At 43.9% G+C, this 572,383-nt stretch overlaps 3 protein-coding genes across 5 annotated transcripts; 1 reads left to right on the top strand and 2 right to left on the bottom strand.

Annotated features, from left to right (window-relative positions):
• Positions 1 to 1,237: 1,237 nt before the first annotated feature.
• Positions 1,238 to 51,432, bottom strand: CLIC3 (chloride intracellular channel 3). The gene is made up of 6 exons (XM_029613481.1): positions 51,281 to 51,432; positions 26,540 to 26,649; positions 18,819 to 18,944; positions 14,662 to 14,768; positions 5,157 to 5,332; positions 1,238 to 3,907 (listed from the first exon to the last, which is right to left on the bottom strand). Exons 1-6 carry the CDS (start codon positions 51,314 to 51,316, stop codon positions 3,746 to 3,748), a joined length of 717 nt encoding a protein of 238 aa, XP_029469341.1. The 5' UTR covers positions 51,317 to 51,432; the 3' UTR covers positions 1,238 to 3,745.
• A 57,867-nt stretch (positions 51,433 to 109,299) lies between these two features.
• On the bottom strand, positions 109,300 to 491,965 carry ABCA2 (ATP binding cassette subfamily A member 2). Of its 3 annotated transcripts, none has more exons than XM_029612786.1 (50): positions 491,674 to 491,965; positions 340,406 to 340,499; positions 330,435 to 330,546; positions 316,935 to 317,098; positions 286,133 to 286,254; positions 283,115 to 283,216; positions 276,359 to 276,541; positions 268,529 to 268,744; positions 266,319 to 266,348; positions 263,825 to 264,144; positions 262,406 to 262,565; positions 261,714 to 261,842; positions 260,943 to 261,110; positions 259,754 to 259,850; positions 258,797 to 258,970; positions 256,860 to 256,962; positions 249,987 to 250,101; positions 233,837 to 234,027; positions 232,208 to 232,358; positions 228,062 to 228,266; positions 225,885 to 226,049; positions 225,567 to 225,747; positions 221,593 to 221,805; positions 219,141 to 219,337; positions 217,521 to 217,703; positions 215,008 to 215,192; positions 213,869 to 213,989; positions 210,989 to 211,276; positions 209,149 to 209,364; positions 208,089 to 208,191; positions 206,827 to 207,155; positions 205,533 to 205,746; positions 199,350 to 199,455; positions 197,862 to 197,973; positions 194,087 to 194,147; positions 193,636 to 193,810; positions 181,599 to 181,714; positions 180,402 to 180,549; positions 167,544 to 167,667; positions 158,830 to 158,962; positions 150,414 to 150,534; positions 140,204 to 140,382; positions 139,760 to 139,901; positions 129,308 to 129,442; positions 128,613 to 128,716; positions 127,668 to 127,760; positions 121,290 to 121,392; positions 113,916 to 114,053; positions 111,673 to 111,879; positions 109,300 to 110,026 (listed from the first exon to the last, which is right to left on the bottom strand). In XM_029612786.1, the coding sequence occupies exons 1-50, from the start codon at positions 491,737 to 491,739 to the stop codon at positions 109,991 to 109,993; spliced, it is 7,530 nt and encodes a 2,509-aa protein (XP_029468646.1). In that variant the 5' UTR covers positions 491,740 to 491,965; the 3' UTR covers positions 109,300 to 109,990. The 3 variants fall into 3 exon arrangements, with proteins under 3 accessions (XP_029468646.1, XP_029468643.1, XP_029468647.1); XM_029612783.1 differs by lacking the exon at positions 491,674 to 491,965 and adding an exon at positions 476,642 to 476,915; XM_029612787.1 differs by lacking the exons at positions 266,319 to 266,348; positions 491,674 to 491,965 and adding an exon at positions 476,642 to 476,915.
• A 41,558-nt stretch (positions 491,966 to 533,523) lies between these two features.
• On the top strand, positions 533,524 to 555,272 carry FUT7 (fucosyltransferase 7). The gene is made up of 3 exons (XM_029614673.1): positions 533,524 to 533,763; positions 552,620 to 553,655; positions 554,891 to 555,272. The coding sequence occupies exons 2-3, from the start codon at positions 552,738 to 552,740 to the stop codon at positions 555,098 to 555,100; spliced, it is 1,128 nt and encodes a 375-aa protein (XP_029470533.1). The 5' UTR covers positions 533,524 to 533,763; positions 552,620 to 552,737; the 3' UTR covers positions 555,101 to 555,272.
• Positions 555,273 to 572,383: the final 17,111 nt, after the last annotated feature.

Below are 572,383 nucleotides of genomic sequence, written 5' to 3'. Positions count from 1 at the left end.
CTTGGTCTGTGCCCTATTGGGTGTGACTGTAGTTCTTGCTGAGGGAAGGGTTAATCTGCTGTTTTTGATTGCTGGTTTTTCTAAGGATGGCTGATAATTTGCATTACTTTGGAGGCAGTCTGTGAAGATTTTGAGGTTGGGCATTGGATGCTGATATTTGCTTTGATCTATTGATGTATAGAACCATCTGGATGTGTTCTGACAGTCAAGGTATTAATCTCTTTAATGTCTATGTCTGTTATGGCATAATCAACAACACTGTGTCCCTGCAAGGAGTTGAAAGTCAATGTACCCAGGGAGTCTCCCCTTACTTTGCCATTCAAAATATTCAGCCCTAGATAACACAAAGGGTCACGACTCCCTAGGATGATAATGGAGCTCTGGAGTGACATGAGTAGAGCAGCAGTTACAACTGTAAGCAGAAGGCATGGGGGTAACCTGCACAGAGCAGCAGTTATAACCTTAAAATACTTTGCTGAGCAGACTGGATGGGCCATTTGTGTCTTTTTCTGCTATCATTTACTATGTTGCATACATTAAGCAGTCTCTTCCTATTAATTGCATTGCAATAGATGTTCCTTTTGTTTTTAATATACTGAAATAAGGAATCTTGTTATCAGATGTCTGCCTGCTGCCCTGGTTGGAAATAAAGTCTATTTCTAACAAGTTCCTGTCCTCAGACATAGTTTACTTTTTTTGTTTGGACAGTGACAGTTTCAGATTGGATCATTGTAAAACATTCAGGGTCAAAAGGGGAGAAGTGTGTATCTTGTACCATTTAGAGGAGATCTTTTGATATTTTAACCCACAAATGTTGCACTTTTTTTAATAGAAACATAGAAGTGACGGCAGAAGAAGACCAAACGGCCCATCCAGTCTACCCAGCAAGCTTTCACACCTAATTATTTTCATACTTATCTGTTACTCTTGGCCCTTATAAGTAACTTTTTGGTTCCAATTCCCTTCCACCCCCACCATCGATGCAGACAGCAGTGCTGGAGCTGCATCTAAGTGAAGTATCTAGCTAATTGGTTTGGGGTACTAACCGCCATAATAAGCAAGCTACTCCCACGCTTGTTTACCCTGCCTGTGCAATTCAGTCCTTGTTGGTTGTCTGAATATAAATCCTCTTTACTTCATTCCCCCCTACCGTTGAAGAAGTGAGCTGTACTGGATATGTATTCCAAGTGAAGTATCAGGCTTAATTGATTCGGGGTAGTAACCGCCGTAACAAGCAAGCTACACCCATGCTTATTTGTTTACCCAGACTATGTAATTCATTCCTTGTTGGTTGTTGTCTGAAATAGGCATTATAAAGTCTGTTAATGCCTCTCTGTACCAGATGATAAAACACCTTCCTCCTCTACATTTCTGCCCTTTTTTTTCTTTCTTGTAGCAGGAATTAACAGCACTATGAAGCCTGTGGAGCAATGTGTAGCTGAATCTTTGCCTAACCACTTTTCCTGCAATATGACCATGTCATGGTTTATCATAGTCTCTGCTTTTATTTTCAAAGAATGAGGGTGTCAGACCCTGGATGTTCCAGCTTCTCATATTTTGAGCTGTTATAATATACAATTTAGTTATGTAGTGACAAATTCAATTACAATACACTTTCTAATAGCATCTCCTGTTCATGTGTTGGCAATGCAGGATGATTAGCATTGCCTTTATGTCCTTGGTATCTGTGTCCAGTCCGTGTCCAGTTCTCAAGATCCTTTCCACTGGGCACTGTTGACCCCTAGTGTGTTCTGTACTGACACTATATTGGGTGAAAGTTTTATTAATTATGATCTCCTGGAAACCTATATATAGTATGTACTTGTTTTCTGATGTGTCCGCTGCTGACACTTTATCACTGGAGGTTCTGTTATTGTTGTGCCAAAAAGTATCTAATTTTTTTTTTATTCTGTAAAAACTCTTTTTATCTAGCATGCAGCTGCATGAGCTGTTTTGTGTATGTACTGGAGGATCCAAGAATTTATTTCTAAGTGGATGTGTGTATATGAGGTAAGGAAGGGGTGTGAGTGCAATATGTGCGGTGTGTTTTGTATGCTAAACAGATGACTGCATCTTGTAGTGCTACCTGATGTTGTTTTCCAATGCAGCTGCTATCCTGGCCGTCCTACGATTACATCGTTATGCAGATGTGTGATGATGTTGAGATTTTCAAAGCATACAACATCATTCCTTCTTGCCATTCTCAATTACCTTCTATTGGTGTCTGAACCCTCATTTGTACTATTCCCCCTCCACGTGACCTTTTTCCAGTTCTGCATCTTAAAACATTTAATCAATTCTGGGCAAAGCCTTTCCCATGGTAGAATTGGGATTTCCATGGGAATCTGTACAGTTTACTCAGGCTGCATTTTCCTTGCATGCTTGTATTCAGGTACAAATGATATTCAAAACCTGTTCTTTACCTCCTTACCTGTAGTTTTTCTTTCATGCATTCACAGTGGGCAAAGAAGCACTTTATTCAGTTGGGTATCTCTAAAACTCCCTAACATGTCCAGCCGCTGCCTACTCAAATTTCATATCCCATGCTCATTGATGGTGTCTGACAGCAACCACAGAAATTGAATCCCTCACCGGATATGATGGCAGGAAAACCATCTGGGTACCAAGATTTAACTCCAGTGGATTTCTACTGATCTGACACAGCTGCACATACCCTCAGCTCTTAGTACAACACCAGCTTTGATTTTCCACAGAATGACTTTATTTACAACACATAACTTAAGGTAGATTGTACTTTAAGGACAGCAAAAGCCAACACAAAAATCTGAAATGAGTTGTAGCAGCATTACTGTCTGTCTCCTCCCAGATTAAAATACATGACCATGGGAGAAAAGACATTTACAAAGCAAACCGGGCACTTGGGATTCTACTTGCCTAACCATTTAACACCTTATAATATATTTTTATACAGATTTATCTCCCAATAAAAATATTATATATATATTAGATTTATATATGAAGAAGTGGCACTCTACAGTGGTAGTTGTTGAATGAAAGTTGTACTGGCTTATGGCCTGCTTCACTGCCCCTTTGAGTGCCTGGGAAAGATACTTTATTACACTGTGCTTTATATTGGATACCTAAATTTGGGTAATAAAAATATCATTATACCTTTTTCTTATCCCTTTGGGAGTTTTCATGTCAGCAGGGAACCGTAAATGCACTGCTGGACATCCCACAAGTGCCTCTATTCAGCGGCGGATTGCCCTATTGGGGGAATCGGGCATCCCCCGGTGGGCCGGTGGCTCCAGTCACATGGTCTGCCGAGAGCGGTCGTGACAAGAGCCGTGCTCAGCAGACTACGTGGTATCTCCTGGGCCGGCCTGGGCGGTGGATCCCCAGGCCGGTCATCATCAGGAATCCGCCCCTGCCTCTATATGTACATTTCTGAGATAAAGTTTATATTAGACACTGGAACATGATTGTTGGGGTCTTGAAGGAATGTCCGTTCTTTCTTTCGACCAGTGCCAATGGAGAATGGATCTGCTGCAGCCTCACTAACAAGGCATCGTATCTGACCTTGACTGGGACCAGCGGATGGAGGCACTGCAAGTCGTAAATGGGTTCTGAAGGACCTTCCTTAGTATCTTCTCTGTTTTGGCCATCTTCTTTATAGTCCCTTTATAACATGGTGGTGGTGATAGTGGTAAGGGGAAGTGGATGATGCTAATAGGAGAGGCAGAGGTGACGTGACCCAATCCAGCAGGAGATGAGGGCTGTGTGCTTATTTCTGAGGCCTAACCATGGTGCGGTAGAAGAGCAGGATCTCTTCAGTGGAGGGACAGGTGTATTTAAACTCCTTTAGTTCCGCTGTGTTACTCAAGTATCTGGAGACGCCCTTCAGATCCTTGGGGATGTCAAACTGCCGGTAATACTTGCACACAGTCTGTTTGGGGGGAGGAGGGATGGGAGAAAGAAGTGGAGGGGATAAGTTTTAGAATTTTTCTTTTGGTAGAAACTTTAGGCAGTATCAATGTAGGGCTACTACTTAAAAAGGGCTGCAATCGCAAATAAGAGTGAGATTGGCAAAGTTAGAAAACAGATCACTTTACGCTGTTATGGGTGTTTATACCACAAATTCATTGTTAGTTCACGTTAACCTTGGCCTGTCAGTGAAGTCATATTCTATTCTTTGTGACATCAGTTACCTCTGTAACAGTGAACTGTGCTGTCACAGCTAGTGGGTGGACAAGGGAATGTCGAAGGCATGTCTAGAATAGGAATCAGACAACAGCAGCCAACTAGACCCAGTCATCTATGCTAGGGAAGAGCCACAAGTAGATATAAATATTCCAGCAGGGCTCATGGAATGGCTTAGCACTAGCCCTACCAAGGACAAGGTCCAATTTTGGTTCACAAATCACTCCTTAGGGCCACCAGTGTTGCCACTTGCCATTTCTTCATCTTAGAGGCAGGAGATAAATGAGTCTCTGCCTAACCAAATTCAAATCACTTTACTCCAGTTCAGTGAGAAATTAAAGTGGCATTTGCTTTTCTCATGAATTTTCATACATCCTATTAAATGGTGGTGTGTATAGTGTGAAAAACCCATTCAGTGCTTACAAGTCCACATGTTGGGCTGGAGGTGGAGAGACTACAAAAGGTTGTAGGCATTGTTCTTCATTGACCTCTAGGTAGTTGAGCCAGGGTTCTCCAGATGGCTCTCTAGGTTTGGTGCTAAGGGGCAGGAGGTTGGCTTGCAAAGTACTTACAGTAGCCTAACCTTTTCTGTAGACTCCTGTTGGAGGATAAGATATAATGGAATAGTGGGAAATAGCATTCCTCCCCACTCCCAAGATCTCTGAATGATGATTATAAGTGATCATAGTATGATATCACCACCCTAGTGTTGTGATGTGTCTTAGTCCCTGTGTTCCTACATTAAACCTATAGTGAACAAAAAGAGGAGATTAGAGAGAAAAGCCGTGGCAGAATCAATTAATAAAAGGGTCAAGAATGGTGCTATCACACTCCCAACTGGAAGAGAAAGGTCAGCCGTTTTCTAGTTGTATCAGCATTATCTTTTCAGGATACTCCATTTATAAATTCCCATGGAATGCATTTATCAGACCAAGATAGTGTAAGCATGGCTTAAGCATGATGAGCACAGCAAAATCAAGCAGATTGGAGCTTACCCTGATGATGTGGAGCTTGGGCAGCAGGCTGCAATCAGCCAGCGTTATCGTGTCTCCATCCAGGAATTTTCTCCGGCTCTCCTGGAGCTGTGGCTCACTCTTCAGTTCGTATTCCAGAGGGGTGCACAGATACTTGTCCAATTTCAACAGGGACCTCAGGAGGTTCTTCTGGAGAGCTGCAGACAAAAGCAGACATTCACCAACTTGTTAAGTTGGGCCCCAGGATTCAGGATAGAGCCTTGGCTACCCAGCCCAAAAGTCCAGTAAATGTGTCAATAATTAAAGTGGTCCCCACTCTCACTTCACCTTCAAGTCTTTCCTGAAAACACACACCGGGGTAGTATTCTAGTCTTCTTAAAACCATCATTTACTCTGCGACTTTCTAACCTTCCTCCAGTGATTCCTCAACCTGGTCCCAGAGGACACCTCCCACCACCCAAAGGTTTAGTTTTAATGGTAACTAAAATATAAAAATTAATCTACGCAAAGATATCCTTTATGCAGAAACATTGCAGATATTTTGAAAGCCTGATCTGTTTAGGGGTTAGGTAGTTTTGGAGGACAGAGGTGAGAACCACAAGCCTACCTGGAAACTGTCCCTATTCTCATTTCTCTTGTGGCTTTACCCTTCTTCTCTCTCAGATTGTAAGCTCTTCAGGCCAGGAAACGCCCTTCATGCTCCAGTAATGTTAGGATCTGTGTGTCCATCTCTGTAAGGGCTGGGTAAACTGTCTAACTGAATTAACAGTGTGTATACTTTCACCTAGGCAAATGTAGGCAGGCTCGGGAGTGGGGTTACATTAGTTAGGCAACAATAAAGCATAATCTTGCAATTCCAAATCTACGCACAGCGTTCTCCTCAGAAAAAAGCAGGTGTAAATCTCCCCTTTGCCTTGAGCCAGTTTTTGTGGCTAAAAGTCTGTGACCAGTCCTGAAATTTGCTGCACCAATGTATCATAGGGTCTGTAGGCCCTTTGAAAATATATGTATTAAATTTCACTTTTACAACTGCCCTTCTCCAATAAATCAAGCCTAGAAGTAAGGCAATATTGTTTAACAGATAATGTTTTACTTTGCTAAAGAGGATTTCCTTTCCAAATGCTGCTCCCAGACAGATCACAAGGAATGCTGCCAGGGGTGCTAACATCTGATCAACTGACTTGTTTACAAGTAGGGTGTACTAAAGCTTTGCAAACAGTAGATTTAGGCCACTGCCAGCTTTGAATTGTCACATTGCATGCTGGCTTTTTATATTTCTTTGGTGCCATGCGTAATACGTTTTCAGAGGGAACAGTCAGGTTTCTACAAGTGGGGTGTTTTTCCATTGCCTAGTCAGGGCACAGACCTTGGTTTTGCACCTGGTGATACACAGTACATGCCTGTCGAAAGGAACAGGAGAGGACGATGCCCCTTTCTTCCTGCTGCACTCTCTCATATCGGTGCTAGCATTTTGTTTCCCCCAGCAATGCTGTTCCCAGACACAGGTGGCTTGAGCCCTGAGGATGCTGCCTGGAATAACCCTGCCATGGCTTCCTCTTTCATCATTATGGGATAAAGTTGCAACTTATCAGGCACTGACTCGGCAGAATGGACTAATTCTGTTGCTAGGGAAGGAAAGGCTAATACTACTGTCTTTTTTTTTTAGAACTGCTAAGGTAAGCAGAGTTGCTTTTGTTACATTTTTTTCTGTGATTAATAAAAAGCCTATCAGAAAAAAAGCCTATGAGAAAAAAGTGGTTGGTAGCTGGCCAGAGCCTGAGTCTGTTCTCTGGCCAGCTACCGACCACTTATAGTACCACACTGTGGTCTAGCCAGCCTTCTTTAATCCTCCTAATTGCCTCTAAGACATGGGCCAAAGTATAGCTTGAAACTATCACCTGGGTGTGTAATGCAATGCACCTGTACCATCCTGGTGTGCCCCCACTAGAGCTATTGCCTGCCCCTTCCTCATCTACCTACCTCCAGTGTGCTGTCATGGAGTGATAGTGTTCTGACTTGTCCAGATGTTGCTAGTGAAATGGATGCTACCTCTCTTCATCATGGTTAGCTGTGCTTGCAACCATGCACAGTCCCAAGTGTACAGGGGTGGAGATCATGCACCTTCTAAACGTTGTCCTGGAGGGCATTTTTAATTGGGGATCAAGAAGTGGAGCAGTCACTTAAATCCCAGGTTCTCACCCACTAATAGGGATCAGTCATGCATGGAAATCTTTTCCCTGATTCATTGTGTCCCCTCTTTTAATGCTGCATAGCTTTTGCCCCAGGACAGTGATGTGGACCATCTTATCTGCTGATAAGGGGGTGGAGGTTGCTGGCCGGCATCCTCACTGGGGAAAGGATCTGGGGATCAGTTTAAGAGATGCATTTCCCCATTCCTGTGGTTGCTTTGAATGGAGGCCAGGATCCCCAGACTTGTATCAACCTCCCCTGAAATCAACACTTTTGCAAATGGTATTGTATAGCTCTGTTTGAAAGATGGCCAAGTATCTGAGGGCCTTCCAACAGTGGGTTCAGCAAAATGCTGATCCTCCATAGAACTAAAGTGCCTCTACATATGTGATTCTTTGCAGGTTATACTTATTACTTTATTTAACATAGTTCACGAAATGAGAAGCTTAGGCGTGAGTGCCAAGGTAGTGGCCTGGATTGCAAACTGGTTGACGGACAGAAGATAATGTGTGATGGTAAATGGAACTTACTCTGAAGAGAGAGCGGTGTTAAGTGGAGTACCGCAAGGATTGGTGTTTGGACCGGTCCTGTTCAATATCTTTATGAGCGACATTGCAGATGGGATAGAAGGTAAGGTTTATCTTTTTGCAGATGATATTAAGATTTGCAACAGAGTAGACACGTCGGAAGAAGTGGAGAGAATGAGACAGGATTTAAGGAAGCTGGAAGAGTGGTTGAAGATACGGCAGCTGAGATTCAATGCCAAGAAGTGCAGAGTCATGCATATGGGTTGTGGAAATCCGAAAGAACTGTATTTGATGGGGAGTGAAGGGCTGATGAGCACGGAGCAGGAGAGAGACCTTGGGGGTGATAGAGTCTAATGATCTAAAGTTGGCAAAACAATGTGAAAAGGCGATAGCTAAAACCAGAAGCATGCTAGGCTGCATAGAGAGAGGAATATCTAGTAAGAGAAAGGAAGTGATGATCCCCTTGTATAGGGCCTTGGTGAGGCCTCACCTGGAGTACTATGTTCAGTTCTGGAGACAGTATCTCCAAAGAGACAGGATGGAGGCGGTCCAGAGAAGGGCGACCAAAAAGGTGGATGGTCTTCACAAAATGACTTATGAGGAGAGATTGAAGAACCTAAATATGTATACCCTGGATGAGAGGAGGAGCAGGGGTGATATGATACAGACTTTCAGATACTTGAAAGGTTTTAATGATCCATGGTCAACAACAAACCTTTTCCGTTGGAAAAAACTCAGTAGAACTAAGGGTCACAATTTGAAACTCCAGGGAGGAAGACTCAGAACCAATGTCAAGAAGTATTTCTTCATGGAGAGGGTGGTGGATGCCTGGAATGCCCTTCCGGAGGAAGAGGTGAAGACTAAAATTGTGAAGGATTTCAAAGGGGCATGGGATAAACACTGTGGATCCATAAAGGGTAGAGGATGGGCATGAAGAGAAGAGCCATGGGGGTGGCTTGCTGGAATGGAGGCTACTACCTGGTGATTACTACCCTTACTCAATAAGCCTTCACACGGTTAATGTAACTCCAACATTTCTCTCTGCTTCAATGGCAAGGGGAAATATTGAAAAGAGGATTTGCATTCAGACAACAACCAACAAGGAGTGAACTTCACAGTCTGGGTAAACAAATAAGCGTGGGGGTAGCTTGTTTGTTATGGCGGTTACTACCCTAAACCAATTAAGCCTGATACATCACTTTGAATGCATATACAGCGTTGTTCTCTGCTTCAACGGCAGGGGGAAATGTGGAAAAAAGGATTTACATTCAGACAACAACCAACAAGGCATTGATCTGTGCAGTCTGGGTAAACAAGCATCGGGGTAACCTGCTTGATGCGGCGGTTACTATCCTTAACCATTAAGCCTTATACTCTTCTTTGATGCAACTCCAACATTACTCTCTGCATCAATGGCAGGGGATGGCAGGAAATTTGAATCAAACAGTTACCGACAAGGGCCCTGAACCTGGTGGTTGGTGAAACAGATAATTGTGGGAGCTTGCTGAGCAGACTGGATGGGCTGATTGGCCTTTTTCTGCCGTCATTTCTATGTTCTATGTATGAAATCAAATAGTTAAAGATTATTTATATCTCTTTCTTGCTTACTGTATTAATTGTAGTTATCCTGAAAACCTGACTGGTTAGGTATTTATTTATTTATTTATTTATTTATTTATTTATTTATTTAGGGGTTTTATATACCGGCATTCATGATACAATCACATCATGCTGGTTTACAGATAAACAGGGGGGTGAAAACAAAGAACTTAAAACTGGAACCTGTGTGAGGAAAGAATGCAGTTACAAGGATGATCAAAACTGGGAGGCGAGAGAAAGACAGTAGAAATTTAACATATGACAGAAGGATTATTTACAATGAACTGCAATGGCTGTACTATAGATGTTGATGGGGTGAGATTTAGTTGGAGTCCGGAAATGCTTGTTTAAACAGCCAAGTCTTAAGTCTTTTTCTGAAGGTTGGAAGGCAAGGCTCCTGTCAGAGGTCAGGCGGAATGGAATTCCATATTGAAGGTCCAGCTGTTGAGAAGGCCCAGTTTCTCAAAGTTAGATGCTGAGTGGTTTTGGTATGAGGTACCTGGAGTGCTCCTCTATATGCTTCTCTAGTGGGTCTTGAGGAAGTATGTTGTCTGAGCAGGAATTGTAGGACTAGTGGAGCATGGTCATGGATGGCTTTATATATAATGGTGATGGACTTGTAGATGATTCTGAAGTGAATTGGGAGCCAGTGTAGGTTTTTTAGGAGAGGTGATATGTGGTCTCTTCTCCTAGTGTTTGTCAGAATTCTTGCTGCCACGTTTTGGACCATCTGAAGCGGTTTGGTGTAAGAAGAAGGGAGGCCTAGTAAGATAGAATTACAGTAATCTATTTTTGAGAAAATAATTGCTTGTAGTATCGTTCTGAAACCTTGAGAGTAGAAGAGAGGTTTTATCCTTTTCAGCACCTGGAGTTTTTGGAAGCAGTCCTTGGTTGTTCGGTTGATAAATGATTTCAAATTCAGCCGGTTGTTGATTATAACTCCTGTCTCTCACTTGGGTGGTATGTGGGTTGGCTGGTGGAGTTGAGGTGGTGTTACTATTTTCTGGTGAGATGAGCAGAAGTTCGGCCTTAGGAGGGAGTTGATTTTTTGGAGGCAGTTTTCCCAATGTTCGAGTGTTTTTGTGAAGGATTCTTTAAGGGGGATCAAGATCAGGATGTCGTCAGTGTAGAGGAAGTGTTTTAGATTCAGTTCGGTTAGCAGCTGGCATAGCGGAAGAAGGTAAATATTGAAAAGCATGGGGGATAAGGAGGAACCCTGTGGAACTCCTACGGATGAGTCGTGATGGGGTGATTCTTTGTTGTGTATTCTAACCTTGTAGCCTCTGTTGCTGAGGAACGTTTTGAACCATGCGAGTGTGGTACCTGTTATTCCGATGGTCGACAGCTGGTTTAGGAGGATGGAGTGGTTAACGGTATCGAAAGCTGCTGAGAGGTCTAGTAGAATCAATAAGAAAGATTGTCCTTTATCCAGGCCCATGATGAGGTAGTCTGTCAGGGATATGAGGAGGGATTCTGTGCTTAATGCTTTACGGAACCCGTATTGGGAAGGGAATAGGAGTTTTTTTATCTTCGATGTAGTCCGATAGTTGCATATTAACCAATTTTTCCATGATCTTTGTTATGAAGGGAAGGTTGGTGATCGGGCGGAAGTTATTTGGATCTTTGGGATCCAAATTTGGTTTCTTTAGGAGTGGTTTGAGGGAGGCCAATTTGAGGTCGTCTAGGTAGAGTCCCTGAGATAGTGAACAGTTTATGATGTCAGTCATTGTTTTGGAAATGGTGTCAGGAATTATCAGGAGTAGTTTAGTGGGGATATGGTAGAAGGGATGAGAGGAAGGTTTCATTTTCTTTAAAACTGCTTGAATCTCTGTAGCGGTAATGGGTTCGAATGGTTCAAGAGATATGTTTTTGTTGGGGAGCTAATATGAGCTCGAGTGGGAGGGGGGTGTTAGTGGGCAGCTGTGATAGGAGGCTCATGATTTTGTTTCAGAAGAACAGAGCCAACTCTTCGGCTTTAGATTGTGCTTGGTTGCTAGGGATGTCAGGTGAATTGATTTGTGTTAGATTAGATACATAGGCAAAGAGGGCTTTAGCGTCGAAGACAAGGTCATGAATCTTATGCGCGTAGAAGTCCCTTTTTGATCTTAAGGTAGAGGTCTTGTAGTGGTGCAGGGCAAGTTTATAGGTGGAGAGTGTGCTGGAGCAAGGGGCTTTTTGCCATTTGCTCTCTTTCTGTCTTAAACTCTATTTTAGCTTTCGAAGTTCGTTTGTGAACCATGGTTGTCTTTTGGAAGAGTTGGTGTTGAATTTTTTTGTTGCTAGAGGGCATAGTTTATTTGCTACAGCCTCTGCAATGTTACTCCAGGAAAGGAGGGCAGAGTTAGGATTGGTGAGATCTATGAGAGGAAGTTGTGAGGCCAGTTGTTTACTGAGGTTTTCAGAGAAGCAGGATCTTCTGTAGAGAAAAGAGGGTTGAGGTGAGTGAGCGATGTTGGTTTCTTTCAGCGTGAAGCTGGTGGAAATTAGTGCGTGATCTTACCAGGGAACCTTCTTGCAAGTGAGGTGTGATGAATGCTTGATGCCTGAGTTTACAAAGATAAGGTCCAACGTGTGATCGGTTTTGTGGGTAGGTTTGTTGACTATCTGTTTGAATCCCATGGCTGAGAGGGCAGTGAGAAAAGCCTCACAGCTGGCTGAGAATGTGGGGTTGTCTACATGCAAGTTGAAATCTCCTAGGATTATCGCTGGAGCGTCCAGATTAATGTGAGTTGTAGTTATTTCAACAATGGGGGAAACGTCTGTTTCCAGGAGGCCCGGAGGGGCGTAGACGAGTAGAATTTGTAGTTGGTCTGATGTAAAAAGGCCGATTTCTAGTTTAGGGATCTGATTTAACTGGGTGTTGCGAGAATCTGAGGTCTTTTTCGGTTGCTAGTAGAATGCCCCCCCCCCCTTTTTCTGTCGGGGGAGAGAAAAGAAGTCGAAGGTCAGTGTTGGTAGTTGGTTAATTATTGCTGTATCCATGGGTTTAAGCCATGTTTCTGTTATAGCGCAGATGTCCAGCTTAGCATCTAGGAGGTAGTCATTGAGGATCAATGATTTCATGGTAAGGGATTGAGCATTAAATAGAGTTAGGGAAAATAGAGTGAGGCCTAGGAGATGGGTGATCGGTGCAATCAGGATGGGGGTGAGGGTTTTTAAGGTGCGGTATCGGGCATGCTTGGTTAATTTTCCTGATGAGGATAGACTGTGTTGAAGAATAGGGATTGGTAAAACTGGATGCATTCTGGGTTGTCGAGCCGGTAAGTTGGGGTTGACTAGTAGGGTGGTTCGGATGAAAGCTGGATAGAGGTTCCTTGGTTGGATGTTAGAGGTTGGATGTGGATGAATTCTGGAATGAGTTGGATGAAGGTTGGAATGGTATACGCCGGAATGGGTTTAATGGATGTTGTTGTGGGTGATTGTTGGAGCTGGCTTGTTGTAGCTGTTGAGAGTGAAAGTGGGAATAGGTTTGGTTAAAGCTGTTGTGGCAGAAGGCTGATGCCAGATTGGTGTAGTTGTTGTGGATGAGTATTGCAATTAGTATCTAAGAGCTGGAATGGGAGGATGTTGGGGAGAACTGGTTGATTGCTGGCATGAAAGGATGTGGTAGGAAGGCTGGATGGTTGTTGGGGGCTGATCTGGAGAAAGAGATGAGAGAGATTGTAGTCTGCAGCAGTAAGAAGTTAAGGCAAGCCTTCCGGTACTGCACGAAGGGGTGCACAAAGGGGCAGGCCCCTTTGTCGCGCACCTTTGTCGCGTGGCGCCTAGCTGGGCCCCGATTTAAATCCCGGCAAGGGCTGGCCCTGATTGGATGCTCAGTGGTGCCTGTCGGGGTTGGCTGGACCCCGGAGGGCGGAATCGGGGGCGGGCCGAGCTCCCTGACTCGGACGGGCGAACTGCGTGGTCTGCCTCACGGTCGGCGCAGGAGCAGCTCGGGGTGAGTGAATTTTTTTGATTGCCTTACCCCGGCGAGTCTTCGGTGCCGACTGCGCAGGCCTTCCCCCGGCTGTTCGTTCGGAGAGAGAGATGGTGCCTCCAGGAGAAGCTTGGGAAAAGCTACTGTATCAGACAGTGTATCTTTCCCAAAGGCATGCATTACAATAGTCTGACCAGACTGTGTCTGCTCTCAGCCCTGCTGATATACTGTATCGCTCTAAAAATAACAGCTTATAGTTTTTGTAGTACTACACATTACTAAGCAACAGCAGCACAGCAGTGATAGTTTGATAGTACACTTTCAACTCCTTTTTTAATAAAGTTTTTCTGCAACTCTCAATTCCGAGAAGCAAGGAGCTTGACTTTCTGAAATCAGTCCCACCAGTGATCCAAAATGGATTCTATTACAACCTAGCTTTCTGTTTCAATTGCAGGTGATAACAAAAAACACAATCAGGGCAGCTGGGATAGCTTTGTTGCAGAACTGCTTGAAAGCGACTGGTGCAGCTCCTTGCCTCATGCCCCACTGGCTGCTCCAGGCTGTCTGAAAAAAAAATGCACTGCTAATGCTTCCCCTATAGACGTCAAGGGATTCATTTTCAAAATCCAGTTTTATGCATATAAATGGCTGTTCTAAAACTGACCTGAGTTCAGTGCACATAAAAATACATGGACTTTTACACACACGGAGAAGAAGCATTTTGGGAGGGCTCAGCCCTTAACCCATATCCTTTTAAAATCAAAATGTTTGTGCAAAGGTTTACATATGTAAGTTACACCCTCCAAAGTGGAGGTGTAATTTTACATGAGTTTTTGCATGTACTCAGCCGATTGCCCAAGTATTTCCAAAGCAAATCTGTGCATGTAAGTTTGTTTTCAAAATATTCTATAAAGTCTGCATGTACACTGTGCATGCAGTCTTTACCGCTGTGTGGGCTGTTTGAAAGTTATCTTCTGACAATGAAATAAATAAAAACGAAACTTTTTTTTTCTTTGCAGTGCTCCTTAATTTCATTGCCAATGAAAAAAAAAAAAAAAAAGGTCATGTCTTTCATTTTGTTTGGAAAGTAATGCATATCTCCAGTTTATAACCTCAAGGAATCACATGCTCTTCATATAGTTTTGCTCCCCAGTATTATACACACAGACTGATTGATTCTGTGTTCATCAAGAACATTTTCAGCAGACTGCTGCTTTAAAACCAGAAAAGGACAAAATATGAAATGAGGCACGTCTCCCCTGTTCCCCACAGCACTGCCCAAGTCTGTACTTACCATCATCCTGGTTACTGACAGGATTCTTGATGTAGGCTGAGAATTTGTGGAAGATGTCATTACCGGCTGTGTACGATTCCTTGTACCTGGGAGCCAGGTATGGGAAACTGAAAGACAAGCGGGCGGAGCTTCAGTGCTGTGGTTTCTCAGGCTTATGGAGTCCCTGTGCTCTTCTCTGCATATGCAGCATTCATTACTTGGCCACAAAGGGATCAATATTGAGCTTCTGGGTGGCCAGCAAAGTTAGCTGGATAAACTTAGTAGGCTGACTTGGTTGGGATATTCATCTGTATCAAAGTTAAACTAGATACGTTCATACAATGGCTTTCGGACTGCTCTCAGCAACAGCCACCTTGCATCACAGAAGAGCTCCATTGAGGGAAGACCTGCCAGCACCACTGAGGGAGGCAGGGGTGGCTCAAGGCAATCTGCCTGAGGCGAGGGAAGCTCAAATCATCGTGAGGGCCAAGCAGGGGGTTCCACTTGTAGTCTGGCACTTTCAGTGATTTGAAATGCTGCGGAAGCGGGAAAGCAGGAGTCGGAGTTCCCAAAGTGGCAGATGGAGTGCCAGTGATTTATTTTATTTATTTATTTAAAAGTTTTTATATACCGTCATTAAGTTATTCACCATCATAACGGTTTACAATAGGGCACCTATATCAAAGGAAAATATATCTCATAATTTACATGGGTGGTGCCATTAGAATTTGGTAACAAACAAGAGTTTATATCAAAAGACATTACTTGTGGATGAGTGTTAAGTAGAGATTCATCCTGAAGGTTGACTATAGTTAAAAATAGGTTGAACTAATTCCATTAAGAGCTGGAATATAGTCATTGGGTGCTTTATGCCGCTTATCTTTAATTCATTTATTTAATTTATTTAATTGCCTGCTTCGTTCTCCTTCTTGAAGGCTTGTTTGAAAAGCCAGGTTTTGAGTTGCGTTTTGAAAAATTTATGATTGCTCTGTTTCTAGGAAGCTGGCAACCCTGCCACACACCCAGGAACCCCAAGACCTGCCTCCCACCTTTCCTCAGCATTTTCCCCTGGAGAAGTGGAAGACTGGTGGATGATAGGGGGGTTTGTGTGTTGCGAACCTTATAGTCTTGCACCCTGCCCCCCCCATCCAGCCCTTACCACACCCAGTTAAAAATAGTGCATTTATAATAACAGATTTTACATGGGAAAGGACATTCAAAAGTATAATCTTCTGAAGTAAAAATATCACATCATCTATATTTTTACATGCACTGCTGTGATGCCAACCAGAAAACCCTGCAAAAAGATATTTGGAACTCATATGATATTAGGTCTATTGTAAAGTGTGTTGAGTGTGGACCTAGCTCTCAGAAAGCCTTGAGTAAACTGAATTACAATTAAGTAAACATCCCATACCAAAACAGCACTAACTGCCAACACGGAAACAGTAACAAACCTACCTATGAACAGGAAACACTGAATATGTTATACCAGGTCCTAAAACACCAACATGCCTGCTATTAGGAAAACAGAATAAACTAAGCTACTACAGATCACTGCACAGAAACTACAAGCACCTACAGACACTACACAGACACCTCATCTCAGTCACACATGCAGACTACAGACCAAATACAGAATTAAGTGATCATAAAGTCTAAATAGAAACGTGCAGACAAAAACTGAACTGGAAACTGCAAGAAGCCAGACTCTGTATGCAGTACCAAAGTGGCCAAAAATCATTACCATTCCTCATAAAACAATAAAATTAAATTAAAAAATTCATCAGTCATAATAGTACAACCATACTATTAAAAAGAATAAATATTTCAAAACGTTGACAAATATAACATCATTCAATCATTAAACATACAAAATTTGTAAATGTTCTCAAAAACTAATAAAATGTTTCAAAACAGCAGACCCTCGCTCATTCTTTTCTTTTGGAAAGCACAAGTGGCAGCCCACACAGCCGACGGAAAGCCTCCTTTTTCAGATGCTGCTCCTACTCTGTCTGGCCATGATGATTGTGCCTCCTTCTCCCCACCTGGGCAGGCCCACATGACACAACTGCCTATTCCAGACCGCATAGGCAGGAAGAACAAGAACTGCAGTCGTTGCAGTCCTGCCACTACTGCGCCACCCCCCAAAACTGTAATGTCCCCCATTCATACCCCCCACATATTCTGGCTCCCTTGCTACTGCCCACCCTTTTCCCTCCCCTTCCACCTCCCTTCCCTTACCTCCCCTCATACCCTTGCTTATCTTCTCTCCTTTCTTACTCACCCCTTCCTTTCATTCTCCTCTCATTCACTCCCTTTTCCTCCCCTCCCAGTCACCCCCCTTCCCTCTCCTCTTGCTCACATCCTCTCCTCTCACTCGCCCCTTCCCTTGCCTCCTTTCTCAATCATGCCCTTTCCTTTCACTCACACATCCCTTTCTCCCCTTTGCACTCACTTCCTCCTTCCCTTCCCCTCACCTCACACCCTCTTGCCTTCCCTTTGCCTTGTCTTGCCTCCTTTCTCATGTAACCCTTCCTTTCACCCCCACTAGCTCTTCTTATTCTTTCTGCCAGTGGGGTATGGAAACCTGAGTGCACTATATCATTGGCAGTGCTGCCATGGCACCCTTCTTTCTCCCACAAGGTATGGGGAACTCTGTAGGTGCATCATCTGTTGGCGCATTGCGGGGCTCTTCTGGCCTGTGGGGTGTGGGAGCCCTGCAGGCACATCATCCAGCACTGCCATGGGGCTCTTCTTCTGGTCCAAGGGGTGTGGGAATCCTGCAGACACATTATTAACTATCTGTCTCATGGCAAGGTGAGGCAGCCACCGCAGAAGCATTTTTTTTGGGGGGGGGGGGAGGGCATATTTTGCCATCTGCCATCCTACCTAGTGGTAGAACCTCCCCTGGAGGGAGGAGTATTGGGGTGAGGGTGTATGTATTAATGGTTATTAATCACTCTACTTTCTTCACCATTGAACTTCTTAGCTCATCTCCACAAAGCACATGGCTCAAGTTATGGACAGCATGACTGCAAGCAACAGCAGCAACTAATGAGATGAGTTGGCAAGTAGTGGGGACTCTTCCACCAAGGCCAGAAGAATCATGGGCAATCTGGCAATGCCTAAAACGCTTTGAAAAGAGTTGCTTGCTGCTGCTGCACATCAAGCCTTTCGATCAGACCCAGAACAAGAACTGCACTTGCTGCGCACAGCTGATGATTTATGTACTGTTACCGACTGTTAGGGCCTCTAACAGCCCTAGTGTTAGGATCCTGGCTGACCTGGGGCTACAACAAACAGAGAAGAGATAGAAGATTTGGAGGAGGAAAGGAAACGAGTATGGGAGGGACTAAAGGAGACTTATTAGCCGGTGCTTATTCACAAGCCCAGTAGCTGCCTCAGAACACACCAACCCTAACTGCATGGACTTCCTCAATAACAGAAAGTCGATGCCAGAGGAGAGAGCCAGGTAATTACCACACACTGGCTTACAAGCGACATGTTGATTTTATGTTTGACGGATTCCTCTCCCCCACCCATTATTCACCCAAAGACTTTTGCTGGGCCCAAGACCAGCTTGATGAAGTGAGGGGGAGGGAATTAAAAATGGAAACTCTTGGTGAGCGTGAGGTGGCAGGTGAAGGAAAAAAAAATTGGAGGATTGCCATGCAGGGAGACTTTTTTAATAAGCCCCAGGATGCAAAAAAAATGTGAATCCGGGCCTAGGGACTATATCCCTCCCTTTGCCCCCCAAACTATGATGTGGACTGCTGGAGGAGGGAGTAGAGGACTCAGATTTGTTGGTGAGGACTTGTGATGGGGGAGAGGAAGGTGGAAAATGGTGAGAATCTAGGATTGCAGGAGTAGTGGGAGTGAATCCAGGATGAGGGAGTGAGGGAAAGGGGACCTGGGAAGGTGGTGTGGAAAGGGAGGGATTGGTGTAGGGAGAAGTGGATCATGGGCAGAGTAGGGATGGGAGCTGGGCCTACTCCTTAGCTTTCAGCCTGAGCCCTAGCTCCAGTCCTGACCACTGCAGGTAACACATAGCCTTGATGTAACATAAGTCTGGAGTTTCTAGGCATAAGGGATTCTACTTCTACTTCTCTAGTGGCACTATCCTCTCACGCTGGTGATACAAGACTTTGGGACCCTTGTAATCTGAGAACACTTACTTGGGTGGTGCAAGCATCTCCTCCAAGAATTCCTCAATTTTGTTGGTGTCTGTTTTCACCTCGCCATTATAGAGCAAAAATGGTGGCTGGGACCCTGGTGCTAGGTTTTTCAGTACCTCTGGTGCTCTGAAGTAAAAGAAAGATAAATTCAGGGTTCAAAGAAACCAGTTAAATCAACAATACTGGCACAGTGGTCAAAACTTTCTTCCTCCAGCTTTGTAACAGCCAAACTAACAGACATTACCTCATAAGAGAGATCTAGCAACACTGACACCTGCACTGGCCACCAAAAGGCTCAACTACTGCAACTCACTAAATGCAGGCCTACCACAAATACAAATCTGTCATCTTCAGACTATGGCAACAAGCACGGGACTGGATTTAAGATTTTGGTACCCATAGGCAGAACCAGAAGATAAGGGCAGCGTTCCTATTTAAAGCTCAAAGAGCAGGGGTTCACCCCCAGAGACTGGAAAGTCAGAAAGGGGATATTGGGCCAGAGTGCCATGGTGGTGCCTTTTTGAAGTGGCACTGGTGCATGGCACTAAAGTAAGGAAGAAGGATCCTCTATGAATCAGATATTTGGTGCCTTTAAAATTGGGCACCCTAGGTAGTTGCCTCTGTTGCTTATGCCTAAGTGCAGCCCCGAGCATATATAGTGCTGGTTTGAAACTATCTGACCACATCACCCCCCGTGGTTTACACAACCTGCATTGGTTGGCTGTTCCCAACAGGATTAAATGTAAGCTCTTCTCCCTGGTCTTCTAGGCACTAAATGACAAGGGTCCAGCATACCTTAAAGATACTCTGACCTCAGACAAAATACACTGCTCTTCAACAGAGATCTGTCTGTGCCCTCCACCCACAGCCCAGGCCAAACTGACTGAAACAAACCAGGGCTCTTCATGCCTGGGAGGACTCAGCTATGGAATGCTGTCCCACTGGAAACAAGGGATTGCCTAGGAGTCAAGAAACATTGCAAGGCATGGTTATTTCAGTCTGCCTTGCTGGAAATTATCTCAAAACTAGCAACCCCATACCACCACTCTAACCAGTCTGAAGACTCTGATGCAGAACTGTCCCTGGGCAAACCCTAATCTAACACCATAACACACACTGAAATAACCTCATGACAACCAACCCACCCGCCACCGTGAATTCCACCCAACCTGGTAACTACATCATCTCCCACTGCTCCACACCACTAATTCACCTTAACCTTTTGTACTTGTTACATGTTCCTGCTTTTATTTATTTACAGATTTTTTTATACCGACGTTCGTTTGCACATCACATCGGTTTACAAGGCAACAAACAGAATAAAACGTTGTGAAAGGAAAAAGAATTAGAAATTTCATCCCCACATTATAAGAGAAAGTCACAAATTGGGGTGGTTACATTGAAGACAGAGGAGGTTGAGGGTGCGCAGAGAGTGATTAAACATTTAAATTGCATTTTTGTGTCAAAAACATAGGTGAATGGATTTTAATACTACTATTGTAGTATCTGTGTTTTGTACTCATTTATATGAATTTGTCTTAACCTTTTGTACTCTATATATTTACCTGAGTTAACCTCACTGTACCTTTATTTACTCACTTTGGGCCAGATTTTAGTAGCTGCGCGTGGGCGTAGATTTGTGCGCGCAACTCAGCGCGCACAAATCTACACCTGATTTTATAACATGCGTGCGCAAGGGGGTGCACACTTGTGCACCTTGCACACGCCAAGCCCTAGGGGAGCCCTGATGGCTTTCATCGTTCCCTCCACCCCCACACCTTCCCCTCCCTTCCCTTATCTAACCTGCCCCCCAGCCCTACCTAAATCACCCCCTACCTTTATTTTATAAGTTGCGCCTGCCTCTGGGCAGGCGTAGGTTGCGTGCGCCGGCCGAGTGCCGGTGCGCGACCCCCCAGCACAGCCGCTGTGCCGGAGGCCTTGGTCCCACCCCCGCCCTGCCCCGGACCTCCCCGCCCACTTGCCGCCCCTTTTTCTCAAGCCTCAGGACATACGCGAGTCCTGGGGCTTGCACGCATCGCCGGGCCTATGCAAAATAGGCTCGGCGCGCGCAGGAGCGGGTTTAAAAGGGTTACGCGTGTATCCCTTTTAAAATCCGCCCCTTTATGCGCTATTGTTACTGCAGAAGCCCTTGCTGTTCATCATCCAGAGAACGTTTGATAAGGCAGTATATAAAAATAAATACTTTTCTGTTTCAATAACATTACTTTGAATAAAGAATGATATCCTACAAGCAGCCGTTCTTCTATGATTGGCAGCTGGGACATAGCCTTGGCAGTGTGGGCAGGAATATCTGGACAGACTAGATAGGCCAATTGGTCTTTTTCTGCTGCCATCAGCTATGTTTGCTATATTACATTAAGATCTCCTTTCTCCTTCTTACTTTTGTTTCTGTCCTCAGGAAATGTTAGTGTTTGGTGTTTCTGAAACTCCTTTGACATACTTTCACCATTATAAATCTAATTACATCAGGGGCATTGCTGATCCTCCTCAGAAATCCATGTGGGCGCCATCCTGACAAACGTGAAGCAGGAATACAGGACGGGCAGCTGACGTGTGAAGATTTTTAAAACCAGGGGACAAAAGGTGCTAAATTTTTATTTATTTATTTAAAAAAAAAAAAAAAGATTTTAAAAGTATAAAAAAGTAGACGAAAGCAGAAAAGAAAGAAAATCGAGGAATAAAATGAAGAGATGACGCAGAATGAAAAAGAATAAATGAAGGAATATAGCTGGTACTATATAAGTATATAAGGTATATAAGTATCAGTGGCGTAGCCAGAATTGATTTTTTGGGTGGGCACAAGGTTAACATGGGTGGGCTGTAGGCATGCAGGTCTACTAGTTGTTTTTTTACTGATAAATAATGCCAAATTATGCAGCATAGCATTCACATCTACGCCTAAATATGAGGTTTACTTAATGATACAAACATAATTCACGGTGATTTGTGGTACTTTAGCCTTCTTATTATTACGATTTTATACACGGCTCCTACCTGTCCATAAATTTTGAGAGAGCGGTTGTGTTGCTTATATTTAAATTGCTAACATCTCAAAATATAGATATATATTTTTACCTTTGTTGTCTGATCTTTGTATTTTTCTAATCAGTTGGTCCTGGTCTCTTTTTCCCTTACAGCTCATTTCCTAATTCCTTTTCAGTGTCTTTCTTCTATTACTGTCTTCTTCCCTTCCACACACACACACACACACACACCCGCTTTCTCTCACAGACTCCCTCTCACACACTCAAGCTGTCACTCTCATATGCTCTCCCCCCCCCCCCAAGCTCACATTCAAGTTCTCACTTTCTCACCCCTCCCCAGGCTTATATTCTTATGCACACACAGACGCACATCCAGGCACCCATTCTCACCCACACACATAAACCCAGACTCCCATTCTCATCCACAAACCCATGCTCCCAGTCTCACCCACACATATTCAAGCTCCCATTCTCATCCATACATATACACATTTAAGGTACTATTCTCACCCACACATACACACATTCAAGCACCCATTCTTATCCACATATTCAAGCTTCCATTCTCACCCACCCACACAAACCCAGGCTCTCATTCTCACCCATATATACACACATTCAAGCTCCCATTCTCACCCACCCACAAACCCAGGCTCCCATTCTCAACCACACATACACACATTCGAGCTCCCATTCACCCACATATTCAAGCTTCCATTCTCACCCACATACACACCCAGGCTCCAGTTTTCACCCACACACACTCCCATTCTCATCCACACATACACATTCAAGCACGTGCACAGCTTCCGCTTTCTCCCCCAGAGCAGGAAGATCAGCTGCCTCTCCTGCTACCACCGGACTCCTGCTATCTTCGGGCGTCGGGCCGTACTGCCCGCCGAACTTCCTGTCGGGGGGGGGGGGAGCGGAAGCGCAGCGCACAACGTCTGCTTCCTCCCCCCCCCCCCCCAAGCAGGAAGATCGGCGGGCAGTACGGCTCGACGCCCGAAGATAGCAGGAGTCCGGTGGTAGCAGGAGAGGCAGCTGATCTTCCTGCTCTGGGGGAGAAAGCGGAAGCTGTGCGCGGCGCTTCCGCTCCCCTAAACAGGAAGTTCGGCGGGCCGTTTGGTCTGAAGATAGCAGGAGAACGGGTGGCAGCAGGAGAGGCAGCTGATCTTCCTGCATTGGGGGGAGGAAGCGGAAGCTGCGCGCGGCGCTTCCACTCCCCCCCGAACAGGAAGACCGGTTGGCCATACGGCCGCAGCTGCGCTTCCCCACGTGTGCCGTGATGGCGCGCGAGGCGTGGGTTCTCTTGTTCGCTGTCGCGGGGATGGGATCCCGCGACAGCCTTGCAGTTCCGGTGCCAGTTGGGTGGGCCTGGGTCTAAGTTGGGTGGGCACCTGCCCACCCAGGCCCACCCGTGGCTACGCCACTGATAAGTATATAAGTATATAAGGACATGTCCGCCTACCCAGGCAGCCCAGTTATTCTTGCAGGGCCAGTGCTACTTGTTTGGCTGCCCTGTGCAAATGATTCCTGGGCTGCCATTCACCCCCACCCACTACCAATGGATTCAAATGGGCTTCTCTTTTTTTTTTTTTTTCCAACAATATCTTTGAGTGTCTGGTATTTCCCAATTAAAAGAAAATTGATTATGCCCCAGAAAAGGTCAAATCAATTAACAAAATCCTGTTATTCCTAAAATGTAAATTCTATGTCCAGGTCAGAGACTTTGAACTGTATCCCATGATAGTCATTTTCTTTATCGTACAATTAAAGTTTCCAACCTTTGGCGCTTGTGGCTTGATTTTGTGGCTCAATGTCTGTTTCCTATTTCTCTGGTCGTGTCTGTCTCTTTTTTATTTCTCTCTCTCTCTCTCTGATGGCCTATTTTCATTTGTTTTATTTCTCTCTCCCTTCTTGATTGTTTTTCTTCAGAGTGGCTTTTTTTTTTAACTCTTTATTTATAACTTTTCAAAACTTAAACACTGGAAATTCCAGAAGACATATGGAGCAGCATATAACATCTCCATAAATATTATTAATAACCAAAAAATACAGAACTAAAACAGTCTATTGCCTTTCCCTCCAAGCCCATTATGGTCCACATATACCTTGATATCTCAGAGTGGCTATTTTAATAGTTTTTCTTCTCTTCTTCCTTGTCGCTTCTTCCTAATCTTCCTCATTTTGCCTGATTTCACTGTTCCTCTTTCTTCCCTCTGTCTCTTATGTTCTCCTCAGTTCTTCATCCCCTTCTTCCTATATTATCTTCCTAGATTATTTCCCACCTCCTATCCAAGATCCTCTTTCTCCCTATCTCCCAGCAACCCTGGTGCTCTCTTCCTCCCCATCTCTTCCCACTCTTCTCTGTCACCACCACTCTTCCATCACAGGTCTCTTCTTTCTCTCCTTCTACCCAATAGCTGATCCTCTCCCTCCATCCTCAGCCTTCTAATCCTCCCCTCCCCTTATCCAGCGTACTCTCTCCCCTCAGTCTATCTCTTAATCCGTTTCTCACCCTTCCATCCCTAGTTCTCTCTGCCCCACATGTTCCTGCACCCCTCCCACACAACATGGGTCCTCTCCATCTCCTATCCTCTCTCTTGGCCTCCTCCCCTGGTTTAGTCTTCCCTCTCTTCCCAAAAATCTCTCCTTACATGGCCAAATCTCCACTCCCTCAGCCCCAGAAGGTTCTCCTCACATCCTCTTTCCCTAGCGGGTCCTCCCCCCCCCCCCCCCCCCAAATCTCCAGTGCAGTATGGTGGTCTGGTCAACCCTCTTTTGACCCACAGTCATTTATCCCTACCCCCTTCTCTGGAGCCCTATTTACCGGTGAACACATTCTTCCCTCCCAAGGCCTTGATCCAGTCCCTTTTTCTATACGCTTCCTTATACTGCTGCTCCCTCCCTCTCCAAAAGACTTGATCTAGGCCCCCAACAGAATCTTACCACCACCTTCTCGTCTTCCTGGCCAACTCTTCTTCCTCTGTGCTGCCACTACCTGCACCAAATAAATCATTTTGTGACTTCTCAGGGAGGGAACCCTTTCCATGTCTCTTCAGGGGGGGGGAGAACTGGCTGAGAAGAATGGCCTTTCCATGGTTTTAGAGGCCTTCTTGGCGGGAATAGGGGGAAGAGGCGTCAGGAGGCATTCTATGGCTCCTCAAACTCATTCTGGCCTGCCTTCCCTGCCACTCCCCTCATTTCTGTAAGACTGACTCTGTGCAGTTCAGGAAAGTGACAAAATGTTAGCCATTTATTCTGCGGGTTGAAGCAGTGGGGAGGGAGGCAGTGGCAGAATACTCATTGGAGCAGCAACTTTACTGTGCTGCTCCTCTCATTGGCAGCTTGGAGGGAGGGGGAAGATGGGAATTTTCTTCACAGTCATGTGCTGCTCCTTCAGCAGCTATTGCCACTGCATCAATGCTACCCGCTGGGTGTTGCTATCCTACGCAAATTAACTTTTTGCACATCCAATTACGTTGCCCTATTCTCTTGCTTACTCTGTCACTGCAGACCCTACTTCATCTCCAATCATCTCACTTCATCTTTCCCAAGTATGCTTGAATTTAGTCACTCTTTTTGTTGCTACTATTTCTGCTAGTGGTGACTTCAGGTAGTCACATCTCTTCCAATAAAGAATGTTTTCCTTTCTCTGATCCTCCCTCTAGTTTCATTTCATGGCCTCTGGTCTTTGAGTTTCTTGTTTGTGGGAAATGCTTCTTTCTTGCAATTTATTGAACCTTGCAAAATACTTGACTGTTTCGTCAGATTCCCCTCTCCCTTATTTTATTTATGTATTTGTTGTTTTTTTTATACCGATATTCTGGGGTAATCATACCAATTCACAACAACATGTAAATACATTAGTTTAAAACATTTTAGATAACATAAAATTATAAATTCAATTATAATCAAATAAAATTTAAAAGAGAACTGTATCATAAACCCAAGTAAAATAATTAGGAAAAGTTAAGTAAAATAAAATAAAAAAAGACATAAATAAAATAAATATCAATCATCAAACACCTATGATTTTTAAAATTACCCATAAATATCTGCTATACATTATTCTCAATCTAGCTGAGTACATTCTTAGTTCCTTAACCTCTGTCTGTTGGGTTTGTGCTTTGGTAGCCCTCTTCTGAATTGCTTCCATCTTGTCAACATCCTTCCATCTAGTTAACATCCTTATAAAGCAATTGTCTCCATAACTGAATGAAGTACTCTAGGTGGAATCTCACTGATGGCCTATACATATTGAGGGTAATTTAATAACAGCCTGTTTAGGGCTGAAGCAAACATCCGGCAATTATTTATTTAATTTTTTACCTCTCTTTCTCCCAGTGTTGTATTATCTGAAAATAGGCCTAGGTTTCCTTCAAGCATTTTTTAAATGTCACTTATTTTAGTTGACACTGGGACCAAAACTTTATGAAGAAATGATCATATGACATCAGTGAAGCAACAGTATTTTATTTTCCAGTTTTGCCCTTGTTGTTTTCTTTGATATGTAAACATGTCACATACGTCGCTGATTACATCACTGTTGGTCAAAATGATTCTTACCTTTTAGAGTGTTATGTAAATTTCTGAAAAATAGGAAAATATTTAAGTCTACATAATTCTGTCCCATTCTATGATTGCTTTCCACAAAGCCTATGATTACAACCAAAATTTGTGGCAGTGGCCAGAGACGCGACTGCTTCTTACCTCTTCAGGTCTATTGTGGTTAGAGTGAAGGGTGCCCCTTTGAGCATCAAAGTCATAAAGATGCGATGGCAGAAGGGACAGTTGCCAATGCTTTCCCCATCATCACTAGCCTGTGGAAAAGGAGGACAAGTGAGTAGTGAAATGCAAACCTAGAAAGAGATTGAGAGCAGATGAAGACTGCCTGGTCTTTCCATGTTTCCTCATCTGCTGCAGAACTGCATGCGCTGGTTTTTTACTTGTGAAATCACTTATTAAAATGTTAAGTTGTAACATTTGCCCCTATATAAAGCTGACAATTTTACTCAGGGCATTTTTTTCTCTCTCTCCTGTATTTAAATCACTGTGCATAATACTTTGGCAACACATATAAATTGTCATGCCAATAAAGTTTCCTGAATCTGAATCATACAATTTAAACCAGTGGTTCTCAATCTTTTTTTCTGTTGGGACATACCTGACAGATGGTTCTCACATGCGTGACACACTGAACATGTGATTGTCACGGGGCTAAATGTAGACATATACTCTGCATCTACAGGAACTCCCCAATCCCCCAACTAGGACATTCCCCGTGCAATTCACCATAGAAAAAAAGATTTTTCTAGTGTCATCTCAGTAACAGCAACCAGGGGCAATAGCCCTCCTTTTGAAAAGATAGTAATTTACCACCAATGCATGTCCTACTGAGAAAACACAACAAATACAAAATACCTCACCTCAGTCACACACATAGAATAGACATTCACCAAGTAGAGACAGACCGCAAATTACAAATATGGAGACAGAAACTGGAATGGAAACCCAAAAAAAGCCACTCTGAATGCAGTGCAAAACTAGAGAAATGGAAACAAAAATTTAGCACCTAACAATAACATAGTCCCAGGATCTGCAATAATGTACACAAACTAATGCGTTAAAAAGTTACACCTGCATTATGGTATGCACTCAAACAGTAACATCCCTACCTATGAAAAGGCAACACTACAAATATTTAACCAGGCCCTAAACACCAATACTCCTCCTATTAGGAAAACAGAACAAGCCAAGCTGCTATAGATCCCTACACAGAAACTACAAGCTTGCAGAATATCCTTACCTGGATCACACACACAGAACATGAACAGACCCTTACCAAATACAGGATAAAGTGACCATCAAGCTAATGTTTTTGTTTTTCCATTGTTGCACTGCATATACTCAGTTCAGTTTTTGTCTACACATTTCTATTTATACATTCCTCAAGAAATATAAAATAATAATTTTAAAACTAGAATAATAAATATAATAAAAGTTTCAAAACAACTGATAAATAGAATAACATCAAATCATTAAAAACTTATAAAAATGATTAAAAATTCTCTAAACACCAATAAAATATTTCAAACAGCAGACACATCATATAATACCCGGTTATTAACATTTATTTATTTATTTATTTATTTGAGAGTTTTTCTATACTGAGATTTGGTACAAGCCTTCACTCCAGTTTACAGTTGTAACAACTTTTATATTAGATAACATTAATAACAGTGATAACAAACAATCATAACAGTTTAAACAATAGATAATTAAGGCTATTCCACCAAGCCTTTGATGATCCTCCAGACAACCCTTAGTCTTCTTTTTCCTCACTTGGATTTAGAAGATTAAAGTCCTACAACCTTCAAACGAAGAACTCTGGCACTTACTGATTAAAGCATCTTTTTGCTCTAATCCAAATTCCTTTTGGATTATGCTTCTTCAATTATTTTTGACCTTTATCTTCCTTCCAGCTCTTAAGCTTCCCAAGTTTTTACTCCTTGTTAAAAGTAACTTTATCTTATTCTCTTCTCTTGTTAATTATTTTTATTTATTGCTTCTGTTATACCCTTGTTTTATGTAAACCGATCCGATATGGTTTAATTTACTATGAAGGTCGGTATAAAAAACTGTTAAATAAATAAATAAATAAATAAATAAATAAATAATATTTTGTGAATCATGGATAGTAGGTTGTAATTGGACTTCAATATAACAGCAACATGGCAGTCAATCAAGAAAGATAATCTTAAAAAGCCACCTATACTTACCCTCTCCAGCAACTCTCCTACTCCTTTCCCTTGCAGGCCAATAGCACACACCAGAAGCAGCAATAGTTGAAGCTCTGTCCTCACAGTCCTCTTCCTTAGGGCCCATGATTAGTCTGTCTCACACACACATAGAGTTTCTGTCTCTCACTCTAGTCATCACCCCGACAGTCTTTTTTGTTCTTTCTTTCTCTCTATCTCACACACACACACACACACACACACACACACACACACACACACACACACACCAGTCATAAGAACATAAGAACATGCCATACTGGGTCAGACCAAGGGACCATCAAGCCCAGCATCCTGTTTCCAACAGTGGCCAATCCAGGCCATAAGAACCTGGCAAGTACCCAAAAACTAAGCCTATTTCATGTTACCATTACTAGTAATAGCAGTGGCTATTTTCTAAGTCAACTTAATTAATAGCAAGTAATGGACTTCTCCTCCAAGAACTTATCCAATCCTTTTTTAAACACAGCTATACTAACTGAACTAACCACATCCTCTGGCAACAAATTCCAGAGTTTAATTGTGCGTTGAGTGAAGAAGAACTTTCTCCAATTAGTTTTAAATGTGCCACATGCTAACTTCATGGAGTGCCCCCTAGTCTTTTTATTATCTGAAAGACTAAATAACCGATTCACACCTACCCGTTCTAGATCTCTCATGATTTTAAACACCTCTATCATATCCCCCCTCAGCCATCTCTTCTCCAAGCTGAAAAGTCCTAACCTCTTTAGTCTTTCCTCATAGGGGAGCTGTTCCATTCCCCTTATCATTTTGGTCGCCCTTCTCTGTACCTTCTCCATCTCAATTATATCTTTTTTGAGATGCGGCGACCAGAATTGTACATAGTATTCAAGGTGGGGTCTCACCATGGAGCAATACAGAGGCATTATGACATTTTCCATTTTATTAACCATTCCCTTCCTAATAATTCCTAACATTCTGTTTGCTTTTTTGACTGCCGCAGCACACTGAAATGACAATTTCAATGTGTTATCCACTATGACGCCTAGATCTCTTTCTTGAGTGGTAGCACCTAATATGGAATCTAACATTGTGTAACTATAGCATGGGTTATTTTTCCCTCTCACACACACACCAGTCACCTCCCTGATTAGTCTTTCTCTCACACAGTCACTTCCCACACCAATCTCTCTCTCACTCACACACCAGTTTCTTTCTCTCACACATATCAGTCACCTTCCTGACCAGTCTCTCTTTCTCTCACACATACCAGTTACATACCTGCCAATCTTTTTCTCTCACACACACACCAATCACCTACCTGACTAGTCTCTCTCTCTTACACATACACCAGTCACCTCCTCCCTGACCAGTCTCCCTTTCTCTCACACACACCAGTCACCTCCTCCCTGACCAGTCTCTCTTTCTCTCACACATACATCAGTCACCTCCTTGACCAGTCTCTGGCTCTGTCACACACAATAGTTACCTCCTTAATCAGTCTTTCTCTCACACTCATGTCTTCTCTCTCTTACTTACATACACAGTCTCAATCACACACATTCTCTCTCACACACATTCTCTCTCACACACACATTCTCTCTCTCTCACACACACACATGCTGGCTCAGTCTCTCTGTCTCACTCACCCCCCCCCCCCCCAGCACACATGGCAGCTACAGCACGAGGCATCCTGGATCTGTACTGGGAGCCTGAGAAGGGCAGCTGGTGTGCTGCTATTAAAGCAGAGTCATGATAGGCTGAGATCTGTAGCAGGAGTGACTCCCTTGGCCCCGCAGCAGTATGAAGGCAGCACTCAGCTGTTTTCCTGTGCTACAATCATCATGGTGCAATGCAGAGAGGCAGTCAGCTGAGAATGTGGCTGCGGGGATTTCCTGCCTCGAGGCTGTCAGGAAAATCTGGCAATTAGCTGCCCCGGATCTGTGGCAGTGAAAGACTGCCTCAGAATTTCTCTTATGCCTCAAATTGTCCTGGGATTCATCTAACCCTCTTGCCATTTTATTCTCAAACAAATGGGCACCAACTGTTGACTTATAGGAACCACCAAAAGCCAGCTACCTGTCTGACCATTGCCAGTGAATTTTTGTCTTCTCATGCATTTCTGGCTATTAACACTCATAGGAAATATGTATAATTTAGATCAGGGTGGCCAACTCCGGTCCTTGAGACCCACAAATAAGCCTCACTTTTGGGATATTCACAATAGATATACATGAGATCGATTTGCAAATGATGGAGGCAGTGCAATCAAATCTAGACTATCTCATGCATATTTATTGTGAATATCCTGAAAACCAGGCCTGTTTGTGGCTCACAAGGACCAGAGTTGGCTACCTCTGATTTAGATGAACAAAAAATGAAAACATTCTTCACAACCAATTTAAACCCAGCCAATGCTTGTGAACAAATAAATTTCTACTTTTATCTTCAGTCTTACTCCTATAAATAATTTATTCCTATAATAGAGAAAAAGACCACAGAGGTACAATTTCTACACGTAACCAGAAAGGACATTTGGTCATTTTCAATCATGGGTCAGAAACCTCCATCCACCAAATATTATTTCAAAAATCTTTTAACTCCCACTGTCCTTTTTCTTTTTCTCTTATACTTATTTGCAGTAAAATAAGCCTTTAGTCAGTATTTCTGTTATATTATTACTAGGGTCCTTTATTTTGAGTTTTAGTTTTATTTTGCCTGGGAATTTTAATGTTAGAATAAACAAGGAATCAGTGGGAAAATAACTTTTCCACCAATTTTTCTCAATTTTTCAGTTACTTTTTTTTTGTTATAACATTGAAATTCCCATACAAAATGAGAATGCCTTGAGGGAGAGAAGCCCTAGGATCAATGAACATAATTTATAGTCATTTCAAAGTAATAGTGAGATGCCACTAAACACCCACCAAGCTAAACTGAACAGGAATAATGTAATACAGAAACAAAAAATATGATGATAGATTAATTTCATAAGATCTATTTAAATCTGGCCATATTATTTCACTCCAGAGTTCTAAAAGAACTTAAACACAAAACTGAAGACTTTTTAAAATCTAGTTCTCAACCTTTTTCCCATCATGACACACCTGACGGACAATGCTCAAATGTGTGACACTCTGCTCATTACAATCCATGACAGAAATTTTAAAAAGTGTAAGTATTATTTTTATTATTAAGAATGACACAAGCAAAAGAAGAGTACGCTCTCTGAACAGAAATTGGGCAGAATATAAGTCTAATAAATAATACTAAATAGTAAATCTCCCAGACCAGAACAGCACTAACTGCCAGCACTCAAACAGTAAAATCTATACCTATGAAAAGACAACATTGGAAATATTACACCAGGCCCTAAACACCATTTCACTTCCTATTAGGAAAACAGAACAAGCCAGGCTACTAGAGATCCCTACACAGAACTTACATGCTAGCTGAATAACTCAACTCGATCACATATGCAGAACACAAACAGACCCTCAACTAACACAGAACAAAGAGACCATAAAGTATAAATAGAAACATGCAGACCACAAAAACTGAACTGGAAACTGCAACAAGCCAGACTCTGCATGCAGTACAGCAATAGAAACCCAGAATCACCAAGTTTCATAAAAAAATCAAGAAATATAAAATCAATAGTACAAAACCATACTAATAAAGAGACCAAGTTATTTCAAAACATCTGATGAATAGCACATACAATAATTAAAAACTCAGATAAAATATTTTCAGACACCAATAAAATATTTCAAAACAACAGAGAACGACCCAATAATTAAAATGAAAAGGATAAAAAAAAATCCTCTTCTCTCTATACCTGGGAACTTTGAATTTCCAGATGCCCTGAGATTGTCGTGAATTAGCAGGAGAAGGGAGGTTTTTGCTTGCAAATGTTCTCCTCTCTCTCTCACATACACACACGTGCACACACACACACATGCTCTCAATCACGCACACATGCGCTCTCTCATTTGCAAACATGCTCTCAGTCATATAAGTGCTCTCTTTCACTTGCACAGTCTTAATCACACATGCTCTCTCACATACACACTTTCAATCACATAAATGCTTTCTTGCTTTCTCTTCGTCACATACATGCTCTCTTTCATACACACATTCTCAATCACACACATGCCATCTTTCACTTACATGGGAGCGTGAATGCTCGCACATGCTCTCAATCACATACATACATGCTCTTTTACACACATGCTGTCAATCACACGGTCTCTTACTCCTCCCCCCCCCAACCCCAAAGCACAAGTGACAGTAGCAGCAATCTCCTCCTCCAGCCCCTGTGGCTCCAAGAAAGAAGAGGAGTGCCACCTGCTGCAGGGGCTTACACTGCTCTGTCTCCTATTGCTGTTCACTGGCTGCTCCTCTTTTTGCTCCTCCTGCTGCTGGGAGGCGTTGCTGCAGGTACTTCTGACTTTGGCTTAGTCTCTTGTGGGCCCATTGCACACCACTTCTTCTTCTGGGCCATGGGAGGGGGCGGGAAGAAAAAGAGACCATGCTGCTAATGAAGCTGCTTTCACTAACACTGCTGCCGTTCCACTTGGGCTATCAGCATTTTCAATCCCAGGTGGAGGAAGAATTCTATGCAGCTCACTGGGGCAGAGGAGGAGGAGAGAAGAGCTTCTGGGCCCAGCAGAGGATGGCGACACATCTGCCGGTGCATGGCGACACAATGGTATGTCGTGCCACACTGGTTGAGAATTGCAGATTTAAAACATCCACAATACCTGAAGACTTGAGCGTGGTGAATGTAATACCAATTTTTTTTAATTTTTTTTTTAAATGTTCCGTGGTGATCCAGGAAATTATAGACTGGTGAGACCGACATTGGTGCTGGGCAAAATGGTAGAAGCTATTCTTAAAAATAAAATTATTGACTGCATAGATAGACATAGCTTATTAGGGAATAGTCAACATGGTTATAGTAAAGAGAAGTCTTACAAATCTATTAGATTGTTTGGATGATGTAAATAAACGTAGTTAAAAGGTGAGACATCTGATACACTGTATTCAGATTTTCAGGAAATTAGAAAGTCATGGAATAGGAGGCAGTGTCCTATTGAGGACTGGTAACTAGTTAAAAGACAAGAAACAGAATAGGACTAAATAACCTTTCTTCCTTTGGAAAACTGACCATTAGAGAGTACCATAGGGATCTGTACTTTTTAACATATCCATAAAATGTTCTGCAAAAGGGAACAAGTGAGGTGATCAAATTTGGAGATGACACAAAATTAGTCAAAGTTGTTAAACAGGAGCAGATTATAAGGATATTATAAGACTAAGAGAGTGGCCATCTGAATAGTAGAAGAAATTGAACATGAATAAGGGGAAGAGATACTCATAAGGAAAAATATTCCCAAGAATATAGGTATACAATGCTGGGTTCTGTATTAGGAGTCACCACCTAGGAAAAGGATCTTGGAGTTCCTTGTGGGCAATACATTGAAATCCTCAGCTCAGTGTGTGGTGGCAATTTAAAAAGCAAATGGAATGTTAGGAATGATCTGAAAAGGTTGAAGAATAGAAGAGAATATTGTATTGCCTCTGTATCGATCCATATTGTGGACTGCATATTGTGTCCAGTTCTGGTCACCTTATCTCAAAAAAGACAAAAAAGGAACTAAAAAAGGTGCAGAGAAAGGCAACAAACATGATAAGGGGATGGAATGGATCCCCTGTAAAATGATGTATATAAATTTTATGGCTCTTCAGCTTGGAAGGTTATAAAATCATGAGTGGGTGGAATGGATAAATAAAAGCCTTCAAATAATATTAGAACATGGGGAACACTCCATGCAACTAACAACCAGCAGATTTAAAACAAATTGTAGAAAGTGCTTTTTCACTCAGTGAGCAATCAGGATGTGGAATTTGTTGCCAGAGGATGTGGTCAAGGCATCTAACATAGCAGGGCTTAAAAGAGGTTTGGATAAATTCCTGAAGGAAGAGTTCATAACACATTGGGGCAGATGTAATAAAACCCATACTAAAATTGGAGTTAAATTTTAATGTGGGTTTTACTTAACACATGTGTTAAAAATGGAGGTCCCTGCAAGATGCAGTAAGCTAATAAGATGCAAATTAAACAGGAGTGTGAGGGAGTCTACAGGAAACTCCCTCAAACCACCTTAAGGGACCGGGCTACTGCTTTCTGGTCTGGTCCACCTTAAGTCCCAACCCAGCAAGGCATTCTGGTCCCAGGGAGGATCCCTTCAGCCTAGCATAAGACAGGGCCCCAGAAGGGTTAGAGAGGCCCCCCGGAGCAGGCAGGAAGCCAGCCAGTTTACATTAAAACCTCCTATGTGTGATGTCTGTGCTACCTGAACTTTAAGGTGAGCTGCATCATTTGTTGGTTTTGTTTTGCAATTTGTTTTCTCACTGTAAATAAATTGCACAAAAGAAAACAGCCAGAGTCTGCCTTCCTATTCCTTCTGGCTGTTTCAAAGCCACTATCACCCATACTACCACATATGTGGCAGAGTGGGATCTCCTACCTAAGCGGGCAGCACAGGCAAGAGCCCACAACCACAGCAGCAGGAAAAAAACCCTTCAGAGTTTCTTTTTCTCTCCTAGGGCCTCCCAGTTCTACTCACCCAGCTGAAGCTACAACAGGCGAGGGGGTAACCCGCCTGTACAGTCAGGGTTCAAGCAATGAGTCAGAGCCAGACAGGCTAGTAGATTTCTTTTTGTTTGTTTTTTTTTCCTTTTCTTCCTCCCCAGAGGTAAACAGTTTGGAGGCAGCTCAGAACATAGGGAAGATGGAACAAGTGATCCAGGTCTTTGTACAGGGCAGCAGCAACTACAGAATGCCCTACAAACCCAAACTGACCAGCAGCAGGCACTGTGAGAACAACGTATACAGCAAAGCACAGTGCTGACTCAGGTAGCACAGGTCATGCAGACCGCTGTGTCTAGGCCACCTTCCTTGTCACCAGTTATACTTAAGAGGGTCCTAGGAAAAGACCCTGATTTTTTCCAGAAGAATTTTGAACGGACTGCTTAATTGGTAGGCTGGCCAGAAGATAGTTGGACAACCTATCTAGGTAATCTACTCATCAGGGAGTAGTCAAGAGGCCTTTCAAACTACCAGTCCAGAAGGGACAGGCCTCATATCAGAAAGTCAAAGTAGCCATCTTAGAAAGAGTGAGACTCACCCTAGAGGCCTATCATCAGCGATTTCATCAGAGTCCCTCAACCAGAGAAGAACCTATGAAACCTTCTAAAACAGAGACGTTTTCTGACCGCATCAATCAGAAATACACACATTTGTGTCAAATTTACATCAAGCGTGTTTGAATCATTTATCAAAAACCAATTTTAACTTCATTCTGCCAAAAAATGACGATAAAGCTGTTATCTTATAATGCCATACCTCAGCATCAAGGCGCTGATTCACATGCTCAAAGAAACATTTCTGTATCACCGGAAATGACATGGTATTCCGTCATTCACCAAATGACGTGGTATTCTGTCATTCGCCAAATGACGTGGTATTCCGTCATTTGCCAAATGAATGTTTGGCGAATGACGGAATACCATGTCATTTCCAGTGAAACAGAAATATTTCTTTGAGCATGTGAACCGGCGCCTTGACGCTGAGTTGTGGCGTTGTAAGATAACAGCTTTATCGTCATTTTTTTGGCGGAATGAAGTTAAAATTGGTTTTTGATAAATGATTCAAACGCGCTTGATGTAAATTTGACACAAAGGTTTGTATTCCTGATTGATGCGTTCAGAAAACGTCTCTGTTTGATCAATTAAAGTAGTGGATTGAAATTTCAAGGGTAACTTTTAGTTACTTGGATTCTATATGAGTGGAGGAAAATGAATTAGACCTGATAATATCCAGTCCTTGAGGAAGCCCTGCTCATTGGGGGTGAAACGAAGATATCTTTTGTTGGACCAACGGTTAAAAGAAAGGAATATTTTTTCGCCATAATTAAAGCTCTATGACTCATAGAAATTGACATCTTTCAGCTTGAACTCATGATCAAAGGAAATTGAGATTGCTTTTTCTTATATATAAAAAGTTATATCCACAAATCATTGTTATTTCAAAAGAAGTGTTTGTAAAAAATGTAGTTTTACATCTTTATTTAAGAAGAAATTACTATATTTAAATGATTATATACATTATCTAGATTGAAATCTTGTAAAGGACAATTGGTTTGATTCTATAAATCAATGTGCAATAAATTTGCTGTTTTATTTGGAATGCATGAATGTGTGTGTGTGCTAGTTTAGTTTTTAAAGTGTCTATATAGGTGAACATGTGATTGTATTAACTACATATTACACATATTGTGAATGTGTTGTCTCTCTATTTGTGTGGTAGAGTTAATGATAGATTAATAGGGAGTTATATCTAAAAGGTTACCCTCTCTATTATTATACTGTGTTGGAGTATCATATGGGGCACAAAAATAGACATTTGCCACCTGAAATGTGAGTTTACTCCACCTCAGACCCAGGAATTAAATTTCCAATGTAAGCTCTATGAGACAGGCACCAGTCACAGGTATTCTTTGTTTTTACAAACATTCATATGTAGTGCTAAAGTGTGTACTGTTAGCTGTTGGTGCCCACCCAGACAGCCTATGCTTTTGTTCATCTAGCTGCAGGTGCATTCCTCAGAGCTCTTATTTTTTTTATTTTACTTGTCATGCCTTGTCAAAATGACCTTGAAGAAAAGACTGTGCCCACAAGTTGGGATGCATAAAACTAATCTCACATGCACTTGACAAGGCATGGCAAGTAAAATCAAAGCATAAGCTTTCTAGGGCAGGCACCTCCAGCTGAACAATATGTACTTTGGTGCTGTGCATCAGACTTTGGCATCCTCTTCAGCTTTAGGTGTCCCTCCCCCCACTAAGCTAGCTGTAGTGAAATAGTAACATAGTAATGATGGAAGAAGAGGACCAAATGGTCCACCCAGTCTGCCCAACAACCTTCTTATGGTAGTAACTGCTGCTCCGTGAGGTTACCCCCATATTATTGAGATGGGTAGCAACTGCCGTTCTGTGTAGGTTACCCCCATGTTTCTCATAAGGATGGTCACTGCCGCTCCATGCAGGTTACCCCTATGTTACTGTTAAGGGTGGTAACTGCCGCTCCGTGCAGGTTACCCCCATGTTACTGTTAAGGGTGGTAACTGCCGCACCGTGCAGGTTACCCCCATGTTACTGTTAAGGGTAGTAACTGCCGCTCCGTGCAGGTTACCCCCATGTTACTGTTAAGGGTGGTAACTGCCGCACCGTGCAGGTTACCCCCATGTAACTGTTAAGGGTAGTAATTGCCGCTCCATGCAGTTATCCACAAGCTTTATGATAACCCATAAAAATTACTGCTAGCAACATTTTTACTGGGTGATGAGTCTTCTTGAAAATTCAGACAGTGCTGCTTAACGTGCTTTGCTAATGGACTTGGCCACAGAAGCTGTCCTGTGCTTTTTTCCTTATGTCTGCGTATCAGTTCCCCAGTCAGGGCCCGTGTTGGTTGTCATCTGAATCCAATTCCCTTTCCCCCTCCACCCCGCACCGTTGAAGTGGAGAGCAATGTTGCAGTTGCATCAAAAGCATAAAGGCTTCTTTGTTAGGGGTAGTAATGCCCCTGCCTTCTGTTAAGAGTAGTAACTGCTGCTCCGTGCTTCACCATCTTCAGATCGCCAGACACTATTACTCCAAGATTCCTCTCTTGGCCCCTTGCACATCAGTCTTTCACCCCCCATCACATACGGTTTTTATGGATTGCTGCATCCCAGATGCAGGACTGCACTTCTTGGCATTGAATCGCAGCTGCCAAATCTTTGACTACTTTTCAAGCTTTCATAATTCACTTTTCATTCTCTCTACTCTGTCACAGATCTTAGTATCATCTGCAAATAGACAAACTTTACTTTCTAACCTTTATGCAATGTCGCTCACAAAAATATTGAACAGAACTGGTCCCAAAACCAATCCCTGTGGCACTCCACGTAGCACAGTTCTCCCTTCAGAGTAAGTTCCATTTACGCTGTCTCCTATCAGTCAACCAGTTTGTAATCCACACCATCACCTTGGTGCTCACTACCAAGCTTATCATTTTACTCACAAGTGTCCTATGTGGGATTGTATCAAAGCTTTGCTGAAATCGAGTGCTCTTCCTTGATCCAATTTTCTAGTCACCCAATCAAAAAAAAAAAAAATCAATCAGATTTGTCTGACAGGACTTTCCCTGGTGAATCCATGCTGCCTCAGGTCGAGCAAATTACTGGATTGTAGATAGTTCACTATCCTTTCCCTCGCAGAGTCTCCATTAATTTTCCCACCATTGAGGAGAGGCTAACAGGCCTCCTCTTTGCTACCACTCTTGTGAAGTGGGACCACGACTGCACTTCTCCAATCCCGTGGCACCACTCCCATTTCCAAAGATCTACTGAACAGGTCCTTCAGCAGACCCGCCAAAGAGGTGCCCACCCCAGAGAGCTTATGCTTTGATTTTACTTGTCATTCTCTGCCAATAGGGTCTTGGATGCAAGAATTTTCTCCTTGGAGCGGGCACTTACAGATAACTGAACAAAGGGTAAACTCCCTAGGATTGGTATCTACAGTTAAACAGTTTTGCCAAAGTTGGACGCACAGTGCTGGTGTACTGTTCAACTGTAGCCGTCCTTTCCGAGAGCACCAGAAATTAAACTCCTGGGTCCGAGATGGAGTCAATTCACATTTCTGGTGGCCAAAGTTATTTTGTTGCTTTGCCCAGTGTGGTAGAAGCAGACACCATTACACTGGGCTCAGCAACAGTACATTATGGCAACCTGAAATGTGAGTTAAGTTTTATTCCTGCTCTGACCCAGAAGTTACATTTACAGCATTAAGAAAATGTGCTTTAAACTGTCTGCCCTTTAACACAATTCCCTGAATTGCTGAGGAATAGATAATGCCTTCTTTCCCGCACTAATCTTAGCACTGATTTTTATTCCTGTTTTAACGTGCATTTTTTTTTTTATAGGAGTTAAAACCCATTGTAAGGATTGTGAGCCCTTGTGCTATGGCGAGGTCAATGCAGCCTAGTAGGCGAATCTACCAGGCCCCTGCTGACAGCTGTCAAACACATCTTGGACTGGGACAAGCTGGAGCTTGACCTAAACAAACCCTGTTCGCTGCATTTTGAGCTCTTGGGTTCCAGGGACCAGCAGGACTTAAGTGGGTTGTGAGGGCAGTCCAAGAGCGAGTCCAGACATGGACCAAAAGTCAGGGCAGACAGTGGACAGGGTGTAGTCAGAGTTCTGACAGGGAGCGCTCCCTGTCAGAATTCAGAAAACCAAGCTGTCAGCCTTCCTATTGAGAAACCCTGTTGGTGTTACCCTCCCGATGCAGCCCTAGGCGAAACACGGGACCGTGTCGGGGGACGCCGTAAAGCATTGCTTGGGATTTGAATCAGTGGAGTTGCCTCATAAATGAATAAAAATCTTTATCAACTTTGAAATCCATTTGGAGTCTTTTGTCAGGATTGACCCTCTCCCTGCACTTTTCGTTTGATGTGAGATTATCTTAAAGTGCAGTCTGCTCTGATATACTTTTGGTTTAAATTGAGCCCCATCTATACTATGGACAATGAACATCCCAGGCCATTTTTCACTGGAGTGTAGATACAAATTCTGGTCTGGTGGCTAAACTGTAACAGAGAGAATACAATCTGGCATCTGCTGCAATTCCTCTGTAGGAACAACCTAACAGGTCAGAAAATCAGTTCCTCCTTTGCTTGTTTGTTACAAATACCCCTTGTTAAGGCACAAGACAAATGTACCAATCAGTGTTAATGCATACAGCGGCACTTTTAGGACTCGTTTTATAACAGCAAACATAAGAAAGTTGAGGTAACTTGCATGTTATCCCAATTTTCAGAGCAAACACACACATACAGATGAATCTTCAAAGAAGTTATTCATGTAAATGTAATATACTATCATAGCAATTTTCAAAAGTCACTTAAGCGCATAAAATGCAGTTACGCAGGTAAATCTTATGGACAATTCAATGGCATATATTGTAGCAATTTTCAAAAGCCCACTTACACAGGTAAAGTGCATTTACATATGTAAAACCCATGTAAGTGGGCTTTTGAAAATTGCTACAATGTTTATCATTGAATTGTCCGTAGGTTCTACCCATGAAAAGTGCACTTCACTTTTGTATTATGCTTAGTGGTCTGCGGGCTATTCCTGCAGACCACTGTTCTTACCTCCAGCCTCAAACCATCGGCAGGGATCCCCGATGCCAGGGCAGGCCCCCCAGAGGAGTTTGCGGCAGAGTGCTGTGCTTGACAAGGCCTGACACAGCCTGCTGTGTGATGCTGTCGATCTCTGGCTGCACCTTCCCTAGGCATGTGGTGCCTAGCCAGGATTTAAAGGGCCTGCGGTGAGAAATTCCCCACGGCACTCAATTCTGATGTCACTGTCTTCAGCCCTTAAAAGGGCCTTGCTTCCAGTCCTCAATGCCTTGGCAATAGGTTGACTCCATTGGAGTAGTGCTTTGCCTCTGCATTCCTAGTTCCCGCTTCTTGTTTCCTTTTTCCTGAGTCTTGCTGTGTGTTCCTAAGTTCCTGTGTCCTGTTCCTGGTTCCGTGGCAGTCTGGTTTGAATTGAGTTCCTGTCTTCTTGGTCAGACTTCTCCTCATCTGTCTTCAGCATTCCGTCCTCTTCCAGTGGTCCCTTGTTCTTTGTGTTCTCCTCTCCATTCCTTGTTTTGTCAGCTTGGACTCCTGACTTGACCTTTGATCGGACTTCTGGCTTGACCCTGGTTTGGACCTTGACCTCTGCCTTCCTCTGACCACTGCCTGTTTACCATTTCTGACTGAACTTTACTTGCCTTTGACCACAGCCTTTACCTGACCCTGTCTGCTTGCCTGCCACCTGCCCTGACTCTTCTCGTCTCAGACTCCACTTCTTCTCATGTTGGCCTGCAGCATCTCCTATGTAATGGATTTCATCTCCACAGAGGTCTGCACATAAGTCCAACTGGCCCAAGCACCTAGGGCTCAACCTAAGAGGAACGTAGGCTGGTATTGGTGAAGCTCCAGTTGGGCCTCTGACACACCCAGCTCTGCCTGCTGACAGTAGGGTCCTGTAGGGTTCCTCCCTACAGGTTGCGCCAAGTCCACCTCCACCTAAGGGTCCATGTCTGCAACATTTTGAAAATTGCTACTATAGTGTGTTAAATTTACATGCATAACTCATTTGAAAATTCACCTTATATGTTTGCTTTGAGAGTTATCCCCCAAAACTACATGTACACAATTACACCTGCTAGTTTGTGCACAGGAAATGTTAGAGAAAATGTACATGCATGCTTTTGAAAATCCCAAATCCAAACCCTTCCTCAACCCTGCCCCTGGGCTAGCCTCTTCTCAGTATGGGTAAACCCATGCTCACATAGGACACTCGTGCGTAAGTTTACCTACATATCAAGCAGGCAAGTTTATAACGAGCCATCTCTGCTTTATGTCAGCTGTGGAAATGAAACATAGAAACATAGAAATGTCGGCAGAAGAAGACCAAATGGCCCATCCAGTCTGCCCAGCAAGCTTCCACACTTATTTTTTTCTCAAACTTATCTGTTAGTCTCGGCCCTTATTAGTAACTGTTTGGTTCTAGTTACCTTCCACCCCCACCATTGATGTAGAGAGCAGTGCTGGAGCTGCATCTAAGTGAAGTATCAAGCTTAATTGGTTAGGGGCAGTAACCGCTGCAATAAGCAAGCTACTCCCATGCTTATTTGTTTACCCAGCCTGTGCAATTCAGTCCTTGTTGGTTGTTGTCTGAATATAAATCCTTTATCTTCATTGGCAGGGGGTGCCATTGAAGCAGAGAGCTACGCTGGATATGCATTGAAAGTGAAGTATCAGGCTTAATTGATTCAGGGTAGTAACCAGCGTAACAAGCAAGCTACATCCATGCTTATTTGTTTACCCAGACTATGCAATTCAGTCCTTGTTGGTTGTTGTCTGAATATAAATCCTCTTTTCTTCACCCCCGTCATTGAAGCAGTGAGCTGCGCTGGATATGTATTCCAAGTGAAGTATCAGGCTTAATTGATTTGGGGTAGTAACCGCCGTAACAAGCAAGCTACACCCAAGCTTATTTGTTTATTGAGACTATGCAATTCAGTCCTTGTTGGTTGATGTCTGAATGTAAATCCTTTATCTTCATTCCCCCCTGCTGTTGAAGCAGAGAGCTATGCTGGATATGCATTGAAAGTCAAGTATCAGACTTATTTGGTTTGGGGTAGTAACCTCTGCAACAAGCAAGCTACTCCCCTGCTTTTTTGTGAATGCAAATCCTTTTTTCCACATTTCCTCTTGCCGTTGAAGCATAGAGCAATGTTGGAGTTGCATTAACCGTGTGTATGTTTATTGAATAAGGGTATTAATCACCAGGTAGTAGCTGTCGTTCCTGCAAGCCCCCCTCTGCCTCTTCTCTTCATTCACGTCCTCTAGTCTTTATGGATCCACAGTGTTTATCCCACGTCCCTTTGAAATCCTTCACAGTTTTGGTTTTCACCACTTCCTCTGGAAGGGATTTCCAGGCATCCACCACCCTCTCCATGAAGAAATACTTCCTGACATTGGTTCTGAGTCTTCCTCCCTGGAGTTTTAAATTGTAACCCCTGGTTCTGCTGATTTTTTTCCCAACGGAAAAGGTTTGTTGTTGTCTTTGGATCATTAAAACCTTTCAAGTATCTGAAAGTCTGTATCATATCACCCCTGCTCCTCCTTTCCTCCAGGGTGTACATATTTAGATTCTTCAATCTCTCCTAATAAGTCATTTGATGAAGACCATCCACCGTTTTGGTCGCCCTTCTCTGGACCGCCTCCATCCTGTCTCTGTCCCTTCAGAGAAACGGTCTCCAGAACTGAACACAGTACTCCAGGTGAGGCCTCACCAAGGACCTGTACAAGGGGATGATCACTTCCCTTTTCTTACTTGATATTCCTCTCTCTATGCAGCCCAGCATTCTTCTGGCTTTAGCTATCGCCTTGTCACATTGTTTCACCGACTTCAGATCATTAGACACTATCACCCCAAGGTCTCTCTCCTGTGCTCTCTGTGCACATCAACCCTTCCCCCCCCATTGAATACAGTTCCTTTGGATTTCCACACCCCATGTGCATGACTCTGCACTTCTTGGCATTGAATCTCAGCTGTCATATCTTCAACCACTGTTCCAGCTTCCTTAAATCCCGTCTCATTCTCTCCACTTCTTCCGGCATGTCCACTCTGTTGCAGATCTTAGTGTCATCTGCAAAAAGACAAACCTTACCTTCTATCCCATCCGCAATGTTGCTCACAAAGATATTGAACAGGACTGGTCCCAACACCGATCCTTGCAGCATTCCGCTTAACACCACTCTCTCTTCAGAGTAAGTTCCATTTACCATCACACATTATCTTCTGTCCATCAATCAGTTTGCAATCCAGGCCACCACCTCGACATTCACTCCTAAGCTTCTCATTTTATTCACAAGCCTCCTGTGCGGTACCATATCAAAAGCTTTGCTGAAATCCAAGTAGATGACATCGAGCGCTGTTCCTCGATCTAATTCCCTAGTCACCTAGTCAAAAAAGCCAATCATATTTGTCTGACAGGACCTTCCCCTGGTGAATCCATGCTGCCTCTGGTCCAGCAATTCTTCTGACTGTTGAAGTTCACTATTCTTTCTTTCAGCAGTGACTCCATTACTTTTCCCACCACTGAGGTGAGGCTAACCAGCCTGTAGTTTCCAGCCTCCTCTCTGCTCTCACTCTTGTGAAGCAGGACCACCACCGCTCTTCTCCAATCACTCGGCAACACTCCCGTTTCCAGGGATCTATTGAACAGGTCACACAGCAGACCCGCCAGCACATCTCTGAGCTCCCTTAGTATCCTTGGATGAACCTCATCAGGCCCCATGGCTTTGTCCACTTTCAGTTTCCCCAGCTCTTCCCATATATTCTCTACTGTAAATGGAGTTACATCTACTCCACTCCCCTCCAGTTTCTTGTTAAATAGCGACGGTCCTTCTCCAGGGTCCTCTTTAGTGAACACAGAACTGAAGTATTTGTTTAATATTTCTAGCATTTCTTCATCTCTTTCCACACATTGATCTTTTTCACCTTTCAATTTCACTATACCATCTTGAACTTTTCTCCTTTCTCTGATGTATCTGAAAAATGTTCTGTCACCTCGCTTTACCTCTTTGGCTATCCTTTCTTCCACTTGACTTTTTGCCATCTTGATTTCTTTCTTCGTCTCCCTCAGTTCCACCAGATATTCTTCTTTGTGCTTCTCCCTTTGGGATCCTTTATATTTCTTGAATGCTGTTCTTTTAACTTTTATTTTGTCAGCCACCTCCTTTGAGAACCAGATAGGTTTCATTTTTCTTTTGCTTTTCTTTACTTTTCTAACATATAGATTAGTTGCCTTGGTAATTGCTCCTTTTATTTTGGTTCATTGTTGTTCCACATCTCTCTTGTTCTCCCAGCCTTCTAGTTCTTCCTCCAGGTACTTCCCCAATTCATCAAAGTTCATGTTTTTGAACTGCAAAACTCGGGTCTTTGTGCTTCTTCTCCGTATCCTATATTTGATATGAAACCATACTGTTTGATGATCACTGGTGCTGAGGTGGGCACCACCTGGACATCAGAGACATTATCTCCAATAGTGAGCACTAAATCGAGTATAGCTCCCTCCCTCATGGGTTCCATTACCATTTGTTTGAACAGAGCCCCCTGCAGGGCATACACTATCTCTCTACTATTGTTAGATTCTGCAGAAGGGATTCTCCAATCTACATCTGGCAGATTAAAGTCTCCAACAATTACCACTTCTCCCTTCTTTCCCATCTTTTGGATGTCTTGAACCAGATCTCTGTCCAGCTCTTCCTTTTGATTTGGAGGCCTGTAAACCACTCCAATAAAAATGGATGCCCTATCATCTTTTTTTGGGTTGGCCCATAGTGCTTCTTCTTTGCCCCATCTTCCTTGCAGCTCAGATGCTTGGATATTGTTTCTGATATAAAGAGCCACTCCTCCCCCTTTCCTGTCCTCTCTGTCCTTCCTTAACAAGTTGTAGCCCGGTATTGCTATATCCCAATCATGAGATTCCGTGAACCACGTCTCTGTGACAGCAACAAGGTCCAAGTCCGCCTCCACCATTAGGGCTTGCAGATCTGGGATTTTATTGCCCAAACTACGAGCATTTGTGCTCACAGCTTTCCAGCTTTTCTTGTTCAGGTTACTGCTTTTCCTTATTTAGTTGAGTTTTCAAATGCCTTTGAAAATGACCCTCCCTATGCTGCATAGAGTTAGAAAGACTGGGACCATGTTCACAACAAAAGCTGCAAGGGAAAGAGTACAGACTGGTGAATTTCTCCCCAGATTTATAAAATATTAGCAATAGCCTACGTTATTTTTTTTTTTTATAACAGTTTGCCATCGGTTCCACATTATTTTCACAAGAATTCAATTACATACCTTTTTTGTTTTGTTTTACAAACTGGTTACCAGATTTTGACAGTTTGCATTAGGATTTGGCATTAAATCCTATGGTGAAACTTTCCCTATAACAATGAAGCATGCTAATTTCTTTAAAAAATTATTTGCAAACTAAAAAGTTTAATTTTCGTCTCTCCTCCTGTGAAATCTTGGCTGGTGAGCTGTTTGCACGGTGTGGGAGGTGTCCCTGCAGTACCTCACCAAACAGGTTTTCCATTCCTTGCATCAGCAAAAGATACAAAGGATACAAAGAAACTAAGAGAAAGCTACAAAAATATAACTAATCTGCCACTTGCCAGGCAATACGACCTCTTTGTTAGGTCTGCATGAGGGCCGCTGGTGATGATACTCTATCTGCAAGGTCCCAGCACAAAGAACAAAAGGAAGAACGGCAGCCCGCGGTGTACCAAGGATGAAAAAGAAAGGGGGAAAGCAAGACAAGGCATGAAAGAGTCAGAAAACAACAAGGAAAAGAGAAAAAGAAGGGAAGAAGATGAAAAACTAAACATTGTACACTGACAAGTAAGAAATAAGAGAAAGGCAAGGTGTGGCCTCACTACCTAGTCACCCAATAATTTTGTAGGTATCCTGCTCTAAATAAATTATAAAGGAAGAGCCTCTTTGATGTCGCAGTTGCCAGGATGAACCAAAGGGTAGCATCAAGCAAGCTGCTAATGGTCTCTGAAACCAGTGACTCACTCCCAGGGGTGCTGATGTAATAAGGCACGCTTGGCAGAGTGCAGCCTTACCTGCAGCTATGTACACATTTTATGTGCATAAGCTTTACAAGCACAAGTTAGCCCTCTCCCATGTAAATCTAATGATAATGAAGATATTAACGAATTATCCCACGCCTACCCTCACCCAATGAAGAGAGGTGTGTAGGTTTAACTCATGTCCTCTTCACGCTGGAAATTTTACTCCTGGTCAGTGGTGGCATAAAGTTTCCGGCACTAATGCTAGTGTATGGGACTGATAAATATTCCTTTTATCTCTCCTTTAAATATTTTTTAAATGCCCCCACAGGGATACTCTCTTCTTTTCTCCCTGCCTCCTTTAAATGGTTTCAAAATGCCACATGAGGCTGCATCTCCTTCCCTCTTCTACCTTGGGATCCCCTTTTCCCAGACTCTGCTCTTCCCTCTTCTGCCTCATGATTTATGCACTCAAAACGATTAAAAAAAAATCATGTTTTGTGCACATTGTGCACAGAAATCATGTTTGAGACTCCTTCCCCTTCTGAGTTAAAATGTGCACTCAGCCTATGCAAAAGATATTTGAGTGTTTTTCTTTTTTTTTTTTAACTTTTACAGGTCCATATTCAAAAGCATTTAGCCAACTAAATGAATAATTGGGCTAGTAAGTTAGGAAGCTAGAATTTTGCACATCCACGCAAAGCACGAACCATCTCGTCACAACTACAAGAAACTTAGGCGTCACCTTAGACTCCGAACTCAACCTGAAAACTTACATCAACACTATAATAAAATTACAAGTCCTCAAAAAAAATCAAACCCCTACTACTCAGTCAAGATTATCGATCTGTACTCCAAGCCCTCATTTTCTCCAAACTTGATTATTGTAACTCCATCCTCCTTGGGCTTCCAACCTCCACCCTCAAGCCCCTCCAACTACTCCAAAATGCAGCAGCCAGATCCCTCACAAACAGCAAGCGATCCACACACATCACCCCCATACTAAAAGACCTCCACTGGCTCCCCATAACCCACAGAATTCAATACAAGGCCCTTACCCTAATGCACAAATCCCTTAACAATGAAAAGACAGACTGGCTAAAGGACACCCTTCATCCATACACCTCCCAAAGAAACCTACGATCCAACAACTCCGGATTACTTTCCATTCCCTCCAACAAACAGGCCCTCTGCACCTCAACATGAGAATGAGCAATTTCAATAGCAGGACCCGCACTATGAGAACATAAGAACATAAGAAATTGCCATGCTGGGTCAGACCAAGGGTCCATCAAGCCCAGCATCCTGTTTCCAACAGAGGCCAAACCAGGCCACAAGAACCTGGCAATTACCCAAACTATGGAACAAACTTTCAGCAAATCTCAGAATGGGACCCTCATCAGAGATATTCAAGATATCACTAAAAACATGGCTATTCCAAAAAGCCTATCCAGCCAACAGCTAACTCCAAGTCATCCCCAACAACCACAACCAAACAGATCTCCAACCCCGCACATATCCTACCATGAGAACACTTAATAGTCAAATCAAACGTTAGCTGTTATATTGTCATGAAAATAAGCCGTTTTTGTTTTTACAATGTTATAATTCTATCCTTTTACAAAACTATACTTTGCTGTAGTTTTACAATGTCTCAATGTAAAGATAGTATGACCTGTAATCACACTATCTCACTAGATATTATGTAAACCGATGTGATACTCTTGGGTGAATATCGGTATATAAAAATAAATAAATACATAAATAAATAAAATAGAATTTAGCCAGATAAGTTAGAGGTGTTCCAGGGGCATAACTGGGAGGAGTTGAGTTAGCCAACTATGTTAACTGGCTAACTCAGATATTCATAGTTAGCTGGTTACCTTAGTTGAATATGTCTGGTCAGGCCAAAGAGCTGTCTTAAATTTAGCAGGTTATAGTTAGCTGGATAATTTTAAGATAGCCAGCTATATTCAATAGTACGGCTTCACTATTGAATATATCTCCAAAGTTATCTGGATAAGCTTATCTAACTTTGTTCTCTGGACAGTGACTGAATATGTACCTTCTAATGTTTTAGAATGCCATTTGCTTACTACATTGGGAGTCAAAATGTTTTTGTGCATGCATTAAATTATGCTGTGAATTTCAGCACTCAATCTTAATGCATGACTTATTATATAGACTATGCTCTTTCAATCCTGGCGCCAGTCTTGTCTCCTGGTCGGCTCCCAGCTTGGTTCCATGTTGTTCAGTGGCTCTATAGTAAACTAATTAAATATAGAAATATTTGCATTTCCAGTCAGAACTCTCTGTTTAGTTCTAAGGATGGACATCATGCCAAAGGTATTTCATGTATGGAGCCACCTTCTAGTTCAGATCCTTCTTCAGGTGCCAGTGAATAATATGGCACTCCCTCTTCCTTTAAAACTGGCTGAGGAGCCAATAAGTTATGATGCAACAGCATCTGACTGCTGTAGCACATTTCTTTGGGAGAAGAGGCTCATTTGTGTTTTACCCTGGGCTGCCTCCCTCTCTTTGCTGGGGACGACACTCTTATAGAGAATAAGTCACAAGTCTAATCAAGTTTTTTTGCTTCCATAGATTCGCAATTTCATCACTATCTTGCATCTCATTTTATCTATTGCTATACCACTGATATGGTACATGCACTGATGACCAATTTGATAGCAGTCAGGGCATTAACGAAAAATGCAAACACTTGTACTCGGGAAGCCTTTGTTGTGTTAATGTTTTCCTATGGTCAGTAGATTGAGCATGGGGCAGGTTGCCAAGTGGCTGGCATTTGTCTGCCCTGGCTGGTTTTCAGTCAGTAAGATTTCCTGCCAGCAAGGCCATTAAGCCGTCAGTGTCAGTGTGATGGCCAGCATAGCTGGGAACTTCAGTCTCCAGGCTCAGGCTCAGCCATAACTTATTGGCTCCCAGCTATAAGCTTCTCCAGAGGTTCCTGTCATAGGACTCCCTCTGCTCTGCATTAACAAAGTTGGCGCGACAGCAGAAGATGGCAGACATGGGTAGGCAGGACGTACTTCCTTTTTCCAACCTTCTGCTCAGTCCTTCCGGCATCCTTTGATTCTCAGTAGCCATGGGGGGGGGGGGGGGGGAGTGTTGGAGCAGCAGCAGTTGAGAAAAACACCTCTGGCTTGCCCCACCTGTTTGCACTGTAGTACCTGTGCAGGACCACACAAAGGGCTGCAAAAGAGAGAGAGAGAGAGCAGGAGCAAAGAGAGAAGGAAAAAGAGCACACAGGACCTGCCAGTGGCATAGCAAGAGGGGAGGCAGGGAGGGGCCAAAGTGCACAAAAAAAAAAAAAGCTCCACAAAAGTATTAAAATATGAAAAACAAAATATATTTGGACAAAAAAGAAAGGAGACCTAAGAAGGAGATCAAAAGAAGAAGAAGCTATGCTGTGTGTCCTGACTAAATTGTAAGCTACATGGAGGGAGCAGGGACTTTCTCTTACCTGTATCTATAATAATGCTGTCTGATACTGCTTTTGAAATGATAAACAATAGTAGCAGCTAGGAGACACAGGAAAGCTGATTTATTTTGGAAATCTAACCACTGCTTCTCTTGTAAGCTTGGGTTCTCAGAAGAAATATAGACTTATCGATTTTTTTTTTCCGCTGTGAAAACCTTAATCTCCAGGTTTCTCCTTGCCTTGCAGTGACCGAGAAACTGTGGAGTGGGGCAATGTAAGAACGCCTCTCTCCATGCTCCCCTCTCCCTAACCGTCTAAACACTTTAGGCTATTCTTGGTGGTTATTGAATGCAGAAGATTTACCCCTGAGGTCAGGGGGTGCAGAAATGCAGCAGAATTCGCACAACTGCGGGGGTGAGGGCAGCTTTCGGTGAGGGGGGCTGGAAAGTAGTCTCATATGTAGTGGGGGCAGGAACAGAAAGAGGTTTTCATTTGGATTCATTAGAAACTACCCTGCATTACCAGAGGGCTTGGGGACTTGTCAGCTATGCAATCATCCATTAAAAATATATATATATATATCAAAAGCTTCCACCCATACTAGATAAATAACCCATTACTTATGCAGTATGTTTATATAACATATGAAAAATAAATATATTATACACATGCACACATAGAAAATATATATACAGTGCAGTTTATGAATTGAGGACAGTCAAGGCACTGGACAGGTTATAATTAATACTGAAGACTCCAAATGGAGGTAACGATATGTGCAACAGAGAATGCAAAACCAAAAACTGTATCATTAATAAAAATCTATGCTTAATACAACCTAGTACTGTATATCACACACACATACACATAGTACAAAGACAGATAACAAGTGGTCGCTGTTGTATTATTTAATTTGTTCAACCTCTGGTACTGCAACACTCTCTTATGTAGATAAATACAGCATAGTCCATATTCCCTGCTTAATAAATATTTTCCGCTACCTACCTTAACAAAGAGCTCAATTTTCAAATTCTCAGCCATCCTGGATCTGCTGTAGTGGGTGTTGGTGCCAGTGCCCTGCTTGCTTCAGTGGCTTCCTAGGCAGGCAGGTGCGTCTCCAGTGACTGCAGGGCTTTCACAGGGAGTCCACCTGAAAAGCTTCCATCTGTCACTGCCACTCCCTTCTCTGAGGCGCACCAACCACATTCTGCTTGTCGAACCTGTTCCACTGCGTTCTGCCAGTGCCAGCACCTCGGATGAAAAGGAACAAGAGCAACAGACCATGTCTAGAAATGGGATCCTAGAGCCTGGAGCATCAACAACAAAAAAAAAAAAGCAATTTTCTCGTTTTGGTTTTTGTTTATTTTTTTTAAGCCCACTTTTCCAACTCAGTGTAACTCTCTCACAAAGGTGACTAGGGACCCCTAATGCAGTGATGCTCTGTGGCTTTAAGCCTTGATGATGTCAGTATATGGGATCCTATAAGTGTATGTGGTGAGAGCCCTATAGGAGGAGAAACACAGTACACCTGAGAGCTGAGAGAGGTCTGCAGGAGGAAGCAGAGGAGAAACAGTTTTCTCTGCCTGTGCCTTATAACATTATGGGAGTTGCTAGCTTAAGTATCTAGCTCCTAGGGCTTCAGGGCACACAAACAAACAGGCTGAAGCAGAAAGCTGAGCATTGAAATTGTGAACTGAAATTCAGCAGTTTCCTAAATCAAGGCTTTTTTTTTTTTTTAATTCCCAACGTAATAAGCTAATGTTATGCTAATGCATGTACACACACAAAGTTAAAATATACATTCAGCACAGGATGAACACACATTTAAACTCGGTGGTGGGGAGGGGTGGGGAAGAACATTGGCAGATAGGCCCGGCGTGACCGAGTGTGCATTTCATGCATTTGCACGGGACTGCACACCCGAGGTGGCGGCGGCAACAGAAGAGGCCTCAGGGCCACTAGTAGAGCCAAACCCACTGGTGGCTGAAGAGGAAGAGAGGCCACCGGCAAAGTTCAACCTGCTGCAGTAGTTCAATACCGAGCCACTGCAGTGTTCCCTCCTGCTTCAATTCCTCCCCCCCCCCTCGGGGCCAATGAGAAGAAGAGCCCACCAGGCCGTGGTGGAGCTCATCCCACCACGGTCCAAAGAGAAGAGGAGCCCACGGAGTCGTGGGAGAGCTCATCCCACCAGGCCCGAAGAGAACAGGAGGCCTTGTATATGTGTGCTGAGTCTATGTGAGAGTTTATGTATATGCCTATGTCTATGTGCGAGCCTGTCCATCTGTCTAAAAGCTTGTGTGTCTACGACTGTGTGACAGCCTGTATGCTTGTGTGTGTGTGAGACAGTCTGTATGCATGTGTGTGTCTATGTGAAAACTTGTATGTGTGGCTGTGTGACAGCCTCTATGTATGTGTTTGGCTGGGTGAGAGCTTGTGTGTGGACTTGTGAGAGCCTATGTGCTTGTGTGCGTGTCTGTGAGTGCCTGTATTTCTGTGCAGTCTGCGTAAGGTCTGTGTGTCTGTGAGTGTCTGTATGTCTGTGCGTCTGCGAGTGCCTGTATGTCTGTGTGAGAACCTGTGTATATGTGTGTGTGTGTGCCTGTGAGAGCCTATGTATCACATATGTATCACATAGGTTCTCACAGTCATGCACACACACTCATTGTGTGTCTGAGGGAGAGAAGGAGCATAGGCATGTATATGATACAGGGAGTGTGTGAGAGAATCAATGTGCTATTGTGTATGTGTGTGTGTGTGTGTGTTTGTGAGAGAGAGAAGATAAAGTTTGTGCAGCCGTATCTCCCCGAATCCATGAAAATCTCAGGGTGACTGGAAATCAAAATATCCCATGTATGAAGAGCAGGAGATTTTTAAATCCTTATTAGTTTTAATTACTGGGTGTAATTTGATGTTTTTGCTATTTTGAAATATTTTATTGATTTTTGGAAAATATTAGAACATTTTTTAATAATTAAATTTTTTAAAATATTGTATTGGTGTTTGGAAAATTTTGGATTTCTATTCATTAACTGGTTTGAAATATTTATTATTTTTATAAATATGATTTTACTATTGTGTTTTATATTTCTCAGTTTTATTATTTAATGTTTTTATGAAGAATGGTTATGTTTTTGTTTTCCATTATTGCTCTGCATATAGAGGCTGGCTTGTTCTGGGTTGTGGTTCAGTTCTTCTCAGCAAGTTTCTATTTATACTTTGTGGAGTCTTTATTCTGTATTTGGTCAGGGACTATCTGTATTCTGCATATGTGCCCGCTGTGAACTATTTTGCTGACATGTAGTTTCTGTGTAGCGATCTATAGCAGCCTGGCTTGTTCTATTTTCCCAATAGGAGGTGTTTTGGTGTCTAGGGCCTGGTGTAATGTTTGCAGTATTGCCTTTTCATAGATAAGGTTGTACTATTTGATTTCTTGTAGTTAGGATTGTTTTGGTATGGGAGGTTTATTATATTGTAATGGTAATTACATTTACTCATGGCTTTCTGAGGTGTCATTATAAATTCCATAGGAGTTCCAAGTGTCTTTTTTGCAGAGTTTTCTGGCTGGCACAACAGCACTGCATGTAAATATAATATATATGTTGTAAGTGATATTTTGCCAGAGAAGATTGTACTTGTGAATATTCTTTTTCATGTAAAATTTATTACAAGTGCATAATTGTATTTTGTGTGGCTATAGAGGTTGTGGGAGTATGGGGAGTGGTGTGTGTGTGCAAGGCTATAAGGTTTCCCCAGGGTTCCCTTGACCATGGGTTCTGTGGAGGAGTGGATGGGTGTCAGTTTTCAAAAATATAGATTTCTGGAGGTAGTGGCATAGCCATGGGTGGGCAGCTGCCCACCCAATTTGGACCCAGGCCCACCCAACTGGAATTGGAAGTGGAACACCGGACCTGCAAGGCCGTCGCCATCTCTGTGCGGCAAAGAGGAGGATCCAGGGCCAGCACGCCATTCCGTGCATTTGCACGGCACACATGGAGAAGCGATCCTGCGGCCATATGGCCCACCGATCTTTCTATTTTGGGGGGGAGGAGCAGAAGCGCCACACACAGCTTCCTCTTCCTCCCCCTCCCCCCCCCCCCAAGCAGGAAGATCGGTGGCAGATAGCAGGAGGCTGGTGGCAGCAGGAGAGGCCAACTGATCTTCCTGCTCGGGAGGGTGAGGAAGCGGAAGCTGTGCATGGGCTTGAATGTGTATATGTGGGTGAGAATGGGAGCCTGAGAGTGTGTGTGTGTGTGTGTGTGTGTGTGTGTGAGAATGGGAGCTTGAATGTATGTAATTGTGGGTGAGAATGGGAGTCTGGGTTTGTGAGTGGGTGAGAATGGGAGCTTGAATATGTGTGGGTGAGAATGGGAGTCTGGGTTTGTGTGTGTGGGTGAGCACCAGCCCTGTTAGTAGATGTGTTTGGTCTTTAGCTGAATGTGAAAGCAATGAGGGAAAGAGTCGCAGCTCATTGTCTGTATCAGCGCAATAAAAACAACTCATTGCAAAATTTAAAAAGCATCCCTGAGGGGGATGGGAGAGGGAGAAAGAGACAGACACTGAGGGAGATGGGGAGAGAATCCAGGAGAGAGAGGTAAACAGGAGCAAGAGTGAAAGAGACAGACAGAACCCCATTACTGCTAACACTATCTCTTTGTTAAATTTTGATTTTCATTCATTTCATCTAAAGTATTAGGCACACAGGATCAGTGCTGGAAACTTTTTTCCATCTCTGACCAGGAGTAAAGTTTCCAGTGCTAAGAAAATCTGGGTTAGGCCAGCACATCTCTCTGTATTGGGGCATCATGCTTAATGCCCTCACTTGCATGGGATTTCCATGCAAGAGCACTAAGCAGGATGCATTATTTTGCATGTACCTTCTGTGCACGTAAAACTCATTGCTGCATCCTACTGAACATGATATTAAGTAGGTGGAACAAAATCTTTAAAAAAAAGTTTTAAAAAAGTGCCGGCGGTCAATTTCAGGAAACAGACGCACAGTTAACAAGCACCCATTTCCTGAACCCCTGGCTGTGCGCCAATTAGGAAAACTGACACCGAGAAATTCAGGATCTGTTTTCCTAACCAGCGGACGGCCGACCGCTCGCGGGCTCCTGCTGTTGAGGCACTAGGGGCGCACAAGCGACCCTAGCGCCTCCTTGACAATGCGACCCCTAATTTGAATATTGCATGGCGCCCCAGGAGGGATGCCTGGGGGCGTGCTAGGAAAGTGGGCGCTGAACACTCAGCACCCTCTTTCTACACGATCGTTTTGCATCTGCCCCCCCAGTCTTTCACAGCCAGTGTGGCATGGCACACGCTTGTGCCTTCATACCTGATCCGCTGTGCCACGGAAAAGTCACCACTGCCTGATGCTCAGATCCAGGCCAGCACCTGGTCTCTGCTCTCAGCACCTCCCAGAGGTGGCTCTTAAACATGTAGGAGCTCCTTGCGGAGCACATGTGCAATCATGCATGCTTCCTCTTCCTAGCTAAAGTATGAGCCTTGGAGAGTTGTAATCAATGGACAGCACCCAGGCTGTGGCTTGCTGCGACTTGCTTTGTGCTACACATACTTTGCAAACAGCACCTCCTCAATCTTCCTTGTCTTTGAGTCCTTCCAGCCTGTCTGATCCCCATACTCAGTGAGAGGGGGAGGGCGTGCATTGAGTCCTGAATGTGACTCACTTTGAGTGTTGAGAACAGCAGCAGTGAAGGAACTAAATCTGCTGTCCACACCACACAGATATCGCCTTCTCCTGCACTTGAGGGTAGGGTCACACAATGTGACCCTGCTCGTTTGGGAGCACGTCAGTCTCTGGGGAGGGTTCATTGGGTCAAGCAGATGTAGCAGACCTGGACACAGAGGCAAGGGCAATCTCTCCTGATCTGGACAGGAAAACAAACCTGCTAGGTCTCCCCTATATGAACCCCTCTGACTATTCCCCTACTTTGCCTCCAGAAACTCTCAGAAGTTAGATTAGGGTCTCCAAGGGTCTCCAAGGTATATTTCAAAAGAGGTTTTAAAATGCACTGATTAAATCAGGAGTTCATAGGCTTCCCCAGCCAAGCTTCAATATAATTTACTTCCAAACCACTTATCATTTAAACTGTAATATTGTAACTATGTCTTCCAGAAAGGCATATAGTACTTTTCCCCCATCCGCATCTCCCATTGTTATGCCGTGACTTCCCTCATACGATGCCTATCTCGCATTGGCTCTAAACAGGTTCATAAATTCAGTCTACTGTAAGAGTATTGATTCTTCTTCCCACAGTTGAATCATCACATTATCCTTCCATACAACACAAAGATACTCCTTAAAAGCTTGGCAGGCTAGGCTGGTGGAAGCATTAGATGAACTAGACAGCTGCCTAGAACAATACAGTTCTCGGGTGGTGACATCTCCTCCTTCCTACCAGCACAGGCCCACATGACACCACTTCTTCCAGTGCTCACCGGCGGGAAGGAGATGCTGATGCTGCCAATGCCACAAGAAGGAACAAGAGCAGGTTGCATAGTCAATGCGTGGGACCAGAAGCAACAGGAGGAGTGTCAGCACCAAGGGCCCGGAAGCAACAATAGCAAAAAGAAGAAGAGCATCAGCGTGTGGGCCTGGAAGCACCAATAGTAGCAGGAAGAGGATGAGTGTCAATGTGTTGAGCCCAGAAGCTGCAATAGCACCAGGAGGAGGGCCCAGAAACAGAAGAAAACACCATTATGTTGGCCCACATGGAGGAAAAGAGGATGAGGAGGAGCATCTGCCCCATGGTGGCATTTGAAAAATGGCCAGCAGGCAGAGCAGCATGGTCAGGAGCAACAACAGCATAAGCCCCATGGCCCCAAGAAAAAGGAGCAGTCCAGTGAGCCATGGGAGCTAAAGAAGGCTGCTCTGCTTCCAGAGGGGCTGGGGAAAAGAGTGAGCAAGTGAATGTGTGTCTTAATGAGCATGTGTGAGGGTGAGTGAGCATGTATGTGTGAGAATGAGGGAGGGTGTGAGTAAGGGTATGTGAGATGAGAGGGAGAATGTGTGTGTATATATGGGAAAGAGAGCATGTGTTTGTGAGTGTGTGTATGTGTGTGACAATGTGTGAGATGTGAGTGAGCATGTATGAGTTAGAGAGAATGTACATATGTGTATGTGTGTGTGAGAGAGAGAGAGAGAAAGAGGGGAAAGTTTGTGCTCAACTCTAAAGACTTGGCTAATGACTAAAGGTGACAACTAAAGAAGAGTCTTAGGAGATAGGCTGAGCTATTCTGTATTTTATTTTTATCTTATGTGTATTACAGATATTGGATGTTTTGTTAAATTGTTTTATTAGACTGGTGTACATCAAGCATCGGTATTGGGACCCTTACTTTTCAATATATTTATAACTGATCTGGAAAGAAATACGATGAGTGAGGTAATCAAATTTGCAGATGATACAAAATTGTTCAGAGTAGTTAAATCACAAGCAGATTGTGATAAATTGCAGGAAGACCTTGTGAGACTGGAAAATTGGGCATCGAAATGGCAGCTGAAATTTAATGTGGATAAGTGCAAGGTGATGCATATAGGGAAAAATAACCCATGCTATGGTTACACAATGTTAAGAACAGTATTCAAGGTATTCAAGGTGCGGTCTCACCATGGAGCGATACAGAGGTGCTACCACCCAAGAAAGAGATCTAGGGGTCATAGTAATAACACATTGAAATCATCGGTTCAGTGTACTGTGGCAGTCAAAAAAGCAAACAGAATGTTGGGAATTATTAGAAAGGGAATGGTGAATAAAACGGAAAATGTCATAATGCCTTTGTATTGCTCCATGGTGAGACCGCACCTTGAATACTATGTACAATTCTAGACGCCGCATCTCAAAAAAGATATAATTGCGATGGAGAAGGTACAGAGAAGGGCTACCAAAATGATAAGGGGAATGGAACAGCTCCCCTATGAGGAAAGACTAAAGAGGTTAGGACTTTTCAGCTTGGAGAAGAGACGGCTGAGGGGGGATATGATAGAGGTGTTTAAAATCATGAGAGGTCTAGATCGGGTAGATGTGAATCGGTTATTTACTCTTTCAGATAATAGTAGGACTAGGGGGCACTCCATGAAGTTAACATGTGGCACATTTAAAACTAATCGGAGAAAGTTCTTTTTCACTCAATGCACAATTAAACTCTGGAATTTGTTGCCAGAGGATGTGGTTAGTGCAGTTGGTATAGCTGTGTTTAAAAAAGGATTTGATAAGTTCTTGGAGAAGTCCATTACTTGCTATTAATTAAGTTGACTTAGAAAATAGCCACCGCTATTAATAGCAACAGTAGCATGGAGTAGACTTAGTTTTTGGGTACTTGCCAGGTTCTTATGGCCTGGATTGGTCACTGTTGGAAACAGGATGCTGGGCTTGATGGACCCTTGGTCTGACCCAGCATGGCATGTTCTTATGTTCTTATTTATTTAAATCAGTAAGATGGTTTATAACTAACTTTGAAATAAATAAATAAACAAACACTTTCTCCTCCTCCTGCTAATCTAGAACAATCTCAAGGCATCTGAAAATCAGAAGTTCCCAGGTATGGAGAGCAGGGGAGTTTTTTTTTAAATCTGTACCAGTTTTAATTGTTGCATGTTATTTGTAGTGTCAGCTCTTTTGAAATATTTTATTGGTGTTTGGAAAATTTAGAGTCAATTAAGAGTTTTTTTTATTGAAGGTCAGGAAATACATAACACAGGTAGGCATTCCAAATATAGAAAACATCTTTTCCCAGTGTAATCCCTTCACAACCCCCCTCCCAAAACCTGCATCAAAGAATAAAAACCAACAATCATACATACATGCTACGCTTCATAATGATAACGGGATACATGGGCAGCACTATGATTAAACGAGCCTCACTTAGAACCAAAAATAAGGACACAAACAAGTGACAAATCACCTTCTGTCCCCTGTATAGTCCACATGAAGGACAGAAATTGAGACACCAGAGCAGATTTCCCCACTGTCAAAGGAGCAGACCAAACATGTTTAAGGATTGTGACTTTAAAAATCCTAAGAGACAGAGGAATTGGCTTCTCCCCACTTCATAAATGGCTCTCAAGTTTTCTTAAATGACATTTTTTGATTATGATGGGAAGCGGTGTAAGCCATGAGATAATTGAACCGTAACCTTTGTAGTACAGCATGCAGGGAAGGAACTTCAGGACGTTTCCAAAACAAATCAAGCTCGCAATAATATGGGCAGCTAGGACTGACGCTTCTGCCCAAGCCCGCCCCTTTACAACCAATAAATACACATACAACAATTTGGGAGTCAACAGGCCACAGCTTTATTAAACACCCCCAGAACCCGAGCCATGCAAATGAAACCATAAAGGCCCCCACGCCACAACGATGAACCATTGCAACCGCCACTTCAAAAGACATGTACCGCACCGTACAGAGATCTTTCAGGATGTAATCATTTACTGAATTACCTTTCGGGAAGGAAAGGTTGTAATCAGGCGGAACTTACCCGGTTCTTTCTTCGGTACCACCGCCAAAGGGGAGAAAACCATCTCATCCATCGGAGGGACCCGGAAAGGACCCACGATCCGTCCCAGAGCAATCTCACTTTGCAATTTGTCTGTGACCATGTCAGCTAATTTCCAAACCGACAGACAATTCCAGCCCCCACCCACCCCAACCAGTCCCTCAAAGGGGATATGAAAACCTTGTTCAAAACTGCTCTGCAAAAGATTAGCAACCTCCACTTTTGGGTACCTACCCAGCCATGAAAACATGGTGTCCAAACAGACCGGGGTAGGAGCTAACTTCAAAACTTCACTTAGGGGGGTTCTTAGGAACAACCCCGCTCCCGGTCCCACCACTTGCTCGCTTCGGACACTTGGAGGCGGAGTGGCCTAATCCGCAACTGGAACATGCATGTTTATACTTGCAATCGTGAAAATTGCACGCCGAACGATTGTACTTCCAACACACATCGGGGAAAGGGACCCCCGCTCGAATGCCACCCATAGAACCCACATCGGGCCTAAAGGACCGCACCCCAGATACATTAGAAGCCCTCCCTATGTACAGGGTCCGTGGGTCAACCACAAGCCAACATCCCTAGTTCCCCAAGTCATGTATCTATTCTTCTCCATTAAGTCACAGAAGCGCTCATCGTAATTGAACCATGACCATTCCTTGTAAACCCGACTGGCATCCAAAATGGCACCCGCATAAGCCATTAATGGCCCATACTGGGCAGGGTCGCGATGACCCACTACGCTGGTCAACCGAAGGAATGAACGTATCCAACTGAGGACATTACGCGCCACCCAGTGCTCTACACCCTGTGGTCTATCATCCCCTCGCCGTCTCTTCTTTTCTTTCCTCTTCCCCCGGCAGCCTTCAAGCAGCATGAAAATATCTATGTACTTCCGCTGTCTGATCTTCCAATGGAGGGATTTCAGAACATCCTCCCACAGTTCCGATAGGCTGACGAGCACAGGTGCCCCCCTTTCTAGGCTCTTACCGCTGCCCCCCCCCCCCCCCCCCGAGGACCTCCAGCCCCCACCAAAGCACCAGATGAGTCTGAAGAGGACAAAGAAGAAGAGGAAGACGGGGAGGAGCTGGAAAGGGAGTGTTTCTTCTTGCGCCGTGACTTTTCTCATTTCTTGGGGGCCACGGAACTAGAAGCCGTGGGCTCCAAAACTCCCACTGGAGAGGCTGTATGCAGATTGCTTGTGCTAGCGGCCGGTATAATGACACCCCACCAGACGCTGGTAACTCACCAATTGGAAAGCTGGCAATACCGGATTCAACAGGAGCTGGAACCCCGGAACTGGATACATCCTGCTTACCGACCAGACCACTCACGCTAGACAGCGGACCTGCAGGGCTGGGGGTGTTGGTAGCCACAGACATAAATTACACCACTCCTCTCAGCACGAAGGTCCAGGACAGTCAGCCAGCTCGTCCACCAGGGAGATCTGTGTATACAGAGAAGGAGCAGCAGCCACAGGCCCAGAAGTCCCAAAACCTCCCGGACCCACCCGTGACCCTTCAAAGAAGTAAGGCAAACACCGAGGTCCCCTTCCCGGAGGGGCCAGAGCCCGAGCCCCCCACCAAGGACCAGAATTGGTGCCCCAGGGAGGAACCAAAGGAGCAGGGAACCATCCAGATGGACCACCATACCACGACGGCGAAGGACACTCAGACCATGCAGGAAAAAACTGTCCCCAGTGGTCCCCAGACCCCAACCCTGTCCTGCGCCCCTGCCAGCATGCCACCACTCAGCAGCTGAACCAGGTGCCGAATTAGGCCCCCAAGACCCAGGAGGGACCATCCCAGGGGAACCCGGGGGAACCCACCCAGGTGGACCAAAACCAGGGGCACTACAACTGGGGGCACCCCAACCCCAGGCAGAAACTTCCCGAACCCCTCTTAACCCAGGATCAGTTCCAGAGCTGGACCCAGGTGCAGGGGAAGGCAAGGTAGCTTCAGAGGCTGCAGCTCTGCCTGCTACAGCACCAGAGCTGCTGGCTGCTGTGAACGATCGTGAGACAGGGGGAACGGCCAGGACTTGATCGTGCAACGTCGAGCAGGGAGGCTGTGGGGGAGCCCGCCCTCATCCTGACCGAAGCAGCCTTGCCTCCCCCCCTCTCCTGTGATCGGGAACGGGAAACTCGCCCCCATGCCACGCTCACCCCAGCACTCACTGCCGACCTAACTGCCTCCGCACCCATATCGCCGGACCCTCCACTTTGCCCGCCGGTATCGAGGCTTCCTTGGACACCATCGCTCTCTCTCCCAATCCGCAGCAGGCACAGCCTCCACAGGAAGCACCACAGCAGCACCAGCAACAAAAACCCGCCGAAAAAACCAGCAAAACCACCTCGCAGCTGGCAAAAACGCGATGCAGCGCCAGAAAACCAGCCGCGAATGGAAGCAGCAACAGAGGAAGCCAGGTAAGCCCCCTCCCCGACTCCTCCCACCCCCCACTAAACCGACCGCGGGAGCCAATCGGCTCCCTGCATGTGGTGATTTAAACAAACCACCCAGTCCCTGCTCTGCTGGGCACGGGGAGCACGGATGGTCGGCCGGCCACCCGGAGCCTCCCCTTCCCTCGGATCTAAGCATGCCAGGCTTGCGTCAGCGAGCCTGGTGCCATATTATCCTGGCCGGGCAGGCATGGAGCCTACCCGACCTCATATGAGCAGCAATACACACTTGCTGGCAAAAACACTGTGGGTGTTTGTCAAGACATGGAGAAGGTACATTAAGTAAAATAAGACCAGCATCATATAAATCCCCTACCCCCAATACTATGCTCACCCAATTTGTCATCTGCTTCCGGAACAGAGAAACTTCCCTACATTCCTACCAAATATGGAAAAAGGTGCCAACACCCACACAATTCCTCCAACAGGACTCACTATCAGAAGGATACAATTGGTGTAGTCTAGCTGGTATTAAATATCAGCGAAAAAGAAGCTTATAACAAATCTCTTGTCGCAGCGCAGAAATGGAGCATTTATTTGCCAACAAGAAGACAAGATCCTTTGTTTCTGGGACCAGAACAAACAAACACGAGCTCCACGACCAAGAGGTGAAAGCTTTGCGGAAAGGAAGACACTGAAGAGGGTCCCCGCATGGATGCATGGTTAGCAGCTTGCTGGGCATGCTCAGTATGCCAGTTTTCCGTGATGGGCTCCATCTGATGATGTCACCCATGTGTGAGGACTAACATCCTTCTGTCCTTGGAGAACACCTGTTACAGGTAAGCAACTCTGCTTTTCCAGCTCATCTTCCTAGGATTGCTGCTCTTCTTAGTCATCTTTTCTGCTATTTTGAGCTGCTTGACTTTCTTGTTTTCTTCTCCCAGTTCCTGTCTTGCGTGGGGGTGACATGGCAATTTCATTGGCCACCTCCTGCCACCCCCACCTTCTAGTTTAAATGCCTCATGGTATATGCTCTGAATGTCTCACTTAGCATCCTCTTTCTGGCCAAGGACAAATGTAGACCATCCCTACAGTATAACCTTTTACTGGACCATACATGTCCCCATCCACCAATGTAACCAAATCCACTTGATTTACACCATGCTTTGAGCCAAACATTGAAGTTATCTATATGACAGAGCCTTTCCTTCCTCCTTCCATGAACAGGTCTTACTTCTGAAAAGGCAATGGTCTCTGCCATGTGTCTAATCTTTGTCCCTAGGTTTTGGAAATCTTTCTGTACTGTAATTCAGTTTACTCATGGTTTTCTGAGGACCTAGCCCACACTCAATATATGTTTCAATAGGCTTAACAGTATATAGGGTCCTACTGGGTTTTGTTTAGGTTTTTTTGCAAGGTTTTCTGGTTGACATCGCAGCAGCACATGGAAATATAACGTACATGTTGTAAGTATAATTTTTACTCAGAAAACTGTACTTTGAACATGTTTTCATGTAAAATGTATTAAGTGAATACTTTTGAATTGTGTGTGAGGAGGCGGGGGGGGGGGGGGGGGAAGAGGGCATGCAGGGCTAGAAGGGTCACCTAAGGTGCCTAATACTCTTGCACTGGCCCTGTTGGCAGGGGTTCCCCAGATTCCCCAATGCCAGCCTCTACAGACATCCTCCTTCAGGTTCTCCACAGCCTGTGGAACCTCAGGCCACTCTTCCTCCTTCAGGACTCAGGACAAGTCCCCTGGTTATTTCTCCATGGGGAGAAACACCTCTCCAGCCTTGGGCTTTTCCCCTTGAGGGGGAATCCTCTGCAGATCCCTCACCTTGGCGAGAGGTACCACTGGCACCCATCCCTCAGGTTGGTCCCCATCTCTTGTCGACAAACTTCAAACTCAGAATAATATAGTCTGAGAAAACTCCCTCTAGCATAATCTCTTCCCCAACCCTTTTAAAGGAGACAATCACCTCGATTCAGCCACCACTTCTCCATAGGCCCTGAATGTCACATGCATTGTCTAATTTTACCATATATGATGCCATCTAGTGGCAGTTCAATGAGATCACCCCATAAATAATTCTTCACAACACCCAGAGTTTAAATGCATTCTCCCACTCAAACTCTCTTCTTAGCCTGTCTCCAGTGCCACAGGCCCAATTTAGGAGCCCATCCCATAGAGGGAACTGGTCCATTGTGACAGATTTTAGTGTCTCTCCACTTCTCTTCCTTTTTTTTTTTTTTTTTTTAAATTGGAAGCCCCAGCAAATTGTCTGTCAGGTCTTTCCTTGCTCTTCTTTTGGCCATGTAAGTCCTCTCCCTGTCTGCACTGCCTGCTCCATGGAGGTTGGTGCACTGCAGGACCCATTTGTTAATATAGGTGTGCCTTGGCTGTGGAAGGTTGGGAAACACCTCCTTCTCTTTCTAGAATGGCGAGGAAGAAAAAGGCCCAATGTTTCTACACTGGGCAGAATCTAAGTGAGCTGGACTATACATTGCAATTAGCCGTGCATTTGTTTTTGGATTTTTTTTTTTTTTTTTTACCCAGCCATTTCCTCATGTTCCCATGGGCTTTCAGCTTAATTGAAACCAGCCTTTGCTGGGCTATGCCATCATGAGCTTTCATTTGCAACTACCAAATCTTTTTCTTTTGATTTTATATCTTCCTTCCCCTCCAACTCAGTATATTATTTGTACATCGCTTAGGCCTTAGGTGTTAAGCAATAAATACATTTTAATAAATGAAAAAATGAAATGCGTAGTCGTTCCAGCAACAGTCCCCCGCTGTGGCTCCTTTTAGATGTTAGCTAATGTGGCCCCTAAGGTCAGCCACTAGGTGTTGCTGTTGCATAATGACAGATTCTCTTTCCCCCTCCTCTGGGGTCTGTGAACCTCCTCAGCATTCCCAGCTCCAGCTGGCCTGGGATTCCAACCCAAGTCCTCTGTGTGAGAACAATAGTTTATCCTGCCCATTTTAACTTCCTTAGTGATATTAGTACTGCACTAGCATGCAAAAAAGCATTTGGTTAGAAAATTTGTTTCTAGAAATAACACCAAAAAGGTAACTGCTCTACTAGCAGTTGATAACGTTGAAAAGCTGCTGATGTACCAAAGCAGCATTCATTGCATCAATAACATGGATAAGGCACCAGCTTACCAAAGGATACGATGAATTGTACTGCACTTTCCATGTACTCCTCCATTTAGTGTTTCCCATTGCATTCGATCGAGTCAAAAAATAAATCTATCATACAACTACAGTAGAGAACAGCATAACAAGAACAAGAGCTTGTTTAAAAAGCACATCTTTAGACGGTTGATCTTTTATATGAATTGGTTCTGGAAATATTTGGGAAAGAGGGAGGGCAAAAGAAAAGGACGTATTGGACCACTGAGATGCCCTGGAGCTTCCTCCTTTCTACTGGAATCTGCATTAGCAAGGAATGTTTACATGCGGATATCAGGAAAAGAAGTGCCTAGTTGGAATTACAGAACAAAATGTCCCAACTTTCTCTGACATGAGCGCATGTGGTAGCTTAATGGGGGGGAAGTCATGGTAAGGATGCACAGTGACCAAAAAAGTTGGGGCCTCTTGAAATCTTGGGAGTGATTATACCTACTGGTGCATTTGAGGCGAGTGACAAATTGGAAATGGCCACCCAATTGCTTCCTTAAGGCTACTTTCCTGAGCAAAGGAAGACTGCTTCTAATAATGACCCCAAAAGGCCCATATTTTGGCACTAAAGTGCCTGCACCGGAAGGAGAAGCAGGGGAGGCTTCAGAGAGGAATCGTTATATGAACAAAGTGGTCCTACTGACATCAATGGCACAGAGACGAATTGTTGCTGTAAACGTCTAATAGGCGATCCACGTCATGGGAAGACACACGCCCACGTGTGCTAATGAAGTGTTATGCTGTTGATATTTTTATAGTACGTTCGGACATTCTGGATGAGCCTGACGCGGTTCATCAGTGGCTGAATGGCTGTGACGAGAGCCTGATGTTTGCTTTTCATTCCGGTAGAGAACAGATATCCTTTCTGGCCATTTTAATTAGTAAAGACTCTTGCACAATTCCAAACTATGGACTTCCGAAAGCAGACTGACAGCAGCTCTTCTTTCATTTCCAACATTACTCTTATTTGCCATCTGTTACACTATTGCTTGGATGGCTTTAACTGTTGTGCATTTATTTGCAAAGAAAGTGCTGAGCCTGTCTCTCCTCAGGCTAATTTCTCCCACTTCGCAAGCTGAGCATATCTTTGGAAAGAGAAGTTTAGTGCTGAGTCTGTGTTTTCTATGAATTATCTAGCACTGAATCACATTAGTTTTGCACTCAAGCACTTTACAAACATTTTTTAAAACATTTTTGATTCATTATTTATATTTTGCTATTTCAGAAGTCTTTCATGGAGAATCAGCTTTCACACATTTAACATTTTTCTTTGAATGAACTGTTAATGATATTCATGGATTGACAAGTTTTGCATACTTAGCAGTCTTTTTCCATGGATGCACTGTATGAACTGTTTTTTCTGATTTGCATCTTAATATGCCTATGGCTGGCCTGGTGCACTGACATGCAGAAGGTCCCTGATTCGATCCCAGAGATGGGCCTTCTGCTCTCTGGGCTGGTTGGGGCTGTGGATGCTGCAGAGACAGTGCTCATAGCCCCTGGGTTGGAAGGACAGAGTGAGTTGTAGTCATTGTTCAAGGGCGACACCTAGTGGTTGAATTCAGGGCCTATGACTGCAGGGTAATAGAAAGGAGTGCTGTTGCTTGGGCCCCCAGTTAAGGAATTATCAGTGCAATGACCAGACTAGGTATGTTGGGGGAGGCAGTAGTAAGCTGTGAACCAGGGAAGCCAGGGTTCAAATCCTGCTGATACTCCTTGTGAGCTTAGGCAAGTCACAACACCCTCCATTGCCTCAGGTACAAACTTATATTGTGAGTCTTCTGGGAACAGGAAAATACCTCCAGTACCTGAATGTAATCTTATTTGAAGTGACTTGACCAGTCATGACAGGTAGAACATAAATAAATAAATAAAATTAAAACGGAAGAAAATCCCCAGATGCTTGTGAATGACAGCATATTGCACCAGGATAATTGGTATAACTATATTCCAGTTGTGGTTTATTGTGTACCATTTATCCATGACAGTTACTTCATCTAAGTCAGCCTCTACCATGATTGCTTCTACATCTAGGACTTTGTTTCCTATATACTATGGGCAGTGCTCCCAGGCTCCCACAATTCTGTGGCCATGGAAGAACCACATAATTAGCATGTTGTTGCATAATTTAAAACCTGCTGCACAATCAACATTCCTGAAGCTTTCCCACCTCTTAATTCAATCAATTGAAGAAAGCAACAAGCCTGATTTCAGTCTCAGCTTTCTCTCTCTACTGCTCCTGCCTTCCCCTTGCTAACAGCCTTCAAGGAACAGGAGCGTAGGGGTGTTGAGGCTGAGGCTAGAACACACAGACCATGAGAGAAGAGACATTCCACTCCTTTACCCAGCCCTCCTTCTCCTGCAAGGGATGGGTGAAGTTGGAGTGGTCAGAGAAAGCAGACAGAATGTTTTATCCCTCAAAGATCTCTTAAATCAAACCAAAGATGATTTTGATATAATTCCTGGATAAAGTGATCTCCCTGAAGAAGATTTTCATCTTTATACAAAGGTTCTTGCATCTCCATATGTGGTTAACTATATAAAAGGTTCAAAGACTTGGATGTGTTTTTGAAAGTCTGCAACTGCTGGTGTCCCACTGTGGCAGGGGGTATTAATTTCAATTCACAGAAGCCTTGATGACTGGCACTACTTGCTGACAAATTTCAGACTTTTGTGTGTTACCATGCGCTCAATGTAGAAAGAATTTTCAAAGGGGTTTCACATATAAAAATAGCATATATGCACATAAGTATATTCTATTTTATAAACTTCATGAGTATGCATACTTGCAATATGGCATGTATATTTTACTGGGGGGAATAAAGGGGCGGTCTAGGATTGTTTCAGGGTGGGGTTCAGAAATACATATGCAAGAGGCATGTGCGCACACATTACTGAACTTCTCCAAACATTTTTAGACCTGCTAATGAATTTGTACATTTGATATTGGACTTATCTATTGGCTGCAGGTTTTGGGTGGGAGGTCTGGGTAAACTGGTGGAAGTATTGGCAAATTGGTGAGCTCAAGTATGCATGCAAGTATTTTCAGAATGGCATACACACATGCTTTATAAAATACCTGCCTCCTCATTTAAAACAGGGTTACTGGGCAGAAATATTATATATTTTGACGTGCCTAAAATATACGCATGGACCTTTACCAAATAGATAGAGTAAGTGTTTTCACGCTTCAGAAACACACGTTTACTACAATAGATGTGCACGCTTTTGAGGTAGAAATATATAATATTTATTTTATAAACTGTGAGGCACCCACCACACAATTTACAAAATACCTGCATACATCTCTCTGCATCTATTTAGGCATGCAAATCGTGTACTGCAGACAGATTGAAAGTTGGTCTCTGGCTGTGCACATTTTTTCTATGTAATTAACAGCATGAGAAACTGCTGATGCTGAAGGTATTTTCAGCATCAGCTCATATACTCAGAATGAAAAGGACTTTCTCAAGAATATATAAAAAGGATGGCTGTATTATTTCAGTTTGATATCAAAGTGACATTTCACAGTTAAGTTGGTAATGTATGTCTAAATGTGATAAATTGTTGAATTTTCTGCTTGATACATTTTGATTTGTACATAGTTTAAATATTGTTTTAAAAATAATGTGAATGGTATTCAATAATAAATTGATTAGGGTGAGTCTTTATGCAAAATAATGCAAATATGCTACATAATTTTCTGGGAGAAATGCCTTGTATCCATAAACTCACTACTCACCTCCCTACAACTTGCCCTCAATTCCTCAAAAACTGAGCTTCTCCTCATCCACAACCACCAAACCCTTAAGCTCTCTCCTCCCAATGACCCTACAGCCATCTCCTCACTTCACAGCCTCCTGTACGAAACCTTGGCATTCTAATTGATCCACATCTAAAGCTTAAAAAACACATTAACTCCGTCCTAAAAGAAGGCTTTTACAAGCTCAATGTTATAAAAAAGCTCAAGCCACTCCTCCACACACACGATCTCAGAACCGTCATCCAATCCACCCTTTCATCCAAGCTGGATTACTGCAATTCCTTGTACCTTGGCCTTCCCTACTCCACCATCAAACCCCTCCAAATACTACAGAATGCCACTGCAAGGATAATCATGAACGCACGCAAATCAGACCACATAACCCCCATCCTCAAAGACCTCCACTGGCTCCCCATCCCATCATGCATCCTATTCAAAACTCTCACTATCATACACAAGTCCATCCACATAAATAATTCCTCTTGGCTCAGCGAACCGCTCCGATCCACACAATCCACCCGCCCCACTAGAGCAAATCTCAAAGGCACCCTACAAGTCCCACCCCTCAAGAAGGCCCAACTCACAGCAACAAGGGACCGTGCTCTCTCAATTGCTGGCCCAACTCACTGGAATGCCCTACCCACAAACCTCCGCCTGGAGCCTTGACATACTAAATTCAGGAAAATGCTAAAGACTTGGCTCTTCCACCCGGCATTTCCAAACTAACTCCACGTACCTCTCTCACCCTCTTCTCCTGCTTCTCGGTTATCTTTGACTCGCTCCAAGTAATTTGCATCATGTAAATATGAAATATGTTACCTCTCGAGTTATTGTTACTTCTCTAGTTCAATTTTCAGGCTCCCTCTAGAGCCTCCTGCCCTCGAGTTTCTACTGTTGTCCCTTCCCACCCCTGTTCATTGTATTTTCCACCTACTGTTGAGATGTAAACCCATATGATGTGCATTCTAATGTCGGTATAGAAAAGCTGTTAAATAAATAAATAATTGCAGCAGAATTTTAAAAAATCTGCTAAAGAATTTGATAAGTCTTGCACTTAAGAAGCCGCTTTCGCCGCCGGCTGCCCCCAGGAGGCAGGGGAGCCGCAGTGAGCACCTCGGGAGGAGGGGAGAGAGGACTGGGGCTGCTGGAAGCATGCAGTAAGTTTACTTTTGTTACAATTTCTATTTGCTTTAATAACTTGTCGAGTCGATTTTTGCCCTGCGCCTTGCTTTGGGAGGGGGGGAGAGAGGACTGGCAATCCCCGATGCCCCAGCGTAGGAGAACCAGGCCCGAGCGTAGGAGAACCAGGCCACACCATGTTACTCGCTTGATCCAACCCACCCACTTATTTGATTGGAGCCTGCCTATTGCTGTCACATCCCTCTAACGCCAGGGTCAGGGTAGGCGGTAAATTAGCGGGTTAAAGACGCAGCAAAACAGTTGGTTAAAAAGGCGATAATCGGGCCGCACGTTACTGTATGGGAGGGAATAGCTAATCCGATCGTTTACATCTCATATACATGCCGCGGACGGAAAGGGATACGCGACGATTTAAAGAAGCGGTAAAGATTGGTAAAAACGGATAGTGAATCGCGGGTTAGACTTACGCGGCCAAATTGTGGGTAGAAAGCAGGTTAGAAACAGGGTAACCGCGGCCACGCTTTACTGTATCGGCCTGTTTGTTAGGAATGTAAATAAAGGTAAGAGAAAAGAGGCTGCTGTGGCTTTCTAAAGAAGTAGCTGAAAAGGTAAGGAAAAAATGTTAGCATTCATAAACTTAAGAGATCACAGAAAGAGAAAAACAGACAACAGTATCTGGAAAAGCTAAGAGAAGCTGAGAAAGTAGTCAGAAAAACGATGCAAATGGAAGAAAAAATAGCTAATACGATAAAACAGGGATACAAGACCATTTTTTAAAGATAAGATAGTGATAGAAGAAATTACAAAAGTGGTATTTTGGGACTCAAAGGTGAAGGAGTGGAATATGTAGAAGCTGACAATGAAAAAGTGGAATTGTTTAAGAAATATTTTTGTTCAGTGTTCACTGAGAAAGGGCCAGGAGCAGGACCACAGAAGACAGACACAAATAGAATTGGAAATGAGGTAAACCTCAAATGACTTTCAGAAGATTACGAGTAGCTAGCTAAACTAAAAGTAGATAAAGTGATGGTGCTAGATGGGATACATCGGAGGGTTTTAAAGGAACTTAGATGAGTTCTGGCAGCTCCTTTCCTTCTTTAGAGGTAGGAGTAGATCCAGAGGAGTGGAGACAAACAGATGTGGTTCTAAATTCACAAAAGTGGAAGCAAGGAAAAGGCTGGGAACTAAAGGCCAGTTAGTCTGACCATTGTATTGAGTAAATTAATGGGATCACTACTAAAACAGTTTCTGGAATCCAGTGGATTACAAGATCCAAGGTAGCATAGTTTTACCAGAGATAGATCTTGTCAGATGAATCTGAAAAATGTCTTTGACTGGGTGACCGGAGGGTTAGATCAGGGGAGAATATTAGATGTCGTGTACTTGGATTTCAGTAAGCCCTTTGACAGTTCTGCATAGGCAACTTCTAAATACACCATGCACCTTTCATAGGGTTATAAATTGGTTGTGTGAGAGGCAACAAAGGGTACTGGTAAAGGTTCACACTTTGGAAAGGGGCGTAGCTAGGAGTGTGCTGCAGGGATCGGCCTTAGCTCTTTTCAACATTTTCATAAATGATATTGAGGAAAGATTATCAGAAAAGGTTTGTCTTTTTGAGGATGATAACAAATCTGCAATAGGGTTGACACCCATTAAGGTATGGAAAATTTGAGGAGACATCTGACGAAGCTTGAGGAACGGTCTAGAGTCTGGCAGCTAAGATTTAATGCTAAAAAATGCAGACATGCATTTGAGCTGCAAAAACCCAAAGGAGAGGAACATTTTAGGGCAGGGATGGTAACTCAAGTCCTCAAGAGCCAAAAACAGGCCAGGTTTTCAGGATATCCATAATGAATATGCATGAGATAGATATGCATGTGCTGCCTCCATTGTATACAAATATATCTCATGCATTTCATTGTGGATATCCTGAAAACCTGGCCTGTTTGTGGCTCTCGAGGATTGGAGTTGGCCACCCTTGGTATAGGAGGTGAAATTCTTCTGAGCACAAAACATGGATATGGAGTTGATTGTATCGGATAATCTTAAGGTGTCCAAACAGGTGGATAAGACAACAGCAAAAGCCAGAAAGATGCTTGGATGCATAAGGACAGGAATATTCAATAGAAAAAAGGAGGTCATATTGCCCCTGTATAAATCAAATGAGTCCTCATGTGAAGTGTGGTGTACCATTCTGGAGCCTGCACTTTCAAAAGAATATAAACTGGATGGAGTTTGTCCAGAAGGTCAGGGCCAGTGCAAGGGTATTAGGTGCCCTAGGCAAATCTTCTGCCTTGGGAAAGCCCCCCCCCCCCCCACCAGTCCAGGCCCTGGCTCTCTTACACACACTTAGGTTCCTTGTCTCATTCACACACGTACCCTTACACAGGCTCCCTCCCTCTCTCTCACTAACACCATTGCTCTCTCGTACACACACAATCTCTCTCTCACACACACACACACACACACACAGAGGTGCTGCTCGTGGCCCACCAAGACTCTGCTTCTCTCGGCCGCAAGCAGGATGGGTGCTGCTCACAGCCTGCCAAGTGTCTACTTTTCTTGGCCGTGAGTAGGATGGGCGCTGCTTGCGGCTCGCCGAGACTCTGAAGGCTTGATACTGAAAGCACGTTCAGTGCTCAACAGCCAGATAAATAGGTCATATCCAGCTATCTAGCGATCTTCTGAAAATCATTTAGCCGGCTATTTTTAGTTGGTCAATTTGTGGGCAGATCAGGGTGCCGCTACTTATCCGGTTAACCAGCCCTGGTTCCAGCTGAGCTGGAGACTCAAGTAAAAAAGCAAAAAAAAAATTAAATATAGTACTTTCATGAATGTTCCCTATACATTTTCCATAAACTTCATTGCCTATGTGTTTAGTAAGTAAATGCATATACCCCTCCTAAAGAGTATGGATTTCACCTTGGTTTCCATCTGTAGGTGGTGAGTAATATTTCCTCCTGGGGATTCACCTGGCCTAACATGATAAGTGGTTTCAGGTGAGTAACTCCCCATGGGAATGACGTGTTCGCAAAATTTCAGAAAGCTGGAGGTTGTTTTACAGCTTCTGGAAGCTTCTCTCAGAGCTAATGTGCTTCAATAGATGGGGTGGGCCCTCTGTGCACCACAAGGACTTAATAAAGCTGGGAGGGGAGGTCTAGTCACCACCTGCTTTTATGATTTGATTGGAGCCGCCTTACCCTTAGGGCTGCATAGAGCAGCAGTTACAACCCTGAACAACTTGCTGGGCAGACCGGATGGAATATTTTGGTCTTTATCTGCCTTCATTTGCTGTTTTATTATGTAATGATTAATCTAAAAATAGATACATACTGTGGCCCAGACAACTTCAAAAGCCTAGCTTTCAGTTGCTTGAAGTTGAAATAGTTGAGAAGTTTCAATATCAGCAAACCTGTCAATCCACCAGTCACATTTAACCCTTTGAACCCTAGGCTCCGATGGCGATAAACCCGTCAACCCTGATTTCCTTGTGGAAAAGCAATAATTTTTGTCAATGTGCTATTTTTAATATTATTTATTTATTTATTTAACAATTTTATATACCGACCTTCATAGTAGATTACCATATCGGATCGGTTTACAGTTTAACAGAGGGAAAAAACTAGAGTAACAAATTCACGTAAACAAAAGATAACCAAAGCAGGAATAAGTCAAAGTTACAATCAACAGGGGGCGGGAACTTGGAAGCTTGCAACAAGCTGGAAAGAAGAAAAGGCCAGTAAAGTAATTTTACCGTAGAGTACAAGTTACAAACTTAAGAACGGTGCTTTAATCTGAAGTCTAAGTCTAATATTAGTATTGGTTATTCATTCAGTATGTGATAGCACATGGCTTATGGAGCTGCCCATAGATACGGGAGTTCTGGGCTCAGATATGGGACTATATGGCTAAGGTTCTGGATGACTTGCCCTCTCTATCGGCAGGTATGGCAGTTCTGGGCATAGGTGACCATAATATTGAGGGGAGAGAGCGCTCGCTACTACTCAACAAAGCTCTAGGACCGGCGAGAAAATGCATACTAGTGAAATGGGTTTATCAGCAGGGCCAGAGGAACCACTAGGTGAGCTAGGCCTGTGCCTAGGGCGCCGCGATTTAGGGGGCACTGTGGCAGGCGGCAACATTTTGAAAGGGCAAAAAGTGCCCTTTCAAAATTCTGCCAGCCCCCACTTCACCGTGCCACCCTCCCGATGCACCCCCTTGTGGTCCAGCGGAGGGCCTGGGAGTGATCTGCCGCTCCTGGGGCCTCAGCTTCCACTAAGCAATATGGCGCCAGTGGCCTTTAGCCCGTACCATGTGACAGGGGTCAACCAATGGCACTGGTAGCCCCTGTCACATGGTAGGGGCTAAAGGCCACCGGCGCCATTTCGGTTAGTGGCAGTGGAGGCCCCGGGAGTGGCAGCTCACTCCCAGGCCCCCACCTGGACCACCAGGTATTTTGTAAGTTTTCTTTTGGGGGGGAGGAGGAGTCAGGGCTGCGGCTGGGGGCGGCGCAAGGCTGAAGGTGCCTAGGGTGCCCAATCCCCTCGCACCGGCCCTGTTTATCAGGACTCTCCAATGACAGAATTCTGGATATCTGAGATGTTCCTTCTCTTACAATTGGAGTACCGCACCTGGCTTGTATCCACAACCTGAAAGAAAGGAGCATTTGCCAAAGTATGGGACCTGCTTCTTCAACATCTTCCATCTATATGGCAAGACAAGTTTCGAGAAAGATCAGACTAAGTTGCAACCTGCGAGTTATTCATCTTATAGCAGTTACAGACTTCTTACTTATGGTGTACCCTCATATGTTGCGATTATCTTCAGTTATAGGGGAGACACTCTGTATGAAATTGGTTTATGTTATTATACTTATATGTACGGTTTGAATTATTTCAATAAATCAATTTGAAAACTAAAAAAAAAAAAAGCTGGTCAGAAACATTTTTCTAATGTATACCCAATGTTTACTTGCCAAACAGCCACTAGAAACAAAACCTGAGGGCATCTGGATGTCATGTGAAAAAGAATAAGGCAACATCTGTTAATATTTCAGCAATGCATTGTACAGTTAGCTCTGCGTACATAAAATAAAATATAAGAACACGTCTAGAGAAGAGATGCCAGGAGAACAGCAGGTATAAGCAGCATCAAACTAAGAATGACATCACAGTACCAAGTTACACACTCAGTTATTACACAAAGCATTATGCAATCGTTGAAACTATTATGGTTTGTGCTGGTGAATGTTTTCATATTTCTTTGGCTGAGATAAGAAACGGGGTGTGTGGCTCTGTAACTCATAGCAGGAATAGCACAGAGATGACTCAGCTACCAGGTACTGGATTATATTCTTCTCCCTGCGCATTCAGATCTTGGTGTCTATTCACCAAAGTGCATTAGTATTAACACTCATTAAATCAGTGTTCAATGTGGTTAACCCTAACATTTATCAGAAAATGAAAAACTATGCAAATCACCTCATTATCTATAACTGCCGGTGAAAAAGATGTGGGTTATATTACGCAAATGTTAATACAAATGCCTTAACACAAAAATTTTAATTACTCCTCCAGAGCTCCAATTTATCTTTTTGGATTAAATCGCACATAGGGAGAGCAATTTTCAAAAGCCATTTACCTGTCTAAATTGCTACTTACTCGAGTAAAAGGGCAATTTGAAAACTTGCCCACCCTGTAAAAGTATGCTCGTTCCACAAAATGAATGCTTTTACCCGCATTCCTGGGGTGGGGTTAACGCAACAATGCATGTACTTTTGAATTTTCAAAACTAGACATGTAGGTTTGGCTGGAAAAAATACCCACAGAAGAAGGGAGGTGCAGATCTCTGTGGGTACTTTTTGCTTGAACAGTTTCAAAAGGGAAAGTATATGTGCACTTTTCCTGTGAGAACTGTGCAAAATCTGCAGATAAAAGCACCCGTGGACACAGTGAAAACCTCCTCCAGTTAGCACAGGTCGACGACACACTTTGCTTACATTTTGAGAATGCCATGTTAATTGCGCAATTTTAGTTTACTTTTGCACAATTATAAATCACTCTTTAGAAATTAATAATCTTCCCAAAGCAGTGTACAGTCAGCAGATAAGTAAAAACAGTTGAAAAAAATCTCAAGAAAAATAAAAACATTCTAACCTGGCTTAGTATACAGACCTCACTGTCTCAGACATGAAATACTATTTGGGTTAATATCAAAACAAAATAGCAGAGAGAAAGAATACAGCCTGAGAGTGTGGGACTAGCAGAGGAAACACATATTTATGATAACCTGAGGCGAGTCCACAGCTGTGAGACAGGCAGGGAGGGATTGCGATTTGCAGGAATCTCTGGCAGGTTTACATTTAGGGTAAACCCAGTATGAATTGCTTCAGATTTATGGGTCATCTCCCACATAATGTTTAGGAGAATGCTAGACTACAAATCCCAGACTGCTTTGGGACAGGATTCACTTGTTCACCATGTACCAATCTGGTGTTCTGTGCTCATTTGAGAATTGATGAACATTGGAAATATCTCATGAATCAAGCAGTAGTGTGGGAAGAAGATACTAGAATAGAGACAGAGGGTGGGTGGGGCAGCAAATGGAGTGCAGTAAGTGAGACACTAATTTCTTGCCTCAGTTTTCTTAAAGTAGGAGTGCTAGGGAAAGATATTGTCCTGTGGACAGTTAATGCTAAGCCTAATGATTCTTTGTTTGCATTCAGTTATTTTATTCGTGAAGAGACATTGGCTTTTAATACACTTAAAAGCTTCTACTACTTTGTCACACCTCCTGCTATTACAATCTAAAGTAAATCAAGCCCCATCTCATGTATCTGTATGAATATAGCATAAACAGCTGAAAAACAGCCATAATAAAATAGTAAGATATGAAATGCATTTTAGAAAAACACACAGGAAGTCCTAGGGGTAGAAACAAAAAAAGAAGCCACAGAAGTGAAGCCTGAGATGCATTTTTTTTTGAGTAATTTGTCAAAGATTGTTGCTATAAACTTGTTCCATTCAGAATATATTGTGACATCAAAAGACTAGGCTGGCTTGCCATTAGTCAGAATCTTAACAGGAAAGCACATAACACACACAGATCTGGAATTGTAAACATATATGTACATATTCCAGAACTACAAGCCATTCCACAAGTCCTATCAATCCAACACATAACCATGGAGAAATTCTGGGCCCGATATTCAGCCACTGGCTGAACCGCAAAGTTAGCCGCATAAACCTACCTGGCTAACTTTGCTCAGATGTTCGACAATGTGGTTGTGCCGCTGAATATTCATGGCTATTTCAAAGTTAGCCAGATAAATATGTCCAACTAACTTTAGGACTGCCTTCATGCAATCCTAATGTTTTCTGGCTAACTAGCAGGACAATGCTGAATATTGGCATTTATCCAGCTGTTAGCCAGAGTGTTGACAGTGCCCCAGAACACCCACATCTTGCCCCTGATTTATTCGGCCAAGTTTTTAGCTGGATAAAACAGTTAGCCAAATAAGTGCTGGCTGCTGAGCACAGCCGGATATTCGAATGGTGACATTCACCTGGCTAAATGTGTGTGTGCCTTGATTTAAAATAAAAGGCTAGGAAAAGGTAGGCAATTTCTTTTGTTGTATGTGTACTTTCATAAAAAGGAGTTGGAAAAACATAGGTAATTTCTTTAGTGTGTTTTGCCTTGATAAAAAAAAGGTAGGCAATTTCTTTTAATGTCTTTCTTTCCCTCACACATACCCCAATTAAGCTCATTATTTGATTTATAGTCTCATCCCATATAAGAGGACTTTCATGTCAAAAATCAAATCAGTGATTTATCTAAAGCAGCGATTCTCAACATTTTTTTAGACGGGACACACCTGACAGATGGTTCTCACATGTGTGATGCACTGAACATGTGACCATCATGGAGCTAAATGTAAACATACACTCTGCATCCACAGAAACCCCCTCGACCCCAACAATGGGTGCAGAGCAGAACTAGGGCATTACCCATAGAACTCACCATACAAAAAAGATATTCTGGTTCTGATGACATCTCAGTAAAAGCAAAACAAACTCCCTTTACTACCAGGCACAATAGCCTTCCTTATGAAATGCATATCCTATTGAGAAAACACAGCAGGTAAGACTGATACAAATGCCTGAATGCTAGTAAAATACCTCACCTCGGTTACACACACACAAGCGACCTTCACCAAGTACAGAAAGACCACAAATTATAAATATGGAGACAGAAACTGGAATGGAAACCAAAAAAGCCACTCAGCATGCAGTGCAAACCTGGAGAAATGGAAAGACAAATATAGCACTTAAAGACTCCAAAGATCTGCAATAATGCATAGAAACTAATGTGCAAAAGTTCCAGCTGCATTATGGAACACACTCAAATAGTAACAACCCCATCTATGAAAAGGCAACACTACAAATATTAAACCAGGCCCTAAATACTAATACACTTCCGATTAGGAAAACAGAACAAGCCAAGCTGCTACAGAGCCCCACACAGAAATAGTTGTAAAACTAAGAACATAAGAAATTGCCATCTGGGTCAGACCAAGGGTCCATCAAGCCCAGCATCCTGTTTCCAACAGAGGCCAAACCAGGCCACTAGAACCTGGCACGTACCCAAAGACCAAGAAGATCCCATGCTACTGATGCAATTAATAGCACTGGCTATTACCTATGTAAACTTGATTAATAGCCATTAATGGACTTCTCCTCCAAGAACTTATCCAATCCTTTTTTGAACCCAGCTACACTCTCAGGCCGATACAGTACAGTGCGCTCCAGCTCACCTTCATATATTTATTTTATTTCAAAAACATTTTTTTGCTTTTTATATTTTTTTTATAAATTGTCTCCGATTCTTAGAGAACTTGGTAAATAGACTCTTAGATTTTTTATGAAAAAAACCCAACACGGCCAGCGTTTTGCAAAACTCTTCTTCAGGAGCATATGAACAACAGTATCAGGAGGGTCTTAACCAATTCAAACATGGTCGCGGCGATGTTTCTCACACACCAGTGACCTCCCTGACCATTCTCTGTCTCTCACACACACACCAGTCACCTCCCTGACCAGTCTCTGTCTCTCACACACACACCAGTCATCTCCCTGACCAGTCTCTCTCTCTCTCTCTCTCTCTCAGATTCCAGTCACCTCCTTGAGCCATCTCTCTCTCACACACACCAGTCTCCTCCCTGACTAGTCTCTTTCGTTTCCCATGCAAGTCACCTCCCTGACCAGTCTCTCTTAATCATACACATGCTCTCAATCACACACACATGCTCTCTCTCCCTGTGGCTCGCTCTCATTCACAACTACCCCTCCTTTCCAGCACAAATGGTAGCTGCAGTAGCCTCCTTCTCCAGCCCGTGGCCCAATAATGACAAATCCCATCAGCTGTGGGGGCTAACTCTGTTCTTTCTCTTATTGCTGACCGCTGGATATGTTTCATTTTGGTCCTGGCCCAAACTACTGCCAGTACTTTATGCACATACTTGGGAACTTTTGATTTACAGTCACCCTGAGATTTCATCCATTAGTTGGGGTGGGGACAGGCTCAGAGGTATGCGCACAAGCTTTTTACTCTCATGCACACACACTCTTAACACACTCACATGTTCACTTTCCTGCTCATTTTCACATTCCTAGCATTTGCCCACATTTACACTCCCTCTCCCTACTAGCGGCAGTAATCACCTCCTTTGGGCATCCTGGCAGCCATGAAACTCCTCCTCCATCTTCTTCAGGTCATGCCCTCCTCCTCTTCTACTTCTGCTGTGGGCTATGGGATGCCCCCCTCTTCCTGTCCCACTGGCCAGTCAGAAGCTTCCTTCCTTCTTCCTACTCCTACTGGCAGGAAAAAGGGAGGAGGCATCTCATTGGCCCATGGGACAGGAAGAAGGGAGGAGGCTTCCCATTGGCCAGCAGGGGCAGGAAGAAGGGAGGAGGTTTCCCATTGGCCCCTGGGGGCATAAAAAAGGAGGAGGGAAGCCCAATCAGGGCAATGGGACACTAGAAACCATGACTCATCGGTTGGGAATCGCTGATCTAAAACAAGGGAGTGACCCAGCTCTTATCAATAGATTAATTGTCCCCTTTCAGGTCATTGTCAAATTAACATCAAATACACCACATACATTTAAAGGACTTTGATTTACACATTCCTTCTCTTGTAGCAATTTAAATTAATCAAGAACTCCACAATATTAAGATGCAGATAGCAGTCCAACAACAAGATGGGGGGCCTTCTAGTCTTTTGCACCGAGTGCCAGATGGTGTGAGGTTGAATATGTGTACCTGGTGCAAAGAACTCCTGGCTCTCAGAGAACGAGTACACTCTCTGGAGGTTAGAGTGGGATAGAAGGCAATGACCTATTGTTGATTGCAAACTGGTTAAAAGATAGGAGAGAGTAGGACTAAATGGTCAGTTTTCTCAGTGGAGAAGGTAGAGTGCCTCAGGATCTGTTCTGGATCCAGCACTTTTTTAATATTTTTATAGATCATCTGGAAAGGGTGAGTAAAGTGATGATACAAAATTTTTCCCAAGTTGTTAAATCATAAGCAGAATGTGAACAATTGCAAGAAGACCTTGCGAGACTGGAAGTCTGGACTTTCAAATGGCAGATTCAATTTAATATGGACAAGTGCAAAGTGATCACATAGGGAAAAATAACCACATTGTAGTTACATGATGTTACATTCCATATTAGGAGTTATGAAAAGGATCTGGGTGTCATAGTGGACAATTCTTTGAAATCCTCTGCTCAGTGTGTGGCGGCAATCAAAAAAGCAAACAATGTTATAAATTATTAGGAAAGGAATGGAAAACAACACAGAGAATGTCATAATACCTTTGTATTGCTTCATGGTGAGACCACACCTAGAATATTGTATGTAATTCTGATCGCAGCAGCTAAAAAAAGATATAGTTGCACTGGAAAAGGTACAGAGAAGGGCGAACAAAATGATAAAGGGAATGGAATGGCTCCCCTATTAGGAAAGGCTAAAGAGGTTAGGGCTGTTCAGCTTGGAGAAGAGATGGCTGAGGGGGATATAATAGATGTCTATAAAAACATGAGTGGAATAGACTGAATACATGTAAATCGGTTATTTACACTTTCAAAAAATACAAAAAAGGGACACTCCATGAAGTTAGAAAGTAGCACATTTAAAACAAATTGGAGAAATATTTGTATTCACTCTATTCACAATTAAGCTCTGTAATTTATTGCTGAAGGATGTGGTTAAGGCAGTTTGTGTAGCTGGGTTTTAAAAACGTTTGGACAAGTCCATGACCTGTTATTAATTAAGCAGACTTGAGGAATAGCCATTACTTATCATTGCATGATAGCAGAATGGGATCTATTTACTGTATGGTATCTGAGGAGGATGCTGGGCTTGATGGACCCTTGATCTGACCCAGTATGGTAGTTCTTATATAAATGTTGCAGTATATCAGGTTCTAGGTGAGAATTTCTTTGCAGATTTCTAATTAACAATAATTGATGAAACTACAGTGTAGACCACCAACAAACAAAAATGGCACTGCAGTCAGGGGTCTTATTCAGTGCAGTACTAGTCATCTTTTGCCCATGTGCTATCTTTGGTATGCCTTGCTAATTATACAGTGCATGAAGAATGTGATATATGAAAGCTTATGGATACCTTCACAGCCATCCATAATGTATTAATGTATCTCACACCCTTGGTGACACCAAGATGATTCACCCGCTGTACCGAGCCTGAGATTGCTATTCAGAAATCAACCCTGTAATTCCTCTTTCCATGTGTCCCTTAGTTCTGGATGAGTTGTGGCACTATGACAGAAAGGGACAATCTAGGTTTTTGACTAAAGACCTCTAGAGACAGTGTCAAAGCTAGCCTGAGTGAGCTTCATAGAAACATGACAACAGAAAAAAAAACCATATGGCCCATCCATCCAATTAATTTAGCATCACTTCCTTAGAGATCCCCTGTATTCATTCCATGCTTTCTTGTATTCAGATACTGTTTTTTCTCTACCACGTCCACTGAGAGGCTATTCAATGCATCCACCCCAGGGATTCTCATTCTCCCAGTAAAGCCCCACCTATCAGCACAGGCAGTTTGAGCTGAGCTGTACATTGAAGCATGCAAGCTTGACAACTTTGCCATATGCATGCAACACACATGCATTTCTGTAAAGGGTGGCTACAGTATACAGCAATCACCAGATTCTGAGTCACAACTTCACAATGAACTGAAGGCTCAATCTTGTGTTTTCCATTTGTATTTCAAAGATTGTTCATACCTAGACACTCCCAGAAAGTTTCTTACAGCAAAAATAAAAAAGCCCAGGCCTGATTCCCTTCTTCCTTCTCATAACTGCTCGTTATGATCTATTTCATGCTCTTAAGAGTAACTGAGAGAAGGCAATCTCTCGTGCATGCCTTTAGGTTATTACAAACCTAGGCCTCACTCCCCATGGATACTTCCTCATTTAAATGTTTTCTAAACTATGAAAGGTCATCTCATCTATGTATTAGTGAAAACTTACAGATCTACATCAACCACCACTACAGAAATGGATGTGTACTGTATAGGTGTAGCATGCACTTTAAGGGCTGAATTTTCAAAGCCATTTACGCCCATAAAATAAGGTCTTAGGTGCATAATTGACTTTTATAAAATTTCCAGGGCTCAGTGCACTTAGAAATCCGTGCACATCCTGCTTTTGCATGTAATTTTACATGCACTGGTGATAGGCATTCCGAGGTGGGAGGAGCAAGGTGGAACTGGGACTTGTGCATTAAGGGGTCGATTTTAAAAACAGCACACGGCCATCCATGTGCGCGCAGTTCCTGGCACAAGCACATGGATGCACAGATTTTATTACATGTGCATGCTGGTATGTGCATGTTATAAAATCTGATGGCAGTGCACACGTGCGCACCTGATTTTAAAATCTGCACGCACATGTGTGGGCGGTCGTCCATGGGGGCAAATGTTTCCTAAATACACGTAACGACGCAATCAGGCCTCCCCCAGTTCCCGCCTAGTCCGCTCCAATTAAGGAGCAGACTGGGAGGGAACGTCCCTACCCCCCATCTAACCTTCTTCCCTCTTCCCCTCTCCTCCCCTTCTCCTAACCCCTTTCTATCGACTTACTTTTTTTTGTTTCATTACTGACTGCTCCTCTGGAGCAGAAGTAATCTGCGTGCGTCAGTCGGCTGCCGGCGCGTGCTTCCCCACGACAGCGTAGAATGGCGCTGTCCCAGCCTACCCCTTTGGAGAGCCCCAGTTTTTACTTGCATGGGCCTTTGAAAATCCGGGCTTGCATGATGCACACATGCATTTCTGTCGGAGTAGTTTCTGTTGTCATATATAATGATCACATGGCCTCTTTAGCTAAGTACACACATTCTGGGATTTTTTTGGTAATGCTATGAGGCCTGTTAAACTTGAAATAGTTTATGGCCTCAGTATGTCTTAATCCACTCCTGGTAAACAATAATGGTGCAGTGCCTCTGTTTATCATATAGTACAATCACAACCAGAGGACCTATATCAACCCAATTTCCATACAATATTATTTTATTAAATATATTCATACAATTTTTCAACCTCTCCTAATACATAGGAACACCTATCTAAGCGGTACATACATTAAAACTCCATAACCCATGCATTACCCTCCATTCACACACTACTCATGCATACCCAAATTATACACACAATTCATAAAATCCCCAACATGATCCTCAATTACACTTAATTGAACCCCCCATAAACATTTACAGCGTGTAGTGTTTTACCTCACAATATTTTACCAATCAACCAACATGATCATAAATTGCACTTATTTTAACCCCTATAAATATTTGCAACGTGTAGTATTCTACCTCGCAGTATTTTACCAACCATAATACTCAAAAAATAGCTGTTTTTACATGAAAACATGGTGGTATTTAATTTTCATGTAAAAACAGCTATTTTTTGAGTATTATGGTTGGTAAAATACTACGAGGTAGAATACTACACGTTGCAAATATTTATAGGGGTTAAAATAAGTGCAATTTATGATCATGTTGGTTGATTGGTAAAATATTGTGAGGTAGAACACTACACGCTGTAAATGTTTATGGGGGTTCAATTAAGTGTAATTGAGGATCATGTTGGGGATTTTATGAATTGTGTGTATAATTTGGGTATGCATGAGTAGGTGTGAATGGAGGGTAATGCATGGGTTATGGAGTTTTAATGTATGTACCGCTTAGATAGGTGTTCCTATGTATTAGGAGAGGTTGAAAAATTGTGGGGCGGATTTTCAGAGCCCTGCTTGCCTAAATCCGCCCAAAACCGGGCGGATTTAGGCGAGCAGGGCCCTGCGCGCCGGTGAGCCTATTTTACATAGGCCTACCGGCGCGCGCAGAGCCCCGGGACTCGCGTAAGTCCCGGGGTTCTCTGAGGGGGGCGTGTCGGTGGCGGGCCCGGTCGTCGCGGCGTTTCGGGGGCGTGTCGGCAGCGTTTTGGGGGCGGGTACGAGGGCGTGGCTACGGCCCGGGGCGGTCCGGGGGCGTGGCCGCGCCCTCCGTACCCGCCCCCAGGTCGCGGCCCGGCGCGCAGGAGGCCCGCTCGCGCGCGGGGATTTACTTCTCCCTCCGGGAGGCGTAAATCCCCGGAGAAAGGTAAGGGGGGGGGTGTAGACAGGGCCGGGCGGGTGGGTTAGGTACAGGAAGGGAGGGGAAGGTGAGGGGAGGGCGTTAGAGGATTCCCTCCAAGGCCGCTCCGATTTCCGAGCGGCCTTGGAGGGAACGGGGGTAGGCTGCGCGACTCGGCGCGCGCCGGCTATACAAAATCGATAGCCTTGCGCGCGCCGATCCAGGTTTTTAGCAGATACGCGCGGCTCCGCGCGTATCTGCTAAAATCCAGCGTACTTTTGTTTGCGCCTGGAGTGCAAACAAAAGTAGGCCTATTCGCGGAGTCTGAAAATCCGCCCCTGTATGAATATATTTAATAAAATAATATTGTATGGAGATTGGGTTGATATTAATCCACTCCTGTGCACATTGGTACCCATAATTCTGATTTTCAGTTGGAAGGAGCAGGCCCACAAATCCCACAATGCAATAGGGATGCAAGTTCAAAAACTAGGACCGACCTGGCAGCTTTATCATGTAAATGTATCCTTTCCCCCGCCTCCACTACCGCCAAGAATGAAGAAGCACACTAGACACAGGCTCATAAAAACACTGATTATTACACAAACAGCAGCTACACAGTGTAAACACAACATTCAGTTTAGTTAAATAGAGGAAAAAAAAACAAGGGAATTGGGTTATTTTCCTTTTGCCAGGTTAAAAGTAGCTCTTATGGGACTTGCGTATTATGTGTTGTTTAACAGTCTCAGTGCATGCACCTTGCACAAAATAGTAAAGAGGATGCTGGCTCTTCAAAGCCAGAGGCTGAAGGACGTAAAAATAAGCAGCATATATCTTCACACAATAAAAAAGCTGGGCAGTTTACCTTCAGATAAAACAGGAGAAAGCACTCTAACAGCGTTCTGGATAGATTATTTATTGGAGGCTTCAGGTTCTTCAGCAGTGTTCTGCCGTGGTTGGTAAGCGATGTCCAGTCAAGACTGTGAAGGACTCTCCATTCAGAGAGAGAAGAAAATGTTCCTCCTCATTCTAATACCCGTTTTCAAAATCTGTGCAGTTTGTTTGATTCAAGATGGCCATTTCAGTTTGGCGGAACAACTACAATCCATGGCCAAGGAGGCTGAAGAGCACAGAAGATCCCATCCATCGTCTCGAACAGAAGGCAAGTTTACATTCAACAATCCAGAATTATGTTACAGAAAACACTGCTATAAAGTCCCTTTTCAACAAAAAAATACCCCTTTTTCACATATTTGAGTTATAGCAGCAGTTAAAATGTTTGGCTTTGTACATCTTCATAAGACAGGTTTTTGTAAAGTTTTTTTTCTTTTAAAGTGCTCTGTACTTTTCAGAGGGGAGTGCTGAATATTAATCCCAAAAGGTTGCTTCTGGAATCTAATGCAAACAGATACTTCAGTGCTACCATCCAAGCTCCATGACACCATGAGACTTAGAAACAGGCCCAATTTTTGCCACCTAAATACATGCTAGTTCTTGTTGACCTGCTTCAAGAAAAGCTCAGAATATACTGGTATCCATTAGAACTCTGAACTGACCAGTGTATCATTGAGCTAGACTTAGCAATGCGGCTACAGCTCTCACTGCCTTCCTCAGCTCCTAAGGCCTTGTTCCAATGACAGGTAGCATTTGGTTAGAATGCGGAGTAGACAAACTTGGTTGGTGCTGCTACTAATCTGATGTTAAAATATAGCTGATGTTCATCTCCCAACCAAGGATTTGTTTGAGACTTGAGAGAAATCTTCCTGCTTATGGACCTGATTCATTGACAGTTTTGCCCATGAACCAATAGGGAAAAAAAAGCCTTAGGGAAGTAGCTCATTTCCTTTACCTACATTTTTCAATCAAGCAGCAAACAAATTTCAAATTTGGATTTTAGGATAAGCAAGCTTTTCTCAATTTAGTTGTTTTGAAAGTGTGCTGGTAACCTTAACAACGTGATTGCTTTGATCACCATCATAGTGCAGTTGTATTCACTCCCAGCCCTCAATGGCCACTATCAAGTCAGGTTTTCAGGATATCCCTAAGGAATATGCATGAGACAGATTTATAGACAATAGAGGCAGATGCATACAGTTCTCTCTCATCCATATTCATTAACGAGATCCTGAAAATCTGTTGGTGGCCCTCGAGTGATGGGAGTGATTACCACTGAACTGGCCCATAGAAAGGCTACACATATCGCTGTAACTATAATTGGCTAGCTGAGAGAATTCAATCCTATTCGCAATGTTTGAAATCTTCATGCTATCACATGTAAATTAATAGTCACTATCCTATTTATGGAGCCCCATTATTTCTTGGTACACCACTAGTTTTGTGGCATCCATTTTCCATCTCTTTGCTTAAACATGGTTGCCTAGCCATAGATACAATATCATGCATGCATCCATACTACCAAATGCCATTTCTTCACATGCAAAGATCTTATGACCTAATTTCTACCAAAGTTGCTTGAATAAAATTTTAGAAATAAATTTGATGCTGTCAATAATTTGGGGGCAGATCAGTATTGCTTTTTCTTCTGTGTCTTTGATTCATGACTGAGGCATGGAGAAACAAGAGGGCAGATAAAAGTTATGAAAATGATATCAAAACAGGCAACATGACTAATGCAGTATTAGGTAACAGTCTGCTCCTTAACAAATTGGTTTTGTTTTTAAGTGCACAGTATGATAGCACATCTAATATTTATTGTTGGTATCCTGCAAACCAGACTGACTTGTTGATCTTATTGCCTACCAATTCTTTGTGTTACTGTAAGACCATGTAGAAATTTTGCCAGTGGCTAAGATCTCCATAGGACAAGACTTATTTTGCAGAGTGGAGAACAGGATGAATTAACACTAATTTAATCAAATCCAGTTTTGGTCTTATTGTCAAAAGGCTGCCAAAAGTGTTTTGTATACGGTGCTAATAAGCTGTACTTATACAGGAAGTCCTCAGATTTAAGATACAATTGGTTCCTGACAACTGTGTCTATTTAGTAATATATATAGTTCTCCAAGGACAAGCAGGATGGCAGTCCTCACATGTGGGTTACATCATCAGATGGAGACCAACATGGAATTTTGATTTCAAAACTTCTAGAAGCTTTAAGCATGCCCTAACTAGGCATGTGCAGCCCTAACCACCTCCTTGCTTTCCAGGCAGGGCCCCAGTCTCATTTTTTTTCTGCAGGGCCTGCAAGTCTTGGTTTTTTGCTCTCTCACAGCTACTGCATTGAAGGTTTCTGGAGCTGCAGGAGATGTTTTCCTTGCTGGGCCCTGCTGGTTTGTTTTCTCTCTCAGGTAACTTTTGTGTATTTTGGTATTTTCTTGATTTTTACCCTTTATTGAATTTCTATCGAATTCATGGTGTGCCAGCCTGGTGCCCAGTGCAACTTGGTTGAGATTTTGTTTTAGTCTAATGCTTCAAGGGGCCTGCAGTTTTTAGGGCCCCTACTTGGGCAGGCGTGGCCTCTTACCCCAAGTTTGTGGTCTTACTTGGAACAGACCATAGTGTCTTGGGCGTCTCCCGCCATTTTTAGATAACATTCCAGACAGAAGCTACAGGAGCCTTAGTCCAATCAATGGGCATCAGTGGAGGTCTCGATATCAAGGGATACAGGATAGCTGCTGCCGGATAAAGGAGTGCTCCCATGGGGAGGAGAGCTCATCCTTTCCACAATCCTGAAAACTGCAATAGTTTCCATGGCTGAAAGTTATCTATCACCTTTGGTGCCCTGGATGATGTGGCCTCCCCTCCTGCCTGTCTGTCATCCTGTCTTGGGAGGGCAGTCTTTAAGGAGGAGCTGGACAGCATGGGAGCATCAGCATGGGAGCTGATGTACCAGTGGTGCCATACCTTGAAGACATTGGATGCCCATGCACATCCAAGTGCCAGTGCACCAATGGGAATTGATGACACAGGTTGCCAGCTGCTGGCAAAATCAACCAGTGCCAATGGAATTGGCACTATTGGCCAGAACCAATAGAATCGGGGCTGTCGACTTCCATGAAAACTGATAGAATACCATGGGTGCTCATGGAATTTGTGCCATGAGCACTGACGTAGTTGACGCCCAGCAGAGTGGTACCAGCAGAATCAGCGCTGACAATCACTGCTGTTGGGCACCACTAACTGAGTCAGGTACCACTGTGGTGACGGTAATAACATGCACTACAGTGCAGGAATTGATGTAGGTGGCTGCACCAAGGGGCCCCAGGGTGTCGGTGCAAAAGTGTCTGGCACCATGATGCCAATGGTTGGCACCTGGGGCATCCATGCAGGCTCATTAATGTCAGGTGCTGCTGACCGTTGGAAATCATTGTCAGATGCTGTACACTACTAAGCATCAAATTCATGTGTACCATTACAGAGTGGTGTAAACATGAGCTGTCGGTGCACCGAGACATCTCTTGGGCATCTCGGCAGATGTTCCCGAGCCCTCTAGATAGATGAGTGAGATCCTGCCCACTGTGGGTTATCAGAGGAGTCGAACTATGGATCAGAACCCTCTGAAGGGAGGGAAAGTCTCCAGCAGATCCCTTCTCTGGCAGCTTATAGATAGAAGCATAGAAACATGATGGCAAAAAAAGACCATATAGCTGATCTAGTCTGCCCATCCACCCAATTAATTTAGCATTATAATTCCCATCACTATCTTCACTCACGTGTGACCTTCCTGTTACTAGGAAGGATGTGCATTGATAAAACTTTTGTTTCATTTTTTTTCCCCTTTTTTGTTATTAGGTTTTTTATTTAAATTTTTCATTTAGTGCACACTATAATATTTGAGTTGAAATTGGGCTCACTAAATGAAAAATTAAAAATCACAAATTTTCATGAATTTTTTTTTTTATTGTTTCGATTTAGAAACAATAAGAAATGAAATGTCATTAAAAACAAAAGCACATCTCTAGTTACTGGGAAAATCCCAGGTGTTCTACTATCTTGTGTTCTCCGAAGTGAAATCTCTTGGCGGAGGCACCTTCTAGGCATCTGACCCCTAGCGCTTTTTATTTATTATTTATAGATTTTTTTATACCGCCTATAGCAGAAAAACTGTGCTAAGTGGTGAACAATAAAAGAAATGAATAATACAATATCATATTACAAACACATCAATACAGTAAAAAAAATAAAAATATAAGACGCATGTCTAACTGAAGAGGAAAGCATCAAGAAAAGGCCAAATGAAAGAAATGCCTTCTCAACTGTTTTCTGCAAATTTGTAATCAGAAAGATTTCTCAACTCCTTATTCCACCATGTAGGACTAGAGAACAGCAAAAGCCCTAGTGCGGATTTTTCTGAAGGTGACAAGTTATAACAGTGGTGATAAGAAATAAACCCTTCTCTGCAGAGCTTAGGGACCATGGAGGGACGGACATACCTTACCAGTTTATTAGACTGGGAGACTGGACCTGCAGAGTAAATGAGCTTTGTCTAGAAGGGTTATAAATTTAAATTGAATTCTGTACTTGACAGGAAGCCAGTGAAGCCGACAAAGTGGAGGAGAGATGCATTCCCTATGAGGGCAGTAGGTAATTAAATATGTAGCTACATTCTGTCATAACTGAAGATATCCTCTCATGTTCTTTGGCAATCCTACATATAACGAATTACAATAGGCTAATGTAGTGAGAATAAACGTTTGCACTACTATTCTGAAATCAGAAGCAGGTAGAATATATTTTAAAGGATGAAAGGCCAAAGCTTAAAGAATGCTGACTTAATTACAGCTTGAAGCTGAGGTTTTAAGCCAAAAATGGAGTCTAGTAGGAAGTTCAGATCTCAAATTACAGGAGAGAACGTGAGAGGTGTCCCTTCCACAATAATGAATGGCAAACCAACTTGTAATGAGTGTCTTCTCAGCCATAAAGCCTCAGTTTTGGCAAGATTAAGTATAAAGCCATGTGCATGAGCAGTAACTTTATAGCAGAAATGGAGTTCGCTATGGTTTCACTTTCACAAACCTTTGCTATGGGGACATTGACTGGAAAAATAAGCTGTATATCATCAGTGTAGATTTTAAATTCTTCCACAAACAGGGAGATAATGTGACACAAAGGCTACAGATACACATTGAAAAACATGGAAGGTATCGCAGATCCCTGTGGAACCCCCTTATCAAGGGGTTGCCATGATGAGAATGATTGATCAGCTTTAACTTGAAAACAACATCCCAACAAATATGATTGGAACCAGGAGAAAACAGTACCTCCAATATCCAGTGACTGCAGTCATCCCAAAAGAATGGAATGACCACACAATCAAATACCACTGAGATGTCCAAGGAAACCAAAAATAAAGGATTGCCTTGATCAAACTGCAGCAGGTCTGATAGGGCCAATAGAAGCATTTCAGTACTATGATTGGCCTGAAAGCCATATTGATTTTGGGGTAAAAGATGCTTGCATTCTACAATTTTTTTAGCAGGTTGGAGATGGGCCTATAACTACTAACTGACTCAACAGGCCATCATTAGACTTCTTCAAAACTGGGGTCATAATAGTTTGTTTACAGTAATCTGGAACACCACCCAGACTGAGAGAAAGGTTCAAGATGTTAGTTTAGCTCAGAAAAGTTGTTTGTAATTCAAGGAAGATGGTGATGGAACAATGATCGAGTTGTGAGAACTGTAACAATTTAAGAGACAACTCTACCTCTGTGGAACCAATATACTGAAAGTTGATCTAACAGCAGTTCTTGGTGTTCAATAGTCAAAAGCACATCTCTGGAATTAGAATACAAACAGCAGATGACAATGAGGTAGTTTTGCCAAACATTAGGTAGCAAAAGATTCACAATCTATGCCAGATTTAACCATATAACTGCCTGATGGCTGGGATAAGCTACTGACTATTGCAAAGAGTTCCCGAGGACAATTAAGAGAGGACTGTAGACAAGACATATAAAAGGACCTCTTACAAGAATTAAATGTGGTTCGATAGAATGCATGCACGACCTGCTTTGTAATCAGTAGTGGTGGATACAGACTTCTGATTATGCCAGAGTCGTTCAGCTTGTCTCATAACTGAGCTTAATAAGCTCAAACGTGAATCAGGGAACAAGATGTCTGGCATGAAGCAATCTGGTCTCTTTAAAAGGGGCTATATGTTTCAATACAGTTGTTAGGGCACAGTTAAAGAAAATACTGTCTGGCTGATATCATTTGCTTCTAAATAAAGATTGGGTAAGACCAAAGCCCATTCTAAGTCTTGATCAATATCAATCGGGCCACAAAACATCCATCCAGTTACCACTTCTGGTGGAGACTGGAATTTGTGGACAATGATCAGGGAAAAAGAAAGCTTTTTTGTTCCCAATACTGGTGAACTGCTTTTTTGAAGGAAGAGGTGATTTAGTGTTAAGGTCACTACCTGCCCTCTCTGCCATTATAGCCCCATAGCTGAGACTCGAGGAATGGGGGCACTATAGTGAGGGGAGGTCTTCCTATGGTCTCTCCACCTGTCAGCAGTTCGTTCCTTACTCTCATGACAGAGTGGGGGGGGGGCCTATGAACTACAGCGTAGCCCAGCAAGGACCTGGCTCGGGGATTTGACTGGATCAGGAGATTATTGCCCAGATCCCAGCATCACTGCTATCATACCTCTGGTTGGGGGGGGGGGGGGGAATGGAGAAATTACTTACCTGATAATTTTGTTTTCCTTAGTGTAGACAGATGGACTCAGAACCAATGGATATAGTGTACTCCTGATAGCAGTTGGGAGACGGAGTCAGATTTCAATCTGACGTCAGCCTACATATACCTGTGCAGGAAGCTCTGCTCTTCAATATTCTCCTCGAAAAACAATTGTGGATATATGTGTGTTCTTATGACTTGATTAATTTGGCTAACTTGATTAACTTGGACTGGTTGAATTTATTTCCAACTGGAGACCGCCAGTGCACTCAACCGAAAAACGCTGACACCCGGCAACTATGGGTGTCTTAACTGGAGGTAAAGCCTGGCTTACCTGTGCTTGTTTTGCTCTCGGGGACTGTCACTCGAGGTTTCCGGATTTTGGGGCAGCCATGGGCGGGATCCTGAGTCCATCTGTCTACACTAAGGAAAACAAAATTATCAGGTAAGTAATTTCTCCATTTCCTAGCGTGTAGCAGATGGACTCAGGACCAATAGGATGTACAAAAGCTACTCCCGAACCGGGTGGGAGGCTGCCCGTGGCCCACTTAGAACTGCCCTTGCAAATGCTGTGTCCTCCCGGGCCTGAACATCCAGGCGGTAGAACCTCGAGAAGGTGTGAATGGAGGACCACGTTGCCGCCCAACAGATCTCGGCAGGTGACAGCATCTTGGTTTCTGCCCAAGATACTGCCTGGGCCCTTGTGGAATGGGCCTTGACTTGTAGAGGTGGAGGTTTTCCTGCCTCTACGTAGGCCGCCTTGATTAATTCTTTGATCCAGCGGGCTATGGTTGCCCGTGATGCCGCTTTCCCTAGTTTCTTCCCGCTGTGAAGGACGAATAGGTGGTCCGTCTTTCGTACGGATTCCGATCTTTCCAGGTATTGGACTAGGAGTCTGCCGACGTTAAGATGGCATAGAAGGCATGAGTCTTCAGAGTCCTTATGCTTGTCTGGAGATGGCAGCGAGATGGTTTGGTCTAGATGGAAATGAGAAACCACCTTTGGAAGGAAGGAGGGGACAGTGCAGAGCTGTATGGATCCCGGTGTGAATCTAAGGAACAGTTCCCGACAGGATAGTGCTTGAAGTTCGGAGATGCGATGGGCTGAACATATTGCCACTAGGAAAGCAGTCTTCAAGGTCAGGAGCTGTAGTGACAGACTGTGTGTAGGTCTGAAGGAAGCTCCCGCCAGGAAGTCTAGTACTAGATTGAGATTCCATAGGGGCACCGGCCACTTTAGTGATAGTCAGATTTGCTTGACCCCTCTCAGGAAACGGGAAACGTCTGATTGGGATGATAGACTGATGCCGTCCACTTTGGCTCTGAAGCAGGCCAGCGCAGCCACCTGAACCTTGATGGAGTTGAGAGACAACCCCTTCTTCAAGCCGTCCTGCAGAAATTCCAGGATCATGGGGATTTTGACTGTCCGCGGAAGGATGTCGTGGTCCTCACACCAGGCTTCGAATATTCTCCATATTCGTATGTAAGCTAAAGATGTGGAAAACTTGCGTGCTCGTAGCAAGGTGTCAATCACTGCCCCCGATTATCCGCTCTTCTTCAGATGAGTCCTCTCAATGGCCAGACCGTAAGAGAGAATCGAGCTGGGTCTTCATGGAGGATCGGTCCTTGCTGGAGCAGGTCCCTGTGTGGGGGTAGACACAGAGGGTTCCCCGCCAGAAGTCTTCGCATGTCTGCGTACCATGGCCTTCTTGGCCAGTCCGGGGCCACTAGAAGTACTAGCCCCCTGTGGTGTTCTATCTTGTGGATGATCCTGCCCAGTAGTTGCCATAGGGGAAAGTGTACAGCAGGTCTTCCTGTGGCCAGGTCTGGAAGAGGGCATCGATTCCCTGGGATTGTGGTACTCGTCTGCGGCTGAAGAACTTGGGAACTTGGGCATTGGACCGGGTTGCTAGAAGATCCATGGCTGGTGTTCCCCAGCGGTTTACTATCAACTGGAAGGCTGTGGTCAACAGCATCCATTCCCCTGGTTCTAGACTCTCTCTGCTGAGGTAATCCGCAGCGACATTGTCTTTTTCTGCTATAAGGGCGGCTGAGATCCCTTGTAGGTTTGCTTTCACCCACACCATTAGGGGGTCTATTTCCAGGAACACCTGTTGGCTTCTGGTTCCTCCCTGGTGGTTGATGTAGGCAACTGTTGTGGCGTTGTCCAACATAACTCTGACAGATTCACCCCGGAGTCTGTGACTGAATCGAAGGCAGGCTAGTTCCATCCCAACTCTTCCTTGTCCCATTGACCCTGGGTCGTCAGTTCCTGGCCGTGAGCTTACCACCCTTGTAGGCTGGCATCCATGTTGAGCAATGTAGTGGTCACATGTGAGCCCTTGCCCATGGGACAACTTCTAGTGTTCATGTCATGAGGCTGAGGACTTGGAGGTAGTCCCATACCTTGGGGCGAAAACAGGTCAACAGGTTTCACAACTGGTCCATCAGTTTCCTTCTCCTTGTAGGGGGAAGAACGACCTTGTCTTGTTTGGTATCGAACTGGACTCCCAGGTATTCTAGTGATTGGGAGGGCTGCAGGCAGCTCTTGGTTGTGTTGATGACCCACCCGAGATTCTGCAGTAGATTCTTGACTCTGCTGGTCGCCTGGTGACTTTCATCTGGAGATTTTGCCCTGATCAGCCAATCGTCCAGATATGGATGTACGAGGATTCCTTCTTCCCTCAGTGTCGCTGCCACTACAACCATGATTTTGGTGAATGTCCGAGGGGCAGTAGCTAGTCCGAAGGGTAGCACCCAGAACTGGCAGTGATGGTCCAGTATAGCGAATTGTAGACAGCGCTGATGGTCATGATGGACCGGAATGTGGAGATAGGCTTCTGACAGATCCAGAGAGGTCAGAAATTCTCCCGGCTGTACTGCCCTTATGACCAAGCATAGGGTTTCCATGCAGAGGTGTGGTACCCTCAGGTAGCGACTGATGGACTTGAGGTCCAGGATGGGCCTGAACATTCTCTCTTTCTTGGGGACGATAAAATAGATGGAATAGTGCCTAGTATTTTGTTGGTGCGTGGTCACCGGTGTTATCGCCCTTAGGGTGAGTAGTTTTGTCAGTGTGGTTTCCACTGCTGTCCGCTTGGAGGGGGAGTGGCACGGTGATTTCACAAATTTGTCTGGAGAGATACTGTGGAAGTCCAGGTAGTATCCCTTTTGAATGATGGTTAGGACCCACTTGTCCGACGTTATCGCGACCCATCTTTGGTAGAATAGGGCAAGCCTGTCCCATATGGCTTCTTCCTGTGGATGGGTGTGGCTGGGGCCTGGACCTGAGCCAACTCCCCTCTTGTTGTGTCTGATCTGAAAGGGCTGGCCCCTGCCTGCGGGACGAGGTGCTTGGTATGTGTTTTTGTATGGTCTAAAACACTGGGATCCTCTGCCCTTGGATCTTCGGGGAGAGGGACGTTGGTTTCTTTTGTTCCCGTCCTCCGGTAACTGAGGTACTGGGGATTCGCCCCATTTGTTGGCTAACTTCTCCAGTTCGCTTCCGAACAGGAGGGCTCCTTTGAAGGGCATTCTCGTAAGTTTAGTCTTGGAAGTCACGTCGACTGACCAACTTCGGAGCCAGAGTTGCCTTCTGGCTGCCACTATGGATGAGACGCCCCTGGCTGAGGTGCGCACCAGGCCGGAGGTCACATCTGTGAGGAAAGATATCGCTGGTTCTAATGTTTCGATGGATGTGGTTGCATCCCTGGACAGTGAAAAGCAGACACGTGTCACCACAGTGCAGCAGGCAGTGATCTGCAGGGACATCGCTGCAACATCAAATGACTGTTTAAGGATGGATTCCTGACGTCTGTCCTGGACATCCTTGAGTGCAGCTCCTCTTTTGACTGGAATGGTAGTGCGCTTTGAGACAGCGCAGACCATGGCGTCCACTTTGGGGAACTCCAGGAGTTCTTTGGCTGAGGATTCCAGGGTGTATAGGGCTTCTAGGGCTCGTCTTCCTTTGAAGCTGGCCTCCGGGGCATTCCTTTCCAGGTCAATTAGTTGTTGGACGGCCTGCAGCATTGGGAAATGGCATGAGGCCTGATGGAGCCCGACCAAAACAGGGTTCGTCTTTGGCTCCGCTGCAGTGCTTGTGCCTGGGATGGCTGAGACATGAGATCTGATAACTCGTCTTTGGAGAAGAAACGCATCATGGTTCGGTATGATTCCATTCCTGGAGAAATTTCCCCTTCCTCCAGGGAGTCTGGCTCTTCCTCTGAGGTGTCTGTGTGCCCTAAGGGGAGGCTTTTGCCCAGAGGAGGCACGTCTCTGGGCGGAGGCATGTCTCGGGGAGGTCGAGAGGGGCCTGGAAGGTTTTGTTCTTCTGGTGGAGACTATGGCTGTGTCACAGGTGGTACCAATTGCGCCTGGACGAAGGTTTCCAGCCCTTTGAAGAATTCCACCCAGGAGAAGGTCCCTGGGTCTATATTGAATCCAGCGGTGTTCCCCGAGGAGCCCATCTGAGGAGGGCCTGAGCCGGGGATAGAGAGGTCCGGTGTACTGTCATTGGTGGAGCTGGATTCCTCTACTGGCTGAGGGGGGCCTTGCCTCGGTTCCCCCAGAGCCTCTTCGCACTGTAGGCACAGGGCAGAGGCCACTTCGTGATGCGCAGCTCTCAGGTGGCAGGCTGGGCAGAGGGCTTGTCCCTTGGCTTTCTTGGCCGACAGTGCCATGATTTGTGCGCATGGAGTGGTTCAAAACTCGTCTATGCATGTATGTGAATGCGCCAGGAGACTTATTTGTGGGTTCCAGATGCGCCAACGCTGTGCGTGCAAGATGCAGAAGATGTATGTACAGGCCTGCGCTTAGGGAGATGCGTGCACCGCTGTGTGCACAGGTTTATTTGTGCGCCCGGCACTGTTGACCGTGTCGCTGCACGCCTGGCACAGATGTGCGAGGCGCTGTGCGCAGAAGTAGTTTGTGCACCTGGCTCGCCACTGGCTCAGTTGTGCGGACAATACGGCGATCGGGGGGGGGGGGAATGGTGCCGACGACCACGCGGGCAAGATGGCGACCCCCCCCCCCCCCCGGAGGGTCTCCACGGTGGGAGGACCCTCGCACCGGATCGGGGCCTAGCCTGGAAGGGGCTGTTCAACCTGATGGCACAGACGCCGGATGGCGATCTGTGCGGCTCACTGAGCCTCGGAGACTGGAGACTTAAATAAAGTTTTCTACCTTATCTCGGCGTTTCCCGGTGTCATGCCAGGTGGTCTTCGGCTGCGGGAGGAGAGGGGAATACCTTCACCGCCACACTCTGTATAGCACCAGCTGCCTCTCAGCCACTCAGGGGGCTAAGTCCATGCCGGGAACCGGCTACCGGACCAAGGCTTACCTCTGAGGGATCCCGGAAATCACCTCAGGAATTCTTGACAGGGGGAGGGACCCTTAGCTATCACCGCAGGAGAGCAGGGCTCATCTTGAGGAGGTAAGATTTTCTTTCTTCTTTTGGTTTGGATTTTCTAATGCTGTACAAGCGTGTGTAATGTCCCAAACTGCTAAGGAGACAGAGAAATACTGAAGAGCAGAGCTTCCTGCACGGGTATATGTAGGCTGACGTCAGATTGAAATCTGACTCCATCTCCCAACTGCTATCAGGAGTACACTATGCCCATTGGTCCTGAGTCCATCTGCTAATCGCTAGGAAATAAGGACTTTTGCTAAAACCAGAGTATCTAAGATATTCTGGTTATAAAGAAGAGGGTACTCATATTCGATACCCCTCCAAATTGCTCTCTGAAAAATGCTTTTGCAGCTTTTCAGTGTTGGGGATGTCTGACCTAGAAAGTCAAATTTTTGTTACTGGTCACTCAGCAGGCGATGTTTGCCATAGAGCCTGTGCCTTTCCCATCTTCCTTGAAGTTTTTTCCTATGCACATCTAGTCCCTGGCTGTTGTCATGCATAAGTTTGTAAAAGCAATCTGATGTTACTCTTTGGATACAAGTAATCTATAGCCTTCCATCTGGAGGCTCTAAAGCCCCAAATAGTCTGCCTATGTTTTCTTTTTAACATTATAAAACCTTGAATGACCACAGCCAAGCGCTCTATTTCTCTTGGTCTAGTGGGGCATGTCAAAGCTCACTGTGCTGGGGCTCTGACTGTGTCTTATTCAAAGTGGTGAAGTGGGATTTTCTCCTCACAGTCACAACGCACCCCTCTCTTTTGACAGGGGTTCATGATGTGAAACAGAATTTTAAAGTCTGTCCTATAGAGTTTCTTTGAGGTGTAGAACCCAACTGCATTCCCTCCTAGGGCCCGTTAGTCTTCAGGCTGCCACAAAACAATAAATAAATAGGAAAAACTGTTAATGTGTGGTTGGCTTGATGCCACCTAAGAGTACTGCCTTTGGCACTGTATAGTTTTGTCTTTTGTTTGAGGCATCCTGTGGCTTGAGAGTCCCCACATGTGATGATTGCCATCCTGTTTATCCTTGGAGAAAGTGAAGTTACTTACCTGTAATGGTGCCTCTCCAATGGGCAGCAGGATGCCAGTCATCACAAAACCCTCCTGCCTCCCCTTAGAGTTGGTTTTTCCATGTCTTAGCTTTATCATGGACTGAAAGGCCCTGCCTGGGAGGTGGCTAGGGCCACACATGCCCAGTAGGGCATGCTCAAAGCTTCTAGACACTTTGAAATCAAAGTTCTGTGCCAGGCTCCATCTGATGATGTATTCTACATGAGAGGACTGACATCCTGCTGTCCATCGGAGAATGACTGTTACAGGTAAGTTCACTTACTGTAAAAAGCATAGACACATTTTACAATCTATAGAGGAATGTGCCTAAGCATGCCTGCAGGACATTGCTCTTGTTCTGAGAAGAGGAGGTTCCTAGCACTCTTCCTCCTTATGTCACCAAACCAGGCACACAGTCACCACACCAGTGAGCCAATGCATGCCTTGTAGGAAGACGTTTGAGCATCTTAAAGTTGAAATAAACTTTGTAAGTTGGATAATGAGTATCAATTTAGATATGTAACTTTGAATCATAACTCAAAACACCTTAAGTTGAGTACTGGGAAACTTTTTGTACAATTGGTAGTATGTCCTAAGTACCATGGAATATACCAAACCCAAACTATAGAGTACCAATTTATTAATTAAAAGACTATGTACATTTCATGTATTATTACCAACTAACGGAGAATTACTGTCCTTAATACACAGTGCAATGTAAAAATAAGGGGCAAGAATTATTTATAAGTAATTGCTAAACGAGTTTCTCTCTTCCCCATAATACAACACTTCTAGGGAATCTGGTCCATCGAGGCAGGCATTCTTCTGGGCCTCTACTTTATATAGGGCTGAGATGCTCGCCTCTACCCTCAGTTCTAGAGGCTTCCCCAGCAACAATGTGCTATATAGGGGAAAGGAAATAAATAAGGGGGTAAAATGCCATGGTGAAGAAATACCCCTTAACTAACACTTATTCCTGATGAATACCTTTTTTCCTTTTTGCTTGTCTTTCTGCAATGCCAGATATTACACTATGAGAACATGCTGAAACAAAGCCTAGATAATGGCTGGGCAAAGATTTTCTTTCTGAACTCTTCCCACCATCAGTGACAGAAACCTCTCCCTGCCCCTCGCCCTCCACTCCAACCCCTACAAATTTTCCACAGTAATATCTAGCAAATGCTAAGGAATCTTCTGGTGAGCTGTGTCCCAGCATGAAATAATATTTATTCCTAAAGAATGTGCCAAGGGCTATTAATTCCTTTATAAAGTTTCCTTGCTGGCTAGTTGCTTCTTATTCCAGTATTTCTTTATCAGTGCAACTACCTGTAACAATTTGCAGAGTATGAAGTGTATCAGTTCCCTTAGTATACATGCTTCATGTTGTAATGACTCCACGGTAGTTCACATTCTCACATTAGGCAATATGGCAGAACCAAGTGAGAAAGTAATAGAAAAATTTGGTAGAAGGATATTTTCTACTTGGCAACAAAACTTGCTACCAGGTGCATGCCTAACCCAAAGTTCAACCAGTACTATACATCTTTTAGGATGGTTTTGAGTGTGTGTAGGTCTCATTGGTTTCTTCACCTGAATTTTGGAACAAAGTGTATAATGATCTGAAAGGTATGATGATTACCAATTGGGACTTCTATAGGAACAGTAGGAAAAATGTTCAATTCCTGGTTGGATGAGATTGCTGTATTCATCCTAGAGAATACAGACATTTAGGTAGGGGTGCAATGCAATTTTTATTAGACCAACCAAAAAGATGATGTTGCATATGAGTTTTCTGGATCACACAGACCTCATCTTCTCTAAAACTCAGGTACAACATCCCTTTTGTTGGCCGTTTAAAAAGGTATCACAACTTACAAAGACACAGGGAGAATTTCTTGACAAGAAGGTACTGGCATACGTTGAGTTTGAAAAGCAGGCTGTTATATGGGTAAATGCACGCACAAGTATTTAGGTGAAATAAAATTGAGGCATCAAGTTAGACATGTTAGTGGCATGTACTTTTTGAAAATGTAATGTGCATGCATATATTTATTACACCCCCCCCCCCAGGTATGCCTCTTTTTTATGTGGCTAAGTTTGTGTGCATTACAGATGTATGTGCATACTTTCAGGTAGCTGAAAATCCACTTCCCTGCATATGGCCGACTTTACCCGCTTAACTCTTTTTAACTACATGAAAGACGAAAGTTTTTGAAAATTTACCCCAAACATCTTATTTTCATTTAACTGCAGTATGACAATCTGTGTTTAACCAAATTTCCATCAGATGAGTAAATCTTTGTATTTGGCATGTTATTTTTTAATGCTTTGAACATCAACCAACAGCATTGGTTCTGATTTGTTTTTTTATATTGAGTAAACATATAACATGGATCTCACTCTTAGCCGGTGGAAAACTATTTGATCTGGAGCTGGTGCAGTGGATCCAACCTGAGAATTTCCTTCAAGGACAGATTGGGGTGGGAGTCTAAAGTTTCATGTTAGAGAACAGAGTTGCACAGGGCATGAGTGGCTTTTCATGAATAGGTTCCTCCATGGATCTAGAGTTTTGAGACAGTTTCCTCTAAGATTGTTCAGAAGGAAGAGATTTTTCATCCCCCTGTAAGTCTTTCTCTGTGTCAGGTTTCTGTATCTCTCTCATATTAAGGTGGACATTAAGAGAAAAAACATTTGCTTCGACACGATTAGCAAATTACTTGTAATTAACCAGCACAAATAAATACAATTAGCAGAATTATCCACATACTGTATCTATCTATATCTATCTCTATATATCTATATATAGACATATATATAGAGAGAATGTTTCCTCTATAGCTGGTAGTAAGACATCAGGGGAAGGAAGTTGGTTATCACAATTGCATTTCTGACCCACCAAAAGTGGGAAAGTCAAGAAAAGCAAATGCTAGTAAATAAGATTGTAAACCATTTCTTTTGTTTCCAGTAACATTTTGTGCATAAAGTAATGCTGGTTCAGGAGGAGGAGATCTGTTCTAACTTATTAGCAATGTAGGGCACAGCATTCCTGCAGCACAGTCTAGTATAGACTAAAATGTCCTGGTGCCTTCATTTGTTTGCAGAGAACTGACCCCAAACCCAACCAGTTACCTTCAGACAAGAAAAGTGCATAAGTACATAAGAAGTTGCCATACTAGGTCAGACCGAGGATCCATCAAGCCCAGCATCCTGTTTCCAATTGTGGCCAATCCAGGCTGCAAGTACCTGGCAAGTACCCAAACATTAACTAGATCCCATACTACTCATGCCAGTAATAAGCAGCAGCTATTTCCTAAGTCAACACGATTAATAGCAGTTTATGGATTTCTCCTCCAGGAACTTATCCAAACCTTTTTTAAACCCAACTACATTAACTACCTTAACCACATCTTCTGGCAATGAATTCCAGAGCTTAACTGTGCATTGAGTGTAAAAGAATTTTCTCAGATTTGTTTTAAATGTGCTACTTGCTAACTTCATGAAGTACCATCTAGTCCTTGTTTAATATGAAAGAGTAAATAACCAATTCACATATACCTATTCAAGTCCTTTCATGTTTTTATAGACCTCTATCTTATCCCCTTCATAGGGGAACCATTCCATGCCCTTTATCATTTTGATCACCCTTCTCTGTACCTTCTCCAGTGCAACTATATCTTTTTTGAGATGCGGCGACCAGAATTGCACACAGTATTCAAGGTGTGGTCTCACCATGGAGTGATACATAGGCATTATGACATTCTCCGTTTTATTCACCATTCTCTTCCTAATATTCCCTAAAATTATGTTTGCTTTTTTGACCACTGAGCCCACAATTTTATTGTATTATCCACTATGACATCTAGATCTTTTTCCTGGGTGATAACTCCTAATATGGAACCTCACATTGTGTAACTACAACATGGGTTATTTTTCCCTATATGCATCATCTTGCACTTGTCCACATTAAATTTCATGCCATTCAGACACTCAGTCTTCCAGTCTCACAAGGTCTTCCTGCAATTTATCACAATCTGCTTGTGATTTAACTAATCTGAATAATTTGTGTTGTCTGCAAATTTGATCACCTCACTCATCATACCCTTTTCCAGATCATTTATAAATATATTAAAAAGCACCGGTCCTAAAGTCCCTGAGGCACACCACTGTTTACCGTTCTCCACTGAGAAAACTGACCATTTAATCCTACTCTTTGTTTCCTTTTAACCAGTTTGCAATCCACAGAAGGATATCACCTCCTATCCCATGACTTTTTAGTTTTCTTAGAAGCCTTTCATGAGGGATTTTGTCAAACGCCTTCTGAAAATCAAAATATACTACATTTACCGGTTCACATTTATCCACGTGTTTATTAACCCCTTTAAAAAATGTAGATTTGTGAGGCAAGACTTCCCTTGGGTAAATTCATGCTGGCTGTTTCCCATTAGATCATGTCTATCTATATGTTCTGTGATTTTATTTTTAGAATAAATTTCCATGATTTTTCCTGGCACTGAAGTCAGGCTCAACAGTCTATAGTTTCCCAGATCACCCCTGGAGCCCTTTTTAAATATAGGGGTTACATTGGCCCCCCTTCATTTCTCAGGTACAATGGATGATTTTAGTAAGCAAAGCAGAAGACTAGTAGGGATACAAATGTATCCCTCCTCATATTACTGGGATGCCAGAGAGCACTTGCAACACTCAAGAGTTGGGTACAACATAGCATCTAAATTGATCCAAATCTTGGAGACACAGAAGTGGTGGTGATATTATGGCCATATATGTTAAGGATTCCATAGAGACAAATGTACACATTTTACAGGAAACAAATTGCTTCCTGGAATCTCTATGGATAGAAATGTCACATGTGATGGGGAGGTGTATAGCAGTGGAGCTTTACTACTGTCCCTCCAGCTAGGATTGTGAAATACTAATGGTGATTAGACAGGCTAAGAAATGTGGATATACAATAATGGGAGATTTAAATTGCCCCAATATCAATTGGGTCAATATCTCAGTAAGGTATGTTAGGAAGGTTAAGTTCCTAGATGCCACTGATAACTGCTTCATGGAGCAATTCATCCTAGAACCAACAAAAGTGAGGGTGATTTTAGATCTAGTTCATAGGGGAAAACAGGATCTGGTGCAAGGGGTTATGGTGGTTTAGTTGCTTGGAAATAGTGACCATCTTGTAGTTGAATTTGAGATAATTACGGAAGTGAAAATAATAAATGAAATTACCGTAATAACATAGGACTTTAAAAAGGGAGACTATGATAAAATGAGGAGACTAGTTAGAAGAAATTAAAAGAAGCAGCTACAATTGTTAAGTCTGCATCATGGAAGCCCAGATAAAAGGTATTCCACTGTTGTGGGAACACTGGAGGTGGTCCCATCTCTGGGATTTCGTGTACCCTTGGGCCACAACACCGCTGCAGAGGAGCTCCAGCAAGTGCCGTGGCAGGCGAGGAGTGTCCAAGCCCGGGCTGAAGATCCAGGAATGCTGAACCCTGGCCACTGCCGAACCTGATCACATAGAACAGACCCAGCAATGCAATGCTGGGCTCTGGAATTGCCCTCCGGCCACTTGATAGCCCTTTCAGACCTTCTGCATGGGAGCAGCAAATGCAACAGGATGGACAGTGGCTGAAGGGTGAAGACATCAGACAAAGACATCAAATGAAGACGAAGACTCAGGATACATGAGGGCTTCACGGAGACTTGGTTCCATGAAGAGTCGAGATGAAGACGAAGATGTGAATGGCTGAGACGAGACTCAGGGTAATCAATGATGAGACGAAGAGTTGAAAGGATGAGACAAGACTCAAGGATAATCCAACAAAGAGATGAAGTCTTGTAGGCTAAGACGAGCCTTGGTTTTACGGAGGACTCAGACGGAGTCACAAGATGTGAAGTTCCACATGGAGTTCTGAAGTGGTAGTGCCACATCACGCGCCCTACACTACCAAGCAAGGCAGGTCACGGACCACGCATACACATGCCCTACACTACCAAGCAAGGCAGGTCATAGCCCATACTAGAGGTCTCCCAAGCCAGGTTGCTTGAAGAATCAGGATGAAGGTATGACAAGATTCCAGCGAGGCCTGAACCGAGGAGCGCCGTCCCGGCCAATGAAGGCAAGGTCAGAACGGAACAGGGTTTAGGCAGAGTTCATTATCAAGACAGAGGCTGGCGCAAGAGGCTCCAAAGATCTGGACGGATTCAAGATGAGGAGAAGACTTCAGGATCTGTACCTGAAGCTTGCTGGTTAAAACCGGGGTTCCAGCTAAGGAAGCCCATAGGATCCAGCTCGAGCGGCCTCGGAGTATGGACACTGATGCTGGGAGAATAAAAGTCGGGATCATCTGGAGTGTTGTGCTGCCAAGACAAAGAGCATCTGGAGATCTGAAGAACGAAACATCAGCAGATCTAGCAACAAAGGATGAAAATATCAGGACAACTGGAACTGACGAGACGAAGACGCAGGGTCAGACAAGAGACCGTAATGAAGATTAAGACATAAACATGGAATTTCAACGAAGAACATGGAACGGAGTGCCAACGAGAAGCTGGATTGAAGAGAAGTCCAAAGGAGGACTGGCTCCTTGTGAAGGCAAGGAAGAAGTGAAGCCAGGCCCTTTTTATAGGACTGAAGAGGAGGCATGGCCTCGCCCCTTAGGAAGAAGGGACAGGACCTTGGAGAGCGGCGACCCTGCCGCTGAGTGCAGGAGCAGCAGGGCTGGGCTGTGGAACAGGCCCTGATGTAGGAAGCGGCTTCCTGCCGCTGAGGAGGTAGGCCCGAAGCGGCTCCTGCCATGAGGGGAAGCTGGGGACGGCCCCAGCTGAAGAAGATCTTCAGGCGGCCTCCTGGCCGCAAGAAGAGGAGCGATGACAGTATCAGTGCCTCCTGCCGCGAAGATGGGCCCGTGGACGGAGGATGGCTCCGGGCAGCTTCCTGGCCGCCAGAAGAGAAGACGGTTGGCGGCTCCTGGCGCAGGAAAGCCCCCGGCTTCAGCGATCTCTGGCCACAGGAAGGAGCAGCGATGGTGGCTCCCAGCCACACAGCATTTCTGGGGCTGGGAGCCTTTCCTGTGGCAGCTCCTGCCACAGGAAAGGCCCCAGCGTGAGCGGCGTCCAGGCCGCGGTGAAAAAGACTGCTGGCGGCTCCATGCCGCAGCAGAACGGTGAGGATGTCGGTGGCCTCCTGGCCGCATGAAGAGAGCGTAGGCGGCCTCAGCCACAGTGAAAGCAGGAAGAAAAGGAGGTGAGAGGCCTCTCGTGGCTCCGGTCGCGGGAGGGATCGTAACACCCACAAGTTAAAAAAAAAGGTAAAAAAAAGAGCATGCATCTGACAATATGGCTAAATGGTGCTGTGAAAGAGGCTATTAAATCCAAAAAGATATCCTTTAATAAATGAAAAGGCTCTGAGGTGAACCAAATAACTACGGATCAGTGAGCTTGACATTAGTGCTAGATACAATGGTGGAAGCTATTGCTAAGAACTACTGAAACTGTTTGGCTAAGTTTGGGATTTAGCTGGAGAAACCTTGGGATTTAAATATTCTGCTATACCAAATGTCACTAATTTATCCAGGTAAGTTTTAGTCAGATAAAAACCTTACCTAGATAAATTAGAGATGCTCCAGGGTAGGGCTACTTTAGCTGGATAAATTAAGCCAGATAATGTTGATATGGTAAGTTATGCAGGTTATGTCTGGTTGTGCAACAGACTAATCCTAAAGTTATCTGGATACATTTATCTGGATAACTTGGTTTTCATCAGCCATACCAGTTTAAATGGAGAAATTTCCTTACCTGTTAATTTCCTTTCAATTAGTCCTGCTACACCAGTCCAGCCCTTGACAAGTAGGTTGTTTTCCCCTACCAACAGATGGAGGCTGACAACAGCATTTTCCTCTGTGACATTATAGCTAGCAGCAGGAATCCAGTATCCTTCTGACAAAGCTTTGATCAGACCCCATCAATTTAAGAGGAATCAAATTTCAATAAGTTTCCCTGCGACCTACAAATGAAGGAAGGGCAAAAAACTTAACAACAACGGAAAGGAAACTACCCTGAACCAGAAATCTAAACAGAACAGCCTGAAATGATACAGCCTTGCTTCCCGAGTGAATACTGGAAAATGGCAATTCTGTGCGGGGGAGGGGGGGGGGGGCGGGAAATTCTGAGCAAATTCTGCGCTTCGCAGTAGCGCAGAATTCCCCCAGGAGTAAACTAGGCATCTAAATAGCACATGAAATTCAATGTACAAAGTGATGAATACAGACAAAAATAACTAACTATAGCTATATAATGCTGGGTTTGTTATTAGGAGTCACCACTCAGGAAAAGGATCTTAATATCACTGTGGACAATACAATAAAATCATCATCTCATTGTGTGGCAGTAGTTTTAGAAGCAAATAGAATGTTCTGAATGATTTGGAAAGGAATGGAGAACAAAACTGAGAATACCATAATGCCTCTGTATTAATCTATAGAGTGACAGCACCTTGAGTATTATGTTCAGTTCCGGTTGACATCTCAAAAAAAGAAATATAGTGGAACTAGAAAAGGTACAAAAAAGGGCAACAAATCATAAAAGGGATGACATTGCTACCTTACGAAAAAAAACTAAACAGGTTATGACTCTTCAGCCTGGAGAAGAGACGACAAAAGGGATATGATACATTAAGCTAAGGAATTTGCTACAGGAACATATTGGTCAAGGCATAGCTAAGTTTAAAAAGGGTTTAAACAAGTTCCTGGAAGAGAAGTCCATAAACAGTTATTAGCCAGGGAGACTTGGGGATAGCTACCACTTATCCCTGGGAGTGGGCAAGAAGAAATGGATCTGCTCTTGGGGATCTGCCAGGTACTTTCTTGAGATCCTAAATGGCCACTGTTGGACACAAGATAATGGACCCTTGGTCTGACCAATCATGGCACTTCTGATGTTTTTATGTTGTCCCAAGTGAAACTCAAGGATAGCCTCAGAAGACCACAGGAGACATAAAAGTTACTACAGAAGAAGAGTAAAAAAGTAACATTTACTCCTTGGCAGTTGTGAGGAAGTAAATAATTCACAGAGCCAGAAACAGTCTAGTGATGAGGAGAAAGTAGTTAACCAGAGAGATAGAGGGTCCTGTAAAGAAAACGGGTACGGCCACATTAAGAAAGAGGGGCAAAGAACAGGAGGCTGCTGGGAATTGTAGTCCCAGGAATCATAACCTAAAACCAGTAATGAACTGATGGCACAGGAACATAACATTCATTGAGGAATCCAGATAAGATTAATTAAGAATTTACTTGAGGGGTGGGGGGAAAGATTGTTAAGGAGGCAGAGAGTAACCAAAGAAGCAAGGGTTGATCAAAGCAGAGCCATGGTAGAGCAAGAAATACCACTCCATGTGAGGATATCCTTATAAGGGGACTGGAGAGAGCCTGCAGCTTGGGACCAGAAGCATGACAGGAGATGACAGAGAAGGGTATTTTGGTTTCGACATAGATTTTATGTCAGCCTGTGTTTAAATGCTTGCTGTACTGTCTGGCTTGACCCAAATGCCTCAGAGTTGTGTTAATTGTGTTGTTCTCCATGAAGGAGCAGAGCCTGAATGAAAATAAAGACACTGTCTGTCAGGCTGTTTTTGGGTGATTCAGCAGGTGCTCGGAGCATATCACAAATGGCGACTTGTCAGTTATCCAGCCAATGCCAGAGTAAACAAGCATTCTCTAAGTTGCTGTCTGGTTGTGCTTCTGTGCTAAAGGCAGAATTGGAGATAAGAGAGGGGCTTGTACATGTGAAAGGAGTTTAAGTGTTGAACATTATGCCTGCCTCCAGTGGGGTTAGGTCTGCTCATGGTGAAACTGCTAGCTAGCATGGTGAAAATAAAAACAAAGTATAGATATTATATTTGATTTAAAGTTCATTTTATCTTAACTGTCACTAGTTGAACAAAGCACCCAAAAAGCTTAGTGCAGCAAACCCTATTAATGGATGTCACTTGGGCCGGATTTCCATCAATGAGACCGCAACACATAGGAAGCAGAAAATCAAAGCAAAGGCATTTGGTCATTTCTGTTGCAAAAGAAATAATGAAAAATGTCTTTTACTGGAATTGCACTTTCCCTCAAAAATGTCTGTTTGCCAGTTGGCATTTCATAATCATCTTGAGCTATATCACTGAGGTCACATTGATGTCATGCCTGGAGACAAGGAGACCATAATTACAAAAACACACAGAAAAAAATTCTTGTTTGCTCAAAACCTTATTTCTGTAGCTGCAGAGTCTGCAAAATACCTCTTTCCATATATATTAGGGTTGTTTTTTTTTCTTTTTCCTCCAAAAAAAGATGCATTTCTGCTGCCAGGTTTGGAATTCAGTGTTGCTACCTGAATCCTTTTCCCAGAAGCTCACGCAGTTACTAGAAGCACCGGATATTAATTGGTAAAGTAGTCTGCTGCATCCCAGCCTGACGAATCCTGTCTGTAGCCCCCTCCCCACAGACTACAATGGCCTCCATGGAACTCAGGCAAGCTTTTCTGGAGACAGCAGAAAACCATAAAATCTTTTACATTGTGTTTTCTCCTCTTTCCCTGGATAAATCTTTTTTTTTTTAATCCATTAAAGCATCCTCATTAAATAACGAGTTCTTAGGCTGAAGGAGTCATCAATGCAACTGTCAAGTGGGAAGGTCCAGAAGATGGGGGTTAACCATCCGAGCGCAATCAATCTCTCTCGGACACGGCCTGCAATCTTTCAGTTCTTCCTGGGGTGGAGCTACTGATGTATCTTCTCCTTGCTTCTGACTCGATCCAGGAGAGGGTGCAGCCCTTCAAGGATCTGTCTTCTGAACGTCGGATGGAGGCTTATCGTGAGGAGAATGGAGTGGGGCGGGGAAGAGAAAGACAGGTGGGCATCTCCAAAATGGACAATTCCAAACCTCCCAGCCCTCAGCAAAGTGTATCCGTGTTGAAGGACAGCTGAGCCTGAAATGGCAAAAGCAGAACATGACAGTCAAACTGAACCCTTCAAAGCGCTAAGGGCAGCTAAAATAGGAGAACTCTCCATGAACACTAGGACTCTTTCAAACAGCTCTGGTTACAACTATATGAAAAAGCCACCTCAAAGGATACATCATTAGCTCACATTCTGTAGACATTAAGAGGTCCATATTCAAAGTAGCTTTCAGAGTTACCCAAACCCCAAGGCTTACATTTTCCACCCCTCTAATTGGATACTTTTATCTGGTTAGTCACTGGGGGCGTTCTGGAGTCATTCAGGGGCGAGGTGAAGTTATGATGGTCACGGCTTGAAGCAGTTTTAATGTTATCCAGGTACATGGATCCGGATAACTTTAACCCTACCTGGCTATGTTCAGAATATAGCCAGGTAACTAAAAAAAAAAATAATTCCCTTCCAGGCCAATAGGCCTGATCCCCCAGCCTCATCCCATCTCAGCCAGAAAATACTTTAAAAATATGTCTGGGCATAGCACCTGATCCCAGCCCCCCCCCCCCCCCCCACACACACACACTTCTCACAACCTTCCAAAATAAAATTTTTAAAAAAGACATGGGCCATAGTGATACCCACTTGCAACCTTTGCCCTCCATCCTTGTGACCCGCCTGGACCCTTCCAAATCCAAGCCAGGAGGTGGTTTATAGTCTTAGCGCACTCCCAGTCACGTCCAGCATTGCTCTGTTAACAATGCCGGCAGTCTATGCTACTAATTTTGCTGTCAGGCATAGGGGATCAGGTGCCATTCACAGGCATATTTTAAAGTGTTTTGTGGTGTGGGAAGAGCCAGGGGGGAATCAGGCCTGCAAGGGTGGTTTTTTTGGTTACCTAGCATATTCATAATATATCCGGTTAGGTTTAACTTATCCAGGTAATATTACCCAGATGACATTAGCCGACTGTATTTAGCAGGAGACTTGTCCTCTGAATATCTGTGACAAGTTATTTGGACAGCTTAAGCTGGATAACTTGTCTGTTTCAGCTTCCGTACTAAAAGTTTGTTTAAGTTCCCCAGGAATTTTTTTTTTTTTTGTTATAGGGGGAAGGGGTAAGATTTCTTTCTATCTTGGTAGCATTCCAGAAGGACACTGAGGCAACCTTTTTCACTCATCCTGTTTCAGTGCTCAAAGCATGGGCCTTTTCAGTAGGAAGGATTCTGAGCTAACTTAATCTGACTGCCAAAAAGCATCTCCTGCCGACAAATCCATGACTCTTTGGAAACATGCAAAATAGTGAAAAAAGTGTAATTCCACAATTTATTGCACCATCTGGCTCCCCCCCCCCAACCCCTGTTTTTTGATAAAATCTTAGATTCCTCAGTAGTCCTTTACTTCAGCAGAAAGTAGGAAAGGCCATATGAGATTTTGCTCTTTTTTACAGACCAGAAAGATAAGAGGGGGCTCCAGTAGGAACCTGACCAGAACCCCGAATGTCAGACTTTACTCCCCAAGTTACACCGCATCAAGTCTAAAGATGCTGCACCACTGCAAATTCTAGTCTACGACTATACAACCTTTCTTGTTCAATGAAAGTGTTCTTGCACAGGGCGACTTTGTTTTATCTTGTTGAAATTTTTGTTCTTTTTTTTTTACTGTGGGCTCAGGAACATCTCACCCTCTCTTCCTCAAAGCTGATCAGCCCCTCGTCGTCAGTTTCCAGGTCTTCCGGCTCCTCCACCACCAGAGCTCGCAGCTCCGTGGGTGCGGAACGTGGCCTCAACAGGCTCAGGATGCGATCCAGTGGGGACTGACCCGCACAGCTGGGGACGGCTTCCTGCTGCTCCAAGTTATCACTCTGTTTCTTGGCAAAGTTTACAAACACCTGGAGGGGGCAGAAGGGGGAAAGAGGGGAGGAGAGGTAAAAGAGAAGGATTGAAGGGGAGGAAGAAGGGGAGAGAGGAGGAGAGATGAAATGGAGAAGAAAAGTATGGCATAAGGAAAAAATGAGTGAGAGGAGAAAAAGAAAAGAACAAGATATAAAACAAATACAGGGAAAGAATAAAAAAAGAAGAGATGGGAGAGGGAGAGAAAGAGAAGCAGATTTAAGAACATAAGTGCCTGAAATGCAATCAAACCCTCAGTTTCTAGTCTGGTGGTTCATCTCCATCCCAGACTATTATACTTTGGAATAATGAATAATTGTCGCTAAATCTAAATAGTAAAAAAAAAAGTGGCACGATCAACAAATCAATCGAAGAAAACAAAACAGCACGAATCACAGATGATACCTATGGGGAACACAGGCAAACACCAAGCTTTGGCCCCAAACTGCTGGATTGTGAAACTGGCTTTGGACAGACTCCAGAAATCTGTGCTTCTACTAAGAGCTCCCTAATCATCCTAGAAATTCAGATGATTTCTCTGGATTTAGTTTTAGTTTGATCACAGATTCGAGGCAATCATTAACCTGAGGCACAGCTGCAGCTTGGTCCTGACCTATGTACTTGAGTTCTATAGCATCTGTGTGCACGCAGTGTTCTAAACCATAGCTAGTGGTCACACCTGCCAGAGGAGCCACAAAGACATCAAACAAGAGGCAACAAAACAGATCCCTGAGGCACCCCACAAGACAGAGAAGTCATTATGGAATTTTCACCTCCCCAAAAAATACATTGTTGATGACTAGATAGTAATGGTATCTTCCCTCCTCCCATCAACTGCAGGTGGAATAACAGAAGTTGATGATCTTGATCTAAGGTATCAAATGCTGCTGATAAATCTAACTGAATCAGCCATGCATCTATTCCACCCTCTCCCCCCACTGCATGCAGGGACCTGTAGTTTCAATTTTCTTAAACCAGGTCTGGCTCAACCTGTCCTCCAAAAATGAAGCCAAATGGTAACCCAAGGTGGGCCCATGATCTTCCATGATCATAACACAGAAAAAACATAACCTCTGAATAATGAATAGTGCAGTGCATTCTAATATATTTCTACAAAATCTGTTTAAATCACATACTACTTTGCCTTTAGACTATTATCCTAACAATTAGGATAACCACTGAGATGCACAGTAATTAATATTATGATATAGATAATGTTATTATATATATTTTTTATTGGGATAGGAATGAGTAAGATATTGTACAAACAGGCCATTTGGACATGCGTTTTCACCGTGCTAGCTCTACCCCTTATTCAGTAAGGGGTAATAGCGCGTCAAAAACACGCATCCAACCCCCCCCCCCCCGAAACTAATAGCGCCCGCAACATGCAAATGCATGTTGATGGCCCTATTAGTTATTCCTGCGCGATTCAGTAAGTAAAATGTGCAGCCAAGCCGCACATTTTACTTTCAGAAATTAGAGCCTACCCAAAGGTAGGCGTTAATTTCTGCCAGCGCCGGGGAAGTGCACAGAAAAGCAGTAAAACTGCTTTTCTGTACACCCTCCGACTTAATATCATGGCGATATTAAGTCGGAGGTCCTAAAAGTTTAAAATAATTAAAAAAAAAAATGTTAAATCAGCCCGCAGCTTGAAAACTGGACGCTCAATTTTGCCGGCGTCCGGTTTCCTAATCTGTGGCTGTCAGCGGGTTTGAGAACCGACGCCGGCAAAATTGAGCGTCGGCTGTCAAACTTGCTGACAGCCGCCGCTTCCGTCAAAAAAGAGGCACTAGGGATGCTCTTGTGTCCCTAGCGCCTCTTTTTACGGTGGGCCCTAATTTGCATGTTTGTCCCCCCTGAATCGCGCACACAGAGAGCGGGCGCTCGCCCGCTCTCCCGCAACCTTTACTGTATTGGCCTGAAAGTAATTAGATGGAGTTGGTGACTTCACAGCTCCCTCCCATCCCCCCCCCCCCCCACACCCATTGCTCCTGCACTGCCCTGTCCTTCCAGCTGAGTGGACACTACTTACATTGTCCAGGGTGGTCTGGCTGACAGAATAGTCTTCAATCCCTAGGACATCCACCACCTGCTCCATTTTGCTGAATACCTGTGCCAGTGAGATCTGGTCTGACTTCAGTTGGTACTGCACCTTCGTGTGGTGTCTCTCCTATAGAAAAACAAAGCAGCCCCTAAAGCAACTACCACAGGAGCCAGGTTCTAAGCACAGAGACAACACATGCCCCTCCTCCCCTCCCCCACTTGGATTATTTTGATCTGAGCTGCTGAGCATGCTTGAGATGGAGGATCATGCATTGGCAATACAAAAGCAGACCTTTTGGCCATATATAACAGGCCAAGAAATCTAAATTACTCCTGTGGAACTTCTAAAGATCGATACATGCGTAGGAATCTTCATTTGCAGTTTTGACTCTGTTTTTTCCCAGAAATATATCAGTGTTTCTTATATCAAACAGTAATGGGAGAAAATCAGCGGGGAAAAAATACGAGTCATCTGTTTCCATTGATTTTCTCTCAGTTTTGTTATACTAAAATACAAACTGAAACTGAAGGTCCCACTCCCTATACATGTGCAAAAAAAGTGAAACTCTCACAGCCAGCCTATAAAGCAGCCAAGCAATGATAAATCACTCAAAAATGCCCTTGTCTTTCATGGTTGAAAAGCATTCCTGTTTTTTTTTATACATCCCAAATAGTATTGCTAAGTTAATGAAGCACCTTTGCTTATTTGTACATTCTGATTGATTATAAGCTACTCAATGCTACTCTGAAGGTGGCAGTCATTAGAAGCAAGGCAGACTATACACACTACAAAACAAAATGAATGACCCAAGGCAGGAATTTATTTATTTAAAATATTTATATGCCATCCAATCACAAAAGCTGAGAGCGGTTTACGACAAAACTGTTCTAAAATAAAATAACAGAAGAAATTAAACACATCAAAACTCAAACATCAGAAAATGCACTATCTCCATTTCAAAAGGCACATCAATTGAAATCAGTGACTACCTGTCTTCAGAGTTTCAAATAGCACAGAAATAAAGAACGTTTTCAGCTGTTTTTTTTTGAATGATTTTATAGAAGTTGTTAGCCACAATTCAGCTGGCGAAGTGTTCCACAATTCAAGAGGAGCAACAGAAAAAGGTCGCTCCCGGGTCTCCAGCAGACGCACTCTGTGCAACAAAAGGGACCTCCAGGCAGCCTCTCTGGGAGGAACTCCAGGATCTAGCGGGGTTATGAATGGGGAGCACAGAGACTGAACCATGGTGGGTTCTCTCAGCTGATCATTTTGAATATCAAAGAAGTCACATTATACTTTACTTTCATCTCGACGTGCAGCCAGTCTAAGGCACATAAAGTAGGCGAAATATGGACGGATACTGTGGCCTCATCAGCAATGCCCTGCAGCAATGGCCGTGCAAGACGGGGGCGCCGTAGAGGCAGGTTCTGATTGAGCTAGAAGCCCAACAGAGGAAACTGCTAAGGCAAAACTATACCCAAAACAAATTTTTACAAAAGTGGTCCTCAGCTGTGGTGCAAACCTAGAGTCCATATTCACACACACTACGGATAGCAAAATTAGCTGGATAACGTATCCAGCTAACTTTGGAGGTATATTCAATAGTGCAGCCACACTGTTGAATATACCATATTTTTCGCTCCATAAGACGCACCTGACCATAAGACGCACCTAGGATTCAGAGGGGGGAAATTAAAAAAAAAAATGGTGTGCTAAACCGGCTTTGTTCCCAGGCGTCTGTGCGTCTTATGGAGCAAAATAGAGGTGTGCATACAAATCTTTTTTTGTCCCCATTTTGTTTTCGGGTCTGGGGAGGGCCATTTCGATCCACTCCCCGGATCAGAAAACTTTTATTGTTCTCTTTGTGTGGAAAAAAAAACAAAAACAAAACCCCATCCCAACCCTTTAAATTTAATTAACTACAACCCCCCACCCTCCTGACCCCCCCCCCCAAGACTTGCCAAAAGTCCCTGGTGGTCCAGCAGGGGTCCGGGAGCGATCTCCTGCTCTTGGGAAGTATTCAATTTCATTCTGGTCTGCAATTCCACTTCCAGCTTGCAAGTAAATTCTCCTGCAAGTTACAGAGTGTATAAAGTTCTCCAAACACTGGCAGCAGAAGGAAGGCCCTAACCTTGTCTGACTGTATTAAAGGAAAGAAAAGTATCAGGTAAGCAGTAATTTCACCTTCCTCTTCATCCAGTCAGACCAGGCTGATCAGTGAGATCTACTCAAACTCATAGGGTGGAATGCTGCCCCAGTCCCTCAGCGACAGCGCTGAGGTGCAGTAAGCCTTCTCTCGAGCTCTGACATTCAGGCAGTAATGTTCAAGACAACGATGTCACCAAAGGAGAGATCAATCACATTTCCACCCAAGAAACTGCTTGCACTCTTGTGGAATGAGTTTGCACCAGCTTTGGCATGGGAGAGTACACAAACTACTGTAATTATCTCCTTAACCCAGCATGCCACCTCAGTCCTATAGGCTACCACATTCTTCTGCGGTATACCACCCACAAAGAGATGATCAGAGGGTCATAAGGTGCTAGAGAGAGAGCTACAAAGATGTCTCCTCATGTCCGAGGGACGAAGGAGCGTATAGTCTTCAGAATCCATCTATTTGATAAAAGAAGGCAAAGAGGCTGACTAAAGCAAATGAAAATCTGAAATGAACTTCTGAAGGAAGAGGGGAACTGTACAAATCTGAACATTTTCCTTTGGAACAAATGAGAAAGGCTTCCTAACAAGACCGTGCTTGCAACTCAGGAACCCTCCGAGCCCATGAAACAAACAGCAACTAAGACGACGTCTTCAAAATGAGCAACCTTAAAAATAGCCTTAAAAGATGGAAACTACGTCTCCACCAAGGATGATAAACTAATTTTGGGTCCCAAGGCAGAATCAGAATCTGGGGTGGCGGTCTAAAATGCTTAAAGCCTCTCAAGAACCAAGAGACATCTGGATGAGAAAATAGCTACCTACCGCAAATATGATCAATATATATATCAAATATATCAAATATATTTATATAAATAAAAATGTTAAATAGTTTGGACAAAATCGCTAATCTTAGAACCACTGAACCGATTGCTTTCAAATTTGGACACAACCTTCATTTCACATACAGGAAGGTTCTTCTGTACTTAGATATGTCACACCTGTGACAGGTAAAATAGGTTTAAAAATTGTTTCAAGAAAACAGCGACATCTGCTGGACGTAAGTGCCATCTGTTACACCTTACACTAACACACGCTACACTAATCATTTCGCCAGTCCAGGTCCACATTTCACTTCCATTTTAACACATTCGCGCACTTTTTTCACCGGAAGATAACTATTTCCTTTACAGATAAAATACACCCACCACCCTCCTCACACCCCCCACACACATGCCAAATTGATTTACTTCCCAGGCCCTCACAACACACACAAAACCTGACAGAAATCCGGGAGGCTCCAGCGGGGGGCCAGGACCGGTCCGGGACACATCTCCTGCACTACGGCTGTCGGCTGCCAGGAATCAACCTGGCACCAAAGGCCCTTTCCCTTACTATGCCACTCGGGGACACCAATGGCGGCAGTAGCCCATGTGACATAGTAAAGGCGAGGGCCCCTCGGCGCCATTTTCAGGACTGGCAGCCGGCGGACCTTTGCCCTTACTATGTCAGAGGACCTACCGCTACCATTGCTCAACCCCACTGACATAGTAAGGGCAAAGGGCTGTCTGAACCCGTTTCAGTGCTCGCAGCTGACGGACCAACGCCAATACATCGCTCCCAGACTGCTCCTGAACGCCTGCTCCATCGACTGACATTTTTATCAGGTCTCGGGGGGTCTGGAGGGTGGGGGGTGGTAATGAATTTATTGTGAACATCTTGGGGAGGGGTCATGAGGGGGGGGCAGGTTTCATTCATTCAGCAACTCTGGGGGGGGCGGGGGGGGGCTACTGTTTTTCACAGGGCTGGGGGGGAGGGGCAGGAGAGTGTGGGGTGGTTAGTTTAAGAGAACTTTTCTCATAGGGTTATTTTTTAGGGGAAGGGGGATGTTCACACACAAATACATACACTAAACTTGCACGATCTCGGGAACGCACCAAAATAGCCCTCCCCAGACCACAAAACAAATTTGGAAGTGCAAATTTGGTTAGGCACTCCCCTATTTGGCTACATAACGCACACAAATGCCCAGGGACAGACCACACGTAGCATCAACAATTTTAATTTCCCAGGTCTTGGGAGGGGGCAGGAGGGTGGGGGGGTTATTATTTGATTTAAAGGGTTGGGATTGGGGGTTTTTTTTGGGGGTGGGGGGGTTCCCACAGAAATAGAAAGACAAAGGTTTTCTGATCTGAAGGGTAGGCAGTAGGCGGGGGGAGGTGACAGTGAGGGGAGGGAGAATGAGGGGGAAGGTGAGTGTCAGGGGAGGGAGAATGAGGGGAGAGGTGAGTGTGAGGGGAGAGAGTTGGAGTGGGGACAGGGGAGGGAAGGGGGGGTGAGTGACCAAGGGGGAGGAGGATGAGTGACTGAGGTGAATGAGCAAGGGGAAGGGGGAGGGAGGGTAAAGAACCCGACTCTGCCACTGCAACGCGTGGCCGGGTACCGCAAGTATATATATATATACATATATATATATATATATGTATATATATATATCAAATATAGCAAGAGAGAGATGCTAATTGTATCTTCAATGTATTAAGAGCCAACCTCTTAGAGAGGCCTTCCTGCAAAAAATTCCAAAACCAGAGGAACAGGTACAGCCCCAGGAAGACATTGATGCCCAGAATGCCAATCCTCACAAACTCACCAAAACTGTATATAAGCTAAGGAAGTGAAGAATATTCCAGTTTCCTTAGTCTGAGAGGAAACCTTCACTAAACATGCCCTCTAAAGGGCTAAACCATAAAACAAAACCAATTCAGTTCCTTGGGAAACACTGGACCCTGGGAAAGTAACTCCCTGTGAAATGTTTTCATAGAGGGCTGTTGCACGGCAGACACTAGAGATCTGCATACCATGGTCAATGGTTCCAGGATAGAGCAAACAGCTGAATGAGCTCTGGATGCTTGGCAGTCTTTTGAAGAAGTCTGCCTATCATGGGCCAAGGGGGAAACACACATAACATTCCCTCAGGTCCACTCCTGGACCAGGGCATCAAACTCAGCTAAACGAGCGTCATTCTTCTGGCTGACAGATCTGCACACATTTGCATTCTGGCTGATCACCATCAGATCCCAGTCTGACTGGCCCCTACTTTGCGACAATCTAATCAAAGGTCCTTTGAGAACGGAACCATCCTCCTGGGTCTATGACACTGCAACTGAGGCAATCCACTTCAACATTGTCTTGCCTGCCCTGTGACAGGCTGACATGGCCTGAAAATTCATTTCTGCCTAAGAAGAAGAGACCCCATATCTAAAACCCTTGAAGACTTGTGTATGCTACTGCCGTAGCCTTGTTCGACATAACTCTGACCACCTGCTCCACTAACTGATGAATGAACTGAAGGAGAGCCAGCCGAATCACCCTGGGTTCCAAACAACTGATGGACGAACTTGCTTTTCCAAGTGTCCACTGTCCCTGATCATACAGTTCCTGACAATGGCCATTAAACTGGCATCTGATATCACTATGATGCAGGCCAGGGTCAACAAGTTCACTTCCCATTCCAAGTTCTTGCCATCCAGCCACCATTGCCAGCTCTGCCTTATCCACTCCAGCAGTGGCATTCTCACAGAATAGTCTTAGGATTCTACCTGGAAAACAAGGCCTTTGAAGAGGTTGCATATGTGCCCTCACCCATTGTACTATAACTAAAGCTGCCACCATATAATTGAGAGTCTGGGGATCACATCATCAGGTGAAAGGCTGTCCCCAACACCCGGATCTGGCCACACAACTTCCAAACTCTTTGTTCTGTTAGATATATCTGACCTGTCTTCATTTTGAACTGAGCTGCAAGTAATCTAGTGTCTGAGATGGCTGAAGATTGCTCTTGGAAAAAAATCGGCAATTCAGCCCAAGTCCTTTAACAATTGGATCACTCACTGAGAAGCTGAAATGCTCTCCTGAAAGAACTTCATTATTATCACCCAATCAATTAGATAAGAGTGTATCAAAATACCCTCCTTGTGCAGTGTCACTGCCACCACCACCAGCATCTTCAATAAGGTTCTCAGAGCTGTTGCCAGCCCCAAGAATAGAACCTGAAATTGAAAATGGTGACCTAGTACCGCAAACCTCAGGCGTCCTGATAATCTTTCCAGATTGAAATATGAGGATAAGCTTCCAGATCCAAAGAGGTCATACATTCTCCCTTCTAAACCATCATGATTACTAATCTTAAGGTTTTCATCCTGAAGTGGGCTACCATCAAGAAGTTGTTGATCCACTTCAGATCCAACATGGGGTGAAAAGAACCTTCCTTTCTTTTGGGACCACAAAGTAAATAGGATAGCATCCTAGACCTTCCTGGTCATCTTGAACCAGAACTACAGCCTTTGAATGGAGAAGTCTCTGTAGCGTAGCCTTTACAGCCTCCCTTTTCTTGACCGAGCTACAAGGACAAGCCATAAAAGCATCATAAATAAGATGTGCGAAGCCAAGGGCATAACCATTTTTTTCTGGATAATCCTGCATAATTTAGGCCTATCTCTAATATAACAGAGCAATGACCACCTATCGCTGGCAGACCCCTAAGCACTCACTGTACCATCCTTGAGGAACTGGAGGCTGCGGCTCTCTCCTTACCTTCTTTCTTGGTTAAAAGGACTGGACTGGAGTCTAGAATATGGCCTAGACCATTGTCCTAGAGAACTCTGGTTTGCTGTGAATATCCTTGAGTTTCAATACCCATTGTGAGATGAGGAACTCTGAGATGGGGCTTTTGTTCAATCATCTGGGAGCTCTGGGACCTTCAAGTTGTCCCATGCCTTTGCCAGCCTTCTCCAAATAAGAGCTGACCCCTAAAGGGTAGCTTATTCAAGATTGTTTTGGAGATCGAGTTTTCTGACCAGTTGCATATCCAGAGAAGCCGCCGAGCTGCTATTATGGATGCCACTCCCCTGGCCGAGATATGACCCAAATCATAGCTGGCATCTGCCAAATATGCTGCTCCTGGTCCTAATGGCAAAGATTCCTTCTCTAACTCTTCTTGGACACCTTGCACCAGGCACAGGCCAGATCACAACAACACAGCAAGCCACTGATATCTGAAATGCCATGCTCTGACGTGGAAAGCTGATGTTTAAAAAAAAAAGGATGCCCATAGCTACAACATATGCAAGACAGCTAAAACAAAATAGAACTAGTAAAAGAAAGACAAGAAGAGCTCCAGGCAAAAAGAGAAAAATTTGAAGAGCTGACCTTGAGAACAGCTTCTGGAAAATTCCTATTGAAAAACCGCACCACTTCCTTCACATTCAGGCTGGATTTCGTCCGCACCGTAATCATATAACCATCACCAAATCTGTGGAAGGACAAAAGCACACAGCAAAATTCTCCAGGTGCACACAGCCTCCCACAGGGTCACCTGATCTGGCACATACCTGTCAGGAAATCACACACAATATTCCCAGCAGGCATGGTAAACAACCTCCTAATGAATATGCATGTTATAAATGTGTATACAAGTGAAGTACTGTGCATGCAGATCTATTGCATGCATATTCATTATGGATATCCCAACAACCTGGGCAGACTGGTGTCCAAGGACTCAAAGTTGCCTGTGGAGTCTCATTGACATTAAACTATCTCTTGCTATCTGATGAATAAAGCACTGTATAACAGCCTGAATTTTTAAATTTGACACCTGCAAGTCCGTTTTGAAAATTAGCAGGACTGCACACACCTTTGCATGGTATAGGCTCGCACATTTACACCTGCCAGACAGCAGTATGTACGCAAATGATTCCCTGCCCCCAACCTCCGCCCCCAGGAATGAATCTTTGTAGTATGCATGAAATCACTTCCGTGCATACTTTTATGCATACAACCCCGGAGTAATTTTCAAAATGCTGTTTTGCAGGCATAAGTGCTTTTGAAAATTATCTCCTTATTGTTTTAGCTGTAGTCCTACATCTAATTATTACATGGCTAAAACATTAGCACTAGTAAGGCTGTTTCCACTGATCACAATGCAGGCTGCCTTCAAGTCATACAGATGGCTTTATTAATCAATATTAAGTACTTTAGAGCCCTTTATACCCATAACACTACACTCTAGGATGCAATTCATCACATTTTCAAGAAAGTTAAATATGCTTGGTAGGAAGAACAATACATAGCAATTTGGCCTGATGCACAGTTGTGTGTGTCACTGCCGTTTTATAGCAATGAGGTAATGCCTTTTTGGCTAAGATTATATATAAAATCTGAGTCATGAGCCAAGGATAGCCCCTGTACGATTTATGTTATTAAATATCCTGCCTCTTTACCCAAGCAGAGAAACACAATTGTTTGGACCCTGGGCAAACAGGGAAGATTAAACCTCCTGCAAACAACACAATAACATAGTAGATGAGGATAGATAACCAATTGGTCCATTCAGTTTGCCAAGTTTTTCCTGACTATATTTATCTATCTAAAACTATCTTCTAGTTTTCAGCCATACGTACTTAACCATCTGCAGGATATCACCCCTTATCCAAGTCAATCTTGTCAAGCCAAAGATCAATTGGGGTCTATAGGACTGCAGCCATCATATTCTCTGTTTCTGTGTTTTAACTACGACACCCGCCTTAGCCATGCTTTTACCTAACTTCTCAATTCTGATTGCAGTACTATCCTTATATTCTGTCCCATTATTCCTACTGATAGATTATTTCACATATCTACCACCTTCTCATTGAAAAGAAAATGATTCCTTACCTTCTAATTTTTGTTCCTGTGGTACCATGGATCAGTCCAGACCATGGGTTATGTCCCCCTTCCAGCAGATGGAGTCAGAGCAAAAACTGAGAGGGCGGTCCCTCATAACTGGTGCGCCCTCTGTAAACCTTCAGTATTAAGAATATCCAAGCAATAAGGAAAAAACACCTTGGGTGGATCAATACAAATTGAATATCATGGATCAATACAAAATTGAATATCAACTGTAAACAAGTCTAAGCAAAAAACTTGCAACCTGAACTCTTAATCAGTCCCAAACCGATCCTGAAATAATTACACAGTCGAGCTGAAAGATTATCCCAAAGAACCCCCAACAATCCGTAGGGTGGGCGTCTGGACTGATTCATGGTACTACAGGAACGAAAATTAGCAGGTAAGGAATAACTTTCTTTTCCCTCTACGTACCAGGATCAGTCCAGACCGTGGGATGTACCAAAGCTTCCCTAAATAAGGTGGGCCACTGATAGCCCAGCTCAAATGACCTGAGCCCCAAAGGAGCCCACGATCGGTGGTTGAAGATTCAAGCGATAGTGATGTGTGAATGTGTGAAATGACTTCCAGGTAGCCGCTCTGCAAATCTCCTGTAGAGAAGCCGCTCGGCTTTCTGCCTAGGAGGCTGCTTGAGCTCGGAGAGAATGAGCCTTTGTACCGTCTGGCGGTGGACCCCCAGCGCCAACGTACGCCGTAGAAATTGCTTCCTTTAGCCAGCGGGCAATGGTGGTTTTAGAAGCCTTGTTTCCCTTCTGGGGACCACTCCAGAGGACAAGAGGTGATTTATTATTATTTATTTATTTATTTATTTAAAACTTTTCTATACCGTCACTAAGTTAGGTACCATCATAACGGTTTACAATAAGGCACAAATATTAATATTGGAAAAGATTATGAATTCTATTATTATACATGTGCCAAGACTTTACGGTAACAAAGTAGTTATAAAAACTCATAATTGGAAGTGTTATGTTATGTCCATTTATTTTGAGCGGGAATAAAAGAGAAACTGTCATCTTATTCTAGATATTTGAGATTAAAGATTAAAATAGAATATGTACCCGTGTTGATTTGGGTAGTGTGTTTAGGGTGTGCTGCCAATCGCTTTTCTTTTTTCCAGTGTTCTACTCTCCTTTCTCTTTGTTGTATGCTTGTTTGAATAACCATGTTTTTAAATGTTTTCTGAAGGTTTTGATGTTTCTTTGTAAGCGGATCTCGATGGGCATGGAGTTCATACTAGCATAGGACCTGCTAAGGAGAGCACTCTTTCCCTTACTTGGGTTAGTTTGGCTGTTTTGATTGAGGGGGTGGACAGTAAAGCTTTATTAGCTGATCTCAGGTTTCTGTTAGGGACGTGTACGTGGAGGGCTGTATTCAGCCAATCAGCATTTTCATTATGTATTAGCTTATGTATTGTACAAAGGGTTTTATACTGTATTCTTTGCTCAATGGGTAGCCAGTGTAATTCCATCAGGGTTTCCGTGATGTGGTCTCTTTTACTTTTACCAGTCAGAATTCTGGCGGCCGTGTTCTGCATTATTTGGAGTGGTCTAATTGTTGTGTATGGTAAACCAAGTAGGAGGGCATTACAATGGATAATAAACGGAAGCATTGGTAGCCTCCAGACATCGAAGGAGGATGCACTTGACATTGAGGCGTCTAAGCTCTCTGGAATCCTCATCCTGGAAGGGCGGCAGCTCCACCAACTGATTCAAATGAAAGAATGAGACCACCTTTGGTAGAAAAGATGGTACGATACACAAGGATACCCCTGAATCCGTGAAGCATAGATAAGGCTCTCTACATGACAAGGATTGAAGCTCTGAAATTCTGCGAGCAGAACAGATAGACACCAGGAATACTGTCCTGAGAGTGAGGTCCTTGAGGGTAGCTCTCTTCAGAGGTTCAAACGGTGGACCGCCTAGAATTCGAAGGACCAAATTCAAGCTCCACGAAGGACCTAAATTGCGTATCGGTGGCTTCACATGCTTTACTCCCTTTAAAGACCGGACTATGTCAGGGTGCGATGAAAGAGTAGTTCCATCCTGATGATGGAGGGCACAAAGGGCTGCCACCTGTACTCTGAGGGAATTGTAGGCTAATCCCATCTCCAGACCTTGCTGCAAGAAAGATAAGATCTGGGGTATTGTCGCATGAAGTGGAGAAATTTGTGTGGACTAGCACCAAGACTCAAAAACTTTCCAGACCCGGACATAGGACATGGAGGTGGAAGACTTCCTAGCCTTGAGAAGAGGGGAGATAACAGCCTCTGGGTATGCTCTTCTTCTCAGCCGGTGCCTCTCAAAAGCCAGGCCGCTAGACAGAAGCGATCTCCGTGGTTGAAAAATACTGGGCCCTGTCGGAGAAAGTTCGGCAGATGTTTCAGTTGAAGTGGGCCGTCCACCACTAGGGTTGACCAAGTCTGTAAACCACGGCCATCGAGGCCATTCCGGAGCTACCAGGATCATGGGCCCCTGGTGACTCTATTCTTCGGAGCACCTTTCCCACTAGACGCCAAGGCGGAAAGACGTAGAGCAGGAGGTCCCGCGGCCACGGGAGGACTAAGGCATCAATGCCATTTGCGCCTTGTTCTTCTTCTGCGACTGAAGAAGCGTGGATCCTTCGTGTTCCTTTGAGTGGCCATCAGATTGAGATGGGGAGTCCTCCATCGCGTGAAGAGGAGTGACACTGCTTCCTGGGACAGCTCTCTCTCCCCGGGATCTAAGCGTTGGCGACGTAAGAAATCCGCTTGAACATTATCTACGCCTGCAATGTGAGACGCCGTCAGATAGGACAAATGGAGTTCCGCCCACGGCATTAACTTGTTCATCTCCTGAGCGACATGGAGACTCCTTGTCCCTCCCTGACGGCTGATGTACGCCACTGTCGTTGCGTTGTCGGAGAGGATTCAGACTTCTCGGCCTTGGATTACAGGCAGAAAGCGCTTCAGCACCAGATGAACCGCTCTTGTCTCCAGACAGTTGATGGGCCACACTGACTGAACTGGCGTCCACTGCCCCTGAGTCGATTGCCATCCGCACACAGCCCCCCAACTGACGAGGCTAGCATCTTGTCATAATGATCGCCCACTGCGGAACCTCTATGTCCACCACTCTTAGCAAGTGATCCAGGTTGAGCCACCAGGTCAGGCTGTCCTTGGCTAGAGATGATAGCGACAGAAGAGTCTGAAATTCCTGAAACACCGACTTCCAACGGGAGAGTAATGCTCTTTGCAAGGGACGCATGTGGGAAACGCCCAAGGCACGACATCTATAGTGGAGGCCATGGAGCCCAGCACCTGGAGATAGTCCCAAGCAGTGGGAAGTCGGAGGTTCCGAAAGCACTGAACCTGAGAGAGGAGAGATTGGGCCCGATCCAAACAAAGAGAGACTGTGCCCACTTTGGTGCCGAAATGAGCTCCCAAAAAGTCGAGTGACTGCGCTGGAGTGAGGCTGTTCTTGGCAAAATTGACGATGCAACTTAGCGACTGGAGGAGAAGTAATACTCTTTCCACTGAGTGCTGGCACAAATCCGTGGACTTCGCCTGGATGAGCCAGTTGTCCAAATAGGGATGGACCAGAATCCCTTCCCTTCGTAGGGCCACTGCCACCATCACCATAACTTTGGTGAAGGTGCGAGGAGCAGTCACCAGGCCAAATAGCAGGGCCTGGAACTGGAAATGCTGCCCTAAAATCTTGAAGTGGAGGAAGCGCTGATGCTTCTACAGGATGGGGATATGGGGATATGAAGATAAGCCTCCGTCAAGTCCAAGGACGTGAGGAATTCTCCCCGGTGTACCGCGGCAATCACTGAACGCAGGGTTTCCATCCTGAAGTGTGGTATCTTGAGAGTCCTGTTGACCATCTTGGGGACTACGAAGTAGACGGAATAATGGCCGAACCCTTGTTCCGGTACCGGCACTGGGAGAATGGCACCCGAATCCAGGAGCTGATCAGGTGTTTGTCGCACTGCGCACTGTCTGAAGAGACCGCACGGAGAGAAGACAAACCTGTCTCTGAGAGGTCGAGCAAATTCTAAAGCATAACTGTGCTGTAGAATATCAAAGACCCACCGGTCTGAGGTGATTTTGATCCACTCCTTGTAGAAGAGGGAAAGATATCCTTCTAGCCTGGGAACCGAAGAGTGGACCGGCAACGTTTCATTGGGCAGATGTAGCAGAAGCTCTGTGCGTACAGGAGTTCCGAGCCAGTCTCTGGCCTCGAAACGAATGAGACCTGGACTGCGACCTCGAAGAGGGAGTCCTATGAGGCACCGGTCTCGTCTGATGACAACGCCGTTGGCCTCCGAACCCCAAAAACAACAGAATAACATAAGACGGAATGTACAAAACAGATCTGTCACCGAAAACAAAGTTCTGCCTGCAAGTATCCAGAGAAGCTGAACACAGGCTTTTTATTTTTTTTTAAACTTTATAACTATGATCCATCCAAGGAAAGAATTAGAGGAAAACAAAGATTAAAGAAATTCTGTAAACTATCCTCTAAATGAACTGGGGAACCGATGATGCAACTGTCCATCTGCTGGAGTCAGAGAAATAATGAAGGTTTACAGAGGGCGCAGCAGTTATGAGGGACCACCCTCTCAGTTTTTGCTCTGACTCCATCTGCTGGAAGGGGGACATAACCCACGGTCTGGACTGATCCTGGTACATACAGGGAAGTACTATTTCCACTGAGTTTCTCTCCCTCCAAGTTCATATCATGAGCTCTTGGTCCTGGAATTTGCCTATGAATATCAAACCAAACCAAACCAAATCAACCAAAGCCCAAAACATCTTGGATGAGAGTATAACATCATTCCCCTGACAGTTCTTGTACTGGACTTGGACTTGTTTCTGCTTACCTGTTCTTCAAGTGCTGAATACTACCAAGGCATTTGAGGCGCCCATTTACCATGATAGCCAGTCTGGTGCAGAGCGCTTCACACTCTTCCATGCTGTGGAAAGAGAACATATGCACTAGCTTATTAAATCTGAAAACATTTAGGGGGTAATTTTCTAACTGCTTACACTAGTGTAAAGTCTCATGATGCAAGAGAGTACCATCAGCCTTTGAAGGGCAGGGGGAACTCCACTTTAATTCACTTGTGCATCTTCTTCCTATCAAACCATCAATCCTCTGCCCTTCTATCTTCCATTCAACCTCCATTACTCTGTCCTATCCTTCTTCCTTCCAATCACTTTATTACTACTTGCGTACAGTGCTTATGTTCCATTTATTTACTTCTGCAGTACCTCTCTATCCATCTTCTAGCCTTCATCCCTTTGGCATAAACGTTACATCTAATAGCTGAGGAATCTGAAATCCCAAGCAAGGATCCCCTTTCTACCTCATAGCCTTGAACAATTTTCTTAATTTCTTTCTTCTTAAATTTACATTGTAAATCCCTTACGGAAGGGACATAATCATCATCCTCTGAGCTGCCTTGTGTCCAACAATGAAGCTGCTTAAACTGAAGCAGGGTGCAGACAGCCAATGAACAAGATCTCCCCACCTTTGCTAATGAGCTGGTCATGTGGAATCAGTATGGTTCTATTCCTGAATCTGTGAAAATAAAACTCTGGCAGATGTGTAGTGGTTTAGTAATATAAATCTCTACTAGGGATTAAACCAAAGACCATCAAGCTGAAACAAGAGACCAAGCTGAGTTGCAACTTTTGTGCATGGTTATGGAGCCACCTGGAGTTTTAATTGTAATGTTATTTTTCTTGGGCCTCCTATTTCGTTCCATTTTGCCTTATTATCCTACACCAGCTGTCCAGGGCCAGCCAATAATAACCTTACTGACCTATGTGATGTAAGAACTACCGATCGCCCAGTTTTGATGATGTCAAGGATTAAATTCCAAAGGAAGCGGCGAGCCTTAGGGTCCATGCCTGTAGTTGGCTCATCCTGTAAACAAGGCAAAAATATCTATCGTTCCAGTTCTACAGAACTTAATTTCAATAATTTTAAGTCTTATTATTTTGTTATACTTGAGATACGATACAGCTTTGAAGGGGGATGCACATAGCACTCTATAACATGAAATACTAATACCCATTTACCAAGCATCAAAGCCTCCTATATATAACACTTTTCTGTCCTATTCCAGTACAGTTTTGCTTTCACTTTTTAGAATTCTGCTTTTTGAAACAAGTTTGCCTTAAGCATTTAAAAAAATTCCACAATTGCCTATTTCTATTACATTTAATTCATGGCAGAAATGGATGAAGAGTCCCAAATTTTCAATGTATCTATAAGGCCACACACATATATAAAGTATGTAAAGAAATGCTATTCACTGGTGATAGTAAAAATACCATAAAAAGTGTAGAAAACACAATGTATTGGGGCTTAGAGTTGAGCATGTGCTGAAGCACTAAAGTCTTGCAAAGTTTTGTGGCCCAGTAGGGAAATCGCACTTCTCAGCAGGAAAATAAAGGAAGGGTAGGGTTAGGGTTAAATGTGGCCTTGTGTACTCCAGGAGGAAAATCTCCTTACCAGAAAGATGAAGGCAGGGTAGCCAATCAGAGCAATGGCAGTAGACAGCTTCCTCTTGTTTCCACCACTGTATGTGCCGACTGGTTTGTCTGCATATTTGGTTAACTCCAGCTTGTCTAGTGCCCACTTCACTACCTAAAAAACAAAATAATCAAAGCTAAATGAAATATATTTTGTCTGCTACTTTCAGAGACTTTGGGGGTAACCATGAGCCCGATATTCAGTAGTGAAGTTGACAACAAAGTTAACCAGATAATTTTATCTGCTTAATTTTATCCAGATATTCAGCAGTACTTATCCTTACATGCTGCTGGATATACTATACCCAGATAAAGTTAACATGATGAAGTTATTCGATTAAGTTCGCCCTGACTAGACTTGTCTGGTTATCTTCAGTTGGTCAATGATGAATATCAGCATTCTTTGATTAAAGTTATTTGACCGGTAAGCAGAATAGAAATACTAATAAAGTTTCGCTGTGCCCGGAAACACCTCCAAATCCATCTCTTCTTATGTGGGTTAATCTAGTCCAGGCAAAATTTACCCAGAGCAAGAAGACATTTTTGAAAACAAAGACTTGTCAGGCAACTCTCAAAGTTATCCAGACAAATCTTTTGAATCTTACTTAGAATAACCATGCACTGCCCTGCTACTTGGACAGGTTCCAAAAACCCTGTGATTTTTAGCTGATAATGTCCTTTCTTTGAATCCAGCCAGACTAGCAGGAATTATCCTCCCAACCAGCAGATAGAATCTAACAGGTTTGCTGACATCACCCCTTATAGGCTCCCATGCTGACCTCAGCCTGCAACTATTCTATGTAGCAAGCTAAGATGAACATTTTTAATACACTAAACTTTTCTTCATCCCTCAAAGCAAAAACCAGAGGGCTTCAAAGGGAGAAACAAAAAACAGAAACAAGAAATGGGACATTACCTGCATTCCTTGATAAGATTTATTACCTGACCATCCAGTATGTTAACTAGCACACACAATCAGGCCAATACAGTAAGGCCCCGCTTGGCCGAGCGCACTGTTTAACCTGCAATTGGCCGCGCATTCTCGACACGCGTCTATTACCCCTTATACAGTAAGGGGTTTAGCGCATCAATAATGCGCAGCCAACCCCCCCTCCCCCCCACAAACTAATAGCGCTCAATACATGCAAATGCATGTTGCTGAGGCTATTAGTTAGTCCATGGGATACTGAAAGTAAAATGTGCGGCCAAACTCGGTAAAGTGTACAGAAAAGCAGAAAATACTGTTTTTCTGTACACCCTCCGACCTAATATCCTAGCAATTTTAAGTCAGAGGAACCAAAACTTAAAAAAAAAAGTAAAAGTAAAAAAAATCCTGCCCGGTTAGCAAAATGAAAGCTCAGTTTTACCAGCATCTGTTTTTCTAACCCGTGCTGTCAGCGGGTTCGAAAACAGATGTCAGTAAAATAGAGCGTTAGATGTTGACCCCGCTTACAGCCAACTTTACCGCTAATAAGGAGGTGCTAGGTATGCGCTCTTGTCCCTAGCGCCTCCTTATTAGTGCACCACCTCATTTAAATACAGAATTGCATGCCCAGGATAGGCGCCTGGGCACGTGTTGGGAGAGCTCAACACGGAGTGCCTGTTCTCCCGCATTTTTTACTGTATTGGCCTGAAGCATTTTTTCTGAAAATGAATCAGAGAAAACTACACTTGACATAACAGGAAGGGTCCTGAACTGGTCTGGCTAGACTCAAGGAAAGGACAGTATCAGGTAAAAAATAATTTTTCCTTCCTCTTCATCTAGCCAGACCAGTCCAGATGCAAGGCATGTCCTTGAGCAATTCCTCTACTGAGTGGGACATTGCCAAGACTGCTCTCAAGACTTCCGAATCAAAGGATGCTTCTTCCCTGGCTCTAAGGTCGAGATGATAGTGCTTTGAATAACTATGCAAAGAACACCAGGCTGCCATTCTGTAAATCTCCAATGGTGGCAGCAGGCAAAGATCTGTCCACAAAGCTGCCTGCACCCTGGTAAAATAAGAACATAAGAAATTGCCATGCTGGGTCAGACCAAGGGTCCATCAAGCCCAGCATCCTGTTTCCAACAGAGGCCAAAACCAGCCCACAAGAACCTGGCAATTACCCAAACACTAAGAAGAACCCATGCTACTGATGCAATTAATAGCAGTGGCTATTCCCTAAGTATAATTGATTAATAGCCATTAATGGACTTCTCCTCCAAGAACTTATCCAAACCTTTTTTGAACCCAGCTACACTAACTGCACTAACCACCTCCTATGGCAACAAATTCCAGAGCTTTATTGTGCGTTGAGTGAAAAAGAATTTTCTCCGATTAGTCTTAAATGTGTTACTTGCTAATTTCATGGAATGCCCCCTAGTCCTTCTATTATTCGAAAGTGTAAATAACCGAGTCACATCTACTCGATCAAGACCTCTCATGATCTTAAAGACCTCTATCATATCCCCCCTCAGCCGTCTCTTCTCCAAGCTGAACAGCCCTAACCTGTTCAGCCTTTCCTCATAGGGGAGCTGTTCCATCCCCATTATCATTTTGGTTGCCCTTCTCTGTACCTTCTCCATCGCATCTATATCTTTTTTGAGATGCGGCGACCAGAATTGTACACAGTATTCAAGGTGCGGTCTCACCATGGAGCGATACAGAGGCATTATGACATTTTCCGTTCTATTAACCATTCCCTTCCTAATAATTCCTAACATTCTATTTGCTTTTTTGACTGCTGCAGCACACTGAGCCGACGATTTTAAAGTATTATCCACTATGATGCCTAGATCTTTTTCTTGGGTGGTAGCTCCTAATATGGAACCTAACATCGTGTAACTACAGAAAGGGTTATTTTTTCCTATATGCAACACCTTGCACTTGTCCACGTTAAATTTCATCTGCCATTTGGATGCCCAATCTTCCAGTCTTGCAAGGTCCTCCTGTAATGTATCACAGTCTGCTTGTGATTTAACTACTCTAAATAATTTTGTATCATCCGCAAATTTGATAACCTCACTCGTCGTATTCCTTTCCAGATCATTTATATATATATTGAAAAGCACCGGTCCAAGTACAGATCCCTGTGGCACTCCACTGTTTACCCTTTTCCACTGAGAAAATTGACCATTTAATCCTACTCTCTGTTTCCTGTCTTTTAACCAGTTTGTAATCCACGAAAGGACATCGACTCCTATCCCATGACTTTTTAGTTTTCGTAGAAGCCTCTCATGAGGGACTTTGTCAAACGCCTTCTGAAAATCCAAATACACTACATCTACCAGTTCACCTTTATCCACATGTTTATTAACCCCTTCAAAAAAATGAAGCAGATTTGTTAGGCAAGACTTCCCTTGGGTAAATCCATGTTGACTGTGTCCCATTAAATCATGTCTTTCTATATGCTCTACGATTTTGATCTTGAGAATAGTTTCCACTATTTTTCCCGGCACTGAAGTCAGGCACAATTTCTTGGGAAGTGGCAAGCCCTTGGATATATAAGCATCCGCTATCACTTTCTTACTCCAATGAGCTATCGACAGCTTCAAAGCTGTTTTCTGATCCTTCTAGAACCACTAAACTGAACAAATGTTACTCCGAGATTATGAAACTATTAATGACCTTTAATTACAGCAAAAGAACTCTTCTTACATCTAAATGATGAAAATGAGAATACTCTTCTCCACCACAGTCCCTTTGAAAAGAAAAATACTATCTGATTAAGATGAAAAAAAAGGAAAACTATCTTAGAAAGGAACAAAGAAACCATGAGAATCTATACTGCCTCAGCCGAAGAATCCAAAAAAAGGATCTCTACTCAACAGAGCCTACAGTTATGAAATTCATCTGGTGGAACAATTGCAACAAGAACACACTGCTTTACAAGCAAGCAGCTTAACTGACGCCTCTCTCAGAGCTCAAAATGGATGGCCAAGCAAATTTAAAAACACCAAATTCTGATTCCAGGAGGTATTGATTCTCTTACTGAAGGCCAAATATGCTTTACTTCCTGAAGGAAACAAAACATGTTCAGAGGAGATGATAAAGGTCTGCCCATCTGAAACAGGAGATAGCTGCTACCTCACCCTATGGATTTAAGGGTCACCCTTTATCCAGTTCCCCCTGCAAGAATTCTAAGTTAAATGGCACTGAAGCTCTTCTAGCCTAGTGTTTCTTAGCCCTCTCTTAGAAGCACACCTAGCCAGCTGACCTTTCAGGATTGCACAAGATACATTTGCATATCCTGAGCTTCCAATGAATGCAAATCTATCTTATGGATATCTTGAAAACCTGGCTGGTTAGCTGTGTCTCCAGGAGAAGGTTGGGAAACACTGCTCTAGCTGAGATATTCCTAATCAACCACCAATTCTCAAACAACTTCCTGACTCTCGATTATGCTAAGGCTGTGCAAACTTTCTTGGACCACAAAAAGGTATTTACAATCTTCTGACAATATCCATTCTCTGATGAGCTCTCTCAAAAGCCAAGCTGAAAGATAAAAATGAGATGGATCCTTGTGAACCAATGGCCCTGAACAGGGAGCCCCTGTCCTGATCAGGGCCGGAGGAACCACTAGGCGAGCTAGGCCTGTGCCGAGGGCGCTGCGAGTTAGGGGGCACCACGGCAGGCGGCAGAATTTTAAAAGGGCAAAAAGTGCCCTTTCAAAATTCTGCCAGCCCCCGCCTCACCGTGCCACCCTCCCGATGCCCCCCTTGTGGTCCAGCGGAGGGCCCGGGAGCAATCTGCCACTCCCGGGGCCTCGGCTTCCACCAAGCAAAATGGCGCCCGTGGCCTTTAGCCCCTGTCACATGGTAGGGGCTAAAGGCCACCAGCGCCATTTTGGTTAGTGGCAGCCGAGGTCCCGGGAGCGGCAGATCGCTCCCGGGCCCCCATCTGGACCACCAGGTATTTTGTAAGTTTTCTTTTGGGGGGGGAGGAGTTGGGGCTGCGACTGGGGGCGGCGCAAGGCTGAAGGTGCCTAGGGCGCCCAATCCCCTTGCAACGGCCCTGGTCCTGATGCAACAATAGTAGATTCCGTCTAGCATACTCACTAGGTCCTCATACCAAGGAGGACTTGGCCAATTAGGAGCTATCAATATCACTATCCCCTGAAATGTTCTGAAAGACTCTGCCCACTAGAGACCTGAATTGGCCAGTCTTGAATCGGAGCATCCAAACCGGATGATCTCTTACCCTTCTTTGGCTGAAAAATCTTCACAACTGTGTGTTTCTGCTGACCACCACCAAGTCCATCACTGGTTCTCTCCATTTGAGTACAATCTGGGAGAACATCTCCTGGGACAGACTATCCTCCAAGGTCTAGCCTGTTGCGACTGAGGAAGAATGCTTGTAAGTTCTCTACTCCTGCTTTAAAGTGGCAGAGAACTCTTAATTGCTTCTCCAGCCTGACTAACTGCAGATCTACCTCTTCTCCCATATACTGACACCTGATCCTGCCTCAGGAATCACATATGCCACCACTGTGGCATTGGCTATATGACCGCCTGACTCTGAAGAATTGAAGTAAACAAAAAGAAGTGCCTTCCCTGTCACTCTGGTTTCCAACTGATTAATAAAATTTGAAAGAAGCCAAATTGTCCAAGTGCCTACAGTCACTATACAGTGAGCACCCCAGCTCCAGAGACTGACATCCATTATCCACATGGGAGATTCTAGATTCAAAATCTACTCCCACTGTCAGGTACTTACGAACTAGCTACCAAAGCAAAACGCTCTCTGGCTTATGTAAACAGAAATACACCTTTGACTGAGGAGACCACTTTGAGAGCAAGTCCCTCTGCAAGGGTTTCATGTGCTCCCTTACCCAAGGCACTAAATCCAAGGCAGCCATGATGGAACCCAATACCTGAAGATAAATCTACACTGTGGATCTCTGAAACCTCAATAAACCATGCACTTGATTCTGCAACTTCCAGATCTTTATGTCTGTCACCAGGTCTCTGCCTTCCTTGGTGTCGAACTGAACCCTCACATACTCCTGGATTAAGAAAGAAGCAATATGCTCTTGTGGAAATTGTAAATCCAGCCCAAAACATGCAATAACTGCATCACTCTGGCCATTGCCAAGTCACTTTCCTTGGAAAACTTTGGTCAGATCTACCAATCATCTAATCACGGATACTCCAAAATACCTTCTCTGTGCAGGGCCGTCACCACAACTGTTGCCTTGGAAAAAGATCTTGGAACTGTGGCCAACCCACAAGAGAAAGCCTGACACTGAAGATGTCTTCGCTAGCCCCTCCCCTCAATCTCTGCAAGGCGAAGATATTTCTGATGTCTCTTTTATCGGGATATGCAGATATGCCTCCATCAGATATATCCATCCTAAAATGGAACGCCTTCAGAGCCTTGTTGAACTGCTTCAGGTCCAGAATAGGGAAAAGGAACCCTCCCTTCTTTAGGACCGCAAAGTAAATTGAGAACCAATTGAGAGTACAGGACCAGAACAAATGCCCCTGTATGTAGCAGCCATGATTGACAAGGGGAAATCAAAGTACCTGAAATAGGACAAGAACATTCCAGAACATAGCCATCCTCCCACAACCCCTAAGATCCAAAATAATGTGAACCTAGTTCTGGTAAAATTCTGACAAACAACCGCCTGCCTAACCTTTGTACTGGAGAACAGCCTCCCACATCTTCATTGGAAGGTCCGAAAACTTCTGGACTGCCCCAAAACCTCCTTTCTAGGAATTCTGAATGGACTGGAACCTACTAAAGGGTCTAGACCGCTGGCCAAGCTTCAGTCTCCCTGGCTTCACAGGCTTGGAATCCCTAGTGCTAGCCCCAATGTCCACTTAAGAGATAATTTCAAAAGGAGTTACACGTGTAAATGTAACATACTATCTTAGCAATTTTAAAAAGCCATTTACACCTGAATATCCTATGGACAATTTAATGGCATAAATTGTAGCAATTTTCAAAAGCCCTCTTACACAGGTAAATTGCATTTACATGTGTAAAATCCAATTTTAAGTGTATAAATGCTTTTTAAAATCAGGCCCTTAGGCTTGTCTTCAGGCAATCTGGGGATTTTTAATTCCCCCCCCCCCCCCTCACCACCATGGTATCACCATCGTTTCTAAATCTTCTTCAAAAAGACCACCCTAGAGATAAGGGGCAAGATGGCGCCCTGAGAGCAAGACGCCATCTTGCCCCTTAAAAATTTCCTGTTAAAAATCTTCATGCTATAATGCCACTGAAAAGAAAAGGAAAAGTGAGGGTTTTTCCCTCAATAACGACTCAACTTACCGATCAGGCTTTAATAACTCGCTTCATTTCTGCGGGAGAAGCAGATTTTGGGAGGATTCCCCCGCTGTGCTCGTAGCTGGAGGAGAGCGCCGTCAGCTAGGGTGGAGCTGACTCCAGACGCGCTACAGCTGTCGAAGGCTGATGAGGTCACCGAACAGGCGAATCAGGAAGGAGGATCTGTCGGCATCTACACTGCCAGGGATGGGGAAAAATACAACGGGGGAGGATTCTGAAACCCCGGTAGGACTCCCAGGTACATCGACCTTGAAGGCGATACCTATACATCGGGTGAGCAGCTAACGTCCCCGACTAAACCTGTGGTAGTAAATTTGGAGAATCTCTGGGAGCTGGTAGCAGGACTTTCTGTTGCTATAAAAACATGCAATAGTAAAATGGATCATTTAACTGTTTCTGTGAATAACAAAATTCAAGACTATGAGAATTCCTTGGAAGCTGTTAAGGTGTCAGTAGCTAAAGCTGAAACAGATACAACAAATTAAGAACTTTAATATGGCCACTGTTAAATATAGAACTGCTCTATCCCGGAGATTAGAGATTCTTGAAAACTAGAATCGTCGGTTAAATGTGAGATTGATTAATTTTCCCAGGGTTATGGGTGAAATGGCGAAAACTACTTTTAAGAGGTACCTTAGTGAGGTACTTCAAAGATCTGAATCGCAGACACCAATGATTAATAAAGTGTATTTCATATCCAACTCTTTGGTTGAGAGACGTACTATGGTTGATCCGGGTGATATGCCTTTAGATATGCAAAACCTAACTTCTTTTTTGGAATCATCGGGTATTGAAATGATTGATCGCCCTACTTTATTGGTCTCTTATTGCTGAACAAGACAGCAGTAGCTGATGTCTTCCTATTTTTGTCATTTAAATATACCATTTCATGGCTCTATAGTAAGAATGTTTCCTGATATTTCAAAAGTAACTCAAGAGAGATGTAAAGGCTTCCTGTTAATGAGACAAGAAACAATATCATTGGGAGCCTCTTTTTTTATTGAGATACCCTTGTAAATGCATTGTAAAAAAAAGATAATGATCTGTATATATTTTTTGTGCCAGAACAACTGAGAGTTTTCCTTGATTCATATACTTCTTAAAAATGTATCCCATAGTCTCTAAAAAAAAAAAAAAAAAGATTTATGCTTCTTCAATCAGGTCTATACCTATTCCTGTAATATATTACTTTGTACTCCATTTTAACTGCCCCTGATAGTATTGCTGAATTGTGAATTTGTAATAAGCCATTAAGAAATGCTTTTGTCTTCATTGATGCTTAATTTTGAGAAAATATTATAATGGCTTATCCGTGTTTCCTTTGATAAAATACTTGTATGTATTAGTAAAAGTCATAAATTAATAATAAAAAAAAAAAAAAAAAAGACTACCCTAGAAAGGAACGTTTGTTCCACCTTGCCTTGGAAATTGAAATTGTTGACTAGTTACGTAGCCACAGCAAACTACAGGCAGCTACAATGGAAGCCATACTCCTACCCGAAGCCTGACAAATGCAATCCTGCCCTAGCAACAATACCACTGCACACAGCAGACTACAGCACCAAACCAGCAGTGTCAAAAGCTCACTTAAGTACAGCCTCTGTCTTCCTGTACGGAGCGTTGAGGACAGAGCCCTCTTTAAAATTTAACCCTGGGGCATGCCATTATACAGATATCAAATCCTTATCTATGCCAGAGAATTGCTTTGGTTTCCTTAACCGTGACATTATAGGGTCTTCTGAATTAACAGATTCCTATTATTTTATTTTATTTTAATTTTTTGCTATGTCCAACATTTTTAGGGACTGTGAAACTGTGGGAGAAAGTCCCACTTGCAGAACAACTGAACTGTAGCTGAATTATCTTTTCTCTAGGGGAACATTCCTCCTCCTCCAACTCGCCCTTACTGCCACTTTCCCTTAAAACCTGAAGGCTCACAAGTAACAGATCCAAAACTGCAGGACACAAGAAGAAGCAAGCACATCTCCACCTGAAGAAATGGGAGCTGCTCCTCTTGAAACTCCACCTGGAAAAGCCATGGACCAGATCATTGTAACGTCAGAGACCACCGGAACCAGTTTAGGAGGCCCCTGATCTGAGCTACGCCCTACTCATGGTTCCAATAAGGCCACTGTTCCTGCTGTGGTAGCAAGCATGCCGGCAGGAATGGTCTGCAGACAACCTTGCTGATGCGGCCCTCCCAGGGCAGATGATTCCACATGCTGCCTTTTCTCCCTCTCCTTGCCACAAGATTTACATAAGGTTCCCCCTCCCAGTGCCTGACAGCTGGATGCATATGCACTGCAAACTACCAAGCATTTCCCGCGCTCCTGAAGAAGCACCATTGCTTCCTACCTTACCTCTCTTGTCTCAGCCTGCAGTCCCTCAGATGGCAAACCATTCTTCTGCCTTCGGTTTTCTTTCTTTTTTTTTTTTTACAGCTTTAACAATCAGGAACTAAGCACAGCCACAGGGCTCAGGAGAAGGGAGTTAAAAATAGAGAGGAAGCCTTGTTTAGTCTATTTTTTTTTTAAGGGGACATTGTGGAAGAGGGGAGAAAAAGCATGGGGAGGGAAGGAGGAAGAAGGGTAATTCCAAAGACTGTAACTGGGAAAAATCCTGACCCAACAACTAGAAGTCCCCTGGTCCACTGGCTGTGCTCAACCAAAGGAGGGAATACAAGACTTTCACCTCAGAAGCTGCTATTCAATTTTCTACCTTCTTCACCAGGCCTCAGCTCAAATCACAGGATGCTTGCCTGCCATCTGCTGGAGACAGGAAATACTGGTAGGCTGAGGTCAGCACAAGACCCTATAAAGAGTGATGTCAGCATTTCTGTTAGTCTTTGTCTCCAACTGCTGGATGGGAGGCATAACCTGCATGTGGACTGGTTTGGCTGGATGAAAAGTAATGAAAATTTTCATAGTGAACACACCATAATTGTTAAAATTTATAGACAGGAGAAAATGTCAACATTTGTCATGCTCCTTTGTTATCTTCTTAATGCTGAAGGCCAAGGCAAACTTCATACATGATGAGATTCTTAATAGTGGTGAAAAACTATTTTATATGTCTTGAAAACAACAGTTATTAGATGAATATATAGTTTCTGTGCAGCCTGCAACATTGTTCTTGAAGTTCTTATCCCCTCCTCAACTTACCCTCTCCTCATCCTTCCACGGAATCCCACGCAGGCGGGTATAAAGCTCCAGATGCTCTTGTGCAGTGAGCTCATCAAAGAGTGCATCAAACTGGGGGCAATAGCCAATACTCTGCTGGACCTGCAGGAGTTCCTTCAGGATGCTGTGGCAAAATATGACTTAACTATTCATCAATTTCATAGCTTTAGTGCAAATTCTAGTCATATACTTAGCCAAATATTTACTCACTTATTCACTCCTTATCTACAGTATTAACTTAATTTCAGCCATACCTCCATCACAGCAATTTGTCTACTATAGTTCGGCCATCTCTCTGCAAATCCAAAGCATTTACCCATCAACCATCTACCAATCAATCTGTCAATCATCATTGCAGTTAATCTCCTGCCTTTCAACCTCCAGAATGTCCCTTATTCCAGGATAAATACCACTCTATGCATGTACCTGTGTCCATTGATGAATGCCTCTCCTCCTGTAGTGCTCTCATCACCTGTTAGCATTTTAAAGCTTGTGGTTTTCCCAGCTCCATTCACTCCAAGGAGACCAAAGCATTCACCTGGCCGCACACCTGCACAAAGGCGATCTACAGCTAGGATACGACCCATTTTCCGAGATTTGTACACCTCAAATAATAAAAATAAAACACTAAAAGATGAATTTTCAAAACATTTCACATGTAAAAATTAGCATATATGCACATAAGTAGCCTCTATTAGCGCATTCTGTATTTTATAAAAGTCCAAAATATGGGTGTATTTTCACTTTCACGCGCATGAATATGCATGTAAAAAAGAGGCGGTCTAAGGGGGTTAAAAAAACCCACTTATATGTGTACATTTTCCAATTTACTCGCGTATTTTTGCACCTGCTAATTATCCGAAGCAAGTGAGATTAGTTGTGTTTATTGTGTAGTATTTGACTGAGGAGGAAGTCTGGGTGAACTGGGGGGAGTTCAGGCTGAAGAACCAGGAAAGTCTCAATGACCCAGAGAAGGACTTGTTAAACTGGTTGATTAATTGCTATACGCTCAGGGGCGGATTTTAAATGCCCTGCGTGCGTAAATCCGGCCGGATTTATGCGCGCAGGGCCCTCGCCCGCCGGCACGCGCAGAGCCCCGGGACACGCGTAAGTCCCGGGGCTTCGTAAAAGGGGCGGGGAGGGGGCATGTCGGGGGCGTTCCCGAAATGATGCGGCGTTTCGGGGGTGGGCCCGGGGGCGTGGCGCCAGCCGGGGGCGTGGTCGAGGCCTCTGGACCAGCCCCTGGGTTGGGTGATGGCGCGCCAGCAGCCTGCTGGCGCGTGCAGATTTACATCTGCTTTTAGCAGGCGTAAATCTGCCAATAAAGGTAAGGGGGGGTTTAGATAGGGTCGGGGGTGGGGTGGGTGAAGGAAAGTTCCCTCCGAGGCCGCTCCGAAATCGGAGCGGCCTCGGAGGGAACAGGCAGCGCGCGCTGGGCTCGGCGCGCGCAGGTTGCACAAATGTGCACCCCCTTGCGCGTGCCGACCCCGGATTTTATAAGATACGCGTGGCTACGCGCGTATCTTATAAAATCCAGTGTACTTTTGTTCGCGCTTGGTGCGCGAACAAAAGTACGCGATCGCGCAAATTTTTAAAATCTACCCCTTAAAATTGGGTTTTACACATTTAAATGTTCTTTACCCATGTAAGTGGGGTTTTGAAAATTGCTACAATATATGTCATTGAATTTCTCCATAAGATATTCATGTATAAGTGTACTTTATGTGCGTAAATAGTTTTTTAATATTGCTACAACAGTATGTTACATCTACACATGTAACACTTTTAAAAATTACCTCCATAAATCATTACTTGTGCGGGTAAGTCCTATTTAAATTTTACATGTAAAATATACACAGGTATAATTTTAAAATAGGTGAGTGAAGTATGCATGTTTAATGCAATGATTTATGTGGTTTCAATGCATTGCATATATTTGCGCATCAACCTATATATATGCGCAAATGACGCAGGGTAGAGATAAGCATATTTTATTAAAACGAGCGCATATCGTACATGCGTGTTATAAAATACTCTAGTAAATCTGCACATGGCCACATACAAGCATATATTCTGCCATGCGCAGTATTTTGAAAGTTATCCTTTCATTATCTTTTATTTTAATTAAGGTAATTAGTAATAATTTACCAGTTGTCTTCTTTCATTCAATAATAAGCAAATCTATAGGTTCAGACATGAACAACCCTTCTTTCGAAAGAAACACAATTGACTTTAATAGGATATCCTTGTACTTTGGATTCTTGGAATCCAATGTATTTCCTGCAAAATACTGAATACTTAATGTTTCAGCATTTAGTTTCTTATAATCAACCTTTCTCTGATGCCTTTCTTCCGCTTTGTCAAATTGACATCACTTTTGTTTTGTTTACAGCAGTGTAATGTATGTCTGGTGGTAGTTAACCAATATGGAAGACTTTTTTTTTTTAATAGGAAAATTGTTCTTACCTGCTAATTTTCGTTCTTGTAGTACCACAGATCAGTCCAGACTCCTGGGTTTTGCCTCCACTCCAGCAGATGGAGACAGAAGGTTTTACTGACACTGTCACTTAACCTGGTGTTCCACCTGCAATCCGTCAGTATTGACCTGTACCCAAGCCAAGATGGAAAATTATACCAAAACTCAATGTAACCTATCAAACATCTCCTGTCGAACGAGCAGGAGAAGAAAGAACCAATAAATCTGACCGATCCTTATAACCATGTCAGCATGTGCAACTATCACCTGAGCCAGAAAAAGCCAATTGAAAATCCTTCAGCTTATATACAAAAAACTACAGATTGAGCGGACTCTCCAAACACGGGCGGGTCTCTGGACTGATCTATGGTACTACAGGAACGAAAATTAGCAGGTAAGAAACAAATTTCCTTTCCCTGTACATACCCAGATCAGTCCAGACTCCTGGGATGTACCACAGCTTGCCAAAACCAGATGGGACTGCGAGAGTCCTGCTCGAAGTACGCTTTCCCCAAAGCTCCTAGACTCTGGCACCTGGACATCCAGACGATAATGCCTGGCGAAAGTGTGCAATGACTTCCAAGTAGCTGCCCTACTAATCTCTTGTGGCGACACTGACTAACATTCATCCCAGGATGCCGTTTGCGATTGCATCGAGTGAGCTCTCCGACCCTGAGGCACTGACCGACCCCTGCAAATGTATGCCGAAACTATGGCCTCTTTCAGCCACTGTGCTATGGTCACCTTTGAAGCTTTCTGCCCTTTCTTTGCACCATTCAAAAGAATGAAAAGATGAACAGACACTCAAACTATTAGTGACCTCCAGATATCGTAATAGTACATGCTTGACATCCAGACACCTCAACTCCTTATCCAAGGCCACTGACCTATCCAATTGGAAAGATGAAACAACCTTTGGAAGGAAAGAAGACACTGTATGCAATGAGATTCCCGAATCCTGAAAACCTTAGGAAATGCTCTCTACAAGAAAGGGCTTGCAGTTCTGAAATCCGCCTAGCCGAACAAATTGCCACCAGAAAAATTACTTTGATAGTAACATCCTTCAAAGTCGCACTGCATGGTGGTTCAAAGCGCCATGGAGAACAAAGTTTTCGCATTGGGGGACACAAATGTTTGACTCCCCCGCAATAACTGTACAACATCCGGATGCGCAGCCAGAGACACCCTGTGCCTCTTGCCCCTAAGGCACCCCAAGGCGGCCACCTGGACCCTTAAAGAGTTGAAAAACGTTTAACTAAACCTTGCTGTAAAAAGGACAAAATGTGGGCCACCGAGGCTCGAAACGGATTCACACTAAGCTCCTTGCACCAAACCTCAAACACCTTCCACACCTGCACGTATGCCAAGGAGATTAACTTCTTCCTTGCTAGTAACAAAGTGGTAAAAACATTCTCCGGATACCCCTTTTCACTCAGACGCTTCCTCTCAAAAGCCAAGTCACGAGGGAGAAGCAACCTGCCTAATCCAAAAATATAGAACCTTGGCACAGTAGGTTGGGAAGATGAACCAGACGTAGTGAACCATCCACTGTGAGATTGACTAAATCCATGAACCACAGTCGATGAGGCCATTCTGGCACCACCAGAACTACTTGCCCTGGATGAAGCTCTATTCTTTGCAAGACTTTGCCCACCAGTGGCCATGGCGGGAACACATACAGGAGAATACTTTATGGCCACGGGAGGACCATAGCATCAACTCTCTCTGCCCTATGTTTTCTTCTTCGACTGAAGAACCTTGGAGCTTTGGCATTCTTACTTTCCCATGAGATCCAAACACGGTACTCCCCACCTGCGATGAATCAGGAGCATGGCTTCTTCTGACAACTCTCACTCCTCGGGATCCAACTGTTGGTGACTGAGGAAATCCGCCTGGACATTGTCCAACCCTATGTGGAAAGCTGCCAGCATCTCCAGGTGGCGCTCTGCCCATTGAACTAACTCTTGGGCCTCTTGCACCACTGCCTGACTCTTTGTACTGCCTTGCTGGTTGATGTAAGCCACCGCCATCTCATTGTCTGACAACACTCTCACTGGCCTGCCCTGAACAAGAGGCAAGAAGGCCTGCAAAGCTAGATGCACCGCTCTCATCTCTAGATGGTTGATGGACCATGATATCTCCTCGAGACCAGAGTCCCTGCGCCACTTGAGCCTGATACACAGCCCCCCCCCCCCAACCAGATAGGCTGGCATTGGTTGTGACCACAATCCAACTTGAAAACCTCCAAGGCCATCCCATGTCCCAAATTGTCCCTACATAGCCATCAATCCAGACTTGACCTAACATTTTCCGTAAGAGGCAGTGGCAGATGAAATTGCTCCATACTGGATTCCACCCGGACAGCAGACCGACTGAGAAGCCGCATATGAGCGAATGCCCAAGGAACCAATTCCAAAGTGGAAGCCATAGACCCAAGGATCTGCAGATAGTCCCAGACCCTGGGAACCGCACTACTTAGCAATCTGCCAATCTGTCCTTGGATTTTGAGAATCCACTCCTCGGTAAGAAAAACTCTCCCGAGTCTGCTGTCGAAGCGTGCTCCCAGGAATTCCAGAACTAGAGATGGCACCAGCTGGCTCTTGGGAAAATTCACAACCCATCCTAGGGACCATAAGCATTGCAGCACTACTGTCACCGACTGACAACAGAAGTCTCCTGACTTTGCCCGAATGAACCAGTCGTCCAAATACGGGAGAACCAGGATGCCCTCCTGCCGAAGAACTGCTGCTACTATGACCATTACCTTTGTAAAGGTCCTCAGTGCTGTTGCCAACCCAAAAGGCAGGGCACAAAACTGAAAATGATCTCCAAGGATCATGAACCTGAGAAAACTTTGATGGTCCAGACAAAATGGGATGTGGAGGATAGGCCTCGGTCAAATCTAGAGAAGCCAAAACCTCCCCTTTGCGCACTGCAGCAATCACCGATCTCAACGTTTCCATTTGAAAATGAGGTACTTTGAGCGTCAGATTCACCTTCTTTAAATTCAGAATCGGACAAAAAGCACAGTCCATCTTCAGTACCACAAAATAAATGGAATACTTCCTGTTTCCCATTCCTTGACGGGTACTGGTACAATGGCCCCCAACAGATGTAGACAACTGACAGTTTCTCAAACCACCCGCCTTTTCTGCTCGTAAGTGCAAGGGGACCTTATGAACAAATCTTTTAATGACCAAGCAAATTCTAAAGTGTAACTGTGTTCTATCACACTTAGGGCCTACTGATCCAAAGTGATCTTGGCCCACTCCTTGAGAAAAGATGTTAACTGACCTCCGATTCTTGGAAATGAGGGGCAGGCCGGCCTTGCTTCATTGGGAGGGCTTGGAACCCGAGGCTCCCTGACCGGAACCATTTCTGACTGGTCCACAGCCTCAAAAGAACTGATTCCAAGGCTGCTGCCTTCCGGCACTTTCTCTCTGAGCTCCATCCAAAAATGAGACTGCCGGAGACTCTGGTTCAACCAGAAATGAGCCTGTGTCGAAGAGAAGCTTCTGCCATGTCCTCTAGCAGCTTGTGCCCTTTAGTCCCTCCGAGAAGCTTCACAAGCTCCTCCAAGTCCTCACCAAAAAGCAGCTTCCCCTTAAAAGGAAGCAATCCCAGCTGAGACTTAGACCAAACATCTGCAGACAGACCAGTTCTTTAACCACAGAAGCCTTCTAGCGGAGACCACAGACATCATTGAATGAGAGGAAATGCTCATGAGATCATACAAGGCATTCGCCCCGTAGGCCACAACAGCTTCCAGCCTCTCGGCCTATTGAGCATCTTACAGAGATAACGACTTGTTGGACTGCAATTGCTGCACCCAGCGCAACCCGTCCCGGAGCATAAAACTGCTACATATAGCAGCGCGAATGCACAACGCAGACACCTAAAAAATCTTCTTGAGACGCACCTCCAACTGCATATCCTTAATTGCGGCCGAACCCACCACCGGAATCATTGTCTTCTTTGGCACGGCCAAAACTGAAGCATCCATCTTTGGCATCCGCAAAAGATCCAACGTGTCTTCAGGCAAAGGATACAGCTTCTCCATGGCCCTGCCAACCTTCAAGCCTGTATCTGGAGTCTCCCACTTCCGAAGCACTAACTTCTTCACTGACTTGTGGAAAGAAAATGTTTTAGTTGGCCCCCTCACGCCCCACATGACTAGATCCACTCCCTTGTGGTCCGAATCAGCCTGGGGAACTATAATTCCTACTGTATTTTCGCGTATATAACCCGCGGGTTGTATACAAATTTACATTCCGAACTGGTGGTGTGTGGGTTGTACATTGGTGCAGGTTATACATGTACGTACATGTACAGGCATTGAATTGTGAGATGTGAAATTGGTAATAATCTTGTAGTAGTTGTATTTTTCAGGATCTGGTCAACTAAAGGCATGACAACTACTGAAAAAGTCACACCTAATGAATTATGAAATGTTATAACAAAACAGTTTAATAAATTGTATATCGTTTTATTAAACATGTGCGGGGTGTACACGGGTGTGGGGTATACATAAACTTACATACATAGATCCCCATTTTTTGGGGGTTATACATGGGTATGAGTTATCCTTGGGTGCAGGGTATATACACGAAAATACGGTAGTTCATTTAGAAGACATGGTATTAAGGGCTACAATTTCTCCCGGTGAAAAAGATGAGTTACTTTTGGATCATCTCCCTCCACTGAGGGTGCTTGATCCCGTGCTTCATCAGGGTCCATGCCGTCCAAATGAGCATCTACCCCAGACGGATCTACCCCCAGGGGATCATCAACCTCCGAGCTCTCCAAGCTATCATCAGCCTTCCCCTGGGGCAACTGACACGCCAGCACCCTCTGAACTCTGGTCACTCCACCAGATTGAGACGAATATGGCCTCTTGGCCATAGCTGGCTCCTGGAGGTCTAGTGGTTTGGGATGGCGATGTCCAGCCACCCTTTTAGCCAAAAAAGCTTTGTGCAAAAGCAAAACAAAATCTGGGGAAAAATCCCCTGATTCTTCTGGATCCTACTCCAGGAGGTCTTCCTCCTCCCCCCCCAACAGAGGATCCCGGGGGCCCCGGGGATCTGAGGGCCTTTGATCAGCCGGCGACAGAGGCAGGGGCAGGGTAGCATCCCTGCAGACCCTGTCAGTCGCGACAGCAAAGGAAGACAAAATGGCCGCTGTTTCCACCGAAATCGAGAAGACACTATCAGGCTGCTCAGCTCCTCCCCACACTGCCTGTGGAGGATCATTGTCAGAGGCTCGCTGTGCACTCGCCGAGCTGCCTTCCCCTCCAAAGATGCAGCGGGAGCAAGTGCTGGCAAGGGAGCAGTGTGCGCGTATTCCCACAAGCTGCGCACTGTCCACTGCGTTGCATTGCAGCAAAAAACTCGCAAATGTTTGTTTTTGTTTTTTTTTTTACAAACATTCCCCGAGGCTGACTGCCCGATGTCCCCTCAGAGCACCGCGAAAACCTAAACACCTGACTGGCACAAACAGAGAAATAAACAAAAACAGAAAGGCCATTTTTGTTTTATACCTTATACTTGCGGCTGTAGGTTCCGGCTGTTCACCTGAGGGAGGGAGGAGAGGGACCTGGCCCCACCAGTTATTTCCCCTCTCAGCAGGTGAAGGATCTGGACAGACCCAGGAGTTTCCAACCCCTCCCACTCATTCAATCCTCTACCTGAAAGGATGGCCCCACCAGGACCTACTGACCTTCAGGGAGGGCTGAGTAGTAATCCTAAGCCTAACACTACTGCTAAAATCTTTTTTTTTTTTTTTTTTGTATTCTCCTCAGACTGCAGGATTTGCATTACCTTCCATCTGCTGGAGACACAGAAATACTGACAGACTGCAGGTGGCATTCTAGGTTAAGTGACAGTATCAGTAAAACTTTCTCTGTCTCCATCTGCTGGATGGGAGGCCAAACCCAGGAGTCTGGACTGATCTGGGCAGATACAGGGAATTAGCAAAATATCCTCAACATTAGACTAAACTCTACTTGTTTCAATAGTGCCACCAGATGTATGCAACACAGTACAAAGTCTCTGCTCATATTTTGGCTTGTAAGCCATTTGAGGAATTTAGACTAGACTACTATGAGTGTCTCAGTTTGTCACTATTCACAATGAACAGTTCAACTTGATGTTCAGAGTATTGAAAACTGTTGTGACAAAGCCAGACTGAAATAAATGTTTCAATACAAAAAAAAAGAAATGGATTCTTCTCGCTCTCTATACTTGATGGTACTAAAGCTGATTGGCCAGATTGTTCTTTTTAAATCAAAAGCCTATCCGCCACCCCCTAGGACACAAGACAATGATCAGGACTTGCAGTGACGGAGACCCTCAGCTGGAGGAGTGAAGCTCTGATGCACTTCCAGCAATGCAGAGTAGAAAGGTTGCCAACCAGATCAATTTTGACTTTTCCCTTGTGCCTGAACAGAAGGCCAGAATAAAGTTCAAAGCTCCATTTTGTTCTTCATTACATTACATGATAAATACTAATTCAAACCATTTCCCCCTTTCTTTAAAAACGTATGTGATGTACTTCTGGGGTTTTTTTTATTAGTCATTTTAGACATGTAATCACATTTTAAAACCACTGTCAAATGAATCAGAAGTAATTACAATCAATCAGATAACACCTGTGGGTTTTGAATCCTAATTAATAATGGTTCACACTTGTCTGGGTTCTCCTAATAGTCATAGGGAAATCCACAGCAGGCTACTTATGTACACACCTGGGCAGAATTTTGAGCTTAGCCTCCTATCTCATAAAGAAAAATGATGTGGGCTAATTGACATCCTGATACAGTAAGCTGCACAATACTCTTAAGATATGTGACATTAAACAGAATTAATTGAAAGTTCTTGTTCTCACAGGGAATTATGTCTTCTGCTTTGTTAATGTGATTTACTATACTAAAGCAATCATGTAAAAATAATATGCCATGAATCCAAGTTACTGTCATAGGATGTCCTATTCTTGCAAATCAAATAGAAAAGGAGTGTGTCCTTCAATCAGTAAGCAGTTGCACCATTGTTCTGGTATTTCATCTATACCAAAATTTCAAACAGAGAACATGCAAAGCCCCCAGACATGGACCGTGTTTCGCCGGGTAGCTGCGCTGGGAGGGACAAATCAGGTAATCTACAAATAAACTGAGAGGGAGAGGTAAATGACAGAAAAAAACATAGGCTACAAACAGCATAAACAATTAATCAAAGTGAAAAACAGAAGATTACACATAAACAAGCTCACAAAATGAAATTTGGTCAAGCAACATCAAAGACAAAGGGGTTTCTTACAGAATCGAAGCAATTTAAGAGGTTAAAGATTCCAAAACTCATGCCAAGGGAATAGAAAAGGAAGAGGGGAAACAGGGAGGGGAGGGAAGAAAGGGGAAGGGAAAGAAAAAAAGAGGAGGAGAGGGGAAGGGGAGGGGATAAAGAGCTTAGAAAAAAACCTAGGGAAAAAGCAGTTCTTTTTACTTTGATTTCTCTCTGTTTCTTTACCTATTGGCTAGTTGATGGTCATGTGACCCTCATTGATTTCTGATTGGTTGGGGATGCTATCTATCTTTTTGGGATTGGTTCAACTGTATCATATGCTAGTTTTGGAATCTTTCATCTCTTAGCTTGCTTTGATTTTCTAGGCATGGAAAGAAACCCTATGACTTTGATGTTGCTTGACTAAATTCCACTTTGTGAGCCTGATGGTATGTAATCTTTTGTTTTTCAATTTGATTATTTATTATATACGGTTTGTAGCCTCCACTTTTTCTGTCTTTTATCTTTCTCCATCTATTTGGTTGTAGATTACCTGATTTGATCCTCCCAACTCAGCTGCACAGCGAAACATGGTCCATGTCAGGGGACTTTGCGTTTTCTCTCTGTTTGAACTTTTGATATGGATTAAAAACCCAACAATGCTACAACTGCTTACTGCTTCTCACTGATGCTTTTAAGGACAGATAGACATTGTATCAGCGACACACTCCTTTTTTATTTGATTTATCTACCTGAGTAGCTGCCATTTCTCCCCTTTACTACTTGCTGTTCTTGCAAATGACATTGAAGGAATGGCAGGGTAGACAACAGGAAGAATGGACTAGCTCTATCAGAGGGAATTCTATATGTTAAGGAATTCGCATTATACCTTGGTCAGATTTTCAATTTTCAGCATGTCATTGTCAGCATCCCCACGCAGCACACGCTGTCTCTCATTCGCCACGTCCATGTCATCATCTTCAATGGGCTTGTTGGATACAGGGAGCCGCCTTGCAAAAGGGGAGAGAGAAAATGTGTGGTTGGGTAGTGAAACTACTAGTAAAATATAGGTCTTAACTCATAACTTTTACTAGGCTTGTAACCCAACAGGTGAATTTTCTAAGGAGTTACGCCTGTAAATGTAACATTCTATTGTATAAATCTGCAAAAGATGTTTTCCTGTATTAAATGCACATAACGTGGGTAAACCCTATGAACAATTTCAATAGCATATATTGCCACAACTTTAAAAGCCAGTTTTTAAGCATGTAAATGCTTTTGAAAATCAGGCCCATCTATTCCAAGTTCTAGAATCAAGTGGAATGATTTTTTTTAACCTAGACTCTAGTGTGCCTCCATGCATCTCACAAAACCATGCGATCTGGTATAGCAAGCTGTCTTGGAAGAAAGCCCTAGGAGAAGCCAAGGGGGGGGGGGGGGGTTACCCTTTCAGCTTCTAGATCTTTCTCTTGACATGGCAATGCTGATTCTTGCTAAATGTCAAAGTTGTATAAGGAACTAAAACTGTAATAAGTAGTGGTGCTGCATATTAGGCTTGACATTCATTAGTGGAGTTGCATGAGGGCTTAGTGCTTAGGCCTTAGTGTTTTGCTCATTTTGATTGTATTGTAAATTGGAGAAATTACTTACCTGATAATTTTGTTTTCCTTAGTGTAGACAGATGGACTCAGGACCAATGGGTTATGCTCCCCTGCCAGCAGATGGAGATGGAGCAAGCTGACGTCACAGTATTTATACTCCTGCAGTGACCCAGCCCTGCCAGTATTCTCTTCAAAAGGAACAGTGGACAGAATAGCAAAAAATTTAATTAAAAACAGTCAACCATAACTGTACTCAACCAACAAGAAACACTGAACTCACGTAAGAATCTAGGTACCCCAATCTAGGGTACTGGATGAACACTTACCAGTAATTCCTTGGGATCCAAGGAGGATCACTGACACACTCGAGTGGCAGCCGAGTGTGGGAAGCTGAGTCCATCTATCTGCACTAAGGAGAACGAAATTATCAAGTAAGTAGTTACTCCATTTCCTAGACAGATGGACTTAGCACCAGTTGGACGTACTAAAGGTACTCAACAGGGTGGGAGGCTGCCCGCGGTCCAATCAACACTGCCCATACAAAGGCTCCATCCTCCCGGGCCTGCACATCCAGATGATAAAACCTGGAAAACATATGTAAGGAGGACCACGTCACAACTCAGCAAATGTTGACGAGAGACAACAATCTAACTTCCACCCATGAGACTGCCTGAGCCCTAGTGGAATGAGCCTTAACCTGAATAGGCAATGGTTTTTCAGCATCCACATATGGGGCCATGACTACCTCCTTAATGCAGCAAGCTATGGTTGCCCACAAAGCTGGATCGCTCTGCCTACTCCCAGCATGGAGGACAAACAGGTGATCCATCTTCCGGAAGGCTCAGAAACCACCAGATGCCGCATGACAAGTCTCTTGACATCCAAGGCGCGCAGGAGGCGATACTCCTCCATATCCCTGATCTTATCCAGGGATGGCAAGGAGATGGACTGATTCAAATGAAAGTCAGACACCACTTTGGGCAAGAAAGAGGGAACACTACACAGCTTAATGCCCTGGAGTTATCCAAAGGAACGGCTCCCGGCAAGATGAGGCCTTCAAATCACTCCCTTCAAAAAACAGACCACATCAGGATAGGACAACAAGGAATCATCATTCACTGGACCCCTGAAACAGACAAGAGCTGCAACCTGCACCTTCAAGGAATTAAGGGCCAATCCTTTATTCAACCCATCCTGCAAAAAATCCAGAATGAGAGGGATTTTAACTGAATGAGGAAGAACACCATGCTCCTCACATCAGGTCTCAAATACTCTCCAAACCCGCACATAGGCTAAGAAAGTGGAGAACTTCCGAGCACAGAGTAAGGTGGAAATCAACAGGCAGCCCTCTCAAGGGCAAACCATAAGACAGAACTGAGTTGGATCCTCATGAAGAACTGGACCTTGCTGTAACAGATCCTGGCACAGCGGAAGCCAAAGAGGGGTCTCCACAATTCCACATACCACGGATACCAGGGCCAATCCAGTGCTACCAGGAATACTAGCCCCCTGTGGCCTTCGATTTTGTGAACTATCCAGCCCAGAAATGGCCACGGAGTAAAGGTGTAAAGCAATCTGTCTTCTGGCCAGACCTGTACGAGAGCATCTATGCCCAGAGACCATGAATCTCTCCTGTGACTGTAGAATCAAGGAACCTTCGCATTTCGAGAAGTTTCCAGCAGGTCTAGGAACAGAAGGCGCCGGTGATCCACAATCAGCTGAAACGCCTCAGTGGACAAAACCCATTCTCCTAGGTCTAGACTCTCTCGGCTGAGAAAGTCCGCTCTTAAGTTGTCTTTTCCTGCAAAATGAGAGGCTGAGATCTGTAGATGACTTTCTGCCCATTCCATAAGTTGGTCTATTTCCTGCGACACTTGCTAGCTCTTGGTTCCTCCTTGGTGATTGATGTAGGCCACCGTCATCGCCTAGTGGTTAGAGCTATGAACCTGGGAGACCAGGGTTCAAGTCCCACTGTTGCTCCATGTGACCATGGCAAGTCACTTTACCCTCCATTGCCTCACGAACAAACTTAGATTATAAGCCCTCTGGGAATAGGGAAATACCTACAGTACTTGAATGTAATCCACTTTGAAGTGACAAGAAAGAAAGAAAAGCAGAATATAAAAATCCAAATAAATAAATCATGTGGACCACTTGATCCTGCAGTCTGTGGCTGAATTGCAAGCATGCCAACCGGACCACCCAGGCTTCCAGGTAATTGAAGTTCCAGAGGGTCTCCTCGGCATTCCAATGCCCTTGGGCCATCAGCTCCTAACAGTGAACTCCCCAACCCTGGAGATTCGCATTTGTCGTAACAACCAGGTTGGGGAGGACAAGAAAACTCCTTTTCTCAGATGAGCCTCGTGCAACCACCACTGGAGGTGAGAGCAGACTTCCATTGGCAAGTGGAACCGAACCGAATAGCCTTGAGACTGCGGGTTCCAACAAAACAGTAGCGAGTGCAGAAGAGGACGTATATATGCTCTTATCCACAGAACCACTTCCAGGGTTGCCGCCATCAAGCCGAGCATCTGTAGATAGGACCACACCTACGGGCGTATAGTGTTCACCAACTGATGCACCTGAGGCAATTTCTGAATTCAAACTTCCAGCAGGAAAACCTTGTCTTGTCCCATGTCAAACAAACCCCCAGATACTCCAGTAACTGGGATGGCTGAAGACTGCTCTTGGCCAGGTTCAGCAGCCAACTGAGCTCTGCAACAAGGAGATCACATTGTGTATCACCAGGTGGCTCTCTTCCTGAGAGTTAGCTAGAATCAGCTAGTTGTCCGGTGCACCAGGATCCCATCTCTTCTCAAGGCTGCCACTACTGCCACCATAATCTTTGAAAACTTTCTGGGGCAGTGGCTATACCAAAGGCAGCACCCGAAATTGATAATGGCGCCCCAACACTGCAAAACGTAGAAAATGTTGGTGTTCCAAATGGATGGCAATATGAAGGTAGGCCTCGGTCAGAGCCAGGGAGGTCAGAAATTCTCCTGACTGCACTACCATTATCACAGAGCATAAGGTTTCCATAAGAAAATGAGTCAACTTCAAATGACGGTTGACCCTTTTGTGATCCAGGATGGGACGAAAAGAACCCTCCTTCTTGGGCACAACAAAATAAATGGAATATCACCCCATACTTTGAGACGTGGGCAACGAAACCACAGCCCTCAGCCTGAGGAGCCTTTGATGCATAGACTCCACTGCGTGCTTCTTCTGTGGGGAGTGGCAAGGAGACACCATGAACAAGTCTCGAGGAACACTGCAAAATTCCAGCGCATATCCTTGTATCACTTCCAAGACCCATTGATCTGATGTGATCTCGACCCACCTCTGATAAAAGAGAGAGAGGCATCCCCTATCTCTTGTTCCCAAATGTGGGTCAGCAAACCTTCATGAGGAAGCTTGGGAAGTTCCGCCACCCGAGCCTGCTCCTGTTCAGGATCTGATGCCAGGAGTTAGCAATCTGTTATTAATCTGATACCCGATAGGAGGAGCAATCAGATAGTAATTAGCAATCTGTTCGGGATCTGTAGTTATATATGAGAGTTGAGGGTGGATCCTTGGACCAGTGGCAGATGACCACGCCCCAGGGGATGATCCTGAGAGGGACCACCGGTCAGGCTCAAAGTTAGGAGACAAACACACACTAGTTCTTTTATTAGACAGTATACTGAACCACCAGAGATGGCAGTAGTGAGCTGGTAAGCCCGGCAGGGCTGTGGTCCCTCAGATACTGGAACAGTGATCCCTGGAGGATGAGCTGAAGAGAGACTGAGATATAATGAGTAGGCAGGGTATGCAGATGGTAACACTCACACAATGTCCCAATGAAGCCCAGGAGCTGGAAAGTATAGGCCCTCGAGGAGCGAGTACCTGGTTCCAGGGAAAGCTCAGAGAGAACGATGGTAACTCACTGATGTAGCTGATATAGTTGGTAGTGAAGACTTCCAGGCAAAAGAGTATACGAAGTAAGTCTGGGATCAGGGCCCTCGAGGAGTGAGTACTGGTTCCAGACTGTCATCTGAAAATAAACACAAAGAAGAGAGCGAGGGCCCCGAGGAGCGGGTACCTCTGGTAAGTCCGAGGAGGCAGAGTAGCTTAGGTAGCGAAACCCTTGCTAACTCGATGTGTTAGCAAATTCTGAGACCTTAAATATCCGTCGCGGGTGACGTCATCTTCGGGGGACGCCCCCAAGGTTCGCGCCAATGCCGGTACTTCAATCTGGGCCGTGCAGCGCGCGCGCCCCTAGGCCTCCAGGAAACATGGCGGTTCCAGCGTCGAGCCAGTCCGGGAACGCCCGAGGACAAGTGGCAGGAGAACGCTGTGGCAGCCAATCTTCCCGCGGACAGAGAGGGAGGCGCCAGAGAGGTAAGGAGGGCGGAGAGAGGGTGTCGGGCACCGATGGACACAACAGCTCCTCTCTTGGGCTGTCTGGGACGAAAGGACTGAGACTTACTGAAAGGCCAAGTCCTCTGAAAGGTCAACTCTCTGTAGGGCCGAAACTGCCTGGAACCCCAGAGGAGACCCCTCATACCAAAGGAGCACTGCAATTGCTTCTTATCCTCCAGCAACCGAGGAAGTGGCGATTCGCCCCACTTACTGGCCAGTTTCTTCAACTCACTCCCAAACAAAAGTGAGCCATTAATGGGCATCTCTGAAAGATTAGCTTTGGAGGCTGCGTCAGCTGACTAATTTCATGCCACTAGGGAGCAACAGGAAGCGATCTGTAAAGTCATTGCCACTGCCTCAAAGGCTTGCTTAAGGATAGCCTCAGTCCGCCTATCATGCACATCCTTCAAGGCCGCTCCTCCTTCCACGGGGATAGTTGCAGCTTAGAGATAGTACATACCAGTGCATCCACTTTGGGAAAACGCAAATGCTCTTGCACAGCTGGGTACAGGCCTTCCAATGTCCGACCCCCTTTAAAATTTGCCTCGGGGGTGTCTCATTCAAGATCAATCAATTCCTGAATGGTGTCCATCACAGGGAAAAAACAAGAGGCTTTACGCAAGGAAACCAAAATGGGATTCTTTTTTGGTTTTGACATGGCATCCGCCCTAGGAACACCCAGCATCTTCGAGGTCTGAGAAATCAGGCTTAGCAGTTCATCTCTATGAAAGAACTGTAACATGTTGCAATACTTTCCAGACTTGGAGGGATTTCCCCATCTTCCAGGGAATCAGGATATGCCTCATTTTCAGTGTTATCCAGGTTCCTGTCGGGACTACCCGCAGGGAGCCGAGGCGAGCCCTGTCACTTTAGATTAGGACTGGAAGAGGGGGAGCCACTGTCTGAGGGTCTGACCTGACAGGATTGGGTGAAGCAGAGGACTGTACCTGAAGAAAAGCCTGTAAGCCTTGAAAAGATTCCACCCAAGGAAAGGCAGCTGGGTCCAAACCATGTCCAGAAGGAAGTGGAGCAGGACCCACAGAACTACCCTCTCCAGTGGAGAAGCCAGTCAAGGGAGAACCAAGGTCTGGCATCTCTCCAGCCAAGGCCGTAACCAACCCATCACCAGAATGGGAGGAGCCAGGTTTAGCAAAATCCAGGAAGACAACTCACCCTGAGCATCCAAACAGCACTGACACAGGTTAGAAGACAGGTCAGGCTCAGAAGCCCTAATATGATAGGCAACACAAAGAGAAAGGTGCTTAGGCTTTTTGTTTACCGGCGCCATCACAGTGGTAAACATGTGTCTGAATGGTTCGTGCTCAAAGATTTATGCACACAAAAATTAAGTGCCGGAGAGGTAAGTACGGCAAGGCAAATGTACAACTTGTGCACCTAGCAAAGCATTTCAAACAGTGCAGAACTTGTGCATGCAAAAGGCATGCCCAAATCTGAGCACACTGCGCACATAGACGGCCTGGAGAGGGAAGCAAAACAAGTACAAGAGCACATGAAAACGCCGCCGCGGCCTACCACTCGGTGTGTAAGCACAAAGCCTAACTGCGGGGCCTAGCCCACCTGGGCTGCTCAACCCACTAGGCTGCCCAGTTCCCCAATGCCAATGGAGCAGGAACAAACGTTTGGACTGTGCGCTGAGTATGGAGACTGGAGAAAGTCCTAAAAGCCCCTCTATGTATCTGAAGGTAAAATGTTCACTTTTTTTTTTAATAAACCTTACCTGAGCTCAGTGCTTAATGGCTGAGTACAGAGATGGTCTCCGGCTGTCGGGGGAGAAGGCATCTGCTGTCACTGCCACACTTGGCCTCCTGCACCCACTGCCTTTTAGCTGAATAAGCAGCTATTTCCATGCCAGGAAATCCAGCTACCGAACCAAGGTACACTTCTGAGAGACCACAGAAATCACCTCAGGAATTCTGAACTGGGGGAAGGACCTTTTGGTATCACCATAGGAGAGCAGGGCTTTCTTGTCCTTAAGTTAAATTTCAAATTTCTCCTTCCAAAAAATTCAAAGCAATCCCATAGAGAGATGCATGTGCACAATCTGCTGGAGACGGAGAATATGGCAGGCTGGGGTCACTGCAGGAGTATATATACTGTGATGTCAGCTTGCTCCATCTCCATCTGCTGGCAGGGGAGCATAAACCCACTGGTCCTGAATCTATCCGTCTACATTTATTTTATTTATTTATTTATTTTAGTTTTTTCTATACCGGCATTCGTGAGAGTATCACATCATGCCGGTTTACAATAAACAGGGGAGTGATGTGAGGTATAGTGAACGAAGTAAATAACAGGTGCTGAACCAAAAAACAGTTACAGTTACAATAAAACAGGGATGCGTACAACTTGGAGCAGAGACTTGATAGGAAGATTAACATAATATATAAACCCAACTTTGACGAGGTATATTACATTTGCAAAGATTTGACGAGGTACATTTACAAAGATTTGACGAGGTGCATTAACAGGAGATTATGGTATTTGCTAGGTATTGTCCATTTGAACTTATTGAGGATTTTTTACATGAGGGTAGTGATAGGAAACGCTTGTTTTTTCTTCAGAAAAGCTATTGATCAAATGCAATACTGGGCAGAAAGGAAGTGCATCAGTTGAACTGTGTTAAGAAACTCACAGAACATCTATATTATATTGGACTTTAGACAATACTGATAAGTCTACATAAGCACTAAATTAGTGTCCCATAATTTAAAATAAAATAGTCCTAGTTATGCATCAAATTTTACTGGAAGTCATGGATTTTGCCTGCTTATAGGATACTTACTCTCCAGACTAATTATGTCCAGTGATACTTATTCCTGGTTTTCACATGCCCCTTACAGTATCTCTTGTAATAAGAATGTTATTTCTATACAATAACAAGTATCTCTCTTGCTACTGGGGAGAGCGAGAAGCAGAAAACTAGTGGAGGAGATTAACTGGTTGCACTAGGCAGGGAATGGCCTTATGCATTCATCAAATTCTTTCATCTACTCATCAGATCACTGTTCTCTCAATTGTCTTGATTGAGACTTTCAAATAGAAACAGTGAAACAAAACTACAAAGCTAAAATGGAAAGAAAAACATAAGCAGTTTACCATAATATAGCCATATGCAGAAATAAAATAATATCCACATGTAGTAAGCATAAACTGGCAATGATATAGCCATTTCCTCGTACAATTAAATTATTGTTTAATTTCTGCTTGTAGGTTTCTGCAGCTGAAAGTGAATTACTACCCAGTACCAGATCCTACAGTATCAATCCCTTGTCAGCCACTCACTGTGGTTTCCTCAAGAAGTTGTACTGGCACATGATGGTGATGAAGAAACCAACAAAGCCTTCAATCGTCATGGCAACCAGACCCCGTGTTACGATGTCCCACTCAAAGGGAGATTTTATTTTATCAAACTGACCTGGAAGGAGCAAACAGAAGAAGAACATTTAAGAACAATGTTTTCTTTAGACAGACTCCAAGATCTCCCTTCTCATTTTGGAGGTCGGGGTTGGGGAAAGGAGGGTGGTCAACTTTAAAAAGTAATTTTGAAGGTATTTTGTATGGTGAGAAAGAGCTGTGTTGAATTCAGATATGTTGTCCTGGGGCAAAAATCTGAATAATTGGGGATAAAAGAGGTGCAACCAAAGTTACTACTTACAGAATTCCAAAAATACTAGATTATGAAACAATTCATTTTGATTACTATTGTTAAGGTATTTTCTTTAAGAGGCACCTCTCTTTCTCTGAGTTGGGTGAGAAGGGGGAAATGTCTGAATTCAACCCTGAGAAAAAAAAGTGTGAAGCCCTATTGAAATGCATTTGAGTGGATATACACTTTTCAAAGACAGGATATGCAAAATACATTAGAGTCACTATTCAGATGGTTTGTCCAGCTAAGTTCAGGACTCAGCCAAACTGTGGGTTTTAAATTTCCTGTTGCTCTGATCGGCTCCAATTTATCCAGATAACATTTTAGCCAGATAAGTTGAAGGTGTTTTGGGGCACAGTTAAGTTGGCTGGATTACTTATCTAGCTGACTCCAATACTCAGAGTAAGCTAGATAAGTTAACTGGTTAAGTCTGGTTATGCCAGAGAGCAGTCATAAAGCTAGATGAATACACTTATCTGGCTGACTAGGATTTATCTGGCTATAATCAGCAGAGCCCCTCATTAGCAGCTCTCTGCAGAATATTCATGACAATTTATCCTGCTAACTTTAGCTGGATAAATCATCCATCTGTCATGCTGAGAATATTGACCTGTTTAAAAAAAAATTGAAAAATCTTGAAATAGTCTCTCCACCTGAAGGATTGAAAGCCACCCTATAATAGGTGTGACTGCATCTTCAAAAGGACAGAAACAGGATGAAGTCAGCCCAGAAGGTGTCTACTAAAATGGTCAGTGATCATTTCTGAAAAGCACATGGAGACAAATATCTAAACATGTATACCCCCTAGAGGAAAGGCTACAAAGAGGAGATATAATAGAGACATTTAAATATCTCAGAGGCTTCAAGGCACAGGAGATGGGCCTCTTTCAACAAAAAAGAGGCTCTGGAATGAGGAATCGTGGGATGAGGGTGAAAGGGGACAGACTGAAGAGTAATCCATTCTAAAGAAGTATTTCTTTACAGAAAATAGGTAATTTTCAAAGGAGTTAGACAAGTAAATGTAACATTTATTGAAGCAATTTTCAAAAGCCCAATACACGCTTAAAGTGCATTTACACACATAAAACCTATTGACAATTCAACAGTATATATCATAGAAATTTTCAAAAGCTCATTATCGCACATAAAACCCAGTTTTAAGTGCGTAAATCCTTTTGAAAATTACCTTCAAAGAGTAGTGGATGCATGGAACAGCCTATGGAGGTGGTGGAGACAAGGAAAGTATCTGAATTCAAGAAAGAATGGGATAATTAAGCACAGTGGATCTCTGCATGAATGGTAGGGATTGAGAAGCTGAACAGTTATGTGGATGGGCAGACTAGATAGGCCATATGGTAGTTCTTTGCCATCATATTTCTACATTTAACTCCCCAGAATCACCCAATGTTTTCTCCAAAAGCAGCTTGGAGAAGGACACAGGCTTACATCCTCCTAGCTTAGCCTCCAGTGTTGCTCTGGCAATGCTTGTAGCATCAGAGTAAATACTAAATGCTAAGCCAGGAGCAGGGTAAGCTTGTGTCCTCCTCCTGGTGGCCTGGGAGAAGTCCAGAGGAAGCTCCAGTAGGGGTACAGACCCACAGGTCAGTCAGGAGGTGGAATCAGGCAGACATCCATTTTTTTTAATGCAGGGCAGGAGGGGGAAATCAGGGGACTGGACAAGGTTTTTGTCATGTAAGGCAAGAGGGAAGGAGGATTGAGATGGCAGGACTCCCTTTTCATAAATATTTAGGCAGGAAGGATCAGGATCACTGACTGTGGGTATGTATGTTGTGTGTTTGGGGGGAGGGGCAGGGTTACCTGATTTTTAGCACTCAAGGGTAAATTTGCTAAATCTAGCCAATCAAACTTTAACAGGCTAGATTTAGCCACATTTTCAGGTAAACATCTAACCCAGGGACAGGCAATTCCCATCCTCGAAGGCCTCTGAGTAGTCAGGCTTTCTGGATGTCCATACTGAATATGCACGAGACATAATTGCTTACAACTGAGGCACTGTGCATGCGATTATCTCATGCAGGCTCATTAGGGATATTCTGAAAATTTGACCAGTAGTTGACCCACTAGGACTGGAATTGCCCACCCTGACCTAGCCTGTTAGGTTGAGCTGAAAATTCAACCCAAGATAACCAGTTAAAATTAACCGGTTATCTTTGGTACTCTGTTTCTTTTTGAAAATTCACCCCTTAGCCAGTCAGTTTTCAAAGAAGCTAATTTGGGTACCTATCTCCCTAAGGTGGGCACTTAAACCATTTGAAAATTGACTCCATAATAACATTGTAGATACAAAAAAAAAAAAAAATGAACTGGTTCATCTAGTCTGCCCAGTTATTCTTGTCCATACTGCAAGGATATATCTCAGTGGACAACTATAAAATGTGACTACTTGTAAAATGTGGCTTCTTATCCAAGACAGTTTTTGTCAACTTCCTCCATTGTACTCCATCCTCTTAGGTAGCTGAGAATGCAAGATTCCCTTTTTAGTTTACATCTAGCACATTCCAAGGTCATACAATAATCCAAATAGTCACCAACACCAGCAAGGCAGTTACTTGAACATTAAATCTTTTAGGTCCCCTAGGCCTTTCTGGCAAACTCCTCATCATTGCCAACCTGCCACCCTAATCCAGACAACACAAGGAGTGCTTGGTCTGCCAGAAATACCCAACTATTTGAGCACATGTCTTTCCACTAGGACTTCCAGTTTTTATCATACAGACTCAGCTGCTAATTAATTTTGCCATTGCATTTACAGCACAGAGTGCTGTTCAAAATGACAAATGTTTTGAGTGGGATTTTTTGAAAGAGCTACTTAATAGGTCCTCCTGAACTTTAAGATTGGTAACCACACTGCCCTAAATGGTGTCTTTGTGAAGGATGTGGGATAGAACAAGCTGACAAGATCGTGCCACACTTAAGGGGCAGGTCAAGCTAGCACTGGCTTTGCCCCATTGTATGCACAGAGTTGTAGTTTCTCCATCGACAAGTAGGGCTGAAGTAGCTATGACATGGGATGCCATCATCACAGAGTGCCAAATGGACCTGTCTCTCCTAGCTCATAGAGCTTTTGCAATACTGAGCACATGTGGGACTTCCTGTGTGGGCAATGCCTCATGAGCCTGTCAGTCTTTTATCATCCCAGTTACAGCATGGACATGTATCCTTCTCTCTGTTTTTCTTGATTCATTTTTTTTTAAACTCTTTTGGGAATTTTTAAAACATTTTCAACACTCTATTACCTCACTACCCTCAGCACTTTTCAGTGCTATATACAGTGTGTGTGTGTGTATATATATATATATATATATACACATAGATAGATAGATAGGTACAAAATAGAAAGAATATCGGACTCCAAGAAGGCCGCTCTCAGTGGCTTTAAGGATTTATGTGTGTGGTAAAAAGATGTCCATCACCAATGGCCACAAATTCTGACTCAAGCCTGACCATAATGTGCTTAACCACTGTGGCTGGATGTCATTGCGGAGCAAGAGATGCAGAGCATGGAGATATAGTACAAGCTATCCTCCTCCTGGAGTGAAGCCTCTTTTAACTCACTGGGTATTGAATTGAGCACAGCTCCTCCCATCTTGTCAAGGTCAAGTAAAACATAAAAAGTGCTGAATTCAGGAGTGCGCAAGCTCTTCACGGGCCCCGTTAGACTCAGTGCCAACAAAAAAAAAGCTATTCCATTCATTGGATCCAGTGGTGTAGTCAGTGCTGACAAAGCATTACAGAGCTCTGGTACCAGTGGCACCATCGTTGCACACAGCCTCAGTACAGTCAATGCACCAATTACTGTTGCCTTGGGCCCCAGCACCATCAATGGAAACACCCTTAGCCCCATCAGAGCATCAGGGCTGGGAGCCCTCAACGCCCCAAGCCTTGGATCTTGGATCAAAATAGTCAACATGCCAGACCATGGAACACTAATTGACAAAGTTGATGCACTGGACCTCGGTGTTACTAATGCAGCTCTTCTTTAAATTGGCGCAATGCTCACCAGTTCTATTGATGCACTCTGGAAGGGCAGGAGTCCAGAAGAATATATGCTCCATTTACCTAGCCCTATCTCGGGCAATCTCTCCCTCGAGGCACTTAGAATAAAGTCTTCATCTGGAGACACTATATCTATTTGTTCAATTGTGCCCTTGATCTCCATGCACCCTCCAAGGCAGTTACTACAGAGTTCATAGGGCCTTCAAAAGGAATCTCTACTGATTTCAGAAGATGTTCCTCCTCCAATTCCTGTGCAGAGGCCACAGCAGCTCTTAGAATAAGAGACAAAGATGGTGAAGACTTTCTTTGCCTCCTTCTCAATTAAGGACAAGGAAGGCACTCTTCAACCTCTCCTGTTCAAACTATCAGATTGCTCCCACAAGAGGGAGTCCCTTTTGCCTCTGTGCCCAGGGATGTCCCATCAGAACCCTCACGTGTGGATTATAGCCCTTGCCACTCTCTTGCAGTGAAGTCCAACCAGTTGGACCACATTCCCCAGGAATATTCCCCTTTGAGACTACCGAGGACGCCTCTCCAGTCACTTATATCATCATTGAGGTCCCGGGTTAGTGTCTCTCCACCCCCTGCATTAGCATGACCGAGACAAATATGATTCTCATACCTCATCCAGTTATCTATCAGCCCCTCCCCCCCCCCCCCCCCCCCGATTTCTCTAGGGGCCAATCCGATATTATTAACTCAAGATGAGGGACATTTGTATCATCCAAATTTTCTCTCTCTCAAATTGATGGCATGTACGATGAGCCCTCGTTAATTGCTTCCCTATCCCTACCCAAGAAAGTTGGGTATCCACCAGGAAGTCCTCAACCAAAAGGGCCTACCACTTTAAATAGAAACAGTTTTTGTCCTTTTGTCATAGCCCCCTGGATTCATGTACTTCTGAACCAAAGGATAGTACTTATTCTCTCTTTCCTCCTTTGGTCTCAGTACCTCTTCAGTCAAGGTAAATCTCAGTGCCATAGCGGTTTACCAAATTCAAATGGAAGGAGAACTAATATCTACTCATCTTTTAATGTTATTATTATTTGATTTCTATTCTGCTTTTGCAAGCACTTCAAAGCCGATTACACTCAGGTAGTGTAGGTATTTCCCTATCCCCATAAGGTATTTCCCTATCCTCATAAGGCGATTTCAGAAAGGTATTAAAAGCATGGTTTTTCCATCAGGCCTTTGGGGACCTGGATTTAGATCAACCAATTTTTAATGAAAATGTTAAAATTCATGAAAGGATTATGGCATATGAAACCTTCAGCAGCTGTAGGACCAGTGCCATGGGATCTTAATGTGGTACTGGCACAGCTTATGAAGTCACCCTTTGAACCAATGGAGTTGGCTTCTTTGAAGTTTCTCACAAGGAAAGTGTTATTCCTTGTTGTGATCATGTCGGCTAGGAGTGCTATTGATCTTCAGGCACTGGTGCATTACTTCTCATGTATGCAATTCTTCCACAATAAGTTGAGCACCACACCCACCCTAAGCTTTTACCAAAAATGGTGTCAGCCATTCATATAAATCAAGCCAACATATTACCTACATGCTTTCCAAGCTCACACGTGCATGAAGGAGAAAAGGCCCTTCATTCACTGGACTGCAAGAGAGTCTTAATTTGTTATCAGAAGAGAATTCAATCACATTGTCAGGCCGCACAACTATTCATCTTTTACTATGGAACTCCATGCCCTTGGATTTAAGATTACAAAAAGACAACAAAACCTTTAGAAAAAGTTTAAAAACCTGGCTATTTAAACAAGCTTTCCAAAAAGAGAAGGGAGAATAGAAGCCAGGGATGAGCAAAGCACGAACAATTAAACAACCATACACACTGCAGAAATGCACTAAGTGTGTAGTTTTTAATATATAGCGCACCATCACTAATGGATAAGTTACTTTTGTGAAATTAATTCTGTACTTAAAACTGAGAAGGAAAGACATGGACATGATTAATCACATTTAACAACAAACACTGATAACAAACTATGTTACCGAACCTTATGGCACCTATGTAAATGAACAAATCATAGGATCATTACTTTTTGTGCCTTATTGTAAACCGTTGTGACGGTCCCCACCAAATGATGGTATAGAAAAGACTAAAAATAAATAAAAATAAATAATAAAATAAATAAATAACTGCTTGGATGTAGCTGTTGCCAAGTAAACTTTATCCAACTGGTTAGCAGACTGGATCATGCATTGATATGCTCTGGCTGGCCTCCAAATCACAGATTCTGAAAAAGGCTCGACAAGTGAAAGCCATAACTACATCAGTGGCTCATCTACGAGTCATGCCTATTGAGGACATAGGCAAAGCCACAACTTGGTCATCAGTTCATACCTTCATGTCCCATTACTGTTTGGAAAATCTATGAAGAAGTGACAGTAAATTTGGACAAGCAGTTTTGCACAGCCTGTTTACCCAGCAGTCTACTCTCCACAGTGAAAATCAGGATGCTTTTTCAGTAAATGCTCCACTGCATCTCTTAGACTGGGATCCCTAGGTGTCATGGCTAATTTTATTTATTTAAAAGTACTTCTTACCTGCACCCTCTAATGTTCAGCACTGGTTACATAAAATGATAAAACAAAAGAACCAAAAAAGTTCATAACAAAATAAACTAGACAATTGACAATCTAAGCACTGCCAATAAGAGCTACAGTTAGACCTGTGACTGGAAAACCTATTTAAATCGGTTTTTAAAGCCTGGTTTTTAAAGCCTTCTTAAAGTCTTTAACATTGGTCATTGATCTCATAGCTAAGGGAAGTGAGTTCCAGGTGGCAGGTCCTGCAATTGAGTATGCTCTTTCACATGTTATCGATAATCTGGTGTGTCTAGCAGAGTGGATGTGAGAAATGGATTTGCTGATCTGAGATTTCGTGAAGGAGCACAGAAGTGTAAAGTAGATTGTATCCAGGAGCTGGTGATATTGTGGCTAAGGTTATGTACAATGTTAACAACTTGTATGTAATATGCCATTGGATAGGCAATCAGTGTAAAGACTGCAAAACTTGGGAAATGTGATCATGAATTTTTGCACCTGTAAGTAGTCAGGCAGCAGAATTTCGGACAAGTTGGAGAGATCCAAGAGTGTTTTGTGGGAGACCAATATATAGGGAGTTGCAATAGTCTAAACCAATAAGAAAACTACAAGCCCACCTCCATGTTGCCCGGTTAAGAGAGGTAATAAGTGTAATCCTGGGGACAACATTGATTCAATAGAATGTTTGTATTCCATGCTTTGGTGATACAAAAGGAGTGGAGTAGCAGCTCCTTGTGACCTTGGGCAAAACCCTCCATTGTCTCAGATACAAAATTAGATTGTAAGCCCTGGGAAATACCTGAATGTAATCCGCTTTGATGTACACTTTGAAGTGCCGAAAAGCAGAATATAAAAATATAAATAAAATAAACAAAAAGCAGCCTGGTTTGTTTGTAGAGAGGAGATCATGAAATATAGATGCTTTTTTAGAAAGAGGCGCAGTAACGTAATAGTAGTGGAAACAGTTAACGGTTTTAATGGTTGCAGTGGAATGGATGTTAGAGCTGACCTTTTTAGCTGTTCAGAGCATCTTGGCTTAGGTGGAAGTGGTCCGAATCGTCCAAAGCAGAGGATGGTCGGGATATTCATGATTGCAGAGAAAATGAAGCACAAAATATGAAAGTCACAAAGGCACGCACGAAGGGGCACACAAAGGGGCAGGCTCCTTTGTTCATGCTCCTTTGTGCACGCAGCAAAGGTATGTGCCCTACTGGCGCAAACGCCTCTGGTGTCCTTGCCTCGGTTTAAAGGGTCAGTGCCCCTAGCTGACATCATGATGAGCAATAGCAGGTAGGCAGATGGTGTAATGGCTGTCCAGTGTCCAAGCCCTGCTTGTTGATGGAGAAGCAAGTTTGCTTACCATAAACAGTGTTCTCTGTAGACAGCAGGATGAATTAAGCATGCTTAATACCCACTTACCTCCCTAGAGAACTGACAACCTAGCTAGCTAATATCTAAAAACTAACTGAGGGGCTATGAGGCACCGCCTGTGTGGGAACTCCTGCACATGCTCAGTACAGCAAAAGCTCTATGAGCTAGGACAGAAGATCTGTTCAGCGCCATCAGATGACATCATCCCACATGTAATGGCTAATTTATCCTGCTTTCTACAGACAGCACTATTTATGGTAAACAAACTTGCTTTTGATTTTCCTAAGAAAAGCAGCTATTACATCCCCTTGCATGCAATGGGGCAAAATCAAGACTGGCTTAGTCTGTCTTTTCTGAGATTGCACTATGAGGTCACTTTGGATGAGAAAGAAATCTACTTTACCAATCTTGGCGTAGTACTCATTGATATATTCATTGTATGCCATCTCCATCAAGCCATGGCCAAGGTTGTAGTTGGGGAATATGAGGAAACAGCTCTTCAGATATCCATTCACAGCCTTCAAGTCCTAAGGAGACAAACAAATGATAATTACCAGAACTACAGAAAACTGTGCATGCACTCCACCTTTTTTAATCAGCACACTTCTCCCATGTCCTGTCTTTGGCAGGCTCAGAACAAATCCAGTAGCCTGCAAACTCTGGTTCATTCATCACCACAGCATTAAACTGGCAGATTTTTACACCGATGGTGAAGGTTATACAGACTATATCATCTATAAATCAATGGAGACTAGGATATACTTTCTGTGGGAAATTCAGCAAAACCTATTTAATGGGGTTCTTTGTAGAATCCAAATACCCAGCAGTAACCCCTGCATGCATTGATATTGCAATATGAAAATACCTCCTTAAATTACAGGCAATATGTTTGGTTCTGCCACTGTCTTTAATGCTCAAGTTTTGCTGTGATAGAAACCAAATACTATATCTGTAACTCTTTGGCTATTATGGTTACACAATTTGGAGAAAAATGCCCCTTCCCCCACCCCCCTGTACTGAAAATAACAGAGCAAATAGTTGAAGGCACCCACTCTGGCAATTCCTACAAAGGCCCCATCTCCTTTCCCGGATGCACTGGAGTTTAAAATGACCCCTAAATGGGAAGCAGTAAGAATTCAGGGACCAGTTTTCAGCCAGTTGTTCAGCCAGCCTGGAAGTGCTTCCAATCATTGGCTAAAACTGAGCTCAGTTTGTGAACAAACATTTGCCTTAATCTAGTCAGCCAAATTCTTGTTGGCTAGATCTAGTTCTAAGAATGATCCACGCCACTTACACAGTGTTATACAATCAACAGTTATCAAAAGGAGGAACCACACGGTTCACTCACTGTGGAACTATATATTTCTATACACTCTCTCCACTGTTTTACCGACCGGTTTATGCTAAATCAATTCTGAAGTATTGTGTTTATTTATAACCTACACGCCAAATGGAAATCACCTTTCCCAGTGCTAAAGAAAAAGATTTTTTTGTGTTGAAAAATTTTTTTTATGAGGGGTTGGTAAGATTTCATATAACCGTGTAGGCAACCCTGCCTTTTTCAAGCATATTATAATCATGAACCAACCAACCACCTCCTTTTTTTTATATATATGTGCTATTAAAAACTTTGTTTAACAGGTTTCTTCAATGTTCAAAAATCTATATGACATCCGGAGGAAATCTCTGAGGAGGTTTTATGGTAATGCTCCTAGGTGTTTTTTCAAATGACACGACACCACCACTTATGCACTGTTAGGTGTGATATGCATAGTTGCAATGACGCTCTTTCTACATAGAGATTACTCTTTGTTACTTCTATGTCACACCTGACAGTCTGTCAGAGTTCCAACACAAATAGATCTAGTTCTAGCCAGCTACGTTTCGAGTCCATCCTGGGAACACCACAGGACCCACTCATTTCTTGAACTTCCAAAGTTAACCAGCTAACAAAAGAACATGGGATATTGTATACTAGATCAGACCCAGGGTCCATCAAGCCCAGTATCCTGTTTCCAACAGTGGCCAATCCAAGTCACAAGTACCTGGCAAGTATCCAAACATTATATAGATCAAGTTACTATTGTTTATTAATTAACAGCAGTTTATGGATTTTTCCTCTAGGAACTTATCCAAACCTTTTTTAAACCCAGTTACACTAACTGCTGTAACCACATCCTCTGGCAACGAATTCTAGAGCTTAACTATGTGTTAAGTGAAAAAGAATTTTCTTCGATTTGTTTTAAATGAGCTACTTGCCAACTTCATGGAGTGCCCCCTAGTCTTTTATTATCTGAGAGAGTAAATAACCGATTTACATTAACCTATTCAAGTCCTTTCATGATTTTGTAGACCTTTATCATATCCCCCCCTCAGTTGTCTCTTCTCCAAAATGAACAGACTAACTTTTTTAACCTTTCCTCATAGGGGAGCCGTTCCATGCCCCTTATCATTTTGGTTGCCCTTCTCTGCACTTTTATCCAGTGCAAATATATATTTTTTGAGATGTGGCAACAGAATTGCACACAGTGTTCAAGATGCAGTCTCACCATGGAGCGATACAGAAGCATTATGACATCCACTGTTTTATTTGCCATTCCCTTCCTAATAATTCCTAACATTCTGTTTGCTTTTTTGACCACCACTATGATGCCTAGATCTCTTTCCTGGGTGGTAACTCTTAAGATAGAACCTAACATTGTGTAACTACAGCAAAGGTTATTTTTCCCTATATGCATCACTTTGCACTTGTCCACATTAAATTTCATCTGCCATTTAGAAGCCCAATCTTCCACTTTCACAAGGTCACAGATTCTTCACAATCTGCATAATTTTGTGTCATCCACAAATTGATCACCTCACTTATTGTTCCCCTTTCCAGATCATTTATAAATATATTAAAAAGCACTGGGCCAAGTACAGATTCCTGAGGCATGCCACTGTTTATCTATTTCCACTGTGAAAACAGACCATTTAATCCTACTCTTTGTTTCCTGTCTTTTAACCAGTTTGCAATCCACAAAAGGACATCGTATCCTATCCCGTGACATTTTAGTTTTCTTAGAAGCCTTTCATGAGGGACTTTGTCGAATACCTTCAGAAAATCCAAATACCACATTTCCTGGTTCACTTTTATCCACATGTTTATTAACCCCTTATGTAGGAGATTTGTGAGGCAAGACTTCACTTGGGTAAATCCATGCTGGATGTGTCCCATTAAACCATGTCTATCTAAATGTTTTGTGATTTTCTGGCACTGAAGTCAGGCGCACCAGTCTATAGTTTCCCGGGTCACTCCTGGAGCCCTTTTTAAATATTGGGGTTTCATTGGCCACCTTCTAGTCTTCCAGCTAAACCCTTTGAAAATTGCACCCCCCCCCCCCCTTAGACTCTAGCACTGTGTAATAGGGGATTCCATCACCAGGACTCCTACTTACTGATAAATGTTCATATCAGTAAATATGTGCTTACCCATGTAGCCACATTGTTTGAAAATTTCCTCTGTAAAGTGGGTATAAGTACATTCTCTGTATAACAGCCTGCTTACCTTTACATGCACTACAAAGAGGTACAGAGAGAGGCTGGAAGTCCATGTGGGGATTTCATTTTGAAATTCCTGTGAGTAATTTACCCTGCATGCTCTGCACCTGAAAAATACGTGGGTACACAAGTACCTGTGCTCCCCCAAATATTTTAAGGGACATGTTGTGAAGCATTTGAAAATTACTCTCAGGTACCTCTGAACCTTCAAGCCCTTTATGTGCCGGTTTTAGAAAAGCTCACAGAGACCACTACTGCAAGGATGGCCAAGAACCACAAAGGGAAAATTGTTTCTTACCCACTAATTTTCTTTCCTTGAGTTCCAAAGACCAGTCCAGACGAATGGGTTTTTCTCCCCTACCAGCAGATGGAGACAGAAGAAAAGCTTTGCTGTAGTGATAGTACAAAAGACAGTGGATCACCTGCAGTTGCTCAGTATGAACTGCAACCAAGCTAAGAATCAAAATTAAACAATCCTTTCATATCCAAGCAGGGGAAAGTTAACCTATTAGACAGCTGAATACGAACTGATTAACACTTTACAATAAGAGGAGACTGAACGCCAAGAAGGCAACATCCAATATATATATAAACACACACACAGAGACTAAAGTGGTCTTCAGAAAACACATTGCAAGTTTCTGGTCTCATCTGTGAGATTCAAGGAAAGAAAATTAGCAGACAAGAACCAATTTTCCCTTCCTTACGGTCCCCCAGATTTGTCCAGGCAATTGGAATGTACCCAAGCTTCCTGAAATACCCGCTTTTGGCACACTCTCACCAAATCCTGGAGCCCGAACAGTCAGCTTGTAATGCTTGGTAAAAATGTATAAAAAAGACCAAGTCACCATTCTACGGATCACCTGAGGTGATACCAACTGACATTCTGCCCAGGATACAGCCTGCGCCTGAGTAGAATAGCCCAAAGGCCCACTGGAACCTATAGTCCCTTGCAATTGTAGAAGGAGGCAATTGCTTTCCTAATCCAATTGGAAATAGATGCTTTCGATACTTTCTTCCCCTTATTGCGACCATTTATTAACATAAACAGGTGGTCCGTCTTGCAAAAACTGTTCGTGACCTTCAAATATCACAGGAGAATCCTGTGCAAACTCAAAAGGTGATTTACGTAAGGCTATCAAGACCAAATTAAGATTCCATGGTGGAATCACCTTCCTTATTGGGGAACAAAATACTTTACTCTGGAGGAGAAGCCAATGATGACTTGTGCAATTTTCTTCTGAAACAGACCAAAGCTGCCATTTGCCACCTAAGAGAGTTTAAAGTAGCTCCTCCTGTAAGCCTCTCTGCAAAATGAAAAGAATCTGAGAAACCAAGGCTCGATGCAGGGCAGCCCCCGCACATGACACCAGGTCTCAAACACCTTCCAAACACGTACACATGCACAAGCATCCTAGCTTGAAGCAAAGTTGTAATAGCTTCCTCAGAATAACTCTTCACTCGACCATCTCCTCTCAAAGGCCAGACAAAAGTGATCCACCTGCGTCAAGAAAATTGGCCCTTGATGAGGCAGTCTGGGAATATGACCAAGCCTTAAGGGGCCCTCTAAGGTTCACTAGATCTGCAAATCACAGTCACCTAGACCTCTCTGAACTATTACCATCACCTTTCCACAATGTTTCTCTACATGCCTGACCACTCTACCTATCAATGGCCAAGGAGGACAAGACATTGCAGACTCCTGTGCAGCCACAGTTGGGAAAAAGCATTGAGACCTTCTGATCCTGTGTTCCTTCTGTGACTGAAAAACCATGGGGTCTTGGCATTTAACACTGTCACCATTACATTCAGCTGAAGAATACCCCATGTTGCTTAGATTAGAGACATTGCTTCATTCACCAACTCCCATTCTTCGGGGTCCAAAATATGCCTGCTGAGAAATCTGCTTGCACGTTCTCTATCCTGGCCACATGAGATGCTGACAGGACATATAGATGTTATTGCACCCAATGGAACAATCCCTGGACATCCAAGAAAACTGCCAGGCTCCTGGTGCCCCCTTATCAGTCGATGTATGCTACTGCCATTGCATTGTTGGACAAAACGTTCACCGCCTAGCTGTAGAGTAGCGAAAGAAAAAATATGAATGCCTTTCTGATCGCTCTTGTTTCCAGATGATTGATGGACCAGGAGGCTTCAGTCAATGTCCAAAATCCCTGCACTATCTGATCGTGACAAATGGCTCCTCATTCTTTCAGACTGGTATCCGAGGTCATCACAAAGCAATTTGGAATGTCCATCTCCTCTTCCCTGGCCAAATTGTCCCACGAGAGCCACTTGGACAGACTCAGCCTAGCTTCTCCAGAGAGAGATAAGAGGAACTTGAAAATCTCCAACTGAGGGTTCCAACATGAAAACCAGAGAATGCTGAAGCAGACATGTATGTACAAACACCCAAGGAATCAAGTTTAGCATATATGCCATGAAGTCAAGGACTTGAAGATATTCCAAACCCTGGGGGTTCTCTAGGTACAATTGTCAAACTTGACCCTGCAATTTCAAAATCCTGTCCAAAGTGAGAAACACCTTGCTTACATGAAGCTCGAAACATGCCTCCCGGTATTCCAACTTCTGTGACAGTATCAGGTTGATCTTCATCAACTATACAATCTAACCCAGGGTCTGTAACCTCAGCATCAACTTCTGCGGCGATCATTGGCAAACATCCCAATACTTTATTCAAATAAGCCAGTCTTCAAAATAAGGATGCCTTCTCTGAAGAAGGTAGCCGCTACCAATACTATCACTTTGGAAAATGTAAGAGACGTCGTTGCTAGACCCAAAATAAAGCACACTGCATGCAACCCTGAGGTATTTCTGACAATCTTCCCAAATGGGGATATGAAGATAGGCTTCTATCATATCCAGAGAAAAACTAAGAATGCCCCTTTCCTGACCACAGTGATGACAGAGCACAGAATTTCTATACTAAAGTGAGGCATCTGCAAGGATACAGTCATCTTTTTGAGATCCAATATAGGCCCTACTTTTTTGATACCATGAAATAAATGGGATATATGCCTTGATCCTTGTCCTCCTGGGGGACCAGAAACATTGCTTCTCACTGAAGAAATCGAGCCAGCGTGGAATGAACTGTGTTTGTCTTCACAGCTGACATTCATGAATCAGGAAAGCTTTATGCGCTGGCTGTGCAAATTCTAAGGTGTAACCTTCCCTTACAATGGACAGGCCTCACTGGTCTGTCATTATCTTGCTCCACTCCCTGTAAAACAGGCCAAATATCCCCCTATGGATACATCCAGAAAGTGGGCCATTGGCACTTAACTGAAGGCTCTCAGAGGCAGACCCCCGAGCACTCTAACAGCCATACTGAGAGGACTGTGATTTGAGAAGGAATCCTTTCCAGGACAATAATGCCTAGCCTCCCTTAATTTATGCCCACTAGGCAATTTATGGGATTATGATTCTCTAGAGTACTTGACACCTAAACTTTCTTATGTTCTTAACTAATCTTCTGCAGCCCTGTTAAGCCACCATAGCAGTCTCCTTACCAAAACCGCTGATACCAGATTTGATGTACGAAGCAAATCATACAAGGCATCCGCTATAAAAGCTAAACTGGCCTCCAGGTGCTCTGCCTCCATACCAAAAGTGTGTTGGCAGGGACTGTCACTAGGAATCTGCTGTATCCAGAGCAAGTGGGCCCAAGCCAAGAAAACTACCTCACCCCACAGCACGCAGTGCCAGCGCTGAAACCTGGCAGACCTTGGAAGATGGATCTCTCTTCCTATGCCGAGTGACTCTTAGTGCCACACAGCCTTCCACCAGAATTGTGGGCTTCTTGGTAATCGCTGACACTTCCTTAAAGACCAGGGATTACAGTGCTCTATGAAATGGAAAAAGTCCTAAGGGGCCCTGAGCCCCTGCAAAATATGCCCTCCCTCCTTTTTTTCAAGGCCTAAATCTGCCAGGAGCTGCAAATTCATAGAAGGCAATAGGGATGTGCAGACAAAAAGTTTGCGTTCATAAGTTGATAAGTTGAAGGTGAGGGTCGATTTCGTTCAGTATGGACATATGGAGAATCCCATAAGTTGAGGGTCTGTCCATACGTTCACCGGTTCCCTAAATAAAAATTTAAACCCCTCACCCTCCTTAATCTCCCCCCAAGACTTACCAAAACTCCCTGGTGGTCTGACCCCCCCAAGCTGGCCAAAAGTTCCGGTTGGGTCCAACGGGGGTCCCGGAGCGGAGGCGCGGAGAAACACGTGACGTCCGCGTCACTCCGACGTGACGCCGACGTCACGTGCTCCTCGCAAAGGAAAACAGCGATGGCTTCCTGACTCCCCGCTGGACCACCAGGGAGTTTTGGTAAGTCTTGGGGGGGTCAGGAGGGTGGGGGTTTAAGTGTTTATTTAGGTTCAACGTATTCAACGTAGCTATGTTGAATAAGTTGAAAATGCGATGCGTTGCGCATCATCACTTTTTTTAAATTAAAAAAAAAAAAAGTTGCGTTTTACATATGCGTTCAAAACGAATGCACACCCCTAGAAGGCAATTCTTTTTTCTTTAATAAAGAACCCCTTTAGGAAATGTCCCCCTTCAGCTACTAGGACCTCACTTTCCTTCAAAGGCTCTCTTTCCAAAACCTCATCCTCAGGAGTGTCCTATGAGATTTATTTTATTTGTTCGTTTTTATATACCGACGTTCAAAAATATATCACATCGGCTTGAGATCATACGGTGGGTCCTCCCCTCATGACCACCCCCAAGGCATCTTATCCAAAGTGCTACCCTGGAGTGACCTCATTGCTCCTTTCTTTTTTTTTAAATTTTTTATTTATGCATTTTACACAATTTATACAAGAAACACTTGCATTGAAATTTTTAAGTACATAGATGACCAACAAAAATTCTAAGACCAGAATACTAAAACATTATTCTATAAGCAATTTTTACGTTTATGTACCTAAATAAAAAAGGAAATAACGGGAGAGCATGTAATCTAGGAGCTTACAAAAGGAAATAAAATATTTCAAATAGACTGACATTCTGAATTCAGACCACCGTTATATTCCCAAACGCCATTTAGGCTATCAAGGGGCGCTATGTGAGTTTAGGAAGGACCTTAACTGTACAGGTTCCATAAATACATACATCTGTTGTTGATATTGTATGCAACATATACAAGGAAAACAAAGTTTAAACTTAGCTCCAATTTTTATCACCTGCTGTCTCATACTTAGAAATTGCTTTCTTCTAAACTGAGTTTGTTTAACAAGATCTGGGTAACACCAAATTCTTTGTCCAAAGAATAATACATGGCTACTTCTAAAATAATTTTTCAAGATATTATTTCTGTCCATCAACAAGGCAAATGTGACTAAGAGAGGTCTTCTCACAGTAATCTCCAATTCTTGTGATGAATCCAATATTGAAGACAAATCTGGTAAAGCTTGTTCTTCTTGCACGTCAACGCTTCCTTGCTTAGCATATAAGTAATAGGCTTTAGTAACCACTGGTTTTATTTCGTCAGGTATTTTAAGGACCTGAGCGACATACAGCCTAAACAAGTCAAGTGGTGTAATATTTTTTATCACAGGAAAATTTAGGAAGCGTAGATTATGGACCCTTATATTATTCTCAAGTTTTTCCAATCTTCTATTCATGTCATTATGAGTTAATATCACAGTTGTATGTACTTTTTCCAATTCAGTCATACGGTTCTCCATTTTAAGCAGATTTTGTTTCTGTTGTTCTATTTCTGTAGCATTTAAATTTACTTGATTTTTTACCTCAATAACTTCTTTTGTTAGCCCCAAAATAGCTTTTTCAAGGGATTGAAGTGCTCCCCATATCGTTGTTAAAGATATTTCCCCAGGAGGTTTTTCCAGCTTCAACAGTTTCGATTCCTCCTGTGCTCGGGCAACCCCTCCTCCACCCATTGCGAGGCCAGCATTCTCCTCCATTTCCACGGAGCCAAGCCCTTCAGAAAGGTTCTGTCCCTCGGCACTTCCTGCCTCCTGGGACCTTACCTTCTCCTGGTGCTCCTGAATAGTAAGTCCTTCAATCACTTCGGGTTTCCCCGTTCTCATCGCTGTCCCTTCTCCGAGCTGCTCGGTCGTTCCAGCGGCCATCTTTTCTCTCTCTTCCACTTCTCCTGGAGGTGCTGGTCTCGCTGGCGAGCCGGGACTCAGCAATGTCTCGGTCAAGGAGAGCCGACCTCGCTCCAAAGATTGCCCTCCAGTGACCTGGTCTCCCGGTAAAAACGGCGGTATGGCTGGAAAGAAGCTGCCAATATGGGGCTGTGATGTCTGTAGAGGTGCAGAAGTCCTTTCTGCACCTCTAACCAGCGCCTTCCGCTTGGTGTGGGGCATTGTAGCTATTTAGAAACAAAAATCAACGAAGAAATATTGCGGAAGGTTGAGAGCTTCTTCCAGCACGTCTGCCCAGGACGCCATCTTGAAAGCTCTGTTCTTAGCTCACCTCATTGCTCCTTTCTGTGGACAGGGTGGCATCATGGTGCCCCTCCTCCCCAAAAGATCCCCTTCGGGGTAGGTTCTCTAGACCCAATATTATTTCTTTTTTAAAGATTTGTGCAACAGTAGCACCAAATCTGGAAAAACAAAAGGCTCAACCAAGTCAGAATCCTTTTCAGGTAACTCTGAAGCACCTTCTGAGTTGCTCCATACCACCCCGGGTTCCCCTGGTCTAGGCGATATCAACAGAGGATTCCCATCCCCATCCTCTGAAATGATCTGCACTGTGGGAGACGAAGATAAAAAAAATGTCCGCCTTTCCTGCGCTGCAAATTGCACCATCACAAAGGCAATCAGAGCTGTGGGACTGCTGTCTCTTTACTCCAGACTTTCCCTTTTCAGCGGCCGCCTGTGAGACCCGTGAGGATACCTCACTACTGCCAATGCAGCTACTGCACAGACCGAAGATTATAACTTGGCCCTATGATCCCTGGAAGCCATACCCTGCTTCCCACGTTCAGCGGGAGCAGACATCTTCACGGCACGCTGTACCACAGCTGCCTTACCTGGCTTCCTCCCTCCTCTGCACGGTCCTTTCACAACCCCAAAAACCACCCACGCTTTAGACCTAAGCATCGGAGACCATCCTCACTCCTGCCACAGCTCTCGCCAAGTCAGTCAGCTGTTCTGCCGATCACTGCATTACAGCTATTTTTTTTTGTTTTATATTCAAAGTTCTTAAATGGACCAGACCCCTGCAAAACAAGAAAACCTCATTTAAAAAAAGGAATTAAGTACTTCCCTTTAGGTAATCCTCAGGGAGAAAAAAACTCATGTGAAAGACAGCCAGCACTAGTGGCTTTCACCACATCTGTCTAAGACATCAAGGGCCACCAACTCCCTGCTCAACTCACTCAACCAGGGAGATGGTTCTAAAACAGAACCTAACACTTCTGGGAATAAATCAGGTCTCCAAAGTCTGTCTGCAGGTTTTACACCTCTACCATCTGTAGAGACAGAGAATAATGAGCGATTGCAGGTAGCACACTGTCTTATGTACAATCAGTACAGAAAAGCTTTTCTTCTCGGTCTCCATCTGCTGGTAGGAGAGAAAAACCCATTTGTCTGGACTGATCTGGGGGACAATAACGAATGTTTGTTTTTCAGGATATCCACAATGAATATGCATCTATTTTATTTAATTTATTTGTTAATCACTTATAACATCCAAGCGATTTACAAGTGGACATAATAAAATATAACATTCATAGCTGAATAAACAAGAAACGAGCAAAGGGTAGATCTACATACACTGGAGGCACGGCATGCAAATTTATCTCATGCATATTTATTGTGGTTCTTGAGGAACTAAGTTGGCCATCCCTGATCACTGCTTATCAATGCATGAAGATAGTAGTGTTATGTAGCTGCAGCCCATATCACATGGGGGGGACACACGACATTTTCAGACTGCCTACACTGTGGGCTTTGCATCAATTCTCAAAGTGAAAATATGTGCACTTTCTCTTTGAAAATTATCATGAGCACAAAGTATTCACGATTACGTGCCTCTGCTTTTTCTGCAGGGGGAGTTTTGCTTGAAAAATATGTGCAAAGATTTGAAGATTCAATCTAAGAATTTACATTTCCTCCCTGGAAACACTTTCTTTAAACGAGACTAAAAGTATGAGAGTTGTTGAACACTAGATGCAAACCTTTAGCCACACCGAGGGACATTTTCAGACAGCCAATTTATACAGATAAAACACCTTGGGGTAGATTTTCAGAGCCCTGCTCGCCTAAATCCGCCCAAAACCGGGCGGATTTAGGCGAGCAGGGCCCTGCGCGCCGGGAAGCCTATTTTACATAGGCCTCCCGGCGCGCGCAGAGCCCCGGGACTCGCGTAAGTCCCGGGGTTCTCGGAGGGGGGCGTGTCGGGGGGCGGGCCCGGTCGTCGCGGCGTTCCGGGGGCGTGTCGGCAGCGTTTTGGGGGCGGGTACGGGGCGTGGCCACGGCCCGGGGGCGTGGCCGCGCCCTCCGTACCCGCCCCAGGTCGCGGCCCGGCGCGCAGCAGGCCCGCTGGCGCGCGGGGATTTACGTCTCCCTCCGGGAGGCGTAAATCCCCCGACAAAGGTAAGGTGGGGGTGTAGACAGGGCCGGGCGGGTGGGTTAGGTAGGGGAAGGGAGGGGAAGGTGAGGGGAGGGCAAAGGAAAGTTCCCTCCAAGGCCGCTCCGATTTCGGAGCGGCCTTGGAGGGAATGGGGGGAAGCAGCGCGGCTCGGCGCACGCAGGCTATACAAAATCGATAGCCTTGCGCGCGCCGATCCAGGATTTTAGTGGATACGCGCGGCTCCGCGCGTATCTACTAAAATCCAGCGTACTTTTGCTTGAGTCTGATGCGCAAGCAAAAGTAGGCTGTTCGCGCGCCTCTTAAAATCTACCCCCTTTTCTTCAACTGGGTGACTTTGAAAACTGGCATCAGGGAGGATAAGTCTGAAATTTCGTGAGTAACTTGTGTGCCAAACATATGCAAAAGTTTCATAAATTTTTAAAGGGAACTTGCATGTGCAAGTTCCTTTTGAAAATTAGCCCATCTAATATACCCGCACAACTTACACCTGCTCAAACATTTGCACAAACTTTCCCTTAAATATCTATGCATGCACTTTTGAAAATCAGAAACTATGCAAGTAAATCCCAACCCATCCACAGTTCCACCCCTGCAGTCTGGGCAAACTTAAATGCATAAGTGACATATGTGTGAGTTTTCCCACACAAACCCTGGCAATTTTATATCAAGCCATTTCCTACTACTAGTTAGCATTTCTAAAGAGCTATTAGACACATGCAATGTTTTATCTACATTAATGCTTTTGAAAAATTATCCCCTTTAAGTATTTGAGCCATGACATCTCTGCATGTCCAAGTTGGCTATAAAAATGTAGCTTTTGGTTCAAACTAGGTTACAAAACAAAACCAAAAAGCCCTAAAATAACTGAACCGAGCATGAACTGCTCTGATCTGCAACACAACCAACTTACCCCCTTCCTGGTTTCTATTCTCTTCTCTTGATCCCATTTTACATCCTGAAGGAGTGAATGATCAGGTTTGTTGCTCACTTTTCCCTTTCTGCTAACCCTCCAATCTCCAGATCACATCTTTCCGTGATTATGTAATAACTCATAACACTTGTTACGAGATTGCTAATCCCTTCACTACCCCATGCAACATTTCCGAGCATACAGAAACACACTTGTGCTTACCTTATCATGCTCAAAGAGCTGCAGCAGAAAGGTGGCCACGGTGGCTGTGATGCCAATGAAGAGGTTGATGACGATCAGAAACACATAAGCTGTGCTGGGGACCTCAAACCAGAAGGAGGCCGGGTACATGATGGGAGTGATAGACCAGCTAACAAGAAAAGGGTTAAAACCACAGTCAGTGGCAGACCCTCTAAAGAAATTCCACTAAGATACTTGGCTGCCAGAGGATACATTACACTGAGCTATTCTGCTACCAGAGAAAACGGAAGAGACTATACTACTACAGTCTCACAAGAGCATATACACTTAGCTAGTTTACTGCCTGGGCATGGATTAACATTGACCTCAGGGTGTTAACAGGTTAGGAAACATTTTCAGGCGCTATGTGGCTCGGTTGGTTAGCCGGATAAACATATCCAGCTAACTAGCAGGGTACAGTCAGTGGTGCGGTCGCGCCGCTGAATATACCCGGCTTTCATAAAATTAGCTGGTTATATCTAACCAGCTAACTTTAGGACTGCCCTATGGCCCGACCAGAGTTAGCCACATAAATTAAGTGGCTAATTCTGCTCCTCTTTGGATTGCCTCTTGCCTGCCCACAGAATGCCTCCTTCTTATCAGGCTAAATTCTAGCCAGGAAACTAGTCACCCAGCTAAAGTTTAGCCAGATAAGGGCTAAATATATTCAGGTATATCATTTAAAAGGTTAACTATTATGTTATCCATCTAAATGACTTTTGAACATTGATCTCAATGTTTATATGTGCCTGGTGATCCTCATCCCATGCTGCTCATACCCACCTTCTCCAGCTTTAATCTTTGTTGATAACTAACAGAGCAAGAGGTACGCTTCTACGCTGCTGGAAGGCTTTTAAATGCCAGTGCAAATTTATCAGAACTTTTCAGGCATATGATCCAAATGTATCCCAGTGATGGCAAGCTTGTGGCTTTCATGTCATTCCAAGAAGGGAATACTTCTCACCCTTCCAATTTGTTGAGCCCACCACTGGGCCGAGTTGTAACAGGGACAAGGGGCACGTGGCGATTTGAAGCCAGCTCATATCCAAATTGGCTGCTCTACAATCACTGGATATTATATCCAACCCCCTACATTCTCCCAAACTCCTTCTTTTATATCACCGCAAACTAGCTTTAGAGCACCCGTGCCTTCCCTTGAGAGTCAAACGCATGACTTACCCATAGAGTAGAAACAGAGAGAGGACGGCTGGAAAATTGGTGGGTGAAGTGTATGCCGGCAGGTCAAAGACAAAGAGAATGATGATACAACAGGTTGCTGGCACCAGGTAATTCAGCTGAAAAACACCACCAGGCACATCAAGAAAGAAGTGAGAAATAAAATCTTCACAAAAATAAATGTTACTTCTGAAGAAATGGCTGAGCAACTTGTTAAATTCTTGGAGACATGTAGCCTAGTGGTTAGAGCAGTGGGCTGAGAACCACTGAAGCCAGGGTTCAAATACCACTGATGCTCCTTCTAACTTGGGTAAATCAATTCACCCTCCATTGCCCGGGTACAAACTTAGGGCTCTATTTACTAAGTACTTTTGTCATAGACACAAAATGGGAGAAAACCTTTATTAAATAGGCTCCTTAGCGTGAAAGCCCTTTGGAGATGGAGAAATATCTACTGTACTTAAATGTAACTCTCCTTGATCTACCAATGAAAAGGCATGAACTAAATATTAGGGGTGTGCATTCGTTTGCAACGTATTGGCAATCCACAACGTATATGCCATATTCGTTGTATGCGTGGGGGTCATGAAACGTATGGCGAACCCCCACGAATACAACGTATCACTAATGAATAAACCCCCACCCTCCTGACCCCGCCAAGACTTGCCAAAAGTCCCTGGTGGTCCAGCAGGGGTCTTCGAGCAATCTCCTGCACTCGGGCCGTCGGCTGCCGGTATTCAAAATGGCGCCGATAGCCCCTGTGACATAGTAAGGGCAAAGGCTATTGGCACCTTGGAGGGACTCCTGACCTCTCCAAGTCTTGCCAAAAGTCCCTGGTGGTCCTGCGGGGGTCCTGGAGCAATCTCCTTCAGTCGGGCTGTCGACTGCCAGTATTCAAAATGGCGCCGATAGCCTTTGCCCTGCCATGTGACAGGGGCCGACCAATGGCACCGGTAGCCCCTGTGGCATAGGTACACCTGGTCATGACCTACTTCACTAAACAATTGATTGTCGTTAATGATATATTGTAACTGAACCTTTGGTGGCACCTGTTAGAATGTACTATAGTACGCATTCACCTATATTAATTTATGTGCCTACATGTAAACCGTTGCGATGGTATATAACTTAGCGACGGTATAGAAAAGATTTTAAATAAATACAAATAAATAAATTAAATTTAAAGGGTTGGGATGGGGGGTTTTTTGGGAAACGAATACATATGTAATTAATGAACAGATCGGGGTCTCCCGAGAACGGATGCAACTAATTTGGGTCCCGACGAATACGAATACTGAATGGGACGAATCTGTCCCTGCTGCACATCCCTACTAAATATAAAATCATAATATATTAAAGATATCATTTGAAAATACCTACAGTACCTGAATGTAATCTGCTTTGGCTGAAAGGTGGAATATAAATACATGGAAAGAAACAACAACAAAATTTGCTGTTTCATTTTGGTGCTGTTTCTAATCCAAAACACAAAAAGCATTGAAATGTGGTTTTCTTTCGTTTTATAGCATGTGTTAAATGGGTTGTATAAAAGCATTTAGTGGGCTCTATAGACCAATTAGCGTGGGTTAAAATAAAAAAATGAAACCCAAAAGAAGAAAAGAAATACAAAAACATAACATTTTTTCCATGCATCTAAACCAGGAAGAAGGTAGCAGCTGCATAAGCAGAAGGTCCTGTCTTATGGGACAGGAGCAATAGGAGTTAAACAAAACCAAAAACCCTTCTTGCTTACAAACTAGAACAGACACATTAACCAATTCTGGATCTTTTTTGGCTGGCTTTGGATGCGACAGTCACTAATTCACACTGGCTGAACACATCAAATATTTATTTATTATTTTGACTTATTTCGACTTGATTTCTGCTAATTCAGAAAATAAAATGCTCTAATGGTGACAAATAAAAATCAACACAGAATATTTGCAGAATTTAGACCAAACCAAGTAGACCTGGACTTCATAAACAGAACTAGAGTCAGATTCTGACAGAGTCACAAAGGATCCCAATTATCCAAGTAAATTTGTAATATTCACAGGTTCTGGGAAGAGGCGCACCCATCCCAAGCTATGATATCAAAAGAATTGCCCACAGCTTTTGATGTCTTAAGAGCAAACCCAGCTGGGGATTTCCTGATACAGACTCAGTGGGCAGGAATAACTGCCAGAAAAATTAAGCAATTATGTCTTTATTTATGAAATACTTTCAGTACAAAATAACCTAACACATGAGCTTGACAGAGTAAGATGAAAAACTTACTTTTACGGTTATAAACAAAATGAGAGTTTACCAAATAGGAAGTGTGCAGGGAAAAAAAACTTGCAGTCTTTTCTGTTTTTTTGGAAGACCTGTGAGGTACCAAAATGGGAATCAGCAGATAAAAACCAAAAGTAAGATGGTGCAGGGTCAGAACCTCAGCAGAATGAAGCAGATAGATTAGGTAATACAGAGAAAGTAATGACAGAAGGTGGCCAGCCAGGAGGCAGAGGCCTGGGTATCACAGAAGACATCTTGCAGGTTATGAGCTAGATATACTGCACCGGATTTTCAAAGCTCTATGCGTGCCAGGCCTATTTTCAAAGGGCCCGGCAATGCGCATAAAGCTCCGGGACACATCTAAGTCCTGGGGCCTTACTAAAGGGGCGGTCCGGGGGCGGGGCAGGGCATGGGTGGGGGGGGTCCGGGGGCGGGGCGGTGTCAGAGGCTCCCGGCACAGCGGCCATTTGCTGCTGTGCTGGGGATCGGGCGCCAGGGCTGAAGTAAGTTTTAAAACAAGAAAAAAAACAAGAAAAAGATAGGGGGGAAAGGGCGGGGGAGGTAGGTGAAGGGAAGGGAAGTTGGGGTGAGGGGGTAGGGAATGAGGGAAGGCAGCGGGGCTCGGCGTGGGCTCTGCGCGCGCAAGGTGCACAATTGTACAGCCCGTTGCGCGCGCATGTTATAAAATCACGTCTATGTGTGCGCACTGGGTAGCACGTGCACATGGACGTGCGTGCGTATCTCTTAAAATCTACCCCACTATGTTTTTTTTCCCATTTTGGGGCAATTTTCCAATTCTTTGCATTGAACAAAGTTTGCAGGTACTTTTTACCCACAGACTTTGCACCAAGTCTCAAAGCTAAAGCATGCACGTACTTTTGCTTTGAAATTTGCCGTGGGAGAGAGTAACCACAGCTTTGCACCTGTTTTTTCTGCAGGTACTTTTTTAAATGGAAAATATTTTGCACAGATTTGGAAATGCAATCTGTACATGTTATTTTCTTCCCCACCCCTAATCTAAATTTATCCCCATGAGCGACATCTGTCTGTGCAAGCACACATGGTTTATCTGCATTGAGAAAGGGCAATTTCCAGGCAGCTGATTCATACGGTTAAACACATTTTACCTCTTTGTATAACAGCCTGCATAAATTTGCAGGATCTTAGGTGCCCAAGTTACCAATTTTCAAAGCTATATTTACCCGCATCATCCAGCTTTGAAAATTATCCCAACAAAACTACGGGCACACAATTACACCTGTTATTTGGTGCGTGCAGTTTTGTTCAGAAAATGTATGCACATGGAGGTCAATATTCAAATGAACGCCTTTGCTAACAGAAACTGCTATGCAATTCAACAGCGTGTGACTTGCACAGCAGTTTCAATTTACAATTTCAGGCATTTATATGATGGCTTCTCAATGTGTGGAATCCTTTATTGGTTTTCTTATTTGTTTTTTTCACATTTGAGGGATTTCTTTTGTCTTTAGTATGGTCAGTATTCAAGGCTATTTAGCTAGATAATTCACAAGTAATCCATCTAAAAGGCATGCTTTTGAATACCGAGCCACTTATTCGGCTAAAATATAGCCAGATATACAAGCGGAGTTTCAGTGGCATTTCAGGGAGTAAGTTATCCAGATAAATCTGCCAAATTTTAACCATAACTGGCTAAGTTTGCCAGATAATTTTAGACTGGCCTCAGAGGAGATCCAAAGTTATCCAGCCTTGCGAGGCCGGATAACTTGCCATGTAACCGGTACAATGGGGTAGCCCCATCACCTTCTAGAAAGATGGGAAATTAAAGAGTGATTGTTTGTCAACCCCTAGGAGAAAACTGGGATTTCGTCCAGGTAAGGAGGGGAGGGTAGAGTAGAGTTCCTTAAGAGGAAGGAATTTGGTGAATAGGTGCTGCCCCAGGGTCTTAATGGAATGTCCAATCGGGATTTAGGGAAGGAACCTCAAGACACAGGTGGGAGCAGTGCATAAGGAGTCTACACAAATAAGAGGGACAGAGAAGGATGAGGAGATGGAGTATCTCCCAAAAGAGCCTGAACCTGAGGGTTCCTGAAAGTCCTGGAATCTGAAACCTCAGCCTTAACATAAGAAGATGATGATACTGGGACAGAAGATCCATTTTGTGAAAGGAAGACATGAATGGCTACAGTGGTCTACAACAAACACTGGAGCCGATACAATATGAAGTGCGACAAAACGTGCACCCAAACTGGGTGCCCGTTTTTTTCAACGCGCACATATCCCCCTCTCCTGGGCACCCGATGCAATAGGTAAATGAGCCGCTGCACTAAAAAGGATGCGCCAGGGATAAATTGTGCGTCCCTAGTACGTCCATGGCATGGGGTGCCCCGGAGATGTGGCTGTGCGCCGGTTAGGAAAACAGACGCTCAATTAACGAGAATCCGTTTTCCTAACACACGCACAGCCATGGGTTAGGAAAATGGACCCTTGCAAATTGAGCTTCCGTTTTCCTAACCTGACCAGTGTCAAGAATTATTTTTTTCATGCTGCTTCCTGTGGTTTCTTCTACTTAATATTGGGAGGAATCACAGAAAAGCAGTAATTTCTGCCTTTTTTTGAGCCCTTGATGCGCATCAAGGCTTAATGCCAGCTCCGGGGCTGGTGTTAATTCTTGCGTGTAAAAACGTGCACGTTAGGTGCATGGTTATTTTTTGCATAAGGGGCAATAGCTAGTAGCCTCATCTATATGGCATATACATGTGATGAGCATCATTAGCTATGAGCTTGTTTGGACGCACTAATCCCCTTTTTGCATTGGGTGTTAGCCTTGTATGTTCAAAATTCACGCCCTGTCATGAGCTAACCTGTATGCTAGCCTGAGCACATGATATGACATCGGCCCTAAGGTCAGCTCTAAATTTCAAACTATAACAAACTTTGCAGTACTGACTTGGGGTGGTTGTGGTTGAGTTTATTTATTTATTTAACATTTTTTATAGACCGTCGCTCAGAAATCTATCGAAACGGTTTACAACAGATAAAATCAGTAAAACATCGTAAATTGTAAAATTAACGTAAAGTTTAACTTAAAACTTAAAACTATCATTCTCTACATAGAATTTCTAAAATATTCCTAAAAACATAGCTCCTATCATGCCCTACATCACTCCAGGTCTCCTTCAGTGTGTAGAACCCATAAATTCTTAAAAAGAAAAACTCCTGCTATGTGATAATTACTCATACCAGCATCCAAGGAAGATTAGGAAAACTCAGGAGAGAAAACTCAGCCATAGATGGGAGCTGAGCTAGGGTAGATCTAGCTGGGTACTGCCCTAGATCAAACAAGTCAGCTAAAAGAACTGTAATTTGACTTGTGGTGAAAATACTGTGTGGTTGACCTGTATTTAGCTAGAATAATATGGTGCCGTTTCTCAATTAGTTAAAGGCACTGTGAGTTGGCTTGTGCAAACTATGACCATCTAAGTATCCTGCAGTGGAGAACTGCCCAAGGAAGTACATACAGTGTTTTGTTTAATTATTTTACAGTGGAGAACTGAGGAAATGCAGATGGTGTTTTGGAACTAATGTCACCTTTATAACAGCCTGAAGAGAGACTGGACTCACAATCGGTGGCAATGCTAGGATAACTGGACCTCACTTGAGGGAGTCTTGGCAAGGACCACACAGTTCTTTCAGCAAGGTTTTACTATAAGAATGACTGAGGCAAAGTATTTAGAACCTGTGGTAACAGATACTGGAGGGTACCTTGACAGTGCAAACTGACTCTAGACTAAATTACAAAACAGGATATGTAAATTTAGTCTGGAGTCAGTTTGTACTGTCAAGTGGGTTTGTTTGTTTTCTTTTTGTTTATACAGGAAGAGTGACCATGGTTACAGAAGGCATCCTTAAGTGGACAGTGGACCAGTGCCAAAAGCAACAGGAAGCAACCCAGCAATTAACAGAGGACAGGCTGAAACAGCAGTCATAACAACAGATGTCTTTAATTAAGTTATTGGAGGAATTATTGGTCTCCATACAACAGCTCTTTCACCATCATTGCCGGACAATGGTACCGGGGACTCAGAAACGGAAGGCCAGGAGGGTGGCAGCTGCTTAGAGAAAGGACTGACTTTAACAAAGATGGGCCCAGGAGATGACCTGGATGCCTGTCTTGTAAACGTTTGCGTGTGTGACAGTAGCAGCAGGCTGGCCATGGTCAGAGTGGGCAATAAGATTAGAACCTTAACTAATGGGGGAGGCCCAGGTGGCCTATATAGCTTTGGATGCTGATAGTGCTATTGATTACCAGGCCTTAAAGGAAACTATTCAGGACAACTTAGGTTTAACACCCGAGAAATATCTAAGTTCAGAGAATTACCTTAGGACTGCCCCCTGGCAGTGGCGCAACAAATGAAAGATCTTGCATACTATCAGTTATGCTCTGAAGAAAAAACTCTTGCAGATGTCATAGACATGATTGTCTTGGAACAATGTATATACTGTATATATGGGCTACCCGAGGACATCCGAAATGGGTTATAAAACAAGGAGCTAAAACTAAGTAAGGCAGCGAATTTGATAGAGCACAATCAGGAGGTCAGTCTCCTTTACATGGGTATAAGAGACCGGATATCACAAATGTCAAGAAAAGGATCCTGAGAAAAGCCAGAGATGGGGGCAAGCCACGGAGGTAAAAGAAGAGAACCAGAGAAAGACCCTTTTGGACCCTGGGAAGTGTGCCCCCCCCCCCAAGATGATTAGTTATTGAGGCAAATCTACGAGTGGACCGAGGGGAAGCTCTTGTTAGAGACCAGTCTCAAAAGAAGTGCTATTCCAGCAGGCAAGTAGGATATTTGCAGAGAGATTGCTCCCAAATGGAGTGTGCTTTTGGGCATAGAGGAAGAAGTCAGAGAGTATTTCCTCCTAATTCTTATGAGAGATGGGTGTGGGAGATGTTAAAACATCAGCTCTCCTTGACACGAGGGCCAATCACAGTCTCATTTCTGAGAGGATTGCCCAAAGAATAAGAAGGGACCCATCCTAGAGGGAAAATATGGGGAAAAAACTGAGAGTACCTGTACAATGTATTCATGGGGACCTTAAGGAGTAGGTGACCCAAGAGGTGAACATTCAAGCTGGAGCATGGGAGGGTCAGCTACAGATGGTGACAGTTAGAGGCCTCCTGTTTTCTGTGATTCTTGGGTGAGCCTGGCAGGTAATGCCCTTCTTATTACCAAGTCAGGAGGTATTAGTGAGCATCAGATCTCAGCAGAAAGGATGAGCTGACTTTCCCCACTCTGGGGAAAATTTTCCCCTTTGAGGGGCCAGAAGCAGTACAACCTCCAGGGGAAGCTAGGAAGCCTAGGGCACAGAGAAAGACAGACAAAAGAGAATGTCCCTGGCTTGGATTAAATGACCTATTTCCCAGTGGAAGTAAGAATACACTAGCAAAAGTACTTCAAAGGTTTCCAGATTTCCGGGTTAAACAAGAAAGGCATGAAGGGTTAAGGTATGATGTCCCCACTAATACCGGTATATAAAAGTTTCTAAATAAAATAAATAAAGTTGAATTAGTAAATAAAGGAGAAAGGAAATGTTGCCCTTACTTTGAGATACGTGAATTATTATACAGGGTGGAGAGGGGAGTAGAGGAAATGGACCCTTAACAAGGGAAGTTCTGATGGGATATTTTAACCCTTGCTCACACTCACTCCTTATCAGGCCATTTGAGGTCCATAGTACCCTAGCCAGTGTGAAACTACAGCTCCAGTGGCCACAGATATATCATGATATAAAGGAATATTGTCTCTCGTGTCCTGAATGCCAAGGAGTGTCACCAAGGATGCTTGCTAAGGATCTTTTAATACTGCTCTCTGTGATTGAAAAACCTCTTACACAAGTGATGGTAGATATAATGGGTTCCCCAAATAATAATTCAAAGGGACATCAATATATTTTGGTCATTTATTTATATTTATATGCAGCCAATGCAAAAAGCTCTAGGTAGCTCACAGTTCTACATATATAATTGTAAAACCTAACAAACAAATAAACACAACAAATCAGTACCAGTAAGGATTCCCTGTTCAGACAAAAATAGACCAGCCTGAATAAATGAATCTAGAGCAATATCTTGAAACCTTTAGTACAAGTTGACAGACGTAGTTCCTGTGGTAACAGATTCCACAAAGTGGGAGTAGCCATTGAGAAGGCTCTCTTGTGTCTCTGCCAGTTATACATGACGAAATTGGTACATCAAGCAATCCCCTTTGCGAGGATTGTAGAGTTCATGGCAGATTGTATATGTGCAGCATGGTGTTAGCCATGGAAAAGAGTCAAGTGCAAGAAGCTCATGCACCAGGATTGCAATCTATGCCATTAGATTTCCTTGGGTAGTGCCTTTGAGAAATCCTGCCAGGTTAATCGCAAAGGAATTAACATTTTCTGTCCTCAGGAAGTTGTGACAGACAGAGGCAGCAATTTTATGTCTCATTTGTTACAGCAACTTTGCCAATTGTTTGTGGTAAAACATAAGTACCTCTGCTTACCATCCACAAATCGATGGCTTAGTTGAGAGATTCAACCAAACCCTAAAAGCCATGTTACAAAAATGCTTAGGGACAGATGCTAAAGAATGGGATTATCGCCCTTATTGTTCGCTGTGAAGGAGGTGCCCCAAGCACAGGATTTTCCCTGACTGTGCTCCTTTTTGGTAGACAGCCAAGGGGGTTTCTATTAGACATGATAAAAGAATGCTGGAAGAACGGGACATCTGAGGTTATGGACATTTTGTCTTATTTGAAAAGGTTAAATGATGGAAGGGATATGATTTTCAAACTGACAAGGGATAATGTTCAAAAAGCACAGAAAAAACAATAGATTTACTACGATCATCAGACCCGATCACGATCGTATCAGTGTTAATTCCTTCATCACCTAACAGAATGCTAGCCATTTGGAAGGGACCAGTAGACGTATAGGAACATCTGGAACCATTTGCTCATCGAATAAATATAGGTAGAGGCAAACTGCAAACTTTTCATATCAATATGTTAAAGCCATGGCTAGAGAGAGAAGGCTTAATATGTTGGAATATAGAGAGGACACTGGGGATTTGGGCACACAGGTTTCAGACTTGTATAGGAAACAAGAAAGACAAGAAGAAGAGATGCTAGCCAAGGCTCAAGATGTATTCTCCACATAGTCCAGAAGAACTAAAATTCTTACCCATAGAATAATAACTAGACCAGGAGAAATGGTGCAGCAAAGACTCTACAGGCTTCTGGAGGCATAGAGGACTGAAGTAGTAATGCAGGTGGATGAAATGCTGAAACTGAGGGTGAATGAGCACATGGTCCAGCCCTATAGTAGGGACTACTTATCACCACTTACCTGGCTAGTTAGCAGGATATCTATCTATTGGGCAGACAGTGGGTGAATCAGGGCGGCACTACTTATTCTGGCTAACTGCTGATATTTGGACTTATCTGGTTAAGTTAACTGGATAAGATAGACCTGCCAGAGAGTGGGCCCATGGATATAACTTATCCAGCTAAGTGGTGATAAACATGAGGATATTCAGCAGCATAGCTGGAGCAGTGAATAAGGAGTCAGTGCCGATAAGAGGGAAGAGAAGGATGAGGAGATGGAGTATCTCCCTATAGAGCCTGAACCAGAGGGGCTGGAAGTCCTGCAACCTAAAACTTCAGCCTTAACAGACAGAAGATGAAGTCTGTGTTAGACCAGGGAGTCTAACATGTGCGCTAGTTGGAGGGCCCGCCGAAACTCTGAGGCGCAATGAAGGTGAATGGCTGTGCTCCGATCTACAACAAAGTCCGTGCAAACTACAACAAACACTGCACTACAGAGTTTCTTTCCCTGCTATGTGATAATTACCGATACCTGCATTCAAGGAAGTTTGGATAAAACTCAGGAGAGAGGAAAGAAATTAAAACTCAGCCACAGGTAAGTGGTGAACCAGGGCAGACTCAGCTGGATACTGCCCTTGATCAAACAAGTCAACTAAAAAAAACTGTGATTTGACTTGTGCTGAGAATACTATGCTGCTAACCTACATTCAGCCAAAGAAAAGTGGAGTTAAACTGTGCCTAGAATGATATGCAGCTGTTTCTCAATCAGTTAAAGGAACTATTAGTTGTCTTATGCAAACTATGTCCATCTAAGAATCCTGCAGTGACTAACTACTCAAGGACATACATACTGTTTTTAAGTATCCTGCAGTGGAGAACTGCCCAAGGAAATACAGAGTGTGTTTTGTTTATGTATCTTATAATAGAGAACTACCTGAGGAAATGCAGATGGTGTTTTGGAACTAACGTCACCTGTATAACAACCCGAAGAGAGACTGGACTCTTCACACCAGATATCTTCAAAAGATATCTAGTTAAATGGTGCTCTAACAGTTAACAAAAATCCTATAACAGTGGGTCTCTTGGACCAATTCCCACCTCATCCCACCATAAATCTTTTACAACCCTTCTCGCCGAGCCCACCCAAACCCCTCTAAAGAGAAATTAGCTGTAAATTTTGGTGCTAGGCTCCCCATCCCCTGTTTCCCTCCCTCCCCGGGAAAAAATAAAATAAATAAGAGCTCCTTCAGCCCCCAATCCCCCCCCCACTACCTACCCTCCTCTTCCCCACAGGCCCCCCCACCCACTCAATTCCTCAATCGTGCCATCATTTGCAGGACCAGGATTGCAATCTGATGTGATCTCAGGTGCTTCTGCCGTAGCTCTTTGCAGCTGCACTGGAAGCGTAAGTTATCAGTGGAACTGTCCAGCCAGATAACTTTAGATCTAACTGGACATATTCAAAATCTGGCTGGTTAGGTTTAAAGTTATTCAGCTACAATTAGCCAGATAACTTTAATCAGGGATATTCAGCAGGACATTTATCCCACTGAATATCTGGGACAGCTGAATAACTTGTCTGCTCGCTGGCTCACTTAATATTGGGCCCAAAATTTTAAAATAAAAAAGAATGTGCGTATGTCCCAACCCTGCCTAGACTGCACCCCCATGCATGTAAAAGTACTCATGGACAATGTATGTACTTGTAATTTTACAGGAATATCAGTCATACAATTTTCTAAAGAGCCATTTCTGCAAGTTACACACTAGTTTACCCATAGAAGTCTCTTTGAAAAAGGTACCCACTTTGTCTATGGGGAAAATGCTTCATACATCCAGCCCTGTGTGACCTATACATTGGAAATCAGAGGATGCACATATGTGGTTCGCAACTCATTGCACACAAAGACTTGTCCTTTTTTAGACATTAAGGGCTTCATTGAAAGAATGGATAAAAGTCCGACTGCCCTATTTATGTACCTTTCAGCGGTACCTTTGGGGGTTTTTTTTGCACAAGTTCTTATCTAATGCTCACCATACGCCTGGCAAGACCTGGACCATTTCACAAACATTGCAAGAAAATCACTTTGCAAGCTTTTAGGAGATTTGTTTGTACACTGATCTCTTTGTAGTTAATATGGCACAAAATTCTGCATAAATCCTAAATATGGCACAATATTTAAATTCATTAAGCACAATAAAATGTTTTCAAGTTTGCAAATCTATTGTCTAGGTCTTAAATATGTTCTGAAGAATTGTATAAAATCCCAGTCCTCAAATACACACACACACACACACACACACACACACACATACGTGCAAAGACACCTACATACATTCACAGGTTCTGATCAATCTGGCCTATCTACCCTCATAAATTAACAACTTAAACAAATTTTAACAATAGATTTTACCATATCCCAAATGTAATTGGCCAGCCAATAGATCACCGGGTTACAGCTGCTAACGAATTGCAGGTGCTTGGCTTTGGTGGACTTCTCAGCTACCAGGAAAACTACAAAGCTTGCTGGGACAAAGGACATTGCCACGATGATGAAAATGGCTATCACTACATCAGTGCCCTGCAACCTGGTGGAAAGACAAAGAAAGGGGAAGAGATCTGGGTGAGAAGATCTCATCGGTACCGGAGACAAATCGGCTGCTTTGTAATTTCTGCTTATTGTTTTGTGCAAAGACTTTTCCCTTACTCCCCCAACCCATGCAACAGAGTCCATCCATGCACAGTTTCTAGAAATATGCATCTTTTCTTCTACATGTAGGGTATAGCTCTCCCAGAAGCTGCTTCCAATACTGCTTCGGACTGGATACTAAGTGTTAGCATCAGGACTTAGAACTGGCACGTACAGGTAATCGAGTGACAGGCTGGCACTGGTCTTGTTCATCGGATGATTGGTGACTGTGATCCCTAAAACAGATTACAAGACAGGAGCCTCAGACCTAATACAGAATATGCCGCAAGATCACTCTATGAGTAATGAGTGCAAAAGGAAAACTCAAGATCATTACAAATCTGCCAATTACAACAAAAAAAACGTTCTCCTGTGGTACACATATCTGTTCTGTCAAATCCCATCTTACCATTATTTGCAAATGTAGAGGGAAAAGGGGAGAGCAGACAGGAAAGGGGCAAACATAGCAACATTGGGATGCTATTGACAGGATCATACCCAAAGACAGGATTTAGAAGGAAAATGTATTTATTTATCTAGCAATCACACTTATAAACTGCCTTTTCCAAGAATGTATTTCTTCATTGCTGTTCGCAATTGCACATACACAAATTCATAAGACTAACTGCATGACTACATAATAAACAATAAAAGAGAAATCATAAACACTATAGAACTCTCCCCACTGGGGAGTTTATTTTACCCCTTGGCTTTACAATGATTCTCAAAGTGAAAGTGTTCATGTGCTTTCGCTTTGAGATTTGCTGCAGGTACAACCTCCCCACAGGCAGCTGGGCCTGCGTTTTGTGCGGATACTTTTTTCATGGAAAATAATGTGTGTATAGTTGAAAATGAAGATTGCAGGGTACAATCCGTCTAAATGGCTTCTGAATATCTATTCAGAAGCCATTTAGACGGATAACTGAAAAGTTATCCATGTAAATGGCGAATTTGGCACTTTCATCTGGCTAAATTATAGCTGGATAAGTACCGTAGTTATCTAGCTATAATTTAGCTGGATATAAACAGGCTGTTCTGGGGAGGGGTTCAGTTATGCAATTAACTTAGCCAAATATTGGGTATATCCGGCTAACAGGGTCATTTTTTAAATTGCGTTAGGGCAACGCCCACGATAATGCCATAATGCATGCATTATTTTTCGCATTGCAAGATGCGTATGCAAATTTTCAAAATTTAGTAAAAGGGGAGGAGTTTATGAAAATGAGGGGTATAACGCATGTTATGTTGCTAGAAATAAGATAGAGAGAAAGCGAGAGCCTCTGTAGTGGTAGACATATTAGGCAACTATTTATACCACTGTAGGAGGGTCAACTAGTAACTCGAGGTGAGGTTTTAGTGGTGGCCTAGGTTTTGGGGGGCAGTTTTACCTGCACAGTCCGAGGTACAAACAGCACACTACACATCAGTAAAGATTGATGTGATTTGGAGTGAGGTAAGGTACACAAAGATGAGATTTGTACATTGTACTCTCGCCCTAGCTTGATGCACTCTCTACCTAGCTGCTTTCAAGCTAGGGTTAGGGTGGAAATGCTAACCACACCCCCAGGGAAGTCATTTCCTGGTTAAAGATGTATCCTCTTAAAAGATGGCACTGAGGTGTTTCAGGGGTGCAGCTTAATTTTATCCAGCTAACTCTGGTCAGAAATATAGCGATCCAAAAGTTAGCTGGATAACAAAAAAAGAATAAGCTAACGGCCCAGCAGCAGTCCTTCCACCTTCCCCCCACTCCCAATGTGTTAAAATAATTCTAGCCCAAGTCAGCCCCACCCTCCCAACCCTGGAAAATGCTAAAAATGTAGCTGTGGTCCAGTGGCCCCCCCCCCCTTCCACTCTCCAAAATGCTTAAAAGTGCAGTTGGGGACCAATGGTTCCCTCTCACACCCCCAAAATACTTAAAAATGTACTCATGGCTCCTGACCCCCCAATATGCAAAATAATTGTAACTAATTTAGATTTAGCTCATGCCTTTTCATTGGTAGCTGAAGGCGACTTACATTCAGGTACAGGATGTATTTTGGGGACGATGCGATATAGGAATGCTGAAAATGGGCGCTACATTTTCTTAACCTGCGCCCATCCACCTCTCCCAGGCGCATGATGTAATAGAGAATTGAGTTGCCATGTTAAAAAGGAGGTACTAGGGGAAACTGTGCATCCCTAATGTCTCCTCAGCAATGGGTGCCTGGGAGAGGTGGCTGTAAGTGCGGGTTAGGAAAACAGACGCTCAATACGAGCTTCCGTTTTCTCCCACTACTGGTACAATATACATGGCCTGGACCATGCCTGTTGTGCATGTACATTGGGTGCCCTGAAAATTTTTTTTCCTGGTCAAGCCTTTTTTTGGTCTTCATACAGCTTTTTGTGGTTCCCCCTACTTAGAATTGCAATGATACTTTGTAGAAGGAACCACGGAAAGCATGGTTTGTTTTTTTTTTTTGTTGACCCCTTTAAGCAGGGATGATTTAATGCCAGCCCCGTGGTTCGTGTTAAATTTTCCACGTTAAACAGCACAAGTTGGGTGCGCAGTCATTTTTTGTATCCCAGGGTAATGGCTAATAGGCTCATCTACATGAATTTACATGTGATGGCAAAGTGGTGCTTATTGCTTCTCTATTCCCTACCCTTTCAAAACAAGTGTGCCAAAGTCATCTCCCACGGGTTTTGGCCAGAAAAGTTATCCGTAGAAAACAGAAGAACAAATGTATGTGGGTTCTTCTTCCTGGGACAGTTTTCCAACGGAACATATGTCTGATTTGAGAACTGGTACACAATCCATGGGTAAAAAAGTATCCATGGTCTTTGCATCAACAAGAGTAATTATGAGAAATACCCTAATAAAAACTAGAATTTAAAAGTGAATTTTAAACAACTTGCCTCATGCTGTACACAGAGATAAAGTTACATAAAGCTTTGTGAATATCTTTTTCCATCTTCTGCTGCTTTGTGCTTCAGGCACATCAACCCCATTGCATTAATTGACAAATTAATCTGCCATGGCACCATTTTGGCACTGTGCTGGCTGATTAAGACATCATTTTCATACCTAATTTCAATGGCTGCACAAAAGTGCATCAGGAAAGGTGATTGGATCCAGTGGGGTGCATTTCTATTGGTCTGTGCCAAGTCTATCCGTTCTTGGCATCAACTGCTTAAATCCTGAGCTTGGAAAAATTGTAACTTTTCTTGGCTTCCAGCAAGAGAGCCTGCTTAATGTAGTTGCATTAGGGCTGTATGTCATGCAGTGGAGGACCTTGCACTCTGTTTCCCTCCTCCTTTTTTCTATGGGTTAAAATGGTTTGGTTGATCAGCTTATAGATCATAAAAAAAAATCTGGAAAAGTGGAGCATACATAAATTACTATAAATAAAGATTGCTTATATTAATTTATGGAACAGAGGGAGGAAAATATCTCAAGAGTTGAGCATATAAGATATATCACTTGCAAATTTGCTCAATGTTTTTATCATCAAAGAAAAAACCTCTCTGACGTTCAGTAATGCAATAACTCTCTGTGATTTGTGCTATAACTCAAACATGAACAAATGATCTTATCTTGATTTAATATTAAAGAGTCCCAGAAGATCAGACCGACCAAAAAACGGCCATTACCAATGTTTCACTGTCACCCTGCTTCAGGGATGTTTTTAATTGCTTTAAACTCGAAACACCAAAAGTTTCCATAGTGATTAGTCACAACCTTACTAATTTTTAACAATTATATTGGTAGCAAGAGTTGGGTGCAGCTGCCAGCCATCGCTCACAGAATGCCCCCAGATTCAGAGAGACACCTGCAACTTTCTAGAGGTCTGACCTGTAGCTACAGGACATTGTATTTTAGATCTAGCATGTCAAAAACCTCTTTTTTAATCAAGTATCACTCCCCTTCCCCAATCTCATATGTTTCCTTTCCCACAACCCAAAGATCTCACCGTATGCAGCACGGTTCCCTCTACTTGTGGGCAGGTTGGCTCTTAGGATAGCATTATTCAAGGCATTGAGATAGGTGGGCATGCTGTGGTAACCTTTGTTATTGTAGAAGACCTGAGAGTGTACAAAGTATAATGGACATCAGCTTTGCTGTTATTTATCTATTTAAATGTGATTAATCGCCTAACAGTACATCATAAAAAAAAAATTATACAACTAATCAAAATGTACAAAATAAAACCAAAAGCATAAGTTACAGTAAAATCAATCATAACAATAACTTTATGATACAATAAATACAAACTGAGAACTACATAGCAACAAGCCAAAATATAACACAAAGCCTTCAGAATACACCATGGAAAGGGTATTTGCCTCAAAGGGCCTTACTTAATGAAGGGATAATTTTGTAACATTGCACATAATTTAGTAGGCAAATATGAGCATAACTTACAATTTTCAAAGTAGAATTATGAACCTAAGTCTGCTTTGAAAATTATCCCTGCAAAGGTATACGTTCACAATTATTCATGATATTGGGTGCATGTAATTTTGCTGGGAGAATTTACGTGCTTTTTTTTTTTTTTAAATCCACCCCCTGGAATACCTGTGCACATAAATTTACATGCATACAGTGTACATGCATGCAATTTTACATGCACATTGGTTGTGCAGTTTTCTAAAGGATCATTTTTGTGGGTAAAACACTACTTTCCCCACAGAATTCCCTTTGAAAATTACCCTTCAAATAGATTTTCCAGAGGCACAGAATGGTAAAAGTCCCTTCTGGATAATACAGTAGGACAGCTACAAGTTTTTTTCTTGGGATATAACTCAATTTTAATCCCCAAAAATAAATACAAAAAAATTTCCTTCAAACATGTGGATATATGAAGAGTTTGGGTAGCCAAACTAAACATTTAACCAAGCATCTCAATGTTATTTCTGACCCTTTTGCAACACTGTGCCTTACACATCTCTAGCTGGCTGTAAACAACCCATGTACAGAGCATTAAATCTTAAAACTGCTATTTTAAAACTGAAATCCATGACAAATAAAACCACTGAGATCAAAGATTGACAAAACTGGGTTTCTGTCAGAAAGGAGCATCATTTGAGCAGGGATAATTCATTTCTAGTCTCCAAGAACCACAAACTAGTCTGGTTTTCGGGAGATCTATAATGAGAATTAACTGTATGTATTTAGATACATTTGGCCTAACTGGATTAATTTTTGCATTTTTAATTACCGTGAAAAATCAGACCTGGGTGAGAGATGTGAAAGACTAGAGTGAATACTCCTTCACTAAAATAACACACTCTAGGGACACATACTGGAGAGGCTGACAGTGATTTTTACTTTTCTTTTCCTTAATCACTTAGCTGTGTAACTCTATTAATATTAGGGATGCAAAATGAAGCACAACATAGACCATCAATTGTATCTGCTCTCGGCTACCACTAACAGAAATGAGGTCCATCTTCTTTACCTGGGCTGTCCTCCTGACAGCAATTTTCCGCACCACAGGAGGAGCCTTAACACCAAAGGATTCTGGGATGGATTTCTGGACATTCCCAAATGTCAGAGCCCCATACCTAGTAAGGATATAAAAAGAGGGTCTCCATGGGGCATTCAACATTTAACAGAACTTGAAAAATAGCTTATATTGCCACATCTTAATTTACGTGTTGTGCCATCCCATACCCCAGAAATAATAATATGAAGCTCACCCAGACTCATGACCTTATATTTTGAAATGGTGCTTGGAAAGAGAGAGTCTATATGGGTCAGCTAAAATTGCATGACCATGCTGTAAAACTTAATTTACAACAAGATCACTTTCACATTCCATGGGCCAGAAGGACAATGCCTACAAGCCAGATGTGGCCCACCTCTGATCTGGGATCTCTCTGGTCATTATGTGACAAAACTGGGTAATGGTAATCTCTATTTAATATACCAGATTTTCTATAAAATCAAAATGATGTACATTAAATCAATAAATAATACATTAACAAATCACTATGATAATACAATAGAAATACAAATAAAACCAAAATAATATAATATAAAAACCCAAAGTCCATATGAAGAAATTAAGACTTACCTGATAATTTCCTATCCTTTACTTCTACACCAGTCAAAAACATGAGGGTTTAGTCCCTTCATCCAGTAGTTGGAGGCAGAGGTTTTTTTTGTATGTATGTCATGCATGGAACGAGATATAGTCAGCATACTACTGTCAAACCTAAATTCAAACTATAGCAACTAGCAATCACAAAAATGTAACAACTGAAATCTAAAATGTTGACCTAATCAACAACAAAAAAAAGAATGTAATAACTACGTATACTTTCTTTGAGATAAATTATCAACTTACACAATTAAAAGCATTTTAACTAAGAAATCTAGTCTTAAAAATCCTTGGAGAAATGAAAAAAATCTCAAACCATTTCCCTCTTTTATAACATTTAGTCAATCAGATCTCACTCTCATAGAGGTAGCCAAATTTGCACAACCTAGTGTGGGCTTCTTGACTCGTGTAGCAAAGTAAAGGAAAGGAAATTATCAGCTAAGTCTTAATTTCTCCTTTCTTGTCTTTCTGCTCCACCAGTCAAGAACATGTGGAATGCATAAAAGCCCCATTACAATGGATGGGTGGATTGCAAACTCAGGGCCTTATTTTCCAAACGTATCGCACGCGGTAAGGGATGTTTCGCACGCGAAATGTCCCTTTTCGTATGCGATACCAAAATGGGGGCGGAGTCGGCCCCCCTGAAGAGGAGTTGGGGCGTCGCCGGGGCCGACTCCGCGATGACGGCGTGCACAGCGAAAAGGTAAGTGCCTTTTCGCTGGCTATTTCGCTCCCAATAGCTACACCTCCTATGGTGGCGCTATTGGGTGCGAAACCAGCAGCGATCGCACCGCGACAGTGCGATCGCTGCCGGCTAGCGCAGTCCCGCCCCTCATCTTCTAAAGTATCACAGGCCTGCGAAACTTTAGAAAATGAGGCCCTCAGTCTTAAGAAAGCTGTGTCAAAATTAGTATCCTGTCTCATGAGAACATCCAACCTATAATATTTGGCAAATGAACCTAGAGTTGTTCAAATTTCATTTAATAATATTGACGGGATTTGCTGCGGTTATCTCTGCTCATGATGAAGATTGTGCTCTACAAAATTCAACTTCCATAACAGTATCATAGACCTCAATGTAGGTTTAAGGCGTTTAACTCCTTGTCGAAAAACATGATACCTTCTTGTGAGACAATATAGATGTCCCCTTAATCTTTTCCCTTCATACAAGAAATTGCTGCAACCTGTACTTTAAAGAATTGAAGGCCAAACCCCTTGTCAAGACCCTTCTGAAAGAATGTCAGAATATCTCCTATTTGGAATGCCATGGTAAACAGTTAATCTATCTACAGTATGTTGCAAATATTTACCAAACCCTCACTTAAGCTCTCTGTGGAATTATTTTTAGAACTTAATCTTGTTCTAATAACTGACAGTTTGCATCCCATTTTAGCTAATCATGCCCTCTCAAGAGTCATGCCGTGAGAATGGAGATGGATTTCCCATTACTATCAGTCCCTAGTGAAGGAGAGCCCTATACCTTGAAAATGCAATGGTCGATCTATTATTACTTTGCTTAGATCAGCATTAGGGATGTGCAGAAGGGACGGATTTGTCCGATTCGGTATTCGTCGGGACCCAAATACGTTGCATTCGTTTTCATAGGGGGAAACCAGATTCGTCCATTAGTTGAATTCGGTATTCGTTTTCCATTAAAGTTGGAAAAACAAAAAAACCCCCCTTCCCAACCCTTTAAATTTAATTAACTATAACCCCCCACCCTCCTGACCCCCCCAAGACTTGCCAAAAGTCCCTGGTGGTCCAGCAGGGGCCTGGAGCGATCTCCTGCACTCGAGCTGTCGGCTGCCAGTATTCAAAATGGTGCCGATAGCCTTTGCCCTTACTATGTCACAGGGGCTACCGGTGCCATTGGTCAGCCCCTGTCACATGGTAGGAGCACAAGCTGGCGCTGGCCGTCCATTGCTATCGGCACCATTTTGAATACCGGCAGCCGACGGCCCGAGTACAGGAGATCACTCAGGACCCCCTCTGGACCACCAGGGACTTTTGGCAAGTCTTGGGGGGGTCAGGAGGGTGGGGGTTTTATTCGTTAATGATACATTGCATTCGTGGGGGTTTGCCATACGTTTCGGGAACCCACGAATGCAACAAATAGGGACCTATACGTTGTGGATTGCGCATTCATTCAAAACGAATGCCCATCCCTAATCAGCATACCATGGTCTTTGTGGCCAGTCTGGTGCCACTAGGATCTCATATATCTACACCTTCTCGTGCTTCTTTATTACACAGCCTATTAATAGCCAAGGTAGGAAAAAACATAAAGCAACATATCCTTTCACGCGTCTATTGCCTCATTGCCATAAACCTTTCATTGGCTGAAGAACTGTCTTGACTATGCATTCTGGTTGGTTGCCAATAGAACCATCTATGGTTCACCCCATTTTTTAATTATCTGCTTGAGTGCCTAATGGTTTAGCTCCTGGATCTATCTTATTTCGGCCCAGAAAATCTGCTTGCACATTCTCCTGACTTACAGTGTGTAATTCTGAAAGCTGTAGCAGATATTCCACCGACAATGTGAATAGAAGCTCTGCTTCCTCCAAAGTTCTTTGGCTCCAGGTATCCCCTTGTTTGTCTATGAATGCTACTGCTGTTGCATAGATGCTTAGTACTCTTACTGCTCCTCACCTAATCATTGACTAGAAATGGAGAAGTGATAGCTATATGTATCTTGAGTCTAAGTGATTTATGGACCCCACATTCTCTCTTTTTGCTCACCCCAAGCATAATGATCCTGGCAAAGGGTACCCCCAATCTCTTATAATAGGCATCTATTGCCTTTTAGTTTCCAATCTGGGTACTCCAGTGATATTACCCTATGCACATTCAGGGAGTTTGTCCACCAACATAAACTTTATCATTATTTTCATGTGATTTTTTTAAAGTAATAATGCATGCTAATGTAACATACTACCATAGTCATTTTTGCACCTAATGTGGGCAAAAACCTACTAAATAAATCAAAGGCATATATTATAGCAATTTTCCAAAAGCCAACTTCCATGGGAAGAATGTTTTTACATTAAACAAGTAAATGCTTTTGAAAATCAGGCCCCTAGTATTAATCAGTTTTCTTTTTGATTCTAACCAAAGACAAAAACCATGCAAACTCAATTCAGCATTCAGTATTATAGTCTATCATAATTTATTTTTCTGATAGGTCTAGCAAAGTCAGATACCTGCCTTTTCTTACTGAGAAAATGACATGACTGAAGAGATTCCAATCGAAAATAAGGGCAACGTAAGCATTTGTTCACCTAAATGAAGTCCAGAATTGGTCTGTAAGGGTAAACCCTTTTTTTATTTTTTTATTAATAACTTTTGGAATTTCAAAGTATAATGATTAACATCCTCACTCTTGCTTTTGAAATGGGGTAGGATATAACATTTTTTATTTTATTTATTTGTTTAGTGTCAGTACAGCAATTGTCTTCACTGGTGATATATATGAAACAAACCATGAATGTTTTGGGTGTTTGAAAAATCAACTCTAAGGCATAATCATTTTGAAAAATATCCAACACCTACTAGCCCCTGGTAATGTGAATCCACTCTTTGGAAAACATTTGTTCTAGCTTTTTTGGCACCCTCTGTAAAATCTAAAGTGTGACCTGTCCTCAAAAGTCTCTATGGTTTTGATTCATCTAGACTCATGACTAGTCTTTCAAGTATCTCACCAAATAAACTCTCTTTGCAAGACATTTTGCAGAGAAGCAATTTGGAGCAAGAACCAGCATCCTAATGTCTGAGTCATAGAAGTCTTCTAGCTCCTAACGTGCTAGTGATCTTGAATAACTAAAAAATTCATCAATCTCATCAGCACAATAAACAGCTGTGGATTCAAGCTGTGCCATCTGTTCTGATTCAGAAAGCTGCTGATTTCTGCTTAAGAGGGTTCTTGCCACACTACTAGTGCAGATGCAACCCACACAGATAGTACCCACAGAAAAAGCAGGTGCAAATCTGTGCAGATACTTTTAAGGGAGTAATAATTGAGGCAAAACTACTAGTAGAGTTTTGATTTGATTATTGTTGCAAACTCTACAGGTAAAAGTATCTATGGAGTTTGCACCCAGTGCCTAGATTTGCAAATTCATTTTCAAAAGGAAACTCTCCATGGATTTCACTTTGAAAATTTATAGCCTGGCAGGGGCTGCAGTTACAGAAGTGCCCACAGAATGTGCAGGTCCAGACTCCCCAGCAGAAAGTTGAAAATAAACTAGGGCTGTGAATCGGTACCGGACTCGTTTCCGGTATCAGGTTCGGGTAAAAACCACGGGAAATCTTCGTTCCCACGGTTTTTACCCATTTTAATCGGCTGTGTCGTGCCGAAAAAAAAAACCCCACACCCCGACCCTTTAAATTTAATTCTTTCTAATCCCCCACCCTCCTGACCCCCCCAAACCTTTTTTTAAAGTACCTGGTGGTCCAGCGGGGGTCCAGGAAGCGATCTCCCGCTCTCGGGCCGTCGGCTGCCAGTAAACAAAATGGCACCGACGGCCCTTTGCCCTTAGCATGTGACAGAGTATCCGTGCCATTGGCCGGCCCCTGTCACATGGTAGGAGTAATGGACGGCTGGCACCATCTTTAAAAATGGTGCGGGCCGTGTCGGGAAGGTGGGGGATTAGAAAGAATTAAATTTAAAGGGTCGGGGTGGGTTTGGGGTTATTTTTAAGTGCCCTTTCTTCCCACCCCCCCCCAAAATGATAAGAGAACCCCACGAAAAATTTCATGGGGTTTTCCTATTGGGTTTGGGGGCCCCCCGAATTCTGACGAATTTGAAAACATCTTCCGATATCTGCCCTTTTTTCCTGTGGGAGAAGTACACATTCATTCAGCAGATGACACGTGTGTTTTCCATCAAACTGGTGAGGGCGGGCGGGGGGGGGGGGAAGCAGGGAGCAATATTTTAAAAGGCATTTTGTCAGGGCAAATACCCACAGAAACACCTTTTACAAATCACCCCTGTAACACAATGTCTCCATGTAAATGCTAAATGTTAGACACTTAAGATTAATCTTGTATGAGCACTATGAATATTAAAACAAAGAGAAATCTCAATGATTTTAGTGATCAGATCTACGTTTAAAAAAAAAAAAAAAAAAGCATTGCAGGGTTTCAGAAAACAAAGCTCTATTCCTCGTCTAACTGGTGCCCCATGTTTTCAAAACCAGGATGGCTAAGGAGGGAAGTAACTGCTCTTCTCTGGTTCCTGCATGCCAGATCCCACATCTTCTGCACCAGGAATACTGCTATTTACTTTTGGGCTACAAAAAATACCTAAAGGTCAACATGGGGAGAATCTTAAACTTTGATTCTGAACACTGCTAAAGGTAAGAAGCCGATCCAGTGGCTATGTCAGTTTCTCCCCTCACATTTTCACCTGGTGGTGTAACTGGAAGAGATACGACATTTCAAGAGCACCATGTGAGCTGGAGCCTTCAAAGCAAAGCAGGAGATAGACCTGACCTATGACCCTCTCCTCCACTCCCTAGCATGCACCCTTCTTCTTACCTGTGCAATCTGTAGCGGTCTGACGTGTAAAGAAGATATTCTGAGACATTACGGCCACTGATGTCCACCAAAATGTCCCCCGTCACAACTTTTATCTGGGGTGGGTGACCTCCGACCCCACTGGGACAGGAGAAGCCGGTCCCCTGCATTGAGCAAGTGCATCGGATTGGCTCATGAATGATATAAGGGAGCGATGGTGTTGAGGTGACTGTCTCTGAAGGAGGAAAAATAGAAAAGAATTGCACATGCTTTTCCTATTGCCTACCACACCCACTCCATCTCCCACCCCTGAAAATGTCATCTCCAGTCCAGCCCTCGTGTTGTAGGCCTCCCTGGCATTGCAAATGCATCCGCTAGGCTCTTGAACTGAGACCTGGCAGAGGGCTGCATTGCTGTCCAGAATTTACCTCGATGCAAATCCTAAATTAGTAGGATGAGAGAAGCTTCTGCAGGAATAAGATATCTATCTGTTTTTAGTGCCTTCCAGGAGCTTCTGACATTTTTATAGAAGCTAAGTGGGAAGCCTAGCATACAGAAGTAGTAACTTTTTAAGTCTAAAGGTATTGTACTTGTTAAACACATGATAACTTTTAGTTTTAGCTACTGTATTATACTGATATACAAGCCAAGGGGGAGCACAAGAATTCTTGTTTCTGTGTGGCTTTAAGGCAAGAAGAGGGGCAGCGAGGCATACTTGCATAGGTGTTCTACTAACTCACCAACCAATGGACTCTTTCCCCTAGAAAACCTTTTATTTGTGTGGTAAGTAATAATTAGAGTTGTTTACCATGACAAGACATTTGGTAAAGACACACAGAGCTGATGCTAGGCCAAAAGGCAGCAGGCAATACTGGAGGTGACTGTCTCCTACAATACATATCTGAGATATTTCTTGTGACATGGGAATATCTCTATATGAGTGTAAGCATCCTTGAGATCAAGAAAGCAGAGCCAGTCCCTTTTTTGTAAAAAGGGAATTAAGGTGCCCAGGGAAACCATCTTGAACTTTTCTTTTCAGAAACATGTTCAAGACCCTTAGGTCTAGAATGGGATGGAGGCCCCAATTTCTTTGGAATCAGGGAGTCCTTGGAGTAAAATGCCCACCTTCTTAACCCTGGTGGAATGGGTTTGAGCACATTGGTCTCTAAGAGGGAGGAGAGCTCTTTCTGAAGTAATTCCTGATGTGGAGAGTGATCCCAACTGGGATCCGGAAGGCAATATGGAGAAAAATCCATTAGATGCAATCTGAACCCTCTTCCCCGGCATGTTGATCCATGAAGTGCTATTGTCTTACCTTTGACAGAGATGGGAAAAGCTGTGACGTTCCACATTCTCACGACGTCCTCATCCATGGAGACTGGGAAATCGGATGGGGCAGGAGAGGGGGGAGGTGGGACAAAGTTGGAGAGCGGCAAGCCTTGAGTGAACGAATCAACACACATGGCATCAAAGTACTTGGCTGCCAGCATCTTTGACTCATTGCTGTTGAGGTTGAGACTCTGCACCAATTGATCAAGAGTGCTGTTAAAGGCTGTCTTGAGAACACAGGTGGCCCCAATACCAGAAGGAAGGTAGAAGGTATTGACAATCTGCTGGGGGCTGGCATCAGGAGGCAGCTTTGCTCTGTTGAGATTAACAAAACATTTTTGTTCAATTTTAAATGATGAGATCACCCTTTATCTCCATACTCCCTATGGCATTGGTGGTAGCAATTCTGGCGATCAATATAGTAACAAAGAGGGCACTTGCACCAGCTAGAAACCACAACTGTAAAATCTAGAGGCCCTGGTTCCAACTCTAGCTCACTCTTCTTCTCTTTCATTAATCTTTCTTTCCATTTCCCTTTCCTTACTCGGTTTCCAATGGCCTGTGAAGCGCTTTGGGGTACAGTTTGTGGATAGACACTAAAACAATAAATGTCTTCCCTTCTGCTATATCATTAGGGTATGGTGAGCTTGTCCATGGACAAAAGGTACTAAAGGTAGAAGAAGAGAAACAGCCCTGCGTTGCAGCTCCAGAACCCCCCAGAAAAACGATGAATTAAACTATCAAATTCCAGAAAAAGCGTCTTCCTCCCATGAGTGCTTCCCCAATTTTAGCTCCACTAACAGCAAAAAATAACACCAGGAGCAGAACTGCAGACTCCACTCCACCAGTAGAAGAGGGAGACAAGTTAACAATTAACTTGTCTCCCTCTTCTACTGGTTGGCTGGGACAATGTAGCCATTCTACTTTATAATACATGGACTGGGAGATAACATGTTTTTTTAAAAAGATTTTTTGTACCTTATACAACTTATATGAAAAACGTTTTGGAAGCAGACAAGGTCTAAGTTGATTATAATCAAGTTTTGTTATAATTAGAAAGCACCATATTTATTAATGTTAGGTTGCAACCATTAATAGCTGCAGGAGATACAGAGGATCACAGTTACAAGCAGGAAAACAAAGTTGCCTTCTCGAACTATGTGAATGATTTCTTCAAGAGGGAGCAACCCAGGCACCACACATCAAAACTCCTTCAGACAGCAGAAAAGCATTCACAACATGTCCTACCGATGCTCCGGCTGCTGCTCATTGGCAAATGGTATAAAGTTCCCTCTTGGTTGCGTGTAGTTGTGGTACTGAGACGGGGAAAGGATCAGCGGAGGAAGATCACCTACAGCGAGAAGAAGAAAGGCGATTCAAATCAGAAATCCCATCGGAGCAAGATCTGCCCAGCGGCCATGCTACTGTACAGTGAATTTACAGCCATCAAGCCTGCAGTCGTGGAGGTTCTTTATTGTTGTGATGGACCTCAGCTATAAAAGTACTTTGGCCAGGTGCTATATATCTTGGTGGTAGTGCTGTCCATGGTTAAACAAGAAACCCTGGTTTGGGTTTTCTACCCAATAATCATGGGAAAGAATGGGCGCAGCCTGGGCAGGGAATGCTTGCTGGCACAGTAAGGTACCAAAGGGCTCAGACTGAGAGCAAGCTTTTCTTCCAGCACTAGATCTGCAGGACAAAGTGAGATCTGTGAGGGTGGATGATACAAGGAGAAGACAGAAGGGGAGCTCTTCCTTTACAGTCCCATCCCATCCCTCTCTCAGAGCACAACCCTGATCCATGGACAGTACTCCCACACTCCTTCCTGCAGATTTTTCCTGTGTGTTGTAAAACATGGAGGTCAGAACCATAGGGAGGGGCAACTATCAAAGCAACTTACACAGAAAAAAAAAATGTTACCTTCATGAACTGGCTGTCTGAAAACTTCCCTCCCTCAAAGCTGCAAAGGTTTCCACATGGTAGAAGCAAATAACAGTGAGGCAGTGCATGCCTTCCACTTCCTGACTGCTGATAAGGTCACAGGTTAATTACTAGGGTGAGAATGAGTGGAAAGGGCGTGATGCTTAGAAAGGGGCCTGTGTGTCCCTGCTCTCCCCTACTGCCGGCTCCAGCTTTCCTAAGGAGGACAGTTAGTTGCCAGAAGGGTGGAAGGGTGACACATCTGTTTGTTACTTATATACCCTCATTCACTGCTAAATAAGTTAGGATAGATCTGGGCCCCTTTGTCTACTACGTTCCAGTTTTGTCTCAACTCCTGGTCATGCTGCTGCCTGCTGGGCAAATTCACCTATTTCAGGCACCGAAAGAGCCACCGTCATGGCAACACAGACAAAAAACGCCGGCAGCAGGATCTGGGAAGAAAGTGCCTTGGTGTTGCGTTTGGCACAGTGGAAGCGCTTGATGATCAGCCCTTGGAACTGCCTCAGTTTCAACCAAGATCCCTCGAGCTTGTAACTCCCCTGCCCAGCCAGGGCCTGGTCTTCAGGGTCTGGGTCTATGGAACCTGCAAGCAGAACAGTAGAAAAGATAAATATATTTATACACTAATGTGTAGACTGAGTTTTGATGTATTTTTTATTTCATTTCTGACGTGAGAAACAACTTCATTTTACTTGTTGGGGAGGAAGTAAGGGGGGTGGACAGAAGCTGAAGAATTAGATACCTGATCTAAAGAAAAAAATACATAAATAGAGAGTCGTTTTGTTAGACGTGGGACAGAATACCGATTACTGTTAGGAAATGCAGCTCATGAGATACTAAACTATAACTCAATATGCTCTTGATAGGATGAATTTTCAAAGCGTTACCCAGGGTTATGTGCGTAAAACAGGCAGGGTGGTAGGTCTGGGTTAAGACGTAGGGAGGGGGGGGGAGGGGAGTAAGGCTGAAGCGTTGAAGGCTGTAGGCTCAACTAATCGAGGCGTGGGCAAACTAGTGGAGATATTGGCAAACCAGTGATCAAAACTATGCGCACAAGTATTTTCAACAGCAGTACGGGGTAGATTTTAAAAGAAGCGCGTGCGGCCTACATGTATGCCCAATTTTATAACATGCGCATGCAGGCCCGCGGATGCTATAAAATCCAGGGTCGGCACACGCAAGGGGGTGCACAATTTTGCACCTTGCGCGCGCTGAGCCGCGCTGCCTTCCCCCGTTCCCTTCCCCCGTTCCCTTCCCCCTAACCTGACCTTCCCACCCCTTCCCCTAACCTTTCCCCCCAGCCCTACTCTAACCCCCCCCCCCCACTGTCGCAAGTTGTATGTGCCGGCAGGCTGCCGGCATGTGATCCTCCGTTACAGCAGCAATGGCCGCTCTGTCGGAGGCCTCTGGCCCTGCCCCCGGACCGCCCCTTTTGTAAAGCCCCGGGACTTATACACGTGCCGGGGCTTTACGCTCGTCGCTGGGCCTTTTTAAAATAGGCCCGGCGCGCGTAACCTTTTGAAAATCCGGCCCTATATGTGCATAGTTTATAAAATACCCACCTGTGTTTATAAACTGCAGAAACTGCATTGTACAAATATTATATATAATATACGCATGCAAATTAGTAAAATAACTCTATAAACCATGGATTTCTCCTGCATTACAAATGTTTGCGTGTACTTTCTGGGCAGAGATATGTGGTACTTTAAAACCCATGCGGCTCCCACCACACAGTTTATAAAATACTAGCATAAATCTTCATTGCCAGTGAATTTTATGACTTGCTCGCACTATTGAAAACTGACTTTGTAAAGAGCAAAACAATAAAAAAAAATAAAAAGAGTGAAGCACTGTGTCTGAGCAGCATGGAGTTAGTCATCTTCAAAAGCAGTTAAATTAAGTATTTGGGATACTTTCTGTAATGTAGATTTTATCCTCCCAACTGCATGAAATGCTCCTAAACCATTCTGGATAAGGGACTTCCTAAAGGGACGCATTGTTTACCACCATTTTCTCTCTCTGTAGCTACAGATGTGGGGACATTCTACACATTCTAGAAGAAGAACCAGTAGCTTTGCTTTCTCATCCCCTGGGGAGCTGGGAACCCATTAAACGAGACACAGTTACACAGACAGAAGACGTAACCGAGAAAGTGGTAGTGCTGTCCGAATATGCCACAGACGCGTCCCAACCCCTTTACCAACCTTGCAGACTGAAGTTATCTGGGTCCTGCAGATTATCGAAGAGTGGCGAGTAATCCCCATAGAACTCGGAATATGTGCCCCCTTCATCCCCACGCACAGACCCCACGGAGGAGGTGGAACGCAAGGAGCCTTGGGACTGGGCTAATTTGGAACAGGTGACCAGATTGCTCATTTCCACTTCAGGTTTCTCTAGGCCCTCCTCGCCTTGTAGGGGCTCTGTGTTGGCTTCGGGCTTGTCAGGCACCTGAAGACTTGGCCGCAGCACATCCTTCTTGGATTCCCTCATGTCTGGAAAGAGTAAGCAAGTTATTGCTATCCCACTGTAATTTCAAGACAAGGAGATATATTTTTGCTTTGCTGGTGAAAAAAGCCCCCAAAACTTAATAAATAGCCAATAATGTATAATAGGAACCACCTTGACATTCACAAAAAACACAAGACAGGTGTACAATAGTGGGCAGCAGCACACAGTGTAGTGTGTATTATGGGGACAGTACCAGACCCTCTAATCAGCTAAGGTTGCCCAATCACATTCACAGGTTGCACAAATTTAGCTGATTACAATCGGAGCCAAACGGAGCTTTTCCTGGAGTAGGGTTTTCAAGTTTAGCTGGTTAGCACAATATTCAGTGCTAAGCAGCTAAAATTTGGCCAGACAAATCTAGGCGCTGCAAGAGCAGGCTTAAATCTGTCCGGCAGGTACTCAGGTACCCTCTCCTAAGTGATAAAAAAAAAAGCCCATATGATTTCATTCTTGCCCTTAGGGAGGTTAAGTTTCAAAGCTGTTTCTGCAGGCAAGTGCTTTATGAACTGAAATGTGTTTTTATAAAATTACCTATCCACTATGCAGGTAAAAGTTTGTGTTTAGGTTTGTTGCTCATGCACTTTTACCTCCAGTAGGGGAAGGTGCTCTTGGGGCAGGGTTTGGAATGACACTTTTTTTTTTTTTTTAATATTTCAAAAGTATGGGCATAATTTTAGTGCAGAAAATTACCAGCACAAAACAGCAGCTGTAAATGTGAGAGGGTAATTTTCCATAAGAAATTTTTAAATTCAAAGCACACGTGTACTTTCACTTTGAAAATTAGTGCAAAGCCTGTGGCCAGTCTGAAAATGACAGCCTACACCTCCCCCCGCACATTGATCAGATAATAGGATAAGTGCCCAATTTTCCATCAAAACCTTCCCATAACAAATTGGTGGCAGATGTGGGATTTAAATTTAATAGGCATTGGGAAGTTGTAAATTGTGGTTTGAAGCTGCATTGGTAGTGGGAATTAGGGTCAGAAAGATCAGATTAGTAAAGAGAATGAAACTAAAATTTTCTTACAAATTCCTAATCTGGCTTGCTAATCAAATTGCAAAAGCAAAATCTGGCATGGATATAAACATATTTTACTAAATGTCTTGTAGACAAGAGATACTTACTACTTCTATACAGTGTGATAGGTATTATATAGTTATTTTTATTTATTTATTGAATTTCTATACCGATATTAGTGGTGACATCATATCGGTTTACAGCAGAACAGCAAGGTGGAAATTACAATAAACAGGTATCAGGGGAAGGATTACATAGGAACAGAGAAATAGCAAAGAGATGTAAGGGTTACTTGGAACGCAAAAAGATAACCAGTAAAACATCAACTAATTGTATAACAATTATAGTGTGGGAGTAATAGTTAAATAGGCCACTTTCATTAATCTAGGGGAAATGAAGTTCTTTAAATGGGGACGAAAGAAGCAGGAAAATACAGATCTTACAGAAATAAAACAAAACAGTTTGTTGCAACAAACAGTAAACTCACAAGGACAGAATCCCTCTGATACAGAAGTTTGGGAAAATTCGTGATAATCTGATAGCCCTGGAACTTAAGTTTGAGCAGTATGTTAAAGTAAATACAGTGACCAGGAAAAGCAAACACTGTAATGCAGCCATGTTACTTTTGTTCTTGGCACTTAGATCTTTGGCAAGCAGCCATAGCGAGCTCCTTACTGAGAATCAGCAGTTTATAGGGAATTTAGAAGTGGCCACTAGAGAAGTCAAGTCATCGACATTAACAGCGGCACATCTTAAGAATCAAAAAGATAATTTGACAAAAGAATTACAGAATTTAAGACAGGAACTGACTACTGATACCAGTAAAATGCCTCAGACACGGACCTGTAAGGATGAACTGAGAGAAGTCACAGCAAAGAATTCTTACCTAGCAAAGCAGAGACCCAGTGCTTGCAGCACAAGTGCTGACAGCCCACTGCCCAGCACTATCATTTCCTATGATTCAGCCTTGTACCCCTGACACTTGGGATGCCCTACAATTGATAGCAGTCTTAGCACATGATATATCAAGTTCAGATAGATCACATCAAGAATGTGGTTCATTACCTACTCTGGAAAACATCTTTAATGCTCAATCAGGTTCCCACAACAGTCGGCTAAACTTGTCTTTTTTCAATTAACAATTAAGTTCTGGAATTCACTGCAGGAGGATATGGTTAAGGCGTTAGAATAGCTGGGTTTAAAAAAAGGTTTGGACAAGTTCCTGGAGGAGAAGTCCATAAAATGTTATTAGCCAGGTAGACTTGGGCAAAGCCACTACTTATCCTTTGGCTTAAGCAGCGTGGGATCTATCTACTGTTTGGGATCTTGCCTGGTACCCGTGACCTGGCTTGGCCACTGGATACTGGGTTTGAAAGGCTGATGCAAAATACATGGGTACAAATGTACCTGTGGTGTTCATGTCAGTCACATTTCCAAATGAAAATTCACAGCGTGTCCCTTGCAAAAGGAACTTGCAATCCTATGGGCAGCATCAACATTTCTCTCTACAAGTCCAACTGCCCTATTCCTTGTTCCTCCAGGAAGGGTCCTGTCCTTACCTGCATCGCTGTTTTCCAAGGACTGGTCTTCCTCCGAGACCTTGAGGAAGACCTCCTCCAGGGTAGTGTCCATCAGCCCAAAGCTGGTCAGTTCCAGCTCCTGGAGGCTCTCATCTAAATGCTGTATTTGGAGAAAACGGAGAGGATGTCAAACAAAGACATCGCACTGTACTGAACTACACTTTCCCCCCTTTCCACCTCAATCCTACAGGAGGTTGCTCAAAATTCCTCTGAATTCTCTAAATGCGACAGTCACGTCTGAGAAGGTGAAACAATCTGAAGTAAAAAAAAAAAAAAGATTTATGATTAAGCTCTAAACCTACGGTAAACAGCATGGGAGAAGGAGACAGTGTATGTGTGTGAGGAGTGGCATGGAGGGAGGGGGAGGAATGAGTGTGAGGGGAAGGCAGAAAGAGGGTGGGTTCAGCATGAAGGGTATCATGAGGGGCTCCATGTGAGAAGATAATAGTACGGGGGTGTTTCAAGTGCGAGTGGCACCAGGCTACATCAGGCCTAGTAAAACGTAGACAGCATAAGAGTTGCAGGGCGATGAGAGAGTTTCAGTGGGATGGGGAAGGTGCTAGGATATGAGGGACCCGCCCCAGTGCGTGGATGCCAGTATGCGGAGGGGGAGGCCATGATAGCGCTGAAAGCATGGAGTGTGACCTTTTAAGAGCCAGTGAGAATAAATTCCCTTCGTACAGTATCTGTCAGCAAGATTTGCTTTCTAACAAGATTTCACAGTAAGGACACATTTCAAACTCATTTAAACAGGCAAAGCGCGATTTACATGCGGAAACTGGCTGTCTGAAAACTGCTCTTCTGAAGGCAGGGAAGGAAAATAATGCACGTAGCTTGCTTTTTCAACTCTGTGCTTGTTTTTTACCATGGAAAAAGTTCCCACATGAAATGGAAGTGCACATGTCAGTGGGTACTTTGTATATACTACAGGTTGCAAAGTGAAAGAACATGCATACTCTTTCTTTGACAATTGCTGCAAGGCCCATGGGTAACAAATATTGACGCACTTTGTTCCAAGGCCTCCAGTTTGAAAGTTTCCCCCCTTCATGGAGTCCTTTTCTCTAACACATCCCCCTTCCTCTCCCCACATGCAAATGGGATGCTAATCCTTTGCATACCTGGAAGAGCCTCTCAAAGCAGCCCTTCTTCACAGCCTCGCTGGGCAGGATGTAGGAGAGCTCCGTGTTGGTATCCGAGATCAGCAGGCAGGAGGCCACATACTTCTTAATGAACTGGGAGACCCGGGGCTCGGAGCAGGGGCTGACGGAGGAGTGAGACGGAGGGCTGTGTGTCTGACCCAGGTCTGAAAGACAGAAAAAGAGAATAAGAAAAGAGAGACACCGAAAACAGGACTGTCAGCCTGATTCACTGGAGGCCTTTTTTCTATTGGCACACAGTAGGAGGAAAGCCTTGGTGAGTAAGGAGGCCCCTGTGCCAGTCACAGCCCCTCTGCACGCACATTAGCTAGCGCAGGCAGCAAGTCTTCCAGCTGCACTGCACAACTCCCACGCACAAGATGGCGGAAGAATCAATACACAAACCTGTGCAAACCCAAGATCTGGGTTTTAAAACTACATTAGCTGGTGGCGGGGGTGGGGAGGCTGGTTTGTAGTAAATATTAATGTTGGGGAAAGGTATTATATACTGACAGCACTAGAACCAAAAGACCTTTAATTATCCTATATAGCTGGTAGGACCTGAGCAGAGGCACTAGTCCTGATGCTGACTCAACGCTGTCCCGGGACTATCTGTCATAATAAGAGGGCATCTGAACCCAGAAGCTACAGGTGAAAGGTTCACCGATCCATTCAGTCTCCCCTTCATTTTTCTTATGAAGAAATGTCCAGGGTAATTTTGGTTTTATTATTTTTTGATCTGGGTCCAGCAAACTAAGAAGATACTTTTTTACATGGTTTAAAATTACAAAAAAAAAAAAAAAAAAATCAAACCGCAAACACCAACAGTCTCCATGGATTTTTCAGGAAATCCTTATCGTTACCAAAGAGGAAAATTTTCTAAGCCATTTTTGTAAATAAGCAGCGATTTACCCGAGTAAAATGGCCTGGACTGAAAATTGCTTTCCTCTGTCGAGTTTGTGTAGGCAGCCTGAGAGGAGGCGTTCCCATCCCTGGGAACGGAGTGGGGTACATGCACTATTTTCCAGCATATTTTTGCCTGCATCAACTGTGAGTGTAAAGTCCACGTGTGCTTTTAGTCTGTGGACTATATAGGCAGTTTTCAAAAGGGAAACTCCCCACGCAAGCTATTTGAAAATTGCCTCTAAATGCGTGAGCCACATTTATAGCCCTGACTAACAGATTCTCGTGTGCGCCAGCCTGATGGCTCAGCAGCAATGCTGCCATGCAGAGGCCTCGGGTTCAATTCCCGGGCCTGGCCTTTGCAACTTGGGCTGGGGATTCTGCAGCTCATTGGACTGAGAGTCTCTTACATTGCTAAACAGTGACACTTAGTGGCCCGGTTTAGTGTCCACTTTAGCCAGGTAAGAAGGGAGCTGTGGTATGTGGCACCTGGACTAAGGACTGTGGCTGCGGTGGCTGGACCAAGTTGGGAGGGGATATAAAAATAGAGGGAAAACCCCCCAGATAGTTGGCTGCTTCTCCTTGAGCTGGAAGCCCAGAGTAAGAGAATGAAACAGGACAAAAAAAAAAAAAAGTTAATCTCTTCGATATGCTAATAACAGAAACAGGGCTCCAGGACTGATCCAGGAAACTATAGACCGGTGAGCCTGATTTCAGTGCTGAGAAAAATAGTGGAAACTGTTCTAAAGAACAAAATCACAGAACATATAGAAAGACATAGTGTAATGGAACAGAGCCAGCATGGATATTTACCCAAAGGAAGTCTTGCCTCACAAATCTGCTTCATGTTTTGAAGGAGTTAATAAACAAGTGGCTAAAGGTCAGCCAGTAGATGATATGTATTTGGATTTTCAGAAAGCGTATATTTGAAAATCACATGTATGTGTGTAGTTTTGCCTCCAACCTAAATATGTCCTCCCTACTCCTGTTCTAGGGCATGTACTTTCACCTGCTACATGGGAATACCTTTTTAGTTAGACGGCTTTACCCATTGTTTTAACATTATTGCTTTTACTCTCTGAAGTTACAGATGAGGATGCATTTGGGAAGAAGAACCAATAGCTTTGCTTTCTCATCGTCATGGGGCTTGGGGATGGCTGCACAGAGCAGCAATTGCTACCCTTAAAAGAAACAAGGGTTAACCTACACGGTGTGGCAGATATTGCCATGGGAGACTTGCTGGACAGACTGGATGGACAGTTTTGGCCCTTCTCTGTCATCATTTCTATGTTTCAATGTTTCTATGTGTGTGAACCTGCTAAACGTAATGCCAAAGTTACACGGTAAAAGCAGACTAGGCCTTTTTGAAAATTGCCCTCCCAATGGAGTCCTAAGCCTAACAGAGAGATATAGCACATGCGGATGCAATACAAGCTACTTCCCACTGCTTCAAAGCAATTTGAGCTTCAATTGACAACTTCCCATGCTCTCTTAAAATTATCGGCTAGTGTCATTGGAGGCTAGTAGTTTCGGCCAGGCTCACACTGCCACCAATGTGTACCCGCTGCTGCCCCCAGCACGCCAGTACCAACCTGGGCCATTTCTGGTATCGGACTGTTTCTTGACGACAGTCAGTTTATAGCCATCCCCATAGGTGCTCTTTAGGAAAAGGGGGGAGCCACAACACTTCAGCTTCCCGTGTGAGATGATAGCAATGCGGTCTCCCAGGAGGTCTGCCTCGTCCATGTGATGTGTGGAGAGTAGGATAGTCCTTCCTAGAATGCCACAAGGAAAGTAGGACACGGTCACAAGGTTCTAGAATACATAAGAACATAACTGCCATACTGGGTCATACCAAGCCCAGCATCCTGCTTCAAACAGTGGCCAATCCAGGTCACAAGCACCTGGCAGGATCCAATTAGTAGACAGATTCCATGTTGCTTACGCCCAAGGATAAGCAATGGCTTTGCTCAAGTCTACCTGGTTAATGTTCATGAACTTTTCTTCCAGGAACTTATCCAAACTTTTTTTAAACCCAGCCAAGTTAATTGCCCTCCTTTCACATCAAGAATACGCTGCGTGTGAGATGCCGGGTAATAGCTAGGGAACTATCCACACAATGGCTTACAACTTGACCTTCGCAATCTTTAAAACCATGAATGTAATGTAACTGCCTCCACATCTTGGCCCAAAATATCAAACTTACAGCTGCTGAACTGATGGACAAGCCATTTGCTTTCCTTATCCTGGACATATTATCCACAGATGGATTAAGAGGGAAGTAAAAAGGGCAGGTCAGACCTATCAAATGCCCCTTACAGAGCAATTCTCAGGAGACAGTTTTTCAAACCGATTTACGTGGGTAAAAAGCATTTTACGCAGATCTGGGTGGAAAAGGCCCTTTCCTTTAAAGTAGGCTACTGACACCATTAAATATCTTTGAATATTATCCTCTGTTGGAGCAATTCTTAAACTTTTTGCCTAGGTGCACTTAATTTTCAAAGGGAAAGTACATGTATCCCTTTGTGAGGGTAAAATTTCTTAGGAACATAACATGATACAACCTAAAAAAATATGTTATTTTCCAATCCCGCCCACAACACAACCCTGTAAACACCTCTTCTAGATGTGGATACATGCTGCGACACAGCGCATAGACCTTTAGCTGCATTTGGGGGCATTCTGCCTGGATAAATAGGTTTTTAGCCATGTAAATGCCTTTGAAAATTGCCCTCTCTATGATTAGAAACAGAAATATGAGAGAAAATGACCATACAGCCCATCCACCTCAACTGCTCAGCTCTACAATCCCTACCACTTCTTCAGGAATCCCCCATGCTCGTCTCCCATATAGCATAATAACAGACAACAGATAAACACCAGAATGGTCCGTCATATCCAGAGTTCATTCCAAAATCAAAATCAAATCTGGTTTTTCTCTTTATAAACAATACGATGAAACCCACGTCCCGGATACCAGCCCAGGGCTGGAGGCAGACCCCCTTCCTTTTCCGGAGCTAGCACAGGCTGAAGCAGAGTCCCCTCTCTGGCTGCAGAAAGAAAAGTCAATGAACAGATTTCAGGTGCAGTCTGTACAGTAGACTTTGCCTTTCTGATCATCCCATGGGCATTGCTCTCCTTATTTCAAATGCGCTAAATTCAGCCTCCAAGTTCAAGTTCTGCCCAGCCAGAGATCAGTTTCTTTTTCTCACCTGGTTTGTATTTCAGGATCAGATCCCAGATGGCCCTCCGTGCATAGGGATCCACGCCAGCGGTAGGCTCATCCAGTATCACAGCCCGTGACCCTCCCACAAACGCAATGGCCACAGAGAGCTTCCTTTTCATACCCCCAGACAAGGTCTGCACCAGCGAGTGACGCTTGTTGGACAACTCCAGGTCTTCAATCATTCTGAAGAGAGATTCAAAATCATTCCCAACTCAAATGTGACATTTGAGAATCCAGGATTGTGAAAGACTGCATCTGCTCACTAAATGTCATAGGTAATTTTGGCAGTATTAAACATATAGACCTGGTGACACCCATGCATTAACAAGTCAATAACATGCACTATATGGTACAACATTACACACACATAAACACACACACACACACAGAATTGAATTGTATTAGGTAGATGTTAGTGGCTCCTCAAGGAACACAATTGTAAAGATGTCTTGAACTCTCAGGACATTCATGCATGTCAGAACTCATAAGTATAAAAACAAGAAGCAATACCCAGCCCGCATGCTACAGAAAGGGAAGAGACGCTTTAGCTATGGCACATTTATTAAAAACCTCTTAGACTGTATAATCTGAGTAATTTTAATGTTGATTTAATCATTGTTTTGTTTAAAGCCCTACTATCCACATGGGATTCTGAAGTGCTGCGCTCTAGTTAGTGGGAGTTGCTGCAAGCTGTTCTAATATCCCACGAAGCTGCTTCCTTTGAGATACATTAGCAAATTAATTTAATGCAAAACCGTTCACCAGCATGGCAAAATTATGCAAATGAATTGTATGCTAAAAATGATGCACTCCATTTTCAGCAGGCTGACGAGCGGCAAAGTTATCGGGGTAAATTTAACCCAAAACAACTTTAGCCACATATTCACCAGAACAAGTCTCTCACTGAATATACTCTGCTAAAATTATCCAAATAAGTTTACTCAGATAACTTTAAACCAAACCGACTATATTCAATTCAGAGCTGGTTAAGTAAAAAAAAAAAAAAAGAAAAAACCCCTTACAAGCAATAAGACCTACCCCCAATTCCCCCATCCACCAAATACTTAAAAAAAAAAATAAATAAATAAAAAAAAAAAAAAAAAAAATATATATATATATATATATACTGTCACCCCCAACTCCCAAAATATTTAAACAAGTCTAAGGTTCTCCCCCCTCCACCCAATGCCGATGGAAGCTCTAGGTGGACTAGGCAGCCGCCTAGAGTGCCAGAGGTTGCTGGGTGGCAGCCTAGTCCTTCCACTAGCTTAAATATGGCTTTTAGGCAGTAGTAGTGCAAGGCTCCTGACTCTTCCTGGAGTCACCCTTCAGCACGCAACAGGGGCACCCTCCTGGGCATACAAGCACTCTCATTCGTTGCTCCAGATCTTTTCATCCCTGCACACCGGTCCTGATACTCTGGGAGGGAGGGATCTAGTTCCAGAGGCCCAGTGGAGATGCAGAGGTCTCATACTTGCTGACACTGCTCTGCCTCCCAAAGTCTGCTTCTTTCTTCTGGCTGCACTAGGCCAATCGCTGCTGCTGCTGCTGCCAGAAGGAGCAGGAGACATCAGTGATTGACTCTGCGGGGCCAAGAGAGAGAAGCAGGTGTCGGCAGGCATGTGCAGCCCGAAAGAGAAGAAGCATGAGCGGTATTGGCTGGGTCCATGTAGTTGAAGAAAGGAGAAAGATCAGCGATTGCCCTACAAACCAGAGAGAGAGAAGAGCCTAAGGAGGCTGCTGCTGCTGAGAGAGCACGAGCATTGCATTGTGTACATGTGAGAGATAGTGTGTGTGTGTGTGTGAGGGAGAGAGAGCAAATGTGAGAGAGCATATGAGAGCATATGTGTGGGAGACAGAGAGAGAGAGAGAGCATGTGTGTGTGTGTGTGCATAATTTTTAACTGTGTGTGGCAAGGCCCAGGGGAGGGGGGTCCGCAAGACTGGCCATCTCCCCCACAGATATTAAAACAAAAAGGCTGGCTCCAGTACCCCTCCTGCCCCCACACCCCACCCAAAACCACTGTCCCCACCAACCTAGCCCACCCAGAACCCCTCAAAGCCAAGACATAGTAGGTTCTTATTGTGCTCTTGGCTGCATCCAGCGATGCTCCACCAGCAATGCTTTCAGGGTCTTACATGACAACAATGGATAATTTTACATTTGCTAAATATACACCGGCCCAACATATATACATATATCCTGGTTTTGGCGCACGCTGTGCTTTTAAAATTCACCTTTATATTTGGGACTATTTTCTATTAATTTTTTTTTTCTGTTGTATTATCTGTGATGTAAATTGCTTTGGGTTCATATTTTTTAAGGTAGTATAAAAGTGTAAAATGTAATATACTGATGTTGCCAGATGCTGGGTAAACAATAAAGCATGGTTTCCAGATGTTCAGTTGGAGACAAATTGCTATAAGGAGTAGCCTTACTTGTCCATCTCTTTGCAAATCTCATCCTCCGCCATGCCTTTCAGTCGTGAGTAAAACCAAAGGTGCTCCTCCACTGTTAGTTTGTCAAAAAGCACATTGTGTTGTGGGCACATGCCCAGATTTTTCCGGATTTCGTTCATCTCGGTCCTGATGTCATGGCCATAGATAGTAGCAGAGCCGGAAGTGGGGGGGAAAAGGCCTGTCAGGATCGACCTAGAGAGGTCATAAAAAAAATTCCTTAAATTAATTGAAGAAAAATGACCAAGAGATCATTTCCCCTTTGGATTTCAACGAGAACTATGCAATAGTAATGGTAAACCTTTGGTTCAAGTAGTACCCATGGCCAATTCTTATTGTACTCCAGAGGCAATGACTCACAGAACAAAATTAAATTCTATTGATGATGGCAACTACCAACCTGGTCATGTTGGATGCTTCTCACTTGATCCCGGAAAATACTATTTTCAAAGCCCATTTAGCCATATAAATGGCTACTTACATGGGTAAATGGGAAATTTGAAAATTGCCCACCCTTTATGTATCACAACATGTCTACTTACACCCCCATTCTCATGGAGGTGTTCCTGGGGCAGGGTGAGATCAGAGGAGGAAATGACATACATAAAGATACAATTAGGTCTTTCCTGCTAATTCTCTTTCCTTGAGTCCTGACAGACCAGATCAGACAAGTAGGATTTGTCCCCTCTACCAGCAGATGGAGGCAGAGTGCAAGCTTTCTTGTCCTGACATTCCTCCCTGTATAGACTGGTACAGCAGGGAAGGAGTCAGTAGTTTTCTGCCTTCAGCAGATGGTAGGAGTCAGCTGGTACAGCAGGAAGGAAGGGGGCAAGGCTCTCAGTGCAATGGCTTTTCTTAAGGACAATTTCCCCAGGGAAATCCTGGGCCAGCAAGAGGATCTCCTTCAGAACAGCTTTAGACAGAGGGATGATCTTCCTTTCCTTAGTGCAATCAGGTACCTGCACTTCTCACTGAAGCACACAGGACGGCTGTCTCTTTAAAAAAAAAAAAAAAAAAGGAAGGCAGCTGAGCCAGTGGCGTAGCCAGAACCAATTTTTTGGGTGGGCACAAGGTTAACATGCGTGGGCTGTTGGCATGCAGGTCTGAGACCTACTGGTTATATTCTTATTGATAAATAATGCCATATTCTGCGCTCTACAATGGCTTTCTAAGTAGTTTGCAACAGCCATTATGCATCATGCGTGAAACCTTAAAACATTTTATTTCAATTATTTCAAGCACTTACTAGTATTAAACATTCTTTATTAGTCTGTATTAATTTATTTTATATTTATTGCAGTTTAGAAATGCACAAGTATATTATGAGAAAACCAAAGAAAACAAACAAATAGATCCAACCAATCATGTATTAAAACAAAAATCAATGTATTCTTTCGTGAATCCTCTTTGCAGAAAGCCAGAAATCATCATAACTACAGTAAAATATCATTAATCATCAGAACAGATGCAGAGCAAAGCTAGGACAATTCACATTACAACCGACATAAAAAAAAATATTCAAATTCTGGTGTCACTTCAGCAAAAATATTCCTCCATTGTTAAACATTTTGTGAAGTAACACAAGCACCTGCAAAAAAAGGAGACATCTAAAACCTTGCCATACCATACAGTCACAGAACTGACTCTCAGGACTCAAATAACAGCAACCTTATGAAAAAGCAGCAATGCAAATACTACACCAGGCCCTACTGGAATAACAAAGCAAGCTGGACTACTACAGAAAAACTACATGCTAGCAGAAATACTACATTTCAGTCACACACACACAGGCAAAACAGAGACCGAACCTTATCTAATATAGAAATAAGAGATTACAAATTAGAAACAGAAACATGCAGACAAAACCAAATAGAAAGCCTGAGAAACTAAAGTCTCTGAACAGTGGAATATTGAAGAGCAAAATACAAAAACATAAGAAATGCACATTCTCAAAGATGGCATATTCCAATTGCTAAAATCTCAAAATATTTATATATTTTTTTACCTTTGTTGTCTGATCTTTGTATTTTTCTAATCAGCTGGTCCCTGTCTCTTTTTTCCTACTTTTTTTCCCTTTCGGTCATTTCAAATTCCTTTTAAAGGTCTCTCCTCTTTCTGTTTCTTCTCCTACTGTCTTCTTCCCTTCTTCCCTCACACACACAAGCTCTTACTCCCTCACACAAATGAGCGTTTGCTCTCATATTCTTTCCCTCACCAAGCTCTCACTCTCACATGCTCTACCATACACACACACACAAGCTCTCACTCTCACTCCCTGGCTTCCATTCTCATACACACAGATATACACCCAGGCTCCCATTCTCACCCACTGGTAGATGCACACTCAGGCTCCCAGTCTCACTCGCATACACACATGCCCAGGCTCCCATTCTCACCCCCCCCCCCCCCGACACACAAACATACATATACACCCAGGCTCCTATTCTAATCTACACATACCTAGGCTCCCATTCTAATCCACCCTCCCACCCCCAGGCTCCCATTCTCACCCCCCATCACATACACCCTGGCTCCCATTCTATTACACACACACACACACACACCCCAGGCTCCCATTCTCACCCACACCCATACCCAGGCTCCCATTCTTACCCACACCCATACCCAGGCTCCCATTCTTACCCACACTCCCCCCCCCCCCAGACTCCCATCCTAATCTATACACACCTAGGCTCCCACTCTAATTCAGCCCCCAGGCTCCCATTCTAATCTACACACACCTAAACTCCCATTCTAATCCATACACATACCCATGCTCCCATTCTCACCCACACACACACACACTCAGGCTCCCATTCTCATCTACATATATACCCAGGCTCCCATTCTCACCCACACTCCCTCCAGGCTCTCATTCTAATCCACACACATACCCAGGCTCCCATTCTCATTCACACCCATACCCAGGCTCCCATTCTCACCCTCCCCTCCCCCCCCTCCCAGGCTCCCATTCTAATCTATAGACATCTAGGCTCTCATTCTAATCCACCCCCCAGGCTCCCATTCACACCTAAGTTCCCATTCTAATCCGCACACATACCCAGGCTCCCATTCTCACCCATACAAACACACATCCAGGCTACCATTCCAATCCACACACACACATCTAGGCTCTCATTCTCACCCCACCCCCCCCACACACACACCCAGGCTCCCATAATCACTCACATATGCACATTCAAGCTCCCATTCTCTCCACCCACACACACGGGGCCTTTCCATTAAGCATAGCCAAACTCTTACTGCTGCTGTCGTGGGGGATGGGATCCTGCGATGGCCTTGCAGCACCAGTTCTCTTCTTTGCCATTGCAGGGATTGGATCCTGCGACGACCTTGCTGCTCCATGTCAGATAGCCCTGGTTGGGTGGACTTGAGCTCAAAGTAGATGGGCCATGGCCCACCCAGGTCCGCCCATGTCTACACCACTGAGCTGAGCTGCAAAGTGACCTGCGGCAGAAGCACCAGGCAGGATGAAGAGTAATTTGTATTTTCAAAACTAGGTGCATTTGGATGGTAAAAGTATTTGCAGGAAAAGAAGGTGCGAATGACTCCAGGTAAGTTTTCCTTGGGCAATTTTCAAAGAGATAGTACATGTGCACTTCTCTTTGTTAATTGGTGCAAAGTTCACAGATAAAATGTATCCACAAACTGGAACAAGCCGCTTAGTTTTGAAAGTCATCACAATAAATGCACCCCTTACTAATATAGGGGGCAATTTTCAAAGGAGTTACACATGTAAACATAACATACTATCGTAGCATTTTTCAAAAGACCACTTACTCGAGTAAATGCTTTTTAAAATTAGATCCACCCAGAGTACTTTTTTGCTTCGTGTGAAACCCCTTCCTCAAACTAATGCTTTAAACATCCTTATTCATTAGTTTAGCTAGGACAGTGGGCAGGATTTGGGAAAATGTAAGCCTAAGCCGACTCACATGGTGGTAGTTTTGCCTGCTCCATTGTGGCCCAGGAACGACACCACTTGGTTCTCATGGAGGTTGAGGCTCAGTTTGTTTAGTGCCAACTTCTTGCCCGTCTTGTAGACTTTGGTTAGCTTATCTATGCATACAACTAAGGGCAGATGGCTTGGCTCTTCCTCTATCCCACGAGTTTCCTCTGTAAGGAGAACGAACAAAGACAGAAAGGGTAACTCTGATATAAAAGAAGTAAAATTTCCCTTTTATATTTCCTTCATCCTTTGCTTCTCCAAGGGCCTCTACTTCTCTTGCCGCTCCCTGCAGTGCCCCTCTTACCCATTCTCCTGTTCTCCATGGCGCACGCTTGATCTTCTTCCATGATGCTAAGGCGAGTGGCCCTAGACCAAGGCCAGGACCACTCCCATGTTTCAGTTCGCCCACTTCCCAACCAGTAGGATTTCTGGAATGGAAAGTACCAAGGCCGAGGAAGACCATACATCCCTGAAAAAAAAAAAAATGTGGCAATCAGAAGAGAACCAACGGAATTTCTCAGATGCATAAAATGACCACAACCAACCCAGGACAGATGATATTTAGGCAGTGTTTGTTTAAATTCTTATATGTTTTTTTCTAAAAACTGTGCTGCATTACATTGTAAAGCTGAACTGCTAACATTTTAAAGGAAAATGTACAGACTCATGGAACAGAGGTGACAAGAAGTCAGATTCATTTTGTCTCAGCTCAATTTCAGAATGTTTGAAACAAGAATGTGTCGGGCCGATGCAGTATGGGGCGCTCGACCAAGCGCACCGTTAGCCCCCATTTGGCCACGCGTTTTCCATGCGCTATTACCCCTTACTGTATAAGGGGTAATAGCGGCCAACCCCCCCCAAACTAATAGCGCCCGCAAATGCCAATGCATGTTGATGAGCCTATTAGTTAGTCCTGCGCGATCCAGAAAGTAAAATGTGCAGCCAAGCCGCACATTTTACTCTCAGAAATTAATTCCTGCCAAATTAATTTTGGCCAGCACCGGGAAAGTGTACAGAAAAGCAGAAAAAAACTGATTTTCTGTACACCCTCCGACTTAATATCATAGCGATATTAAGTCAGAGGCCCCAAAAATAAAAAAATCAGCCCGCAGCTCGTGGGTTGGAAGACGGATGCTCAATTTTGCCGGCATCAGCGGGTTCGACAACCGACGCCGGTAAAATTAAGTGTTGGCTGTCAAATCCACTGACAGCCGCCACTTCTGCCAATAAGGAGGCGCTAGGGATGCGCTAGTCTCCCTAGTGCCTCTTTATTACCGCGGGCCCTCATTTGAATACTAAATCGCGCACCCAGGAGAGTGGCCTGGGCGCGCGTCGGGAGAGCGGGTGCTCGCCTCGGAGCGCCGGCTCTCCCTCGCATTTTACTATATCGGCCTGAAGTAAACAACCTGTATCCCCGTGCCCTCTGTCTGTTAGGGTCCAAATCAAATGCATTTAGCCAGATAACCTCTCAATTACTGAAGATTTTAGGGATTTATCTGCTAAATTTTAGCTGGATAATGTAGGGACCTTCCGGGGCGGAGCTATGTAAACCGGCTAACTAGTTGATTTTCAGCTATATCCAGCTAGGTTAGCTGGATAACTTTAGATCTGGTCATATGTGGCCAGATAACTTTTGGCTTAGCTGGGTATATTCAAAAGAATATAGCCAAGTAAACAGCAACAAACACAAAAATGAAAAAGGCAGCTTGGTGGCCACGGTTCATCCTCCCCACCCTGCAAATGCATTCCCAAATCAGGCTGATGGGCCCATGCCCCACTCCAAGCTCCTAGTAACCTTTTATTAAAAGTATTGGCAATAAATGAGCAAGGAGGTGTACCAGCCCCTCCCCCACAGCAATTCAAACACAAGATTCCTCCCCCAATCCAACCCCATATTGCTTTCTGGCCCCTGTGCACCAATTGTCAAAGAAGTGCGCACAATATTTTCCCTTCGAAAGCTGCTTAAAGAAGAATTACCTGCGGTGATTTGCACCTGCGGGGCCCCTACCAAGGATTCTGTTTTTGAATCGCCGACTTCGGAAGGCAGGCCCATCTCATTGGGCCTTTATTCCAAGACTTTTTATTTATTTTTTTTAAACTATACTGGGAGCTTGGTGGTGGGGCACGAGCCCACTAGACCGATTTTGCACTGTGATCGGAGGGGGGGGGGGGCGGCATGCATGGCCGCCAGGTTTACTTTCTTTTCTGTGTGTGTCAGTGCTTAACATGGCTAGATATCCTTGAATATAGCCTAACTTTAAAAGTTATCCGTTTAGGTTTCATGTTATCCCGCCAAAGGTGGCCGGGTACCTTTATTCAGGCATATTCATCAAGGATAACGTATCGGGCTAACTTTAGCCAGATAACGTTAAACCTAACCAATTAACTTTAGTGGGATATGTTAGCCATGCTAGACGGGTTTTTTTTTTTGGATATTGGCCCCGTCATGATGCTTCAAGATGCAAAAGATCTGTGAGTTACCTGGGTGCACCGCCTCGATATACCAGGTCAGGATACCGTAGACAATAGCGTCGATAATCAGCATCATCATGGACAGCATGAGATTGAAGTCATCTCCCTCCACCGGGGACTGGCTGAAGGTGCGCCACTGAATCCCCACCCCGGCCACCTCGTACAGTGCAAAGTACTTGGATCCCAGCCCAAAGGCTGTGGTGGACATGAGCGACTGGAGGCAGAGAAACAGCGGAGTCAAAACAACATGGGCCCGGGGACTCCCCTATGGTGTGCAAAATACTATGGAAAATTCATTCTTCTCTCGTCTTCAGCACCTGTCACGCACACCCTCTGTTTTCCTCACCAAGACCCAATGTAATAGTCCGCTTACAGGTCTTCCGGATTCTTCCCTGTGTCCGCTCCAGATTTTGCAAAACTCTGTGGCACATCTTCCCTTTGCTACTCTCTCACTTCTCTTTCCTTACTGCCCTGCACTGCCTCTCCATTAAACAAACTGTCATGTCAAACTTCTTGTCCTTGCTTTTCAGTGCATCCTTGATCTAGCCCCTCCTGGATTTACTCTCAATTCTGCTACAGTCCCTCTGACTCTCGGCTCATCCAGCCACAAGTTCCTTGTTGCTCTGCATGCTCACCATGCCTCCTCCCATTTTCAGGCTAAGTCTTCTAACAGTTTACCTCCAGAATAAGCTTCTGGACATCGAATGCTTTGCTACATCAGGTCTTCAAGGCTAAACGAAAAACTCACCTATTTCACAAAGCCTTCTCTTAACTCTCCGACAGTCTACCTATCTCTCCCATCTGCACCCTTTCTGCACCCTACAGCTATTGTTACTAGTTTAAGGGCAACAGACAAACAGACGATAAAGTATTTCTGTGAATACCAACTCAATGCACTTTGACTGTGAGCCATCCTGATCCCAGCTCTATCATCACAAGATCCATCCTCTGCTGCTCTTTAAGGGGCTTATGTTATTGTGGGATTGTTAAACTGTCCCGTTAGACTTCTCAAAAAAAAAAAAAAAAAAAGATTATTTTGTTACCTGAAGCTGTCCACAGATTGCTTTTCTAGGTCAGTTTTTTTTTTTTTTTAATTTCCTTCCCACAACTTTCTGGAACTTGCAATATTACTTGTACTATTAAGTTCTCAAAACTACTGTCCTCTTGATACTTTCTGATAAAAGAAAGCCTGGAATTTTTTAATTAGGATTTTAGATTTAATTTCTGCCCTTTCCAAAGTCCGAGTTCAAGGTGAGTTACCTATCATACCTGAATGTATTTCCCTGTCCCCAGAGGGCTTACAATCTATGGGACTCATTCACAAAGGGGCGGATTTTAAAAGGCCCGCGCGCGCCTATTTTGCATAGGCCGCCGGCGTGCGTAAAGCCCCGGGACGCGTGTAAGTCCCGGGGCTTTCGAAAAGGGGAGGGAGGGGGCGTGTCCGGGGGCGTTCCCGAAATGACGCGGCGTTTTGGGGGCGTGCTGCGGCGTTTCGGGGGCGGGCCCGGGGGCGTGGTGCTGGCCCGGGGGTGTGGTCAAGGCCTCCAGACCAGCCCCCGGGACCGGAGGACGGAGCGGGGCTGCCAGTGACGCGCACAAAGTTACGCCTGCTTTCAGCAGGCGTAACTTTGCCGACAAAGGTAGGGGGGGTTTAGATAGGGCCGGGGGGGGGGGGGGGGGGTTAGGTAGGGGAGGGGGGGGGAAGGTGGGGGGAGGGTGAAGAAAAGTTCCCTCCGAGGCCGCTCCGAAATCGGAGCGGCCTCGGAGGGAACAGGCAGGCCTCGGAGGGAACTTTTCTTCGCCCTTGCGCGCACCGACCCCGGATTTTATAAGATACGCGCATGACTTGCACAAGGTCACAAGGAGACTCAGTGGGAGAAGCAGGATTTAGACTCTGTCTCTCAGCCCGCTCCTTTAACCATTAGTTTATTCCTCCTATTTCTAGTAGACCAGTGCCTGGGGCAGCAAATATTTGGAGGTGGGGTGGAGGTGGCAATGTTTCTTCTTGCCCATCCTGTGGATTGCCAATCTCAGGGCCATTTCCACTCTCTCACCCCCTACTATAGACCTCTGGGTCTCCTCCACTCAAACATCAGGGCTCCAGCAGCAGTGGTATTACCAGAAGGCAGCGTACAGGTCCTGCGCCTCCTGCATGGTAGCCTGGAGGGACCGTTCTCACAGTCTTCTGCTGACAGCACTACCACTGGAGCCCTGATGGGCACGGGGGCAGGGCATGGAGAGGAGACAAGTTTGGGGGTCTGAAGTCCATGTGGCAGCAGTTAAGGGATTGGATCCAAGATCTGGCAACATTGTACTGACAATTTGTGGTGGGGTGTGTGTGTGTAAAAAAAAATGGACATCCATCACTGGCTGGAAGATTAAAAAAAAAACAACAAAAAACCAAACCACGAGACTGGCCCCAAATTATCCCAAAGGTGACCTAGGGCCAGTCTGCAGATGTATACTTAAAATCCAGGCACTGGCATCCTGATTGATCTTTTTCCAGATTATCCCTATTAGTTTATCAAGAGACAGCACTAGGTATTGACTAGTGGAAGGATTGGACAGCTCCAGTATTTCAGGGCTTTTAAGGAATGTCGTGATGAAGATACAAGAGATTTTTTTTCCATATATTAGGTATAAGAGCCAAGCTAATTTGCATTATTTGATTATCGTAAAAAAGCAAAGCCATTTGCAGCTCTCACGGTTTAGAGATGGCCTTCTCTGCAGTAGAACCTGAATCTTGTCTTACAGCCTTGTGCTCTGGGCTCTAACCCTATCTCCATCCCTCCTTGTGCAATACTAAACATGCCACGTATCCTCTCTCTGCTTAAACCCGAGCTCTTTGGGATGGAGGACTTGTATCTGTAGGATTGGTCTTGTGCAGTGCTGTATACACTGACCATGCTTTAGAAACTATCAGATCCCTGCTCTTATTGTACTCTTCTAGCTAAAGTGACGACAATAAATTCACTGGGACAAGGCAGAGATGGAGAAGGTGGTTTCTGTTGATAGGAAAGTCCCACAAATGACAGCTTGTACTTATATTTGTGTTTATTAATCTAGTATTTTTTTTTTTGTTTTATGATTTCACTAGTTATAATTTTAAACTATTTTAGTGGGTATTTTTCAAATGTCTGCATACTCCACAGGTATTGTTCCCTGTGGACTTTTTGCCAGTTCTGAAAGGGAACGTCTATGTATGCTTTACCTTTGAAAAGTGCCCCAGGGAACAAGCAGTCCCACAGATTTTAATCTGCCTTTTTTTTTCAAGGGTACTCTATCCCTTTTAAACAAAGGGCCAGATTTTATAACATGCGCGCGGGTGTAGATTTGTTCGCGCAACCCGGCGCGAACAAATCTACGCCCGATTTTATAACATGCGCGCGCCACCACGCGCATGTTATAAAATCCAGGGTCGGCGCATGAAGGGGGGGGGGTGCACAATTGTGCAACCTGCGAGCGCCGAGCCGAGCAGCCTGCCTCCGTTCCCCCGCACCTTCCCCTCCCTTCCCCTATCTAACCCGCCCCCCCCAGCCCTAACTAAACCCCTCCCCTGACCTGCCTCCAGCAGGCGTAACTTGCACGCACTGGCTCTCCATCCCCCAGCCCGGTGGCTGTTCCGGAGGCCTCGGTCCCGCCCCCGGAACGCCCATTTTTTCAAGCCCCAGGACTTACGCATGTCCCGGGGCTTGGCGAGCGCAGGGGGAGGCAGGGGTAGGTTTTCGGGGGTTGCGCGCGTATCTTACGCGCGCAACCCTTTGAAAATCTACCCCAAAGTGCATAGATTTGAAAATGCAAAACTAGGCACTGTTGTTACATTCCCCACCCTAATCCTGCCCCTGGGAAGGTCTCAATACAAAGCACATAAAAGTACATGTGTTGTGAAACAAACATATTTTTACCTACAATGGGGGTGGGCAATTTTCAAAAAACCCTTTTACTCATGTAAATGGATTTTGAAAATAGATCTTAGGTTGTCTTATTTTATTAGCTTTGATTTTAATTACCGTATGTTACTGACTGAAATATACTTATTTTGTTTTTGCTGTAACCTGCCTTGAACATCCATTGAAAAAGCAAGAAATAAGTCCAATTAATGAAACAACAATGAATAATGCAGCAAAATAGTAAATGAAAAGCAACAGTACTCACTGCAATACACTTCTCAAAGGCTGTGATTTTATCATGTGCCACCTCTTCCCGGATAGCGACGTACATGTAGGGAACGTAACTGAGGAAATATATGATGCCCCCGCAAGCTGAGGCCAGCTTCGCTTTGGAATAGAGCACAGACACCAAGAAACTGCAGGGGGAAAGGGCAGAGGGATAGGATGGGAACAACAAGACATGGATCAAAGGAACAGGAGATTATTTCACATCAAAATGTCCAAGAATGTAAAGAAAGAAGCATATTGTGCCGGACAGATTGGAGATGTTGGGGTGGAAATTGAGAATGTTCTGCCTTTGAAAGTTCAGGAAGCCAACACAGTATCCATGGGGAGTGCCATTTTCAAAGCCCGTTTCCATGGGTAAAAACAGTGCTGTCTCTATTTTAGAACACTCCCTATCCTATATGCAGATAGAAGTATGGACGCAGGGCCTCTATGCACATTAAGTTTACCTATAGTGACGTGTTCCCAGAGGCAAAGCCGAGGAGGGATTTGAACCTATGTGCATGATTCTGTATTTTCAAAAACAGGCACAAGTTTTTCTCTGGAAAACTGCCCCCACAAATTAGCAGATGTAAATGTGTGCAGGGATAATTTACTTTCAAAGGGCAAGTTCACATGTGCTTTTATTTTGAAAACTGGTGCAAAGAGTCTTCAGTTAAAAATTACCAGCAGACTTTCCACCAACATGGGCAGTCCTAAAATTATACCCCAAAGGAGGCAATTTGCAAACTGTCTGCTTGGTACAAAGACCATGCATACATTTTACCCACGTGCTTTGTCTTAAGTTTCAAAGCAAATATATGCACTTTTGCTTTGAATTTTGCCATGGGTACAGAGTACACAGGGGAACTTGCATTTGAGTTTTTGCGCTAGTAGGATTTTGCAGGAAAAGTAGGTACAAATATTTGAAAATGCCATCTACATGCATACACTTTTGCTTACTCAAACCTAAATTTGCCACGGGAATGCCTCTTCACCTTGTGGAAAAATGCATGGAGATTTTCATTGAGGAAAGCCAGTTTTCAGTTAATTAGGGTGTGTCAAACAAGACTGATCAGTATGTATCCATTGGATTTTATATTACTTCATGGGGGTTGTGTCACTGTATATGTACTATATATTTTTTGGTTAAATAAAAAGTTAAAAAAAAAAGTTTCTCACTCACATAAATGGTTTTGTAATTTATTCCCCAAAATCCTAAAATCTGAGCTATTGTATTCTCCCAAGTATATGTAAAGAGAAACAGAAAGGCTCTATAACGAGTAGTGTACATTTTACCTGGTTCGACAGGGTGTGCAGCGGAGTGTGCAACTCCTTGCTTCCTCAGTCAAGAGAATACAAATCTGCCGCTCTTAGAATAGTCTTCTAATCTGCAGGGAGTATTCAAAGCCTGGAACTCCTAGCGCAGTCTTCAACCTGCAGGAACTATGTGCAAACCTTGGGATTCCTAGAGTGGTCTCTAACCTGCCCTGAATACTTTCAAATCCTAGGACTTCTAGCACAGTCTCCATTGCCTATGATGTAGATGTCAGTTTCTTCCTTCATACATACTTGTCATCCTAAAGCCATAGAAAGCATTCAGCCCATTACACTAGGAGCTGGAAATTACCAGAACATGATGGTGGCCACAGCGTAAATGGAGAGGAAGAGCCATATGATGAAGACATCGCTGTGCATTAGGACCTTGCCATACTTCAGAATGGCGGTGAGGGCAGTGACGGAGATGGAGAGTTGAACAAACCCTGTGATGAACCAGGCAACCCAGTGTACTGCATTGTTTAAGCCCATCATCTTCATCACCTGAAAGAGAAGAGAATGTGGCAAGCGACGTAAGCCCAAGCAGATGTACTAACGGATTTTTCCCATTTTGTTTCTATGGTAAAAAATGCTTAGTGCATCAGAGCTGCAGCACGAACGCCCCTTCCTGCAGCTGTTAAAAGCACATGACCTCACGTCTCACACTTAGCAAGTCTTTAATCATTCTACTCCTAGGTTTATAACACCGTTGAAGATTAGCATTCTGTGTACCAGGTATAAAATAACCATTTCCCAGAATAGGTAAAAACATGGCTGGAACTGACTTCCTTTTCCCAGTTTGGCACATTTTTCTCCGTGCCTCTATTATTATTTTAAATATCAAGTTTTCTTTGAGGTTTTGAGGAATTTCTCCAGTTTAATGCATAGGGACCTGCTCCTTGCGTGTACCTAACAGCAGTGCAGTATATTGGTCTGATGAAAATAAATACTCAATCCTATGCATGCATCACCTGACAAGTGAACAGACCTGGAAATGCTACTCCTCCTCCTGTTTTTGTAACTATTAATGTTTGCTTACGTATTTTCTTTTTCCTTTTCTAATGATAAAGAATACTTTGGGGTGGGGGTGTTATCTTTCGAAAAAAAAACCTCCTTTTAATTATTTGTATTTAACACAAGAGAAACATTTGCAAAGGCTATGGAGGCAATAACCACAATATTTTACATGGGCAAAGGTGTGTTTACCTAGAAAAATGCATTTTATTGCTCTCCCCCCATCCAGTGAGGTTACATGTTCACAGCATGTGTACTTTTATCTGCATTAAAAAAGGGGCGGGAACAAGTAAGGAGTCATCAAAGTATGTGCAGTATATAATGAATTGTCAAAGGAGTTATGTACTTAAAAATAGCATGTATGATAGTGATTCTCAAATGAACATTTATGCATGTAAAACTTTTCAAAAATTCAGCCCTATGGAGTGACTTTTCAAAGGAGTTGTGTGTGTAAAAGTAGCAATTTTCAAAAGCTTACACGCATAAATCATTTTGAAAATTAATTGCATTTTCAAGTCTTCACATGTATTTTATGGCAGGGGTGGGCAAACTACAGTGCGCAGGCCAGAACCGGCCTGTTTACCTCCCTCATGCTCACCATAGGATCTGGTCTGCTGCCCCAGTTTGAAAAACGTCTCCTGTTTTGCAGTACGTGCTCCACCCTTCCCCCAGATCAAAACATGCAAACCAATGACAGACATGTATTTTGATGTCATCTCCTGGTTTCAGGCCTGCCCTCTGAGTGACTGGGCTCATAGATTGGGGAAGTTCCTTGGGTTTCCACTGGTTCTCTTTCGGGGCCCGCTCCCTGCGCACTTCGCCATGACTGGAGGGTAGTGCTTTCAGTCAGGGCGCGGCCTGGCCCAAGATGTGAGTCCGGGAAATGGGATTCTGGCAGCTGAGGCGGGGTGGGGTGGGGGGGGACTTGCACAAACCGGGTCACAGCACATGCACTGCCTTGCCTTCCATCAGATGGATGTGGTGAGTGCAGAGAGCGCCAGGGAAATCCACCCGGTGGATAGCTGAGCGGGGCGAGGGAGCAGAGCTTCCATCAAGACAGTGTCTGAGGGATGCACATTCTCCCCTCAGCATGCTCCAGTCTAGTAATAACCACTGGGTTTCAATTTTTTTTTTTTTTAATTTTCCAGCATTGAATGTTGGAGGATTCACAGCCTTTTAATCTAGTAACGAAGCAGATCAATGTGCTCTCTGAACTAAGGTGCAGACTGGTTTGTCAGTGTACACATTCCAGACCGATAAACAGAGTCTGAAGCAGAAAAAAGGAGAGATCATCCTTGAGGTCACCAGATGGGCAGCAGGACTGTAAGTCTGGTATGGGAGTGTGAGAGAGTGCGAAAGAAGGGAGAGAGAGGAATAGAGTGAGTGGGAGAGAAGGGAAAGAGCAGATAGTGACTAATGTAAATCTTTCCACACTGTTATGTCCTGCAAACGTGTTGCTATGTTATATAATATATGAGGACAATGTTATAACAGCCCACACAGGGCTAAAGTCTGCTGGCACTTTCTATCCTCAGATTTAAGCCTAAATTTTCAAAGTGGACTTATGTGCATGTCCTCTTTAAAAATTTGCAGGTATCCCCTCTTCTAGCACCAACATAAGCACATAAAGTTCCACCTGGTGCTGAGCAGCTGTAACTTTGTGCATGGAGATTTATACACGTAGTTTTGAAAATTGAAAGTATGCATGCAAATCCTTTCATTTCCCCAACTCCTTCAGCAATGCCTTTTCCTACTGTAGGCTTGCATGTACCTTAATACACAGAACCCCTAGGTTACAGTAACATAGTAACCACGGCAGAAAAAGCCCAAAGGGTCCATACAGTCTGCCCAGCAAGTTTCTTACGGTAGTAACTGCCACTCTGTGCTGGTTACCTCCAAGCCTTATGTTAAGAGTAGTAATATTTACAATCAAAACCAAGCAACTGTCAAACCCATAACAAATATTTCTGCTAGCAACAATTTTACAAGGTGAGCAGCCTTCTTGAAAACTCAGATAATGCTGCTTGAACATGCTTTGCTTTTGGAAATGGCTGTAGAAGTAGTCCTGTGCTTTTTCTCTATTGCCTGCATTCAGGGCCCAGCACTGACTGTCGCCTGAATCCAACACCACCTTCTCTCCCCTCTCCCTGCCCTCGACCAAAGAAGACAGCAGTTTTGCAGTTGGGTCAAAATATACAGAAGCAAACAATCTCACTTGATCAAACTAAAGATGTGTGGCATGATTAATTTTAATTAAAGAGAATGACCATCAGATTGCACTATGTGATAAATATCATTAGGGCTCAGACTGCTGCCCTTTTAAAGTGCATGAGCTTTAATCATCAGTCATGCTAAATTTTAACGTGCACAAATCAAAAAACACCTAGGGGCAGATTTTCAGAGCCCTGCTCGCGTAAATCCACCCAAAACCGGGCGGATTTACGCGAGCAGGGCCCTGCGCGCCGGTGAGCCTATTTTACATAGGCTCACCGGCGCGCGCAGAACCCCGGGACTCACGTAAGTCCCGGGGTTTTCGGAGTGGGCGTGTCGGGAGGCGTGTCGGGGGCGGGGCCGGAGCGCGCGGCGTTGCGGGGGCGTGTCGGCAGCGTGGCTACGGCCCGGGGGCGTGGCTGCGCCCTCCGTACCCGCCCCCAGGTCGCGGCCCGGCGCGCAGGAGGCCCGCTGGCGCGCGGGGATTTACGCCTCCCTCTGGGAGGCGTAAATCCCCCGACAAAGGTAGGATGGGGGTTTAGACAGGGCCGGGCGGGTGGGTTAGGTAGGGGAAGGGAGGGGAAGGTGAGGGGAGGGCAAAGGAAAGTTCCCTTCTAGGCCGCTCCGATTTCGGAGCGGCCTAGGAGGGAACGGGGGTAGGCTGCGCGGCTCGGCGCGCGCAGGCTATACGAAATCGATAGCCTTGCGCGCGCCGATCCAGGATTTTAGCCGATACGCGCGACTACGCGCGTATCTACTAAAATCCAGCGTACTTTTGTTTGCGCCTGGAGCGCAAACAAAAGTAGGCTGTTCGCGCTCGTCTGAAAATCTACCCCCTTGTGAATAACTCCAAAAGCACTTATCTGTAAAGTTGCTTTCAAAAAGCATAAGGGATGCGCCGGTGAGCCTATTTTACATAGGCTCACCGCGCCGCAGAACCCGGGACTCACGTAAGTCCCGGGGTTTTCGGAGTGGGCGTGTCGGGAGGCGTGTCGGGGGCGGGGCCGGAGGCGCGGCGTTGCGGGGGCGTGTCGGCAGCGTGGCTACGGCCCGGGGGCGTGGCTGCGCCCTCCGTACCCGCCCCCAGGTCGCGGCCCGGCGCGCAGGAGGCCCGCTGGCGCGCGGGGATTTACGCCTCCCTCTGGGAGGCGTAAATCCCCCGACAAAGGTAGGATGGGGGTTTAGACAGGGCCGTGCGGGTGGGTTAGGTAGGGGAAGGGAGGGGAAGGTGAGGGGAGGGCAAAGGAAGTTCCCTTCTAGGCCGCTCCGATTCGGAGCGGCCTAGGAGGGAACGGGGGTAGGCTGCGCGGCTCGGCGCGCGCAGGCCTATACGAAATCGATAGCCTTGCGCGCGCCGATCCAGGATTTTAGCCGATACGCGCGACTACGCGCGTATCTACTAAAATCCAGCGTACTTTTGTTTGCGCCTGGAGCGCAACAAAAGTAGGCTGTTCGCGCTCGTCTGAAAATCTACCCCCTTGTGAATAACTCCAAAAGCACTTATCTGTAAAGTTGCTTTCAAAAAGCATAAGGGATGCTGTTTGTAACTAGTTCACCACATTAAAATTGAAATGCCCGACACTGCAATGTTTCGGAAGATGTAATTTCTTCCTTCTACAGGATAAACACAATCTAAAGGACCTATTTATTAAAGGTTTTCTCCCATTCTTAGTCTATGGGAAACATGCTTAGTAAATGACCTCCTAAATGTGGAATCAGCAGAGCCCCAATTTAGACTTTAGAGGAACATGTAAAGCTCAATGCCAATAGTGCTTGAAGTTTTGTGGGAGAGGAGTTATGTCGAAAAACTCATTTTAAATCTACCAGTCTCCGATTGATCAGCGAACACATCTAAGCATTCACATTGCATTGAGGGGCGGATTTTAAAAGCCCTGCTCGCGTAAATCCGCCCGGATTTATGCGAGCAGGGCCTTGCGCGCCGGCGCGCCTATTTTCCATAGGCCTGCCGGCGCGCGCAGAGCCCCGGGACTCACGTAAGTCCCAGGGTTTTTTGTCGGGGGCGTGTCAGGGGCGGGGCCGATCGACGCGGTGTTTTGGGGGGTGGGACGCGGCGTTTCGGGGGCAGGCCCGGGGGCGTGGTTTCGGCCCGGGGCGGTCCGGGGGCGTGGCCGCGCCCTCCGGAACCGTCCCCGGGTTGCGTCTCGGCGTGCCAGCGGCCCGCTGGCGCGCGCGGATTTACTTCTCCCTCCGGGAGCCGTAAATCCGCAGACAAAGGTAGGGGGGGTTTAGATAGGGCCAGGGGGGTGGGTTAGGTAGAGGAAGGGAGGGGAAGGTGAGGGGAGGGCGAAAGAGAGTTCCCTCCGAGGCCGCTCCGATTTCGGAGCGGCCTCGGAGGGAACGGAGGCAGGCTGCGCGGCTCAGCGCGCGCCGGCTGCCCAAAATCGGCAGCCTTGCGCGCGCCGATCCTGGATTTTAGCAGATACGCGCGGCTACACGCGTATCTACTAAAATCCAGCGTACTTTTGTTTGTGCCTGGAGCGCGAACAAAAGTACGCGAATGCGCCGTTTTTAAAAATCTACCCCTAAGTTTATTATCTTGGAGTTCCATAAGACCAACTCTGGTGTAGTATCATCAATCTAAGGGCCTGATTCACCAAGCTTTTCTTCCATAGACACAGAATGGTTTCTATGGAACCTTGCGAATCTGGGTGATTCAGAAACAGATGTCATATATAGTGGGAATTCTGATCCAGATAATTCATGCACTAAACCAGAGGTACAGTATTTATAATCCTAAGCATACCACTCCTGAAAGAAACGCATTCGACATGCAGCATTGTACAGATGAAAACTGGGTAAGCTCAATCCCCCCAATTGTTTGTCTCTTAGCATCTTAACATACCCAATTCTCACTCTTTTACTGCTCCATACATAAAAGTTGCAAAAATGGAATTTAGCCATGTCAAGTCTTTCCTCAGAATATAACATGGTAGCATCTGTAATTTATCTAAAAACTTAGGGAAGAGCACCATTTTTAGTAAACCACATCTGCGCATTAGAGAGAAGGGTAGATTTTTTTCACAGTTTTAATTGCACTTCCATCTGTGCTTTAGTGAGAGTGAAATTCAAAGAATAAATCTCAAGACTCTGGGGACTATGACTCCCAAATATTTTAGCCGATCCTGTGCCCAGCAAAAAGGGAAAGTGCTGCTCCATTGAAAGTGAAGGCCTCTATCAGGTGGCAGTGCCTCAGACTTTTCAAAGTTTATGTTTAAGCCTGCAAACTTTAAAAATTGGGTAACAATAGATTTTATGACCCCAATTTCCAAAGATGCATTGTCTATGAAAAGCAAGATATCATCTGCAAACATTACAGGTCATTCCTGAAAATGCATTAGGGCCCGAATTTTACATTTTTAATGCAATTTTTGCAGAGAGAGAGACCATGAGAGAGACAGAGAGCGCAAGAGAGAGCACGCACTGTAATAGGAAGAATAGGACTCTATATATCTAGCGCTGTAGATGGGCACATTCAGCTCAGGGTGGGTTCGGGGGGTGGTGTTACATACACAGTCAGAGGAATTAACTGCAAATTTGAAATCATCTAGCTAGAGACTCTTGTTGTAACTTTCATCGATTTAAATGATAGAAATTCTTCAGTGATTTCAAATTTTCAGGTAATTCCTCTGACTGTGTATGTAACACCACCCCCCAAACCCACCCTGAGTTGAATGTGCCCATCTACAGCGCTATTTATTTATTTATTTGTTTTTATATACCGGTCATTGATCTGCAATATCACATCGTTTACAGTGCAGCCGGGGTTCTAAGTGCACCCGCGCAAACAAAAGTACACTGGATTTTATAAGATACATGCATAGCCGCGCGTATCATATAAAATCTAGGGTCGGCGCGTGCAAGGGGGTGCATATTTGTGCAACTTGCGAGCGCCAAGCCCTGCGCGTGCTGCCCGTTCTCTCCGAAATCGGAGCGGCCTCAGAGGGAGCTTTCTTTCGGCCTCCTCCCACCTTCCCCTCCCTTCCCCTACCTAACCCACCCCCCCCCCAGCCCTATCTACACCCCCCCTACCTTTGTCGACAAAGTTACTCCTGCCAGAGGCAGGTATAACTCGCGTGCACCAGCAGGTCGCTGGCGCGCCATCACCTGACCCGGGGGCTATTCTGGAGGCCTCGGCCGCGCCCCCGGAATGCCCCGGGCCAGCACCACGCCCCCCAACATGCCCCGAATGTCGTGTCGCCCCCCCCCGACACCCCCCCGACACGCCCCTAAGCGAAGCCCTGGGACTTAGGCTCGGCGCGCGCAGGAGGGTTTTAAAAGGGTTACGCGCATAACTTATGCTCGTAACCCTTTTAAAATCTACCCCAAGCTGTTCAAGGTTTTTGCTTGGGTTGCCAATTTCTCTTTTTGTTCTCCAATTTGCATTGTATGGGTTACTAATCCTGTTCTAATTTTGTTGAGCATGGTTTGGATTTCCTTACTTTTTTGTCCATCGCTGCTACTTTCCTGAGAAATCGCCTGTAAAATATCTTCTTGCCTGCAGCAGTCAGAGTCTAACTCTCCTCCGTCATCTTATTTTCTGGTGTTTTCAATATTTCTCATGCAGAGCTTAAAGTTTTTGCTGCTACCAATTTCCCCAGTTTAGTCATATATTAATCCATAAGTCCTCCCATTACTATGGATCTGCTTTTTTCTCCAAAATGATTTTAAGAGCATTCTAGGACCTCCTGCCTGAGTTGCTTCATATGACCTGCCATCTGCAATTTCTATTGGGCTGCAAAGTAATGGGTTTCAACATTTCTCTTATCTTACATATTTTTTCCTCAAAAAAGTGTTTCATTCAATATTTTTGGGACACATGAAGACTTCAAGGTTGGATTGAGTGATCTGTGAGGTATTTTTGGCAACTTTTAGATATATTTGTGAATCATCCCATGAAAAATAATCATTAGACGTATCATGGTGTGATGTGAGAAGCCCCATGCAGTGTTCAGTGCAGGAAAATAAAGCACACAAAATCCATGATTTGTGTCAAAATAATTTAAAAAATGTCTTTGTTTGGGAAATATAATCTTGCCTCTGATTATAAAGACAGAGTCAATTACAATTCGTTTTATAGCCTGTATGTGCTCTCCTTACATTCTACCACTGATGACTAAGGAGAAGATGATACTTACAAATGAAGAAGGGGGAAGGACTGTTTTTCCATTGCCTTTTATTGGCGAGCACAACAAAAGCCAAAAACAGAAGTAAAATTCAAAAAAGTGACAATCTGCTTTTTCTTTCCTCTCCAAAAAAGTACATTGTTATTTTAATATAGGGGTAGATTTTCAGAGCCCTGCTCGCCTAAATCCGCCCAAAACCGGGCGGATTTAGGCGAGCAGGGCCCTGCGCGCCGGTAAGCCTATTTTACATAGGCCTACCGGCGCGCGCAGACCCCGGGACTCGCGTACGTCCCGGGGTTTTCGGAGGGGGGCGAGTCGGGGGCGTGTCGGGGGGCGGGCCCGGTCGTCGCGGCGGTTCGGGGGCGTGTCGGCAGCGTTTTGGGGGCGGGTACGGGGCGTGGCTATGGCCCGGGGGCGTGGCCGTGCCCTCCGTACCCGCCCCCAGGTCGCGGCCCGGCGCGCAGCAGGCCCGCTGGCGCGCGGGGATTTACGTCTCCCTCCGGGAGGCGTAAATCCCCCGACAAAGGTAAGGGGGGGATGTAGACAGGGCCGGGTGGGTGGGTTAGGTAGGGGAAGGGAGGGTAAGGTGAGGGGAGGGCAAAGGAAAGTTCCCTCCGAGGCCGCTCCGATTTCGGAGCGGCCTCGGAGGGAACGGGGGGAGGCAGCGCGGCTCGGCGCGCGCAGGCTATACAAAATCGATAGCCTTGCGCGCGCCGATCCAGGATTTTAGTGGATACGCGCGGCTCCGCGCGTATCTACTAAAATCCAGCGTACTTTTGCTTGAGTCTGATGCGCAAGCAAAAGTAGGCTGATCGCGCTTCTTTTAAAATCTACCCCATAATGTATTGCAATGTAGACTCAACACACATCCTTCTATTCCCCTCAAACGGCCTGATGCATTATCTGGGTAAAATGGTTTAAAAATGATCACCCCCAAGGTCATTTATTTGAGAGGATTGGAATCAGGAAGCCTTTAGAAAGCCGCGTAAAAGCATTCTAGCTGCTTTAGTACTGTCCATGGTGCTGAAACACCACCAATGACAAACACATTTCCTTAAATGCCAAGTAACCAGGATTCCCCCTGCGATTTTACTGTCATTATGTGGTAATTAATGTACAATTACTTTTGAAAGCATTACCCAGAGAAACCGTCTGTCGTGGAACTGATAAACAAGGCGGTAAAATCGCAAGCAGTCAGAAAGGCAAGTGGCTGCATGCAACCTTGAAGGCTCCCCATAGACATAGCTCAGGGCAACATTTTCCAGCGATTAGCAAACATCAAGGAAGGTTTGAGAAGCACTGGATCAATGCAGCTAATGTTTGTTTAATGGCGTGGACCCTGAATGGCTCAGGGAGTAAATATGAAAGGATTGGGAACATGTTCCACTGCCATCTCACCAGGTGGGTCCAAGTGTTTGAGTTCAGTCATAGTTATTGTTTAGATGAAGATCCTGGGAAACCTGCCAATCCAGCAAAAGCTCAGAGTAAAAAAAAAACAAAAACCCTGCAAGGCAGGCTCACATAACTATTACAGAATAAAAATGTGCTCATCTTTTAAAGATATTTGACAAAAAGAAATGGGGCTCAGGTCAGCTATTTCTCCAGGCTCATTGGTTTTATATGCAGGAAAACCTGTTCTGTACAGTCAAATTCAAAATGCAAATTAGAAATTCTCTCAAAAAAGCAGATCATTGTTTCTATGTTTTAATAATAGATTTTTTCATTATCATCTGCTTTGGTTGCCTTACAAAAGTGGAATATCAAAAATACAGTGTGCCACAAGACATTACTACTCCTTCTAATTAAAAAAATATATATGAATCTACACACATGCATATACAATGGTTTGCAAAAATATTCAGCCCCCTAAAAAGTCAGCTGAATCAGGTGGAATACAGATGACACTTACACACAGGCCGATACAGAAATAAATGCGGGAGAGCGGGTGCTCGCCCGCTCTTCCGGCGTGCGCACAGGCCAGTGTCCTGGGCGCGCCATCCAGTATATAAAAATATGCTAATTAGGGTCCGCGGTAAAAGGAGGCGCTAGGGACACTAGCGCGTCACTAGCACCTCCTTTTTGACAGGAGCATCGGCTGTCAGCGGGTTTGACAGCCGATGCTCAATTTTGCCGGCGTCGGTTCTCGAGCCCGCTGACAGCCACGGGTTTGGAAACCAGACGCTGGCAAAATTGAGTGTCCGGTTTTCAACCTGCGAGCCGCGGGCTGATTTAACATTTTTTTTTTCTTTTTAATTATTTCTTACTTTTGGGACCTCTGACTTAATATCGCCATGATATTAAGTCAGAGGGTGTACAGAAAAGCAGTTTTTACTGGTTTTCTGTGCACTTTCCTGGTGCCCACAGAAATTAACGCCTACCTTTGGGTAGGCGCTAATTTCTGAAAGTAAAATGTGCGGCTTGGCTGCACATGTTACTAAATCGCATGGGAATAACTAATAGGGCCATCAACATGCATTTGCATGTTGCGGGCACTATTAGTTTCAGGGGGGTTAGACATGTGTTTTCGACGCACTATTACCCTTTACTGAATAAGGGGTAAAGCTAGCGCGTCGAAAACACGCGTCTAAATGTATCGGCCTGGTAGATTGTTCCAGACAGTATGGGCCTGATTTTAAAAAGCATTTACTCGAGTAAAAACCAGGTTTACTGGAGTAAATTCACTTTACTTGAGTAAGTGGGTTTTTGAAAATTGCTACAATATATGCCATTGACTTGTCTATAGGATTTACTCACATAAGTGCACTTTACTTGAGTAAATGGCTTTTGAAAATTGCTACAATACTAGCTACATTTACGCATGTAACTCCTTTTGAAAATTACCCCCTATGTTTATTGCAAACCAATGGGGTAGATTTTCAAATAGCGCGATTTGGCATACTTTTGTTGGCGCATCAGGCGCCAACAAAAGTATGCTGGATTTTAGTAGATACGCGCGTAGCCGCGCGTATCCGCTAAAATCCGGGATCGGCGCGCGCAAGGCTATCGATTCTGTATAGCCGTCGCGCGCCGAGCCGCGCAGCCTACCTCCGTTCCCTCCGAGGCCGCTCCGAAATCGGAGCGGCCTCGGAGGGAACTTTCTTTTGCCCTCCCCTCACCTTCCCCTCCCTTCCCCTACCTAACCCACCCGCCCGGCCCTGTCTAAACCCCCCCCTTACCTTTGTCGGGGGATTTACGCCTCCCGGAGGGAGACGTAAATCCCCGCACGCCAGCGGGCTGCTAGCGCGCCGGGACGCGACCTGGGGGCGGGTCCGGAGGGCGCAGCCATGCCCCCGTTCCGCCCCGGGCCGTAACCACGCCCCCGGGCCCACCCCCAAAACGCTCCCGACACGCCCTGAAAACGCCGCGCGGATCGGGCCCGCCCCCCACATGCCCCCCTCTGAAAACCCCGGACTTACACGAGTCCCGGGGTCTGCGCGCGCCGGTAGGCCTATTGAACATAGGCGCACCGGCGCGCAGGGCCCTGCTCGCCTAAATCCGCCCGGATTTAGGCGAGCAGGGCTCTGAAAATCCGCCCCAATATGCTCAAAGGGGTACATTTTATTAAAAAAAGTGCAAGCGCGTACTTTTATTCACCAGGCGCAAACAAAAGTACGCCGGATTTTATAAGATACGCGTGTAGCCACACGTATCTTATAAAATCCGGGGTCGGCACGCACAAGGGAGTGCACATTTGTGCACCTTGCGCACACCAATCCCTGCGCGCGCTGCCCGTTCCCTCTGAGGCCGCTCTGAAATCGGAGCGGCCTCAGAGAGAACTTTCCTTCCGCCTCCCCCCACCTTCCCCTAACTAACCTGCCCCCAGGCCCTAACTAATCCTCCCCTACCTTTATCGCGAAAGTTACGCCTGCCCGAGGCAGGTGTAACTTGCGCACGCCGGGCCGGCTGCCGGTGCGCCATGGTCCGGTCCAGGGGCTGGTCTGGAGGCCACGGCCATGCCCCTGGAACACCCCTGATGATGCACCGGCCGCGACACACCCCCAACACGCCCCCCCCCCAGGAAAGCCCCAGGACTTACGCACGTCCCGGGGCTTGTGCTCTTCGCCGAGCCTATGCAAGAGAGGCTTGGCGCGCGCAGGGTGGGTTTAGGGTAGGTTTTCAGGGGTCACGCGCGTAACCCTTTGAAAATCTACCCCTTAAAGTTTTTAAGTCGCAATTCATTATTTCGCTATATTTTTTGTAAAATAAAATTAAAAAATGAAAAATGCTGCTTGCATAAGAATTCAAGCCCTTCAGGCTAGTACTTGGTAGAACCACCTTCAGTAACAGCTTTAAGTCTGTTTGGGGGTAAGTTTCTACCAGCTTTGCATATTGGGAGTGATTTTTGCCCATTCTTCCTGGCAGATTTGCTCCAGGTTGTTCAGGTTGGTTGGATGACACTTATGGACTGCAATTTTCAAATAGTGCCACAGATTCTCGATTGGAATGAGAGCTGGACTTTGACTTGGCCATTGTAGAGCATTCACCTTTTTGTTGTGATTTACTTTAAGAGCATATTGGTTTGCAATAAACATACTGTCTGGTTCAATCTGTGTAAGTGTCATTTGCAATCCACTATACACACACACACACACACACACCATATGTGTTATTACCCTCTTCTCTTCTAAGTTCCCTCTTTTTTCCTAATAAAAGGTGCACAGCAGCCCCCTTTCTCACAGAATAGGGAATGCTTAGAGGAGAACTTTCAAAGCCATTTACATGGATAAAACACATTTTACCCACAATGCTCCACAGCGTACTTGCTTTTAGCTGCAATATGACAAAGCACTCCAGGAGATGTGTTTCAGTTGGGGAGGAAAAGAACATTTTCAAATCTACCTGCAATATTTGTCATGACACAAGTACCTGCACAAAAAGCAGATGCAAATTCTGCAGGTACAAGGTACCCGCAACACGTTTCCAAAGAGGACCTACATGCACAACTTCCATTTTTAGGATTGGTGCACAGCCTGCCGATAAAAAGTACACACAATTTTTGTATCAATGTAGTTAGCTTGAAAATTACCTCCTTTTTATAAATTTTATTGTACTTTTCAAATATAGAAATGAGAGAAATGGTAGGATACTACATTTTCACTTGAACACGGATTGTGCTAGAATACTTTGCTCAGTGGAATACCCACAGAGGCAGAGGGATGGTTTTTTAATGAAACACTTGATGTATTTATATTTTTAAACCCTCAAGGCAGATCTTCCCCTCCCTCCTCCTCGGCACTGGTGATGTGTTTAGAACCCGCATGAAGGAAATATTTTTCCACTGCCACACACTTTGATTATCATTAACTCCTAAGACTCACACCGGCTTATTAAGGGCTTAGCTGTCTCCCAGCTACGCTCCCTCGACAGATGGGTTTGGCTGGCTGTTGCCAGCAGCACACGCGGTAGGGTGAGTGCAAAGCTTAAGAGACAAATTGTATTAAATACCAGATAACGACAGTTTCCATGACAATAAAGGAGGAACCTGCACTCCCAGTAGTCATGGGATGAAAAGGACGGATGCCTGATGTGGGGGGAGGTGCCATCCGGTGCCAGGAGCACTGAACCAGGGCTCAATAAAGCACGCGAGACTCACAAAGCCAAATTCCAGTTCTTCTAAATCAGGTCATGCCCGCGACAAGTCACTAAGGGCAAACCAGAATATAGGGGTAGAGGCAACAGAAGCAACTGCCAGGGGTCCCAAATCACCGGGGACCAAAAAGGCTTTAGGGCTATCTGCCAGCACCATTTCAAGGAGCACGGCTATGGCACTCTGAGGGTACTCTCCCCTCCTCCCCACCTGATCTATGGGTACCAAAATCTTAAATGTGGCCCTATTGGGGCACATTTTACTCACGTGTGCAGGTGCAAAACACATGAGGACTTTTGTACCTACATACTTTCTATATCATTTTCAAAGAGAAACTACCCAGGTAATATCTCTGAAAATTAACATAAAAATGAATGCAAAAGTATCCACGGGTCAATGCAGCACTGAAAAGTAGGTGCCTCTAATTGAAAATCAAATAGAGACATGAACTTTACCTCTCTGTTCTCACCCAGCCTCCGGTTCTGCCTATTTTTCCTGTGACTAATGGGACAGTTAGCCACTCTCCAGTAGCCAATCTTCCAACTCTTTAATCTAAATCTCATTACAAAATTTCCTCTCTGCTTCCTCATGTTCAACTCAATTGTATCTCACTGCAATTGGATAATAATGTTGATCAATGTTAACATTCTTTCATTCTTCTCTCATCCCCCAGGAAGTTTGCATGATGTTCAAAAAAGTGCTTCTGGGTGGCAATCCATAAGTATCTGGACAGAAAGCACTGGATAAATATTAGAAATGTTTATTTTTTTTTTATGAAATATGTAGGGCATGGAGTGCACAAGTATAATCTCAGTCCAGTACTGATCATAATGTTTAACCCCCTGTTCTGCCAACTTAAAATAGCAACTGAAGGAAAGCAGGACTCTTTCTAGATTTTCTGACCTGCAGAACCTTATCAATAGGAAATTCAAGACTTCTGCACTCTAACTGGGTGTGTGCAACATAGGTGACCACTGGTACTGGCTCAGGGGAAGTGAAGCTGAGAAGGTGTGAAGTCCTTTAGATTGATTGGAAAATGAAGTACACAGTGACATTTGAGAGAAAGGACAAGAACAATCTGGCAGGATTTGATATGCGTGGGTTTGCTCCCACACACTCTAGCTCCTGTTTGGGATTTGCTAATATTTATAGGTAGCTGAGCCAGACCATATGCCCCTAGTCAGTTCATCATAGCCTTGTAAAATGCCTGAGCCTCACTGCACAGCTTGGAGAGGCTGGAAATTCAATGTTTGCACTGCACTGCCAGGCCAAGCAGCGTGAGGCTAGGTCAGGAATCATTGGGACAAGGCATGGTGAGATGGTCTGCCTGCTTTAAAACCTTCTCTGACAGAATCCTTGTAGCTATATTAGCAAGGAAGCCCAATTCGAGGTCATGTTGATGCTCTTCATATGACCAATAATAGATAATGTTCAGTCTCAGATATGTGGACTGCCTGTGGTGTTTTCAGGCTTCCCAAAACTCAGCTTTGCTTTAACATCTTCTACACCTCACATACAGGCCGATTCAGTAAAAACACAGGAGAGCGGACGAACGCCCACTCGCCGGTGCGCGCGATACAGTATTCAAATGAGGTGGTGCGGTAGAATCGGGCAAAAGGAGGCGCTAGGGACACTAGAGCGTCCCTAGCGCCTCCTTTTAGCCCAGAATGGCGGCTGTCAGCGGGTTTGACAGCCGACGCTCAATTTTGCTGGCGTCGGTTCTTGAGCCCGCTGACAGCCACGGGCTTGGAAACCGGACGCCGGCAAAATTGAGCGTCCGGTTTTCGGCCCGACAGCCGCGGGCCGAATTCAATTTTTTTTTTTTTTTAACTTTTTTTAGTCTTCGGGACCTCCGACTTAATATCGCCATGATATTAAGTCGGAGGGTGCACAGAAAAGCAGTTTTTACTGCTTTTCTGTGCACTTTCCCGGTGCCGTAAGAAATTAGCGCCTACCTTTGGGTTGGCGCTAATTTCTGAAAGTAAAATGTGCGGCTTGGCTGCACATTTTACTTTCTGTATCCCGCGCGCATACCTAATAGGGCCCTCAACATGCAATTGCATGTTGAGGGCCCTATTAGGTGCCGCGGGTTGGACGCGCGTTTTCCTCCCCTTACTGAATAATGGGTAAGGGAAAACTCACATCCAAGAGCAGGCTAACAGTGCGCTCCGTCGGAGCGCACTGTACTGTATCGGCCTGTAAGCTCTTAAATATCTCCAGTTCCTCCAGTCCCTCTGCTATTGAGTTTATCTAATTAATGTTGGGAGGGGTGCATTTCTATTTTTTTCCCAATCTCCTTAAGTCGACCCTGGTTCCTGCTCAATTTATAACTGGTAAGAGTTCTTCAGATTACAAAACATGTGTGTTTGTGTGGGGGGGGGGGGGGGGCAGAGGGAAGAAGGGGAAGGGAGGGCACTGCAAGTCCCACTGCTTTGTGAAGTGAAATTTGACTTCCAGGGTCATATGGCAGTGCAAAGCAGGAATGAGGTGAAATGAGGGTTCTGTACCTCCTTCAGCCGGTGTTCCTTCTCTGCCACTATATGCTGGATCATCATGGCCACCGAATACACCCAAGAGATCACCATACAGAGAGGCATCATGTGCTCAATGACAAAGAGGAAGCTAGAAAATCAGACAAAAATGACATCATGGATACAATAAGATGAAATTCAAACTCACCTGTTAATTTCTTTTCCTTTGGTTCTACCAGACCAGTCCAGATGAGGAGGCTATGCCCTCCTGCCAGAAGACCGAGACAGAAAAAAAAAAGGCTCAAATCTGACTTCACTCCCTCTATAAAAGTCTGGTGCTGTCTTCAGCTCTTTGGTATCCTATGTCAAAGCTAAGACACAACCAAAGGCAATTGCTTGTTTTGGTTTCCAAATCACTACCGCAACCAAAGTCTAATAAAGCTAAAACACTTTACATCGTGGTTATTAACCCAGGAATAAGAATTCCCTACACCAAGCTCACAATTAGTCCAGCTGCCTTCAGAGTGGGCAACAATGTACTCACTGTTAAATGCCTGAATCTATCAGATTGAAAGCTCCTGACTGCTGTGACTTTCTTGGGTGAGTTCTGGTCTGGTCTGACAGGATTAAAGGGAAGGAAATTTTAACAGGTAAGTTTAAATCTCACCTTCATTATCATCCATGTCAGACCTGTCTAAATGAGTGGGATGTACTAAAGCTCCACCCAGTTTGAGCAGGAGGAAGCCAGAATAGTTGTTAGAGCTCCTGCATCCCCTACCTACATATCCACATCGAGGTGCTTAGAGCAGAGATGCAATGGTGGCAAGGGCATTGACCTGCACTTATCTTCTGCAATGACAGATTCTGTCTCTGCCTACCAAGACTTCTGCACCCTCACGGAGTCCTCTGAAACCTTCAAACTCTTGCTGGAGCAAGTCAAAATTACTACTTTTCTTGATTTCTCCTGAAATTGATGCCTTAGAACTCACTGTGCTTTTACAGGACACATTAATAGACTAAAGACCTATCTGAAAAGAAACTGGTCACCTACAAGCATCTCAAAAGTGACTTCCAAAGGGCTTGAAGTGTCTGTCCTTATCCTGGCCTAAATCAACTGACCTTTTCACAATTATAAGTAAGAAAAACCAGGTTCTGACGTAAGTGAAGCACTACTCTCTAAAAAAAAGAGTGTGTTGGGTGCAGAGAAACCTTTTCCTTTAAAATTACCAAAGGCCTGTGTTCAACAAGACTCAAAGAGATGCTTCTCTATGAAGCTCAAGAAGGAATGCCACATCCCTTCAAAACTAAGCTCACTTCAAGCTGAAGAGACCTCCCTCAGGAGAAGACTTGTTTTTTTTGACGCCTTGGAAGAAAGTATCTAAGAGAATAGCAAGAGAGCTTCCATGACTGTCTCTTACATCAAGCCAATGCCAGTCTCCATCATCTGTGAGATTTTTGGGTAATGCCTTCATTCCCATCTCCTCTGGTGGAAGGACAGGACTGAAGGAATGAATCCCTCAAAGGGAAGATATTGTCTCCTTGTGTAAACTGATCTCGCTGAGGCTCAAAACTCTCAGGTCTGCTATGAGGTCCTCTTTTGTGCCAAAGGCTATAATCCCAGACCTTAAGTATCCTCACTATGGAGTTTAGTTCTCCTTAACCACCAAGGTTGAAAAAGAATGGAAGAGATTTTCTAGAGAAGAATCCTCTGGCTAGGGGAAAGGGTGAAGGCATAGCCCTGCTTGTACCTTCACAACTCAGTCCAGGGAATGTCCAGGCTTCTGGTGGAAACACCCAGCAAAAACTGAATGCTGGTCCTGGTTCTACCAAGATATCCAAAGCCCCTGGCTCCTGTTTTTCTTTACTAGCCAAGGAACTTGCTTGTCTTGGAGCTTACCAATGACTATGGAAGCACCCTACCTGACCCCTAGTAGGACAAGAGCTACTTCTGCCGGTCATTACACTTCAGGATCTCAAAAGTGTCAGCTAAAAACATTTGTCTGTTCAATGACAGTGAACAGCAAGTGAGTTGATGCTAGATCCTGCAGGGAACTCCATTCCAGACCAAAACTGACTTACTTACCAGGGTACCTGAGGGCTACTCTTTCTTCAGTTTGTTCACATCAGCTAATGACTTTACATTGACCACTAATACCAGGGCTGCCTTCTGAGCTAGAAGCCAGGATTCCTGGAATGCTAGACGACTGGTTCTGGCACTCAGCTTAGTTCTGGACCTGTTAGTTCTCCACTAGTTACATTCCTCTGCCCCCTTCAGCTTCCCAAGATCATAACTCCCCTCTCAACTTATAAGGCTCATGACTGTAGCGTAAAAAAAGCCATGAAGGAGACTCGAGATCCATTCACTGCGGGAACCAACTGTGAAGAACCATCTGCTTGGTTCCCTTATAACCTCCTTAGAGAAAGGGAAAAACAGTCTTACTGAATATCCCTGAAAGGAAAGTGAATTGAGTGAGATGCCCTTGGATCTGTACCTAAATTATCAATATAGGTGGAATATAAAAATTCTAAATAAATAGCTAGATAAGGAACTAGATTCAGGACCTGCAGAACACACCACACTCAGGGCAGCTGTGGAAATGGAAGAATGGACACCAGAAGTGAGGCCTTGAGCCTATGACATCCAAGGCCATAAGGTCATGTTTCTCTTCAGAGACATGAGGGCTTCCCTATACTCCAGACTGGTACGGACTAATCGCTATTCAAGATAACCATCAGTCAGAATAGGATTTCCACACCTGCATAATCCTGGGCTTTCCCGCTCCACCTTGGCAATGAATAATAGGATGCCTAACTAATGGAGAAACAAGATTCCCTCTATAACCAGAGAGACCCTGATCAACAGGCATCTGGAGTCCTAGTCAGCACAGCCAGATAGCTGCTAGTGAGGGATCCAGGAAAATACTTCTGAGAAATATCTGGCTGTAAACCCTTGGGAAGAGATAAGAAGGACTGCCCCTTTATCAATGTGGGAAACTGCCTAAGAAAAGGTCTGCCATTCTCCATGGGGAACCCAGGAATAGAAGAACTCGTGTCTCTAACTAGGCACCTCTTTTCAAGGAAGAGATTGAGCCCCAAAACCTGTGACTGACCAAACCAGCCTAGTAGCATTGCCCCTGAGGCCTTCACTAAAGGGACTGGGAAGTCCCCATGGTGGTGTTTCACCTCCCACCCCCAGTATAAAAGACTCCAAGAGTTGCTGTGAAGGAGCACACCAGAACACAGTAGTGCACAAGGAGACCACCACCCCAGTCAAACCCACCATCCTGGAATACTTCCCCAAGGCAGCAAGAGAGCTGCCTGAGCAGATTGTCTGTAGCATCTGAAATGGAGCACCAAGCAGGATAGGCATTGGTATGGGTGGGAGGGGGAGGGAACAGCTTCCAATAAGCACCCCTAACTGTTCTCTGAACTTTGGTCCCTAAACTTCCAGGACCACTCCAAAAGACAGTTCTCTTAGAGAGGATAAAGCTGTACAACAAGGTTGAGAGTGCCATGGCCGTCACTCTGTGGGGGAGCTCCCAAGAAGTACAGCCATAATCTTTGTGGCCTTTTCTTGAACTAGACCTGACCGAGTCAGATGGGAAGTCTGACCAAAAGGAGCTCCCAATGTCACTTACCTCCACCATGTGAGACTCATCAGCCATGAATCTATGTGGGAGCTTTTGGTCCCACTGTAGGAAGATTCAAGACTGCCACTCTGTGTACATTATTACCTGAGGCAAAGTCACAATGGTCTCTTCTGAAAGATGTCATACCTAATGCAAGAGGACTTGGTTCATAAAACCATGCAAATAGAAGCCTGTGGGGAGAGACTAAAGAGGTAAAAAAAAGAAAGACTGTTTAAGAAGAGATTCAGTCTTTCACTCATGGGGGCTCCTGAACATTTTGCTTTCTTCCACAGATTGTGGTCTTAAAAGATAAGGATGACTGTCTCCTCTTTGGTCATCCAATCCCTATATTCCCTGGAAAGGGAATATAGATGCCTCCTAGTCTTGGTCACCTTAAATCTGGAATCATGTGTTGCACACTAAGGAGATTCCTACCTCCAATTATCAAATGTAGTGGAAAGCAATTAGTGGGGGCCCTACAAGCACCCAGGAATGTGGGATCCCTTAAGTTGTCTCCCATTCTCCTTCTGGAGATGAAGGAAGTCACGCCCTGGAATTAAGGGTCACCATCTATCTCCTAAACGGCCTCCCCACTGAGCCATTATCTCCCACCTCTGAGGAGGCATGGCTATCTCCTCCTCCTTTTGCCCCTGCCGATTCCCTAGGACTGCTCCAATCAGAAGAGAGCTCGAGCACCCCAAACATTGCTAAGGCCATCCTGAGGTTCTTCCCTGTAGGAATAAGAATAATGGCTGGGAAGCCCTCAAGGAGGAATCCAAAGGTGCTGCCCAGGCACCATGGAATTCTTTTTTTTTTTTTTTTTAGACAGACTGCTGTCATCTTCTGCATGAAAAGTCTAATTTGGGAAGCCTAAAGGGGAAGAGAGCCAGTTCTATTTACTGTTTCCTCAATCAGTCCAATGGCTGAGAAGGCAGGAGAGAGAAACTCCAACATGTCTGGAAGTCACCTGATGCCATAATAATATCATAGTGAACTGGAGCTGTACAGGCTCTGCAGAGTTTGATGGTAAATCTCTGACCTCATGGAACCTCTCCATTCAACTATCAGAGAGAAGAGAGAGATAAAGAGCTTGGAATGCTTGATTTATTTATATAATTATTTTGGTTTTATTTGGCTCAAAGCAGCAGTAAAATGGCTGCTAATCCTGCCAAAATGGGTGCGCTGATCAGGCCGGTGTCTATGTGCACTACAGCACTGCCTTCCATCATAGGGGCTAGAGTATGAACTGGGGAATCCACCTAGTTTTGCTGTTGGCAGGGTGCTGACTTTCTACAGCTCACATCCTCCTAGGTCTCCTACCTGGTACCTGCCTGCTCACAAGCCAGGCAGAATGCACTGACTGATATACTAAGCTGTTGTGACTTATATATGGTGCCTTACCTACCATTTGGGAGGGTGGGGGGGTTTGTGGAGAAACTAGAAGCCAGTAGAGGGCGGGAGGGTGCAGGGTGGGTGATCACCTCAAACACCATGACTTGAATGCAAATCCAGTACAGCACCACAGGAGACTGGGAGGCAGTCTTGGGAAGAGGTCATGCTGTAATCCTTCTTTCTTTTTAGGATCCTGCTCTATTAGGGAAATCAGCCAGAAGACTGTTGCCCTAGGAGCCTTTTCAGTTGCTCCTGCTACTGGAGCCAACAAGGGAACAAAGTTACTGGGGACCACCCGGTGCTTGAACCATTGGTGCTAGAACTCAGACCCCTACTGAGTTGGTTCTCAAGGAGAGAGGGAGAAATCAGTCCCACAGGAACGTTGCCTGGAATACCCCCAGCACTTGGCCTATACTCCACCGGGAACCTGGGCTTAAAGTCTTCCTGGGAGTGGCCTACTCCTAGCTGCACACCAGTCCACATGTCTGCACCATCTGCTGGAGACAAAGAAATACTGAAAATTTGAAGGCAGCACCAGACCTTTATAGAGGGAGAAAAGTCAGTCTGGAGCTTTTTTTTTTTTTTTTTAACTCCATGTCCATCTGCTAGCAGGAGGGCATATACTGGTCTGGCAATAAGAAAAACAGTACTCCATGAAACTGCTGCTGTGGTCCTTACAGCAATCAATCTGATGAAAGGATAATTTCACCATATCTCATAGCACTATATACCCAAGTATGGACCTCCTCTATACTTAACCGTGTATATGAAGAAGCCCTTTGCCATACTTTACGGGATATACCCAGCACAAAGGCACCCCCCATACCTTATGATATACACCCCAAAAAGAAGGTTCCTCTTCTCTATACTTTATAGTATACACCCAGGATGAAGGCACACCCTCATATCTTATAGTACACATACAGAAGTACATTTTCAAAGGGTTTTGCTGCTTAGGTTAATAAATTGGCAAATCTGAAAACTGACCAAGACTGTGTCCCTAAATTTAGTAACCTAAAAGCGGGAAGGGTCAAATCAGGGAAATAAGTTAGGCACCTAGTGCTGAATATTGGCACTAGATCCCTAACTTAGATGACTAAATGTAGGCAAATAAACAGCAGGCATAAATGTAGTAACCTTAAATTTTTAGATGCCTAAAGTTAGGGGAAATTTCAGTCTAAAACTTAAGCATTTAAGTTGGCTGAATACTCAATTTTAAGCAGCTAGGGTCAGGCACTCAGGTTTCTTTGAATATCAACCTCTTTGAATGAAGATTCCTCTCCCCTTCGTCTTATTATATATACACTCAAGAGTGGAGGTATCTCCATTATACCTAATAGTACATACACCAAGATGAACAAATCCTTTGGGCAAGGTTTCTTAACCTTCTGTATGCCAGGGACTGGCTAGCTACATTCCTTAAATTACATAGACTTTGTTGGAGTGCTGGTGAGTAGGGGGAGGGATCCCCAGAAAATTAAAAAGCAGGGGTGGGGGAGGATATAGCCCTGCAGTGTGGTCTGTGCCATTCTAAGTTTGTGCTGAAGCCGCTTGTGTTGGTTCAAGGTCCCTCCTGATGCAGTTATGCTATAGGGCAGGTCTTGCTTACTCCTCATTCTCTTGCAATCACTGTTTTTCTGTAGACTGGAAGAAATACTGGCAGGGAGTGGTACTGGTTGATGGACCGGTGGTTGAGAAACACAGCCTTATATCATACACTCAGACTGGAGATATTCCCACCCCCTTTCCAAAATTCATGATACATAACCAAAACAAGAGGTGTCCCTCCCCCTATCTCACTTAATATGCTGAGAAATGGAGGTGACCCACTCATACACAATGGAATGTATCCCAAGTTATTCTGTATTTGAAATCCACCTTTACTCACTCATCTCTAGTGTAACATGGGTAAGGGAACATCTGCACGTAATTCCCAGGTTCCACCACATCGTGGCCTACAAACGTATTGATAATGGCACGTTCCATCATATCTGAAGGGCAGAGAAAGAAGTAGTCACGATTAGCATCTGGCTGGCATCTTGAAACAGGCTCTTCTGTCTAATTTATAAGGATGGCTGTTATTCACATATACCAACTGGGCAAGAGGTTCTCTATAAAGTGATCTAAAAATTCCACAGTCATAGTGCTCCTTCTCCAGCTAAGAGAAAAGATTGGAATATCAAAGAAGGACAAACCCATTGATGTGCAAGGTCTAGTCACTTGCTAACCAATATGCACACCATCATCAATCTATCCCATGAAACTTAGATCCATGAGACACCTAAAACTGAGGGCTGGCATTACATCCTAGTGATTAGAGGCCTGAACCTTTGGGTTCCCAGATAAGAATTCTATCTTTGCTATTTTCAGAGAGTAACTTTCAAAAAAACTTTTTACATGGCTAGAAAGCTTGTCTGAAAATTGCCCTTCCTCCCCCTCAGTGCAGATAATAAAGCACCCACAATCTCCTGCTGGCCAGAATTTTCAAAGGGAAACTCCACATGGAGTTTCCCTTTGAAAATTAGCTTGCAGGCACAGGGGTAGTCTCAAAATTGCCCCCTTATTGTGAAGCCAAGCGAATAGCACTCAAATTCCCTGCATTCCAACTCTCTGTTTTGTTTAACCTCTCACCCAATATTGTAAAGTGTAAGATATTCAGGAGGGGGGGGGGGGGCAAAGAAAATCCTATTTACCAAGTGATCATATAATATTGGGCACATGTATGGTACTTTATAAAAACATTGTTCTGGGACTGCATCAGTATACTCTGATGGAGTTTTATTTAATTGTGCTACTAATAAACATCGTTGTGACATCCATTAACCCAAACAGCAATGGCAGTAGTCATTTATCCACGCCAGTAGTCATTTATGCTGCCACGCTATTGCTAGCTTAGTGCAGGCCCTGCAACGAAACCTTGTTTCTTTAGAGATCAACCGGCATAAGAAGCTGCAGCAGCATCCATAAAAGCAGCTTCTACTGTGGAGACTTTTCTAATTGAACTGACCTGAGATGGTACATGGATTTCCCCAAGGGACTGGAGTTCTAGTTTCAGAATTCAGTTTCCAGTAACTGTTCTTTAGTTTTACTATAATGAAGTTTTTATCTTGATTGCACTTCATTTCAGAACTAAGCTCCAGCCGATTATTTCCTCCCTCCACCCTTTCACTTCTGTCTTACCTACCAAGGATTTTACGCTAGACACCAGCTACTCTATTCCTGTTTTAAGAAGAAAACCATGTGATGACGAGCAGGGTAAGTTAAAATTGTGATTGGGGAGTGCGCTGTAACCAGTTTCTGATCTCGCGACTAATCTTTCTCCTTCACAGGATCGGAGATCGCTCAGAACAACAAAGGTCGTATGAGCACAAGAAGCTCCTAGAGGTGGCAGAACACCCCCAGGCACAGCTCTTATATGGGGGGCGGAGGGGGAGAGGAGCATAAACAGTGCTGAAACAAGCAGCACCTACCATGTACCCAAATGCAGCAAGATTGGCAAACTCTGCTAAGAAGATTTAAGAGAAAATCTACTTTAAGAAACTTCACACTAGACTAGATGCAAGATGAGCTGCTTAAATTAAGTCCAATTGACAACTGGCACCAATACATTCCAGCTGTGAGAGTAGTAACAGAAAACAGAAATTTTTATTTTAATTTATTTTTGCAGAGCATATGCAGTCCAACATTTCAACAGTTTCTTGTAGGATTTATTTCCTTTTATATAATATTTAAAGTGATGTTCAGCTATGGGGCATTAAGGTTTGCCATACTAACTATCAATTTCCATCCCTTCCTCACCCATCATCTTGGATATCAGAAACTCACCTTGGATCCAAACAAAGCCGTATAGGAAGTAGAAGCGCCCACCCGTGTTGGGGCCTGGCCTCCAATATGCCCGCCGGATTTCATTGGTCTTCTCTGTGAAGCTGGAGTTCTGTCGAATCTTGTACATCACATGTGGAGGCAGCTTGCCATCATCTTGGGTCTGGAAGATCACACCTGAGGGAGAGAGTGTCGACAGGGGTGACAAAGCAGGCTGAGATGCATTCGGATCAGACATCCCCTGTATCAGGACAGAGCTTGCTGAAGCTATGGGACAGGGACAGGGGCAGAGGAACAAGGTAAGCAAAATCAGCAATCAAGCCAAGACAGAAAGTAGTCACTCTCACATCAGGCTTACATATACTTTAATAGCATCACCACCATAAACACATCTTCTGTATTACAGTGTGAGGGGATGTATCAATAATTCCCTCATTCTACCTTAAAGAGCCCGGTTCAAGGTTTTAACCCAGTTCTCCTTAAGGCAGAACACCGCAAGGGATGTTCCCTTTACCTTACCATAAGAATCTAGGACTAGAAAGGCTTGGAGAGGCCAGAGGGAGCTGGTGGGAGGACCTCACAATACACCCAGACAGTTGTCATTTACCAGTTGGTTGTACCTGAGACAAGGTGAGCTAACATCTTAATTCTTGTATCTCTGAAGAACTGTAAATAAACATCTGCACCATAACTAAGTTGGTCTAGTCTTACTACATTGCTAAACTATTCCTATGGCTGCAGCAGGCTCGAATATGCTACATTCAGCTACTGAAAGTCAAGTGTCTCACTTCTTAATCATGCAACAGACTGAGAGAGGTGAATGAATGGAGAAGGAGGAGAAGGAATAGTACACAGAAGGAAGAAAAAGGAAAGGAAAAGGCTAAATGGGAAGAAAAGGAGGAGAAAAGAGACAAGACAAAGTTCGGGAAAAGGAGATGGTGGATGTGGGAGAGGACTTACTGGCAAACACAGTGACGTTGTCCTGGTACGCCTGGTTTAGTGTATAATTCACTATGCTCTCCTCATTAGGGAAGCCCTTGAATACGTCTACACTCACCTGAGAAGGGAAAAAAACATTAGTGAGATCATCCTGCCAATTCAGCTGCTCACTTTGGGCACCTAGGATCCATCGTTCTCTCCACTTGCATCCAGTGCTCCCCAGGACAGGTGTCCTGAGAGGAGGCCATCTCTAAGAGGGCAGCTGTCCCATTACTGTCACAAGAAAGCCACAGAGCACCGCAGCTCAGAAGCTGCAGAAAACCTGCCACTTGAGGCATCCAGGCTGCCAATTATATTGGTAGAAGAGATGAGCAGCACAGAGCCTAGCAAACACCAACAACTCAGTACTGGCTGTCAGATATTGCCAGCTCATGTGGAAAAGGTGGGTCTATCTCTCAAAGCTTGCTAGAAAATACTTAGAAAAGAAATCACACAGTATTCTATGGAGGTCCTCATAACAAACAGATTGGGAATCACCGAATGTATGCACTGTTTCAGATGCTCACACACCATCATCATGCATTAATTCTTGTGCTTCTTCATAAGTCACCCCTCCCCCTAATTAATATCACAATTTTTTCTTTTCCAACGATGATGAATGGCACACAGAAGCCAATTTTCAAGCAAATTATGTGAGTAAAAGATGCATTACCCATGTTAGTCACCTGTCTAAAATCTGCCCTTCTTCTGTGCATCATGGAGCAAGTGTTACTTTCAACCCCAGTGAGGGGAGTTATTTCCAGGGAGGGGGTAGAGGCACATTTAGGGCAGGGGAGAAATGGTACATTTGCAGATTGCATTTTCAAATCTTCAGATGTACTTTTACAGCAAACATCTACCTGCAGAAAACCCAGGTGCATGCGAACATGCATACTCTGTACCTATGGCAAGTTTCAGAGGAAAAGAATGCACATATGTTTGCTTTTGAAAACTGGTGCTAAGTTCATGGGTAAAAATACATGCAATTTTTTTTGTCCTAATGTAGGGCATAGCAAAATTGCCCCAAAAATCATCTCCTTAGACAATCAGTGGATTGGAGAGGTACATTGGGCACCAGAATAAGGGATCATAAGTTGTACAGATGTTGCTGGAGAGAGGATAATCTCATTTTCATGGGTGCCTAAGTTTGATCACACAGTGTTGTTCTGACCTTTGACATGAATTGAATCCAGCCACAGGCCGCATTATCGATTGTGTCCAACTGCTGTAGCAGGATGCTGGCATTAGGCATGGAAAAGTTACTGCTGATGAGGCTGCGGATGATGTCACTGTCTGAGACGTTCAGGAGCTCAGGCTGCTTCTGCAAATCAGATGTGAACTGGCAGTAGCAAAAAAAGGGAAAAACCCACCATGAGTGGTAATGGTATTAAGCTATTCCAGTCTATTCTTTGATTTCCATCAACCCTTTCTACTAAGGTACCCATGGCTTGATACAATAAAATTCAAATTAAACAATAATCTATTAAACCAATAATCAAATCCACAATCATAACAAAATACAATATAAATTAATCATTAATAACAAAATATAACATACATTGATCATAATAAGCAGAGAGAGGAGGAGGATGAACAAGGAGAGAAAAAGAAGAGAGCTAAAACAAAATAAAAACAGAAGACAGAAAAGGAAACAAAGAAGGAAAGAGCAGCTAAGAGCATTACACCACAGGAGAATTCAGCTCAAAGCCTGGGTCACACCTGGATGCTGTTGTTGCATTGCGCATGCCTGTGCTATACTCAGTTCTAGACAGGACAACTGGTCTTATTTCCTTGAATACCAAAATCTATTCAATACTTAAGGAAAAAACACAACCCCCTTAAAAATGTTTTAGAAGAGCCCATCTTTTAGATCAACCTCCCCCATCTCAGCTGTCTTTTATCATCTTCCCCCACCATCCTCTCTTTCTCCCCACCCTGGCACCTGTTGTAGCCACTGGATGCGCCTCTGAAGCTTCCCCTCCTCCAGGAAGCTGCGGATCTCGGCGGACATGTTTAGCCACACCCGTGCATAGTGCGTCACATTCCCCACAAAGGCAAAGGTCTCATTGGCCTGTATAAGGAGGAAACGGGAAGTGATTCTATTACTTGTTGAACGAGTACATTTTCTAATCTCTATGTCACCTGGAATATTTAAACTCGGGGTACACTTTGCAGAGCTACTATTTCTATGCCACTCTACGGATCAGAATGATTCCGTGATAATGAGAGAATGAAACTGGAGTGACCTGACTGGTAACATATAGAATCATTTCCCATTAACACATCATTCCCTCAGTGCAACGCTTCTCTGTAGCCTAGTGCTTTCCTCTTCACTTGAACTTCCAGCTCAGATGGAACCTGCCCCTACACCCTGCTAACTGATACTTACGACAGAGGGATCTAAGACCAAGTCGCCCTGGGCCTACATTTATAACTACAAGGGATTTTGCCCCCAGTGATTTTAGGAAGTCTTAATTGCATTATGCACGTTACAACTAGCGATTCTGTGTACACTGAACTAATTGACAGTCAGTTTCTCCTATGGTACATTGTATACTCCAATTTGTCCATGGAGGAAAAAGGAGGAGGAAAGAATACTGTAAACTACACCGGCTTATTGCTCAAACCACTCACCTTTAGAATGACTTTGTCTACTTCTGTTCCCACAGGGGAGTAGAGGATCTTGGGGTTGGTGGTCATGAGATGTACAAGAAGTCCCAGATTGCGCTGCTCCTTGTTGGTGAACCCCAGTGAGCTCATATTCCCCTGCTTCAGTGCTTCAGGCTCGATAGTCCTGTAGAGAAACAAGTCATTATCTGACTGAAACTAGAAGGTTGTTCCAATGCAAGGTTTCACCACTGAAAAGCAGCACCAAACTCTCTGGAATTTCCTGTACCTAGATCCATTCTCCTTTGCTTACACATGACAGTCAACTATCACAGCCTACCACAATTAAACGGACAGCACTGTAAGTGTGAGGGCAAAGCTGAATATTTCCCTTCCAATACTGTTTATTTATACAATGAAACTTGCTGGAAGAATTTGAATTAAAAGGCTATGAAACCTCCTTACAGCATCACCCTGCAGACCTCATTATATGCACCTGTTAACTGTGGGGCTTCATATTACTCCATGGTGTGTCATCAGGAAAATGGATGGACCCAGAAAACAACGAGGAACACGATCTATCAAAGCCGTGAGGAAAGCAAAAAATGGATAGATCACAAGTCCTTAAGATTCTTTATTATTTTAAAGCTAGTTGCCCAATGCTTGCCCAACTCTGGCCGGGTTTCGCCAGAGTTAGGCAAGCATTGGGCTTTGCTAAAACTTTCTATGTGTGATGTCTCTGTGCTACCTGAACTTTAAGGAAACCAATAGATGACTGTTAATAATCAGATCCTGGAAGGTAACATATTGCTCACACAGCCCCTGAAGCAGCTCATTTTATGTGGCAAAACTCGGCCAGAGTCGGGCAAGCACTGGGCAACTAGCTTTTACAATAATAAAGAATCTTAAGGACTTGTGATCTATCCATTTTTTGTTTTCATCAGGAAAATGGAAGAAAGCTACAAATTCTTTTGATGTCACCTTTTGGCCCAAAAAGTAGGCACTCCAGGAGGAACAATTGGATCCGGGGAGAAACTTAGCTTGCTATCCCTGTGTTAAATCTAGTCAGCTATGCTATATCTGAAAATTTACCTAAAGATAGCTGGCTGTGCTATATGTTACATATTATATGTTTTTAGCCAACTATCCTGCCACTGAGAGTTCTTTCAAAATTGCCCCTATCTACATAGTAGACTGGCCCTTGGGTGGGTGCTGCAGAAATGCTAAGCCCCAAAGGGGAGCATTTATTTACCACTTGTTTACTGGAAAGATTATACTGGTGACATCACTTCCCGCAACAGCTGGAGTTCTAAGGAAACCTCTCATCCAAGTACTGATCTGGTTGTGGCCCATAGATCTGGTGGGTTCACAGAATGTATTGACAGAAAGTCTCGGTGATTATCTATCGTGTTTTAAAATGTCAGCAACATTCTGGATTTCCCCTACCGGTTGTTCCCACACAAGATGGGCTGCAGCCCTGCCCACAGCTGAACAAAGGCGGAAAACTGGCTTTGAGGATTTTCCCCAGTCTGCTCTTCCCCATCTCCTTCCTCCACGGTGGAATTGCTGGTGAAATTTCCACTCCAGGCGGTGCTGTTAGAGGTGGGTGGTGGAGATTTGCTGGTACAGGCACCCTTTGGTAGCAGCTTGGCCAGAGCAGAGAGGATGTCCACGTCTTTGAGGACCTTCTCTACCTCAATGAGGTCCTCCAGGAGAGCACGAAGCCGGTGCTGGGTGGCTGTGCCATTGACTTCATCCAACCGGAGCTGCAAAGTCCAGCAGAAAGCAACCAGTCATCAACAGGAGAGAACCACTCACTCAACTGCAAGCCAGTCTTAAGGAAGGACAAATGTAGATCTTTTAAAGAACGATACTGTAAATGAACATTCATCAGTTACCAGTGGGTGTTATGAAAGAGGAATGGTATCCACTTAAAAATCAATTCTTTTTAATCTACTTTGTTAAAATGTGGCACTTGAAAGTATGTGAACCTTACAAAACACATTGCAAACTAATTCAACGAGCTCACAAGAATTTTTGCAGGTTCGTCAAACTTTTTTGTGGATTTCCGTTAATCATTGAATCTGCCTCAGTTTTTGAGCAAATTCACCAATGTGTGAAAATCCAAAGCAGAGAGATCAGATTCAGATTTGTATCAATCACTGAATCTGCTTCAAATTTTAGTGAACATGTTTGGAAATTCTTCAGATTCACCAAGAAAGCTTTGACAACATTTTTTCTGGCAAATCTGAGATTTGAACTATGCCATCCAACGTGAAACCAGGATGAAATTCACCTGGTCTGAATCTGACCTAGAATTATTCACACATGTCTAGTGGTACTCTGATTGTGGAAACATGGCTTCTGAAGGGGCCATGTTCCTACAGTGGCAGCAGTGCAGCTCCATATACAGAAGCATTCCTCCAGTGATTAGGGTCGCCAACGGATGCCCTATTTTCAGCATAGGCTGACCCATCCTAGCTTTACTCCACAGCATGCATGAATTCATAGTCCTGCTTTTCTTAGAGAAATCTAAACTACAAGTCCATGCAAGCAACAGGACTGGTCAGCCGATCCTGAGTAAATCGAGTCTGCTGGCAACCCTGTCAGTGATAGCAGTGAGATTCTACCAGAAGAAACTTCTCTTTCTGCCTCTCCATGTAAAAAAACAAAACACAGCAGCAAATATGGTTGTGAGATGTCCCAGTCCAGGACACCTGCAAGAATCCTGCTCTTGCTGCAGTTGTTTTCCAACAGAAGATCTCGAGATTTACATTTGGAAGCACAAGCTTAAGGGAAGCTTCCCCACTCTGCAGCCTGCAGAACTGCTTTCCTTGCTGAGACTCAATAAAGACGAATAAAAAAAAAAAAAAAAAAGAAAGAGCCCTCTCTATCGCTATTCATCTCCTTGATCATCACCCTCTTCTCAGTTTCAGCCACTCACAAATGAAAATTTCTTTATTGATTTATATCTTTAAAACAAAATGCACAGCAAAACAGAATTGATCAACAGCCTGCACAGCCCTTATTCAGGTAAAACCTATTTCACTTTATATCAACTAATCAAGAAGTAATTTCGATCTTAGCTGAAGCTAAACCAAGAATTTAAGTACCAGTAAGCTAAATGTCCTTGGATATGAGTCATCACTGTTTTTTTACGACTAATTTGTAGATTAGAGTTACTTTCCTTGCTGCCATTTTGATAAGACATGGCTATTGCTGTAATGCAGTGATATTTTTAGGCTATCCTGTTGTTGACTCATCAACAGCAGCAAATAAGACCATGGATTAATCATCCTTATAGGTTGCTTTTTCCTTTGTCTCATCATAATTTGCTCCATCTGGCGGAATTAATTATACTAGGTGAGCAGAAACTGAGAAGCCACTAGGACCAGCTGGAGTTACTCCCCACCCTTTTTGTAGATTCTTCCCACCGTATGAATTTCTGTCACACACAATGGAAATATGACAACTAATAGTATCCGATGAAAGTTTGCAGGCATGCATCTGCATGGATAATCATTACCCCTTCCACCGCCCCCCACCCGCTCAAGACAGAACAATAAAAATGGCATAGAAGGATATGCTGAATAATGTCTTCCCTTGAAACATTCAGGGACTGCTGCTGGGCTGCATGCAGAAGGCACTTCGGGATGTAGCAGTAATGGTGCAGGTTAAAGATTTACAAGTCATGTTTTTGTCACTTCTAATGCCTAAGAGACTCTCCAAAGGTTTCCTAATTTCTCTGGAATTTAGACTTCGTTCATCAGTCAGTTTCCTCAGGCAACCAATCAAAGCACAGCAGCACAGGCTTATTACCATGCTAAGGGGATGTCAGTATATTATCCAGTAATTTAGCCTAAAGCGCACGTCCTGTTAGTACATTGCACAATGCATTATGTATTATAGCATATTCATTTTTTTTTTTATTGAATCTTACACGCTTCAGCCATCCAGTGATGTATTTATCCTGTGGGGAAAAAATATGTATAATGATTTCCTATGAAGGGCGTGATATAATCAGAGTGCTATCACAGATGTATCAACACTGAAAAGCATGCAGAGTGCATTCAGTTTCCCCTGTGAATCTACTGGTTCAAAAGATGCCTTGGCTATAGAAATAGAGAGCTTGCCATGGCATCAGACAGAGGGAGAAGCTCTTTCAGTCTTCCGCATGGGCCCGGCAGAACAGGAATTGCATTCCTACTACTAATCATCATTTCTATAGCGCTACTAGACATATGTAGCAGTATATAGATACACTTAAGTGACAGACCCTGCTCCTCTACCCATCTGGAATGGACTTAGAATCCAAGATCTTAAAAAAAAAGACAATGAACTGGATTCCTGTCTTTCTCAAAGTGGACTTTGGGTACAGTCATACAGGAAGCAGTGTCCAAAGTAAATTTCTGGTCCCCATGGAATAGATTCAATAAGCTAAAAGTGAAGAACTTGAACAGGACTTCTATAATAGTAATAATAAGAACAATAATAGTACTTCTATTTATAGAGCTACTGGATGTATGCAGTGCTGTACAATGAGAAGTATTCAGGTACAATACGTCCCTGCCCCAAAGAGCTTACAGTCTAAGTGGGTACCTGGGGAAGATAAAGTGATTTGCCCAAGGTCACAAGGAATGTTGGTGGGAGAAGTGAAATCTGAACTTTGGTTTCCCTGGTTCTCAGCCCACTGCTCTAATCATTAGGCCACCTCCTCCTCCTCCTCCAGAATTCTATGCCTCCTTGACATAGGCTTGAAAAACACTGAAGAGTAAAGGACCAAACAATAGTCTTCAGTGCCCATGCAGAACAAAGGCCAAGCACTGTTCCTCTTATCACACAGAGGATGGCAATGTCGACCTTGGCTCTTTTGCTTCCTGCTGAACTACAGTACATATAGACATAACAAAAGTGAATTTCACCCACTACAGTGCAATAATATGCTTCTATTTCTCCAATGTCATTCAGCTAACTGTTCTCAGCAGAATATTTAAACCACTGGAAGCAAGAGCAAAACATTTATAAAATAAAAAAGTACCCTTGCTGCCAAAAAGGAGGTCTTCCAGTTTTGTTGTCATTGCTTTCATGGCTATGAACTTCCCTGTTCTCTTTTTAGGTGTGGTGAGGAGGGCAGGGGCCCTAGCACTTTCCTCTTGCTTCCTTATCTTCTAGCTCAATTGAAATTGGTCTCTGCTGGAGCTATGGCAACAGAATCTCCATTTATAACTACCTGTGACTTTCTTCTCAATCTTAGCCTCCTCCTCTGGTCTACCAATCAACACAGAGAACAGTCCTTGGCCACAGAGTGCAATTCCCACTCGAACCCAGTCTCTGAACATCTTGAATCTAGTGGTGTGCAGTCGTTTGCAAGAAATTGGAAATAAAGACGATATTTCCTATTTTGTTGTATTTCGGGAAGCAAAAAAAACCGAAAGGAAAACCCACAAAATTTCATGTGGTTTTCCTATTGTTTTTTTTTTTGGGGGGGGGGGGAGGAAGGGCACATCTACTAAAAAAAACCCCAAACCCACCCCAACCCTTCAAGTTTAATTAAATACAACCCCCCCCCCCCACATGGTAGGAGCAATGGATGGCCGGTGCCATCTTAAAATTAAATTTGAAGGGTTGGGGCAGTTTTTTTTCCGATCTGGGGAGTGGACCGAAATGGCCCACCCCGGACCTGTAAACGAAACAGCAACAAAAAAAAAATTGAAGCACACCACTACTTGAATCTAGTTAGCAAGTCGAACTGTTGAGCAATGACTGCAAACCTCTAACCCCAAGGCTGTGAACCATAGGGTAATCCCAGCAAAAGCCAGGGTTGGGAGCTGAATTCAAAACTTTCACTTAGCAGCACACAGCATGTGCCATGAAGTCACAGAATAGCCCAATCTTCACTATTCTGAAACTGCAATCTAGTGTCATTAATTAATAAAAACAATGCACACCGTGTGATACTACTGAATGCTGTCCAATTTTCCTAGCGTGGACATTTTCAAAAATAGAGTGGCCAGACTTTTCCAGGCTAACATCCTCTCCCTCTATCTATTCTTTAGCATACCTCAGCCAAGAATAGGAGCTGTGCTCTAGTAAAGACAGTGAGTTTCATTTTACCTGATGAGAAAAGGGTAAGGGCTGCATCGTACATACCCTACTAACAATTCTCTGGATGTCCACCTGCTCCTTAAGCTCAGCGGACAGCTCCTTAAAGTGCTCCTTGACATTAGTGCTCTCATTGCAGATCATTGTTTGATAGGCTGAAAGCTGGGGGTGCTGGCTTTCATTGATCATCAGGATCCTTCCTAGCTCCTCCTCTTTTCCATCACAGCTCAGGCTTTCCAGTACCTCGGGTGTGAACAGTATGCTCTGCAACAGATTCACACCTTTCCATTAGTAAGAGAGTTGGGAAGGACACAATAGAAGCTCACATGCAAAGCAAAACAATGCAAGATTACACAATATCTACCATACAAATGCATTAAACAATGCTATACAATTTCCGACACAGTAAATTACACGATTCTGCATTCTGTATCCTTTGCCCCTCATATATCTTTTGCTATTGCCTAGACTGTAGAGCACCTGCGATGCCCTCTCACAAAAATTTGCAGCAAGGAGAATAAACCTAAATAATGGATGGTGGAACCCTAACATTCAGAAGAAAGGTTGCTATAGAGCAGGCCAAGCTCAAAACAAAACATGATGAATTTAAAAGTCCCATTGTGTCCATGTCCATCCCCCTCAGGCCTCTGACCACTAACTTCTTCCAAAGCACTCAGCTGATGATAAAACAGGACACTGGGGCAAATAAAAACCATGACGCCCATAAACCATTCTCTCAGTTCCTTTTTTATTTAACCTCAACTGAATTGTTTTTAATGTAGCTGTTTAAATTTTTTTTTTTTAAAGCAGGAGGTTTAATCCTCCTGATATAACATTGTGTCCCCAGTTGGGACGTGTAGCAGGATCTTAATTCCCCTATTGTACAGACTTCTCAATCTCAGCCGAGAACCTAGAGTGATGTTTTGGGTCTAACAGCTGGGATGTGTGACAAATCTGACACAAGATCCCAGTGGAAGTTCTCCCATTCACTAGTAAGAATTTCTTCCTAATCAGGTCATACTTTTTACTGAGAGAAAGAAGAAAGGTCATTTTAACCATTAGATAGAGGTGGCAAATATCTTCCTGTCTGTATCACTTGAGTTACTTACAGGGATTGAATTACAAAGAAGTATTTTTTCCTGGCTATTGATTCAAGTGCTTTGACTTTATTTTGAAAAACTTTTTTTTTCTTTTCTGTTCTTTGAAAAGGGGATACTTTTTTGCATTGCATTTTTGTTTACTGGATTAGTATTACAGCTTATAGAGAAATTGCTACTTTGCTGTTGAGAGATTTCCTTTGACTTTTTTTTTTGTGACTTTTAGGATGAGAAGTTCAAAGGAGAAATGTATTTGAAGTCTTGGCATAATTGAGGCACGCCATAGCTTCTTGCCATTACGACCACTTCCCCTCTTCACCTCCACCATCTTCCCTCATTTAACCAATGAAAATACCTTTTCATTCTCCAGAAATGCCCCTTTGAGTGGATGAAAATGGCCACAGGCTTAACAATATAAGCCAAGTCAAGTACATAACAACTGTAGTAGAACAATGTTAACCTATGTCCCAGTGGCACCACCTAGTCAATACTTAATTACAATCCCAACTACTAATGATACTCAGGTGAGGTGGCTGCCCTCCAACTCTCCGCTCCATGAAAGCTGCTGGGATGGGCATGTGGCAACTGCCACCCCGTACAGTGTGCCACCGCCTCACCTTCCCCTGCTCACTCTTGCAACCGTATAAGGCACTTCTTCTGTGGCTTTGTTAACACCTCAATCATTTCATCCCTTCTTCTTTAAGCCTTCCTAGACCACCCCTGCCTAGGTCTGGGGAGCGCATATTTCCATCCTAGACCCCTTTTGTAGTCTGCCCCAGCCCACCTGATGAAATCTACCAATCAATGGTACCACCAGACCCAGGCACCCTTTTTTCACTGGCACCTGAGCCCCCACACCAGGTGGCCTGTCCCCCAGCTCACCTTTTCCATGGGCTGACGAAACCTGCCAACCAATGGCCTCCCCAGACCTGGGCCCCCAGTACTGTAAATCTTCTCCATTTATGCCTGTAAAGGGCCTGCCATTGTAGGAATGAGTAACTCCTTCATTGGTCTCTTTGAAGTCTTAACATTAGCTGTGGTAGAGTTCTTAATTACATTTCCTAGGAAAGAAGCCTTTGTGGAGTTTATAACTCAGACAAGCCAAGAGTGATCTGCCATTCTTGCAAGGGCTGAATTACAAACAGAGGTATTTTTTCCTGGTTATTGATTCAAATGCTGTGACTTAATTTTGAAAAAGTAATTTGTTTTTATTGTTTTTCAGTTGTTATAGAGAAACAGATATTTTTTGCATTGCTTTTTGTTTACTGGATTAGAATAGCTGCTTATAGAGGGAAATGCTGTTTTGCTGTTAGGAGATTTCCTTTGCTTTTTTTTCTGCTTTAAGGACCCTCCCACCTTCTATTCTTATTATATGAACTAACCCACTAATAAGGGTGTTTGGATTACATAGAATAACTTGACATTGGTTTGCAGAGAAACACAAGTATATAGTTTAGATTTTTAATCATTTCTAAAAACATTACTCTGAAGTTCAGGGAGAGCTCAATTAGTAATATTATTTCAGATTCTTTAGGTAATTATTTAAGTTGGTCTGATCTTTGTACCCATGGCAAGGTATTCTTTAGAGACTACACACAAGATAGATACAAATAAACATATTTTATAAACTAAAAGATTCATTACTCCATACCTTATAATTACAAGCAAACAAAGGGAATCTGTAAGTAGGTACTAGATTTCAAAGAAGCAAAGCCAGCTAATTGTACTTGCAGATCAGCTGAGGTATAGATAGGAGGTTTGGTAGGTCACGCTTCTCATTTTTTTCTACAGGTATTAGGATCCTAAGAAGAGCAGAAGGATAGCTTGAAGACATCGTATCTACATAACTGCTACCAGTTACTTATTCTGCCTCCATTCAGACAGATATCCTGATCCTCAGTGAGGAACTAGTTCAGTGTGAAAGATGCCAAGAGGTGAAATCATTCAAGAAACAAGTAGCAGAGCTGAGAGAGGATATGGTGAGACTTAGATGCATCCACAATAAGGAGGACTACATCGATGAAATGTTTCTTGAGGTATCTCAGATGGAAAACCTCAGCGGAGGCGGAAGCAAAAACTGGACTGTACAATGGCAGCTGGACACAGATTACCAGAACCAGTAGAATCTTCACCCCAACCCCATTTTCACTTCAGCTGAAAATGCAGTATGCAACCCTGGAAGTGGAAATGGAGAAACCATCCCAGGATGAGGAATAACCTAAACTCATATGCCCCAAAGCTAAATGATAAGCAACTACTGCATCTAGGAAGTGAAAGGTAGTGGTAGTTGATTGCTGCTCTTTTTGTCTATTTTTTTCAACCACGTCTTTGGAAAACCATATCAATTTCCTTTTCCTCTTACTTTTAGTTTGTCTTACATAAAGATTTGTTGCCTTTAACATAGCTCCTTTCAATTTAGCCCACTGTTGTTCCATTTCACCCATTTTCTATCAGTCTTCTAGCGTCTCCAATTTTTCCTTATTTTTGAATTCCAAGACTTTGATCTGTGTGTGACTTCTCTCCATCTGGGCCATATCTAATCATACTAATGATCACTGGTGCTCAGATAAGCACCTACCTAGACAGAGATGCTACCTTTATTTGTGAGTACCGGATCCAGTATAGCTCTTTCCCTCATGAGTTCAATCAGGGATTAATTTATAGCCCTAAAGGAAGTAGAAGTGGATGGGTGTAGGGGTGAGGTGAGCAGGGATAGGGTCAGGTCTGACCTATGCAAAGAAGTGATACCAGGGCCAAGTGTCAGCCCTTGCATACACTCATACCCAAATATACTCCACACTTAACATGCTCGCTGAGCTGGCTGGGCGCTAAGCGCTGGTTGGGGCTGGAATGATCACTGGCTAAGGAGGATAGAGAGAATGAGGCTCACTCTTTCTAACCCTCTCCTCCTCTCTACCCTGGTGATTTTGATCCTTCATCCCCAGTCCCCTCATAAATTCCCCACTAGTCCTCTCCTAAAGTGATCCTAAAGTCACAAAGTCTCATCCCCCTAGCCCTGGTGGTTCTTGAGCCCCGCTTCTCCCTGGAAAATTATCCTCTCCAGCAACTATCCTCCTCTCTCCTCTGCCTTGGAGGGTGGGAGAAGATTGGTGTACATTGTCTACTATCCTCAGTCTCCTTGGATGGGGGTGTGAAGCCTTGAATTCAAAAGCATTGCCTGCTCTTTGCCTCCCTGGGGTGGAAGGAACAGACAAATGCCAAGTGCTCTCTCCTCACTCACTCACTCTTCTCCCTCCCTCCCCTCCCTCATCCACTCTTATCCCCTCATAGAAACATAGAAATGATGGCAGAAAAAGACCAAATGGCCCATCCAGTCTGCCCAGCAATTTCCCACACTTATTTTCCCATACTTATCTGTTTCACCGACCACCAAGTTCAGGGCCCTTGTTGATAACTGTTTGATTCAAAATTTCCTGCCACCCCCTGCCATTGATGCAGAGAGTAATGTTAGAGTTTCAGCAAAGGTGAAGCATAAGGCTTAATGGTTAAGGGTAGTAACCGCCTCATTCACGTTTTCTCTACCCCTTCTTATCACTTCATTCACAGACTGGTCCCTAGTCTGATCATTTCACTCATCTCATAGTCCCTCTGATCCCCTCACTTATATCCCACAGTACCTTTGATCCCCTGACTCATTCTTTTACCCTCTCCCCCACACAACTCATAGCCCTGCCAATCTCATCATTCAGTCTTTTGCCCTCCCATATTTCATCACTTACTCGACCTCCCCTCCCTCTGATTCCTTCACTCTTCTCTTGCCCAATGGATCCCCTCGCTGACTCTCCTTCTGCTCTTTTCATTCATACCCCCTCCCTCCCCTCCATCATTCTTTTAGCCCTTTCACTCTCACCTGTGTGGTCACCAGCAGCAAAGGCAGTGGGGCCTGGGATAACAGCACGAAAAGCAAGAAGCCAATATACCCTGGAGTGGCAGAATCAGTGGGACCGTTGACGTTGGCAGTTCTCCCTCACTGCCTCCTCAACTGTGCTGGGAATTTCCATTAAAATAAAAACCATGTGGCCTGCCTTGTCTCAGGGGGGAAGCAGCTCTAACACTCTCAGTTCTTCCTTGCCTCTAAGGACGGTGGGGGGTGGGCATAAGAGATCCATGCAACTACTGTCTCTGTTCTGTCTGTTGTTCTTGGGTCCCAGTAAAAATGTGACAGAATGCTGCTCTGGATTGATCTGCCAGAAATTAAACCCTTGGTAAGAGAAACAAAAAAGGGATTTAACCAGCACAAGTTTGAAACTTGTGAGTAGTAATGCCGTTTACTCTGGCCAAGGTTGAAGCGCTTACAATTACTACTACTGCTCACAAGTTTCAATCCTGTGCCAGCTGAACCCCTCCCCTTTCCCTGTGTCCATTCTCGGCTCTGTAGTGCCTGCTCCAGGCTCATCCCTTCCCCCCCTTCCCTACAGGCTGCCTGGAAGGGAGGGAAAAGAGAACACCCCTGCTGCTCTGCCTCTTAAGCCTGAAAAAAAGTGCGGGAATTGTTTTACAGGCTGTTCCCCCACAAATTAAGCCCTATTTGAGCAGAGGCCATGAAGACGGCATCCACAATCTCTCTCCACTTCTTACAGATTCTGAGCAGGGATACTCCAATCCACATCTGGGCAGATTAAAATCCCCAATGAGCAAGGACTCTCCCTTCCTTCCCATTTTTTGGATATCTTCAGAAAGATCTCTTTCCAGTTCTTCTGTCACAGTTGAAGGCCTGTAGACCATACCAATGTAAAAGGAAGTGCCGTTGTCTTTTGTACAAGACAGCCCACAGGGCTTCTTCCCTTCCCCATGCCCCCTGCATTTCAGTTGCTTAGAAATTGTTTTTGACAAAAAAACTACTCCTCCCCATTTTTTTGTCATCTCTGTCCTTCCTCAATAGATTATAGCCAGGTATGGTTGAATCCCAAACATGAGATTCACTGAACCAGGCAACAATATCTCAGTACACCTCCACCAACAGGGCCTGCAGATCTGGAAATTTATTTCCCAGACTATGAGCATTTTAACTCAAAGTTCTGCAGTTTTTCCCTGTCTCCTTTTTTGCCCTTTTGCTTAAGAGTGGAATATTAAATGGATTCATTTTGTAAATTTCTCCACCCTCTTCCTCTTCCTGTATTTGCTAGAGCTGACATTCCAATTCCATTGGCTTTCTTTTCCCACCCCCCTTGTTCTAGTTTAAATGCCTGATGACATATGACCTGAATTTCTCACTCAGATGTAGGCCATCTTTACCATATATCCTTTTACTGCTCCATACATGGCTCCAGCCCCCAATATACTCAAAACCATCTTCTTTACACTAGGTTTATCTCCTCTTCTCTCAAAGCATTGTGCATGCTGATGGTGCTCTGTAGATAATAATCCAAACAATTCCCGCTAAGATGGTCTTCCTGAATTGAGATGGTGGTCTCAGTCCAGTTCTGGAAGTTACTGAAGAAGCTTTCACATGTACTTTTAGCTGTGGGGGGGGGGGGGGGGGGGGGGAGGGGGAAGAGAGCTGTTCCTGTGGACATGTAAAGACTGCAGGAGGAAAACTGTGTGTGCCCATTTGATGTTCACTGCCCACACAAATAGTGCAAAGTACTTGGATGCTTTTAGTGCATGCACTTTCAAGTTCCTAAATTTCAGAGAGAAACAAGGCAGTCATTTCTCTTTGAAAAATCATCATAAAAGTACGTGTGTTAGAACCGCCCGTGGAGTTTGCAAATGGGTGGGCTGTTTGAAGACTGCCCCTCTATGCTTAACCTGGTATCCTTATACTGTTGTAGTTCCCAGGTCTAGCAAAACACTTCCCAAGCAAGAACCTGTGCCATGTTGTTATGTGGAACAGTGGATCTGGTCTCCCAGGTAAAAACTAAACATATCCCAATGGGGTGGGGCCTCAGCCTGTGTATTGCACAAGCGCCAACACCGTAACCCACAGCATCCCTCTCTTCCTGTCCTCTCCTTCCCTCCCTACTAGATACCCTTTTCATTTTCCCTTTGGGGACCAGCAGTTTTTGACTCCTCGTGTGGTCTTATAGCCCAATCAGAACCCGCCAGAACTAGGGCTATGGTGCTCTGAGCCTTCATCTGCAACTCAAATCCTGTGGGCCTTTGCCCTTTATTCGGTCCCATTCTTCTTAATTCCAACTACAAAACGCCACGTGGTGATGATTTTGTGTTTTACACCAGATAATGCTTGAAAGTGAAAAGTCCTCACTTATAAAACACAAAGGGCCTGCACAGTAAAATCCTATGCAGAGGCCTGCTCTGCTCTGCCTTCCCAGTAGTATGGGGGTACCCTCTATCCCATGCTCTCGGGGAAAATTCCTACCGGACGGCTGAAGTCTTACATATGAACTGGACATAATCTTTATTACTGGGCAGCAGTGCCCCTGGGAGGGCTCTCACTCTCTTTTTAAAAGAATAATAAAAAAAAAAATCCCTGGCAGATGTGAGGGAAAAAAATGGTGCTGCATCTATTCAGGGCAAAGAGAGGCAGGACAGACCTTAAGAAGGGAAGACTCCCCTCTTCTTCACTTATTGCATCAGACCTGTGACCATAAAGACTCTTGAGACAAATGACATAAGGAAAGAGGCAACTACCTTAAAATGAAAATGTGAGGATAGCTTGGAAAATCTGCTCTCTTATAGAAAGAGCATCACCACCAATTTAGGAGCAAGCAGATATACCAGACTATGGTGGGGTTGGCATGCTTGCCCGACTATCACAGTGGTCCTAGAAACCCAAACACGCTCTGGGAATTCTTCTTACCTCCAGCTCCTTCACAAAGGCCTGAGGGTTATAGAGATCTGCTGACTCAGCAGGGCCTGCTAGGCCAAGAGCTTGAGACAACAAGTGAAGCAAAGCCTGTCTGTGGCCAGACTGCTCAGGGTTACTCAGTGCTTTGTGGATCAGTCCTTCTTCTATATTTCTCCCTTTTTCAAGAAGGTTCTCCTGAAATAAAAAGAACACAAAAACTCATGGTATTTAAAGCCCAAAGGCTTTGAACATGTTAAAAAAAAAAAGATCAATTACAAATACGAAGGAACAGAAAAGCCATACTGGGAGAGGGTGGGGGGAAAGGAAGAAAGAGCAAAGAATTCTTTGTGACAATATCTGAGAGTCTAAATCTATTATTGCTCTTCAGCAAGGCAATAAACAGGGAGGTCAAGGAATGAGAGAAGGGTAATGCATTTCCTACAAAATTCTGCGTCACTTGCCAAACAGAAGAGAGACATTTTCAGACTGTAGCATGTTGACTCAGAGCCTAGTACAATTACTTATAAAATAAACAGGATGGTAGGTAAGCAGCAACTCAATTTAAGTTTAAAATTATAAATAAATTGAGTTTAAGAGCACCAGCAGCAAACTTGCTGTCAATACAAAACTACCACACAGTTTGGCATGAAGAACAGTCTGGAATGAAGAACAGGAAGGAGATGGGGATTCACAGGTCAAGATAGAGACATCAGCAGTCTCAACCTTTTTACAGGTCAGGACTGAGGTGCAATGGCAGAGGGGTGTGAGCATGTGTGTGTTGACGAGAGTTCGCAATACTGGAATAGCAGGGGTAATTAGACTTACTAATGTTGAACCCTTGATCAATGTACAGGTACTTGCTTGGTTCTCCCATTCCTCAGTGCTTCCCAATTCCCTTGACTAAGCACTTTTCTAGCTCCACCATTGACAGAGAAACAGAATAATTGGCAGAACATAAGAATATAAGACTTGCCAAACTGGGTCAGAACAAAGGTCCATCATGCTCAGTATCCTGTTTCCAACAGTAGCCAATCCATGTCACAAGTACCTGGAAGGATCCCAAGGGGTAGATAGATTCTAAGCTGCTTATCCCAAGAATAAGCAGTGGATTTCTGCAACTCCACCTTAATGGAGAAATTAGTTACCTGATAATTTTGTTTTCCTTAGTGTAGACAGATGGACTCAGGATCAATGGGTATAGTGTGCTCCTGATAGCAGTTGGAGACGGAGTCAGATTTCAATCTGATGTCACCACCAGTACATATACCCCTGCAGGAAGCTCTGCTCTTCAGTATTCTCTTCGAAAAGCAATTGTGGATATATGTGTGTCTGGATAATTTGATTAACATGGTTAACTTTGATTAACTTGAATAACTTGATTAACGTGATTAACTTGAACTGGTTGATGTGGGCTATAGCTGGAGACCGCCAGTGCACTTCAACCGAGAAACGCTGACACCAGGTAAATATGGGTGTCTTAACTAGAGGAAAGCGTGGCTTATCCGTACTTGTCTTGCTCTCAGGGATTGTCACCCGAGGTTCCGTGTTTGACGGCAGCCGTGGGCAGGATACTGAGTCCATCTGTCTACACTAAGGAAAACGAAATTATCAGGTAAGTAATTTCTCCATTTCCTAGCGTACAGCAGATGGACTCAGGACCAATGGGATGTACAAACGCTACTCCCGAACTGGGTGGGAGGCTGCCCGTGACCCACTTAGTACTGTCCTTGCAAATGCTGTGTCCTCCTGAGCCTGAACATCCAGGTAGTAGAACCTAGAGAAGGTGTGAATGGAAGACCATGTCGTTGCCCGACAGATCTCGGCGGGTGACAGCATCTTGGTTTCTGCCCAGGACACTGCCTGGGCTCTAGTGGAATGGGCCTTGACTTGTAGAGGTGGAGGCTTACCTGCCTCTACATAGGCCGCCTTGATTACTTCTTTGATTACTTCTTTGATCCAGCGGGCTATAGTTGCCCGCAAGGACGAATAGGTGGTCCGTCTTTCGTACGGGTTCCAACCTTTCTATCGAACTAGGAGTCTGCCGACATTAAGATGGCGAAGACGGCGAGATTCTTCTGAGCCCTTATGCTCGCCTGGAGATGGCAGCGAGATGGTTTGGTTTAGATGGAAGTGAGAAACCACTTTTGGGAGGAAGGAGGGGACTGTGCGTAGCTGTATGGATCCCAGTGTGAACCTGATGAACAGTTCTCGGCAGGATAGTGCTTGAAGTTCGGAGATGCGACGGGCCAAACATATTGCCACTAGAAATGACGTCTTCAAGGTTAGGAGTCATAGAGGCAGTCCTCGGATAGGTCTGAAGGAGGCTCCCGCTAGGAAGTCTAGTACTAGATTGAGGTTCCATAGGGGTACCGGCCATTTTAGGGGTGGTCAAATCTGCTTGACCCCTCTCAGGAAGCAGGAGACGTCCGGATTAGATGCTAGGCTGGTGCCTTCCACTTTTGGCGCTGGCGACCATGCGAGGGTCTCCACGTGGGAGGACCCTCGAATCGGATCGGGGTCTAGCCCGGACGGGGCTGATCAACCCGATAACAGACGCCGACTGACAATCTGTGCAGCTTTCCGAGCCTCGGAGACCGGAGACTTTTAGAAAGCATTCTACCTTACCTTGCCTCGGCGTTTCCTCGGTTTCGTTCCGGACGGTCTCTGGCTGCGGGAGGGAGGGAAGGTACCTACACCGCCGCGCTCGGTGTTGCACCCGCTGCCTCTCAGCCTCTCCCGTTGCCGGGAGCTAAGTCCACACTAGGGACCGGCTGCCAGACCGAGGCCTACTTCTGAGGGATCTCGGAAATCACCTCAGGAATTCTCGACTGGGGGAAGGACCCGTAGATAACACCGCAGGAGAGCGGGGCTCGTCTGTAGAGGTAAGATTTCTTCTTGTGGTTTGAATACTCTAACGCTGTGCAAGCGTGTACAGAGTCACGAACTTCTATGGAGACGGAAAATACTGAAGAGCAGAGCTTCCTGCAGGGGTATATGTACTGGTGGTGACGTCAGATTGAAATCTGACTCCGTCTCCAACTGCTATCAGGAGCACACTATACCATTGGTCCTGAGTCCATCTGCTACATGCTAGGAAATAATGGTTTATGGACTCTTCCTCCAGGAATCTGTCCAAACCTTTTTTAAATGCAGTTACATTAATAGCCTTCACCACATCCTCTGGCAACGAATTCCAGAGCTTAATTATGCGTTGAGTAAAAAAATTATTCCCTTTATTAGTTTTAAATGTACCACTTAGTAACTTCATTGTATGTCGTTTGGTCTTTGTACTCTCTGAAAGAGTAATAAAAGGATTGTTTACTCATTCCACTTCACTCATTATTTTATAGTTCTCTATCATATCTCCTCTCAATCATCTCTTCTCCAAGCTGAAGAGACATAACTTCTTTAGTCATTCCTCATAGGGGAATCATTCCATACATTTTATCATATGTCACCCTTCTCTGTACCTTTTCTAATTCTGCTATATCTTTTTTGAGATATGATGACCAGAACTGAACACAGTACTCAAGATGAGGTCGCACCATGTAGTGATACAAAGGCATTATGATATTCTCTGTTTTATTCTCCATTCCTTTCCTAATAATTCCTAGAATTTATTTGCTTGCTTGGCTACTGCTGCACAGTGAGCTGAATATTTTAACGTATTATCAATGACAATGCCCAGACCCTTTTTCTGAGTGGTGACTCCTACTGTGGCACCTTGCATTGTGTTGCTATAATTTAGGTTACTCTTCCCTAAATGCATCACTTTGCACTTGTCCACATTAAATTTCATTTGCCTGCCCAGTCTCCTAGGTTTGCAAGGTCCTCTTGCAATTTCTTACAATCCTCTTGTGATTTAACAATTTTGAATAATTTTGTGTCATTGTCAGATTTGATCACCTCACTTTTTGCTCCCATTTCCAGATCATTTATAAATATTTTAAAAAGCAGTGGTCCCAGAACAGACCCCTGGAGCATTCCACAATTCACCTTTTTCCATTGGGAAAATGTACCATTTAGCCGTACTCTCTGTTTTCTATCTTTTAACCAGTTGGCATTTCACAATAGGACACTGCCCCCATCCCATGACTTTTAATTTCCTAATAAGTCTCTTGTGAGGGACATTTTCAAATGTTTTCTGGAAATCCAGATACACTATATCAACTGGCTCACTTTTACCCACATGTGCATTTACGCCCTCAAAAAATGTAGCAGATTTGTGAGGCAAGACTTCCCCTGGCTAAATTCATGATGGCTTTGTCCCCTTAAATATGCCTATCTATATGTTTAGCATTTTTTTTTTATAATAGTTTCTATCATTTTGCCTAGCATAGATCACTCCTTGATCCCTTTTTAAAAATAGGTGTTACATTGGCAACTCTCCAGTCTTCAGGTTCCATAGACAATTTTAATGATAGTTTACAAATTACTAAGAGCAGGTCCTGCAATTTCATTTTTCAGTTCTTTTAGCACTCTGGGATGTATACCATCTGGTCCAGGTGATTTGCAACTCTTTAGTTTGTCAATTTTCCCTATTATATCTTCCAGATTCACAGATTTATTTCAGTTCTGCTGAATCATCACCTTTTGAATATCTTTTCTGATCTCCCTTAGATCTTTGTCAGTGAAGACAGAATAAAATAATTCATTTAGTTTCTCTGCTTTGGCTTTGTCATTTCTTAAGTGCCCCTTTTACCCCTTGATCATTTAATGGTCCAACTGACTTTCTCACAGGCTATTTCAAATACACCTGCAAAAGTTTTTATTATGAATTTTTGCTTCCATGGCAAGCTTCTTTTCCAATTCTCTCTTGGCCTTCCTTATCAGTGCTATGCATCTAACGTGCCAGTGCTTGTGTTTCCTGTTTTGTTCATTTGGATCACTTTTCTATTTCTTGAAAGTTGTTCTCTTTGCCTTTTTGGCCTCTCTCTCCTCTCCGTTTAACCAAGCTATTAGTCATTTAGCCTTCCTTCCACCTTTTCTACTTGGTCCACCCAGTCTGCCCATTTATACCTGTCCTCTGTGCTGTCACAGGACATAAACTGTGGTCTTTTTAGTCTCTCTGTCAATAAAGCTTTGTGTCTATCCTATGTATGTTTGAATTCTGCCACAAGTTTGACTCCTACCACTGCTGCTGAAGGGGTCACCTATCTTCACAATAAAAGAGTATTTTCTCACAATTCTTTAATACCTTGGACCTAGATCACCGAGTGCCTTAAAGACCAGGAAGAGGATTCTGAACTCAATCTTGGTAGTGAGGATTAGTTTACAGTGCAAGGCAGGGAACATTTTGAACTGGTATGATGGAGAAAGTAAATGGCTTTAAAACTTCCCAAAACAGTTAAAAAAAAAAAAAAAAAAAAGAAGGCCAGTCAATAAAATACTGGCTCTGAACGGCAACAGCACATCAGCCAATACCGAAACAGAGTAGCAATATCCCCCAGCAGACGCAGTCTGCAGAATGTTACTGAAAGAAGGAATCATCCCTCAATGTAAAGAGCAATAAAAACAATCATTTATGATTGCATGTGGAGGGCAAGGATAAAAGCAAAATAATAAAACAAAGCATTGTGGGAAACAACATAAATAAGCATCAAATGTCTCTTTAAAACAGCCTGAGCAGAGGAAAAAGTTGGATATAATGTCTGAGCTACTGATGAGAGAATCACAGGGCCAACAGATGAACAGTATGGGAAAGAGATTCATCTTCTGGATGGGAATATTTATTGTATTGCCACAGTGTTTATACTGTTTTGTATTTTTTATATTGTAACTTGCCTTGAATGCAGTTTTGTGGGAAGGTATGAAATAAGTATATATAGACAGATAGAAAGTGACAGAGATAGAGAGAGATATCCTAATGCATCTCCAGGGTTAGTACCCGGTGATGTCACTTGGCATATTTCACTCCTGATTTGCCTGCCAATTGGACCACAACCATTTTTTAGGAAACTGTGCCAAAAAATAAATAAATCAAGGCCGCAGGAAAGAAGTGCTCTCTATGGTTTGGCAAAGTCGCTTTTCTGAACTGATGTTTGCATCTGCTTACAGAGAGCCTGCTTTCTACACTCTGAGTGGGCACACATTTTCCCCAGAGGCAGTATACCTATATTCAGTGAAATACAGAAAGAACCCAGCAAAGCAAAGGAAAAGGCGACAGAACAGCAGCTGAGAATTCAATTAGTGTCCATCTCGAATACAACACTCATTATTAACTTATTCCATTTATCTGTTCTCATCAGGCTAGCTTGTCATTGGCCAATGTCCTGATGTTGCTCAGGATGGAGGAGAGAGAAAGGGCAATCAGGTTCGTGTGACCGACAAGCGATCAGATATCTTGGCAAAGCTGTCATCTGGCCCTTCCATGTTTTCACGCTCTGTAGTCTGGTGCATGGACATGTGGCAGGTCAGACCGCCACAGTCGATGACGTCACCTTTGTCACTACTCACCCTGTACCACAGTAGTGAGGGGGTTTACTTCCTATTTCTCAGATGAATCGGCCGATGAGCACTTTGTTCATTTGTGCATTGTTCATTTGCCAAAGATGAATTAGTCAACTCAATTGGCTAATTCAGCTTTTTATAATGCATATCTCCACTGTGTGGGGGTGATGTGAATTACCCTAAGAGAATGACTTAGGTCCAACAATGGTTTTGCTACTATTGAGTGGGAGCATCACCTCGGTTATGTGGTATAATGGATTATTTTATAAAGAAATACTGGTGTCTGTGGGGATATAAAGTGACATTTATTTATTTTACCTGTAGAGGAAGCAGAGTCTCTCCAGCACTGAATCTATCCTTAGGTTTCTTCTGTTCCTCTCCCAGAGATGATGGGAGCGAGTTAAAAAGCAAGCGATACACCTGAAGCCACAAAAGTGACAAAGTTAGGTGAGCACTAATTCCAACCAGGAAAAAGGGCCTAGATCAGTGGTTCCCAACCCTGTCCTGGGGACCACCCATCCAGTCGGGTTTTCAGGATATCCACAATGAATATGCATGAGAGAAAATTTGCATGCACTGCCTCCATAACATGCAAATATACTCTCATGCATATTCATTGTGGATATCCTGAAAACCTGACTGGCTGGGGGGTCCCCAGGACAGGGTTGGGAACCACTGGCCTAGACTTACTGGTTGATAAACTGGGGTGAGTGTGCAAAGTCTAGCAACAGCAGTCATAGCAGAGTGCATGTTGGCATGAAGTAAATAGGAAGTGGAAGCAAAGGACAAAAATGTAATTCTTCCTATAGAGAAGGCCCTTATGTTTCAGTATGGTGTTAAGTTTGGGGCACCCATTCTTACAAAGGATATTTAATTTTGGAGAAAGCACAAAATAAGAGGCCAGAAAACTTATATAGGGTCTTGCATATGATGAAAAAGTTGCAGGTTGGTAGCAGTTTCTTTATAAAGAATAGATTAGGGAGGGATTTAATTTAATTATAACTATACAAATATATCCATTGGACCATGTCAGAATCTTGAATGGGATCTTTAAAAATTCCAAGGCAACAAAGCAAAGGGCATTTCTTCAGGCTAAGGGGAAACAGATTTTACCATTTGCAGAAGAAATGATGCTTCAAACAATCAGTGGTGAAATTATAGAACAGATTGTTAACACTGAAAAACTCCAAAAAAGAAAAAAAAGCTGGACAATTTATTTGGTGAAAGATAGATGGGTGCAATGATATAATTAGACTCGAGAGAAATGTGCTGAACTAGGGAATTAAGCAGATCAACAGAAAGAGTCAGAAAGGGATTTGCTTTTGCACTGCACTGTAGAATTGCTTACATACACACAGTGCTTTGTTCCATCTCTCTCTGTACAGATAGAATAGCTGTGACGCAATTAGAAGGTTAAATTGATGGGGCTCATTTCTCCCCCCCCCCCCCCCCTCCCCCAGTCAAGTCACTGAAATGCTGCACTAAGCACCAAGTTCCTTATTATATCCTACTCTGGCAGTTCTTCGCCACGATGCACTACAAAACAAGTTGATACTACAGAGAAGAAGGACCATCTCTACCATAACACCCAAGGAGACCTTCTCTAGATCCAAAAGTCTCCCACCGCAAGACACGAAAATAAGGGCAAAGGGTACCAATATTGGCATGAGTATCCTAAGGCACCATGAGAGGGGCAAAGCAATATCAACAGTGGCAAGGACACCCCAAGACATCATGAGAGAGGCAAAGCAGTACCAGTAGTGGCATGAAGCCCCCCCCCCCCCAAGGCCCCAGAAAAGGAGCAAAGGATGCCAGTGGTGGCCTGAGGAGACCAAAGCTCCAAAGGCGGAGCAAAAGTTGTCAACAAAAACTTGCAACTTAGGAAAATTAGAGAACTGAAATCATTTCAGGATAATGTTGCAATCGTGATTTTGATATTAGGTATGGTTATGGGGGAGTTAGATTATTGTAGTGCGATTACCAGGTTATTTGATGATAAAAAAAAAAAAAAGTTACAACTAATTCAGAACAGTGCTGCTCAGCTGGTTTATGTCAAATCCAGGAAGGATAGGGCACCTCCTTTATTGATGTCATAGCAATGGCTTCTGGTTGCTGAAAGAATGAGCTTTAAATCATTAGCAAGGACCTCTCATTGTGTCCGTTTTAATGATCTGCCATATCTTTCATCAAAATTACCATGGCATTTACCAGGTCAAGCCCTTAGAGCATCCTAGGAGTTGCGCTTGGAATCTCATATGGATGGAAATTTAGATCTAGGAGGCGCTCTAAGCAGCAGCAGCCCCTCTGGCCTGGAATAATTTACCAGTGTTGGTTAGAAATTAATTGAGTTGTATGAAATTTCATAAACTATTTATGGCCCATTTGTTTTCTTCCCGGTTTTCAGAGGAGGGGGCCAATTAAGTTGATGTAGGGTAGGCTTTTGATGCTGTGGAGAACTGAGAATATAATTTGTGGCAAGGGGGGGGGGTCTTAGGAGGGTAGAAGTGCAGTTGGTAGCTTGTATATGTAATGCTACATTTATGTTGGATTTCATTATGTATGTTAAATTAGTAAACTGCTTTTATTGTAAAGTTTACTGGTTATGTGGTATATAACTTTTTTAAAATAAATAAAAAAACAAACAACCAATGGCAGGAACACCCCAAGGCTTTAAAAGAGAGGCAGAGTAGTACAAACATTGGCAAGAACACGCCAAGGCACTATGATGTCGATATTCCATAAATGGCTAGCCGGCTATATTCAAAGACAAATATGGCTAAATTCTAGCCGCATAATGACTTAAGTGACTAGAATTTAGCTGCATAATTCGGGGGCATTCCAGGGGAGGGCGGGAGGCATTTCCGGGCGGAGTAGAGTTAGCCACTTAACTTATGCAGACAACTCTGGTCATGCCATAGTGCTGTCTTAAAGTTGGCTGGATATACCTAGCTGGCTAATTTTAAGATAGCTGGGGATATTCAGTGGCACAACTGTGCCACTAAATATACCCATTAAGTTAGCCAGATAACTATATCTGGCAAATTTAAATAGCTGCTCTCACCCCTATAAGCCTAGCAGAGGGATTTCTGGGTCTAGAGAAGATCAAAGATACTCCTAGGTTTTACAGTACAGACAGTCCTTCTTCTTTGTAGTATCTGTTCATTATAAAAGCAGTGCTCCTTTGGACCAGCCCCTATGTTTGATTTTGTCCTAACTGAGCCAACATGCCTGGCATCACCAATAGATCTTCCAGGATGGTATGAAGAGCTGAATCCATAAAGAGAGAGGCTGGTTGGAGGTGCAGAGATGTAGGTTTAAAAGCACAATCTTCCTTACCTCCATAAGATTAATATTGGATCCCAGCAGGAGCTCCGCTGTCTCATTGGATAGAGAGAGGTTCTGAGTGAGGAATTGATGGAATTCATTCCTGTTCTTTACTACAGAGTCTAGTGTGAACCCTGAAACCAAATCAATCATCGAAAATATATTTACCAAGGTATTCCCACATTAACAGCTTGACTAAGGGGGTAAAAAAAGATCAGGAACATTCCTTTCTGATATGCTTAGAACTGCACTTCCATGGTTACCCTTCATAGCAAGCTGCCCGCTACAGTTATACTATACTCCCAGCTCCTTTATATTCAGCAGAATAAAGATTACATTCTTGCGTAATACAAAACGTGTGTGCTTGTTCTTTCTAATCTAACCCATGGATAAGCCTGGATAGATTTCTGTCCCTATATGACCCTGAATGCAACATCAATAACTGTCCCCTGATACAATTCTAAAATACTGTATTTTCATTAGAAATTAGAATTAAACTGTATCAAGTAGCCAAATAATAAAGTATTCCAGAGCTTATGTAGCATTCCGGTAGCCACATTAGTCCTGGAGGAAACTGGAGTCTTCAAAGGCTGTAATATCTTTTAGAGGACAATCTTCAAAGCAGTTTACATAGGTAAAAGGTGATTTACATGCATAAATTGTTTGTCTGAAAAATGTCTTCCCTCAATGGGAGTAATTCTGTAACATCACATATAAGTTAGCTGACTAATATGCACTTTAAGTTACACCAGTTTTCACAGTGGTTTAATGTACTTTGAAAATTATTACGGCAAAACTACACACACACACAATTACACCTATTTGGTGTGCATAGTTTTACCAAGAGAATTTCCATGCATACTTTTTAAAATCAAAATCCTAATCCTACCCAGACTCCACCCCTTAGAACACCTCTCCCCATGCACGTAAAGTACACATGTAAATTATAGATGCACATTATTTTACATGTGTATTGGTCCCACAATTTTCCAAAAGGCCATTTCTGTGGATAAAGCACTATTTTACCCACAAATGTCCCTTTGAAAATTAACCTCCCTATGAATAAAAACTTATGTTCAAAACGTGCACACTTTTAGCCAAATTTAAAGGGAGGTGTTCCCAGGGATGTGTTTTGGGCAGGACTGGAAACTAATGAGTGTAGATTGCCATTTTTAAAGTCTAAATGCATTATTTTCTCATAGGAAATCTACCCACACAAAAAGCAGATGCAAAAGTCTGTGGGTATAGCAAGTTACAAAAGGAAAAGGTGCATGTACATTCTCTCTGAAATGGCACAAAGTGCATAGGCAAAATATACCCACAGACTTTGCTCCAAAACAGTCTGAAAACTGACCAATAAAAGGTCCAACAAAAAAAAGATATTGCAGAACGTGAGCTTTCAAGGCCACACCAAATTCCTTCTTTAGATGTGACCATCTCAGTGATCTACAAAGACTTACAATCTTTGGATGCAGGTCAGAGTAACATTAAAGCTAATGGCCTTTGATACATAGTCCCTGTGATGTTTAATGAATTATCTCCTAATTCAGTGCATGTGCAAACATAATCTTCATCCTGTCTACTAACACTAAACATGTGCTCTGATGCAACAAGACCTTGGGAGCCTCTTATCTATCTGCTTTCCAGCTTAATGTAGATTTCATCCCATCATGAATGAATAAAAGATGTTTGCCTGGTATGGAGTTCACAATACTTAATAGTCTCTATTGAAGTAATGCCACAACACCAAAATTCTTTAGAGGTTACACAGGTTCCTACCTATCAACATAGTTACAATTAAAGACTTTAATTCTAATACAGCTAATCTTTTACTCCTCTAGAGGCCTTGCATCTCCTAGGTGCTACATGCAAGGGTTTAATTACTAATATATACAACTTTCTAATGGAGGAAGACATAACGTGGATGATGTAAACACACATTTCATGGGGAAGCAGGGAGGGGCCTTCCTTATCTTTCTATGATTCTATTCTTTTTCTGTGTTTACAACCAGGCCAGACAGGTAACTCTGCCTTTTTAACTCTTTTCTATGATTTGATAATGCTGGGAAGAATGTGACTTAGAAAAGCCTTCTACAACATGTGGGAGGCTTGCCAAGTTTGAGTAGATTTGGTAGAAATGCCTTTAGTAGGGATGTACATTCGTCCTGGTTCGGCCACCCCGAAAAACGAAGCGGATTTTCCCGAAATTTCAGGAAAATTCATTTTTCAGGGTTAGTGCACCTTAACCCCCGAAATTCGGAGCGGCCGAAAAAAAATCGGCTCAAACCGCAGGAAAACAAAATTTCCCGTGGCGGGCCAATAACTAAGGCCAAACCAAAAGGTTCGGCCAAATTACATCTCTAGCCTTTAGTGATATAAAAGATTTTTTTAAAATGTCCAATCTTCTTTACCCTTATTCATTGGTTTTAAAAGATTTCTATCCAGATCCAAACATCAGGGTGGGAAGGATGGATGTCACAACACCTACTGCCAGCTATTGGAACATTGATCACTCACAGGATGAAATCCTCAGCTCCTTCAAAACCGACTGGTACAGGAAAGTACACAGCGCGATAGGAAGGAAAAGGATTAGGTATTCTTTGCCATAAGCATCTCTTTCTTGGATTTTCCTTTGGAACTCTGTTGGGTAATCAAACTTCTGAAATTAACCAACTCTAGACAAGGAGTGTAGCTTTACTTTTTAAAAATGCACATGCAGCCTGTGCTTCCAGCAACCCCAATGATGTTATCACCTGTTGCCTGCTTGAAGCCATGTACCCCTATTGAGAACCCTGCTTCCTGTGAATTGCAGGGCTGATGAAAAGCCTGTCAAAAGGCATGCTCCTTAGTGCACCCCTCGGTGAGCCTCTATACTATATTCTTTCTTACAGAAGTGAGTGTAATTTTATTGATTCGATTCCTGGCGATATTTTATGCTTTTGTCAAGGGAGAGTATTATATAACAAGCTAGTCAACAACCTGGGATAGTTGTCCTGATTCTTATGCTTTGTTCTCTGTTAGGTTTGGAGAGGGAAATGGGCAGCTCAGATCATGTAGGATCTATTCCCATTATATGTGGTATAAGTTGTTATAATCCTCACTCTGCTCAGAAGTCTCAAACAAGTTTAATAAAACTGAGGGCCCTTTACATATGTGGTTTGTGACCCATGACCATAGGTTAAACCAGTGACTATGGCATGCATAGATAGCTGATTTGCTACTCTTTAGTCTGCCAATTGCTTTATTACATCTTCCAGGTTCACTGAGATTTGTTTCAGTTCCTCTGAATCGTCACCTTTAAATACCATTTCTGGCATAGGTATCACCCTTATATCTTCCTTAGTAAAGACAGCAAAGAATTCATTTAGTCTCTCTGCTATGGCCTTCTTCCGTGGGTGCCCCTTTTTCCCTTGATCATCTAATGGTACAAGTGACTCCCTCAGAGGCTTTTGCTTTGAATGTACCTGAAAAAGTTTTAATTTTGAGTTTTTGCTTTCATGGCAAGCTTGTTTACAAGTTTTCTCTTTGCCTTTCTTATCAATTCTTTGCATCTCACTTGCCAGTGCTTTTGCGGTTTCCTGTTTTCTTCATTCAGATCCTTTTTCCATTTTTTGAAAGATGTTCTTTTAGCTATTATAGCCTCTCTCACCTCACATTTTAACTATCCTGGTAGTCATTTAGTCTTCTTTCCACCTTTTGTAAAGCTCGGAATATATCTGGTCTTGGCTTTCAAGATGGTATTTTTAAACAAGGTCCAGACCTGATGTAAACTCTTAACCTTGGCAGCTGCTCCTTTCAGCTTTTTTCTAACCATTTTCATCATTTTATCATAGTCTCCTTTTTGAAAGCTAAGCAAATTGTTAGAAACCTAGGCATAAATTTGGACAATAATTTATCCATGAATACACACATTTCCAATATTGTAAAATATTCTTTTTACAAACTTCAGATGCTAAAATATTTAAAACCCATGCTATATCCACAGGAGTTTCAAACTGTACTACAGGCATGGATACTAAACTCACTAGATTACTTTAATTCGTTATATCTTGGTTTACCAAATTCTGCAATGTGTCCATTACAAATAATTCAAAATTCTGTGATGAGAATTATAACAGGAAGAAAACTACAAGATTACATTACTCCCAAATTGATAAAGTTACATTGGTTACCAAAAGTCCTGAGTTTGATATACAAGCTATTAAATAATGAATCGTCCATTTGGCTAGCTTCGATCTTTTGGCTATATGCTCCAACCCATCAACTGCGACCTGCAAGTAAAAATCTATTAGAAGTACCAACTGTTAAAATTGCCAGACTTGAGATTACACGAACAAAGCATTTTTGGTAGCTAGATCGTGACTGTGGAACAATCTACCAGAGTCTGTAAGCACAGCCTCTTCACAGCAAAGCTTTAAGAAAGCATTAAAAACATATCTATTTGAACAGGCATTTCTGAATTAGATGGGTCCTAGTAACTTGATTGAATGTTTCTAATTTTTCTTTTAATTTATTGTTTTTATAATTATGTATGTGATACTATGTAAGCCACTATGAAATTGTGTATGGAACGAGCAGGTTAAAAGAATTCTAAATAATAAATAAATAAATAGTATCTCAGTAGATTTCTTTAGTTCCTCCCTCTAGTTATAAGTCAAATTTTATCATGGCACAATCACTATTGCTAAGTGGCCCCAAAATTGTTACCTCTCACACCCAATCCTGTGTTTCACTAAGACTGTTGTGTCCGTCGCTGTCCGACGTCTCTGCTCCTCGTTGGCAACTCCCTTCGGGGTTGATGGAAGGCTAGCTGCTGCAGTGTCTCCAGACCATCTTCTTCCGGAGTTCCCAGACCGGCTCGACGCAACCGGCCGCCATGTTGACCAGATGCCTAAGGGCGCACGGCCCACCTGATGTACCAGAGTTGGCCCGAACCTCAGGGGAGTCCCCCTGAGATGACATCACCAGCTCCAGATATTTAAGGTCTCAATTTTCGCTAACAAGACGAGTTAGCAAGGGATTGGTTACCTAGCTTCCTCCTGGTCGCTGCGGATGGGATTCGCTCTCCGCAACCCTAGCTACTCTGCCTCCTCGGACTTCACTAGAGGTACCCGCTCCTCGGGGGCCTCACTTTCTCTTTTTCTTTTTCTTTTCAGGTCGCAGTCCGGAACCGATACTCGCTCCTCGAGGGCCCACATCCCGGACTTGCTCCTGAATACCACTTCTGCTAGAAGTCTTTGTTGCTTAACATCAGTGAGTCTTATCTATCTCTCAGAGCTTTCCCTGGAACCAGGTACTCGCTGCTCGAGGGCCTAATGCATATCAACTCCTGGGCTGCCTTAAGAGACTATTGTGTGAGTGTTACCATCAAGGACTTGTTCCTGAACGCCACATGCTTTGCCTACTCACTTTCTTAGTTTCTCTATAGCTCAGCCATTTGGGGATCGCTGTTCCAGTACCTGAGGGACTACAAACCAGCTGGGCGCTTCCAGCTCACTACTGCCACCTCTGGTGGTTTACTATATTGTCTAATAAAAGAACTAGTGTGTCTGTCTCCTACACTAAGCCTGACCAGTGGTCCCTCTCAGGATTCCCCCCGAGGCGTGGTCACCTGCCACTGGTCTAAGGATCCACCCTCAACTATTCTAAATAACAACAGATTGCTAACTACCAGCTTTATCAACAGAGATTTAATGACAGATTGCTAACTCCTAGCAGAGCTTTAATGACAGATTAATGACAAAGACTAGGGCTAAAATAGCTCCCCCTCTTGTTAGTTCTTGTACCAGCTGTTCCATGAAGCTGTCATTTATTTCATCTAGGAACTTCACCTCCTTAGCACGTCTTGATGTGGCATGGGCGCTGCTAATTTTGTTAGTTTACCTAATTTGTTAGCTTTTCATTGTTCATTTGAGCCAGATTTTTAGGGGGGTTTGTTTTTATTACTGTTGTGGTTTTGTGATATTTGGTTCGGTTTATGTTTTTTTCAAATCACAATTATCTTCTCAAATTCTGGTAATGGTAGGAAGGGTGAGATATGGGACATAAGGGATAAGAGAAGAAAGAAGAGGTCAGTATGGGGTTAGTGGCCAGAATTTGGTATTTTGTAGGCAGAATGCAGTTAATAGCCTGGTTCAGCCACAGTCTATATTTTATGTTAGTTTGTTCTATTAAAGCTAAGGAAGAACTGACATCTGGATCCAGACATCTGGATTTATTACCTTTAATTGAAACTTGGCATTTCCATGCTGATAATACTAAGTATGTTGCTAAATCAAGTTTGTCTCAATCAGGTTCGTCTGCCTGGATATAAGTAGTATGTTCATGCTAGGGAAAACAGAAGGGGAAGTGGAGTTATGCTTATTTTTAGAAATGTCCTAGATGTTTGTGAAATGATGCATAAAATGGGAATAGATAATGAGAGTCTGGTGGTAATGATGGGAGGCGGGTACCATGGTATTCTGATACTGGTGGTAAAAAGCCGTGCGATGCGACAGGTGAAAAGAAAGTGGCAAAAGTATAAAGGGGAGGAACAGAGAGAGCAGTTCCTTTTGATTAGAAACAGTATACATGTGATTTTGAGGAGTTAAGAACAGTATTATAAGAATCAGCTTCAAGCATCTTTAAATTGACTGCAAACCCTGTACAATTTAGACTCTCGGCTAACTGAGCAAGCTGAGATTAAGAATAACCCAGTGTGGATGGATTGTGAAAGATCTACAATTTACTGAACAGATTAACTAAAATTGAGACTGAATTGCAGGATGCTCCTCAGTTTGGGATAATCAATTCTGTGTTGTGTGTATACCTCCCCTAGAAGGTTTTTGAACTGGTGGTCTCTACGGAGGTTGCGGAAGAGCTATCATTGCTAAAATCCTTGTTTAGTCCTTTGGATGTTTGTCTCCTTAGGGTTCTCAGAAATCTAGGAGAAAATATGCTGAAAACTATTATGGATTTCATTAATTATTCTGTAGAAGAAGGACTAATGCCTCCTCAGTTCAAGAAGAGAATTGTCCATCTAATCTTAAAAGGTTCGCATTTACCTCCGGTGGAGCCAAGCAGTTATCGTCCCATCTCAGTACTGCCCCCTCCTTAGGAAAAGTGCTAAAGAAAATGGTCTTAAATCATTTGGTCGATTATGTTGAAAACAAAATATTGCATGAGCGACAGTGTGGTTTCCGCTGAGGACACAGAACTGAGATATTATTGGTGTCTGTCTCTGAGTAAGTTCTGAGGTTTCTGGATGTGAAAAAAAAAACTGTTATTATAGTTTTGCTTGATGTTACACATCAGAGATATGGAAACCCCAAAAAAAGCAGAAACTTTAGTGTTAACAATGGAGTAGAAATTCTGCTAAGATAACTCTTACAGTGTCATATATTGAAGATGTGAATGACCATCATATCATGTCTACTGTACTAATGGCTATTTCGGTAAAGCCGATGTTGGGGAGGTACCCATAATGGAGAAGATTTTCATGGGTAATGATTCATGGGTAATGATTCAGATGGACTGAATCAAATCACGGAAATGATTCAGATGGACTGAATCAAATCACGGTGAACCTAGAAGATGTGGTAGGCCTGATTGACAAACTGAAGAGTAGTAAATCACCTGGACCGGATGGTATACACCCCAGAGTTCTGAAGGAACTAAAAAATGAAATTTCAGACCTATTAGTAAAAATTTGTAACTTATCATTAAAATCATCCATTGTACCTGAAGACTGGAGGATAGCAAATGTAACCCCAATATTTAAAAAGGGCTCCAGGGGCGATCCGGGAAACTACAGACCAGTTAGCCTGACTTCAGTGCCAGGAAAAATAGTGGAAAGCGTTCTAAACATCAAAATCACAGAACATAGAGAGACATGGTTTAATGGAACAAAGTCAGCATGGCTTTACCCAGGGCAAGTCTTGCCTCACAAATCTGCTTCACTTTTTTGAAGGAGTTAATAAACATGTGGATAAAGGTGAACCGGTAGATATAGTATACTTGGATTTTCAGAAGGCGTTTGACAAAGTTCCTCATGAGAGGCTTCTAGGAAAAGTAAAAAGTCATGGGATAGGTGGCGATGTCCTTTCGTGGATTGCAAACTGGCTAAAAGACAGGAAACAGAGAGTAGGATTAAATGGGCAATTTTCTCAGTGGAAGGGAGTGGACAGTGGAGTGCCTCAAGGATCTGTATTGGGACCCTTACTGTTCAATATATTTATAAATGATCTGGAAAGAAATACGACGAGTGAGATAGTCAAATTTGCAGATGACACAAAATTGTTCAGAGTAGTTAAATCACAAGCAGATTGTGATAAATTGCAGGAAGACCTTGTGAGACTGGAAAATTGGGCATCCAAATGGCAGATGAAATTTAATGTGGATAAGTGCAAGGTGATGCATATAGGGAAAAATAACCCATGCTATAATTACACAATGTTGGGTTCCATATTAGGTGCTACAACCCAAGAAAGAGATCTAGGTGTCATAGTGGATAACACATTGAAATCGTCGGTGCAGTGTGCTGCGGCAGTCAAAAAAGCAAACAGAATGTTGGGAATTATTAGAAAAGGAATGGTGAATAAAACGGAAAATGTCATAATGCCTCTGTATCGCTCCATGGTGAGACCGCACCTTGAATACTGTGTACAATTCTGGTCGCCGCATCTCAAAAAAGATATAATTGCGATGGAGAAGGTACAGAGAAGGGCTACCAAAATGATAAGGGGAATGGAACAACTCCCCTATGAGGAAAGACTAAAGAGGTTAGGACTTTTCAGCTTGGAGAAGAGACGACTGAGGGGGGATATGATAGAGGTGTTTAAAATCATGAGAGGTCTAGAACGGGTAGATGTGAATCGGTTATTTACTCTTTCGGATAGTAGAAAGACTAGGGGGCACTCCATGAAGTTAGCATGGGGCACATTTAAAACTAATCGGAGAAAGTTCTTTTTTACTCAACGCACAATTAAACTCTGGAATTTGTTGCCAGAGAATGTGGTTAGTGCAGTTAGTATAGCTGTGTTTAAAAAAGGATTGGATAAGTTCTTGGAGGAGAAGTCCATTACCTGCTATTAAGTTCACTTAGAGAATAGCCACTGCCATTAGCAATGGTTACATGGAATAGACTTAGTTTTTGGGTACTTGCCAGGTTCTTGTGGCCTGGATTGGCCACTGTTGGAAACAGGATGCTGGGCTTGATGGACCCTTGGTCTGACCCAGTATGGCATTTTCTTATGTTCTTATGTTCTTAAGCCTTTTCTGGTACAGTGACCTGGTGTTTGTGGTGCACTTGGCCCTTATTGTGTGGCCTTAGAGCACAATACCCAGCTTAATCATCGGTCATTCACTGAAAATATCCTTATTGTGGCTATTCATCGAATGGTGCAGATATTGTAATCATATATTGTGCACTTATCTGTTTCTGTTGCGATCCTGGCTAAGGGAGGTGGGAATCGAAGGGGTAGTGTACGACTGGTTTTGCTCAGTTTGGGAGGGGCTTTTACCACTCTTCCTCTGGCTGGGGAGGAGAGTTCTGCCTGGAACTTGATCTCCTCTGGTGTTCCCCAGGGCTCTTCTTTATTCCCCTGTGCTTTTTAATTTATACTTGCTCCCTCTCTGCAAGTTATTGCAAGAGTTAAATGTTTATTTTATGGTGCATGCAGATGAAATTCAGTTGGTGTGAGGGGTCAATTGAAGAAACTTTTGGGTTTATTAAAAGGGTGCTGAATGCTATAAAAGACTGTTTGTAGGAATAGCATGTTGCTAAATGTATCCAAGTCAGAGCTTTTAGGAATCACAAAGAATGCAGTGGGCTCTCTGTTAGGTCAATTTTCTTTGGACAATATGTTCCTCCCTTTATCAAGAAAGGTCAGAAATCTGGGAGTGAGTTTGGATTCTGAATTTTCCCTCCAGTTATGATTACAGGGAGTTGTGAGAACAGGTGTTTTTAAGCTTAGAAACCTGCAGCATTTGTGATATGTTTTAGATAAGAATGAATATAGGATTATTATACAGGCATTTGTATTCTCGACTTTAGATTATTGTAATGCTCTGTATATAAACTTGCCTAAATATCAGTTAAAAACCTTACAACACAAGCCTGGTGTTGAATGCAGCAGCCTGTCTTCTCACTGGGACCCCTGTCAGAAAGCATAGTAGCCCAGTCTTGAAGGCATTGCACTGACTCCCCATCATCCAGAGAATTAAGTTTAAAAATTGTTGACATTAACATTCAGAGTATTACGAGGGGATGACCCAGCATATTTCAGAAATGTAGTGTCTTGGTATATGCCTCAACATATGTTGTGGTCTGAGGGGACCTTTTTGTTAACTGTGTCTGGGACTAAATTGGCTAAAATGTAAGAGACCAAGAATAGAGCGTTTTCTTGGGTAGCCCCAGTTCTTTGGAACACACTTCCAGTGAGTAATCGGCAACTGCAGGACTATAAGATTTTCTGAAAACAGATAAAAGCATATCTGTTTCGGGAAGCATTTAATTAACTCTGATAGGTATAAGTTACTACTTTTGGGTAATTTTATTGGATGTTTTTATTGTTGTTTATTTTAATTTGTGTATGTTATATTTAGGAACCACCCAGAACAGTATCATCACCTCCTAAATTCAGTTCAAATAATAAAACTGTTACAGAGACCCTCCCTCCTTCTATCATATCTTATACCGCTCCTGAATTTGCCCACCAATGTGTTTCCCTATGATCACGGTGAACTCTGATGTTAATGTAACAGGAATTTAATTATAAATTTGATTGCAATTCGCCTTGAAACCGGTTTGGAAAAGCAGAATATCAAATGTTCATAAATAAACAAACTGCTTTGGGTCATCTTTCAAAAAAAAAAAAAAGGTGGTCTATAAATGTAATGTGAAAATGAAAAAGTTGAGTGGCAAAACAGAGAAAATTCAAGGAAAAAAAATATTTTAGATTCCTCACTTATAAAACAGAAAAACAAAAATCTGACATTTACTGGGGTAGCACTCCTTTAAAGAATCCAAAGCAAAACAACCCACATACCCATTTTCTTTTTATATTTCTCTGAGAGGGTTTTGGAAGCTCCCCACTACTTAGCAGGTCCCATTACCATGGGTCTGACCAAATCACAAACCTGCTCTTAACTCTGGTCTACCTTCCAACTTGAGTACAGTGAAAGAACTCTTTAAAATGTGGAGCTGGTGAAGCAAAAGGCAGGTATCATTTATCTGCAAAAATAAAATGTAAAACAAAATAAATAAATACATAATGGTGGAGGAGGAAAGAGTAGAGAATTAGGGACAAGACCCAAAGAGGGTGAAAGGAGGTCAGGAAATCAGCCAGGTTAATTATTCTGAGGAACATGAGAAATACTCTTGCTATTAAAGGTGAATAGCACCTCAAAGGAAAATTCTAGGAAACAGATGCACAGCAAGGCTAGCCTGAAAAGTAACTCCTCAACTCTCCCTCCCTTTCCCTGTTGCTTAGTAACAGAGAGCGGCCGCCTCAATTTATCTGCACCCCCGCAGGAAGAGAAGAGCATTAAGCTTCATTAAACGGGGCCTGCAGTGGCCTTTCCCTCATTTATAATGCTCGTCCACTCTCCTAAGCAAAGGCCGGGGGGGGGGGGGGGGCCAAAGGAGGCCGCAACTGCACCGAGGAGGAGCACTCCCCCGTGACCCATCGAGCCGCGTTACATCAGCTGGAAGGCTTAAATTAGCACCGACACACCCTGAATAGCTGAGCAGCCCAAACAGGGAATCAAAACCCACTGCACAGAGTACAGGACAAGGCATGGTCTGTCCCAGATACATCGTGCAATCGCTAGATAGCTTTAACCTCTAATTCCAAGTTATCATCTGTTTTAGCTGCGGTAGCCGTTTATCAGTCAGTGAGCTGCCAGAGTTTCTGGCACTCAGAATGAAATTCTGAAGAAACAAGCAATCTATAGAGAGTCTTTTTTTTTTTTAAGTGCATTTTTCCTTAATTCCTTTCCCCAAAAGCCGATTCTACTGTGGCAGGAGACAGGGAGAGGTAAACACTCATCGACAGAGAATGGCTCAGAAGCCAGAGAAAGAAATGACTTTCCACAGAAAAGCTCCTCTTTCTGTAACGTAGGGTTTGGCGTGTCTGCCGGTATCTCTCTCCTTCTTTCTGCAGGAAGAATGGAGGTGCTACATTCCTCTGGGGGTATCAGCAGGGAAGGCAGTAAGAAAGATTCAAAATTGCAACAACAACAAAAAAAGGCCCTTGTTTCTCTAAAGGATGTACAGAGCTGTAGTCGAGGGCTATACCTCAATGAGCCTGCTTTTCAACCCCTGACAACCTTACAGGCCGATTCAGTATCCATGTGGGAAAAGCAGGCGCTCATGATTGAGCACCCGCTTTCCTAACGCGCACCCATCTACCTCTCCCGGGCACAGGATGCAATAGGTAAATGAGCCGCTGCATTAAAAAGAAGGCACTAGAGGAAACTGTGCCTCCCTAGCGCCTCCTCGGCATCGGGCAACCAGGAGAAGTGGCTGTGCTCAGGTTAGGAAAAAGGCAACTCATAAAACTGAGCGTCCTTTTTCCTAACCTGACCGCCATGAAGACCTTTTTTTTTTTTTAATTAATTAATTAATTTTTTCACTTTGCTGCTTTTCTGTTCAACTTTTGGGGCTCCTCAAAACTTAATGCCAGCTCCAGGGCTGGTGTTAATTTTTGAGGTTTAAAATGTGCACGTCGTGTGTACGGTTATGTTGTTTACATTGGGTGGGTAACAGTCTCATCAACATGGCATTTACATGTGATGCGTGCTATTAGCTACGCCCTGGTTTGGACATGCCTTTTGGATGCACTGATCCCCTTATTGCATCAGGGGTTACAGATGCGCGTCCAAAACGCAAGTCCAACTATGGATTAACCTGTGCGCTAGCCTGAGCGCACAGTATTGCATTGGCCTGTGTAATTCTACAAGGCTGAAAGTGCTATATTGTATAAATGGGCAGATTTCCAAATGGATCCAGGTCATTTAAGACAGAATGATCCAGTTCTGGTTTTGCCCCACTGCATCAATGAACTTGTAGTTCTAAGAGAAACAGGACTACCAATCCACAGACACAATGGAAAACACATAAAACTCAAATCAGACTTTTCTTGATGACATGGCGCCATCTGGCAAACCTTAACAAAATTTGGGAATGGTTACCAACTGGCTCCATTTCTCTAGGTTAGGCTGATCCTTCCTGTATTGTTTTACCACTGTATTCATGACCTTCTAGTTCTCCGACCCTTAGCAAAATCAAAATTACAAATATCTGCATGGAATGGAGGTAAAAAGGACTGGATTGGCCCATCAAAGCTCATAGGGAAGCTGAATGCTATATTTAGAACTAGCTTGGTAACTACTGAGAAAAATACATTTCAATTAAGTTATTTTCAGCCATCATAAATAAAATCACCAAGTACAAAATTTCTGTAAAGTCAGCTTTGCTGTAAGATACTCTGTGTACACTGGCAGACGATATTGTCTGCCTTGTTTCCGCCTCACCTAGTTTTATTGCACTCCAGCATGGAACCACCTTTGGCCAACTGGCTGGGCACCCTCATTCTCAGTTTATCAACTGATTGCCCACATCTTTTTCCTGGTTAATATCAGCAAGAACTGCCCTGTTCAAAGCACATTATAATTGCCTCATCTTTTGTCCTTACAGCTATATACACTGATAGTCTGAGGCAACGGTTCTCAACCTTTTTTCCATCGTGACAAACCCGACAGATAATGCTTGTGAGAAATTTTAAGTACCCGCTCCTTACTCTGCAGTCTCCTCAAGCAGCAAGCACATGTCGCTGTTATGGAAAGCATAGGCTTGCTATGTCAAATTTTTGGTGTCACCCCTTGCTGGCATCTGAGGAACTGACTGGCCACACCGAGGCCATGTGAAAGACAGCATAAGCAAATGGACGCGAGTGTGAGCAAGAGAGAACACGAAAAAGGGAGAGAGAGTCTCAGTGTTCCTGAATCTCTCTCACAAGCACTGTGCATTGGATAAATATGTTACTTGAGTCTCCTAGAAGTGGTGCAATCATTCTTACATCAGTTTCCTTTACTTTTAAATCTCTAGTAAAGCTCTCTTTAAGCAGTTCAGCAGAAAACCCTGAGCCTCTCTAAATATCTGTATACAAAATCTGTAGATGCTACAGTGAATGCTACAGTGAATGTATTGGCTAAAATATTTAGGTATCGCAGTGTCAAGCTTTTTGTTTAGATAAACCACACATTCATGATTTGCGACAACTGTGGTTTCACTTTGACAAATTTAACTTCACAAATATTCATTTTACTTTCAGTCTTCACACACTTCATGATTGACATTAGGAACATAAGACATGCCACACTGGGTCAGACCATTTGTTGCTGTGCCGGGGATCGCGCGCTGGCCAACTCGAACAGACGGTTGAGACGTCGAGTCCATTTTGAGACGGTAAAGACTTTCTATAATGATTTTCGCATGCCCCTGATGAAGCATTACTGCGAAACACCGGCCGTGTAGGGCTGTTCTACAGTTGCCATTAAAGAGTCTGCTGTTTACAAACTCTAAGGATCGGGGACATAAAAAACATCTATTTTCAAAGAGGATTACAGTTTTTACAAAAATGAACAAAAAGATAAAAATATAATAATTTGGCTCAAAATATGATTTTTGAATGAGTTTAATAAAATAATTTTTGTGACGGTGAATGATTAGAAGACCAATTGGTTTCCTTTGAAACAAACAATGTCAGGCTTGCTGACACTTTCACCTAGGCTTTTGAGAAAATACATTATGTGGTTCCCATTTGTTGTTACAGGTAATTGAAATCTCCCATTATTACTGCACTACCAGTTTGGTTAGCTTCCCTAATTTCTCTTTGCTTGCTCCTTCGTTTGACTACCAGTTTACTCCTTTTCCTTCACCCCTATTGGTATTTGTTGATGCTTACTATGTTTTTTCCTACTATTCTTGGCCTAGGACCATATAGTGATCTACCCCTAGAGAACCCTCCCTTTGCCCAATTTCTACTCTCATCAACATTCCATTACAACGTTTAGATGCCACCCCAGTCTCTCACACATTATCTTTGCTTCTTGTTACTGCCCACTCTAATTCTAAAAAAAAACCCCTATTATTTATGACCTTTTGTCTGATACTAAACCTGACCTGTTCTGTATTACTAATCTTAGACATCAGAGGGTGAAACAGGATGCTGGGCTTGATGGACCCTTGGTCTGACCCAGCAAGGCAATTTCTTATGTTCTTATGTTCTTCTCTATTAAACTTATGTTGTCCACCTGATTATACTTTCCACCACCTTCCTTGCACTCGCTGTCATGGAGGTGGGCACATTATTTTTCACAAACTATCTCAAACCTTTCCCTTACTTCCCTCTGATTTACCATCACCATTTGAAACTGCTTAGTATACTGTCCTCCCAACCTCCTAGCTCAGAACTGTTGCCCCCTGATTGAATATTTCTCAACATCTTTACCCCACTCCGAAAGTAATTTACATGTTGATCAGATACCTTTATCTCATGCCGCTGATCATTTCCTTAATGCCCTGTCTACATATGATTGGTTTCAATATATTTCATACCTCAACCCACAATGCAGGACACACCCTGGACTTACTTTTAATCAATCCAGCATACTTCACCCTTGAACCAAATAACTGAACTATTTCCACCATCCCATGGTCCGATCACTAGTTAATTAATGCTATTATTAAATTCACACTTTATCATCAACTCATCAATTTCCAAAAAGTTATATTAGTAAATGAAAACATCTAAATAAAATAAATAAAAATAAATAAATGTCGATCCTGACATCTTTAAAGAAGAGTTTATTCTGTTATTATCTGGCATCTCTGAACTAAACACTGACAACAAGATAAACACTTGGAATCAAGCTCTTACTGCTACCATGGATAAAATTGCTTCATTACAGAAATTCCCCTCTACTAGAACAACATGGTTCACCCATGCTCTCACATTACATAAATGAAAGCTTCAAAAACTCAAATGTAGCTGGAAAAAACATAGAACCCCATCCGCTCTTAACTTTTCAATATAGAACTTACTTCCTATAGAACTGCTGTTAACTCTACTAAAAAAGCTCAAGTGCATATAAGATGCGAATAATAACCCAAAGATATTATTCAACACAGTAAAATCCATTACAAATCAACATCTACATAGATCCAAATATCCCAACTCTAATACAACACACGATCTATGTAACTCATTTAGAATCCACTTTCAATCAAAAATTCAGAAAATAATTGTCTTATTTCCTACTAGCACAATTGTAACTCCCTCAACTATCCCAGACCATCACTGGAACGCTTTTGAAACTGTTGCCAACACTAAAATACTTCAAATCATATCTAAAATGAAGCCCTCATCATGTCCCCTCACACCCTGTCCAACTACTGTTCTCAAAATTACCAAAGATGACATTGAACCAAATATCACATGCATCATTAACTCTTCTCTTTCATCTGGTATCCTACCAGATGCTTTAAAAACTGCCTCTGTTATTCCCATACAAAAGAATCTTTCTGCCTTACACACTGACTTTAATAATTTTCATCCTGTTTCTTTACATCCATTTTTTTCGAAGATCATCGGGTCTGTAGTATTAAAACAACTCTCTGACTACTTACTTTTTAAAAATGGCGCCGGCCATCCAGTTCTCCCTCCATGTGACAGGGGCCAGTCAATGGCACGGATACCCTGTCACATTGTAAGGGCAAAGGGCCATCGGCGCCATTTTGATTAGTGGCAGCCGACGGCCTGAGAGCGGGAGATCGCTCCCGGGACCCCCACTGGACCACCAGGTACCTGTAAAAGGTTTTGGAAGGGGTGGGGGAAGCTAAGGGATTAGTTTTAAAAGGTCGGGGTGGGTTTTTTGTTTATCGGCTTGGGCGCAGCCGATTAAAAAAAAAACCCGATCGGGCCAGACCAAAAAAAAAAACACGATGTGAATTGGAACTGGAACCGATTCAGGTTCCGATTCACATCTCTAATACTAATAGCAGCACCCAGGTGCTTTTTTTTTTAAACAAAAACATCACACTGAACTAGGGAAATTTGCTGATGCTCTGTCCGCACTTCATGTCTGTTCCTGAAGTACCCAAATCATACGTTTCCCAATATTTTAGGAATGCTGCACCAACTTTATCTGTACTTTGGCACAGCCACAAAAACAAAAACAGTAAGTTGTTTCTTCCTCTTCTGAAGCGATCATTATAATCCACTAGATTTTATCTTTGCTGTTAGAAGTTTCAGTCATGGTAACGAGTCAACAAAGACTTTTGCTTCATCACCAGGGCCCATGCAATAAAATTTTAATGTGCATGTTAAATAGGTCCCCAATAAGGTTAGCATGACTGCGCTAAAATTAGCTTCTCCACACAAGTAAATGAAACATAGTAACATAGTAATGTCAGCACAAAAGGACCAAATGGTCCATCCAATCTGCCCAGCAAGCTTCTTAAGGTAGTAACTGCCACTCTATGCAGGCCACTCCCATGTTACTCTTAAGAGCAGTGTGAGGGAGTATACTGAAAATCCCTCAGACTACCTTAAAGGACCGGCACAGCAGCCTCGCCCAGTCCTCCTTAAGATTCAGACCCACAGGGAATCCTAGGTGAAGGGAGCAGCCCTTCGCCAGAGTATAAGACTACAGGGCCTAGAAGGGTTAAGCAGGCCCCAGGGAGCAGGCAGAGAGCTATTGTATGCTACGACCTGTTATGTCTAAGTACTCTGTATTACCTGAAGCTAAGGTGAGCCGCGTTGTTTGTTTTGAGTTGACTTTTCAGAACTGTGTATTTCCTGAAGCTAAGCTGAGCTGCATTGTTTGTTTATGAGTTGCCTTTTTTTTTTTTTTTTAATTGTAAATAAAGTGCACTTAAAGAACAGCCAGAGTCTGCCTCCTTTTTCTTCTGTGTCCAAGCCACAACCGCTTGAGTTACCACAGGTAGCAACTGCCGCTCTTTGAAGTTATCCCCAAGCCTTCTGATAACCCATAAACATTTCTGCCATCAATATCTTTTTTTTTACTGGGTGATTAGTTTTCTTTCAAATTCTGAAAGTGCTGCATGACATGCTTTGCTTATGGACTTGGCCCTAGAAGCAATCCTGCGCTTTTCCCCTTATGTCTGCATATCAGTACCCCAGACCATCAGGGTCCTCCGTTGTTGTTTGAATCCAATTCCTCCCCCCCCCCCCCCCCCCCCCCCCCCCACTATCTAAACAGGGAGCAATATTGCAGTTGCATTAAAAATATCAAAGCTTATTGGTTAAGGGTAGTAATGTCCATGCCTTCTGCTAAAAGTAGTAACTGATGTACCAGCATTTTACCTCCCTGCACACTTTTCTTCATTTCTGTCCCCTAGCTTTTAGTGATCCACAGAGTTTATCCCATGCCCATTTGAATTCTTTGACTGTTTTAGTCTTCATCATCTCCCTCCAGAAGGCATCCACCACCCTCTCCATGAAGAAATATCTCCTGAAGTTGGTTCTGGGTCATCCCCCCCTGGAGTTTCATTTCATGACCCCTAGTTCTAGTTTTCTTTCCAACGGAACAGGTTCAAAGTTCATGCAATATTAAAACCTTTTAGGTATCTGAAGTTTGTTTCATATTTCCCTTGCATCTCCTCTCTTCCAGGTATACATATTCAGATCCTTCAGCCTCTCCTCATAAGTCTTCCAGTGTAGACCCTACACCATTTTGGTCAACCTTCTCTGGACCACCTCCACCCTGTCTCTTTCCTTTTTGAGATATGGGCTCCAGAACTGAACAGAGTACTTCAGTACCAAGGACATGAACAAGGGCATTATCACCTCCTTTTTCTTACTGGTTATTCCTCTGGCTTTAGCTTTCACCTTGTCACATTGCTTCACCATCTTCAGATCACCAGACACTATTACCCCAAGATCCCTCTCTTGGTCCGTGCACATCAGTCTTTCACCCCCCATCACATACAGCTCTTTTAGATTACTGCATCCCAGATGCATGATTCTGCACTTTTTCCCCACCTTTTGGATGTCTTCGATGAGTTTTCTGTCCAATTTTTCTGTTTGAGTCAGTGGCCTATCGATCAGACCTGTAAAAATGGAGGCACCACCTTTTTTTTAGGATGGTCCATAATGCTTCTTTCTCAATCCTACGTCCCTTGCAATTCAGTTGCTTGGATTTTGTTTTTGACACAAAGAGCTACTCCTCCACCCTTTTCTGTCCTCTCTGTCCTTCCTTAACAAGTTATAGCCCGGGATGGCCATATCCTAATCATGAGAATCAGTGAACTATGTCTCCGTAACAGCAACAATGTCTAAGTCCGCCTCCACCATTAGGGCCTGCTGGTCTGGGATTTTGTTGCTCAAACTATGAGCAATTGTAGTCATAGCTTTCCAACTGCTCTTCCTAATCACCTTTTCTGCTTTTTTGAACTGTTTGATTTTGTTACTTTCTCTTCCCTCTTCCTTGTTTTACTTTCTCTTCACTGGCCACCTCCTGCAAAATGAGGCTTTAATCTGTGCACAATAGATCGTACAGAATGTTCTCCTTGAGAACTCAGTAATTGAGAACTCCCTGTTTCTAGGTTTGCCTGAATACTTCTTAAAACCATTACAAATATTGCAAAATGCATCTGCAAGACTCTTACTAGGAGCCAAAAAATTTTATCACATTTCTCCAGCACGAATCTCATTACACTAGTTACCAGTTCACTTCCAAATCCAATTTAAAGTACTAACTTTAATATTTAACATCATTCACTCAAACAACACTGATATGAGTGGCATATCATTACAACCTTACAATCCCCAACAATCATTAAGATCCCATAATAAGGGTTTCTGTCTGTCCGCAACATACAAAGCACACACTTGACACAGATAAGAGACCGTGCCTTTTCCATTCCTGGACCAAATCTGTGGAACTCCCTACCTGGAAGGCTACGACTGATCCCAGACAAAAAAAAAATTTAAAAAGGAGCTAAAACCATGGCTCTTCAAAAATGCATACAACCTAACCTAACTCAATTAGAAGAAAGAAGTCTCTAAATTGACACGTAATGATCTAAACAATTACATTCTCAAATAATTCCCACTCTGATACACTCATCCTAAAGTAAAGAATAATTATGCATACTCTTCATCATGAACTATGCCTTTTACTCACCGCGTCATCTACTATTCCTCTTTCAAATATCAACCTGAGAAATGAATGTATTGATCTGACCCTATGAGAACGGAGCTTCCTGTGGGAAGATGGAAGGGAAAGAGGCTAGCTTTCATTGACTGGGTTTGGAGGAGGGGGAGAAATACTTTGTGCTTGTCATCCCTTTCACTTTGGGCCAGTTGGCAGGGGTTTTCCTGAGGCACGCAGTGTGCACAGTATACTTTTTTGGAATAATATGTACGCTCCTATTGTGGACATGCCATATCAGCAATTTCTTTCCATGGATCTCAATATGCATGGCATAGCACATTAACTGCCGTTTACCATGCACATTACATTTTTAGCAAATTGCACAATAAATGTTTTTTTATTGTATAGGCCCCATTGTTTCTCATGCAACGGCTACCTTCAAAGGGAGGGTGCCTAGTGCCCCTTTTTTCTGCTAAGCATCTGAAACACACTGTGGCTTCCTTCAATACCTAGTGTCTCCTCTATGTTTATACAGTCTCTCTTTTCCACATGTAGGCCTTTCTTTCACAACTTTCTTCTCTCACACTCATTCAATTACACCTCACATTATACACACTTTCCACATGCATCTATATCCTTTTTTGACATATCACAGTGGCATTACCCAAAAAACATAACACACATTAATAGCAGAGCTATATTAGCACATATAATGCACAATAACAACTAATACAACTTAGTAGCACTAGGTCCAAAAGTTCTACTTTGAATAAGCTGCATGCAAATAGAATTTGCAATTTCAGGAAGACTATGTCGTCATGGGTGAGGAAACTAATGTCCCTTTATGTTTATTTCAAAGCACATAGTGCATATGACAAGCCACACAGGAAAGACCTTCAGCATAAAGAAATCACATTCTTGCTTTTCTATTAATGCAGTACGCATAATCCAATGCAAGAAAATTCAAAAAAAGATGCTGCCTTCATGCAACAGGTCAGATGTTAAAGACAAAAATAAGATATAGGAATGAATATGTGAAGAAAGGTAAGACCTGTTCACTCTAAATATTCAATGAGGAAAATTACAACTTTCAAAGTCCAAGCCAAGTAATTTAATTGTAATGAGAGTTCTGCTCAGTCCCCTGACATGGCCATGTTGCACCGGTGGGGCTGCACCCACAACAGTATCTAGAAGCAAAATCTATGAACAGGAACAAACAGGGGCGGATTCCTGATGACGACTGGCCTGGGGATTCGCCGCCCAGGAGATACTACATGGTCTGCCGAGTGCAGCTCTGTCACGGCCGCGCTCGGCAGACCACGTGACTAGAGTGACCGGCCCACCGGGGGATGCCCGATACCCCGATAGGCCAATCCGCCCCTGGAAACAAAAATTGTATGGCTATAAAAACAGTTAAACCAAAGAGTTGCTGTAAAGTGACAGTATTATATGATGGCTCAACCGAATAACGGTATATAAAACTCATCAAATAAATAAATAAATAAATATTAGATAAACAAAATACTTATTCACAGGCCCTAAAATGTGAAACAATTTAACATTTGTAAACAAAATAAGAAGTACACTAGAGTTGGAAATGAGAACAGCAAAAGTATAACAGAGACGATCATACATTAATGTAAGCAAGATGGTTAACGGTTAAGTATAATCGGTAGCAGCTATGGATAAGTATAATACAAGGTAAATGTGTTGCATCGGAGATGGACCCTTGGCCCAAGGTGGGGTGGACACTACCCGCAGGGCAAGCCCTACGAGTCCCCACCATCGGGAGGTAGAGCTTCGGGAGACGGAGGCCGACTAGAGCTTCGCCAGTACCAGCCCGCGTTCCCCGCAGGTTGATCCCTTGAGTGCCGGGGTCGGCTGGTCTTAGGTAGGCCTCCGTCAGATTATTCCCAGTTGGAGAGGTGGTAGTGAGCCAGGAACCTGAAGAGGTAACAGGAGAACTGCAGCGGATCCGGACTAGTCAGGGATCCACAGATCCGAGCGTCAAGAAGGGCCAGGAACAAGAACAAGTGGCGCCCGGGTAGTAGTAGGCCGGAGCCTAAGAAGGCCAAGTCCAGTAAGACACCAGAAGACAAAGGGCATCTGGGAAAGCAGTGGGTGAGGCAAGGTACGGAGGTCAAGTAGAGCGAGGGTCGAAGCCAGAGGTCAGTCCTGAGCGTGGTCCAAAGTGTAGCAAGGGTCAAAGCCAGAGGTCAATCCAAACTAGAGTAGGAAGGGACTAGGGATGAAGTCAGGGACAGGAACCAGGAATGAAGTCAGGAACAAGCAACGAGCACACGACAAGCGTGAAGACCTGTTGCCAAGGCAAGGAACTGCTATATATAGGCCCTGCCTATATATAGCAGGGCCCAGTGACATCATCATCCGGGGCCGTGGGTTGGATTCCTACCGCGGCCCCTTTAAAAGACGGCAAGGCGTGTGGCGTGCCTAGAGAACAGCGGGATGCTGGACGATGGCGTCTCCCCGCGGCACATGTGGGGAGACCTGCTGGGAGCTGGGGAGATCCATAAAGGAGCCAGAGATTGCCAAGGAGGTAGGGGAAGCTCGGGAGCGTAGGCAGCTGCCCACAGCCACAAGGGAAGATGGGCCAGGACCGGGAGCTAGTCACCGGAGGTGAGTAGACCCGGTAGTGGGCCTGCTGCGGACGGGGCACGCAGCAAAATGAAATGGAAATAAAACTGCAGGAGGCTCTAGAACTAGAATTAACTAAGCACAGGTAGGGTTAAGAATGAGAAAAATTATTTAACAGTGAATTTGACAGCTACTGGAAAAACAAGTTAGTACTACACATTGAACAAATATTGACAATTGAGTATAATTTAGATTCAAGGACTACAGGGACTTTGAACGGAACTGAATAGTACTCAGACAAGGGAAGGATTAACAAAAAATTGTAATTAATACATAACAAGGATTTTAATTTTTAAATAATAAACGTTATGAGCATGTGAGCATGGTGTAAAACAAGTGGAAAAAGCAGAGGGAAAGGAAATACATATGTGTAATTTAATTTGTAAAAGAAAATAAATAGTGCCATGTATATAATTACCGAAAGGAGGCAAAATATTGAAAACAAGATACAAGCAGCACTGAGGCTTACATACTTCAGCTGAAGAGGGCTTAAAGGGGTGAAAAGCCAGGGGCCGGCCAGCACAGCTCAGCGTGGCAGGAGAAGCAGCTGAGGAATAAAGGTGTGGATAAAAATAAATACCAAATAAAAAGAAGTGTAAGATGAATGTCAAATCGGAGATAAAGACATGCTTCTAATTGGAAATAAACAGTGCTAAAACAAGGACAGAAATAAAGAGAGCATCAATGAAAAAAATTATTTTAAATAAAAGGGCAAGCGCTGTGGGGGGGGGTCAGCATAATATAAAGTGAGTAGAAACTGTGGAGTAAGTGAGGAGGACATTAATATGTGAAATATACCCGGGGCAAAACTAAAAAGGATGTTCAAATGGCACAGAAACCTATACATACCTAAACTGAAGACAGGAGAAATTTTAAAGCGGCAGATCGCCAAGGGTTGGTGGTGCAAAGCGGTGGGAAAAATGGCTGAGGAATAAAATGCAATTAAAAGTCAGAAACAAATAAAAAAGTGTAAAGTGAATATCAGATCAGAAATAGGGACATACCTCTTATTGAAAGGGATTTAAACTTAAAAAAGGTTGCCTATTTGAGGCAGAAAAGACATTTATGATGCTTAGCACATCTACAAGAGAAAAGAACAATTAAAATGGAATACCGAAGTCAAGAAAGGGTAGTGAAGTCAGGAGGCACTTACTTTAATGCACTGTGTACTGCAACATGCGTGCACTGTCTAGCAGTGCAATGACTGTTGCATGAGAATTATATGCTGAAAACAGGCACTAAGAATATTGACCAGACAGATAGGGAATCACATGATCAAAAGTAGCCAATCTGGCATGGAGAACTAGAAAGGGAGTTTCTAAATGTAGAATGAGTAGAGAAAAGGAACCTTGAAGAAGTCAGAAAAAATGATGCCATTCAATGTCTTTGCTGAGCCCAAAAGGAGAGAGAGAAAATGCAGCTCAAATATCCACTGTTGTTCATGGCAAAGGAGGTGGGATGAGATATCACTTCCTCTAATAGAGAAAAACCTAAGGTCATGTACAATGTGTGAAAATTCCTGTCAATGAGAAACAAGGAGTGCCTCTAAACAGCCCGTGCGCAAGCATGAGCGATGTTCAATAATTCTGATACGCAGCATCCTTAAGTTTTCCCAACATAGAGGGGCAGATGACGCCTGTAGAGCAGCAACTGGACTAGTGTCTCATATAGTATGTTTTAGCTAAAGAGTGATGTGCAAAGGAAGAAAGACAGCAAAAAGGGACATACAGAGCACTGTTGGCAAAGGTAGTGACCTAGTAGTTGGTGTGATGTCATAGAGATCTGGAGTTCTGAAGAAACCAGACGATCATGTAGATTATAGCCTCTGTGGAAAGAAAAGCGAGGAGGAGGAGAATAGAATATAGGGTGGGGGCAAAGAATAGGCCAATGTTTGCTGATAGTAGAGCATACTATAGATACCAGATTTGAAAAGAGAAGGACTCAAGTTAATATGTGAGAGGCCTAGTCAGCCCTGGGGATGAACAACAGCTCTCTATTAACTTATAAGGCACGTTTGAAAGCATGCCTGATGACCACAGGATAATCCCTAGCTTTAAAATGGGCAATCATATTTGTAGCTTTAGAGATGAAATCCTCCCGAGTGGAACACAGCCGTCTGAGTCTAAAAAATTGTCCCACTGGGATATTATCCCTCAATGGACATGGATGGTGGCTCACATAATGAGAAGCGTGTTTTGGTCTGTAGACTTTCGGAAGATGGAAGTTACAAAGGACTAATTTGACACCATTACTAAGAAATTTGAGAAGAGTGAATATGGACTCGAACTGCAAATGGGGACTACAACTGAAACACAGAAACCTAGAAATGATGGCAGAAAAAGAACAAACAGTCCATCCAGTCTGCCCAGCAAATCATAAAACGAAAAACTGTATGTCGGTACCTTTCCAAATCATAAAGATATCATCCATGTAAAGAAGTCCCAGGGGGAAAAAATGTTTAAAGGAGGATGAATATATATAGGTGGATTCAAAATGAGATGTATAGAGGCAAGCGATGGAGGGTGGCACTCATTGTATAGAGGCAAGCGATGGAGGGTGGCACTCATTGCAGTACCTCCGACCAGTTGATAGTATGTATCAAGAAAGACAAAATAATTCTGTGTAAGAGCCAGACATGTGAGAGTTACCAGGAAGGATGTAGGAACCCAGCAAGAGGGTAGATACCACAATAATGGCAACTTCCTCAGGAATATTAGAATATAAAGTTACTACATCCAAAGTAATCAGGAAAAAAGGATGAGGAAGAAAAGATACTGTTTCCAATATAGTAATGATATGGCTAGTATCACGTACATGTGAGGTGATCTGGGACATGAACGGACGAAGAAACATCAACAAATTTTGATAGTGGTTCCAAAATAGAGTTAATGCTGGCTACAACAGGACAGCCAGTGACTAATGGACTTTAGGGAGGATATAAAAGGTGGCAACTACTGGATGTTTTTCTGTAAGGAAGGAAGTTGCACAAGATGTAAGAAAAGTGCTTTCCTGCATGAGGGAGGAAATTGTGGAAGCAAGTGCAGTAATGGGATCACCTGATAGGGGCCTATAATACTAGGAGTCAGATAATTGTTAACCTCTGTGATTAGGCTAAGAGGTCTAAAATGACAATGCCACCTCCATTATTGGCTAGGTTAATGACAATGTTAGGATCAGTTGATAAAGATCGCATTGCAAGACATTCTGCCTTGGAGAGATTAAAATGTTGGTGAGCAGGGATAGACTCAAGATGTGAAAGGTCTGGCATAATAGCATTTTCAAATGCTGCAATTTGGGGGTCCCAGTGGGCACCAACTAGATCTCTTAGAAACAACAGTTGGATCCGGAGGAGAACATGTTGTGGTGGAAGATAAGAACAATTTCAGCTTAAGTAGGCGCTGGGTCTCCTTGAGTCAGATCCATCACACCTCATTGAGCTCATTGCTAAATACATCAACACGGACGCCCCAGCTATCATCTTGGGAGACTTCAACCTCCACATTAACTCGACTCCTCTCTCCTCCAATTGCGAAGCCCTACTATCTTCCTTCAAAGCCATGTGTTTCAATCAAATTATCAACAGTCCCACGCACAAAGCTGGTCACACATTGGATCTCATCTTCATATATTCAGGCCTCACCCAAACGTCCCCACCATAGGCTCCCCAATCCTTTGGTCTGACCATTGGCTGATCACTACTGACCTCGCGATCTCGGAAAACATAGCCCCCCCCTCCCCAAAACAACAATCCACTTCAGGAAATCCTGCTCCTTGGACGACCTAAGTACCCACCTTTCAACAGAACTAGTTAACCTCGCGCTGTCTGATGCAAATTCGGCCCTTGTCTCCTGGTTCAACATCACTAACAAAGTGGCAGATAAAATATGCCCCCTAACGACAAAAGATTTAAGAACAACAAACCCTGGTTCACACCAGAACTGAAAAAATTCAAACAAGACCTAAGACGCAAAGAACACTTATGGCGCAGGAATCCCTCCGCAACCTCTTTATTGACCTTCAAAACAGCCATGCACAACTACAGAAACATTATCCTCCGCATAAAGAGAGATTTCTATGCCCGCAAAATTCATAACTTCTTCTTCGACGCCAAGGCATTGTTCTCTTACGTCGCAGATATTACACAGTCGGCCTCCCCTGCCATCCCAGACGACCAAGCCCAATTTCAATTCTTTGACAAAAAAATCTCCAATCTCATAGCACCTCTCACCTCCGCCAAGATCCAGCCACCTCCCCCTTACACCCCCAACAACTGCCAGAAAGCAATATTTGATTCATTCGAACCCACTTCTCCCTTCAAAATAGAAATCATGCTAAAGAAGATGAAACCCTCTTCTCAGCCGATGAATCCCATCCCCTTAAAACTACTGATCAGCATCCCAGAAACAATTTCTAAACCACTCGCAGAAATTATCAACTGTTTTCTATCACAAGGATTAGTACCAGATTCTCTAAAACTCGCCTCTGTTAAACCATTACTAAAGAAACCCAATCTGAATCCTTCTGATCCTGCTAACTTTCGACCCATCGCCAACCTCCCATTTATTGCCAAACTCATGGAGAAAACTGTCAACAACCAGCTCTCAGATTACCTTGACGAACACAAGATCCTCACCCCAGCTCAGTTTGGATTCCATAAATCGCTGAATACTGAATCCCTTTTAATCTCGCTCACGGACAGTATCCTCTTGGGCCTTGATAAAAAAACAACTTTTCTGCTGGTGTTGCTCAATATTTCAGCAGCTTTCAACACTGTGAATCACTCCATTCTCATCAACCGTCTATCAGACATCGGCATATCAGGAACAGCCCTCAATTGGTTCAAGTCCTTCCTCTGCAATAGGAGCTTCAAGGTCAGAATAAGTAACAAAGTATCTCCCCCCGTCAGGTCAACTCTTGGTGTCCCGCAAGGATCCTCTCTCTCCCCTACTCTTTTTAACATCTATCTCCTCCCTCTCTGCCAACTCCTCACAAATCTAAAGGTAACGCACTTCATTTACGCCGATGATATGCAGATCCTCATTCCTGTGACTGAATCTATCTCCAAAACCCTCAACTTCTGGAACGGTTGCCTACAGTCCATCAACCTCCTCCTCACCAGCCTTAACTTAGTACTTAACACTGCCAAAACTGAACTCCTGCTCATCTCTCAGGATGACAAAGATCTGGCAGTCAGCAACCTCCTTTTGCCACACACGACCTCCATCACCCATGTGAGAGACCTCAGCGTAACTCTGGATAACAATCTGAACCTAAAAAAATTTATCAATAACACAACAAAGGAATGTTTCTACAAACTACAAATCCTAAAAAAACTGAAACCCCTCCTACACTCACATGACTTCCGCACGGTACTCCAAGCCATCATACTCTCAAAAATAGACTACTTCAATGCCCTCCTTCTCGGCCTTCCCGGGAATACCACCAGACCCCTACAGATGCTACAGAACTCTGCCGCAAGGATCCTGACCAACACCAACAGAGGACAGCATGTGACCCCTGTCCTCAAAAAGTTACACTGGCTCCCCATTAAATTCAGAATCCTCCACAAAGTACTAACGCTGATACACAAGACCATTCATATGCAGACCACTCTCAATCTAAATATCCCTCTTTGACCTTACACGTCCTCCAGACCAATCAGAACAGCGTACAAAGGTACCCTCTATGCACCCCCCTACCAAGTCCTCTCTCAGGAAACGCGCTCTCTCCACTGCCGGGCCTGCACAATGGAACTCTCTCCCCCCTGACCTTCGCCAAGAATCATGCCAGCGGACGTTCAAGAAAAAGCTTAAGACGTGGCTTTTCAGACAAGTCTTTCCCTAAAGAACTGAAGCCATGACCTTCCTCTACTGTTAATCGCTCATTACTCTATGGTTTTATGTTTATATGCTGTTAAATGTGCAATAATCAATTGTTTTCTGTTTATATGCTGTCTATATGATTATCAACTACCTCCACCATTATTTCGTGACCATCCTTTCTTTTTTGATGTTAAACCCTGTTTAAAACCACCCTGTTTGATGTATTTCTAACCTTGGTTCAATGTAAACCAACGTGATATGTCTTTTCAGGAACGTCGGTATAGAAAAGCCTTTAAATAAATAAATAAATAAATAAATAAATAAATGATATACAAGTACATGTGTGAAAGGCGTCATATGAGACTGAAGGCACAAAAGACAATCCACATTTTAGAACCTGTAACTCATAAGAGGAGGTCTGTTGGATAGGTTGAAGATTGGCAGAGTATAATTACTATTATTTATTGCCATGGATTCATCATTCGTTGCTGATAGGACCGTGTGATGCAAACAGGACGTTCCGGACTGCATTGGTGAGTATGGCCACGAGGCCAAAGGTGCTGTTGTGGGGCCATAAACTGCTGCTGATCTAAAAAAGGAGCTGTAAAGTCCAAGGTAGAGGAAGATGTAGGAGCGGAAGGATATTGTTCTTCACCCAAGGAGTTGTCCAAAGAGGACTGATTGAAGGTGATCTGTTTACGTTTTGAGCATTGAGGAGACATCCAAGGGTAAATAGACCCTTTTGAATAGTCTGTGGCATCCCGTTGGAACTTCTTACATTTGTTAGCTTTAACATCAGAATTAATCTTCTCAAGATTATCCTTATCAATAGCTGCCACCGAAATACTTAATATATTTCATATTTGATATTTATTTATTTATATACCATCATTCTGAAATTAACAATCATGACTGTTTACAATAAAAAACATTGTATAAAACCTAAAATTAAATACATTCAAATACAAAATGGTTTATTTATATTTAAAACAAAATAGCTACAATAAAAAAATATTTTTTGTTGTTTCTTCCAACCTGCAACTTCTGTTTGTCTTAGTCAGCATATGTTAAACTAAACATCCATGTCTTAAGATCTTTTTGCAATTTCTTGCTATCTTTCTGTACACGTAGATCAACCAGCATTGTGTTCCAAAGTTTTGGTCCAGAAGTTGAGAGTGCCCTTTCTCTGACTTCACTTAAATGTGCACCATGCACTATTGGAATTTGGAGTAGGCAATCAGCCATTCTGAGTTATTGTTATAGATCAATTGTGAAAGATGGCAAGTACTTTATATTATGACCTAAATTTAATTGGCAACCAGTGTAATGACCTTAAAATAGAAGTAATATGGTCGTATTTTTTATTACCTGATAGTATTCTAGCTGTTGCATTTGTAACAACTGAAGTGGATAGATTGTGTTTGTGGGTAAACTGTCCTAAAGTTATCATGTAAGAGAAGAGGCTTTGGACATTTTTAAGATATATAACTTGAAATTACCATTTTTTATCTTTTGGCTAATTTGTTTTTTCATTGACTGATTGCTGTCAATTACAATGCTTAGGTCATAGCCATGATCACTTAATTCTAATTTTTTTCTGATCACTCATTGTTGCTGTTGGTATTGGGGATATAACTGGAATTTTCCTGTTTAATAGGATTATTTCTGTCTTTTGTGTATTTATGACTAATCTCATAGGTTTCAATAATTGCTTAACTGATGTAAAATATATCTCAATTTTAGTGAGTTATCCATCTTGCTTATTTCACACATTTATTCCTATATCTTGTCACTTTGTGTGTGAACCTTTTACTCCACCAACATCCACTGCAAAGGCAAAAATAAACCTTCCTAGACTCAAGATAAGCTATCAAAAGAAGAACAAGGCACCACCTCTATGGGGGAACATTTTTGCTGGCCAGAACTCTGTATTGATTACCTTATGGTCAGGATACTAGACAGGAACTTCAAAACTACCCAAGAATGCAAAGCATTTGAAATCTAAATGATCAAGCAGATGACATCTGAAGAAGGGACTTATGAGGGCTTGAAGACTCACAAACATTATCATCTTTGTATAATTTTTATGTTAGTCCAATAAACATTATCACAGCCTGCAAAGGAAACACCAAAACATGAGAGTGAAAGTCTTGGAACAGACTGGTGAGTCCTACCTTCTTGGCTGTCAAAATGGTTCTCCATGGAATTAGGATCATTGCTAAGGGACTCCAGATGATGTTGGAGGGACTGCAATTCCTCCTCCAGGTTTGGACGATCAGGATCAAAGAGATTACTTTTTTCCACCACTTCATTGATTCGTTCCAACAGTTGAGTGACCCTGGGTAAGGAGAGGGTATGAATGACAATATAGACCACATTAACCATTAAATGAACCAGCTTGCAAATGAAGTTTTAAGAACATAAGAACATAAGAAATTGCCATGCTGGGTCAGACCAAGGGTCCATCAAACCCAGCATCCTGTTTCCAACAGAGGCCAAACCAGGCCACAAGAACCTGGCAATTACCCAAACACTAAGAAGATCCCATGCTACTGATGCAATTAATCACTAACCAACCTCTTTCCCTTCTCAAAAATACTCCAACTAGAACATACAAGGGAATGTTTACTCGGTGGTAATCTTGTACGGAGGTTATTCAATGAGGGTAACCGATTTGCAGTTATCCTCTCATGAACCTCCGTCTATTATTAAATTGAACAATATCTCACGAATATCTCAAGCACAATAGGCGTCGCTCGTGAGACAAAAGAAGCTACACACAAGTTTACTACACGCTGTGAACCCAGTATCGGACACAGCATACTCTCCCATAGTCCCTGAAGCAGGCACACTGTGCCGAAACATGGCCCGTGTCGGACAAGCAGCTCCGTACCCATAAAACACCGCAGAGGCGACGTCCCGATAAGTATGAAACAAGATACTAGTGGGGCGGAAAAGCAGCAGGGGAGAAGGGATTTTTAGAAAAATTGGAAACTTCAAAAAATTAATAAAAAGAGTTCGTGAGATATTGTTCAATTTAATAAAAGAATAATAGACGGAGGTTCATGAGAGGATAACTGCAAATCGGTTACCCTCATTGAATAACCTCCGTACAAGATTACCACCGAGTAAACATTCCCTTGCATGTTCTAGTTGGAGTACTGATGCAATTAATAGCAGTGGCTATTCCCTAAGTAAACTTGATTAATAGCCGTTAATGGACTTCTCCTCCAAGAACTTATTCAAACCTTTTTTGAACCCAGCTACACTATTTATTTGTTTATTTATTTGAGTTTTTTTCTATACCGGCATTCACGGAGTTCGTATCATGTCGGTTTACATAAAACAAGGGGTGATCAATAAATTATAAACGTACATAACTATAACATGAGAGTATACATTTGCAAAATATAACAAATTATAACAAGTGCGCAGAAAAAAGCAGTTACAATAAAACAAGGATGGTTCTAACTGGGAGTTGAAGAAGAGGATGATAGAAGTTTAACAAGAAGTTTAACAAGAAGTAGAACGTGCAGTGGTTGGTAAGTCTGTATCAGTTTAGTGGGTGATAATCAGTCTTGCTGTGTTTGGTGGGAGAGCATCAGTCAGGATCCGGAAAGGCTTTCTTGAACAGCCATGTCTTAAGTCTCTTTCTGAAGGTTGGAAGACATGGTTCCTGTCGTAATTCTAAGGGGATTGAGTTCCATAGTGGGGGACCTGCTGTAGAGAAGGCCCTGTCTCTCAGTGTTATATGTTGGGTGGTATTGGCGTGTGGTACCTGTAGATATTCTCTGTACGCTTCTCTGGTGGGTCTGTTGGAGAAAACTGCACTAACCACATCCTCTGGCAACAAATTCCAGAGCTTTATTGTGCGTTGAAGTGAAAAAGAATTTTCTCTGATTAGTCTTAAATGTGCTACTTGCTAACTTCATGGAATGTCCCCTAGTCCTTCTATTATTCAAAAGTGTAAATAACTGAGTCACATCTACTCGTTCAAGACCTCTCCTAATCTTAAAGACCTCTATCACATCCCTCCTCAGCCATCTCTTCTCCAAGCTGAACAGCCCTAACCTCTTCAGCCTTTCCTAATAGGGGAGCTGTTCCATCCCCTTTATCATTTTGGTTGCCCTTCTCTGTACCTTCTCCATCGCGACCAGAATTGTACACAGTACTCAAGGTGCAGTCTCACCAAGGAGCGATATAGAGGCATTATGACATTTTGCGTTCTATTAACCATTCCCTTCCTAATAATTCCTAACATTCTGTTTGCTTTTTTGACTGCTGCAGCACACTGAGCCAACGATTTTAAAGTATTATCCACTATGATGCCTAGATCTTTTTCTTGGGTGGTAGCTCCTAATATGGAACCTAACATCGTGTAACTACAGCAAGGGTTATTTTTCCCTATATGCAACACCTTGCACTTGTCCACATTAAATTTCATCTGCCATTTGGATGCCCAATCTTCCAGTCTCGCAAGGCCCTCCTGTAATGTATCACAGTCTGCTTGTGATTTAACTACTCTGAATAATTTTGTATCATCCGCGAATTTGATAACCTCACTCGTCGTATTCCTTTCCAGATCATTAATATATATATGAAAAGCACCGGTCCAAGTACAGATCCCTGAGGCACTCCACTGTTTACCCTTTTCCACTGAGAAAACTGACCATTTAATCCTACTCTCTGTTTCCTGTCTTTTAACCAGTTTGTAATCCATGAAAGTACATCACCTCCTATCCCATGACATTTTAGTTTTCGTAGAAGCCTCTCATAAGGGACTTTGTCAAATGCCTTCTGAAAATCCAAATACACAACATCTACCAGTTCACCTTTAGCCACATGTTTATTAACCCCTTCAAAAAAATGAAGCAGATTTGTTAGGCAAGACTTCCCTTGGGTAAATCCATGTTGACTGTGTTCCATTAAATCATGTCTTTCTATATGCTCTACGATTTTGATCTTGAGAATAGTTTCCACTATTTTTCCCAGCACTGAAGTCAGGCTCACTTGTCTATAGTTACCCGGATCGCCCCTGGTGCCTTTTTTAAATATTGGGGTTACATTGGCCACCCTCCAGTCTTCAGGTACAATGGATGATTTTAATGATAGGTTACAAATTTTAACTAATAGATCAGAAATTTCATTTTTGAGTTCCTTCAGTACCCTAGGATGCATACCATCCAGTCCAGGTGATTTGCTCCTCTTTAGTTTGTCAATCTGGCTTACTATATCTTCCAGGTTCACAGTGATTTCGTTCAGTTCGTCTAACTCATCACCCCTGAAAACCATCTCCGGAACTGGTATCTCCCCAACATCCTCATTAGTAAACACAGAGGCAAAGAATTAATTTAGTCTTTCTGCAATGGCCTTATCTTCCCTAAGAGCCCCTTTAACCCCACGGTCATCTAATGGTCCAACTGACTCCCTCACAGGTTTCTTGCTTTGGATATATTTTAAAAAGTTTTTATGAGTTTTTGCCTCTATGGCCAACTTCATTTCAAATTCTCTCTTCGCCTGTCTTATCAATGTTTTACACTTAACTTGACAAGGCAGAACAGAAGGTGCCACTAGTAATTTAAATATATGAGCCCTAATGATATAGAACTGCAACAAGAGGAACACTAAAGGAACAATAACTGCTGCTAATGCCAAAAAGCTAGATCTTGATTGGGCAATTATCCAGAGCACAAAAAAAATCCCCATAGGCACGGTATCCTGATCAAAAGGTCAAGAGGCCAGTACTGAAAAACAAAGAAAGCTGTACATTATACCTCAGGCACCATAACAGGGCTGTGTGGGTGGTGGGAAGGGTTACTGGATAAGACAGGGGATATAGCATGTCCAGTCTTGACCATAGTAGCAAAGCTATTGGGGGGGGGGGGGGCAGCAGTAAATTCAGGATAGGCCTCAGGCACTATAGCAGAGCCATTGAAAAGTGAGAGGACACTGGAGTGGGACAGAAGGTTAGATCGCGAACACAATAAAAGAATTGGGGGGGGGGGGGCACTGCAGGGACTAGAGCAGGTCAAGAATAAGATGCTTTGCCAGAACTGGACATTTACCTAGACTAGGGTAGCAAGAGTCAATGCAGATCCAGATTTTGGTTTCCTGGTAGGACTACAGAAGAGAGCTTTTAAATCCATGACACTACATAGCAACAAACTAATATAAATGGTCATCAATTTCTTTAAAGAAAAACGGATGAGTGCATCAGTGTATTAGACAGGAATTCAATGACTTAGGTTCTGAGTAGTTTAGGAAGAGCAGATAGATGTGATGGAGATCAGTAACAGATCTGAGACTTGTAGGGCAGTTAGCAATCTAGCATCTTAATTTATTGCTGCATTCTTGGTTTAGATTTAGATTTACTCTGCTGGGTGAGGAGTGGTTTTTACACTTCTCTTCGCTCTGCTGTTTTGAGGGCTGGATTTAAAATTGGGGTGCCCATAGCTAAATGGGGTGGTCCCCCGCACCCAAGGCTAGCAAATATGCCAAGGACACAGAACTGGCCAGATCCTTCCTTTTCTTGATGTCCCCACTCTTACGTCATAGTTGCAGTGCCACTTCTTATAGAGTGGCATCAGCCCCACAACAGCAGCAACTCCAACAAGAAAATTCAGGATGGGGCTTATGAATCATTACCCGCTGACAAGCCCTATGGTGGCCCCAACCCTTCACATGGGTTTCTATGGAACTGGAAGCTTTTATGAGGAGAGGACAGGGCCACTGCTGGACCTTTCAAGCACACGAGGGCTTTAAGGCCCCATGCTGAGTTTTATTGTCAGAGTTGCTGCCACAGTGGAATTGGCACTGTGGCAGCAGCAACAGGCCTCGATGACGGCATGGCAGCACTGGCACTCTGGCACCTGTGAAAATTTGGCACTGGAGACAGTTGTCTATGTCTGAATCTGGGCCTGTTAGCTGTAACCATATCTATCCTCTTGCTTCCTTGATCCTCTGTGCCCATGAGACATGCCATCACTGCGTAAGAGGCAGCATGGAGCTGTGTGGTCCCTACCTCATTTTACCTCTCCCTTCACTTCAGTGCAAGCAAAGTGCAACTCCCCCGTAACTCTCCCCAGACACAGTGAAAGCAGGGCAGCCAGTGCAGTGTAACAGATGCTAAGTTCAGACAAGGCTCAGCACATTATATAGCCCTCTAAAGAGACCTCGGAAGTAGGAGAGAAGCATTCAGATAATCAACTCTTCACACAAGGAGTGGCCCCCAAACTATGGCCCTGTCATCCAGCTTCCAGCAGCAATGGCAGAAAGAGCTTGATCCAGTCCAGAGTAGTGATGACAACAGGAGCTTGATCTGGCCTCAAGTGATGGCGGTGGGAGTGCATTCTACCACTATCACCAGTTCAGATACTTGAAATCAGAAGTGTAAATGGCAGCGAGTCAGAGTGGTGTGGACATGGCATGCTGGTGCAAGGCCACCACCGACTGGCTGCATTATGCACTGCTGGCATTAGTGCTGCTTGTGTAGGTGTAGCCATTTGGGCCAATGACAGGGAGAGGAGCTGCAGGACAGCCTTAAGGAGTTTTCAGCCACAATGGAAGGTGGAGCAGGCCATGGTGAGAAAGGCACAGGTGGTACTGAGTTTGGGTTTTGCAGGGCTGCCAGAGAAAGCCAAGTAAGGAGGTTGGTTCCTGGAACTCCCAACCCTGCTGTCATCTCTTTGTATCACAATAAAGTCACAAATATACTATGGTACTTTTCAATTAGGCATACCCTCATTTATGGGCTGATGCACACTTCCGCCTACCGGCGTTTTTTGCTTTTAGGTACAACTGCCAACTTGGCTGCCCGTTTAAAGTACGATCATAGGGTTACCCATTTTTTTAAAGAAAAGTCCATATATTTACGCCGCACAGATTAAGCGCTACATGGAAAATTTTTTTTTTCTTTTTTTCTACTTTTTTACCGCCCTTTTGGTCTTTTTTTCTTTTTTCCTTTTTTCAAATTTTCAAACAAGTCTCTTTGTTCAACTTTTTGTTAAAAAGAGTAAATCCACTTATCTTTTCAGTGGACTAGCAGTAGTCCCGAAAGCTCAACTGCACGCCGCTTTGCTAGCTTGCCCCGCTTTGCTAGCTTGCCCCGGGCTTCCTGCAGAAGCCCTGCCTTCATCATCCTGATCTCACTTGCCTGTTCATGTTGGAGGGACCTTATTGAACCAGTATTCCCCTAAAGGGGTCCTCTACCCTTGCTCATTCTTCTAAAAAAAATTCTCCCCAGCTGAATGCAACTACGGCATCGGAGATAGGGTTCTTCTTGCAATCAAACTAGCACTTGAGTAGTGGCACCACTGGCTAGAAGGTGCTCAACATCATACTACCATCTACACTGATCATAAGAATTTGCAGTACCTCCATCACGCTCGATGACTGAATGCACAACAGACTCACTGGTCCCTGTTTTTTGTATGCTTTGATTTTGAACTGAAGTATCACCTGGCTCATAAAAACATCCGGCAGAAGCACTCTTTCACTCATTCCAGGTGGAGGACATCAAAGAACCTCCTGAAAAAATACTTAGAAACCAGCCACCAACATTCTAGACAATCTGCTAAAGGACATCCATACCCTATGTTCCATGAAACCGAGACACTCGAGGTGGGGGGGAGGAATTTAAGAGTGGGGATACTGTTGGTTTCGGCAGCTTGTGGTCCTCTCCCACAAGCTGCTACACTTCCCATCTGCAGGAGTCCCCAGTACTGGGGCAGGCCCCCCGGAAGAGCACACGGCAGACCATCACACCCGACAAGGCCCAACGCGCCACAAGCGGAAGATGCCGCCAACTCCAACAAGGCTGCCCCTAGGCACATCTGTGCCTGACTTGCCTTAATCCCCCATGGCGCCCCCTGATAACATCAGGAGGCTCTGCCTAAAAAAGGTTTCCTTGGCAGCATTTCCTTGCCTCGGCAATGGATCATCTACCTCCTCGGTAGAGTTGTTGGCACAGCCAGAGTCCTGCCTTCAGTTACATCCACAGTTTGTCTTCGGCCCCAGCCATGGCCACAGTTCATCTTCAGCCTCAGCCACAGTTAGTCTTCACCCTCAGCCTCAGCCAGTCTTCACCCTCAGCCACATGCTTGTCTTCAGTCTTCATCCACTGCAACGTGTAGCCACCTTTTTGCCATTGGCCCACTTCACCTCCTGTTGCCCTTTTCCTCATCCTCTCTTCATCAGAGACATTCTCCTAAGATCTGCTAGCCCCGGAATCCAAGGGCTCAACCTGCAGGGAAAGGGGCTGATAAAGGTGAAGCTCCAGTCTGTCTCTGCTCCGCCCCTGCCAGTCGGCAGTGAGGATGTCCTGGGCCTTCCCAGTAGATGGCATCAACTTCACTCCAACACAAGGGTCCACAACTCCAAACAGGTTTTGTACATATTGCCTGTTTAATTCCTTCTTTTGAGATGAGAGCTCTGGTCAAGTGAGTTTGGACTTGATGTTCCATTGTGTCGGGGGGTCCAGATAATATATGAGGACCTACTTCACCAATATTAAAAACGGCTTGTTTTGATGCAGTGCTTAGTCTTCTTTTTTGGGCACTATGTATTGGTTATTTTTCTGGACAGCACAGGCTTTTACTATGCTTCCTTTTACTCATCAGGCTTTTGCGCTAACAGCTCTGGTTACTTACAATCCAGACCTTAGGTCTCAGCATTTTGGCTATTCAAGACCCAATATTTCAACTTGTTGATGTACTTAACTTTCACATCTCGGCTAGTGTTTGCATGCGCTTCTAACCCACAAACAGGATTTCACAATGTTTGCTTTCAGAGTGCATTCTCATTGCCTGGGCTACATGCACAGCTCTTTGTGAGGGAGGAGCCTTTCACCACAGCATAAGACCTCAGGACTGCCGCTTATTTCTATTCTTATAAAAGACTGTGTATTGCCTGCACTCTTTTGAGATTAAGGTGAACTGCTGCACTGTTTATTTTTGTTTGCATTTCTTGTCCTGAAATGAAAGCCGATGGCCTTTTTGTTTGTTTAATTTCACTGTAAATAAAGAGCACTGAGCACTGTAGCCAGAGTCTACTGGTTGTTTCCTCTGGCTGTACCCAAGCCAATGACCACTCAAGCTACCACACTCTTACTATGCTGGTTTTTTGTTTTTCAACTTTTATGGACAGATCAGTTACACTTATTGAGATTCGGGATCAATGCAGCAAATGCTTGTCAGACTTCCTTTCAGTTATTTATGCTCACCATCGTACAGTGAGCATAACTATCTAAAAGTCTTCTGTGGTGCCAGACTTTTCTATGTGGTGCTTGGGTTTTTTCATTCTGCTGTCCAACTAAACTTACACTGATTAGTACCTCCTTTTAGGTTCCGATGGCTATCCCACTAAGAGTATACGGGTCTGATAAGATACATTAGGCAAGGCAATGAAGCAGCAACTTAATACTTGGATGGTAGTCGACCCATTGCTAAGGCGAGGAATGAGTGTCAACATCTTTTATATAGGTCCTGTTGTCTGATATCATCAGGTACTACAACTCTTTTCCCACCATAAGTCCTTTAAATTGCACAAGTCCCATGTACTCATCTCTTAGTGCATTGGAAGGAAAAAGAAGAAGCAGCATTAACTAGCTGAAAGATGGAAGAGTAACATTGCACCAGGAAACCAGTCAGAAGCCTGGATGAGTGCTTTTTCCTGGGCTGTCAGTTGGCTGTGACCGATCCTGGGCTTTGGGTTCTGAGAGTTGATGTCATTGGAAGCAGGATGCCAAGGGGATGGTGCGTTGAGACTTGTGCTCCCGCATCCTCTCCTGAGTCTGTGGTCTATATGTCTGGTCAGAGCAATGAGACCGTCTAGTGAAGTAGAAAGTTCCCGGCTGCAAGCTCGTCTTTATGCAGCCTGCTAGGCCTTGCAGGAATATGGCCTTGAGGCTATCTTTGCCCCAGTTCAGTTCCAAGGCAAGCATTCTAAACTCAATGACATACGCTGAAAGGATACAAAAAACAGGGAGTATTATAACCCCTCTGTATAAAGGTCAATACTATCCCACAATAACAGAGGTAACCAATAATTAATCCAATATTATTCATAAAATATTTATTACAATATGTTCCTACATATAAAGACTAACAAAAATTTATCAAATGTTTAATACCTATTTTCAACATACAATCTTGCTGCAAAAAATCAGCATAATTATGAAACGACCCAAATACATCAAGTGTACATTGTTACCCCAACAGCAGAACAACACACCTACCCCTCATACAGCTTAAAAAAAAAATCATAACCACACTTCACATACATACACATCCACACCCACACAATTTACATTCTAAAACACTAGCAAAAAATGCAACTTCCCAATTAACCAGATTAAAAATAGTTACATATAAAGACCCAATTCAACAAACTACATGCAACTATACCAACTATTCCCAACAAGGACCCTCGTTTCACCCATAAGGGCTTCTTCAGGGGATACTCTTCACACAATTGTCACCCTTACAGTGAGGATATGAGGGGTAGGTGTGTTGTTCTGCTGTTCGGGTAACAATATACACTTGATGTATTTGGGATGTTTCATAACTATGCTTATGTTTTTGTGACAAGATTGTATATTGAAAATAGGTATTAAAAATTAAAAATATATTTTTATTAGTCTTTATATATAGGAACATATTGTAATAAATATTTTATGAACAATACTGGAATAATTGGTAACCTCTGTTATTGTGGAATAATACTCTGAAAGGGTCCAGACACCCTGGCAGATCTGTAGCGGGTCGGAGGCTTGGGTGGTATTCCTTCCTGGTTCATTAAAAATGAACTTCCCTCACCATCAAAAATGGAGAAAGCTAGCCAGGTTCTGAAGTATGGGATCTTTGCATTCCCAAGGAGGGGAAGTCCATACCAAGGTAGTGCCATTCAAGAGAGAGATTTTGGTCCGGTTTTCAGGGAACATCGCAGCCTGTAGCTGGAAGTGCATCTGGCACTGGTTGATAAAGCCACAGCATTGTCTAGGCCCCCCCATGAAACGTGGGGGTGGCAGTATCTGCGGTAGGGGTCAGGTGGTGGCCAGTGGTACTTGAGGAAGTGGAGTCGGTCTTGGTGTGGGTTGCTGCCTCAGGATATCCACTGTGACAGCCAAAGTCTCCAGGGCTGCGGTGACCTGATTAAGCATCTGTTGCTGCTCCTATAGGTGCTGCGCCAAACCCGAAATTGCTTGTAGTGAAGCTTGGGCTTCTCAGCAAACTGTCAGAGTTGTGGACCCAGCGGTAAGGTTGATGCCGCCTACTGGGAAGGCCTAGTAGGTCCTCACTGCCAACAGGCAGAAGATGATGCCGAGACTTGATTGAAACTTTGGCTTTACCAGCCCCTTTCCCCTGGGGTTGAGCCTTTTGGTGGCCCAGCTGGCTAGCCTAAAGACCTGGCTTCTTAATCAAGATGTTACGTGGTTGATATTGAAAAGGGAACAAGTGGATATGGTTAGTCTCGCCATGCTCCCTTTCTTACCTTCGGGCTCCCCTCTTTGCCAACAGGTATGTTAGACTAGCCCTATTTTGCTGCATACTCTACAGATTTGGTAGCAGATACTGAAATTCCTGAAGGTTAGATTAGAGGCCCTTTCTCCCATTGTGCCAATCTGTGCAAACTCTCTTCTCTTTGGCTGCACCTTCCTTCCTGTCTTCAAAGAGTAGACGGCTAAAGGCTTGGTTTTTATAGCTCAACTGTGGGAAGAATGTGGTTTTCAGATATTACAGAACTTTGAGGAGGAGTACGAGCTTAACCTAGGTTCCTACTCTTTCTATATGCAACTGTTCCAGGTCTTAGAAGGCCATTTTGACCTGACTAAGCCTCTCCATCCTCTAAATGAGATAGAAGCTTTTTTCAATAGATCCAGAGGCTTTCTCTAAAGGTATCACTATAATTTACCAAGGAATCCTTACTGCTAAATTTGGATTGGACACCCCTTCCTCCTTAATTGATGCTTGGAATGCAGACTTGGGTATAACTCTAAATTCTAATGCTTGGAAGACTATTTGGTCCTCTGCCTTTTATAGTTCTATAGGTGTAAGACATGTAGAGCTTATGGTTAAACTGCTCCATAGAACACATCATACTCCCAGTTTTTATACAAAACTCCTCTCTGATGTAGACCCTGCTTGCTGGAAGAGTATATATGGACATATGTGGTGGTACTGTCAGGGGGGTCCAGTATTTATGGTCACAGGTTGCACAAGAAATAGCTGATACCTTGGGCTTCCCAATTCATGTCAAGGCACTGTTGGGAATTTGGGAGGAGTCTTTAATTCTGATGAAATACAGATCCTTGGTTGGGCAATTATTGTTAGCAGCCTGCTTCACCATAGCTACTTTTTGGAAATGTAATCCTAACATGGAGTACTGGCAAACTCTGATCCACAATATAGTGGTTCTTGAAAAACTTCGCTATGCTCTTAAAGAGGAAAATTTCAAATATGATGAAATTTGGAGATCTTGCCATCAGTTCTATTATTTTTCATGAATGCCATATCCTTTTAATGTACACTTCTGGGACTTAGTAACATCATATAATACTTTGCTCATGCTGCTAATTTTTGTTAAATCTTGACCTGATTTTTTAATTTTCTGTACTTTTGTAATACTGTTCTTGTCCATTTGCTGCTCAGTTTGATTCTACTGTTGTTGTATGCCATGAAAAACCTTAAAATAAAGAGTTTAAAAGAAATTAAAATATTTTAAGAACCCCAAGTCTTCTCTTCTCCAGGATAACATGGTCAGTGCTACCGAGTGGTCTGGCACCTTCAACATACATATTGAGATACTACCAACAGCATTACCTTATTATTAAATACAAGCTATACAGCTGTAGGTGCTTTCTAATAAACATTTTGCATTTTACTGTAAAAAGTGTTTAAAGGAAAAGTTCCCCCACTGTTCACAGCAAATCTGTACAAAGGCCTTTTTCTTGACCGAGCAAACACTGTACCAGAGTTAAGGGCAAGTCAGTAAATCATAGTAGCACAGAAAACTATTTCTTGCCAGCACATAGGAACCTTGAGGCTCACCTTGTCTATCCAATTGCCCTCTGTCTATTGTGGAACTGCAGACCTTATCTGATCTCTGGTCTTCTCCTCCCATTGCCTTTTCTACCAACAACCAAGCAGGCTTGAATTCTGTCACCTACAACCTCTAATGGTAGGTGAATCCAGACAGCCACTGCCCTCTCAGTAAAGAATACCCAAGTGGAAAGTTCCAATTGGCTAAAAAGAAACCTGTTCTTTATGGAGGTCATTTTCAAGAAAACCCACCCAGGTGTAATGTCCATGGGTACTCTGCACCTACAGAGTCTGCATGCATTTTCCCTTTGAAAATTGCCCATGGCTGCAAATGACCCACAGTCTTTGCACCTGCTTTTCATAGTGGAGTAAAGCTGACTGGAAAATAGCACTCATACATTTGAAAATGCAATGTAGGCACAGTATTCCCCAATCCTGTTCAAAGCACGTTCCCGAGAATACCTCCCCTTAATCCGGCTAAACATATGCATGCTATGGAACCCTGTTAAGAATGGTGAATTTTCAGACAGCCTTTTTACCCAGGTAAATTGATATTTGCTTTTGAAAATTGTGAGAAACTCCCACATCCTCGGAAGTTTGTTTTGTAGAGGTTCAAAATCTCATATTACAAAATGCGCGTTTCTCCAATGAAAGAATCATATACTCTATTTTGTTTTCCACAGCCAGACCCTCTACAGATCCCTTTCTTTTCCAGGTGATGGGAAAATGAGTGACACATGTCAATTAATTTCATATATTCCTTGAATCAGGATTTTCTTTTTTATTTAATCAAAATAAAAAAAATGACTGATTTTAAGGGGAAAATATAAGAAAAATATTTTAAAAGTTTTTAATTTTATAAACTATTTTAAAACAATGAAACAAAAGATACAAAGTCTAGAGCAAGTAAAACACCATCTAGTGGATGGCCCTACCTAGGGTGGTCAACTTTCCAAAGCTCTTTAATTGTCATTTTGCAGTGAGACTGAGGAACTTAATAGAATGAGCTAAAGCAGATTAATTACTTTAATGATTTTTTTAAGAGGACAGAACAGAAAAAAAATAGTAGCTCTAAAGAAATCACTAAAATATTTTTGTAACTGCTTTTTTTCTCACCTCCCAACAGTTTTTCCATTCTTTTCTTCTTCCTCATCCCAGAGTCTATTTATCTCATATTTTTTGTCTTCTTTTCTCCCTTTGCCCCTTCTTTCTAACACACACACATTGAAAACTCCAATTAAATCTTCATTCCAATTGCGGTTCTCTCCTTTCCCTATACCTACAATCAGAAGTTAGAGCCAAATCCATTCATAACATCCTGCTAGGTACATGGACAGTACTCTATCGCAGTGGTTTCCAAACCTGTCCTGGGGGAACCCCAGCCAATCAGGTTTTCAGGATCTCTGCAATGAATATGCATGAGATAAATTACATGCAAAAGACAGTGCATGCAAATCTGTCTCATGCATATTCATATACAGGTTTGGGAACCTCTGCTCTATCACATTAGCCTTCAGCTGGGAGCCAATGGAAGAGAGATGTAACCCAGGATTAGAAGGAGTGGAAATACAAATTGTATTGGAAAATACTGGGAAAAAACAGTTCAATAAAATAAAGGTTTCAGGTTACAGTACTTACGTGGAGTTGGAATACTGTAGAAAGCCAAATTCGTCTCTCTGACCATCAGGGCACAGTGACTGCATCACAGGTAAAATCCCAGCAGAGGTGAGAGGTGCTGCCGTGTAGAAAGCTGAAGGGAAAGACAGACAGAAAGCAGTACAAGAGAGAGAGAGAGGAAAGATGTAGAGGAAGAAGCATGCCAAGTTCAAAGACAGGCTTGAGGCATGGATCGTTTGAACCAAGACTTGGACTTGAAGAACAAATTTCAGTAAGAGGATGGAGATCAGAAGTCAAAAAAAATTAAAAAAAAGAATCTAAATATCTTTCTTGAAAAAAGATAAATTATGGGCAAAAATGTGTTCAATTTCACCAAGATTCCATATTCATATGAATGTACAACACAGGCCTCATTCAACTCTCCCACAAGTGAGCTTGAAAAGCATTTCATCCGAGTTTCAGTGCTGTAATTATGTTTTGAAACTTAAAAATGCAATTCAAACTCATTTACAGGAATGTTCAATTAAGGATAGAGTGCAAAATGGGAGATTCTACTGCAGCACATAGGGCCAATGAGTAGGGTGATGAGTGAGACTACAGTGTGGTTACAGGAGACCAGCGATGACAGGAATGAGGAGACTCTACTACAGGGTAGGCCCAACCTAAATCTGTGTCATCAAAAGACAGATCCAGTCTTGATTTTCCAGCTCCCTTCCACATGCATCCTAAAGAACAAAAGACTATCAATGTAGGAATTTAAAAAAATAAAATAAAATCAGGACCAATTAGTGATGGTGCAGTGATTGACCCAGTGGAGATCTTCATATTTGAAAGATTTTGCTGAATTTAATTTGTGGATTCTTATGTTACCCAGAATTGTTCTTTGCTATAATAATGTTAAGGTCATCTAATCTGTATTCCATCTTGTTTTTTAATAGAAAATAAGCTTGCAAGAAGACCAGCACAGGGCTAACATCCCATAATGACATGGATCAACTTGGTAACACTGTGGTGTCTGAGGCCACAGTGAGACTGATGACATGGTGAATGAGCGAATCCACTGTAAGTGAGCAAAATTGTCTTCAAGCAAGGAATACTCTATCCTGAATGAGAAGTATGACCTGCCTACAACAAGTTCTGTGCAAGTAATGTTCCCTAATGTGTGCTGTCTGGCAATAGACTTTCCACCATAGTTTGGACACTGATAAAACTTGGATCCTATACCTCATGGCTCTCTCTCAGCATTGAAAGGTAGCAATTAAATAAATGTATGCTACCAAATGATTATGTCAGCTTAAATCTAGCCTAGTACTATTACGCCTGGCTGCCTGCCTCAGACAAAGACATCATGGGAATTCAGACCACACAGTGCAGCATGAGAAAATGAAGAGAATGTCTGCTAATCACATCACTTGTGGGTTGTCAAAGCCTACACTTAACATAAAAAAATACAATTAGCCACTTCACTTTACATGGTCAGTTTAGGCTTTTGCAAATTGTAGTAGTTATTTTTTCTCACAGATCTAGTCATTAAATTAACTGCTGCAATATGACTTTTGCAAATCATAGTAAAATTTCTAGCTGTTAAAAGTAACTTTTATAATAATGTTTAAATTCTAAAATACTATCTTGTTAATAGTTTTATCTTTAATACATTACTCTGTCTAATTTACATTTTATTGTATTCATGTTTAAGTTATTAATCACATTATACTGATGTATAACATTTTATATGTACATCGCTTTGATTTACTCACATAAGAAATAGCGATTATTTAAGTCAATAAACTAAACTAAAGAGTTAGCTGATAGTTAATTCTACAATGCATGTGCTCAACAGATCAGGCAACCTGGCATCTGCTGAGGAAAACTGAGTTCTGACCTTCCATCCTCTACTGCAATGATGGTCAACTCCAGACCCTGAGGGCCACAAAAAATTCTTTTTCAGGATACTCACAAATAATATTCAAAAGACATAGGGACATAAACTGACTCAACTTTAAATAGGAATCTAAACAATCTGTATGGTTCAGGCAACCTAAATACCAGGTTAGTTTATGACCCTGGAGGACTAGAGTTGGCCATCCCTGCTTTATTGTACAACCACAATCTGGGTCCAAGTGGTTCTCAAGGTTGATTAGAGCTAGTAGTTTCAGGTATCTGGTCAATATGTTTTAAAGAAATAGACTTTGTGAATGGGAAGGACTAAGCATAGCAAAAGGAGGAACTTTAACTTCTGGAGACCCTATGCATGCCCCATCACCTTCTGGGCTCACTATCTCCGCTCAAGGCTGATGCAAAAAGCGCAGCTGTTTTAATCATAGAGAACAAATTGTTACATGGGGAAAAAAAAGGGAGGAGAGGAAGGTAAAGAGGAGATTTAGCATGGAGTTTTAAGTACAGCCATAGCTCCACCGCAACATAAGGGCACCCCAAACCCCACAGACCCTCAGTCCCCCTACCTGTCCATTTTCACCTTCTCAGAGGAAAGAATAGGAATTCCTTTTGATGACTGATGTTCAATTGAACCAAGATGACAATAAAGCATTCCATTCGTTTCTACAAAATTGCCAGAGCTCAGCAAGGACCATGGATTAAATGTATCCATTTTTTCATTTTAGTTCATTATATTTGATGGTTTAATGCTTATGAAATGATGGACTAATGGCACAGACCAGATCTACAGTCAGTGCACGAGAGAGCTGAGTAAGCATCAATACATAGCTTTGCAATTGTGCTTCAACCCCAACTTGCCTCATCCTATTGCCGAGTGGGCTATTCTAACACTCAATCCACACACTGTCCTGCTAGCACACACCACTCTCATTCTACTCCAGAGTACCTTCTCTTATCTAAATACAATTGCCCCACACAAAGGATTTATTACAGAGGCCAAAAGGTTTTAAAGCCTCACCTCCAGGGACTGAGAACTAGCAATTCTTATTTACTATGGATGACAGTGGCTCATCATGATATACCACAAAATACAAAACAGATGGACAACTACACCTCTGCAATGCATCAAAGAGGCAAGGAAAAATGGAGGATCATCACCAATTTAGAGAGGGGTAGAAAACTAAAGTTGAACAGCAGTATCACTGATGTACTAGACACTCAGAAGAAAAATAAAAATATAACCAGCAAACCAGAGCCTGTTTTAGGGTGGGTAAGCAGGGCAACTGCCTTGGGCCCTAGCCCCACAAAAGTCCCCTTTGGCAAAGCTAAGTAATATCATTAAGGTAGAGCTTCAGAATGCCTGGAACCAGCTGGGTAAAATTCTTATTTTTCTGCCCTGGTCCATTATGTGTGTATACCAGGCCTTGCAGCAACCAAGAAAATTCCTATCGTTCATAATGTTATTCCCCAGTGCATGTTAAAAGGATATGCCCATTGTATATGATCTCCAGTGCATACAAATGCTATTTCTGTACTGAAACATGACTTGGTATATAGATGCAAATGATTCATCATTAATAACTCAACAGAATAGCTAAGGACCGCTTGGCCCAAACAGTCTGCAGATCCTATTAACCTCCTCCTCATGTCTTTTGTATCCATCCCAAACATACCTGTATTCTATCACTGTTTCATTCAGCATAACTTCAACTGGTAGACTATTCCAGGCATCCACTATCCTCACAGTAAATTATTTCCTCTGAGCCCCCTTCTTTCAAATTCATATCATGTCCCCATGTCTTTGAGCTTCGTTTTCTATTAGAAAAAAATGTTACCTTCATGTTTTCTATTGAAGCCTGCTAGATATTGGAATGCTCCCATCTTATTCTCCTTTTGTCATCTTTCTACTTAAGAATGCATTCCAAGCTCTATAAATCCCGCTAGAAAATATATCAATTACTTTTTAACGTTTATTTCTTTACAAGCATAACATACTGTGATTTGGGGATTTATAGCAGCCAGTGTATTTTCCTTCTCCAATTCCCCTCTTAATCTCCCTCAGAATAAGGTGGAGTTAGAGCTGAGGATTATTTTTCTACAGGGAGGGACTAGTATTATAGGAAAGAGCCGCAAAATGTGGAGACCGGTGAAGATAACATTCTACATAGAGAAAGGTTGTGGCGGGAGCTCTCGCCTTTATTAAAATGCCAGCCATGAGGAAGCTGAATGGATTATTACAGACTGGATTGAGGAAGTGAAGCACAAATATTTTTATTGCTATGAATATACAAAGATTATAAAAATTGAGGGACAAAAAGACATTATTTGATGCCTATTATGTAAATGTATAAGTGGGGATTTGTTGCTCTATGTAACATGATTATGAACATATGCTTATGTGCGGTATGTAAAGTATGAATGGGGTATGTGAGTGAAAGAAGATTTTCATAAAATAGTGAAATATTATATTAATTGTATAGTGAAGGCATTCCTAAGATTGTCACGTGGGGACACCTATGTTACCATTAAGTTGTTTGACATGTTTAAACTTTAATTCTCACTTAATAAAAATTATTATGTAAATATCAAAAAGGTTTGTGGTAAGTGAATCTTCATTGAGCATTGTAAGGTAATGATGAGGACAATGATCAAGACTCCAACAAAGTCCATGTGGCTCAGGGTGCAAAGAATGAGTGACAGTCCACTTAAATTTATCAAGTCTGTGAAACAGAAAATGAGAGGCCTTTGAAATCTATCAGGCATCAGATATGGGGAATGCGTAAGTCATCAAGAAAAGGAAGCCCAAGGTAATAACAAATGACATCTGTCTATAAAGGTGGAGCTTCAAGAACAATCCCCATCCACTGATTTTGGAGTGGCCATGGCAAGTAAAGTATTTCCATAGGGCAATCAAAGGCATCCAAATGAGCCTTGATTCTGGACCCAATATTCCATGACTCCTCAAACAGCCTTAAGGGGTTTTGGCCAGTGACTTCAATTATAAATCGCAAAGGATTCTATTCTTGTTCTTCAAGTTGAGGGGGGTTAATAGTTGAAAACACACACTTATCTAAAAATAAACATTTTTTAAAAACTAGGACTAACTCAAAATCTAATAAATGACCTGGAGTCAAGTTGAAAGGCATAGGATAAACTATTTAAATCCTATAATCACACATACACATTATGTGTGTGCATATGTAGGCTGAAATCTTCACCAGTTCCCCAAAGAAGATTATAGAATACACCTGAAAAAAGTATGATAAGCAAAGCAATTTGGAATAATTGGAGCAAGATGGCTTCCGTTTCCCAGAATGCTTTGTTGGGGGGGGGGGGGGAGAACAACTTACAGACTGGAACATGCAGTTTCAGCATTTCAAGCAGGAAGAGACAGATCAATAATAAAAAAGAAAGAAAATGTTGATTTTACAAGAGAAAAAAGAAAAAAAAAGGATAAAAACAACAACATACATTAAACATTCAGATAATGGTGATATGTAATGTTCATACAACTTAAAAGGCAAACATAAAAAACAAAAACAAACACAGAAGTTACCAGGACCCTTTGTGCCTAATTGCTCCCATAGAACATTAAGATGTAACATCAATAACACTGGTAAACAAATTTCTGGGAATATTTTGTTTCCTCCACAACTTTTGGCGAAACAAGTAGATTTTAACAAGCTGAACACAAATATGCATTTATTATGTCTGTATCACGTACCGTTTGCCAGAAAAATGCAATATACATTAAGTATTGTTACGTGTTTGTAGTGACATAAGCTATAATGGCAATGCTGCCACCAGAAACAGTCAGTTGTATGATCTTTCTGTTCCCTCCATATCATTGGGATGGCAAATAGCATGGATGGTCTCACACCTTTCAGCCAAGCTTGCAGACTACTGACGCAAGATGTGCAACGTATGAGGAGCCCATGCTCTGTCCTCGACACCAATTTTGCACCCGAAGTATAACTCGTATGCCTTCTTAATAAGTGCAGTCATACTCCTTTTCTGTGCTTTCAGAGTAAACTCACCACAGATGTAACAAAACATGTCACGGCTATTACGACATTGGCGCGACATTTCATAAAGTATATTAAATTAAATCCACACGCTTTAAACTCAACAATTTTAGCGATACGATTCGCTCATTCACACAGACGTTGCATAGGAGACTACTCATTGCTGCTGCTTATATAAGGCTGCGTCGTCATGGAAACAAGTTGGAATCTTGCAGCCGAGCTGGGGCTTGAGCAAGCAAGTTCTGGCATGATCAAGCAGAGTTTCTTGGTACATTTTTTAAAAAGTTAGTCTCTGTTACATGTTATGTTGCTTATGGCCGTCAAAAATACAACATGAATTTTAAAAATCATAAAAACTACTGTCCAGCAAGAAAATATATGTATGTGAGATTATGTTTTAAAATTTCACAATTATTGTAACACAAAATTGGCCATTTCTCAAAAACCTTAAGTGATGTACAAATTTCGAAGTAATATCTGTGATCAGCATCAAAAAAATCTATTTGGAACACCAAAAAGCCTGAAGGAAACAAAAACTTTGTTTACCAGTGTAACCGGTATTATTTTGCTTCACTAGTTACAGTTAGTATATAAATTCTTGTACAAAGACATGGAGCCCATCCACTGATGATCCCAAATATACTCAAGAGTTAATTCCCACTGCGATGCAACTATTTAATCCATTCACTCTGGCATGGCTATATCTCCTGTCTCCATCTCACAATGACCCTGCCTATGTAGTCATAATAGGGAAATTTATAAAATTCCTGTGCTTTCTGATATGGGGTTAGGTTTTTTTTGTTTTTTTAATTTATAAGCATTACCCAGTCTAAGATCTGAACACCATTTCTGGGATATTCCTTTGAAACACACTGTTTCCTGATTTATTGTATGTTATGATTTACTAACTTTTATTGTACTTTTTATGAAAGTGCTGTGTAGAGGGCCAGTCATGGATGCTGTCATTTGGAGAACCTGGACTTGCTTTCTAAACCAGTACTCTTCTTCACCTGGGGCAGAGGAAGTCCAAGTCATCATGCAATAGTGACACCTAGTGGCTAGACTTAGGGCCTAAGATTTCAGGCATCAAATAGGAGCTCTCATGTCCCCCAGCTGAGGAGTGTTACTGCAATGGCTGGTCTAAGTGAACTGGGGGGGGGGGGGGGTATATAAAACAGGGGAACATCATAGCTAATTACAAATAAAGACTCATGGCACCATGGAGCAATAAAAGGCCAGTTCTAATTGAGCAAGAGGAAACCTCCAAGCCAAAAACCACTTGCCATCTTCATACACTGGTTCAGGATGGATTCTAGCATTATGCTGGGGCACTGGTTCAGGACTAGCTCAAGGGGAATAGTGCCCCCTAACAACATCCTGGGACATTAACTCAGTACTAGCTAAGAAAAAAAAAGGAGTGCTCCCTAACACCTTGCTGGGCAGTGGTTCAGTACAGGCTCAAGGAGAATGGTTTCCAACACCATAGCAGATAAAGGATCCAATAGGCTAGGGGAAAGAGGGTGCCTAGCACTACACAAAGTTTTAGTGGGGATGTCTGGAGGCTGGAAAAATAAAAAACAGATATATTGGGGCCTACAATAGGGGAAATTTTGAAAGAGAAAAAAAAAGTAGAACATGTTATAATTTTGAACCAAGTCAGAGTGAGTCTCCCACCGTAGTGGAAGAAGTAGCAATTTTATAATTGTATAGGAAATTGTACACATTCAAAGTGCAAGTAGTAACCAGGACTCCCTATCCCAAATGCTAGCGCATACAGCATAAACTTGGCTTTTTTTGAAAGCTTTCCCCTCACAAATTTAATTTTTACCCAATTTCCTTTTTCTTTAGGTACACAAAATGTTGTAGAACAATGGGTTTTCTTGTTTATATAGGTTTGGTATTTTAATTTATTATTGATTTTAATTTTATATTTTTAATTTTATATTTAGTATGTTTTACTGTATTCTGTCTCCATAAGTTTACTTGGAGACAATTCTGTTATGTGTAAACCGATGTGAAATTTTGAATTGAATGTCTGTATAGAAAAACAAACAAACAAACAAATAAATAAATAAATAATAATAAACCACACACAGGTGGTGGCTGTTGCTGCAGTGCCTCTCCTCCCCCTGTTCTTCCTTCTCATCATGCCAGAGGGCTGCAGGAACAGGCCAGGTATTCTGCTTATCACTCAAATCCTAATGCACCACCAGCACTTTTCATTCCAGCAGACTTCCAAGAGACAGACCGATCTGAGACATCCAGTGAGACTGTCACCGAAAGACCGAGGGATTCCCTGCTTCAACAGGGCAAGGAAATTAATTCTCCTCCATCTCTTTCAGAGCAGGGACTAAAAGATCTTAGCTTGTTGTGTTTACTGCACAAACCCAGTATATAGATCTACGGAGCATTGTAACACTATACTGTTAAAAGGGTCGATTTTCAAAATAATTATCCAGACCATACGAATTTAGCCAGGCAAAAAAAAAAAAAGTGGCTGTCCAGAAGCACGCCCGGGCAGGCGTTTCATTAAGCTCCTCCCCCCCCCCCCCCCCCCCCCCATCACCACCACCCTCCAATAGACAGAATAGGGAAAAAGCCTCAGCAAATCAGGACCTTGGCCAGTTAACGTGATATTTATTCAATGCTAACCAGCTAAATTTGGCCAGACAAAACTAGGCACTGCAGTAGCAAGCCAAAATCTGCCTGACTGCCACTCAGCTACTCACCCGCCCTCCCTCCTGAAATTTAAAATTTTTAAAGTGCCATGGCCACCAGATCCTCACACCCGATATTTAAAAAATTAAATAAGCTGGGCATTAGCACCTGAGAGCCAATGGAGTAATTTTGCTACATCTAGCTGGTTGAACTTTGATGGGCTAATTTTCGCTGAATTTTCAGTCGTTTTTCCGCAGCCGGTTCACCTAGAGATAACTGCTTAATATTCCCAGGTATCTTTGCTGCTGAGCGACATTTTGAAATCTACCCCTAAGTGCTATATAGCACTATTATGTAGTCCTGTACTTTGTCACAGCACTATAAATAGGGAACACTATTCAGCATAGCAGACTCTTGGAGACAACAAAAGTAAACTTTAAAACAGAAGCATTTTCCTCTTCAATTTTTAATCAAAAAGAGAAACCTTTTGTCCTTTGCCCACTGGAAAGTCTCTGTTCCCCAAGACATAAGGAGCAAGGCTTTCGCCAGCAACAGCCCTACATTCACACAGCTGAGCATTTCATCATTGCTGGCATCTGGCGAGCTGGATGTGACAGAGCAGTAATGCCTTTCACTTTAAACCATGTTTTGATCTTTTGAGGGAGGCGTTCTTGTGAATTAACTGCTGCAGAATGCAGCTAGAGGCCACTTGTTCTTACACTTCCAGTCAATGTGAGTTCAAAGGAGGGCGTCACAAAACAGACACTCAGCAGCATACATCAATGCATGTATTTCATTACTCTAACGAAACAAGGGAGTGAGGAAGAAGATTTTAAAGGTCCGTTTGGCTCGAAACATGGAAAGGTTTCCCCGTTAAGTATAGAATGGGAAAGAAAATCTTTCTAAACTGATTCCACTGAACTGGGTGTACTCACACACTCCTCCCCAGTGACCAGCATGTGCAAGTAACTGTCCATGGTCTGTGAGCCACGTGGGTATTAATACTCTAGCATGAGGAGCATGTAGTTTGGGCCTGACATGCAGGGCCAATAAAGCGACTAAACACCTCTCGGATCAGCCACAAAGTCCAGAGATCTATGGTCTTGATCTTCTCCCCACCTGGACCCTGCTAGAGGCTGGAGAGATGCCCACATTATAAGGAAAAAAAACCCAAAACTAACAATAATGGATGCATTGCATTGATTTGCAAATGCAAACCTTCACGTGTAGGCTTGACAGATCTACGCCTTACTCAAAATCACTCCATACCTCAGAGAATAAAAATTAGACGGGATATTGGGGCCATCTACCAAATAAACTGCCACCCCTCCACCCCAACATTTCCAGTGACTGCCTCACAAAGTGGAGCAAGCTGAGCCACAGACTTCCTGTACCCATGACACACGCGCTCACCTTCCTTCACAGGGATGGTGGGTTTCTTCTGCCGAAGTCCCAGAAGGATAAAGAAGAGGACCAACGGGATGAATATCTCAAAAGCCAGCACCCACTGAAAAACAGAAAAAATAGACAGCAAATAAAATGACTAAGACATTGCCCTCTGATGTCCAACAAGGCTTTCAACAGTCATAGACAGACCTGCTTCTCACTTCCTCATCTCCCCTCCCAGACACAGGAGAGCCTTGAAATGACAGACTGTCCTATTCTGACAAGGTAAGGAAGAGAAGGTAGAAACCCAGAACTGGCTCATTCTTCACAGATGGTCTCAGACACAGAGAACAGAAGCCTGAAAGCTGCAAAGTAGCTGCAAGTCTGGAGACCCCATTACCTTCCCAATCCACCATTCCCTGCAAGGCACTTCCCAGCAAGCACTGTATTCTCCTTTGCTAGAACTTGGAATTTTAAGTTGGTTTTGGACAGTAGCCAAGTTAAGTTACTTAAATGCTTATTTATACCACTCATAACAATGCTAAAGGCCACAGGTCTGCATCAGATCGCTACTATACCCTGAGAATCAACATGACTGCCACATGAGCAAGAAATGCAGCCAGGCAGTGCACCAAGTAGACATGGCAAGTAGGTGGGGCGGTGGCACGCTCTGACAGCAACTCAACTTGCCAAGGAGAGCTTGAGATGTGAAGAAATAGGACAATTTTGTACCAGAAAAACACAAGAGCAGATGAAATTGAATTGTGGGTTAATCTTTGACAACCCTGCCTTATATGTTTGTTCTCCCAAAAACAGCAAACTTTAACGGCTTCATTCAAGTTTCTACTGAGCTCTCAGTCAACAGTATCTGGCAGGCATCTGTTCAGTAGCAAATCCACAAGGCTTCTTAGAGCACAAATGCACTCCCGGGGGCACTGCATCTGTCCAGTAAGAGACACTGTGCTGATCCCAGGTACTCTCTGTTCACTGAATCGCCAGCATGGTACAGAATATAAAGGTGGGGCGATTGTCGACATTCAGCAGATTGGTAAGAAGCACTGGTGTGTGGCACAATGCCACCAGCATGGCAGGGAGGCAGAAGGGCATGGCACAGAAGCAACAGGATGGCCTGAGATTTCAATGTGTAGCACAGAAGCCTCAGTGAGAGATGCGGCACACAGCAGAGCAAGCCTTGCTCTAACACTTTTGATTGTGAAAGAACATTCAAGCAGAAATTAATACATTAAAAAAAAAAAAAGCTACGACCTTGGTTTGATGTGTGTTATAAAAGTTAAATGGCATCTGGTAACACCCTCTATAAACTAAACCTCTACTAAAAGCAAGGTTTTACAAAAAGGTTTTTAAATACACTAGGGTTGCTTTTCTTTAAATACATAGTTTATGTTCCTTGTGCTGCATGTAAGAAGGAGCTCCATTTTCTTCATGGTATTTAAGAGTGTTTGTTTTGCCGCTCGTTAGGATGCCTTTGATGGTCTCCTAAATCACACTTGACTACATTTCAAACAGATTTACTGTTGTGTTCCAAAGGGCAGATGGGAATTTTTAACCACTATAGAAAAGGTCCTGCACATGAGCACCGTCCAGAAAGTCATCGAACATCCGAAAGACAAAACTATTGGATTAAGGATCTACAGCACTGACTGCTCAAACCCTCCAGCAATCTGCAGCAGGGATCTTCGTGACAACCTGCTCGGGCTCCTATGCCTTAAAAAGGATATAACGTGCCCCCGACAGCGCTCAATAAAATCAAAGGATGCCACAGATCATTAGAAGGTTGGAACAGCTAATACCGTACATTTTAAAAGTTAAGTCAGTTTGTAAGCTATTTATTATTGTTTCCTGGAGACAGCCATATTTGCAGGGCCAGTGCTTACTCAGTTTATGTAAAAAAGCACAACCAGTGCTGAAGGTCAGCACTGCTAAAATCCCCACATTACATTAAGCAAGCTCAGTTGTCGCCTGGAACGCCAAAATCCTAGGAGGGAGCACTGTGCTGGAGCTGCCACCAATAGGTAAGTTGGGGAGAGGGATGCATGACCAAAGGTTTGCCTAGGGTGCCAAATATTCTTGCACCAGGCCTGCATATGGTCATTAGTTTCTTGCATCCTGTAATGTCATAGGAGGTGGAGGATATAGACAAGATTACTACTGTAAATGAATCTAATAATCACTGACCATGGCCAGGGCTAGCTTTTTTGCTGCCCTGTGCAAACATTTACTGTGCTGCTCCGCCCCCCATTCATATAGTCTCCGCCCCGAGCTCCCTCCTGCAATCTTTATTTTTAAAAACTGACATGCTCCCCCCCCCCCCCCACCTACCCCAGAACCCATGAACAAGGAAGGGTATTAAGTACCCTAGGCAAACCTTACAGCCTTGCACACATGCCCCCCCCCCCCCCACACACACACACACACAATCCCACACCTTTTACAGACACAAATTCTGCATTTATAACAAATATTACATGAAAAAGAAAATTCAAAGGTACATCTTCTGAGGCAAAAATAACACTTACAACGTGCATATTATATTTACATGCACTCCTGTAATGCCAACCAGAAAACTCTGCAAAAACACACTTGGAACTCCTATGGAATTAGGTTTTTTGTAATGCGTGTTGGGTGTGGGCTTGGCCCTCAGAAAGTCATGCATAAACAGAATTACCATTACAATATAATAAACCTCTCATACCAAAACAATCCTAAAAACTTATTTATGAAAAGGCAACACTGCACATTACACCAGGCCCTAGAACCCCAATAAAAATAGGGAACCAGGCTGCTATAGATCCCTATGCAGAAATTACATGCCAGCAAAATACCTCGCCTCTGTCACATATGCAGAACACAGAGAGACCCTAACCAAATACAGAATAAAGAGATCAGAAAGTATAAACAGAAATGTGCTGAGAAGAACTGAACTAGAACCCACAACAAGCCAGCCACATTACCATTCCCTCAGAAAACATTAAATAATAAGATCAAGAAATATAAAACAACCCCCCCAAAACTAATATGACTCATCATCCATAATACTAAAAGTAAAATGTGAGGCCAAGCCGCACATTTTACTCTCAGAAATTAACGCCTGCCCAAGGGCAGGCATTAAGTTGGAAGCAACCCTGAAAAGTGTACAGAAAAACAGAAAATTCTGCTTTTCTGTACACCCTCTGACTTAATATCCCAGCAATATGAAGACTGAGGAACCAAAAATTTAAAAAATAAAATAAAATAAAAATCTGCCCAGCGTCGGTAAAATTGAGTGTTTGTTGTCAGACCCGCTGACAGCTAGAGATGTGAATCGGTTCCGGAATCATTTCCGGTATTGGGTTTGTAGAACCACGGGAAATCTTTTCCCGTGGTTCTGAACGCTTTTTTTTTTTTTCGGCTCTCCCGAGCCAAAAAAAAACCAACCCCATCCCGACCCTTTAAATCGAATTATTTAGAATTTCCCACCCTCCCGACCCCCCAAAAATTTTCCTAAAGTACCTGGTGGTCCAGCGGGGGTTCCGGGAGCAATCTCCCGCTCTCGGGCCGTCAGCTGCCAGTACACAAAATGGCACCGATGGCCCTTTGCCCTTACCATGTGACAGGGGCTATCAGTGCCATTGGCTGGCCCCTGCAACATGGTAGGAGCAATGGACGGCCGGCGTCATCTTAAAAAATGGCACGGGCCATCCATTGCTCCTACCATGTGCTCCCGGAACCCCCACTGGACCACCAGGTACTTTAGGAAAGTTTTTTGGGGGGTCGGGAGGGTGGGTGATTCTAAATAATTAAGATTTAAAGGGTCGGAGTGGGTTTGGGGGGGTTTTTTTTTTGTGTGTGCCCTTTCTTCCACCCCCCCAAAACGATAAGAAAATCACACGAAAATTTTGTGGGGTTTTCCTATCGCTTTCGGGGACCCCCCCGATACTTGACGGATTTGAAAATATCGTACGATATTTTCATCCGTCAGAAAAACGATTCACATCCCTACTGACTGCCATCCCTAACGCTAATAAGGAGGTGCTAGGGATGCGCTATTGTCCCTAGAGCCTCCTTATTAGCGCCGAGCCTCATTTAAATACAGAATCACGCGCCCAGGAGAGGTGCCTGGGTGCGCAATGGGAGAGCGGGCGCTCAGCTGTGAGCGCCGGCTATCCCACACCTCTTACTGAATCGGCCTGTTAGTCTTTACCCAAGCGTCCTGCCACTGTGGCATTGGGGGAGAGAAGGAGGCAGGACTGACTTCACCCCTTCCCCATACCTGGGAACTTTTGAATTCTGCTCAGCCTGAGATTTGTGTGGATTTTTTTTTTGGGGGGGGGGGGGGGTGAGGAATGGTACAGTCATGTTAACTGAATGTTTTGTTTGGTGCCTGGACTCAAACAACAACCCAACCTATGAAAAATATTACAACAGATGCCAGAACATTACTTCACTGCATCTCTTATTGGAAAACAGAACAAACTTGATTGCTATGGAAACTACACGTGACCTAAGAGAAGCTACCCACTTGCAGAATCTCTCAATTGGGTAACACATGCAAGATATGGACCTTCACCTAATAGACAATGTGACCACAAATTAGAAAATATGCAGACTCAATCCCCAAATTCCTACTCTCTAAATTTTCCAACCAATCTCAGAGTTCTGCCGCTCAATCCCACAGGCCCTGCTGGTACCCTCCCCTACCCAATCCAAAATCTCCAGTGCCCCCTTCCACACACTCTCCTCCATTCAAAATCCCAGGCCCTGCTCCACTCCCTTTTGAAGTTTTCACTCAATTCTCCAATCATCCCCATGCCAACCATGCTAATCCCAGAGTCCCCCTGCCCTCTCTCTTTCCAACCATCTTTTATTCCCTCCCCCCCCCCACAAACCCCAGAGTTTCTGCTCTGCTACTCAATCACAGCCCAGCCCCTGCTCACCCCCACCCCCACCCCAATCCTTGAATCCCATTCTCCCTTCCCCAGGCCTCTTCATCTCCCCTTGTCCCCGCACTCCCCTCTCCACATGAGGCCACTCTCTTGTCTCTTTCCCTCCCTCCCTCCCTCTCTCTTATACAGTGTGTGCCACATTGTCACTTGTCAGTGAACTGAGGATGATTTCACCTCCCTACCCACAATTAGTGCTGTAGTGGAGTGAAGCAATCATCGAAATCACCTGCTTTGACCAGTCTTTCAGGCTCCAGCAGCCCATAAGTGGGACCTAGCAACGTGATGCTCTCTCTCTCTCTCTCCTCCTCCTACACTGCACTGAGTAACCAGCACTGCACAAATGGTTCATGTGCTGTATGTGCCTGCTTTGGGCCCTCCTTCAGTGAAGGCTGTCGATGCTCTCATCCACGGCAAATGCTGGGTCAGTTAAGTGTCCCTTAGGAACACTGAATCATCGAATCAGCAGGAGGTGGAGCTAATGAATGCTGAGGCGCGAAGTGCAGGCAAAACCTGCCCAGGAAGAAACACTGGCACCGAGTTTGCGACTTTCAGCCTGCAGCACCCGGAGATTTGAGCATCCTTCCCAGAGACCCGGACATTTGTGTAAATATCCGGGTTAAATCTGGAGAGTTCCCAAGTATGCATTCCCCGCCTGAAAAAAGTAAATGTAGCCAATAAAATGAGACATCTGGTAGGGTTTCTCTGCATTACCCGAGTGCAGTTCCTTTTTTGCAACTTATTTTATTAAGTCAAAACATGGCCCATGCAATTAGCAGGGCACTGCACATACGTCTGCTGCACCAGGCATTGCTATGTTGATGATATAGTCATGCATGCGTATTTAGCTCAGGTTTTTATTTCCAGCAATGCAAAGGACACTCTTGAAAATGGTAGGAAACATGTTTTATACAGGGACACACTAAGGCAAGGAAAGAAAATAGAAAAACAGGAGTCAGAAAGATGATAAATAATGAGAGAAGAGAAACATATCAGCTCTGAATATTAAAATTGAGAGGCCTGTGACAGAGAGTACCGACAACTCCCTCATTCTACCTAAGTAGCCCGATTCAAGGTTTTAACAGATCCCAGGCCTAGAAAGGTTTGGGGAGGCCCCAGGGAGCAGGGAGGACCTCACCACACACCCAGAAGATGGACTTTAACCAGTTAGCTGTGCCTGACAAAAGGTGAGCTACTGTCTTGATTCTTGTATCTTTGAAGCACTGTAAATAAATACCTGCACTATAACTAAGTAGGTCCAGTCTTATTGTATTCCCGAACAGCCGCAGCAGGCCCGAATGCGCTACGAGGCCAATGCACTTACCTGTGAATAAGGTCTCAGGAATGAGCTGGTACCACGCACATGTTTATAACACAATACTGGATTATTTAAATATTATTCAAATGGGATGTGTGTCAATTTTTTTTAGTGGTAAAGTCTGTGTGAAATTGTGGTTTATTGCAAAGTTACGACACCTCACTGAGGTATAGTTTAGTTTATCACAAAAATTCGGTTTTGCAAATTTGTTTGCATGAAATGTATCTATGTGAACATATAGTAATAAGCAGCTTTGCATACATATGCAGCACATTCCCTAATTTGCATAATTTTGTGTTGCTCTTTGCAAAAGGTAAATTACAAGCAAAAATGTTGCAAACAACCCTATTTATTAAGCAGTTTTTCCATAGACATAAAATGGGAGAAAACCTTTACTAATAGGCCCCTTTCGCATGTTAACGAAACATGTAACCCCAGCTCTCAGGGATTTGCATTGGCTCCCAGTTAAATGGAGGGGCAGGTTTAGGTTGGTAACCATTGCTTTTAAACTCCTGAATACTTCTTCCCCATGTGTATTAAAAGATTATATTGCGCTTTATACTCCAGGTCGTGCTCTGAGATCTGAGGCTGCCCAATTGTTAGCTATTCCTCCTCTTAAAAAATTCAAATGGGTCCAAATTAGAGGGCATTTTTTCTCCTCAGTTGAACCAAGTGAGTGGAATAAATTGCCAGTTAACCTTAAGACAGCAGCAGGATTTTAAAGTGTTTAAAAAAGCATTAAAGGCAGTGCTCTTTGAGGAGTCCTTTGGATGAAGTGGTATGATCAATTTTAAGTATTTTAAATAGTCCATACGTGTATGTTTTGTATTTTAAGTGCTGTATGTCTATTTTTGTATTATGTTGATTTTATGATTGTTTTATTGTAATCCTCGCCAAACTGATTTTTGGAGGTGGTGGAATATAAGCATTTTTCAATAAATAAATAAATTTTGTGAAGTGCAATTCAGCTTAATGCATAGATTTTGTGTGAGATAACTGGTAGGTGTTAGTTTTTCCATAAGGGCAACAAGTCAACACTTTATCAACCAAACAGTAACATCAGAAGATCAATGTTTATTTTTTTTCTGAGAAAAATGTAATGAAGCTGAGTTTAAATTTGCATAGTCAGTTTTGACCATCAAAACTGTGTTTCCAGGACACAGGACACTGCTAAAAAACCAAGCTTGGGTCTCAGCCTGACCAACTAGACAGCAAAGGGACAAATCCAGGTTTGTAAGCTTAAGCACCACAGTAATTTTTATCAATAACAAGAGCAGTGAAATGAAACAGAGAGGTCCAGGCCATCCCATAATAACCCCTTCTTTCCCATAGCTCTAGGTTAGCTCGTTCAGGGAGCGCTGCCAGTTATTTGTGAGCTTCTTTGCCTAAGAACAGACAGTGCCATCTTCCCTTGCTTTGTCTAAATAATGCATTCTCAATTCAATCAGCAAAATTATCTCACTGGGAAAATCACATTTCAGCTGTCAGTACACAGTCTGCAATGGATGGGGTCAGAGGGAGGCCTAAAAAGCACTGTGGAGACCAATGAAAGGAACAAGCCCAGGACAGCATCATCTACAACTGGTCCTGTTTAGCACCCCCAGATGGCAAACTCCTTTTACAAAACCAAGGCCCAGCTTTACAGTACGTTTAAGCATAACCCAATCTTTAGCAATATACAGAGCCTCTCAAGGAATTTGCCAAAAATAGTCACTGTGCTGTTAAGAATAAGGGCTAGATATACATAAGGCTTATTTCCAATTTTGTGCCTATGGGAAAAAATGCTTAGTACATTTGGTCCTAAATGTTAAGTCTAGGAAAAAAATAGGAATATGAAAGTAAAATATGCTTTAAAATTCTGCCCTCATTGCCCACTGTTTTGTGTACTGTTCAGTACTGGCAAACAAGCTAAGAGCAGCTCTTGCTAAAGTCAGTGGTACTGGCATGCAGCTGTTTTCCCAATTGGTTGCTATTTATTTCAAACTGCTTCTTCCTTCCATCCCTAACGTAGTGGCCAACTTTCAAAAGTTTAATTTTGCAAAACATATGGAACACGGAGGTGGGAATAAAAGGGCACTTCAGAAAACTGCACCAGATCCACTCCAGGCAGCCTGTCTAAGCAACAAGCACCCTACTGCTTCCGAAATCTTCCAGATCTATCTTTCAGTGAAATCCATGAATGCAGAGGCTAGGGGAAATAAGTAACAACCAGCGGAAAGCTGCAGAGCGTTAAATCAGTTGTATAGGAGGGTTAAGGGGTAGGGTGACAATGACAATGGATAAATCATTAATGTATAAAGGATTATCACAATCATCAGGTATAAATAAAACAAAAAGTAAATAAAATTGACATTATATCTATAAAGATAATATACAGTAGCCTTGTAAATTGAAAGGAATGGTAAACGAAACCAAACAAATCAGATTACAGAACCCACAAAAGAACACAGAAGGACAGATTTTAAAAAGCAGACACCAGAAAGTGCATGTGATATCCAGGTTGTGAGTAGCCATCTGCACAGATCGAATAGGGAGAAAAGGAGTCCATCTCTTATTATTCTGTGAATGAAACAGGTAGAAGCTGCAGACAGCTACCATGTAACAGCTGAACTGCTGTTTTAAATGGATACTTCTGGCTTGTCTTAAAGGAATTTGCAGGTCTGAGTTCAGCCCAATTTATACAGAAAATGATCACAGGATTAAAGTATCATCACTCCCGCAGCGAAGAGGAGATACAAAGCGAAACAGGAACTGCTGTCCCCCACTGTACACCCACTGCAGTCTCTTGGATTTGTCTGAGTAATCTCTTGGGGGATAGCATGTTGATTTTGCTTCCAGTTTCCAAAGAAGCAGCAGTAAATATTCATTTTCCAACTTTTAATGAGAATGTCCAAGAAGCAGCACTGCAATGCAAGGAATGAGGTGCAAGAACCTCATTGAAATAACCAAGAGGATCTAAAGTAGGAGAAAAACCTTGCATGAATATGAATGAAGGTTCATGAAGCTGAAGACCAACTGAAACCAGTTCCAGCTAGCAAGAAACCCAACAAAGAAGGGTCAAACAAAAAGTTCCGTTTATTTAATTTGATAAGCCGCCTTTCCTCCAATTAAGAACCAAGGTGGTGTATAGTGAAAATGTATATTAATTTAGGACCTACAAAAACACACAGACAATAAAGCAATTAAGTAAAACAATTCAACAAAAAAAAAATAAATCATAAATAATTATTTTTAAAAGCCTTATTAAAAAGAAAATGTTTAAGGTCTTTCCTAAGCCTACGACAGTCTTCTTCAAGACAAAGAGTAACAGGAAGTGAGTTCCATAAGAATGGAGCTAAAAAAGAAAAAGCTATTTCTCTTTGGGCCCTACATCAAGATCGGCCCCATCTTCTTTCACAATTTTTCAGGTCAGGTGCAACAACGTGTTGTTCAAATCCAGGTAATCCTTGCCATGTCGGCTATATAAAAATCTAAAGGGGCTGTTTCTGACAAAGCAGATAATGGCGGAATCTCCACATAAATATTTTTTTCTATGATGGTTTGTGTGGAGGCCTGGATGCCACCGCCGCCACCCACGTCATCTTCGGGCCTTCCTAGGCGCACACGCTACAGGGCCCTCCTTTGAAGCTTCCTCGGCGGGAACCTCGGGGGCATCCCTGTCATCGGGCCTGTGTATTTAAGCTCCACATAGTAGTCAAGTCCCAAATCCTGTCTGGCAGCCCCAGTGCTGCCTTGGATCAGAAAGGTCTCCCAGTAGGAGAACATCACCCTGGTGTAGAAGGAAGTGATCCTGTAGCAAGGACCTGCTCCCCAGGTGATGTATTGTCCTCTCGCACTGAGGACAAGTCTCCCAGGGCTACTGCCCAGGAGGGAAGGGTTAGGCCAGCCAACATAGATGGTGATTCAATTATTAGAAATGTTGATAGCAGGGTGGCTGGTGGATGTCAGGACCGCCTGTTAACTTGCCTGCCTGGTGCGAAAGTGGCAGATCTCACGCGTCACCTAGATAGGATTATAGACAGTGCTGGGGAGGAGCCGGCTGTTGTAGTACATGTGGGCACCAACGACATAGGAAAATGTGGGAGAGAGGTTCTGGAAGCCAAATTTAGGATTTTAGGTAGAAAGCTGAAATTCAGAACCTCCAGGATGGCATTCTCTGAAATGCTTCCTGTTCCACGTGCAGGTCCCCAGAGGCAGGCAGAGCTCCAGAGTTTCAATGCATGGATGAGACAATGGTGCAGAGATTCAATTTTATACTTCTTGTTACCCCCCTCCCAGTTCTGATTTCCCTGTTAAAATGTAATTTCCTAGCTTAACCAGTTTGCTGTAAACCGGCATGATGTCCACAACTAATGCCGGTATATAAAAATGTTTAAATAAATAAAATAAATAAATACATTTTGTCAGGAATGGGGGGAACTTTTGGGGAAGGGGGAGATTTTTCTGAAAGGATGGGCTCCACCTTAAGCAGAGAGGAACCAAGCTGCTGGCACTAACTTTCAAAAAGGAGATAGAGCAGCTTTTAAACTAGAACAAGGGGGAAAGCAGACAGTCATTCAGCAGTGCATGGTTCGGAGCAATGTATCCTTGAAGGATACTAATGAAACAGGAGAGTTAGGGCATCCCAACAGAGATATATATAAATGATCTGGAAAGGAATACGAGTGAGGTTATCAAATTTGCGGCCGATACAAAATTATTCAGAGTAGTTAAAACACAAGCGGATCGTGATACATTACAGGAGGAACTTGCAAGACTGGAAGATTAGGCATCCAAATGGCAGATGAAATTTAATGTGGACAAGTGCAAGGTGTTGCACATAGGGAAAAATAACCCTTGCTGTAGTTACATAATGTTAGGTTCCATATTAGGAACTACCACCCAGGAAAAAGATCTAGGCATCATAGTGGATAATACATTAAAATCGTCGGCTCAGTGTGCTGCAGCAGTCAAAAAAGTAAACAAAATGTTAGGAATTATTAGGAAGGGAATGGTTAATAAAACAGAAAATGTCATAATGCCTCTGTATCGCTCCATGGTGAGACTGCACCTTGAAAACTGTGTACAATTCTGGTCACCGCATCTTAAAAAATATATAGCTGCGATGGAGAAGGTACAGAGAAGGGCAACCAAAATGATAAAGGGGATGGAACAGCTCCCCTATGAGGAAAGGCTGAAGAGGTTAGGGCTGTTCAGCTTGGAGAAGAGACAGCTGAGGGGGGATATGATAGAGATCTTTAAGATCATGAGAGGTCTTGAATGAGTAGATGTGAATCGGTTATTTACACTTTCGGATAATAGAAGGACTAGGGGGCATTCCATGAAGTTAGCAAGTAGCACATTTAAGATTAATCGGAGAAAATTCTTTTTCACTCAACGCACAATTAAGCTCTGGAATTTGTTGCCAGAGGATGTGGTTAGTGCAGTTAGTGTAGCTGGGTTCAAAAAAGGTTTGAATAAGTTCTTGGAGGAGAAGTCCATTAACTGCTATTAATCAAGTTTACTTAGAGAATAGCCACTGCTATTAATTGCATCAGTAGCATGGGATCTTCTTAGTGTTTGGGTAATTGCCAGGTTCTTGTGGCCTGGTTTGGCCTCTGTTGGAAACAAGATGCTGGGCTTGATGGACCCTTGGTCTGACCCAGCATGACAATTTCATATGTTCTTATGTTCTTACCTTCGCCCTCAGCTAGCCGACTTGGCAACAAATTCCGTTCGTCTTTGACTACTGCCTTCGTGTTCCTGTGACTATGTTTGTGGACTTGGACCCTGTCTGGTACTCGTTCCTCGGGGGCCAGTGTGCGCATCGGGGACTCGCTCTCCTAGCCTACCCCGCTCCTCGGGCTGCCTACATGCCTCCTGGGTCCTACCCTGCAAGGCCTCCCATTCCTCGGGACTACCCCGGGACACCTCTGCTATCCGTGAGTTCTACAACTGGGCTTCCCTGCTCCTCGGGGTTTTGCCTGTGTCCTGAACAAGACTGCTAGGGCTTCCCTGCTCCTCGGGGTAGCGTTCTCCGGCTTCTCTGTGACTATCTGCGCTTCCCCGCTCCTTGGGGTCGCGTCTACATACTATATAGAGACTGCCAACACTTCTCCGCTCTCCGGGGCTGTGCATATGTCACCAGTAGAGGCTCGGCTCGTACTTCTCTGTCCTGTGGGTTGGCCTACGGCACTACATCATCATCCTCTATGCTGCACAGCTCCTCCCCTCAGGGTTGCCTCTCCTGAGTACCTCCTGCCTGGCCAGTCTCGCATCTCCCACTCTGCGGGCTGTCTGGTGCCTTTCCCTTCGGGTTCCCTGCCCAGGTATTGCCTCCAGACTGCCTCTCTACTGGGGTACGCTTCTGGCTCCGCGGGTCCTCTTCATAGCTCCAACCAAGCTCCCCACTGTGTCTGACTGCGTCTCCTGACAGTGCGGACCTGTGGGGCCCCTCCCCACAGGTGGTAACAACTCGCATCTCAGGCCAAGGGCCCACATACCCACAAACCACAACACCCCCACAAAGAGTTTAAATTTGGTGCTTTGCAGGGTTTATACTAACCTGTTCTGGCCTTAAAACTACACCTTCTTTTTTGTAAAAATAAGATATGTACATGTTTTGTTTTTCTACATCGATACACCACAGACAGTAACCAGAGGCCTCCTGTTTTTGACGGAGATGCATTTTTATGTATTCAGAAAACAGACTGTCAGATTTACGTTCAAAGTGCCATATTTCACATATTTCAGCAACCACATACCCTTTTGCAACAGCCACATTCATCTTCACAGTGCACCAAGTCCCTATGAGGGCTCTCTCCTCATCCGAATGGGTGCACATTTCCTGCTGACTGTTGTCAGCACATGTACAACACAGCGGGAACATGAGCTTACCACCCACACGGACTGGTAATTCAGGGAAAAAGATCTTTTGTGGTGGATACACTTTGGCATTAACAAACCTAAAATAGTCTGAGAGAGGGCCAAAACTATCGTAAATGATTTGCGGGTGGACAACTGGATATTCCTTGGTTTTATTGACAAATGGGTATAGACTGGTAAAATCATAGTAATGTATTTTTTCACCAGGCCTGGCTTTATAGTACAAGCAAACAGCATTGGTTCTACTACCAAAAAGGGCATCTCTGGGTACTAATGGCTGCAGTAGGTCAGATTTAACCAGAAAGTCTGCACAACCCCTGATATTTTCTTTCACCATTCTCTTCCATTCATGTTCCCACAAGCTTATGACCTTAAACCCTCTTCTTTTCAGGAAATCTGCTTTGAGTTGTGTTTTATAATTGAGAAAACCAAATGTTGTAGCCGTTAAAGGGTTCTGGTCTTTATCATTATAATAGCTCAGACAACCATGGAAAAAACTGCAATTAAATTCAAAAGCTGTTTGCACCCCATCAATAAGTGCATAATCATCAAGAAAATGTGGACCCACCTGCTTTTCACCCCCTTTTAAGGCATGGGTGATCTGTATTTGCTCTGCGGCCTCTGTATACATCAGCCACTAGAGAGAGGGTGTTGAACATCTCTTTGTGTCTGTGATAGTTGACTGGAGGGATGAGTGCTATGGTCTTGGGTTCTAAAAACATTAACCTGTACACAGTCATGCACACAGATGCCAGTGTTATATATTGGAAGGGATCTATACATCTTTTCACAGTTTTAGATCCACCACCTGCTCTCCGGGAGCCCGGAGGTAAGGGCCTGGTCGCGGTGCTCGCGGCCAGAACCGCAACAGTACCTCCCCTCTTATGCCCCCTCTTAGCCGGTCCAAGTTTACTTGGGTGGTCCAGATGGAACTGCCGTAATAAGTCCTTGTCAAGGATGTTTCGGGCCAGTTCCCAGTTCCCAAGAACCCCCCCCCAGGCAAGCAAGTATTCCCATCGGTGTTGATGAAACCGGACATCCAAAAACTTCACGCACTTGATACGTGACCTCGTCCGGGTTCAGGAGTCCGGGAGTCATGGGCCCAAGCGAGAACTGCTCTCCGGGAGCGACGTGGAATGGCGGTCTTCCCTTGGGAGGACACTGAAGTTGCAGCAAGCCTTACTTTCTCTGGGTCCAAGATATATTGAGGTGTATCAGGAGTCTCTTCGACTTCAGAAGAGCGCGAGAGCGCGTCGGCTCGAACGTTCTTCGAGCTGGGTCGGTAGCGTAACGTAAAGTCAAACCAGTCAAAAAACAGCGACCACCGGGCTTGTCTTCGATACAGGCGTTGGGCTTGCTTCAAGAATGCTAGGTTTTTGTGATTGGTGTAAATCGTAACCGGATGGTTGGCTCCTTCCAACCCCCGTCTCCATTCTTCCAGGGCAAGTTTCACGGCTAGCAACTCTTTGTCACCAACACAGTAGTTGCTCTCTGCCGGGGAGAATTTCCTTGAGAAATAAGAACAGGGCAACAGCCGTCCAGAATCAGAGTACTGACTCAGTACGGCCCCCACGGCCACATTGGAGGCATCAACTTCCACCACGAAGGGCCGGCTGGGATCTGGATGGCGAAGGCAGGTGTCAAACAGGAAGGCTTCTTTAAGGGCCTCAAAAGCTTGACAGGCAGAAGCAGGCCAATCCACTGCGTTAGCCCCCTTTCGGGTGAGGGCAGTTAACGGGGCCACAATATGAGAGTAATTGGGAATAAAGTGACGGTAGAAATTGGAAAAGCCGAGGAAGCGTTGCAACGCTTTAAGACCCCTTGGCCGGGGCCAATTCTTAATAGCCGCCACTTTCTCAGGATCCATTCGAAAGCCAGCTGCAGAGACTATGTAGCCTAGGAATAGCAGGGACGTCTTCTCAAAGCTACATTTTTCCAGCTTCGCGTACAGACCATGCTCCCTAAGTATCTGGAGCACTTGACGAACATGCTGATGGTGTGACGACAGATCCTGGGAGTAGATTAACACATCGTCGAGGTAAACAATTACGCAGGTATTCAGAAAGTCCCGCAACACCTCATTCATCAGGTGCTGGAACACCGCAGGGGCATTACATAAGCCGAAAGGCATCACGAGGTATGCATAATGCCCGTCTCGGGTATTAAACGCGGTTTTCCACTCATCTCCGGGACTGATTCTGATTAAATTGTACGCTCCTCGCAAGTCCAACTTTGTGAAAATCTTCGCTCCTTGAAGCCAATCAAGGAGCTCCGGGATTAACGGGAGCGGGTAGTGGTCTCACTTGGTAATAGAATTTAGGCCTCGATAGTCTATGTGCGGCCTCAGTGAGCCATCTTTCTTGCTGACAAAAAAGAAATCTGCCCCTGCAGGCGACTTGGACGGGCGGATAAAGCCCTTGGCCAGATTCTCCGCAATGCACTCAGACATGGCCCGGGTCTCAGGTATGGATAAGGGATAAACCCTTCCTCGGGAGGGGGGCATAGTACCAGGTAGCAAGTCTATAGCACAGTCATATGGACGATGCTGCGGCAGGATCTCCGCCTTGGTCTTGGAGAATACATCTGTAAAGTCCTCATAAGGTGCAGGAGGACCCACGGCAGAGTGCATCAAGGGAAGTGCGGGAGTCTTAGGCACTTTCATACAATTAGCTAGGCAAAAAGGACTCCATTTGACAATCTGTAGCGTATCCACTAAATCGTGTGCGAGTGTTTCTGTAACCACGGCAACCCTAGCACCACAGGGTGGACAGCCTTATCCAACACTAGGAAGGCTATCTCCTCCGAATGGATCGCCCCGGTGCGGACCGTAATGGGTGCTGTGAACATCTGGACAGGTCCTGGAAGAAGCGTCCCCTGGATAGAAGTAATTCGTAACGGGACCTCCCTTCTATGCGTAGGAATTCGCAACTGGGAGACTAAGTCCTGCAGGATGAAATTACCTCCGGCTCCGGAATCCAGGAACGCCATCGTCTCAAAGGAGCCTCCGGGATATTCCAGGGTAACAGGGACAGTACATTGAGGAGCTGTAGCACAGCCTAGGAGGAGCTCCTCCTGACCTCCTAGGCTTTGAAGTTTTGCACACACGCCTGGCAGCGTGCCAAGAAGTGGCCCTTCTGGCCACAATACAAGCACAACTTCAACAAACGGCGACGTTGCCTTTCTTCAGCAGAAAGCGGGGCCTATCCCAGCTGCATAGGTTCGCAGGTGGGAGCGTCTGGACGAGAAATCTTGGGCGAGGGCACGGGTCTCGGCCCACGAGCCGGACTATGGTGAGAGGAGCGTTGCTCTTTGGCCCGTTGTTGTAGGCGGCAGTCAATGCAGGCAGCCATCTCAATCAAGGCGTTGAGGTCCTCCGGCAGATCTCAAGCAGCAATCTCATCTTTTATGCGTCCGGAGAGGCCTTCCAGGAAGATGGCCTTAAGACTACCATCTTGCCAACCTACTTCTTGGGCTAAAGTCTGAAACTCCATTGCATAATCTGCCAAGGAGCGAGCCCCCTGACGAAGTTGCAGCAGGTCAGACGTAGCTGTGGCTACTCGGGCGGGCTCATCAAAGGCCTGGTGAAAGTTCGTGATGAACTGTTGTACGTCCGTTAGCGAAAAATCATTGTTTTCCCAGAGGGGAGAAGCCCAGATTAAGGCTTTCCCATCAAGCAGGGACAGGATATATGCCACTTTCACCGCATCCGAGGGAAACTGCGAGGCAACAAGGAGAACCGTACAAAACATTGGTTCAAGAAGCCGCGGCAGGTCCTTAAATCACCAGCGTAACGAGAGAGTGCGGGCAGCTGGGTCACTGACGAGTCTTGGACCTCGAGTGCTGGTTCTGGGGCAGACGAGGCCCTGGCATCCAACCGGGCCGACAACTCCCCTACCGAACCAGTAAGGACCTCGAGGTACTGTTGTTGATACTGCAGCTGCTGGGCCAACCCTGGCAGGTCCAAAGGAACAGGTGCATCCGCCGAGTCCATGGCCTTGCAATCTGTTATGGGAGTCTCTGTTTAGTGGACCCTTGGGCCGACCTGCTGGAGACTGGGAAAGGTGGTCAATGTCTCTAATGGATAGCAGGCCGGGAGGCAGATGTTCAGGCAGGACGTAAATGCTCTTCACCCTGGAAGCTGGAACTCCCCTGGGAGGAGCCCATAGGAGCCCAACTGCTGGGACTTAAGTGGCTTCACCCTTGGAAGCCAAAGCCCCCCCGGGAGGAGCCCGCAGGGGCCCGGCCGCTGGGACTTAGGCGGGTTGTGGATCAGGACAGGTAACTGGAACCAGACTAGGACAGTAGAAATACTGTAACTGGGCTCGGGTTCTGGAACCAGGCAGGAACTGTAGCGAGACTCGGGTACTGGAACCAGGCAAGAACTGTAGCAAGACTCGGGTACGGGAGCCAGGCAAGAACTGTAGCAAGACTCGGGTACGGGAGCCAGGCAGGAACTGTAGCAAGACTCGGGTACTGGAACCAGGCAGGAACTGTAACTGACAAGCAAGAGCCAGGCAGGCACTGCAGCTGGCAAGCAGGAACCAAGCAGGCACTGCAGCTGACAAGCAGGAACCAAACAGGCACTGTAGCTGGCAAGCAGGAACCAAAAAGGCGCTGTAGCAAGCAAGCAGGAACCAAGCAGGCACTGTAGCTGGCAAGCAGGAACCAAGCAGGTACTGTAGCAGGAACGGAGCGATGAAGCAAAGTGAGTCACTCCGGGGCACAGCGCAACAGGAAACCGGGAGGCTAACCCGTTGCAAGGCAAAGACTGGATGGCCGCGGCCGGCTTATCAAGGCCGTGGCGTCTGATGTCAGGAGTTGGGTGAAGTCACCACTGGCGGGAAACGGCCTAGAAAAGCGCCCAAATGGCGCGCACGCCTAAGAGCCGGGCATCCATGGGAGAGCTTGCAGCGGCGCAGCCCCAGCGGGGACACTGACAAACAGGCCACAAACCAGGCCTCTGGAGGCGGGAGCAGGTCCAGGAGCCTGGAGGTAAGGGCCTGGCCGCGGTGCTCGCGGCCAGAACTGCAACAAGAACTGTATGCCTTTCTAAACACTTTTTAGAACAGCAATATAGTCTGCATTTAGGACATTAATTTAGGACCCACGATTAAACATGACCCAATAAAGATGTGTATACACAAAAAATTATGTGATGCACATGGGTGTTATAATGGTCCTTAGCAGCAACAATTAAGCTTTATTGCCAGTGAAAAATGTAACTAACTTTGTTCTTGTATGCTCTTTCTATATTGTTTGTTACATCACATGCATTCTACTAGTTGACTCCTTCAATTTTGTGATATATTCTGGATACACATCTTGTTCTAACATATATGTTTTCTGTGTGCTCCTGTTTACTCCACAATCCCTATGTGCCATTCTTTAAAAATACCACCTTGGAAGCCCAGTCCAGATGTATTCCATACATTAAAACATGGAAGGAAGACCAAATGACTGCTGTCATGGTTAAAAGGTGAGGTGAAAGAGGCAAACACAAACTAAAACTGCAAAGTCACCCCCTACAATCACTGGCAGGTACTATCTTACATCCTAAGAAATCAGTACAAAGCTAGGGATTCAACTTGACCAAAATCTCACAATGGAATCCCACATTTCGAAAATAGTAAGGTCCTCTTTCATGTAGCTGCATCAGATCTGTCAACTATGTAATTTACTTGATAAACACAATCCTGCTACTGTAATCCATGCATTTTTCACCACCCAAATTGATTACTGCCAAAATCGATGTAAAGTACTGTCACAAGAATTTGGGTAGGAGCAAAAGCAACTGATCATATCAAGCCGATATTATATTAACTTCACGGGCTCCCAGTAGAAAGCAGGATAAATTTTAAATTCTCTACTTTGTCTTCAAATGCTTGAATAAACAGGTCCCTGAATAACTCTCTCAACTTCTCTCTCCTTACAAGCCTTAAGGCAACTCAGGTCCACTGAAATGGCTCATTTTTCCTCTCCTCCATTGACTGCTGCCAGATTGTTCTGCACGAGATGCTGTGCTTTCAGCTGATACACACCAAAAATGTGGAACAAAGTACCACTAACCTGTGCCTTGGAATCAGGCTACCTTAAGTTCAGAAAAAAATCTAAGACATAGTTTTTCAGCCACACCTTCCCCTAAGACCCACATTGTTGATCCAACTTCCTAACTCCCAATGAGAGATGTCTCAGGCTTGATACTCTGTTAGGTAGATACAAGTGAGGGAAACGTTAATAAGGATGTCCCTTTTAGGTTACTTCCTCTCCTTAGATCCCCATGTCACATAAGTTTAACACATCTGTGCTCCTTAGGGATAATGTGCTGGTGAGAACAATTAATTATTTCGTGAGAATAGAGACACTCAATAACTTGGGCAGAGATACATTCTTAAAAAATATACTTTTGGGATCCAAGATGGTGGACTCAGCAGATCACATTTGAGCTTGATCTTAGCTTGCTTTTTTCTTTTGCGGAATATGCCTCATTCCTCTCTGAGCCCAATGATCAGCCCGATGGATGCTCATGTCTTATGGGGCTATGGTACTCCGGGAGTTAGCTTGTTAGAGGCTGATCGGGAAGAAGGAGGACCAGACTCCCTTCTAGAACCATTAACTTCCCTGACCTTGGAGGAACGGACTGCCCCTGCCAACCCTACCCTGTCCTGAGACCATGGCTCTGATGGATTCACTTCGGAGCCATTTGATATTCTCAGCATTGCAGGGGGAACTTGTGGAGAGGAGACTCAGTAGCATCTTGGAGAAGGTTCTCTTTTTCCAGCAGATATGCCTTCATCTCAACTGTCTGAGATGGTAAGACCCTATATATTTACATTGGAAACAATATGGGAGGTGATCCAGACTTTAAACAATAATATTTATGCCAAAATAAATGCAGTGGTATATTTGTTAATGACTTAGATACTCAGGTGAAGTATTTGTAAAGTGAAAGCAGGGATTTCAAGAAATCTTTAGAAACTTTTAACGTGACCTAGAAAGTACCTCTGCTCTTCAACAGGCTGTTATTAAGCAAAATCAACTTTTCTCTAATCGACTAGAACAAACGGAAAACCAGGCTCAGGGGAGAAACCTCCATTTCACTAATTTTCCAAAGGATTCACTTATTTCTCCTAAAGATATAAGAAAAAAATATCAAATTCAAATTTTAAAAATTCATGAGCAAGCTTTACCATTGGTCTCATGAGTTTGCTACTTGCCGCCCTTTAAAAAAGATCCACCAGATCAAAAGAATATGCAGGCTCTCTCTCCAACTGAACTAGTAAAAATATATCTTAATGCTATATTAGAAACCTCAGAGTGATCTGGTATCTTTAACAACGCTTATTGTTTCATTTCTTCTGGAATCAAAAAGAGATTGGGTATTAAAAATATTTTTCCGTCATTGTCTGGAGACCTTCATGAGTTTAAAAGTTCAAGTTTATCCCAATCTTGCTAGACAAACTCAGAAAAAGAGGAGGCAATATCTATTAATGAGGCCTAAAGTCTTGGAATTGGGTGTCTTTTTTTTCTTGTTAAATTTCCTTACAAATGTCTTATTATTTATTTATTTTGTTTGTTTAACAGTTTTTCTATACCGACAGAGGGCACTTCATATCGGTTTACATTATAACTCTAGATGGAAAATACAAAGAACAGGGAGCGGGGGGGGGGGGGGGGGACGGACAAAAAAACGGAAACATGGGCAACAATGGTGCTGCAGATTAAGGTAGGCTATAAAGGGAGCCTGAGAGATAAAAACTGGAGCGATAACATATTAACAAAATAATGAGGATAGGTAGCATATTAACAGTGTATTAACAACATATTAATAATGTAACTAGGGTGGCAGGGAGTTAGGGGGAGGTGGGAGTAGGGGGGAGGGGGAGGGGGAGGGGGAGGGGGGGGAGGGAAGGTGAAGGGAAAAAGTAAGTGGGTCTAGTCTGGATAGGCCTGGCGGAAAAGCCAAGTCTTGAGCATTTTCTTGAATTTGTATGGACAGGGTATCTTATTAGATATCTTATTAGGATATCTTATTAGATATCAAAATGTTTCTTATGTGTTTTTTCATCCATCGCAATTGTCTTCTTTGAGTAATAAGGGGGTTTCCTATTCTAAGCTCTTCTCCAATTTCTGCTAATGAAACCTCAGATGTCTAGTTATGAGTCTATTCATTAAATTAAAGAATTTCCTTTATATTCTGCTTGTAATTACCTAATGCAGATTCATAACAATTTTCTTTATTTTTTGAGATTGTGATCTTGGATCCCTTTAGGTTAGATGATTGGGATTGTATGAGACATAAGATTGTTATTACGAATGTTTCTATTTCTGTTTAATTTTTATATTTTCTGTTTTTGTCTCATTGGGCCTCATTTTCTAAAGTATCGCAGGCCTGCGATACTTTAGAAGATGAGGGGCGGGGGGCCAAAACGGGGGGAGGGCCTGCACTGCCGGTTTCGCACCCAATAGCGCCACCCTAGGAGGTGTAGCTATTGGGAGCGAAAGCTGCCGCGAAAAGGCACTTACCTTTTCGCTGTCCGCGGCGTTGGCGCAGAGTCAGCCCCGGTGATGCCCCGACTCCTCCTCTTCCGGGGCCAACTCCGCCCCGACTCCACCCCCATCCTGGTATCACACGCGATAAGGGACTTTTCGCGTGCGAAAGGTCCCTTATCGCGTGCGAGCGGCGTGGAAAATGAGGCCCATTGTTTGCCGATTTAAGAACATAAGAACATAAGAACATAAGAAAATGCCATACTGGGTCAGACCAAGGGTCCATCAAGCCCAGCATCCTGTTTCCAACAGTGGCCAATCCAGGCCATAAGAACCTGGCAAGTACCCAAAAACTAAGTCTATTCCATGTAACCATTGCTAATGGCAGTGGCTATTCTCTAAGTGAACTTAATAGCAGGTAATGGACTTCTCCTCCAAGAACTTATCCAATCCTTTTTTAAACACAGCTATACTAACTGCACGAACCACATTCTCTGGCAACAAATTCCAGAGTTTAATTGTGCGTTGAGTAAAAAAGAACTTTCTCCGATTAGTTTTAAATGTGCTCCATGCTAACTTCATGGAGTGCCCCCTAGTCTTTCTACTATCCGAAAGAGTAAATAACCGATTCACATCTACCCGTTCTAGACCTCTCATGATTTTAAACACCTCTATCATATCCCCCCTCAGTCGTCTCTTCTCCAAGCTGAAAAGTCCTAACCTCTTTAGTCTTTCCTCATAGGGGAGTTGTTCCATTCCCCTTATCATTTTGGTAGCCCTTCTCTGTACCTTCTCCATCGCAATTATATCTTTTTTGAGATGCGGCGACCAGAATTGTACACAGTATTCAAGGTGCGGTCTCACCATGGAGCGATACAGAGGCATTATGACATTTTCCGTTTTATTCATCATTCCTTTTCTAATAATTCCCAACATTCTGTTTGCTTTTTTGACTGCCGCAGCACACTGCACCGACGATTTCAATGTGTTATCCACTATGACACCTAGATCTCTTTCTTGGGTTGTAGCACCTAATATGGAACCCAACATTGTGTAATTATAGCATGGGTTATTTTTCCCTATATGCATCACCTTGCACTTATCCACATTAAATTTCATCTGCCATTTGGATGCCCAATTTTCCAGTCTCACAAGGTCTTCCTGCAATTTATCACAATCTGCTTGTGATTTAACTACTCTGAACAATTTTGTGTCATCTGCAAATTTGATTATCTCACTCGTCGTATTTCTTTCCAGATCATTTATAAATATATTGAACAGTAAGGGTCCCAATACAGATCCCTGAGGCACTCCACTGTCCACTCCCTTCCACTGAGAAAATTGCCCATTCAATCCTACTCTGTTTCCTGTCTTTTAGCCAGTTTGCAATCCACGAAAGGACATCGCCACCTATCCCATGACTTTTTACTTTTCCTAGAAGCTTCTCATGAGGAACTTTGTCAAACGCCTTCTGAAAATCCAAGTATACTATATCTACTGGTTCACCTTTACCCACATGTTTATTAACTCCTTCAAAAAAGTGAAGCAGATTTGTGAGGCAAGACTTGCCCTGGGTAAAGCCATGCTGACTTTGTTCCATTAAACCATGTCTTTCTATATGTTCTGTGATTTTGATGTTTAGAACACTTTCCACTATTTTTCCTGGCACTGAAGTCAGGCTAACCGGTCTGTAGTTTCCCGGATCGCCCCTGGCGCCCTTTTTAAATATTGGGGTTACATTTGCTATCCTCCAGTCTTCAGGTACAATGGATGATTTAAATGATAAGTTACAAATTTTTACTAATAGGTCTGAAATTTCATTTTTTAGTTCCTTCAGAACTCTGGGGTGTATACCATCCGGTCCAGGTGATTTACTACTCTTCAGTTTGTCAATCAGGCCTACCACATCTTCTAGATTCACCGTGATTTGATTCAGTTCATCTGAATCATTACCCATGAAAACCTTCTCCATTACGGGTACCTCCCCAACATCCTCTTCAGTAAACACCGAAGCAAAGAAATCATTTAATCTTTCCGCGATGGCCTTATCTTCTCTAAGTGCCCCTTTAACCCCTCGATCATCTAACGGTCCAACTGACTCCCTCACAGGCTTTCTGCTTCGGATATATTTAAAAAAGTTTTTACTGTGAGTTTTTGCCTCTACAGCCAACTTCTTTTCAAATTCTCTCTTAGCCTGTCTTATCAATGTCTTACATTTAACTTGCCAATGTTTATGCTTTATCCTGAATTCTTAAAATGTAATTTTGAAAATTCTATAAATAATTTAAAAGAATATACTTTTATTAAACACATCAGGAACAATATTTAAAAATCAAGTCCTAGATACAGAAAGATAGGTAAATAGAATGGTATTACCATATACAAATAGCCAGTCTTGTCTTGGTCTGCCATAAGTTAAAATGGCAGCCTTGAGTACCAATTTTTCATTGTATTTATACTTTTCATTTGTTAACAATTTATGGCCTATCGTCTTAACACATGGACTCATAGTCAACTTCTCAGAGATATGAACTTATGATCACATATATAAATCCAAGATTTTAGGTACTGAAATTATCATTAAGATCTAGTTTGTATATTCTATTAAAAACTGTGTAAAAACCTCATAAGAGGAAGGAATAGAATTAAAGTTGGCATATTTTTCAATATTTGTGTATTGTAATATGCTCTCAAATATATTTATATATACAGAAGCATTCTTCACCAAGAAGCACCTAATTTTAATATCTATTGCATAAATACTAAGTCATACACTCAGAGGATTTAGCTACATAGAGATTCATGATCTCGGATATAATGATTAGTTTAGCTAGCTGAATGCCTTGCTTTGCCTTGCTATACACTTTTATTATTATATGCTAGAAAGATGAACCTATTGCTATATGAAAAGAAAATCTTATTTCCTTACATATTTATTTATGATAAAAAAAACTCTTAATGGTTAAATACTGTAAGCACTGGTTTATGAACTATACTTGCAGATTTAAAACTGGTGTCTTTTTTTTTTTTTTCTCAAGTCTGAAGGATGTATCTAACTCCTGCATAAGTCCTGGGAACTTTGCCAAACTACACTATCTGCTACTACTGAACTGCCTATTAATACTGGGCTATCTTCCAGCTGTCAGTAAGAAACTCAGCACTATTCATGTTAATGTATTTAGGATTTAAACAGGAGCCCAGGATGCTAGATGTCACTGTTTTCATTTTTCTGGGTTTTTTTTTTAGAGTTAAGGGGCCCTTAGACACTGTTTGAGACCTAAGAGGCCCGTGCCACTATGTCAGGGACAGTGTTATACACAACAGGGTCTTGAAATTATTCAAGCATATATTATCCTGTGCTGAATCCCAATGCTATATTAATTGCAAACTCTGATTTGACTGTAAACTGTTCTAATGCCTCTGTTCATTTAAATGTATCAGAATCCACCTTGAGAACAATTTCGGGAAAAGGCAGAATATCAAATATTCCTAAACAAATAACAATGCCATGTGCTTCTGCTTCCTATGCAATATAGGAATCTTGTTATGTAAATGTGCATGCACTGATTTTGCTTATATTACATGCAATAGTAGTAAAATTGCGAGTGTATTTTATTTTATGCTACTTTTATTTTCCTTCCCACCCTGGGAAAAGATTCAGTTGTGTAGGCTACACAAGCCCATTCTAAGTAACAAAGCTGAGAGGTGGAGTTCTGAGTGATAAGCAGTGGCTTCGGCTCCCCCCCCCCCCCCCAAGTCTACCTGACTAACACCTGTTTATAGACTTGTCCTCCAGGAACTTGTTTCAACCCCTTTTAAAACACCGACAAAACAAAAGCTTTCTTTTCTCAAATGTACTGTGGAGGCACAAGTTGATGGCAGGTTGCCCAGGGTCACAGAGAGAATGATTGACAAAGGTGAATGTTAAACTCATGTCGCTCCATCAACGGAGGAGTGCATACAGTATGTCTTATGAGAAGGGAGGAAAGAGAAGGAAAGGAACAATTGGCATTCCGTGAAATAGCTTTTCATTTTTTTTGATCAGTTCACTCAGCTGCATTATTCTCTCTATTCCTGGAGAGCTCCAGTTTGTTCTTACATGTACCTTACATACAAGGCTGCTGGTGCCATCCCTTTGCACCAATCCGCTATGCTTGGCTTTGTAGAATATTTCCACAAGCTCCAGAAAATATATTTAGCATTCCAGACAGAAAAAAAAAAATCAATATCAATCTTCTATTGTGGTTCTATATTGTATGTCTGAGAAATCCCATAGTATGCCCCAGGTGTCAGACCTGAAGAATGGTCCTTTCCCAGAGTCTGTTTTGTTATACATCACACTTCATTCCAAGAATAGTTATGGTCATCTGCAACCCCAGAGATTTTTCTCTCCTTTCTGAAATCCTCAGCCTTCACTATGGAGAGAGATTACAAACTGCAATTGTTGGTCAGGATCCCAGTACTATCTTTGTACTATCTTAAACTGAAGGAAGGTGTTTCTTTTTTCACTTTGCTTGCATCCATGTCTAAACTGGAGAGTGACTTCCCATTGTGTTTCAGTAATTGTTTCCTTGGATTTCATCTTTCAATCACATTTTCTATTCATTTTTTTCTTGGATTACAGAAAGATACAGATGGAAAAAATTCAGGATGTAAGCTAGTTCATCCCCAACTCCTCCAGACAGGATGCAGAGCACCCAAACCTGCTCTGACAGATACTGGTTGAATTTGCTCTTAAAATTCTCTAGACAAAGATTCCATCCTAGACAACATGCTTCAGGGCTTAATTGACCTTGTAGTTAGAAAACTCTTCCCATCTTACCTGAAACCTCTCATACTACCATGTAAAACTCATTACATCTGGTCCTAGCCCCGGTAGAGATGGAGATCAAACTCCTTTATGGATCTGAAGACAGCAATCAGTTCATCCCCAAGCCTTCTTTTTTCTAGGCTAAAATAAACCATTCTACACAGAACATTTCTGAGACCTATTATCACTGCTTTCCTCTGGACTTCCCCCAGTTTCCTTAACTCTTCTTGAAGTGCAAGTCCCAAAGGATCATCCTGTTTCCTGCTCCCCTGATAAATTCCTCCAACCTCTTGTATTTTTGATCTTGATGTTCTTGCAGAGCTTCCACCAGTGACCTACACAGCATTAACTACAAGCAACCTAGACAAATGCTCTCAGCCTTCAGCCTCATTAGGATAGTGTCAGCTTTTATCTGTGTATGTGAGAGCATTCGCTAACATTTCTTATTCCCCACTCTTTTCTCCTGTCATCTGCTGATAGTTATCAGGGTAAACTTGTAACTCACTAAAATGCATTCTCTGCTGTATCTGTGCTGGCAGCTGCTTCTGATAAGCTAGGGAGTCTATCTTTAGCTCATTCTCAATGTTGTAAAAAGCTCCCTTTCTCTGTCCCTGTCACAGCCTATCTCTGTCTCCATTCTGTAACCCCCTCATCTACCTATTCTCTAACCTCAACTGTGGACTTTCTACCCCCATGCATTATCTATTGCTCTGTCTCTTGACATTCATCTCCCTTTGCCTCTGCCTCCCCCCCCCCCCCCCAATCCAACTCTTTGAAATGGGGCACTGAGGAATGTAATCAGATCTGCAGATAGCACAAAATTATTTAAAGTAAAAGATAAAACACAGGCAGACAGAAATTGCAGAAGGACCTCGCCAGGCTGGGGAACAAGGCTTTGTAATGGCAGATGAAATTTAATGTACACAAATGCAAAGTGATGCACACTAAGGAATTAATAATCCCAACTATTCGTGCACAATGCTGGGTTCCACACTAGGAGTTATCACTCAGGAAAAGGAGGGCTGTGAACAATACACTGAAATCTTCAGTTCAGTGTGCAGCAACGGTCAAGAAAGCAAATGTTGGGAATTATTTGAAAAGGAACAGAGAATAAAATGGAGAATATATTAATGCCTTTGCATAAACCTATGGTGCCACCCTACCTTGTATGCAGTTCTGGTCACCTTCATGTTAAAAAGAGAGTAGAGGATGTCAGTCCTTATACGAGGGTGACATCATCTGATGGGACCTAGCATGGAACTTTTATGTCAAAGTTTATAGAACTCTGACTGTGCTTCTCTGAGCATGCCCATGCATGCTAATATACCATGCAAATGCCCCTTCAGTCTTCTAACCTTTATACAACTGAAGCCACCTCCAATGGAAGGTGGGCAGATTTCATGAGGCATGACATCTTGCTGTCCTTGGAGAAAAACTGTTACAGATATGAAACTTTATTTTCTCCGAGGAAAAGTAAGATGGCAGCCCTCACAAATGGAGACTCCCTAGCTATAGAATGCAGTGAACAAAAGAAGGGGTAACAACAACAAGAAGTGCCAATGGGCACAACAATATTTTTTGTTGGCAACAAACCTTTTTTCCATATATATTTTAACCCTTAGGGGCAGCTTGGAACAAACAAAAATTGGCCCTAAGAAGGAACTGAATTAGGTTCGACACCTTAAACAAATTCCACAGAACAGACTGGCCAAACCTGCTATTGTGTTGGGCATCCCTATCCAAACAATAGTGAGATGTGAATGAGTGGTGTGAACCCTATGTCGCAGCTTTGCAGATCTCCTCTATAAGGACTGATCACGTGAGCCACCGATACAGACATGGCTAGGAGAGACGGTGAGCTTTGACATGATCCACCAGATTCAGGCCCGCTTGTGTGTAACAGAAGGAAATGCAATCTGCTAGCCAATTAGATAAAGTCTGTTTGGCAACAGCTCTCATCAGTTTGTTGGTATCAAAAGAAACAAAATGCTGACTGGACTTCCTATGGGCTTCAGTCCAATCCAAGGCTCTTTTGCAGTCCAAACTGTGCAGTGCTTGTTCACTTTAGTGGACAAATGGTTTGAGAAAGAATGTTGGAAGGCTGAGCTCCAGAGTCTCAATGCGTGGTTGAGATCATGGTGCAGGGAAGAGGGTTTCAGATTTGTTAAAAAGTGGGAAACATTCTGGGGAGCCTATTCCAACAGGCTGCTGGCACTAACTTTTAAAAAGGAGATGGTGCGGCTTTTAAACTACATAATGGATGAAGGTAGACAATCGCTCAGAAGAGCCTGGATCAGACAGATGCATCTCTGAAGGATACTAACAGAACAGGGAAATTAAGGCACCCAGATAGAGAGGTTGCAATAAATGTTAAATTAGGCCATGTACCTTTAAGCAAAGAGCAGACAGAGCAGGAAGATTCCAAATTACTCCTGCTGACTGATAAGCAGGTTATTAATATAAACAAAAAATATACTTTGAAATGTCTGTCCACAAATGCTAGAAGTCTAACAAAATAAGATGGGTGAGTTAGGATGCATAGCAATAAATGAAGAGACCTGGTGGAAGAAAAATACCCAATGGGACGCTGTGATACCAGGGTACAAATTATATCACAATGATAGGATGGATCCAATTGGTAGAGGGTGGCACTATATGTTAAAGAGGGCATAGAGCCAGACAGGATAGCAGTTCCACAGGAAACAAAATACACTGTAGAATCTTTATGGATAGAAATACCATACAAGAAGGGGAAAAAAATATCAGTGGGGCGCATTACTATCCACCTGGCCAGAATGAACAGACAATGAAATGCTAACAGAAATTAGGGAAGCTAACAAAATTAGTACCACAGTAATAATGGGTTATTTAAATTACCTCAGTATTAAATAGGTAAACATCACATCAGGACATGCAAAGGAAGTAAAGCTACTGGATGAAATAAAGGACTGCTTCATGGAGCAGCTGGTACAAGAAGCAACAAGAAAGGAGCTACTTTAGACCTAAACCTTAGTGGAAACACAATTTGGTGTGAGATAATGCTGTTTGGGGACACCTGAAAACAGTAATCATAACATGATCAAATGTGACTTGATATCTGGAGGGAGGGCACTAAGAAAATCTACTGCAATAGTCTCCCTTTTTGAAAGTTAAATGCTATGAGAAAATGAGAAAAAAATGGTTAGGAAAGAACTGAAAGGAACAACTGCAAAGATTAAGAGTTTATATCAAGCATGGTCATTGTTTAAAAATACCACTAGCTTGGAAGCCCAAATCATTTGTATTCGTGCATTAAAAAAGGTGAAAGGAGGGGGGGGGGGGGAAACAAAAAGGCTCCCTGACAGGAAGCAAACTGCCAACGCTCCTGCAATCCTCGAGATTTTCTTCGGTAAAACTTACCTTATAATAATGCCACATAAGAGGAAAGGGAAAATAAGGGTTTTCCCATCTGAACCCCAAGTTCTAGCCGGACAGAAAACAATTCCGCAGTTTGCATCCCCCATATTTCAAATGAGGACGCCGAGCCCCGCTGGAGGAATGGGGGAGGGAGCCTCGATGCCTCCTGGGGAGATATCGTTGAGTCCTCCTGAGCCTCGGTTTCAGCAGGAAGCATTTCCTCCTGACACCTGAGCAGGTGGTGTTGCAGGGGAATGAGTCCCTTGGTCAAACCCAAGCAGAAGGGCGGCCCGGCGCTGCTGAGGATCGGGAGAGGTCTCCTGTTACCACCATTACCACAGAGGAAGCAGTGGATAGAGGAGGGAATGGAGAACCGGTTCCACGCCAGACTACAACAAGAGAAGATGGAATGGAGGTAAACAGAAGCCTTGTGAAGCCCCTAGAAATTAAAAAGCCAGCTGTAATAACGCTGGAATCCATATGGGATTTAATTGTGGGGGCTTGCTGCTGGGCAAAATGAACAGGCCCAGCGTGTGAAAACAGCCTCCATGAAAATTGATTCTCTTGAAAAAGAATGCAATATAAGGCAAGAAGGACAAAGCCAGGCCATTTTGGAGATAGAAAATGATTTAAAAATCGTGACTGACTCAAGTGTTACAGCTATGCGCGAACAATCATTAATAATGCGCAGACTAGAGTCAGTAGAAAATTATTTGAGACAGTTGAATTTAAGATTACTGAACTTTCCACGTGAAATGGGAGAGGTTCCTTTGATGACATTTAAAAGGTATTTAAAAGAAGTTTTGAAGATACCGGAAGACCAGATACCGTCAGTAAAAAAGATAATATATCTTCAACAGAGACAGCCTCAATTCCAGATATCACCAATTGGAGATCCAGGGAACTTTAATAATCTTTCAGATTATTTGGAAAGTTCGGGATGTGAAGTGGCAGAAAGAACTGTTTTGTTTGTTACTTTTTTTTCTGAATATGATAGAGGTCTAATCATGAAATATTACTTTAAAAATATCAATGTTGCTTATCTTGGAGGTATGATCCGAATATTTCCTGATTTGTCCAGAGTGACACAATTACGTCGAAAAGCGTTTCTGGAAATTCGCCCAGAAGCTTATGCAAAGGGTGCAAATTTTATTTTACGTTACCCCGCAAAATGTGTCATTAAATACTCTGGAAATACTTTTGTGTTTTATAATCCAGGACAGCTTAGGCAGTTCTTGAGCTTGAAAGAGCAGGCCCCCACCAGCTAATAACCGTGCATAAAGTAAATAATATGGTTTATCAGGGTAGCCTTATACAAATATTAATTGCTTTTGTACTCTCCCTGTATTTTTCCCATTTCTCCCCCCTCAAAGTTTCCGCATATGGAAAGAGTATATTTCTACTGAGTTAATATTGTGACAAATATAAAATATTTCTTATTTGTAATTCTTGTGTTTCTCAGCAAAGGAATCTTTGTTGTAATTGTAAAAGATGATAAATAAAAAATAAAAATATAAAAGGTGAAAGGAAAGCCAAATCACTGCTGGCATGGTTAAAAGGTGAGGTGAGAGGGGCTATTCTAGCCAAAAGATCATCTTTCAAAAAAAATGAAAAAGGGATCCAAATAAAGAAAACTGGAAACAGCATAAGCACTGGCAAGTTAGATGCAAAGCATTGATAAGGAAGGCAAGGGCAAATTTTGAAGAGAAGCTTGCTGTGGAAGCAAAAACTCATAACAAAACATTTTCAGGTATATTTGAAGCAAAAAGCCTATAAGGGAGTCAGTTGTACCATTAGAGGATCGAGGGGTAAAAGGAGCAGGAAGGGAACACAAAACCACAGCAGAGAGATTAAATAATTTTTTTTGCTTCAGTCTTCACGGAGGAAGATGTAAGAGATTCCCATACTAGAAGTGATATTTAAAGATGATGATTCAGAAGAACTGAAACAAATCTCAGTGAACCTAGAAAAGGGCAAATGGACAAACTAAAGAGTGGTAAATCACCTGGACCAGATAGTATTAGCCAATCTGCCTGAACCTCACAGAGGCAGCAGGTCTGACAAGACTACAGGGCCCTGTGCATTTACTATTGTAGAGGAAAGACAGCAGAGAGGAAAGAAGGAGCAGCTGCAGATAAGCACAGCTCTCTAATCCCCACCCTACTGGTGGGAGGATATCCTAGAGGCAAAGAGGGAAAAAAATGAGGACTGCAGCCACGGCACACCTGCCCTTCAGCTACAGCACACCAGTTGGGAAATGTGGAGTTAAAAGATAGAAAACAGAGTGTAGGGCAAAATGGACAATTTTCTCAATGGAGAAAGGTGAATAGTGGAGTGCCCCAGGGATCTGTACTGGGACCACTGCTTAAAACACACACACACACACACACACAGATAGACAGTGAGATAGATAGATAGAACAAAAAATATTATAATTACCCTGGATCACAATATTGTTTCAAAAAAATGTTATCATCACAAAACTCAGGTATTTTATTGATTCCTTATATAAACATTGCACATGCTTTTAAACCATCCCACGCAATTAATAAAATCCACACACATTACACTTATACCAATCACATTTCACTAAAAGGTAAAATTACCACAGCCATAAGATTATACAAAGCCAATAATCCTTAAAGGATCTTCTTGCACACCCCCAACAAAGGCCTAATTTTCACCCAATTAAAGGCTTCATCAGGGGAACATTATATAAAGCAACCAAATTTTCTTTGTTTAATACTTTACAACCCTATGGTTTATTTAGCCAACAGTGGATTAAATCCATTCATTCATCTCCGTTTCTCTTTTCACAGTGGATTCAGCTCATCATTACTTTCTCACTATAGCCGCATCCAGCTCATCTTACTTCTGTTGGAATGGCTCTGCTCCATACAAGCTTCAAATAATATTCAAAACCATAATATTGTATAGTCAACAGAATTGTTGACTATACAATATACAGAATTGTTGTCATTACAAATTAAACATAACAATTCATCAGTGCTCAGTGGAGGTTTACAAATCAACCAAAAAGGAACAAGTCCTTGTATCAAATCCCTTCGGAATTTGATCAGTAAGAGGTACCAATAGTTCAGTGTTATGAACTGCCCTAAAACTGAACTGGTAATCATCAAGGAGAGAAGTATGTCAAATAATGAGTCAGCTGTATCAAGACAGTCTTTCTAAAGCTTTTGCCAAAAAAGGCAAATTAGATATGGGATGACAATTACCCACAACGGAACTATCCAATTCTAGTTTCTTTAAACAAGGCCACACACTGGTGGCCAATTTCAGAGAGACTGGTACCCGGCCTTCCAACAACAAATAATTTACTAATGATGCAATATAAGAAACTGTTTCATCTTTCAACATCTTCATTGAGGCAGTAAAACATCTAGCAGAAGGACAAAAGGTGCTCCGCAAGTTTGTAATAATTGTCTATTCCTTCAGCTGTTACAAAATCAAAAGATTCACACATCAGGGAAAAAGGAACCTCCTTTTCTGATAACATACTAACAGATCCTGATAACTGAGAAACAGCAGACTGTATTTTATCTACAAAAAACTGACCTATAGTGTTTGGTGGTCTTTGATACATATTCAAATTTAAAGACAAAACTATCCAAAATAATTCCTCAGACTCATTAGGGGCAGTCTGAATCCGTTCTAAAAAATAAGACTCTCAGCAGATCAGTACTCTCCCTAAAGTCTTTTAACAAAATTTAAACAACTCATTTTGTCCTTGCTCTTCTTAGTGCTAAACCATCGATGCTCTGCATGCCGAAGGCCAATACTTCTTATTCCATAACTCAAGAAAACCAGGATGCACTATGTCGCCTAATTATAGACAACTCTATAAGTGGTGCAATTTGATTAAACACTCTATCAAGTGAAACATCCCAACTTTGCACAGCAGACTCCACGTCCCTGACTTCCAAAGACTAATTGTGGGATCCAAGCCTCCTTCAACTTTTCATCATATTGCGATCTTTTATATAACTTTTCTGGAGACAATGGAGTGCACATGGGTTTGGTGAACATATAGGTGTTTATTTAATTACAAAGTGATCACTCCATTGTACTTCTATATAATCCAAAAAATGATTGAGAGGGTATACTATTTCACAAACAAATTAAATCTAAGGCATGCCCTAACTTGTGAGTCAGTTGACTTACCATTTATGACCAACCTAAAACTGGCAAAGCAGTTAAAAACGTATCACGAACACTCGTCAAAGTCAACACATTAGGGTGTTAATTAAGGTCCCCAACACAATAAAATGTTTAAGATCTGCTCTAAAAGATAAATGCAAATCTATTACAGCCAAAGGTTGAGCCCGTAAATAATTAGGAGAAGTGTACACTAAACAAATACCCCAAATCAAATTATGAATGACCAACAGTTTTAAACCCTGTATATTTTCTACCGTGAAACAAACCATCCATAAAGACTCCTTCACCAATATTATTGAACCACCACCCTTTCTAGAGCCTGGTCTGGCTTGAGAAAAAACTGCATATCCAGGATCTTTTAGTTGCTTTAAAAAGGACATAATCAGCATCATTAACCAAGTTTCAGTAATGCAACAAATGTCAGGTTTGTCATCACATACTAAATCAGATAAAACAACAGTCTTTTTCCTAATTGATTGTGTATTTATCAAATAAAGTTTTAATGGAAAGGTCAACAAACTATTTCTGAAAAGATAAGATTCTTACATTCCTGGAATGTCAGCTTCCGATGGAATACCTGCATAACACCCCTTTCCCCACAAAACCAAGATTAATTGGTCCATACTCAACAAGCAATGTTTAGTAATAATACACAACCATGTGTTATGATAACCACGTCAAACAGCAGCTGAGGGTATATAAAAAAAAAATAATAATTAAAAAGCACCAGTACAACAATGCCACCAGCCCAAGTGGCCCAGGCAACTTAGGAACACATGAAGGAGCGCACAAAAGAGATCTTTTGTGCTCTTTCATGCATGCAACTAATGTGGTGACTCCGGCATCAGATACCGCTTTTTAAAAGAAGGGCGGGTGACATCAGCCAGAGGGGCGGAGCAAGCTGGTAGAGAAGGGGCCAATAGCATCAGGAAACGATACACAGGAAAACCCAATCTTGCCTGATAAAGAAGAGAGTCCAAAATCAAGTTCAGCCAGCACAGTAGTTATCAGCAACAAGTATAAAATTCCCTCATAGGGGGCCACTTTTTAAAAGAAGAGCAGGAAACATCAGCCTGAGAGGCAGAGCAAGCTAGTACGGGAGAGGCCAAGAACATCAGGAAATGATACACAGGAAAACCCAATCTTGCCTGAAAAAGAGAAAAGAAAGTCCAAAATCAAGTCCAGCCAGCACAGCAGTTAACAGCAACAGGTGTACAATTCTGGCATTATGGAAGCTTTCAAGCATGAATGTAATTTTATGGGTTTTTTTATTGTCAATTATTTTATGCGTGTTTCATTATTAACTGCCTAGAACTTTGTGTTAGATGGTCTATAAACCTAACAAATGTAAATGTAAATGAAAAATCTCTCTCTCAAGAGTGTCCAGGGTCTGAGACTCATTCCTCAGTGCCCCTTGAGGAATCCTCTGCCTCTTGGCTCTCTTGAGAGTGTTTTTGAACACCACAGAATAATGTGGTAACTGTCTCGCTTCGAATCTGGGAGCTTTTTGGATGACATAAACTGCTTCTGCCTTCCTATTGACAGGAGCCATAGACTTAGTCTATGGCTCCTGTGGTAGACTTAGTCTATGGAATACTTGAATCTATGGAATACTTGAGAAGAATGTGGTAGGGGTTCTCCCGCATTCTTCTCAAGTATTCCATAGACTAAGTCTACCACAATCTCCTAAGGGGGCTCCATGAACTGGAGGATTATTCAGCATTTTGGTTCTGGTTTCACCCTCCATTTGTAAATTAAAGGGAATGGTCTCTGCCATTCTCCAGATAAAGGAGAGATCCTCAGGAAGGGACTTCCTTCCCTTTGGGGGAGGAAACAGAGACCCACTGATTCTTCTCCAGAGGTGTCATCTGATCTGCAGTTATATGACCAGACCAGAGGCCTCAGAGAAGGGAGAACTTGGCTGTTTTGGCTTGGATTCCGAGGAGCTCTGACATCCTAGGGAAGATTCCTCCCCCTTTGGGCTGGAAATCATCAACTGGGTGGTGAGCACTGACTCCAATCCCCTTTGGGAGCCAGCATTGGCACCAGTGCCTGGCTCCCTGGAAGTCAAAGGGGCTCGAGGTGCAACCCGAATATGGCTGGTACCAGTCCCAGTGCCTCCTAGACCTGTTGTATCTTCTTGTCCAACTCCTCCTCAAAAATAGCTAATGCCAACACTGACTGGAAGGCAGCAGGGTGACCATGTCCTCCTTGGAACCAAGAAGTGTATCAGTGGCAAACAGCTTTTGACCTGTGGAAGCTGGGGTGAATTCTGGGTTTTCTGAAAGGATGAGCTCTCCTCACCAAGGGATCACTTAAGGGGGTTCTCGGCTTCCCTCAATGCTCAGTATCGGAACTCCTCAATGCTAGTGTCAAAGAGGCAGAGTCCATTGAGTCAGATGATATTCTGTCCCTCAGTTCCCTATCAGCCCTTGGCATTGAGGGAATCCCCAATGCCGCTTCCTCCACTGATGCCTCTGATGCTAATGCCAGTCGATCACACTTCCAATGCCTAAAATGATTCTCCACCAGTTCCATTTGGGAACACTCCTGAACACCATGTGATGTCCCCATGCACAGGATAAATCAATCATGAGGATTGATGATAGATATGACTCTAGCACACCGGGCATTGCTGGAACCTGCTAGACATGCTCGACTGAAAAATAAGGGAAGCAAAATCAAGCTCGATGGCAATAGTGATAGATATCCACCAGGCACAGACTGCACACCAACCAGGCATTGAGACAGTGAAAACTTAAGGGATGGGCCTTATAGCTCTTGGATACATACCACTGACCCTACTCTGAACATTTGCAAGCTGGAGGAAACCCTGTCAGAGATGTTAGTACTCCTTCCACCCAAATCATCATGGAGACTTATGGAATGCCATTCTAAATCTGAAAAAAAGCTTTGCTCCCTGATGTTTAAACACTGGATATTAAAGTTAACACATACCAGCACGTACAGTTTCTGATAATGTGATCTCTTTGGAATTAAAAGTAGAGGAACTGCAAGAGTTTAGAACAGTTGCAATTAGTGATAGTTTCTCTACAACCAGGAAGTCAGACACTCATAAGAGAGAATGAGGGTTGTGAGCATTCTGAAAACATCAAAAGATCTTTGAGCTTGAGTTAGTCGAGAATTACTTAGTAAAGTGTCTGCAGAGCCCTAGAGAAAGGATTCTATTTATTGCCAAAGACTACTGACTTCCTTCTTCCAGTCCTCGTTCTATTAGCTCATTTTTACTTGTGCCAAGAGCTCAAAAAAATTCTAAGAAATCTACAAAATTGATACAGCAATGCTGTGATTTACTTTCAACTTAGAACCTGACAGTGTGAAAATTCTTGAAAAAGGGGACCTCGAGATGGTAGCGGGCCGAAGCCCAAGGACGAGGTTAGGGAAACTGCAGAATCAAGTACCTCTGGTACTGGAATACACCTGTAGTGGTCACCTTCCCCTTTAGTTGAGCCCTCAGGTGTTGATGGCTGACAGACCTTAGACTGCTGCATAGAGCTGGTATGGTGGGGGGTGGAGTTACTCAAAACAGCCAAATGGGGCCACGAGAAGAAACCAGATGAACATACCATCAGAAGGAAGTCTGAGCCACATCTGGAGCCTGAGCCTAGACTAAAGAGAGCCCAAAGAAGAGTCTAGATCCAAGGAAAGCAAGGCTACTGCAGCAAACACTGGAAGCACATGGTGCATGCTGCAGTAGTATAGGATCAATTCTGGCAAAGAAGGCACAGTGTATATATACAAACATACTAGGAAACAAGATGGCCTCCGAGAGGAAGTAGAAGTCATAGACCCAGCAAAAACAAACCAACCAGCCAGAGAAACATACCAACATCTGCTGCTGGAAAGCAGAAATTCCCTTCATCATAAGATCCACTTGAACTAAGCCACCTGTAGACTGGTGGCTGAATCTCTAACTGTAGTTAGATTGTGAAAGAATAACCCTAGAGCTCTATTCCCATCTATGAAATTCAGCCACCAGTCTGCAGGTGGCTTAGTTCAAGTGGATGAGGGCCACCTGGAAGGAGCCAAAAAGATTAAAAGGAAGCAGCTTTGGGTACTTCATCCAGAAGTTAGACTTGGGGCTGCATTTCTCCTCAAATATCATTCAGCAAGATGGCGCAGATTATATAAATGCTGAGCGTGTTGGCAACTTCTGGATTTCATTTCCACTAGGCATCAACAGCAGGTTTCTCAGGTTCCTTCCTTCTTTGAATAATGTTTACTTTTCTTAGAAAATAGGAGTTATAACTAAGGTGGGTTTTTTCCTTTACATACTTTCATATTTCTGTGTTAAGGGTATTGTTAATCTGTTAGCATTATGCAGGGGGGGGAGGTATATATTTTTCTTTTTTGTCTGTCATTTTATGCCCTTTTCCTCCACCCCTTCTTTATATGAGGCCTTAAACTTTGGGAGGAAGACAGGGATAAAATTTGCTCTTCAATTTGATATGATATTTGATTCTCTTGCTGCTAACCCTGCCCCTGTTATATCATGAATATTTAATACTGAATACTTAATAAATAGATGATTAAAGAAGAATTATCCCATCAGGTGACCAGGAGCTAACACTGATTTGATGGCATTGTGTTCTAGGCACTCAGATATTAGTGCCTTCTGGAAATACTGGGATGATACTCTAGCGACGGAGCTCCCTTATGTTTAAATATGATCTTCAGGGTGAGAGAACAAGTTATATTATCACATTATCAGTCAAGTAAAAAAAATTAGGCAACATTACCTTGCATGGTTCCCTACATATAAATGATCCTGGCTACCAAAATCTGGCACCATCTTTTTGCATCTGCAGCCCATTTCTTCATTAGCAATTCTCCAGTAATCGCCCCAGTTCTGTGCTCTTCAGCTAGCCCAGGGTCTGTTTGTTTCCCTCCCTCCAATGGGTCAGTGGGACTCTGTTACGAGTCAAGCAAGGTTAAAGTGGCTAATGGATAGCTCACTTGCTTGTTTACTTCATCTGGAGGGTTGTCCCACAATGGTAGCTTTGTTTCTCGCAAACATTTAAGTGTTTGTCCCTTGAGTCAGAGCTTGGACTGTCACTTCAACAGGATACTGTTAGGCCGTCCCCGGTTCTTATTGTGCTTTAGAACGAAACAATTTTTATGCCTCTCCCTATCTCTCCCCTCTCCAAAAACAGACAAATGAAAAACAAAAACAAGACGTGTTAGATTGTTTTGTTCACAGCAAGAGGCTATGTCTAATCTTTGCTTTGTGCAAACAGCAGCACTGGCAGCGTAATAAAGCTGGATACCCCAATTTCATTCCCACATTCATCGCTCCTTGTGTTATCCTCAGCAAGTCAGTTAAACTCCTTGAGCCCCTACAGCAAAAGGGGCAATGTAACCATGTGAATTTTTTGTCAGAGGGCTGGTACACTGACAAGATTACACAAGGAATAGTAGAAGTAGCAGGGAATATTTTACAGGTTCCTACGATAAACCAATTTGAGCCACTTAGTTTGTATCATGAACCTAGACACACCTGAAGACAAAAAAGCCCTTAACCATACTTTGGCAAATAAGACAAGTAAATGTGCCTTAAGTCCACAGTAAAAACTGGAAAGGCTTATATTGTTTATAATTAATATGTTCCTCCATTAATAGTTTCTGAAGACACAATGGAGGCAGGAAAGATGCCTGGGACATTAAGGCTTGTTTCTCATGTGCATGAGTGACCATCTCCTTCCCATAATTCCCCTAAAAGATATTAGCAATCTGAAACCTGACATATTACTAAGGGGAGGAAGGTTCTTTCCAAAGTTACCAGTTAAGCCCAAGTCCAGAGTGTTATGGTTAAGCAGTGTTTGGGTGGATCCTTGGGTACTGTGGCAGATGACCACACCCATGGGGAGGAGCTCTGTGAGGAGCCACAGTACTGGGCTAGACTCAGAATGCACAAACACAGTTAATTATTATACAGCTTGAGGAGTGCCACCAGAGGTAGCAGTAGTGAGGCAGTCTGGTAGTAGCAGTCTCAGGGACCTCGGCAGAGGGAGCCCTTCTCACCCCGTTGGTCTCCGAAGCAGGTTTCCCAGCAAGGTAGTACTGTGGATGAGATAGACTGAGAGTTAGAGTACTCACTAGGTGTTTGCTGTAAGTATGTGATTCCACCAGGTTGAAGGAGAGAGTGCAGGCACCGAGGCAGGGAGAGCAGGCCCCCAAGGAGCGAGTACCTGTTCCCTATAAGGCACCTGAAATAAAGCAGAGGGCCCCCAAGGCAGGGGTACCCAGGTTAGCAGTTACCCCGAAGGGCAGAGAGAGCTTCCAGCGGCAATACGGAAGCGGCAGAGTAGCGTAGACAGGAATGGATTCGAGTCCTTGCTAACTCAACGGTTATATACCCGGATGGCGTGACATCACCAAGGGGGAACACCCGCGAGGTTCACGCCAAGGTTGGAATAAAGATGTGGGTGATGCGCGCGCGTACCCTAGTAGGTACTTGGGAGGAGCATGGCGGGAGGCTCTACCATAGCCGTTCCGGGGACGCCAGAGAGGTCGGCTTGTAGACGCAGCGGTAGCCATCTTTCCTAGGTAAGCGGGAGGAGCCGTGAACAAGGTGAAGCAAACGGGGCGAAGCCATCTAGCACCAACGGACGCAACAAAGAGCTGCACATTTCTCCCTGTCTAGGAGACATACTGCTTCTTCTTGGGCAGTAAAACTGATCTTTTTCCATCTTTTTCCTCCTTGAGGTTGCAATACAAGGAATATAAATAGGAGATTAAGACATGCCCTGCCTCTCAGCAGCACCAAGGGACTTTACTAAGAGAATAGTGGTTGTAGTGGCATTCCTTTCTGCCAAGGGATTTGCTTCTTTCTGTACTTGAACAACTAGCTTGTAATGGGATCATCTTGGGAAATGATACTCGACACTTGGGGGAGTCCTACAGTCGACCTCTTCAGCACAAAGAAGAACAGAAAAGTCATGGAGTTTTGTTCCATCCACCCAAGTGGCCTCCAACTCTTAGTCCTGGGGGAATTCTGCGCTACTGTGGAGCACAGAATTTGCACAGAATTCCAGTGAGCCAATGGATCGGGACATGGGCATAAGCATCCTTCAGGTTCAGGGCACACATTCAATCCCCCCACTGAATGAAGTGAGGAGGGTGTTCATCTTGAATTTCTCCTATAGAATGCTCTCGTTCAGCTTCCGCAGATCCAGGATGGGCCACAAGCCTCCTGATGTCTTGGGGATAAGAAAGTTATCTGGAGTAGAACCCCTAGACACATTTCTATGGTGGGTCTGTCTCTATGGCTCATTGGCGAAGAAGTGATTCCACCTCCAGGGGAAGCTGAACTGTGTGAGACAAAGCCAGACTGAAAGTCAGACAACACAAATAAGAGGTTTAGGAGAAGTACAAGAGATTGCCACACCCCACAATTTGGAGGACTCAGCAGTCCCTGGTGATATTCTTCCATTTGGTCAGAAACAATTGGTTCCTGCACCTGTCTAGGGGATCCATGGCTTGCGACTTTAGGGCCATCAAAAACTCGGGCCTGGTTTTGGTTAGGCCTGTGGTTGTTGCTTCGGTTGTCTCCATTCCTGCTGGCACCCTCACACCGGGAACTGTCGTGTAGGCAAGACTCTATTTCTGGAAAAGATGAAAAGTGCATTGCTGATAGAAAGGCTGTTTATAAGAGAAATGACATCTCATCATCAACAGTTGGTCTGTCGCACCTGACAAAGACTGGATTGCTGCGTGTTGCTCTTTAATTTGCACAATTCTGCCCCTGATTTTGTCCTCATGGAATACCAGTCAGTTTCTCGTGGACATCTTCCCTGAGGTCGCTAGCATGAAGACAAGCCATGCAGCAGGCCGCTAGCCACAATATCAAAGGATTCATACACCAAACCGATGAGATGTCGCTGACACTTTTCTGTGTCCAACACACCAAAACTGTAACCCCTTCCAAAGATTTCTACCTAGGGAATATGCCTATTTCTACTCATTTAAACCACAAATAAATTTGTGAAGTGAAAGGTGGTAGTTTCATATCATTAGCCATTTTACAAACCCACCTAACGATATGAAACTACCTTTCACTTCACAAATTTGTGGTTTAAATGAGTAGAAATAGGCATATTCCCTAGGTAGAAAGGTTTTGGTGTGTTTGGCTACGGTGGTAATCCCTCAAGTGGAGATTGATGATATAGTGTGTGCTAACTTTTCTGTGTCCAGCAGAGTTTGACAGTAAGATTAGTGATCTCCTTTTTTTTGTAATTTAATGTTTGATATACAGGATGCAAATACAGGCATACACCAATATTTGTGTATTTCCCAACAGTAAAATCCAGAAAACACAACCAGAGACCAATACACAAAGCAAATTCCCATGTTTTTCAATTTTCACTCCTCTCTCCCCCTTAGAGTCTGCCATCTGCATGAATATAGTCCAGAACAGTTCCAACCCTTGAAAACACTTGTCAGGGACTAAACCCCCCCACAGGTTCACCAATCGGCCCCTGTCTGTGGTCAGCAATGTCTTGCATACCATCAAAACACCCATACTTCCCCTCCCAACCCCAGCCCCCCACCACCCCTCTCCTTCCCCCACTCCCCATAGTTGGGTCAATACCCACCACCACCAGACTCCCTACCTCCCCCCACTCCCCATAGATCTTACTTGCATTTCTAGGAGTATGACCACTCACTTTCCATTCCAGCTGAACCCACAAACTCACTCTCAAATTTACAGTGCAATTCTATTACCACTCTTAACTGAGAGGCAATATAGTATAAATATAAGTTCGAAATTCCCGGCCCCCTCATGCCACAGATTTATTTATTTTTATTTATTTAAAAACCTTTCTATACCGTTGCTAAGTTAAATACAGTCGCAACGGTTTACATGTAGGCACATATTTAATGTAGGTAAAAGTGTACAATAGTACATTCTAACAGGTGCCGTCAAAGGTTCGGTATTTCAGATTGAAATAACACCCTTTTTTGCAACCCATGGGGGCCTCCACCTCCATATAAAATGGAGCATTTAAAAAAAAAGATGAGAAGGTACCATCAGAATCTTCCTAGCCAGAAATGAGGAAAGAAATCTGAGCAGAATCTCGTTTCACCACTCCCAGATCACCGGTACCTGAGGGAGTGTGAAAAGGCAAAGCTAAAGGGGGTAGGATGCCTGCGATGTTCCAGTGGAACTGAACGCATTAATGGCACCCAGTGTTATCATGATGCTACCTGCACCGGTAGCGCCAGGTATTTGCTCTGCGCTGAGTGTGTTGACAATTCCAGTATCTTTGATGATGTCGGAAGCATCAAAGGTGCCAGATACCTCGCTGGTGCTATCAATGGCATAAAGTGCATTAACACCAAATGTACTCCGTGGCTAATATACTTGGAGGAAGACTTCTCCGATGAGAACCAGTAACTTTGGAGGTAATATTCATTTTATTTAAAATATTTCTATACTGCTTGCTAGTCAGTTTACATAAAAACATCCATAATTAAAATAAGATCAATAACAGCAACAATATCAAACAAAATAAAAAAACTCTTAAAACCATAAATAAATGGATATTAGAAAGATCCATAGACATAAAACACACATCACATTACCCCCTAGATTAACTAAGGCAGAACATTAAACTCCCCCCCTTTTTTTTTCTTTTTCATCAAAGCACGGAAGACTGACTACTTTTCATCTTTATAGAAATTTGTCTCTCGTTGCTGAACTGAGTTAGCTGCTGATAGAGGCATTACAACAAATTAACAATCTGGACTGGTTTTTGCTATTAACTCGTAGAAACTGGCTGTTTTTGCCTGATCATGGGTAAGAGGACTTCTGGTATCTGACTGAATGATCCAGGGTTATTTGTTCCATTTTGATAAATATGGAGGTGGCACCTGAACATTGAATTCAAGACCCATGATCTTCTATGGAAGATTTATTAACTAAGAAGGTTATTTTCAAAAAGGTTTTCCATGTGCAAATGGGCTTTGAAAATTGCTAATTTTACTCACTTAACTCCTTTGAAAATTTACTCCATAGGGCTGAATTTTAAAAAAATGTTTTAAGCACATAGATGGGTTTTTGAAAATTGCTACGATATACGCTATTTTTATGCACATAACTTCTTTGATAAATCACTCCTATGATTTTACTTGTTTGGATGGGGGGGGTTTCTTAAGGGGGAGAGTGATTACAGGGGGGCGTGGCGAGGAACTGAGGGGCGTGAATGTAAGGGAGTAATGGCATATTTTATGGGAGTCTCTGTTATAAAGCTGATGAGTAACAAGATGACTACATTGTGGCCACTACCTATGCTGGCGGGGCAGCGTGCACATGAAAGATATCAGTCAGATGTTAGCATCAATGTGGTATTTGATTAAAGATGATCCACCATCAATATGTCACATGAAGTGTTGCTGGTCTTCATTCTCCAGTTAAAAGGCATATGCTTGCCGGATTGTATCATCCACTGTCCCGGCCAGCCTCCGTCCCACCCTGCCCTGCCCCACCCCTTTTTAAGGGCCCGGCACGTGTATCGGTAGTTATATGCGTGGCCGGGCCCTGCGCACATTTTCAAAAGGGCCTGGCCACATGCGAAACTGCCGGAATTTGCGTGCGAGGCAGATTTAAAATTTGACGTTTGTTATTGCCTGGAAATGGAAATCTGTCCCAACTTTGGAGGGCTGGAGAACTCAGGTCCTGTTGTGACCGCCGGCCGCGGCAGACCACGACCGGGGGCCGGTCACTCACCCGCGCGGCAGGGCCTCGCTCCGACGTAGGGGCCGGCATCGGCAGCCCACCTCAGCGGCAGTGCTGCTGCCTACAAGATGGCCGCGGCGTCCCCTCGGCACGATTAGCCACGCCCCCTGAATCCTCCTAGGGCTGCGCGGGCGGCTAGAACCTGCCCTTAAAGGAACCCCACAGGAAGTAGGGGGTTCCTTCCTGCTTGACTCCATCTTCAATCAACTATTTAAGGCAAGGTCTGAGCCTTCAGACCTTGCCTTGGCTTCGTGGCTCCGGTGGTTTTCCTGCTTTCGGTTCCTGATCTGCTCCTCCGTGTTGTGATCCCTGGATTGGCTGTCGTTCCTGCTTGGCTCTTGACTCCTGGACTGGTTACGGATTATTCTGGCTCTCGATCCCTGGACTGGCTGAGGTTCCTTTCTGGCTCTCGACTCCTGGACTGGCTGCGGAGGATTCCGGCTCTCGACCCCTGGACTGGCTTTGGTACTTTCTGGCTCTCGACCCCTGGACTGGCTGCGGAGTGTGCTGGCTCTTGTTCCCCGGACCGGCCTTCGTTTCCTCCTCTTTCTCTTGACCTGCTGAAGGCGCCAGCTTCTGTTTCCACGACCTGCTGGAGGCACCAGTTTTCGTTCTCTCGACCTGCTGGAGGCGCCATCTATCTGGATTAAACGACCTGCAGGAGGCACCTGCATCCAGATTTTCATCTATTACCTCCAGAGACCCTCGTGATTGGCCTCGCCTTCTGACGAGAAGACTGCACTCCTCGCCGGACAAAGGGTCCACCTTCCAAGTCAGAACAGGTCCACTCTGCGGCTTTACTCGAGAAATTAACTTTTATGCTGCAGGACAATGTACTCTACTAAGATATGGGAACCGTGTTGGAAATTTTTGAATTCGCTCTAAGTTATTTTGTTTACTATGGGGTTGTTATTTGATACCCTGTTTTCCTTGCTTCCCATGTATTGTTTTGCCAGTGCTCTGTGATTAAAAAAAACAAAACAAAACATACTTTTTTTCACTCAAAGGCTTGATACCCGTCACAATCCTGTCATGCTCCTCTGCTTGGGCACTGGTAGCCCTGCCAGGGAGTCAGCTGATTCTGCTTACCATGACAACCCCCCTCCCCACCTCCCCACTCCGTGCTTTGCAGGCTCCCTCTACACCTATCCCCCTTCCCTCTCTGAGTCTCTGGGGTTTGTTTACTGATTATCCAGGTACACCATTAACTCAACCACATGTAAGAACATAAGAACATAAGAAATTGCCATGCTGAGTCAGACCAAGGGTCCATCAAGCCCAGCATCCTGTTTCCAACAGAGGTCAAACTAGGCCACAAGAACCTGGCAATTACCCAAACACTAAGAAGAACCCATGCTACTGATGCAATTAATAGCAGTGGCTATTCCCTAAGTAAACTCGATTAATAGCCGTTAATGGACTTCTCCTCCAAGAACTTATCCAAACCTTTTTTGAACCCAGCTACACTAACTGCACTAACCACATCCTCTGGCAACAAGTTCCAGAGCTTTATTGTGCATTGAGTGAAAAAGAATTTTCTCCGATTAGTCTTAAATGTGCTACTTTCTAACTTTATGGAATGCCCCCTAGTCCTTCTATTATTCGAAAGTGTAAATAACCGATTCACATCTATTCGTTCAAGACCTCTCATGATCTTACAGACCTCTATCATATCCCCCCTCAGCCGTCTCTTCTCCAAGCTGAACAGCCCTAACCTCTTCAGCTTTTCCTCATAGAGGAGCTGTTCCATTCCCTTTATCATTTTGGTTGCCCTTCTCTGTACCTTCTCCATCACAACTAAGATGCGGTGACCAGAATTGTACACAGAATTCATGGTGCGGTCTCACCATGGAGCGATTCTTTTTGCTTTTTTGACTGCTGCAGCACAGTGAGCCGGTGATTTTAAAGTATTATCTACTATGATGCCTAGATCTTTTTACTTTAGGAATGTAACTACGAAGTTACAACAGTATATTGCCTTAGTATATTTGTGCTATCCTAGAAGCATGATTTTACATAGGCTTATATTTAGCCAGCAACTTACGCCATAAATAAGGAGGTAACACTATGCATAAGTGCTGTTATCAAGACCAGTGATTTTATGTCACTAATACACAGAGCATGAACTGAAAAAGTTCCAACGTAGGTGTGGAAATTCAATAGTGTTTCAGTTTAGCATATTTATTTCAAATTATCAAGTGGAATTTAAGACAGTGTTGCACTCGTGCAGCCAGTTTCATTAAGATGATAGAGTGTATGGCAGATGGTGGTGGGAGTGAGCAATCCAACCATCCTCATGCAATCTTGAGTTTTAACCAGGAAGGAATGCAAAGAGAGCGTGTTGATACATTACATCTGTCAAATGAGTTCAGAGAAGCTCATCTCTGGCACAGCATAACGTGACATCAGTTTTATTGATGCTCTTTGGTTATAAATTGTTGCTCCTGGGTCCTGTATATTCTATACTTTCTCCACATAGCGGCACTTCTGGGAGGAGACCAAGTGGAAAACTTGAAGCAATGCAAGATAAAGGTGCAACACTACAACCTTCTCAGAGATGTACCAACACTTCCTGGCAGGAGTATTCAACGAAAACCTGAAAAGCTGGGTCTGCCGAAACGCTCTTAAGCCCATGTATAGGGTGACAAATAATTGACTAGAAAAGGTTGATGTACTACTCTGCATTGCACTTTACAACAGTGTCACACGAAAAAATCCCAAATACTGCATGCAATTTTGTTAGCATAATTTTGAGCACATTATGTGTTGGTTTTCAATGCAAAATTTTACAGTTATGAGATGCAACACAAAATATGCAAATATGTAATGAACTGCATAATTATGCAAAGCATATTACCTATTGTTGCGACGGCCGGTCGCAGGGTTCGCAACCGGCCCCTCCTACCTGCTGACTCAGTGTTCTGGAGTTAGCCCTGCTCCGGAGCAGGGTAGGGGAGGCGTCTTCGGCCTCCCTCTGCACCGCAGGCCCTTACTTTGCAGCGGAGACTCCGCCGCAGACTTCCTCTCTGCAGCCCCCGGGGCCGCACAAGCCCCTCCCCTTTTTTAAAGGGCCCGCGCGCGTCGGGACTGCCGGCCCCTTCCGATGACATCACCACTAGTTAACTATAAAAGGCGGCTCCTGACACTCAGGAGTCGCCTTAGCAACTTCTCCCTTCCTTGGGCTTGGTTGCATCCCCGGCTCGTCTGTTTGCTGATCTCTACGAACTTGTGCCTGGTTTTCGACCTCTCCTGGACAACTACCCTGATCGCCGCCTGACCTGACCATTGCCTGGAACTCCGATTACTCTGATCGCCGCCTGACCATTGCCTGGAACTCCGAATACTCTGATCGCCGCCTGACCTGACCTCTGCCTGGGACTCAGTTTACTACTCTGACCTTGATCCTTACCATACATTCCGAGACTTTCTTTTGCCTTATCTGGCACCCTGGACTCATAGCCTGAACATCAACCGTGCACCCTTGATCATGGTGGGCACACCTCTCAACTTTCTATCTAGGAGATCCTGCGAGGCCCACCTAAGACCAGGCGGCCCGGGTAACCAAGGGCTCAACACGAGGGAACCCCGGGTTGCTAGTGGCTAAGCTCCAGCTAGCCTCTGTCTCCTCCTGTGCTCCGCCTCCTGGTGGCAGGTGCTCGCTGGGTCTGACCAGGGAGCCTACCAATCCTGCACTAGGCCAAGGGTCCACCTCCCGGCGCAACACCTATATTCATATAATTAAATTTCATGCAAAAGTTTTGCTAAATCCATTTTATTTTTTGCAAAACTTAACTACACTCAGGGAGATGTAGTTAAGTTTTCATTTGTGATAAAGTCCATGATTTCGCATGAACGTTACTGCAAAAAAGTAAATCCCCATGAAGCCAATTCAATAGTATTTAAATGAAGCAGTACTGTATGAAAGAATCTGGCGATATTAGATCATTTATGTTTTTACTTGTATGGATGGGTGGTGTTTTTGATTCTTAGGGGGGAAGTGATTATATGGGGTAGTGGAGAGGAACTGAGGGGCATGAATGTATGAATGATAAGGGAGTAATTAGATCATTGCCATGAACCCACTCACAGGTTGGTACATCGGCCTCAGTTTATGCAGTGCTGCTCAAGTGAGCGACTTTGTGGTCAGAAAATTGCATTTGAGAATCAGAAAGTCCACATTTCAAATCCTGCTGTTGCTACTACTGCCACTTTCTGTGACCCTAGGAAAGTCACTATTTCCTATTATCTCAAACATTTGCTTAGATCAGTGTAGGGATTTTTCTTGCCTGCAAACAATTTATCATGACAGGCTAAACCAGAGCACCATATAAGCAGTCAATAAGCAGAATTCAAAGCATACAGAGATACAGGCATTTTCCCATCTAATTGGTTTCTTGGAATTCTGCCATGGAGAGCTCAGGCCTCTGGGATATGCACTCCCATGTGGCAGCAGAACAAACATTAGGTAGCGTTACCGTTCTCGGCATATAAAAAAGCACATTTGGCTTTGTCTCATTTTCAAATTCTTCCCAAGCTATAAAACATACTGGTACTTTTCTCAATTAACATTTTCAAGATAATGAATGTAAACAATGAAAAATCTTAATTTAAAAAAAAAAAAAGGAAAAAAATAAGGAAAAGATCAACAATAATAGAGGATAACTTTCATATATCCCCCTAAAAGAGCAAAACAAGTAAGTTGAACCATCAGGTCTATGGGGAAACCCAAAGAGCAAGAATGATCCACCTAGTCTGCCAAAGCCCTATCCCTCACAGAAAATACAAAAAGGAGAGAGGAGCTATATCTAATAAGTTAACTACCGTATTTTTCGGACTATAAGGCGCACCGGATTATAAGGCGCACTTCCGATTTGCGCCTGCTAAGGCGTCCAGATTCATATATAAGCCGCACCGGATTATAAGGCGCAGCAGTGGCGTAGCGAGGGGTGGGCGGCCGCCAAGAAAAAAATCGCGTTTAAACGCGCTGATGCTCCTCCTCCTTCCTGTCTGTGCGTCCCCGGAAGTAAATGTTGCATGAGCCGCGTGGGCAGGAAGGAGGGGAAGCATCAGCGCGTGCAGACGTGGAGCAGCACTTGCGTTTATGGACCGCTGCGAATCTCAAGTCGCAGCGGCCCGAGAAGAAGAAGAGGCCCGGTAGCAGGGCCACTGCAGAGCCCATCCTGCGGCGACCCGCGAAGAGGAGGCCGAGAGGTGAGTGAGAGCCTGTGCTTGAGCAAGACAGCATGTGGGAGAGAGACTGAGTGTATGAATGATTGTATGAGACACAGTATGTGACAGTGAGAGCCTGTGTGTGTGTGTGTGTGAGAGAGAGAGAAATGCATGTGAGAATGAGAACCTGTGTGTTTGAGGGAAGAAGATGGAGAGAAAAGAAACAGAAAAAAAGACAATATAAAAGGAGTGGCAGCAGAAAAATTCATATATAAGGCGCACCGGATTATAAGGCGCACTTCCGATTTCTGAGAAAATCATAGGTTTTTATGTGCGCCTTATAGTCCGAAAAATACGGTAAATAACTTCTTAATCACTGAACACAGTATCAGAAGTTAGTGCACATAGATCTAATCCACTGCCTCTCGCCTTGCAATGGGCCCCAAGCAGTATCAGAAGACAGTGCAATTGCACAATCATTTACTGGTTCAGGTAATCACTGTACTAATACTAGTCCATAAATAATCATCAAAAAGCTATTTTTATTATCAAAACAAAAAAATGTTTACTTTTCTTATATATTCCAGAGTACATATTTTTTGTGCAATAACCAACAATATCGTAAACAACACCATCTAAGACCATATGCATACGTCTTTGAGCCCCCGACAAAAGCCAATGTTTTGGTACCCACTATCGCCTGGTGCAAGGGTTACTGGTTCTCAGACATATGTTAACAGCATCTCAATATGGCATAAAAAGCAGCAGATAGGTAAGGAGACCTTTGGCTTTAGCCTTAAACAGGTCATTGGAAACTGACAAGGGCTATTTCAGTTAAATGCAGAGGACGAAAACCAGATGGGAGTGGATTAAGAATGGCTTGAGATGTAAGAAAGTCAAGACAACAGTGTTGAACAGCACATTCAAGTTTGGAGGCAAAAGGAAGAAGGTAGATGGGTCGATAGTTGGCAGGACAGATAGGATCTAGTGAGTTTTTTTTTAAGGAGTGATATTACAGCATGTTTGAAGGCAGCATGAACAGTAGCAGTGGAGAGTGATAGATTGAGGATGTGATAGATGGAAGGGATGACTGCAATGGAGACAGAGCTGAGGAACTGGGTGGGAACAGAGTTAGAGGAACAAGTAGCAAGTTTGGAGGAAAAGAGAAGATGAGCAGTTTCCTCCACTGTGACTTCAGAAAAGGAGGAGAGAATAGCAGAGGCTAGGGGAAGGGTAGAGGAAAGAAGTGAGGGCGAGGCAGTTAAAAGTGATCTAATTGAGAACTCAAGATTAATTTTATGAATCTTGTCATGGAAGTAGTCAGCTATAGGCTGGGCAGAGAGTGAAAGGGAGACAGGATGCGAGGGAAGTTTGAGGAGGGAATTGATTGTGGCAAAGAAATGGCGAGGGTTGGGTGTAAGAGAGTTTGTTTATTTATTTATCTATTAAATAAGTAAGAGACTTTGTCAGATGGACATAGTAGTTTTGTTTGGCAAGTGCAAAAACAGACTGGAAGGCGGTTAGCATGAATTTGAAATGTATGAAGTCTGTATGGGCGTGGGATTTTAGCCAAAGACATTTTGCAGAGTGGGTACAAGAACATAGCTAGCAAATTCTAGGGGTGAGCCAAGGCTGGGGTTTAGTGTGCCTTACAGGAAGGGCAAGAATGTGTAAGGCTGAAGAGGGTATAGTGCTGCAAGAAGAAATTGCTTCATCAAATGATTCTGACAATGTTGTGGAGGATGGGAGAGATGAAACAGCAGTGAAGAAAATACAAGGGTCAACAGTTTGGAGATTCCTAAAGGTGTAGGTGGTGACTGGACGAGTCTATGGGGAAGGGTGGTTTAGTGTGAAAATTATCAGATGATGGTCTAGTGAATAGTCATAAATAAGTAAAGCCCATCAGAATTGTGCCACAGACAGCATACATAACTTCCAATGCTGATGTCTGGTATACGGCAAATTTCAATCACTTGTTCTTGGTATGTGCATTATTCTTGATACATTATATTTAACAAATTTTTCAGCATTGCAAGTAAAACCTTAATGAGGAAACACAATAGTTGGACTGAAGGAATATTTTTAATTACTTAATATATCAAATTTGGCCAAATTATTGCTTGAAATTGAGTGATCAATTGTGCCTTAGTGAGCCCTCTTTAGGCGCCAGTAGTAGTGGAAGGCAGTGTGGGGCCTGTAAGTCTGAATGCTCTCACAGGCCCTGCAGTGGCACTGCCCTTGCTTAAGTTTTTGTGGTAACGAGGAGGGATGTGAAAAGGGGGTGAGAGAGAGAGAAGGTGGGCTGGGGAGGTAAGAGAAGCAGATGTTGACAGAGAGGTTCCACTTGACAAAAGGAAGTTAAGAGAAGAAGTCCTCTAGAGGGCTGAGGGTTGAGAGAGGGGGATCAGCTGGAGTGCGGGGAGGATGAGGAGTCATTTTTGGAGGAGGACCACAGCCCTACTAATTTGTTTTGATCGTCCTCCAGAGTCATGTAGATTTTCAAGTGTTAAAATGGGGTCACATTGGCTAAAGGTTTGAGAAGCTCTGCCCTACATCCTATAATTTTCCTCCCTTTCCTCAACAAATACAACGATCCTTTTTTTTTTTAACCATCACTGCCACCCTGACTGAGCTATGTCCAGTCCAAATTAGCTCCAGATGATCCTCTGATTCAGCTGGAGAAATTAAAAAAAAGGGGGGGGGGGGAGGGGGGACAGACTCTTATGCTCCAGATAAAATGGGAGCAAGGATATTATATTCATCTTTTATTCTTAGCTTCTGTTTGGCACGTCTTCCCCCAGAAAGTACTGTACAACTGCTTATTTTTTTGCTGCTTAAAATTGTTGTTGCTTTCATTGTTGAACTCTTTGGCAAACATATGTAAAATGTTTTAACAAATAATTAAAGCTTAGGTTCAGTGAGAGCTGAGCCAAGAACAATGTTTTTGAAATGTAGTAGATTGAGAATCAGAACTCCCAGGAATACAGAGAAGGCAGAGCAGCCAAAAAGGAGACCCAACAGAAGGAGAGGCAAAGACCCAGGCAAGTCACTTTTCTGAGGAACACGGATAACCAGCTGGGTCTCCATCCATTTTTTGAAAATACAGAGTTTGCCTTCCAGCCGAAGCTGATGGCCATAACATGGCATGTTCAGGAATTATTAGGAAGGGGCATTGCTGGTTGCAACCAAGTTTTGTTACTCTAGTGACACAGGAAGAAAAATTATGTAAAAAGGTTGAGTGCAAGCACATAGGGCCGGATTTTAAAAGGGTTACGCGCATAAGGTAAGCGCGTAACCCTTTTTAGCGTAGGTTTTCTTGGGGCGGGCGTGTCGGGGGGGGGGGCGTGACGCGGTCAGCGCGTCACCCGGGGGCAGTGCCGCATGCGTGGTTTTGGCCCGGGAGTGTTCCAGGGGCGTGGCCGTGGCCTCCGGACCGGAACACGGCGCGCGGCGGCCGGCCCAGCGCGCACAAAGTTACGTCTGCTTCGAGCAGGCGTAACTTCTGCGACAGAGATAGGGGGGGTTAGATAGGGCTGGGGGGGTGGGTTAGGGAGGGGAAGTTGGGGGGAGGTGGAAGGGAACGGGCAGCGCGCGCAGGGCTCGGCGCGCGCAAGCTGCACAAATGTGCACCCCCTTGCGCGTGCCGACCCCGGATTTTATAAGATACGCGCGTATCTTATAAAATCTGGCGTACTTTTGTTCGTGCCTGGTGCGCGAACAAAAGTACGCGCGCACGTAGAATTATAAAATCTACCCCGCTATGTTTAGGAGACAGATTTTTTTCCTTGATACTTGTTTGTTTTATTGTGTTTTTTTTGTTTATGTTTATATTATTTTGCCCATTTACTGCTTGTTTGGGGTTTGTTTTTTTTGCCAAGGTGAAAGTGTATTGTACTTATTTTGCTTCCCCCCTCCATGACACAAACATACACTTTTGACTTTTTGCTCTCCCTCCAGCTTCTTCCCTCTATCCTCTCTCCCATCAGCTATCCCTCACCTCCTGTCGCCTTTTTCTTGTTACAGCTCTCCTTGAACTCTGGTCAGGGCCTGGTGGCAGGAGCTCTTCTTGAGCTTGGGCTGGATCCTGTAGCAGCTCTCCTCAGATCTGGGCCCAGTGATGGCTCTCCCCAAGCAGATACCAAAAGTATTTTATCTAAGTTTCCTCGGAACCTTTCTTCCTGCAGCTTCATTTTTATTTATTAATTCTTATATTCTGCATCTTCTATAAAATAATGTTCAGTGCATAATTTCAACACGTTGGCTTCTCTTACAGACATCCATGAACAACTCAAAAACGTGTCATACATATTAACAGTAACAATAAACAACATCTTAAAATAACAATGAAGGCTGACTATCCATAAGCTTACTTAAAAATAGATAAGCTTTCACACCCTTCCGAAAATGCAAGTAATCTGCTTCCTCCCTCAGGGCACAAGGGCACAATGTTGGTCCAGTGTATGAAAAGGCTATACAATGTGTTTCCTGTAAAATACATTCCCATAATGAGGGAATGGTTAACTGGTTCTGCCCTGCTGATTAAAGAGATGAGGAATTTTCTACAAAGGGTCTTTTGAATAACCACCAGCATTCTGACCTGAGCTCGCAGCTAAATGGAAAGACAATATAATCCCTTAAGCACTGGAATAATACCATCAGAAAAATGTGTGCCTGTAATGACCCTCGCAACAGCATTTTGAATTAATTGTAACACACGTAAGAGGATCTTAAGTAGCCCTACATTTAGGGCAGGACAATAGAGTAACATAATGAGGGCTTGAGCAAATCATCTTTAGAAATCTATAATGGCCTGACAGTTTTCAGTTTATGAAATGCTGCCCTTGCTATAGCTTTTATGGACAAAGGGCAGAGGGGAGAAAAAGCTGGGCTCCTACACAGAAGATGAAGGAAGAAAAAGCAGACCTGAGGAAAGTAAATGAATTTGCAAAAGCAAAAGTATTGCCTCACAAATCTGCTTCTTTTTTTTTTGAAGGGGTTAATAAAGGTGAACAGGTAGATGTAGTGTATTTGGATTTTCAGAAGGCGATCAACAAAGTCCTTCATGAGAGGCTTCTAAGAAAACTAAAACGTCATATGGTAGGACGAGATGTCTTTTTGTGGATTGCAAATTGGTTAAAAGACAGGAAACAGTAGGATTAAATGGTCAATTTTCTCAGTGGAAAAGGGAAAACAGTGGAGTGCCTCAGGGATTTGTACTTGAATCTGTGCTTTTCAATATATTTCTAAATGATCTGGAAAACAAATATGACAAGTGAGGTAATCAAATTTGCAGATGATACCAAATTATTCAGAATAGTTAAATCACAAGCAGATTGTGATAAATTATAGGAGGATCTTGCAAGACTGAAAGACTGAGCATCCAAATGGAAGATGAAATTTAATGTGGAGCAGTGCAAAGTGATGCATATAGGGAAAAATAACCCATGCAGAAGTTACATAATGTTAGATTCCTTATTAGGAGCTACCACCCATGAAAAAGATCTAGGCGTTATTGTGAATAATACACTGAAATCGTCAGCTCAGTGGGCTGCAGTGGTCAACAAAGCAAACAGAATGTTAGGGATTTTGGAAGGGAATGGTTAATAAAATGGAAAATGTCATAATGCCTCTGTATTGCACCATGGTGAGACCACACCTTGAGTACTGTGTACAATTCTGGTCGCCACATCTCAAGAAAGATATAGTTGCGATGGAGAAGGTACAGAGAAGGGCGACCAAAATGATAAAGGGGATGGAACTGCTCCCCTATGAGGAAAGGCTAAAGAGGTTAGGGCTTTTTTGGAGAAGAGATGGCTGAGGGGGGATATGATAAAGGTCTTTAAAATCATGAGAGGTCTAGAATGGGTAAATGTGAATTAGTTATTTACTCTTTCAGATAATAGAAGACTAGGGGACACTCCATGAAGTTAGCAAGTAGCACATTTAAAACTAATTGGAGAAAATTCTTTAACTCAAAGCACAATTAAGCTCTGTAATTTGTTGCCAGAGGATGTGGATAGTGCAGTTAGTGTAGCTGGGTTTAAAAAAGGTTTGGATAAGTTTTTGGAGGAGAAGTCCATTAACTGCTATGAATCAAGTTGACTTAGGGAATAGCCACTGCTATTAATTGCATCAGTAGCATGGGATCTTTATTTATATTATTTATTTAAATTCTTTTAAAATACCGATGCTCAAGACCAGGTCTTATCATACCGGTTTACAATAAACTAGGGGGTAAACCAGTTAACACTGAAAGCGAAAGTTACATTACAACAGGGAATGTGGAACAAGGCTGTTAGAAAAAAAGGGATAGATTAACAATTTCTAACTGGAGAGCAGTGCATGTAAGAGAGTAATTGCTTACATGGTAAGAATTATATACAATTTACACAGTGGAGTCGATTAGGCAAGTTATATGAGAGCGCAGTTAGCAGAGAAACAGTTCCTTTGTGCGGCGGAAAGAGGACGCAACCGTGGGGTTTTGGTCCGTGTGGGTTACCATAAGGCTTCTTCAAGGATATGCTTGGGCGAACAGCCATGTTTTTAATTTTTTTCTGAATGTGATATGACAATGTTCCTGGTGGAGATCTGGCGGGAGAGAATTCCAGTGATGCGGACCGGCAGTTGATAGCGCTCGTTTTTCAATGGCATTGTGTATAGCGGATTTGTTCGGGGGAACCTGGAGGGAGTCTCTGTATGCAGATCTGGTAGGTCTTGCTGAGGAGTGTGGTTTGAGGGGTATGGTGAGTTGGAGAGAGGATTGCTGAAAAATGGTTTTGTGAATGATGGTCAGTGTCTTGAAGAGAATTCTGTAGCGGATGGGTAGCCAGTGAAGTATTTTTAGAATCGGTGTGATGTGGTCCATAAGGCGCGAGTTTGTGAGGATCCTGGCTGCAGCGTTTTGCAGCATTTGAAGAGGTTTGGTAGAAGAGGCCGGGAGACCAAGCAGCAGCGCATTACAATAATCAATGTTTGAGAATAGTATGGCTTGAAGGACCGAGCGGTGGTCATGGAAGTGTAGGAGAGGTCTTAACTGTTTTAGGACCTGTAGTTTGTAAAAGCCTTCTTTAGTGGTGTTGTTAATGAATTTTTTAAGGTTCATTCTGGAGTCTAGGATGGCTCCAAGGTCTCTCACTTGATTTACTAATGGTGTATTGGTAGTGTTGGCTAGTGGGTTATTATCATTGGGGGAAATGACCAGCAGTTCAGTCTTGGACGTATTGAGAACAAGGCTGAGGCTTGTGAGAAGGAGGTTGATGGCGTTAAGGCAGCTATTCCAATAGTTTAGAGTGTCGGAAACGGGATCCTTGATGGGGATTAGGATCTGCACGTCGTCTGCATAAATGAAGTAGGTGAGGTTGAGGTTATTGAGTAGTTGGCATAGGGGGAGAAGATATATGTTGAATAGGGTCGGCGAGAACGAGGAACCCTGGGGAACTCCTTGCTCGGCCGCTACAGGGTGAGACTCTTTGTTGATTATTTTTACTTTGTAAAACCTGTCGCTTAGAAAGGATTTTAACTAGAGGAGTGCAGAACCTGAGATGCCTATTTCCATCAGACGGTTGATGAGGATTGTGTGGTTAACTGTGTCGAACGCTGCCGAGATGTCTAGCAGAGCTAGCAAGTATGATTGACCTTTGTCGAGGCCCATCAGGATGTTGTCCGTTAATGAGAGTGGAGAAATTCTGTGTTTCTGCGTTTCCTGAAACCGAATGGTGATATAGAATGTCGTGGGAGTCGAGGTAGTCTGTGAGTCGAGTATTGACCAATTTTTCCATTAGCTTGGCTATGAAAGGTAGGTTGGCAATGGGGCGGAAATTTATGGGGTTGGATGGGTCCAAGTTAGGTTTTTTTAGTAATGGTTTCAGAGAGGTGGTTTTTAAAGCGTCCGGGACTGTTCCGTGAGTGAGGGAACAGTTTATGATGTCGGCCAGAGGTTTGGCGATGATGTTTGGGATAGTGAGAAGGAATTTGGTCGGGATTTGGTCTATTGGGTGCGATGAGGGCTTCATTTTCTTGATGATAGATTCGATTTCCAAGGATGATGTAGGATCAAAAGATTCTAGTGACTGTGTATCGATGGGGCGTGGTTTTGGTCAGGTGGAGGCTGGGAGTTTGGAGTGGGGTTGGAAGATGTCAGCGGAATAAGTAAGTTTTTGATTTTGTTGTTGAAGAAAACTGCCAGCTCAGAGGATTTGTTTTGTGCTTCTTCTTCTGGGATGATTGGTGGAATAGGGGTGGTGAGTGCTGCAACATATGAGAATAGTGTTTTTGGGTCGTATAGGAAGCCGTGTATTTTTTGGCGTAGAAATCCCTTTTGGTACGAAGAATGGTGGCCCTATAATAGCTCATTGCGGTTTTGTAGGAGGCCAGTGCGGTGGAGGTGGGATCCTTCCGCCAGTGTTGTTCTTTATGTTGTAGGTCTTGTTTGAGTTTTCTTAATTCTGATGAGAACCAGGGTTTTTTGTTAGTACGGGCAGGATTGATATTTTTGGATGTCAAGGGGCATATTTTATCAGCTGCTGAGCGGATGATAGTTAGACAAGAGTTCATGGCAGTGTCCGCATTTGTGAGGTCCAAGTTAGTTAGGATCTTCTTGGTGTTTGGGTAATTGCCAGGTTCTTGTGGCCTGGTTTGGCTTCTGTTGGAAACAGGATGCTGGGCTTGAAGGACCCTTGTTCTGACCCAGTATGGCAATTTCTTATGTTCTTAGAACAAGCAGAAAGGGCAGAAAGAAGAGAAGTGAGAAGAAAAATCTAGTACAGACAGGGAAGGTGGGGCATTCATTTTTTCTGGTGCACAAGGCAGTGCCAGTTAACGCTATATGTTTATTGATTAAAATTTGTAAACTGCTAATTTTGAAAACTATTATACTAAATGGTGTTCATAAACCATCAATTTTTACAAATTAAAACATAACAATCCATTAAACCAAATTATATTAGTTAAAATCATATAAAATATACTATTCAATTCTTAACGAAGAAGCCTTTTCACCTAAATGCCTCCATAAACAAATGTGCCTTTAACTGTTTTCAAAACGATTAGGCACGATGGTGTGTCGCTGAAGGTAAGTGAATCATTGACTACTGGGGATATCTGTCACTATCATGCGTGCCAGAAAACACTGAGCGGATTTGGCTTCACTCCACATTATCTCCCCAGCTAATCACAGTGTGAACAAATCCCAAACATTCCCAGATATGAAATGAGGCAGAAGTGTAACTGCACTATAGTGCGTGGGGGTCATCCTAAGAAATAAGGCTGACTCTGGGGGCTGCAGGGTCTGGGGGTGAATCTGTCAGAGCTGACCTGTGGCCTCTCAACCCCCACCTTGGCTAAAAAAAAAAAAAAGCAGCTGCTGCATCACTTTGGCACTGTCGAAAGAGCTGCTGCAATGCCTGAGCTCTGCAGGGTTAGAGGAACTGATATTGGGGCAGAGTTACTGTACCAGCACCCCTTGTCCTTGAATTCCCTTTTCTACAGAAAACTTTTACCGCCCATGCTTTACTGAAGCCAGTCAAACTTTCCCTGAAAGTTGAGCCCTTGGGTCCCAGGGACCGGCAGGTCTTAGGAGAGAGAGAGTCCCTTAAGAGTGGTCGGAGCGAGAGAGACCAGATACGGGCTGAGGGCAGGGCTGGAAGAGAGTAGACAGTAACTGGGTCTAGGCCAAAGGTCAGAGCAGGCCGCGAGATCAGGGAGTGGTTGAGATCCAAAGCAGAGGTCAGCACCAGGCGGCAGGCAGGTGAATGGTCAAGGTACAAGTTGGGGTTAAGGCAGGTGGCAGTCCAGAAAGTAGTCAGTGGCTGTAGCAAGGTCAGTACCAGAAAGCAGGCAAGCAAGACAGAGGGACACAGACAAACAAGGGACAACTGGACAGACAAAAACAAGGCAAGGGCACCGAGGCAGAGACAAGACAAGGCTCGGCAAGGCAAAAAGACAATAAGGCAAGGCTGGACACGAGACAAGACAAGGCATGGAGCAGAGCGCAGTGGGGTTTTAAACACTCCACCGAGTGACTTCATCCGTGGGAGCCCCTCTCAGCCTCTCCTGCCACGGGGCAGGCCTGTAAGGCTCAAATGCGCACCATGCACAGGCACCTAGGGGGTTGCGTCCAGAGAGCCAGGGGACTGAGGCATGGCGACATGCCAGCCATGAAGGAGGAAGCAGCATGCATGGTGAGTGCAGCCAGTCGTGGGGCCATCCCGTGAACAGCCAAATGTTGCATTGGAACGTCCTGAACCTTTCTTTATAGAAGTTCTGCTACAGAAACATTTAGTAGCTTTTTTTTTTTTTTTTTAATGAAACAACTCCATCCTCTCAGGGCTTAATTTTTGAAAGCGACTTACAACATAAAACCCTGTTTTACGTGCATAAGTGACATTGAAAATAATTTAGAGGGTTGTGCATGTAAAAAGTATGTGTTAAACCCCATTTCAAATGTACTTTTATCCACACCTAATAAGAGATGTTACAGGGGGTGGAGTGGGGGTGGGGAACGCAGCTACCGGCATACTTTTGCTTTTCGAGTGGAGGAGTAGCCTAGTGGTTAGAGTCCTGCTGCCACTCCTTGTGACCGTCAGCAAGTCATTTTACCCACTATTGCCTCAAGTACAAACTTAGGGGGTCATTTTGTATCCGCATAGCGATAAAAGTCCCTTTTCGCGTGCGATAGCAAGTGAGGGGCAGAGTCGGGGCGGCAAGGGGAGGAGTCGGGGCGGCGAAGAGGCGGACTCGGCGTTATTGGGTGTGATAACACCGCGGTAGTGTGATGGCTACCAGCTTTCGCAGGCCAGTCCCCCCTCCCCTCCCCGCCACCGCTGGATTCACCATTCTGTGCGAGAATGGAGAATCCAGGCCTTAGATTGTAAGCCCTCTGGGGATAGGGAAATACTTACAGTACCTGAATGTAATCCACTTTGAAGTGCTGAAAAAACAAAGTGCAAAAAAGCAGAATATAAAAAAAATCTAAAATAAAATGTGAGTAAATGTGCACGCAGAAAAAAGTGAATCCTGCTCAGGTGCTTTCTGCATGGATGTGTACACGTGTACCAGAATAACCCATGAATTTAAATTGTGGACTTACACACATAAGTCTGCTCGGAGAGTACCTACAGACTTTAGTCATACATAAGCTGTTATAAAATGACGCTCTCAGTGTCCTTACAAAGGAGTCGCTTCCATAACTGAACACAGTGCACAATGTGGGATGTCACTAATGACCTATACAGAGGCAATATTACTTTGTTTTTCTGATAATATTTTTACTTATGCATCAGAGCATGCAGTTAGCTTTTTCAGTTGTTTTATTATATTGATTAGTTACCTTAAGATCATTGAAGATGATTACTCCTAGATCTCTTTCATGTTGGACAATTTCCTTCTAATTGATGCATGGCTAATGGGTTTTCCAAACAGAATGCAGGAGTTTACACTTTTTTCACAGTGAAAATAAGGAAGTCTTGCCTCACTAATCCTTTTGAAGGAGTTAATAGATATGTGGATAAAGGTGAGAAGGCAGATGTAGTGTATACAGATTTTCAGAAGGCATTTGACAAATTCCCGCATGAGAGGCTTCCAAGAAAACTAAAAAGTCATGGGATAGGAGGTGATGTACTTTCGTGGATTGCAAACTGGTTAAAAGACAGGAAACAGAAGGATTAAATGATTATTTTTCTCAGTGGAGAAAGGTAAACAGTGGAATGCCCCAGGAATCTGTATTTGGGAAGGTGCTTTTTAATATATTTATAAATGATCTGGAAATGGGAATGATGAGTGAGGTGATCAAATTTGTAGATGACAAAATAATTCATACCAGTTAAATCACAAGCAGATAGTGATAAATTGCAGGAAGACTTAGCGAGACTGGAAGATTGGGCTTCCAAATGGCAGATGAAATTTAATGTGGACAAGTTCAAGGTGATACATATAGGAAAAAATAACTCATGCTATAATTACACAATGTTAGGTTTTATGTTAGGAATTACCACCCAAGAAAAGGATTTAGGCATCATAGTGGACAAATCATTGAAATCATCAGCTCAGGTTGGTGTACCAGTCATAAAAGCAAACAAACAATGTTAGAAATTATTAAGAAGGGAATAGTGAATAAAATGGAGAATGTCATAATGCCTCTGTATCACTGCATGGTGAAACCGCACCTTGAATACTGTGTTCAATTCTAGTCACCACATCTGGAGAAGATACAGAGAAGGGCAACCAAAATGTTAAAGGGGATGGAACAGCTTTCTTACGAGGAAAGGCTAAAGAGGTTAGGGCTGTTTAACGTGGAGGGGGAATATAATAGAGGTCTACAAAATCACGAGAGAACTAGAATGGGTAAGTGTGAATTGGTTCTTTAGTCTTTCAGATAATAGAAGGACTAGGGGACACTCCATGAAGTTAGCATGTAGCACATTTAAAATAAATCTGAGAAAATTATTTTTCACTCTATGCACAATTAAGCTCTGTAATTTGTTACCAGAGGATGTGGTTAAAGCAGTTAGCTTAACTGGGTTTAAAAAAAGGTTTGGACAAGTTCCTGGAGGAGAAGTCCATAAACTATTAGTCAAGTTGAGTTTGGGAGTAGCCACTGCTTATTACCATCATTAGCAGCATGAGATCTATTTAATCTTTGGGTACTTGCCAGGTACTTGTAACCTGGATTATCCACTGTTGGAAACAGGATGCTGGGCTTGATACACCCTCGGTCTGACCCAGTATGGCAACTTCTAATGTTTTTATGTTCACCTTGGCCTGTTGCTGTGGTTACCTAATCAGAGTTGCCATGGGAAAACAGCCGTGACTTCCCGACAGCCAGGTGGGTGGAAGGCTGCAATGCTGTTCCAGCCAATGTCTTTTGCAGAAGCAACTAGCAATTGTGCTGTATTAGAAAGCAGAAGAACCCAGCATCTTTCACTGTTTCACAACATATTAGCCAAGAATTACAGAACAGGGGTGGACAAACCTATGTACCAAGAACACATTAATAGCTCTCATCTGCAAAAGGAGTCAGAGGTGAACCCTGGGGGGGCTTATGCTCTGTGCAGCTAGACTGCTCGGTCCTTGGTTTCTGATTGTCATCATCAAGCCAAGTTTATTTTGTTTACTCAGTTTTGAATTACAGGTTATATTTGCCTTAGTAAATAAAATCATGAGTGGGTGGAACGAGTAAGTAAAGGACAGTTTATTTACCCTTCAAAAAATACTAAAAGAAGGGACCACTCCATAAAACTAAAACCCAGCAGATTTATTGAGCATGCAATCATGCTATGGAATCTGTTGCTAAAGGACGTAGTCAAGGTGACTGGCATAGTGGGATTTGAAAGAGTTTTGGACAAGTACATTATTAGCCATGCAGATTAGGGAAGGCTAATGCTATCCCTGGGAATGAGTAACAGGAAATAGATCTATTTTCAGGGATCTGTCAGGTATTTATGACCCGGACTGGCCACTGTCACAGTCAGAATGCTGGGCTCAAAGGTCTAACACAGCATGCCACTTCTTATATAGCAAATACCCAAAGAATCCAACTACTAAAATGAATTCCAATAATGAAAAACAGCTTGAGCCATTATCCAAAACTCCCTAACGTTTTAGGGATCAAACCCCCTTTTCCTCCTCTAGGGCACTGACCATATATTAATATTACAGCAAACATTTCATTTATACAGAAATAGGCAGCATGTGACCTATAGTGGGACTAGTGATTTACCAGATCAGTTCTGGAAGACTGAAACTGAACACCACTGGGTAAGTTCCGAATCCCAAGTTTTCTGCTTTCCCTTGGGTCCAGGATTAGGAGTGGTTACCTGCCCCAGTACTTGGCTCAGATCATGGTGTTACTGTAGGCCAGCTCCTTGGAAGGTCTGGTGTTGGCAGCCAGACCCAGGAGCCCTTGGGACAAGAGTAGGCAAAGGGCCAGAGAGATCTTCATGACAGCAGCTGGCAGCACCAATGCCATCCACTCATTCATCAATAGAATCCTGAATAGACACAGCAATATGCGCGACATGGAGCCACTAATTACTTCAGTTCATAGAATAGGCGGGCACTGGCATGAGATAGATGGGTCGCATAAAACATGACAGGTCGAGTCTGGCCCACGAGCTGTAGTTTGCTCACCCATGTTAAAGAAGTTAGATGGCCAATAAGTACAAGAGACTAATGTATATTTCAAAGTAGCACCATAGAACTCCAGAGACTCTAGCAACAAACACTAAGAAATAAAAAAAAAATTATTTGGGGGCCCATACAACACCTTTCATCAGGTCATGGTACTCTGAGAGAAAAGCAAAGACCCACTCACCATCTATGTGTAGAGAACGCTATAAATTCCTACAAAGAGGACTGTCCCATTGTAGGAGGGGGGAACAGAAGAAGTAATAGTGTGTTTGATTTTAGCTTCCCCATGTGGGAGACTGGAAATGGTGGAATCTCAGTCCATAAAACCCAGTGCCACCATTTTTGCATGTGGACTCTTTAGTTATCCCTGGTAGGGTCAGCATGTCCTTACGCTGACTCCTGTTTTTATTTGGGGGGGGGGGGGGGGAGAAGGGCCCTTGGGCCCAAGCCTGCGTATGGAAAAGTAGAAAGGATGCATTTGCCCATCTTTAAGGCGCCTTTTTGGAAACCTTTTTTTTTATTTCAGAGAAAGAAGAAGTTGTTCCACCCTTATTTTCTCTATTTTAGTTCCCCTTTTCTCTGTTTAGTTATATAACACGTCTGAGTCCCCTAGGGCCCAGGGGCTCAGTGTGTTCCATCTAAGTCACGTTTGTTTGTTATTTTACAACAAATTACAATAAGTAGAGAAAGCTTGGCAGAATTGGCTCTGATAATGCCAAACAGGAATATAATGCAGATCAGACATTCCACCCTTCATTGAACAGTTCTCACCCACCACACCCCATTATAGAGAGTTATCAAAGAACATGCAAGCCAAACTTGCACTTACGAAGATTATAAGTTTTCAAAACCATACTGCTGGCTCGCATCCAAATGTCTAATATTTTCTTTTTTTCCTCTGTAGAAGAACTCCTTTTCCTAGTAAGCAACTCTATAAGTAGAAGATTATAAATGATGTCACACCACTATATAAGAGAAGGCGCCGTCTCCAGTGATGCAGAATCATCATTTTAGCCAAAAGAAAGAGAGACTTTCAGAATTCACAGATTTTGTATTGTAGTCCTATGACCCTCAAGAAGTCAAAGTCCCAAACATAGCAACCTGAGCATTGAAAGGAAGATTCAAAGAGAAGACATTTAGAGTGCTCCATCCAGACAGAATCAATGGATAACTGGAAGTCCTGATGGAGGTATGAATCTGGGTTCATTCCTGGGGAGAAGGAGACTGGGAACAAGATCTGTGGCACCCATCCAGTGTTACCCGTGTTTATATCATCAGGTTGTTGAACAAAAGGAGTATGGCGGATCTTGCAGGTACCAATAAGGAAGAAAGGAGAAGGAGTAAGAAATCTGTGTTGGACAACTGGACTAAGTGTATGAGATACGGGACTTTACTATAATACATCTAAATTGGGAGTGATCATCCTATCCACCAAATTTTAGGGGGAAGCTTTAAAACTACCCAGTTAATGGGAAAGGATCAGGAATTAGAAATTTAATGGACACAATGGCATACACTAAGGAGGGGGGCAAGGGGGCAGTCTGCCCCAGGTGACAACAGGGGGACGGAGGAATTGCCGCCAGCAGGAAGGTCCTGCAGCGGCGCAGAGAAGTGATGTGCTGGCAGGGTCCTGTGGAAGAGGCCAGAGGCAGAGGACGAGGCCCTGCGGTGCCACCGGCGGTTCCCGGAGCCGGCAGCAGAAAAAGAGGCCAAAGAAGACTTCCAATGTGTGTGTGTGTGTGTGTGTGTGTGTGTGTGTGTGTGTGTGTGCTCGCGCGTATGAGAGATAGAAAGGAAGTGTGTGCGCGTGCGCGCGCTCGCGCATATGAGTGTGTGTATGTGAGAGAGAGAGACATGGAGGAAAGGTGTGTGTCACACAGACACTCAAGCACCTTCTGATTCTCACCAAACGTGCATGTATGTGTGAGACAGAGGGTGCATATTTTGTTTGTATCTCTGTGCATGTTTTCACCCCCAGTTCACGACAATCTCAGGGTGACAGGAATGGAGAACGGGGAATTTTTAAAATCCTTATTAGTTTTAATTACTGGGTGTTATTTGATGTCTGCTGTTTTGAAATATTTTGATGCTTAGGAAATTTTTAAAAATTTGTATAGGAGCTTCTAAGTATTGAGTATTATTCTATTCATCAGCTGTTTTGAAATATATAAATTTTTAGTATGGTTTTACTATACTAATTAATTTATATTTCTTGATTGTATTGTTTTGAGGAATAGTGATTTTCTGCTTTACCATTGTTAACTGCATACAGAATCTGGCTTGTTGTGTTTCCAGTTCAGTTTTTGTCTGCATGTGTGAGAGAGAGAGAGAAAAACAGAGGAAACATGTGTGTGTGTGCGCGCGCACGTGTGTGTTAGCGTGTGAGAGAGACAGAGGAAGCATGTGTGTATAAGCATGTGTGTGCGAGAGAAAGATGGAGGAAGCATGTCTTGTGTATGAGAGAAGTACATAGAAAGTGTGTGGGTCTCGCACACACACGCTCCCTCTGTCTCTCACCAAGCATGTATGTGTGTGTATGAGAGAGAGGGAGCATATTGTGTGTGTGTGCGCGCGCTTGTGTGTGTGTATGTGTGTACATGTGTGCCCCCACTCTACAACAATCTTAGGATGACAGATATGGAGAGCCGGAGTTATTTGTAATCCTTATTTTAAATTATTGGCTATTATTTTATGTATCTGCTGTTTTGAAATATGTTATCGATGTTTGGAAATTTTAAAATTATAAACTGGGAGGGGGTGCCAAAGAAGTATCCGCCCCAGCTGCCAAATGCTTTAGGTATGTCACTGAATGGACATCAGTACTAGCAAAAATTAATTGAAAGTATAAAGTCAGACATATTTTAAATACTAAAGCTGTAAATAATAGACTGTAGAGAATAAGAACTTGTAATTGAACATTTTCATCCATTTTCCATCATTAATCAATAAAAGTTAAGTTGAAGACCATCAATTGCTTCCAGCGTGATTATTACTACTGTATTCAGAGACTTTACATTTTGAATTAACTATTGAACAACACTCAGGGCCTAGGAAGTAATCTTCCATCCCAACAGGGAATCTTGTACTTTCAGAGAGAGGCTTAACATCAGAAGAGGAAAGTTACCCACTTCAGGTGGGGCCTTTGGGGTCTTGTGAAGGAATGCTAGCCCAGGGGTTACACGGGTATCAGACCTTGCAAACTCCCTACCGTCGCCATTCTTCTTATTTCAGGCTGTCAATCCTCCCTGCTCCCAAAGTTACACAGTTAATAGCACCACGTTCAGGCCACAGCACTCAAGAGTAACAGCAGATCAGCAGTGAAGGGCACAGAGAGAACTCATTTCCCCAGTCCCCCCCCAGTTGTTTTTCCTCCAACCAGCACACACACTTTCTTTATAAACAGGAAGCAGGTAGAGGAGGAAGAACAGCAGCCGGGACCAAGATCGCACACAGCGGAGAAGCGGCAGCAAGGATGGGAAGACATGCTCGCCCGCTGCTGTCAGCCTGAGTCCTCCTGTGGCTGAGAAACAGAAGATAAGTCCTGGTCTTTGCTCCTCCTCCGTCTATTGCTAGGCCCACCAATAACCGCACACCATGAGCAACCCATGGCAAGGTAGCCATGTACATATATGTATGCATGTGCTATTTTAATGCAAGATAAGAGCCCATAATCTCAACAAAATCCTCTATGCTCACATGCAGTTCAGCTGAAGTAATAAACTGTCTCACCTAAGAGAATTAGAGGTCTGATTTTGCTGGATTAACACGCTCTTTATTTCTGTTAAAAGATGCCTTGGATTTAAGTATGCACAGAATGTGAAGCCTGCCATGTAGTCAGTGTCCCACACTTCCTGCCCTACACCAATCCTTCCAAATGCCTGTTTTTCTTATATATCTTTTCATAAGTTGAGCTCTGATTTTTATAGGTTTACTCAAAGTGGTTCATGTCCCCAATTCTGTAATTATTAATAGTTATTGGTCTTGTCTGCGAATCTTGATTAATTTGTAAGCTGCATGGGAAGGAACGGTCTTGTGCGTATCTGGTTGTGCTATATAATTGACTACAAGAAGTAATATTGGTAGTATATCTACATCTTATTTTAATTGAAAAACGGTTTCAATTAAATCATAAAAATGAGGCTTCTTTTACTACAACTGTTTTTATAAAATATTACTTATTCCAGTGTGTGTATTAAAGAATTTCACTGAAGTTCTAGGAGGCACATGGCTGTTTTTAATGTACACCATGTTAAATTACTGCAGCTGTAGTGTCAATTTTTTTTTTTTTTTAACTCAGATTTTCCCCACTTAAACTGGCCTCACCGAGCCACACACATCAAGGGCAACTGCTGAAGATTCGTGCTCTGTGTCACAGAGTAAAAATAAGTCCTGCAGAAGACACAGCCAGTTCTCTGGAGCAAGAGTGTCCTTGGCCTGAGCACAGTACACTATTTACTGCCTGGAGTCTATGGCACTTCCTGTTCCGAGCTGCAGTTTGCCAATATAACCCCATTATTTACTGTACACACACAAACAATCACTGCAAGGAGAAAACAGCCAACAACCACATATTACTCATGTCTCCCCTTTGCAATGATAAAGTGTTTTCTCACTGCAGGGAATTAAAAACATCCCCAGGCATTTCTATCCCTTCTCACTCACTGCATCATGCAGCAAGGGACATAAGCATTGCTATGATGGCTTAGACCAAGGTCCATTAAGCCCAGCATCCTGGCTCTGACAATGGCCAGTCTGGGTCACACAAACCCGATAGATCCCAAAAATGTAGATTTGTGCCTGTTACTCAATCCCAGGGATAGAAATAGCTGTCTTTAATCTGCAGGGCTAATAATATTTCATGGACTTTTCCTCCAGGGGCTTGTCCAAACCTCTTTGAAACGCCTCTGTGTTAGTTGACTTGATCATGTCCTCCAGCCACAGATTCCACAGCTTGATTGTGCATTGAGTGAAAATATATATATATATTTTCTACAATTTGTTGTAAATCTGTTGTTAGTTTCATGGAGTGTCCCCTCGTTTTAGTAGTATTTGAATGCACAAATAACTCTCGTTTCACTCTTCCACGCCACTCATGATTTTACAAACTTCTATCATGTCTCCTCCCAGCTGTCTCTTTTCCAAGTTGAAGAGCCTTAATCTGTGTATCCTCTCCGAGGAGTTAGAAAGCAGAAATGCTAAACAAATACATCTGGTCATTGTTTAGGCCTGAGCTAAATACACAATAAAATAAATAAAAATAAGGCAGTCCTGGAGAGGGACCACGATGGTTGGCAAGGGTACAGAGGAGGGTGTTTGTATGGCATTTGTAAAAGTGAAGGTGAACAGAGACATGGACCTGGATGAAGTACATCCACGGATACTAAGGGAACTCTTGAATGGTTCTGGCAGGTCCGCTGAATGACTTGTTCAATAGATCAGTGCAGATGGAGTGGTTCCACAGGACTGGAGAAGGGCAGTTGTGGTCCTTCTTCCTAAAAGGTGGTTACAGAGGAGTGCCAGTGATTATCAGATGGTACGGTTTGGTACACAGCAGTCAAGACAGACACAAAGATCAAAGTCCTGACTTTCAAAAATACAAACTCTGTTAAATGGGGAGGTACCTCGAGGAGGAGCTAGAACACTGGGTGAAACTGGGTGAAGTGGAACAACAGTGGGCCAAATTAAAAGGAGCTATTATAAAGGCAACACATTTTTATGTAAGAAAAGTAATCAAAAACAAGAGGAAAAGGAACCTGATCTGGTTCTCCAAAGAGATGGCTGTAAAAATAAAGGCAAAAAATCAACATTCAAAAAGTACAAAGGAACTCAAAAAAGAGAAACACAGGCAAGGACAGAATTTAGGATAGCAAAAGCCTGAATGAAAGAAAGGATCGCCAAGCAAGGTAACAACATTTTTCAGATATATCAGGGACAGGAGGAAAGCCAGTGGTGATATTGTAAAACTGAAAAGGGACAAGGGTCATTGTGTGGAGAAAGATGAAGAAAAAGCAGAAATATTTAACAAATACTTCAGTTCAGTGTGCACTAAAGACGAGCCTGGAGGAAGACTGTTGGTGATTGGTAAGAGTACTGATGGGAACGAGGCAGATATATAAACCCATTTACAGAATAGCAAAACAAAGTGCACAGGGCCATGGTTCCTAATGATCTCAGAGAAGTGCTGGGCAGTCCGCTGAAAGCCTTATTCAATAGACCCTGGAAACGGGTGTGGTCCTGCAGGACTGGAGAAGGGCCATGGTGGTCCCATTTCACAACAGTGGGAAAAAGAAGAGGCTGGAAACGACAGGCCAGTTAGTCTTATCTCAGTGGTAGGAAAATTAATGGAGACACTGCTGAAGGAAAGGATAATCTACAATCTAATGGGTTACAGGATCCAGGGGCTGATTGGCCTATCAGGGAATCAGGCATCCCCCAGTGGGCTGGTTGAATTGGTCACATGAAAGTAGGAAGTAGCATAACTTCTATTATATCCCCATGGTCTGGTGAATGACCCAGAAAAGGCACTGCTGGAGCCCAGCCTGCAGGGCCCAAACTGGAGAATAGAGGCTGCAGGCCGCCACTGAAGCCCAGGCTGGCGGCAGCCAAACAAGAAAATGAGAGGCTGCAGGCTGCCATCGGAAACCAGACCAGCGGTGGTCAAAGAATAAATTAAGAGAGGCCAGCAGTGGCCGAAGAAAAAATGAGGCTGTGTGTGAGAGAGTAATAAGGAACCTCCTTGTGTGTATATATGTGTGTGTGTGTGTGAGAAGGAACCTGCTTGCATGTGTATGTGTGTGTGACAGAAAGAAGCAGCTTGCTTGTGTGTGTGAGAGCGAGAAGGAACCTATAAGAGAGAGAGATAAGGAGACTGTTTATGAGTGAGAGAGAGAGAAGCATGCTTGTGTGTACTGTATGTGTGACAGAGAGAGAGAGAAAGTGAATTAGCCTACTTATGGGCCTGAGAGAGAGTGGGAGTGAGAAGAAACCTACTTGTGTATGTGAGAGAGAGAGATACAGGGAACTTGTTTATGTATGTATGTATGTATGTAAGTGAGAAAGGTAAAAGCCTGGACATCTCCTTCCTCCTGCTAATCCATGACAATCTTAGGATGACTAGAAATCAAATATTCTCAGGTATGGAGAGCATGGGATTTTTTTTATCCTTACTAATTTTAATTATTGGGTATTATTTGATGTGTCTCCCAAACAAAAAAGTTTCAAAACAATATTCTAGTCATCCGTTGTTTTTAAAATTTGTTCTTTTTAAAGTATGGTTTTACTATTATATTTTATTGTTTGATGTTTTATGAGGAATAGTAATGTTTCTGTTTTTTGTATATGGTGCCTAACTTGTTGCTTTTTCCAGTTCAGTTTTTGTCTGCACATTTCTGTTTATACTTTATGATAGCGATGTGAATCGGAACCGGAATCGGTTCGGATTCCGGTTCACATGTGGTTTGTTTTTTTTCATCGGGCCGATCGCGGTTATCGGCTGCGCCCAAGCCGATAAACAAAAAACCCACCCGACCCTTTAAAACTAATCCCTTTGCTTCCCCCACCCTCCCGACCCCCCCAAAAACATTTTACAGGTACCTGGTGGTCCAGTGGGGATCCCGGGAGCGATCTCCCGTTCTCAGGCCATCGGCTGCCACTAATAAAAATGGCGCAGATGGCCTTTCCCCTTACCATATGACAGGGTATCCGTGCCATTGGCCGGACCCTGTCACATGGAGGGAGCACTGGATGGCCGGCGCCATCTTTAAAAATGGCACAGGCCATCCAGTGCTCCTACCATGTGATAGATCCCCTGAGGAAACCATTGGGTGAAACGAGAGTCTCTCGTTGGGAGTTCTATCAGTATCGAGAGAAAAGGGAGTTGTGTGAGGAAGTACTAAGGGAAAACTTTGGGAGTTGTATGAAGAAAACATCTAGAGCTGTGTGAGGAAATATTTAGAGAAACGTTTGGGTGCTTCTGTGTAACAAAAATTATGAGAATAAATGTTGTGGCAATTGTGTAAGGAATATTAAGATATAATTAAGTAAATGTTAGGGAACTATTTGGGAATTGTATAATTATTGGATAATGGGATTAGTCACATGTATGTAATATGTATATATGAAATAATGATGGAAAATGTATGTATTTTAATGTAATAGGGATATGCAATATTCATTATCGTGCCTTGTTGTAAACCGTTGTGATGGTTATCTAACTTAACGACGGTATAGAAGAGCTTTTATATAAATAAATAAATAAATAAATATTTTGTGGATGACTGTGGTATGAGTGGATAATGTTTAAAACTTTTAATGGTATGAAGAGTATGCAATTAAGCGAATAAAAATTTGTTGTTGATAACAGATACAGGTATATATTGTATATTTATTCATTTACCAGAGGAAGGTCATATCAAACAAATCTGCTTAATTTCTTTAATTGGATAACTAGAGATTTAGATAAATAACGAACACTTGATTTCACAGCTCCTACTGCGAGACTGGCTCTGCACCAGTAGGAGATGATGTCACTCAAATGCTGCTCCTGCTGCCGGCTCGTGTGGGATGAGGGAGAAGCCCGACTGTAATAAACTGTGCTTGGGAGTCCCAGCTCTTGGAGTGGGAGGAGGAAGAGCCTGGGAGTGACTGGGTGAGAAGGTGAGGGAAAGAGTGTGAAGAAACCATAGGAAGGGGAGGATGGAGGGAGGGGGAAATGGGAAAAATCTGATGTAATGAGGAAATAAGGTGAGAAAGGGGAATCATCTGAGATAGTAAGGGGTGGGGAGGAGAAGAATCTCTAGAGGGACAGAAATGAGGGAAGAACTGAGGCAGTGCAAGAAGGGGTGGGAGGGAAGAGCCTCTAGAGCAGGGGTCAGGAACCTTTTTGGCTGAGAGAGCCATAAACGCCACATATTTTAAAATGTAATTCCATGAGAGCCATACAATATGTTTAAAACTAAATACAAGTAAATGTGTGCATTTTATGTAAGATCACACTTTTAAAGTACAATAAGTCTCTGAAAATATTACACCAGGCCTTAAGACACCAATACATCTCCTATTAGGAAAACGGACCAAGTCAGGCTGCTATAGAGTCCTACACAGAAACTACACGCCAGCAGAAAACCTCACCTGAATCACGTGCTGTCCCTCACCTAACATAGAATAAAGAGACCAAAACGCATAACAAGAAGCATGCAGACAAAAACTGAATTGGAAACTGCAACAAGCCAGAGTCTCTGTATGCAGTGTAACAAAGGAAAAAAGAAACATCACACATCCTTATAAAACAAATCAAGAAATATAAAATCATCAGCAGTAAAACTGTACTAACAAAAAGAACATATTTCGAAACAGCTGATGAGTGGAATATCCAATAATTAAAAACTCATATAAAACATTTCCAGATACCAACAAAATATTTCAAAATAGCAGACACAAAGATCCAGTAATGAAAAATAATAAGGATACAAAAATTTTTTTGCTCTGCATACCTGGGAACGTTTGATATCCAGGTGTCCTGAGATTGTTCTGAATTAGCAGGAGGTGGGGTGGTTTGCTTGGAACTTTCTCCTCTCTCAGTCACATACCAGCGCTCTCTCTCACACTGGCTCTCAATGACACACCTATACACACATGCTCTCAGTCACTCACATATACAAATGTTTTTTCTCTCTCACTTATATAGGCTCTTAATTACACATTTACACACATGCTGTCTATCTTTTCACGCTTACACACACACACAGGCTTTCAATCACATAAATACATGCTGTCTTTTTCTCTCACACACAGACTCTCATTCACATGCTTACAAACATGTCCTCTCTTTCTCTCATTTACACACAGGCTCTCAATCACATACTCACATGCTCCCTCACCTAACTCAGCTCTCAATCACACACAGACACACATGGTCTCTCTCTCTCATTTAAACACAGGCTCTCAATCACATACTCACATGCTCCATCACCTAAACCAGCTGTCAATCACACAGACACACATGGTCTCTCTCTCTCATTTAAACACAGACTCTCAATCACATACTCACATGCTCCATCACCTAAACCAGCTGTCAATCAGACACAGACACACATGATCTCTCTCTTACTTATACACACAGGCTCTTAATCATACATACACATGATCTCTCTCACACACAAAGGATCTCAATCATACACACATACTCTTTCAAACAAACAGGTTTTCAATTACAAACTTACACATACAGGGTCCCAATGGTAAACTTACATTCATGCTCTCTCTCTCACAGGCAGGATCTCAATCACAGACATACTCTCTTTCACATATACAGGCTCTCAATCATTCACATACATGCAATCTCTCACTCACACACACAGGATCTCAAACACACATGCTTGCTCGCTCATTCACTCTCTCTCTCCCCCTTCCCCCCCCCCGGGAACTCGAGGCAGCAGCAGCCACCTCCCAACGCTAACCTCCTTCATTTTCAGCCCTCGGAGGCGAAGGCGGAGTCCCATCGGCCGCGGTTGAAGATTTTCATTTTCCTCCGAGCCGCGCTGCAGTCTTCTTCCCGTCGGACACTAGCGTGCCTGCGCGGGTCTTCCCGCGCAGGCACCCGATGCTCTCCACTTCCTCTTCCGGGCAGCGGGAAGAAGAGAGCACCGGCGTGCTCTCTTCTTCCCGCGGCCCGGAAGAGGAAGTGGAGAGCATCGGGTGCCTGCGCAGGAAGACCCGCGCAGGCACCCGATGACTCCAGCGCTGGCACCCGGCTGACACCCGATGACTCCCGCGCAGGCACCCAGATGACTCCAGTCGGCGTGCTCTCTTCTCCTCCCCCCCGCGGCCCGGAAGAGGAAGTGGTGAGCATCGGGTGCCTGCGCGGAAGAAGAGACCACGCTAGTGTGGTCTCTTCTTCCCGCGCAGGCACCCGATGCTCTCCACTTCCTCTTCCGGGCCGCGGGGGGGGGGGGGAGGAGAAGAGAGCACGCCGGTGCCGCTGACTCCAGCTGTCCTGCCGCGTTCCGCCCGGGCTGACAGCATTTTAAGCCCGGGCGGCGGAGGACCGGGGAGCAGCTGGGTCAGCGGGGAACCGCGAAGTATGGCGACACTTGTCTGCGAGCCAGATGCAGCCCTCAAAAGAGCCATATCTGGCTCGCGAGCCATGGGTTCCTGACCCCTGCTCTAGAGGAAGGGAAGGGAGTGAAAGTGGGGGAAGAGCAAAAATAGTGAGGGAAAGGGAAGGAAGAATTGAGGTGGTGAGGTAAGGAGATGAGAAGGAAAGAGTCAAGGTAGTGAGGCCACGGTCCGGCCAGTGGACCCCCATCTGTCCGCCAAATGCCTAAGTACAGAAGAGGCTTTGGGCTGCCGGCGGACCGCATCCCACCAGCAGCTCAAGTGGAGTGGAGGCCACCTTGTGATCCCGACCCAACAGAGGCCAAAGTGAAGAAACAGGCTCAGAGCTCCCAGGAGTGCAATTGGAAGAAAAGAATATGTATGTGAGACAGCATGTGTGTGTGTGTGCACGTGTGAGACAGCATGTGTGTGCACGTGTGAGAGAGACAGCATGTGTGTGTGCGTGCACGTGTGAGAGACAGCATGTGTGTGTGCGTGCACGTGTGAGATACAGCATGTGTATGTGTGCGCGCACGTGTGAGAGACAGCATGTGTGCGCACGCACGCATGTGGGACATAGGGAGTATGTGCATCCAAGAGAGGAAGCATGAGTATGTATGAGAGAAAGAAAGTGTGTGTGCATATATGCGTGAGAAAGGAGAAAGTTTGTGTGCCCTCCCTCCACCACAAATCCCCAGGTATGGAGAGTGGGAATTGTTTGGGTTTTTTTATCCTTATTAGTTTTAATTATTGGGTGCTTGATGTGTCTGCTGTTTTTAAATATTTTACTGGTGTTTGGGAAATTTAAAAAAAACCAATTTAAATGAATTTTTAAATATTGGATGCTTATTCTTCAGCTGTCTTGAAATATTTATTTTCATTATTAACATGGTTTTACTATTAAGCTTGAGATTTTATATATATCTTGATTTTATTATTTGATATTTATGAGAAATGGTGGTTTCCATTTTTGCATTGTTGCACTGTAAACAGAGTGACTTTTTCAATGCTCAGTTCAGTTTTTGTCTGCACATTTCTATTTCTACTTTATGGTTTCTGTATTCTGTATTTGGTGATAGCCTGTCAGTGTTTTGCATTGTGACAGAGGTGAATTATTCTGCTAGTGTGTAGCTAGTGTGTAGCTAGTGTGTAGCTAGTGTGTGGGGTTGTATAGCAGCCTGGCTTGGTCTGTTTTCATAATAGAAGGTGTATTGGTATTTTAGGAGCTGGTGTTATATTTGCAGAGTTACTTTTTCATAGACAAGATTGTTATTGTTTGAATGCTGGCAGTTAGTGCTGTTTTGGCATGGGAGGTTTGCTCTACTGCAATGGCTTTCTGAGGGTCAAGCTCACATTCAACATGCATTACAATAGGCCTAGCAGGGTTTTCTGGTTGGCACCTCAGCAGTGCGTGTAAACATAATATACAGGTTGCTGTAAGGATATTTTCACCTCAGAAGACTGTATTCTGAATGTTATTTTAATGCAAAATCTGCTATTATAAATGCATAATTTGTAATTGTGTGTGTTTGTTGAGGACCAGAGTAGGGGAGGGGGGTGCTAGGGCATCTAATACTCTGGCATTGGCCATGAGTTCCAGAGGAGACGGGGTGGACCCGGGTAGGGAGGAATGTCAGATTTTAAAGTTTAGCTTACTGGAGGGAGATAAATGAATCACGAAGAGAAGGGGGGGGGGGGGGCGGACACAGCACACTACTTGTTCGCACAGGGCATCAAAAAAGCTAGCACCGGCCCTGTATGTAAAATCCAGTGGGTTGCAAGATCCCAGGCAGCATGGTTCTTACCAGGCACAAATCACGTCAAATATATTCTGATTGATTTTTTCCAATTGGGTAGCTAGAGAATTAGATCAAAGGGGTGCACCGGTTGGATTTCTGCAAAGCGTTTGGTACTGTCCCTCATATGAGGCTCATGAACAAATTGAGAATTTGGGGGGGGGGGTCACACAGTAAATGTCAGCATACAGAACACTAAACTGGTCCATCCAATCTGCCCAGCAAGGTGTTTAGAGTTGTAACTGCCGCACCATGCAGGTTACTCTATGGGTAAGGAGGCCCCCACCTAAGCTGTAAAAGCAGGCGATGCCCAGACCTCCCCGCCCAACTTTATTTATTCATTCCTTCATGCAGTGCACAGAGGACCTGCCCTGGCCATAGAGGCACAACAGCGCACTAACTCTGCTCTATCAGCATCATTATGGAACCCAATCAAACTTAGGTGAAGTGATGTATTTATTTATTATATTCAGGTACTGAAGGTATTTCCCTATTCCCAGAAGGCTTACAATCCGGGAGGTCGATTTTAAAATGAGTGCATGTGCATCCATACATAACCAGTAGAAGAAAAAAAAGAAGGTGATGATGCCCTTATAAAAGGTAATTGGCGAGGCCTCATTTAAAATGTCGTGCTCTGTTCTGGAGGCCATGGGTCAAAAAGGATAGAGATAGGCTAGAGGTGATCTAGAAAATGCCAACCAAACATGGTGTGGGGTCTGCAACAAAAAACATATGAAAGGAGACTTCAAGACCCGAACATGATTAAATAACCTACAGAGCCAGGGGATATGATCAAGACCTGATAAACTTTAGTGCACAAATAAACCTGTTCCAGGGGAAAAAAGCTACAGAAGTAGGGGGTCACAGCTGGAAGCTGTTATGGATAGCGTAACACTGGAGGGACATGAGCATTAGCACGAGGTGTAGCCAGACAGGTTAAGGATTGTCACCTGTTCCCTGTTTTGTGCCAGCATGCAAAGAAAACTATTTCTGGATGACACCATGAACACAGTTACACTTTCACAAAGAAAACAGACATTATTCCCAACAGCTTCAAGGACATGTGGCATGGAATATGGAGATCTAATAACCACCTGGAAAAAAAAAAAAAAGGACAACCTCCAACATGCTAACAAGCTGCATGACTAACTCAAGGACAGTTTATTCTCAAGCAAGAGAGATGGTCTCCCACATATGCCTACAAAAAACAACTACTGAATCTCTACTGCTAGTTGAAAAAATGATAAGAGGAAAAATTCCAGCCTGGGACACAGCAGCACAGCCTATGAAACAAAGGGCTATAAATAATGGGATTGATATAATAAGCCACACTGATCCTACTGCAGGTTTTTACTCCTGTTTAAGCATGGGTTTTTCAGTGCTACCCTAACCCTAGTAATAGGAGCTTTAGCGCTAAAAAAAAAACCAAAAAAAAACAGCCTGCACTAAAACCAGAGTAAAAACTGTGTTTGGATTAGCGCAGGTGCATGCAAATGAATCCCATATAAATCAAAGCATTTGCTATCACCAAGCAATGCAAAGAGTCACGTTAGCAGGGAGCCTGTCTATCGCATGTTTCTAACAAGGGAAATTAAACATTTAGGTCAAGGCAGGAGTAAAAAAGGGAATTCACATTTCTGGTGGCCAATTTAGTCTATTGTTGTGCCCAAGTGGTGGTGTGCCTAGGTGCTTCTCTGTGCCAATACGGATTGTGTGTGGGGGGGGTTTCAGGTGGTTTTGGCACATTTTGGGGAAAAGCCAAAGAAGTGCAGCAGCAGCTGCTGAAGAACAAAGAAGAGAGAGGGCCGAAGCTGTATTTCGGAAGAAAGGGAGCAGGCTATCCTGGCTCAAACCATTCACAGGAGGGCACATAGGCAGTGGATATTTCACTGAAGAAATCAAGCGAGGCTCCTGCTCCTCAGACTGATCATGGACACTCCATTCCAGGCTTGGTCAAACGCCTCAGTACCTTGCATTGTCTTGCCACTGGCTCACTCCAGTGCACAGTGGCTGTAGTGGCTGGAATGGACCACCTATCTTTTCAAGGCATTTCATCCCGGGACTGAGGGCTATGATGAAAAGGGTCAGGGAGTACATTAAGGGCCGGATTTTAAAAAGGTTACACGCATAAGGTACGCGCTTAACCCTTTAAAAACCCCCCTGTGCCCGCCGAGCCTATTTTGCATAGGCTCGGCGGCGAGCACAAGCCCCAGGACACGCGTAAGTCCCAGGGCTTGCCTGGGGGGGGCGTGTCGGGGGGGGCCTGGTGGGAGTGACGCAGCATTTTGGGGCATGTCCGGGGGCGTGTTTACGGCTCCTGGGCGTTTCAGGGGCGTGGCTGAGTGCCCTGATACCGCAGCCTGTGTCGGGGCCTGCCGCGCTGGCGCACGTAAGTTACTACTGCCCGGAGGCCGTTTAGATAGGGCCGTTTAGATAGGGCCGGGGGGTGGGTTAGGTAGGGGAAGGGAGGGGAAGGTGCAGGGGGGTGAATGGAAAGTTCCCTCCGAGGCTGCTCCGATTTCGGAGCGGCCTCAGAGGGAACGGGCAGCGCGCGCAAGGTGCACAAATGTGCACCCCCTTGCGCGCGCCGACCCCGGATTTTATAAGATACGCGCAGCTATGCGCGTATCTTATAAAATCCCGCGTACTTTTGTAAAATCTACCCCTAAGTATCCACAGCAAGAAAGTAATTAAAGAGTCATCCCTCTCCTTCTGGCCATTGAAAGTCTTCCTCCTGCCCACCCACCCCCCCCCCCTTCCCCAAACCAACAAGAATCCCGACCTGGGAGAAAGAGGGCTGTGACAGAGGTAGCTAGGAGTGGTGCCAGCCCCAAAGAGATTATCAGATTCTTTTATGGCCCCATTGGAGTGTAATCTGCACCTGGGGATGGGGTGTTACAGTTAGCTTGTTTATTGCATTTGATAAAACACCTTTCTCCTCATAAAAATAAAACCAAGGCAATGTACAATTAAAAGAAACAATATCTAACAATATCTAAATATAAAAAATAAAATAAATAGTGCTTCCAGAAGCCAAACCATCCCAAAGGAAAGGGATGTAATCTTTTAGGAAAATAGACTTCCTCCAAGCAGTCAGAAAGTCTATATTCAAAAGACCTTTTTTTGATGTGCTAAACACCCACATGTAATCTGTCAAACCAAAGGAGCATAACTGCAACCTGTTCATGGATCTTACATCACAGAGTGTCTATAAGACATAAAAAAAAAATATATACAAAACATACAACAAAAGAAAGCAAAGAAATCACACAACCATGAAACAAAAAAAAAAATTAAAAATAAAGACTCGCCCCTCTATATGCGCAGTCTGTCTATAAAACACTGCAGACACCAGCATTTTACAAGCAGACTATGTGATACCAAATCACCAATACCAGAGATATTTATATATACCAAAACACTCAGGGATTGTAAATCTTAAAAAGGTACACCGCCAATTGAATCCATTCATTCAAAACCAAAGGGGGTTACAATCTTTAAATCAAATATTCATCACTATTCAATACACAGATATTTGTTTGACACATGTTGAAGCCCCACCCCCCCAAAAAAAAACAAACCAAAAAACAAGAGCTCATTCACTCAATGATGGTTTTCATGCCAATGTTGAACCTAATGGGCACCCAAATAACCACCCTGGCTTTTACTGCAATGTTGAATAACACAAATCTTAAATTTTCTGCAACCTTTTCAATTTTTTTGTGCATTTCCTGCCAAAGAAGCATAGCATGATATGTCTGCTCTTCATTATACCCGCTGTGTGCATTGCCAACTATGCAGTGCATTTCTATTTTTACTTTGCAGACTGTAACATTATATTTGCTGTTTGACTATTTATGGGGTTCAATTTGCTACCTGAGTGCTGCAGATTAACAGGTCATGACAGCATTTGTACTGCAAAGTATGTTACCTAATGAACATAGGAAGAAGCACAGATGATAATAATACAATCATTGGGTATTAGTTCTCCATTTACTGCACACGTATTTTGTTAACTGCTGAGATTGGTGGATCAGCGGGCTATACATTGTTTAAATAAACTTTGACACACAAGGGTATCGAATTGCATAAATTATAGAACTCGTTTCACAAGTGGTGCAAGATTTAAAAAATATACTTTGATTTTTTTTTTTTTGCTTTCATTTGTTCTATGTTGTTTATATATTTTTAATTTCTTATAGGGTATGATAGGTCCATAAAGTTGATCAATAAGCCCATAACTTTGGTAAACATTTTAAGATGCACACTGACAGCCTGGCAAAGCAGAAGAGCAAAGTAGAACCATTAGAACAAGCGCTAATGGTGCACCCTACCTGCAAAAAAAAGAAAAGAAAACTGACAAATGCAATTGAGGAGCATACCAGCGCCCATTGTGGAACCAGCAAGAATACTGCACAGGGAAACATAGGTGCACAAATACTTGCCCTGCCAACAGGAGTGGAGGAGACTAGCTTTGCTAGCAGGGTGAGCGGGTGCAGAACTAAAGCTGCTAAGTGGGAGAAGCATTATCTTCACAAGGAAGAAAAAGTGTTTGAAACCACCTCCTCAAACTGGCCACAAGGGTAAAAGATGGAAGTGAGTATTGGCACCCACTAGTATCCATGGAACCTAAAAAAAAATAATAATAATAAATAAACCACCTTGCAGATACTTACCAAGCATGCAATCACAGCTGCAGGATCCCACCAATTTGCCATGGGGATTTCCTGGAACCACACTTCTCCCATCGTGCAGCCCTATGAAGACTGTGCATTGGGAAACATCTTAATGCCAAGTAAGTAGACCATACCATGGCTGACATCCATTTGTAACCAGACTCTTTGGACACCAGTGCCACCACTGCCAGAAGACATTGGTGGTTCAGGTGGTTATTTGCACTTTGGTGGTCCTGCATGGCTGCTGACAACTCAGATCAGGTGCCACAAGATAGCTTCTGACAAGATCTTTACCCAGGATTCGGACAAGCCATTGATGGCTCAGCAATTGTGCTGTGCACGCTCTCATGTACTAGTGCTGCTGCTGCAGCCTGCTGCTGGCCCAGGATAATCATTGGTGGTCTGGCGTGGGTCAAGTCAGATCAGGTCCAAAGAGTATTACTGGTGGTCCAGACTGGGTCGGATGAGGTACAGCTGTACATCGCGTGGGGGTGGGGGGGGGGGGGGGTATTCAGGAGACCTCAAGGACAGCAATGTGCCAGCCACCAATCACAGAAGTCACATTTCTCATTCACTTAGGAATTGAGAGAAAGTCATCAGTGGTCCTGCGTGGATCAGGTCCAGCAAGAGTCATTGTTGGTTCAGTGAGGTAGGTACATTCCTGGTGGATATGGCCTTCATCCATAACTTCCAATCTGCCTCTATCCCTCTGTGCAGGGCACAGGGAGTTAGATGCATTCCATGGTTTTGGAATTTGAGGATGAGCCCAATCACATGGTTAACCACCCAGATCAGATCCCATGCAGATGATGTTACGGTCGTGGACCCTTGGGCCGGTTGGGACAGAGGATGGTATGCTATGGAAGGCCACAACAAGCGTCCCAGCCGGGAGGCGGCTCGGAGAGACTCAGAGAAGACTTCACCACTGGAAGTCCAAGGTCCCCCCAGGAGGAGCCCGTAGGGACCCGGACCTCTTGGACTTAGGTGGCGTCCTATGCGACCAAGGACCCAGGCAGCAGCTGAAGAGATGGACGATGGCTGGATCCAGGTGGAAGAAGAGTCTTCACCCTCGGAAGCCCGCGGCTCCCCCAGGAGGAGTCCGTGAGAGCCCAAGCCGCTGGGACTTAGGAGAAACTCTGGGCCAGTGAGTACCGGGTACTTGAGATGAGGAAGAAGCTGAAGTCGGAGTCCAGAAGCAAGCCGGGTCGGGAGCCAGAAGGTCAGAAGACAAAGCCAAGCCAGGAACAGAAGCTGAAGATGGAGTCGTGGGACGGAGCCGGGTCAGAAGCCAGAAGTCAGACATAGATACCAAACCGAGGGGGCGAAGGCAGGAGACAGGTCAGGAAGCAAGCCGGGTCAAAGACAGCAGTAACAGACGAAATCACAGCAACTAGAAAGTCAGGAAGCCCTGAGGAACCTCGTTGCAAGGCGAGGATCCAATCCTAGCTGCAGGGTAATATACCCTGCAGCGTCTGACGTCATCAAGGAGCTGTCCCAGGTTTCCCGCGCTGGCCCCTTTAAGAGTGAAGCCCCTGTGCGTGCGCGCCTAGGGGGCGGGGCCAGCAACGGGAAGTCGGCGGCGTCTCCCTCGCAGTGGAGACGCCGCGGCAGGCCGCAGAACAGACCTAGGAGGCTGGGAGCAGATTCGCGCGGGCCGGGCCGGCCCCAAGGTAGGTGGAGGGACCGGGACACGGCCCGGTCCCTCCACAGATGAGTTGAGGTTTCGTAGAATGCCGACACCTGATGAAGCTCTAACCCAATTTGACAACATGATGACAGCAGCGATGTACTCCCTCACAGGCTGTCTGGACTCTCTACAAAGCCAATACATTTTTTTCCTCATGTGTTCCATCTTTGCATGTATAGATATCCATTCTTCTGTCATACTAGCCTGAACAAGTTCCTACTTTGCAATCAATTCTGCTGCAAGCTGGTCTGCCATTGCAACTATGGTGGTGAATAGTGCTTCTGTTGGTGAGACAACTCCATGATCTGGAGTCCTGCCACCCACAATGGCGCCTGAAGCTCCACTGCCCACACTGGTGTCTAGTGTAGCTGGTACATCCTGGATGTCTATCATGGATGTGTCTGTCCACGTGAAGAAGTGGACCATCTTACTGTCTTCTTGTGTTTCAGGTGCCAGCACCTCGCTTGTCAGCTGCTGAGTATCAGTGGATTGTGCAGAGGTTCCCTGGTACGTGAATTCTGGGGTTGTATCAAGTGCAGGATGGTTCTCTTCTGTCACGCCCACTGTGGCAGGCTCCTCTGCCTCTATAATCAGCTGGTGATGACCACTCGGAAAAAAAATCATATCCGTTCCAATTATTGATAAATTCTAAACATCCAACTTCCCCCTTCATCCACTCCCCACCGGAATCACATTTCACACCATATCACCAGGCACATCATCTATATCAGTGCCAATGCGTACGCCAACAACAGAAACTGGCTGAAGAGTTGCTTGGATTAGCAAATTCATCGGCATCAGCTGTATATCACGCAGTGGACTTCCTCCCATCTGGCGCTTGGACCTCTCTCTCTGCGCCAGTTTGCCTTGACTGCCATCCTGGTGTCCCACAAGTGATGCTTCAGCTGAACCACATTTCAGGTTGCCATCGACAGGCTGCTGACATCCTTGGCAATGCCCTCCCAGCGAGGATATCTTCATACCGTACAGTACACTGTACTTCTCATGAACCTGCCGCACACGAAGATCCTTCTATTCCTCGGTGAAGCATACAGAATGTTGACATCACTTCTCCTCCTTCTGTTGGCTGCTGGTTCCCGGCTACTCATCACTCCCAGATGGCCGGTGTGGGTCCCTCCCTCCCTGAACACTACTTCCACTCCCAGCTCCCCCCTCCCCTTGCTCTTACACCTCCACCCGCCTTCTTTTCTTCTGTCCCTTAACTTCCCCCTTGCCTGCTCCTCTCTGCCCACCTGCCACCACCTGTTCTCCCCCCCCCCCACGAGCCCTTGCTCTATCTGCTCCCCCATTGCCCCTTTTCTCCCACCCTATCTCTCCTTCGGCTCATGCACTGCACTCCTCCCATTCTCTGTTACCACTCAACTACTCCCTCACTAACACCCTCTCTTTCACACCCCATTCTCTCCACAGCTATGAACTCCCCACTCCATTCTTTCCAGAACCTGGAAAAAAAAACACAAAAGTGGACAATAGCAAAAGACAGACAGAGACAGACAGAAAGAATCACTGATCAGAAATCACTGTCACTCATCAGATCCACTCTAAAGATTCACTCAAGAACACAAACAAAAAGCAAAGAGATGAGAAAACAGCAAGACAAAAACAAGCAGCACAAAAACAAGCCAATTGCAAATCCCCAATCAAGAACCTCCACCACCACCAAGAAAACCTCCAATGTCTAATCCAGAGTTCACGTGACATCACTCAGAACTGACAAAATGGCCCTGAAAAAAAGCTGCCTTTTATTTCCCTTTAAGGAGGAGCATCCAGGAAGCAAGATGGACAGCTAGGTACCACCAATTACACCAGAGGTCACACTTTATGTCATTTTTATCAACCAATAGGGAACACTGCAGTATTTTCTACTTTTCCATGACTTTTAATGCTGTTTTTATGATGGTTTTCTGCATTTCAGTTGTTTTAGTATCCTTTTTTGAATTACCACAGATTTTCTACTTCGGGTCTATTTGTATCCTGTAAACTTAATGCATCCAGCAGGGGTCATGAGTTTATACTGTGTGCTAAAATTTTACTCCTGTCTTAACACGGATTTTATTGCATCTACTCCAATGTGTGTTTGAAAAAAAAGACACAGTGCAGCAGCATCAGCAACCAGCTGCTGCCTGGACATTGGCATTCCCGTTTCCTTTGCTTCTGGCAAAAGCAAGGTATCAGCTCTCTTGGGTGAGAAACAACTCCTGTTCATTTAGCTAGCTAGGCATGGAAAGATGATTGTGTGGAGCTGGCTTACTGTAGCTTCTAATTGTGTGCTTGGTTTATATACCAGGATTATAATAAATAATATAGTACCACTGATTGGTCTCCCCTGTGTCTGTATCTCACACACACTTCCTGCTAGTCACAAAAGTTACAAGGAGGTAGACTCGGAAACATCAGAAAACATTTTCACAGAATTTTTGAAAGTGCAGTATAATCATTTCAAACTTAAAAACTACACACCCACACAAACACACAGGGAAACCTTCACATCATACCCTAAACAAAATGCCTGGGAGCAAAGAGAGGCAGCTAGTGCCCTCAACAAAAAGTAGGGAAGTAACCTGCACAGAGCGACAATTACATTCCTACAGTCTCTCTCTGCTACTACATTCCATCCCCATTGTCATTCTTGTTGCCCTTCTCTGTGCCTTTTCTAGTTTCTCTATGTCTCTTTTGAGAAGAGGCAACCAGAACTACACAACACAGTCAAGGTGTGATCACACATTTTTTTCAGTACAAAGATGATATGATATTTTCCGTGTTAGTCCCGGCTAAACCGTTCCTAACATTCATCATTTTGTTCTTTTGACCTCTGCCACATATTGAGCAGAGGATTTCAATAATGTCCATGAGGACTCCAAGGTCCTCTTCCTGTGGGATCACTCCCCATACAGAGCCCAGCATAGTGTACCTATAGTTGAAATTATTTCTCCCTATACGTATGCATCACTTTGCAACATGATAATGTCCCACTGTATATCCTCTTTCCACTTAAAGCCACTTAAAGCCACTTAAAGCCACTTAAAGATGGCTATAATGTTTCTATGCTTCCTCTTTTTTTTTTTTACATTTTATGAAGTTTTGCATTTATAATATTATTCAGCAGTGCTATTACACATGCAAAATAGCAGCCACACAGGGCCTGATTTACCCAGTGTTTTTTGGCTCAGCACGAGGGTGGGAGGTGGAAGTCTGATCAGTTGGGCTGTTTTGGCTGGGTGCGATAAACTGTTGCTTTCCTGCATGTGATTCATGGGCTGCATGAATCCAGTTCCAGATGGCCCGGAGGGAGTTAAGACTCTAATTTAAATCAGATCTTCTCGTAGTTATAAACGTACTGGAGAACTGCAGTTGTCTATGAGTGTGTCAGTACCACTAGGAGGGATAGTGCTGCCTGGAGCTGAACACTTTTTATTAAAACTAGACCATAAGGGAAAGCTGATATTTGTTCAGAAGCACATGGCTCGGAGGGAGGTATCTTCTAAAGGTACTTGCAAAACAGGGAAGTTAGAATATCCCAGTAGAGAAGTTGTGGTTAAGGCTGACGTAGCCTAGATGGTGTACATAAAGAACATACAGATGTGAATGACTCTGCACTGCCTGTATCTTTTTGCTAAAGGAAGGATGTGAATGCAAATAGAAATAAAAATATAAAAAACATACTTTAAAATGTCTGTGTGTGAATACCAGAAGGCTGAAAAGTAAGATTGGTGTGTTGGAATGTATGGTATTGTAAGAGGATATCAAATAGATGCTGACGAATTTTATACTACTCTTCGCTTCTCCTCATCACTAACAGAATCAATCTGCCACCTGCCCATGATTTTCTTTCCTCCTACCTGTAAAAACAAAAATATTTTAAAAAAAGAGTCAATAAACTATGGCTATGAACGAAGGTTACCAGGGAGCTCCTTGTAACCTTGGGAAAGTCACTTTACCCTCCATTGCCGCAGGTAAAAATTTAGATCGAAAGCTCTCCAGGGATAGGGAAATACGTACAGTATCTGAATATAATCCAATCTGAAGTATCAAAAAGTGCAATATAAATCAAATCAAATAAATCAATGTGCAGTCTCGGTTTTATCCCACTGCATCTACAGGCGTGTTGTTCAAATTCCTCATTTAAAAAAAAAAAAAAGTTCACAGATGTGACAGGGCAAAACTAGGCCCAATGACGTGGCACCATCTGTTAGATCTAGCCTTAACAGGTACCCTGTTTTTCTAATACCAGCTGCCAAAATCTCCCTTCAGAGCTAATCTTAAAACCAGCCGCCTGCTTTATCTATTCTGCCACTGCCTACATAGCAAATAGCTTTAACTGGGCTCAGTGTGTATTAATAAACATGTTTTTCTCATTCAGTTTCTGACACTAGCACAGCAGCACCTGAAAGAGACACTGAGAAACCCTGGATTAAAATCTTTTGCTGATTGCCTCATGGAAAGGATGGAAACAATGTCTAAGAAGCTAATCTGCATAGGAAACTCTTTACAGTCTCAAAAGGATGTACTATAAATGTAAAAATGTCATGCCAAGCTTGAATCTAGAAGTCCTGCACCAGGCACAAATCCCTGCCTTTTCACTGGGGTAGGTTCTGTATGCTCTTTTGGCAAAAGGGTGCCTAATTTTTCCATTATTATTTTCTATATATAAAATAAAGTAGCCCGGTTTTCCAAACCATGGACAAACTTTTGCCTGTCCTTATTTTTGTTTGGGCTATCTGTGCATATCCACTGGTGGGTTTGTTGAGGTCACGCCTACCTCGCTGGACTCTATTTATGTGGCAGAGGAACTGTAAGAGATTCCCTGGGGAAACCCCCAGTGAACCAGTTTAAAAACTGTGGGAATGTGGGTAGGATGAAAAGAGAAAATACGATCTGGCAGAGGAGAAAAGCTGCCACCGCCGGATGTGGTAAATACACCTGCAGATCCCATAAGAAGCGACCCGTTCAAGGACTGGGAAAGGCTGGCAAACCTTACACCACACATCACAAAAGCCCACGGGGAGCCAGCCTCCACACATGAGAGCAAGGTGAGCAGCACACACAGCACAAAAAACCTCTCACTTCTAAAGAGGGAACAAAGACCAATAAAGTGAATGAGGAAAGCACAAAAGCAAACGGGAGCTCATTAAAATTAAACTGTTTGTTGGGAAAACACAGTACAATATGCAATTACTAGTCATCAAGGGCTTTATAGAAATTTCTGTCTGCAGTCCAAAAGTGTGCATTACATGCTTAGCGCACTGACAAAGGGCTTCAGCAATCCCTAGTGCGAGAAACTGAAAGGTAGCCAGAGGTGACCCAGGGTGAGGCTGTGTGTGTTTGTGTGTGTGCAGGGCACGGCAGGCATGGAAAAGCTCAGGAGGCTTGCCTTGGAGGGAAGGATGCAGCGCATGTTATGTCCAAGTCACCAGATCAGAGCAAATCCTGCTCAGGCTCACCGCAGCTGCAATTTCACCCTTTAACAACCATTCTGCCAAGAAGTTGGTGGCCTTAATCCAGTGCCCATAGAACAGGCGTCTACCTCGCTATAACCTCCAGCGCAGTACTCATGGGGCATGGGAAAGAGGTAGGGACGTGCTTGGCAAAAAATGTTTTGTTTTTTTCTTAGGTTCTATTTTTATGGGGGGGTTCATTTCTTTAGCTTCATTTTTTTTTTATAATTTGTCATTTTAAAATTCAAGTATCATTTTTAGTGCGCACTAACACGACAGTGTACATGAAAAAAAACACATTAAATTGTGTTATTTTGTTGTTTCGTTTAAAAAAAACAAAACACAACATGAAACGATACAGATGGGGTCATCTATACCATTTTAAATGAAAGCACATCACTAGATGGAGACATCTTCTCACCCGTCACCCTCCCAATAAGGGGCCCATATCCTAAAAGATCAAGGACACCAGTTTATACTTCCCATCCTCCATAGTGCGTCCACAGTGGCTCCCAGCGCATATCAAGTAACCCCAAGCTCACACCAGCAACTTTCCATGTGCTGAAGAACTGAGAGGAAAGCTCTTCACTCAGTTCCTAAATCAGTGCACATCCATGATTAAAAGATTAGAAGGGGGGAGGGTCTGTGGAGTCACAGGAGGGAGTGTTGAAAAGAAGCCTGAAAGTAAACCTGACAACCACAGCAGAGGTGTTGTGACAGGCACTCGTGGCTCCAGGTGTCAGAGCAATCTGCAGGTACTGAGGAGACTCAGGAGCTCCTTCTCACCCCAGTGCATGCGGCACGTGAACAGTGCTGCCGTCTAGTGTGCTGTTTGGGCTATGGGTATGGGACAAGCTTGTACCGCCACAGCTCATGCTGTACCTGTTCTGCGATGGGGGTGGATTGTGTGTGCACACACTGCAGCCCATGCTGTACCCCTCTGGGTAGGAAAAGCTTCTGTTAATTGTTTGTATTTCATTTATGTTTAAATCTGTTTATTATTATTAAAGATTAACAAAGGAAAATTACAATCCATGCCCGCCACTGAGCTCAGCAGGCATGCACAGAAAAGAACGTCAAAAGTATTTATGCAACACCCAACCAACCAGCAGACCTTCCCACCCTCCCACCTCTGCGGTGAGAAATAGTGTTTCTCTTGCAATCAAGCAGCTGCAGTGTCTAATCGGCTTTCAAAACCAGGCTCCTAGCTCTTCAAGACAAAGGCAACCATATGTCCAACATTTTCTTTGGAAGAACTCTTTTCCCAACCATCAATAATAGTTGATGGATAGCTTTCTTCCAGTTCTGATTCTTCTCTCCTGTGATGTAGAACAGTAGTTCTGGCTGTTAAAAAAAAAAACAAAACAAACAAACTTTGAGACCCCCAAATTTTGCAGTTTTGAATTTCATGGATATCACTGGCCCTTCTAAGTCTGGTTCAGGTTTCCGTCCATGACAGAAGGATTGAGGTATATGAATGCAGTCTATCACCCATACGGGAAAACATGTACAGCTGCAATTCCAGAGAGACTTTGAACCTGAGAAAGTCACTGCAGGATGTGGTACTGTATGCAAATCTCTTTGGTTAAGATGCGTTTACCAATGCCTCCATTCTGCTAATTCAGCAGTGTGCGAAACACTTTTGCAGAGACTTAGCTCAACCAAATAGCTATTCTGAAACAAAGAAAAAATAAGTAAATATTGTAAGCCGAGCATTCACAGGTATTTCATAACTTGTAGTAACTCTGGAATTCTGCAGAACTGAGGCCCAAATGCCTATTCTCCCCAGGCTCCTTCTTAGCCCACACAGCTCTTCTGAGCACAGCTCAGATTCACTTTATGGCCTTGAAACTGGAAACTCACAGCGGACACCTAACACTATAGGACCTGTGGCCTGACAAAAATGCTTTACTCTGCTACGGGAATGCTGTTACTATAAGCCAAATGACCACCCCCTCACTGGGAAACCACTGCGCCTTCCAAAACTAACAAGTGCAATCCTGCTGACGGGAGCGAGGAGGGAATGGGTAGGCAAGCTACTGCCTATGCAAGTTTCAACTTCAGTTACCATTAGTGCAATGGATGAAGGGAGAGCAAATCCCTCCTCCTGCAATTGGCAGTGGCTTAAATCCTTTCCAATCATTCTGATGCTAATCATGGTACCCTCAGGTCAATTAAGTTAAAAGAAAGTTCAGTTTAACAGGCATCACTGCTGACAGAGTAGCTCCCCCCCCCCCCTCCCAGCTCTAATAGCTCACAGACAAAGGGAATCTTAAAAACTATATTGTGCCCTTCCAAAGGGCAGCTCGATTTTCTTTTCACTCACTGTCCTAAGTGACCCAAGTTAACTGTAGGCCTGCCAACCTTTTATTTTACTTAATGTGGGCAAAAACAGGGTGGTGGAAAAGAACTGGAAAGAGAGCTGGGGAGGTTGTCCATCAAAGAATCAGCTCCACTCTACAGCTTTAGTTTCCCCTTCCATGGATGTCACCGCTTCTAGAATGATCCATGGCGCTTTAAAAATGGAACAGGGTAGCAGGTAAGGACCATAAGCTGTATTTCCCCTTTACTGAATTCTGATACTATTCCGGGTGTCTACTGCCCTTTCTGTGAAGAAATCTCTCTCTTTGTTACTCCTGAGTCTAACTGAAATGGTCAGACTGCTAAATGTTTGTTGGGTGCCCTCAGTATACAGCGTCAAAGAGCCAGTCTGCAGAGCACGGGTGTCAGGTTCTCTAGAAGACACCAGCAAGAGGATATGCCACACACTTCCAAGCGTGGCACAAGATATCTCGCCACTATAGCTTGCCCAATCCAGGTGGACTGGTAAATTGTAAATATTCTCGGCAAACTAATCCACATACCACTGCCATGCACATCTCTGGTTGTTCAAGTTCAGCAAATACCACCTCCTCTACCAGGACTGTACAAAGTGAAGAAAGGGAAGGGGGGAGGGAGATTAAAATGTCTAAAGCCAGCCAGCAGGGGCCCAGACACCAAGCAGACCGAAGTTCTGGAAGGGAGAGGCAGCAGAAGGACAACCAATGTAAACAGGCTCTCCCAGAGGACAGAGAGATTAACTTGTGAATCGATACAGAAGCCAAAACCGGGGTGGGTGTGCATGGTGTCCCGCACTTCTGAGCTCTATCACAATGAAAGCCCTGTACAAGGGAGTGACGCATGATAAACCAGACAGAGCAACCAAGAGACAGTGGCTGGAACAGCCGGAGACCTGCCCCGTGCGAGAAGACTGAGCCCACGACTATGGGAGATTCAGGATCTCTGCCCCAGCCTCACCAGGGCTGGGCTCTTGCCGAAGTCTCTTCATCTTTCCAGCACGCAGGTAAGGAAAAGGAACAACTCTTGCAGGCTTTCTAGGGGTTACTGCAGGTTATAGCTATCTAAGAAAACCCAGGGCATCACACACCAACACAAAATGTAGAACATGTATTCTAGAGCAGCGGCTCTCAACCTGATGGACATCGCTCACATGTGTGACACACACTGCTCATTACAATCTACGATGGAAATTTAAATAAAAAGGCCCTGTATTACTTTTATTGTTAAGAATGACACAAGGGAAATATAAGAGTACTCTCTCTGACAGAAATTATATAAATAGTAAACCTCCCATACCAGAACAGCACCAACTTCCAGCACTCAAACAGTAACCACCTTACCTAAGAAAAGGCAACACTGAAAATATTATAGCAGGCCTTAAAACTCCAATACTTCTATTAGGAAAATGGAACAAGCCAGGCTGCTATATAGCCCTATCTCGAAACTACATGCAGCAGAATACCTCACCTCAATCACATGTGCAGACCCTCACCTAACAAAGAATAAAGAGACCATAAAGCATAAATAGAAACATGCAGACGAAAACTGAACTGGAAACCACAGCAAGCCAGACTCTTTGTATGCAGTGCAACAACGGAAAAAGAGAAATCACCAGTCCTCATAAAATAAAGCAAGAAATACAAAATCAATAGCAGTAAAATCATACTAATAAAAAGAACAGATTATTTCAAAACAGCTGATGAATGGAATATTCAATAATTAGAAACTCATATAAACAATTTCTAGACACCAATAAAATATTTCAAAACAGCAAACACAAAGAACCAATAATTAAAAATAAGGATAAAAAATGTTCTGCTCTCCATACCTGGAAATGTTTGATTTCTAGGTGCCTGAGATTGTTGTGAATTAAGAAGAGGAGGAGGGAGGGATGCTTGAAACTTTCTCCTCTCTCTCGGTCACACACAAGCTCTCAATCACACACATGCTTCTCTTTCACTTACAGGCTCTCTTTCTCTTATACACACCGGCTCTTAATCATATATACACATGCAGGTTCTCAATCACCCACTTACATTCATGCTGTCTCAAACAAAGGCTCTCAATCACTTACTTACATACATGCTGTCACACAGACCCATACACTCACAATCTCAAACACGTATGCTCGCTCACTCACTCTCTCCCCCCCCCCCCCCCCCCCCCCCCCCCCCCTCGAACCACTAGCGGCAGCAACAGCCTCCTCCTCTTCCAGCCCTCGCGGCCTCAAGAAAAAGTCCTATCAACCGCAGGTGCTGACGTTGCTCCTGTGTTCTTGCTCCGGGCCGCACCGCTCTTCTTCGGGCCGATGCTGCACATACTTTGCCTAGCATGGTCTCTCTTCTTCCCGCATGCACTGACACCGCATGCCACTTCCTCTTCCAGGCCGCAGGGGAAGGTGGGAAGAAGAGACCATGCCGGTGCCACCGACTCCAACTCTCCTGCTACGTTCCTCCCAGGCTATCAGCATTTTAAGCCTGGGCAGAGGAAGCAGCTTGACACGCCTGCGTGCGCTTGGCGACACACTGGACGAGCACCGCTGCTCTAGAGGGGTTTTTCCCCCCATGTTGCATCACTGGGAAAAATGCTTCATAAGTCTGGCACAACATTTTTCTGGTTTTCCTAATGCTCATATTTCCATTGGCCCAGCCCTAGAGAAATATTATTAAACTACGAGAAGAAATCCTTTTAAATATTACAAACAATTACAGAATTTTTACAGATAATCAGATGTTCACTTAGAACTTTTCTACTGCTTCTATTCCAATGATTGTGTTTGAGACTCATTCTGGGTAAAAGGTGAAGTTAAGGTCATTTCAAATCCACATTCTTACTAGTTGGTTTTTTTTTTGTTTTTTTTTTTTTTAAATCTTCCCCTATCTCAGTGCTATGAATTGCAAGCTGCTGCTGCTACTTACATGGGACTTTGTCCAAACCACCTCATGAACGCAGTTATTACTCAGTTACAACTGTAATTATCAATCTCTGAAGGAGGAAAGAGCGTGTTAACCATGCTGGGACTGGAACCTGGGAGCCCCAGACTTAAAATGCTTGAGAAACATACTTTGCCTCCAATCTATATGCAAAAAAAAAAAACAACCAGTTCCTAGCTTTCCATGGAGTCTTTGTTTGGAAAAAGGTATTGCAACCTGCAGCCTATAAAAGATGAAGATGGATGGAAGTCTGGGACCACACAGAACCCTTCTTCCTCTGAAGTTTCTCCACAATCAGTACAGCTACTGGAATTCTGCATCCATTTTAGGAAACGAGATACGTGACACCACTATCTGGCGCTAATCTTTATCATTTGAAACGTTACAGCAAGGCGGAATAAAAGGCCGGTGAGTGAAAGAAGGGGGACAAGTTATAAAAATGACTTCTCCATGAGTCACAGGGAGGAGATGTTAAAAGTGTTAGAATCCGAATCTGGTCCTGTGGTGAAGATATTTTGATCTGCTGGGGAGAACAGAAGCAATCGTCCTTGGCCAGGGCTAAAGACCAGGAAGGAATGGATCCTCCCAATCCAGGGGAACACTATCCATCTCCGGACAGTTTGAAACCAGTGAGTGTGCAGTAAAGGAGTGGATAAGTAAAGGCCCCCATTCTTCAGAGGGGGCCAAAAGGAAGGAAAAGGCCTTACTGGGGACCCGAGAGGGGAAAAAAAAAAATCTTCATTTGGACTGCAGGCCTGGATTTGTCACTAGGCGCACTAGGCCTGTGCCTAGGGTGGTAGTTATCTGGGATGCGGCTGGCAGACAAAAAAAAAAAAAAGCCTCTTCTGTCCCTCTGATATTTCACACTCTGCATCATGTTTGCAGCTTGTTTCCCGCAGTGACTTCGCTCGGCCCGTTTCAGCAGCAGTTCTTACAAGGTCATGCTCATGCCCTGCCTTCAGCAGAAAACATGTTTTCCGCCTCCATTCACCGGCTCTGTTGCTGTTCCCGCCGCTGTTGCTGTGAGGCTTTTCTGTTCTCCACAACAAAAATTAGTTATTTAAAAAACACAGCATCGGGGTCAGGCCATGGAAGACCTCCTCTAACTCTCCCACAGCATCCACAGGCCTCCCAGCCAGACCCTGTTCTCCTGGGGCTCCGGCCACTGCCTGGATCCCTCCCTCACCTCCAAAGTAAGCTGCAACTTTTTTTTCTTTTATGTGAGTGTGCATGTGTGTGTGTGTGTACGTGACTCAGTGAGTATGAGTATGAAAAACTGTATGTCAGAGAGCATGTGTGAGAGTCAGAATGAGTGTGTATGTATGTCAGCATGTGTATGAGAGTCAGCAAGTATGAGCTTGTGTTCGTCTTAGGACCACAGGAAATACTGGTAGAAAAAAATCCAAGTGGTCCATCCAGTCTGCCTAGCAATTTTTTTTTTTAAGGGTAGTGGTGAATGAATGTGAATCTCAGCATGAGAATGTGCATGCATGTATCAGTGATCCTGTGTGAATCTCTGTGAGCATGCATGTGTGCATGATTGAGTCAGCATGTCTGCGTGAGAGTGAGTTTTTGTCTGCATGTTTCTATTTATACTTTATGGTGACTTTATTCTGCTATTTGATGAGGGTTTGTCTGGGTTCTGTATGTGTGTCACCACGGTGAAGTATTTTGTTAGCGAGTTGTTTTTGTATAGGGGTCTACTGGCTTATTTTGTTTTCCTAATAAGTGTTTTAGGGCCAGAAATCAAGCCAGACACCAACGGTAGGAAACTTATCGCTGTATAATGCATCAGTATGAAATATCCTGGGACACAGTCCAAAATCCCTGACTTGGAAATGTCTCCCATATGAGAACAGTTGGATTTTGTTTGCTAATTTTGATTTTTTCTGGCATGCAATTATTAATTCTCTTATATATAGGACATACCCACCAACATAGAGGCTTTTGTATTGTGCTCAGAAATATTTTGTGGTAACAGAACTAGAAGAATGTGCATGAAATAGAGCAGTATACTTTTCCATGGGGACAGTCCACTGGACTTGCATCCCTTCCATCAATATGAACTGCTAATTCACTACAAGCATTACAGGGAGCAAGTGTCCCAGATTCACCTACCAGAACGCTGGCAGCCTTACCCTCCCCCTCCCTCCTTCCCAGTGGGAGGTGAACAGCACTTCTTAGCTGTGTGCACAGCCTCTGCCAGATTCAATCTCATGTTTGAATGGGTGGGGCTGTGTAATCAGCTGGGTCCCACTGTTCAGATGGCAGATTGAAGCTGGAAGAATGAGGCACACCCAGGTGAAAACTACTGCTCTCCTCCTGCCGGAAGAAGGGTGAGAATCCTGCAAAATGTGGTCTGGTGTACCACGAGGATTAAGCAAACTTGAAAGTGTGCCATAAAATAAAACAGGTTGAGAAGCACCCGTTACTTTATTCCCGTTTTGAGTTGGTCAGTATTAATTTCATTGGTAATATCCTACCGAGGGGAGGGGGGTGGCGACACCACCAACAGTGCCTAGGGGAGACAAAAACCTAAATCCATCCCTGCTGGACTGTACTCAAGTGGTATGAGAAAGTGAGGAACTATTTTGACTGTCTGAGAAGCTGTGCCTTATTCTTCTTCAACTGTTTTGCTGATTTATTTTTTTTTTTTGCCTTCATCTAGGACAATTTGACAATAAACTTTGTCTCGTTTGAAACTGTGGACTAAGATTTGATGATCCCTTGGGCCCCGCAGGTAATCAAGCTGCCCACAAGACAAATCCATGCATTTTTCCCAGAGGCAACGAATTGGCTAGTCTCATCAGCCTCTGAAAGTGTCCCCCTGGTGAAAAGGGGCAAGAGTTTACATATAGTTGGAGCTATTTCAAGATAATACGATGCCAATACATCAAGGCCTTCAGCTACCCTACTTTCTTGGCTATTCTCCTACAAATGTCTGATCCACTAATGAACTCTAACCTAAAAACTGTCCAACGTTGCAGGTCTTCCCAAGAGTTTCAGAGAAGTTAAGAAATCTCCTAGACCCCTCTGTAGACCTATGCCAAATATATCTACATGTGATAAACTCACAGATCCAATACCAGTTTAAATGTGATGTGATGGCTTTCCTGTCTTTGATATAATTTATTGTACCACCAATTTCCCTCCATCAATCATAATACTACAGTAAATACGGAGACCATTACAGGTGGCCGCCTTCAATTCTATGCATAATTTCTCCATTTGTAATCATACAGAAATAAAGGTCAATAAAATAAGGAGATACCTTTTTATTGGACTAACAATACATTTCTTAACTAGCTTTTTGGGAGCTAATACAGTTTTCATTGTTTGTTTCAACCTAAGGGAGTATCTAATTTTTTTTCTTTATTTCTGCACACTAAGGGAATAACACGGCAACTTCATTACTTTGTTTTTAATCAATTTTTTACTATAATCTGCTTTTACTATTCAATATAATTGAAAAAGGAAAATTTAAGTTAAAAATAGCAGGGTTCACGTTCTATTGGAAACTCGTTCTGCTTCTCCCAGGGATCAGTACTGGGACCTATGCCGTTTAGCATAATCATACATGATCTACAAAATGGAATGACGAGTGAGGTGATCTAATTTGCAGATGACAAAATTATTCAAATTTGTTAGAACAGTAGCAGATTGTGAAGAACTGCAGAAGGACCTTGTGAAATTAGGAGACTGGGCAACTGAATGGCAGGTGAAATGTAATATAGAAAAGTGCAAAGTGATGCTTGAGCACGGCCAAGTGTTGAGGGCCAAAATCCAGCTGATTCCACATAAACAAATTCTTATTTACAAGCAAAAACCAAAAGTACAGTGCAGAGACTGCTTACCTCAGCAGTCTCACAACAATCCAATATACACAGTTCTTACTTAGGCTGGCTTCTTGCCTTCTCTCTTAAGCTTCCCAGCCTTTTGGGCCCTACCTTCTTATCCAAGGCTATAGGGAGCCTCCATGACCCAGAATCCCTTACTGAGTTGGCTCTTAAGGAGGACTGGACCAGATAGCTGGGGCCAGTCCTTTAAGGTGCTCTGAGGGAGTTTCTTATACACTTCCTCACAGATGCACATAGGGAAAAATAATCCCATCTAACAGTACATGGTGCTGGGTTCTGTATTGGGAATCACTACCCAAAAGAAGGACATTGGAGTCCTTGTGGACAATGCATTGAAATCCTCCAGGGCTGATCAAACAAGCAAATAAAATGCTAGCATGTTTTATTCTCCATCCCTTTTTCGATCAAATTATAATACTGCTTCTGTATTGCTCCTTGCATTGTGCAACATTCTCAAGAAAGATATAGTAGAACTAGAAAAGGTGCAGAGGAGGGAGACAAAAATGATAAAGGGAATGGAACGGCAAGAGCTACACAGGCTGGGGCTCTTCAGCTTGGAAAAGAAACAGCTGAGAGGGGACATGAGTGAGGTGGAACAGGTGGTTGTTTGCTCTTTCAAATAATTCTAAAACAAGGGGGACATGCCATGAAACTAACAACCAGCAGATTCAAAATAAATCACAGAAAGTACTTTATCTCTCAGCCTGCTATTAAGCTGTGGATCTGTTGCAAGAGTACGTGATCATGGCAACTAGCAAAGCAGGATTTAAAAGAGGTTTAGACAACTTCCTGTAGGAAAAGTTCATAACACATCATTAGACAGGTAGACTACAAAAAGCTATTGCTATACTTGGGAGTATAAGGAATTAGACCTACTTTATGGAAACCACCAGGCACTTGGACCTGAACTGGCCACTGTTGAAGACAGCATGCTGGGCTCACTGGAACTTTGTCTGACCTAGCATGGCAATTCTTATGTTCTTAGGGCTGATACCTGGAAAAAGTATGTGACATCACTGCCCTCAGTGATTTATTCACAGAATCTGAACCCCTCTTCCTCTTCCCAACCCATCTCAAAACACAGAAAACCACAACTTTTGAAAAGTTAGGCACCTCTACTCAAATTGTTTGTTTCAATAAACATCTAAGTGAACAGAAGCTGACAATCTCCACATGGAACAAAATTAAACAGGACAACTGTAATTTTTAATGCAAAATTACTATTTGTTGATTTTAACAAACTGAAAATAATAAAAGTGAATAAGGCATGTTCAAAAGTTTGGACAGCCTTCCAGCTGAGTCTTTACTACTTATTTCAAAAAGTGTTAATAAGATCAAAAAAACTGTCTTGTTGGGCCTTCGATTAGTTAGGTGAAAACAGGTCTATCGTTGAAAAAATATTCTGACCCTCAAATATTTGGTCTGTTTTCAACTTCCATGGGTTCCTCTAGGTAGTCGTCTCAATGTGATGTCAATCATCAAAAGGGTTACCCCAGGAATGAGTGGCCTGACATCTGGAGAGACAGTTCCAAGCAGATAGTGCAAAACAGAGAAGCAGTCTTCTGCCTATGCCAACCACCTTCCCCCTCAGATTGATCCCTCAGGTGAGGCATGAGGAAGAGAGATAGCCCCTGAAATGGGCAAGGAGCTAGAAACCTGGAAGGGAGTGAGAGCTGGAGCACACCAGGAGCATGACAGAGGTCAAGCAGGAACCAGAGATGAAGAAGTCTTCTGGATTCAGGTAACAAGGAAAGAACCAGAGTACGAGGACCAGGAAGCAGGACCAAGCTCTGGCAACTGATTGACGAAACTGCCCAATTACAAATGCAGGAAACAAGATGGCTGCTGGGGGGAAGGGAGGGGCACAAGGCTGGGAGGACTGGATAGATAGTCCAAGCAGCTCACAGCATCACCTGCCAATACAAAAACAGAGGACGGCTATAAAAAAAAAGGTTTCAAAATGATTCCAGTTAGTAATTTCAAGTGTCAAATATAGTTAGGACACGGAAGTTACAGTATCTAGTGTGGCTGAGATCAAACAGTTCAGTTTTCATCAGTCCAAAGCACTTTGTTGCAGAAAGTTTCAATCTTATCAAGAATTTGTTCTGCATACTTTAAATGATGCTATTTGTGATGAGATCGTAGAAAAGGATTCCTTCTAACAACTCTCCCATGAAGATCATTGTTGGATAAACTCTATATTGTGGACCTATGGGCAACTATTCCAGTGTCAGCTAAACTTTTCAGCAGGTCGACTGCAGTGACCTAAATGTTCTGTTCTGCAGATCATAGCAGTTTTCAGGCACTTCTATTATATTTTTCTTGGTCTTCCATATCTTGCCTTGACTTCAACAGCTCATGTAACTCATTTCTTAATGTTTCTGACAGTTGAAATTGCTAGCTGGAATCATTTAGAATTTTTGTATAGCCTTCCCCTGCTTTTTAAGAGTGAAATTATCTTCATTTTCAAATGCACAGACAGCTGCTTAGAGAAGCATGAAAGTAGACAGAACAACAATCAAAACCTAAGAGGTTAGAAGTGTCAGAGTATTTGTTTAACCCTGGAATTGTCTTCACCTAACTGAAGGCCTAATGAGTAAATTTTTTATGCCTTATTAATACTTTTTAAAATAAGTAGTAATGACTTAAATAGAAGAGCATCCAAACCTTTGCACATGCCACATTCAATATTTTATTATTTTCAATCTGTTAAAATCAACAAATGGTAATTTTGCATTAAAAACTGCAGAAGGATATCATGTTTAACTTTGTACCATGTAGAAGTTGCATCAATTTCTGTTCACTTAGATATTTACTGAAACATACAATCTGACCAGGAGAGCCTAAACTTTTGCATAGAACTGTACATTCACGCTTAAAATAATCCACTTACTGGTTTATAAAGGTCCCCCTGCAACAACCTATGTTTGCGTTTTGCTCTCTTGCCTTCAGCAGAATGTAGATGGGTCTTATTGCAACAGAGAGCCCTTTAGGGAGGATGTGCTGCAGGGTGAGCAGAGGTGAAACAATCTAAGGAGAAGGGGATTCAGAGAGAGACCTGGCAACAATGTTTTTTCACCCAGTGTTAGATGGCGTGTCAGTTCTGTGGTCACATCTGATAGAAAACAGACTGACCATGCCAAGGAAGCCCTGGCTACAGCATGAAATATGCAAGTCACCAGACACCCACCACAGAATAATAAGCCATCTATGTTTCCTTAGATCACAAAATTTGATTATTTATATCCCTCACCCTCCAATGCCTGGGGCGGGTAGCAATAAAGCATACAGAATAAAAACATATGATAAAAAGAAACAATGAACAAAATAAACAATAATAAAATAAAATATAATTCAAGATTGCAAATAACACAAAAAAACAAATGTAGACTAACTGATATAATCTCATATCATGAATGAAGTGTAGTAAGCCTGTCAGAATTCAATGTTTCGGAGGGAGAGCACAGTTTAGCCAGTGTGAATTAATTATCAACGGGGAAGAAGAAAAGCGATTGTGAATAAATGTTTTCAACATTTTTTTGAATTGTTTTGTATCAGTCAGGGTACGAAGGAATTGAGGAAAGGAATTCCAGAGTATAGGTCCTGCAAGAGAAAAGGCTCTCTCTCAGGTACAGGAGAGAAGGAATTTCCAGTGGGGCTTGTGAGGCAGATCAAAGATTCCTGGTTGGATCATATACTTTAAGAATGCTACTAGTCCATGGAGAACTGGTGCAAGTTTGTATTGGATCCAGTGTTCAACTGGGAACCAATGTAAACTGTGGAGTTTGGGAGTAATATGTTCAGGCCTAGAGAAATTAGTGAGTAACTTTGCGGCAGAAGTTTGTATTAGTTGTAGTGGTCTTAATGAAATATAAAGAAAACCAGTGTACAGAGTGTTACAGTAATCTAGAGGTGTGATGACTATAGATTGCAGAACTGTTCTACATTTTTGAGGGTCCAACATAAGTTTAAGGTGACACAGTAGGTAGTTTGTCAAAGGAGGACCAGATAATTTTACATGCTCACACACAGAGAGCAGAATCAAGTTGAATGCCTAGATAATACAGAGTTAGCGATGGGAATTGACAGAGAAATTAGTTGGAGAGAAGCCGGAACATGAAATGACTTAAGGTCATTGTTTCAGTCTTGCTAATGTTAATGGCCAGCCTGTTATGAGTGAGACAAGCTCTGATGGAGGAGAGACACAGGGAAATAAATTCAGATGTGGATGACCAAGAAGCGATGGGGATGCCATCTATTTAAAGAGGGAGGAAGAAGAGCCTAGTGGTTAGAGCAGTGGGCTATGAACCAGGAGACCAAGGTTCAAGTCCTGCTGCCTCAGGTTCAAAACCTAGATTGTAAGCTCTCTGGGGATAGGGAAATACCTACAGTACCAGACCAATGTGATGACTATAGAGCCACAAACAAGCCAGGTTTTCAGGATATCCACAGTGAATATGCATGAGACAGATTTGCATACACTGGAAACAATGCATGAAACTCTCTCTCATGCATATTCATTGTAGGTATCCCAGAAAGCTGAACTGTTTGTGGCTTTCAGGAACCAGAGCTGGCCACCCCTGTTCTACTGGCTTTTGTGCATCGGATTGCACAGGAGTTGGCCATCCATGCGATAGAATAAATGGTTGATAAAGGGATTAACAGTCAGACTTAATTGCCATGGAGGGTTAATATTATTTATTTATTTATTTATTTATCAGTTTTTTATACCGACCTTCATAGTAAATAACCATATCGGATCGGTTTACATTTAACAGAGGGTATAACTGAAGGAACAATTCAGGTGAACAATAAATAACCATAGATAGGAATAAGTCAAAGTTACAATCAACGGGAGTCAAGAACTTGGAAGCTTAAAAACAAGCTGGAAGGAAGATAAAGGCAAGTATTAATTATGAAAGATACGATAGAGAGAACGGGTTAAAGCTTGAAAGTGCTTTAACCTGGAGGTACCAGAGTCCATAGTTCATGAAAATAAATGCCAAGGCCGGATGAGAGTGGAAGCCATTAGTGATTGTCTGGAGGATCAGAGAAGGCTTGGTGGAAGAGCCACGTCTTGAGTCTTTTTCTGAAAGTTAAGAGGCAGGGTTCCAATCTGAGGTTTGCAGGGATGTTATTCCAAATAGATGGGCCTGCTATCGAAAAAGCTCTGTCTTTGGTCGTGGAGAGACGTGTGGCCTTAGTCGGAGGAAATTGTAGAGAGCCTTTGAGAACCTCTCTAGTTGGTCTGTTAGAGGAGTGGAGTTTGAATGGGATTTCCAAGTCGAGTTGAAGTTGATGATGGATGGTTTTGTGAATTAGGGTGATTGATTTGTATAGGATTCTAAAATTTACTGGTAACCAATGTAGGTTACTGAGGATGGGTGAGATGTGTTCGCCGCGGCTGGTGCTGGTCAGCAGTCTCGCTGCCGCATTTTGTAACATCTGCAGTGGTTTGGTGGTAGATTTGGGGAGGCCTAGGAAGAGTGCACTGCAGTAGTCTATTTTGGCGAATAGTAGCGCTTGTAGGACTGTCCTGAAGTCCTGGAAAAATAGTAATGGTTTAAGACGTTTTAGAACCTGTAGTCTGTAGAAGCAATCCTTGGAGGTTGTGTTGACCATTTTCTTTAAGTTTAGTCGATTGTCTAGTATTGCCCCAAGGTCTCTAACATGCTTACAGGTAATGTGAGAATTGTGAGGTGATGGTGGCGGAAAATTGTTTTCATTTGAGGAGATGAGGAGTAGCTCTGTCTTTGAGGCATTGAGGACCAGGTTTAAGCTGTTAAGTAGATTGGTGATGGAAAGAAGGCAGTTATTCCAATGGGTAAGAGCTTTTGAGATAGATTCTGTTATAGGGATTAGAATCTGCACGTCATCTGCATACAGATAATGAATTAAGTTGAGATCCGATAACAGTTGGCAGAGGGGGAGAAGATAAATGTTGAAGAGGGTTGGAGATAAGGAGGATCCTTGTGGTACACCTACGGTTGAATTTGTTAGGGGAGACTCTGTTGTTGATTTTGACCTTAAAAGTTCTATTGCTGAGGAAGGACTTGAACCATTTTTGGGCTGATCCAGAGAAGCCGATATCTGCTAGGCGAGCTAGAAGGATGGAGTGGTTGACTGTATCAAATGCCGCCGAGATGTCCAACAGGACTAATAGAAAGGAATGTCCTTTGTCTAACCCCATTAGGATATGATCTGTAAGTGAGATGAGGAGGGTTTCCGTGTTGCGTGCTTTGCGGAAACCATATTGCGAAGGGAATAGGATATTATGGTCCTCTAGATATTCAGAAAGCTGGGTGTTTACCAGTTTCTCCGTAAGTTTGGCAACGAATGGGAGATTAGAAATGGGTCTGAAATTCGCCAGAACATTGGGGTCTAAATTATGTTTCTTGAGGAGGGGCTTGATAGAAGCGTTTTTTAGACTGTCTGGGTAACTTCCTTGAGTTAGAAGGCCGTTGATGATGCTTGTCAGAGGTCCTGAGATCGTGTTCGGGATGAGAAGCAGGAGTTTCGATGGGATATTATCAGCCGGATGGCTAGAAGGTTTCTGTTTTTTTTAGGAGGGATTCGATCTCTTTGGTGGAAATATATTCGAAACTGTCGAACTTGGGTCTACTAAGGGAGTTGGAATTCTCTCCTGACTTGAGAGGTGTAGTGTTTGGAGGGAGGAGGGCGAGGGTATTTAGAGTTTTCTGTTGAAAAAATGCAGCGAGCTCATTCGCCTTGGTTAGAGCTTGTTCATCTGGAATAGATGGAGGGGTTGATTTAGTGATTTGTGTTACATAAGCAAATAGGGCCTGGGCATCGTACTGGAAGTGGTGTATTTTGTTAGCATAGTATTCCTTTTTTTTTTGTAGAATAGAAGTCCTGTAGTGATGTAAGAATCCCTTAAATGTTGAGAGGGTAGATGTGTTAGGGGTTTTGCGCCATCTATTTTCTTTATGTCGCAATTCCTGTTTCATCTGTTTTAGTTCGGAGCTGAACCAGGGTTGATTTCCCTTTTTTGTTGGATTGATTGTTTTGGAGACTAATGGGCACCATTTGTTTGCAACTTGTTGGGCACCATTTGTTTGCAACTTGTTATCTGGAAACCATAACTTCTATAAATAGGAAGGGACACACACACACATCTTATTTCTAGGGACCTTTGTTTTCAGTTTTATTATTTTTTCCCTGGGAATTTCAGTGTTATAACAAAAACAAAAACAAAAAAAAAGTCAGTGAAAAAAATAAAACACCCAGGAGAAAAAAATCAGTGGAAGAGTCATTTTTCCACTGATTTGTTTTTTGTAATAACACTGAAATGTATTTATTTATTTAACATTTTTTTGTATACCGTCACTCAGAAACCTATCGAAATGGTTTACAACAGAAATTTCCAGGAAAAATAAAATAAAGACTGGAAACAAAGGTCCCTACTTACTTCTTATACTTCCGCGCTACGGGGAACTTTTAATCAGACTCAGGACACAGCAGACTTGGTGTTCTCTGGTCACCACTGGACAAGTTCCTGGGGAAGGCCGGCTCTCTGCTGAAAGTCCCCCAGGCAGGCCTCGCTCCTCCCAGCAGTGCTGCCTTCTCTGGCACCACTGTAGGAAAGGCAGCGTTAATCTGACTGTGCCCTGGGGTTTATTCGAGAAGGATAGAGGGGAGCTAAAGAAAAAATGCAGAGAGATCGGTCATGATAGGTCACTGAAGGAAGAAACCACAGAAGTCCATACTAAAAGAGGGCTGTGCGTGGGAAGTTATCTGGGGAGCCTTAGGGAGGATAATCAGCAGGACTTACCCGGGTAAGTCTCCCGCTGATTATATCTGATTAAAGTTGCCCAGATAATTTTAGGAAGCATTTTTTTCCTGACCAGACTTACCCAGGTACATTTAGTCTCATAGCACTCAATATCAGCGCTGCCTGGCTAAACCTATGTCCCTGCCACCAGTCCCAGAATGCTCCCCATCCTCCTCTTTTAACCCAGCTACATTTTATCTGGGTAAAAAGTTACCCAGGTAAAATTCAGATAGTAAGAGGAGGTGAAATGTTCAACTTGTTGCCTCCCTGGGGTACTTGCAGGCCCACGATTACTTTATACTGTGGGTCCGCAAACTGAATTTCAAAGGAAAATTCCCCACAGTTTAACCTTTGAAAATTACTTGGTGGCTGGTGCCCCAGGGATTAGTTATCCCGCTTACTTTACAGGCAAGTTACAGGTTAAACTTCAATTGGCCTACCCAAATGCATCCCCTGGCACCGTCCCTTTTTCCCCACATATGGACTTTTACCAATATAGAAATTGTGGTGGGGGGGGGGGGGTAGAATGCAACATTTTCCAAGACATTTTTCTCAGTGGGTAAACACCCATTTAATCCCTTTGAAAATTGCCCCTATTATGTTTTCTGAAATTAGGCAAAATTCCTCATATATGTATGCATAGCACAACTTTCTTAGGTAAGGTTTTAATGCTCATAACCCCCTTACTGAACTGAACCACGTAACGTGATTTATTTCATTTCCTGGTGATGTTTTTTCACCGAGCGTTTTCTTTTCTCATGACGTTTATTCTTTTAATTTCTTCTATTGACCTTTCTTCTCCTGCCTATTCCACGAGCCATCTAAACCAACCAGAAACCAATACCTTGCTACCATACGTACACCCTCCCCAAAAATCACCAACCTGGCATCCACAAGAGCAGGTGTGCTTTCCATAGCCGGCTCCGCCTTATGGAACACAATGCCAGTAGATCTACGCCAGGAAGACTGCCAAAAAATGTTCAAGCAAAAACAAAAGACGTGGCTGGTCGCACAAGCTTACACCTAATCCTGCCCACCTAACACCTTAGTCACCCAGCTTCCTCCTCTGTTCCATCCTCCTCTTGATGTTTAAATACTTGAGTCTTCTGTCTATATCCTTAATACATGTGCATTAATCCCTATTTACTATCTGCTCTTACCTAATCACCAAGCTAATCTGTGTACCCTACTACTCCTTATTCCGTACCACTTAACTTCAATCCACATTCTCGACTATAACTAAATGCTAATTTTCCCCTCAGTATAATGTAAGCAACCTTGTAAGTAATTATCCCCTTAGTATACTGGAAGCTACCTTGTTAGTAATTTTAGTACTGTGTTTATAGGTCCCTTTATATTTATCTCCACTGCTGTATCCCCATATATATACATATATTCATATATATTTAATCACTCTGACATATATATTGTTCATGGCATTGTATGTATTTGTTTGCTTGTTACCTGTCAAATGCAACTTAAGCGTAATTCCTCTTTTACTGTAAACCGATGTGATATCCCTGATGAATGTCGGTATATAAAACCATTAAATAAATAAATAAAAAAGATTTTGTTCAGGCAATTCGAAAAGTTACCTGAACAACGCCCTTTCCATATGGACCTCACAGTACTCTCTGTTCCGAGCCCAAACTATCCCTTACAGTCTATATGTGCTATAAAGAGCACTATTTGTACAGGAACACTATTTATTTATTTAAGCTAAACTCACTCCTTTTCATTCACAGCTCAAGGCAATTTACATTCAGGTACTGTAGGAATTTCTCTGTCCCTAATGGGTTTACAATCCAAGTCTGTACCTGAGGCAGTGGAGAGTGTTGTGACAAAACTGTCAATGGGACTGAAACCCTGGCTTCCACAGAGTCTCAGCCTGCTGCTCTAAACACTAGGCTAACTCCTCCTCACTGGATGAAGGCAGGAAAGGAACAGTGGTTGTCTATTTTTCTTGGTAAATCAGCAGCTGCACGTGATGTAACAAGAAAATAATGCTGAATCCAAAAACTTCATAGATTTGGAACACTGTAAGGGAATACTCCCAGATAACAGTAATGTGTTAGTCCACAAGTATATGCAGAAATAGAAAAGGTCAAGCAAGTTATAGGAGAGACTTTAACTGGACTGATGTAACAACTGTAATGACCTTTCAAGAGCTCTTCTCCCTTGACCGGGTCAGTGAGGAAAACAGTGTAGTTACCCGGGGTTTAAGCAATATAGCGGTCATCTGGGTTTTAGGCTGCCTGAATCCTGCATATGCCACTACAGCTCAGTAAAGGTATAGGGGGTATCAGAGAAAAACCAAACAGTTTAATAAAAACAGAGAAAATGACAGCAAATAAGGACTACAAAGTCCAACAAGCCTCATGCAATACCACAGATCTTACAAAAATGTGGTGATATGTATTCTTACCTGATAATTTTCTCTTTGATTTCTACTAGACTAGTCCTTACATATGGATTTCCTCTCCACAGCTGATGGACATAAGAGGACACACTACTTTTATGACCTCACTCTCAGCTATAAGGGAGGTGTGGTTCTGGCCCACTGCCAGTAGCCTTCTGCCAAACCACTGAGACCAACACAAAACCCCCCCAATTGAAATATTTAAATTAATAATATTGTCAACAGAAGGGTCTACAAAACCGTTTTGAGTGAGGCCAGAGGAAAGCAAGGTTGATGGATGAGGATATGCCTTAGACAGTAATACTGTTCCCTATCAATCCTGTGTTCCTGGGTGGGTTTCTGGACTGGTCTAACAGGAATCAAGGAAAGAAAATTATCAGGTAAGAATAAATTCTACTTTCCTTGCTTCCTGCTAAACCAGTCCTCACATATGGAAGTTACCTAAGCTGTTCCTTATTGGTGAGGGAGGAAGACAGGGCTGTCTTAAGGATTCCCGCGCCAAAGGCAAAGGCAGAGTCTGCCTAGGCCTGCAAGTGCAATCTATAGTTTCTTGTAAATGAATGCAAGGATGATCAAGTGGTCACCTTGCAGATGTCTTCTGGGAACCTGAAGATACCTCTGCCCAAGGTGATGCTCGAGTCCTTGTAGAGTGGGCCCGGAGTGTCATCGGTGCCTGCTTGAAAGATAGTAAGCAAGCAGAGACTATTGCTTCCTTTATCCATCTAGCTAAAGTGGCTTTGGAGGCTGGCTACCTCCCCTTTTTGGGGGCAGCCAAACACCACAAACAACTTGTCTGTTTTGCTAAAGGAGTTTGTCATCTTTAGGTACCTCAGAAGTATATGTCACATATCCAGCAGATGCAGACGCCTATCTATCTTTTTTTTTTTTATACAGCCGCTGACACTGAAGGCTGGACATGAAAGACTAGTTCACACTACCTTGGATAAGAAAGATCAAAGCTATCCACATTCGGAGAAATGACCAAATAAGGTTCCCTATATGAAAAGGGCTTGCAGTTTAGAAATATGCCTAGCAGAGCAGATGGCTACTAACAAGATATCTTAAGAGAGACAGATCCTTTATGGATGGCTGCTTTATCGGCTCAAAGTGAGATCTAACTAAGGTCTTTAAGACCACACTGAAGTCTCATTGCGGGATTATCGGTCTGAAAGGCGGTTAAATATGCTTCATCCCTTTTAGAAGCCGTATCATATCCGGGTGCGCTGTTACTTGGGTGCCTTTAATTCAGCCCCTGAAGCACGATACAGCTGACACACCTGTATCTTCAAGGAATTGAGGGCTAAGACCGTGTCCAGACCTGCCTACAAGAAGTTTAATATTTGCGGAATACCAGACTTCCATGTGTAACCAGCATGGTCTCGGTAGAACTCCTCAAATACTTGCCAAATCCTGAGGTAAGCTAAGGATTTGGTCGAGATTGCTGCTAAAGGAATACCCTCTCCCTTGCAGGCATGCCTTTTCATGGGTCAGGCCATAAGAGAGAATGGAGACAGGGTGTCCATTGGGACCAGCCTTTGCCAGAGCAGGCCCCACTCCCTAGGTAAGTGCAGTGGGGCTCTGCTCATTAACCTTATGGGGTCCGCATACCAAAGCCTCCTTGGCCAGTACAGATCTCCCATGATCACCATGAACAGAAGGTTCATGTCTATTAGAGGCCACAGTGAGAAGACATATAGGAGACTGAGCCTTGGCCTAGGAGTGCATGTATCCTGCTGAAACCTTCCTCCATCTGTCAGATGAAGATTTTATCAGCCTTGGCATTTGCCCATGTCACCATTAGGTTTGCAGCTGGGTGCCTCTACCAATCCTCTATCTTTCGGAAGGCTTCTAAGCTCAGTTCCCACTCTCCCAAGTACAATCTGTTTTGAGGAAATCTGCTTGGAGTTTCTCCCTTCCTACATTCTTTGAAGACGAGAACAAACATGTAGATAAAGGTCAGCCAGTTGATATAGTCTATATGGATTTTCAAAAGGCTTTTGTCAAGGTATCTCATGAGAGACTCTTGAGGAAATTAAAAAGTCATGGGATAGGAGGTAATGTTCTATTGTGATTTGAGAACTGGTTAAAAGATAGAACACTGAGTAGGGCTAAATGGTCAATTTTCTCAGTGGAAAAGGATGAATAGTGGAGTGCCCAGGGGTCTGTACTAGGACTGCTGCATTTTAACATATTTATAAATGACCTATAGACAGGAATGAGTGAGGTGATTAAATTTGCTGATGATACAAAATTATTAAAGTTGTTAAATCACGAGAGGATTGTGAGAAATTGCAAGAGAGACTGAGACTAGGCATTCCAAATGGCAGTTGACATTTAATGTGGACAAGTGTAAAGTGATGCATCTATGGAAAAGCAGCCCAAGGTTCCACATTGGGAATCACCATTCAGGAAAAGGATCTAAGCATCATCATGCATAATATTTTGACATACTTTGCTCAGTGTGTGGCTGCAGCCAAAAAAACAAATAGAATGCTAGGAATTAAGAAAGGAATGGAGAATAAAACAGAGAATATCATAATGCCTTTATCACTCCATAGTGCGACTGCATCTTCAGTACTGTGTGCAATTCTGGTCACTGCATCTCACAAAAAATATATAGCAGAATTAGAAAAAGTGCATAGAAGATGACCAAAATGATAAAGGGGATAGAATGATTTCCCTATGAAAAAAGGCTAAAGAAGTTAGGGCCATTCAGTTTGAAGAGACAGCCGAGGAGAGCTATGATAGAAGTCTATAAAATAAAATAATGAATGGAGTGCAACGGGAAAATGCAAATTGGTTGTTTACTCTTTCAGAAAGTACAAAGACTAGGGGACATTCAATGAAGTTGCTAGTTGATATATTTAAGACAAACAGAAGAAAATTTTTTTTATTCAATGCATAAACTCTGGAATTCATCAGAGGATGTGGTAAAAACTGTTAGTGTAGCTGGGTTTAAAAAAGAAGGTTTGGACATATTACTAGAAGAAAGTCCATAAACCATTATTAAAGGTGGACTTGGGGAAATCTACTGCTTATCTTTTATATTGTAAACCGGTACGATAAGACCTGGTCTTGAGTATCGGTATAGTAAAAGAAATTAAATAAATAAAAAATAAATGATCCTGCCAGGTAGTTGTGACCTGGTCTGGCCACTGTTGAAAACAGGATACTGGGCTTGATGGGCCTTTGGTCTGACCCAGTATGGAAAGCTTATGTTCTTATGTCCCTGCTATTGAGATCCTCAGAAGAGGAGGAGATTCTCTTCCGCCCATTCAAACAAATGGGCACTTTCTTATGCTAGCGTAAGGCTGCAGGCATATCCTTGCTTGTTTACGTATGCCACTGCTGTGGTGGAGTTTAACAAAACTGATTGCCTTCCCTTTTATCAGAAAGGATTGCAGTGCTGGTCTGATGGCTCTTCTCTCTAGTCTGTTTATTGGCCAAGATATTTCTTCTGTTGTTCAGTGTCCTTGGATCAGTTGTCCCCAACAATGTGCTCCCCATCTCCAGCTGGGAGATTCTAGGGTTACTCTTTTTGTTAAGTTAGATGGCTGCAGCCACCATTCTAGGCTTCTCCTTATCAGCAAGGGTACCTGAAGTCAAAGCTGGTAATCTTGAGATGAAGGAAATCAGTGTATCAGCAGGGATTGCTGCAATGGCCGTATGTGCACTCTGGCCTGTGGGACCAGGTCCTGTGATGCTACCATAGCTTCAGAAATTGAAAATAAATGGCACCCAGAGTTTGGGACTGAGTGCAGAAGGCTAGAACCTGCATGATTAACTTGGAAAGCCTGTTGGCTAATAAGATAATTCACCCTTCTCTTGTATTAAACTGAGCACCTAGAAACTCAGGGTCTGGGACAGTTCTAGGTTGCTCTTCGCATAATTTTATTACCCAACCTAGCTGCTGTAATAACTGAACCACTACTTCCGAGGCTCAGAGACTCTCCTGCTATAGGTCCTTGGGGCATGACTAGGCCAAAAAGCAATGCCTGAAACTGAAAATGTTTGCCAAATATACAGAACCTTAATATGTTTTAATGGAAAACATGAATGGGAATATGAAAATATGTCTCCGCTAGATCAAGGGAGGCCCAAGTATTCCCCTTCTCTTACAGCCACCACGACTGATCATAGTGTCTCCATTCAGAAGTGGGGCACATGAAAGCATTTGTTGATCCTTTTTAGAACTAATGCCAGACAGAAAGACTTGTCCTTCTTCAATACCAAAAAATATACTGAATAGCTACCTAGCCCTCTTTCTGGAGGAGATACTGGAACTACCACCTGGAGGTGCTATAGTTTCAATAATTTCCCCTTTACCACTACTCTCTCAAGCTGAGAAGGGCACAGGAAAATAATAAAGGCCTGCAGGACCAGCTTCATGTATTCTGGGGCATAGGCCCCTTCACACAATGTCTAAGATCAGGTTCTCTCTGAGCAGAACCATAACAGGCAGCTGCCTACTGGTACTAATGCCAGAGGGACCCACTGTGTATCATTGGGTTGACTGGTTACAACCTGCTGCTGCAGAGGGTTCTGTCTTAGCCCTTCTAGTCCCCCAAAAAGGGATGATTCTTGCTTGACGCACCTGAAGGGGAACTCCTAACTGACTTGCATATGCGCCAGTCCCAGAGGTACTGGACTCTGGACCTTTGCGCCGCAAGACATGTCCTATCTTTGGAAGCTTCTGGGGTTTTCACTCCCCCAGATCCTTCACCAACTTCTCCAATTCCTCTCCAAAAAGGAGGTTCCCTTTAAAAGGCAACTTGCAAAGGTGAGATTTACAGGCTGAATCCACCATCCAGTTGCATAGCCATATGAGCCTTCTGGCTGCTACTCCAGAAGCCAATGCCCTAGAGCAGTGATCCCCAACCCTGTCCTGGGGGCCCACCAGCCAATCAGGTTTTCAGGATATCCACAATGCATTTGCATGAGAGAACATTTGCATGCACTGCCTCCATAACATGCAAATTTTCTCTCATGCATATTCATTGTGGATATCCTGAAAACCTGACTGGCTGGTGGGCCCCCAGGACAGGGTTGAGGACCACTGCCCTAGAAGACATCCTTACTAGGTCATGCATAGCAGCTGCTAAGGCAGCTATGGCTGACTCTCTGGGAGCTGCTGGACCTAGTACAAAGCTGCTTGGACTACATAATCTCCACAAATGGAGGCCTGCAGGGCCACAGAATTTGTAGAAAAGGCCTCCCTCTCCTGGGGATCCTTTAAGGCCATCTCCCTTCTACAGAGGGAGACTGCAGAGACCAAGACATTGATCTGCAGGATTCTAAAGAGATTGTTTCTCTCCTCTAGGTGTATAGGATGCATATTATTCAAAGTCTTGCCCCCTTTGAGTCCCTTTTGTGGGCTCTCCCAATCCCCTAGGACCATGCACCTCAGAATGCTGTACAATGGAAATCCCTTCGGTGGTTTCCTTATTCCCTGAAGAATGGGTCCCCTTCTATATGGTCCTTTTTTCTGGGGTATGTTATCCTCAGGGCGAATACTACCCCCAAAATGAGGGCTGAAAGCTCCTCTTTCCAGCACAACTGGACTACTGTCAATTCCTCTTCCTGGGAGGAGAAATCTCCTTTTTCCTGAGAGCCCCCCCCCCCCCCCCCCCCGTCTTCTCCTGACCAGGAACCTTCTCTGGAAACCTGAGTACCGGTAGGCGTGCGAAGTGAGAGAGAGGGTTCAAGGCCCTCCCTGAGAACTGGCTCTTTTAGGTGATAAATACAACCTGAAGCGTTAGCTAGTGGAGGTCCTCCGGGCTTTTGCATGGCTCAATATGCTTGATGCATCAGTACCACAGAGTCCGGGGGAAAAAAATTCACTGCCAGGGCCTTTTATGCCCCAGCAGTCTCTCCCGAAAGATGGCCCTACCCCTCTTTAGATGGTATCTTAGAATTAGGGCTAGCTCCTGACAGAATGTCTGAGGAAAGGGCAAGGAGATTTTGCCCACCATAAGGCAAGTGGCTTCCTTCCCCTCTAGGCTGGCCATGCTCAGTTATGGAATCTACCATCAACTGTTCTTCCCTAGTGGCAGGGGGAGGGGAGAGAACCTCTTCTGAAAGCCAGGGTCTGGATTTCCCTCACACAATGGGCACAAAGATCCTGCCACACTTGGACTTGCTTCATCCCACAGGCTTAACACTCCTGCCTCTCTATCTGCCTCTATGCAAGGCCACAGGAGGTGCTGCTTGCTGCCATGGCAACACAGTGATTTCCTGTGACTGTGTTCTACTCCCCATGGTGGTGTGTGCTCTGCTAGAGCTTCTGCAACTCTGCTGCCACAGTGTTGAGGCCTCTAGTAGTGAAAATAAAAAAAAAAGTTAAAGCACCACTTGGTGCCGAACGGCTCTCCCAGCAAAACGCCACAGTACCACTTCTCTCTCTCTCTCTCTCTCCCTGCTCCTGCCTTTCACTCCAGTAATCAGCATTTTCCAGGTCTGGCCATATGTTCTCTGCTTCCCTCTGGCACTTCTTTTTTTTGTTTTGAAACTTTGTTAGCTGCTGACAGGGGGAACAAGAAAGGAAAGGGGGGGGGGGGGTGACCTCTTTGGGAGTTTATTATGCCCCTCCCCCTAGGAGGGCATCTCTCTGGTTCACCTGAAGCAAGGAGAACTACCTCCCTGGGGAATTCACAGATCTCCTCAGGTGAATTTAACCAGAGAAATCCTGGGAGATATGCTCCCACTGGGAAAATTAGTTCCTAAGAGCTGTTGTCCCAGGAGCAATGAAAGCTCAACTAGGTCGGGGGCTGAACCTAGGCTCTGGAGTTCGCAACCAGTCCTCATGTATTTACAGTTGCCAGAAACAGAGACTATTAGCAGTGGGCCATGACCACACCTCTCATAGCCCAGAGTGAGGTAATTAAAAAAAAAAATGGTATGTATTTGCCTCCGCCAGCCGAAGAAGGGGAAATCACATACATAAAGACTGTCTAACAGGAAGAAAAGAATTGCTTCTTGTGCATTATTTATACCTTTAAGGCATCTGAAGGTCTCTGCAATTTCCCACCATATCTCCCCTCTTCTCCTCTAAGGTGCACATACTTACATACCTGGGAAATCTCCGGATTTGGCTCGGAGACTCCAGAATTCTAAAAGAATTACCAGGTCTCCGGGCCAATACCAGAAATCTCCGGGTGCTGCAGCAAAACCAATCTGCTTGGACCCATAAAGAAGAAAGGAATGTCATTGGTCTTGCGCAGCTGAAAAAGGAGGAACTTGACAGTGATTTCTACCATCTCCAGACCTTTTTAACTCTTAATTTTGCTTCCTCGTGACGCCACTTGCTCCTACATAGCCTGTTTCCTGTATCCAGCCGCTTGCCCGCCCCATCCTGTTTGCCTTGGCCAATCGACATTGCGATTTCCTGCCCGTGCATCAAATGAGGAGTAAGAAACAGGCAGCGTCTACTTCCACAGCACAGGAGGAGAAGGAAGAGGCGTCTGCTGCTCCAGTTGTCTGCTGTTGCTAGTGTGTTTTGAAAGGGGGGTAGAGAGAATAAATGAGCATGTCTGCGAGAGTGAGTGTGTATTTGTGTAGGAAGAAGAGATCTGAGAGTGTATGTAGGTGAGTAGGAGAGAGCTGAGTGCAAGGGAGCATGGGTGTGAAAGTAAGTGGGCATGTGTGTATGGAAGAGGGAGTGAGTATGTGTGTGTTGGTGGGAGAATGGCAGAAGTAAAAGGTGTAAATGGACATGTGAGAGAATGAGCAGAGAAAGTAGTGTGAACATGTAAGAGTGTTTATGAGAGCAAATTTGTGAGTATCCAGTCCCACTGTGCAGTTGCCCTCCCCCGCTAATCCATAGTAATCTCAGGGTGACTGGAAGTCAAAAGTTCCCAGGTATGCATATTTAGGCCCTCAAGTCTCATTTTATAGGCCTTTTGATTTTGCCACTTTGTCAATATTCTTCATGCAGGACAGTCATTTGATTCGGGAGAAGATGGGGAGGCAAAGCAAGGAGAACAGGGACAACTGCCCCAGGCCCCATACTATAAATTTCCAGAACATATTGGTGGTGGTGCTGGGGGGGGGGGGGGGGAGGTGAAGCCTTCAAATCAGCGTTCCAGGGCCCCTGCTCCCCCTTAAGTCAGCAGTGCCTTCTAGAAATAAGTTTTACCATGGGCAGGTCATGCTGCAATAAGATGTAGTACTCTCTGCATACAATATGCACACTATGTTCGTGATTGCAAAAAAGTTTTCTATAAAACTTTTGTTTAGTTTTTATAAATTATTATTGAAACAAAATGAGCAATACAAGAATCAAAAGACAAAAATACATAATTCAAAAATCGCAATAAAAAGTAAGATAGCCAAAACCAGCCAAGAACTATACTTCAAACATATCTGTCTCCCATGATAAACATAAAGAAACAAAGAAAAGCATGATCAATCAAGAAGATAATGCAATGCATAGCTTACTGAAACAGTTACAAAAATCCCAATCTCTGAAGATGAAGAAAAGCAAACACGTAGCTTAAAAATATATTATGGAAAATAAGATTAGAGAAAAATCAACTATGAGCTATAAAAACCCAGAGGTTTGCTCCTCCCCTCTCTACCCATCATATCCTCCAAATTTTCAGCACATCCAGATAAGAATCTCTGGCTTCCTTTGTCAGATACTCTATGACAAATATGCCACAGACTTTAGAACCAGATGGATAAAGAAGGTTAGTTGGAGACCTCCATTGTTATGCAATAAGACGTCTTGCGTAACTAACATAAGCCACCAAAGAAAGGTGTTTAATGGCACCCACATTATAAATATTAAAATTGTAACCTAGAAGAATTAAAGCAGGATTTGAGGGGGCTTTCAACTTAGTAATTCGATATATCCAAGAGAAGATTTCAAACCAAAATAAGGAGTTACTAGGACAAATCCACCAAATGTGGAAGAAGTATCCTGGTCACCATAGCCTCTCCAGCAAAAAGGATCACTTACACCCCATTTTAAACAGCTTCACCAGTAGAAAGTACTGTGAAACAAAAATCTTAAAATCCATTCTCCTAAGTAGATGTAAAAATCAAGTTCCCTTTATTTATTCTAAGAAAAACATCTGCCCAACCCTCTTGCTAATTTTTGAAACCAAGGTCCCTTTCCCCAAGTACTCATAATAGTATCCAACAACAAGAACTCCTTATCCATTAACATCCAATAAATAACAGTTATTAAACGTTTATTATCAGGAGTATTTAAGACTAACTTTTCAAAATCCGTAAGTCCTAACTTCTGGGTATGCCGTGAACTGAATAGATGTACACCTGCCACGCTCTTGCCAATATCTAGTTATATCGCCTACTTTTCTTGACCATCTGGACACTACCCTTTAATATGCCTCCAGTTAAGGAAAAAGGGAAATGATCCATACCTTCGTTGTGGGCAAGGAAAGATGTTAAAAGCAAAAATGAGGATTGTGCCCCTCATGCCTGCTCGGCCGATCAGCAGCAAAACAATGACACAGGGGCAGAATTGGCCTCTGATGATGACTTCTCCACCATTCCTTGAAGGCTGCAGATGAGTTCGGAGCAGCTTCAAGATATCTTTGAAAGTTTTTCTGAACGTATTTCCATCAAATTGGACTCTCAAATGTGCGTTACAGTAGAGAAAGTGGCCAGTTTAGTTCAAAGTGTCAAGGATCACTCTGAGCGTATGGAAGCTCAAGATGGCCACATTGCCGAATTAGAAATGGCTGCTACCACTGTTGCGGCTAAGGTAGAGAAATTGGATAAGAACTACACAGCTGTCTGGAGAAATTGGACAATCTTGAAAATCACTCGAGGAGGTGCAATATTCATGTTTTGTGGGTGCCAAAGCATGCTGAAGGTAATAATGCTGTGCAATTTTATTCTAGGTGGCTTCCGGACCTTCTTAAGTTGCACGCAACAACTGCTATGCTGAAAATTGATTGAGCGAATAGGGCTCTGGCCCCTCTGCCAGTGCTGGGTGGTCGGCCACGAAAAGTGGGTTATTCGATTGCACGACTTCACAGATAAAAGCCTTGTTCTTAATGCAGCACAAGAACTGAAGAAAATGGAATTTTAAGGCTGCCGCATATTGATTTTTCCGGATTTTTCTCCAGAATTACAAGGGCAAACAAAAGGGGTGAAAGGGGACACCCTTGTCTAGTTCCTCGAAAGAGCGAGAAACTCTGAAGACATACCATTGATCTGAGCCATAGGTTTTGTATAAAAAGACACTGGACCCACTTTAGGAAGTTCCCCCTAAAACCAAACTTAATAAGAGACACATACAAATAGGGCCAGGCCACCCTATTGAATGCTTTTTCAACATCTAAGGAAACCAATAAAAATTCTTTCCCCCTTCTCCTAGCTTGATGCCTCAAATCCAGAGACCTCAGAACATCCGTTCTTTACAACCCTTTTGATCTACACCAACTAACAAGGAGAGCACTCGCTCCATCCTACTTGCCAATATGTTAGCCATGATCTTGTCATTATAATTTAAAAGCGGGAATGGCATGTAGAAACTACATTCTGCTGGTATTTACCTATCTTGTATGTCACAGAGATAGATGCTAAGAGAGATGATTGTGCCAAAGAATCCTCATGCAGAACATTCTTGTAAAGTGCCACCAATTTGAAAGCCAGAGAGTTTGAAAAGATCTTATAGAATAAAAGTGAAAAACCATCTTTACCAGGGCTCTTACTTCCCTTCAAAGCTCCAATTGCATTCCTCACCTCCTGACCAGTAATTAATAAATAGAGATGGGCATTCAGGAGAAAGAAAACAGGAAATCAGATGAAATATCCTATTTCGTTTCATTTCAATATCAAACAGAAACGATTGAAAATCAAACATTTTGAAAACAAAATTGATCCGTCAAGCCTAGGCCCAGGCCTGAGGCCGGGCCCTCACCTAGGGAATAGACTGAGGCCCAAACAAGGGCTTCAGCCTAAGCCCAAGCACGATGCCGGGGCCTAGGTATAGGCCGCAGCCCAAATGTGACGCCAGGGTCTCAGCTGGGGCCTTGCCTAGGCCTAGGCCATAGCCAGGCAGGAACCATGACCTAGGCCTGAGCATGACACCAGGGTCTAGGCAGAGGCCCAGGCCTTACGCCGGGGCCTTGACAGACCCCAAAAATGGAAAAAAATTACCTGCTCCATCAGGGATCCAGCATCATGGTCCAGGCCCAGGCCCAACATCAAAGCATGGTCCAGAGACCAGGGTCCTGATGCCGGGGCCTCGGCCCAGACACCGGGTCCCAGCACCTGGGTCTCATCCCAGACCAGAGGCAAGGTCCCAATGCAAGGGCCTCAGCCCAAGGTAAGGCCCAGGCCCTGCGCCCAAGTCTCAGAGGTCTTCTGGTTCATCATCTTCTTTCGTCATCCGCGAAATGATGCCGTTTGCTTAGGAGGTGCCGAAGTTAATTAATCCCAGCACATCCTCCCCAGTGGAGGGCACCATTTTGATGTACAGCGCCTCCTAAGTGAATGGCGTCATTTTGCGGATGAAGAAAGAAGATGGACCAAAAGACCTCTGAGGCCTGGGCAAGGGCTCGGCCTTGTGTAAGCCTAAGCCATTCCATGCCCCTTATTTTGGTTGCCCTTCTCTGCACTTTCTCCACTGCAGCTATATACTTTTTCAGATGCAGTGACCAGAATTGCATATAGCATTCAAGGTGCAGTCTCATCAGGGAGGGATACAGAGGCATTATGACATCCTCCGTTTTATTGGCCATTCCCATCTAATAATTCCCAACATTCTGCTTGCTTTTTTGATCGCCACAGCACACTGAGCCGATGTTTTCAATGTATTACCCACTATGATGCCTAGATCTCTTTCTTGGATGGTAATTTATAAGATAGACCTAACATTGTGTAACTACAGCAAGGGTTATTTTTCCCTATATGCATCACTTTGCACTTGTCCACGTTAAATTTCATCCGCAATTTGGAAGCCCAATCTTCCAATCTCACAAGGTCCTCCTGCAATTCATCACAATCTGTTTGAGATTTGACTACTCAGCATAATTTTGTGTCATCTGCAAATCTGATAACCTCACTCGTCGTATTCCTTTCCAGATCATTTATAAATATATTAAAAAGCACCGGTCCAAGTACAGATCCCTGAGGCACTCCACTGTTTACCTTTTTCCACTGTGAAAACTGTCCATTTAATCCTACTCTCTGTTTCCTGTCTTTTAACCAGCTTGCAATCCACAAAAGGACATCACCTCCTATCCCATGACTTTTTAGTTTTCATAGAAGCCTCTCATGCGGGACTTTGTCAAACGCCTTCTGAAAATCCAAATACACCACATCTACTGGTTCACCTTTGCCCACATGTTTATTCACCCCTTCAAAAAAAAAAAAAAAATGTAGATTTGTGAGTCAAGACTTCCCTTGGGTAAATCCATGGTGGCTGTGTCCCATCAAACCATGTCTATCTAAATGTTTTGTGATTTTATTATTTATAACAGTTTCCATGATATTTCCTGGCACTGAAGTCAGGCTCACTGGTCTATAATGCAAGGAGTGATTTCTAATATCTAAAAAAAAACCAAACACTGCAAGGTTACAGGAGCATGATCAGACCACTTAATAAACACTCACTTCTACAGAACTAAGCAACCCCAATTTTCTCTTATCAATAAAAATAAAGTCAATGCTCGAATACAAATCTAGTGATGAGGTAAAGAAAGAGCCAGGGATCCACCAATCCATGCTCCACAAGCAGCTGCTCAAACAACTGATTCTTACGCCACAGATCTTTAGTAACCAGACCTATGTAATCTAGCAGAAAGGATCAAATTAAAGTTCCCCCAAATAAACACTCTTCCCTCTGAAAAAGCAAGGAACTCAGCAAAACATGCCAAGACAAATGAAATTTGATCAAAGTATGATCACTCCATCCCTCTTGACATCAGAGGCAAAATAAGAAGCAATATAGTTACTCCTTAGCAAAATTCCCTATTCTTAAATAGTGTTTCTTAAACAAAATAAACTAGAGCTTTTTCCTAGCAGCTTCCCCAAGAAGCATACCCCTTTTAGTAGGAGAATTAAGCCCCTTAACAATTAACAAGAAACAGGAAAATTCAAAAGGTTGCGATATGATATCACACTGAGATAATCATCAAATAAGGGACAGATTTACCCCACAAATATACACATAAGGTTATTCAACAGGTCACAGTATAAACAACAAAGAAGAAAAACACAAGGAGAAATGCCAACAAGAATCACTCTCAACAAACCCTAGAATTCAAGGAAACAGAAAAGCAGCCCTCCCAATCTCAAACACACACAGCTAGAAAAAAAAAAAAAAAAAGTCAAGCCATGAACAAGTCCCATCAAAGAGAAAAAGAGAGAGCAACAGAGCCATCCCAAAGAAGAGAGCAGAAAAACAAAAAAGGACACTGCATTCTACTCTTGTTCCTCAGGAAGACCCTATGTAAACAGGTAAAGAAGACCCAGAAATGCATATCCCTTTACAAAAATCAAAGCCCTTACTTCCAGTATGAGAACGAAGCAGGGAGAAAAAGCAGCTAAGGGGATAACAGAGATAAAGAAGGGAATCCACAAATTCCCTCATTCATGCTCACAAATACATCCATGCTTGAATCTATCCAATGGGAACAAAATTGCAACAATCAATAGCATAGCACAAAGAGAGACCAGGAAGATAAGAACCCAATAAGAGAAATAGCTTTCATGTCAAATTCAGGACAAAGGAGAACAAAATCATCCCAGCATATCAAAAATAAATCAGTCTGTTTTTGACTGATCCATCCCTCCATCCAGCTGCTCCGGGGAAAGAGAACCTTAGCTTCTTCCTCTGGACTTCATGACGTTTCCTTCTGGGAAAGACCTCGGACCATTCAAATTCTACTGCAGAAGAAGGACCTCTTCTGGATTTAGGCCTTCCTGCCAGATGGTTCAAAGTTTGCTTGTATTCACTCTAGGTCTATGATACGAAAGACTCTGCCATCCCAATGCAAAAGGAAAGCCCCAATGGTAAATATTCCTTTGTCCCTTAGCACTGTAATGAGAGGGATAAAACTTTTCCTTCTTTCCACGGTATACTGATGAGAGAAATACTGAAATATCTTGACTTTCATTCCTTTATACTCCAATCCATCAACATCCCTCATGTGACTAAGAAGGGTTTGCTTATCCTCAAAGTAGTGAACATATTCCTTGATGATTCTTGGTAGCTTACGATCACCAGAGAGGGGTTTACCAGCCATGTGCACTCTATCAAACTTTACTAAATGCTCCTCAAAGGCCAGTATACAGGACTGGAAGATATCACTAAGCAACTTAGCAGTACCTTCATTGCTGTCCAGCTCTGGGACTCGGACAACTCTTATATTGTTCCACCGCTGACGATTTTCCAAATCATCCTGGCACTCTTATTTCCTTGGTCATTTTTTCCAAACCCTTCATATGACTATAAAAGTAAGCTGTAGAGTCAGTCAATCTGTTCTCTAATATGGATCTCATTCTGAGAGATCCTCTCCTTTAGGTCTTTGATGGCATTACTCACATTGGAGCACAGAAACTTAATTTCTCTGACAAGAACAGAAATAAGATTCCGTCACTGGGATGTCAATGTAGGGACAATTCAGGCCAACATTTTCTCTATATATTTCTTAAGAATCTTGTTCTCCCTGAACCAAAGAAAATGGAAGGAAGACAGCAAAGCATTATGGGCATTATTCTATATGTGCTGTGACTGAGAAATATAGGCCTGCAGAAAAAATTCTTAAGTTGTAAAACATATCTTAGGCATTGCTACTACTCTGTCTACCTTAGCTCTGCCTGACACAAAGAGCTTGGATATTGACTGGAGGACTCTTATCTCCAATGTCATTTTGAGACTCTACAATTTTTCATGCTAAAATGAACTCTTCACGTCTTATAAAAAGGTGTGAGACTCCCAGTCAGAGAGCTGTGTTTGCCCTCGTTATTATGCAGTTGCACTGACTGTGCATGCATTATGATGATTCACTTCTATAAAAATTAGTGAAACAAAGCAGCCAGGGCTCCCACCATCAAGAAACCTGCCATTAGATAGCTCCCACCGAATACCAACAGATAACACCCTCAGAAGCAGAAGAAACTTGCCTGTTTGACCTTCAGTGCTTAAGAACAGACTCTGACCACAGATGCCTATGCCCAGTTACTAAGCTTTCCTGACTTGCATGCGGAAGAATACAGACACAGATATCATTATAGAGAGAGAATCAACGATTACTTTATAATTGGTGGCACTCCATTTCCCACATCAGGGCTCTGCAAAGGACCAAACAATGGCTTAAACACAGGCCCTTCAGAGGAGGGGTCAACATTAAACTTTGCTAGAGTCATAGCATAAGAGGGCTTCTGCTCCATTGACACAGCCCCGGAGAAGAGAGATACCCCAAATAAATCTGCCTAGAAGTCAAGGGCTTCAGTAATGACAAAAGTAAAGAGATCACAGTCATAAATTCCAATACACCACCCAGGTGACTACAATCTCAGGCACGCCGCACAGATCAAATACAATGGAAACTGAGAGGTAAGCAGAGATTATAGAACATATACAGCACTTATTCAGGAACAAAAAAAAAAGTCTAAATTGTGCTCACTACAGCAGTGCTGCACAACTGTCACAATGGGGCTGAGATATTGCCCTCCATCCACCACCCAAGCGGTTGAACATGCAGCCAAATGCAAGGAGGAACTCCTCTGAGATTTTAATTATAGTCCACTGTTTCTCCCCGAAAAGATTACACTTAATGTGTGCAGTGTTCCTCTGACCTAGCCTTTTCACCTGCCAAAGGACTTCGGGACTGCCTCCCCCTGACATATCTCCGATGCACACATAGGCCTGCAGGCCTCACTCCCATGACTCCTCTCCCCAGCTTTCTCCTCCTCCCATGCATCACTGTAAATCACATCAGACACAAAAAAAAAACAAAAAACAGTCCGGTCTGAGCTGTGCAAGATGCAGCTTGATTCAACAGCAATCCCACGCACAGCTTACTATATGCAACAGGGCCTGCATCCACTACCACCAGAGCACTTCAGGCCCGTTTCCCATTGTGGAACTCACGTGGCACTAAAAGCCTAAAATTAGGCTCCTCAAAGTAGGGGAACATCACAATAGCAACCAAGGTAGAATAAGCAGCGGCGAACACTTGCATTTGAGGTTTTGCCGCAAAAGAGCAGAGCAAGGAAATAAAAAGATGTCCCTATAGAGCAGGAGAGAAAGGGAAGTAGGCTGCCATCCTGGGCGCGGCTCTCTAGCACACACCTCCCCCAACTGATGCAACAGAAGATGAGAAGCAAGTACCAAATAAAAAGGTCTGACTCGGGGATGAACACTGAAATATTTGGGGGGTTTTTGGATCAATTAATCCTTCCCTTCCTATTAGATTTAACATCATCATGTATCTTAGAAACAGCAAGAGCTAATGAGTAGAAGCAAAAGATTGGATTTTCATGTAAAAGAAAAGGCTGCTTTCAATTAAACAAGGGTAACCTGGTAAGAACTTGTAATTCTAAATTATTATATTTGAGGTTCATCAACTTTTTCTCAGCATTGTAGCTACTTGTAGGGCTGTTGCAAGGAGTGAAAAAGGCAAAATGGGAGACCACCCTAAGTGAAAGCCACACTATGCCCCTCTTTCCGACTCAGTCTGTGAGCCTGAAAAGGGAAAATGCAGGGGGCACCATTATATCTGCAGCTGCATTTCTCTTTGAAAATGTGCCAAAGTTATCTAGTAATCAAAGGTACCTGCAGACTTTTCCACTATGTTGCTTTGTGAAAATTGCCCCCATAACACAGTGTTTTTCTTCTTTCACAATAAAAAGGGTACAAAATTAAACAATTCAGTGTTTCCCGAGACATGAGAAAAAGTAGGAACCATAGGACTAATTCAGAATCAGTGTTAACAAAACAGTAAGTGAACCCCTAGTTTCCTTAGCACAATTAATTGGTTAATTAGAATGAGGTGCTTATATAACTGGATAACAAATGAACTATCCTGTAGTGTAATTCTGCACGACTTCATTCAGGCATCCTGTAATATGTAAGTTGCGTCTTCATCATAAAAGGTTAATGGGAATTCATCATGCCACGATCAAAAGAAATTTCAAAAGGACATACGAAAAAGGAGTAGTTGATGTTCATCTCTCTGGATAGGTTTACAAGACCATTTCTAAACATTTGGGGTGCCATCCATCCACTATCTGACAGATCATCTCAAACGGAAAAAGCTGAAGTCTACAGTGATTCTAGCCAGGAATGGTCATTCTGCCAAGATGATCCAAGAGCAACCTGTAAAATCATCCATGAAGTCACAAAGAAACCCAGACTAGCATCTAAAGATCTTCAGGTCTCTCACTGTGGCTGTTGTGAGGGTTTGTATGTCAACTATCAAGAAAAAAAACCAACTGAATGGGAATGGTGCTCATAGAAGGAGGATAGATACATAAAAGAAAAACACTGCTGCCTGCTTCAGGTTTGCCAAAGAGCACCTGGGTGACCCACAAACCTCTGGAATAATGTTCCCTAGACAAAAATGAGTCAAAAACTGAACTTTTTGGTAAAAATACCAAAATGTTTTATTTGGCAACAACCAAACTCTGCCTTCCAAATAAAGAACCTCATCCCTACTGTCAAGCACAGTGGTGGAAATATCACGGTGTGGGGATACTTTGTCTCACCAGGACCTGGACAGCTTGCTATCACAGATGGAGCCATGAATACTGCTTTAAAACATCAAATTCTATAGAAGAATGTCAGGCCAAAAATGGGTCAAGCAGCAAGTCAAAGACCCTAAGCATTCAAGTAAATCTGCTACTGAATGGCTGAAGAAGCGATTTCATGTTTTGAACTGACCAAGTTCCAACCTAAACCCTATTGAACTGTTATGGGAAGACCTGAAGCAAACTCTTCCTGCAAGGAATCCTTCAAATGTCACAGAATTAAAGCAGTTCGGTATGGAAGATGACATTATAGTTACAGCAAACATTTAGTTGAAGTTACTGCTGCTCAAGGAGGTACTACCAGTTACTGAATGAAGGGTTTACACACAAGGGTACTTATTTTTTTGAATCTTTTTGTTGAATAAAGAGGATGTTAGCCAGCTGAATCTCACCGGGCTGAAAACTACATCTTCTTAAAAGTGGCTAAATATAGCTGCCTAGTTCCCTCGGGCTGCTCTGAATGTAGACGTTATTGGGGCATTATTTGGTTGGGGGAGACTATACATGTATATGAATATTCAAATGAATGCCCATAGTTTCACCTGTCTATACAAGTGCAGTACTGCTGAGAGAGTTTGCAAATCCTCTAGGATGGATTGCATTTTAGCACAATTTATACTCAAGCACGATTAGATCCTAATCTAAACCCTGACAATGAAGAAAGATAAACCTATTGAATAGATAACATGGACAAAAAGAATATATGTTTGATTTAGCTGGCTAGATGCCTTTAAAAATTGCCCCCCCCCCCCAACATAAATGTAGGTTGGGGAGGGAACAGTAGTGTATTAGGTTTGATAGAGATGATCATTTCTTGGGAGGGGGTTGGGACAGTGATGGGGTTGGGTCTATGTCCAAAAATTTTGTTGAGCCTTCCTTCCTTGAATTTCATGGGTTTTGACATTTTTTTATTTGATTTATATTACAATACCAACCGATTTTGTATATTATAGTACAGTATTACTACAGCAATAATAATGTTTTAGCTTACTAAGTTTATTTACCCAATAGATTTGCCATATAATAGTGTGGCACTCCTGAAATAAACTGACCTGCCAGCTAAATCCAAGCCATCTGGGCATGCTAGGATATGGAATTTAATATCCAAGAACAGCATTCCAGGATTTTATTCCCACTTTCTTATTACAAAAAGGCATTAAAACTACACAGGACTGCATTGAAACAGCCTGGAGTTTGTTCCTCCAGATTGGGAGCCGTCCTCTTAGAGTAGGGCACGGTTTTGGTACATTAATTACAGCCTAGAGAAGCTGCATTCCATAATTTCACGCTCCCAATTTGGTACATCATATAAGTGCAACAATTTTATAGCAGAACAAAAAGAAGCTGGCCAGAGCTTCAGGGCATTTTGGTAAGGAAAGTGAAATTATCTCTCTTACTTGACAATTTTCTTTCCTTGACTCCTGCTACACCAGTCATTACTCTAGGAATTACCCCTCTCTGCAGCCAGTGAAGCAGAGGACAAATTCCCCTTACTTTTCATACTATCACGGACACTATAAGGGAGGTGTGGTTAAGACAGCCGCCAGTAGCCTTCTGCCAAAGCTGATCCTTGACTGCCTTGACCTCAATGAAGTTAGATAACACAAAAACAAAACAAAACAAAACAAAAAAAGAAAAAGAGAGAGTGGTAAGAGGAAGTCATATTGTTAGGAGAAGTTGTGCTCACCTCTCCGCCATGCAACACGAACAGTCTATCCGAACCTCCTGAATATGTTCACAAATATACCACCATATGTCATAGTTACCTTTCTGGATGCCACAAAAAAAAAATGCAGTTCCCTTCAATAGCTCACCAGCTGATCAAAAGTGTAGTACCTTGATTTAAAGCAGCAATGATCTGATCTGAAAATACTTCGTCATAAAGAAGGTCTCCAAACCAGTCCTAAAGGATCTCTTAGCCTATGGAGTTTTCAATCCTGTTCTCTAGTAACTCCTAGCCAGTCATGTTTTCAAGATAGCTATGAGATTGATCTGCATACAAGCAGCAGCAGTACAAGCAAACCTCTCTCACCCGTCTTGACATCCAGGTGGTGAAACTTGAGTTCTTCTTTCCTGGCTTATTTTCCCTGAATGCCAGTAGAGGGATCATTTGGGTCAGATTAAATGGTGTCATTACCTTGGGTAGGAATAAAAGGACTGGCCTAAAGGTGACCGTATCCCTGGATAAAGATAGGTACAAGTCTCTGCTGGAGAGCATTTGTACCTCAGAAATCAGACTGACCGAGCAGATGGCCACCAGAAAGACAGTCTTCCAAGGAAAGGTCCTTGAGAGAGGCCTGCTTTAGTAGCTCAAATGGCAGGCCAGTCAAAGCCCTGAGCACTAGGTTGAGGTCCCATGAAGGGACCAGAGGTTGGAAAAGAGGTCTTATATGCTTTACTCCTTTAAGGAAGCGAATAACATCCGGATGCATCGTTACTCATACAACCCCTACTGAGCATATGAAACACGAAATGGCTACTACCTGTTCTGTCAGTGATTTAAGCACTAGCCCTTTGTCCAGCCTCTTTAAAGGGCCAAGTCATAAGGGACCCTGATGTAGGAGTCCTCGTTCATCCGGGAGGTGCAACGAGACATCCACCAGCAGCCTTATGTGGTCTGTGTACCATGGTTTCCTCGGCCAATCTGAAGCCATCAGGATTGTCAATATTTGATTATTTTCTATTTTCTTCTGGGTAAGATACACACGCCCTTCCCTTGTATCAAACTGCATTCCCAGAAATTTCAGGGACTGGATGGGTATGAGATTGCTCTTTGTGTAGTTTTCCACCCAGTCCAGTCATTCCATCAGATGGACCACTGCTGTCATGGCTTGGTCGTTCTCCTGACCAGATCTGGCCCAGATGAACCAATCAACCAGGTAGGAGTATGCTAATATTCCTTGTTTGCACAACGCTGCCATCACTACCACCTTGGTGAAGGTTCTCGGTGCAGTCATGATGCTGAAGGAAGGAGCTTGGAATTGAAAGTGTTTGCCTAGCACGAGAAAGCTTTTGATAGGAGTCCTGAATGGAAATATGAAAATACACTTCTGCCAGGATAGGAATTCCCCTTTGCTCACTGACACAATCACCAAGTTTGGGGCTCCATGTGAAAATATGGGTCTCTGAGGCACTTATTGACCCCCTTGAGGTCCAACACTGAGCAGAAAGAGCCACCCTTTTTTGGGACCACAAAGTATATGGAGTATATTCCTGGAATAACTGCTTGTAGATCCTGCAGTCTAAGGTAGCCTCTATTGCTTCTTTCTTACCTAGCAAAGAGCACAGGGACATTATTAAAGTTTGGGAAATGGATCTCATTAGCTTGGTTGCATATTACTCCCTTCAAATAACCTCTAGGACCCATCAGTCCGAGGTGATACGAGTCCACTCATGTAGTCATCCACTTACTGGCACTTCCTCTGGAGGGACTCCCCCTGTTTCTCGCTGGGAGGGGGTGACCAGAGTCTGTTGCTGCAGAGGGGACACCTCTTGGTTTCTTAGCTTCATGAAAGGGCTGAGCCCTTGCTTTTCTTAATTGTTGGACACCAAGACTACCAGTCCTGTATCTCCAGTAATCTTTGAGGCACTGGCACCTCAGGCCATAAGAGCTAACTTGTGGCCTATCCTCTGGCAGCCTCTGGAGTTTTGACTCCTCTAGCTCCTTCAAGAGCTTCTCCAGCTTTTCTCCAAATAATAGCCTCCCCTTTAATGGCAATCTTCATAGGCAGGACTTCGAGGCAGTGTCCACTTCTCAGTTTTGGAGCCACAGTAGTCTCCTCATTCCCACCCCTAAAGCTAAGGCTCAAGAGGCCATCCTGAAGTGGTCAATATGGGTGACTGCAAGAAAGTCCACTCCTGACTCGATTTGAGCCATATCCTCTGAATCAGGTAGCTGCTCCATCCATCTTATGACTGCCCAAGCTACATAAACTCAACAAATATCCATTGCATTGGTAGAGAAAGCCTGTCTCAGGATCACTTCCATTTTCCTATTCTGGCTGTCCTTTACGGATGTTCCACCTTCTGCTGAGATAGTGGTCTTAGGTGTCACTACCAAGACCAAGCCATCCCCCAGGAACGAATCCTTCACATCCTGGGATAGAAGGTATATCTTCCCTAATAGCCTGGTATCTTTCAAGGACTCTTGGGTATCTTCCATTCTGCCATCACCATCTCCTTTAGAAGTGGGTGGCTTCCGCACCCCCTGCAGAAGGGGATCCCCCTTCTGGCTGCTCCTCTTGAGAGTGTGTTTATAATCAGAGCAGGTAGCTCACCTCTACAAAATAGGCATAACACTGATGCTCCTTCATTTTCGAAGGACTATTCACCTCCCTCCTCAATATCTGAATGGTCTGAATCCACCCTTGTGGGGTTTGAATCCATCCCTCATTGGGAGTCTCCCCTGGATTCCTGGGTAGGGGGTCCTAGTTGATGGCCCAGGATTCTCCTGGGCAATCCTGGCCCTCTTTTGCTTGGTAGGTTTGCCTAATGCATGAGCAGAATGAATTCTGCAAAAAAGGGTCCTGAAGGGCCTCCCCCTGTGAGGTCTATGGGGATACCAAACACCCCCCCTCCCCGTCTTGGATCTCTTTCTTGCCCCCCAGGATGCTATTGAAGGAAGGCCAGAGGCCATAAGACCCCTAGAGAAGCTGCTCAACCTAATAGCTGTAAGAAGTCCCAAATTCTGAGGACTCACTTCAACTGAAAATTTTGAACATAGGTGACTAATTTCCCAATTTTTTCTCTCTCAGAAGCAGGGCTGCCATTGGGGGAAGTAGCCCAAAAGGACTGTTGCCCCAGGAATCCCACCCTAAGAGGTGTATGGAGTAGTCTTCAATAGCCCACAGCCTGCTGGCGACAAACTACTGGCAACTGCCTGAACCGCACCTCCCTGATAGCATATGTGATGGTACATGAAAAGTAAGGGGGGTATCCCCTATCTCCACCTGCTGTGGAGAGGAGAAATCACTAGAGTAATGACTGGTCTAGCAGAAGGATAAGGAAGCAGCCATGCTTTGATTTCTGGAGAAGTTAGAAACAGACCTGCTGCTGCCTCATCACTAGTGAGAGCGCGCCATCCCATCTAACACAAACCCTCAACCAGTGAAACATTCTGTGCACAAGGAAGGAGCAGCTCTGACCCATATAGGATCTGGAATTAAATATCTATTTTTAGCACACTTTTACAGATAACTCATCAGTACATGAGCTCCCACACCTGGTCTGCCTTAGCAGGGAGCAGAGCAGGGGCCTAGAGATGCAAGTCTATGAAATGACTTCTTACTGCATTAGGAGAAGACATAATGGGTTTATCAGAACTGATTCAGACTTATGGAAGACTGATTAATCCTAATGAGCTAGCATTAGGTCTCATGAGAATTGTTATCCTACCAGAAATGACCTTGAAGCAAGCACTGCTCAAGCCTAATGGTGTGAGTAAAGGGATCACTGACTCCCGCCATGCTCTCTCTGTAGCACAGGAAGTAGAGAGAAGTCAGCAGTTTCACTCTCTCACCAGCAGGCAAAAGTAACAGATAGGTAGTGTGGTAGTCATTTACAGAACACATGGTTATAAGGTCATTATCTGGGAGCCACTGCAGCTATTCTTAGCACCCTTCCCTACCATGTGCTCAAATTGTACCCATATTCAGCAGTCAGCACAATAGGACTACATCACCTAACAAAAGCACAGGTGCTGCAAATCCAGGTGTACTGGAGGCAATCCTATCAGTATTTAAAGGGACATTATCACATTAAAAAAAAAAGCATGCAGTAGTACAAAAACTCCAAGGACTCTCTCTCTCTGAACACAGCTATTCTACAACATGGGAAGGTGGCAGAGGGATTAGTGTTTTTAATCACACTTTAATGATAAAATAAAAGATGCAACATTATAACAGATAAGATATGCAAAGTTTACTGGCTCTAAAAGGATCCAATCTAAGTTAACAGCCTGGTACTTAGGGCAGGACTTCCCAAACCTGTCCAGGGGACCCCACAACCAGTCGGGATTTCAAGATATGCAAATTTCTCATGCATATTCATTGTGGATATCCTGAAAACTCGACTGGCTGTGGGGTCCCCAGGACAGGTTTGGGAAGCCTTGACAGAGTATATTGGTCAGTTATTTACATTTTAGTGTTTGCTAAATTCTGTCCTTCAACATCTCTTTTCTAAACATTGCTTTACTAAACTGTTCCTACCCAGTACTCACCAACTCATCTTCTGCCACCTTCCACCACATGGCCTCCCATATTAAAACATAAATAAATAAAAATATACCACTATATGTCATAGTTACCTTTCTGGATGCCACAGAAAAAATGCAGTTCCCTTCAATAGCTCACCAGCTGATCAAAAGTGTAGCACCTTGATTTAAAGCAGCAATGATCTGATCTGAAAATACTTCTAGTCATAAAGAGGGTCTACAGTGCATTGGTCTCCAAACCAGTCCTAGAGAATCTCCTAGCCTATGGGGTTTTCAATCCTGTTCTCTATGAGATTGATTTGCATACAAGCAGCAGCAGCAGTACAAGCAAACCTCGCTCATCTATATTCATTGTGGACAACCTGAAACTAGACTGGCTGGGAGTGAGGCAGCATTTCAAGATTAATAAATGAAATCCTCTAGGACCAGGTTGGGGGGCCACTGTGTGCCACAATCATTTTCTGTAGCCAGAAGTATTTTCAGATCAGATGCACTGCTAAAAATTGAAATCTCTTGCTACCAGAAAAAAAGTACCGATAACAAAACTGCCTACAAAAGAGCAGCTACAGACAGAAATCAATCAATGTTGCCCAACAAAACATGCAGTGTTTTCCTAGGATCCATCCTATCCCTGAATCTGCAGTTCCCGTTAGGTTGCTCATCTCTGTTTTAATTGATTTTGAATAAAAACCCTTTACTATTTGTTCCACATCCCATTATAAATCTCTTATAACTTCATAGTGCTACAGGTTTTTCAACCTTGCTCTTATCTGCAGGGAAAGGGAGGTTGGATTGGTTACCACAGTTGCAGAAAAGAGCATGGCTGATGTATCCAGTTTTTGTGTTACAAAATCTGCCTTATTGTGGCAGGAGAAGGGGGAAATAGAAATCCAGTCTCCTCCTGGGAACACCTCTCAAGCTGCTGGCCTCTTTCCCACATGGCAGGAGCTAGTCTGCATCACAAGTAGAGACCAATGTGCATGTATATGAAACAATTATCCCTCATATACCAGCTTGTGTGATGCAGATCAGAGGACATATGCTCCAGATATCAAAATGTGGTAGAAGAGCTCTTAGTGGTACGAAAATGTAATGTGGAAAATGTGGATTCAGCCATGGTGACTCTGGTTGATCCTTGCATTTAATCTACTGCTGGGAGTGAAAGGGGAAGATTGCACAGTGTATTTCAGAGCGTGTGTTAGCACCAGAGCCCACATCAGCGCAGCAACATTAAAAAAAGCTTCAATGCAGTGCACAATGGCAGTTATCCATTACTTCTAACAATTGACTTGACAAGCACACCATTATAAAGATGCTCAGAGAATTCCCCCTGCCGACAGACCCAAGGCAGTAAATCAGCACAACCGATGAGCAAGTTCATTTACATAATATGCTGAAGCACCAGCCAAGGAGCAGGCCGCCTCCACAGGGCTCTGTGACATCACAATGCAGCTGTACTGCACCCGGAGTGCAAAAAAAGTTCCAGCTGCAACAGCTGAGCAAAGAACACAAGGAGGCCTGCACACCGCACAGAGTGCTGAAATAGTCCTAATTATACTGGGTGCCACTGGCCCGATTTAAGAGCAATTTCCAGGCGCACCTTGATACGTGCCTTGGGAAAATTACACCCCTGTGAACTCCAGGAGGCGGCTCTCTTTGGCACAGTACAGGTGCTAAGAAGGGCATTAACACAGTACATTTAAGAGGCTGAGATCATTCCCCAAATGCCATGGTTTACTCCCTGTGGAGGTTTACGCTAAACAAACCCCATGTGAACAAACTGCCCCCACAGGTTTCTAAGCAAAAGAAGACAGGCCGGGGATGGTAGGTTGTAAAATGTAATCCACACCTTTAGAGAACACTGCTGTTTACTTTTCATACTGAGGCTATTCCATACTTAGGTTATCATGTTGTACTTTTTAGGGGTTTTTTTGTTCTTTAATTTTCAATTTAAACAATCAAGGGACCTTGACATTGGTAAACATACACAGACATTTACAAATGTATTTTTTAAGCTTATGTGATAAACGGTCTGAAAGCACTTTTCATCAGGCAATTCCAAAAACACCCACGCCTCCTCAGCATCCAAGAGAAAAGCCACTGAGCAACACTTAGGGTTCAGGCAGCCATGCTAAGGAATAATCTAGCTCAGTAAAACACAACAGGGATGTGAAGTGGGCTAAGGCTTGAAGCCCAGGAGTCAAAAGAAATCCTGGGAAGTGCTTGGCTTTGCCCTGCTTGCCAGAATACAGCACAATATGAAATGGAGTTGTGAGTGCATGGCATGGAACGAAGCAGGTAAAGAGAGTGGTGATCTTGTGTGGCTGAGGTACATAGTATGCACTGGCCTGAATGCGGCAATTACCTGGTATCCTCTGGTCTGGCCTTAGCTGTCTATGTGCCCCTAAGCTCAGCCTACCCAACAGCAATTGGGCAATAAAACAAACAGCTTCTTCTAGGCTCCAGGAACAGAAAGGCAATGTATTGGCCAACCAGCCAGGCCTTTCATCCCAAACGTGTATTTCTACAAAGATTACACTTCAGAACCTGTTTGGATCCGGTTTGGATTTAAGCCACAGTGTAAACATATAGGACCTGATTGTAATCTGCTTTGAAATGCCAGAAAAAGCAGAATATAAATCAAAGTGATTAAAAATAAATTATTGGCAGTAAAAGCAACTTTCAGCAGCTCAATGGGCTAGTTGAAGATTCTTCAGCTGTACATAGCTGCATGTGAACTGGTTTACTATCCTTAACAAAATGCTTGGGAATAGCCTACACAGCGTAGCAGTTGTTACTACCTTAAAAAAAAAAAAAAAAAAGTTTTCATTTTTTATTTAAGAAAACTTGGTGGGCAGACCGGATGACCATTTTGGTCTTTACCTGCAGTCATTCACCTTGCTACTATGTTACTAATCCACAAAGACCCTCTTGGAAAACATGAAAGACTTGCGGTACTTATTTTTTCAGAAATAAATACCAGAAAAAAACCAAGTACACAGTGCTTTGTGCATGTTAGCCTGCTTCACTGGACAATTTCTACTGTTGGGTTGAGATTCAGAACATAACAGTAAATCTTTCCAGGAACACAATAATTGATTTCCATGATAAAGAGATCACTTTATGCACACAGGGAAATGTGTTCTTTAGGTATGCGGGAACCACTGCTCTCCATCCTCTTAACCACTGGTCGCATTAATAGGGGATGTGTGTCAACACCCCACTGCTGCTGATACACAGATATCCAAAATGTTCTGCAGCCAAAGACTATTTACATAATGTACAAGGGAAAGCACTGGGTTACAAGTCTCTACCCAGAATTAATTTGCTTTCACCTTCTGACCTCCCATGAAACATCAATCTGTACACAGATCTGTTCAAAATGTCTGCAGAAAGACCATTAGGAATTTAAGGCTACCTTTCCTTCTGCACGTTGCCAAGGACTGCTTTCAGCTCCCACCTTACCTGGAGCAGCAAGGAACAAGCTGCCAGTGATAGACGGTGTCTGTGCAAGGCAGACAATGCCTTATACAATATTACATGTCAATAAAAATCGAACCAGTCCCTTCTAGAAATCAAGGCTGCTGAGAAAGCGACCCTGGGATGTATCTGGAACCCTGACACGAATATCAATGCACAGAACAGATACCTCTCTGAACTCGGGGACAGAAAGATCAATTTCCAGAGATAACAGTCATCCACAAACAAGGGAAGTGGGTATAATAAAAGCATCGTGCATGGGCCAAGTGAGGCAACCTACAAGCTGAAATCTGGGATCGGGGATTGTCCTTTAGTTAAGCGGACAGGTTGGCTAGCAGCTGGGTGGGATGGGGAATAGGGGGATCTGCCTTCAGCCCCAGCAAGGATGTGCAGGCTGAGAGCAGAATGCTTTATTCTGAGGCCTGGAGTCCTGTTGCACTCTGGCTCATATACAACAGGCAGCCGGGGCTCACTGGCTCTATCACTGTTATTCACCAAGGAGGAGGAGAAAACTTAACTCTTAAAGCTTCATCCGAGTCCAAATGATTGAAACTACTGAAAGCCACAGAGCCAATAGCAAGAAACAGGAACCAGCGAGAGGTCTCGAAAACTGGCAGATCAAACAGCAGAGGAATGTGCCGCTGCCAGCCCGCAAACCCACTACCACTTGGCACTGGTTCTTACTTAACAACACGAAGCTAAAACAAGCGGAAGAGGGGAAGGGGTATTTTGTGGCTACTTACAGGGCTTCTCCTCTTAAGGGTGACATTCTTCCACAGCAGGAGGTGCAGCTGGTGCAGGAATCCCATGGCTGCTGATGAAGATGAGCTCAATCTGCACCAGGAAAGGAGGAGCAGTGGACGGATGGAGCCTCGGAAAGCCGCAGATCTCAAAGCTCAAGCCTGCCAAGCTATCCCTGGCACGGCCCGAGCCACAGCCGGAGCCCGACAGTGTCCATGCCCACATCGGAAAGATCGTGCACTGCCCCGGCGGCTCTGCATCGCCTCTGCTCGAGTCCTGAAGCCCGCACCACTAAACGCGTCTGAGAGCGGCTCAGCCCCCTTGTACCGCCTCCTCTTAAAGCAACAGGAACCCCACGAGCGGCTGTCTGCCGGTGCAACAGCAGCAAACGCCGGGGACAGGGACCGGACAAAGCCTTCCGAACCCAGTAGCGCAATCCTCTGAAAGTTGGAGGTGGGGGAGGCGGATTAGACCGGCTTTGGCCAAGCCCAGGGAGCTGTTTCTGCAGTCTTTCTACTTAAAGAAGAGTTAATCGCCCTTCATACATAATGCATGCCTATTGTTTATTATTTATCGGAGCGCCAGGGGGAGCTCGCCCCTCCCCCTCCCCCGGTGTAGCTGGACCACGGATTATAGAGGGAGAATCACTCGGTGCTTGCTCACCTTGACATTCACTGTGCCCCCTCTAGGCCCCCCCAAATACAAAAACATCTGGAGCCTCCGATTGAATGGCATCAGTGTACGCAGTGCTGCACGTGTGTTGGGAGAGGCCACAGCGAGAAAGCCGAACACATAAACAAGATTGAAAGGGGTGACTGAGTTCAGTGAATACACCAAAATTCTTGTGCCATTTTTTTAGTGTTTGTGGAGGCGGGGGGAGGGCGAAGGGAGGAGTTTGCCTCGAGGTGTGGCAGCTCAGTTCCCAGTCCTTTCTCTCTTGTTGATCCGGCCTCCCAAATCGTCACTTCTTTCCCTTCTCCCACTGCTCCATCGCCCCATCCTCGGGGAAATTTATATGCAAAATGCGAAAAAAAGAGGGACTGACAAAAAAGTGCATCTGAGGAGGAGGAGGATAATCTTTCTATTTATATGTTTAAAACTGCACGTAGGTAATAAATTCCCTTGACATTTATTAAACTGCAGTGAAACCTAAAGGGATCGTGAGCTGCAAGTAATAAACCCTCCCCTACTGAATCACCCCAGGTCCCTCCACTCCAGATACAGAAGCAAAACTGTAATCCTGCCCCCTGGCTAAAACTCCACCCCTATCTAAAAACTCTGGTCCGCCAGCAGGAGCCACTGGGGATGCTCCCGGGGAAGGAAGGGGGACAGGGAAAGGGAACGTTTCTATGCTTTCCCACACAGGGAACATTGGAAAATATTATATAAAAGGGATCAATGCTTGTCTCTAGGCATAAAAACGGAAATTCACCAAATCTGGCATGCAGGAAGATACTATGAATATCTTGGACAATTTAAAAACCAGAAACTTCAAGTTAGTAATTTCAGAGACCCAAGCCTCCCAAAATCCTCATGGCTTTATATGGGGGAAAAAAAATCCACATTGTTTTCTGTGGGAAACTATTAGGACTGTTAGACTACTGACTAGTGCTCCATTCCTACCTCTGCTTCCTGAACGTTGCCCGCAGAAGCAGACACAGGCAAGGACTAAGCAACTGGCAAAAGATGACACCAAAAAGTGCTTTCAAACCCATCCCACACCCTTTCAAAGTACACATGTTAACCGGCCTCCACACACCCCTAAACAAACTCGCCACCTCACCATATATCCTCAGACACCCCCACACCTCAGCTCCCCAGAGATATACACAAAGTCCTGCACACACCCTCCACTCATATTTTTGGTTTACAGTCTGCCTTCTGTGAAACTTCAAAGCAGATATTCAAGTATTGTAGCCACCATAAATAAAAATTATTACCTCGCAATATTTTCCATTTAAATTGCAAGGTAATAGCTACTGTGTCCTGCAGTACTCAGAAAGGCTAAGAGGCCTGGTTATGCAAATATTGCATGAAGCGATAAAACACCACTTTGCCAGATCTTCTATGGTTAAACCTCAGGATTTAGAATTGGGTACTTTTCAGATTACTCCCTCAAATCAAGTACGGGATTTAGGTGTCCAGCTAGAGGAAAACCCCCCAATGAAAAAGCAATCAATAAATTAACACAGGTTATGCCAAGTTGCATATATTACATCGGTTGAAACCTTTAACTTTTGAGGACTTCCGTACTGTATTGCGAAGGCAGATTTTCTCAAACCTAGACTACTGTAACTCTCTTTCTCGGTCTTCCCGCATGTCTCTTAAAACCTCTACAAGTATTATAAAATGCCTCAGCAAGACTCTTATTAGGAAACAGGAAATTTGATCACATTACACCCTCGCTAATTTCACTGCACTGGCTGACAGTACAATCACAAATCTATTACAAAGTATTAATGTTAATATTCAAAATAATTCATTCTAGTAATACCAGTCTGATCTGCGTGACACTACAACCATACACACCTCAGCGAACACTAAAATCTCAAAATAAAAGGTGTACTCATAGTTCCGACAATACGGAGTACACATCTGACTCAAGAAAGAGATTGTGTGTTTTTCATAGCAGGCCCAAAGCTTAGGAACTCTCTACCTGAGACATTACGTTTGATACCAGATAGAAAGAGATGAGCTAAAAACATGGCTATTCAAAAATGCATATAACATAACTTAAAGCCATCAGAAGGTAAAGAATCTACAAAAACAAGAAGGACGAGAAATATTAATTGAAGCATGAAGAATAAAATTGAATGACAGAATGTAAACATCCCAATACAACGTACTGATTATTATGTGATATTTGTTGTATTATTTAACCTGAACTACTCATCTTATGTAAGAGGTTTAAAATGTATTGGAATATTTCATTTATGTTAATTCCTGCTTATGAACACTACCTCAGTAAACTGTCAATATTTGTTGGTTTATAGTTATGAATGTTTTACTTTTGTAAACTGTTGTGATTTTTATATGGAACAATGGTCTATAATATGCCTAAATAAAAATAAAATAAATAAATAAATAAATATTTACTTGCTCTATAAAAAGCCAACTTCCTGTTCTTGCTCCTTTGAGGGTCAGTTAGGTGCTGGAAGAGAATCTAGATTTTGAAAACCTGAGAGCTGTCTTGTCTTTTCTTATTTTCTAGTGCCATTACTTTTTCCATTGTCTGTAGTCTTTATCTGTGAGTGAAAGAAGTGTGTCTATTGTTCTGATTGTCTTGTCTGTCTGTTTCTCATTTTTGTTTGGAGTTTGAAAGGGCTGTTTGTTGTGTGCATGCTAGAGGCAAGGATGTTGAGTGGCAGGGGGATGAGTGGGCATAAGAAGCACTTAACTGGGGTGAGTGAGGATAGGGTGGGGGGCAGAGAACAAGAGGGTCAAGAGAGGCGGGTGGGCCAGAAGTGGGCCAGGGAGGAGGAGGGCGCCAGAGTGCTAGAACGGCCAGAGGTAGCAGGGAGTTGCAGAACAGAAGTAGAGCAAAGGGAGTATCAGAGTGGTAGTGAGAGATGGTGAGGGGAAGGAAGCAGAGTGAGAAGAGTGGAGGAAGGTAAGAGAGTAGCGGAGGGGAGGAGACCGTTCATAAGAGGAGCAGGAGTTGGAGGGGGAGGAAGGGCAGGAATGGGATGGAGAGACAGGAAGAAAGGGAACAGACCCCCTTGGAAGTGGCAACCCGGCCAGGTGACAGCAAGGGCAGTCAGGGACTACACGCCTGCAAGTTCTCCATGGAAGAGAATAATCTACTTATAGACAAATATAGATTATTACTGGCAGTAAAAGCAACTTTCAGCAGCTTCGTGGGCTTGTTGAAGACTCCTCAGCTGCACATAGCTGCATGCAAACTGATTTATTATAAATCACAAACACAGCTACTATTCATAACAGAAGGCTTGGGAGTAGCCCTCACGGAGCGGCAGTTGCTACTACCCTTAAAAAATATGGGAAATATGAGGAAAAAAGGACAATATTTGGAAAGCTATGTACACTAACACTCATAATATCGGGAATAAAGTCCCAGATCTAGAGGCAGTCATGGAAGAAGCTGATTTAGATATAGTAGCTGTCATGGAGACCTGATACACAGCAAAACATGACTAGGATATAGTTATACCCAGCTACAATCTATTCAAGAAGGAAGGTAGGAAGGAAAGGAGGAAGTGAGGCATTATATATAAAGAACAGTATTAAAGCAACAGCAGGCTTACAAGGTAAAGAGGAGGCATTATGGATTAATCTGGAAAGAGGGAATGGAACATTTATATATATTGGTATAACATACAGACCAGAAGAACAGGTGTGTTGCAAACAAATGTAGTATCGATGATACAAAAAGCCACATGGTGATGTTTTAAATAGGCAAAAAAAATGTTTGCCTTCGGAATGTTTTGCATGGGTGCATTGAGAGGGACAGTATACATATGATAAGGAATCCATACAAATGAATGCTGAATAGAGATTCCAAAATAACAAATAATTATAATAATGCCATGTTCATCAAAACATTCCAAAAGAGGGCATTTGTTAGCATAATACTGAATGTAGAAATTAGTTGCTAGGGATTGGACAAGCTGAAATCGTCATTACTGATGAAAAAGTGGTGGAGCAAAGTCAATAAGAAGTTTGAAACTAAAGATAACTTGTGAAACTTTCAAATGGGAGTCGCGGTCGCCCTCCCGATGCAGCCCATGAGAAACACAGTTCCGTGTCGGAGGACCTAGTGTTGAATAAACTTAGCTATGCACACATTCCGAAGGCAAAACATTTTTTGCTTATTTAAAGCATCCACCTTGTTGCTATTTGTATCATCAACACTACATTTGTTTGCAACACACTTGTTCTTCTGGTATTTCATCTAGTGTTTTTGCTCATCACTCCACATTCTTGGTGTGAGATAACATACAGACCTCCATCACAGACAGAGGAGATGAATAGAGATTTAATGGAGGATATTCACAGGATTGCTGGGAAAGGGGAGATGCTGCTTCTAGGGGATTTTAATCTTCAAGATGTTGATTAGGGTATCTCAAGCGCAGTATCGTCTAGAAGCAGGGAGATCCTGAATTCTCTGCAAGAAGAACTGTTCTGTCAACTGGTAATGGAACCCACACTGGAGGGAGAATACTGGACCTGGTGCTTACCAATAGGGACGGTATTTCTGATGTTGTAGTGGATGATCATCTGGGATCCAGTGACCACTGGATGGTGTGGTTCAATTTTAGGATGCAAGAGATGAAGGTCCATTCTAAGGTGAGGGTTCTAGACTTCAGGAAAACTAACTTTCTCAAAATGGGGGAATTACCTCAAGGAGCCATTAGCTGAATGGGAAAATCTAGGGGAAGTAGAAGGGAGGTGGACAAAACTAAAAGGAGATATCATAAGGGCAAATAATCTTTTTGTTAGGAATGTGAATAAAGGGAAGAGGAGAAAGATTGTTATGGTTTTCTAAAGAAGTAGCTGAAAATATAAGGTAGAAAAGGTTAGCATTCATAAATTACAAGAGATCGCAAAAAGAGGAAGACAGGTGACAATATCTGGAAAAATTAAGAGAAGCTGGAAAAGTAGTCAGGAATGCAAAAATTCAACTAGAAGAAAAACTTTGCAAATACAGTAAAATGGGGGGGACAAGCTTTTTTTTTTTTTTTTAGATATGTTAGTTATAGAAGGAAGGGTAGATATAGCATTGTGAGATTCAAAGGTGAAGGGGAGAAATATATAGAAGCTGATGAAGAAACAACAAAATTGCTTAACAAATATTTCTGTTCAGTGTTCACTGTGGAAGGGCCTGGAGTAGGAACAATAAAACAAACACAAACAAGATTTGAAGTGAGGTAAATCTCAATCGTTTTTCAGAAAGGTGTGTTTGTGAGGAGCAAACTAAACTTAAAGTAGATAAGGTGATGGGGCCGGATGGGATACATCCAAGGGTACTAAGGGAACTTAGAAATGTCCTGGCAGCTCCGCTGACTGACCCTTTCAATGCTTCTTTAGAGGCTGGAGTAGTCCGGAGGACTGGAAAAGGGCAGATGTGGTACCTATTCATAAAAGTGGAAGTAAGGAGGAGGCTGGGGACTACAGGCCAGTTAGTCTGATCTGTGAGGTGAGCAAACTAATAGAATCACTGCTAAAACAGAGGGTAGTGCAATTTTTGGAATCCAATGGATTGAAAGATCGGAGGCAGCATGGTTTTACCAGAGGTAAATCTTGTCAGACTAATCTGAACAATTTCTTTGATTGGGTGACCAGACAGCTGGATCAAGGAAGATCATTAGATGTAGTGCGCTTGGATTTCAACAAAGGCTTTGACACGGTTCACACAGAAGATCTATAAATAAATTGTGCTCCCCCTAGTATGGATCCTAGGGTGACCAACTAGGTTAAAAACTGGCTAAGTGGGCGTTGACAAAGGGTAGTGGTGGTAAATGCAGTTTTCTCTGAGGAGGGGGTTGTTAATAGAAATCTGTCTCAGAGATCGGTCCTTGGACCGGTTCTTTTCAAAATTTTTGTGAGCAACATAACGGAAAATTGTCGGGAAAGGTTTGTCTTTTTGCCAGTGATACCAAAATCTGTAACAGGGTGGACAGCCAGGAAGGAGTGGAAAACATGAGGAGGGAACTAGCGAAGCTCGAGGAATGGTGTAAGGTCCTGGCAAGCACTGTTCCCTCTAAGCTGCGCACGAATGTGCTGCACACATTTTTTTTTTATTATTATTATTTATTTATTCATTTTCATATCATTACAAACATCCGAAATAGTTTGTGACATAAAATCTTTACATTCCAGTACAAACCATTCTTCTGTAATATTGTTAAGAAGCATTAAGGACCCTTAAAGTTTCATTAGCGCAATAAGGTAATTTTCTAATTTAATAAGGAAATTTACAGATTTTCTCTTTATATTATGTCTCAATCCGGTTGGATGTCACCTACCTCAATCTTACATTTATCTAGAAAAACTCTTAAATGTGCTGGTTTATAATAAACATACTTATTGTTCTTATACATAAATGTGCATTTACATGGATACTTAATAACTGCCTGGATCCCTAGTGCCTTAGCTTCTGACAACATCTCTACAAATTTTTTCCTTCTGGTTTGAGTATCCTTTGTGAGATCAGGGTAGATCCATATTTTTTGACCAAAGAATTTTTTATCACGATTTTGAAGAAATATTCTCAAAATCATGTCCCTATCCCTTTCATTCACAAAGGATATTAACAATGTCCCTCTAAATTCAATTTGCTCCTCAGAAGGTGCTTCAAGAAAGGCTGTCAATTCTGTTTCTAAGTTAACATCTGATATCCTGGATTCATTTCTAACTCCTATATTAGGTACAAAGTAGATTTTTGAGATATCTGGTATTTTATCTTGTGTTATTAATAAGACATTCATCAAGTATTTTTTAAATTATTCTTTAGGCGAGATCAATTTCACACTTGGGAAATTTAGTATTCTCAAGTTTAGATATCTCATCTTATTTTCAATTTTTTCATAATTTCTTTTCATTAACTCATCTGATTTAATCAGATTAACTTGAACTTCTTTCATAGATGATAATTGTACAGAAATCTCATTAATCTTAAGTTCATGTGTATTTACCACAGGTTCCATTACATTCACTTTATTTTGGGATGCATTTATAGATTTAGTTAATGATGATATTGAATTATCTAAAGTCATTAGGGCTTTCCATATAGAATCCAACGTAATCACCTCTGGTTGTACTATTTTCTGAATATTGAGGTTTAGTAACATCTCTCCTTCCTGGCATACCTCTGAAATCTTTTGGATTTCTGTAGCCAGGTTCTCTTCACATTGTTCTGATGTTATATTTACCCCTATAGGTCCACCTTCCAATTCCTCCTCTGAGATCATGGGCTTACATGCTACTAGCTGTTTCCCATGATCTGAATTTGAAAAGTGTCCCGGGGTTGGATGTGAGGGGGTTTGAGGTGCTCCGGGGCTTAAGGAAGTTTGAATGTCCAAGAAGGTAAGGTTTTACTCTAAACCTATACCCTCAACGGACTTTGCACCCGGTGTTGAGACTGCTACTGGTGTGAAAAAGCCTTCTATTGCTTGCTGCATAAGGGTCGGTTGCGCTGGTACAGAGGGGTCCATGCGCAAGCGCCCCTTGCGTTTAGTATGTGGCATAATAAAGTAGACAAATATAAAAGTTCCTACCACACCAGATTTCCTTTTCACGAATTCCTTGGTCTTCTAGGAGGGTTGGGAGAGTCCAAAAACAAGTATAATGAGGTATTATTTCTGCTCCATCTCCAGCCGTCGAAAGCAAGTCGAAAATAAGTCGCGCGCCAAAGTCGCGCGCCCCTTTGATGGCACGCGGCTTAGACGACACGCTGGCGGCAGCAGCAACTTTGTAGCGGAAGACTGGTCGCGGCAAAGTGACGTCAGATAGGCGGAGGAGGGTTTCGCAGGGCCGGGAACCTCACCCCACTTCAGGCAGGTCTTTACTCCTCTCCTTCCTTAATTTTAGTGCCGCGGCAGCGGCGACTTTGTAGCGGAAGACTGGTCGCGGCAAAGTGACGTCAGATAGGCAGAGGAGAGTTTTGCAGGGCCGGGAACCTCACCCCACTTCAGGCAGGTCTTTACTCCTCTTCTTCCTCAATTTTAGTGCCGCGGCAGCGGCGACTTTGTAGCGGAAGACTGGTCGCGGCAAAGTGACGTCAGATAGGCGGAGGAGGGTTTCGCAGGGCCGGGAATCTCACCTCACTTCAGGCAGGTCTTTACTCCTCTCCTTCCTCAATTTTAGTGCCAGAAGTGCAGGCAAGGAAGTGAAGGCAAGGAAGTGCAGGCAGGGACTTCCTTATATCGTTCGATCAATCAGGGCGCGCCGCAGAGCTAGGACCCGCCCTTGGCCCTACAAGAGGCTGGGCGGTCCACACACGCACGTAGGGGCGTGGCCAATGCCACTGGAGATGCCAAATTCCAGGGTGAGGCCTGGTGCGCAGTGGAAGGCCCGGCAACCGCCGCCGCAGGACACCGATGCTTGGAGGAGCTCACGGCTGCTGCTGGGGAGGCCGACCCGTGACCTGCAGAGGAGCTAGCGAGGTGAACAGGCCCATGCGTGGGCCGGATACTGATGGGGCGCGCAACAGTACCCCCCCTTCTAAGCCTCCCTCTACGCGGTCGTGGCTTTTCAGGAAAGGTCCTATGAAAAGTTCTGAGGAGATCTTTGTTGAGAATGTTGAGGGAGGATTCTCATGAGTTCTCCTCGGCCCTATAACCCTCCCAGGCTAAGAGGTATCCCCATCTACCTCAACGCCGATGGACGTCAAGGACCTCTCTTACCTGGAGAGACGAGTCTGGTTCGGCAGAGATCCATGAAGGTGAAGGATCTCTACGAGAGGGCCAGGAGAGAACCAAAGGCTTCAACATAGAGACATGGAATGTGTTGTGGATACCCATGGCATGAGGCAGCTGAAGCTGATAAGACACTGCTCCCACTCTTTGAAGCACTGGAAATGGACCGATGTACTTGGGAGCCAGGCAGTGAGAAGGAAGTCTCAACCTTATGTGTCGGGTGCTTAACCACATCTTCTGACCAGGATGGAAGAGTGGAGCGGGACAGCTATGGGCATCAGAAGTATGTTTGGAGCACTCAGCGGGCTGGGTAAGGCATTCTTTGACTTGATTCCACCACCTGGCGAATGGTGTGGGCCATGAATTACGCAGCTGGAGAAGGAACAGTCAGAGGAACTGGAAGTGGTAGCCGAGGTTGTTGTCCAAATACCACGGAGAATGGAGATACATCTGTGGCAGCATCGACGTGGGTATTATGCGACAACTCAGCCCAAGGTAGCAAATCAGACCAGTTGTCCTGCTGGTCATTCACGTAGGAACGAAGGAATGTTTTCAAGGTCCAGTTGGTCCTTTCAGCTTGACCATTGGCCTGTGGGTGATAGGCCGACGTGAAATTCAAGGCGATGTTAAACTTTTTGCATAGGGAGCACCAGTACCTGGTGGCAAACTGTGGTCCTTGGTCGGATATAATTTCCTTTGGGAGTCCATGAAGATGGAAAATGTGCTTTAGGAACAACTTGGCTAGTTCTGGGGACGATGGGAGGCCCGGCAAAGGAATAAAGTGACCCATTTTCGGAAAACGGTCGATGATAAGAACATAAGAACATAAGAAAATGCCATACTGGGTCAGACCAAGATTACGGTATTGTTTTGGGACAGAGGCAGATCTGTGATGAAGTCCATTGAGATGCTGGACCATGGCTCGGTAGGTGCTGGAAGCGGTTGGAGTAGGCCCCAAGGCCGTCCGGTAGGTGGCTTCTGTTGGGCGCAGACGGGACATGAATCTACATAGTTACGAGAGTCTTGCATCATGTTGGGCCACCAGTAATATCTTCGCAGCATCTCTAGGGTCCTGGTACGACCCGGGTGTCCTGCCAACTTGGAATTGAGGGCCCATTTCAGAACTCGTTCACGTAATCTACGTGGAACAATGGTTTTCCCCACTGGAACTGTAGTGGTCACAGCAAGGGATATGCAGGCAGGATCTATGATGTGTCTGGGAACATCAGGAACATCCTCTGGTTCAAAGGATCTTGATAGTGCATCAGCACAGAAGTTCTTGGAAGCTGGGCGATAATATAGAATGAAATTGAACCGTTCAAAGAAGAGCACCCATCGGGCTTGTATAGGATTCAAGAGTTGAGCTTCTTTAAGGTGCTCAAGATTCTTATGGTCAGTGAAAATGGTAAATTTATGTTGCGCCACTTCCAGCCAGGGGCGCCACTCTTGGAGCGCCAACTTGACGGCAAGAAGTTCTCGGTCACCAACAGTGTAGTGCTGCTCTGTAGGAGAGAATTTGTGTGAGTAAAATGAACAAGGTATCAATTTACCCTTTGGAGAAAACTGACTTAAGACGGGTCCTGCTCCAATTGCAGAGGCGTCGACTTTGATGACAAATGGACATCTTGGGTCTGGATGCTGTAGACAAGGACCAGTACAGAAAGATTCTTTTAGCATCTGAAAGGCGACTTGTGCTTTGGGAGTCCACACATGAGTGTTAGCCCCTTTCTTGGTCATGGCGGTAAGCGGAGCAGCTAGGGTAGAATAATTGGCAATGAAAGACTTCAAAGGGGTGTGGGATAAACACTGTGGATCCATAAAGTCTAGAGGATGTGAATGAAGAGTGGGTGGCTCGCAGGAATGACGGCTACTACCTGGAGATAATACCCTTATTCAATAAACATACACACGGTTAATGAGACTCCAACATTGCTCTAAGCTTCAACGGCAAGAGGAAATGTGGAAAAAAGGATTTGTATTCACAAAAAAGCGGGGAGTAGCTTGCTTTATGGCGGTTACTACCCCAAACCAAATAAGCCTGATACTTCACTTTCAATGGATAACAAGCATAGCTCTCTGCTTCAACGGCAGGGGAGAAAGACTGATACTTCATGCATATCCAGCGTAGCTCTCTGCTTCAACGGCAGGGGAGAAAGACTGATACTTCACAGTAGTGAGCTGGAAGTACCCAGCTGGGCTGTAGTCCCTCAGATACTGGAACAGTGATCCTGGATAACTGAGCTGTACAGAAACTGAATATAGTGAGTAGGCAGCGTATGCAGAGTTCAGGAACAGAACCTTGATGGTAACACTCACACAATCGTGTCTTAGAAGCAGCCCAGGAACTGGAATGAAGTAGGCCCTTGAGGAGCGAGTACCTGGTTCTAGGGAATGCTCTGAGAGAGCGATGGTAACTCATTGGTGTTGTAGGCAGTGATGACTTCCTGGCAGAAGTGGTATTCAGTAGCAAGTCCGGGAACGAGGACCCTCGAGGAGCAAGTACCGATTCCACACAGCGATCTGAAAAGCAAAGAGAAAGCGAGGCCCCCGAGGAGTGGGAACCCCTGGTAAGTCCAAGGAGGCAGAGTAGCAAGGTATGTGGAGAGCGAATCCCATCCGCCGATACCTGGAGGAAACCCCCTTGCTAACTCGATTCATTAGCGATTTCAGAGACCTTAAATATCCGGAGAGGATGATGTCACCTTAGGGGGATGCCCCTGAGGTTCGTGCCACTGCTGGTACTTGAGTCGGGGCCGCACTGTGCGCGCGCCCTTAGGCTGCTGGGAAACATGGCAGTGTGCAGCGTCCAGCCGGTCCAGGGACGCCGGAGGGAATGGCAAGATGACGCCATGGCAGCCAAACTTCCAACAGGCAAAGAGGGAGTCGCCAAAGAGGTAAGGTGAGCATAGTGGAGACATCGGGCAGCAACGGTCGCAACAGCACTGATTGAGGAAGCCACAACAGGAACGTGGGTCCCCATTGTATCGCAGAGGTGCAGGGAGCACCAACGATGCTTTGGGTAGCATATGAGGCCGATAGGCCCACAGGATTGGCCAGAGCTGTATCTCACAGCTGGGAATGGAGCACTTCCACCGAAGAGGCTAGCAGGCTCGTGCGCGGGCAGGATGCGGACGGGGCACGCAACAGTTTGCAGTTATTGAGATATGTGTGTGTGTGTGTGTGTGTGTAAGAGGAGAATTGAGTGAGTGTGCATGTGCGTGAGAATCTGGGGAATGAATGAGAGGAATAAGAATGAGTGTGGTTGTATATGTATGAGTATGAAAGAGTATGAGAGTTAATAAGGAAGTATGTTAGTGTGTATATATGTGAGAGAGTTTGTGCATGCTGCTCTAATGTTGCTTCTAAGGATGAGTTTCTGTGAGCATAAAACTGATAGGCTTTTTGCATCAAAGAAAGTAGCACTCACAGGGTAATGAAACCAAAATTTTTGCTCACGAGCAAAATTTTTGCACACAGCAACCCAATCCGTAGAGGGAACATTGCTAGCAGCTAAGATTTAATGCTAAAAAATGCAGAGTAATTCTTTTAGGATGCAAAATCCCAAGGGAAAGGAAAAGTGGTGGAAGTGAAATTCTCCTAAGCACAAAGAAACAGCGGGATCTGGGGGTAATTGTATCTGATGATCTTAAGGTAGCCAAACAGATAGATAAAGTGATTATAAAAGCCAGAAAAATGCTTGGATGCATAGGGAGAAGAATGGTCAGCAGAAAAAGGGAAGTAATATTGCCACTTTATAGGTGCCTGGTTAGTCCTCATTTGGAATACTGTGTACAATCCTGGAGACTGCAACTTCAATAGGATATGAACAGGAGGGAGTACTAAAATGGTTAGTGGTCTTCATTCAAAAGCATATAGGGATAGACAAAGATAGCGGAGATATGATAGAGACATTCAAATATCTTAAAAGTTTCCATGCACAGGAGGTGAGCCTTTTTCAATGGAAATGAGGCTCTAGAATGAGGGTTCATGAGATGAGGTTGAAAGGGGGTAGCCTCAGAAGTTATCTTAGGAAATATTTCTTTACAGAGAGGGTGGTAGATGGCTTCTCCGTGGAAGTGTAGAACAGCCTCCCCGTGGAAGTGATGGAGAAAAAAACATCTGAATTCATGAAAGCATGGGATAAATACAGGGAATCTCTAAGGAAGTGAAGAGAATTATAATGTTAAATTTATTGTATGGATGGTCTTTTTCTGCCTCATATTTCTATGTTTCTAAAAATAATAATAATTTAAAAAAAAAGAAAAAGAAAACTTGTTGGGCAGACTGGATGACCATTTTGGTCTTTATCTGCAGTTATTCACTGGGCTGTTACTAATCCACAGGGGCCCGCTTGGAAAACATGACAGCAGGACTTGTGGTGCTCACTTCTCAAGAATAAATACTAGAAAATCCAGGTACACACTGCTTTGTACATTTCAGCCTGCTTCACTGAAGAATTTCTACTGTTGGGTTGAGGTTCAGAACATAACAGTAAATCTTTCCAGGAACACAATAATTGATTTCCATGATAAAGAGATCACTTTATGCACACAGGGAAATGTGCTCTTTAGGTATGCGGGAACCACTGCTCTCCATCCTCTTAACCACTGGTCACATTAATAGGGGATGTGTGTCAACACCCCACTGCTGCTCATACACAAATATCCAAAATGTCCATACTCAATGTTCTGCAGCCAAAGACTATTTACATAATGTACAAGGGAAAGCACTGGGTTACAAGTCTCTACCCAGAATTAATTCGCTTTCACCTTCTGACCTCCCATGAAACATCAATCTGTACACAGATCTGTTCAAAATGTCTGCAGAAAGACCATTAGGAATTTTAGGCTGCTTTTCCTTCTGCACATTACCAAGGACTGCTTTCAGCTCCCACCTTACCTGGAGCAGCAAGGAACAAGCTGCCAGTGATAGACGGTGTCTGTGCAAGGCAGACAGTGCCTTATACAATATTACATGTCAATAACAATCGAACCAGTCCCTTCTAGAAATCAAGGCTGCTGAGAAAGCGACCCTGGGATGTATCTGGAACCCTGACACGAATATCAATGCACAGAACAGATACCTCTCTGAACTCGGGGACAGAAAGATCAATTTCCAGAGATAACAGTCATCCACAAACAAGGGAAGTGGGTATAATAAAAGCAACGTGCATGGGCCAAGTGAGGCAACCTACAAGCCGAAATCTGGGATCGGGGACTGTCCTTTAGATAAGCGGACAGGTTGGCTAGCAGCTGGGTGGGATGGGGAATAGGGGGATCTGCTTTCAGCCCCAGCAAGGATGAGCAGGCTGAGTGCAGAATGCTTTATTCTGAGGCCTGGAGTCCTGTTGCACTCTGGCTCATATACAACAGGCAGCCGGGGCTCACTGGCTCTATCACTGTTATTCACCAAGGAGGAGGAGAAAACTTAACTCTTAAAGCTTCATACGAGTCCAAATGATTGAAACTACTGAAAGCCACAGAGCCAATAGCAAGAAACAGGAACCAGCGAGAGGTCTCGAAAACTGGCAGATCAAACAGCAGAGGAATGTGCCGCTGCCAGCCCGCAAACCCACTACCACTTGGCACTGGTTCTTACTTAACAACACGAAGCTAAAACAAGCGGAAGAGGGGAAGGGGTATTTTGTGGCTACTTACAGGGCTTCTCCTCTTAAGGGTGACATTCTTCCACAGCAGGAGGTGCAGCTGGTGCAGGAATCCCATGGCTGCTGCTGCTGCTGATGAAGATGAGCTCAATCTGCACCAGGAAAGGAGGAGCAGTGGACGGATGGAGCCTCGGAAAGCCGCAGATCTCAAAGCTCAAGCCTGCCAAGCTATCCCTGGCACGGCCCGAGCCACAGCCGGAGCCCGACAGTGTCCATGCCCACATCGGAAAGATCGTGCACTGCCCCGGCGGCTCTGCTCGAGTCCTGAAGCCCGCACCACTAAACGCGTCTGAAAGCGGCTCAGCCCCCTTGTACCGCCTCCTCTTAAAGCAACAGGAACCCCACGAGCGGCTGTCTGCCGGTGCAGCAGCAGCAAACGCCGGGGACAGGGACCGGACAAAGCCTTCCGAACCCAGTAGCGCAATCCTCTGAAAGTTGGAGGAGGGGGAGGCGGATTAGACCGGCTTTGGCCAAGCCCAGGGAGCTGTTTCTGCAGTCTTTCTACTTAAAGAAGAGTTAATCGCCCTTCATACATAATGCATGCCTATTGTTTATTATTTATCGGAGCGCCAGGGGGAGCTCGCCCCTCCCCCTCCCCCGGTGTAGCTGGACCACGGATTATAGAGGGAGAATCACTCGGTGCTTGCTCACCTTGACATTCACTGTGCCCCCTCTAGGCCCCCCCAAATACAAAAACCTCTGGAGCCTCCGATTGAATGGCATCAGTGTACGCAGTGCTGCACGTGTGTTGGGAGAGGCCACAGCGAGAAAGCCGAACACATAAACAATATTGAAGGGGGTAACTGAGTTCAGTGAATACACCAAAATTCTTGAGGTATTTTTTAATGTTTCTTGAGGCGCTGGGAGGGGAAGGGAAGATTTTGCCTCGAGGTGTGGCAGCTCAGTTCCCAGTCCTTTCTCTCTTGTTGATCCGGCCTCCCAAATCGTCACTTCTTTCCCGTCTCCCACTGCTCCATCGCCCCATCCTCGGGGACATTTATATACAAGTAAGAAAAGAAGAGATGGACTGACAAAGAAAATGCATTTGATGCGGAGGAGAATCTTTTGATTTACGAAAGTTGTTTAAAGCTGCACGTTGGTAATGTAAACCTCTCCCCTGTGCAGGAGGAGGCCACAAAAATAATTACACCTCTGAGCAGTGTGTTTAGGGACATGTAATGCCCTCACACAACTAAAGGGTCTTCCAGAGAAGGGGAGGAGAGGCTGGAACAGAGAACAGAGCACATTATGTAGCTACAGCAAGTATGAAAAATAAGGATACAAAAATGTTTTTCCCCTGCATACCTGGGAACGTTTGATATCCAGGTCTCCTGAGATTGTTTTGAATTAGCACACAGGCTTTCAATCACACACATACATGCTGTCTTTTTCTCTCACACACAGACTCTCATTAACATGCTTACAAACATGCTCTTTCTCTTTCTCTCATTTACACACAGGCTCACATGCTCCCTCACCTAAACCAGCTCTCAATCACACACAGACACACATGGTCTCTCTTTCTCTCACTTTCACAAAGGCTCTCAATCAAATACTCAGATGCTGCCTCACCTAAACCAGCTTTCAGTCAGACACAGACACACATGCTCTCTCTCTTACTTATACACACAGGCTCTTAATCATACATGCACATGATCTCTCTCACACACAAAGGATCTCAATCCTATACATATACTTTTTCACACAAACAGATTTTCAATCACAAACTTACACATACACGGGTAGATTTTAAAAAATTGCTCGTTCGCGTACTTTTGTTTGCGCACCAGGCGCAAACAAAAGTACGCTGGATTTTATAAGATACGCGCGTAGCCGCGCGTATCTTATAAAATCCAGGATCAGCGCGCGCAAGGCTGCCGATTTTGGGCAGCCTGCGTGCGCCGAGCCGCACAGCCTGCCTCCGTTCCCTCCCTAACCCACCCCCCCGGCCCTATCTAAAACCCCCCCTACCTTTATCCATGGATTTACGCCTGCCGGAGGCCGCGCCCCCGGAACGCCCCTGGGCCCGCGCCACGCCCTCGGACCTGCCCCCAAAAGCCGCGCCACGCCCCCCAAACGCGGTGTCACTCGGCGACGCCCCCGACACGCCCCCGACATGCCCCTTTTCAGAAACCCCGAGACTTACGCGAGTCCCGGGGCTCTGCGCGTGCCGGCGGCCTATGTAAAATAGGCGCGCCGGCGCGGGATGGCCCTGCTCGCGTAAATCCGGCCGGATTTACGCAAGCAGGGGGTTTAAAATCCGCCCCACAGGTTCCCAATCATAAACTTACATTCATGCTCTCTCTCTCTCACAGGCAGGCTCTCAATCACAGACATACTCTCACATATACAGGCTCTCAATCACACACATACGTACTATCTCACTTACATACATACACACACAGGATCCCAAACACACATGCTTGCTTGCTCATTCACTCGCTCTCCCTCCCTCCCTGGAACTAGCAGCAGCCTCCTCCCAACCCTAACCTCCTTCGTTTTCAGCCCTGGCGGAGCAAGGAGTCCCATTGGCCGCGGGGGTTGACCTTCTTCATTTTTCTGCATGCCACGCTGCTCATTCCTCAGGCCGCGCCTCTCTTCTGTTCTTCGTGCCGATGCTGACCACATTAGCATGGTCTCTTCTTCCCGTGCACGCACTCGCTACTCACCCCTTCCTCTTCCGGGACGCGGGGGGGACGGGGGACGGGAAGAAGAGAGCACGCCGGTGCCGCTGACTCCACCTGTTCTGCTGCGTTCTGCCCGGGCTGACAGCATTTTAAGCCCGGGCAGAGGAGGACCGGGGAGCAGCTGGGGAACCGGGAAGTGTGGTGACATATCTGAGTGTTCTTGGCGATACACTGGTGTGTCGTGACACACCGGTTGAGAACACTGCTCTAGAGCAAACATACTCACTATTCAATACCAACCATAAATAATCTATGCAACACCAAGCATACACTTATCTAAAAACAATTTCAAGATTGACAGGAGTCGAGTCTCTGCATATTACCCCCTTCTTCTCTCCGTGCAGACCGCGTCCGTGTAGCTGCACAGAGAGAAGAAGGGGGGTAATATGAAGAGACTCGACTCCTGTGTTCATAACTTGATAAATGGATGCAAAGAAACTGCATGAAATGTATGAGGGTAAACGGTGGAACATCAATGTGGGGCGACTTTGAATTTCCAAATTTGACAAGGAGAGTACCAAGAGGGTTTGGCGATTATTCCTTAGAGATCTGAGGCTGTGGCTAAAGCGGTGATTAGAAGCAAGTGCTTTCAGTAAAGACGCACAATTACGAGAACGGATACAGAACTTGGTCATATACAACAAGAAACTGGAACCTTAAAGACGATTTCTGGACTTTCTACTACAGAGGCTGCGCTTCGTATAGTAAATCTGATTAGGATTAAATCCATGGTTTGATCATTATATATTCCTCTGATGAAGCCGCCAAGGCGAAACAAGTGTCTGGTTGGGATCAATGAGGTTCAAAGAAAGGATTGGGATTATTAAAAAGGGATTGTAGTACAAGGTTTATTGAATTAGATTATATGCAGGTTCTATGGTACAAGTAACAATGTTTTCAGTGATGCAAAATGAACACGATATAATATACATTGTCAATCTTGAAATTGTTTTTAGATAAGTGTATGCTTGGTGTTGCATAGATTATTTATGGTTGGTATTGAATAGTGAGTATGTATGTGAATGGGTATGTTTGAGAGTGAATGAAGGTTGATTCAAGCATTATATAGAAGTTAATGATGCATTTTGGTGAGATACAAATACACATGTCTATTGTTTATTTTATGTAAACCCTTATGTAAGAGAACTGTTCACGTTTTGATATTTTTCTATGAACTTAATAAAAAGATTAATTTGTTTATAATAATAGTGCTTGTATTTCACTCCAAAGGGAGTGTTTTTGATTCATGATATATATATATATAAATTCCCTCTCTACTCTGTATAAAATCCTGACAAATCTGAATTTCCCTGCAACTAAGTCAACCTGATACTTAATGTATGCATATCCTATTCTAAATACTGTTCTTCTAGCTATAAATGAGACAAAAGGTCAGAGAATTCTTGGAATTCACACTTTTTTCCCTCACTACAAAATAAAAAATCACTGCTTTCTCGGCACTGCTAGATAATTACCATTTTACAGACTATGGTTAGGAAGAAAACTCCTATCTGTCTGCAACTGCCCCCTCCATTGTGGTAGCAGCTATGTGGCTGGGGGAGGACCCTCACCTCATTGCTATATCCTTATGTCCTTTCCTCACTCTGCATGTCTGAAAGTTCACAAAAGACAACCTTTCTTTTATACCTAATTTTAAAAAAGTTCATTAGCAATCGATCCCTTGCTCCTCATTGGCTCTGGTCTGGGATTACACTCCAAGTTCTGATTCCACGAATTGCCATAGGTCCATTCAACTCAAAATTTTCCTTCTGCCAAAATATGCAGTTAACCTAAGCAATTCTATCCAGGTCCACTTGGTGTCACTGCAGTCCAAGGGATACCACCACTGGCTTCCAGGCTATGTCACCTCCCCCCCCATGTAGTGAAACCAGAGGGTAATTTAACATTTATATAGGTGGGAAGGACTTCTGTGGACTTCAAAGGAAAGCATTTGTATGGCTGCTTTCCGTCGGACCACCAAGGTACTGCTAAGTAATTCACATGTCACCATTTGTAGTCAGAGCAAGAACAATGTCTTAGCTTCTGGCTTGCAGTAATAAATTCCCTTGCAGCAGGTCACCACCGCGGATAGGCAGGTCTTCCCTATCACTGGGCGTTCCAAACACAGGTTTTCCCATTCCCTTAATCCAGGAAAGGCCCAAGTGTCCAGTAAGGCTTTTACCAAGAAAAGGTCAGAATCTCGCAAACAACCTGGAGGGGTATCCAAACCAGCTAGTGAATAGACTGGCAGGACCACCCTCCCAACCCTGGTCAGGATTCCTAGGCTGCATTAGTCTGTTCCCTCTGACTAGGCCTGAAACTACAACAAAAGGTAAATGCCTAACGCCTCCTAACTTTCCAAAAATCATACACAGCTGCCTCCAGACTATCAGGAGAGAGCTGTTATAAAGTCTTCTTTCTCTCTCTTTTAATCTCCTCAGGAACACAGTAACACAGTGTTATTGGTTCCTGTAACTGGTCCCCTCTGGTGTAGGCTGAATCTATACCATCAATCCCCTGGAGTCTGGTAGAGCTGGTTATCAGCACTTCTGCCTTTTCCAAAATTCTCCTACTTCCTCCTAAAGTCCCCTCCTGCAGACCCTTTTTCTTCAGGGAGCAGATCCGTGCTCCGCTGATGTCACTCAAGTAGTGTCACTTTTAAAACCTTCTTAGCTTCCCTGGCGCTGCCAATCTCAGCCTTCCCAATGACAGGGCAGAGATGTCAGCTGCTTCTATTTAATGTCATAAGTAGCTGTGCTGTCCCAAATAAGGTTCCTAGGGGCTGGACACCTCACTTTTTAGTGTCCCTTCGCTGGGCAACTCCAAAGACCACGAGGCTAGCCCTCCTGCTTTTAGGTCTTGCTTCAAGAGGTATTCAGTGCTGCAGGCAAAATCCCAGCATGGATACCTGCCTAAACTGGAGTCCTGGCTCAGGAGCTTTTCTGGCCTCATTAAAGCTTTTCAAAACCCTTTGCTTAGGTGATGAGGACTAGTACCGGCTACCCCAACACTCGATATTTCCCAGGTCTTCCATTTAGCCTCCAGTACAGTCTCCCATACATACACCTGAGGCTATCCCAGGAATCCTTGCTGCTGCCCCTGGTCTCCTCTGTGCTCTGATGCACCTCTGGTACTCTCAAGTTTGCTGAGGGTCCTGTCATTGCAGGGGAGGGCTTGCTGTGCTCTCTGCCGCTTGCGTCTTTTGCTTCCCCCCACCCCTTACTTTAATTTAATTTATTTTGCCTTTGTTTTCTTTTTATTTCTTTTATTTTACTTCCATTTTAAATTTTCTTTTCTCCATGGTGTCTATGACCTGGTCCCTTTAAGAGCGTGCTGGGTGATGACATCATCGCTGGGCCAACAGGCCCGACCGAGGCCTTCTCCATTGCGGCGGAAGTTTGCCAAAGGCTCCCCACCACTTCTCCTGCTACTTCCTTGTTAGCAGTGTAGAAAGGCACAGCAGGGCCTTTCTACACTGCCGCGGCTATTAGGTGCTGCAGCAACAGCGCTCATCTGGGGCTGCTCTCTCTCTCTCTCTTGCTGGCTCCACCCCCCCTTTTAGAGGGATCGCGAGAGATAGGCAAAGCCGCCCCACAGCTGCTGGGACTCTGCTCTTCTGTGCCACAGGAGGTGGGGAAGGCCTCCTTGTGGTTGTTACTGCTGCCTCCATCAGTCTGCTGGGCTATTACAGCCCCTACCCTGCCAGCCTGTGCCAGCCAATTAAGGGGGTATTTCCAGGGGGCATGGTTTACCCCCAAGGGTAAACTTTATTGTTTTTAATTTTTTATACTTGTCCACACTAATGGGGCAAGAGGTAGCAGGGAGCTGCAGGACAGAAGTAGAGTGAGAGATTGTGGAAATGGTAGCAGGAGGAGGGAGGTGGGGAGAGGAAGGCAGCAGCTGAGGAGCAAAGGAAGTCAAGAGATTGCCAGATAGCAGAGAGAGCAGGGGTGGGAAGAGAGATCATTCAGTAGAGTCAAAACCTCCAAAGGCATGAAGACCATGATCTGGAGCAGGATTGCCCACAGGATTTCCAGGGAGAGGGAGCAGCGAGCAGGTGATCCTCCAGCCAGCCTTGAAAACAAAATCACAAAGATAGCCAAGTACTAGAGGAAGACTGGAGGTTATACACTTTGTACAATTACCCTGACAACTGTGGAGCAGTGCCTGAGACTCTAAACAGGGGCTAGATGTCTTCAAGAGAATGGCGCCAGATCTGGACAGAAGTGGCAAGTAAGCCTTGAGGCGGTATGAGGAGAGGATACAGGAGGGTTGATGGCAAGTAATAAAGTATTCACCTTTCAGATTAGAAAAGTTAATATCTTATGTTATACATAAAGTCCAGTTCATTCGTAAGCTGTTCTGCTTCCTTTTACAGGACCCAGCACCCAGCAGGACACAGAAGAGACAGTGGAGCAGAAGGCGCACCCACATCAAGAAGAAAGGGCCCAGCCACAGCTACAGCCAGAGGAAGAAAACAGTGAAGATAGGTACCTGGCAGATCTATCATTTGTGAAGCAGATACCAGATCTTACGTGGGAGGAGAGCATGCTAACATTGCAGCCACCGCCACATGTGCAGGAGGAGGATAGCCAGGCTGCAGAAGGAGCAGAGGGGACAGCTGCACTAGCACACCTTTACAAACAGAGTCACCACCCATAATGTTACCAGCTCAGCCAGAACCACAGGCAGCCCCACAGCTGCCAGTTGTCACCATGGCCAGCATACAAGAAATTCTACATCTGCAAGGCAGGACACTCCACCGGAACCTAAGAAGCATTTGCCGGGAAATGTAATTGATGTGTCAGGCCCAGCAGCAACAAACACATTTTCACAGGGATGCAACAATCTAATAGCCTCTGTGGACAATTTAAATCGAAGCCTGACCACTGCCATCAACAATTTGAACACCACCATCTTGCAAGCTGTTCAGGACTTCCAGCAGGCGGCCCCCAGTCCTCCATCAACATTATTCACACCTAGGAGCAGTCCCAGGCTATCTGGCCATGGCCTGGGCAGAGGGGCAGAAGAATCCCTTGACAAGAGGCCTAGAGGAGTAAAGAGGTGAAAAGCAGCACAGGAGAATTATGTGTTAAATCAACCTTGCAGTTGGGCCTGTCATGGCTGAAGATTCTCTCTGCTTTGGTGATGGGATATATGCCCAAAAGTGATCCATACAGCATAATAAAGATAGGTGGAGTGTGCTACCATCAGGACACAGATGAAGCTGGCAGTGCTGTTGAATGTGATTCTACTGTCTGAAAGGCTGTCAGGGTTACTGTTGAAGATGAGTATAGCTGTGTGTGAGGTGGACAATAGCTGCCTCTAGAAGTCTTCCTTTACAGTAAGTGGACCTCCATTGATGCAGTGATAATGGAAGTGATCTGCATCTAATTGGTTTCCAGTCTCCTGATTCCTGGCTCCTGCATGTGATCTTCAGGGTCCTGGCTCCTATACCATTTTCAGTCTTTGCTTTCAAGCTCCTACATCTGGTCTCTAGTCCTCAATTTCCTGGCTCCTGCATCTGGTTTCCAGTCTTCAGCTTCCTGGCTCCTGCATGTGGTCTACAGTTTACAGTCTCCTGGCTCTTGCATGTGGTCTTCTGGCTCCTGGCTCTTCCATGTAGTCTTCAGTCTCCTGGCTCCTACAATTGGTCTCCAGTCTTCAGTCTCCTGGCTCATGCTTGTGGTCTTCAAACTCCTGCATCGGCCTTTTTATTGGCTCTCACGTTTTATAACTGACTTCCTATAGATATTTTCCTATACAGCCAATAGCAGGTGGTTGCCTGCCCTGCATTTATGGATTGTATTGGGGTATTTCACTCTTGGCTGCTTGCTCTGCACCTCTGGACTGTTAATAGAAGGACTTAATTGTGCAAGGGTGGCTAACTCTGCTCCTCGAGAGCCAGAAACAGGCCTGGTTTTCAAGATATGTGCAATGAATATGCATGAGATCGATTTGCATGCACAGCCTCTATTGTTTGCAAAGCTATCTCATCCATATTCATTGTGGATATCTTGTAGTTTTCGAGGACTGGAGTTGGCCCCCTCTGTAATAGTGCTTTGCTATACAGATATATGGACAGGTTCCATTTTCTACTCATGGTGCTAATGCTCTCTTTGACTGGGTTGCCACTTCCACTTAATGTGCTCTGTTCTTTGTATTCACCTGTGTGCTTAAAGATAAGATGACATGCTTACAATCTAACCTTTGTTCAATGGGCCAATGGTGGTAAACTGTATCTGTGTTTTCACATCATTTAAAGCGTAAAACTAATCTTGGCTTTTGTTACTAATCCTTTTTCCATAAGGTGCTTTTACAAAGAATTAATGCTAACATCTTTGTTTTGATAACCTATTGGTTGCCAATGAAAAAAATGATTTTTTTTTATTCTAATCTCTGGTCTTGTATGGGATTTTTTTTAGTGGTAACGTATCAATGTTTATGTGTTTGTGGTTTGAATATCTTCCATTTTAAAGAGTCAATGCTTCTCACATCTGTATCAAGTCCATACCATAAGATTTGGGCCCTTTCACTATGCACTCTTCAACCTACACAGGGGATGTTATTCAGCCCTGTAGATTGAGGCCTCCCCTTGGCAAGAAGGTAACAGAGTATGCTCCTTGAAATGCTAGCGAAGGTAGCACACGCCTGCGCTACCTACATCGGGGCGGAGTCGGCCCCGGAAAAGGAGGAGTCGGGGCGTCACCAGGGCTGACTCTGTGATGACGGCCCGGACAGCGAAAAGGTAAGGGCCTTTTCGCTGCCTATTTCGCACCCAATAACTACACCTTCTATGGTGTAGTTATTGGGCGCGATGCTGGCAGCGCAGGACCGCCCCCCCCCCCCCGTTTCGGCCCCCCCGCCCCTCATTACAGCATTTTTCTAAAGTCTCGCAGGCCTGCGATTCTTTAGAAAATGAGGCCCATAGTCCCAGGATCTGCAATAATGCACACAAACTAATCTGCACAAAGTTACACCTGTATTATGGAAAACACTCAAACAGTAACAACCCTATCTTTGAAAAGGCAACACTACAAATATTAAGCCAGGCCCTAAACACTAATATACCTCCTATTAGGAAAACAGAATAAGACAAGATGCTATAGATCCCCACACAGAAATGATTGTAAAGCTATACTAATAAATGTTACAAAACAGCTGATGAACAGAATAACATCCAACAATTTAAAACTCATAAACATTAATAAAATTGTCCAAATATCAATAAAATATTTCAAAACAGCAGACATATCACATAATACCCAATAATTAAAATGGCAGTCAATCAAGAAAAATAAACTTAAAAAGCCACCTTTACTTACCCTCTCCAGCTACTCCTTTCCCTTGCAAGCCAATAGCACACACCAAAAACAGCAGTGGCTGCTGAAGCTCTGCCCTCACGGTCCTCTTCCTTTGGGCCCACAAACCAGTCACTCACACACACCAGAAACCTCCCTAACCAGTCTCTCTTCCTCACACACATACCAGTCACCTCCCTGACCAGTCTGTCTCTCTCATACACACAATGCGTCCATGCCGCATCGGGTGAAGAAGCAGCATGGGTGAGTGTCTGCTTGCGGGGAGACCCGCGGGCAGAGGGATTCATAACATTTACTCAGCTACCAATCCACAATAGGATATTGGCTCCCATCTCAAGACTCTTTACTTTCCTGATAAGCCTCCCATGAGGGACTTTGTCAAATGCCTTTTGAAAATCCAAATACACCATATGAACCAACTCACTTTTTTCCACATTTATTAACTCCTTCAAAAAATCTAACAAATCTGTAAGACAAGACTTCCCTTTGCTAAATCCATGTTGGCTTTGCCCCATTAATCTATAACATCCAGTAATGTTGTTCTTCAGAATAGCTTCTACCATTTTGCTCAGGATCAACCTCAAACTCACCAGTCTGTTGTTTCCCACCCCTGGAACCATTTTAGAAAATGGACATTACATTGGCCACCCTCCAATCCTCAGGTACCATAGCTGATTTGAATGAGAAGTTAGAGATTGCTAATATTAAGTCTACAATTTCATTTTTTAATTCTTTCAGAACTCTGAGGTGTAGATCATCCAGTCCCGGTGATTTGTTACTCTTAAGACTGTCAATTTGCATGATTACATCTTCCTAGTTCCCCATGATTTGCTTATGTCCAGCTCTGCAAACATCTTTGAGCCCCGGGGCTCCCTTGACTCCTTCTCCATCATCCCATAGATGAAACTATTATGCTGCCCACTGAACAACTAAGCTGCCCCTTATCTCATATGAACAGAAGAATCGATTAACCTGCCCGCGAGTAGCCTATCATCTCTAGTTAGCCTTTCACTGTACAGATGATCTAAGAAATTCTCCTCCTTAATACCTTGTCCCATTGTTATTTTCTTAGTCGCTTGTCTATATTCCTAAGTTAGCTTGACTATATTCCTAAGTTAGCATCCGGCTCGCCGGTTAAAGTTCTTCTTTTTATCTCTCTGTTAAACCCAGTTCCATGGATCCAAGTTAGTTCACCCTTGTTTAATGTAATGCATTCTTATGCGATGGTTATCGTTACTATGTAAACTGAAGTGATTTGTAACTTGTTACAAGAATATCGGTATATAAAAGTGCTAAATAAATAAATAAGTAAATAAATAAATAATCATCACCCTCAATCAGGCCGATACAGTACAGTGTGCGACGGTGGAGCACACTGTTAACCCGGGTTTGGACGCGCATTTTTGACACGCTAGCTTTACCCCTTATACAGTAAGGGGTAATAGTACGTCGAAAACGCACATCAACCCCCCTCCGAAACTAATAGCGCCTGCAACATGCAAATGCATGTTGATGGCCCTATTAGGTATTCCCGTACGATACAGAAAGGAAAATGTGTAGCGAAGCCGCATATTTTACTCTCAGAAATTAATGCCTGCCCAAAGGCTGGCGTTAATTTCTGCCAGCACCAGGAAAGTGTACAGAAAAGCAGAAAAAACTGCTTTTCTGTACACCCTCCAACTTAATACCATAGCGATATTAAGTCGGAGACCCCAAAATTTAAAAAAAATCAAAAATTTAAAAAAAAATGTTTAAATTGGCCGGCGGCCTGCGGGTTGGAAGACGGTCGCTCAATTTAGCCGGCGTCCATTTTCTGAACCCATGGCTGTCAGTGGGCTCGAGAACCGATGCCGGAAAAATTGAGCGTCGGTTCTCAAACCCGCTGACAGCCGCCTCTCCTGTCAAAAAGGCGGCACTAGGGACGTGCTAGTGTCCCTAGTGCCTCTCTTCCCCTTCCCCTCCCTAACCTGCCTCCCAGCCCTATCTAAACCCCCCTACCACCAGCCCTATCTAAACCTTCCCCTACCTTCCCCTTCCCCTACCTAACCTGCCCCCCAGCCCTATCTAACCCCCCCCCCCGACCTTTATTTAGTAAGTTGCGCCTGCCTCTGGGCAGGCGTAGGTTGCGCGCGCCAGCCAAGTGCCGGTGCGAGATCCCCCGACACAGCCACTGTGCCGGAGGCCTCGGTCCAACCCCCACCCCACCCCCGGACCGCCCCACCCTGCCCACTCCCCGCCCCTTTTTTCAAGCCCCGGGACATATGCTCGTCCCGGGGCTTGCGCGCATTGCCGGGCCTATGCAAAATAGGCTCGGCGCGCGCAGGAGTGGATATTCGGGGTTACATGCGTAATATATGCGCGTAACCCTTTTAAAATACACCCCATAGATTTCAGGGAGATCCAAGATGGTGCAGTGAAGGGAGGGCGGAATTAGAGGCTCTCTCTCTTCATGGTTTTTTTTCTTCCTCAGCGTAGATGCCGCATACGAAGAGGAAGGGACGGATTCGGATGGAATCCTTGGCGCCTACCTTATCCACCCCGACTCAGCCTACCAAAGAGGGCTTCTTCACCCCATCGAATATATCAACCCCCGGGAGGGGGGTCCGCCACGGAGCTCAGGGAGGAACACACCCCAGCTCTGCAGGACATACAAACATCTTTGAGCCCTGGGGCTCCCTTGACTCCTTCTCCACCATCCCACAACCTAGAGAGGGTTCTGGGCCAGGCTTCATGACAGCTATTGCCGGATGTGAAGCTGGCCGCCAAGGCAGGATCTGGAGCAGTCGGCGTGGGCTATAAAACTGAAGGCACTGCAGGCCCGTTGATTCAGCCTGCGTTGCGGCAGGCTAACTGGGAAGATCAAAAACAACTAAGCCAGAGTGCACCAGTTTCCTCCTGTGATGGGAGAGAAGAACCGGCAGATTATCCTGCTAGGACTTTAGAAGTCTGCTGGGAAGGTGCGGTAAGCACTGCTTTAAATTTGAAAACGTTTAAACCTCAGGCTATTACCTTAGAAACTGTGTGGAGTGCTTTGATATCCCTGGAAACATCTATTTCAACATTAACTTCTGTTATACCTGAATCAGAAAAAAGTATTCAACGTATGGAACCATTACTCAGCTCACCTGCTGCAAGAATTAATGATTTAGATTCATGAGTTTCCCAGCTACAAGATGTCCAGAGAGACTTGGTTCAAGGAGAATTAGTGGCTTCAAAGAAAATGGAGAATGTGGAAAATGCTATTAGATATTTAAACTTGAGAGTGTTAAACTTTCCCTATGTAAAATTAATATCTCCTAGAAATCAATTTAAAATGTATTTAATGGATGTATTGCATTTTCCATCTGATGCAATTCCACCTTTCTCTAATATATATTTTTCATCTATGGAAAAGAAAGAAAATCATGAAACCTTTGTCAACCAGTTTCAGAATCAGGGGGGCCCTGATCTCTCCGTTTTATTGGAAACATTGGGGGAAGATCTAGTGGATTTCCGTGGATAGCCTTTGACCTTACTATGTCACAGGGGCTAAAAGTATATTGGTCGGCCCCTGTCACATGGTAGGAGCAATGAATGGCCGGCGCCATCTTGTGCTCCTATCATGTGACAGGGGCCGACCAATGGCACCGGTAGCCCATGTGACATAGTAGGATCCCCAAGACTTGCCAAAAGTCCCTGGTGGTCCAGCGGGGGTCCAGGAGCGATCTCCTGCACTTGGGCAATCGGCTGCCAGTAATCAAAATGGTGCCGATAGCCTTTGCCCTCACTATGTCACAGGGGCCAACCAATGGCATCGGTAGCCCCTGTGACATAGTAAGGTCAAAGGCTATCGGCGCCATTTTGAATACCGGCAGCCGACGGCGTGAGTGCAGGAGATGGCTCCCGGACCCCCCGCTGGACCACCAGGGAGTTTTGGTAAGTCTTGGGGGGGTCAGGAGAGTGGGCGGTTGCAGTTAATTCAATTTTAGCCGGGAAACAAATAAGAATGAACGCATGAAGGGAGGAGAAATAGCCTAGTGGTTAGAGCAGTGGACTATGATCCAGGAGACCAGGGTTCAAGTCCTGCTGTCACTCCTTGTGACCTTGGGCAAGTCACTTTACCCTCCATTGCCTCAGGTACAAAAACTTAGATTGTAAGCCCTCTGGGGATAGAGAAATACCTACAGTACCTGAACGTAAACCAGTGTGATATCTCAATTGAAATCAAATGTCAGTATATAAAAATAATAAATAAATAAATGGACATATCGGGGGGCCCCCCTTGCCGAATGCAACGTATCTGCCCTCCCCTGACGAATACGAATACCTATTTAATCCTTCTGCACATCCCCAGGATTAAATAGGACTGGGGTCTGGGAGTGGTGCAGGCAGGCAAGAGAGGCTTGGCCAACCAGGATAGTGAACTCATGGAGGTTCCCTGGTGGTGTGGAGGCTGTAGGACTAGCTGAGGCAAGAAACCAAGGATGTGTAGAAGAGTACAGTTCGGAGCCAGGCTTACCGGAATCTTCTGTTGGAGGGAAGGCTGCACAGCAGCTAGAAATGCAACAGTATCCCTCCCACTTTCCTTGGGAGTTCAAGCTGCAAGGGGGAGGCAAGCCTTAGTGGATACCACTTGCTCGGTGAACTGGTTGACTAATAGCCCTGAATGGACTGGCAGACTGGAAACAGACACTCTCTTCTGGGCAGACTGGCTGAAAGCAAGTGTCCCCTGCTGGATATGGCCCCTCCCAGAGCAGCATGGTTGGACTGGATCCCTCTGGGGCAGCAGGCTAAATGGGATCTCTCTCGGGGTAGTAGGATTGGATGGGACCACTCCTGGATCAATAGGGCTGGACTGGACCTCTTCTGGGGCAGCAGGGCTGGACTGGCTGCAGGTAAATGAGAGCTAGCTGAAGAGGCAATTACAGCTGGATAAGAGCTCTTAGTTGAATTGGCAGTATTAGAGCTGAAGCTCTTCTGGCCCTGGGTCTCCTATTTTGGCATGTGTTGGAAAAACACACACTATTCTTGTTATGGTTATGAGGTGTTGGAGTGGATTCTTGGGTACTGCGGTGATGGCCCTGGGTCTCCTATTTTGGCATGTGTAACTTTTTTTTGGAAAAACACACACTATTCTTGTTATGGTTATGAGGTGTTGGAGTGGATTCTTGGGTACTGCGATGATGGCCACTCCCACAAGGAGAAGCTCCGTGAGGAACCACAGTACTAGGCTAGACTCTATACACGCAGACACAGAGAAGTTGTATTTATTGTACAGCTTGATGGTACTGCCTGGTGAGCGGGCAGCAGTGAAGGTAACCCAGCAGAAGTAGTCCAGGGGTCCTCAGCAGAGGAGACCAGTCTCACACTCGAGTAGGTGATAGGCAGTGCAGCGTAGCAGGGACAGGTCCCGGATGTAGACATAGAGTGCTGAAGCTGAAGGTGAGACAGACTGAAAGGATTAGTACTCACTGAAGTAGAAAGCTGAATTGTTGAAGGTCCTGGCAGGCAGAAGTTGTTCAGTGGCAGGCACCAGATTAGGGAGAGCAGGCCCTCGAGGAGCGAGTACCCAATATCCCAAGGTAGGTACCTAAAATAGAGCAGAAGAGACCCCGAGGAGTGGGTACCCAGGTTAGTGAAGAAATACCCCGAAGGGCAGAGAAAATTTCCTGCGGCAGCTGGGAAGCGGCAGAGCAACTTAGACCAGAGGCAATCCAATCCTTGCTAACTTTGAAAGGCGTTGAACTTGGGCATCCATTAGTGGGGGTGTCATAATGGCCCTTTATGGACGCACAACTCCAGGACATCTTTGAAAGGCGTCAGACTTGGGCGTCCATTGGCGTACCATCACAAGGGCACTTAACGGACACACAAGACCAGGACATCTATCAAAAGCATTACACCCAAGGCACACCAGCAATGGGAGTTGGTGAGAGGGCAAGGGGGCGCAGGACAGCAATGGCAGTTGGTGAAAGGGTGAGGGAATGCACGCCTGCGATGGGAGTTGGTGAGAGGGCGAGGGGGTGTACGCCTGCTATGGGAGGGCAAGGGGCGAGAGTAATCAGGCCAGTGATAGGAGTTGGTGAGAGACCGAGGGGGTGCAGGCTAGTGATAGGAGTTGTTGAAAGGGCAAGGGGGCGCATGCCAGCAATGGCAGTTGATGAGAGGATGAGGGAGCACACCCCTGTGTTAAGGATATAGGGATCACAGATACATTAATGCACAGGACAGACTCTATAAAAAAACAAATAATATTTTATTAATAAAATAGGGAAAAAAGGCAAGAAATAAAAAAAATTTAATTTGGGATGCCAGGTCCATCACTCCTTCGGCCACCAATTGAAACTCCTGAAATAAAATAGAAAACAATTAGATGTTCACACAATAGTGGTTTGTTTGTTCCATACAGCATCAATGTCTGCCAGAAAATAAGAGGGGTTTTTGGTATCATTGGTAAGAATTTACACAAGAAATAATCAGCAATGACCCTTCAATGAACCTCTGAGCCCCGCACTGTGGTGCCACCTCTGTTGCTGGTTGTAGCAGTGGATCTATTGGCAAATCATCAGCTACCTCCTTTTCCAGCCTGAAGCGCAATGCAATGTTATATAGCATGCAACAGGCTATAACAATGCATGCAACCTTTTTGGCACTGTACTGCAGAGCACCACCAGACTGGTCCAAGCATCTGAATCAGCTTTTCAGCACACCAAATGTCCACTCTATGACAGACCTTGTGCTGGTATGTGCCTCATTATACCGTCTTTCGGCCGTAGTGCATGGGGCCAGGAGCGGAGTAAGCAAGCATGGCTTACAGTCATAGCCTCTGTCACCTTTAAAAGGAGTAACCAATATTGCATTAAAAACAATGTCACGACACCAGCAAACACATACACCACTCCAATTGCCTAATACATATACATAGCCAGATCATTTAAAACCCCACCACCATACCAATATAGTATGACCAAAAAAATTCAGAAATATACAGTACGTAATAACATACATCATGTTGGTAAGGCAATCTTGTACTGGGCCCCACATTCCTCCAACCCACCAGGCTGTCTGTAACCCTTCCCCATATCCACATTTCCGGCAAGCAGCCTTCGCTGTATTTCCCCTCAGGGAAATCAGTTCCAACCAATAAATGGGCAAGGATGAAGGAATCATGGCAGCTCCCAGGAAATCGTGATACTAAGTGCAGGATTCAAAGATGTGCATCGCACACAACCTGCACATTCATGGAATGAAAGTGCTTGTGGCTGGAGAATCAACTCTCCTGTTCTGACTTCGGGGTCAGTGCAATATGGTGCAGCCTATCGCACCCAACACATTGGGCATCCCAGATATTTTGTAGAACCCTCGCTGGATCTCCTGGATTTGCGCTGGGTCCTGTGGATATGAGATATACTACCTCATGTGTGTTATGGTTTGTGGGTTTCGTGAACCCTTGGCCCGATGTGAGAGTTGTTACTGCCTGTGGGGAGGAGCCCCACAGATCCACACCGTCAGAAGGCAAGGTCTGCTATAGGAATTTTGCCCTGAATTACATAAGAACATAAGCTGGGCCATACTGAGTCAGACCAAAGCTCCATCAAGCCCAGTATCCTGCTTCCAACAGTGGCCAATCCAGGTCACAAGTACCTGGCAAGTACTATATACAGAGAACTGTTCAGCAATCAAAAGAGGGTTGAAGTCAATGGCACCTCAGGTCTTCTTTCAACCTAACTAGCTATGCGTAGCTATGGCAAGACTCTCAGTGGCTTACCGAGGGTCTCTGGTATCCCGTTCCCCTCCCCCCACCCATCCTTCTTGTACTAATGCCTAAGGTCACAGAAAATCGGTGGCATCTCTAGACAGAAGAATTTGGTGGTGGTGGTGGGGGGAGGGGGGGGGGTGGCAAAATGACATTTCCTCATCACTCCCACCTCCACAGTATGACCCCCTGATTTAAAATTGGCTATAAAAAAAAATCTTAATAAGAAAGTCCAAAGGGTCTTCTGTGTAATTTTAAAAAGCTGGCTAGTTTCACCCTTCTAGTAAAACTACTATTAAAATTATTTGATAGTCCCATCCAGCTAATTCTATATGGCTATGAGAGTGAAGTCTGGAATGTATACAGGAAGGAAAAGAATGTCAATATAAATCCTGCACCTCCAGTTCTGGAGCACACGGTGCATCCACAGAAATTCCCCCAACAATGGAGCTTTCCCTTACAGCTCATCATACAAATTCTGGTGTCACCTCACACTAACAGCAGCACTTCCACTGCCAGACACATTGTGAACTAACACAAAACCCCACAAAAAAGACACTCAAACGCAAAAGTAGTAACACCAAGGACTTAAACAACAAGAACCCTACCTACTTGGATGCAGCTCCATCACTGCTCTCTACATTAATGGTGGGGGTGGAAGGGGAAGGGGAATAGAACAAAGAGTTAAGAGAAACAGATAAGTATGAGAGAAAAAATGTGTGAAGCTTGCTGGGCAGACTGGATGGGCCATTCGGTCTTCTTCTGCCGTCATTTCTATGTTTCTATGTTTCTATATGAAAAAGAAAAGTAAATAAAATATTACACTGGGTCCCAGAATACCAATACACCACCTACTGAGGAAACAAAACAAACCTGATTGCTATAGATCGCTACACAGACACTACACACTAGCAGAATCTCTCCCCTTAGTCACACGCACAGAGCAGAGACAGACCCTCACCAAATACAGAATAAAGGATCACAAATTAGAACCAGCAATATGCAGATAAAACTGAAATGGAAACCATAAGAAGCTAGACTCTGTGTGTAATAATGGAAAAACAGAACCACCATTCCTCATAAAACAAATAAAATCAAGAAACATAAAGCATCAATTATAATAGTAAAACTATACTAATAAAAGAATATTTTAAAACTACTGACAAATAGAATAACCTATATTAATTAAAATCATACACATTTTTTTAAATTTCCTAAGCATCCTAAGCATCCTAAGCATCAATAACATATTTCAAAAAAACAGACATATCACATAACACCCAATAATTAAAACTAATAAGGATATTTAAAAAAAAAAAAAAAAAGCCCCTGCTGTCCATTATCTGTGAAATTTTGATTTCCAGTCACCCTGAGATTGTCAATGGGGGGTGCACATACTTTAACCTCTCTCTGTCACACATACTTTCAATGTCCATTCTCTCTCTCACACATACAATGTCACATACACACTCATTTATTTATTTATTTATTTATTTTTATTTAAGTTCTTTTGATATACCAATACTCAAGACTAGTGTCTTATCGTACCGGTTTACATTGAAACAAGGGGTAACCAATTAACTAGGAAGATAAAGTTACAATGAACAAGGGTTTACAGAGTGGGAGAGTAGAGAGCAAAAGCATACGATTAACATAATAAATTATAACATAACTAAGTTTAACATTACAAAGTTTAACATTGCAAAGTTTAACATAACAAAGATTAACATAAGGAACTAATGTGGCAAGCTTAGACAATAGCTTAATCTTTAGGTCTATAAAACTGCAGGCACGAATGAGGGAGGAGGAGGGGGCGGATCTGTGAAAATGGAGTGCATAGCTGTGCTGTTAGTAGGGTGTCCATTAAGGGAAGGCTTGGGTGAGCAGCCACGTTTTTAGTTTCTTTCTGAATGAAAACGGGCATTGTTCCTGTCGGAGTTCCGGGGGAAGAAGATTCCAATGATACGGAACGGCCGTGGACAAGGTTCGTTTCTGGATGGAAGTGTGACTAGTGGGTTTGTTAGGGGGGGCTTGGAGCGTTCCTTTGTAAGCCGATCTGATCGGTCTTGTGGAAACGTGAAGTTCGAGTGGTATTTTGAGTTGTAGTGTAGATCAGTGATAGATGTTTTTGTGGATGATGGATAAGGTCTTGAACATTATTCTGTGGTTGATAGGTAGCCAATGTAGGTTTTTTAGGATTGGTGTGATGTGGTCTTTGCGCCGAGAGTTAGTAAGGATCCTTGCTGCGGCATTTTGAAGCATCTGTAGAGGTTTCGTTGAGGCGGCTGGAAGGCCAAGGAGGAGCGCGTTACAATAGTCTATCTTTGAAAACAGTATGGCTTGTAGTACTGGACGGTAGTCTTGAAAGTGAAGGAGAGGTTTTATTTGTTTCAGGATGTGAAGCTTATGGAAGCATTCCTTGGTGGTGGTGTTAATGAATTTTTTGAGGTTCATTCTGTTGTCAAGCATGGCTCCTAGATCTCTCACGTGGTTTACAAATGGTGAGAGATGGAGAGTAAGGGGGTTGTTGTCCTTAGGAGAGATGAATAGAAGTTCTGTTTTAGAGGCTTTAAGAACTAGATTGAGACTTGAGAGTAGACTATTGATGGAGCTGAGGCAGTTGTTCCAGAAGTGCAGGGAGCTGGAGGTGGGATCCGTGACAGGGATTAAAATCTGTACATTGTCAGCATATACAAAATGAGTTAGGTTGAGGCTCTCTAGATGCTGGCATAAAGGTAACAGATAAATATTAAACAGTGTGGGAGATAGCGAGGATCCTTGGGGTATGCCATGGTTGGAGTGGATGGGTTGGGATTCTTTATCATTTATTCTCACCTTGTATTTCCTATTATTGAGGAAAAATTTGAACCATTTGCGTGCCAAGCCTGTGATGCCGATTTCCATTAGGCGGTTGATGAGAATTGCGTGGTTTACGCTCTTATACACACCCACAACATCTTTCTCTCACAGACACACTCTCAGGCTCTAAGACCCTCCCTCTCCCCCAACACACAAGCTCTTACTCCCCAGATTTTCTCATACACACATGCTTCTCCGTCTCACTGGCTCCCTCACATACATACACACACACACACACACACACACACCCAGGCAAGCTCCAAGTCATTCTCTCACACACACACACAGACACCCAAGCAGACTTCCATTCATTCTCACACATCTCCCCCCCCTCCCCACTCCCCAGGCATGCACACACACACACACACACACACACATACACAGAGGCAGGCTTCCATTCTCACATAGACAGACCCCAGGAAGGCCCCCATTCATTCTCATACACACACACACAGACACACACACACCCAGGCAGAGTCCCATTCATACACATGCACCCACTGAAGGGAGGACCCCCCCCCCCCCTCTTTCTTTTGCCAGCAACCTCGGAGCCTCTCTCATTCCTCTGCTGCCACTGTCACTGCTGCAGCATGGCTATTGGGGAGGCACCGATTGCTGCTACTGGCACGGAAACCCTTTTTTTTTTTTTTTACCTTTGCTCTCTGATCTTAGGTTTCTAATTGGTTGGTCACAGGATATTTTTTCCATGTTCCCTTTCTTGGTCTTTTGCAAATTCCTTTTACAGGGTCTGTTTCTTCTCTTGCCACCTGTCTTCTTCCCTTCCTTTCTCAAACACACACTCAGGTTCTCATTCCCACATACTGTCTCTCTCTCTCACACACACACTCAGGCTCTCATTCTCTCATGCTGTCTCTCTCTCACACACACACACACACTTAGGCTCTCAGTCTCACACACTGTCTCTCTCACACCCACATACTCAGGCTCTCATTCTCACATTCTGTTTCTCTTTCTCACACATACACACACACACACATAAACTCTCACTCTCACATGCTGTCTCACACACACACAGCTCTCACTCTCACATGATATTTCTCGCACATACATACATACACACTGTTTCTTTCACATGCTATCTCACTCTCTCACCCCCCCTCCCATACATACAGGCTCTCTCACTCTCACATGCTGTTTCACACAAACACACAAGTTCTCACTCTCACATGCTGTCTCTCTGAATATACAGGCTCTCACTCCCACATAAAGTCTCTCAATTCACTCTCATACTCACACACACACAATCTCTCAACTCACTCCCATACTCTCACACACACACACACACACACAATCTCTCAATTCACTCTCATACACACACACACACACTCAGGACCTCAGCCTCCCTCTTGCCTCTGGGTCTCTTCTTTGTGGGTAGCCGCAGGATAGGCTCCGCAGCTGCCCTGATCTTCTCGGGCCACTGCGAGGTGGGATCTACAGCAGCCCTGCTACGAGCCTCCTCAGGCCATCACAAGGTGGGATCCATAGCGGCCCTGCCACAAAAGCTGCTCCTCTTCTGCTGTGGCCGATGCTCCTCCTCCTTCCTGTTCATGTGTCTCTGGCAACATTTTTCTTTCGGGGCCGTACAGGCAGGAAGGAGGAGCACCTGGAGGTTTGGCGGTGACTTTTTCTTTGGGCCATGGTGGGTTGAGCTCCACCACGGCCCCACCGATCTTCCTGCTGTGCGTGGCTACGTACGTGCACAGCTTAGAGAGAACAATGGCCAGCATACAGCATAGGAATAGCACGCTTCCCTGCTCAGCCACCGGTAGGATGAGGTCAGCCATCAGCACCCCACTATGGCTCTGTGCCCAGGGGCATTGACCCCCTCTGCCCTCCCCCCTCAGTACACCGCTAAAGACATGACCCTCAGAGATCACAAGTGACTTACTGTCTTAAGGAAAACTTTAGAACAGGTCAGGCTTTCCTTTCTGATGCATTGTGGTTCCTTTCATCCTCATTTCAAAATGGAAGGTAACAAATCCCATAATGCACTGGAATGGAAAACCCTATAATCTCCTCCCCCACCCCCCCCAGGAACTGTTTAAGGTTGCGAGAAATGACACTTTAACTGCTATTCCCTGAGAAAATAAGTGTGATGTCTCTTCAGATCTTCAGGAAAAAATCAACAAATCTTCATCTAGACTCTTAGATATATCCATGCAGCATTACAGATCCCTTGTAACCTCTCTCTGCATCTATTTCTAGCACAGAACCTAGTTGGCTATAGAAAGCATTTATTTTTCTATTTTTTGTGTGGAGTTTGCTGTTTTGGGAGGAGAATTTGAATTCCCAGAGGCTCCCTTTCAGCTTCTGAATGATGAGACTACTCAGAGCTGAATCTGTAAGGGTGAGGAAAACCCTTTATATCTGGAAATGCTGGCTGGACGTTTTGGAAGACAGCTCTACCGTTCATGGAGGACTCCAGGCCTAAAACATCAGAATTTGGAAGTCCACACAAAGCGACCATGAAAAATCCCAGCCCCTCCCAAAACTTACTGTAATACACTGATCATCTCCCAGAAACAGTCGGGGGTGGGGGGGGGGGGGAAGAGGGGAAAGGGTAGGTCAGTCAGCCACCATACTATTCAGTTGTTGTAGATGATGCTGCAATTGGAGTCTCAGTTTGCTCTGGAAAACAGCTGACATTTCATTTTCGAGGGGCCTTTATATCTGGGAACAAAGTTTCATTATTCAGAAGTTCTCCAAAAAGCATTATGTACCCATCAGCAATACTGATTTATCTTCTTAAGGAGGAGAACAGATAAAGTCACACCGGGAAGACACCTGCCAGAGAAAAAGGACACAAATGAATTTACGCACCTAAAAAAAATAGGGACTGCAAATGATTAGTGGTTGATTATTATTTGTGACCTATAAAACATTTCAAGTATATGCGAGGATGGAGGGGAAAAATGATAAGGTTAGAGGCATAAAAGAAGTACCTTTGACAATTGTTTGATGAGAACTGAAAATGCCAAAGCCTTGAAGATACTGAGAATTGAGTCAGATTGGAGAAAAAAGTTAAAAAAATCTAACAAAGTAGAGAAAAGGAGGGCTTGGGGAATGGGCATAGGCATTCAGAGCCTTTCATCCCAAGATCACCAGTTCACACCTGGATGAGAAGAGACAGAAAGTCAATAGCATCTGAAAGCTGTTTTGCAGAACGAGTGAGCAGTTTCAGTAAAGCTCCTAGAAAACCTTTGCTGATGGTCTTAACAGAGACATTGAGGTCTGAGCATGGAAACTGAACAACCCAGCCCTAGATAAGATCCTTCCATAGCAGAGTTGAGCACATTGGTAGGACATTATGAAGAAATGCCTGCTGCAGCTGCTGCTGCTGTTGCCTGTGCTGTTTCTGTTTGGAATAGAAATGGAGAACTTTGGATTCCAGAATTTTCATGAACTCTAAAAAGGATGCAAACATGGAATAGATTTTAGAGGCAGGATTTGAAGATGGAGGGATGGAGGAAGCTTCATGCATTCTGAATTGTACATTAAAAGTGGCAGGGTACTTTGCAGTTATGCAGGATATTTGAAACTTGACCTCTTTTTGTAAATTAGTACATCAGGCCCACATTTGTATTAGATAAATCATTATAGACCACTAGAGGACAGCAAAGCCCAATAAATGGTCATGTAGGCCTTCCCAGTTCCCAGAAAAGTCAGTGACTCAACTCATTGGTTTTTCAGCACTACTGAAAGGAACTCAACTCATGCACACTTTCCCCCCCCCTCACAATAATTCTGATTAACCCTTTCATTTTTTCTTGTGTTTCACTACATCAATGTAGTGCTGTACAGACTGTGAAAGGTAAGGAAGCTACCAGCAACGAGATGGCTCCTTAACCACTGACCTGCTGCTCTTGGATGCACCCAGGAGCACATTGTTAAATTATTTTATAAAAGAGCATCTCACTAACTGAAGCAGATCTGGAGAGAAAGCCCCTTGATAAATAAAAAAAAAAAAATTGGCAGAGCCATACTATTCCATCAAATTCATTAGCAAAGTCCATTGTTGGAAGGGAATAGGTTCCCATTTTCCAACTCACCCTAGGTCACCCGAACAAGCTGATTCAGTCCTTGCTTTGACTTATTGCATACATGGCGTGGGCAGTTTTCCTTTGAAAACTTGGTTCCAGGCCCACAGGTACAAAGCAAGGCTTATGGCTAATTTCATTATTTCCCTCCCTGGAGGCAATTTTCAGTAGCTTGGCTAAGTGCAAAGTACATAGGTATGTTTGTACTATTTTTTGTACTAATTTTTGAAGATATTACATGAGTAAAATACACAATTAAGCTGTGGAATTTGTTGTCAGAGATGTGGTCAAAGCTCATGGCTTAGCTGGGTTTAATAAAGGTTTGGACAAGTTTCTGGAGGACAGGGAAGGGGTGAAAGAAGAAAGGGAGAGGGGAGGGAAGGTGAGTGGGAGGGAAGTCAGTGGAAAAGGAAAGAGAGGAGAGTGGGAGCATGAGAGTGAGGGAAGGGAAAGTAAGAGGGAGGGAAAAGAAGGGAGAAGAGGGTGAGTGGTGGAGATAGAGTATGCAACATACACACACACACAAATACTCCTCTATCTGTCTGATGGGGAAGGGGAAGTGAGAGGAAGGGAAAAGAAGGGGGAAGAGGGTGAGTGGTGGAGATAGAGTATGCAACATACACACACACACACAAATACACACACATGAGTACACCTCTATCTACCTGATGGGGAAGGGGAAGTGAGAAGAAGGGAAAAGAAGGGGGAAGAGGGTGAGTGGTGGAGATAGAGTATGCAACATACACGCACGCACACACACACACACACACACACACACACAAATACACCTCTATCTACCTGATGGGGGAAGGGGAAGTAAGGGGAAGGGAAAAGAAGGGGGAAGAGGGTGAGTGGTGGAGATAGAGTATGCAACATACACACACACACACACAAATACTCCTCTATCTACCTGATGGGGAAGGGGAAAGGAAAAGAAGGGGGAAGAGGGTGAGTGGTGGAGATAGAGTATGCAACATACACACACACACACACACACACACACACAAATGCACCTCTATCTACCTGATGGGGAAGGGGAAAGGAAAAGAAGGGGGAAGAGGGTGAGTGGTGGAGATAGAGTATGCAACATACACACACACACACCACAAATACTCCTCTATCTATCTGATGGGGAAGTCAGGGGACAGGGTTTCTGGAGGTGTGGCACACTTGTTAACTTCCAAGAAATCTAGAATTATGATACTCTTGGGAAGTGTTGCAAATTAAAATACATACAGCCCGATACTGTAAAACCGTGGGAGAGCGGACGAACGCCCGCTCTCCCGGCGCACGCACCGGCCCTTGGCCGGTGCGAGCGATCCAGTATGCAAATTAGGTGACGCGGTGCAAACGAGGAAAAGGAGGCGCTAGGGACACTAGCGCGTCCCTAGCGCCTCCTTTTGGCCTGGAGCGGCGGCTGTCAGCGGGTTTGACAGCCGACGCTCAATTTTGCCGGCGTCGGTTCTCGAGCTCGCTGACAGCCACGGGCTTGGAAACCGGACGCCGGCAAAATTGAGCGTCCGGTTTTCGGCCCGACAGCCGCGGGCCGAATTCAAATTTTTTTATTTTTTTATTTTTTACTTTTTTTTACTTTTGGGGACCTCCGACTTAATATCGCTATGATATTAAGTCGGAGGGTGCACAGAAAAGCAGTTTTTACTGCTTTTCTGTGCACTTTCCTGGCGCCGGAAGAAATTAGCGCCGACCTTTGGGTCGGCGTTAATTTCTTAGAGTAAAATGTGCGGCTTGGCTGCACATTTTACTTACTGGATCCCGCGCGCATACCTAATAGGGCCATCAACATGCATTTGCATGTTGAGGGCGCTATTAGGTGCCGCGGGTGGGCCGCGTGTTTTCCTCCCCTTACTGAATAAGGGGTAAGGGAAAACACGCGTCCAGAGCAGGCTGACAGTGCGCTCCGACGGAGCACACTTTACTGTATCGACCTGTGTGTAAGGAAATCAGACCTTATAGGTAGAGTGAAAACTTTATATCAGGGGTAGGCAACCTTTTTTAACTAGTGTGCCAAGATATAAATCAGGGGTAAGAAGCGCTGGTACTCAAGAGCCACAAGTTGGGCTGCATCCTGATCCATCAGATTCCTTTCACACAACTCTTGAACATTAATTTTGACATTAATAAATATTTCAAAACATATGATGAACAGAACAACCAATAATTAAAAATTCATACACACATTTTTCAAATTTTTCAAAACACATCAAATAACACCCAAATAATTTAAACTTCTAAGGGTAAAAAAAACAACTGTTCTCAATTCGTGGAAATTTGGTTTCCTGTCTCTCTGAGACTGTCATAAATTAGTTGGGGTGGGGGAAGGGGGAACAAAAACATTATCCTCTCTCTCACATATACACACTCTCCAACACATACTCTCTTTGTCTCTCTCTCCCACATGTGGTCACATATACACTCATTCACTCTCACCCACAATCACAAACATAACCCCCTCTCTCTCTCACATGCAATCACACATACATGCTCTCTTCCACATGTAATCACCCGTGTTCTCTCCCACATGCAATCAACACATACTGTCTTCCACATAAAATCACTTGCACGCTCTCTCTCCCACATACAATCACATTACACTCTCTCTCTCCCACATGCAATCACACACATGCTCTCTCTCCCCCATGCAATCACACACATGCTTTCTCTCTCTCTCCCCCATGCAATCACACACATGGCCTCCAACATGCAATCACATACAGGCTCTCTCTGCCACATGCAATCACACACATGCTTTCAGCAGTCACACACTCTCTCTGCCACATTCTATCACAAGCTCTCACTCGTTTTTATTGTTGCACAACTGCTAAGAAAATGTATAACGTTCACATTTTTTTCTGTTACACAACTGCTAAGAAAAATGTATATTTTTGTAAACCGTTATGATGGATCTACCGAATGACAGTATATAAAACTCAACAAATGAATAAATAAATGTATGATCTCTCTCTCTCCCACATGCAATCACACACAGGCTCTCTCTCCCACATTAAATCACACACACACTCACTCGCTCTCTCTGCCATGTGCACTCACACACACGTTCTCGCTCTCCCACATGAAATCACACTTTCTTTCTCTCCCACAATCACACACCCACACTCTCTCTCTGGCATGCAATCATGTTTACTCCCTCTCTCCCCCACATGCAATCACACACATGCTCCCTCTCTCCCACACATGCAATCACATGCACATGCTTTCTTCTGCATTAAATCACATACATGCACACTCTCTCCCACATGCAATCACATGTACGATCTCTCTGTCACATGCAAGAACATGCATACTCTCTCTTTTCCTCATGCAATCACACACAGGCTCTCTCTCCCACATTAAATCACACACACACTCACTCGTTCTGTCTGCCATGTGCACTCACACACATGTTCTCACTCTCCCACATGAAATCACACTTTCTTTCTCTCCCACAATCACACACCCACACTCTCTCTCTCTGGCATGCAATCATGTTTACTCCCTCTCTCCCCCACATGCAATCACACACATGCTCCCTCTCTCCCACACATGCAATCACATGCACATGCTTTCTTCTGCATTAAATCACATACATGCACACTTTCTCCCACATGCAATCACATGTACGATCTCTCCATCACATGCAAGAACATGCATACTCTCTCTTTTCCTCATGCAATCACACATGCACAAGCTCTTACTTCGCACATGCAATCTCAAAAAACACATATACATATGATCTCGTTCTCTCCCACAAGCAGTCACACACACACACACACACACCCCATCACGTTCACATCCAGGCAGACGCCTACCCATTTATAGTGGCTCACAACACACAAACAGGCTAGGTCCTCCTTCTTTCTTCAGCCGCCACAGGAGTCTTCAGTCACCAGTGGAATAATGTCCGCTAGCGACCAGCAGAACTGCTCTCTCCCGCCGTGGTAGCCTGCCGAATTGTGGGGCATGTGGTAGCAGGAATTGTTTTAACCAAACTTCATCTCCTGTTGCCACGGGGCCGGTCTCACGATAAGAGCTACGAGACTGGCTCCACGGCAGCAGAAAATAACGTTGTGTTAAACGTGAGTCCTGCTTCCAGCGTGGGGGGAGGCTGGTGCATCACCACTATGTAATGACGCATATGCGGCTCGGGGCTGCCTGTTTGAATTGATGGTGGCGGTTGGTGTCTCCATTTATTCACTCCAAAATGGTTTCACTGCCATAGGTTGCCAACGTTTGCCTTATATAGCGAACTCCTGTTTGGCACAAAAAAGTGCATTACATCAGAGAATGTACTATATCAGAGGTAATAAGTTCTCTTAATTTGAACTGCAAGCCTTACCATATTCCTTCCATTTCCACATCTCTCAGCCCCTCTTTCCTCTTTCCTTCCTAATCCTCATAGTTTCTCTTCCTAATCCTACACCTTCCTGCTCCTCCTTCCCTCCGCCACACCTTACCACTTTCCAGTTTCCACAGTCTCTTCCCCTGCTCCCCTCATTGAGATTGTGAAATGATGTTAGGAAAGTGGGGCTATCAGATCCTGGCCGGCTGGATACCAGTAACATGAAAGACACACTGCCTAGCTCTCTGTGATGGTATCTTTCTGGGGTGGGTATGTGGGCAAGAAGAAAGCTGAGCGCAGAATAACAGGAAACAGGAGACCAGTTCAGGGCAGGTAGGAAATTAAACAGAAAATGTGTTGAGCTGGTACAGGTTTGGCACTTGCAGAAAAACACCCTTCATGTGAACTTTTGATCCTTGGCATGGTTAAAGGCTAAAGCAGGTGCAGCTCCTCTAATTCCAGTACTAAAATACAAATACAACTCTGGGTCTTCCAATGCATGCCGGCCCTATCCTGCAGCACTTTCTGCTATTCCATGCTACGCTCACACACACAGCTCTGCCAATGCACTTCTAGCCTGCTCTAAAACATCTCTTGCTATTCCAGAATTGAGATCCCCACCCTACACTTGTACGCACAGCTCTACTAATGTACCTCAGTCTTGCCCTGTTATTCCAGTACTGAGACCCACATACAGCTCTGCCAAAGTACCTCAATCCCGACTTCTAGCATTAACTGCTGTTTGATTGCTGATCCTCTCCTGAGCAGAAGCCATTAATTATATCAGACAAAAGTAATCTAAAGTGACAGCATCACTGGAAGGCAGGAGCGGATTGGCCTATTGGGGGATCAGGCCGGACTAGCGGGTCACGTGGTCTTCCCCCAACTCCTGCTTTGCATTGATGCACTGTGTCCCCGCGCTGTCATGATGAGCGGCACCAGCATAGCTGCAGCTGTACAGTACTAGTTACTGCTTCCTAAAATTTATCCTGCATTCCTGCAAAGCTGGTGGCTGGCCCGGCTGGTACCAAGTAAGCCGGATCAGCCACTAATTTACCTTCATATGACACATAAAAACGTGTTAGTCTCATGCCATGATAAAACTTTAATAAAAGCTTTATCCGACTGCCAGCCAGTGAAATTGGTGCAATTCACCTCCTCTTTAAAAAAAAAAAAAAAAAGTGTCACTGCTGACTGTGCTGCAAACCCTGTGGTGGCGCAGCTTAGTGCAGGCCTGCCATCTTCCTGCCTTCTCCAGTCACCATCTCTGTCTTGATGAATCATGGAGTGGGCGATGACCAATAAAACTGGGAAGATGGAGGGCCAGTTAGAGCTGACCACACATTAGATCATTAGCCTCTCCAAGTTTCCATCAGGGGCATCGTGTCTCGAGTCTCCAGTCTCCAGCCAAGGTTGAGCAGAAGAGGCCCTGAAAGGCTGACATTGTTTCTCTCCAGCTGCCATCATCGAGCAGAAGAGGCCAGCGCTTTCCTGCAGCTGGCAGCAGGAAAATAAGGCCCTGCCGAAGAAGAGGGCGAAGTCCATAATAAGCCTGTGTTTGTGAGAGTGAGATACTACCTGTGTATGAGAGATTGAGTGTATGTGAGAGAGACTGCCTGTATGTGTGAAATAGAAGGTAAAGTCTGTGTGCTACCCTCCAATCTATGACAATCTCATTTTGACTGGAAATTTAGTTCCAAGGTATGGAGAGCAGCAGTGACATTTTTTTTTATCTTTATTCGTTTTATTTATAGGGAGTTATTTGTTGTGTCAGTTTTTTCATGTTTGGTAAATTTTTTAAATATTTTGTATGCATTTTAAATTATTGAACATTGTATTCATCAGCTGATTTGATATATATTATTCTTTTTATTGGTATGTTTGATGTTTTATATTTCTTGATTGTATCTGGTGTTTAACAAGGAATGGTAATGTTTTTTTTCTCCACTGTTGTACTGCATACAGAGTTCTGACTTGCTGCCATTTCCAAGTTCAGTTTTTGCCTGCACCTATTTTTGCTTTATGGTCTCTTTATTCTTTATTTGGTGTGGGATCGACTGTGTTCTGCATGTGTACTGAGGTAAAGTAGTCTGCTAGCATGTAGTTTTTGTGCAGGAATCTATAGCGGCCAGACTTGCTCTGTTTCCTGAATAGGAGATGTATTGATATTTTAGGGCCTGGTGTAATATTTGCAGTGTCGCCTTTTCATGGATAGGGTTGTTACTCTTTGAATCTGGCAGTTAGTGTATTCTGTTATGGCAGATTTGCTGTAGACTGAGTACATTTTTTGCAGGGTTTTGAATTACTACACAATATTACTGAAGTGTTGCCGTTCTGCAGACCTCACGGTGGCACAACTGTGGTGTAGGCCCACCATCTTTCTGCCTACTTCAGTCGCCATCTCTCTTTCTCAGCCTATTCTCGCTTACTCAGCGGTAACCTGCAGCAGTCTCTCTCAGCCAGTTCTCCCTCGTTCCGCAGAAACCACCAATGTGAGTGCAATTCGGTCACTTGATCATCAGTGTCTTATCAGTTCTCTCTTGCTCAGAAGTAACCCGCAGCAGTCACTCTCAGCCAGTTCTCGTCTGCACAACAGAAAGGACCAATGTGAATGAACTTTCATCACTTGATCAGCAGTATTTCAGCCAGTTCTGTCTCGTTCAACAGGTAATCAGCAGCAGTCTCTGTAAGTTCTCTTGCTCAACCAGTTCTAAATGTCTTCCTAGAGTGAGGTCTGCAGCTTCTTCTGACTCTGGGATTAAGCCAGGCAGGAGCCAGTTCAAACTGTTGGTGGCTGTAATGCTGCCACCTATTCTTCCACTGAACATAGAAAATGTTCTCACTAGTAGTAGATTTCTTGTTGAATGAAAGTGCCTACTGAAAACATTTTATAAATTATGCTATTAAGTATTTAAAATGTGCACTATTCCTCATTACAATGTTTGTACTTTATATGTTTATTTTTACAGTATATGTCTATTTTTAATCTATAATTTGGTTATATTTAAGTGGGTGAGAAATTTGTTAAATATAGTATATATATATATTTTTTTTTTCTTTTTGTGTAATTGGATTATTCATGGGCTGGTATGGATAAAAATCCCCTGGGCTGATATTTTCCCACAATCTGCCCCTGCTGGAAGGGCAGACTCTGGTAGTGACATGGTATAAGGCACCATCTGCATTAAGCCACTGAGACTTCCAGGAACCGCACGTACTAATAGCAGGCAGTGATGCACCTCCCCTGCCCTGCTGAAGGGACATTTATTATCATAGCCCTGAGTGTATTCTGAAGGCACACAGAATGACAGAAGTACCGCAAGTGGTAAGTGAACATTGCAGCTTGCAATGGAATTTCTGAAAGATTCAGTATGAGTAGGTTTTATCTATAGATCTCTAGTTTATGGCAGTTGGCATCCTGTTTTTTTTTTTTTATTTCTACATCTGCTGTAAAATTAATTGACGTTTCTTCACACATATCACTGCTGTGGAATGGCTGAGCTGCTGCCTAATGCCTGATTGGAGCAGACACAATATAAGTATTCTGCACACAATTGGGTGACACCAGTTAGAATGCAAATCCTAACAGTCCATTATAAAATAAAACCCTGAAATACACCAGAAGTCTCGGTGCCCCCCCTGCCATTAATTAAATGTTATGTTCATCTTAGCAAAAGCGTTACAGTATTCAGTCTGCAACCTTATGACTCATGCCTGGCTTCTCTGAGAGTCTGCGGGCATTTCGCAATTTCAGAACGTCCAAGAAATCTTGAAAAGAAAGATCAGAGAACAAAAATCTGGAGGTTTTAGAGAGGTACAATTTGGTATTTCCTAAAGACTGGGAAATGAGAAAAACTTGTTAAAGCCCCTTTCTCGGTACTGAAGTCTTTTGCGTTGTTGGCTTTCATAAAGAATATTGAAATCGTAAAATGCTGCTGTCACCAGAGGGTTTTTCACCTCATTTCAATACAATCCCTGGGAGACATGGTGATGCCTGATTATATGGTAATATTTCTTTTACAATTTTTATTAAAATGTATTTATTTCCTGCTTTTTAATACTTCAAAATGGATTACATTCAGGTATTGTTCTATCCCCCAGTGGTTTATAATCTGAGATTAACCAAGGTCAGAAGCAGCAGTGAGATTTAAATGCTGGTTTCCCTAAGGTCATCACCCATTGACCTAACCACTAGGCTACTTATCCACTCCATTTAAATATTATTAACTATGGTGTTCTTCAAGGTTCAGTTTTATGCCCACTTTTAGTATTTCTTTAAATCCTTTGGGGAATTTGTTCCACAACTTGGCATTAAGTATTTTATTTACACTGATGACATGCTATTACATCTACCATTAGCCCGCAATAAACAAGACTCATTAACTAAATTGAATTGCTGCCTTAAAATAGACAAAATTATACAAATTACAATGAAACCCATCCAAAACAGAAGTCTTATGGTCAGAAAATCCTTTAACTTCTCTCCCAATGTTGGGTGGGATAACCCTTCCTTTAAAACCTCACGTGTGCAGTCTTGGAGTATTGATTGACTCACCATTAACTATGGAGCTACAAATTTGTCTAAATGCACCTTCCTATGACTTTGGAACATTCATAAATTATACCTATTTCCAGGGCCGGTGCAAGGGTATTAGGCAAATAGGCACCCTAGGTGAACTTTCTGCCTTGTGCCCGTCCCCCTCCCTCCCCGACTTCATTCATTCAGACAGGCTCCCTCTCTTACACACACTTAGGTTCCTTGTCTCATTCACACGCACACCCTTACACAGGTTCCCTCCCTCTCTCTTACTAACACCATTGCTCTCTCATACCCCTGCAATCCCTCTCACACACACACACAGAAGCGCTGCTCGTGACTCACCGAGTCTCTACTCCTCTAGGTCGTGAGTGGTATGGGCTCCACTCACGGCTCCATATGGCTGCTCTTTGCCGCCCCCTAATGGCAGGTACCCTAGGCAACTGCCTAGTTTGCCTATTGGGACGTGCCAGCCCTGTCCATTTCTATCACAGAATGATTTAGTCACATGATTCAAGCATTTGTAATGTCATGCTTAAACTAGGTTTGCCCCTAAAAAGGACCCAGAAATTTATGTAGGTTTACCCCTAAAAAGGACCCAGAAATTTCAACTGATTCAAATTTTAGTTGCTCGCATATTGACTGGCTGCAATTTGAGGGATCATAGTTCAAAACTCAAAAAACCTTAATTGGTTGCCTATATGCTACAGAGCCCAATTCAAGATGCTAGTGATTGCATACAAAGCTTTGAACAATCTGATCCCTTCCTACCTCTATATCTGTTTTTTGAGTTATTATAGTCTCCCTCAATTACTTAAATCTGCTCAGGACAAGAAAGCTGACTTGTGAACAATCTTGTGCAATGTAGGAAATTAGTAAAACTTGTTTTTTAAATATAGCTTTTAACTATATTTGACTAATTTAGTTCCCTTGTAGAAGACTGCTTAATACTGTAGATTCTTGTTTTTGTAGTGTATCTTATCTTGGAAGCTGCAGTTATGAAGTTGGTTATGATGTTGAATATTTGTTTTAGTTATTTTTATTTCTATTGCTTTTTTTATATAGACTTTTAGAATTTTATTATACTTTTTACCTTTATAGTTCTTTTCCTGCTGTGTATTATTGTTCTTGAATTTTGATTTCATGTTTTAATAATGCATGTTGTAATCTGCTGTTGATCATTTATGGAAAGGCAGATAAATTTAAATCTAAACTAATTCAATAAATAAAATTTGAAGTCACAGAGCACAGTGCTGGAGAAGGTATATATGAATGCAGGCACAAGAAACGAGAGCACCAGAAACCCTCACTGTTTGGCCCCAATAACAGATTTAAAAACTTGAAATCTAGAAAAGGGAGGACTATACTTGAAAGCTAAGAAAGGAAATGTGTTGTAAAGCTAAGAAACTTATGCTTCTAACAAGAGTAAGAATGAATGACTCTATGTGGCATGAAACAAATCCACTGCAGTTCATCTGTGAAACCAAAGAAATCAAATTCCCAATAATAATACTATGAGGTATAGCAGCAGCTCTACCTGAAATGAAGTCAAGCATAATTTAGGAGACTACTGTTGACTGGGTGAATGTCACATCAGGACATGCTAGAAAGGTAAAGTTCCCAGACAAAGTAAGTGACTACTTCATGGAGCAATTGGAAACTATCGGTATTTTAGACCTATGGTAGTCCTTAGTGAAACACAGGATTTGGTGTGAGAGGTAACAGTGTCGGAGCCACTTGGCAATAGTGATCACAACATGATCAAATCTGAGTTAATAACTGAAGACAGGATACTAAAGAAATCTACAGTGACAGTATTTAACGTTCAAAAAGTGACCATGATAAAATGAGGAAAATGGCTAGAAAAAACGAAACAGCAATTGCAAAGGTTAAGAGTTTACATCAGGCATGGACCTTATTTTAAAATATCATCTTGGAAACCCAAGCCAGATGTATTCCACGCATTAGAAAAAGCAGAAGGAAGGCTAAATGACTACTGGCATGGTTAAAACATGAGGTGAGAGAGGCTATAATAGCTAAATGAACATCTTTAAATAAATGGAAAGGGGCTTTGAATGAAGAAAACAGGAAACAGCATAAGCACTGACAAGTTAGATGCAAAGCATTGATAAGGAAGGCAAAAAGAGAATTTGAAAAGAAGCTTGACCTGGAAGAAAAACTCAAAATAAAAATATTTTCAGTTACATTTGAAGTAAACAGCCTGTGAGTGAGTCAACTGGACCATTAGATGATAATGGGGTAAAATGGTCACTTAGGGATGATAGCAGAGAGACTAAATGAATTCTTTGGTGTTCACTGGGGAAGATTTAAGGCAGATACCCATGTCAGAAGTAATATTTAAAGGTAATAATTCAGAGGAACTGAAACAAATCTCAGTGAACCTGGAAAATGTACTAGGGCAAACTGAAAAACTAAAGAGTAGCAAATCACTTGGACTAGATGGTATACATCCCAGAGTGCTAAAAGAACTGAAAAATGAAATTGCGGAACTGCTTTTGGTACTTTGTAAACTATCATTAAAATCATCTATGGTACCTGAAGATTTGAGGGTTGCTGATGTAATGCCAAGTTTTAAAAAGGGATCCAGGGGTGATCCAGCAGACCAGTGAGTCTGACATCTGTGCCAGGCAAAATGGTAGAAACTATCATTAAGAACAAAATTACTGAACATTTATTTATTTATTTATTTTTAGATTTTTATATACCGGTGTTCCTGTATGGAATACAGATCACATCGGTTTACATTGAAACAGAAACATACATTTTTGCCAAGAGGCATTACAGAGAACAAGGATAAGGAACTTGGAAAAGGGTAAATAGATTCAAAATTAACATTGTAATATAAGCATATAGGCTCAAACGACTCATTTAGCAGAATAAACAAAAACAAAACAAAACAAAAACAAAAAAGCACATCAGAATAGTTACATGAGACCTGCAGCAAGACTCTTACTAGCTGAGGTGGAAGTGTTTATGGTTCTGTAAAAACATATAGGCATATTTTATTGGGACAAAGCTAAAATGGATTTAGACATGAAAAGTCTTGCCTCATCGATCAGCTACAAATTTTTGAGGGTGTAAACAAACACATGGATAAAGGTGAGCTAGCTGATATAGTGTATCTGGATTTCCAGAAAACATTTTACAAAGCCCTCATGAGAGACTTCATAGGACATTAAAAAGTCATGGGATAGGGGGCAGAATCCCATTGTGGATTGAGAACTGGATAAAAGATAGAAAACAGAGAGTAGGTCTAAATGATAAATGTTCTCAATAGAGAAAGGTGAATAGTGGAGTGCCCCAGGGATCTGTTCTGGGACCACTGCTTTTTAACATATTTATAAATTACCTGGAAATGGGAACAAGTGAAGTAAACAAATTTGCTGCTGAATCAAAATTGTTAAAAATTGTTAAATTACAAGAGGATTGTGAGAAATTGCAAGAAGAACTTGCAAAACTGGGAGACTGGGCATGCAGATGGCAAATAAAATTTAATATGGACATGTGAAAAGTGATGCACTTAAAGAAGAATACCCCAAATTATTAGGGATGTACAAGGGTAAAAAGGTTTTGTTTTTTGGTTTCTTTTTTCCCCCAAATTTCCATTTGTTTAATGTTTGATTAGTTTCTTTCATTTCAAAAAACAAATCAAACATTAAAAATACAAACCCAAAACTGAACAAAAAAAGAATACAGGGCCTCCCAACCCCATCACCCATCCCTCCCATGCAGAAAAATGCCAGACCAGGATGCCCCAATCCCACCTTACCCAGTTCGACGGGCATACATTGGTGAGGCCTAGGGGTAGGCTGAGAACATGGTAGGTTACTACGACTTCAGCCTAAGATCTATGAAAGGCAGAGGCTTGGAAACCTGGTCCTGACACCCAGGCCTAAGCACACAGCTGGGATGTAAACTAGATCCCGGGACCTCAGCCAAAACCTGGGCACAGGCCTGATGCTGGGGCCTGACCCGAAGTGCGGGTCCCAATGCCTGAACCTCAGCCTAGACCAGAGCCTGGGGACAGGCCCGACACTGGAGCCCAGTTTGGAGACCGAGTCCTGATTCCTGGGCCTCAGGCTAGGCCTAATGCTGGTGTCCAGCCCAGATGCCAGGTCCCAATGCCTGGGTCTTGGCCTAGGCCGAAGCCCAGGCCCAGTCCAGATACGAGGTCCAAACGCATGGTCCTCAGCATAGGCTAGGGCCTGGGCCCAAGCCCAATACAGTAGCCCAGCCTGGAGGCTGGGTCCCAATGCCAGGGCTTCAGCCCGGACCCAGGCCCGATCCCAGGGCCTGGCCTAGAGGCCAGATCCCAATGACTGGGCTTCACCTAGGGTCGGTCCATGTCTGGAGCCCAGGCTTTGGAGGTCCTCTTCTTAAGTCTTCTGTCTTGTTTCTTCTATACGACATCCTCAGCAAAATGGCACCCTCCACTGGGGAGGATTCCTAAAAGTTAATGAACTACAGCGTGACCTTAGCGGACTGTGTCATTAGAAGAAAGAAAACAGAAGACCTAAGAAGAGGACTTCCAAGGTCGTACCCCTGGGCCCAGGCCTGACCCTAGGCCGAGGCCCAGGCATCGGGTTCCAGCCTCCAGGTCAGGCCCCCAACATCAGGACTGGGCCCAGATTCTGGACTAGGCTGAGGTGACAGTATCCAGCCTCTGGGGCAGGCCTCAGGGTCAGGCCTCAGTCTGAGCCATGGCCCTGGTGTCGAGACCCGGCCACCAGGCCAGGTTGCGGCAACATGCCTGGGTCCAGGCTCTGGCCCCGGTATCAGGCCTGGGCCCCGGTATCAGGCCTGGGCCCCGGTATCAGGCCTGGGCCAAGGCCCAGGTGTTGAGACTCAGCCTCTGGGATTGGCCCTGGCTTTGGCTCCAGGCTAGACCAAGGCAGTAGTACTAGGCATCTTGACTGGGCTCCAGAGTCAGGCATGGGCCTGGGCTGAGGTACAGGAGCTGGGTCCCAGCTTCTGGACCGGGCTTGGGCGATGGCCAGGCCTTGGTGTGGGCCTGGGTCCAGGCTCCGTCCTAGGCCGAGGCATATGCATCAGGACCCAGCCTTTGGGCTGGGCCCCAATGTCAGGCCTGATCCTGGGCCTCAGCCTTGGGCATAGGTTCAGGCTCCTGCCTAAGCCTAGGTCCAGTGTTGGGATCCAGCCTCCAGGCATGGCCTTGGCATTGGGCCTGGGCCTGGACTCCAGCCTAAGCTGAGGCCCAGGAATCAGAACCTGGCAGCCTGGGCCTAGGCTCAAGTGTCTGAATGGGTCCAGACCAGGCCTGGGTCTGGGCTCTGGCCTAGGCCAAGGACCAGGCATTAGGCCTGAACCTGGGCTTTGGCCCAGGCATCGGGATCTGGTCTCTGGGCGTGTTCCCGGTGTGGGGCCTGGACCCAGGCTCTGGTCTAGGCTGAGTCCCTTGTGTTGAGAGCTAGTAGGGCCGGACTTCGGATTCCAGACAAATTATAGCTACACAATGCCATGTTCCACATTAGGAGTCATCATTCAGGAAAAGGATAACCCATTGATAACTCATTGAAATCTTCTGCTCAGTGTGCAGCAGCAGCAAATCCCCCCACCTCCCAAAAAAACCCAAAACCAAATAGAATGCTAGGCATTATTAGGAAAGGGATGAAGAATAAAACATAGAATATCATAATTCCTCTGAATTGCTCAATGGTATGACCTTATCTGGTCCCCACATCTCAAAAAAGACATAGCAGAATTAGAAAAGGTACAGAGAAGAGCAACTAAAATAGTAAAGGGGAATGGCTATGAAGAGAAATGGCTAAAGAGGTAAGGACTCGTCAACTTGGAGAAGAGACCACTGAGGGGGGATATAATAGAGGAGAGGTCTATAAACTAATGAGTGGAGTAGAACAAGTAACCATGAATGGTTGTTTACTCTTTCAAAAAGTATAAAGACTAGGGGAGACACAGGGGTACATTTTAAAAAACAGCGCGCGCGTGTACTTTTGTTCACGCACCAGGCGTAGCCGCGCGTATCTTATAAAATCCAGGGTCGGCGCGCGCAAGGGGGTGCACATTTGTGCAACTTGCGCGCACCGAGTCCTGCGCGCGCTGCCCATTCTCTCCGAGGCCGCTCTGAAATCGGCGCGGCCTCGGAGGGAACTTTCCTTTCACTCCCCGCACCTTCCCCTCCCTTCTCCTACCTAACCCACCCCCCCGGCCCTATCTAAAACCCCCCTACCTTTATCGCACAAGTTACGCCTGCTCAAAGCAGGCATAACTTGCACGCGCCGAAGGCCCGCTGCTGCACCATCACCCGACCCAGGGGCTGATCCGGAGGCCTCTGTCACGCCCCCAGGAACGCCCACGGGCCGGCACCACGCCCCCCGGAACGCCCCGAACATCACGCCGCCCCCCCCAACACACCCCCCTAGCAAAGCCCCAGGGCTTACGCACGTCCCGGGGCTTGCGCGCGCCGCCGAGCCTATGCAAAATAGACTCGGCGCGCAGGGGGGTTTTTTTTAAGGGTTACGCGCTTAATTTAAACCATTATTAAGGTGGATTTGCAGAAATCCACTTCTTACCCCTGGGATAAGCAGCATAGAATCTATAAAACTTTTGGGATCCTGCCAGGTACATGTGACCTAGGTTGGCCATTGTTGGAAACAAGATACTGGGTTCGATGGATCTTTGGTCTGACCCAGTATGGCAATCTTATGTTCAAAACATGAAATCAGAGCTACAAATTTCAAAAAGTGCCAGGGGTTAAAAAGAACAAAGATCAATTTTAGATCTTTCATTAGGCATACGAAAGAACAAATCATTTTTTATGAGACCTTTTCTTTATGTAAACTTAGTTGGAAAGAAGAATTACCAGTATCGACTCGCTTGCTACTGTTCTTGCTAAACTGTCCCATTTTCACTTTCATCCTCAAAAAATCCTTAGCCATGATGCATTTCAGTGGTAGATAAAAACATTAACCCCTTATTCTATTCCCCCCCCCCCCCTTTCTCCGAATTCTCCTGTATGACTCTAACAGCTGTGGTATGACTACATGGAGCTTCCAAGAAGGAAGTGGGATAACGTGCATGGAGCAGTGGCTGTGCCCTAACAGCAATGGCAAGACTGAATGGGGCTTCCAAGAAGGCATTGGGGCTATCTGCATGGAGCGACCATAGCTAAAACCCAAACTTAAATGAGCATGGGAATACTGGATGTTTTGGACGATGGTTTTGCTAGTTTTGGTAGGTGTCTGAATTATTAGAAAGCTTGGCAATAATGCATGGTAGAGGACGTGGGTGCTGCATTTCGTGCTGGTCTTGTAAGCATTGCAGAGGAAGATGACAAGGCCTGAAATGACCTACCAGTGGAGATGATAGAGGCCGGTGCTTTAACAGATTGTAGGCATGCTTGGAACTGAGATGAAGGGCGGTGGTAAGAAAGGGGTTGAAAGTTCAGGCAAAATGCATTATTATTGTCATTTGCATAGCACTACCAAACATAGACAATGTTTTACAGAGACACATGAGAGGCAGTCCCTGCTCCTTGGAGCTTACAATCTAGTCAGGACAGACAAACAAGATAGACAGGCAAAAAAGAAACAAGAGGCTCTGAGGTAACATAATGAAGGCCACAGTTGGGAAGAACTAAACCAGGTGGGTTCTAGGTGGGATTAAAGAGAAAGGGGTAACTTAAATTGAATAAAGCTGGAAGGAATGAGACCTCTTAGAAGTCTAGATAGGGTTGGTGGGACTCTAGAAGTCCTTCCCAAAAGGTCCATCCAAAACTGTCACCTGGAGGGATCCGCGTTTTAAGTTAGCTTAACGCACACTTCTGCAACTTTAAACAATCCACTAGAAAACATGTATATGTTTGTTTGTTTATTTATTTATTTGCCAGGGTGTACTGTCCGCTTTATTGCCAGAAAAATGTTCACCATCTTAAAAATACATAATAATATACTATAACAACATACATAAAATACATTAAAGCAATCCATAAATTACTCACTGAACGTGGGAGCTGGGAAGCTGGTGTTGCGTTGTGTGTGGAAAATGGCAACTGGGCAGACTGGATGGCCCAATTTGTTTCTTTTCTTTTTTTTCATTTACTATGTTCCCATGCAAAAACAAAAAGGAAAGTAATGCTGTGTCAAAGCAAGCTACTGACAGGAAAGAAGAGAAATAAGGAAGGGGGAGGGGGAGGAAAGTGATGAAACAACAAAAAGCAGAAGGAAAAGAACAGAGTGGAACCTGCTGGTGAACCTGTGTCACTGCTCAATAAGACACTACAGAGGCAGGAACAGACGCCAAGATCAGCAGCAGTTTCCTGGCATCATTAGAGAAAGTAGAAAGTTTTCTGAATGTATGGCTCGGGAGACAAGATAACTACTTTAGGAGGGGCTGCTCCACCGAGGATGCTCTTCAGTGGCTTAAACCTACAGCAAATGCAAGAGAGACTGGCTCCTGGATACCCCTCTGCAGCAGCAGAGAACTGAAGAGAGAGACTTCCATCCTACTGCAATCTCAGCACAGCTAGGTAACAACGTCCCCATCTCGCACCCTTCTTTTGCACTCTGTGCTTCCACTGCAATCTCAGCACAGCTAGGTAACAACGTCCCCATCTCGCACCCTGCTTTTGCACTCTGTGCTTCCACTGCAATCTCAGCACAGCTAGGTAACAACTTCCCCATCTCGCACCCTTCTTTTGCACTCTGTGCTTCCACTGCAATCTCAGCACAGCTAGGTAACAACGTCCCCATCTCGCACCCTTCTTTTGCACTCTGTGCTTCCACTGCAATCTCAGCACAGCTAGGTAACAACGTCCCCATCTCGCACCCTTCTTTTGCACTCTGTGCTTCCACTGCAATCTCAGCACAGCCAGGTAAACGTCCCCATCTCGCACCCTTCTTTTGCACTCTGTGCTTCCACTGCAATCTCAGCACAGCTAAGTTACAACGTCCCCATGTCGCACCCTTCTTTTGCACTCTGTGCTTCCACTGCAATCTCAGCACAGCTAGGTAACAACGTCCCCATCTCGCAGCCTTCTTTTGCACTCTGTGCTTCCACTGCAATCTCAGCACAGCTAGGTAACAACGTCCCCATCTCGCAGCCTTCTTTTGCACTCTGTGCTTCCACTGCAATCTCAGCACAGCTAGGTAACAACGTCCCCATCTCGCACCCTTCTTTTGCACTCTGTGCTTCCAGTGCAATCTCAGCACAGCTAGGTAACAACGTCCCCATCTCACACCCTTCTTTTGCACTCTGTGCTTGCTAAGACCCCTTTCAGTGCCCTTTGCTATTCTAGGGAACAGAATGAAGTCCATCCTTTTGTTTTGCTTTTTTTTACAGAACCCTTGGGATTAGGCTGTGTGTTCCCGTACCTTTGGGTTTCTCGAGAACATGTCAACATGCACACACACAATCCTGAACTCATTTTGGTTATTCTGAGTTTGGCTTTCACTAAATGACTTGCAAATCATTACCAGTGTCACAGCCTCGAGCTAAATAACTGCACATTACAGAAAGAGGCAATCTTTCTCGGCTCTCCTTAACAATTGGTGATTATGAATTTTTTGGTGTTATCTTTATATTTTATTGGCTTGGCAGTTTCCTCTTGCTCGTTTGGGCTTCCAGCTCAGTCAGAACTAGCTTCTCTTGGCCTATGGCACCATGAGTCTTCATTCACAGCTACCTAGGCTTTTCCCCTATTTTATATCTCCCCTTTTCAGCTCGGCCTGCTACATTGGAGACAGTCCTTGGCCAGGGATCAGGGACTTCCTCTGGAATCCAGCTAATGTGGACCCTAAGTCTAGCCACTAAGTGGCACTATAGTGATGACTGAGACTCTCTAGTACTCAGGTCCAGAGTGACTAGGTGTGCACACTGTGCATCTGCATGGGGCGGCAGCAGGAGGAGAGGCTGCGGGGCCGCCAGGAGAGCTTAACCTGCAGCAGGCAAAAATGAGGAAAGACCACGAAGAAGAGAGGCAGGTCGCTGGCAGAGCTCAATGCACCGGCAGCCAAAAATGAGGAAAGGCCATGGCAGTGTTCCCTCTTTGCTGAGCGCGTGCACGCATAGCTTCCCACCCCCCATCGCAAGAAGGCCAGCAGGGCCGAAGCAAAGACAAACTCGCGGGGCCTTGGTAGAGCTCATCCCACTGCGTTCTGAAGAGGAGGCCAGATGGGGCTGTGTGGAGCTCATCCCACTGTGGCTTAAAAAAAGAGGAGGCCTTGTGTCTGTGTGCATGTGTGTTTGTGCCAGAGCTTGTGTGCATGTATATGTGTGTCTGTGTGAAAACTTGCATGTCTGTGTGAGAATAAGTGTGCATGTCTTTGAGTATCTGGTGAGAGCCTGTGTGTCTGTCAGAGCTTGTATGCATGTGTGCGTATGTGTGTTTGTGTCTGTTAGAGCCTGTGTGTGTGCATGAGTGTGTGTGCCTGTGAGAGCGTATGTGTCACATATAGGCTTAAACAGTAAGGTATATGCACACATAATGTGTCTGTGAGGGAAAGAGAGCTTGTGTATGTGAGAGAGAGAGGGAGTGTGTGTGAGAGCATAGGCATGTATATGAGAGGAGTGTGTGAGAGCATGAATATGTTATTGTTTGAGTGTGTGTGATAAGATAAAGTTTGTGTGGCCCTACCTTCCCCAAGCCATGGCAATCTCAGGGTGACTGGAAATCAAAACATCCCATGTATTCAGAGCAGGAGATTTTTTAAATCCTTATTAGTTTAAATTATTGGGTGTAATTTTATTTTTCTGCTGTTTTGAAATATTTTATTGTTTTTTTGGGAACTATAATATTTTTAATTATTAGATGTTTTTTATTCATTGAATGTTTTGAAATATTTTATTGGTGTTTGGTGTTATGATAAAGTGTGTTTTGTGGATCCTTGGGTGCTGTGGAGATGACCACGCCCACAGGGAGGAGCCCCGTGAGGAGCCACAGCACTGAGTTAGACTCGTACAAACAAAACACAGGATAGTTCTTTATTGTACAGCTTGAAGATCTCCACCAGAGGTGGCAGTAGTGAGGCAGTCTGTGGTTGTATTCTCAGGGACCTCGGCAGAGGGAGCCCTTCTCTCCTTGATGACGTGAGGAGGTTCCGCAGCAGGTCTCCCCAGCGAGGAGATACTGTGGATGAGATAGACTGAGAGTTAGAGCTTCCTGCGGCAGAGTAGCGTAGACAGGAATGGATTCAAGTCCTTGCTAACTCAACGAGCTAGCAAATCTGTGGAGGTAATATACCTGGATGGCGTGAAGTCAGCATGAGGGAACGCCCTCGAGGTTCGCGCCAAGGGTGGTACAACGACGTGGGTTGCGCGCGCACCCTAGTAGGTACCTGGGAGGAGCAATGGCGGGAGGATGCACCATAGCCGTTCTGGGGACGCCAGAGAGGTCGGCTTGTCGACGCTGCAGTAGCCATCTTTCCCAGGTAAGCGGGAGGAGCCGTGAATAAGGTGATGCAAACGGGGCGAAGCCTTCGAGGACCGACAGAAGCAACATTTTGGAAATTTTGGATGTTCTATTTGTTAATTGGTTTGAAATATGTATTCTTTTTATGAATATGATTTTACTATTATGATTGTTTATATTTTTATTTGTTTTATGAAGAATTGTAATGTTTCTGTTTTTCCAATGTTGCTCTGTATATAGAGGCTGGCTTGTTATGGGTTCCAGTTCATTTTTTCTCAGCATGTTTCTATTTATACTTTATGGTCACTTTATTCTTTATTTGGTCTGTGTTATGCATGTGACACCGAGGTGAGGTATTCTGCTACCATGTAATTTATCTGTAGGTATCTATAGCAATCTGATTTGTTTTGTTTTCCTAATAGGAGGTGCATTGCTGTTCTAGGGCCTGGTGTAATATGTGCAGTGTTGCCGTTTCATTAATAAGGTTGTTACTGTTTAAGTGCTGGCAGTTACGGTTGTTTTGGTAGGTGAGGTTTAATATTTTGTAATGGTATTTCCTTTTATTCATGGCTTTCTGAGGGACAAGCCCACACCCAACACGTATTACAAAAAGATTAGTTCCAAGTTTGCAGGATTTTCTGGTTGGCACCACAGTAGTGCATGTAAATATAATATGCACATTGTAAGTAATATTTTTGTCTAGGAAGACTGCACTTTTGAATATTCTTTTTTTCATGTAAATGTTATAAATGCATAATTTGTGTGTATGTGTCTATAGAGGGTAGGGAAGTATATGAGCATACAAGGCTGTAAGTTTTGTCTAGGGTTTCTAATTACTCTTCCCTTGACCATGGGTTCTATTTGGTGGGGAGAATCAGTTTTTAAAAATTTAGATCGCTGGAGGGAGCTGTGCTTTTTTTGATGGGCCCAAGACAAGAGACTGAATGGAAGGGGAGGAGCAGTACAGTAATTGTTTGTACAGGGCAGCAAAAAGGCTAGCGCCAGCCCTGCCACTACTAAACACCTGACCTCCACCCCATTGGCAGTGCAGTGAAGGAACAGTTTGGAGTTCAAAATCCTTAACAGTTCCCAAGGTCAGAGAGAGCAGGAATTAGGCTCGTGCCAGCTAAGAAATGTGGGCCCCTATGTAAGGTTCTGATGTGATACTTAATAAGAGAAATCATTTTCTAAATTTCCCAAATAATTGTTATTTATTTAAGAAGGATTTACGAGCTTTTTTGTTAGCAAATTCTTCAATTACAATTGAAATTTTTATTTATACATGTTAGAAATAGATATATTTAGCTTTTTTTTTTAATTTTGCCCAACAAAAGTAGGCCCCTTGAACACCTGTAGGCCCTAGCCAAATGCCCATGCTGGCACCCCCTCTCTCCTGGAGTGACAGTTCCTCCCTCCCTTCTTCCCTTCCCACCAACCCACTGCATGGAAACAGAGATTTTCCTTCACCAAAGCAACAGATAAAGCAGACTTCAAGTGATCAAGATTTGAAGGAATTTTGGAAAGTGCATTTTCTTTCACAAAACATAACTTTCCTACGATGAATTACAGCTGGGAACGCTTCTGAGGAAATACCTTCATATGTAACCCAGAGTACAGCAGGCTCAGGATGAGAGAGCAGTGCCCCAGAACAACTGTGCTTCTTGGCAGCAAGCCAGGGTCCTTTCTGCTTATGGCCATAGTAAAATGATTCAAAGCAGCAGTGCACACAGGAATCAATGGACAGCTTGCGATGGCACAGTTACATGGCTGGTTAGGTTGAAAGAAGTCCAGATATCCATGAAGTCCAACTTTTTCTGATTGCTGAACAGGACTTCTCAAACCTGGCCTGAAGACCCCCCACAGCCAATCGGATTTTCAGGAGATCTACATGCATTTGCATTCACTTGCACACACTGGAAACCCAGTAAAACATTCTGGGTTTCTAATGTATGCAAATGTATCTCATGCATATTCACTGTGGATATCCTGTAAACCCAGCTGACTGAGCACAGCCTCTATATTGCCACGCAGGCTGAGGCTTGGTTGCCTTCCAGTTCCACTTACTGGTTGCCTGCAGCCAATCAGTTGAGCCCGAGTAAGTTATCCAACCTGCCTCCTGTGGACAGTGGTGGTGGGGGGGGGGAGGGGGAGTTGAAAATTGCTCTCCTTCCAGGCCATCTTCCATATGCACTCTTGCCTGTAGCCAATCACAGTGGCATACCTAAAGTATTTAGGTATGCCACTGTGCTAAAGTATTTAGCACACCCCGCAATTCACTTCTCTGTACCTCCTCCCCCCCCCCCCCATTCATTTCTATGTCCCTCCTCCCCTGCCCAGTGATCTCCGGGTTCCCTATCCCTCACACAGACTCTCTCTCTCTTGCACACACTTTCTCACACCCCTGCACACAGGCTCCCTCCATTTCTCTCTCTCATACATGCACATCCCTTCACACAGCTCCCTCTCTCTCACACAAACATGCACCCTCACTCCCATACACACACACAGACATATTCTAACACACATAGACACAAACACACTCTCTCTCACTTCCTACCCTGCTCCCCATCAAAAGCTCAGCAGCAGTTTCCTCCTTCCTCCTTCAAGAGTCGAGGACTCTTCATTTTTCTCGAGGTGGCACGGGTGCTGGTGCGGCTCTACGTCTTGCACCTGCAGTGGGGAGGGGAGGGGGCGGCGCTGTTGCTCTTCCTCCTGCTTCGGGCTGCGACTGCATGACCTTTCCTTCTTCCCACCCGCGCGGACCCATCACTTCCTCTTCTGGGCCACTTCCTCTTCTGGGCCGCGGGGGGGGGGGAGGGGGGCAATAAGAAGAAAAGGCTATGTAGTTGCCCGCTGCAGACGGCCGCCCAGTGCTCCCACTGCTTGCGGCCCGGAGGCCTCCCTCTTCTTCTAGTGCAAGCAGGATGGGCTCCACTCGTGGCCATCAACCTCCCGGCTGTCATCCGGGGTGGACTGCACCCCAGCACCACCCCCCCCCCCCCCTTAATATGCCACTGGCCAATCAGTTGAGTTCTCACTCCTGTGGCTTGCCTGTAGTTTGTGGGGAATGAGACTTGTTGCTTGAATATGGTGTCAGAGTCTCTTGCTGCCAAGTATGGAGGAAAGGAGGGAGGAAACCAGTATTGCCTGTATCATAAGAAGGAGGGGGAATGGATGCAGTGGAATAGATACTGGGGAAAGAGTGGAGAGAGAGAAGCAGGGATCACTTGCTAGTGAAAGGGATAAAAAGGCTGGTGCAGATGGGGTAGAGAGGGAGAAAAATGGAGGGTTAGTGGAGGTAAGATGTAAGAAATATGGAGGGATGGGAAATGAGACATTATAGGGATGAGGAATGATGTGAAGATGGGGAAACAAAAGAAGGGGGAGGGGATGGGAGACAAAGAAAAGGATTGGAATAGGAGGAAAATGGAGTGGAGGGAAAGAAGAGTGATCTGAAAGATATGAGAAAGCTACTGAGGAGTGGAAAGAAAAGAAATGGCAGTGAAAGGAAGAGATGGTAGCTGAGAAAAAAAAGATGGAAGTAAGAAGAAGAATAGAGAAGAAAGATGAAGCTCAGGCCCCGGGTGGTGGCAGTGGTAGGTGGCAGTGATGTGGTAGAAAGAGCACACGGGAGAGGGGGTAAGAACTGCACGAGTGGAGATCCTCCACTCACAGACACACACAAAAACACACGAGCAAAGTTATTTGTACAACAATAGTCCATATCTCCTTCACCCCTCCCCGCCCCTTCAAAGAATGTGAAGGGACATCTCTGCCTTCTCTTCCTCACTATCATGCTGGTCAGCCCTGGATGAAGCTGTGATCTGTGTAGGATGGCCAATTTTCACAAAAAAAAAATAAAAAATCCTACTACCACCCCTTCCCTTTCTCTCCCCATCCACCTTCATATTCGACACTCCCCCTCCCTCCATCTACTTGGCCCCCACGACATGGGCCAATCCCACTAGCGGCATCAGCAGCTGCACTGACTTATTAAGCGGAGGGAGGAAGGTAGGAGACAGAACCTCGCCTCTCTCTACAGTGCCACAGCCCCAGCATCAGCCTCTCCAAGGTACACTCCCAAAGTAAGGGGAAAGTGCAGGACCACATGGCAGGTCATAGTTCCTGCGTTCAGGCACCTGCCTAGTATACATTTGTGGAACTGAGCATATCTTTTAGCAATGGAGGAGCCCCGGGGGCCTGGGGGAAGGGAGGAAATGCGCCCTCACTTGTAAAATCCTGACAGGAGGAATCGGTCGGGACGAGGTTTGGCACCATCAGCCGGGGAGCGGGGGGAGGGTAGAAGCAGAAGGGGGATCATCAACATGCCCGGGGTAGCCAGAAACATTTTACTGGCCCTGTGTCCTGTTAGAGGTGTAGGCACAATGCACATCAAAGCTTATATTAAAAAAAAAAACAAAACAAAAAAACCATAAAGCCTATAACACAAAAATAAACAAAATCATGGCGAAAAGTAGCACTTGGTGTGGGTGTCTATTTGTCTGCAAAACAGTTATGAAGACAAGGTCAATAAAAGCACGGACTCTTTTTGGATTTGTGTGTCTGTCAGGACCTATTGGTTTGCTGTCACTGCTGCTGCTGATCTTTGCTGTCCCCTAGTGTTGCAGTGGGCCTGCTAAGCGAATTCGGTTTCTTTATGACATGGAGTCAATTGGTAGGTCATCTTACAAACTGCTGTGTTTTCCAAAAAGTACAGGTAGATTTATTATCCCTTTAAGAGGCCCAAAGCAGAGGGCAAGGGCTGAGACCCAGAGTAAAAATAAGTAAAAAGTGAGTCCAGGGGCTTTCTTGAGTTGTTCGGTGCGCTACAGCTTATGTCTGGCACCAGCTCTGCTAAGCAATGGGTCTAAGAAGAAAAATTCTTGGAAATCTTTTTTATTAGCTTTGAATAGCAGAAGTCATAGTATGTGCAATGCCTACTCAGATAAGAGAAAGCCAACATGATAAAGCAAAATATTGTGAAACTTGTCAGACGTAAAAGAACTAGTACTACTTTGGTTGTACATATAATCAGATCATTTTCCAGCCCCGGACTTCCTTCATATATATTTGTGTATTCTCTGTGCCGAGGTAACCTTAAGAATATAAAAAGTTGCTATACTGGGTCCATCAAGACCAGCATCATGTTTCCATCATTGGCCAATCCAGGTTACAATCATCTAGCAAGTACCCAAACACTAAATAAATCCCATGGTACTGAAGCTAGTAATAGAAGTGGCTATTCCCTATGTCAGCTTGATTAATAGCAGTTTATGGACTTCACCTCCAGGAACTTACCCAAACCTTTTTTAAACCCAGCTACACTAACTGCCCTAACCACATCCTCCGGCAATGAATTCCAGAGCTTAATTGGCGTTGAGTGAAAAAGAATTTTCTCGGATTTGTTTTAAATGTACTATTTGCTAACTTCATGGAGTGGCCCCCTAGTCCTCCTATTATCTGAAACAGTAAATAACCAATTCACATTTACCCATTCTAATCCTCTCATGATTTTATAGACCTCTACATACCCCCCCCCCTCAGCCATCTCTTCTCCAAGCTGAACAGCCTTAACCCCTTTAGCCTTTCCTCATAGGAGAGCAGTTCTATTCTCTTTATCATTTTGGTCGCCCTACTCTGTACCTTCTCTAGTGCAACTATATCTTTTTTGAGATGCAGCAAGCAGTATTGCACACAGTACTCAAGGTGGGGTCTCACCATGGAGCAATACAGAGGCATTATGACATCCTCCATTTTATTTTCCATTCCCTTCCTAATAATTCCTAACATTCCGTTTGCTTGTTTGACCACCACAGCACAATGTGCCCATGATTTCAATGTATTATCCACTATGATGCCTAGATCTCATTCATGGGTTGTAACTCTTAGGTTAGAACCTAACATTCAGGCCAAAACTGTAAAGTTGGCGGGAGAGCGGGCGAGCGCCCGCTCTCCCGGCGTGCGCACAGGCCACTCTCCTGTGCGCGTGATTCACTAAAAAAATATTCAAATTAGGGCCCGCGGTAAAAAGAGGCACTAGGGACACTAGTGTGTCCCTAGCGCCTCTTTTTTGACAGGAGCAGCGGCTGTCAACGAGTTTGACAGCCGACGCTCAATTTTGCCTGCGTCGGTTCTCAAATCTGCTGACAAAACTGAGCGTCCGGTTTTCAACCCGCGAGCCGCGGGCCCATTTTAAATTTTTAAATTTTTAATTATTTTTTATTTTGGGACCTCCGACTTAATATCGCCATGATATTAAGTCGGAGGGTGTACAGAAAAGCCATCTCTTGGAGATGACTGAGGGGGGGGGGGGGGGTATGGTGGAGGTCTATAAAATCAGCAAAGGTTATTTTTCCCTATATGCATCACCTTGCACTTATCCACATTAAATGTCATCCGCCATTTGGACGCCCAATCTTCCAGGCACGCAAAGTGTTCATGCAATTTATCACAATATGCATGCAATTTAACTACTTTGAATAATTTTGAGTCATCTGCAAATTTGATCACCTCACTTGTTGTATACCTTTCCAGATCATTTATAAATATATTAAAAAGCACCATTTTAAATATAGATCCCTGAAGCACTCTACTGTTTACCTTTTTCCACTAAGAAAATTAACCATTTAATCCTACTCTGTTTCCTGTCTTTTAACCAGTTTGCAATCCACTAAAGCAGTGGTTCTCAACCTTTTTTTGTCCAGGACACACCTGACAGTTCTCACATGCGTGATACACTGAACATGTGACCATCATGGGGCTAAATGTAAACATACACTCTGCATCCACAGGAATCCTCTCAACCCCCAGCAATGAGTGCAGAGCAGATCCAGGGCATTACCCTGTACAACTTGCCATACAAAAAAGATATTCTGGTTCTGATGACATCCCAGTAAAAGCAAAACAAACTCCCTTTACTACCAGGCACAATAGCCTTCCTTATGAAAAGACAGTAATTTACCACTAATGCATATCCTATTGAGAAAACACAACAAATAAGATTGATACAAATGCCTACATGCTAGTAAAATACCTCACCTCGGTCACACACCCAGAACTGACCTTCACCAAGTACAGAAAAACCAAAAATTATAAATATGGAGACAGAAACTGGAATGGAAAACAAAAAAAGCCACTCTGCATGCAGTGCGAACCTGGAGAAATGGAAAGAGAAATACAGCACCTAACAGACTCTCAGGATTTGCAATAATGCACATAAACTAACCCACACAAAGTTACATCTGTTTTATGGAACACACTCAAACAGTAACAACCCTATCTAAGAAATACAACTAATAAACCAAGTCCTAAACACTAAATCATTTCCTATTGGGAAAACAGAATAAGCCAAGCTGCTATAGAGCCCCACACAGAAATAATTGTAAAGCTATACTAAAAATGTTACAAACAGCTGCTGAACAGAATATCATCCAACAATTAAAAACTCATGAAAATTATTAAAACATGTCCAAATATCAATAAAATATTTCAAAACAGCAGACATTGCATAATACCCAATAAATAAAATGGCAGTCAATCAAGAAAAATAAGTTTAAAAGCCACCTTTACTTACGCTCTCCAGCAACTCTCCTACTCCTTTCTCTTCCAGGCCAATAGCACTCACCAGAAGCAGCAAGGGCTGCTGAAGCTCTGTCCTCACAGTCCTCTTCCTTAGTGCCCACAACCAGTCACTCACACACACACACCCAATTAGACCCCACGACCTGTCTCGGTCTCTTTCACACCAGTCATCTTCCTGACCAGTCTCTGTCTCACATACGCACACTAGTCATCTTCCTGACCAGTCTCTCTCTCTCACACAGAAACACATCACCTCCCTGACCAGTCTCTCTCTCAATCACACTCATGCTCTCTTATATACAAGCTTTCAATCACACACAAATGCTCTTGCACCCATTCACACTAGCTCTCACCCAGGCACCGATTCACACCCACACACACAAGCTCTCACCCATTCACACCCACAGACACAAGCTCTCACCCATGCATCCATTCACACCCACAGACACAAGCTCTCACTTAGGCACCCATTCACACCCACAGACTCAAGCTCTCACCCATGCATCCATTCACTCCCACAGACACAAGCTCTCACTTAGGCACCCATTCACACCCACAGACACAAGTTCTCACTTAGGCACCCATTCACACTTACAGACACAAGCTCTCACCCATGCATCTATTCACACCCACAGACACAAGCTCTCACTTAGGCACCCATTCACACCCACAAACACAAGCTCTCACCCATGCACCCATTCACACCCACAGACACAAGCTCTCACCCAGGCACTCATTCACACACAGACACACAAGCTTTCACTTAGGCACCCATTCACACCCACAAACACAAACTCTTACCCAGGCACCCATTCACATCCTCAGACACAAGCTCTCACCCAGGCACTCATTCACACACAGACACACAAGCTCTCACCCAGGCACTCATTCACACCCACACACACAAACTCTCACCAAAATTGTCTTCTTCCTTCACTGCAGGGATGGGCTCCAGTTCTGCCATGGCTTTACTCCAGCGGGCCTTCTTTTTTTGCCGCCACGGGAATGGGCTCCCGTGGTGGCCTCGGTCAGGATCGGATTTCCTCTTCGCCACCATGGGGATGGCCTCCCGTAGCGGCCTTGCTTGGTCAGGGTTGGGTTTCCTCTTCGATGCCACGGGGATGGGCTCCCGTGGTGACCTCGCTTGGTCAGGGTCGGGTTTTCCTCTTCACCGCCACGGGGATGGGCTCCCGTGGCAGCCTGCTTTGTCGGGGTTCGACACTGCCATTCCTCCCACCCCCATCTCTGGGCTATGCAATGCCTGCCTCACCGGCCAATCAAAGGCTTCCTCCCTTCTTCCTACTCCCACTGGCAGGTAGAAGGGAGGAGGCTTCCGATTGGAGTGCGCGGGGGCAGGCAGAATGAAGGAGGCTTCCCATTGGGCAGTGGGAGTAGGAAGAAACGAGGCTTCCAATTGGCCCGCTGGGGCTGGAAAAAAGGAGAAGGAACGTACAATGGGGCAGTGGGGTACTGGGAGACGCGACACACCTGCTGGTGTATGGCGACACACTGGTTGAGAAGCGCTGCCTTAGAGGGAACAATGGAGCAGCATGCACACAAACTTTCTTACATACACTCACTTGCATCATCACTGTCATACTCGTTCTCTCATATATATACACTCATTCTCATAAATATACACACATTCACTCTCATGCCTCTCATTCACTTCCCAGACTCTCACGCACACGCACACTCACTCAATACTCCTCCTCTTCCACATACACACACTCATCTCAGTAACTGCAAACCTTTCACTGCCAAACACTTTGAGAAGAAACAGAAACACATGTAAAAAGAAAAAGACACCTAGAACTTTGCCATACCATACCAAACAGCAGCAGCCTTATCTATGACATGACAGCAGACCAAATTTTATACCATGCCCTAGAACACTAATATACCACTTACTGATTCAAAGCCCCACTGAAAAACTACATACCCGTAGACACAATGCACCTCAGTCACACAATCAGAACACAGATAGATCCTTACCCAATACAGAATAATGGACTGCAAATTAGAAACAGAAACAGGCAAACAAAAATAAAATGGAAAGCCCAAGAAACCAGACTCTGAATAGTGGAATACTGCAGAAAGAACAAAATACAAATATGTAATGCACATTTCCAAAGATAATATATGGCAATCACTAAAAATTCAAAATACATTTTTTATCTGTGTTGTCTGATCTTATTTCTCTGATCGGTTGGTCCCAGGCTTTTTTTTCCCATGTTCCCTTTCTCAGTCTTTTTCCAATTCCTTTTACAGGATTTCTTTTTTTTTTCTGTTTCCTCTCTCTCTCTACCTTTCTTCCCTTCCTCCCTCAAACACACACTCAGGCACTCATTCTCATATGCTGTCTCTCTAGCAAATACCTTCTTAAACACATGCAGGCTCCCACACTCACATCTGAGGTTTACACGCAGCTCTCAATTTCACATGCTATCTCTTTCTCATACATACACACTGGTTCTCTCACATGCTGTCTCACACACACACACACACACACAGATTCTCACTCTCACATGCTCTCTCACACAAACGCACATTCTGTTTCCCTCACACTCACACATGCACTCACTCTCACTGGCTCCCTCGCAACATACACACACACACCCAGGCAAGCTCCCATTCATTCTCTCACACATATACTCAGGCAAGCTCCCACAGACCCCCAGGCAGGCTCCCATTCATTCTCACACTGCTTCCTCCACCCCCTTGCAGGCTTCTATTCATTTTCACACCCATACTCAGACCCCCAGGCAGGAACCCATTCATTCTCACACACACACACACACACACACACACACACAAAGTTCCCCAGGCAGGTATCCATTCATTTCTCACGCACACACACACACAGTCTCCCAGGCAGGCACCCATTCATTCTCACACACAGACAGATTGACAGGCCCCCCAGGCAGGCACCCATTCTCACACATATACAGACCCCCAGGCAGGCACCCATTCATTCACACACACACACCCCCAGGCAAGCTCCCATTCACACACATGCACTTTCTTAAGGAAGGCCCCCTCTTTCTTTTGCCGGGAGCCTCTCTGACTACGTTGCATGGCTGTTGGGGAGGAGCCAGTCACTGCTACTGGCTCTGGAGCCTGTTCTGCCACCTTCTCTGTGCAGGCCCTGCAAGCCTTCATGCTGATCTCGTGCATCGGGAGATCAGTATAGAGAAAGTGCTACTCTCGTGAGTTTTTAATTCTGCGGGGCACCCAGAGTTTCGGGAATCTCGTCTGTACTTCGGCCGTGGTGGGATGAGCACCAAGGCGCCGACGGTCTTACTGTGTGAGGGTAGAAAAGTTGTGTGCAGCCTCCAGAAAAGTTACGTGTGGCCGCGAGCACACACAAGCAGCTTAGAGGGAACATTGCCGGCAGCCCACGGGTCCTTTGTTGTTTTGGCAGGCAGGGGGGAGGCGGCCGCTGGAGGAGTTTGGGGGGGGGGGGGGCAGTTTTTTTCCGCTTCCAAAGTTTGCCGCCTGAAGCGGCTGCCTCACCCTGCCTCATTATAGAACCACCCCCCGATGTAAGGATGTGAAAGAGATGATGCCAATGACACTTTACATCAACCTGCAGCTGTGAAGCTTGATGTCAGGACTGGCTTCAATCTGGAAACGTGGCCCCCTCCTTGCTTTGAACTGTATATGGAAGAGCTTCAGGAATGCGGATCACAAGACCAGCAAGGAACGGCTGCTGTAACAGGCAAACAAAGGCTCGGATAGCTGCATAGCTTGCTCCTCCAGTATGGTACAGGTGGACCAGGAACGATAGGTTCTTCACAACTCTCGTTTTAGTTGCTCTCTGAAGGGATTTCTTCTTGTCATCCGTCTGCTGTATAGTTAGGCAGGAGAAAGGTAGACTGTATACTGTTCTTTTATGGCAACTAGGCCTACCTAATGAATGGAAACACCAAACTCTTGCATTGATTTATTGTCACATGTGTCACTCGGGGGACATTGATTGAGCTTTGTACAGCTTTACTAATACCCTGACACATGCAGCACAGTAAGATCGCTGGCGGGTTCAGGGGGAGACGGACAGTTGGGAGCAAGGTGCTGTGTGGTTTTTCTCTTCTATTACCTCTTGAGCATGCATCTGCTTTCCCAGCCATCACCACTTATAATTGCATGTGCTTCGGATTTCTACCATCTCTGTGGTGGATCTTCGGCCCCTAACTGTGGTCCCATATCCCTGGACTGCTGACCCATGCTCTCCTTTTTGACCACTTCACTACCACACTAAATCTTGTTCCCTCTAATTACTCCCATGACCTAAAGCATAGAAAAAAAACCCTATCTGGTGTTATTCTTCACATTTCCCTCCGATGCCTTATCGGGTTTCCCTAGCCCCCTTTCCTCAGAAGTTCTATCTTTTTTTTCACTCTCCCCCTCATGATTACCAGCAACACATGCAGTAGGGTTTGGTATGGTAGCTTGAAAAGCATGTAGACCACACGCTCAGATTAGCTGAAGCTGTGCTGCTGACATGTGCTAACTTCCTTCAGAGATGCTGAGTAAGGTGAAAGTTGTCCCTTGGTATCTATGATCTGTGCTTGGTATCTATGATCTGTGCTATAACCACACTCCTGTTCTGGGCCCAGCTACGCAGAATGGCCTGGCTGTGGGCAGGGAAGTCCTAGTTCAGCCAACCGTTGTCCATCTCCTGGACCAGATGATTCCTTGGGGGAAAGTATGCGTAATCTTGGCCTTGGGTATTGATACCTATGCAAGATTGTTGGGTGGTCTGTTCTGAGATCAGATCGACCCTGCCCTGGTACCCTTTGGATTGTAGGTCGGTAAAGGAATCCTGTTTCTACAAGAGATTGCACTTGTGGTATCCCTGCTTTCTGTCCCCTGGTGGATGTCTTCCCCAGGAAGTTGGCTTTCAGTTTCGGCTTTTCCTGTCATGCTGAGAGGTCTGCCCTGAGGGAGGGAGGGCGCTAAACTCCCTACTGCAATCAGCAGTGAGTTGTTGGTTGTTAAATACAGCCTCCCGGCTTTTTCTTATCCTAGCAGCCCTAGGGTCTGCCTCATTGTGTTTTTCACTCCTTCCAACTTCTGGTCAGAATGTCGGGGAGGAGGGGAGAAAAGCTAGGGCATTCATGGTATATCTTAGTGTATACCTGCAGGAATTGGTACACTACCTTTTCCCTGTCTTTTGCCAGTTTCTGGCCAATACTGCCTTTAGCTTTTCATACTTCACTGGGTTGACCAAAGTGCCTTCCTGCTCATCAGCGCTATCATGTGAACTGGATGGATAGGCCTATCCTTGACAGGGTTAGTATCGGTGAGCTTCAGTCATAGCTTAACTCCTTACTCGGGAGTTTTTGAGCTATGCATCCTCTCACACTCTTGATGTCTGTCCTGGGTGGTCAGATCTGTCTGGTACGATGGCAAGTGAGGTCAGCCACAGACTTATCCATTGTTACTGCTTCTTCTCCCAAGTGTTGTTTGGGTTTTTCTGCCCATTGTGCTTATTGGCCAATCATTGGGTGCGCTTCTGCAAAGGCATTCTATCCTTCAGATGTTAGTGGCCCACAGTTTCTTTCTGGAGGGCTTTCTGACTCTACTGGGGTTTTTTTTTGGGTGTCTTGTGACAGCAAAGGAAACTGTGTGGTTTTCGTCCAAGAATTCTCCTCTTAGTTAATTCTGTAGGCCTTTTCCTGTATTCAGAAGGAACTAGCCCTACCTTGTGGTCAGGGTTCACTGATGCAAACCCTGGCTGTAATAGTCCCGTGAGGTAAAGTATGCTTCTCGTTGAGCTTGGCATCACTCCCCTGCCATTAGGGTATTTGTGTCTGTCTGTTCTAAGGTTTTCTTATGTAGAATGCAACTCTTGTCCCGCCTAAACTTGTTTTTGGGTCAGCTGCCTCAAGGCAAATCGAAAAAAAGGTGATGCTTTCAGCACTGTGGAGTTCCTCATTTTATCCTGCTCTGGCAGCCTTTAGCTGGGGATTCACCCATGTGTGAGGACTATCATCGTGCTTGTCCTCAGAGAAAGCAGAGTTGCTTATCTGTAACAGGTGTTCTCCAAGGACAGCAGGATGTTAGTCCTCAGGAAACCCATCCATCTCCCCAGGAGTTGGTTTCTCCATGTATGAGCTACATCATGGATTGAGGAACTCTGCCTAGGGGACAGGGTGATAATTACATCTGCACATGCTCAGTAGGGCATGTTTGAAAGCTCTAGAATTCTTTGAGATCAAAGTTCCTTGCCGGGCTCCATCTGATGATGTCCCCTATGTGTGAGGACTAACATCCTGCTGTTCTCGGAGAACACTTGTTACAGGTAAGCAACTCTGCTTTCTGTGTCCACAGACCTACAGCCCTCTAACTATGAGGGCAGAGCATACAACTCACCATACAAAAAATTTGGTGTCATCTAAGTAACAGAAACACAAATTCCCTTCACTACCAAGCACATTGTAAAATAATAGAAAATCTTTCAAATAAAAAAGAAAAACACTCCTCAGCATATATGTAGCAAACATGCCACTAACTTACAAGACTCCAACAACAGCAACCCTATGAAAAGGCAGAACAGCAAATATTATACTGGGCCCTATAATACCAATACTCCTCCTGTTGGGAAAACATAATACATTTTATGAATGTTTTCAATTGTAAACCACACAGCAGTGTTAAGTGGTCTAGAAATGTTTTAAATAAATAAACAAAACTGCTAAAAATCTTTACACACTAGCAGAATCCCTTAGTTTGATCTCACTTGCAGAAAACAGAAAAACCTTCACCCAATACAAAATAATTCACCACAAACTACAAATGTGCAGGAAAAAAACTGAAATGGAAACCCCAAGAAGCCAAACAAAATTGAAAAAAATAGAAACAAAAAAACATTTCCTCCTACACTTAAGCCAGCCCCCGTTGTCATTCTTGCAGAGTGAGGGGTCTTTTGTTTCATAAAGCCCACCTCCACCACTCACAAGAACAACAGGCTTGGTGACCCAACATAACATCTTCTGCCCATCCCTTGTGGTATTATCTTCCCCCAGCCCAGCATCAGCAGCTTTGCCTAGCACCATTATCCCCTGACTTCTCTTTTCCCTATGCACAGCCTCCAGCCCTGACTCCCTCCCACAGCCGGTGAACCTCAACCCCCCCCCCCCCCCCCCCCCCCCGCTGCCCCCAGCCATGGACCTCTCCCCAGCCAGACTGTAGCCTCAGCCTCTCTCACCCTCCAGCTATGGATCCCTCCAGTTTGACTCCAGTCTCAGACTGCCCCCAACCTCCAGCTCTGGACCCTGCCCTCCAGCCTGACTCCAGCTTCGTACCTGACTTTACCCTCAGACCCCCTAACCCCACCCCTTACACTCCGACTCCAGCTTTAGACTCCCCTACCCTCCCATCATGGAGCTCCCCTGAGCCTGACTCCAGCTTTGGACCCATCCCCCCCCCCCCCCAGGCAGATTTCAGCTTCAGACCCTTCCAAGCCAGTCCCTTACTTTTCCATTGTTTCTCCTACACTGCTCAGGCACTTCAGGGAGTGCTGCTACGAGAAGCAACAGAGAAGTCTCTGCACATCTCTTGCTGATCTCATGAGATATGCAGATCAGCGCGGGTGCCAGTACTCTTGCGCTGCTCTGCATATTTTGCTATATGAGCATGAGATTGCACCACCGGAGGTTCATGGCAGCGGAAACGTTGATGGGGCCAGGGTCCAGATGGCCCATTCTGTTCTGACATCTCTGCCAGCTATAAATACCTGGATGTGTTTTAGAAGTCTGTAACTGCTGGTGTGCTGGCAAAGGGGGGCATTAATTTCAATTAATAGAAGCCTTGATGACTGTAACTACTGCTGACAAGTTTCAAACGTGTTAATTCAAGCCCTTTTTGTGTCTGTTACCATATGTCCAATATATGTGCCCATATTTTTCTGTGTAATTACATAACAAACTGCTGATGCAGAGGGCATTTTCAGCATACTCAGAAAGACAAGGACTTTTCATAAGAAAATATAAAAAGGATGGTTGCACTGTATTTCAATTTTAAAAAAAGGTGACATTTCACACTTAAACGTTTTTGTAACATATGTCTTGATAAACGATAGATTTTTGTATTTGGTAAATGTTGTATTTTGTATATAGTTTAAACACTGTTTAATCACAGTGTGAATGGTTTTCAATAAAAAAAATTGATTTTTTTGCATAATCAGATGTGAATCTATATGCAAAAATATGCAAATTTGCCACATAATTGCCATAAAACTTTGAAAAATCTGCCACAGGAAACTGAGGGCTCGGATTATATCCTTCTGCTTTCAAGAAGCTGTTTCATGCTGTCCGAATTTGATGCTTGTTTCAGTTCTTCTTTTAATGCCAATGTCACTTCTTCTTGCTTTTTGTGGCCTCTTTTGCAGAAACATCTGGCTTTGGTGGAAGAAACAGAAATCCAGCCTGCAACCCTCCGCCCTCCCCTCCCTTTGTTTGAAATACCCAATTATCTGCATCTGAGCTAAGGCCGTGCCAGAAAAGGACATGAAAAGTAACAAACTTCTCTATCCTTTCAAAGCCATTGTGAGCATGCTGCTGTTTGCTACCATTGTTTGGAATTTAAAATTATTTGTCACTCAGTACGTTGCAGTTGATGACAAACGTCCTGCTCAAACCTCACTGTTGATCTTAGTCTGGGATTGGCCCTTTCAAAAGAATCCGAAGTTCCCTGGCAGTGTATGCTATGACTTATATGGGATTGAGAACTGCCAGCTGACTACCAATCACAGCATGTTTGCCCAGGCTGATGTGGTAGTGTTCCATCAACGAGAACTTCGAGACAACTTGTTTGCTTTTCCACGGGAAACAAGACCCCTTGGACAGAAATGGGTGTGGGCCTGTCTAGAGTCCCCTTCCAACGCTGAGGGTCTGGAGAAAGGGGAAAACATTTTTAACTGGGTGCTGAGCTACAGGCAGGACTCGGACATCTTTGTGCCCTATGGGAAGCTTGTACCCCACTCCCCTTCTACCTCCTTTGCCATCCCAAACAAAACAGGCCTGGTATCCTGGGTCATAAGCAACTACAATTCAAAGCAAGAGAGAGTTGTTTTTTACCAAAAGCTATCCCAGCATCTCGCGGTGGATGTCTACGGGAAGGCAGCTAAGAAAATACTGAACCCCAAAAGTCTCTTGCCCACGATCTCCAAATACAAGTTCTACCTGGCCTTTGAAAACTCCATCCATAGGGACTACATCACAGAAAAGATGTGGAAGAATGCTTTTGAGGCCGGTGCAGTTCCAGTAGTGTTGGGTCCTCCAAGAGCCAATTATGAGAAGTTTGTTCCTCCCAATTCTTTCATTCATGTTGAAGACTTTGGATCGCCAGAGCAGCTGGCAAGATTTCTAAGGACCATGAACTCCAGTCGATACGAAGAGTTCTTCCAGTGGAGAGAGAAATATGTTGTGAGGTTATTTCAAGATTGGAGGGAGAGGTTTTGTACCATCTGTACCACATACCATAGTCTACCTCAAGAAAAGATGTATCATGATTTACAAGGGTGGTTCAAGGACTGAGGCCTGCAGCTATGTGTAAAAGAGATCTTATTCCATTTCTGACTTACTTAAATAGGGCCTACCCTGCATTTTTTATGAGAATGTAAACTGTAGAAGCAGTTATCCGTCTAAATGGCAAAATGACAAAATTCATCGCCGTATGTGACTAAATTCTAGCCGCATAAATCGGGGGTGGGTAGGCGGCATTTCGGCAAGGAACAGAGTTAGCCGCTTAACTTATGTGGCTAACTTTGGTCGTGCCATAGGGCTGCCCTAAAGTTAGTTGCATAAACATATGTTTATCCGGATAACTAGCCAAGTTGCTCAGCAGCTGAATAGTGGCCTCACAGATACCATTATCTATAATTACTGCCACTGCAACTCTGCTGTGTCAGATAGAGTCAAAATGGTGGGGTGAGGGAATTAATTAAAAACCTGATCCCTGAAAAACTAAGTCAAAGCAAAAATAGAGACCGAGGATGAAACAATAGTATAGCCAAAGAAATCTCTTATTTTTAAAAATTTGGCCTGACAGTTTTGTCCTGCTCCTTTGGGCTTTCAGCTCAATTGAATTGGCTTCTGTTGGGCTATGGTGCCATGAGCCTTTTTTCCATCTTCAGTTTATGACCCCCTCTCCTCACTTAGTCCAGCCATCACAGAAACAGACCTTTGCCATGGGCTAACAACTGAAACAGAAACAGGGCCCATCTAGACTGCCCATCCACTTCAACTGCTCAGCTGTACAGCTCCTACCACTCCCTCAGAGATCCCCTGTGTTTGTCTCGTGCTTTCTTGAATTCAGTTACTGTCTTTGTCCCCACCACCTCCACTGGGAGTATGTTCCATGCATCCACCACCCTTTTCTGTAAGCAAATACTTCCTTAGATTATTCCTCAGTCTGTCCTCTTTCATTCTCATCCCATGACCCTTCGTTCTAGAACCTCCTTTTTTTGAAAGAGGTCCACCTCTTGTGCATTGATACCTCAGAAGTATTTAAATATCTCTATCATCCCGGCTTTCCTCTAGGGTATACATGTTTAGATCTTTAAGTGTATCCCCATAAGCTTTACAACGAAGACCACTGATCATTTTAGTAGCTGCCCTCTAGACTGACTCCATCCTTCCTGTTTATATCTTTTTTGAAGGTGCGGTCTCCAGAATTGTACACAGTATTCCAAGTGAGGTCTTATACGTGGACTGTTAATGCTGCCTCTTCAGTATACCCAACCCTGGCTCCAGCCAGTGCAAGAAAGGAGAATCCTGGTCCAGCAATTGAACCTAAGGTCTCAACATGGCAATGTACAGCACTGTCACTGAACCACAGAGCTCACCCAAAGAAATGTCTTTTAATATAGATCAATCCATTTAAAATTCATCACCTGGGGAAAAGAGGGCCCATCATTCTCAGGCAACAGAATGTTTGTGCAGCAGGCAGATTTTAGCTAGAATTTGTTAGGCTTGGCTAAAGCAACATGGTTGCCATGTTAGTCATTGCATGGAAAAAAATAAATAATTTTAAAAAAGTAAGGTGAAACCTTTCTATTGGACTAACTTAATACATTAAGGGAGCAATTTTCAGTAGCCCACACTGTGTGAAAAGTCTGTGAGTTCAAACCCATTTGCATACGTATGCATGGCTTGAGTGGGAGATGAAATAGCCTGCATGCGTATGTAGCCCCTATCCTGCCAGATAACAGGGCTTAGGGGCTCTGAGGCATGCTGGGGCCCTGCTCTGACCCATGCTTTCGGGTTTGTTTCCCAGCAGGGTTGAAGGTAAAGTCTTTTAAGACCTTTGTGCTTCCTGTGGAGATTTTCTGCTTCTTATAGACACACACTGCAGTACTACATAATGTAGCTATTCAAAAATAAATGATTTTAATGAATATTTGATTGCAGATGAAAAGTCACAAAGGGATTCACTTTGGGATATTGACATAGTCAATGATACATCTGTCCTTCCTGGCAGTAAGTACTCTTCCAGGGACAGTACAAGGGTGTTAGGCACACACACAATTAAAAAGTTATGCATTTATAATAACACATTTTACATGAAAAAGGAAAAAGTACTGTACATTTTTCTGAGGTAGAAAATATTACTTACTCATACACACACACACACACACACACACAGGCTTCCCACTCCCATGTTCTAGCTTACCTATACAGACTTCTCACTCCCATGCTGTGTCTCACACACCCAGGTTTCTCACTCCTATGCTAGCTCTCTCCACTTGCACAGGCTTCTCATTCCCATAATCACTTTCTCTCTCTCTCTCTCTCTCACACACACACATACACACACACACACACACACTCTCCAGTCATCTCCCTGACCAGTCACTTCCATTGTCTTTCCTATATGCACACATCACCTCTCTGACCAGTTTCTCGCAATCACACACATGCTCTCACTCACACACTTACATAGATGATTTCAGTCAAATGCTCTCACTTACACACAAGCTCTCAATCACAGTTACACATACACACTCTCAATCACACATACATTCTCTCACAGACAGGCTGGCTATCTCTATCTCTCTCTTCCTGCCCCCCTCCCCAGCACAAATGGTAGCTGCAGCAGCCTCCTCCTCCAGCCCCCGCAGGCCAAGAAAGAAGAATCCCATCAGCCACGGTAGGCTAATTCTGTCTCCTTTGCCGATTGCCGGCTGCTTCTGATTTTACTCCAGGCCCACACTACTGCTCAGGGCCAATGCTTCCGCCACTACTTTTCCATGCAGCATGGCTCTTTCTTCTTCCCATGCACTCCAGTGCACATCACTTCCTGCCACCCGTGGCATGGGCCATGGGGGGGCAGGTGCGGGAAGAAGAAAAGGCCCAGCTGCAGTTGCCAGCCTCCACTATCACTGCTGCCGTTCCCATCCGGGCTTGAATGTGCTGATAGCCCGGGCGGCAATGGCAGCAGTGGAAGATCATCTGCCCCTCTCTTGGAGAAGGAAGAGGAGGGAAGAGCAGTGGGAGACCGATAGCACGCGACACACCTGCCGGTGCTTGGCGACTCACTGTTGTGTCACGACACACCAGTTGAGAATCGCTGCCATACTGGGTCAGACCAACGGTCCATCAAGCCCAGCATCCTGTTTCCAACAGTGGCCAATCCAAGTCATAAGTATCTGGCATTTACCCAAATATTAAATAGATCTTAAGCTACTATTCCTTACTGATTAATAGCAGTTTATGGATTTTTCCTCTGAATTCCAGAGCTTAATTATACACTGAATGAAAAAGAATTTTCTTTGATTTGTTTTAAATGAGCTACTTACTAACTTCATGGAGTTCCCCCTAGTCCTTTTATTATATCTGAGAGAGTAAATAACTGATTTACATTAACCTGTTCAAGTCATTTCACGATCTTGTAGACCTCTATCATATCCCGCCTCAGTCATCTCTTCTCCAAACTGATCAGCCCTAACCTCTTTAACCTTTCCTCATAGGGGAACCATTCCATGCTCCTTATCATTTTGGTCACCCTTCTCTGTACTTTCTCCAGTGCAACCATATCTTTATTGAGATGTGGTGACCAGAATTGCATACAGCATTCAATCTACGGTCTCACCATGGAGCGATACAGAGGAATTATGACATCCACCCTTTTATTTGCCATTCACTTCCTAATAATTGTTAACATTTTGTTTGATTTTTTGATTGCAACAGCAGACTGAGCTGATGATTTAATATATTATCCACTATGATGCTTAGATCTCTTTCCTGGGTGATAACTCCTAAAATGGAACCTAACATTGGGCCTTATTTTCTAAGGCTATCGCAAGCTTGTGCTATCAGCGCAAGCCTGCGATAGCTAGCGAAGGTAGCGCACGCCTGCGCTACCTAAATCGGGGTGGAGTCGGCCCCGGAAGAGGAGGAGTCAGGGCGTCACCGGGGCCGACTCCGCGAAGACGGCGCCAACAGCGAAAAGGTAAGGGCCTTTTCGCTGCCTATTTCGCGCCCAATAACTACACCTTCTATGGCGGCGCTATTGGGTGCGAAACCGGCAGCAATCGCACCGCAGCGGTGCGATTGCTGCCGGCTAGCGCAGGACCGCCCCCCCATTTCGACCCCCGCCCCCCATTAGCGCGATTTTCTAAAGTATCACAGGCCTGCGATACTTTAGAAAATGAGGCCCATTGTGTAACTACAGCAAGGGTTATTTTTCCCTATATGCATCACCTTGCACTTGTCCATGTTAAATTTCATCTGCCATTTGGAAGCCCAATCCTCTAGTCTCACAAGGTCCTCCTGCAGTTTATCACAATCCACTTGAAATTAAACTACTCTGCATAATTTTGTGTCATCCGCAAATTTGATCACCTCACTTGTTTTACCCCTTTCCAGATCATTCATAAATATATTAAAAAACACCGGTCCAAGTACAGATCCCTGAGGCACTCCACTATTTACCTTTTTCCACTGTGAAACTGACCATTTAATTCTACTCTCTGTTTCCTGTCTTTTAACCAATTTGCAGTGCACAATAGGACATTGCCTCCTATCCCATGACGTTTTAGTTTTCTTAGAAGCCTCTCATGATGAACTTTGTCGAACGCCTTCTGAAAATCCAAATACACCATATCTACTTTGTCCACATGTTTATTCATTCCTTCAAAAAAATGTAGAAGATTTGTGAGGCAAGATTTCCTTTGGGTAAATCCATGCTAGCTGTGTCCCATTAAACCATGTCTATCTAAATGTTTTGTGATTTTATTCTTTATAACAGTTTCCATGATTTTTCCCAGTACTGAATTCAGACTCTTCAGTCTATAGTTTCCCTGGATCACCCCTGGAGCCCTTTCTAAATATTGGGGTTAATGCCATCTTCCAGTCTTCAGGTACAATAGATGATTTTAATGATAGGTTAGAAATTAATTGTAATAGGTTTGAAATTTCATTTTTTAGTTCTTTCAGAACTCTGGCATGTATACCATATGGTCCAGGTGATTTACCACTCTTAAGTTTGTTGATCTGGCCTACCACATCTTCCAGGTTCACTGTGATTTGGGTTAGTTCATCTGAATTATCACCCTTGAAAACCGTCTCCGAAATGGGTATCTCCCCACCATCTTCTTCGGTAAATACCAAAGCACATCACAATTAAGACAAATCCCTATAGACATGGGATTCATATATTTGCACCCCTTGCACTTCTGTATGGCAGGATTGGGAGATTTACACATGCAATGCTTTTGAAATCCTAGGGGCTATGGCATTGGTAGTACTAGTTAATGCAAACTCAGGAAAGAGCTGAGGGTTCTATAGAATTAGAAGAATTTTCCCTGGGCTTCCAGGCAGGCAAGAAGTTCTGGACCCACTCCTGTGGGGACAGTACAGCCTTGTCATTCTGTCACAAAAGAGAATCCAGCTAGAGCTAAGGAATCCCCATAAGGGCAGCACAGGACTTCAAGGTCTGTACCAGCCACCTCCCCTGTAAATGAACTCTTGGGTTCTGGTGGCCTAGAGCAGTAGTCCTCAACCCTGTCCTGGGGGCCCACCAGCCAGTCGGATTTTCAGGATATCCACAATGAATATGCATGAGAGAAAATATGCATGTTATGGAGGCAGTGCATGCAAATTTTATCTCATGCATATTCATTGTGGATATCCTGAAAACCCGATTGGGTGGTGGGCCCCCAGGACAGGGTTGGGGACCACTGGCCTAGAGGACTTAGACTGTGACTGGAACCAAGGTGCAGGCTAGAACTTGGAGACATAGGCTGGAGACAAGGACTGGATCAAAGGCAAGGATGGGATGAATACTGAGGCAGTGCAGGGCAGGATACTGAGGCAAGACAAAGCTGGAGACTGAGACAAGGCTAGGCAAGGCAAGGCTAGAGACTGAAGCAAGGCAAGGCTGGAGACTGGGGCAAGGCAGGAATGGAGACAAGGGCTGGGCACATGTGGAACTAGGCAAGACAGGCTGGGCAGACTAGGTTAAGGCAGGGCACTGGCAGTACAGAGAACGGATACCCGGGACAGGACTAGGCCACATAAGGACAAGACTAGACAAGACAGACAAGAACAGGACAGGACAGGGACAAGACTGAACAGAACAAGGAACAAAGAAACCCAAAGGCAGCGATTTAGAAGACAAGTAGGCCATTAAGCATTAGGCCTGGAGGCCAGACATGGAGGCCTGGAGGTCACAGGCTAGGCAAGGCAGAGCTAGAATGCCCAGAGGCTACAGAACTAGGTAAGACAGAGCTGGAAGGCTGTAGACCACAAAGAAATACAAGGTAGAACAGAGCCAAGTAGGGAGCCGAGTAGACTCGATGACAAGACATCAGGTATTGCAAGAGGCGGGGATAAATATGCCAAGTCCTGCTGAGTCATGAGTCCTTGAAGACTATGGCTGGAGCAAGAGCAGGTGTAGTTCCATGGGGACCTCTGGTGGCAGGGAGGCTGCATAGCAGGCTGGATCCTAATATTTATTACATTCAGTTATCAATCCAAAGTAGGATTTTGACTCCTATCCCATGACTTCTTAATTTCCTGAGAAGTCTATCATGAGGGACTTTGTTAAATGTCCCTCACCAGTCACCTTTATTCAAATATTTATTTACACCTTCAAAAAAGTCTGGTAAATTGGTAAGGCAAGATTTCCCTTTGCAAAAACCATGTTGACTCTCCCCCATTAAACCATATTTATCTATGTGGACAGTTATTTTGATTTTAAGGATAGCTTCTACCTATAGTTTCTCGTTGGTCTAGGAGTATGATTCTTGCTTTTGGTACCAGAGGTCCTGGATTCAAATATCAGACAAGCTCTTTGATTTGCACTTGTGGATCTCTGTGGCAGAGACTCAAACCCCTATTGGGTGACAGGAGCTGCATCTCCTATACTAGTTAAGCTAGCATGTGTTGGTGGTATAGTGATGAGCATCGCTGGATCCCATGTAGCTGAACTGGGTTGGATTCCCAGACAATGCTGTTATGGGAATCCCAGTTTAGTGGACCCATGGGCCGACCTGCAGGAGACTGGGAAAAGTTGGTCAAAGTCTCTAGTAACTGGCAGGCCGGGAGGCAGATGTTCAGGCTGGACGAGAGGTGCTCTTCACCCTGGAAGCTGGTACTCCCCTGAGAGGAGCCCGTAGGAGCCCAACCGCTGGGACTTAGGTGGCTTCACCCTTGGAAGCCGAAGCCCCCCCCCACCGGGAGGAGCCCGTAGGGGCCTGGCCGCTGGGACTTAGGTGGTAGTGGATCAGGACTGGGAACTGAAACCAGACTAGGACAGTAGGTCAGTACTGTAACAGGGTTCGGGTTCTGGAACTAGGCAGGAACTGTAGCAGGACTCGGGTACAGGAACCAGGCAGGAACTGTAGCAAGACTCGGGTACTGGAACCAGGCAGGAACTGTAGCAGGTAAACAGGAACCAGGCAGGTACTGTAGCAGGCAAGCAGGAACAGAGCGAATCGCAAGGCAGGTCGCTCCGGGGCACAGCGCAACAGGGATCCAGTAGGTAAGCCCGTTGCAAGGCAAAGACTGGGTGGCCGCAGCCGGCTTTTCAAGGCTGCGGCGTCTGACATCAGGAATTGGGCGGAGTCACCACTGGTGGGAAATGGCCTAGAAAAGCGCCCAAGTGGCGCGCGCACGCGTGCCTAGAGACAGGGCGTCCATGGAAGGCTTCCCGGTGGCGAGTCCCTCGCAGGGACGCCGCCGAACAGGCCAGGAACTAGGCCAACGAAAGCGGGAACAGGTCCAGGAACACGGAGGTAAGGGTCTGGTCGCGGCTCTCGCAGCCAGAACCGCAACAGTACCTCCCCTCTTATGCCCCCTCTTACCCGGTCCGGGTTTACTCGGGTGGTCCAGATGGAACTGCCGTAATAAGTCTTTGTCAAGGATGTTACAGGCCGGTTCCCAAGAATTATCCTCAGGTCCGCAACCCTCCCAGGCAAGCAGGTACTCCCATCGGCGTTGGTGAAACCGGACATCCAAGACCTCACGTACTTGGTATGTGACCTCGTCCGGTACTGAAGGATCCAATGGTTCAGGAGCCCGGGAGTGGTATCTGGATAAAACAAGAGGCTTCAGCAATGACACATGGAACACGTCGTGCATGCGCATGGAGGAGGGTAGGCGTAGTCGGTACAAGACTGCTCTCACTCGTTCGGCGACTCGGAAAGGCCCACAGAATCTTGGAGCTAGTCTTCGTGACGGAATACGTAGCTGTATATTTTTGGTACTAAGCCAGACACGGTCTCCTAGGAGGTAGATAGGTGCTGGCTGGCAATGGCTATCTGCCCATTTCTTGGCAGACTGGGTGGCTTTATGGATCTTTCCCTGGATAGACGTCCACAAGGAAAGAAGCTGGCGGGCTGAAAATTGCACGGCTGGGAGTGCACTAGGTTCAGGTGAAGGCAAGGGTGGTCGAAGTTGCTTCCCATAGACGACCAGGAAAGGCGAACTTCCAGTAGCAGCATGCGTGTGGTTATTATACAAGAACTCCGCCCACGGGAGTAGCTTGACCCAATTATCTTGGCGTTCGTTGACGAAGGAACTGAGAAAAGTCTTCAAGGTATGGTTAGTTCGTTCCGTTTGCCCATTACTTTGAAGATGAAACGCAGACGAAAGACTAAGTTGCACATTGAAGCGTTTGCAAAGTGCCTTCCAATAACGAGCAGTGAACTGTGGTCCTCGATCAGAGACTATATCCTGCGGGAGACCGTGAAGTCTGAAGATATGCTGGGCGAAAAGGTTAGCTAGGTCAGGTGCAGAAGGCAACTTTGGCAGGGGGACAAAGTGCGCAATCTTGGAGAATCGGTCCACAGTTGCCCAAATGACCGAATTACCTCCTGAGACAGGGAGGTCCATGACGAAGTCGGTGGAGATGTGTGTCCAAGGCTCCACCGGAATGAGTGGCTTTTGCACGGCGCAGGTTGGGCACGAGCGCACAAAGGTTTGGACGTCCTGTCTCACCGTCGGCCACCAGTAGAATCTGTTCAACAAGTCTAAGGTCCCTTTACAGCCAGCATGGCCCCCCCCGTGAGGGAGTCATGGGCCCAAGTGAGAACTGCTCTCCGGGAGCGACGTGGAACTACAGTCTTCCCTTGGGAGGACACCAAGGTTGTTGCTAGACTGACTTTCACAGGATCCAAAATAAACTGAGGCATGTCAGGGGTCTCTTCGACCTCAGAAGAGCGCAAGAGCGCATCGGCTCGAACATTCTTAGAGCTGGGTCGATAGCGTAAGATAAAGTCGAACTGGTCAAAAAACAGCGACCACCAGCCTTGCCTTGGGTTCAGCCGTTGGGCTTGCTTCAAGAATGCTAGGTTTTTGTGATCGGTGTAAATCGTAACCGGATGGTTGGCTTCTTACAACCACTGTCTCCATTCATCTAGGGCAAGTTTCACGGCTAGCAACTCTTTATCTCCTACACAGTAGTTGTTCTCTGCCGGGGAGAATTTCTTCGAGAAATATGAACAGGGTAGCAATTGTTCAGAAACTGAGTACTGGCTCAGCACGGCCCCCATGGCCACATTGGAGGCATCAACTTCCACCACAAAGGGCCGGCTGGGATCCGGATGATCCGGATGATGGCTTCCTTAAGGGCCTCAAAGGCTTGGCAGGCGGGGACAGGCCAATCCACCGCGTTGGCCCCCTTTCGGTTAAGGGCAATCAACGGGGCCAATTCTTAATATGGGAGTAGTTAGGAATAAAGTGACGGTAGGAATTGGAAAAGCTGAGGAAGCGTTGCAACGCTTTAAGGCCTTTAGGCCGGGGCCAATTCTTAATTGCCGCCACTCTCTCAGGATCCATTTGAAAGCCTGTTGCAGAGACTATGTAGCCCAGGAATGGCAGGGACATCTTCTCAAAGCTACATTTTTCCAGTTTCGCGTACCAACCGTGCTCCCTAAGTATTTGGAGCACTTGACGGATATGCTGACGGTGTCAAGGCAGGTCCTGGGAGTAGAGTAACACATCGTTGACGTAAACAATTACGCATGTGTTCTGAAGGTCCCGTAACATCTCATTCGTACCATGCTGGGACATCGCCGAAGCATTATGCAAGTCCAATTTTGTGAAAATCTTCGCTCCCTGGAGCCTATCGAGGAGCTCCAGGATTGACGGGAGTGGGTAACAGTCTCGTTTGGTAAGGAAACTGAGGCCTCTATAGTCCATGCACAGTCTTAGCGAGCCGTTCTTCTTGCTGTCAAGAAAGGGGCCTGCCCCTGCAGGCGACTTGGACGGGCGAGTGAACCCTTTGGCCAAATTCTCTGAAATGTACTCGGGCTTGGTCCGGGTTTCCGGTAATGATAAGGGAAACACCCCTCCTCGGGAAAGCATAGGACCAGGTAACAGGTCCATAGCACAGTCAAACAGGTGATGCTGCGGAAGGATCTCCGCCTTGGTCTTGGAAAGTACGTCCATAAAGTCCTCATAAGGTGCAGGAGGGCTCAAGGCAGAGTGCATCAAAGGAAGTGCGGGACTCCTGGGCACTTTCATACAATTAGCTAAGCAGAAAGGACTCCAGTTGACAATCTGTAATGTATCCCACTGAATCGTGGGCGAGTGCTTCTGTAACCACGGCAACCCTAGCACCACAGGGTGGACAGCTTTATCCAACACTAGGAAGGCTATCTCCTCCGAATGGATCGCCCCAGTGCAGACAGTAATGGGGGCCGTGGACATCAGGACAGGTCCTGGAAGGAGCGTCCCCTGGATAGAGGTAATTCGTAATGGGATCTCCCGTCTTTGCATAGGGTTACGCAACTGGGAGACTAGGTCCTTCAGGATGAAATTACCTCCGGCTTCCGAATCCAAACATCTCAAACGAACCTCCAGGATATTCCAGGGTAACAGGGACGGTACTTTGAGGAGCTGTAGCACAGCCTAGGAGGAGCTCCTCCCGACCTCCTAGGCTTTGGCGTTTTCCTCACCCTCCTGGCAGCGTGCCAAGAAGTGGCCCTTCTGACCACAATATAAACACAACTTCAACGAACGGCGATGTTGCCTTTCTTCAGCAGAAAGCGGGGCCCGTCCCAGCTGCATAGGTTCGCAGGTGGGAGCATCTGAACAAGAGATCTCAAACGAACCTCCAGGATATTCCAGGGTAACAGGGACGGTACTTTGAGGAGCTGTAGCACAGCCTAGGAGGAGCTCCTCCCGACCTCCTAGGCTTTGGCGTTTTCCTCACCCTCCTGGCAGCGTGCCAAGAAGTGGCCCTTCTGACCACAATATAAACACAACTTCAACGAACGGCGATGTTGCCTTTCTTCAGCAGAAAGCGGGGCCCGTCCCAGCTGCATAGGTTCGCAGGTGGGAGCATCTGAACAAGAGATCTTGGGAGCAGATACAGGTCTCATTGGCCCACAGGCAGGACTATGGCGAGAGGAGCGCTGCTCCTTAGCCCGTTGTTGTAGGCGGCGGTCAATGCAAGCAGCCATCTCTATCAAGGCGTTGAGGTCCTGAGGCAGATCTCGAGCAGCAATCTCATCCTTTATGCATCCGGAAAGACCCTCCAAAAAGATGGCCTTAAGACTACCATCCTGCCAACCTACTTCTTGGGCTAAAGTCCGAAACTCCATAGCATAATCTGCCAAGGAGCGAGCCCCCTGTCGGAGTTGCAGCAGATCAGACATAGCCGTGGCTACTCGGGCGGGCTCATCAAAGGCTTGATGAAAGTTCGAGATCAACTGTTGTAAGTTCGTTAGTGAAGGATCATTGTTTTCCCAAAGGGGAGAAGCCCATATTAAGGCTTTCGATTCAAGCAGGGACAGGATGTATGCCACTTTCACCGCATCCGAGAGGAACTGCCGAGGCAACAGGGAGAACCGTACAAAACATTGGTTTAAAAAGCCGCGGCAGGTCCTTAAATCTCCAGCGTAGTGGGAGGGTGCCAGCAGCTGAGTCACTGAATAGTCTTGACCCTCGGGGGCTGGTTCTGGGGCAGACGAGGCCCTGGCATCCAATCGGGCCGATAACTCCCCTACCGAACCAGTAAGGACCTCGAGGTACTGTTTTTGATACTGCAGCTGCTGGGCCAACCCAGACAGGTCCAAGGGGACAGGCGCATCCGCCGAGTCCATGGCCTTGAAATCTGTTATGGGAGTCTCAGTTTAGTGGACCCTTGGGCCGACCTGCAGGAGACTGGGAAAAGTTGGTCAAAGTCTCTAGTAACTGGCAGGCCGGGAGGCAGATGTTCAGGCTGGACGAGAGGTGTTCTTCACCCTGGAAGCTTGTACTTCCCTGGGAGGAGTCCGTAGGAGCCCAACCGCTAGGACTTAGGTGGCTTCACCCTTGGAAGCCAAAGCCCCCCGGGAGGAGCCCGTAGGGGCCCGGCCGCTGGGACTTAGGCGGTAGTGGATCAGGACTGGGAACTGAAACCAGACTAGGACAGTAGGTCAGTACTGTAACAGGGTTCGGGTTCTGGAACCAGGCAGGAACTGTAGCAAGACTCGGGTCTTGAAATCAGGCAGGAACTGTAGCAAGACTCGGGTACTGGAACCAGGCAGGAACTGTAGCAGGTAAACAGGAACCAGGCAGGTACTGTAGCAGGCAAGCAGGAACCAAGCAGGTACTGTAGCAGGCAAGCAGGAATGGAGTGAATCGCAAGGCAGGTCACTCCGGGGCACAGCGCAACAAGGATCCGGTAGGTAAGCCCTTTGCAAGGCAAAGACTGGGTGGCCGCGGCCGGCTTATCAAGGCCGCGGCGTCTGACGTCAGGAATTGGGTGGAGTCACCACTGGCGGGAAATGGCCTAGAAAAGCACCCAAGTAGCGCGCGCACGCGCCTAGAGATAGGACGTCCATGGAAGGCTTCCCGGCGGCGCGGCCCTCGCAGGGACGCCGCCGAACAGGCCAGGAACTAGGCCAACGAAAGCGGGAACAGGTCCAGGAACGCGGAGGTAAGGGTCTGGTAGCGGTGCTCACGCCCAGAAGCACAACAAATGCAGCATCATCCTTTTTCCTCCTTATCAACATTAAAAATGGTTTATATGGTTAAAAGGCAAGGTGAAAGAGGCTATTTTAGCCAAAAGAACTTTAAAAAAATGGAAAGAAGATCCAACTGAATAAAATAAATAATTGCATAAGTACTAGCAAGTTATATTGAAAACATTGATAAGGCGGGCCAAAAGAGAATTTTAAATTAAGCTGGCCATAGAGGCAAAAATTCAAAATTAAAACTTTTAAAAATACTTCCGGAGCAAGAAGTCTATAAGAGATTCTATTGGGCCATTAGATGATCAAGGGGAAAAAGAGATACTTAGAAAAGACAAGGTCATTGTGGAAAGATTAAATTAATTCTTTGGTGTTTACTATGGAGGATGTTGGGGAGATACCCATGCTGGAAATGGCATTTTAGTGGTGATGATTTAGAGAAACTGAAGCAAAACGCAGTGAACCTGGAAGATATAATAAGGCAGATTGACAAACTAAAGAGTAACACATTGCCTAGATCAGATGGTAAACACTCAACAGTTCTGAAAAAACTAAAAATGAAATTGTAAATCTATTACTCATAATTTGCAATCTATCATTAAAATCATCTATTGTACCTGAAGATTGGAGGGTGGCCAATGTAACGACAATTTTTAAAAACGGGCTCCAGAGGTAATCCAGAAAACTATAGACCAGTGAGTCTAACTTCAGTGCTTGGAAAATCATAGAAACTATTAAAAAGCACAAAATTACAAAGCATATAGAAAGACATAGTTTAATGGGAAACAGCCAACATGGATTTACACAAAAAAAGTCTTGCCTCACCAATTTGTTACTTTTTTTTTTTTTTAAGAGGTTAATAAACCTGCAGATAATGGTGATCTGGTGGAGATAGTGTATTTGGATTTTCAGAAGATGCGTGATAAAATCCAACATGAAAGACTCCTGAGAAAACTAAAAAATCTTGGAATAGGAGGCAATGTCATATTGAGGACTGCAAACTGGTTAAAAGATAGGAAACAGAGAGTAGGACTTAATGGTCAGTTTTCTCATTGGAGAAAGGTAAGCAGTGGAGTGCCCCAGGGATTTGTAATGGTTCTGGTGCTTTCTAATATATTTATAAATGATCTATAAGAGGGAACAAGGAGTGAGGTGATCAAACTTGTAGGCAAAACATTATTCTGAGTTGTTAAATCACAATTGAATTGTGATAAATTGCAGAAGGACCTTGCAAGACTCGGAGACTGGGCATTCAAATGGCAGATGATATTTAATTTGGACAAATGCAAAATAATGCACATAGAAAAAGTAATCCAAACTGTAGTTAAACAATGTCAGGTTCCCTATTAGGAGATACCACCCAAGAAAGGGATCTAGGCATCATTGTGAACAATATTTACAAATCCCTGATTCAGTGTATGCAGCAGTCAAAAAAGCAAACAAAATGTTAGAAACTATCAGGAAAGAAATGGAGAATTAAATGGAGAATGTCATAATACTATTGTATCCCTCCATAGTGACACAGTACCTGGAGTACTGTGTACAATTCTGGTCACCACATCTCTGAAAAGATATAGCTGAACTGGAAAACTTACATAGAAGTGCGACCAAAATGATAAAGGGGATGGAACGGCTCTCCTTTGAGGAAAGAAGAAAGAGGTTAGGGCTTTTCAGCTTGGAGAAGAAACGGCTGAGGAAGAATATGATAGAGGTCTATAAAATCATGAGTAGATCCAGTATGGCAGTTCTTATGTACCATTTTGCCTAGCACTGATGTCAGGCTCACCGGTTTATAGTTTCCCATCATCCTGGAGGCTTTTTTTAAAAACTGGCATCACATTTGACACCCTATAGTCTTCAGTTACTGTGGCTTTTTGAAATGATAGGTTAGAGATCAGCAGAAACAGGTCTGCAATTTTATGTTTGAGTTCCTTCAAAACTCTTGGCTGAATACCATTTGGTTCTGGTGATTCGTTATTTAGTCTGTCAATCTGATTTATTACAACTCCCCATTTAACAGTGAGTTTGTTTAGTCACTCAGAATCATCATTATCAAAAAATGTTTCTGGTATGGGTTTGACCCCCAACATCCTCCTCCTCACAAAAGACAAAGAATTCATTCAATTTTTTGGCTATTACTTGTTCTTCTTGAGCACCGCTTTTACCCCTTGATCATCCAGTGGCCAGACTCCCTCACAGGCTTTTTGCTTCAAATCTGCTTGAAAAAGTCTGTATTAGTTGTTTTTAACCTCTATGGAAATCTTCCTTTCAAAATCTCTATAAGCCTGCTTAATTACTTTTTTACATCTAATTTATCATTGCTTGTGCACACTACTTTCCTTATTTGGGTTTGTTTTCTATTTTCTTTAAAAATGCCCTTTTGGCATTTTGCCTCTTTCACTTCACTATTAAACCATGCTGGCAGTCATTTAGATTTTCTTCTACCTTTTTTAATACATGGAAAACATTTTGTCCTGGTCTCAAGGATGGTAATTTTAAACAATGTCCATGCCTCCTGCAAATTTTTAGGTTTGTGAATGGTTCCTTTTTTTTCCTAAAATATAACCTCATTTTATCATAATCTCCCTATCATGGACTGGCAGACTGGAGTCAGGGAGTACCAGGGGGGCAGCCCTGTACTGCCCCATAGAGGCAGAACAGGGTTACAGGACAGGACTGCAGCTGGTCTTCTGCCTAACCAACCCCCTCCCATGCAAGTTGAACCTTTAGGTCCTGGGGGTTGGTAGGACTTGTCTTCTATGGAACACCAGGGCATGAATTGGGAGCTGAGTACAGGCTGGAGGCTGAGGTCAGGCGTAAGCTGGATGAGGCAAGACTGGCTGGATGAAGCAAGGCAGGTTGGACAAGGCAAGGCAGGCTGGAAGCTGAAGGCGGGCACAGGCTGAGGGCTGGGTATAGGTACTGGCTGAGGGCTGGATACAGAGCTCAAGCTGGGACTGGCTATCAGGCAAGGACAAGGCCTGGGGAATAGACAAGGGACTGAACTCAACTAGGCAGGACTAGGACAGGACTGGACTAGACATGTAACAGGAAATAAGAAAGCCCAACAGGGTACAAGACTGGGAAAGAAAATCCTAGTAGGCCTGGAGACCGTAAGGGTGATATAGAAGCCCAAGAAGGCACATACTTTGGCAGGGAGGCCTGAGAGGCCGCAAAGCAAGACCAGAATGGCCAGAAGCAAGGCAAGAGGCCAAGAGAGGCCACAGAGCAAAGTGAAAGACCAAGAGAGATCACAAAGCAAGGCAGAAGGCTTGGATAGACCACAAGGCAAGGCAGAAAACCCGGAAGCCACAAAGCTAGGCAAGGCAGTAGGCCTGGAGGCCACACGTTTAGGCAAGGTAGAATAGCAAGATAAGAGTGGCAGGTCAGGGAGCTAAGATGACAATTAAGAGGCACTGAGACATTGAGCAGGCTGGGATAAGTAGAACTTAGGCTTGGGCGTAGTAGGTTCAGTGAGGAGATAACTAGCAAGGTAGTGAGCAAGGCTTGATAAGGACTCCTGGCTCGGGAAGACTGCACAGCAGGTGAAACCATGACACTACCCTTTTAAAGTTAAATGTAATTGCAGTAGTTTTCCTTAGTATTCACCTTCCAGTGATTATCTCAAATTTAATTACATTATGAACACTGTTGCCAAACAGATGTTCCACCTTTATCTCTTGCATCATATCCTACATACCACTAAAAATTAGATCTAATATAGATCCTCCTCTCATTGGTTCCATGACCAACTACTGCATTAAGTAGTCATTGATGGCATCTAGGAACTTTACCTCTCTTGCATTTCCTAATATGACATTTACCCAATTAATACTTGGGTAATTGAAGTGTCCCATTATTATTGCGTTGCTCATTTTGCTAGCCAGTCTAATTTCTGTTAGCATTTTACTATCTGTTTCCTCATCCAGGCCAGGCAGGTGATATCCCTACCTCTATACTCTTCCATTTTACCCATGGAACTTCTATTCATGTAATTCCACCCCTCTACCAATTTTATCTGTTCTGTCATGTCAATATAATTTGTACTGTAGTATCACCGAATCTGATTGGTTATCTTCCTCCTGCTAGGTCTCTGAGATGCCTATTATGTCTATATTTTCCTTTAGCACCATACATTTTAACTGTCCAGTCTTAGTTTTCAGACTTCTGGCATTTGCATACAGGCATTTTAAAGTAGATTTATTTGTATTTCTAGTCTTATATAAACCCACAACCTACTTATTATCAGATGATACTAGCAGTTTGGAATCATTTTATCAGCATGCTCTGAATTTAAATATATCTAGGCTTTATCAGCTTTACAACCACCTCTCTATCGGGACATTCTAATGTACGAGGTTTGCCAGTATCCTTTAAAGACACCTTACTCTGAGCCATGCACTGCTGAGCGACTGTAGTTCTAGTTTAAAAGCTGCTCTATCTTCTTTTTAAATGTTAGCACTAGCAGCCAAGTTCCACCCTAGTTGAAGTGGAACTCATCCTTTTGGAATAGTTTCCCTTTTCCCCAAAATATTGCCCAATTCCTAACAAATCTAAAGTCCTCATCCCTGTACTATCCACGCATTGAGATTCTGGAGCTCTGCCTGCCTCTGGGGTTTTGCACGTGGAACTGGGAGTATTTCTGAGAATGCTACCCTGGAGATCCTGGTTACAGTATCCCTCCTTAAAATCCTAAATGTAGCCTCTTGAACCTTTATACTGCATGCACCTATCTATCTCATTAGTTTCCACATGTACCACGACAGCTGACTCCTCCCCAGCACTCTCTAAGATCCCATCTAGGTGACATATGAGGTCCGCCACCTTCGCACCAGGCAGGTAAGTTACCAAATGGTCCTCGTGCCCACCAGCCACCCAGCTATCCATATTCTACATTCCTAATCCTTCTCTCCTGGACATGGACCCCTGGAGACACATTCTGTGTGCAAGTGGATAAAGCATCACCTGGAAGTGAAATCCTAGCTACAGGATCACTTCCTGCCATTCCAAGGTTATGGTCTCCTTCCAGATAACCTTGTTCTTCCAAAGTAGCACAGAGGATACTTAACTGAAGTTGGGATCGCTCAGCTTTGTCTCTAAAGGTCTCCTCTATATACTTCTCAGTCTCCGTCTGCTCCTTCAGGTCTGCCACTCTGGCCTCCAGATGTTCTCTGAGAGCCATGAGTTCTCTGAGAGCCATGAGCTCTTTCACTGGGTGCACATGTATAACCTCTCACCAACTGGTAGATAACCTTACATGTGGCAGTCAATGCAAAAGACTGGCTAGCCACCATCTTTCTGCTGGACTACTGTCTTTATATTTTAGCTTTTGATCTGCTACAGAAGTTAGGATTTTTAGATTAATTTAATTTGACTGCTCTGTTTGCAAATCGCCTATATTGGACTGTTTCTTTGAAACTTCGATCAGTGTCAATCAATTATGCACTTGTGTGTGAAGCCACTCATTTATTGCCAGTCTGAAACTTTTCCCAGTCCCTAATTATGCATAGTCATAAGAATTTAAGAAGTTGCCATACTCAGATCAAGGGTCCATCAAGCCCAGCATCCTGTTTCCAACAGTAGCCAATCCAGGTTACAAGTATCTGGGAAGTACCCAAACATTAAAGAAATCCTATGGTACTAATGCTGGTAATAAGCAGTTATTTTTTTCCTATGTCAGCTTGGTAAATAGCAGTTTATGGACTTCTCCAGAAACTTGTCCAAACCTTTTTTTAAACCCAGCTACGC

The sequence above is a fragment of the Rhinatrema bivittatum genome, chromosome 8 (assembly GCF_901001135.1).
Source record: "Rhinatrema bivittatum chromosome 8, aRhiBiv1.1, whole genome shotgun sequence".
Taxonomy (NCBI): Eukaryota; Metazoa; Chordata; class Amphibia; order Gymnophiona; family Rhinatrematidae; genus Rhinatrema; species Rhinatrema bivittatum.
Note: the sequence above shows the minus strand (reverse complement) of the source record. Positions and strands in the feature narration are given on the sequence as shown.

What these genes read in the sequence shown, in the direction of transcription:
- CLIC3 (XM_029613481.1), bottom strand. Translation starts at nt 51,316, where the DNA reads ATGGCTGAGAATTTGAAAATTGAGCTCTTTGTTAAG. An exon ending in ACCACAATAGACCTGAAGAG is followed by an intron (nt 18,945 to 26,539) that starts GTAAGAAGCAGT and finishes CTTTTACTTCAG; the next exon opens with AGCACCAGAGGTACTGAAAA. An exon ending in CCAAGCTCCACATCATCAGG is followed by an intron (nt 3,908 to 5,156) that starts GTAAGCTCCAAT and finishes CCCCCCAAACAG; the next exon opens with ACTGTGTGCAAGTATTACCG.
- ABCA2 (XM_029612786.1), bottom strand. Translation starts at nt 491,739, where the DNA reads ATGGGATTCCTGCACCAGCTGCACCTCCTGCTGTGGAAGAATGTCACC. An exon ending in CTACAGTATTCCAACTCCAC is followed by an intron (nt 317,099 to 330,434) that starts GTAAGTACTGTA and finishes CTCCTTACCCAG; the next exon opens with GGTCACTCAACTGTTGGAAC. An exon ending in CCAATTACATTTGGGATATG is followed by an intron (nt 181,715 to 193,635) that starts GTAAAATCTATT and finishes GGTGTTTTTCAG; the next exon opens with CTGAATTACCTGGTGCCAGC.
- FUT7 (XM_029614673.1), top strand. Translation starts at nt 552,738, where the DNA reads ATGAAAAGTAACAAACTTCTCTATCCTTTCAAAGCCATTGTGAGCATG. An exon ending in AGTGGAGAGAGAAATATGTT is followed by an intron (nt 553,656 to 554,890) that starts GTGAGGTTATTT and finishes TCTTTTTTGAAG; the next exon opens with GTGCGGTCTCCAGAATTGTA.